General features: G+C 35.2%; 1 protein-coding gene and 2 long non-coding RNA genes across 53 annotated transcripts; 1 reads left to right on the top strand and 2 right to left on the bottom strand.

The window, feature by feature from the left end:
• Positions 1-223,985: 223,985 nt before the first annotated feature.
• MAP2 (microtubule associated protein 2) lies at positions 223,986-576,338 on the top strand. Of its 50 annotated transcripts, none has more exons than XM_007501816.3 (19): positions 223,999-225,012; positions 315,095-315,144; positions 329,487-329,566; positions 410,084-410,151; positions 455,661-455,734; positions 482,383-482,667; positions 514,877-514,990; positions 518,028-518,105; positions 529,332-529,589; positions 531,800-535,603; positions 535,826-536,032; positions 536,211-536,345; positions 541,152-541,213; positions 546,740-546,887; positions 552,142-552,482; positions 569,207-569,299; positions 571,092-571,173; positions 571,966-572,078; positions 572,245-576,338. In XM_007501816.3, exons 6-19 carry the CDS (start codon positions 482,406-482,408, stop codon positions 572,458-572,460), a joined length of 5,913 nt encoding a protein of 1,970 aa, XP_007501878.2. In that variant the 5' UTR covers positions 223,999-225,012; positions 315,095-315,144; positions 329,487-329,566; positions 410,084-410,151; positions 455,661-455,734; positions 482,383-482,405; the 3' UTR covers positions 572,461-576,338. The 50 variants fall into 50 exon arrangements, with proteins under 50 accessions (XP_007501880.2, XP_056664292.1, XP_056664290.1 ...); XM_007501815.3 differs by having other exon boundaries at positions 531,788-535,603; positions 541,155-541,213; XM_007501812.3 differs by having other exon boundaries at positions 531,788-535,603.
• On the bottom strand, positions 270,781-304,800 carry LOC103103910 (uncharacterized). The gene is made up of 3 exons (XR_008914210.1): positions 304,723-304,800; positions 281,295-281,374; positions 270,781-274,274 (listed from the first exon to the last, which is right to left on the bottom strand). It is a non-coding gene; the product is annotated as an uncharacterized LOC103103910 (long non-coding RNA).
• LOC103104040 (uncharacterized) lies at positions 484,828-503,456 on the bottom strand. Of its 2 annotated transcripts, XR_008914208.1 has the most exons (6): positions 503,008-503,456; positions 499,237-499,490; positions 495,036-495,204; positions 488,550-488,667; positions 486,843-486,931; positions 484,828-485,084 (listed from the first exon to the last, which is right to left on the bottom strand). It is a non-coding gene; the product is annotated as an uncharacterized LOC103104040 (long non-coding RNA). The 2 variants fall into 2 exon arrangements; XR_008914209.1 differs by lacking the exon at positions 499,237-499,490 and having other exon boundaries at positions 503,008-503,452.
• Positions 576,339-576,716: the final 378 nt, after the last annotated feature.

Here is a 576,716-nt window from a genome sequence, read left to right as displayed (position 1 = left end):
AATTTTGTAGGTGATATTTTTATCTCCATTTGACAGTTTAAGAAAAATGATACATACAAAAATTCAGTGATTTCCCCATGGTTACCTAGCGAATAAAAGTATAAGGTTGAATTTGAACTCAAGTCTTCCCAGCTCCAGGCTCTAACTCCTGTAATACCTAAACTAATCTAATCTAGACTGAAGTGATGGCTGATCTACTGTCCTGAGCTTTGCAAACCCACAAACCTGGTTTTGGTTTAGGTCACAGAACTATTAGGCATGTACCTGGTTGGAGCTTTAATAGACTGTGGCTGGATCCAAACTCCTGATAGGTAGCTGAAAAGCCTTTCAAGGGCACAATGAATAGATTTTATGATCTCCCTGGTCAAAACTCCCTGCCCAGTTCATTCAGCAACAAAGTCCAGAGTCACCTGTCTTCTGCTCACCTCTGATCCTACTCTTTGCCCAGGGCAAAGTCTTGGGCTCTCCCTCTATTTTGCTCCCAGGCACAGGTCCCCTCTTCAGGTTATATTGAGTCTGCAACCCAACTTTGGGGTCAGAGTGCCAGTGTGGCCATTTGAGTACTGCTCTTGCTCCCTGCAAAGGCAGCCCAGTCTCTTGTTCTAGTACATCTCTCTAAAAGCCAGTTTAATTCTTAAAAGTCAGTCTAATTCTTGGATTGGAAAGCTCAGCACAGCACTCTACCTGAACAAACTCTGTACTTGTGCCTTCACAGCCCCATCCCTAAATAGAGATCCAGTCAGAAATAAAAAATTCACTATGATAGTTCCTTAGATTTCCTGATAATTCAATGACCAAGTGCCCTTTCTAGCACTTTGATGGAAAAGTGGCATGAGAGGATTCGGCTGTGTTGTTACCTTAGAATCATTTTTGCTAATATCTGTACTGTTTATCTTTTTAAAAAAATCTTTCAAAAATTGACCTACTTTTCTAGTTCCATTGATCAAATAACTAATTAATGAGTAATTATTAAATTAGAATTTATATTTTCGAGGGTACTCTACCCCAGACAAACACTGGGATTTTTAAGAAAATATGAAACATTTTATTTCTCTCTATGACAAAATCAATTGTGATCTTTTTAATAAAATGTTCCTGGGTAGCTAGTTGGCTCAGTGGATTGAGAGTCAGTCCCAGAGCTGGGAGGTGCCAGGTTCCAATCTGGCTTCAGACACTTCCTAGCTATGTGACCCTGGGCAAGTCACTTAATCCCCCATTGCCCAGTTTTTATGTCTCTTCTGCCTTGGAACCAATAAACAGTACTGATTTTTTTTTTACAATGAATATGGTATGTTTTATTCTATTTATAGTATATTGTTAGAAATATAATACATTTTTAAAAGCTTACTTTTTAATTAACTTGAGTGGATTTATATTTTAAATAGATCAACTCAGTTGTTAAATTACATAATGAAGTGAATGACAATATATAGTTGATTCCAAGATGGAAGGTAGGGTTTAAAAAATAAAATAAAATATTAACATTTTAAAAATTCATATTTATTTTATCCTTTTATTTTATTCATGTTTTATGATTTACTCAACATATTAATATAATAGAATGTATATATAATATATGAATACATACAGATTTATTGAGATATATATATGCTAAAATATTTTTAAATTTGAAATTTTTTCTTTAATTTAGAATATTTTTCCATGGTTACATGATTCATGTTCTTTCCCTCCCTTTCCCCCACCCCCTCTCATAGACAACAAGCAATTCCACTGGGTTTTACATTTCATTGATCAAGACCTATTCCCATATTATTAATATTTGCACTAGAGTCTCAAATATTTTTAATGTAATCAAAAAGTTGGGAAACTGCTACTCTAAATTCTATTTGCTCTGTGAGTATGTATTCCCATTGTATGGTCTCATCTCTATCATTTAAACTCTAAAATGGATATGGAATGAAGTAAAGAGTTATTGAAATGAATGAATGGTTTGGAGATTCTCCATATGTTCAACTGGACTATGCCAGTTCATGACAGTTTCAAGGAAAAGGCGTGAGACAGACATTGTTCACAAGTCAGCAGTTGGTCTTCACACTGAATAAAGAGGCTCATTTTTCTTAAGATTCCTTCCAAAGGACCAAAGGAAAATCAGATGTAAATTTCATGCCTGCTTACTTAAAACCAGCCCAGAACTTTATACAATAATTTTTACTTAAAAGATGCCTGTTTCAATTTCTGTCTTAATAGGTTGGAAAAGTAAAAAGAAAAAAATAATGTAGTCCAACTTTTTCCTTTAGCAGATGAGGAAACTAGAGCCCAGAGAATAGAAGGTACTTACTTGTCAAAGATCACATAATTTATAGGATACAAAACCTGAATTTGATATCTGTATCAAAGTCATTTTCCATACCATGTGATTACAGAAAACCTTCATCTTGAACACCAAGAGCAACTCCATTAAAAAAAAAAAGATCACATATACAGTAATATATCAGCAAGTCCAGGTACAGATATATGTAAATAGATATAGGGCTACATGAATATACAGAAGCTGGGCATAATAGAGGAATAATGAGCCTGGATTCAAGATGTCCAATTTTTTTATCTATATCTCTGCCACTTACCTGATCTGAAGCAAGCTAAGTGCCTCAGTTAGCTTGTTAGCACTTATAGACTAGCTGACATAGTATATGGAGAACTAGATCTAGATTCAGGAAGACTTGAATTCAAATATAATTCAATTTGCCTTCAAATCACTTAATCTTTGTCTACCTTAGCATCCTCATCTATAAAATGGAGACCTCTTAGGGTTTTCTAGTTCCATTGATCAAATAACTAATTAATGATTAATTATTAAATCAAAATGTATTTTTCAAGGGTACTCTACCCCAGACAAACACTGGGAATTTTAAGAAAATGTGAAACATTATATTTCTGATCCTGTGGGGATCAGATGAGCTAAGCCATTTTGCTGACCTTAAAGTGTAATATACATGCTAGCTATTATTCTTTTTCTTGATATTATTATTCTTGTTGTTATTTTATTAGAGAGTCTAGATATGTATTTGTGGTAGGAGTCTCTATCATGACAAAACACAATTTCTTTCTATAACAAAAGCTTGTGTGCTAAGAAACTCTCTACTGACTCCCTCCTCTACCCAACCACCAAACCTGTAATAACAAGAGAGCTGACCATTGTACCTCTACTTTCTCCTTTATAGGAGAGGAAATACCAGCCCAAATAAAAGATAAAAACACTTGTGCTTTTTTTCACCCCCCATGTAGTTAGAGATACAGAAATATCCAGGAACTTTTCGGATAACCCAACAGAAAAGTCACCTCTCAGAGGCTGAGTGCAGTGGTACATACTGCTACTGGTGAGACGAAGGCTGGGGAAATGGTTTTCATAGTGGTTGTAATAGAGTCAAATGAAAGACGGGAGATCCAGTGTCTTTTAGTGCTCACTGTTTTTGTTTTAAAACTAGAAAAAGCAAATTTTTGTTGCTGCTGCTGCTGCTAATTTGCCTCTTACCATTATAGGATTGTGAGAGAGAGGAAATAATGCCTTGAACAGAACCCAACAAAGAAACTCCAAAACTCTCTAATTTCAGGGGAGTAGGGAAATTCCTCCACCAATGTAGAGGTGTCCATGGCATAATTGAGAAGTGCTCCCAGGGGGTATGTCTTTATCAGCACCACCTACATACTAAATGTGAAACATTGGACTGAAACCCAGATTTTGCTGTTACCAAGCCTCTCCATTACAACTACAATATCATATTGTCTTTGTGGCAGAGATTAACATCTTTCAGAGAGTCATAGTTTAGGAAATACTTAATTACTATCAGGGGAAAAGAAAACTGACACTGAACCAATAGGAACAAACTCTGCTCTGTTTCTGAGTAGGCTAAGATTAAGTAATACCAACACTTTTGTGAGCATCTCTTCATTACACAGATGTAGCTTTTCATCATTCACAATACTTCATCTTTTACTCTTCTTTGGCTTTATATGAAGGGAAATTGTATTTATGAGCTCTCAGTGATGTTTTTGGTTCCAGGGTGGTTTCTTCTTTTAGGATCAACTCTGTTCTCAGACTCATTTTTCATCAAACTCCAGGAACTTGGAACATACATATCTCTTTATTTTTTCTTCTGTTCATGAAAACTCTTGTTTGGGAAAAATGGAATGTAAACTTTGGTTCAAAAGCAAGATATCCTGTTTTGAGCAATAATACATGTGGAATTACTTGTCACCTCTGGGAGTGGGGAGGGTGTAAAGGATGAATCTCAAATAATAAAATATCCAAGTCAGCTGCCAAATTGTATGGTGATTTAATTGATATAGTAGAGAAGATTTTAAGAAGAGAGGATAAAAGGGGCTAATACCGGGCAGGAAGATAGGAGATCTAGAAAGTAAGGGTTTGAGTGTGAAGGAGGAAAGAATAAGCTTGTCCTCCAAAGAGGCTTAGCTAAGATGCCCGAACCTGAAATCAGCTCCAGGGCAAACTCACAATCCAACACTCCAAGATGTTGGAACACTTAGCATGCTGCCAGCCAGAGTTGTCTCTCCAGGGAAAGAGAACGAGGCAGAAACTGATGTGCCTTATATGGAATTTTTACATCACTTTTCTGCATCTCATCTGTACCAAGGAGGACTTAGCTTGACTTAGGACAGCCCAGAGGTCTGTCCTTTTTTTGCACATGTCTGTTGAAGGCCATCTCCTCAGATAATTAAATATTGAGTTCGATGAAGACCTTTCAAAATCTTGTTAAACTGGAGTAGGGTGGAGAATGTGGGTTTTCCAAGACCTGATTCTGTTATTCCAAGCATCTCCATTATTATTGATCAGGAAGTAGCAAATCAGATCTTCTAAAGAATGGTCTTGACTACAGGGGTTGAGGGGATATGACTCAGGAGAGACTCTAAATGAACACTCTGGTGCAAATACCAACAACATGGAAATGGGTTCGAATCAAGAACACTTGTTATACCCAGTGGAATCGCGCGTCGGCTATGGGATAGGTGGGGGTTGGAGGGGGAGAAAATGATCTTTGTCTCCAATGAATAATGCTCAGAAATGACCAAATAAAATAATGTTAAAAAAAAGAATGGTCTGATTAGGGTGGAATAGTTTTAAAATTCACAAGGGGAAAAGTGGAGGGAGAGAACATGAATCATATAGCCATGGAAAAATATTATAAATAAATTTTAAAAAATAATAAAAAAATTTTAAGTCTAACAAAAAAAAGCAAGATACCCAGACACGTTAGCTGCCTTTAGTGATCTACCTTCCTCAGAGATTCCTAAAACTAACAAAGAGACAATAACTTATTCACTCTCTTCTCTTTCTTTTATTTTACTGAAAGACCTGAAATTTCATTTTATAAATTGACTACTGCTTGTCCAGTGAACCTATATTTTATGCTATCTGAATAATCTTTCTTCTTTTTGAAACTGGGTCAGGTATCCCTATTTCAACAAGGCTGGGAGTACCACAGCCCACTCAACAGCTGATCTTCATAGAAGCCTTGATCTGCTCTGTTGCAGACCTGGGCTGGTTCAACTTTTCGTAGGGAGCTTGATGTCCCCTCATTCTTCTAAGGGCTCCTTCTATTGATGTTGAATGTAGCATGGACACCAGATTGATGTTAGCTGTACCTGAACTCAAAAGATTGACTAGCTTCAGTTTCCCCTGGTATTTGGTAGTACAGGCATGTGCCACATCCTGATATGTCCCTTTTCCAATAGATGACCTGCTGATATTATGTGAAAACCATAGTCTTTTTTATCCTTCATGTTCTATCATCCATTATTTACTATGTCACCATTACAATGTATGACACATGAAATAATTGATTTGAGGTCTACTGTATAATCTGCAAATAGAAAAATCATAGTTTTCCTTCACTTTGTAGAAAATTAAAGATTTCAAAAATTCCTACTTTGTGGATAAATGTTAAAGGAGAAGGGAGGATAATAAATACTTTGGCCATTATGGAAATATAAGGTGTGTATGTTGCCCATATGGGATAGAGAAAGCTTTTCTAGCTATTTCAGAAACCTTTCACACTTATTTTTAAGGGATACTTTGATTCCTATCTGGTGGGGAACACAAGAAGAGGTCACAAGGATGGCCACTTTGTCTTCCTCAGAGTGGGAGTATAAAACTATAATTATATCCATCTGGCCCTCTGCCCAAAATAGCTAGTCTAGGAGAATGAATATTTTTTAAAGCATCATTGCTTGTACTTGAAAGCAAAAGAGCTGATTCTATTTAAAATTCTTAGGAATGTCAAAATGCAAAAAAAAGAACTCCGCACTTACAAAATGATTTCTCCTAGGAGTACTTGCTGCCAAGCTTCAAGTTGTCAATCTGCTAAGATGAAGTTATATTCTTCCATGTAGCAGTTGGGCTCTTCAGCCTTTAAGGCTTGGTATTTTTATCTATTATTGTATGTATATTTCTTTTAAAAAGAGCAGGTTGTTCCTTTTTCAATCAGAAAGTATCCTTTAGGTCTACCATGGCATTTTATATTTTCCAAAGTTATTGTCTTCAGTGCTCTTCATAGTACTCCCATGTGTTCAGTGGCTAAGTAGATTCCCATTTCTAATGATTAGGAGACTAAGACCTATTGATTGTAAATTTATCCAAGGTTGTGAGAACACAAGAGCGATACAAGAAAGGAACTCTTCATATCTTTCTTTAAAGTAAAAAATATAGATAGGATGTCAAAATGAACACAGTCAGCATTTGTACCTTGAAAGAAGAAATGAATGTAGATTCCCATCAATAAGATAAGATGGGCATACCCAAGATAGGCAGGGGCAGATGAATTCCAAACTGTATCCTGAGACAGAACTCCCAAATTTTCATGAAATCACAGATATATGTGAATATACACAATGCTCACATCTCACAACACATATATGCATATATACATATATATCTTATGTGTATATATGTTTAAAGATATTTTAACAAGTCACATGTGAAAGATTGATGATATCATACAGGATAAGATATGATATTCTCAATTGAAGGACAATAAGCTGGGATAAAAGATGACCAAGAAAATGATAGATATCAGGTCAATTAACTATTTGGATTTCTACAATTTTTTTTTATAAATTCCAGGCTGCAATTTCCAAAAACTCATTATTTTAACACTATTGTTCCACCTGTGATATTTTGATAGCTGCCACAAAGTGAGGGAAAACAAATCACTTATTTGTTAAACACAAATATAATTCTATAAGTATATGTTTTCCTAACATCCCATCATGATAAAGACTGATTTATAAAGTACATCATTAAGAAAGTTGTTATTCAATTGACAAACATTCTTTGCCAATTTGTTTTAATGGATTTAATAGCCAATGTTTTTGGCCTTGCAGAACTCCTGTTTCTTTACAGAAACTCACTAACCTGAATTTTAATGGGCTGAGAAATGGGCAGCATACTTTCTTGCACTTTGCTATAGTGTTGATGTTTCCTGGTTGCCTAAGCTCAGAGAGCTAGCACCTGAACAAAATACCCACCATCAAAGAAGAAGCACACGAGTTTTCCATTTTTGATGGAATTATTCTTTGAAAAGTCTACAAACCAAGTCTATAGACCAAGTCTATTAAGACAATAAAATATTAGTGCAGTCACTTAGGGGAAAATGCTAGCAGGTGGAAATCTGGGTCTTGTTTCCAATGGCAACAATACACATGCCACAAATTCTAGAGTTGGCCATGGAGAATCGGAATCTTGTCTTTGCTTAGAAAATGCTTTTTTCCACATGTAAATCCACATGAAAATATTAAGAAGCAAAAGCATTGTTCTAGAAGAATCAGGTTACTGCTGTTCTGCCTTGGAGCCAATACACAGGCTTCTAATTTAGATTCATCTCCATCTCAATGGTTCATGCAGGCTATTTTTCCCCAACTTGTGGAGAGCCTTCTGAACTTATATTGATCTAATCAGCCACAGCTGGACACATTATACATTGACTCCAACATAGTGCCATCATTTTGGTCATCTTCAAATACAACGGATAACTACCATCAAATATTTAATGATTAGCTTCTATTTTAACATAAACAAGATTTCAGTCATACCCAAACCCTTTGTTATTCAGATATAACCTTTCCATTTTGATTATCCTCAACTCCATTTTTTTTTCAAGTCTGATAAAAAGGCAATCGAGTCTGTCCTGCCTAAGATCTTGAAGAAAAAAGGCAAACCAATAAATTGGGAAGCCTATCTATTCCCTTCTCTGAAATATTGCCTCAAGATGATTGACTGACTTGCTTTGAATCTAACATGACCATGTGTTTTCTAGTCTACTCTTTGTTCAAAATGGATCATATTAAAAAGTCCACTTGCTTACATAGAGACTTACCTTCTCTATTGGCCAATTAAGCTTTTATTCAATGGTAGTCTAAATTATAAGTAATTGGATAAAATTAAGCTTTTATTTAATGGTAGTCTAAATTATAAGTAATGGGTTTCCTTATCACAACAAATGCTTTGTACACACAAATCATTCCATTATTATTGTTATAATAATGACCACTTATTGGACTCCTGTTGTATGTGTGGTATTGTTCTGGGCTATTAGTCATAATCATATATATATATATATATATATATAGATATAGAAATCATAGAAAAAATATCACCGTATTGCTTCAGGGGCTTAATAGTCAATAATTTTTAATGGATTCTGAATAGATCCCATAGAAAAGAATGGTGATAGAGACTGAACTAGCACAGAGATATATAAATATGTAGCCAGCACTTGTTGGACTCACTCTATATGACTATAATAGGTTTGTTGAATATGTATTTTGGCCCTCTTATTCACATGGAGATATGACATATCTGCATAGAGCCTAGGACATTCTCTAACTCTTCTTCTAAGATTCTTCAGATTCATTCAATATTAAAAAATTTCTGCTAGGATTTGATTTTTATATAAATGGAATATCAGAAATAGTGGGAAAATATAATTGATAGGTTACACATTTTATTATTGACTTGAAAACTGATTGTTTCCTCTCCCCTAAAGTGAAGTTTTTATATAAAAGAGTGATATAGTCAGTTATTTGGTCTTTCTATAGTAGGTACTTGATTCCTTCCTGAAGGATTGTAATTGGCCTCGGAATCACTGTTTTCTCTTTCTCCTAATACTCCAAAATCAATATATATTTATTCTACCTTAATTCCTTGACTTCTAACTCAAAAAACTTCCTTTCCACCCTCCCCCACTTCAATTCCAAGATCCCAGTAACTAATATCTCTTCTTTACCACTGCAGGGATGGAAACTACAAAGATGAATTTTAATTTCAAAGGAAGTGATATTCAAGGTAGACACAATTTGCATTTCAAATATGTCCATAAGAATTCAGACTCTATGTATGCATGTCCTATCCCACATAGACCCCTGATAAATTTATGAAATGTCTTATAGTTGTATTTGTTGCCCTTCCACCTCCCTTTTTAATTCTTTTTTCCCTTCCAAATACTGAGATGCTATCTGAAAATCATATGAAGTAATTTCTTCATCTAGAAGCATTTGCCTTTAAAAAAATATAGCCCCCAGTTGTCTCCATGAAAGTCATAGCAAACCTAACAATCCAACTATGGATATGCAAAAAACTCAGAGGAAAAGCCTTGTTGGGGAGGCAGTCTTAGTAACCCTAGGATTGGACCACCTGATTTGAGGCCAAAAAATTCCCTGAATGAAAGTCATCTCATCTCCTGTGCTAAAACCATGGAGAAATGTCTGCCTATGATAAAACATTATAGTCAGCATGAACAACATACCCTGAACTACACTCCAGAAAAGACCCTATTAAAAAATGAAATTTCAAAAGCTCCATCTCCAAGCAAATAGAATTAGAAGTTACCTTTCTAGCTTTACACAATTCATGCAAATCATACACTCACTTACCTTGCTTTCATTATTTAATTTATATAAATAAGGAGTAGATATAGCTTCCAGTAGGGAGAGTGGACCCCAGTAAAATCACAGCCATAACGTAGATAAAATAAAACATGTACTTAAACTGTACTTAAAAGAAAAAAATCACAAAATATAAAATAAATAATTTTGATTACATCAAATTAAAAATTTTTTATACAAACAAAATCAATGCAACCAAAATTTAGAAGGGAAGCAACAAATTGGGGGGAAAATCTTTCTAACAGAAACCTCTAATAAAGGTCTAATTACTCAAATATATAAGGATCTAAATCAATTATACAAAAAATCAAGCCATTTCCCAATTGATAAATGGGCAAGGGACATGAATAGGAAATTTTCAGATAAAGAAATCAAAACTAACAATAAGCACATGAAAAAGTGTTCTAAATCTCTTATGGTTACACGATTCATGTTCTTTCCCTCCCTTCCTACCTTCCCCCTCCCAGAGCCAACAAGCAATTCCACTGTGTTTTACATGTATCACTGTTTAAAACCTATTTCCATATTATTAATATTTGCAACAGTGATCATTCAAAATCAATATCCCCAATCATATCCCCATAAACCATATGATCAATCATATGTTTTTCTTCTATGCTTCTACTCCCTCAGATCTTTCTCTGGATGTGGATAGTGTTCTTTCTCATAAGTTCCTCAGAATTATCCTGGATCATTGCACTGCTACTAGTAGAGAAGTCCATTATGTTCAGTTGTGAACATAATGGTGATAATTGTGAGCATAATAGTATTCCATCACCAACAGATACCATAATTATTTTAGCTATTCTCCAATCGAGGGACCCACACACACACACACAGTTTCCAGTTTTTTTGGCATCACAAAGAATGTGGTTATGAATATTTTTGTAAACATATTTTCCCCATTATCTCTTTGGGGGTACAAACCCAGCAGTGGTATAACTGGATCAAAAGACAGATAGTCTTTTAAAGCACCTTGGGCATAGTTCCAAATTGCCTTCCAGAATGGTTGGATCAATTCACAACTCCATCAGCAATGCATTAGAGCCCCAATTTTGCCACATCCCCTCCAACATTTATTTCTTTCCTTTGCTGTAATTTTGGCCAATCTTCTAGGTCTGAGGTGTGTAAAAGTTAAAATTAAATCTCAATAATAATATTATATTTTAAGAGATTTATTAATGATCATTAGAAATCAAGGAATAAAGAAGATACAAAATAAAGAGCATGTGCCCATGGCTGATTAGCCATTTTTTAGTCAACCCCAGTCACCACCATCAAAGCTAATTCTACATCAGAGAGGAGGAGCCTCCAAAGCCCACACCCTTTATCCTCTGTCTACAGGAGGTATGTAATGACAGGAAGTCAGTGGGCTATTGGGATATGTAGTTCTTTTTTAAGGTTAACAGATTTTCAATCACACGTCCCCCCTCCCCCGAGGCCCACAGAAGACTAGTCTATCCAGTGGGTCTTGTAAACATATCAATTTTGAAATTGCAATAATTTGAGGAGAAGAGTAAAAGAGAACAAAACCAATAATTGCTAACCAATAATCGCTAGGCACATTGACAAAAAGCAAGTTATCCCTTTTGGCATAAGAGCATACATTCACAATTAAGTGTTCAATCAACCTTCAGTTCAATCAACCACACCCAAAGTTCATTACGAATCTTCTTGATGTAGCTTATGGTCTGTGGAGGCATCTTCATGGTATCTTCTAAGAAGAATTCATTTTCTGGATTTGGAGAGTTAGCATGTCTCTTAACTTAAAATTACTCTCAAAAAGAATTTAAAGTTTGCAATTTAAAATAATAATAATACATTCCCCCCTGAATAGGGTGTTGAAAAACACAGGGATCACTTAGGGATGCATGGCTGAGTTATGAGGTATATGAATCAATTGGCAAGAGAAATAAAAAAATATTTTTAAAAATTCAAATAAAAAAAATTCTGGATGAAATATAGACTATCAAAGTCTTATGTGTAAAAATTCTAAGTAAAGGAAAAATAAATCCATAACAGGTCCTTGAATCAGGGCCCAATTAAAATGATTTAAGCAATTATGCATTTACCCAATCAGTAGCCAGGACTATAGAATGTTTGCCACACCATGAAAGACAGAAAAGGGACTAGATTATAGGAGCCAGGTAGGAACCAAATTTGAGATACTTGGTAGAATGTGGGACAAGGAAGAACTGCCTTTAACACATGTTAAACAGCCTCAGCCACAAACCCCAAACAAGTTCAAGTCCTCTTGTCTTGGCTCAAAATTTTCATGAATCCCCTTAAAATTGGTTGGTCTTATTGACCTTGTGCTCAATAGGCACTATGCAGTTTAGCTTTGTACTTCTGTGGCACTGTGCAATGGCTGTTTTTGTATTCTCTTGTCCTGGAATCAGACAGAATCATTAAGCAAAGTCCTATAATTCTTTTTTTAAACAATCAGTGGCATCATTTTTATAGTCTCAAGCTTTGGGAGCATACATTGATATTATAGAAAATATATTTTAAACTTATATTACTGCAAAATCAAAAAGGTTAAAGAAAATCTTCTCAATGTTGGTGACATGTGCTTCAAATACAAAATGGAGAGAAAAAATAAAACTGAAATAGTATATTGCACATGCAAGCAAAACAATAATAAAAGTGTTTTAAAAACCAAAAATATATAGCTTACAATCATTGACACTGTCAGCTAAGGGAATGTAGAATACAAAGGTTTCTCACCAAAAATGGGATTCATTTCCTCTTCAAACCTGACCATTATCCACTGTGAGTACAAGCAAATGATTTTCACAAAGTAACAATTTTTTATAAAGAAAAATAGTACAACATGTAATGCACATTCAAAAAATATCAACATCTCCAAAATTATAATAGCCCATTTAATGACAATAGCAAACGAACCCACTATCATATTTCATACAAGTTTCTGTATGACAAAAAAATTAAACAAAAACAAAAACTATGAACTGATGGATATTTGCTACAATTTTTACAGATGTAGCAAATCTTTCAACCTTGGCAAATATATTTTTAAAGAAAGTAAAACTTATTTGGGTCTAGAACATCACCAAGAAATCTAGATTGTTCTTGTGGAAGTAAATTAAACTGAAGAATTTTGCAGGAGCTCTTTTTGGCTTCCTGCTTCATGGAAATACCTTGGTAGGAACATTTCTTTGTTTCTCTACCTTTAATACAACATTCTTTAAAATATAAATATTTTAAAAACTCTTCCATTCAGAGACCACTAGTTAATTAAAAGACCTCTTAACATTACAATTAAATTCTTAGCTTATTAAATTCTCTAAAGGTTGTTAGCCAGGTTGAGTCTATCCATCACCTATGTGACAATTAACAAATGCAAAATGGAAAAAAAAAGCCCGTTTATGGGCTTTTACAATATTTTGTTCAATAGTCATAGAGGAAAGGTCACAGAATATATCTAATAGTTAAAACACAGTAGATTAAAATGATTCAGTGTAACAGAACAGTATTGAATAAATTAATATATGAACCTAAAACAACAAAATTAAATCTTAAACAAAACAATCAGCAAAATACAATAATATACAGAGACTTTCATTAAAAAATGAAATCTTAAAAGTATTAAAATATCAGACCCTTTAAAGTTCCTTTTTCTAAAAATCAGTTCCCTATTGTCAGCACTGTGGGATCTACCATAGGGAGGGAGAACATGGGTTTGAGGAATCTCAAAATCTTTGAGACTGGGTGCAAATGGCAAGGGGTTGTAGGGGGATGAATTTCTCCCCTGAATCTCAGGCAAGATAACTGAAAAGTTCAGTGGTAGAAAGAAAAAAACATCCTAAAGCTCTCTGAAATAGGTAATGCAGTGCTTTTTCATAGAATATACCATTATTGTAATCAATTTCCGTTTTTGGAAGAGTCTCTTCCTTCTCCCCATCCCCCCTGAGTTAAAATGCTAGTTTCCCCAGAGGGCGTTAGGAGGCTAATTATTGACTAAGAAAAAAAAACACCCTGGTTTATTTTTTTTTTGCCATCTACCCTGAGTATCAACTCCGAGGACTCCTAGGTTGGGGTGGAGGCCGATTTTGGATTGTAGAAACCGAGATTTGAAACCCAGACTTCAATCCCAAGAAGTCCTTGGCCACTTCCCAGAATGCTTTGTAATCTCATCTGAATTCCCACCTGGGCTGAGAACAAATTATTATTTAAACTAACTCCACCTACTTCAGGCTCTCTCTTTTGGCTTTGGCTTCTAGGGACAGGCAGTTCTCTACCTAGCCAGAAAAATGTAGGTTGCACATGCTTTCTTATTTTGTATTTTATTTATTTCTTAATCTTTAATAAACCTCTAAAATATAATACTTTTATTACTAGAAACTAAAATTTAATCATAACAGGATCATAGCTGGAGATCAGGGGGAGGATTTCTGGAAGCTGAGGGCTGGGACCAGGTGATTGATCAGGGTCCAGAAGATCAGGAGGAAGCAATTTCAGCAGCACCAGAGTCAGCATCAAGGAGCAAAAAAGGAGGAACAAGGAAGGAAGGACTAAAGCAGTTGGACGAGAGAAGCGACTTATTTTTTCTTCACCGAGTCCCCCCCCCCCTAAAAATTGCCCAGCCAGTAGGGAGAGCAAGCAACGAGGCAAAAAGTAGGAAAAGAAAAACACAGCAACTCCAAAGAGAGTTGGAGTTTGTGAGGGTGGATAGGGTAGGCAAAAAGCCTTGCCAGGAGAAATGTGGCTTAAAAAAAATTTATCTAGACTATCTTAAAAATTTGAGAGGTTCTTCTCTGACTGTTTGCCATCAATGTAAAAGTTAAAATTAAATCTCAATAATAATATATTTTAAGAGATTTATTAATGATCATTAGAAATCAAGGAATAAAGAAAATACAAAATAAAAACCACGTGCTTATGGCTGATTAGCCATTTTTTTAGTCAACCCAACTCACCACCATCAATGCTGATTCTACATCAGAGAGGAGGAGCCTCCAAAGCCCATGTCCTTTATCCTCTGTCTACAAGAAGTATGAAATGACAGGAAGTCAGTGGGCTCTTGGGATATGTAGTTCTTTTTTTAGGGTTAACAGATTTTCAGTCATTCAGGTGCTACCTCAGAGTTGTTTTGATTTGCAGTTCTCTAATTCTGAGAGATTTAGAACACTTTTTCATATGCTTATTGGTAGTTTTGATTTCTTTATCTAAAAACTGCCTATTCATGCCCCTTGCCCATTTATCAATTAGAGAATAGTTTGATTTTTTTGTACAAGTGATTTAGCTCCTTATAGATCTGGGAAATTAAATCTTTGTCAGAAGTTTTTGTTAGAAAGATCTTTTCCCAATTTTTTGCTTCCCTTTTCATTTTGGTTGTGTTGCTTTTGTTTCTACAAAACCTCTTTAATTTAATGTAATCAACATTATTGACTTTACATTTTTTAATATTCTCTATCTCTTGCTTGGCCTTAAATTCTTTCCTTTCCCATAAATATGACAGGTATGCTATTCTATGTTCAACTAATTTACTTATAATTTTCTTCTTTATATATTAATCATTTACTCATTCTGAATTTATCTTGGTATAGCATGTGAGATGTTGATCTAATCTCTCTCATACTGTTTTCCAATTTTCTCAGCAATTTTTGTCAAATAGTGGGTTCTTGACCTCAAAGCTAGGATCCTTTGGTTTATCGTACACTATCTTGCTGCAGCCCTTTACCCCAAGTTTATTCCATTGATCCTCCCTTCTGTCCTTTAGCCATTACTATATTGTTTTGATGATCATTACTGTATAGTAAAATTTAAGATCTGGTACTGCTAAATCCCCATCCTTCACATTTTTTGTCAATAGTCCCCTTAAAGGAACTAATTCTTGATCTTTTGTTCTTCCAAATGAATTTTGTCATATATTTTTTTTCTCATTCAATAAAAAAAAGTTTCTTGGTAATTTGATAGGTATGGCACTGAATAAGTAAAATAATTTGGGTAGGATTGTCATTTTTATTATATTAGTTCATACTACCCATGAGCAATGGACATTTTTCCAATTATTTAGATCCAGTTTTAATTGTGTAGAAAGTACATTGAAGAGACAAATGTAAAATACACAAATCATTCCACACTTTGCTAGTGACATCTGCCTTTCATTTACCACTACAACAAAATTTTGCAGTCATCATAATCATTTAGAACACTTCCTCTTTGTTCTGGTTGTATCTGATATGTTTGTCCTCACAAAAACATTCCTAATTGCTTCATGCTACTCTTTCCCACAGAGCACTGTAAATAACATAACACTGGGAATCTGTAAACTTAAACAATTCATTCAAACTTCTGTAGACTTCAGTTTCCAACCACAAAATGAGAGGTTTTTAATAAATAATAATAATTCAAATTTATGTTGTATTTTAAGTTTTTCTAAGTCCTTTCCATATAGTAACCCTGATATTTAGGTACTATAAATATTAATTCCCCTTTTGTAGATATGGAAAATGAGGATCAGAGAGATCGATTGACTTTTTCATAATCTCATAGCTAATAAAATTCTGAAGTAGAACTTGAACCCTGATTTTAAGCTTTATACACTCTCAACCAATGATGCTTTTCTGTATAAAAAATCATTGATAGTTTTGGCTTTCATGTCATTTTTGTTTCTAAATGTATGCCTTCTCCTTCTCAACTAAAAAGTGAACCATCCCTTATAATGGAAGATTAAAAAGAAGGGGGGAAATGTTAATTAAACTAACCAATGTATCAACAAAGTCTAATCAAATTCATAGTGTTCCATATCCACTGTCCTATAACTCAACAAAAAAAGATAGGCAACTTTTGTCCACTTGTCTCTAAGGCTTGAATCCCTTACTCCATTTCTTGAAGCACATGTAACATTATATCATAACATTTTTGAGGTATTAGGAGTATTAGAACTTTTATAGTCAAGATAACAAGTTGAGTCAACCAGTTTTTTGTCAAGTCAATACACCTATGTTTGCAGGATACAAAAAAAGAAACAATAGCTGCCCATTAGGAATTCACATTCCAATGGACAGGGTAGTATATCAATAACTAGGTACATACAAGTGATATTCAGAATAAAGGAAAGTACTCTCAGAAGGGAAAATACTAGGAGTAAGAGGAACTGGGAAAAACTGCTGCAGAAAATAGAATTTTGAGCTGAGTTGGGTAGGAAGTTCAGAAAGTAATGGAAGGAATGAGAAGGGAGCAGAATTCAGGCATGAGAAACAAAAGCATTGATATAGGAAATGAAGTATCTTGCCTGAACAAAAACAGTGACAGTTTTACTAGGTTATAGAGAACATGGAAGAGATTAAAGTGGAAGAACATTTACAAAAAAGAAGCTACCAAATTATGAAGAATTTTAGATGCCAAAGAAAGACTTTATTTTTCATCCTACAGGTATTAGGAAACCATTAGAGTTGATTAGGTCTAAGCTTGATGGTCTCGTCTTTCAGATAAGGAAAATGGGGCACAGAGGCCTTATCCATATTCTCAAAACTAAAAAGTGGCTATGAAGGTGTATAACTGAAAATCTTTTACCCTAAAAAAGAACTACATTTCCTGGGAGCCCACTGATTTCCTGTCATTATATACTTTCTGTAGACAGGGGATGTTAGGTGAGGATGTGGAGGGTCCCAATTCTTTACTTCCTATCCCGAGCTTGGTGGTAGTGAGGCAGGTGTTTGAACTGGCTTATCAACCATGGGCACATGGTCTTTATTTTGTATCCTCTTTACTCCATGATTTCTAATGATTATTAATAAAACCCTTAAAATATAGCATTTTAATATTTGAGCTTTAATCTTAACTTTTACAAAGGGAAGGGAATCCATGACTTCTGATTTGTAACCCATTGCTCTCTCTCTGCTAAATCACAACCTGACAACACAAATGGAAATATAAAAAGAGAGGCTAATTAAATTGGCTTTCCATTAGAGAGCTATTTTATGCTGCTGAGATCTAGGCTTTATCCTAGTTTATTTATTTTGTTCAGTTATTGGCTATGTTGTTCTAGTTTCTATCTCTCTGTTTATTTCTGCCATGTATGTTCTGAAGCTGACTAAATAATTTGTGTTAATGGAAGTGTACAACATCATACCTAATTCAAAAATTGTTTAAATTAGGTATTGGAAAATATCTTGTACTTTCAGTCATTTAAATATAGAGAATTCACAGTTTTGTGATGTTTCCTATGCCACTGGCTTGAAATTTAGTAATTCACCTAGGAAACTAAATCAAGTTACCTTTTCACCATCTATAATAATGTGAACTCTCCATAAAGTATGGCTTTGGGAAAGAGTTAATTGACCAGAAAGGACCAGGGGTAGGGAAGGGTAATCATGGTGTTATTATGTTAACTGTGGGTCCTGAGAATGTTGTCCCTGTCCAGCCAAGTATTAGGTCATGTGTAAAGTCAAGAATCTCTTTCTTTTTTGTCATTTGAGCTTCATTTTCTTAGGACAAATGAGTTCATAAGAGTGATTTCTTGAATTGTGCATAAATTGAATGTAAGTGAAGTAGAGTTCCACAAAGTTGTTAGCCTCATTCTCTCTTCTAGAGTCATTAAATTCAATGACAAGACAAAAATCAAGAAAACTGGTGATGGCCTGAAGTGGATGAAGGCACAAAGTGGATGATCTTGGCATCTTTGTTGTCTGATCAAGCTTTAAGGGCTCCACACTCTGCTTCAGCTATCTTCATGGTCATTGTAACAAATTGTTCTCATCTACTCATTCTAATAGAGGAAGTCTCCATATTTTGGGAGTAGACGACCCCCCCCCTAACTCATGAATAGATATGTGACCCATTGGTTACTCTCAATAATCTCCACTTGATGGTGACTGATAATAGGTTTAGGGATTCCAGGAACAGAACATAGAAGACAAAACTAAGTAGGGGAAACCAGCAAAAGTGTGATCTGAGCAAGAAAATTGGGAAATGGCATCTAGAAGTCAAAGTTAGGCAGAATACAAGTAAGGATAGAAATCAAGTATGGACATGAACTGGGGTTCAGGGACCAAAAGAGGGATAAGGAAGGAGACTATAGTACAAGCTTTAAATGAAATGCTGAATAGCAGGACAATCTCAAAGCAAACCAATATAATCCTGTCAAATCTATTTTATTAAGTGTCAATGTGCAAAATACTGTGCTGCTAGACACCAATGATATGAACTCAAAATGAAGAAATAGTCTCTGCCCTCAAGGACCAACCAGCTACTCATTACAGTAGGGAAATATAAAATCCGTGGGTTCAAATTCCAAGTCTGGCATGAAACTATCTCATGACTTTGAGTAAACTACTTATCCTCTTTGGATTTCAGTTTTATTTTCTATAAAATTAAAGGATCTAGCCAGTTGACTTGTTAAATCCTTCCTAATTCTGAATATGTGACCCAATGTAATAATTTCATTTTATAAGGAAAAATAAAACATACAAAGAGATGAACATGTATATAATCTAAAGAGTGAGAAAGAATTGACAGCTAGTCAATTAGAGATACTTACTATGTTTCAGGCACTATACTAGTTGTGAGGGATAAAAAGATAAAAATGAAATACCTACTATTTATATAGAACTTTGAAATCTACAAAGTGCTTTACAAATCATATCTTATTTTTAACCTCACAACAACCCTGGTAAAAAAGTGTAATTGTTAACCTCATTTTACTGGTAAGGCAACTGAGCCAGACAGAAATTGAGTGATCTGCTCAGAGTGACACAGCTAACAACTTTCTGAGACTGAATTTGAAATGAGGTCTTCCTAATTGCAGGCCATGACTTTAAGCTACTGTTTCACTTAGCTATGTCTTATATTTGGTTCTGGAAGATATTTCCATCCTCAGGAAACTCAGATTTTTTCAGAGCTGTTAGCAGATAAATGTATATTTAAAATAATTATTCAATAATGTAGAGCTAGGTGATTCAGAGAAGGGAATAAATATAATACCTACTATATGTCAGACATTGTGCTATGTATTATTTTTGCTTGTTTTATAAATATCTCATTTGATATTCACAACAAACACTTAGAGGTAGATGCTGTTATTATTCTCATTTTACAGTTGAGAAAACCAAGGCAAACACTAAGTAAAGTGATTTTCCCCAGATCACATAGTTAGTAAGTATCTGAAACTGAATTCAAACTCAAATTCTCTGAAATCCAGGACATTTTATTCACTGAACCAGATAAGGAATAGCTTCATATAGGAGATGAATTTTGAGCTGAACTTTAAGAACAAGTCAGTATTCTAAGATATAAGTTGAAAGGCCAAACAAAGGATTTCATATTTCTTTCTAGAGGTAAAAGAGAGTCAATGGAATTGATCAAATAGAGGTGGAATATGACTGATCCAGTATTTTAGGAATATCACTGGTGATATTGGCAGCTGTGTGAAAGATATATGGGAATGGGGAGAAATTTTAGACAAGGAGAATAGTTCAGGACTACTTCAGTACTTCAGGCCAGAGATAATGGCCCAATACTGATGGAGATATTATGGTGGCCATTTGGGTAGAGGATTCTTAAAGACTTCTAGCAGGATATAAGCCTTGAAGAAAGCAGCTCTAAAAGGAAAAGTAGTAGAGAAAGTGCCAACCAGTGAAGGGGGGGCTGTGGAGAGAGGGTCTGTCTGTCTTCCACTCTAGTTTCCTAATAGTTAATAGTTAAGATGTATAAGGATAATAGTGGTAGTTTTTATTTAGATAGAATAAATTTGGGTAAGTCAGATCAAGGAGGAGTCATGTAGCCTGTGAAACACAGGAGAAGTGGTTCCTTGTGGAGCCTTTATTCAATTGAAGGCAAAAGCATTAATAATAAAAATACATTATACCCTTATGTCTAGGTCATACTTCCATTGATACCAGTACAAAAATGTCAGGAGAAGATAGAAGCACACCGTTATAGAAATGTATCAGGAATGTATATGAGTTAGACAACCCATGATCCAAGTGTTACTCATAAGTGAATGTCAAGCTTTGATATTTAGACAATAGTCTACATTATACATCACCCAGTGGACAAAACAACTGCTATATTATCTGAGTCCCTCTGGTGTGCATAAACACTCCTGCATTGAAGCACGGACAAACTTATGTTTTGTTTTGTTTTGTTTATCATACAGCCATTTTTGGCACAATTCAGAGAAAGTGTTGTACTCTTTCAGTTGTAATCAGCCCTAACGTTCCAAGGAGTTTCTACCTCTCAAACTAGAGACAGCAATAGGGTCATGAAAGCCTTTTCTCACCCAGTTCCCCAAATAGTAAAGAATTCTATTTTCTCAAATCATCTCTCAGCAAAGCTATGCCTCTACACACACACACACACACACACACAGAAAGAGAAAGTAGAAATGGGTAACACCTTTTCAGTGTTCTGGAAAGGTATCTCTGCTCTCTACCTCTATATGCCACGAGAGGGCAATGCTGCCTTTCTCTAGTCAACCCAAGCTAACAATACTTCCAATCAGCACAGCTCCCAGCAAAAAGACTATGTCTTGCCTAATGGGTTTTTATCAGCTCCTATATTCTATATTGTGTAAAAAGCTATTTTCATGGGGGCAGCTGGGTGGCTCAGTGGATTGAGAGCCAGGCCCAGGGACAGGAGGTTGTGGGTTCAAATATGGCCTCAGATACTTCCTTGCTATGTGACCCTAGACATGTCACTTGACCCCTAGCACTTACCACTCTTCTGCCTTGGAACCAATACACAGTATTGATACTAAGACAGAAGGTAAGACTTTGAAAAAAAGCTCTTTTCATCACCTCTGCTGGCTTTGTTTTATGTTTTCCTTTTCTTGGCTTACTCCTTTGTTTCTGTATCCATCTAGTCTCCAATCTTTGCTTTCTCTCTGCTTCTAGCATCTAATCCTTCAAGTCGGAATTTCCTTCAAAGCAAGCAATGTTGAAATTTTAAAATCTCACCTTTTCATCAAATGCAACACCAGTGATCTTTCCTTGGTTCCCCAATAGTTATCTGACTTACTCTTTATTTATTATATCTGAGGCTTCCCGAACCCACAAGAAGCCACAAGGTAGAAAGATAGAGGAAGGATAGGATTTTGGATACCGCGAGGGGCATGGTGGAGCCAAGTTAGAGATATGAGGTGGCAGAAATGAGTCAAAAACCAGGCCTTATTGATTATATTGGAGCCACAGCAATACTCCAATCAGTGGACTACTCAGAAGGCTTATTCCATATAAAGATCCAGATTCAGTACCACACAGGTTGGAGACATGATAGGGAAAAGAAAGTACCTGGCCAAAGGCCAGGTCCCAGGTGAGAGAGATATAGAAGGAGAGGAATTAAAGATGGAGCTTGGCCATAGGCCAAGCTCCAGCAAGGACAGGCATCAGTGAGAGCTGAGATCCAAGAGAAGGGCGGAGATTGCTGTGGCTCCTTTTAATGTCTTTGATATGCAAATATACACGATACATAGGGATGATTATCATTGGTTAATGACAAAGTATAGGTGTGGTTTCTCTTAGCCAGGTGAACACAAAGAAACCTGTTTTCCCACTTAACCTGGGGGAAGCTGGGGTCAAGGGTCAGAGGCTTTCCTAGCCATGCACAAGACTGAGGATGCTCTCTTCTAAGCCCCTCTGTACATACTGTTTCCCTTGCCCATAGCTAGGGGTGGACTGCTACAATATCATTTTTGGAAGAAGCTTGGTAGCTCAATAGATAGAGCACCGAGTCTGGAATCAGGGAGACCTGAGTTCAAATCTAGTTTCATATGCTTACTAGTTGTGTAACCCTGGACAAGTTATTTAACTTCTGCTTATTTAACCCACTGGAGAAATAAATGGCAGACCATTCCAGTATCTTTGCCAAGAAACCCTCATAAAAATGGGATCATGAAGAGTTGGACATGTTTGATTGACTGAACAACAACAAAGTTGTATCATTTAAAACTCTGAAATAAATCACATGGACATAAGTTGATGTATACACTGTAATCATTCTAAAAATCCTCAGAATAGTCTATCTGTCCATAATATTTTATATGAGACGTTGTGATTCTTCTCAAGCTAAATTTTTTTTATCAATATTCCTTTTATAAATGTTCCTTCTTATCTACCTCTGTTAGCAACCAAAATATCGATATGTAAAAAGGTTAACAATTAACACTTAGAAACGATGATTTTCTTTGATGGAACAGGATTAAATGGGAAATTCAGATGATATAAAAACAACAAAAAATGGTAATATTTTTCTCAATTATGTAGCTACTATCCTAAGTATTTCATGTTATTAGGGTACTGGAGCACAATTTTATATTCTTGCCTCAAGGGCAAAAAATTATTATTTAGGTACTGTCAAAACATCATGTTTTGAGGGAAATATTTTTAAAGTTCTATCTAAATGAAAAGTATTCAATTACTACATCAATGGCAATTAATTAATCATTTGGACATAACTCTGGGAGCAAGTCTCAATACAACTGAATATTAGAATTCTACTTACTTTTCTCTCTCTCCACTTTCTCTCTCTCTCTCTCTCTCTCTCTCTCTCTCTCTCTCTCTCTCTCTCTCTCTCTCTCTCTCTCTCTCTCTCTCTCTCTCTCTCTCTTTTATAAGTGGTACTTTGGCTTATTCCACTTTCAGATAGAGAGACCTTTCCACTTGTTTAAAGCAACTGACTTTATCCTGCATTGTGGATGGACAGATTGCTCTTCATGATAGATAAAGGACACACACTAAGATTTGGTACCCAGTGATCCTAAATTGACATTAATGTATGCTTTTGGCCATGATTGGCCACCCCCCATGTCTGTATAACTTAAGAACTGACCAACAGTTGACCCAGTCTGCATAATATTCTTGGCATAAGATTAACCCACATGGAGACTTGGTGAAACTGCTTCCTGAAATATATAATGAGAAGGACCCCACATTCAGAGCATAAATTAGTGACCACTAACTTGTTTACTATAGCATTACTATGTGGTGATGTAAAGCGTTTTAACTGGTTGGAAAGAAATATGATTTGCCCAGGTTATGAAGATTTGGTAAGCATCAGACGTTACACTTGAACCCAGAATCCTCTGACTAAAGAACCAATTTTCTTTTATCAACTATTATTATTTCATCTTACTTCATAGCCTCACTTATCCCAACACTATAACTCTACTTTAGCAACGTTTCCCAATGATTGATTCCTAATGTTGAGGTTAATATTACTCATTAAATAATATCTTAATTGGTGAGCTCAACTAGATATTTTTCTCTCCAGAGTGAATCATTTAAAAAATACTATTCCCTTGTTTCTCAGTTTTGAAGAACTAAACAAATTCCTATGAAGTTTAGTCAAATATAAAATGAAGACACAAATTAAAGGAAAAGAAGCATTTTCCACTGGATTCCCCAAGTGAGTTCCATAGTGCTGCTGGAGACAAATATCTAATGCTTACGCCCTCCTTCCTGAATTAATCAAAATATGACCAATGTTTAAATTAGAACAAAGTAAACAATTTCAGTTTAAGAGCTCATTTCATCTCCAGTGATGTTAGCATCTTAATAACCCTCAGGAGGTAGTAGCTAGTTATTACAAAGGAAAAAAACACATTTTATATATCCTTTGGGTAAACCAGGTACTTAAAACTTCATCTTAGTATAACTTCCCTACATTAAAATAAAAAAGTCATGAAAATAATCCAGTATCAGAAGATAGAGTGAATTTTCCTGTGTCATCCTAAAGATTTTAATTAGCATTGAGTTTATCAAATCAGTTGAAAGAATATGCATCTTCTATTTTATTATGCTCAGAATTAAATTATCCCTGTTAATTTAAACTACTCATTTCTAAATCTTGTGCTTTTATCTTCTACAAACTTAATTCTTTGATGATTTGTCCTTATAATCTTTAACTTGAATTTCTTCTAAATAAACACCCTTTCCTTTTACAATGAAATATAATAACTTAGTGGGAATGACTTTCTTTTAGTAGTCACTATCCAATTCTCTCCCAATTTTTAAATCAACAAAAGCTTTTATGCATTTTAGGTGACTGAAATCTTTTTAATTTAAAAAATTCATAAAGATATACTAATTTAAGTATCAAAATTTAAAGAAAAAAAAGGAACATTTGTAGAGAAATTCTTCTTTAACCCCTTTTCCTTTAAGATTGTTTTAACCAGGATTTGATGAAAGGGAATCTATTCATTTTTCTTTTCTTCTTTTTCCACTTTATAATGACTAATCATCTGGACTTTATCTTATGCATGCACATTTTGGAAGTCCAGTCCAGTGGAGCAAAACCTGTAAATAACACATTACCATATTTTAAAATGAAAACATCACCATTTCAGATAGTTCAGGGCAGCTTAATACAACTGTTGGGCAGCTCAGCATGGTCACTAAGGAACATGATAACAATTTCCATGGCATTATGCTCTGTACTCAATCCAGAAACAATTGTTCATAAACTTTTAGATATTAGATATTTTGAAAATTTTCTCCATAATTGACATATTTTAGATCTCTTTAGCATATATCAGACTCATGAGATATTTTAACCTGGAAATATCCCATAGCTGTCACATTAATCTTCCATTCTTTAATATTATTCAAATCAACACTTCTTGGTATGAAAGAGTATCATGTTTGTGACATCAGAGATACCAATGCCATCATGAAACACCATGATGTCATTAACCAGGCCACCCCAGCAACATCTGCTTTCAACCCAGTTAATTTTCCAAATGGCTCAGTTTCCAAGCAAAGCATCAATGCCTAATTAGAATCAATTAACAACTCACCAGGCTTGCAAGAATATACATTGCCAGCTCATGATTCAGTGCATTTGCTAAAAAAAGATGTCTGAATAGAGAAAAAAATCTTCCTTCAACTTTTACTACCATAGAATGTGTAGCATCAATTAATTATTAACTCTCTTAAAACTCTCCACAGCTTGGTTCCCATATTCCTTTCTAGTCTAATTTCATATATTGCCCTTTCACTCACTCTTCTAGCCAAAGTAGCCTGCTTATTTTTTTTTTACCGTAAATGGCATTTAATATCCAACCCTGTGCTTTTTCAATGTTTAATCCCTCTAGGATGACAAGTAATCTTTGCTCACATGCATAATAGCAACTTTCTTTAAAGCAGAACCTAGGGGTCATCTCCTATGAAGGTATTTCTGGACAGCTTCCCTCCCAAAATTACTGAATTATTTGCCATCTTAAAACTCCTCTCTATTATTTGTAGTTACCATATGTTTTCTTCCACTCATAAATGTGTTTCATCCCCTCCAATTGTAGAATAAAAAAATCTCCTTACATTACAAATAGTCCAGGGATTATTGAATTTATGTCATTTTTCCTAATTAAACAATCAATAAGCATTTCTTCATTTAATCACTAAACTTTTAAAATTTAATATTTCAACTTGGTTCCATTTTTTTTTCAGATATGAATTCTTTCCTTCTTATACCCCATTAGGAAAGCAGGAAAAAACCCATTGCAGATATATAAGTAAAGCAAAACAAATTTGGCCATCCCTGCCCAAAATCCTGAAGCCTTCAAATTGCACTTTAAGTCTGTCATCTTTCTATCTGAACATGAGTAGCATGTTTTATAATTAGGCTTCAGTAAATGTAGATTGTCATTTTGCTGATCAAAGTTCCTTAGTCTTACAAAATTGTTTCTATAAGCCTTTCTTAAGCACCTACTATTTGCTAGGCATTGTGATAATCATAAGAGATATAAAGAAAGTGAAAACAAAACAAAACAAAAACAACCAATTCCAGTTCCCAAACATCTGATGTTCTCCTGGGGAAGACAACATATAAATGATGATGTATAAGCAAGAGAAAAACAGGACAACTGGAGATGATCAGCAAAGGAATTCAACAGATGCAAGGCACTAGAATTAAGAAGGATGTGGAATGGCTCTTTCTAGATAGTAGAATTTTAGACTTGAATGAAGTCAAGCAAGCCAGGAGGTAGAGATTAGGAAGGAGAACATTCCAGTTAAAGGACAGCTACTGAAAATACCCCAGGATGGGAGATAAAATGTTGTGGTTGGGGAACAGCAAGGAAGCCAAGTTCATTGAATTATTGAATATTTTGAGAGGGGCAGAGTATACTATATAAAAAGACGAGAAAGGTGGAGGAGGGACCTATAAAGAAGGACTTTGGAAAAGGAAGCTGTTGGGTTTGCTCATTTTTTCAGAAAGATGGATTGAGTTTTGGACATGAAGAGTTTAAGAAGTATGTGAGATAGCCAATTTAAGATTTCTAATAGGCATTTGGGGAGACATGACACTGGAAATCAACAGAGAGGTTAAAGACAGATAAGAAAATTTGATGATCATCAACATAAGGAAGATAATTGAAAACATGAGATCTAATAACATCATTAAGTGAAATAGTATAGAAGAAAAATGAACTGAGCCTTGTGGGAAACCTGTTGTTGGCAGGTAATATTCTCAATGAAAATCCAAGTAGGTAGACTGAGGAGCAGTCAATTAGATAGAAAGAGAACCAGGAAAATAAATATGTCATGAAAAAAGTATGACAGTAATTCTCGAATTATTTCTGCATGAGCAATTCTTTTCCCACTAGATGTTAAAAATCCTCTCTGAAACCAGAGAGAACCTATGGCATAGCAAATTCCAATGCATATTTGGAATCAGTGTAAATATTGGCACGTTTGTCTCTTGCAAGCACACATGCATGTTTTAAAGCAATTAATTCTGCTCCCAGAGCAATTAGATCCTTAGGTAGTGTAAAGATTAAAATTTAGGGGAGACTGAGGCAGGTAGAGATTAGTTTCTCTCTGTAAGGAGTATTATATTTTATGAGGTTTATTAAAGATTAAAGATTAAAGAAAATACAGGATAAGAAACACGTGCCTAGGCCAGAGAGGCCTAGACAAGATAAACTCACATCATGGAAGAGCCGCTTCTGTTCCAAAATGGAAGTCCAAAAGAGTGCAAGCTATTCACAACCAGGTTTAAATACCTTCTCTATCTCGGCCCACGTGAGAATTCAGTGAGATTACAAAGCATTTTGGGGAAGTAGAACAAGGGCTTGTGGGGATTGAAGTCCTGGATTCGTGTCTATTTTTTACATTTCCTCATGTGATCATTTGAAAAAAAAATTGTTTTTCCCAAAGGATCATGAAAACATAATCAATTTAAAGATTACAATAATTTGAGGATATGAGAAAAAGAAAAAAAAGAAGACGAAAACCAATAATTGCTAAACACATGGACAAAAAGCCAGTTGGGGGCAGTCCCCTTTGGCATGAAAGTATACATACAAATAAATGTTCAATCAACCACACCCAAAGTTCATTTTGATCTTGTGCAGCTTGTGGTCTGGAGGCTTCATTGTGCTTTCTCCAATAGTTCAGTTCTGGATTCAGAGAGGTATCATCTTTCTTAACCTAAAATTCTTTGAAAAAGGAATTTAAACTTTACAATTTAAATAATGAGTTTTTTTACATTTTTCTGTGTGATCATTTGAAAAAAAATAATTTTTTCCAAAGGATCATGAAAACATAATAAATTTAAAGATTACAATAATTTGAGGATAAGAGAAAAAGAAAAAAAAAGAATAAAACCAATAATTGCTGAATGCATTGACAAAAAGCCAGTTAGGGGGTAGTCCCCTTTGGCATGAAAGTATACATACAAATAAATTTCAATCAACCACACCCAAAGTTCATTTTGATCTTGTGCAGCTTGTGGTCTGGAGGATTCATTGTTCTTTCTCCAACAGTTCAGTTCTGTATTCATAGAGGTATCATCTTTCTTAACCTAAAATTCTTCTCAAAAGGAATTTAAACTTTGCAATCTAAAATGATAATATTTTTTACAGTAGTGAAGCAAACCATAGGGTCTCAAATTCACTTACTACTGTAAATCTTATTCCATTCTGCATATATGATGATCCATCTGTGAATAAGTTCAGGTTAGGGTTGTCAAGAGGTGTGTCTGACATATTTTCTCAAGGCCTTTCTATTAATTGCACTATAGTTTCACAATTGTGCAATGGTTCGCTCTGTGTTAGTAAATCAGGTAATAATGTAGCTGGATTTAAGGTGTTGCATCTCTTTAATGTTATATGCTCATTCCCCACATGCACTATGCCATATTTAGCCAGGCATTGATCTGAAAATGCCTCTGTTCTGAACTTTTGGAGAAGTGCCTCGACTTCATGTAAACAATAAACTGTCAGTGGGCAGCCTAACACTAAATCTGTAGATTTGGTAACAAGCAATGCAGTTGCTGTCAACCCTCTTAAGCATGGAGCTATTCCTGTGGCTATGGGGATCTAGTTGACGAGAATAATATGCAATAGGACATTGATTTGGCCCTAAGCTTTGAGTTAAAACTCCTGAAGCTAATCTCTTTCACTTGTGGACATAGAACAAGAATGGTTTTGAATAATTAGAGATACCAAGAGCAGAAGCTGATAATATTGCCTCTTTTAACTTTGCAATTTCTTGCAAATGCTCTGGTTTTTCCTTCAGTGTATCTTTCTCAGTGTCTTTTGTTAAAGCAGTCAGTGGTTTTGTAAATTCACCATAATTAGGTAACCATTGTCTCAAAAACCTATGGTTCCTGAGAGTTCTGAGTTGCCACTTGGTCTTAGGGGCACTCAGCTTTTGTATATCTGCTACTCTCTTTTGGGAAATGCTTCTAGGTCCCTCAGACAACACAAACCCTAAATATTCTAAGTGAGGAAAACACCATAGAAGTTTAGTTTTTGATATTTTGTGTCCCCTCTTGCAGAGCTCACACAGAAGATGTTTATTATCATGAAGGCACACTTTTGCAGATGGTGATGCTAGAAGTAAATCATCTACAAAGTGAATAAGTTTACTGTCCTTAAACTGAATATTTTTCAAATCTTTGTTTAAAATTTGAGAAAACAATGAAAGACTTTCACAGAATCCCTATGGCAAATGGGACCATGTATATTGATTTCCCTGCCACATGAATGCAAATATTTTTCATGAGTCTTCCTGTATAGATATTGAGAAAAAAAGCAGAACATAAATCAACCACAGTAAAATATTTTGCATGACTTGGGATAGATGAAATGATGGTATCAGGACTTGCTTGGTACAACTGGGTAAGATTTTACCACATGATTATTAACAGCTCTTAAATCTTGAACAAATCAATAGACTATTTGTCCTTTAGCATCTAGCTTGAGTTTTTAAGTGGTAAAATTGGGATGTTATATTCAGAGATGCATGGTATTAATATGCCTTCTTGCAACAATGAATTTATTATTGAGGTAATCCAATCAATGGTCTCTTTGCTAAGTGGGTATTGTGGAATGGATGGTGGTGGACCTCCTTTAGTCAGCACATTAACAGGGGTTGCTTATTTGAATAAACCTACAACTGTAGAATCTGTAGCCCATAAACCTTTTGGAATATAAACTGGTATGTGATAGATGTTATTCCCTCCCCCTCTGATTCTACTGTATCTAGGAATAATACAGGGAAAAGGTTTAGGAATTCTTCTGGGAGATTTAAATAAATATCTCCAGTTAGGGTACATACTATTGTTGATCTCAATTTATGAAGAAGATCCTTATCTACTAGATTAATTGGGGAATTTGGCATTAAAAGAAAAGTGTGTTCTACACTTAGAGATCTAAGTGAAACTATTCTTGGTTCTAGCTTTTTGACTTTTTGAGGTTTTCCTGTCACAGCCACAACTTCTATTGAACTCACTGCTTTTCACTCCTCAGGGGATTTCTGCAACACAGATTTGGCAGCTCCTATGTCTAAGAGACAATCATAAACTTCTGTTCCTATTTTTAGGTTTACATGGGATTCTGTGATATTTTCTGGAGATTGGACAGGTATTACAGGAGCCAACATACTAAGATCAGGAAAACTCAGCACTTGTTCCTGTTCCTCATTCTCTAATTCTTCATTGACTTTTCCTGCACTAATTTGCCACATTTTAAAAATCTCTTTGTCATTTTCTTTAGTTTTTACTACATTGCCCAGACTTCCTAGTCCATTTTCTCCATATTCTATATTTTTAACTGGATAGGCCTTGGCACATTTTTGTAATGAAATTTCACCTTTTTGCATATCAAGTTTTTGGGAATTCCCACCAGCTACTTGGAAATATTTTGTACAAGCATCTTCTTTGATATATTCTTGCATGGCATTCAGGTCTCTGACTTGTTGTGAATTATGGTAGCATCCAGTATCAAAATAATTTGGGTTGTTTGGTCTCCCATACTGGAATGCATTAATAAATCCATTATTAAAACCATAATTTCTATATCCATTTTGCCTGAATCCTTTAAAGTGATTAAATCTAATGCCTCAGTTTCCCCTAAAGCTTTGTCCAATGAATTGTCACCTAAATCTGCATTCTTTCATGAGCTGACCAGGTCAGTTACAAAGAAAACATCTTGGGGTTTGTCTGTATGGTCTGGGGTAATTATTTCTGAGTTGTCTATAAATTCTTAGTGCAGCTACTATTTTTTCCTACACTTCATTGGATTTCAGTTTTTGTTTAAGTTCTCTAATTTCTTTAGTTATCAATTAGATCATTTTCTCTTCTGGTTGCTTATCTTTCTCATCTTAGAAAATATAGTTAGCAATTTCCTAAATTTCATCAAGACCCATTTCAAACCAATTTGGTCAGTTACTCTGAAAATAATTTCAGACCATAGGACATGCATTTTAAAAAAAACTGCCTGTGAATGTGATTTATATTCTAATATGTTAAAGTATCCAACCCAATCCATTTTTCAGCATAGTCAATAATTCTATTGAGGAAAGTGAAGGGAGTCTCTCCCACTTCCTGCTTTAAGCACTCAAATTTAGACCAGGTTCCCAAGCATCTGGAATTTTGCCTCATAGTTTCAATTATTGCCTCCCTGTCTGTAGTTAAGTCTCTGTACCCAGCAAAAGAGTTATATTCCCAACCAGGAATTCCAAGTTGGCCAATCAGCAAATTAGGGGGTTATTATTAGTGTCCTATATAATCTCCTGTTTCTACCTTTTTGTTAATCCTTCTTATTTGGACGTTGACATGGATGTCAATGTCCAAATAAGAAGGATTGTACAGCTTAACTAAGCGCTTAAACTACTTTACAACTGCCATTGTTTCTTCTTCATATGATGGAATATTTTTCTTAAAAGTGTCTATATCATCCTGTGTAAACTTTTTGTGGCGCATGAGATTCACTATCTCATGCTCTGGAAATACTCTGGGTACCTCCCTTAGAGGAAACATATGAGCTGATTTGCTTTCTAATGCTTCAGTTTCCATTTCTAATTTAGTTGCACCCTCTAATTTAGTTGCATCATTTTCTGTAGTTTCTGCCATTGTCCCTTTAGCCTTGAGTAATTTCTCATATTGAGTTTGCATTCTATCTAGTTTAGTCTCTAGATAGTTCACTTTTAACATTAGATCACTCTTTGCAGTAGCTTGCTTGATGCTTGATTTTAAATGTTTAGACACAACTACTAAAGATTTGATCATCATGTAAAAGCACATGATAAACAGTAGCACAGGGACATAAGAGATTAGTTGTAGGAGTGTCAATGAGAGTACTGGCATTAGAAAGTCATAGGCATATAAATTTTATATATATTCTGATACAATAGTGAAAATGATAGAAGTCATATCTAACAGAGAAAATCCCATGGTGGTTTTATGTAGCTAATTCACCAGGTTTTCGGAGAGTACAGATTCTTTGTATCAAATTGCCTGGGAGATGGATTTTGTAGCCACCTAGAGTTCAGTTCACTGTTACTACAGTTCACTGTGAGACAGCTCTAGCTGCTTCCACGGACCCCCTGCTGAGTTAATGGTTCCAATTACCCAAATTGACAACTGGTCCCTTTAAATCACAGTTAGGTTCTTTGTCCTATTTAGCTCGCCAAACTGCAAAATTAAAAAAAAATTATAATGGCGAGCTACACAAAATAGATAGAAAAACTGTTCCAATGTAGGTTCAAAACTTTTCAAAACTAAAAGTATCTTCAATGCTGAAGTGAAGCTCAAATGTGAATTTCCCTTCAGGGCCAGGTGCAAGGATGCTGAAGAGACTCTTATTATAAAAATAAAATATTTATTGAAATATATAAGGATAAATAAGGATTTCTAATTCTAAGGGATTCTAAATCCACCCAAATAAACTCCCTGGTTCCACAAGAAACCACTTCTCCTGTGTTTCACAGGCTACACTACTCCTCCCTGATCTGACTAACCCAAATTTATACTATCTGAATAAAAACTACCACTATTATCCTTATACTTCTTAACTTTGCCTTCAAATTATAAAATAGCAAAGGCTAGCTGGTTGAGTCTCAACAAGAATCCACTTAGAACTCCAAGTCTTAAAAGACTCAGAGTCCAAACCAAAGACCAAGTTTCTCTTTGGTCTTCTCAGAGTTAAACAATTTATAAAAAGCAATACAGATAATCAATAGTGTTTCCCAAGTTAGGAAAGGAAAACACTGAGCTCCTTCACATCTTTCCCTCAGACAGAGAGAGAGGCAAGGATGTTACCTCCTCCAGCCCTGAGACAGAGTCTCTGGGTGTGTGTCTCAGACACACTGCCAGAGACCAACTACCAACTGCCAGAGAGGGTAACTGATATAGAAAAATGTTTATAACCTTCACATCTGAAATTAACACACTCTCTCAACTCTGCTTCAAACTCCAATTCTTTTCTCAAGCCAGTCACTTTACTTCTTATCTCTCAACTAATAAAATAACACTTATTTTCTAATATCATCCTTACAGTGGGTAGGAAGAAGGGAATAAAATAGAAGTGTACTTATCTAAGGGATGATAGGACAGGGATTGAAGGCTCCTTTCTCATTTTAATAATATGTCAAATGATTATGTGAATGATGCATTCCCCCCCAAAAAAGTTGTTTTTTTTCCCCTCTCAGGTGGAAAAGTCATTTTGACTGTGTTCTATAGCAGTGATAACATTTGTTGCCAAGTATTCTTACTTGTAATCAGGTTTCTTTCCTAGAATGCTAGAACTGGCATATAATAGAAATCTTAACAAAGAATCTGAAAATTCACATATTCACCCAGAAAAGTCAGATTAGTTGTTGTTTGTAAGAACCAAGTTCTTAGCATTGCTGAACAATTAGAAACAAAACCTTAGGAAGACAACCAAGTTTTGTAATAAAATGTCATGAGTCATTCAGTAAAATAAATTAACTTTTTTTCCTTGTGACTTGCTGAATGTATTATTTGTCAGATTCAAGAGTATTACACTGACAATTACTTTCTAGAATTTATTCTAAGAACAAGATGATGTGAACAAAGCCAACTCAGTAGGGGAAAAGGAAAGAAAACCTGAGAAACTACAGATGAGTGAGCCAATTTCGAACAAACAAGACCTGACTTGAACTTTCCTCAGCATTCCAACTTAACTGAACCCTCTGGTTCAGGTCAGATGTGACTAGTGGTGAGAGCAGTCCTTGTTCTTTTGACATTTCTAAAGATTTCAAAACTAAAAATACTAATCATTTCTTGAAAGAGCCTAATATCCCAGAATTTCTGAGAAGTTTAGATAAATTTAGATAAGAATCTACAGTTTAAAATCCTACTAAGTCTGATTCAGTTTTACCCTGAATTTTTATAGGTCATTTTTTAGGGTCCTTGTGGCCCTACACTATAAATGATATCTCATCATAACAAGATCTTGAATGCTTCCAATACTACAAAATCTATTTCCTTGAATAGGTTCAAGACCAAGAAATATGAGTCCTAAGTAATAGGAAAGCTGTTGAATATTGCCATTGTGATTTAGATTCCCCTAAAAAGATCTTTCTCATAGAATTCAAAAAACAAAATGAGGAAAGTAAGATAAGGTAGTAAATAATGAATGAATAATCTCTTTATGTCATTTTACTCTTTTAAAAAAAATAAAACCCTTACCTTCCGTCTTGTAGTCAATACTGTGTATTGGTTCTAAGGCAGAGTGGTAAGGACTAGGCAATGGGGGTTAAGTGACTTACCCAGGGCCACACAGCTGGGAAGTTTCTGAAGTCAAATTTGAACCGAGGACCTCCCATCTCTAGGCCTGACTCTCAATCCACTGAACTACCCAGCTGCCCCTATGTCATTTTGCTTTTAGAGAGATTTGCTCCCCATACCTACTGGGCATGGTATTCTTGTTGCTGGGATGTCTTGGGCTAATATTAGCCCAGGAAGGTTTGAAGGCATTTTCCCCCTTTTCTTTCGGTTGTATTAAATATTCCTGTTGTGACTATGGCAGGAATCCCTATGACAATTTTTCTCCTTATGTGTTTTGCAGAGAAGCATTACTCTCTTGGCATATCTTCCATTCATCTTGGCACTAGCATATTGAAGGAAAGTAGCCAATTGTTAGAAGACTGGAGAAAATTCAGGAACATTTCTTCTCTATTCTGTTTCAGAACAACTGAGGGTGTCCAGGTGACAGTTTGCTTAAGAACTGATGATTAGTTCTATATGGAAGACAAGCAAAGATCAATCAGCAATAGGGTCAAAAAGTCTCTGGATCTTAAAGTTTCTGAAAAGAAACCAGTGAAGTAAGTCAGGGATCATGACTGACAGTTAACATATATTGGGAATTGATTCTCTTATTTTAACATTTTTTGGTAGCGGTTCCACTTAACTTTTTTTTTTCCTGTGAATAGTGTGGGCAGCTTTGACAGTGTCCACATTGACTCATTCATCTGCAGCCATCTTTCTCCATCCATTATCAGAGTCTAAATTGCAGTGTCTAGAATTAGATATATGTGAGTATTATCAAAAGTCTCCTCAATCTGGGGACATTGTCAAGATCTGATAATACTGAATGGAACAAACCAAAGGAACCAGCAACATATACACTAAAATGTATTCATCCATTCTACTAGCAAGGCAATGAGGGGTACTATCTATAGCCAAAATTTAAAGGAAACACAATATTGCTTGTCCTAGTATAATTTTACTTAGATAGGAGTTTCTTTTCCTCCAAGGTAGGATTTCCAGAGAAAATAGAACAGTTCATTGTACATTGGGGAAAGGACCATATTTGGAGTTAGGTTTGGAATTGTGGCTCTTCTACTTCTTCTCTGTGTAAGATTGACCAAGGGTTTCAACTTCTCTTGAGTACTGATTTCCCTATTTATAAATTATAAGTGTAGAAGTCCCTTCCAGGTTTCTTTCCAGGGAGGATTCTTTCCAGGTCTAAATCTATGATCTTCAGAGCATGATTACAGTTATTTTGTGGACAAATTCCGCTGTATGTTCAATAATGTGCTACAAAATATCCAAGAATCTATTAATATGAATAGGCTAGTTAGGAACTCTATACTTTTAGAAATTTTATTCTTTACCCTATCATATCTATAAAAAGAATGTGGTATATTTAGAAAATAGAGTGCTAGGGCTGGAATGAGAAAGATGTGGGTTTTAATTTCACCTCTAACAAATGATCAGATTGTAACCTTGGATAGATCACTTAACCACTAAGTGAATACCTAAGACATCTTCTAGTTGTCATTTGTACTCAAAGATAAAAATGACATCATAATGTCCGGGCCAATATATAGTGTGTCTATGGTTAATCAGACCAATTCATGCTTATAAGACCATCACAGGATGGGCACAATTAGATCATAAGAATATTTTAAATACTAGACATCTAAATTATACATGAAATTATACATTATTTGACATTCAGAGAAGTGATAATGATCTTTATAATGATGCTACAAAAGATACTGAGAAGTAGTGGTTGGTCAGCTAGGGAGAGAAACAGGATGAAGGAGAGTCATGGAAACCCAGAAGTAGATTGTTCACTAGTGTTAAATTTTACAAGGTTATTGAAAAGGAAAAGGACTGAGGAAAAAAAGCCCGTTTGGTTTTGTAAAATTTTGGAAGTGAAAGTTTGAATGTAGGTATATTTTATCCATATGCATAATTCCTATGTTAGCATCTGTATTACAATGAAATCTTTCTTACACAAAAGAGGCACCAGTATTTTTAACATAGGCATTCTTTAAATCAAACTTCCTTAAATCAGTATCTTAAGGACCCTTCTGATCCATTATGATGAAAATTTATGAGAGAAAATTCATATGCTCTATATACACAATGGCTGTTTATAGAATATGGTTTATGTGGCTGGTATCATCAATCTTTTATTTTACATGCTTTAACAGTCACCATACAATGACTCATGGAAATTTAGAGTTAGATAGTCTCTCAAAGGCTAAAAATTTAGTCCGATATATTCCAGTTCCTAACATCCTAGCAACTGGTCATCTAGGCTGATATAGAAAGCAAGTGCTCCTAAGCTCCCTTTTTTTAAGACAGACAACAAGAGGAATGTTTAACTAGTACCTTTCAGATAGATGGAACTATACTGATTCTGACCAAGCTATGTCAGAGTTCAAAGGATCCTTGGAGGTCATTTAGTTCTGTATCTGAACAGCTATTCCATCCATCCATCTTTGATAATTCTTTTCAGTATTGCAATTGCATAATTGGATGTAGCAAGAAGTTGAGAACTCAGAGAACAATTTATTTTTTAAAAGTATCAAAAAGCCAAACAACTTTGAAATACTTATGAACTTGAACCAATGCAATGACCAGCCACAATTCTACTATGCCACATTGCCTCTGATAAATAATTATAATTTATCACATTCGTATCACACTTTAAAATTTGCATGGGATTTTTCTCATAGCAATCCTGTGAAGTAGACCTTTTAAATGTTACAGGTATCATCATCTCCACTTTGCAACTGAGGAAACAGACTTAGAAAAGTTAAGTGACCACACTAGGCCCCACAATTAGAAAGTAATAGAAATAGGATTTCAACCCATTTCTCTCTTCTCATTTCTGGGTCAGTATACTTTCCACTCCTTGGTTTTCCTAGCTTTCTGCCCAAGTCTTCTCGAACTCCTTGGTGGAACATTCAGCTATGTTATACTTGCTGACCATGGGCATTCCCCCAAGGCTTTTCTCCTCCCTCTATCCACTTTCACTTGGCAATCTCATCAGTTAACATTGACTTAATTAATATCTCTATTCAGGAAATTTGCAGATCTAGTTGGCTTGTTAGGTTGGGTTCTCCCCAGTCTAATATCTCCAACTACCACTGGATATTTTAAAGTAGATGTGCTATACTTAATTTAAACTCGATGTATCCAAAATTAAATCATTACCTTCCTCCAAAAAGGAGATGTGGATATGATTAGGGATGTAGAATCTAATGATCACTCTATTGCAAATATTAATAATATGGAAATAGGTTTTTGTGGCAAGCTGTCAAACCTACACTGCCTGACATGGTCACAGTTGGAAACTGAGGACAGCAAGGTAGTCCCCAGAAAAGATGAGAAACCCACTGAACCCTCTCTATGTGACTTCTCCCACTAACTTCCATATTAATTAAATTGTTATAGTTATTGTTCTCTCCCCAGTTACAAGAGAAATAATATGAGATCAAATACTTACAGGGTTAACACATACATGCCCCACTTTAATCCCCCCAGAATGCCACCCTAAAGATCCACTCCAAAGATCTTATTCACATAATCAAAACCTAAAGAATTCCATGCACCCACTACCCTCCCCCCTTCTCTACTTTAGCATAGTTATATTCAGATTTTCCACACCCATTGCAAGCTAAGCATGACAGGTACATCAATCACTCCTCTAAAACGCAAGCTGCTGACATACTTTACTATTTCTGTTTGTGTACAATAACTAGGCAACATAGCTAGGTGCTTTAATGAAACACAAAAAAATATATAACATGAAAATTGAGGGAATTCCTAATTCTGGTTTATCTTAAATTTACCCCTAAACCCTGCACCCAGAAACAAATGTTTATGTTACCTCTTTCCCTAGTAATTCTGATTGATTATCAAAGCTGGTTCTCTTAGATGGTCATCCCACAGGTCAGGGGGAACTGACCCCTGATTACGCTGCCTGCATCATTCACCTCCATCACTCTCCCTTTGTTGTAATAAAGTGGTATGCAAGATGATCATAAAATACTAATTGAACAATCTATTAGAAATTGATGTGACACATCCAATTACCTGCTAGAAATCATGTATGTTGAAAAATGATTGTGTGTCAAGAAGCATGTAACCACTGAAGCTATATAATAAACATGAACTCTGAACCTGGGAAATAGCTTTGTGGCACCTGAGTATCAGGTCCTGAGCACTGAGTTGTCTCCCATCTCCTCATTATTTGTCTAAGCCATCACACCTAGACAGAAAACAACCCTCGGCTTTGAGAGACTACTGGCAGGCTTTCAAAAGGTTTTGATCAATGATACATGTAAAACCCAGTAGAATTACTCTTTGGCTATGGATGCAGGGATGGAGGAGGGGAGGGAAAGAACATGAATCATGTAACCATCAAAAAATATTCTAAATTAATTAATTAAAAAATTTAAATCCTTCCTTGTTACCTAATTTCCCTACAGTCCATCCTCCTAGTTACAATAGATATAATGTAGATATGATCTTTCACTCCTCACTCATATTCCAATATTCAATTCATTATATACTTTCATAAGATCTTTCCTATATGCCTTCTTTTCTTTCTTGATACTGTAACCACATCAATACAGACTTTCATCATCTCATGTCCAGACTAATTTAATAGCCTGTTGATTGGTCTCTCTCTCTCAAATTTCTCCTCACTCCAGTCCATCCTCCACTCAATCATCAAAATGATATTCCTAAAATGCAGAGCTGACAAAATCACATTGTATTCTTTAAAAATATGTATTTTCTTTTTAATCAGCAAAATCTACCTTCTTATCCTCTCAACCAACTCCACTCCATTGAGGAAACACAAAAATATCATATTATAAACATACATAATTACTCAAAATGAATTTCCACATTGGCCATATCACCTTTCTACCAGGGGGATGGTAGTAGGTTTCATAATTAGTCCTCTGGAACAATGGGAATACTGGTGGGTCATTACATTGGTAAGAGTGGGAAAATAATAGTCTATGTATTAGGTTGTTCTTTTGTTAAGTTGTTTATGGCAATATGGGATTGCTGGGCAAGCACACTGAGCAATAAGGTAATGAGAAATCATGCTTCTTTCTTCCTCCTCTCCCCCGCCCCCCACAAACTTCTGTCATCCTCTTCAGTTGGAGAGTCAAGCTGGGATTCAGAATGAGTAAGTTGACTAGAATTTTAACAGATAACACACTCTCTAAATTGTTATAAATAGGGATTTATTTTAAGGAAGGGGGGGTAAGGGAATTTGGATAGGAGAGAGGGGTTGCAGGATTTTCCCTGATCTATTGTAAATCTTAAAATGAGTAAGTAAAATTATATAGTCTTTTAAACGGGATATTATCAACAGCTTTCAAAGTCTTCAGAGCCAAACTCCAAATATTTCAGAAAGAAATTAATAACCAAAAGACAGAGAAATCTCCTTAGCTTTTCCTCCTCAAGTCTCAGGAAAAAGAGCCAGTAAGAAGCAGTTTGTGTCTCCCCTGTTTAACTGCCTTCCCCAGGTCACATTCTCCTCTGGTAGTTTTCCTTGATGGACATATCTTCAAGCTTCTATTCATTGCATCTGCTTTTCCAGGTTTTCTATAGCATTGATCTTACATCTATTATATTTATATACCATATCATGTTTATTCATCCCCCATTTTATGGATACCCCCACAGATTCCCAGTTGTTGTCACCTCAACTAAAGCTATAGGTATTTTTTATATCCTTGGAGTTTGTTTTGCTTAGTATTTATTCCAGCCTATCCTCAGTATCAGATAACCTCTCAGTCAGTCACCTCTCAGGTGGTCTGGTCCAGACAAATGATTCACTGTGGCTCTTTTCTAGATTCCTCCATTAGGATTAAAAAAAAAAACAAACCCTTATCTTCCATCTTAGAATCAGTACTGTTTCCTTAGAATCAGTACTGTACTGGTTCCAAGGCAGAAGAGCGGTAAGAGCTAGGCAATGGGGATTAAGCAACTTGCCCAGGGTCACCCATCTAGGAAGTGTCTAAGGCCAAATTTGAACCCAGGACCTCCTGTCTCTAGGCCTGGCTCTCAGTCCACTGAACCACTGAGCTTCCCCCAGGAGTTTTTAGAGTATATTTTCTAGATGTGTTTGGAGGTCTTTTGGGGGGAAGCTCACTGAACTGCTTCCTGATACTCCACTCTTATTTCAATTTCCGACCTTCTCCTAATCAATAAAATTCAGTGACTCCTTATTATATTCAGGATCAAATATAAAATCTTCTATTTGGCTTTTAAAGTTTCACGACCTGGACTCTTCTCTTTTTTCGTCTTATACTTTACACCTTTTCTGCCTATTCTGTAATCCAGTGGTTTCCTTTATTTTTCTTGCCTGTGACAGACACTCCATCCCACAACTCCAACAATTTTCACTAGCTGTCCTTCATGCCTGGAATTCTCTGCCTCCTCATCTGTATTTCCTAGCTTCTCTGGCCTCTTTCAAGTCCATCTCAAAATCGCACATTTTCTAAGAAGCCTTTTCAAGTACTCCTAAATTTCAATATCTTCTATCTGAGATTATTTCCAATGTATCCTCTCTATATATATTTTCATAGGTTGTCTTCTCCCACCAGACTGTGAGCTTCTTGACAGCAGAAACATTTGTTTTATCTTTGTATTGCTAACTCTGAATACAGTGGCTGACACATAGTAGGCACTTAATAAATGCTAGGTTGAATGACTATTCTACTTTACCATGTTACCCTCTGCTTTCTCCTAAACACAATGGAATACATTGTAGGTAGGCTCGAAGTTAATGATGCATCCCATGTTAGTGACTCTAATTTTTTTTCTTTAATTTGGAAAAATAAAGATTAACTCATGCTCTTCTACTTGGAACTAGAAATAAACTTCATTACTTGGTAATATTTAGCTATTGAATCAAATAATACACTGGCTTTTGAATGAAGAAAGAACACTTATGGAAACCACATAAAATTTAAAACTATAGCAAGAATAAAATAAACTACAGAACAATATTAGTTCATAAAAAAAATTGAACACCGATATAAACTCATTATACTGTAACTTCCTACAAAGTACAAAACAAGGTCAATATTTGATGATCCAAAACTGAAAACAAAGTGAAGCATGGAAGAACCAACAATCTTAGAGAGACAAAAGAGATCAGTATACTATTTGTGAAAGTACTTGGGAAACAAAGGGATGAATATAGGTGATAATTGGGGGGAAATCCATATTAGCATTTCCTATTGAAGATGGATTTAAAATTTTTTATTCAATTATTTCAAATATTTTTTTCTTGCTCTATGATCTCCATTTTCCCTATCCCCTGCCTTCCTTCAGGATCAGCTTTTCTGTGGTTACAGTGAATGTAACAGAAAATCCTCTTCATTTTATGGAACTGCAAAAATATCAAATCTGTCTGAGCATTGGGCCAATGAACAAGTAAAGAAATTTGAAAAGAGCACTTTGGCAAAGATTAGAGAAAATGGAAATTCTATCACAAATCATAGAAGTGATCATATGTGTTAGGTAATTCTGAACAAAAATCTGTTTCCTCAATCAGATGCTGTTATTCAGTAACATAATCTGTACTTACTAAGATAACAGAGAAAGAAGGAGAAAAATACCTAGTGGGATAAAAAGCCATCTTATTCAGTGTTATATTAGAATGCACAGATTTTGTGACAGTGGTTTTTCTTAAAGTGAAAAGTCCTATTCACTACTTCCAGAGAGCATAGCACAATGGGAACTCAACATTGCTTCCTTTTTGTGTTACAGCAAATAACCACAACTAAGTTAACCCAGAAACAAAACAAGTTCTAAGGAATTCTTTGAAGGAGGTTTCTTTCTAGTTTTCAGGGGAGGAAAAGACAGCTATCAAACACTTTCTTCTCCATGCTGTTTCATTTTGATAAAAATCACAGAATATTAGGATTGAGAAAGACCTCAGGAATGATCTAGTTCTATCCCCATAGAGTTTCACTTTATGCAGTTATATGAGGAAACAGTCATAAAGAGCTAAAGTGACTTATCCAAGGTCACAATATCAGTAAGTGGCAGAGCTAGAAATAAAATTCATGTCCTCTGACCCCAACCTAGTACTATTTCCACAGCACAAAATCAGAACATGAATCTTGAATTTCTTAGTCCATACTTAGAGATAAAATATCTCTGAGATAGTTTAGTTGCTCCAAATCTCTTGCAGAACAATGTCATGAGTCATAAAAGTGTATCTGCAGGAAACAAAGGTTTTATATTAACAAAGGAAGGAGAGAGATTTTTAGAAACTGACAAATAATTTTTAATAAAAGGAGAAGATCAAAATGTCACCTAGGTATTTTCTCTATGAATGTAACATACAACCAAATACCCTTAGGATCACAAGATCATTATCTTGGAAGAGTCCACAAAGGTCATCCAACCCCACAAGGATCATCTAACCCCAGCCAAAACATTTCTCTCCTCTAGACTTTCTTTCCAATAAAATAGTAAGGCAAATCCTCTCATAATAAACATTTCAAAGAGAGCATCATGGAGTCCTAAGAAAGTATAGAAACTACTTTCCACAGTACATCACTGAATAGTTTCCTACAGACAAGTACTGGGGCATGTATGTGTGTGTGTGTGTTTGTCTGTGTGTCTGTATTTTTGTAATATAAATGTAAATATTTTTAATACTTAAACTTTCTGAACTTTAACCCTTCAATATCTACTAAGTTAAAGACATTTGTGATTTTGATTGGTGGAAAGCATTCCCACAGTAAGAGTTATTCATGTTAATATCACATAGATCATAAAGAAAAAAACTAGAATGGACCCCACAGTTTATTTAGACTTGTACTCTCATTTTACAAATGATAAAACAGATTCAGGAAGTATAAAATGATATTTCCAAGACTAAAAACTAGAGTTTTATAGTATTATAAAGTTTGCAAAGCATATAAAATACATTTCTCATTAAATCTTCATTTTTCACCTGGCTATATTATTTAAGCTATTTTGGGACTTTTCTGACTGATTTATTCACTCTGGACCAGAAATTCATTATAAGGATAACCTAATCATTGAGTAAGAACTCTTTACCCTTGGTGGTTATTCAGTCATTCAGTCATGTCCAACTCTTCATGACCCTGTAGACCATACTATCCATTGGGTTTCCTTGGAGTGGTTTGTCATTTCCTTCTCCAGTAGATTAAGGCAAACTGAAGTGAAGTGATTTGACCAGAGTCACCCAACTAGTGTCTGTCTGAGGCTAGCTTTGGGCTTGGATCATCCTGAGTCTATTCACTGAGCCATCTAGCTCCCTCTTAGTCTTGGTATTCTACCTCATCACTCTGATTAAAGTTCTTGTCCTCTGCTCTTCCCTTTACATCTACCTTTGAAAAGTAGACCATGAAACCTCCATTCAAGGAGAAATAAAAGCTCAAACATGTATTCATTTCTCACCTAGTTTTACTTCCTCATGACTTCTCTGACTAACTTCTCCAATGCTGTTCCAACCATCCCACCCTCCCCGGCATGTCTTCCATTCTCCCCATCCTTTTCATCTTTATTTTGGGTTTTCACTTCCTCCATTGATTGTAATCTTCTGGGGGGCAAAGAATGTCTTTTTTTTTTGGTATTTATATTTCCAGTGTAAAATAGTTCTTAGTACATAGTAGGTGCTTATGACTATCAGGTCTTACAATAATCTTGTCTTTTAGGCACTGTTATTATATACATTGGACATATTATCATATATTGTATTAATTATAATATAATATAATTATGTATTATATTCACTGGATAGATTAAAAGATTGAAGACGAAAGAGGATATATGACTTACCCCAGGTCACACAACTTGTAAATATTTGAGATAGGAATTGATTCCAATTCTTTATATTGGAGAACATTCTTCACTACGGCTCTCTGCATATTCCTCATCCTGCAGAAATCAAAAATCATGCTTGTATCTAGAACTTTAGAATTTTGTTGATGTTTTTGTTGTAAAGCACAGGAAAACTGTGTCAGCCATTGTGAAAGTGTTAGTTCTCATTTTGATGAAATGAAAATATATGGTTTTATCTACAAATATCCAAAATTTTTACTGAATTATTTATTTAAAACCTCAATAACTAACCAAAACAATTATGCTAGTGTTTCACATTTAATAAATAGTTAAATTATTTCTATTTCTACATATATATGCATACTGTATTAGAGAGGTGGTTTAGTTTTTAGAATTGAGATGAAAAGAGTGGAGACTTCCCTTCTCAAAGCAGGGTTCAGGGGACACAGCTGATGTTTAAGGTTGCCTCATAGAGAGGAGAGGGAGTTTGAAGATTTTCCCCCTTCTGCCTTCCCTCCTTAGCTAAAGTTGCTCCACTACTCGAGACCAAAGGGTCTCCCCTTGATCTGTTCACTCACACTTAGCTTGGGGAAAAGATAACTATTTTAATGTCACTTCAATCAGGGTAATACAAAGGAATAACTAGCAGGGAAAGAAGGGAAAGGAAGGTGGGAAAAGGGGGTCCCTGTCTCTATCTAAAACCCTTTTCCCTCCCTCCTCAAGTTTTAGGGGAACTTAGACCTTTGCAGCCTGAGCTCCCTAAGAGAAAGTCAGGTTGACTCACCCTGGGTTTGGCCCCTTGGTCCCAGTTCAGACTCAGGGCAACAGGAGCTAAGGTAAAGTCAGACAGAGATTTAAAATGTCTTTCTCAGGTTTCCTCTTCAATAGTCTTTTTAATTGGGAAATGTTGGAGGGAAAGATTTCTAGTCACAATCAGGAAAAAGTAAGTAACCCTCAGGAGAAAGTTTTATTCTACCTCTCACTTTGGCTTCTCTAGACTGAGCAGCTAACTCCTCTCTCAGAGTCTTCTCCTCCTCAAGAGTCCAAACTCCTGGGGCCCCTTCCCCACCCCCACCCCCCACCCCACCCCCACCGAGGTGATCAGTTCCACACACTCTTCAGCCTGGCACTTTTCTTATGTGCCAGCCTCTGTCACAATACAAATGTGTGTGTGTGTGTGGGGGGGTGTGTGTGTATGCAGGAGGGCAACTAAGTAATGCAGTGGACAAAGTGCCAGACCTAGCACTGTCAGTTTTATCTTCTCTAAAATAAGCTTGAGAAGGAAATGGCAAACCACTCCTATGTCTTTGGCAAGAAAACCCAAAATGGGGTCACAAAGAATTGGATGTAACTGAAATAACTGAACATGGGTATATGTATTCGCATGCATATATGTGTATGTACATATATATATATATATATGTTTATCCTTCTTTGAAACTAACTTTTAAGGTACTGTTTTGCTCTAGGTGATCATTTTTGTTTTTGGTCAAAATATAAGTTCAGTAAGATCTTGTATTCCCTATTTATTTCAGTCATCTGTTTGATGTTTACGATATAGTATACTCTGGAATAATATTTGTGAAACCCCATAGTATCTGATGAGCAGTTGCACATGGAATCACACTTTTCTACTGCCAAGATCTCAATTTTACACTCGAGAGAGATCACACAGGTTCTTATTTCCAGCTTTGCATGTAAGCACTTTCTACCTGGTACAGAATATATGCATTTATACTCATTCATGGAATATGGATATTTATTATCTATTTATTATTTATCTACCATTCTTCCCTTTTTCTGTGAAGAGGTATTGAATGCATGCTTAGATGGAAATTCCAACTAAAAGCATGTAATAAGTTGAAACATGTTTAATCATTATTAGAAAGACTTATTGAGTACATTTAGATTTATAATAAATATTTGTTAACTACCTTAGTGACTATTTGAAGCAATGTAGTGGAACATAGCAATGGATTATAAGTCAAAAGATCTGCCTTTGGACTTCACTCAAGACACTTATCATCACCAAATGTGTGTGTAAAATATAGATAATAATATTTGCGTTGTCAACCTTGGTGACGTGAAACTCAAATAGAAACAGGGTCACCAAGTAATATAAGGATGCCTATGATTCACTTATTGACTTAATTTTAAAATATATTTGTGTTTTATTGTATTTTTATTGATTTTTAAAAATATTACCCAGTTATACTTTCATCTGGTTCAGGACCAGGTGGAGTGAGGATAGGTATTGACACTTCTGATCTAACTCTTTAGGGAATAAAAGGATTAACTATGATAATGTACACAAAGTACTTCATAAGCTTTGAAGTACTTTATAAATATAAACTACTTATGTTAAAAGCACTCTGCCAGGCACTTGGGAAGACTCTTTGATGGAGTAATTATTTCATCTCTGTGGATATTCCCCAGGCTTGTGTAGATTTCAACTCCTCCATCTCTTATCCTATACAAATTTTTGCATGTGTTTTTAAAAACTTTTCAGTAGGACATCCACCCAAATTCCCCCAGACTTTTACTTGTTCTCTTATTTTTATTGTAGCTTTTTCTCATCACAGTTTTTTCTAGTTATGCATTCTTTATGTCATTTTTCATCATTGTAGATCATCATTGACACTTTTGCAACTTGCTTGTGCCCATTCATGCCTTCCTATTGCCCTTTAGATTATCTCTATTTTTTTAGTTGTGGTGGTACATAATTTATAGTCATATAGTATGATCAGGAGAATATTCAGTTTCTATAAATGACTTTGTAGCAGTAAAAATTTAGGGATCAATGAAAGTAGTATGCAACTTTTCAAATACAAGATATCTTAAGCTTTTCCTACTCAATCATGGACCCAGGCTATTATTTATTTACAATACTCATTTTGAAGAAAGATAGATAGTGAGAGAGAGAGAGAGAGAGAGAGAGAGAGAGAGAGAGGTAGAGATAGAAAGATATATATATATTTATATATATATATATGTTTAGTCAATAATAGATATATGCACATTTATCTCTGTGGGTACAACTATTGTTGTCACTCTAATTAGACTGTGATTTCCTTGAAGGTAGAGATTATCTTTTGCTTGTTTTTTTACCCTCCAGGCTTAGAAAATGCCTGAAACATAGTAGGCATTATAATAAATGTTCTTTCATTAGTTACACAAATTCAACTGTTGATACCATTTTTTAAAAATGTGTGTTTTAATTCACTTTATTTTTTCAATGTGGATTGTTAGGCTAATCTTTTTTCAGACAATTCTCTGAAGAGAACTTGTATTTTCCAATGCTCAGTATAATTTAAAGCATCATTTGTTTAAAAAAAAAGATAATTTGGAAGCCCTTACAAATAGAGAAACATTCATTTGAAATCCATGGGTAATATGTTCCAAGATACTGGCAAGCACCTTGGGTGAGCAGATGTCTTTTGCCTTTATGCCTCACTTGATGTCAATACTTAGGTTTTCATTGAACAATGTTATTTAAATGGTTATATCTGATTATATCTGCCATCATGTTATATGATGTTAATGTATGACTGAGAGGTGCTCTGTCTGAAGAAAGTCTTCGAGATTATACTTCATCATACAAAGTCAAATTATTTTAAATTAAAAAAAAACAATAGATGGAGTGAAAACTGAGTTTACTTAAGAAAACTATATATACCTGGCCTCTTCTCCCCAAACCCCAAAATTTTATTAAGAATATTATATGTATCAAATAACAAATATTATACATAACAAATTATATATGTTATATGTGTTTATACATAAATTATAAGTGCACATGTGTAATACATAACAAAGTATTGCATATATTACACACATATATCTTATACACATACATATATAAATAAAACAAAATAGCCTTTAAATTTTTATGGAGGATAGAAAGTAAAGAAATTGGTCACTCACTAGTGGCTGAAATCGCATTTTTCTCTTCCTTTGTTTTCTCTTACTTTGTATAAAACCCTCTCTGTGAGCAGAAAACCAAAAAAGCTGAGGGTAAGCAGCTAGGAAAAACTGATGTTTAAAAGAGTGTACCCTCTACCTTGAATAGAGCCCACCTTATCAGATTAAAAAGAAAATTAAAGGCTGGGAAAATTATCGAATATCAAAAGAAACACCTAACCATTGAAAAATTTTATGGAGACAAAGAAGAGTAAGGAACAGGCTCAGTAGGGGACAATGAGATCAAAGTAATCCCATGCAAAACTTCAAAGCAAATGGAAAAAGAGGCATATAAATCCAATAAAGAAGACAGTTCCATGAAAAGTAGAATTGACCAAATGTGAAAGGTGATTTAAAAAGTCATGGAAGAAAATCATTCTTTAAAAATTAGAATTGGGCGGATAGAAGCTAATGACTTCATGAAACATCAGAAAACAATAAAAAATCAAAATAATAAAAAAATAGAAGAAAATATGAAATATCTCATTGAAAAATCAACTGACCCAGAAAATAGAACCAGGAGAGACAATATAGGAATTACTAAACTAGCTGAAAGTCATGACAAAAAAGATAAATATGATATTATAAGAATTTTTTCAAGGAAACTGTCCTGATATTATTGAACAGGAGGGTAAAATAGAAATTGAAGGAATCAACGGATCACCCCTACAATAAATTCTTAAATAAGAACTCCTAGGAAGATTATAGTTAAATACAATATCTACCAGGCCAAGGGTACTGCAAGCATCCAGAAAGAAACTACTCAAATATTATAGAGCCACAGTAAGGAGTACACAGGATTTGTCAGCTTCTACTTTGAAGGATAAGAAGACTTGGTATATGATATTCCAGAAGGCCAAGGAACTGGGTTTACAAAACAGAATCATCTACCCATCAAAACTGACTATATTCTTCTGGGGTGGGGGGTAAATGGGGGAATGATCATTTAATAAAATAGACAATTTCCAAGAATTCTGATTTTTAAAAAAAACAGACCTACACAGAAAATTTGATGTCCAAATTCAAGATTCAAAAGAAGCTACCTTTCTTCACATTTTTTTCATTAGTTCCCTGGATATCCTTGATCCTTTATTCTTCCAAATGAACTTGTTATGGTTTTCTCTAATTCAGTAAAATAGTTTTTGGTAGTTCAATGGGTATGGCACTAAATAGATATATAAGTTTGGGTAGGATGGTCATTTTTATTATGTTAGCTCGTCCCATCCACGAGCAATCAATGTTTTTCTAATTGTTTAGATCTAGTTTTATTTGTGTGGAGAGTGTTTTGTAGTTGTGTTCATATAGTTCCTGTGTTTGTCTTGGCAGATAGATTCCTAAGTATTTTATATTGTCTTGGGTGACTTTAAATGGAATTTCTCTTTCTAATTCTCTTTCTAATTCTTGCTGCTGAACTCGGTTGGAGATATATAGAAATGCTTATGTGGGTTTATTTTGTATCCTGCAATTTTGCTAAAGTTTTTGATTATTTCGATTAGCTTTTTGGTTGATTCTCTAGGATTCTTTAAGTAAATCATCATATCATCCACAAAGAGTGACAGCTTGGTCTCCTCATTGCCAATTTTAATACCTTCAATTTCTTTTTCTTCTCTAATTGCTACTGTTAGTGTCTCTAGTATAATATTAAATAATAAAGGTGATAATGGGCATCCTTGTTTGACTCCTGATCTTATTGGGAAGGCTTTTAGTTTTTCCCCATTGCAGATGATGTTTGCTAATGATTTTAGGTATATACTGTTTAGTATTTTTAGGAAAGGCACTTCTATTCCTATACTTTCTAGCTTTTTCAATAGGAATTGGTGGTGTATTTTGTCAAAGGCTTTTTCTGCATCTATTGAGAAAATCATGTGATTTTTGTCAGTTTGCTTGTTTATATGGTCAATTATGTGGATGGTTTTCCTAATATTGAACCATCCTTGCATTCCTGGTATGAATCCTACCTAATTGTAGTGGAAAACCCTTGTGATGACTTGCTGGAGTCTTTTTGCTAGTATCCTATTTAAGATTTTTGCATCTATATTCATTAGGGAGATTGGTCTAAAATTTTCTTTCTCTGTTTTTAACCTGCCTGGCTTTGGAATCAGTACCATGTTTGTGTCATAAAAAGAATTTGGTAGAACCCTTTCTTGCCTTATTCTGTCAAATAGTTTGTATAGTATTGGGGTTAGCCGTTCTTTGAATGTTTGATAGAATTCAATTGTGAATCCATCTGGACCTGGGGATTTTTCTTAGGGAGTTCTTTGATGGCTTGTTCAATTTCTTTTTCTGATATGGGGTTATTTAGATAATTTATTTCTTCTTCTTTTAGTCTAGGCAATTTATATTTTTGTAAGGATTCATCCATACCATTTAGATTGCCATATTTGTTGCCATATAATTGGGCATAGTAGTTTTTAATGATTGCCTTGATTTCCTCTTCATTAGAGGTGAGGTCTCCCTTTTCATCTTGGATACTGTCAATTTGGTTTTTTTCTTTCCTTTTTTTAATTAGACTGACGAGTACTTTGTCAATTTTATTTGTTTTTTTCAAAGTCCCAGCTTCTAGTATTATTTATTAAATCAATAGTTCTTTGACTTTCACTTTTATTAATTTCTCCTTTGATTTTTAGGATTTCTAATTTAGTCTTCATCTGAGGATTTTTAATTTGTTCACTTTCCAGTTTTTTAATTTGCATGCCCAATTCATTGATCTCTGCCCTTCTTAATTTGTTTATATATAAACTCAAGGATATAAATTTCCCCATGAGTACTACTTTGGCTACATCCCATAGGTTTTGAAAGGATGTCTTACCATTGTCATTTTCTTCAATGAAGTTATTAACTGTTTCTATGACTTGTTCTTTAACTAGCTGGTTTTGGAGAATCATATTGTTTAATTTCCAATTAATTTTTTATTTATCTATCCATGTACCCTTACTAATTATTATTTTTATTGCATTGTGGTCTGAGAAGGTTGCATTTATTATTTCTGCCCTTTTGCACTTGTTTGCAATGATTTTGTGCCCTAGTACATGGTCAATTTTTGTGAATGTACCATGTGCTGCTGAAAAGAAGGTATATTCCTTTTTGTCCTTATTTATTTTTCTTCATATGTCTACTAACTCTATTTTTTCTAAGATTTCATTTGCTTCTCTCACCTCTTTCTGATTTATTTTTTGATTTGATTATCTAGTTTGGATAGGGGAAGGTTCAGATCTCCACTAGTATAGTTTTTCTATCTATTTCATCCTTGAGCTCCTCTAGTTTCTCCTTTAAAAATTTGGATGCTCTGCCATTTGGTGCATACATATTGAGTACAGATATTTCCTCATTGTCTATACTGCCTTTTATCAGGATGTAATTACCTTCCCTATCTCTTTTAACTAGATTTATTTTTACTTTGGCTTTGTCCGATATCATGATTGCTACTCCTGCCTTCTTTTTATCATTTGATGCCCAATAGATTTGGCTCCATCCTCTTACTTTCACCCTATGAGTATCTACCTTCCTCATGTTTGTTTCTTGCAGACAGCATATGGTAGGGTTGTGGATTCTAATCCACTCTGTTATTCGCTTGTGTTTTATGGGTGAGTTCATACCATTCACATTCAGAATTATGATTACTTGCTGTGTATTTCCCAGCATTTTGATTTCTACTCCTGTTCCTGCCTTTTCTTCTTTCACTATTTCCTTCTACGCCAATGTTTGTTTATAGTCAGTCCCCCTATTTCCCCCCCTTATTTTACTTCCCTTTCTACCACCCTCCCTTCTTATTCCCTCCCTTATTTTCCCCTGTAATCTTTTTAAAATTTCCCTCCACCCTTTCCCTCCCTTGTACTGCTTCCCTCCCCACCAGTCTATTTTTTACCCTTCTACTCCCCTATAGGGCACAAGTCTATTCTCTTCCCGAATGGATTGGATTGTTCTTCCCTCTTTGGGTCAGTTTCAAAGTACATAAAAGTTGAGTATTTTCTATCTCCAACCTCTTTACCCTTCCAGTGTATCGATGTTCTCCCCCCTCCTGCCATGAGCTTCTTTGTGACATATAAATTTACCCCCATTTGTTTCTTTTCCCATTTCTTTTAGTCATAACCTCTTTTGTTTTTTAGCTTTAGTCATGTATATATATATACACATGTATATGTATTTATGCATGCATATATCTATATACCTGTTTATGTCTTGTCCTTTCATCCTATACAGTTTGTCACTGTTCCCTCTGAGTGTAGTTCTTCTAGCTGCTCAGGTGATAGCAACAGTTTGTGAGAATTGCCAATGACCTCATTTCTTATAGGGATACATATTTTAACTTATTGAGTCTCTTAAAGTTTTTTGTTGTTGTTGTTGTTTTTTTGCTTTTCCCCCTCTTTTTTAATTGCCTTTTGATGATTCTCTTGAGTTCTGTGGTTGGACTTCAAATTTTCTGTTCAGGTCTGGTCTTTTATTTATGAATGTTTGGAACTCTTCTGTTGTGTTAAATGACCATACTTTCCCCTGTAAGAATATAGTCAGTTTTGATGGGTGTTTTATGCTTGGCTGTAGACCTAGTTCCCTTGCTTTCCAGAATATCATATTCCATGCCTTTTGGTCCTTCAGTGTGGATGCAACCAGATCCTGTGTTAACCTCACCGTGTTTCCATGGATTCTGAATGGTTTCTTCTTGGCAGCTTGTAATATCTTTTCTTTCATCTGATTGTTTTTGAATTTGGCTATAACATTTCTTGGTGTTGTCAGTTGGGGATTAAATACAGGGGGTTATCTGTGGATTCTTTCAATCTCCACTTTCCCCTTTTGTTCTAAGATCTTGGGACAGTTTTCCTGGATAATTTCCTCTAGTATTATGTCCAGGCTTTTTCTTTGGTCGTGGTCCTCTGGTAGTCCAATTATTCTTAAATTGTCTCTTCTTGAATGATTTTCTAAATTGTGTTTTGTGAATGAGATGCTTCACATTTTCCTCAATTTTTTCATTCTTGTTTTGTTTTATAGTGTCCTGCTGCCTTGTGAAGTCACTTAATTCCAGTTGTATTGTGGTTCTTAAAGATTGGATTTCATCTCTGGCTTTTTGGTCATCCTTTTCCTTCTGGTCTGATTTTCTTTGAAGATCGTCTTTCATCCTCTTTACCTCATCTTTCATCTCCTTTGCCTCATTTTCCAGCTGGTTGATTTTGGCTTTCAAGACACTATTTTCTCGTTTTAGTTCAAGTGCCTCTGTTTCCAGATGACTTATCTTAATTTTTTAAGTTCTTTTCCCAATTGTCTTCAGCCTCTCTTAGTTGTGTTTTGAGTTCTTCCACAGCCTGTATCCAATTCGCTGGGATTTCTGGTTTATCGTTTGCTAATCTCTCCCCCTCTATTCCATTTGCTGAGTAGTAGCTGTCTATTCTAGTTTCTTTCTTCTTTTTCTGTTGTTTGCTCAAATTCAACCCTTCTTTACTCCCCATATTTGTCTGTGGTCTTCTTCTTCTCATTTTTTTTTGTTTTTGGGGGGACTTCTATCAGTCTCCCCTCTTGGAGCTTTAACAGAAGATCTCTTGGTATAGTCTCTGGGGGAGAGTTGTTGGGGGTTTGAGCTTCCCTGTACTCTGGAGGCTTTTGACTGGCTTAAAGTCCAGCAGTCAATGAGGATTGGTGGGTAGCCTGGGCTTCCCTGCATCCTGTAGACTTTTGATGGGGTTAAGTTCAGCTTGGTTGGGCTGTGTTTGCTCTGAGTTCTAAACTTCCTGGACAGCTGGAGCAAATATGGAGGATCTTCAAAGCTCTGGCCAGGCTGCCAGGTCTATGCTCCTTTTAGGCCTCCATCTTGACTCTGCCTCTAGGTTTCTGTTCTTTCAGAAGACCCTGCTATCTAAGGGGGGAGGGGTCATGGCCTCCCTGGGCTCTGAGTGCTCCTGATGGGATTAAGTTCAGCTGGTGTGGGCCGAATGATCCCCGAACCAAAAAACCTCCTCCTCCACAATCTGTGTTGAATTCCTGGAGACTGGCCCAGGTTGCTTTAAAGGCAAGCCCTTCGGAGTTACCCCTTTGCTGGCCCTGAGGTTTCTGTCCTTTCAGAAGCTCTGAGGGCTCCTGATGGGATTGGGTTCAGCTGGTGCCCTAATGCTGGAACCTCCCTTGATACTCAGAGGGAAGGACCCAGCCAGGGGACTACAGGCTTCCCCCTTCTCTCTATGTTTCCCTGACATCTGTGTTGGGTGCCCCGGAGACTGGCTTAGGTTGCTTTCAAGGTGAGTCCTTCAGAATAGCCAGCCCTGATGCCCTTTTGCCGGCCCTGAGGTTCCCGCTGATGCCATGGGCTCAGCACTCTGGGATGGGGGCGGGGATGGGTCCTGGGACCTTCTTTCTGCCTACCCCTTAGATCTGAGTGATCTAGGGTTCTGGCTTTTGGAGGGCCATACCTTTTGATCCAGGTCTAGGAGGAGGGTTCCCTGGGTCTGTCCTTTTGTTCAGTTTGAATTTCGGTGTCCTGGGAGCATTCAGTTTGTGATTGGTAAGGAAGGGATTTCAGAGGTCTGAACTTTCGCTGCCTCTAAGCCGCCATCTTGACCAGAAGTCCTATATTGATCTTTAATTTGTACCTTGACCTTTGCTGAAGAACAAAATATCGCTATATTATAAGCCCATGAACATCTTGCCTAACCCTTGTCGCTAGAACCATTGAAGATCACATGTTGCCCTTGTTAATTGTCACATAGATGATGATGGATGGATTTCAACAAAACTGGTTAAATTGTGTTCAAACTTTGGAGAATTTAATGAGTTAAGAATTTAAATGGCAATTCTAAGGGGTCTTCAGAAATAATTTTAGTAACTAGTACTTTCTGAATGGATGATTTAAAAAAAATATATATATATAATATTATAAAGAATGTTGTATTAAAGGCAGAGAAACAGAGAAATGTTCCTGCCAAGGCGTTTCTATGAATCAGGAAGCCAAAAAAGAGCTCCTACAAAACCCTTCATTTTAATTTACTTTCAACAGAACAATCTATATTTCTTGATGATGTTCTAGACCCAAATAAGTTTTACTTTGTTTAAAAATATGTTTAGCAAGGTTGAAAGATTTGCTACATCTATAAAAATTGTGACAAGTATCCATCAGTTCATAGGTTTTTTTTTAATGTAATGCAACAACTTATGTGAAATATGATAGTAGGTTTGTTTGCTATTGTAATTAACTGTGCTATTGTGAATTTTAGGGACTTTGACACTTCTTTGAATGTACATTATCTACTGTGTTACTGTTTTATTCTGAAAATCATTTGTACTCACACATGGCTGACACAGTATGTCACTGATTTTAAGCTATATATTTTTGATTTTTAAAACTTTTTTTCCTTCTAGGTGAAATATAGTATCTGACTTATTTTTTCTCTCCTTTTTGTATTTGAAGCACATGGCAACAATATTGAGAATATTTTTCTTTAATTTTTTTTATTTTGCAGTAATATGTTTTATATACATTTGTTCCAATATTAATGTATACCGAAAAATCTTTAGACTATAAAAATGATGCCATTGATTGTTCAAAAGAATTATCTGACTTTGCTTCATGATTCTGTCTGATTTAAGAAGAAAGGAATATACAAAAGAGGCATTATACAGTGCTAAAGAAGCACAGAGCACCTGCATAGTGTCTATGGAAAACAAGGTCAAAGAGACTAGATCCCAGTGGGATTGATGTAATTTTGAGCCAAGATAAGAGGACTTGAACTTTTTTGGCATTTGAGGTTGCAACTGTTTTCACATATGTCAGAGGCTGGGCTTTCTTTGAGCCACATTCTATCATGAACCTCCTTTTTGCTGCCATCCTGACTCCAATTTGCTGCTGAAATCTAGCCCCTTTTCTTTCTTTCATGGTGTGGCAAACTTTGTATAGCCTTAGCTACATAATTGCTTAAATTATTTTAATTGGGCCTTGATTCAAGGACCTGTTGTGCATTTGTTTTCTTGCTATAAATTTGTTTTTCCTTTACTTAGATCTTTTTAGACATAAGAATTTCACATTTTGTATTTCATCCACAAGTTATTTTTCTCTTTTATTTGGATTTTTTCATGTTTTTGATTTTCTTTTGAAAATTGATTCATATACCTCATAACTCAGCCATGCATCCCTGAGTGGTCCCTGTGTTTGTTATTATCCACCTCAGGGGGACCAAGTTATTGTTGTGAACTTTGATTTAAATTTGAGCATTTTTAGGATAAGAGACTTGCTACCTCCCAGAATCCAGAATGTGCCATGAAGATAGATGCCTGCAGAGACTACATGCTGCACCAGAAGATCCAGAGAGATCTTTGGGATGGTAATTGAATTATGGAGGCATTCAAATGGTTTTGTTTTGAATGTATACTCTTATGCCAAAGGGTACTGCCCCCAAAATTGGCTTTTTGTCAACCTAGTAATCATTGGTTTTATTTGCTTTTCCTTTTATCCTCAAATTATTGCAATCTTTAAGTTGATTATGTATCCATGATCCTTTTGGGGAAATTGGATTCCCACTAGGATCACAGTAGGGAATATGCAAAAATGGAGATTTTGAGCCATTGGACTTCATCCCCCAAAGTCCCTTAGAATTTCCCAAAATTCCCTTTTCTTGTGTCTCTGCATTTTGAGTGATTGTATTTAAAAGGCTATAATTCCTCCCTCTTCCTCTTTTTTTTTGACCTTCTACTGGGCTGAATTCAGGTAGTTCTTTTGCCCTAGTTAATAATAATAAAAATTTCCAAATATAATATGTAGTTATTGATTATTAATTTTGAAACCCACATATCATATTAGTTAGAAGAAGTATACCTAGACAGAGGTTGTGAGAGTAAGCTCTTTAGGATGACATGCAAAAAAAAATCAAGTGGTCAAGAAGAGGATTGCACTGAGAAAAAAGAGAACAGAGAGAGGGAAAATGGGATAAATTATATCACCAAAAGAGTGGCAAAAATATTAAAGTGAAGTGGAGAATGAGGGTAGTTACAGATAATATATAAACCTTATTTTGGTCAGGATTGACTCAGACAAGTAATTACAACCAAACTCATTGGGGTATAGAATCCCTTAAGAAATGGAGAAATAGAAGGAGAATAAGAAAGGTGGTGGGAAAGTGAATAATATAAAGGAGGAAGAATTGGATGGGGGCTTAAAAGCAAAACACTTTTTTTAGAGGGGAAGGGTGAAAGGTGAAAACGCAGGACTAAAAGGAGAAAACAAAATGGGAGCAAACATACAAGATGTAATCATAACTGTGAATGTAAATGAGATAAACTCACCCATAAAACAGAAGCAGATAGCAGAGTTGATTAAAAAACAGAATCCTATCATACATTGTTTATTTAAAAAACACATTTGAGTTAGGTAGACAAACACAGATTAAATGTAGGGGGATGAAACAGAATCTACTGAGCTTCAACTGAGATAAAGCATGAGTAACAATCATAATCTCAGACAAACCCAAACAAAAATAGATCCAATTAAAAGAGATAAGTAAGGTTATTGTGTATTGATAAAAGGTATTATAGATAATGAAATATTACAATACATAGCATCTATGCACAAAATAGTATAACCCCCTAATTTTTAAATGAAAAATTAAATGAGCTTAAGTAGGAAATAAACAGTAAGACTATACTAGAGGGTTATGCTACCTTCCTTTCTCAGACCTCAATAAATCTAATCAAAAAATAACCAAGAAAAAAGTAAAGGAAGTACAAGAAATTTTGGAAAAGTTTAATTTAATAAATCTTTGGAGAAAGTTGAATGGGGATAAAACAGAATATGCCTTCTTTTTAGAATCATGTGGTACATACACTAAAATTGACCAGTACTAAGGCATTAAAACTTCACAACCAAATGCAAACAATTAGATATAATAAATGCATACTTTTCAGATAATAATGCAATAAAATTATAATCAATAAAGGTTCATGGAAATATAAATTAAAAGTCAATTCTAATTCTTCAAAAAACTGTTTCAAAGAACAAATTACAAAAACAATAAATTATTTCATTAAAAAGAATTATAATGAGGCAATCACATATCAAAATTTATGGGATATAGCCAAAATATTATTTAGGGTAAAATGCATATCCCAAATTCTTATATCAATCAAAGGGAGGAAAAACAGATCAATGAATTGGATGTACAACTAAAAAAACATTAAAAATTAAATAGTAAATTTTAAAAATCAAAGGAAAAATTAGTGTAGTTGAAAGTAAGATGATTTTATAAGACTAGGAGTTGGCTTTATGGGGGGGGGGAGATAAAGCATTGATTAATTTAACTTTGAAAAGGAAAAAAAAGAAAATCAAATTGCCAGTATAAAAATGGAAGATGTGAATTCACCTTCAATAAATAGAAAATTAAAACAATCATTAGGAGATATTTTACCCAATTATATGACAATAAATCTCATAATCTTGATGAAATGGATAAATATTTACAAATATATAAATTGCCCAGATTAAGAAAAGAAGAAACAGAATACTTAAATAATCCCATCTCAGAAAGAGAGACTGAACAAGTCATCAGTGAAGTCCTAAGAAAAAATTCTCAGGGTCAGATGTATTCACAAATGAATTCTGGAAAACATCAAAGAACAATTAATCTCAGTACTATATAAACTAATTGGCAAAATAAGCAAAGAAGGAGTCCTACCAAATTTTTTTCATGACACAAATATGATACTGATACCTAAGCCAGGAAGACCAAAGACAATTCAACAAATATTAGATAGATAGATAGATAGATAGATAGATAGATAGATAGATAGATAATGTATATATACATTTATTTATATGTGTGTACATACATATAGGGAGACAGAGAGGTATAAAATAAATAAATGGAGCTGTACCTCATATTTTCTATATCTTTCAGGCAGCCATGTGTTCTACTGTAGAGAAGTGGTAAAGTAGAAACTCTTGCACAATATTACCTATTCTGTTTTTAATGTTTTCATCAAGAAATACAGTCACTAAAATTATTAAACAAATCAATCAGAGATTATTAATGTTTTCTGGACGATATATTAAAGTTGAAATTCATTTAATTTCATTTCTTCAACTGCTTATTAAGTACCTACTATGTGCAAATCATTCAGCTACACAACAGGGGAATAAAAGCCAAAGACAAAAAAAAAACCAACCAGTCCCTTTCCTGGAAAAGTATTTAGGGAATACAATTGTTACATAGATAAGTAAAAGATAATTTGAAAGTGGGAAAACACTAAAATTGGATGATAAGAAGGTTTTCTCAAGAGAAGTGACCCTTAAATTATACATTAAGGGAAGCTTCAGATTCTTAGAGGAAGGGCATGAGGGAAGGGTATTTAGGTGATTTATAGGTATAGCTTATCAATTCAGATCTACAGATAAGGGAAGAGTTAATGATCAACAAGCACTTATTTCATACCTACCAATGGGCAATAATTGTGCAGACTATTTTTTTAACTTTTCCTTGCTTTATAATGAAGACTTTTTCCTCTTTTGTGTGTAGGGAGACTCTTCTCTTGGATTCTAAATTGAAAGCAAGGGCTAATAATAACCATAAAGCTTATACACGGATAATATCTATAATTTTTCCCCAGGATTTTCTGTGTGATATCTAGACCTTGTTCTATCTTAAAAAGTGATTCTGAAATGTTTTCAGGATTATGTCACTTCCAGAACAGATTTCCTTAGGGTATGTTTAGTCTGTTTCCAGCAAGCTTCTTGAAATCCTCTTCATCAGTACTATTTTAGCTTCCTAATATGGCATTGACGTAGCCATGTTGCACAGTGGCTAGAGGGGTGATACTTATTTAACCTCTGAGCCTTGGTTTTCTTACTGGTAAAATGGTGATAAGAATACCTGTAGGTAATAGGGTTTTGTTAGATTAAAAGGAAGTAAGTAAAATATACAACAAATTGTAAAACACTGTAAACATGCCAGATTTTACCATCAAACTAGGAAAAAACAAAAAATGCTATATGAGATGAATGAGACATTTTCTGAATTTTTTCATAAAAAAGAACTGTTAAAATAGCTGTGTAAATAACTTAATGTGCTCTGGAAACTTGTGTGTGAAGCATGGAGTCTCCAGTCCTGAGACATGGTCACCTACGGGCACAACCGTCCAAAACTGACATGAGCACAGGAATTCTTTGAGCTCAGACTGATGGTAATTTGTGAAGTCCTCATTTCCTCTCTGTGGAAGTTATTCTTTGGCTAGCTTATTCTTTCAAGCAGCTGTGGAAAGCAGGCTTACTTCCTCAGTACTCCTTTTTAGCTGCCATTGTTGTTAACAAAGGAAAAAGAGGGCTAGTTTTCCAAATGTACTCTGCAGAGTTATGAAAATACCAAACACTCATTTTGTGGTCCTGCCTCATTCCAGCTTCACTGAGCAAGAAAACATCTCCCATTATTGAAAGAGACAGAAAGAATGAGACTGTGAACTCATTCTCCCAGATCCAGGACTGCCACATTCCCCCTTAAGGACTGGTAATGTCTTTTTTTTAATACAGTATAGGCTCAAGTCCCCATTCCAATGAATTCCCCCTACTATTAACTGCCAGTGGTTAGCAACCCAGTTTCCTTTAACTAATTAATATCATTATATCTTTTACAAAGAGGAATTTATTGGAAGATATACCAAAGACAGAATTACAAATATCTCCAATCCCTTTACCTAGGACTCATATTCTACTGACTCAAATCTGAAAAGAGTGGACTCAGATTTACTACAACTTCTATCTAACTTCAACTCTCCACCCCACGTTCACAATTGAATGCAGAATAGCCACTGGATGAGTCTTCATCACATTTGCCACTGAACTGCAATTCTCTCCAATCATTCATCAGGACCTGACTGCTGGGTTAGATAGCTATAAATCCCAGCATGGTTGCTCATTCCTAGACTTCTCATGAGTAACCATTTTAACGTTCTGAGGTTCATAATGTTACAACTATCTTTCCTACTCATTCACCCCCAAACAAGAAAAAACAAACACGAAAACAGAAACATCAGACAACTATATGGGTGAGCCATATGTAGGCTGCAAATGATAATGATGATAAAAAACCATAATAACAGCTAACATTTGTTTAAAAACAATAATAACAACAAACACTTTCAGGTTTGCAATTTTTTTGCAGGATTACAAAAAAAAAAGACTTGTACAAATTTAACTCCTGGCCTCATAACAATTTAGGACTTTAGCTGTTATTATTAACCTCATGTAATAGAGGCTCCTTCACTAGAGTATTTAAGGTAAAGGAAGTGCTGGAATGGAGACACTAGGAAATAAGAGTAGAGGAGAACTTGAGATTCTCACTCCTCCCCCCACCCACTTCCTGTCTATTTCTGTTGATCTTAACAGCTCTTCAGAGATGGTAAGTTAACAGCAGCTTTCAATAGACTAATTTCACTCTATAATATTTTTCAAAAAGGAATTTATTTTAAAGGAAGAAAGTTAGGGAGTTGGGATAGGGTAGAGGGAATTTATGGTTTCCCTAATGTATTCTAAAAGTCAATATAAGGAAGTAAGCTTGATTTGTCTTTGAGGGGATATTGCCAATATTTTGAAAAGCATCTTCAGAGCTATGCCCCAGTCTTTTCCAATGTTAAGTTATTAGTCAGGAATTCAGTGCAGTGGTCTGCTGGCTTCTCTTTCACAGTTCAGGAGAACAGAAGTAAAGATTCATATGTGGGCTTTCTTAACTGTCTCCCTGACCAAATTCTTCCCTAGAAGCTTTGCTTCTCTCCTTGATTGACAGTCCTTCAAGCTTCCATTCCTTGCATCTGCTTGCAAGTCTCTCTGTTGTGCTAATCAGTTTCTGACACTCATTTTACAGATAGTATAACTGAAGCAGACAGATGTTCAGCAACTTGTCTAAGGTAATGAATGTCAGAGACTACATTTGAACTAGAGTCTTCCTTACTCCAAGTCTGGAGGTCAGTCTGCCATCATCTGGCTAATTCTAAAGAGCCCAGGACCTCTCCCCATCAAGTTCCATTAGGGAGTAAAAATAGCCAAACCATTACTTTTTCTGGCTAATATCTTTTGGTGATAGTACTATCTAAATGATCAATCAGCTGTCTAACTCTTCATCACATGTTCCTTGACATTTGACAAGGACCAGTTTCAGAATGTGCATGACAAACTAATGGTACTTTTAGATATCATCATGCCATTCTGGAAGCAAGTTCCCAAGTTCTTCCAAATGAAGAATGTCCCCCACCAACCTTACACCTGGATATACTATCCAAGCCAAAGAAGTCAGTACAATTGGTTCACTAAGATTTAGATAAAGAATTTAGATAAATAAAGCAATGAAAATAAAAACAGAGAAATTCAAATCTGAAAACCCCTCTCCATTCTGACTATCTGGGGCTTATGTAGCATTCAAAGAAGGTAATGGGAGAGGAAAATTTGCTTATGGGATTCCTTACTGGCAGGAGGAAAAACTACTTCCTCTTCAGTGGACAGAAAAGAAAAGGGAGATACAATATAGCTAACTGAGCCCCTTGTCAACACCTTGTATTCCCTTTTCATAATTGATTTGCAATGCAAATCTAGTCTAATATATAACTCATGATCTGAATATCTCCATCATCATTTCCTGCTCTTAGCCATTACTCTATATCATACTCAAAGTTCCATCAACTTCTTTTGTGGCTACCTGCAAGATTACTTCTTTTCAATCCTACATGCTTTATGGCCATATCAGAGTCATTCATTTATTTTGACTAAAGATTCCTGGAAAATCTGGGTAGTCTGTACCATGTCTAGGGCAACCCCTCACACTCCTTTCTTCAGTGATCCAAGATTTCTGGGATGATCGTGTAGTCATCAGATAATCAGTCAAACCCTTACTTTCTATGGTAATGCTTGTTGGTGAGGCAAAGCAAGCTATACAAATAATACCACATCTAAAAGAAATAGTTTCAGACCAGATTTAAAGAAAACAAACATTTATACAGAATCAGATGCTGTTCTCCCAAAGACTCAACTTTTAATAATGATATTTAACCTAACCATAAAACTACCTAGAAAGATGTATAGAGGAGGAGACCAATGCTAAAATACCCTTCAGAGTACATACATCCATATGTGCGTGTATCCACATATATGTATATATGGATCTAACCCTGTTTTTCTGTGGGATCTGAAAAAATGTAACTCAGCCTAGAACTTTCCCTTTCCCCCACCTCATTTGCTACTTGACTGAGCCCATGAGACTCCTAAGAAACTCTACTGGGTGGTATAAACACTTAAACTATTCTTTTCTTACTTTTCTAATTAGTCAAAGAAAAGAAACAGCCCTGATTGCTTTCTGCTAATACAGGAATGTCTTCTCGGTGTCCTTATGTCTTTTCTATAGAAAGAAATAGAAAATCAAAAGGACCATGTTTATATGCATGTATTATACATGTTCTTATTTAAATTTCATTTGACTATCTTTTCTCATTAAAATATTTTCTCTTACTGTGCTCTCTTTCCAAAATTCCTATTTTTTAACTGTGGATTATGGTAAAATAATAATTTACAGTAATCAACTTTAATTATAACACAACATTGATAAAGGGTCTTCTCTATAACATAACAATCTGGTCTTTTGGCCGAACTATGGAAGTCACTTTCTCATATAATATTTGTTCAAAAACTTTTTAATTTGATGTAATCAAAATTATTTATTTTATATTTTGTGATTTTTTTCTAAGACTTCCTTGGTTTTAAAATCTTTCCTTTCCCAAATGTCTGACATGTATACTATTCTGTGTTCACCTAATTTACTTACAGATTCCTTCTTTATGTTCAAGTCATTCACCCATTCTGAGTTTATCTTGGTGTAGGGTGTGAGGTATTGATCCAAGCCTAATATCTCCCACACTGTCTTCCAATTTTCCCAGCAGTTTTTATCAAATAGTGGATTTTGGTCCCAAAAGTTGGGATATTTGAGCTTATCATAGACTGTCTTGCTGAGATCACTTACCCCAAGTCTACTCCACTGATCCTCCTTTCTGTCTCTTAGCCAGTACCATATTGTTTTGATGACCCCTGCTTTATAATATAGTCTGAGATCTGGGACTGCAAGGCCTTGTTCCTTCACATTTTTTTTTTCATTATTTCTCTGGATAACCTTGATCTTTTGTTCTTCCAAATGAACTTGTTATAGTTTTTTTTTTTCTAATTCAATAAAAAAAGTTTTTTGTCAGTTCAATGGGTATGGTACTAAATAATTAAATAAGTTTGGGTAGGATGGTCATTTTTATTATGTTAGCTCATCCTACCTATGAGAAGTTAATGTTTTTCCAATTGTTTAGATCTAGTTTTAATTGTGTGAAAAGTGTTTTGTAGTTGTGTTCATTAGTTCCTGTGTTTGTCTCAGCAAATAGATTCCTAAGTATTTTATCTTGTCTAGGGTGATTTTAAATGGAATTTCTCTTTCTAATTCCTGCTGCTGAGATGTGTTGGAGATATATAGAAATGCTGATGACTTCTGTGGGTTTATTTTGTATCCTACAACTTTGCTAAAATTGTTGATTATTTTCACTAGCTTTTTAGTTGATTCTCTAGGATTCTTTAAGTAGACCATCATATCATCCACAAAGAGTAATAGCTTGGTCTCCTCATTGCCAATTTTAATACCTTCAATTTCTTTTCCTTCGCTAGTGTTTCTAGTACAATGTTAAATAATAGAGGTGATAATGGGCATCCTTGTTTCACTCCAAACTTGGTTTTCAATAAATACTGTACTTTATTTTTAGGAAAGACCTTTCTATTCCTATATTTTATAGTGTTTTCAATAGGGATGAGTGTTGTATTTTGTCAAAGGCTTTTTCTGGGTCTATTGAGATAATCATGTGATTTTTATTGGTTTGTTTGTTGATATGGTCAATTATGTGGATGATTTTCCTAATATTGAACCATCCTTGCATTCCTGGAATAAATCCCACCTGATTGTAGTGAATAACCCTCATTGATGACTTGCCGTTTTCTCATATAATATTGACTGAATAAGGATTTTTATTAAAATGGGGATTCTCCCTATATAAAATGTGAATGAATTGCATCATTTGGAATTTTTTAAATCCTCCCTAAGTCTCTCCATTTAAATAATGACTCTCATTCCTAAATATTTATCCCTTATCTCATTATTGGAGCATTATATTTTACCTCTCAAAGAGACAGAGAGGGACATCAGAGGACAGGGAAGCAGGGAGTCATATGTGCCTTCAGGCAATTCTTGGTTCTACCAAAGAATAAGACAGCCAACAAGATCAGCTGATGGTCAACAGCAAAAGCAGCTGATGGTCAGCTGCTGCATTCAACAAAACAAATTATGGCCCAATGTATCTTATACCTCTAATTCTTCATCTGAACACAAATCACAAGTCAGACTCACCTTCTCATCCTGTGCCATTTCCATGTTCTCCTACTCACATTTCCACAGGAATTTGCCTTACAGCTTTTAGCATTGGGAAAGGAAAAAAAATGTTTTTATGGAGTTCTTTCTTAGTCAGATATATTTTTTCTACTAAACCTGTAGGTTTTTTCTCTATGTCTAACGCAAGAGTTTCTTAGAATAGAGCTGACAAGCTATTTTGCAAGATTAAGTGCTTCTTATACCTCTTCATGGTTTCTCTCTGCCCACACTGTACAAGAGATGTCATCCCTTCACTATAGGGTTCTTAATGTAGGGTTCATATACTTGGGTTTTTTAAATTATTTTGTTAATTTTATTTCAGTGTAATTTATGTCCTTTCTAATCCTTTTTTATATAAAATAATTTTTTAAATTTAAAAGTGTTATTCTTAAAAAAAAAGATCAAGGATTTCACCAAACTCCCTGAAGGGGGTCCATGATATAGAAAAAAAGATTAAGAATTCTTGCCTTGAAGCTAGTGCCAAACGTGACATGTATGACAATTTTCAGTGGGCAAAGAGATTGCCACTTTTAGGATTCATGGAACAATTGATAAGTATATGGTTTGTCATAGATCTCCCTTCTTTGCTTATCATAAATCTCCCATATCTTATGATGCTTTATTTGGAACTAGATAGGACATACTAAAACATCTAAATTCTTAAATATTTATATGGTCTATGGTTCCTTCCTAGTACGTATACTTACCATCATGGAGAGGTATTAATCCACCCATACTTGCCCATCCCAGGGACTAATCTGTGCTCTTCCATAAGTTAACCCTAGACATTATATCCAATGCTTAGAGATATCCTCATTTTCTTTTGACATTGCAAAGTGGAGTGTATGTAGCACAGATGCTTCCTAATAGTTACCCCCTACTCTTGCCAAATGATCAGTATATGTTCTTGTTCTGTCATTCATATAATTTCTTTGATACCCTGGTTCTGCCTTGTAATGTAGAGGAGCATAGGTGGAAAAGCATCATTCTATATAGAGATAACTTTAACAAACTTTTGTTCTTCACAAAGGAAGGAGGTAAACAGCTGTTAATAAAGACATTCTCACCATGTAGGCTCCATGACCTCAGAGGGAAGCAGGTAGAAAAAGATACCCATGCTCCCCTCAGGACTCCCCCTTATATATCATCTGATGCAAAGAAACATCATGATGCCAATGGGAGATTGGCCCAATATGTATAAGAAAGAGGGGTATTTTCAAACTGCCTAATAAATAGAAGAGAATGAGGATTAGAGAAGTATGAATGATGAAAATGGAATTAGGAAACTTAACCTTAGCAGTACCATTCCAGTAAGAGACTGAAATAGGGGCCAGGGACTGGACTGGTCAAAGTGGTCTCTACTAGTCTCTATTCCTCATTCTTTATGTTATGTATTAGTTAATTTGTTCCCACCTGTCATACATATCTCCATCACCCTCTAAGTGATATCCACATTTTATTTTTTAGAGACTGTGTGATTCCATCTATTGCATAAAAAATGGCACCCAAGCTCTCATCTCTGCCTTTTCACTAGTCATCTTCCATAACTGGGATGCACTCTTTACTTGTCTTTACCTTATAAAATCCAACTATAATCTTGAAGGGATTTGTCTTCAAAATAGGCCCTAATAAACCCAAATTAATCTCTATTTTGTGATCTATGTGAAACACCTATATTTGGGCCTAGTGTCTTCCTGATGTTCCACAAATGCTCTGTTCTAGTGACTATAAGAAGACTTAATAGACTTCATAGACTTCATAGACTATAAGAAGATATAATAAAGGAAGGCATATCCATATCAAGATTCAATTAAAATTTCTTTTTGGTGCTTCTTGCCTAATGTGAGTCATTAATACCCTCAAAAGAGTAGAGTTCTACAATATGATGTCACATTTTTGAAAGATTTCCAATTCTAGCAAAATATAGATTGTTCTATCCCTTTGCTGACAAAGTATTCATATATGCAGTGATACTAAGTACTTCATTGGTCACAATGATCCCTAATCTCTAGGAGCTTATATTAAAAAGATGACTATGGTATAGTGATCAGAGAGAGATCTAGGTTGATCCTTCCATCCTATTAATCACCAATGTCAACATTAAACACTCATGAGAAAAATGTCTATTCAAAAGCCAGATCACAAGACCACATTTCTTTTCTGTTACTAGAGCAAACTGCTTTTATCAAACATACCTGATTTCCTAAACTGGAGCAGATTTATTTTCTTAAAGTCCTAATAATTCATTGAAACATGTTGAAGGTTTAGGGCAAACCAATTTCTAAATCAGCAACTCTTTAATCCAATCTGTAATCCTCATGATAAAAAAAAAATTAAAAACAAAGCTCATTAACTAGAAAATAGGCAATACTGACATAGCCAATTAATAACATGCATAATTTAGGAAAACATTTAATTACAGCTAAGTAGGATTGACAGAGGTTTTTACTGCTATGCATGCCCATTGAATTTCAGGGCTCCATAGAATAAGAAGTTCAACTAAAAACAAAACTTTCATTGATTTCTCTAGAAATACACATGCAAGTGTATATATGGATATGCATGTATATAGGTCTGTATATATATATCTATATATATATGTATATGTGCATATATATAAGCACATTGCTTTCCCCTAATTAGCCAGTAGAATATTACATTTATTCTCCATTGAAAAAGAAACCATATAGTTGCTTTTTCTATATTCCTCTGATCTTCCCTTGCTATTGTTCAAGGAAAAGATCAAAGGTACAAGATTTTGAGGTCACCAAAGAAAAAAACTGAATTCTGGCATGAAAAATCAGTTTGAAACAGATATTCACACCAACAAGTATCTTTCCATTAAAAAAATCAATTTTTCCTACTAGAAATAAATACTAGGCAATAAGTATTGTTCATTCCAGAATCTAGGCGAGAAAACAACAATGAGACAAAAATTCAGACTTCAAGTAAAGTCTTTGAGAAGATCTTTTAATAGTACAGAAATTCACTGAAGAGGCACAGGATACCAGAGCAAAAGCCAAATGAGAAGCACCAAATGACATGCTTGCCTTCTCTTCCCTAAGACTCATAGAAAGCCTTGCTCCTGTGTCTTTAGGTAACACCTGTATTGTTATCAATAGTACAAATATGACTCGTGGCATTGCTTAGATACAGGGACCATGTCTCCCTGGCCCCAAAGGGAAACCAGCAATTGAAGCACTCATTAAATAATACAAAGGTTGTATAATATAGTGGATAAATGACAATAGCTATGTGGAAGTAGTACCACTTAAACAATAACCAATAGCCATTTCTTAAGCACCTAATATGTGCCAAGCATTGTGTTAACCACAATGGACAATGTGCAAAATCACAATGGATGCCAGTCATCTCACTACAATTTGTCTAAAAAGTCAGAGATGTGCTCAAGATTCTTTGGAGGAGGGATTCCATATAGTCTGAGTTCCTTTTGCATATTCAGAAAATTCAGTACAAAATGAAAAATGGTGGTTACTTAGCACCTGAATATTATCTTTTTAACTGTGAACTGGCCAGAGAATAGGGAATAGGTTGCTCAGTTTAAAGGGTATGTTGAATATGATTTTTTTAGTTATTTACTACTTGGAGGTTTTGTAGAATCTTAGCTAATATGAATTCCTCTTAAGAGGTGATCTTTGTCCCAGTTGTTAAAACTATGGACTTAACCAATATATTAGTGGTTTTTAACTGGAGACCCATAGACCCCCCTAGTTTGAGCCCTTGGATGGGAACTCAAAATTATGTAAAACATACAGTGATAGGTATAATTCTTAAAATTCATTGATCCCCACATTCAAGTAAAAACAGCAAATTATTCATCTTCAAAATACTATAAGTGTTCATTGTCTAATGCTTAGAACCCAGAATAGGCAACTGAGTGCAATTCTTTCACAACTGACCTGTAAAATATAATGGAAAGCATTAGCATTGCAAGCTCTCAATGAGAGATTTTTTTTCATAGCAAGAAAAGGATGATAATCAGAATATTCATAAATCCATATTATTAAATATCTTGATGTACTCAAAATTTAAATTCACTCATTTCCTTTATTCATACCCAGTCACTCCCCATGTCATCCATCAAATGTCCTCTGTAAAACTTACCATTATCATCCTCTCTTTGTTGAAGTTATTCCCTGCCTATCATATCAATTAAATGAGATTGAGAGACTAGAAAGCAACACCATAGCTGTGCAAAAGTCTGTATTTCTAATATTTATCTCAATATCTTATCTTACACATAAAAGGAGTAATTAAAACTTGCTAATGGTTATGATTTGGAGAGCTTCACTTTGAGTTCTTCTTGTCTACCCCAAGACACAAGTGACTTAGTTTTACTACAGAAAATAATAAAATTATGTTGTAGTGACTCCAAATTCATTCTATCTTGCCTCAACAAAATCAATCCTGCCAAGGCTCATAAGACCCACACTTGACCACAAAGACAATCAACTAGAATTCCGGCATGGACAATAAAAAGACCTTAAGAGAATAGGGGTGAAGGCACAGGATTCAGAATTAAAAGGCAGTTATGAGAAGAATCTAGTTCGCTAAGAACATAGAACATAGAATTTGAGAATGGGATTTGGATTCCTAGACCACAGTTTAAAACAAAATTTTTAAAAAGTATTTGATCATACTATCCCCTCAGGATAATGCCCTCATCAACATCAACCCATAACATTATGAGTTCTCTTTGAGTGATTTTAAAACTGTCTTTTTATTCCTATTGTATCCGTAATACTTAGCACAGTTCTTGTCATATAGTTGGTACTTTATAAGTGTTTATTAAATTGAATTGATTGGCATGAAATAAATGCTTATTTAATTGATTTTTAATCAAATGCTTGAAAATTATGTCTGCAATGGTTTCTTCCACATCGTCTCCTCTCACTATTGAACATTTAGAAATATAGCTTATTGTTTCATTACTGAACTGAAACATCTCTCTCTGAAAAGTTACTTTAGATATCTTATTTGTCAAACCTGATTTTTTTTTATCAATCCTTTCCCACCCATCTGCTACAAATGACTATTGACCATTCCTATATTATCTACACTCTCTCCTTTCTTTTTTTAATGACCCTACTCTGTCCTAGTTCTCCAGGTCTGATTGTTCTTTCCTAGCACATCATTCATACCATGCTCTGTAGTTGTAGGTGTAATTTAAAGCTCTGGTCTAGGCTCATTTCTCTTCTCTCTCTTGGTAATCTCATCAACCCCCATGTGTTTAATGATCATCTCTTTTCAGATGACTCTCAGACATACATGTGCACCCCTAGCCTCTACCTTGAATGACAATCACATTTCATCAATTGTCTATTAGATATTTCAAGCAGTATGTCCCAGAAACATCTCTAATTCAATATATTTGATACTGAAGTCATTATGATTGTCTTTCTATCTAACCTCTTCCCTTTTCCTGACTTTACTGAATCTATCAAAGACATCACCATCCTAGGCTTAAAACTTCAACATTATCCTTAACTATCCACACTCTTATTCCACATATACAATCAGTTGCCTGATATTGCCTTTCCTTTCTTGTCAACCTCTCTCATATTTGATCTTTTTATCTACTTATTTGGATACCACCTTAGTTTGGACTATCATCATTTCCCACCTAGATCATTACACTGGCCTTCTAATTGGTCTCATGCCTCAAATCTCTCTTCATTCCAGTATATTCTACTGGAGTGAAAGTAATTTTCTTTAAATACAAATTTGACCATGTGCCTCACATACTCAATCAACTCTAGTGGCTTTGTATTGCTTCTATGAACAGTTATAAATCCTTCTCTTTATCTCTCAAAGTCCTACATAACCTGATTCCAACCTATCTTTCTAGTCTTGTTGAACATTACTCTCCCTTCTCTACTCTACAACCCAGCCAAAATAGCCTTTTCCAAGGAGAGGATAAAGTAGATGAAAAGTTCAATAAGTAGATAATAAACACAAGCAGGAATGTAGAACATGGTAGAGGTGGAAAGATTTCAATGATCAAATCATCTCTCTCTTCTCTCTTCTTTCTTCCATTCTTCAAGCTACAATCATAAAAGTGGATGGGCGGAACAAAGAGAAAACTAAGGTGTTGTGATAAGATATGAGAGGTAGGAAGGAATAGTGTTGCTAGATTAGATTAGATCAAGCCTCACTCACTAGTAAAATAAAGCTGGAACAATCACAATTATAAGAATTTTCATTCTCTCACTTTCAGTATAGGAATATCCCACCCAACAGATTCCCAGTATCTATTATCTTCCCTTAATGTTTTCTTTGACCTGAAGGAATGGGAAGATATTTGGGCTGGGAGACTGAGTCTAATGCTTCAATAGAGAGGACCACTTAAATATTTCCTAGTAATTTTAATTTGTGTTCTAATTAACTTGTGACCTTGTTTCTCAATCTTCTGAATGAGGTAGGTCAACCAAAAATAGAGAAATTTCTCAGGTGCTTGGAGGAACAAGAGCCAGTTAAGAGTTACATAATTGTATTATCTCTAGATAAACCATTATTTTCTCCCAGTTTTATTTTTCATCAAGATACCAAAGAGAATTTTACCTGCTCATACATGCCCTACTGGTGGAAAAAGGCAGTCATTTATGTGAATAATGGGAAGAGCTCAGAGAGAAATAACTCCTCCCTTAGGCCAGTGATTGAAGTTGCCTAGTGGGCAAGTCATGTATTATCCTTGCTAGTTCCAGCTTTTGAATGTTTGCATAAAACAGGATAGGCATTAATGTACATTCTATTGCTACTCTAGTAGTACCTCTAGTGTCACTTAAGATAACTTCAAGTGCGGATCCAGTTATACCACTGACCCAGTAGAGAAGAAACAGAGAGATTGTTATAGTCTATGATGTGCCCTAAAATTCAAGAAAGAAGATTTCAAAGCGATATGCAGAAAAGCATAAGAAGGATCTTATGAACAATATTTCTATAGGGAAAGTAAGCCCAGGATGGTTAGAAAGCTTTCAACAATTCAATTCTGAAGTCACAAACAGAAACAATTCCAATGAAGAAGAAAGGGATGAACTGTCTAAAAGGATTGTTGTAATGGCGACAGGGGATTCAAAAGCCAGCTTAGATTTTTTAAAAGACATATAGAAGATGGAAACAGAGAAAAATAATGAAGGAAGAATTGAAAATATGCTAGAAAGCCAGTCTGTGATACTAGAGATCCTAAGCTCAAAAGAAACTGGTGCTGACCAAAAAAGGGACTATAAAAAGTTACTTTTTTATTTTTAATTATATTGGGAAATGAGATATATCCAAGAAGTGATTAGACCCTTGCATGTGTTAGAGGAGATGATAAAAAATATGGTAGCAGATGGTTATAATTCTAGCCCAGGACTACCCTCCTCTGAGGACAGTAAAGTGGTCAAGATTATGGCACCAACCTCCATAGAGAAAGCAAAATTAATTTGCTCCTCTTTTGTTTGTTTTCTCTATGAAGTAATTTGACTGATAAAGCCAAGATAGTCAATAAGGATTTAATGTTCAAGATAAGAAGAGAAATAATTTTTTAAATTATCTAATTTCCCTTGATGAATTCATATTATTTGAGATCCAAGTGAATTAAATCTTATGATCATAAAAGAATTGGAGAGAAAGATTTGATAAACTACTATTGGGAACCTTTAAAATATCATGGAAAGGGGGAAGCTAACTGTTTCAGTGGATTGAGAGTCAGGTCAAGATACAGGAGCTCCTGGGTTTAAATCTGGCTTCATAGACTTCCTAGTTAATGACCCAGAGCAAGTCACTTAACAGTATTGATTCTAAGAGGGAAGGGAAGGTTTTAAAAATAATGGAAAACAAGACAGGTCATGCAAAACTGAAGAAAGGAAAAAGTTCACTCTTCATTTTTTACCCAAAGGTAAGATAGTAACATCTTCGAACTATAGATGAATATATTTTGGTTCAGTTCTGGAAAACTTCCAACATGTATAGTAACAGCTGTTCCCCACAGGTCGCATGAGGTTATTAGTTAATGGCTTGAAGAAAAGTAGATTCAACATCTCTAGTTTCTTCTCCCCCCACCCTTCCTCAAGAGAAACTTTAACTCCTGAAAGAAGGAGAAACAAAAGAAGAGGCTAAAAACTTGACCCATATACTCTCCTAAAGGAGGAGGAGGGAATGGATGCAGGGCTAGAATTATCTTTATCTACTCCCTTAAGTATATCTAAGGAATATAGTTTTCAGATTCAAACTGACTTCTGATTACTGTGTTTTATTAAGAAGAAAATTAAAACCAATCTTTATATTCAAGACTTGACTCTCTTTTTAAAAAATACCAGATCTATGATGAAAACACATAGCAGGTAGCAAAGAAACTACAATCTAAGTCCAAAGCAAACATAAATAAGAGAAAATATACATAGGAGAATATATAATATAAAATGCACAGTGAAGGAGCTCAGCCATTGGGATTGAGATAACAGCTCAATCACGGAAGAGAATACTAGATCTCAAAGATCCTCAGTCTTCAGTGTAAATAACTGTGGATAGGAACATCATGGAGACTACTAGCAATTCTCGTGTCAGCTTTTCTCCAATATATTTTCTTTCAGCAACCTGTAGTGGGATTGGCATCTTCCATCTTCTCTCCCAATGCTGGAAGTCAACAGAATCTGAAGTAACCACAGAACTCAGAGATTCCTAAGCACAAAGCAGAAAGACTTGAAAGTACAGCTCTCCTCTCTATCATTCTCATCAACCCTGCCCCATTCCTCATTCCAGAGCAGAGCACTGACCTCTACCAAAATGAGAGAATGCTATACTAATGGGCTTTGGGACTCAGTTACATAGACTATTGCCATGAAAAACTAATTGCATCTATGGTTTATAGGTATATGTTTAAGCCCACTATAGTAACTAAGGCATTTATAACTGGCAAAATGAACTTAGGTACAGAGAAAAGCTTAAAACAGGATATATATGTATACACATATGAATACTCATATGTACATATACATATATTTAATTACTGAATCAAAGTTTTGTCTATTCTTTGGATAGATGTAGACTACCAATGGGAAGATAAACTACCTCCCTTGAAAAATGGACTGATTTCTACATGTGGACTTTAACAACATAAACTTTATTAATAAAAACAGAAAAAAATATTTGCAAAGCTTATTTCAGCATCATATGGAAAGAAAGGTGGAAAATTAGGCACTCAAGTGTCCCAATATGTAGTTGAGATGGACCATATGTAAACCAGATATTGTGCCTTCCCAGAATTATTGCTACTAGCTGAAAATTGTTGGCAGATCAGCTCCATGTAGACAAAGTAAAATTTAAAAGCCAATCAATTATAATATTTTCTATATATATATATATAAAACCACACTCTGCAGAACTCATCAGATTACCTTTTTGTTTCTCAGCTTTTACATTTTTATTTTTATTGTTCATTTGTTTAGTCATGTATGACTCTTTATGGACCACAGCATGCTAAGCTTTCTGTCTCCTAGTACCAAAATCTGTTAAGCTTGTGGTCCACGACCCTATCTGTTTATCTTATCTTCTTCAATCCTATTCTTTTGTCTTTAATCTTTCCTAACATTAGAGTCTTTTTCAATGAGTCTTATCATCTTATGGCATGACCAAAGTATTTAAACTTGTCTTTGTCCTTCCCATTAATAGTCTGAATTAATTTTTTATGTATTGACTAATTTGATCTCCTTGCTCTCCAAGGGCCTCTCAAAAGTATTCTCAGCATCACAATTCAGAAGAGTTGATTCTGCATCACTCAATTTTCCTTATAGTCCAATTCTCACAGCCACACAGTGCCCCTAAAAAAACCATAGCTTTGACTGTACAGATCTCTGCTTTTTAGTATGTTGTCTAGATTTGCTATAGCTTTCCTTCCATGTAGTAAGTTTTTTTTTTTAATTTCATGGCTATTAACACCAACTTTAGTGATCTTTGAGTAAAAAAATATAGTATTAGGTTTCAAGCCACCCTTTAAACTCTCCTCTTTTACTGTCATTAAGAGGCTTCTTAATTTTTTTATACTTTCTGCCATCAGAATGTCATCATATCAATAGCTGAGATTTTCAAAATTTCTCCCAAAATATTAATGCTGGGGTTTTTATCCATTCAGCTTGGCAGTTTGCATGAAGTTCTCTGTATATAAGTTAAATAAATAAAGTAACAATACACAGCCTTGTCATACTCTTAAATCAATCATTCCTTCTTCCATTCTGACTGTTGCTTCTTGATCTGCATTCTGGTTCCACCAGAGGCAAGTAAGATAATCTGGTATTCCTATTTCTTTGAGGACTTGACACATTTTGTTCTGATCTGCACAGGCTTTAGTGTAATCAATGAAGCAGAAGTAGATGCTTTCTGAAATTCCTTTGCTTTCTCTATAATCCAGTGACTGGTGGCAATTTGGTCTATAGTTTCTCTACTTCGTCAAAAACAAGCCTGCATTTCTGGTAATTCTTGGTTCACATTTCACTAAAGCTTGAAGAATATTAAGCATAGCCTTTCTAGAATGTGAAATGTGTGTAATTGTTTTGTAATTTGAACATTCTTTGGCATTGCCCTTCTTTTGGATTAAAGTGTAAATTGATCTTTTCCAGTCTAATGGCCACTGTTGAGTCATCCAAATTTGTTGGCATATTGAATTCAACACTTCAATAGCACTATCTTTTAGGTTTTTAAATGGTTCATTTGGTGTTCCATTGCCTTCATTAGCATTATTGGTAACAATGCTGCATAAGGTCCACATGACTTAATTTTTCTGCATATATGGCTCTAGATCAGCAAATACACCAGAGGGGTTACTGATGGTGTTAAGATATTTCTTATATAATTCTGTATATTCTTGCCACCTCTTTTTAACTTCTATTATGTCCCTAACATTTTAGCCTTTTATCATGCTCATTTTTGCATGAAATGTTTCCTTCATAGTTCTGATTTTCTTAAAGAGATCACTTGTCTTTCCTATTTTACTGTTTTCTTCTGTTTCTTTGTAATGTTCCTTTAAGAAAACCCTTTTATCTCTCTTTGCTATTTTCTGGAATTCTGAATTCAGATGGGTATACATTTCTCCTTTCCCTTTCCCTTTTGTTTTCCTTCTTTCCTCAACTATCTGTAAATGGTCATCTTAGAGCTGTTTTGCTTTATTTTTATTCTTTTTCTTTGGAATTTTTTTTGGCTGCAAAGTTTAGAATCAATCTGATTTTGATATTGACCATCTGGTGATGTCTATGTGTAGAGTCATACTTTGGGATGTTGAAAAATTTGCTTTGTATGGCCACAATTTAGTTTAACAAAATTCTATTAGTCCCTGTCCTTGCCTATTATTCCAATTATTTTTCAATTTCCTGCTTTTACATTTTAGTCACCTATGATGAGTATGACACCTTTTAAGAAATATTATTTCTAGGAGATGTTATTAATCATCATAGAATTGAGCAATTTTGGCCTTCTCTGTATCATGAACATTAATTTGTATTACACTATGATGTTGAATGGTGTGACTTGGATTCAAATATCATTGTCATTTTTGAGATTATTGTCCAGCTCTTTCATGTCGACATGGCAGGGGAAGTCCTATCTGGTGGAGAGACTTCCGATCACTTCAACATCTCCAATGGTGTGAAACAAGGCTGTGTCCTCGCTCTGATACTATTCAACCTATACTTCACCCAAGTATTACAACATGCTGTGATGGATCTAGACCTGGGCGTCTACATCAAATACCGACTGGATGGCTCACTATTCGACCTTCGCCGCCTGACTGCAAAAACAAAGACAACAGAGAGACTCATCCTGGAAGCTCTCTTCGCAGATGACTGTGCTCTCATGGCCCACCAAGAAAATCATCTTCAAACCATTGTGGACAGGTTCTCTACTGCAACAAAACTGTTTGGCCTGACTATCAGCCTCAGCAAAACAGAGGTGCTGTTCCAATCTGCACCAAGGAGGCCAACGAACCAGCCGTGCATTACAATCGACGGCACGCAGCTTTCTAACGTCAACACTTTCAAGTACCTGGGCAGCACCATCGCCAACGACGGGTCCCTAGACCACGAGATTAATGCCAGGATCCAAAAGGCCAGCCAGGTACTCGGGTGGCTGCGCTGCAAAGTCCTCCAACACAGAGGTGTAAGCACTGCGACGAAGCTCAAAGTGTATAACGCAGTGGTCCTCAGCTCGCTCCTGTATGGTTGTGAGACATGGACACTGTACCGGAAGCACATGAAACAGCTGGAGCAATTCCACCAAGGCTCCCTCTGGTCACTCATGAGGATCCGGTGGCAGGACCGAATCACCAACCAGGAAGTCCTCGACAGAGCCAACTCCACCAGCATTGAAGTCCTGGTCCTCAAAGCCCAGCTACGATGGTCTGGACATGTCATCCGCATGGACCCACAGCGAATACCAAGACAGGTATTCTATGGTGAACTGTCAGCTGGACTCAGGAAACAAGGCCGACCAAAGAGAAGATTCAAGGATCAGCTAAAGTCAAACTTGAAGTGGGCTGGCATCACACCAAAGGAACTAGAACTCGCTGCCTCTGACAGAAGCAGCTGGAGAACCCACATTAACCATGTCGCCACCACCTTTGAAGATGAGCGACATCGACGTCTTGCCGCTGGGCGTGAACGCCGCACCTCCCATAACAACTGGCGTCCCATGCCCCATGTGCCACAAACTCTGCGCCTCAGCCTTTGGACTCCAAAGCCACATGAGGGTACATCAATAGATGATAATGCACAAAGATAGTCATCATTCTCGGTCACCGAGAGACTACCACTAGTCCAATACTGATTATCTTTGAATACAGAGCAGGGCCTGAAATCAGGAAGATCCATCTTCCTGAGTTCAAATTTGGCCTCAGATACTTATTAACTGTGTAAACTGGGATAAATCACAGAACCCTGTTTGCCTCAATTCCTCACCTGTAAAATGAGTCGAAGGAAATGAAAAACCACTCAAGTGTTCCTTTGCCAAGAAAATCCCACCTAGAATCACAAAGAGTTGCAAATGACTAAACAACTGCTTTTCTTACCTTTTTACTGATTATGAAAGCCATATATACCATTTCTTCTAACCGATTCTAACCCACAGTAGCACATGTAAAGATTACCTCAATTAAATTCACCTATTCCTATCCATTTAAGTTCACAAACAATCCAAAATGCCAGTGTTTAAGATTTGATCACCTCTTTAACCACATTTAGCTTATCTTGGTTCAAAGATCTTACATTCTCATTCCTGTGAAATAATATTCTTCAAAGCATCAGACTTTCATCACTAGACATTTCACATAGCAAGTGAGTTATCTCCTTATTTGGTTCTTTGCTCATCAATTCGTTCTCATGTTTACCACTCTTTGTTGTTACAGTTATATAGTTGGAAATCTATAGCTCAGCAATTTGGAACAATGCTATAAAACCTAATTAATTATACATATTCTTTGACCTAACAATATCTGGTTTATTCTCTTCTTTCCACTTTGAAGTCATTCTCTAATTCTAACTCAAATCCCTTAATACTTTCCCCTTTCCCTACTAGAAGACAAAAGCTGTTAATTTGAAATATTATGAAAAGAACCTTAGAACCATATTCGATTTCTAGCAAATTGGGATTATTATATTTAGCATATACTAATGTTCTCCATTTCAGTTGAGGTAAGTAAGGGCACATTGCAAAAGGAAAGATGGAACATTGAAAGAAGAGGTGATTAACACCAGTGTCTAGTTTGTTCATAATCCTTACAGATATCACAAAATTTCATTTGGAAAAGAAGAGCTCAGAGGTCATATAGTCCATCCTTTACAAGATCCCTCTTTGCAACATCTCTGACACATAGTAATTTAGCCTTTCCTTGAATATCTCCTGTGAAGCAAATTTACTACCTATGAAGGCAGATAATTCCACTTTCCCCATATAATGAATGGATGTTTTTTCTTATTTCCACTCTGTCTGTCTGTCTGTCTCTGTTTCTCTCTCTCAGCTTCTGCCTACTTTTATACCAATGCCAAGCAAAACAATTCTATACTCTTTTCTAAATAAGCTTTTAAATATCTGAAAAAAGCTTCAGATGATCTCTTTCCCAAAGTAAGCCCCATTTCTTTCATTTGTTCTCTATATAGCTATGAAATCTCTTGCCACAGAGCACTAGATTTACAGTCAGGAAGACTTAAATTCTAATCCTGCATTTGACAATTACTAGTTATGTGGCACTGAGCAAGTTACCTAACCTCCATTTGCTTTAGTTTCTTCATCAGTAAAATGAGTAAAATGTGGATAATCATTGAACTCATCTCATAAGGTATTTAGAAAAATTCCAATGAGATAATATATGAAAAGTGCTTAGCAAAACCTTAAATATATAACTGTGGACACACAAATAATATATACATATACATGTGTATACATACATACATATTTACATAAATCTGTTTTGTTTTGTTTTTTAATAATGGCGTAACAAAATGCTTCTGTAGTGGATGGAGAGCTGGCCTTGAATCCGGGAAAATCTGGTTCCTAGTCCTGCCTGCATATACTGGCCCTTTGACTTTCATCTCTTTATCTTTAGAAATAACTCTCCAAATCTCTAAGATGAAGAAAGCATGCTGACATGATATGGTGGAAAGGTTTTGTTTTTTTTTTTCGCCTGGAAGTTCCCCATACCAATTAAGTCAGGTTCCATCTCTATCCTTATCCTGGTTAACTGCCCTAAATTGGGGTACTTCAAACTACACGTAATCCTCCAAATGTGACCAACTCATGAACAATTACAACAGGACTAGCATCTCCTTTGTTTGGCCCAAATGCCTCTGTTAATGCTGTTCTTTTTGTATGTCATATCAGACTTTTGACTAACACTTAGTTTGCAGTATTTTGAGACTACTTTTCCTATTAATTGTGCTCTAACCACACTTTGCCAACATATACTTATACTATTAACTTTTTGTCATTATTTCTTAGTGAAATTTAACCAATGCAAAATAGTTGCCACAGCTTGGAGCCTTGGAAATACTCAGAAACCAATAAAATATGTTACTTTGTATTGCTCTTCATTTCATTATTATATGCACAGGGCATATATGGAGAAGGTGAATTGGAGTGGGAAGAAATCATAAGTACAGAGACAAATTAAATACTTAATAACAAATTGAACTTAATAAATGCTTATTTAGCTGCATTGTTATGGAAACCATATTACCCAGCAAGTACTTGATCTATTTGATAATCAAAGATACCTGGTAGTCAAGGTCAACACCAGTCATTTTCAGAACAATTACTGAGAAAGATTATAAGTAGTATCCTCTCTAAGAATGGAAAAGAGAATTCAATGGTAAAATATTCTTGTCAAGATATTAGACATGAGACTTAACTAGGTCATAGAATCCTGAAAGCAATACAAAGTAAACTGGGACAACAAATATGTCTGACAGGAATCAAATCAGCCAGTTGTTTTGAGAAATTTATTTTCAATAGGAATAATAGAACCATGACATTTAAACCTATCATGTCAGAACTAAATGCATTATCTTAAGAAAATGTGCTAGCACTTTGAAACAAGATGATATCTTCCAGGTGGGACGATTCCATGGAAAGATATGTATTTTCTTTTTATTTGTGTGAGCCATTAAATAAAATGATGGAAGGAAAAGGTGTTCTTGTCTTCATCTAATCCCACCTGAAGTGGTGGTCCTTTTGATCATATTATCACTAATTTTTAATCTTGCTTAATCCATAGGTTCCTTCTTCATTTCCAACAAACATACTTAGATCTCCCTAGTTCTTAAATTTAAAAAAACTTTGCTTGATTCTGTCATTCTTTCATATGATCATTCAGTATCTCCCCTACCTTCAACAGACTCCTAAAAAAAAGCCTTCAATGTTCATAGCCTGAACTTCCTTACCTTAGACACTTCTCAATTTCCTCAATCTGACTTCACATCCACTGCTTAACTCAAACTACTCTCTCCAATGTTATCAAGTATCTCTTAATTGCTAATTTCAATTGCTTTATTTTTTCTAATCCTTATCCTTCTTGTAGCGTTTTGCAAATATATACATCCTTCCATTGCATATTTCCCTGTTTCATGACACTAATTTCTCTGGTTTTCTTTCTACTTGTCTGACCTCTCCACTTCAATATCTCCATCTTTGCCTTTTTCTCTTTTTTTATCCTTTTAAAGTGACTTTTTCTTCTTTTATCATGAACTTGAAAAGTATCAACAAACATTATAATTCTCATCTGTAATAGATAGATATTCCCTGAGGGTATATATTGATTGATACTAAATGACTAATGGATCAAGCTTTTCTACACTCCTCCCTTGATGACCTCCCTTCAGCTTCTCCTTCCCCCTTTCTTCAGTTTCACTCAGTGTGAGCTAGGAGATTTCAATGAAATAGTTCTTAATCTTCTTTTCTTAGCAAGGGGCTTATTTGGGGAAGACAGGACAAGGATGGATGATAAGGTAAGAGGGATAGGATTTCCCTATTCTCTAAAATTGAGGGTTAAGAGGATATTGGGAGAAATAGAAATGCAGTCACTCTTGTGAAACAGAGTCAATCATATATGAGGACAACTGTTCTCCTCCTCCTCCTCTTCCATTCTCTATTATAATATAATCAACTTCCTGTTAGAGACCTCTCCTTTGATGTTCCAGGAGCATCTCAAATTAACATGCCCAGAAAATAATTTGTGATCTTTTTTGCTAAACTCATCCCTTCTCCTAACTTCTCACTTATTATCAAGAGCATTATTACCCTTTATAATCTTAGAATTATCTTCAACTAACTCCTCACTCTCCATTGCCATACCCATGTCCAATAAGTTACTGAAAATTATTGACCCTACTACCTCTTCAATTTCTTTTGCATCAACATTTTTCTCTCTATCTGCATTCAGCTCTTCCTCACCTCACCACTGGATTCCTATTACACCTCCTAATTCATCTCCATCATCACCACTCTAATCCATCTGCCACAGAACTACTAAGTTATCATTTTTCATGCATACATGAGATCATGTTGCTACTTTGCTCAAGGATCTTTATTGATTCCCTGTGGCCTTTGGGTAAAATACAAGATGACTTACTGATTAACATTTAAAATTCTTCATTATTTGGAATTGGCTTAATTTTCCTGACCTTTCATATTACGTTCTATTACACATTGTACATTCTAGCCAAAGTTGTCTAGTTATTAATGTAACATTCCCTCTCCCACCTCCATACTTTTTGCCCCTTTGTGTCCTCTTCTCTTCTAATCCTTTGATTACTTCAAAAACCTAATCAGGAGTCATACCCTACATGATGCCCTTCTGGATTTCCCCAGTTTTTAATTAGCTTCCCTTTGCCTTTAAATTATTTAGTTTACTTTTATTTGAATCCTTAAAGTAGAATACAAGATCCCTGAGATAAAGGACTATCACTTTTGTCTATTTCCCTAGTAGCATCTAGTATGTGTGTGTGTGTGTGTGTGTGTGTGTATACCTTGAATTTAGTAGATACTTTATAGTTATTATAATGAACAATAAAAGCTGACATTTATATTGGAGTTTAAAGATTGGAATGTGCTTTACATATTTGAATTTAATTGACTAAGAGGAGCAAACTAGGCAAGTAAACATTTGATAAATGGTACATTCTTTTCAAAATACTTCTAAGTTGTTTGCTGATCTAATGATCCTATATAGATATGAACTGTTCAACATCTTGATTTTGGAAGAATCACAATTACACTTGACCCAAAGTGAAGTGGAAAAACCCATTTGGGGTTTAAATAGATATTACCAATGATGTCTTATACACGAAAAGTAGAGTAAAAAAAGGACATTAATGTTCAAAAATACAAACAGATTACATATTGAGAATGATGACTTGTTCATAGCCTAAAAGTTGCAATGGTATCTGTAGAATATTACAAGTTCTACAGAGTGGCCTCCATCTCATAGCATGGAACCACTTTTGTAGATTTACAGAATAAAGAAATTTCAGAGAGGGACAAGAATTATACATGTTGAAAGACACAATGAATTGTTATCTGTGTTGGTAGAACTACTCATGCCAATTCAATCACCAACTCATTGAGATATTATATATTAAATTTGATTACATATTAAATATGATATATATATTTCCTCAAATTTTTTAATTGCAAAAGTTTTAAGACCTAAGGTTTGGTGTTCTTTTAAGAAAATTCCCTGGAAATGTGCAAAAACTGTATTAGAAATCTTGTGCTCTCAGAAAATTCCCAACATATATTTGACTAAGAAACAAAAACCTTAAAATAATAAAGTTTCAAGTACATTCAATACTATTTCCACATTAACCCCAACTGAGCCCAATGGACAATAAAAAGATTGCTTTAAGTTTCACTTTCATACCCAAATGAGTGAAAACTCTAATTTTTTCCCTGTAAAATTATCTGTAGTCCCAATTCTTTCAAATGAATGACATGTTTTAAAATATCTACAGGAACACAAATGTTTTAAGCTCTTTTATAGGTCTATAATAACAAGAATATTTTATTCATAATTGATTATTATTCTTGGCTAGACCAAGTCTCAAAAATTGCCTTAGAAGCATTCTCATCATCACTGACTTTATATTATTAGAAATCTTAATTCATTTTCAAAACAGTAACATCACAAGATTTGCTTTAGTCCATACTCAAATCTGTCTATGACTCTACTGCCACCACAAGGTCACCTTGAAAATTGAGAAGATTCTTGGCTCCTGAAAAGAAGCAACCAAAACCTTTAGGGGAATAATATGCTACAACCAGAATTTGAATCTCAGGTCCTTCATATCTTTTGTTACAAATAAACTTTAATACTTTGGTATAATTGTTTTTCAAAATCTATTAGCCTTCTATTTCTGGCCTTTTCTGTCTCATCTTTTTTTTTATCTTTTTTAAACCCTTACCTTCTGTCCTGGAACCAATAGTGTTAAGGGCTAGGCAATGGAGGTCAAGTGACTTGCCCAGGGTCACACATTTTTTAATAAAAATAAATGGTAAAAAGATCATTAGTAATTAGCTTCTTCTATTATTAGTATTAATCTGAGCCATAGGCTATAACAGATATAGAGATCTGTATCTCTATATAGATATACATATCTATATATATATATCTATATATATAAATATGGAGCTCAATTTACTAGTTTAGAGAACTAAAGATTCTTCTTTTTTTTTTTCAAATTAACATCATAACCTTATAGACACATCTTCCAAACAACTTCTGGATAACCAAACCCACATACCAAGCAATAGAAAAATTAACCCTTTTGTGCCTAGAAATTCCACTCTAGAACCTCCCCCCATTTCTATCCCATCCCTGATTGGCAGGGGTTTTGGACCTCCACTATATCTAGGCCAAAGCTTCAGCTATTTTTTGGCCTTCTCCTCACTGATGACTAGATACACAGATAGCCCTCACTGACCTCTACTTTTCCAGGTCTCTTCAGCCAAGCTTCCTCTACTGGGACTCTCACCTCCCTCTAGTCCCCAGTTTTTACTGGGATGCCTAGACTATTTAGTTCATCTGGGCAGTGAGTGTTTCTTGCCTCCTCCTTTTCTGCTTTCTTTTGTGTTTCCCTCTTTTTTGTTGTTTTTCCTTCTTAAGCTCTTTAGGAAGACAGACTGAATATTTAGCTGCCTTAAATTTGAATAACTAGGACTAAGCATAGCAGATAGCAATAATAAATGTTTAACAAATACTCCTTGACTTCACTGACTCTATGTCTCTTTCTGCATATCTATATGTATATCTGTCTTTTTTCCCCTCTTTTTGACATCTCTTTCTGTCTCCGTCTGTCTCTCTGACTCCTAATAGAATGTAAGCCCCTTGAAAGCAAGAACTATGTTGCTTTCGTGTTTCAGTTCTGGCACTTAGTGCTGTTTTTAGACTCTAATAAACACTTACTATTTATTGATTCATTCATTTATATCCAATATAGTAATATAAGTTCAAGTACTTGGGTCAATATTAGTGGCTTTGTGGGCTCGTGCAAATCTTTTGAACTTTCTGATACTTTGCTTTATCTTCTATAAAATGAGGATAATTAATATATTAACTGATAAAGAGTTGTGATTAAAGTACTTTTTAGTACTATAAAAATTAGCTGTCTCAAAACATTTGTCACTAACCAAATAATAATTCTTCAGAATTTAGGAATCTGGGGTAATGTTTACCTTTCAAAAATCCTGTCATTCAAAAAGATAAAGTGAAATTGAGAGGAATTAACCACAACAAAAAACTTTAGAAATTATATTCTCAGCTGTCTCATTTGACCATGCCATTTTCTTCCTAAAACAGTGAGATTCCATCTCAAAGTAGCTGTCCCATCAAATCAACAAACATAAATTTAATACCTAATGTGACATAGTTTTATATTAACTTCTCTCTTTCCTTACTTTCCTATCTGAAATTGCCAATGCCAAGAGATAAATTGTCTGGTCAAGTTCATCTCCAAAAGCTTCATTATTCCTAGAAGCCTTAGCACCAATACCATAAGATTTCCCCTTGCTGAACTTGCCCTTTGTTTCTTAATATGATGCCCAATTGTACGTTATCTTTGCCAATTCAATTTTTTCTTTTAAAAAATGATAAGCCAGCACCAACAAATTTACTAATGTAAATACTTAACGTTCTTGAAAAAGTAGTCAACATCAACAATTTCACTAAAGTATGATCATAGTGGCTTAGTGAAATGAGAGCCAGGTCTAGTGATGAGAGGTCCTGGTTTCAAATGTGGATTCAGAGTTTCATAGCTCTGTGACCCTGGGCAAGTTATTTAACTCCATTTGCCTTGCACTTAACCATTCTTCTGCCTTGGATAGGTTCCAAAATAGAAGATAAGAGTTTAAAACAAACCAAAAATTTACTAATTCAAAACAGCTCTGGGCTCACTTTCTCAATTCTCAATGGCAGTGGGTCTTCAGAAGGACAAATGTTGTTCTGTCCCAGAGTTATAGGAGATAATCCTGCTGGAGTATTACTTCTAACACTCCAGTTTCTGACCTCCTATAGATTCTGCTCCCCTATATTATATATTAATACATAACTGATATATATTGATAAATAACTGAGATATTTAACCAGTCAACATCAATTTAGCTTTTACAAAAGTATTTTGTTAAGAAATCATCATACAACCTTCTTCCTATACATATTGGATTATAGTCTCCCTTTGCTAATTATGATCCCTGAGAAGAATGAGTTTAAGTCACCTTAATGCAAAGATGTTTTAACACAACTATGTAGAACACATGAAACTAAAGAGTACTTCAAGAAGCCTAGCCTTAAACGCCCTTTTATTTTATTAGGAATTCTTCATGAAATTACCATTATTATAAAATTCTGTCTGGATGTTGGCGTCATACTAAGTCCATGGATGATACCATCTACAGGATTTTCTTCTGTTGTTGGGCACTTCTACAACACCTGAACTTTGCTACCAACTTTTATTGCTGGCTCTTCTGTCCTTGGAATTTCTCAATACTGTAATGTACCTTGACTAATTTGATCTTTGGATACTTGATGACCAAAGATCATAGAAGAAACACAAGAGAAACAAGATGGCATTTGGTCATAAACACTTGGGCAAGGAAATTTAGCTTGATGAATTTCTTTGGCATTCACAGGAGGTTTTTTTTTTCCTCCCTAGTAGCAAAAAAGAAAATAATTAAAGGGGAAGATCATGTACACAGTATCATGCAATGTCCCTTCAGTTCTTTAGCCAATCACAAGACAATTCATCTCCACACTGTATAAAACCTGCAGTCATTCATGACCAGATGTAGCCTAGAAAATCTCCACTCATGTTTGGATTGGAGCCAGGCCAAGAACATCTATGATTTTAGAACTGAAAACAGAAAGATAATTTCTGTGCCTGCCTTACTGCTTGGCTATTATTGACCAAAATCTCATTATTCATTTATATGTTTCATTAATTTCATATTTTGAGGGCAATTTTGTATAATGGAGCAATGACTATCTCTGGAGTCAGAAAACCTGGATCAGAGTTCAAGGTCTGCTACTTACCACTCTTGTCAGTTGGAGGAAGTACTTTTTAGGGCTCAATTCCCTCATTATCACTATGACTACCCACCATTCTCTTCTTTTTCTCTACTAACTTCCTTGAGAAAGTAATTTATACTCAATTCCTCTACTTCTCTTCTCCATCACTTCTAAACCCTCTGTAATCTGACTTTTGTCTCCATTAGTAAAAGGGAGAGCCCCCCTCTAATGGTATTAAGAACCTCTTCTATGCTAATCTGGTGGTCTTTTCTCAGTTCTAATTCTTCTTGACCTATTTGTCACATTTGACACTGCTAGGCAAGACTTTCCACTGTGAGGGTGCTTTCCTCACCTTTTTCTTTTACACCACCCCTAATTTTTCTCTTCCCCTCTTCGAATATAAGCTCCTTGAGAGTAGAAACTCTCTTGTTGTTGTTATTGTTTTTGTTTCCCTAGCATTTAGCATAGTGCTTAGAACATAATTAAGACATTACAGATGATTATTCACTTGATTCTCTCTCTCCCACTGTCTCTGCCTCTCACATTAATTACACAACTCTCAGTCTGGCACAAGCCCTCTTCATCTCTTTCCTGGACTATTTAAATAGTCTTCGAAATAATCTTTTAGTTAGCCTCTCTGTACTCAACCCCTCATCTATCACTCAGCTGCCAAAGTGATTCTTATTGAAGCATAAATCTAACCATGTCCCCTCCATATTCTGCCCAACTCAAAAAGCTCAAGTGCCTCTATTTGACCTCTAGGATCAAATAAGAATTTATATTTTTAGTCTTTTAAATCCCTTAAACATTCCCAATATGTTTATACTCTACTTCCATGGTATACTCTGTGATCCTGGCTTATTAGATATTTTTCACACATTACCATTTATCTACCAACTCCATCCCATTGACTTTGTTTTCCCCTAGATTTGGAATTCTACACCCTCTCAACTCCACCACCTAAATTTCTTAGCTTCTATTTAAATCCCACATTCTATAAGAAGCCTTTCTTGATTCCTTCCACTGACTCCACCCTATATTTCTGCTAATGCGTTCCCTTTGAGATTACCCTGTATATAATCTGTGTATATTTAAGAAATATCTCATTATTTACATGCCATTTCCCCCATTAGAAAATTAGTTCCTCAATGTCAGTGATTGCTTTTGCCTTTTTTCTATCTCAAGCACTTGGGAGAGAGCTGGTGCAATGCAGATGACACATAAATTCTTGTTGACTGACCAAATAGACTAAAAGATTTCTTAATTCCTTTCCAGCTTAAAATTTAATTAGCCTAAATGCCCTGCATTGGGATACAGGAATCAACTTCTATGGAGTTAAATTAATGAATTATTACTGTTTCTCTAATATAGAACAGTAAAGTTACTTTATTAGTACATAAATAAATACAGTCTTGGTATGGGTATTGATGTTACAAAAAAATTTTGCATGGGTATATAGCACCATCTACTGATAAATCCATATGAAAGTCATCTTAAGTTTATATTTGACTTTTTCCACATGGTAAAACGTCTAAGTAATCATTTTTAGATCCCCTGAAACTTCTATTTTGGCTATTTGTTAGAAGTGGGGAAATGAAAACTAAATATAAAAAAACACACTTTTCCCCAATTCCAAGAGTGCTGCAGAAACTCTCTAGGAAATTAGCCCAAATCAACTACTAGATTGACTCTGAAGCTATAGTGACTAGAGGCTGGCAAAGAAGCTTGACCCAGTGAATTTCAAGACTGACCATAGTTATGGCTGATAGAATATTCTAGGATCAGCTGTGAAATGGAATGAGATTTCATGGACATTTGGATATAATTAGTCCTGGTGGAAATGACTAAATGAATTACATACATTTATCCCGGCGCTATCCATCTTCTTTGCAAACACTTAACCCTAAAAATATTCAAATGGCAGAGCTTTGAAATACTTTTGGCCCAAGGATCTTCTTTTAATCAACTAATCAGCAAGCATTTGTGGAGTACTTTCTCTATATAAAATTCTGTATTGGACATCCTATGGGAGTCAAAAATTCTATTTATGAGAAATGGAGTAAGTAAGAATAAAGATGAAAAAAACACACTTTCCCTAATTCCAAAATATTTCTAAGTTCTGCAGAAACTCTCTAGGGAATAATCCAAAACTACTACTAGATTGACTCAGGTGCTATAGTGAATAAAAGCTGATATAGAAGATTGACCCAATTACTTAAAAAAAGTATAAGTACTTGAAAACATTCTCATCTATTTGAGAATATGGCATCAACTTATGTAAAAAGTATTTTAATTTAAAATTTTTCTTTTAAGATATAAGATATATATATTAATTTTAAAAAATATCGGTGAGCACCAATATTTTCCAAACTCTCATCTGTGAACTACTATCAGGGAGTTTTTTTGTTAATTGGTGTAACTTTTATTACCAAAAGTCCTTATTTCTTAAAACTTGTAAGCTGAAAAAATAACTTCACTTTGTCTTTCTCCTTGCACCTTGTTGTTTTCAGCCTATCTCTCAGGTTCTCTTTGGCTACTGATCGCCATGCCCTGAGTTCCTTACAACTCTAGCACCAGGCTTTTTTAGGATACAAAAGACTGAAGTAAAAAATGTAAAAATTTTCCAATACACAGTATGGTTTGGCTATGGAAATACTAGTATAAACTATTCATGCTATGTGTTTCAAATAGGGTGAGGTCCATGAGTGTCCTAGGAGGGCCTCCAGGAAGAGGGAAGTTAAATAGAAAGGAAAGGTGAGTAATATTTTACAATCAGTGGTTGGGGAAGGGAAGAAAAAATAAATAAAAGCTAAAGCAACATGAACATGCAAAATATTTGAGGGTGAGAGGATTGGGCTAAATAATCCAAATGATTTGAATGGAGAATTCATATAATGAATTAGTAGAAACCTAATTGGAAAAAGTAGGTTATAACCTGGTTGTAGGAGTCCTTGAATACCAAGTTAAGGAATTTAGCCTTTTCCTATAGATAACAGAGAATCACCTGTACTATCTAATTCACAGAATTTCTTTTGTTAGGAAAACTTCCTTTTGGAAATTCCAAAGTATTATTTCTATTTGAACTATTATGGAAAGTTTGGGAGCTGGGGAATCTTAAAAAAAAGATAAAATTCTGGTAGATAATGACCTCCAGGAAAACAACTAGTTTAGAGGATATTATAATCAAGTTGGGCTCTTGGATAGTTTAAGATGTGATAGATCATTTGAACTATATGAATAGTTTAAATGATAAAGACATGAACCAAACTGACAGTATTAAGAACGATACAAGAGATATTGTGAAGGAAGAAATGACGGGATTTGGTGAACCTCTCATTTTATCCCCATATACGAAATTATCTAGAATTTTAAGTGTAAGTGACTAGACAAATACCAGTCAAATTGATAGCAATAGAGATAATAAACCTCAGAGAGCTTTTGTGACAATCAAATAAGGTAACATACATAAAGCATTTTCAAACTTTGAAATGCTATGTAAATGCTGGCTATTTCTTATAAATTTCACAATATCCCTTATTATATAAATTAACAACATTTGACATGCCTACTATGTAACAGGGGCTGTGCTAAATGATGGGTATATAAATGCAAAAGTGAGAAGAAATAAGGCACTGGTAGTACAGATGACAAGTTGTTCAAAGTGGGCACACAGAATAGTATTAATCCTGTTGTGTAGTTAGAATTTTGGGAAATGGGCAGTGAGCAAACAGTCCAATTTCCCGGTAAAGAATCAAGTTGCAAGCAACAAGAGCAAATTTAAATTTATTTTAGTCTTGCTATACCCACCCAATCAACAAAATATCAACATAAGGCCTTCTTCAAGTCCAAGTCAACTTAGAAGGTTAGAAGTAAAAATCTCTGGCACAAGGATGGAGGCTGACCTTTAGACTATGTGAATGCAATACCAGTGGTGGAACTAGCAAGATAATTTCATTCGATACATATTTCCACAATCCCCTTGTTGTGACTGAAGACATATTGCATATACTATTTAAAAAACTCATGATAAAATGAAAGGACAGTGTGCTTTGATCTGCAATCAGATTTTGGGTCCCATGTGAAAAAGGAAGGGGGAAGACTTTTCCTTTCTATTAAATAGAGAGGGCTGAATGGGTTTGTCTTACTGGAAAGATGTAGGCTACAGTGAAACAGCTGATGGAAACTGGGGAGACAAAGGTGTGATCTGCTGGTGGAGAGAAGATGGTGAGATCTCTCCCTTCCTCAAGTTAACTGTAACCAGAGCTTGAGGGACTTCTAGAGAGACAGGAAGGAGAGCTTCTGTCTCTTCCCACAAGGGATATTTTAAAACTATGTCCCTTTGATCACCAATGTGGGGACTAGCTGAAGAAAAATGCCTGTATCCCAGTCAGCTGCTATAGAACAAAAGTTTGTTGTCAGACCCTTATTTAAGGAGGATTATGGCAGACCAGGTCTAGTTTTGCCACAGATGAGACAGGATTCACCCTTGATTCTTGCTCTCAATCACCCAACTTCTCTCTTGTTATGGAAAAGGCCAACCCCAAATCTGACTTGAACTAAAGAATTTATTTGGAAAGGGAAAGGAAGGTAGGGAAGGGGAAAGAGGAGTAGGATGCCCTGAAAAGCTAAAAACCCCAACAGCTCAATCAAGGGGCAGGAGTGTGAGCCCCAAAAGACTCAACTCCCTTTTCCAGCTGTCAGCGCTCTTTACTCTATGCTACTATTTATCTACTCTCTAAATCTAAAGCAGTTCAAGAAAAGACAAGAAGAGACCCAGAAACGAAGTCAGAAAGCTGGCTCAGTTATTTGTGAGATTCTAAATTAAACTTCTGAGTCTGTGACTCTTACTGGCAGATGGAGGGAGGTACTAGAAAGCTTTCTAGATGAGAACAGCTTCAAAGAATAGGCAGGAAAGTCTGAGTCTTCTCTCTCTTGTGGCTTGGCATGTCCCTCAGCCACACAGAAAAGGACCTGGCCCCTTCCAGTATAGGGCTGGAAGTCCTGGAGTTGACCAGAATTCTCCTCAGCTCACAGTTCCCTACCCACAATACTTTGCTGTCTCCCAACAGGTTCTGACAAGATCCCACTTGCCATTCTTACACATGATAAAAAAACAACACCTATAACCAAAGAGGGAACTTTTCAAATCTGAAAAAACAACTTCAGCAAAGTTGCACAATGTAAAATAAGCACATATAAATCACCTGCATTTCTACTACCAACAAAATTCATCAGAAAGAGCTAGAAAAAATTCAATTTAAAATAACTGCAGAAAATATAAAAACCTTAGGAGTCTAAGTGCTGAGACAAAACCAGAGACTATATGAACACAATTATAAAATGTGTTAGGCAAATATAGATATAAACAAATGGAGAAATATTAATTCTTCATGCTTAGATCAGGCCAATATTATAAAAATAACAATTCTACCCACATTAATTTACTTATTCAGTACCATACCAATCAAACTACCACATAATTATTATATAGAGTTAGAAAAAATAATAAGAAAATTCACTTGGAAAATAAAAAGATCAAGAATATCAAGGCAATCAATGAAAAAAATTAGAAGGTAGCATAGCAGTATCAAAGTTCAAATTATGTTGCAAAGTAGTAATCATAAAAAAATAATATGGTAAACTAAGAAATAGGGTGGTAGATCAGTAAAGTAGAGTAGGTGTACTATACAAAATGATAAATTACTATAGTAATTGAGTGTTTGATAAACCCAAAGATCCAAGCTTTCAGGGATAAGAACTCACCATTTGACAAAAATTGCTGGTGAAACTGGAAAGTAGGGTGGGAAAAAAGTAGGCATAGACCATCATCCCCCATTGTATCCCAATATAAGACCAAAATGGATACATGATTTAGACATAAAAGCTGATATTAGTAAATGAGGGGAGAATAGAAATATGTACCTGGATCTATGGATACTGAAACAGCTCATGGCCAAACAAGAGTTAGAGAAGATCATGTGAAGTAAAATAGATAGTTTTGATTACATGAAGTTAATTTGTTTTTCACAAACAAAATTCAGCCAAATTTAGAGGAAAACAGAAAACTAGGGAAATTTTTTTAAGTTCCTCTAATAAATGACTGATATCTTAAAAATTATGGGGAGGTAAGTCAAATTTATAAATATATGAGCCATTATGCACTGATAAGTGGTAGCAGAATATAAATTAGGAATTTTCAGAGAAAAGAAATCTAAGCTAACAATAGTCACATGAAAAAAAATGCTCTAAATCTTTATTGATTATAGAAACACACATTAAAACGACCCTGTGATACCACCTCATACCTATCAGATTGGTTTACGTGGTAGAAAAAGCAAATGACAAATGTTGCAAGGGATGTTGAAAAATCGGGACACTAATGCATTGTTGGTAGTGTTTATGAAATTGTCTGAACCTTCTGGAGAATAATTTAGAGCTATATTCAAAGAGCAATAAAACTGCATGTATCATTTGACCCAGAAATACTTCTAATAAGAGTCTATATCCCAAAGAATACAAAGAAAAAGCTAAAGGACCTATTTGTACAAACATTTATAGCAGTTATTTTGTGGTGGCAAAGAACTGGAAATTGAAGAGATGCTTATTAATTATGGAATGGCTGAATAAACTGTGGTATATGAATCTAATATAAAACTATTGTGTTTTGCCACCACAAAGAGCACAGCTTTGAATATTTTTGCACAAGCCTTTTCCATTATTATCTCTTTGGGGTACAAACCCAGCAGTGCTATGGCTGGATCAAAGGGCAGACAGTCCTTTATCACCCTTTGGGTATAGTTCCAAATTGCGCTTCAGAATGATTGATCAGTTCAAAACTCCACCAATGAGGGGATCCCCTCATTGGGGCAAGAAAAGGGGAAGAAAATTTAAAACTCTCACTGAAAATCAATTGACCTGGAGAATAGATCCTGGAGAGATTATCTAAAATTCATTGGATTGCCTGAAAGTCATGGTCAAAAAAATAACATGGATGCCATATTGAAAGAAATTATTAAGGAAAACTGATCTGATATTCTTGAATAAGAAGGAAAAATAGAAATTGAAAGAATCCATCAATCATCTCCTGAAAGAAATTCCAAATTTTAAAATCCAAGGATTTTTATAGCCAGATTCCAGAACTCCTAAGCCAAGGAGAAAATACTAATAGAAAAAAAAACCCAATTCAAATATTGTGGAACCACAATAAGGATTATATAAGTCCTAGGAGCCTTCTACATTAAAGAATCAGAAGACATGGAATATAATATTCCATAAGACAAAGGATCTAAGCCTACAACCAAAAATCACCTATCCAGTAAAAATGAACATAATATTGTAGGAAAGAAATGGACATTTAATGAAATAAAGGAATTATAGGCATTCCTGATAAAATGACCAGGGCTAACAAAAAATTTGGATGATCAATACTCAAAAGAAGCATAAAATGGTAAAAAGAAAAAGTTCAAGGAAATCATTGTGGTTAAAATAATTACATCCTTGCATGGAAAAGGTGGTAAATAGGATACTTAAGATTTCAATAGGAGGAGAGTGTGGAACAGGCTTGAAGAAAGAAAGCATTTGCAGGACAAGCCAGGCATACAGACCAAGGTGAAGGATCTGTCTGTCAATCAAGGCGAAGATTCATGTTCCCAGGAGAGGCAGTTGGGGAGCCTGGCCAGAGGAAAGGAACTGGGACTTTGGGCTCTGGGTTTATTGACCAGGAGAGAAACCTCTTCTCTGGAGTTCCTGATCAAGAGAGACTGCCTTTACATGATGTAGGCAGAGAGAGAGACCTTTGTAGCTTTTGACAGAGACTGGACTTGAGTTACTCAAGCAGAGGTTATCTGACTAAAGAAAGAGGAAAAGAAGAAAAATACGTGTCCTCCATCTCTCTGGCTGTCTCTGAGTCACCGTTGTGACAAGACTAACATTTCCCAAAATCCTCCCAATTCTCCTTAGAGATTAGGGTCACCCCTATCCCTTTTACCTCAATCCTCCTCCTGTTTCCCAATAAACCTCCTTACCCAAAAAAAAAAAAAGAAATACCTGTGGAAACTTATATGAACTGATGCAAACTGAAGTGAGCAGATCCAGGAGAGTATTGTGTAAGAACAATATTATAAGGAAGGATGACCAATTGTGAAAGACTTAGCTACTCTGATCAATACAATTATCCAAGACAATCACAAAAGACCCATGATTAAAAAACTACTATCTACCTTCAGAAAGAAAAAAATGATGGACTCAGTCCAAATTGCAGCATCCTTTTTATAAATTTCTTTATTTCCCTTTTCTTTGCAAAATAGCTAATATGGAAATATATCTTGCATGGTTTCACATGTATAAGCAAAATAAAAAAATTGCTTGCATTCCTTCTTAAGTGGTGGGAGAGGAGCAATAGGACAAATTGAATTTGGAGTTTAATTTTTTTTAAATGAGATTTTAAAATGTTTACATGTAATTAGCAAATATTTAACAAAATAAAAATATTTTAAAGAAAACAAAACATCTACCCTTTTACTAGAATTATTCATTTTAATTTAATTATTTGTTAGAATTATTAATAATTAAGTAGCCTTATCCAGTTGACAAACCTAACTGGCCTATCTTTGATGATGTCTTACCAAGTAGTAAAAGCAGCTACTTGTATTTTCTTAGAATTACTAAAGACAGAATTCATGGAAGCATGCTATTGTTCTTTATTTCTCCTTTGCCTTGTCTAGTGAGAAGTATATAAGTTGATATACCCAAATGCAGTGTATTTTTTAAGTTCTGTTAAAAATGAGTCTGATAAGGAGAAAGTGGGGGAGGGAAGAAACAGTCTTTTTATTAACAACAATCATCTACACCTGAGATGATCATTAGAGGCTATAGATAATTCTTTTTAAGTGTATTAGCTAGCTTTGCTCTACTTTCTGAGATTAAATTCCCTAGTCAGGTAGTACAGATCTTAGTATCAGGAAGATTTGAATTTTAATCTTGACCCCAGATACTTATTAGGTGTGTGATGCTCATAATATCAATAAACATTTCTGGTCATCACTTTACTTCTCAGTGAAATTAAGTGGTTGAATGACATGTCCTTTGATGTCTCTTCCAGCTCTAAATCTATTATCCCATGGGCCCAATCCTTGTGAGAGCATAAATGCTGAGTGTGACAGCTAGGGAAGTAGAAGGACAGTTAATATTCCAACAAGTTAGAAACAGTGTTGTCACAAAACATTTTGGCACCCTTTAAGAAAGTGTAGCTTAGACAAAAAACCCTACACTTGTCATTCTTCTTTGAAACTAAACTTATTCTTTGTAATTTCTCAATATTATATTTTTGTTATTTTGTACTCAATTCTTTCCAACTAAACTGTGATAGCCCTCTTTGTTCATTACAGATCATTTTTAATAGGTAGACTACTCTAGTTATTCATTATTTATACTCTTTCATGCTTTAATAAAGGCGAAAGGAATGTCAAATAAATAAATTGTTGTGGTCATATATACATGTATATATATATATATATATATATATATATATATATATATATATATATATATATATATATATATATTCTGGACTGTTTTCTTCATTTGGATTTAATTCATATATATCTTTCCATGTCCAATGTTGACTATATAAGCATTTCTTACAGAATATTAATTTTCCATTGCATTTGTATTCTAAAAATTAGGTAGCCATTTCCCAGTTAATGAATGTCTACTTTGTTTCCCACAAAAAAAAAAGTGTTTTTGTACATATATTCATTGGTAGAGCAGCCTTTCCTTTTGTTGTTGTTATTTTGGAATGTATTCATGGCAGTGAAATTTCTGAGTCAAAGATATAGACATTGTTTTAGCAATGAGAATGTGAAGCTGACATCATCACTGGGTTCTTGTATAGCCAGTTCTTATTGGTATATTAAGTGGTATTTGCTTCCATTATTCCAAGGAACCATTGCCACCTGTTAGAACCTACTGGAATTAGAGAACTAATGATGCATGAAGGTGGTTAGATCTTTAATGTTCAGTCTCTATAATGATATGTTCCTCCTGGTTTACTCTTGATTTGACCTCTACTCAGCCTTTTGATGAATAGGACTTTGTGTTTTAGAGTTAAAAGATATCTTAGAGATAATCTAATCCAAAGCACCCATTTTCATTTGAGTAAATTGAGACAGAGAGGTCAAGTGAGTAGCTCATGGATACATAGGGAATGAATGTGCCTAGGGTTCAAACCTGAGTCTTTTGGCTATAAATTCTGAAACTCCACTACATCATAATGTTTATTTGGAATTAAAATATTAGGAAGAAACATTATGTATTTCTGCATTTTGCGGTTGTACAATTAACTGTCATTTGTGAATAAGTTAAATCAGAATTTTAGTGCCTGCAAGTCCCAAACTTAAAAGCTTTGCCATGTATGTTACCATAGGAACAAAGTAGGAGTAATCTGACACTGCCCAATGGGTCAATCCAACTTTGTCACATCACATCCATCTATAAGAAATTCCCTTCAGAAATTTATTAATCTGAGTAATGCCAACATTTTGTATTTGCATAGTACTTTTAAGTTAAATATGCTTTTATGTCCATGATCTCATTTTATCTTCTCAAATGTCCTATAAAGTGGGCAGAGCAGAAATATTTCCCTCATTTTTTGCATATGAAGAAATATAAATCCATTTTCAGAGATTTCTTCAGGATCACACAGCTATTTATTTGCAGAATAGAACCCAGATCTCCTAAATCTTCAGCTAGAATTTAATATAAAATTCCACACTCATGCCTTCTTAATTGGATTTGGTGACAAGCCTGCAGGAAAAATGCAAAAATACCCACCATTCATTTGATGTATGCTTTGGAACAAGTTATATCACTTCAGTCTCCTAGTTTAGGAAATGGAAATAATATTAACATTATAAGGCTAATTGTGTGAAATAATATTCATAAACCAAATAGTTAAGTATGATGCTTTAATTCTTAATAATATTGAAGAATTCTATGCTTATATATTCTAGTGTAGCTTCAATAAGAAGCTACTTAAAAAAAAAAAACAAGGTTTGAGTGAGGAAAGAGGAAATAATGCTTCACATACTTACCAATTTTCCCAAGGGTGCAGGCAGGGGAAATTCATGGAGAAAGCACTATAAAGCTAGACGATTTCTCCAAAAGCAAATTCATAGCAAAGAAGCTAAATTTACAATGGATACCTTAATTTTAAGCAAGATTCCTTATTTATCTTCCATGAAGTTGTTAGATCTGGATTTGAACTTCCATTGGATGATCTACAAATTGATTTTTCCTTTTTCCTTTTACCTATACATAGGAGGCTTTGCATGCTAGAACTACATGAGGAAGAAGGTTTCATAAGCAAAATTGAAACTTGAAGCCTGATTTTAAAACCTCCAAAGTATACCTTATTATTATGAATAGTTGTTGTTATTGTAGTTGAGTCATTTTTCAGTTGTCTGACTCTATTTGGAGATTTCTTCACAAAGATATTGGAATTACTTGCTAATTCCTTCTCCAGTTCTTTTTACAGATGAGGAAGCTGTAGCAAATAGAATTAAGTGACTTGCCCAGGGTCCCACTTCCTAAAGATGGGTGGGATATGACTGTGTAGGATTGGCTCTTCGGGTAGTGTCAGAATACTCCTTCCTTAATTCCTGTGGTAGCAGATTACCTGACTACAGGTCTAGCACTCAATCAACTGAATTGCCTAGCTGCTCTACTGTGAATAGCAGAAATTACAAATAATTAAAGTCTGAGGCTTCCTGAATGAAATAAAACATAACTTGTCAAAAGCATTTCCAAAGAGATGTTTAGTACCTCACATGGGGCTCTTGTGCATCTTCTTTGGCCACCTAGAGAAATTGATGAAAACTTTCTTGAAATCAAGTATCATTCTTATTTAATGAAGTGCCAGTATGTTGAAAAACAGGAAAATGGATGAACTTTCCCCGCTTTTATCCTGTCTTTAGTAGATTCTTAAAAGATACAGAGTAACTGGTGAGAAAAAAAAAAGAAATATAAAAAGGCACACTCACTTAGTAAGCATCTTTCTATGATTATAGTGCCTAGAATTTTATCTTCATTGATTCACAATATCTCAGTCATTCATCACATTTACAGTAAAATCCTTGTTTGATACGATGTGGGTGGGGTACTCAAACATGAGTATAGCATATGGGAAGAGAGTGAAAACATAAAACATAATACCAAAGAGAGATCAGCCCCATACAGGAAAAAAAGAACACTAAATTTGGAGTCAGAGAACCTGGGTTTAAATCTGTTCTGACATTTCCTCCTTGTGTCATATTACATTGGAAGTCATATCACTTGACTTTGTCTCAGTTTCTTCATTTGTAAAAAGAGGACTAGAAATATGATCATATGAATATATGTAATATTATTAATTTTGTTTTAATAATGTAAGTAATGAGACTGCAAAACCTCAAATCCTTTCTCAGAAAAGAAAATTCAAATGACTTTAATATTAGTATGAGTCCATAGATCATGTTTCTTTGTGTGCTTTGCTGGTGATATCTACTTTAAGTTTGTAAAAATAATTAAAAATTCGGGAAGCAAGATAATATAAAATTTACAATATGAGGGAGGAATTCAGTCTTTAGACATACAAATTTAGGCCATGTTGCCTGGAAAAAAGCCATTACTAGGGCAGGACAGTCTGGGCATTCTCCCGGGTGACTGAAATTTAGAGGAAGCAAATATCTAAAACAGCATTTTTGTGAAGAATGAACAGTTTTAAAATGGATAGCATTTACATGTTGACAGCACTTTCACTCCTTGAAAAACACAGAGACAACAGAGCTTAGCGCCTAGTTAGCAAGAATAGTTGTTTAAACTAGGAGGCTACCAGATTGCAGTCTTCCTTCTCCCAACTCCACATAGCAGATTCCCCAGCAGCTGCCTCCCCGAGTTCCATGGCATCCACTAGAATAAAGAATCATTGAACTCCAGAGCTGTAAGGGACCTTTGAGGTCACGTGATACAACACTCCAATTTTACCAATGAGGAAGCGAAAGGATTAGGAGGAAACCTGCCTGAGGTCACTTTGCTAGTTACTGGAAGAACCCAGATCACATCAGAAACATTCATCAACGTCCCAATGCTAATCTAATAGTGCCATTAGGAATGGGAATTTTAGCATTTTCCTTCTCAGAGTATCTGTCCTGCATAATAGTCATTTTTTGTCATTCCTGTATTTATTTGGGTCCCTCTTTGTTAGAACACAAAGCAAGTGCAGAAGATGTAGCTGAACTGCAGAGGGCATCAGTGGTCCAGATAACATGATGGAAGCTCCTATTTCATTACTACAGCAAGGGAAAGTTGAAGAAAGGGATCCACACCCTCTGGGCCCAGGCTCCTAATTCAAAGAATTGCAGCAGCTTCTGCTTTGCACACAGTAGGAATTTAATAAAGACTGCTGCTGTGAATTCTTCTTGTATCTTGGACCAGGATTTAGTTATAGATTCCATCTTTTTTTCTACTGAGTGGCTTGCAGGGTCCTAAAGTTTCTTTGTGCATAATTTGTCACTGAGGGACTTAAAATAGTACCCCGCAAATTATTATTGTTATTGAGCTTTAAGGGAACAGCATTACTTGATAGGTGGAAAACTGAGCCATAATTCCCATTGCAACAGTAATGAAATAGCACTTAGAAAAAGAAAAGGAACATTTTGCATACAGCAACATTTTACTGCTTCAGGCTAATTAAGGGCAAACTTTATTCAGATTGGCAAAAAAAAGTATAAATTATGCAATTATTTCCCCCAAAATCAGTTTTCTTATTCAAGCACATATGTTAGCAAACTAACCTGACATAGTTTTTTTTTTTAATGAAGTGTCCTGTAATAGAAGTTCTTAAGCAATCTGTTTTAATAACTGCTATTTTCATCTTTAAAATCTGCTAAATGGTTCCCATAAATTATTCTTTTGAGTCTCACAATGACCTCGCGGTACAGGTATCATTATCGCTACTTTATAATTGAGAAGACTGAGTTTTAAAGAAGTTTAGTGACTATCCATGCTCATCTGGTCAATAAGTGTCAGAGATTATCTTGAAAACCAGTCTACTGATTCCATATCTGCCTCACTAATCACTATTCCATACCTGACATGAGACTTGACAAAATGGCTGGTTTTTCACTTATATAAAGAACTCCTGGATGAGGAAACGTATTCTGCCAATACAAGTTAATATCTTTTCTTCAAGATCAAAATTTGGGTTGTCAGGGGCATTGAACTAATAGGCTATATACAAAGCTGGTATACATTAGCAGCAAGGTGACCCTAAGTGAAGAAGATCTTAGTTCACACCATCCTTAAACACTTTCTATCTGTGTGATCCTGGTCAGTTAATCTCTCTCTGTCTCAGTTTCCTCATTTGTAAAATGGAGACAATAATGGGACCTACTTCCCCAGGGCTGTAATGAGGATTAAATAAGAATATCAATAAAGTGCTTAGCACAGTGCCTGGCATTCAAATACTTTTTCCTTTGTTCCTCCTTCCTGCCATTTATCAGAATCAAGACTTGAACTTCTTGACTCCAGTCAGCTCTTTGTGCCTTACAATATATTCTCTCTCATATTCCATATCTCTTGCCCTTTAAATATTACACAAGACGGGGGCAGCTGGGTTGCTCAGTGGATTGAGAGTCAGTCCTAGAGATAGGAGGTCCTAGGTTTATATCTGGCCTCAGACACTTCCCAACTGTGTGACCCTGGGAAAGTCACTTGACCCCCATTGCCTAGCCCTTACCACTCTTCTGCCTTGGAACCAATACACAGTATTGATTCCAAGACAGAAAGTAATGGTTTTAAAAATAAATAAAAGTAAATATTACACAAGATCAATTCACAGAAATTGTTTAAACACTTATAGTTATTTCTAAAGTTCTTGCACTTCAAAGCAGAAAACTATTGAATATTTTCAAATTATACACTATTGCAAGCTTGTTTATACCATTGCTATGAAATATCTATTTTTAAAAAATTCTATGGGAACTTTCTATTTATTTATTTTGAAAATTTTATTTAATAAGTCAATTTAGAACATTATTCTTTGGTTACAAGAATCATGTTCTTTCTCTCCCATCCCCCACCCCTTCCTGTAGCTATACACAATTCCACTGAGTTTTACATGTGTCCTTGATCAGAACCTATTTCCGTGTTGTTGATGGTTGCCCTAGGATGATCATTTAGAGACTACGTCCCCAATCATATCCCAATTGACCCATGTGATTAAGCAGTTGTTTTTCTTCTGTGTTTCTACTCCCACAGTTCTTCCTCTGAATGTGGATAGTGTTCTTTCTCATAAATCCCTCCTTTTTGTTCAGGATCACTGCTTTGCTACTAATGGAGAAGTCTATTACATGTGATTGTACCACAGTGTATCAGTCTCTGTTTACAATGTTCTCCTAGTTCTGCTCTTTTTGCTCTGTACCAATTCCTGGAGGTCATTCCAGTTCAAATGTAATTCCTCCAGTTCATTATTCCTTTGAGCACAATAGTATTCCATCACCAACAGATACCACAATTTGTTCAGCTATTCCCCAATAGAAGGGCATCCCCTCATTTTTTTATTTTTTTTGCCAAAAGAGCGCATTTATGAATATTCTTGTACAAGTCTTTTTCCTTATGCTCTCTTTGGAGTATAAACTTAGCAGTGGTATGGCTGGATCAAAGGCCAGACAGTCTTTTAGCGCCCTTAGGGCATAGGTCCAATTTGTCCTCCAGAATAGTTGGATCAATTCCCAACTCCACCAGAAATGCATTAATGTCCCAACTTTGCCATATCCCCTCCAGCATTCATAACTTTCCTTTGCTGTCATGTTAGCCAATCTGCTAGGTGTGAGGTTGTTTTGATTTGTATCTCTCTGATTATAAGAGATTTAGAACACTTTTTCATGTGCTTATTAATAGTTTTGATTTCTTTATCTGAAAACTGCCTATTCATGTCCCTTGTCCATTTATCAATTGGGTAATGGCTTGATTTTTTGTACAATTGATTTAGATCTTTAAAAATTTGAGTAATTAGACCTTTGTCAGAGGTTTTTGTTATGAAGATTTTTCCCCAATTTGTTACTTCCCTTCTAATTTTGGTGGCATTGGTTTTATTTGTACAAAAACTTCTTAATTTAATGTAATCAAAATTATTTATTTTACATTTTCTAACTCTTGCTTGGTCTTAAAATCTTTCCTTTCCCAAAGATCTGACATGTATAGTATTCTGTGTTCACCTAATTGGCTTATAGTTTCCTTCTTTATATTCAGGTCATTTATCCATTCTGAGTTTATCTTGATGTCGGGTATGAGATGTTGATCCAAACCCAATTTCTTCCATACTGTCTTCCAATTTTTCCAGCAGTTTTTATCAAATAGTGGGGTTTTGTCCCAAAAGCAGGGATCTTTGTTCTTATCATAGACTGTCTTCAAGAGGCCACTTACCTCAAGTCTATTCCAATAATCCTCCTTTCTGTTTCTTAGCCAGGACTCATATTGTTTTGATGACCACTGTTTTATAGTATAGTTTGAGATCTGATATTGTAAGGCCACCTTCCTTCATATTTTTTTTTCAATATTTCACTGGATATCCTTGATCTTTTGTTCTTCCAAATGAACTTTGCTATGTTTGTTTTTCTAGTTCAGTTAAAAAAGGTTTTTTGGTAGTTCAATGGTTATGGCCCTAAATAAATAAATTAGTTTGGGTAAGATTGTTACTTTTATTATGTTAGCTCATCCAACCCATAAGCAATTAATGTTTTTCCAATTATTTTGATCTTATATTAATTGTGTGGAGAGTGTTTTGTAGTTGTGTTCATATAGTTCCTGTGTTTGTCTTGACAGATAGATTCCTAAGTATTTTATATTATCTAGGGTGATTTTAAATGGAATTTCTCTTTCAAATTCTTGCTGCTAAGATGTGTTGGAAATATATAGAAATGCTGATGACATGTGGGTTCATTTTGTATCCTGCAACTTTGTTAAGTTCTTGCTTATTCTTACTAGCTTTTTAGTTCATTCTCTAGGATTCTTTAAGTAGACCATCATATCATCTGCAAAGAGTGATAGCGTGGTCTCCTCATTGCTTATTTTAATATTTTCAATTTCTTTTTCTTCTCTAATTGTTACAACTAGTGTTTCTAGTACAATGTTAAATAATAGAGGTGATAATGGACATCCTTGTTTCACTCCTGATCTTATTGGGAAGGCTTCTAGTTTATCACCATTGTAGATGATGCTTGCTGATGGTTTTAGATATAAACTGTTTATTATTTTTAGGAAAGACCTTTCTATTCCTATACTTTCTAGTGTTTTCAGTAGGAATGAGTGTTGTATTTTGTCAAAGGCTTTTTCTGCATCTATTGAGATAATCACGTGATTTTATTGGTTTGCTACTTGATATGGTCAATTATGTGGATGATTTTCCTAATATTCCCTATCCTTACATTCCTGGTATAGATACCACCTGATCATAATGAATAACCCTCGTGATTACTTGCTAGAGTCTTGCAAGTATTCTATTTAAGATTTTTGCATCTATGTTCCTTAAGGAGATTGGTCTATAGTTTTCTTTCTCTGTTTTTGACCTGCCTGGCTTTGGAATCAGTACCATGTTTGTGTCATAAAATGAATTTGGTAGAACGTCTTCATTTCTTATTCTGTCAATTCTTATTCTGGATACTGTTAATTTGTTTTTTTTCTTTCCTTTTAATTAGATTGACCAGTACTTTGTCTATTTTGGAATCAGTACCATAATTGTGTCATAAAATGAATTTGGTAGAATGTCTTCATTTCTTATTCTGTCAATTCTTATTCTGGATACTGTTAATTTGTTTTTTTTTTCTTTCCTTTTAATTAGATGGACCAGTACTTTGTCTATTTTATTTGTTTTTTCAAAGTACCAGCTTCTAGTCTTATTTATTAAATCAATAGTTCTTTGACTTTTGATTTTATTAATTTCTTCTTTAATTTTTAGGATCTCTAATTTAGTTTTCATGTGAGGATTTTTATTTTGTTCACTTTCTAGTTTTTTTAATTTGCGTGTCCATTTCATTGACCTCTGCCTGCCTGATTTGTTAATATATGAACGCAAGGATATAAATTTTCCCCTCACTACTGCTTTTGCTGAATCCCATAGATTTTGAAAGGATGTTTCATAATTGTCATTTTCTTCGAGGAAATTTTTTATTGTTTCTATGATTTGTTCTTTAACTAACTGATTTTGGAGAATCATATTATTTAATTTCTAATTAATTTTATTTGCCCCCCATGTACCCTTACTAATTATTATTTTTTATTGTATTGTGATCTGAAAAGTTTGAATTTATGCTATGAAATATCTAAAGAAAAATTCATGCCAAGAAAATGTAACTTCGGTTTTATAGATAGCTAAATCCTGTCAAATTCTGACAAATTGTCTGGTTTAAAGAACTTTATCCAAGGAGTATTTCCAAATATTGAATAAAAATACTTTTAATCTGCTTCCACACAAAAACTGATTTGTAGAGTTAAAACAAGTATCCAAATAATTCAGAGGAGGAAATTAGTATTAATTTTAAAATTAGAGTTTGGCCTGTTTTCATCAAATCTGGTTATTTGCATTACTAGTTTATCCTAAATCCTTGATTTTATATAGCTTACAATAGACCAAATACTCTGTTTCTACTTGTTTCCTTATTAATGGGAGGGATGGCTTTAAATGATTTATTGTTAGTGAATGTGGTTTTCCTCTCTGAGAAGCTAGATTTTAGCAAACATTTTCCATTGAAAGAGGAGCATAAAATTCAGTACCTTAGAGAATGAAGTGATTGGTAATAGCAAATATAAGAACAAGGTATCCATTGCTTCTGTGGTATATCTATCATCTCAGGTCTGTCAATATACCATAAGCTGGAGGAGCTATACAAGAATGACAAACACAGAAAAAAGGAAAAGGTGAAATTCTCTCTGAGAGTTAAAGCCTTCCCTTTTCTGAGTTTATGGGTTCCATGTGCAGAATAGAAAGCACTAAGACTTAAACTCAATGTCCTAAGCCTTATGGACTTTGCAAAAGTTAGGGTCCATAGGTTTGGTTTTGTTTTTTTTAAGACAGGCAGTAATTTTTTAAACCCTTACCTTCTGTCTTGGAATCAATACTGTGTATTGGCTCCAAGGCAGAAGAGTGGTAAGGGCTAGGCAATGGGGGTCAAGTGACTTGCCCAGGGTCACACAGATGGGAAGTGTCTGAGGACAGATTTGAACCTATGACCTCCCATCTCTAGGCCTAGCTCTCAATCCACTGAGCTACCCAGCTGCCCCCAGGCAGTAATTTTTTAAAAGACTTCTCATTACAAAAATCAGAGTTAGATATTACAATTCAGAAAGGGTATTTGTTATGGCCAGAACATCCAAAGTGGAGAAGACAGGCCAAGAAGACAAGTTAAATTTCCAGTGACCAGTACACTGAAATCTCTAGGAAAAATCAAAGAGGAAACTGATTCTTGTGGTTATAATTTGGGGTTGTGTTGGGGCTAGATGGAATATTTTGAGAGACCAGATAGAAAAGTCTTCCTTAGAAGGAATATAAGAGACAAGGATAGGCTTTCCATAGGCCCGTGGCCAGATTCCAAGATAAAGATGGCAAGAATAAGTTCCAGAGAGAAATAATGGTGAATTGGGAAAAAAAAATCATTGGGCCTGGGGTCAGTCGACATTATTTCTTCTCTTTATATTGTTACTAACTTGCTGGGTGAATATAGGCAAATCAATTAATTTCTCTGAACCTCCATTTCCTTATCTGTAAAATGGAGATATTTAGTTGACGTGGAAACCGTTTTATTTTAAACATGTACAATATGAAAACTTTTCCTTGTATGTATAAGGAAAAGTTTTCCTTGTGTGTACAAGGAAAAGGTTTTAAAAAGATTAAGTTGCTATTTTATTATGAGTTATTACTGTTATTTTTGTACAGAGAGGGAATCTTTTGAAAGCATCATAGAAAGGATGTCTCTGTTGTAGTTCTGTAGTTCTGGGATCCTACAACCAGAATTAAGGGTTAGGAAAACATTTTGAGGAAGGGCTGAGATTTATATCCTTTTATTCTGTCTTGGATGGATCCTTTTAGTATGGTATATGGGTACTGCCCTCTAAATAGCAAGCCTCATTCAATAAAATATAAGCTTATTTTGAGTTTAATTCCCACCACAGGTTTCAAACCCAAATTGTGCTTGCTCTCTTCAAGATGCACCTTCAAACCACCTCAAGATTACTTGGATACATGCAAGAAATAGATACCTTGGAAGAGATTCCATATTCCTTAAAGTGCAGCAAAGAAGCAGGTATTTTGAATCAGAAATCAAAATACTAACCAGGACTGATACAGATAGACACACTAGGAAGGAAAGGGCATTCAAACACTCCAGTGGCAAAATTTATTGAGAAAGCATTTCCACCAAGAGATTGCACCATGGCTTTCAAATTACAAATGCCAAGGGTCATTGCTCTATAATCTACTTTCCAAATAATATGAATAAAGATTACTGCCAAGAAAACCAGTAAAGCCTTGATACTTTTCCTGAATTTCATAACTATATCTATGCAAGGATCTATTCTAGATAAGGCTTCATATATGCTAATTGACTTTATTATCATGTATAATTTCATAATGCTTAAATATAATAAATACACATTATTATTTACCATGTGTGTTTATTACATATTTATATTAAGAATATAAATAAAATCCAAGCAGAAATCAGCAACTGGACAGTGGTGCTGCTTTTGTATAGTTCAGAACTGTAGACAGCTCCTAGTTCTCAGTGGCAAGTTAATGTTTTTTGCTAACTAAATCCATTAGCTAGAAACTTGTAGCTTGATCTAAACTTCTGGTCCTACAGGACTGGGCTAACTGATTCCAGAAAAATATCAGAGGGATTTATAAGCCAAGAAAAAGGGGAAAAATCAGAAACAATTAAAATCCAGTCCCTTTTCAATGTGCAGATGAGACAAGGTTTCACTTATCAGACATCTATATGCTTGGAAGTTTTTTCCTTTGATTTGTTAGTGTGGACTCCCTCTTTGTTTCCCTTCAGTAAATCCTTTTTTGTTGTGTTTTTTAACCAACCCCACCACATAAAAGATCTGTTTTTCATTGTTTTCAGGAAGCAGGGCAAAGGAAAAGTAGTTATCAAAAGAATGCATATGCCTTTTCCTGAAGATCAAGTTGTTCGTTGAAGAGGACAGTTTCTGAAAGGAGAGGTGGCAGCAATGAAATCCCATTTGGGGACAACAATGAGGTAAGTACTATGCCTTGCTATTAAAATAAACATGTTATTTTATTAGCTGTAGAAGGTCTATGGTGTCAGTGCACTCAGTTGTGAATGGAATAAGACTAAAAAATACAGTAAAACAATGTTAATCTGTGATTAAGTAAATATGTGACCCCACAGGAATCCTTTACATAGTGCCGTGACCACTGTTTCTTGTTGAGCTTAACATCAGGGGTCTATACAGTGCCAGATCACTAGTATCTTTGAAAAGTTCAAAGACTTCTTCATACACATACACACTACTGTCCCCAAAATATTCTTCTTTTGTCTAAAAAGCCATACCATTTTTTCTTATGTCTTATGTGATATAAAATGACCCAAATAGTGGATGACTTTGGCATCATGGATAACTTGGTTATGAAAAAGGAATAAATTATTATTCGAAATCTCACTGTATTTATTAGCACTAAAAGCATAAGGGGGAGATCACAATTAAAACACATTACCAGAAGAAATCACAAAGCCAATAACTGATGTTCTCAAGAGGAAAAGGCTTATTAATTGGAAAACTAGCTTGGATTCTATTTCTGGATGCTTTTAAAATTTGTTCTTTGTCAACTTTTGATATACTTCACCAAATTTTATAAATCTTTAATCCATATATTTAAAGTGATTCCTTTCTGTTTACTCACACACCTTCTATTATTAGGAACAATTGTCCCTAAGACTAAACTCAAAATACTCAGCCTGGCTTTTTAACCTTTCTACAATCTTGTTGTATCCTACCTTTCTTATTTATTTAATATTATTCCCCTTTAAATGATCTCTATTCCAGTCCAACTGACTTACTTATTATTTCCTAGAAACACATTTCACCTTCTATTTTTCTAATCTTGTACACAAGTGACCTCCAAAATCTGAAATATATTTCTGGTTCCTCTATACTTATTGATTCATTAGTTGCCTTTTACATGCAATTCAGGTACTACTTTTTTTTAAAACCCTTACCTTCCATCTTAGAATCATTACTGTGTATTTGTTCTAAGGAAGAAGAGCAGTAAGGGCAATGGGGGTTAAGCAACTTGCCCAGGGTCACACAACTAGGAACTGTCTGAGGCCAGATTTGAACCTATAGCCTCCCATCTCTAAGTCTGGCTCTCAATCCACTGAGCAACCCAGCCACCACTTTCTAAATAAGTCTTTTCCTGGTCCACCAAAGGATTCCTCTCCTAGGTACAAATGCTCTTTCCCTCTAAAATTAATTTTGGTATTATGTCATATATCTTTATTTATATGTGCATATGTGTAACCCCAAAATAATTCAAATGCCTAGTGCAGGTACAGACTAATCAATTTTAAGTTGTAATTCAGGCCTATTGGTCAGCATATAGCACTTATGGTGTGCTGAACATGTTCCACTTAAAAGTACTGAATTAAATAAACAACCAGATAAATTACTATACTAACAGAATTACATTAAAGATCTCTATGCAATTAGCAGTGCCTTGAACATAGTATGTATATATCATTCACGTGTGTGTGCATGTGTAACTATATTCCACAAAACAATGCTAGCTCATAAAAGATATTTTAAGTTATTGGGGGGGAGTTCCCCCATAGTGTGGTAGAGTGGTAATTGTTTGGTGGCAAAGATTTGTGTTGGAATCCTGGCTGTTTTAACATCTTTGTGCCTTGGACAAGTGACTTCATCTCTCTCTATTGTTTCCTTATCTGTAATATCTAAAGTCTGTTGAATATTATCCTATTAGAGATGTTATTCCATCAAGCAAAAGTGCTATAAAGCAATTACCCAACCACCAAGAAAAAACATTCCTTAAGCATGGAAATGGTGATAGCATAATAGTATCCTCTGATTATTAAAGCAGACAAGGAAAAGCAAAAACTAGCCAAGGCAGCAGCTGCAGTGTATACATGTTACATTTGTTTCCTAGGAAATGTGCTTCAGAAAGGTAGCAAATGGCATTTAATTCATGCCCCAGGGCTCTCTTCAGATTAAAAGTTAATTTCCTCCACTGGTGCCATAGTGTATCTGCAGGCTTAACACAACTTGGCAGTGTTACTGTCAAAGCATGACTCATGGTCCAAATGCTGCTTCATGATGCCTCCATTTTAAATTCAGAAGCATCTGCCAGCTGAGAATGTATGTGACCCCCTGCTAGGTCATGATGATAACAACTGAATCACAATAATGCCAAGAAACATCAAAAAAGGAAAAGCAAATTTCACAACAAGCCAAAGGAGAATTACAGCTCATCATTCTCAAGGTGAAATGTACCTTCCCAATAAGCAAAGGCATTTCTCTACTCTGGGTAACATTCCTGTTGCATCTCATCAAAAATAATGATAGAGAAGGCTTGACGTTTGGGGGTTTTTTTGGACTTAAAGGTAGAGCTGACCCATTTTTGGAAGGGAAATGCTAAATTTTATCCATGAACTATGGGGACAGTGGGGGAGAGTTGAAGAAGGAAGAAGAGGATGCCACATACTTGTGGAGTCCTTGCAACCTAGAGGGACCCTTACACAGCTTCAGAAAAACCAAAGCAGAAGGAAGAGTTGGAAGCATGGTGGAAGGCTTCTGCTTCTCACTGCTCATAGCTTTAGGAGAATTCAACAATTATCTACGCGACTGTATATGCTTCTGATAGGTATCATTTCTTGTGGATTAGCTGCACTTTAAAGGGAATGAGTCATAGAATGTGGGAAAGAAAGGCAACAAGAAGACAAAGGGCTGCTATTAGAGGAGGAGAAGGAGAAGGTTTGAGCAAACAACTTCAAACAATAAAATGTTAAAGTTGGCAGGCACTTTAAAGGCCAACCAGATGCTTTATCTTCTTTTTAGAGATGATGAAAGTGAGGCCCAGTGACATTAAGGTGATTTGTATGCAGTCACACACCAGTTAGTTACAGAAATTGAAATAAACCCAAATATTCTGCATCCCAATTCTGTGCTCTTGGCACTTTTAACAGGATTGTCTATGGCTGGCTGATCTTCTTTACAAACATGCACCTTTATCTATACCCTTCAGCTTCTGGGACATCATACATCAATCTCTTCATGCCACAGTGGCTAAATGTATCACAGGTCACTGACTCTCTTTTAAACTGTGCTACAGTATGCAGGCAAGTGTATCTCACTGAGAAACACACATGCTCTTGAACAGAGATATATAAATTGAATTTTAATAAATCATCAATAATAGAAAGTAGTATATAAATATACTCAAATGAACTTGCAAGTAAGAATCCTAATAATTCGCTGTGTAGGATCCTTATGAAATTTGGAGGTTCTTCAGCACTTTCTCTTGTTACTTAAGGATACCATGGAGCTTGCCAGCTGTCTATCAATAGTCAGTCCTCACTTTCCCAACATAATGAGCTGATCTTCTTTTTTCACTCTCATAAGTTCTTGACAAATTAGCTTTCATGATTGTTCATTTATAATATATGACAGCCCTCACCTCAACTTCTTTTGGTGATCCTCAATTTTGTTTCCTTAGAGACTATTGGGTTCTATAACTGGAAGCAATAAAAAAGCATGATAATCCTTAAAAAGTATTTAGAATTATGTCTGTTTCAGGGAGAAATTTGAAATAATTTTAAACACTTTTTCAAAGACAATTTAACTTGCTCTTCTCCTTTTCAAATAGTGCTCTAATTCCCTGTCTGTTGGCAGTCTATCCTACTAGGTGGTACAGTGAATATAGTATTGGACATGGAATCAAGAGGATCTGAGTGTGAATCCTACCCCATACTCTTACTATTTGTATGATCTTGGGAAGTCAATTAATCTCCTTTAGTTTCTTTCCTCATCTGCAAAACAGTATTGAGAATAGCAGTTTCCTTAGAAGCCTGTTGTGAGGATCAGATGAAATAATGTACATAGAGCATTTGTAAAACTTAAAGTGTTCTATATATCTATATATATAAGGATATATAGATATTATATTATTATATTATATTATATTATAGATATTATATTATTATTATAGATATATCTATTGGCTTCATGGATAGAATGATCAATCTGGAATGAATAATTGAATTCATACCTTGCTTCACATACTGTGTGACACTGGGCAGGTTACAATTTCACTGAGCCTAAGTTTTGTCATCTGTAAGATTATAATAATAATATCTCATTTAATGTGCTTTGCATGTAGTAAACATTAAAAACACTATATAAAGTCTAGCTATTGTCATTATCAAGTATCTAAAATAACTACATAGAGTAGCAATAGGTAATTTTTTTGACTGAAGAGAATAAACTACTCCCTCTCTCTGGCCCCAGCCCCGGTGTGGTAATAGCACACATGCCCAGTTCTTTACTTTAGACATGACTTTTCCTTTACCCATTACCCTCGCTCTGTCCCCAAGCAAAGGGGAAAAGAGGGAGCTCTTTAAGCTGCTGTTGAGATAAGACAATTAAACTTGTCTAACACCACTGACTCATAAGGGCTTTATCTTTTTTTCTGCTTATCAGTCCTACTATTTCCCAACTGGTTAACTCTTTGTTCAGACCCAGAGTCTAGATTCACACAATTTTTTCCCACTTTGGGGGAATGTTAATATTTTATTTCAATAAAACCTCTTGTCATTTACTCAGTGACTTAGAGAGGAAAAGGATATTTGAAACATTTTCTTATTCATCTTCTTTGGTTTAATAATAAAATCCAGTATTTTCCTCCACAACATTCTCTCTTTCAGATAACCTGAAAACTGATCCCTCAATACTCTAAAAATTTTGTCACTTGTAACATAGAACTCCTCTGTGTATATGAATATAAATGTTTTTCCATTCCTCTATAATCACATCTGGGCATGTGATGTTAGAATCCAAATGTGGTGATTCTACTGCCTTTGATGTTAAAAAGAACCAGTCATACAAATCTTTCATTTGATTGTTGCCTTCCTTAAAGTTTCATCCTTTATATTTATGTCATATGTCACTCCAATCCATCTTCTACTAAGCTGCCAAAATATTTTTAGGTACAAATCTGACCATCTTACTCCTACTCAATAAACTCTAGTGATTCCCTATTGCTTTTAGGATCAAATATAAATAAATTCCTCTGTTCATCTTCTAAAGTCCTCTACAATCTTACCCAAACTATCTTTTCACCATTATTTCATGTTACTCTCCTTCCTGCTCTCTTTTTTATGTTCTTCACCTACAACATTGTGCTACCCATCTCTATGACTCCATATTGGGTGGTTCTTATGCCTGGAATAAATTCCCACTGTAAACCTCAAAATTTCTCAGACTTATGAATGTTATGAATTCCCTAGCAGATAGTGAGAATTCTACTTGAATGTGAGGGCTCCTTGCCTTGGGAATATCCCTACTCCACCCTACTTAGGACTGCTTTAGGACAGAGAGCTCCTTGAGAACAATGAAAAGTGCTTTGACCCATGCTTATGGAAAGGACAGGAAGTTCTTTGAGTCATGACTATTTTAGAATTGATACAATGGGATGCTAAGTGCCTATAAAGGTGGGGCAACTTGTAAACTACTTAGACCTAAAAGGTGAAAACTTACTCAGAGGTTTTATCTTAATGAAATTAGTCAACACAGCAGCATTTTTTTCTCTCTTACTAAAGAGATTAATCTACTCAGCTGTGAATTCAAAATGGGCTGTCTTTTGGAAAACATCTACAGTGATTGGTAGATGTAGGGACTTAGGGGAGGTGACATGGGAGAAAAACCCCTATATAAGAAAAAGCAGAATCTCTTGATAGATGTAGCCCTTTGGAGAAAGCCTTTTGGAGGATCTCTGATGAGGACCACTTGGGAAGAATCTCTTGAGAGAGGCCTTTTGGAACAGTCTCTGGCTGGAAGGCTCTCTGGTGAAGTCAGCTGAGAGGGAACTGGCTTGGTGTCACTAAAATCCTTGTTTAGTCAGACCTTGTGGTGAGTGTTAAAAAACTGACTGATTTCTCTCTTAAGGCTCAGGTCTAGGCCATATTGGCTGGAGGCCCTTCATACTTATTCCTTTCTTACTCTCTCTCTCTTTCTTTGATTACTCATTGTATTGTTAATTAAAATCTCTATAAAACCCAATTGACTTGGGTATTTGAATAATTGGGAATATTTCCCTGGCGACCACCTTATATTTGATTTTAAAACCCAAGACACTGTAGTGAAACATATTTCTGCGGTCAAATTTACTCACCCTCTCTTATATCTATCACAATTTATATCTTCCACTATTTTAATCACTACAGTTTAAGACCTCAACCATTTTAAATCTCACACCACCTCATTATTTAATCAAAGAGCTTCTATTTTCCTTAATGACAGTTTAAACATTAATTTCTTTAAGGGACCTTTTTTTCTTATACCCCAAGCTGCTTCTTCATTCCTTCCCTAAAACTGTATTTAAATTTTTATATCTGGATATACCCATCTACATATAGGTCTCTTCCAAGTAATTACTTCAAAGTAATGATTCTTCAATACATTGTATTTGTATCTTCATGAACTCGAACAGTGCCTGACACATAATAGACAATAATTGTTTGTTAATTGATTGATTGATTCATAAATGCCTAAAGAGTGACATAGTTTAGTTGAGTCTCTCACCATGTTTTCTTTATCTTTTCCCTCTACTCCTTCTTGCTGTTTTATGAAGCAATATTTCTTATAATCATTTATCTTTCTGTTTTAGAAGGCTTTACAAACAAATTTTCATGCTAAAATATGTTGTTCATCTCTCCCAAATCACACTTTATGGTATATAAAGCAATTTGTCTCTAAAGAAGGAACTTTTTAGTCTCTTTTGACTTTTCTTCTTTTAGCAGTTGATTTTTTCAGTTAAAATTCTATAGGAAAGAGGACTGTGGACATCATTAAATCTAACCCCCTCATTTTATACATTGAGGAAACTGAGACCCAGAGAGATTAACTGACTTGCTTGTGGCCATGGTTAGTAATTAACAGTCAGGATTTTAGAAACAACATATAGTTGGTTTTCAGAACTCAGTCTTCATTTTAACTCATTTTATTTTCTGTAATTTGGGAAATTTCATGCCAATACATGAAGTGACCCAGGTGGTCTGTCTCCCTCCCATACTTCATGATTGTCATGGTTTATGAGTGGTCCTCTGACAAACTCTCCACTACAAACTTCAGGCTGGTAATTGTTTGAAATAATTGTGATGTGATTGGCTGGTCCCATATGGACATAGGAGAATTCCAGACCTCAGGATATTCTCACAGAAGGTCACTGCATAATGCCCTCAATTGCAATGTTTAAGTGCTCTGGGCCTCCCCAAACTCTCTAGATTACCTAAGCATATAAAGATCTGGGTTATAGGACTGAATGTCACTAATCTTACTGCCCTCCTCTGTAAAATCAGTAGATTGGGCTAGATGATTTCTGAGGACCCTGTTAGTTATGAAGTTGAATGTTTTTGTCTTCCCTTGGGAGTCTAAAACAGTGCTTACAGACTGGGAAGATTTATTCTCACTTTAGACTCTTGCTGTAGGTCTAGCCTCTGGTGCTTTCTACTATTTTGGAAACACTGGATGAGGAGTTAGAATACTTGAGTTCCAGGCTCAGTTCTGGTACTTTGTGACCTTGTATAAATCACATACTTTTTCTGAGCCTGACAGTCCTCAATGGAAAATGAGAGACTTTGATGAGACCAATGTCTATGGTCCCTTAGAATGATATTGATGAATATCATACATATTGCTAGACTTGGTTGATATGTTGGTTTTAAGGAACTGCTTTTTCTTTGTGTTTCTTTTTCATTTTTTGGCTACAAGGAATTACTCATTAGGCAGGAAAGGAAAGGATTGTTTAGAAATGGAGGTAATGTTAAAAGCTAAGGATATCAATGAAAACAAAAATTTAAAGATAATTAAATTACATAGGAACTTTACATGACCAATGTTGATGATACTTGTTTATTTCCCATATTTCTTCATAAAAACTGATTAAATGTTTTTATTTATATATCATATGCAAATGTAAAATAAATAAATAAGGTAAGATTAGAACATTTTTCATTGTACTTCTCATTTTTTCCTACCATATCCCATCTTTTCTCCAGTAAGTCCACAGTCTGGTAATGCAAACTGATTCAGGTAATAACTGCCCTGGTAAGGAGTATTTCCTATCTTGTTAGAAATAATCAATTTCTTTTTTATGTTATTTGGATCTTTACATGTCTGGCTCCTTAAGAATCTTTTCTCAAAAAATAGTTCTGACAAATGTGGCTTTTTTTGTGTGGAGTCTAAATATCATGAGCTTCTTTCATTCTTAACTTCTGAATGATATTTCTTAAGATATTTTCTTCTAACCTTCCCTATTCCCATATTTTATTAACTATCATTGAGTATTAAAATATGTTGATTTATTTTGGAAAATATTAGCAAATTCCTCAAAGAATGTCTCTACTTTTGTCTTCAAAGAATGTCTTTTCATTTCCTGTAATTAAGGTGGGCACAAATACAATTATTTACATGGTTGTCCTTTTGCAAATACTTACCATGAGCACTATAGTACTAGTTGAACAAAAATCTCTTGAAACCACGTTTCCTGTTTACATTGGGCATATAATAAGAGCAGTTTAATCAATTTCTTTATTTACCTCTCCTAGGAGAACCTAAGGGCCTTCTTTACATTTTAAGACTCTCTTCCATTTTATTTTCTTATTTCTAACAAGAATGTCAAGATTGCACCATGAAATGGGATCTCATATTTTGGAACAAGTTAATGTATATAGTTGGTCTAACAGCTCTGTGATTATTAACAACATCTATCCCCTTTCCCTGCCACCATCCTTGCAGGAACAAACATATACCCAGCACTAAAGACCATTTTGTCTTTTTCATCTCATCGATTTCCTGGCCCAGGGAATTCACCACCATCTAGACTCCCTATATTCAGTCAGGCTGATGTTCAGCAGACATAGGCTGCTATGCTAAAGATTTTCCAGCATAGCCAAACCTGCTAGAGAAGAATTTGAACTCCAATGGTATAGCATAAGGGTCTTTGAAAACAATGAAGCGTGGCCCTAAGATATTATAAATAAAGTCAGATTTAAATTTACATTTATATTAGTTTGAATTAATCTAACATACAAATTAAAGGAACCTTTTGGTGCTGTTTTTCTTGCTGTCAAAATCAATATTTCATAAGATCTACTATCATTCAAGTAACACAGAATATAGAATCAGAAGTCCCGGCTTCACATTCTAGTTCTTCTATTTACTATTGTGTGACATTGGAGTAATTCATTTAACCTTGCAGAGCCTCAGTTTTCTTGCCATCAGTGTTGGTTTGAGTGATCATTGAAGTAACTCCCAGCTCTCAGTCCTATGATGTTAAAAATGGTCTATTGACAAACCTCCGAGCTCAGATTTTTATGCATCAGGTTTTCCTAACTTGGGAAGACTTGGCAACCCTCATGCTAATGTATAAAAAGCACCAACTCACAATCCCTAATTTCATGGAACTGCAGAGATTCAGAATGGTGTTTTTAATCACTACAGATTATGCTACTTTAACTTTCTACCCATACTTTATGGAAATAAATTATGTCTTGATTTCCTTTATACTCATCCTGTTAAGTTGGCAGAGATTGCTGCCTACAATCCCCAAATAAGGTGTTTTTTTTTTTATTTTTCATTTTTTTGTCTTGTCATAGTAAAGAATTGTAAGTGAATTTCCTCAAGATCTACTACTGCAATGCAGCTTGGTCTGGAAACCTGAAACAGCCAATTAATTTTATGATTTCTGTATTTCTTAAGGCATTTCAGTGATCAAAGCTTTTTTTTTAAACAACAACCAAAAAAGCTAAAGGCCTGCAGTAACAAAACTGCAGTGTTTTCTTGGGGATGGGACTTCCTGCAGCATAAACCATGTATGTTCTACAAAGCAGACACTGTGTCAAGATTCATTGGTACCTGGCAACCAATCTCCACAGCAAATCCAGGCAATGTACAATACTTCATGCTGTACAGTTTCATGTGTGAGGGAAGAGTCAAAATAGACATATTCATCAAATCTGATCCAGGGCTAGCACTTCAGAATGCATCTTAAAAATAGTCAGATAGAGAGTGTAAATTGTTATTGTATCTCTAGCCCTTAGGCAAATCACGTCTTATTAAAATGCCTACTTATACATTCAGTAAATGGTTGGCAGCTTTTTGAGTATGTATTATTTAAAAAATCAGGGTGATGTCAACATGGTGAGATGGAAAAAATTATAGGCAATTAAGAATCATAGATCTAGAAGACACGTTCTTAATGTGCATCTGTCATGGACTCTTTTGTCCCTCTGGTGAAGTCTGTGTAAACACCTTCTCATATAATTTTTTTAAAGAAAGAAATGCTGAATTTCAGATAGATATTAGTAAAAACAAAGATTTTACATTTTCCTATCCATGTTCATAGAACCACTATTCACAGATAGGTTGTGGGAGAGAGGACATGTGGACCTCAGTTTAAGAATTCTGCTCTAAAGAGACCTCAAAGGCAATCCCATTCCACTCCCTTCATTTAATAAATGAGGAAACTAAGGCCCAAAGAGTTTAGTTTACTCAATCCAGGTTTTTCAAGCAATATCAAAGGTCCTCCCTCTTGCATCAGAGCCAATGCTCTCTCCATCACACAACCCTGCTTTTGAATCATAAAATTCTCAAGTTTGAATTACAATTCTACTTTTTATTATCTAGAAACATTGACTCAGTAAAAAACTCAGTTTCATTTGAAAACAAATTAGACTTGGTAAGGAATTTTTAGCCTGGAGAAAAGAGGTTACCATGGGGCATATGCATAAGGCATAGGCCTTCTTTTGATGACTACTTATCTTTTGCCCCACTTCCTGGGATCATGAATTTGGATGAGGAAAAACTACATATTTATTTCCCTAATCTCGAAATGAAATTTGGCATTTCATTCAATTATTAATTTATAAATAATACATTTTATGAAATAGTACATGGGGTTCACCAGACTGTCAAAGGACTTCATGATATTAAAAAAGGTTAAGAACTCCTGAGCTAGATTATCAATAAAATTCTTTTCTTTTTTAAACTCCTGTTATTTCTTCATGTCTTTACAGGAGTCTATCAAATGACAAATAATTGTATTTTTATTCATTAAAACTTAAATCAAACATATCTGAGCAGTCCTAGCTTCATTTTAAGTTTACTACTATCAACAATTCATTATTCCTTCTGAGGTCTGTAAATCAGGATCCCAACATGTTAGATTCCAATCTTATTTTTACCAATTTCACTAGAATGATTTAAAAGAACCTCAGACATGTTATCTGCCTGAATTGCCCAGAACTAAGTCCTAAAATAAAACTGATATTAGAGAAATTCCTTATTGACCAATTTGTGATCTGCTTCCTTAGATATTATGTCATTCAGTGGTCAAAGGATATCCAATCTGATGGCAAATCTTGCCATTTCAACCATTACAATGCCTTTCATATATCTTTCTCTTTCTCCATTCATACAGCTGTCCTCCTGGTTCATGCTTTCATGCTAGGACTATTGCAGTAATATCTTTGTTGGCCTACCTACATCAAGTATCTTCCTATTCAAATAAATGACCCATTAATCTGCCAAAGTGACTTTTCTGTAGTACTTATCTGTCATATCTGGCCACATCAGACCAAGCTCCTACCCTTCCCCATCAAAAAACTCCAATGTCTTCCCATTACCTCTAGGATCAAATAGGAAACCCTCTGTTTGGCATTTAAATCTTTCACAGCTTGGCCTCTTTCCACCTTTCCAATCTTCTCATACTTTACATCCCTCTCTATACTTTGTGGTCCAGAAGCAATAGTCTCTTTGCTGTTCCTTAGACAAGGTACTTAGTCACCCATCTTCAAGCATTTGCACTGACTATTCTCTAAGACTGGAATACTCTTCCTTCTCATCTTTATCTCCTGACATCCCTGGATTCCTTTAAGTCCCTGCTAAAATTCTATCTTTCATAAGAAGCTTTTTCCAATCCTTCCTAATGCTAATGCATTCTCTCTATTGCTTATCTCCAATTTATTCTGTATTTATTCATTTTACTTGTATATAGTTGCTTGCATGTTGACTCTCCCATTAGACTGTGAATTCCTTGAGAGAATGGACTGTATTTGAACTTTCTATGCATCCCCAATCCTTAGTACAGTGCTTGACAAATAAAAGAAAGTGGATAGTCCTTGGGGCTTGGGCTCAGGAAGAGACAAATTCAAATATTGCTTCAAATATTTGCTATCTCTATGACCTTGAGCAAGTCATTTAACCTCTGACTGCCTCCTTTACCTCATTTGTAAAATGGAGCTAATAATAGTACTTGCCTCCCAGAGGAATGTATTAAAATATGTAAAGAACTTTACAAACCTTAAAAGCACTAGATAAATGATAAGACTACATGATTCAACTATATTCAAAGGGCTCTAAAACCATACATATCCTTTGTCCTAAAGGGAATCAAAAAAGGGGAAAGAACCTATTATACAAAAATATTTACTGAAGCTCTTATTGTGGTAGCAAAGGACTTGTCCATGAAATGGGAAATGGCTGAACAAGTTGTACTACATGATAGTGATGGAATGTTGTGCTATAAAAATGACAAGGAGAATGATTTTTGGAAAAATATGGAAAAACTTACATGAACTGATACAAAGTGATGTTAACAGAACCAGAGGAACTTTGTCCACAGGGACAGCAATATTTCTTGATGAATAACTGTGATGGTCTAGTTATTCTCAACAATGTAGTGATCCAAGGCAGAGATTCGTGATGAAAAAAATGCCCTCTAAGATAGAAGTGATGGAGTATCAATGCAGACTGAAACGTGCAATATTTCATTTTCTTCTTTTTTCTATTTGAGGTATCTTCCATAAAATGACTGATATGGGAAAAAGATTACAGGATTCAAAACCATGTAATTATGATGATGATATTAATTATTAGTTAGCATTTACATAACAATTATAGTTTTTCAAAGTTCTTTCCACATATTATCCTGATTGATTTTCACAATAACTATAAGAGATAAATGCCATTGTGACACTCATTTTATTGATGAGGAAACCAAGTCTGAGAATAATGCCCAAAGTTTAAGTGTCTGAGGCCAGGTTCAAACTTAGCTCTTCCTGACTCCAGATCTAGCTCTCTTTCCATAATAAATTTAGTGCTTATTTTATAATAATTAACTAAAGTGAAATGACTATTTTTGTACTACCTATGAAATCCAATCCAAATGAAGTTCCTTTAAATTAAGTTTGGGGATACTGGACCTTCAGTTGATTGTATTCTACTATTTTATCCTATAATAAATAGTATTTTACTAAGGCAAATATGGACACTTAAATTATATTAGAGACTTAATTGGAAATGTATTTATTTTTAGCATTCATTATGCATTCTTGGGAACTATGAAGAATAAACAAGCTTAAATATTAAATAACTGTGATCTATTTTAAATGCCATGTGTTGGGAAGATCACTCATAAGTTTAAGAACATCCAGAGAAGTACAACAAAGATGGTGAAGGGCCTTGAATTTATGTCACATGGGGATCTGATGAAGGACCTGAGCATGTTAAATATGGAGAAGAAAATATTGAATTCTTCTCAAGAATATACAGAACTGCTGTGTAAAAAGAATTAAATTTGTCTTGGCGACAAAGCACAGAACTAAGAAAAAGTAGGAGAAAGGGCCAACAAGCAAATCTAGTTTTGCTGTAAGAAAACACATGTACCTCCCAGACTTCTGTCAGCTTTAAAATATCGCTCTAGCCCCAAGCTACAACCACATATACATTTTCATCATATTTTAAGCTTAAGGAAGACAAGAAATAATATACTTTCCCCACAATATCATCTTCCCCAATCCTACCTTTCATCTGCTGTCTCCTTATCTTTTCCATTGGCTTGGGGAGTCATTATATTGTTGATTGTGTTATGTATGCTGGACTCTCTGGAGGATAATTAGCCTTTCTCCTGGTGTGACTGAATCCAGCCATTAATGATTCCCATAAAAGTCATTCAGGGTCAGTGGAGATGAGGGCTGGCATAGAATTGCTGAGGTAGAAGTATAAGTCCTCCCTGAACACTAAAGTAACCTCTTCTTTCCTGGGCTCTATTCCTTCCCCATTCCTTATCTTGATGGTAGACTTGGGGATGTCCAGAAATTTCTGACTTCCTACACATGTTGTGGAGCTTTAGGGCTTCCAGTCCAAGTCCATCATGAAGTCTCTTTCCCTCACTCTACCCCATCACTTGTCCCAAGTGTCAGATTTGCTATTGACATATGGTTCATTTCTGTATACATCCTAATGAGGAGAGTTTCAGCTTGATTTGAGGGAAGGCTGGATTACAGCATTGATATGTAAATTTAAAGCAGAGACATTCTACCATAATGAAAAACTGCAATTAATTTCTTGCAATGCCATTTAAATGAATGTTCCTACTTCCATAGAAACAAAAGCTTTTGGTTACTGTGACATGTCAGTGAAAATATAACCACAATGTCTTTATCTCCATGGAGACAGTGAATTTTGACCCTATTTTTTCCATCTTCAATCTCCTAAAAAATGAAAAAAAAACCCAAAACCTAATATAAAATCATACTGTGTTAATTGGCAGAGTTATATCTATGGATATTGATCTTATATCATAATTTGAAAGGGAATTATAATGAACTTGGAAAAATAATTTTTTTAAAAATCTACAAAATTTATTTTTCCCCATCACCTCTAGTTCTAAAAATTATACACATTAATTATATTTTTCCAATGTCTCATATTAACATAAGTCTCTGAGGGGAATACTGACTCCATATTAAAATTACTTTTTAATTATTAACAAAATTATGTAATTATTAATATAGAGTCAATATTCCTCTGATAAATAGACTTATCTTACTACAAGAGATTAGACAAATCCAATTAGTCCGAAATGGTCTGAGGGAGGATCAGATCTTTCTGACTTCAAATCCAGTGCTCTAACCATTATGCAACATTGCAGTGTTCGTTTAGTCACTTATATATAGCATCTTCTTAATAGCTCCTATATTTCTATATAATTGCATTCTAACAGGTTCAATTGTATTCTTTATTCCTTGCAATATGATTTCTGTTGAGTTACATTTGAATCAATATCTCAGAATGTTCATTTTTTAAAATTCAGTTTCCTTTACTTTTGCTCCAGAACGAATTGATTTTCTGATGATGGGACAATGGCAATGTTGAGATTTTAGAAAAGAATACCAAAAACAAAGAGTGCTGAGTGAAAACCCACCAGATCTCCCATGATGCTGAGCCATAAAGTACATTTGGAGGACATCAAAAGTACAGTCAGATTAAAAAAAATCAGAAACAGAGAAATAATTACTCTAAAGGTTTGTTATACTCTCAGAGAAAAATCAGAGAGGATTTCATTTTGATTTTTCAAATCCTTGCTACCAGTTTATTTCTACAGCATAGTATTTACTTCTCCTTTTTCCTTTAGGCGTACCTTACAACCACTCACATTCCAAATAGACATCCACATCCTATCACCCTCTCCCCCAGAGGCACAGAGCCAAACTCTCTTCCAGACTAGGAAGGCTGAGTCAGTCTATTTTGTTCTTAAGACAGCATCATCTAAAGATAAGACTTGCCAGTGTTTTGAGGGGACTGCCCTTTAAGGAGGCTTATTTCTCTAATCAAAAAAAGACAGAAACAAACAAACCTCAGAACAATGCCCCATCAGCCTAACAAAATAGGTGCAATTTCTACCCTTTTAAAGTATTATCGCCAGGAAGTCTGTTAGGAATTGCCCACATGATCATAGACTTAGAACTGGAAGGGGCCATAGAGACCCTATTCCTCAAGATGCTCATTTGTACACATATCCATTTATTTAGGGTATAAGAGCAAAAAGGTAAATGTAAAGCATGGATGTGTTCCATTGCATCATTACTCTATAACTATAGGCCTGTGGTACTAAACCTGGAGTCAGAAGAGATCTGGGCTCTAATCTTGGCTCTGAAACTTCTGAAATTATGTGTGATGGAAAATCATTTAACCACTGAGCTTGAGGATAATAATACTTGCTTTACTGCCTACAGTACAGTCCTGAGGTTCTGTGGAGAAATGATTTGCAAACCTTGTGTTATGTAAATGTCAGTTATTATTTTATGAACTTTCCAGTTTGTTACTAGCACTAGCACTCCCTATTTCAACATCATTTATCCTTACATGCTATAATGACAAAGCGAGTAGCATATTAAGAAAAATTGAGTCTTGCATAGTATTTTAGCATGAGGAAGGTGGAGATTCATGTTAACTCTAGGAAAACAAAAGCAGTGGCAGAAAGCTAGATTCATCCTTCCTTCTACTTAGTGCATGGTTATTTAGCAAATGGAGGAATCATTTCAGAGCCAGAAATATTAAGTTCTAATTCTAGCTATCTTTGACTTTTGACTTCAAGCTTTAGTTATCTCCCCTGTATCATGGAGAGGACAGTGGTTTCCTTTGAAGAGATATTAGGAAGAGTATTTATTGATTTTATTTGATTGACATAAGCCAATAGCAAAATGATCTGGAGTCATGATGATGGCACTATGAATTTTGAATCATAATAAACAGCAGAGCACCTTGAGATTTGTAGCTGTTAAACAATCATTAAAATTAAATCATTAAAATCATTAAAATTTTTCCTTTTTGGAAAAAGTGGGGAAGGGTCTAGACCTCTGATTTCATGAGTGTTAGGAACTCCCAGTGAAGCAGCTATTTTTCACAATGCAAATAAGCAACTATTTTGGTTAGAGTACACAGAAATGCTAAGTGATTTTTTTCCCATTCCTACAGTGTATATCAGGGACAGGATTTGATCCCAGATCTTAGTTCTTTTCCTACCATTACAGTTTCCTTGTAAGAGAATACAATTTTTATATACAAATAATATATGAAAAGTAAGTCTCTGAGTCTGGAAGGGATAGGTTCAAGTTCTACTTTCTCCTTCATTCCCTCCCTTTGATATAAGCTGACTGTAACAATAAGTAAGTCATTTAATCTCTCAATCCTTCGATGGTCTCCCTGAAGTCTAGCCTGCAGAACACTTGTTATTCTTTATTAGAATAGGTTTGTTCACTGGAAACTTCCCTCCCCCATTTTTTATAGTCATAATAAGCAGCAGTGCTCCAAATGTTTGAAAGAGGGCAGGCACCATGTCTTCTCTAATGGTAGTAAAAAGGACAAGGAAGGAAGCAAGTGTTTATTTAGTTCTTACATGGCACCCGCCACTGTGCTAAGCAATTTATCAATTTATCAATATTGCCTTATTTGATCCTCACAAATCTTGTGAGGAAAGTGAGAGAAAGTGATTTGCCCAGGCACTCACCTAGTGTTTGAGGCAAAATTTGAACTCAGGTCTTTTTAAAAGATATTTTATTTTCTCCAGTACATGTAATAACAATTTTTTCCATATATTTTCTGAAATTATAAGATTGAAATTGTCTCTCTTCCTCCCTTCCCTCCCCCTTCCTGGAGACAGTAAGTAATTTGACCTGGGTTATATATGTAATATCATGCAAAACATATTTCCATATTGTTGTAAGAGAATAATCATATTAAGCCAAAACCCCAAAATAAAAATGCAAATAAAGTTAAAAAATGTGCTTTGATATACATTCAGACTTCAACAGTTATTTCTGTGGAGGTGAATAGCATTTTTTGTCATATGTCCTACAAAATTGTCCCAGATCATCATATTGCTGAGAGTAGCTAAGTCTTTCACAGTTGAACATCACACAATATTGTCATCACTGTGTACAATGTTCTCCTGTTCTGCTCATTTCACTCTGCATCAGTTCATGAAAGTCTTTCCAGATTTTTCTGCAATCATTTTGTTAATCATTTCTTACAGCACAATAGTATTTCATAACGATCATTTGCTACAATTTGTTCAGTAATTCCCCAAATGATTGGCCTACCCTCAGTTTCCAATTCTCTACCATCCAACAAGCTGCTCTATTTTTGTAAAAGTAGGTCCTTCCCCTCCTTTTGTTTTTAACCTTTTGGTATACAGACCTAGTATAAGTGACTCAGAGAGGGAAGATTTTAATTTTTAGGTTTTTATTCAAGGCACCTAGGGACGATGCTTGAACATAGTGGGCATTTAATGAATTCTTACTAAACTTATTGAATTATTTAAGGTAGAAAAAGGGGGAGAAAAAAGCAATATATGCTGATTCAGAGATCAAAAGATCCCTCTAACTACTGTACGGTTCCTATCCCTCCTGCCCCTACCACATGCATATGAATTCATTTAATGTTTTTGAAACTCTGCCCACCAATTTACCCTTCCTTCTTCCACTTTTATGTCTTGTCAGAGCCAAATAATCCCTGATGTGAAGTGTAGGCGGGAAGTCTATGGGTTATTAGCTACCCTGCATGCTGAAAACTGTCAGAATGGCTCCAATATTGATTTGGTCTTACTGTGCACTAATCAGAAATAGGACATTATCCACAAAATAGAAGATAAATCTGCAGAATCCTCTACTGCATCCATAAACTCAATTTCCAAGTAACAGTGGGAGCTTTCTAGAAATATAATCGCCTCATAGAAGCTAAGGACCAAACTAAAATCCCTTGTAACTCTTGGGGAGCAGCAGGCAGTAAAACATTATTGCTGTTATTTAAATAACCTCAGGGCTAGCCTTTAAAATCTAGCGATTAATATCTGTGAGAAGAGGCTAGGTGTAGTAAATAAAGGATGGAGTTTGCAATCTGATCATCTTGCTTTAAAGTTCAGCCTGTGAAATACACTTGGTTGTATAACCATGGTCAAGTTATTTTAACCCTCAGTGCCCCCACCAAACTCTCTAAGACTCCAAATTACAGAAGATTGGACAATGAACAGCAGAGAAGGAAGTTTTCAGAGACTCGCCCTTGCTAGCATCTATTCAAAATTTCTTTGGATTCCCAAACATTCTAATAATGCCACACATGTATATTGTGAATTCTTGTTTTCTTTTTCCTTTTATTCTATTTTGACCTTAAATAACACTCTCTCCTCCAAAAGTGATTATTTACATATAGTATAGTAGAACAACAAGAAGGTGGTATGTAAATTTTTATTTATTTATATGGATAACATTTTAAAAATAATATTAGAAATTTAATACAATATTGTTGATACTATCGTACTTGCCACTACTTCCTTCTGAATGTCCTTCTATAGTCCTCCATGCAATTTAAAAAATGATCTAATGTTTGATTTTTAACTATTTTTAACTATTTTTAAGTTTAAGTTTTATTTTTTAAAAATAATTTCAAAATGATTCAATGATTTACACCTTTTTTTGATGTTATCATCATTCCTAATCCCAATCTTTTCCACCACCATTCCAAATTAAATTAAAAAAAAATACTTGTAATGAGGTTAGTCAAGCCAAAGTCAAGTCACACAGTGGCCATGTCTGAATATGTGTGTCCCCTTAGGCAATTACCTCTCTGAAAGGAGATTAGTAAAATGCTTCATCAGTACAGTTCTTCTGGGGTGAATGTTTTAGGGTTTTTAAGTCTTTTAGAGTCATTTTTCTTTTTAATATTCCTCTCATTGCATTAAATGTTTTTCCCCCATGCTGCTCACTTCACTCTATAGCAGTTCCTCAATTCCTAGAAAGGGGCAGTTAGGTGGTAGAGAAGATAGAGAGCCAGGCCCTGAGTCAGAACTCATCTTCCTGAGTTCAAATATGGACTCAGACATTTACTAGCTGTGAAACCCTGGGTAAGTAATTTAAATTGGGAAAACCCAACTGTAAAATGAACTGGAGGAGGAAATGACAAACTATCCCAATACCTTTGCCAATAAAACACAAATAGGATCACAAAGTGTTGGAAAGGCCTGAACAAAAACTCCCAGAATTCTCAGAAATAATCTTTTTCATCCATTTATGCAGTATAGCATTCATATATTATTAATTTCTCAAATACTTCCTAATTGATTGAAACTTCTTAGTTACCAATCCTCTTCTCTTTCTTACATTTTTAGTCTACTCTTCAAAATAAAGAAGTCTTTTTTTTTCCCTTTATGGTTATCCCTTACTGATATTACCCTTCCTCTTAACACTACTTTATATACCAATGAATTCCTCCTTTTATTTTCCCTTCTTTTTCCTTATTAAAATCCTCAGAACAGAACCAGTTTACCTCCATTACCTCCCTTTTCTCATCTGCCTCCCTTAATGTTTTAAAAATGTGAAGGCTCTGAAAGAACACTTGTTACTTTCCCCCTAGAACATTAGCAATATATCATCATGTAGCTCCTAATAAATGCTCAAATAATTTTGCCCTTTCCAGATTTCTCTGGATTCTTGTGTTTGTAAGTTAAAGGTTCAACTCTGTTCTAATCTTTTCATCAAAAAGAGACTTAAAAGTCTTCTATTTCATTAAGCATCTATTTTTGTCCTCATAGAATTATACTCAGCTTTGCAAATTAAATTTATTTTTAATTGTAAGTTGATATGTTTTGCCTTTTTTTTAAAACAGTGAATTATAAACTTCTTTCTCATTTATTGTATACAACAATAAAACTTCTAAACTGCTGCCAGCTATTGAGTGATCCTAACTATTTTCTCTTGGTTCTTGAACTCCCTCAGTCTCAATACTTGCAATATTTATAGTGCAAGTTTATGCACAGATATGTACATATATACACATATGCATATAAAATATAGATATAGATATATATCATTTTGATGTGGAAACTAGATTTAGGCTATGCAATTTCTGGGACCTTTCATTTTGGGTTTTCTTTCAGGAGGTGATTTGTATATTCTTTTAATTTTTACTTTGCCCTCTAAAGTTCTAAAGGATCTGGACACTTTTAATTTATCATTAAAAAAATACATTTCTTAGGCTATTTTTTCATTATGGTTCTCAAGGAGTTTGCTGATCCTCACATAATCTCTCCTTAACCTATTTTCCAGCTCACATGCTTTTTTAAAGAAAATACTTTACATTTTATTCTATTTTAAAAATCTTATGCTTTTTCTAATATAGCTTTCTGTCTCATAGTCATTCATTTCTATTAGATTTATTATATTTTAGGGAGTCTGTTACTTGGTTAAGACTTCATACTTTCTCTTGTGTATTTATATTTCTTCTGAGCCTTTCATCCAGAGATTTTAAGTTTTTAAAAAATAAATTTTCATTGATATTTTATGCCACCATAAATTTCTCCCAATATTCCTCCCCTTTTTCTTGCCAGGGAGTTATCCATATAACAAATATTTTTTAAAGTCAGAAAAACATTAAAAAGAAAAAAACATCAGAAAACCAGATCAATATATTGCAAAAAAAAAATCTAAAACTATATGTAATTTATAATTCTCGTGGACCTTCCCCTTTTGTAAAGTGGTGGAATGGGGTCTTCTGTTTCTTCATCTATATTTGTACTTTGTAGTATTTAAGCATTCATTTTTTAAAAAATGTGATTATTTCTTTTTTACTTTGTTGTAGACATTGTAGATATTGTTTTCTTGGCTTTAAGTATTCCATTCTGCATCAGGCCATGTAGACTTTTCGCATTTCCCTATATTGATAATAATGTTCATGTCTTATAGCATAGTAACATTCCATTCCATTAATGCACAACAATTACTTTTATCATCCCCAGATTAATTAATTGATGGGCATCTACTTCTCCCTACACATGATTCTTTACTTTCAAAAATATTGCTGCTATAAATATTTTGGCATATGTGGGCCTTTCTTCTTATTAATACCATCCTCGAAGTATAAACCTCATAATAGAATTGATAGTTTTAAGGATATGAACATTTTAATCACTTTCATTTACATAATACAAAATTGCTTTCCAAATGGTCTTCATGATTCACAATGCCACCAAGAATACACAAGTATTTCCCTCTTCTCACAATTTCTCTAATATTGAACACTCTCATCTGTAACCTTTGTTAACTTTCAGAATGTAGCTGAAAATTCAGGATTGTTTCCACTTGCATTTCTCTAAATAATGATTTGGAATTTTTTTCTACACAGTTGTCAGTAGTTTGATATCTTTGATATGATATGATATGATATCAAATATGTCAGACATATTTGATAGAAAGTTTTGGTTTTCCTTTCAACTGCTTCTCTTCTTATATTGGGTACTTTAACTTTATGCACGTCTTCCAATTTTATGTAATCAAAGTTATCTCTTTTGTTGTCTTTAATTGTCCCTTTTACTTTTTTTGTTATGACTATATCATCTACTCATACCTTTCATAGGTCACAGTCACATTTTTTCATAATCTTCATGATCTATGATTCTTCTAATTATTTTATAGGATCATCTTTATTATTCAAGCATAAGGTCTAAAATTTAATCTTTGCCTTAGTTTCTCCTAGGTATTCATGTAGTCCTTTCAGAAAATCTAATTTTTTCCTTTGAGTATCTTCTTTTAGTTATGGTGTTATTCACCTTCTAGTTTGGATTTTGAGTTATCTCTTATTTCATTTTAATTTCTTATATTAGCTTGTATCTTTTTTATGTTTACCCATCTCTTTAGTCTTGGTTCACTTAGTTACTGAATTAGGTCTTGGTGTTAGATCCAGGCTTTGCCACTTGCTGCACTTTGGTGTGAGATGGTTGACTCTGCTTAACTGTGATCTATATCAGTTATGAGTTCCTGTGTTGACCTCCACCTCTTAGAGTTAGACTCCCCTGGATCTTTCATCTTTAGAGTTCTTGGTTTTCAGGGCTCAGTATAAGGTTTTATTTTAGAGTACTTGGGGAACTTGAAGTCCCTGAGTCTGATCTGTCCAAGTCTGAACACTACTACCCATTGATCAGTTTTTGTTCCCATGGGTGGCTTTGAAGGTACTTATTGTGGTTTTCTAACCACTCTGAAGTATTCTTATATGAATTATTCCCTACTCTCTTTGCCTATAGATACTGGCATTTATGAAGTCAATAGCAGTATTCTGGTGGTATTAGGAGGTTTCTGGATTTTCTGATGAAGATCTTTCTAATTGCCTGTGGACTTCTGGTTTAGTTATTGGGGATTTCTGAAGTGAAAGAATTTATTTACCATAGTTCTCATTAGATATTTTTATCATTATTCAGTCTGGTATTATTATCCCAGGTTCTCTGGAGTGGCTATGTAGAAGCTAAGCTGCTTGCTTATTTTCAGGTAACCATATTGGTCAAGAGGCTATATTAGAGATTTTAATAGATTTTCAAATATACCATCATTAGAAAAAGAATTTCAAAATTGGATGCAACTTCTGAGATCATTTAGAATCCAGATCTAAAATAAAGAATTACCACCTAGAACCACCTTCAACTTCTCACATGTCTTTTATACCACATCTACACCCTCCTAGATACTCTATTCTATTCTATGACTGGTATTTGTATTAGAGATTCTACATATATCTCTGGCTTACAATTCTAATTTTGATTAGAGTTTGCTGACTTTCTGTTAGCCATATTTACCACTTACCAGTTGAAATTGCCATTCACAAAAATCTGCCCACCTCCAAAATCTTAATATATTAATATCATTTTCTCAGGCTACTTTCCCCCCTTAAAATTCTAAGATAACCACCATCTCTCTATTTTTTAATCATTAAGTCCACAATTACTAGAGGAAATTCAGAACGAAGAATTAACTGAACCAGCATAAAATAAAGCCCTTGTGCTATTTTTCTGCCCTAACCATAGCAACCACCAATGGGGGAGAGTTAGCTTGAAGGAGAAACTTGGAGGAAAATAAAGAACATGATGGCATCTTCAAATATTTAAATGTCTGTTGCACAGGAAAAGGATATCTGGTCTATTTTGGTCCAGAGTTATGGTAAAAACAGGAGCAATGGGTTAAACTCAAAGAGAGAAAAGTTTAGAAAATGAAAGGAAGACCACCTTAGTAATTAGCACTATCTTCATTGAATGCAATAGCCAAATTCAATTTTTTTCCACCTAACAACCTAGTAAGATAGGAATGGACTATTGTATCCCAGTTACATAGAGTAGGAAACTGAGATTAAGTGATTTGTGCAAAGTCATATATACAGCTGGTAAGTGATGAAGCCAGGAATAGAACTTCAGGCTCTAGACTCATGCTTCTGCCTTCTGAATCTTATTCCTATTTTCTACTTCATCACACTGCTTTTTGAATCTATTAATGAATCTGCACAACATTCCTGTGAAGTGTATAATTGTAATAATCACAGGTTTATTTTTTTAGAGAAGGTAATGAAGAGATAGTTGAGTTAAATAACTTGTCCCTAAAATGGAATTCACTGATGAAGTTGGCTTCAAAGTCATAGAGACAGAAAAAGAGCCTCAGAAGAATTTTTTTAATCTAAGAAAATCAACAAACACCTAGAGTGGGGGACTCTCAAGTAGACTTAGTTTTCTGGGATAAGTTAAAAGGAAATTTGCCAATTCCAAAACAACTTCCTTACTTAAATTTGTGAAAAGACCCAAAATTCCCTTGGTTTATGTACTTCTTTTCCTGATGGAGATCCTAACCTTGACATACATTAGTACACATTCTTCTTAAGTGCCTATTGTTGAAATAATTCATCACCTGTTAGCTAGTCATCTGGTGAAGAAAGTGGGTGCCCTTGAATGATCTATTGTCTGTTGTTTGCCCCATAATGCAAACTTTTCCAGCTTAGTGTAGGACCTATAAAAGTTTGAGGCAGCTAGGTGACACAGTGGCTAGAATACTGCACTCAGAGTTAAAAAGACCTGAGTTTTAATACTGGTCAGCCATTTACTAGCTAGATAACCTTCAGTTAGTTATCTAACCTCTTTCAGCCTTACTTTCCTCATCTGTAAAATGGGGAAATAATATCACTTTCCTCAAATGGTTATTGTGAATATCAAATGAGATAACATAGGTAGAGCCCTTTGCAAACTTCATAGCTCTATAGAAATGCTATCTGGGAGCATGTATTCCATCTAGTAGATTAATGTTCAAGGACCAATGGACATCTTCATTCTGAAATCACATGGCAGAAGTGGACTTTAGTTATTTGTCTATTGTCTTAAATAAAATTGCATACTGAATTTTCTTCTACGTATGGACTCTTAATGTGCCCCATACTGTCCCTACCTTAGTGAGAGTGGAAGATTGCAAATGTAATTTGCCTTGAATTGATGATGAGGTCTAACTTCTTGAACATACAGAATTTTAACTAAATTCAACATATTTATTAAGTATTCATTGTGTACCAAATGAACTAGTCCACTGCATCCCCAAAGGGATTGAATCAGAAAGAAAACAGAATGAGAAATTTCATGGGCATCATCCTTTGTAGGGTGGATTTGTGGGATGATTTAATCCTGGAAGTATAGATCCTTTTGTTATTTTAAATGGTAACCTTGGTCAGATAGTCTTAAACTTGTTCCTGACTTTAATATAATTTCCAGAGATAGTGCAAGGTCCTTCTGAAGACTATACCTAACCCAGAGTTTTACTTCTGCTTTATAGGAAAAAGGGATCTTCTATGAGACTAAATAGCAGTGAGTGATACAGAGTTGCTCAAAAGTATCCACAGCTGAGAATCTGGACTTTGGGGCTTTGCAGGAAATATTGAAAATATGTTCCCTCCTCTACCATGTTATATCTCCCAAATTTTTTTGGAAATTCTGTCTCCTCCCATAAAATCCTGATGAGATATTGTAATATGTGGGTTTTGAAAAACAAACTATGTATTATTGGAATTTTGGATATTAGAACCAGGCTTTTGTACTAGGACAATACCTTTTCTCTCATTTCAAATAAGTCATTCTTACTAACTAGGTCAAAACTGACAAGCCCTAATATTTGTTTGTTCTTACCTTTGTCCTTTCAACAAACAGTAAAAACTATTTAAATGCCTTGAGATTCATAGATCTAAAGCTAGAAGGGACCTCAGAAGTCATCTTATCTAACTCCATCATCATACAGATGAGAAAACTGAAGCCCAGGGAGGTAGAGTGACTTACTCAAGGACACATAGGTATTATGTACCAGAAATGAAATATGAACCCATGTTCACTGACTCCAGAGCAAGTGTTCTTTCTACAGAAGAAAAGTTCTTATCATTTTGCTTGTATCCTCATTGTCTTGCACATAGTAGGTGCTCAGCTGGGTTTTTTATATTTTATCCAGATTACATATAGATACAATTTTAATAATCATGTTCTAATATCTTTGAATCCATGTGTTCTCTCCCTCCCATCACTCTCCCCTCCCCAAGATGGCAGGTAATATGATCCAGATTGTTTAGGTGCTATATGCAATATACATTTCCATGTTCATTATGTTGTGAAAGAAGATATATCTGGTTTACACTAGAGAAAATTCATGAAGGCTGGATTTCAGTTGTTAATTAAACTTACAGAGGACAGAGACTGGACCTGTGGTTTCATTGGTATAAGAAACTTCTAGGGAAGGAAACTTTCTCTATTAATGCAGATTGGCATCTTTTCTGTAGCTTATATTATAAAGTTGCTTACAGCCTGAGATGGTAAGTAGCTTGTTTTCCCAGACTCACACAACAGTATGTATCATAGATGGGACTTGAACCCAGAACTTCCTAGCCAAGACAAGCTTTCTATTCACTATGCCTTTCTGCCTCTCTTAACTGAATAGAAAGGATTTTAATTGAATAATACTCCCAAGTTCTGGGGTGTATGGGGTACTCAGGGAGGAGTAATATCTTTGGTATGGAGGGCTTGTTATGCCCTTCTAGGGCAGCTCCAGCCTCTGACCCTCACTTGACACCCAGCTCTAACTTGTGGCTTCCAGTAGCTGCTAGCATGCGGCAGCAGCCACACCCTGGGCAACGGCTAGAAGCCGGCTAAACCTTGTGTGGGTAGTCATCAGGTCGTCGTTGACCCCTGGTGAACCAGGGCTTTGCTCACCCAGCATGTGAAGACTGCTTCCACGGAACAGGCAGAAGAAACCAACAAGAAGGTTCAACGGCTGAGATGGCGACACAGCAAAGCACTGTGGAGTGCTTAGTGCGTGTTGGAGCACAAAAGACAACATGGCCATCCAATGCAGCTGAGGAAGTCTCCAGGTGTAACGACTTTTCATGCCAATGGACCCAGGCTTCCAATGCCAAGAGAGTGGGACTGTCTCTGTGAATCAACTTTTCCACTTAAATCTTCATGCACAAGTGTCTTTGTGCACAAAAACGCACAAAGACAATCGTCATCCTCGGTTACCGAGAGACTACTACCACTCCCAAGTTCTACAAAATTTCTAGGATTTTTTGAGTAACATAAAGAAGTCTCTAGGAAACCATCCAAACATCACCAGCACCTTCTCCTCCGACTACACCTACCCAATATTCCAGTGATCACAGAGGACATTCAACAAATGCTAACTGACCATCTGACTACTAATGATTTCATTGGAAACTGCCCAACCTAAGTTTAATACATTAGAAAAGGAAATTATCCCATAAGTATAGATTAAGGTCAATGAGTCATGACTTCTTATAGGTGAAAAGAATAATGGTGTTGTATTTTTAAACTGATTGAATTATATGCTTTGGTAACTTCATTCATTGAGATTTAGGTCCTTGCAGTTATGGAAAAGAATCATGGTCAAGATTTTCACCCCAACAGAAAGCTACCAAGAGTCCAAAAGGCAAAGATGAAGCATAGACAGCTATGAGCTGGATTAATAGTATGTTGAAAGTTAGAAAAAGTCAGTTATTTTTATCATAATTATGGTTTTCTTCAACTAATCTTGCTTATATAACATTTAACTGAATCATGGGATTTTGAGCTGGAAAGGATCTTAGAGGCCATCTAGTCCACCTCCTTATTTATTGATGAGGAAATTAAGGCCCAAAAGGATAAAATTCATTTCTCATATATTATAGAGAGTAATAGAATAATTTTAATTATAAATAAAATAAATATAAGTAATTTTTTAAAATCCTCTTTCTTCACATGCAACTATGTCTTTCCACTGTTCCATGCTACAAAGGGAATCTTGTATTCTTTTGAACTCTAGATGTCAGTTGGGAGGCAGTTCAATCTAATTCCTTAGTAGCATGATGTTGCAGAGAATGGGATGCACCACCTTGCCCTGTATTAGCTATACATTTATACTTGGTTCTGTTTCACATTCTTACTCTGGAATTCAGAATGAGATGATGACTCTTAGTCATTCAGCATGCACAAGGGTTTATAATCTAGCATAGTTTGTTAAGAGTCAGACTATCTAGAGGTTTCAATGCACAATTCAAAAGAGAACTCTTACTTGGATGGTCACTGTTCTGTCACTTTCCGAATGTAGGTGCCCTCAGGCAAAACACTTCACATAACTGTGTCTCAGTTTCCTCTTCTGTAAAAACTATAATTATAATTATTTGTCTCTCAGTTATGTGGGTAAATGAATGTTTCAAAAAACCTGGAAATGTAAATGACTCTGCACAGAAATTAATCACTTTTGTTATTTTTTTAAAAACCCTTACCTTCTATCTTAGAATTGATAGTAATTATTAGTTGCAAAGCAGAAGAAGAGTGGTAAGGGCTAGGCAATTGGGGTTAAGTGACTTGGCCAGGATCACATAGTGAGGTAGTATCTGAGGTCAGATTTGAATTTAGGGACTCCCCTCTCCAAACTTGGCTCTCTATCCACTGAACCTCCTAGCTCCCCCAAAAATTTATTACTCAAAGTCTAGTCTTGAAACTTTGAGACCAAGAAAAAGATAGTGGGTAGGTTACCAGGCACTTTTAATAAGGTCTCAGCTGGAACTGGTAGAATTTGGGAAAAATTGGACCAACTAAATAATATCAAAGAAAATATAACACTGAAACTGAAGTAATAAGCTACCTCTTTACAGAAAATAATGAATCTGGGATGTATGTGTCCTATTAAGAAGAAAAGAAAATCATTGGAGAACTCAGCAGTCTGAGGATAGGTCTCGTGGGAGGTAATCTGGGAAAAATATAAATCTATGGATACAGCACAGTAATGATGCTCATTATATTCTGTCTGAATCATAGGAGCATGAATTCATTTTCAGGGATGCTCTTACAATACTCTGTATAGACAAAATAAGTGGATTTTCAATACAATTAAAACATTACCGTACAGCATTCCAGAACTGTTTGCATTTCTCTGCCAAAAGAAAACTTTAGGAAGTCAATTCAACAAGCACTTTCCTTAAATACCCAAAACATGCCTACAGCTATAAGGAAGGGCAAGAGCATCCTAACATAACTATATCCTCTAGGAACTAACATTTCACTGTATCTGAAATGTACTAAGTTCATCAGAATTATGTTAGAGAGAGGAGGTAGAGGAGATAAGAGGGACTCCAGGATTTTCCAAGATTCAGGATGCTTTCTATTGAAGGCTGGAAGGTGGAGACTTTAAAAGGGCAGATGATTTTTGCTGGCTCCTGCTCTTGTAGCACTGACATTGTCCTAGCATGTGTCAATTCTTTAATTTCCTATGAAAGAGCTATGGTTAACCACACTCTCCACAAGCCACATCCAATCCAGCATCCTGGGACTACAATACTGCCTATTCTTTGTAGCTTCTTATTCATTCATTTGTAATGTCTTCTCTTGAACTAAAAAAGGGTAATCATCTATGTGGATATAGCATCATAGATTCAGAACTGAAAGGGATATTAGAAATCATTGAATCTAGTACCCTTATTTTAGAGTTAGGAATCTGTGCTGTAAAGAAGTTAAATTATTTGCCCAGGATCTTAACTAGTATTTATTTGAGGCTAAATTTGAACTTAGATCTTCCTGACTCCAAGTCTAGTATTCTCTCCACTGAAACACCATATAGGATATAGAATCAGAAATTTAGATTTGGAAGGGACCTTATAGGTAAGGCTTTAAGTCTAACCCCCCTTTTTTATAGATGAGGCCCAGAAAGGATAAATGAATTGAATAGAGTTGACTAGTAGATATTTGAGGTAGAATTCAAACTCAGGTTCTCCAACCAAAATTTCTCACAGAAAATTTTGAAATATAATGATGGAATTCATTTATGCTTATCCATCCAGCTGGAAATACAGAATACCCTGATGCTAAAAGGAAGATTAGAGCAAAATGGAATAAGTAAGTCGATTTTCATACTGAAAAATTAGAGCATGTAAAATATCAAATTTCAGATTTAATATCTCAGAGGAAAAGTATCACTATTATAAATAGTTTATAGGACCCCTACTAACATGGCCAAGAGTACCAGAATCCAATGCAAAGTTGAGGAAACATTGGCATCAACCCTCTCTAATACCCCTGAGTTCAAATGCCTTAGTTGCTGAAAGATCAGGATAAAGGAAGACATTCTATTTTCATCTGTTTAGGTATGGTAGGAGAATAGTCTTTCCCAAACTTAGTGGTATCCAAAAGTTTTTTCCCCATTTTTTAAAAAATCTCTTACCTTCTATCTTGGAGTTAATACTGTGTATTGACTCCAAAGCAGAAGAAAAGTAAGGGCTAGACAATGGGGATAAAGTGACTTGCCCAGGGTCACACAGCTGGAAAGTGTCTGAGGCCAGATTTGAACCTAGGACCTCCCATCTCTAGGACTGGCTCTCAATCCACTGAGCTGCCCAGCTGTCCTCTTTTTCCCATTTTAAGATTTTATGCTATCAAGGTAATCACTATACAGATTTATTTTCAATATATTTTATAGGAGATTGATTAGGGAACATTTCTGCTCAACTCAATGAGCATATAAAGAAGTTAGCCTTTGCTTGGAATTTTATTGTATATTCCCATGATAGTTTTGGGCATGCCCACTGACAATTGAAAGACTTCAGTAATGATTTTACTAGATCCGTTATTCTGAATTTGGTTTGTGCTATATTATACTAGGGAGCATTCTTACACTATTTTTGCTGCTTCATCTCCTTTTCCAAACACTCATCAGAGGATGTCTTATAGGCTATTTGTTTCCAGGAGGCATCAACTCATTAACAAAAGCTATCAGGGATGGGCTACTATCCTGACCTTAAGCCAATGTACCTGCTGATCCAAAAGAATAGAAGCAACTGGGACAGTGGTATATTGTCAGGGTTTTGTGTGTGTGTGTGTGTGTGTGTGTGTGTGTGTGTGTGTGTGTGTGTATTTTTAATTGCTTATTGTTTCCTGGGAGTCCTTCGTATTTTCTTCATCTTTCCAGTATAATAAAGGTTTCCTGTTTCTAATATATGCTTCCTAAACTTGAGATCTTTTATAGGAATTGAGGAACCTCTTATCTCTATTCATAGAGAACAAGACATGACTTCTATTTGGAAATTTCAAAGAAGCAAATCTGGGTAGAGACACTATAAAGCAATAAGTTATAATTATGGACCCAATCCAAATAAACCCATAGTTTAGTTCTATGGATCATAGTTTACATTATATTTTAATTTTTCAAAACTTCTATTGGCTACCCACTTACATAATGAGCCTACTGTAAAGATTAACTTTAAACATTTTCTAATTTGAAAAGCCATGTAAAGTCAATGATTGTTAATAATATGAAATTCAATTTGAATTATGGGCAGGTAGGCCAAGTAATGAGGATTGGGAAAGGGTTCTGTATTCCCCTATCTCATGTAATAAAGGTATAACTTCCTGTGGAAGAGAAAATAAACCATTTGGTCATTTTTTATGTTGTATGTTATATGTCTGAACAAATACTTAAATTCAAAATGAACTGTTCAAGGAGTTTCACAAATTGACTGGAATTCGGCTATGGCTCTGCATGTGACACTGCCCTTTTAGAGATCATAGGCATTTTGTGGTATACAGATAAGATTTTCTTCTTTTTTGTGGTATCTTAGAAATAGGAATCCTCTCCTGTAAATTTAAGATGATAAAAAAACACATCTCAGTTATCTGACTTTTTCTTGTCCTTTATTTTCCATGTTCAGTTTGATATCAGATGATGTTAATTCTACCTTTATAATATCTCTTATTTCCATTCTTTTATTTTCCCCTGCCTTTGCCATTACTCTATTCAAAGCCTTTAACATGTGTCACCTGCATCATTCTGGAAATCCTCTAATAAGTCCCTCTGTTGGCAAACTCCTCTCCAATCAAGGTTCACTCTCCTCCTTGAACAATGTTCTTATGGCACACTGCTGAATATCTCATCCTTTAATCAAAAACATAAACCCATAAAATAAAAAATTCCCTAGCTTGATATCCCAGACTATCCACAGTCTGCCTTCAACCAACTTCTCAAATCTTATTTCCCATTATTCCCTTTTGTATATGTTCTACAGTCTAGATGCATTTTCAGACAACATCCACTTATCAATAGAGTTCTCTTTCTTGAAGGTCCAGTTTAGGTGCCACTTCTACCTATCATCTATCCCAAGTCTAAGAACAAAAAAAATAAGCTTCCAAAATCAATAGTTCATTCCTCTCATTCTAATTTCTTCTATATACTTTATTGCATTATAGTTATTTAATTATGCTCCTTGAGGACAGGGACTATAGTTCTTATCTCTGTATTCCAATTTCTTAGTATAATGCCTTCCACAGAATATCATGTTCATTTTTTAATGCTCATTTCATTGAAGTGAATTATAGTGTCACTTGGACTCAGTTATGTTAGGATTAGTACTGTCCTGGGCCAACTTAATTCTAGACCAGTAAGATGTTGTTGTAGCTTTTCCTACCATGCTGCAGACAGACCTGGTTAACTTCCTAGATTACTTCCTAACTCCTACTAATGATGATGATGATGATGATGATGATAATAATAATAATTTCATTGAGGAAAAACTCTGAATGTAAAAACTACTTAGAGACACACTAGGGATAAGAGAGCAGAGAACTGACAATACTTCATGTTTTCAATGAATTATTTTGACAGGGGTTGAATTATCAAGTTGAGCCTAACTGGTAACTACTGATCTCCAGCTTCCTTTTCTGGAAAACTTCTCCTTTTCTCTTGCTGAAACTTCCTCCAACTTATGAGCAAGAATTCTATCCACATCCAGAGAAAGAACTGAGGTAACAGAAGCAAAGAAAGGCATGTTATCAATCACATGGTACGATGAGGATATGATTGGGGTTCTGATGTTGAAAAATCACTCTATTGCAAATATGAATAGCATGGAAGTAGGTTTTGAGCAATGATACATATATAACCCAGTGGAATTGCTTGTCAGCTCAGGCTGGGGGATGGGGGGAAGAAGGAAGGAAAAGAATATGAATCATGTAACCATGGAAAAATATTCTAAATAATTAAAAAAAAGAAACTTCCTCCTATGAAAAAGAATTTGCCTTCCTTTATGAAGATGAATCAGGGTTCTGATCCTGAAAGCATTTTAAGAAAGAAGCCTTTTAAGTGGGAAAGGTGTTAAGTCCACAAAACATGGTACTAATTACATTCAGTGAACTCAAGAGAACCCTATATTGTTGTGTTCTCCACCAAGATGTGATTGACTACATACAACTAGTGAAGGGAAGGGGAATACTCTGGAGAATTTTACTACTTAATAAAGTTTGGTAAGATTTCTAATTCTCAGTAGCTCTTTGCAAAATGATTTCAAAAATTTTGGAATGATATGTCATAGGTACTATGTCTCTTACTGAAATAGAAAACCTAATGAAAAACTATATATTTTGGTTTCTTAAGCTTCACCTAATGAGAAAACATACCTGTAAGGATATAAATAGTATGCAAAAATTTTCAGTAATATTTTTTGGAAAATTAGTTTCTTTTGGCTCTATTTAAAATATCCATGTTGAGGACAGCAAGGTGGCTCAGTGGATCTCTGAGAACTGGACCCAGAGATGGGATGTCCTCAGTTCAAATCTGGCCTCTGACACTTTCTACCTGTGTGGCCCTGGGCAAGTCTTTTAAACCTCTTGTCTCACCCTTACCAATGCTCTGATTGAAACAACTACACGGTATTGACTGTAAGACAGAAGGTAAAGGATTAAAAAAAATCTCCATGTTTTAAGTCAATAAATGGAGAAAAAAGGAGATTAAGATCTAGAGTAGAGTTAAGGGATGAATGAGGAAGAAGAAAGGAAATAAAAGAGGATAAAAAAAAGAAAAAATATATTAAAATTATGGAAGGAACCTCTCCTATGATATCCCACTCTCACTAATCTTCAACCTTTCCCTGCCTACTGATTATTTACCTACTTCCTACAAAAATACTCATCTCCCTCTGCCCTCTAAAAATCTCACTTCATCTCACTCTTAGTCTGGCTTCTGACCTCAGAATTCAACTGAAACTACTATATCTGAAGTTACCAATGATCTCGTAATTGCCAAATCTAATGACTTTTCCTCAGCCCTCATGTCTCTTGACTTCTCTGCATCCTATGATCAGTCAATTAACATCTTTTGGGTATTCTCTCTTCTCTAATTGTTTTGACAAAGCTCTGTTCTACTTTTCCTCCTGCCACTAAATATGATCATTCCAGATGATGCCCACTAACTGGATGTCTATCAAAGTGCTTCCTAGGGCCTTCTTCTCTTCTCCCTCCCTGTTATTTCACTTGGAAATTCCTCACTTGTTAATCAGCTCCTAACGGATTCACTTCACATCTCTATGCAGTGAATTCTATAATCTATTTATCCAGGTTTAACTTCTATCTTGAACTTCAGGCTTGTATCACCAACTGCCACTTGAACATCTTAGACTGAACATCACATAAACATCTCAAATTCTTCATGTCCAAATTCAGAATTCATTTTCCCCCCACAAACATCCGCCCTTACCAACATTCTCTATCAAGGGTAGCACCATGCTTCTCATTTTCTATATTTACAGTCCATGTCTTTCCTTAATTTCTCATTTGTTCTTATACCACATAAGATATTACCAAGTCTTGTCATTTCTATCTTCTCATCATTTCTTATACATGTTCCCTTCTGTCTACTCATACAGATATCACCATAGTACAAGTCTCCATCATATTACACCTGGATTATTGCAGGAATTTTCAGGTTGGTCTACCTGGATTAATTCTCCCCCAACTCCAACCCATTTGCCATTTAGATGCCAAAGAGTTCTTCCGTTATAAAGTAATTTTTAATGTTTATTTTTTCTCTCAAGGTTTCTAATTGAAGATATGTCTAGACTGTGTCTTTCTTTGACTATATAAATTTTGATGTCATTTACTCTGAAATTGTGCATTAGTCATATGTAAATGTAGTCATAGTAGAATATGTTTAATATTCTCCTTTAAAAATGATCACCATTTCTATAGTATTCTATAATGTACTTTACTACTTGAAGGAAACAATATTCATATATCTTTAAACTGTACAAGTAATTAATAAAGTGGTTCCAACCCACAAAGGTGAATAACCTTGAAAATAGGTTAAAAATCTTTGCTGATGTCTTTATTTGACTTCAGAAAAATCCATTGGACTGTCATATTCACTGTTTTCATTTTCCTCAAAGCCGAGTTGTACTCTCTGTAAACAAGCTAAGTGTTTTAGGCTATATTAGGATTTATATGTGTTTTTCAAACTCCTAGAGTATATACAAAAGCAATTCCCTCACCCAATCAAAATCCCGTTTATACAAATTTGAAATAAATATCATTGTGTGGGCCAGATAAGATAATGCATGTGAGCACTTATTCCATTTTAAAGCACCATATAAATGCCATTTATTATCATTATCAGATCAGGGGAGAGTATTCATTATTTATTCCCTATTTTCTCCAATTTTTCTTTCTACATTTGAAGTCAAATTTGTTCCAGAGAGGTTAAATATACACAACTCTTATTCATACAGGTATTGATCTAATTTGATGAAGCTCCTTTCCTCTACTTCCCTTTCTTTTTTTCATATCTCTCACTTATTTTAGTACTTCAGTGAAAAAGAGGTCATAAGGTTAAAGAAAATCAATTTTGGTCCTCTCTATCTATGGAGCATTGAGGGAGGCTGGTAAGAAAATGCAGATATGCACAAAAGTGCCACAACCTTTTTTGGAATATTAATACTGCTTGTAGCCTAGACTTTGGCCCTATAAGTCAGTTCAAGGACTCTGAATACGGCACAGTCTCCAAAATTCCTTCCAAATGTTTCCAAAGCATCTGGAATTCAAATATTTGAGATTTTTTCCTTTGGGTTGGAATATGAACTCTGTGTGACTAAAGTTTTTTTAATTCCCTATGCTTCTATAAAATACCTAGTATTGACAAGGAAATACTAGTTACATTAGGTACTTGTTGACTGATTGGGTCCTAAGAGTTTTTTTTTTAATATTAAAGAATCCATCTTATATAAGTAGTTATAGGAGAGACTATTAGGCTCAAGGCATTTGACACCCCTAACCCTTGGGAAAATGCCCCACTGACCCAGAAAAATGAATCAAATTAGTTAAAAAACATTTTTTTATTTTTATTTGGTCATTTCCAAACATTATTCATTGGAAACAAAGATCATTTTCTTTTCTTCCCTCCCCAACCCTCTCATACCTCTCCCATAGCCCACGCACGATTCCACTGGGTATCACAAGTGTTCTTGATTCAAACCCATTTCCATGTTGTTGGTATTTGCATTAGAGTGTTCATTTAGAGTCTCTCCTCAGTCATATCCCCTCCACCCCTGTAGTCAAGCAGTTGCTTTTCATCAGTGTTTTTACTCCCACAGTTTATCTTCTGCTTGTGGATAGTGTTTTTTAGATCCCTGCAGATTGTTCAGGGACATTGCATTGCCACTAATGGAGAAGTCCTTTACATTCGATTGTACCACAGTGTATCAGTCTCTGTGTACAATGTTCTCCTGGTTCTGCTCCTTTTGCTCTGCATCACTTCTTGGAGGTTGTTCCAGTCTCCATGGAATTCCTCCACTTTATTATTCCTTTTAGCACAATAGTATTCCATCACTAACTTATACCACAATTTGTTCAGCCATTCCCCAATTGAAGGGCATCCCCTCATTTCCCAATTTTTGGCCACCACAGAGTGCAAGTATAAATATTCTTGTACATGTCTTTTTCCTTATTATCTCTTTGGGGTACAAACCCAGCAGTGCTATGGCTGGATCAAAGAGCAGACAGTCTTTTATCATCCTTGGGGCATAGTTCCAAATTACCCTCCAGAATGGCTGGATCAATTCACAACTCCACCAGCAATGAATTAGTGTCCCTACTTTGCCACATCCCCTCCAGCATTCATTACTTTCCATAGCTGTTATGTTAGCCAATCTGCTAGGTGTGAGATGATACCTCAGAGTTGTTTTGATTTGCATCTCTCTGATTATAAGAGATGTAGAACACTTTCTCATGTGCTTATTAATAGTTTTGATTTCTTTGGCTGAGAATTGCCTGTTCATGTCCCTTGCCCATTTATCAATTGGAGAATGGCTTGATATTTTGTACAATTGATTTAGCTCTATGTAAATTTGAGTAATGAAACCTTTGTCAGAGGTTTTTATGAAGGTTGTTTCCCAATTTGTTGCTACCCTTCTGATTTTAGTTACATTGTTTTTGTTTGTACAAAAACTTTTTAATTTGATGTAGTCAAAATTATTTATTTTACATTTGTGACTCTTTCTAAGTCTTGCTTGGTTTTAAAATCTTTCCCTTCCCAAAGGTCTGACATGTATACTATTCTGTGTTCACCTAATTTACTTATAGTTTCCTTCTTTATGTTCAAGTCATTCACTCATTCTAAATTTATTTTGGTGTAGGGTGTGAGGTGTTGATCCAAACCTAATCTCTCCCACACTGTCTTCCAATTTTCCCAGCAGTTTTTATCAAATAATGGATTTTTGTCCCAAAAGCTGGGGTCTTTGGGTTTGTCATAAACTGTGTTGCTGAGATCATTTACGCCAAGTCTATTCCACTGATCCTCCTTTCTGTCTCTTAGCCAGTACCAAATTGTTTTGATAACCACTGCTTTATAGTATAGTTTGAGATCTGGGACTGCAAATCCTCCTTCCTTTGCATTTTTTTCATGATTTCCCTGGATATCCTTGATCTTTTGTTCTTCCAAATGAACTTAGTTATGTTTTTTTTCTAATTCAGTAAAGAAGATTTTTGGTAGTTCAATGGGTATGGCACTAAATAAGTAAATTAATTTGGGTAGGATTGTCATTTTTATTATGTTAGCTCACCCCACCCATGAGCAATCAGTGTTTTTCCAATTGTTTAGATCTAGTTTTAGCTGTGTGGAAAGTGTTTTGTAGTTGTGTTCATATAGTTCCTGTGTTTGTCTCAGCAGATAGATTCCTAAGTATTTTATATTGTCTAGGGTGATTTTAAATGGTATTTCACTTTCTAATTCTTGCTGCTGAAATGGGTTAGAGATATATAGAAATGCTGATGACTTATGCGGGCTTATTTTGTATCCTGCAACTTTGCTAAAGTTGTTGATTATTTCGAGTAACTTTTTGGTTGATTCTCTAGAACTCCTTAAGTAAACCATTATATCATCTGCAAAGAGTGATAGCTTGGTCTCCTAATTGCCAATTTTAATACCTTCAATTTCTTTTTCTTCTCTAATTGCTACTGCTAGTGTTTCTAGTACAATGTTAAATAATAGAGGTGATAATGGGCATCCTTGTTTTACTTCTGATCTTATTGGAAAGGCTTCTAGTTTATCCCCATTGCTGATGATGTTTGCTGATGGTTTTAGATATATAGGAAAGATCCTTCTATTCCTATACTTTCTAGTGTTTTCAATAGGAATGGGTGTTGTATTTTATCAAAGGCTTTTTCTGCATCTATTGAGATAATCATGTGATTTTTGTCAGTTTGCTTGTTAATATGGTCAATTATGTGGATGGTTTTCCTAATATTGAACCATCCTTGCATTCCTGGTATGAATCCTGCCTGGTCATAGTGGATGACCCTTGTGATGACTTGCTGGAGCCTTTTTGCTAGTATCCTATTTAAGATTTTTGTGTCTATATTCATTAGGGAGATTGGTCTATAGTTTTCTTTCTCTGTTTTTGACCTGCCTGGCTTTGGGATCATCAGTACCATGTTTGTGTCGTAGAATGAATTTGGTAGAACTCCTTCTTGGCCTATTCTGTCAAATAGTTTGTTTAATATTGGGATTAGTTGTTCTTTGAATGTTTGATAGAATTCATTTGTGACTCCATCTGGACCTGGGGATTTTTTCTTAGGGAGTTCTTTGATGGCTTGTTCAATTTCTTTTTCTGAAATGGGGTTGTTAAGGTAATTTATTTCTTCCTTTTTTAGACTAGGCAATTTATATTTTTGTAAGTATTCATCCATATCACTTAGATTGCCATATTTGTTGCCATATAATTGGGCATAGTAGTTTTTAATGATTGCCTTAATTTCCTCTTCATTAGAGGTGAGGTCTCCCTTTTCCTCTTGGATACTGTCAATTTGGTTTATTTCTTTCCTTTTTTTTTAATTAGACTGACTAGTACTTTGTCTATTTTATTTGTTTTTTTCAAAGTCCCAGCTTCTACTCTTATTTATTAAATCAATAGTTCTTTGACTTTCAATTTTATTAATTTCTCCTTTGAGTTTTAGGATCTCTAATTTCATCTTCATCTGAGGATTTTTAATTTGTTCACTTTCTAATTTTTTAATTTGCATGCCCAATTCATTGACCTCTGCCCTTCTTAATTTGTTAATATATGAACTCAAGGATATAAATTTCCCCCTGAGTACTGCTTTGGCTGCATCTCTTAGGTTTTGCAAGGATGTCTCATCATTGTCATTTTCTTCAATGAAGTTATTAATTGTTTCTATGATTTGTTCTTTAACTAACTGGTTTTGGAGAATCATATTGTTTAATTTCCAATTAATTTTCAATTTACCTCTCCATGTTCCCTTACTAATTATTATTTTCATTGCATTGTGATCTGAGAAAGTTGCATTTATTATTTCTGCTCTTTTGCACTTGTTTGCAATGTTTTTATGCCCTAATACATGGTCAATTTTTGTGAATGTACCATGTGCTGCTGAAAAGAAGGTATATTCCTTTCTGTCCCTATTTATTTTTCTCCACATGTCTACTAACTCTAATTTTTCTAAGATTTCATTTGCTTCTCTTACCGCTTTCTTATTTATTTTTTGGTTTGATATATCTAGTTCAGATAGAGGAAGGTTCAGGTCTCCCACTAGTATAGTTTTTCTATCTATTTCATCCTTGAGTTCCTCTAGTTTCTCCTTTAGAAATTTGGATGCTATGCCATTTGGTGCATACATGTTGAGTACAGACATTTCCTCACTGTCTATTCTGCCTTTTATCAGGATGTAATTACCTTCCCTATCTCTTTTAACTAGATTTATTTTTACTTTGGCTTTGTCGGATATCATGATTGCGACTCCTGCCTTCTCTTTTGTCAGTTGATGCCCAATAGATTTGGCTCCACCCTCTTATTTTCACCCTATGTGTATCTACCTTTCTCATATGTGTTTCTTGTAGACAGCATATGGTAGGGTTTTGGACTCTAATCCACTCTGCTATTTGCTTGCGTTTTATGGGTGAGTTCATTCCATTCACATTCAGAGTTATGATTACTAGCTGTGTATTTCCCAGCATTTTGATTTCTACTCCTGGTCCTGCCTTTTCTTCTTTCACTATTTCCTTCTACACCAATATTTGCTTTTGAACAGTCGTCCTTGTTCCCCCTCTTATTTTACTTCCCTTTCTACCCCCTCCTTATTTATCCCCCCACTTATTTTCCCTGTAGTCTTTCTAAAATTAACTCCCCGCTCCCTCCCTCTCTTGTACTGCTTCCCTCCCCATCAGACCATTTGTTACCCTTCTACTCCCCTATAGGGTGCAAATCTATTCTCTGCCCCCAATGGATTGGATTGTTTTTCCCTCTTTAAGTCACTTTCAAAACACATAAAAGTTGAGTATTTCCTGTCTCCAACCTCTTTACCCTTGCAGTGTATTGATGTTCTCCCCCCTCCCACCATGAGCTTCTTTATGACATATAAATTTACTCCCATTTGTTTCTTTTCCCACTTCTTTTAATATTAACCTATTTTAAGCTCTAGTTATATATATACATATATATATATGCATACTCATGTGTATGTATTTTTGCATGCATATATCTATATATCTATTTATGTCTTGTCCTTTCGTTCTATACAGTTTGTTGCTATTCCCTCTAAGTATACTTCTTTTTGCTGCCAAGGTAATAACAACAGTTTTTAAGAATTACCAATGACCTCTTTTCTTATAGGGATACATATCATTTTAACTTATTGAGTCCCTTAAAATTTTTTTTTTGTTTTTTTTTCCCCCTCTTTTTTAATTACCTTTTGATGGTTCTCTTGAGTTCTGTGCTTAGACATCAAATTTTCTGTTCAGGTCTGGTCTTTTCTTTAAGAATTCTTGAAATTCTTCTATTTTGTTGAATGACCATACTTTCCCCTGTAAGAATATAGTCAGTTTTTCTGGGTAGTTGATTCTTGGTTGTAGACCTAGTTCCCTTGCTTTCCGGAATATCGTATTCCATGCCTTTCTTTTTTTCAGTGTTGATGCAGCCAGATCCTGCATTATCCTCACTGTGGTTCCTTGGTATCTGAATGACTTCTTCTTGGCAGCTTGTAATATCTTTTCTTTGGTCTGATAGTTCTTGAATTTGGCTATAACATTTCTGGGTGTTGCCAGTTGGGGATTAAGTACAGGAGGTGATCTGTGGATTCTATCAATCTCCACTTTTTCCTCTTGTTCAAGCATTTCGGGGCAGTTTTCTTTAATAATTTCTTGTAATATAATGTCCAGGCTTTTTCTTTTGTCATAGTCTTCTGGTAGGCCAATAATTCTTAAATTATCTCTCCTTGAATGATTTTCTAAATCCTCTGTTTTGTGAATGAGATGCTTCATATTTTCCTCAATTTTTTCATTCTTTTGGTTTTGTTTTATAGTGTCCTGCTGCCTTGTGAGGTCACTTGATTCTAGTTGTTGTATTCTGGTTCTTAAAGACTGGATTTCATCCTTCGTTTTTTGGTTGTCCTTTTCCTTTCGGTCGGATTTTCTTTGGAGGTCATCTTTCATCTTCTTCACTTCATCTTTCATCTGCTTTGCCTCATCTTTCATCTCCTTTGCCTCATTTTCCAGCTGGTTGATTTTGGCTTTCAAGACACTATTTTCTGTTTCCAGATGACTTATCTTAGTTTTTAAGTTCTTTTCCCAATTGTCTTCAACCTCTCTTAATTGTGTTTTGAATTGCATTTTGAGTTCTTCCAAAGCCTGTATCCAATTCTCTGGGATTTCTGATTTTTCCTTTGCTGATCCCTCCCCCTCTGTTTCATTCACTCTTTGCTCATTACCTGTGCAGAAGCTGTATATCGTAATTTCTTTCTTCTTTTTCTGTTGTTTGCTCGAGTTTACCCCTTCTTTGCTCCCCGTAGTTGGCTATGCTCTTGCTCCTCTCATTTTGTTTTGCTTTTGGGGCTGTCAGTCTCCTCCTCTGGAGGCTTTTGATTGGATTGAGTTCAACTGGGTTTGGCTGTGTGTGGCATGGAGCTCTGAGGCTCTGAAGACTCCTGGAAGGCTGGACCGCCCAGGCTTTCTCCAGTTCTCACCAGCTGCTTCTCCACTGTCCTCAAGTGCCTTTGCCTGTCTCCCTAAACTCTGAGGAGTTCTGATGGAATTAGGTTCAACTGAATTGGTCTGGATGTGCCCTGAGGCAATGGTGAGATTGGAGCCCGATGGAGGGACCCAGCCACAGCCCAGTCTCTCCCTGGCTTCCTCCCCGCTGTCCAAGCTGGATGCTCTGAGCCTGGCGCCCCACTGCTCACAAGGTAGACCCTCCAAACCAGCATCTTTTCCCTCTCAGGTTCCCGCTACTGCTGGGGGCGCAGCCCTCTGGGTTGTGGGGGAGGGGTCCTGGGACCTTCCCTCTGCCTTTCCCTTAGCCCTGAGTATTCTCGGATTTCAGCTTTTGGAGGGCATACCTTTTGATTTGAGTCCAGAAGGAGGGTTCCCCACTTTGGTCCTGTTGTTCAGCTTGAATTTCGGTGCCCTAGGAGCATTCAGTCTATATTGGTTAAGGAAGGGTCTTCCACGAGGTCTGAAATTTTGCTGCTTGCTAAGCTGCCATCTTGACTCCGCCGTTAAAAAACATTTGTTAAAGGATCACTATATACCATGTGCTATGTTAAACACTGAAAATCAAATTAAATTGGGATAAGCACAAGCTGAAAAAGTCTCGCAACCATCCAGATCCTGGGAGAACCCAAGTCATTCCCATAGCATTGACTTGTAGGATTCTTGGACTGAGGAACATGAAACCATGACTTCACTAAAAACAGGGACCAATTGATGAAGGGGACATCTTCAAAATTAAGACAAAAACAATTAAGGAAAGCACAATCAATTTAAAGATCATATTTGTCAAATGAATCTCTTTGAACCAACTCACTGCTCTGAAAGTAGTCCTGCTTATTGCCTCTTATCTCATCTGACTCTTGTTTCATTAACCTTCGCCTTTCCCTATCCCAAACACAGTCTATTGTCCCACACTTGTCTGGTGTTTCATTATGAAAGAATCTTCTAAATGAATACCAAGGGCCAATATGTACTTAGAATAATTAATGTCAAATTGATCACATTTTCTTTTTCATGGGGTTGCTGCATTTATAAATCAAGATAATAGCATTCTCAAAAAATATATTTGGATCTCATCTAAACAATTTATACCTTTGTTCTTGATGAAAAAAATAGAGGTAAGCTAAATAATAGTACATTAAGGTAGGATTGGAAGTGGTTGGATCCAAAGATTCTTGATTAATATATGTGCTAAGAGTCCCTGAGAAGAATGCTATGAGTTCCAGTTCCATTAAACATTTGAATCAAAAGAAGATGAAGCCACAGGTGACATGTTTATTAAATTTTCATATGACATAATATTGGGAAGAGGAGTCAGATGCCAGAATTAGTAGACAAAATGATTCCAACAGTGTGGAACAGTTATTCTATAGAATGGTGAGTTAGAACTAATAAAATGAAATTAAATGGGGAAGAATTAGAGAAACCCATTCACTTGGGTTAACCAAAAAAAAAAAATCTTGCCTACATGTTGGAGAAAACGTTTCCAAAGAGCAGTTCATATGAAAAAGTTAGGGGATTAGAAACTAAGTATAACTCAGTAGTATGATATTATCCAAAGCTTCTAACATGGTAAATTTTAGGATATGGTTTAAAAATAAATAATTGGCGAGTTATAAAAGAAATGGCGATAGCAAGCCACATAAATATAGATAGGAAACTCACGAATAAAGGTTCAAAACTGTTCAGATACTTTCGATAGAGGTAATCAAAAGTATCTTCAGTAATGAAGTGAAGCTCAAATGTTAACTTCCCTTCAGGGCCAGGCACAAGGACACTAAAGAGACTATTATAAAAATAAAATATTTATTGAAACATATAAGGATAAATAAAGGATTTCTAATTCTAAGGGATTCTAAATCCACCCAAATAAACTCCCAGGTTCCACAAGGAACTGTTTCTCCTGTATTTCACAGGCTATACTACTCCTCCCTGATCTGACTAACCCAAATTTATACTATCTAAATAAAAACTACCATTATTATCCTTATAATTCTTAACTTTGCCTTCAAATTATAAAATAGCAAAGGCTAGCTGGTTGAGTCTCAACAAGAATCAAGTTATGACTCTGAGCCTTAACAGACTCAGAGTCCAAACCAATGACCAGGTTTTTCTTCAGTCTTCTCAGAGTTAAATCAATCTATATAAACTGCAATAGATAGTCAATAATATTTCCAAGTTGGGAAAGAAAAACACTGAGTTCCTTCCAGTCTTTCTCTCAGAAAGAGAGAGAGAGACAAAGATGGTATCTCCTCCAGCCCTTGAGAGAGAGCCTCTGAGTGTATGTCTCTGCCAACTGCCAGAGCCCAACTCCCAACTGCCAGAGAGAGTAATTGACACAAAAAAATGGTTATAACTGTCAGCAATTGAAATTAACATGCTCTCAGCTCTGCTTCAAACTCGAATTCTTTTCTCAAGACAGCCACTCTACTTTTTAATCCCTAAACTAATAAAACAATACTTATTTTCTAATACCATCCTTACAATTTTTCCCCTTCAAGCATATGGAGAGATAAAAAAAAATCTCTCCCTCATGCTCACTATTCTATGTAATTCTAAAGCTATACCTAACCTTATTTTTATTATTATTATATTTCCTAAAAATAGTCTTAATCTTATTACTACACCTTATCTATGCCAACCTGTTCTAGGGATATAAATGAAAGAAAAGAAAATTTCAATGAAATTGAAATATTTGCACAAATGCAAGTATAAAACATACAATTACAGAAATTCAAAATGCAAAATATGAAATGCAAACTTTAAAAAAACCTTTTTGAAACAATAAAATACAGTTACAAACTAACTTATGTTTCACAAAAAACTAAAGTCTATCTAAAATAATAACTATGCAAAATTCATGCAAACTTCATTTTACAAATCCTATTTGAACAATTCAAATGAAACTTTTTACAATGCTAAGACCATATCCTATTATTAATACAGAAAACCAAAACTAAATACATTAAAACTCAAAATCAACTCACTATAATAAAATAAAAAGTTGTAATAATTTAACTGTATACACATCTATATAAATATAAAGATCTGTACAATTTCTACATCTATGTATGTGTTATATACAAACTATTTGCATGTTGCAGGAGGAAAATAAACTTCCATCCTTAAAATAGTCTAAGAAAAACTTAAAGATTTTCTTTAGAAAGCTATGTATGTTTTCTTGATTTTATCACCAAGGAACACATAAAGTCTTCCTGTGAGATAAGCTCTGTAATGATGAGGAGTAGGAAAGAGAACCATTGGGGGTGAATGGAATGTTGAGGATTGACAGTTGCTTGAGAGAAGAACTACAAATGGGAACTGAACAAGGACTTCTGGAAAATTCTTCTGAGGAGTGGGATTGTGAAGGCTGAGAAACAGAAGGGAGTGGAAGGAAGAGCTGTTTCTCAGGCCATTCAAGATACCTGTGGAAATTTCTGTCACAGACCAAAATCCTAATATCCAGGGTTCCTGTTTCAACATCGCTGGTTCCTGTCAAGAAACCTAATTTCTTCAAAGACATTCATTTCCATGAACTATTGAGATACGGAACTTAAATAGGTGAGCAGTGCTCTCCCCTATTCTACCTGTCCCCTAGGTATGAGAAAACCTTGTACTATAGTAATTAGTTTTATTTAGAAAGAGATTTAGGGTAACCAAAACCTCTCTAACCTTGACCCTTTGCCCCAATCAACAATTAAATCAAACAAGCAGTCAAATAGTGAATTCAATTTAGTTTATTTACATCTAGAGAGAAAGTCCATTGGCAGACTCCATCTTGTTGCCAGTTTCCAAGAAGACATGAGGGGGAGTCTTGTGAGTTCCCCAAAGCAGCACATATCCAGATTGACGTCTCATATACTTCTCCTTGTAGAGAAGAGGGCAAGCCAAGAGGCAAGCTTTCACCAAGGGGAAATCTCCATTTTGTCTCCCTCAAGTAATTCAGGGACTCTGAGGGAGTAGTGAGGAAAGCCATTTTCATCAGTCCTTTCCTCACTGTCTTTAACCCTCATTTCTCCATCTAAGGAGTGTGAGTCCCCCCAGAATTACAGATCTAATTATTTTAATGTGTTTAATTATTATTATTTTCCCAAGGTGATTTATCTGTATTTATTTATTTCTATGGGTATTCATCACCTGGTTATAATGTTACAGAGTGAGTGGGTGAGAAATGCGTCCTATATGTGTATATTATTTTGTAGTGAATACTTACCAAATCTTTAAAGTCACCTCCTCTGCTACTCTCTTCTATCTTACTGTTTTTACTATGTAGTGTTTATAACTATAGTGAAACTGTGTAGTGTTATAATGGCACAAAAATCTTACAGTTCATGTCCATAATCAATTTGTGTTTCTCTTCTCTGTGTTGATTTGTTTTTCAATGTCTTTGTTGCAGTTCAATCATACTTTTGGCTGTCATCTATGTTTCTTCTATGCTGTCTTCTCCTTTGTCTTGATCTTGATCTCTGTCTCCATTTCATTCTTCTTCCTCTTGAATAATTTCTTCTAATATCTTTTTGACTGCTGCCATTTTGTCTGATGCAGTCTCTTCTTCTACAGTTACTTTTTTTCACATGTGAGCAATGCAGTCACTTTTCTTTCTCTAATACACGGATACCTGATGATGTTGTCAAAATAACATGGAAAGGTCCTACCCATAATGGTTGTGTTGCACTAGTTCTGTTAAAGTTTTTTATGTAAACGGAATCCCCATGTTTTATCAAATGGAGTGCATAATCTAATGGACCCCCTTGACTTAAAATTCCCATTTCTTGTAATTCTCGAACCCTGCTTTGCAACTCTGTGATATATTCAGCAAGTGTAAGATCTCTTCCAAGCATAGATACATGAGCTTTTTAAAAAATATTTTGCCTACAATGATAAATGTCCAAATAACATTTCATGTGGTGAGATATGCACATCTCCTCTTGGTCTAGTGCTCAGATAAAACAGCACAAGAGACAAAAACTCTGGCCACTTCAAATGAATTTCCATGCATAATTTCCCAACCATAGATTTGTTTCTCTGTTTAGTCTCTCCACCTGACCAGAACTTTGAAGGTGATATGGATCATGAAATTTTGGCATGATATACAGATTCTCATAAACTTGCTTTAGAACTGAATCTGTAAAATGGCTCCCTTTGTCAGAATATACTCTTAGTGGTATACCATATCTTGGAATGATCTCTTTCCACAAGATTTTGGGATTTTGCAAATCTGCATGTGTTTTTATTAGATAGAAAAGCTTCTGGCCATCTAGTTAGTTTGTACACTATTACTAGACAAAATTTAAATTGTCCTTATTTGGGCATTATAGGTTTTTAAATTAATATCCAATAACTAAATATTATATTTTATAAAGTTTTATTAATAATAACTTAAAAGCTGCCTGACTTCAGCCCAGTTTCAGGTCCAAGAGAGGAGTTACAGCCACTTAAATACAATCATGCAAAAGGTGGGGATGTAGGAAAATGGAATTTTGGGAAATACTAAGGGACTTCTAGGGAATGAAGTCCAAATGCTCATCTACATACAGGAAAAACAAATCTATAACAGGTCTTTGAATCAGGGCCAAATTAAAATGATTTACACATTTGTGCATTTACCCAATCAGTAGCCAGGAATATAGAAAGTTTGCCACATCATGAAAGACAGAAAGGGGACTACATTATAGGAGCCAGAGAGGAGTCAAAAGTAGGTGCTTAAGAGAATGTGGCTCAGAGGAAGTCCAGCCTCTGACATATGTCAAAACAGCCACAACCTTGAACCCCAAACAAGTTCAAGTCCTCTGTCTTGACTCAAAATTATATCAATCCTACTGGGATCTGATCTCTTTGACCTTGTGCTACATAGGCACTATGCAGGTGTTCTGTACTTCTTTAGCACTGTACAGTGGCTCTTTTGTATATTCCCTTCTTCTGGAATCAGACAGAATCATAAAGCAAAGACCCAATCAATGGAATTTTTATAGTCTAAAGCTTTTGAGAGCAGGCATTAATATTAAAACAAATGTATTTAAAACATATATTACTGCAAAATTAAAAAATAAAGAAAAATCTTAATACTGGAGACATGTGCTTCAAATAGAAAAAGGAGAGAAAAAATAAAACTCAGACACTATACTGCACATGCAAGGAAAAAATCCGTTTTTTAAAAAGAGTTTTAAAAATCAAAAATATATAGCTTAAAATCAATGACACATCGTGTCAGCCATGTGTGAGTACAAATGATTTTCAGAATAAAACAGTAACACAGTAGATAATGCACATTCAAAGAAGTACCAAAGTCCCCAAAATTCACAATAGCCCAGTTAATTACAATAGCAAAGAAACCCACTATAATATTTTACATAAGTTGCTGTATGACATAAAAAACCTATGAACTGATGGATATTTGCTACAATTTTTACAGATGTAGCAAATCTTTCAACTTGGCAAACATATTTTTAAAAAAGTAAAACTTATTTGGGTCTAGAACATCAACAAGAAATCTAGATTGTTCTGCTGTAAGTAAATTAAAATAAAGAGTTTTGCAGGAGCTCATTTTTTCTGGCTTCCTGATTCATAGAAACACCTTAGTAGAAACATTTCTTTGTTTCTCTACCTCTAATACAACATTCTTTATAATATATATGTAAAAATCATCCATTTAGAAACTACTAGTTACTAAAATTATTTCTGAAGACCCCTTAAAATTACAATTTAAATTCTTAGCTTATTAAATTCTCCAAAGGTTTCACTCAATTTAACCAGTTTTGTTGAAATCCATCCATCATCATCTATGTGACAATTAACAAAGGCAACATGTAATCTCCGATGGATCTAGTGACAAGGGTTTGGGCAAGATGTTCATGGGCTTATAAAGTGATGTCTTGTTCTTCAGCAGAGATAAAGGTACATATATAGGCAAAACATAGTAGCTTCAAAGGATTCAGTATAACAGAAAGATATTGATTAAATTAAAACAGATAAACTTAAAAAAGTTTAAACCTTAAAGCAATCAGTAAATACAATAATATAAACCAATGAGAAGGTGCAGGCAGGCAGTGCAGTCAAAAAAAATCCTTTTTACCAATCCCAATAGTCTTGTTCACTATTATAGGAGGAGGATAAACTCAAAATAGTTAGCAAGAAACTTCCAGATCTTTTTTAAAGTTTCCTCCCCCTCTCCCTATATTTATTATCCATTTAGATTTTTGTTTGTCAGAGGTCTGAATTTCCTCATAAAAGCATAGGGAAGAATCTCCACTCTGCATGTTTAGAGCAGTTAGCACATTTAGAACTTTGTCAAAATATTTCAGGTTGTTTTGTAGCATAAGCAGCCTAGCTTGTGGCATATTCTTGAAGATAAGGAAATAAAGTGGGAAATCTCCAATGAAAATAAAAAGTCCCAGGATAAGAATTAAGCATATCCAAACTGCATTTTTTTTGCTCTTCTAACTCAAATTATTGTTTCAGAGTTTCAAGCATACTTTGCAATAGCATTTTTCCTGAAAGAGGCTGACTGGGGTGATGAAAGATGACCCTTTTGTGAATTGCTTGGCAGATATAAGAGTAAAATGCTTTTGGAAGAATTGGTTTTCCCACTGACACTATTCAAATCCCATTTTGTTTTCTAGCTCCAAAATCTTACTCCTACTTCTGAACCTCTTTGTCATTGTATGATTTTTCTAAATCTGTGGTATGTATAACAGAGAGATTCATAATGCAAGCTGGAGCATTTTGCGGAGCATACCATGCAACCATATCCACTATACAATTTCCTCTGGCAACTAAATCTTGTCTTAAAGAATGCCCTTTGAAATGAATCACTGCCAACTCCTTTGGTAGTTGGGGAGATGACAGCAATTCTTGAATTATTTCTGCATGAGTGATTCTTTTCCCACTAGATGCTAAAAATCCTCTCTGAAGCAAGAGAGGATAGACAGCATGAAAAATTCCAAATGCACATTTGGAATCAGTGTAAATATTTGCAGTTTGTCTCTTGCAAGCTCACATGCATGTTTTAAAGGAATTAATTCTGCTCCCTGAGCACTTAGGTTCCTAGGTACTGAAGCAAACCATTCTGCATATATGATGATCCATCTGTGAATAAGTTCAGGTCAGGGTTGTCAAGAGGTGTGTCTGACATATTTTCTCAAGGCCTTTCTATTAATTGCTCTGCAGTTTCACAATTGTGCAATGGTTCCCCCTGTGTTGGTAAATTGGGTAATAATGTAGTTGGATTTAAGGTGTTGCATTTCTTTAATGCTATATGTTCATTCCCCAAATGCACTATGTCATATTTAGCCAGGCATTGATCTGAAAATGCCTGCATTCTGAACTTTTGGAGAAGTGCCTCAAATTTATGTGAACAATAAACTGTCAGTGGGCAGCCTAACACTAAATCTGCAGATTTGGTAACAAGAAATGCAGTTGCTGCCACCCCTCTTGAGCATGGAGCTATTCCTGTGGCTATGGGGATCTAGTTGACGAGAATAATATACAATAGGATATTGGTTTGATCCTAAGCTCTGAGTCAAAACTTCTGAAGCTATCCCCTTTCACTTGTGGTTATAGAGTGAGAATGGTTTCAAATAATTAGAGATACCAAGAGCAGGAGTCGAAAATATTGCCTCTTTTAACTTTGCAATTACTTGCAAATGCTCTGGTTTTAGCTTCAGTGGATCTTTCTCAGTGTCTTTTGTTAAAGCAGTCAGTGGTTTTGTATGTTCACCATAATTAGGTATCCATTGTCTGCAAAAACCTGTGGTTCCTAAGAGAGTTCTGATTTGCCATTTGGTGTTAGGGGCACTCAGCTTTTGTATGTCCGCTACTCTCTTTTTGGGAAATGCTTCTAGACCCCTCAGACAGCATAGACCATAAATATTCTACATGAGAAAGACACCATAGAAGTTTAGTTTTTGATATTTTGTGTCCCCTCTTGCAGAGCTACACAGAAGATATTACTATAATGTAGGCACACTTTTGCAGATGGTGATGCTAGAAGTAAATCATCTACAAAGTGAATAAGTTTACTATCTTTAAAATGAATATTTTTCAAATCCTTGTTAAGGATTTAAGAAAACAATGAAGTACTTTCACAGAATCCCTATGGCAAACAAGACCATATATATTGATTTCCCTGCCATGTGAATACAAGTATTTTGCATGAATCTTCCTGTATAGGTATTGAGCAAAAAGCAGAGCATAAATCAACCACAGTAAAATATTTTGCATGACTTGGGATAGATGAAATGATGGTAGCAGGACTTGGTACTACTGGGTAAGATTTTACCACATGATCGTTAACAGCTCTTAAATCTTGAACAAATCAATAAACTATTTGTCTTTCAGCATCTAGCTTGGGTTTTAAGTGGTAAAATTGGGGTGTTATATTCAGAGATGATGCATCATATTAATATACCTTGCTGCAATAATGAATTTATTATCGAAATAATCCCATCAATGGTCTCTTTGCTAAGTGGGTATTGTAGAATGCATGGTGGTGGCCCTCCTTTAGTCAGTACATTAACAGAGGTTGCTGATTTAAATAAATCTACATCTTTAGAATCTGTAGCCCAAAAGCCTTTTGGAATATCATCTGGTATCTCATAGATGTTATTCCCTCCCCCTCTGATTCTACTGTATCTAGGAATAATACAGGGAAAAGGTTTAGGAATTCTTCTGGGAGATTTAAAGAAACATCTCCAGTTATGCTCTCAATTTACAAAGAAGATCCCTATCCATCCACTAGATTCATTGAGGAATTTGGCATTAAAAGAAAAGTGTGTTCTACACTTAGAGGTCTAAGTGAAACCATTCTTGGTTCTAGCCTTTTGACTTTTTGAGGTTTTCCTGTCACAGCCACAACTTCTATTGAACCCACTGCTTTGCACTCTTCAGGGGATATCTGCAACACAGATTTGGTAGCACCTGTGTCTAAGAGATAATCATAAACTTGTGTTCCTATTTTTAGGGTTACATGGGGTTCTGTCCTATTTTCTAAAGAATGGATAGCTATCACAGGAGCTAACATATTAAGATCAGGAAAACTCAACATTTGTTCCTGTTCCTCATTCTCTAATTCTTCATTGATTTCTCCTGCACTAATTTCACTTGTTTTTAAAATCTCTTTATCATTTTCATTAGTTTTTATTCCATTGTCCATACTTCCTAGTTCATTTTCTACATATACTATATTTTTAACTGCATAGACCTTGGCATACTTTCATAATGAAGTTGCACCTTTTGGCATATCAAGTTTTTGGGGATTCCCACTAGCTACTTGGAAATATTTTGAATGAGCACCTGCTTTGATATATAGTCTTGCATGGTATTCAGGTCTTCAGCTTGTTGCGAATTATGTAGCATCCAGTATCAAAATAATTTGGGTAGTTTAGTCTCCCATGCTGGAATGCATTATTAAGCCTGTTGTTAAACCCATAATTTCTATATCCATTTTCCCTGAATCCATTAAAGCAATTAAATCTATTGCCTCAGTTTCCCCTGAAGCTTTGTCCAAAGAATTGTCCCCTAAATCTGCACTCTTTCATGAGATGACCAGGTCTGTTACAAAGAAAACATCTTGAGGTTTGTCTATATTGTCTGTGGTTGTAATTATTTCTGAGTTGTCTATAAGTTCTTAGTGCAGCCACAGTTTTTTCCTGTATTTAATTGGATTTCAGTTTTTGTATAAGCTCTCTGATTTCTTTGGTTAAGTTATCAATTATATAATTTTTCTTTTCTGATGGCCTATCTTTCTCATCTTGGAAAACATAGTTAACATTCTCCTAATTTCATCAAGAGCCATGTGAAACCAATTTGGACAGTTAGTCTGAAAATAATTTTGGATCATAGGGCATGCATTTTTTACAAACTGCCTGTGAATGTGATTTACGTTCTATATATTAAAATATCCAACCCAATCCATTTTTCTGCACAGTCAATAATCCTATTGAGGAAAGTGGATGGAGTCTCTTCCACTTCCCTGCTTTAGGTGCTCAAATTTAGACCAGGTTCCTGGGCATCTGGAATTTTGCGATTATTGCCTCCCTGGCTATAGTTAAGTCTCTGCACCTTGGAAAAGAGTTAACTTCCCAATCAGGATCCTGAGTTGGCCAATCGGCAATTCAGGGGTTATTACTAGTGTCCTTTATAATCTGCTGTTTCTCCCATTTTGTTAATAACTCATCCATAAGGATGTGAAAGTCTAAATAAAAAGTATTGCAAAGCTTAACTAAGCACTTAAACTGCTTTACAACTACCATGGGTTCTTCTTCACATGTTGGAGTGTTTTTCTTAAAACTGTCTATATCAGCTTGTGTAAACTTTTTGTGGCACATGAGATTCACTATCCCATGCTCTGGGGACACTCTAAGTACCTCCCTTCAAGGGAACATATGAGCTGGTTTGCTTTCTAATGCTTCAGTTTCCATTTCTAATTTTTGTTGGATTATCTGATTTAGTTACACCTTCTAATTTAGTTGCTTCATGTTCTTTAGTTTCTGCCATTGTCCCTTTATCCTTGAGTAATTCCTCATATTGAGTTTTCTCTATCTAGTTCAGTTTCTAGATAGTTCCCTTTTAACATTAGATCCCTCTTTGAAGTAGCTTGCTTGATGGTTGCTTTTAAATGTTTAAACATAACTGTCAAAGATTTGATCATCATGTAAAATCACATGATAAACAACAGTAGTACAGGGACATAGATTAGTTGTATAAGTGTCAATGAGAGTAGTGGCATTAGAAAGTCATAGGCAAGTAAATTTCATATATATTTTGGTACAATCATTAAAATGAGAGAAGTCATATCTAATAGAGGAGATCCCATGGTGATTCTATATATCTAATTCACCAGGTTTTCTGAGAGTACAGAGTCTTTGTATCAAGTTGACTGGGAGATGGATTTTGTAGCCACCTAGAATTCAGCTCACTGTTATTACACCTCACAGTGAAACTCAGATCTAGCTGCTTCCACAGACCCCTGCTGGGGTAAGGGTTCCAACTGCCTAAGTTGACAATTGGAACCTTAAAATCAGATAATTAGGTTCTTTGTTCTATTTAGCTCGCCAATGTTGGAATTTGTTTTGGACTGTGGTTGGAACTTGAGTTTTCCATTTCCTTTTTATGGGTTCAGTTTGGGAGATAGAATTAAGGAGAAATAATTCATGTTTAAATAATTAATTAATCTTTAAATAAAATAAATTTAAAAATCTAACTTGAACTTAAGTGCCTTTCATAGAACTAAAGTGTCCATAGCTAGGAATGTAATAGTCCATTCTATTTTGTCCAATAATCTCAGTCAAATTATATCTGGCATACTATGCCCTATATGGATACTATATTCAAGAAGGGATAATTTCAAATTGGGGCAGATCTGGAGAGAATAATCATGACAGTGAGAGGAGTGGAGGTCATGACATAATTTCCAGTTGAAGAAATGTGTTTATTAGTTTGGAAAAGAAAAAATTCAAGGAATAAATAATAACTGACAGCTTATATTTGAAGAGCTATTGTGTAGAAGACAGAGTTGTTCGATTTATCATCCTAGACTTCCCATTCTATCTCGCCCCTCTCCCATACCTGATCTCTTGAGAAGTAAAGTCAAGTCTATCTTTGTAATATTACTTTTTACAAATCTTTTCTTTCCGCTACCACTGGCACCATCACTTCCCACATAAATTGTTAAAATTGTCTCCTGTTTCATCTCCCTGCCTCAAGTCTTATTCCACTCCAATTCATACTTACTAAACTATTAAATTTATTTTCCCAAAGTCCAATTCTAGCCATGTCACCTTGCCTATTCTAAAAACTCCACTGATGCACTATATATACTCTAGAATAAAATTTAAAATCCTTTTTTGCTTTAACTTACTTTATCACCTTTCCAGTTTTCTTACATCTACATATTCTACCATCAAGTTACAATGGCTTCCTTTCTGGTCCTCAAACAAGACATTCCATATTCTATTTATTAATATTTTCATTGCTCATCTCCCATGCCTGAAGTTCTTTTCACATCTGCTCCATCTCCTGGCTTCCCTAAATTCCTTCAGGTCCCACACCAAATTCCCAGGTTCTTATATTACCCTTTCCTGTTTACCTTTAATATTGAAGCCTTCTGTCTAATATATATCCATTTTATAATTTGGACTCTTGTTTGTACATAATGATTTGAATGTTCTTTCCCCCATTAGACTATAACCCCCTTAGGTTTCTCATCAATGTAATGGTTTGGATTCAATGACAGCTAAGTTCCCTTCTAGCTCTATAACTTCAAAATTATTTTAAAATTCTATAAAATGATGAAAAAAATAAAATTGTAGGGAAGTTTGCATAGCCAGATCTCAGATGGGATTATAAAATAGCAATTGTCAAAACAAATACTGATTAAAACAGAAATATATATATATATATATATATATATTATATATGTGCGTGTGTGTATGTATATCTGTGAAGCAAACTAGATAAGGAAAAACCAGAAATGCTCATACACAATAGTTCAGTCTTTAATAAATCCAGAATCATAAACTAGGAAAGAATTCTTTTTTGACAATAGCTATTGGAGAAGCTGGGAAGAAGCTTAGTAGTAATTAGGTTTAGACCATAATCTTACACCACCTACCACAATAAGCTCCAAACTTAAATAAATCTACATTGAAAGGTCATTATTTTTAAATTTTAGAGGTATTTACAAAGATGTACCCTTCATAGAGATGTATTGGAAAAAATAAGTCATCCAAAAAAGCAATAGAGGTGAACATAAAAGATAAGATAGATAATGAAAGTTAGACAAAATTATGCTTTTGTCCAAATAAAATCAAAACAAAATAGCATGCCAAGCAGAAAAATTTTGTGTTAAGTATCTGATGAAAATGATGTATAGTCTATATAAAGAAATTGATGTAATATGGGTAAGACCAAAACCATGCCCTAAATAGATAGATTGTAAAATGATGTAAATTAACTATTTCAAAAGAATTGCAAACCATTGACAAGCATATGACAAGTTGATCCAAATCAAAAGTAGAAAAATATACATCTAGACAATTATTATGTTTTAACTCATAGCCATAAAGTTGGTAAAAATGATAAACATAGATACCATTAATGTAAAGAGACTATGAGAATTCAGATACACTAATACTCTATGAGTATATCTGTGAACTATTCCAAACTATTCTGGAAATGTTTCCAAATAAAAGTCATTAAACTATATACTTTGACCCAATGATGTCATTACTAGACAAATAATTCAATGAGGCCAAGGACAGAAAATAGGTCCCATATATAGTAGTTTATTTGATGACCAAAAAATAACCTGCAAAGATAGTGGTGCAAAACACTTTATGGAATCAAATTATGGAATATGAATGCAATGAAATATCAGTCTATAAGAAATGGCAAATGAAGAATAAGAACTTAAGATTATTTGTTGATGACCTCATATCATTTAACATTTAACATTACAGGATCCAAAAAAAGTATTTTAAACGATGTTAATAGGCTAAAACATTGGGATGAATCTTGTAAGATGTAATAGAACAGGGATAAATGCAATGTATTATTCTTTGGTTTAAAAAATAGCTTTACAATTACAGAATGAAAGAAGCTTAGTTAGACAGCAAAAGTTCTGGGGGTGTTACATGTATTGCAGGTTCAAAATGAGTCAGCAATGTGATGCATAAGCCCAAAGAGTCCATGTGATCTTGAGCTAAATTCAGTCATATCTTTCAGAAATAAGATGATAGTCTCTCTCTGTACTCTGCCTTCACCAGATCATATCCAGAGCACTATGTTCAGTTTTGGGTGCCACAATCTAAGAGTAACATTAATAAGCTTTGTTTTGATATGTAAGAGGGATTGGACTGGTTTTGTTTGGTAACAGAAGAACAGAAATAGGAGCAATGGGTGGAAGAAGCAAATTGGCAAATTTAGACTTTGTCAAGAAAAACTTCCTAGTAATTAAAGCTATTCAAAAATGAAACAAGCTGCCTTGGGAAATGGGTTGTCTTTCATTGGAGGACTTCAAGAAGAAGTTAGATAACAACACTTGCTGTATATACTGTAGCGGGCATCTTTTTCATACAGTTAGATTATATGACCACTGAGATACCTTCAAAACCTGATATTCTATGATATTCTATGAACTGATTTAGAGTGAAGCAATCATGTCTAGGAGAATACAACAATGAGTAAATGAAAAGAATACTAAAAGGATGCTGAATTCTGAATAATAGTGATTGAATAATGATTGATCTAGTCCCTAAAAAATACAAATAATGAAATTTGCTTCTTTCTGAAAGAGAGAGTGGGTAATATATGTGGATGATGTAGCATGCTGTCAGACTTGACCTCCTAATTGATGAATTTTGTCCAAATATTCTGATCTGTTACAGAGAAATTTCATTGAGAAAGGGGAAAATAACTGTGGTTCAAAAATATATCTTGAATAAAATGGTTTTTAGTATGCTTGATGGGGGAATACACCACAGTTCCATAATTATGATTGCCCCAAAAGAGTTTAAATTAAACCTGCAACAGCAAAGATTTCTAAAGTTCTGTAAGACCCATATTACATAATAAATACTCCCTAGGCTTATTTCTATGCCAAATCAATAAATCTGACCTTAACCCTTTTTTTAAACTGTTTTCTTTTGGGAAACAATCATCATATGTCTACCTGGAATTAGACCCAGATATGAAGGAAAATAAATTATGACCAGAGAAGTGGTCAAGATTAGCAAAGGGTAGTAAAACAGAGCTTTTTTAAACTACATTTAAAAAAAAGACTATGCCCATGTTTTTGGCAGAATATTTCATTCTTTGTGATATGTAGGTGCTAGTTAGTGATGATTCTAGTTGTGTGACTTTAATTTGAAATAAATTAGCAACTGAGGAGGATTTGAGAACCTATTAGCTTCTCTTCTTTTTACGTTCATGGGACAGTCTGTTCTCACAAAAGTGCTTGAAAGCTTTCTGAGTTACAGTGGAATTACAGCACCCAAGATCAAATCCTACCATTTACACTCTACCAGTGTAACCTTAGGCATGTCATTTAACCTTCTTAGGACTCATGTTTTCATGCATTGAAATGGGACAGAATCAGAAAGAAATAGTATCTGATGCTGTTCTAAGCCATAGCCCAGACACTCACATCATTCCCTTAATAGCAATTAGCTGACAGCTAAGAGCAATATTATCCTATATGGTAGCACAGCATAAATGTATGGTAGGAAGGCAGAAGAGGGGAGAAGGGGATATAGGAAAAGGAGGCCACTAGAAGGGAAAATAAGTAGTTGCTGAAGATGAATTTGGCTTCCTTCACATTTTTTTTCTTAAAGCTTGCCCTGTACATGCTCTACCAACTGTGAGTTGGTAATGTCATCTTTGCACAGACATGAATTTGCCATTGCCAAGGTAATGTCAGTTTTAATGTCAGTAAAATTGTTGGAGCACGAATTGTTGAGATGAAGATTAAATTAAGATTATATGTGAATATTTTACATCATATTCTATAATGAATTCAAAATGTATGTGTAACCTCAATATTAAATGATATAACCATCTAATTTTTAGTGGTATTAATCATGCCATCAAAATCCAGAAGTCAATCTTAGATATCACAGCTATGGATAAGAGATATATTCTTATCCAAATAAAGAGTGGAAGTAACTACAAATGAAGACTCTGAGTACCTGAAATAAGGTGGGGTTTTTTTGTACTTTTGTACAAAGTTAATAAGAAAGGAGAAGGTTAACTGGAAAAAAATTTGAAATAAAATTTCTTGTTATGTTTACTATAAAAGATATATAGAAAATAAACAAACATGTCAGCCCAAAAGTCTTTCTTCAATACAGAAGTGGTCAAAAGATAATGAAGATATATGAAATATAGTAGTAGTAGTAGTGGTCTCTCGGTAACCGAGGATGACAATTGTCTTTGTGTGTTTTTGTGCACAAAGACACTTGTGCGTGAAGGAGATTTAAGTGGAAAAGTCGATGCACAGAGACAGTCCCACTCTCTCGGCATTGGAAGCCTGGGTCCAGTGGCATGAAAAGTCGTTACACCTGGAGACTTCCTCAACTGCATTGGATGGCCGTGTTGTCTTTTGTGCTCCAACACGCCCTAAGCACTCCACAGTGCTTTGCTGCGTCGCCATCTCAGCCGTTGAACCTTCTTATTGGTTTCTTCCATCTGTTCAGCCAAAGCAGTCTTCACATGCTGGGTGAGCAAAGCCCTAGTTCACCAGGGGTCGACGTCGACCCGATGGCTACCCTCACAAGGTTTAGCCGGCCTGTCAAAGCCGTTGCCTGGGGTGTGGCCGCTGCCACATGGTAGCAGCTACTGGGAGCCACAAGTGAGAGCTGGGTGTCAGGTGAGGGTCAGAGGCTGGAGAGCTGCCCTAGGAGGACACGACAAGCCCTCCATACCAGAGATACTACCCCTCCCTGAGCACCCCATACACCCCTATATGAAATATATATGTATGTATATAACATGAGGTTTTACTCCACAAGGAATTTGTCAAAAATTACAATATAGGAATAGTCAGTGATAGAGAGGCTATGGAAAGACAGGCACATAATGAATTATTGGATGAGCTAAGAATGAGTATAACAGTTCTGGAAAGCAATTTGCAATTGTGTAAAGAAGGTGGCTAAAAAGCTATATCCTTTGACCCAGAGATTTTCCTCCTAGACATATATATGCATATGCATATATATGTCTAGGAGGTCTCTGGCAGAAAACAAAAATCTCCATATACATGGTATGAACTCCATACAATGAAACAATGGATTCCAACATGGTACAATTTGTGGTATATGAATGTAATGGAATATTATTGGGCTATAATGACTGTTATGAATATGGAGATATAGAGAAACAAATATGAACAAAGTGAAATAAGAAAAGACAAGAAAAATATATATGCAATGACAACAACAATGTAATTTGGTGGGAGGAAGGACCACAAAACAATGAAAAATGAATGTTAGTTACAAAGCACAAGCTTGCCTGCCAAAAAGGTATGAAAACACCATCCCACCCTTCTCAACTTCTTTACAAAGGTGGGAGGGGTCTATATTTGTGGAATATTGTATAAAATGTTATATTTTGATGTATTAATTGATTTTGTATAATGTTTTTCTCTTTCTTCCTCCTATGGAAATTATTTGTTATAAAGGATGGCTTTCTGGCATTGGGAAGGGAAGGCTACAGAAAAGAAAAAGATACTAATAAAATCTATTGCAAAAATCTTCATATAATTTCAGTTAATTATGTTATCTCAGTGTTCTCTCCTCTATCTTTTCTATCTACCCTCTCCCCTCTTCCTATAAACAGAGATAACTGCAAATTATCTGGAATCAAATTTTATGATTATCTTTCAGAAGTATATTTCTAGAAACAAAGTAGTTGCCAATAGACTAAGAAATGGATAAACTAATTGTGAAACATTAATATAATGGAATATTTCCGTGCTCCAAGAAATGACAAATATTTAGAATTTAGAGAGGTATGGGATGTTATATGAACTGAAAAGGAGTGAAATAATCATAACTAGGAAAATATATACATGTTCAGAAGTATAAATGGAAAGAACAACAAACATAACAAAAATAAGCACTATAATTGTAATGATTAAGTTTTTCCAAAAGGAAAGATTGGACAATGTTCCTTCCTTCCTTCTGTGGGGGAGATTAAGTGTGGAGTATCATTGGGAATGGGGAGGGACTATGGATATGAACCATTACAAATACTTTTAGATTCAGTGGATCTGTTGCATTTTCTTCTGTTTCTTTCTTATACTTTGTTATAGGAATGCACCTTTGGTCAGAGACTGGCAAACAGGAAGCTAAGATGCTGTCAAATCAAAAGGTGGTTTCATTTTACAATCTATGGGAGAATTCAGAATGAATGTTTCTCATTTTGACAATCCTGGTTTAAAAAGAATCTAAATTGTCTAAGAAGATTTTTTTGTTTTGTATATCTTTTTTATTACAGGGTAACATGAAAAGATGGAACTCTGTAGCTATATTCAGCTATCAGTGTTTTTTTTTTCATTTAATATAGTATACAAAGCTGGAGTGTCTAAAATCCATGTAGACCATGTTTTAGGATATACACAAATAGATCAGACCACTTACTAACAGACTTGAATGCTGACACCCCTGTTTCCATGGCAACAAAGCTTGTGCAAGTATTCCAAAGGCTCTCTTGATTTCATAAATATCAGCTTGCACCAGGGAGTCACTAGTTACTTCATGTCATAACCCAAGCACAACCAAAATATCCTTGCCTGTTAGTAGACTCAATAACTCTGTAACTCCTCCTGAGAGAAGCAAGTTTCTATGTGACAGCTTTTCTCTTTATTTTCCCCTCTCTCTGACAGGAGACTATAGCTTAGATTACATGAGGAGATTCATTCTGATTTTGATGTCTCTGTTTGTGTAAATCTGTTGTATAGATATAAAAAAAAAATATATATATATATATATATAATTCATAGATATCATTAGCTCACATAAAGTCCATTATCCAATAAATTTGGAATCAAAGGATTGCCCTTTCTATCACATACCATATGTTTGATCATTTAACCTTTTGAGCCTTAGTTTCCTAATTTATAAAACAACAGGACTGAACTTGAAAGCTTTTAAGATGCCCCTAACCCAGTTCTAAACATCTGATTCTATAAACTAATGAGAGAAGAATAAGTTGGATGCTAGAAAGTAAATCACAATATAACCTAAAGAATTCCTTTTCATGAAAATTCAAAGAAAGGAATTTTTGTTATATTTCAACTGGTAATGAGAAAACCATTACAGGAGTAGTCTTTGAGATGATCAGAGAGTGATAGTTTTCATAATTTGTCAAATTTTCAGCCAGAATTCATTTATGCCTTCATCCTAAATATGATCCTACCAGGAAAAAATGGACCCTCAATCATATAGAAGGCCTTCAAACATTCCTAGTGAAAAAAATTAGGCAAAAGTGAAATCTGAAATGCAAATACTGGAATCCAAAGAAAAATAAAAAGGTACATATAAGTAAAACAATGAGAAGGAACCATATAAAGATAAACTTTATATTCTAATGTTAAAAATTGATGGATCCTTTCTGAATCTTAAAGCCATTAAGGTAATCATGCCAAAGCAATAGTCAAATAAGATAGAAGCTCTATAATAGTTTTATCACATTTTAATAATGCTGAAAGAAGAAAGGAAAAAAGAGGGTTTGGCTACACTAAGAGGTAAATAATAAGAAACATGGAAGAACTCCTTATGGCATAAAAAGGTAGGCAAGTAAAGAATCTAAAGAAAGTGGAAGGAATTGGAGGAGTAGTGTGTAACTTGAATTTCTCTTTTAACTAAACTAGTCAAAAGAGAGTTAAACGTATACACCTCATTTGATGTAGATATACCTTCAGTAGGGATACTGATAAAAATAGGAAGAGGATAATAGGTACTAAAAGAGGTAGGACAGATTAAGGGAGAGTTCAGTTATAAGTAAAACGAACTCCATATTTGGAAGTGGAATAGTGAAGAGGTTAAAAGGGAGAAAGAAAAAAATCTATAATAAAGAATAAGCAAGGAATACAGAGAATAGTAATTATTTTCTTTTTTAAATTAATTAATTTAGAATATTTTCCCTTGGCTACATGATTCATGTTCTTTCCCTCCCCTTCCCATAGCCAGCAAGCAATTCTACTAGGTTTTACATATATCATTGATTAAGACCTATTTCCAATATTATTGATGTTTGCAATAGAGTGATCATTTAGAGTCTATATCCCCAATCATATCCCCCCAATGAACCATATGATCAAGCAAATGCTTTTCAAGAAGAATAATTATAACAGGTAAATGGTAGAGTAGACAGAGCATCAGACCTGGAGTCAGAAGAATGAGTCTTTCTGAGATGAAATCTTGTCTCAGACACTTCCTACCTGTGTGACCCTCAGCAGGTCACTTAACCCTGTTCACCTCAGTTTCCTCATCTGTAAAATGAGTGGAGAAGGAAACAGAAAATCACTCCAGTATCTCTACCAAGAAAACCTCACATTGGATCATGAAGAGTCAGCAACAAATGAAACACACGAACAATTAGAACAAAACAGGGGCACTATCATTAACTATCATAACTGTGAATGTGAATGGAGTGAACTCACCCATAAAAAGAGTGTTGCGAAATGGATTTGAATGAAAAATCTAAGAAAATGTTATTTACAAGACATACTTGAAACAGGATTTACATAAATCCACACTTACAACAACTCTGGGAGGAAGGTAGAGCAAATACTATTTTCCCAATTTTATAGGTAAGAACAGTTCAGTGCCTTGGTTAGAGTCACAAAACTAGCCATTTTGAGAACCAGAACCAAAACACAGACCTTCTGACTCCAAAACTGATGCCATTCACAACATATCATTTTGCCTTCCTAAGTTTTCTGTTTACAGAATTCAAAAACAGTAGTCCTAACTTTGACATTTTCTTAGCTGTTATGATTATGACATGAGTGAATTCATTCCACTGAGCTTCAGTCATCACATTCTTAAAATGTAGATAATAATACTTGTGCTACTCACATCCTATGGATAGCTATGAAGAAAGCACTTTGTAGCCTTTTAAGTGTTAGATAAATCCAAACTTTCTCATAGAGACATTGGTAAGTGTCCACTTTGTGCCAGGCATTGTGCTAAGCCACCCAGAGAAATCTTAAAGTAATGCAGTCAATCGAGGAGTGAGATGTATGAGCTGAGCTTGCTCCCTAAATGGAGGTTTGGAATTCATGTCCCTTCACTCCAAAGAGAGAAGCAAAAGGTAGTCATGAGGAGGAGTATCTAAGCTAATGACATTTTAAAAGATGTTTTCCCAGGAATTAGCTTCCTGGGGCAAGGTGAGGTCAGTCAGAGAAATTCCAAAGTAGGGCATCCCAGTGAGAAATGCTTGAGATAATGAAAGGGAAACTAGGGTGTTTTATCAGATAATCATCAGCTAGATCTGAAGACAAATTCTGGAGCAGGAACCTCTCTCAAAGAGGGTCCTCCTCTCAGCTAAACTTTTGTGAGACCATAGCTTGGCAGTGTTTATTTTTTTTGCCAATGTATCACTAGAGCTTTAATATTTTTAATCTTTATCTCCTGCCAGACAAGGAAAATGCTGGAAGCTTTTCTGATGGCAGAGAATGTGTCCCCCATGACAGATCAATATTTGCCTCAGCAAGGAATTTTGGCTTTTTCTCAGAACAATGCCTGGCATGATCTGCTGGCAGCCACCCACAACTGCAGTGGAAGCCATTCCTTAGGAGATCTGCAGATAGCCCCAGAAAACTGAAGGGTTTTTAACAAAAAGAAGTCACAGCATAGGTAGGCAGGTAGCTGAGAGCAGATAGATTGATAGATAGATAACAGATAGGGAGAAATATTGATGGGTGGATATGTATGTAGATAGATAAATTAGTGGATTACAAATGGATTTATAGATTAGTGAATAGACAGATAGAATCTGTGCAAGTACTAGGGATACAAACACATATAGGCAAGCAAAGGCAGTCATTACTTTCAAATATCCTACATTACAATGGGAAAACATAGCACATGCAGGAGAGCCAAAAAGTGGGGCTGAGGAGGGGAGTGTCAAATAGTTCTTTAGAAGTTAAGCTATTGGAGGGTGTCTATTTTCTAGTTTTTGTGAGAAACTTCCACTTTGTTTTCTTCAATATTTAGATAATATTTCTCTCTAAATTCTGTAAATTTAAGACTGGTATTAGATTGATACTTTTGTTTAATCATATCCAATTTTTCAAGACCCCATTTTGGGGTTTTATTGGCAAAGGTACTGAAGTAGTTTGCCATTTCTTTCTCCAGCTCATTTACAGATGAGTAACTAAGGAAAACTGGGTTAAGTGACTCACCCAGGATCCCACAGCTAGTGTCTGAGGCCAGATTTGAATTCATCAAGATGAATCTGCCTGATTCTGAGCCCAGTGCTCTATCCATTGTGCCACCTTGCTGCATGGTGTAAGGTTGTAACCTCAAATTTGCTAGAAGGGGACTATAATGGAAATTGAAAAATCTCTGAAATTTAATCTGGGTCAATAATATTGTGAGATCCTCTGACACAAGGGCTATATTAGGTAAATCTTAGTTAATCTCAAAATATGACATGCATATAATTAATCACATTTTAAATGCTATAGAAGAGCTGTTTGCTTAAATATTAATTTTTATATGAACACTTTGGACTTTGATAGGCATTTCCCTAATTTCTCTATATTAAATTGGATCTCTCTCTCTCTCTCTCTCTCTCTCTCTCTCTCTCTCTCTCTCTCTCTCTCTCTCTCTCTCTTTCTCTGGGGGTGTGTGTGTACATTTTCTTTCTAAGTATTTGTTTGATATTATCTAATACCCAATCCACTATTTGCCCCAGGAACATATATGTGGGGGGAGAGAGAGAGAGAGAAAGAGGGAGAGAGAGAGAGAGACAGAGAGACAGAGAGACAAAGACAGAGACAGAGACAGAGAGACAGAGACAGAGAGACAGAAAGAGAGAGACAGAGAGAGAGAGAGAGAGAGAGAGAGAGAGAGAGAGAGAGAGAGAGAGAGAGAGAGAGAGAGAGAGAAAAGGCTAGATGCAGAAACCTTTTTAGTGGCAGAGAATCTGTCCTACAATATATAATATATATATATATATATTTTTTTTTTCTCTTATGGTGATCTCATTAGTTTCCAATGTTTCATTTATCATCTCTGCAGATTATCATTATGCGGATAATTGTGAATCCTGGGCTCTTTCCTGAGTTTCAGTCTTGTTTTTCTGATAAAATTGCCTTGGTGACATTTCCATCTGGATGTCCTGTGGGCATTTCAAACTCAAATTGCCAAAAACAGAATTCTTTCTTTTCCTTGCAAACTCTCCCATCCATTCTAAATTTCATTTCTTTTGAACTATTTTTCTCCATTTCAAGACAGCTCATGATCCATTTCTAGTTCATAGGCTTTCCTGGCCCCCTCTATAGTTAATTCTTTCTCTTTCTTAAATTTATCTTACATTTATTCATCTGTGTATGGATTGTATCCCCTATGCTGAATGGAAATTCTTTGAGAGGAATGTTTTTTTTTTTGGTTGTTGTTTTGTTTTGCTTTTATGTCTTCAATATCTAGAATATAATAAGTACTAAATAATTGCTTATTGAATTGAATTGAATGAATTGTCTTGACTTTATAAAAAGGGGACATACTCTTCATTTCCTGTGTCCTTTAAGGAAAAAATCAAGCAAACTACAATAGCAAAAGGTCAGTGAGATGGTAGAATTTTTAACATTTAATGGCCAATACTAATAAACATTAACAAAGGCTAAATCTTAGCATTTTCAGGATAAAGATTGTAGCATAGATTTAAAGGTGGAAAGAATGTTAGATATCACATAATCTAATACCTTCATTCTACATATAAGGAAACTGAGGGCCAGATAAACTAAATGATATAACCAAGCTAAATTTCAAATCCAGGTCTTTTAATTCTAAACCAAATGTTCTTTCCATTACAACACAGTAACCTCTGAGAGAAGACTCAGATACACTTTTAAAAATCAAGTGATAAACTCAAATCATTAGGAGGTTGATGCATTTTCCTTCCAAGTATCTGATATTATCTACTCCCAATTCTATTATCAAAACCAGACATACCTAAATAAAATTTGCTTAATTAATTACTCTTTATCCTTCTTTGGATGCTTCTCCAACTGGGTAGTCAAACAGGAGAATCATTGATCAATCTCATGAATCCACAAATCAACTTGATATGATTATAAAGTATAAACTTTTGTTAGGAGACTCTTCCTATGGAACTAAATGTTTTTAACTAGCTTCTTACTAAGAAAATTATTACTGTATGGCTTTTTGTAACTTTTTATTTTTATAAACTGTCTTCCCTATGGAATCCCAACTAGATCCCAAAGATTCTTCTTCCTACCTACTTCTTTCTTCTCCTAAAAGGAGAAATAGTCAAAACAGAAATACTTGGCAATGAGATACATGGATTATCCCAGGACAGTCTGCAACTAGAGGCGTTTCCCCCAGTTTTTGGTTGCCTTCTACCTTCCCATTTCTTTTTTTTTTAACACAGTTAAGTGATGAGACAGATTCTATAGATCCCACATTAAGAACCCCTGCCTTGGAATTTTAGAATAATAAATTAATTCAAATTAAGTTATTAATCATTTTATTTGTCACTCATATGTGATATGTCCTATATCTTAATATTAGGACTTATTGTCTTAATCCAAAGGAATGTCTAATACTTAGAATTTAGATACCTCAACAAGTATGTGGACAAGAATTTATAATTTATTTTCTCCAATTTAGTTAGTCAATAAACTAAGTGATTTGCCCACTCTTAGAGTCTGCTGGAGCTCAGACTTGCAGAACTAAGTGTTCTGTCTGAGTAAAGCAACACTATACCATTCTATGCTTCTTTCCCATTGTATAAAAAGTCTATTATATTTTGCCTGTTTAAGACTGGTCCTTTCTTTAGATCTGGCCAGAATAAAAATTTTAATACTTATCCATTTAAAGTGACAGCATTTGGGGCATTCTGCATCTCGTAAAAACAGAAAATAAGCCATTTGTGCTTTAATAGGTTATTCCCTGATAATTTAATCATGTGCCTCTCCCAATTCCAAACTTCCCACACCTCATGCCACTAATAATAATAATAACAACCCCAGTTATTTTACCATTTACTCAAAAAAAAAAAAGAAAAGATTGTTGAAAATCCCATTCTGCCTCTTGACTGATTTGCTGCAGTACATTTGCTAGCATATGGCAAAGAACCATAAATAATTAAAATTAAATTACACATGTCAAAGCAAATAAGTAAAGTACATTTAGCAGTACAGCTGACAGCCATCATTTTCGAGTTATAATTTTTACTTACCTGATCATTCAAAAGCATTCTCTGCATCAAAATGGATTAATAAAAAATCATATGGTTACAATGACATCAAAAATGAGTTTGGATTTTGCTTCATTTTGTTTTTAATGCAAGTTTCTATTTCCAGGATGATTTAGAGTCAGATATGATTGTGCAATTCAAATCACTGACATTAATTTATTTACTTTTTAAATGTCATCGCATCATGGTATGTTTATTGGTGTTTGATTTTTTAAGTAGTTGATAAAATAATACCTCAATCCTTCAATTTTGTCCTTTATTTCTAGCTTTTTTCATTTCAAGCAAAAACAAATAGATCATTGACTATGAATTAATAGAAAAATAATTTAATAAGTAGTACAATATAAATGAATGTGATCAAACGTCAGCTGGGCTTTCATTGCCACCCAGTAATCTTTCTGTTTGTTTATTTCCAATGGACTTCCTAGCATACCCACTTCTCAGCAGAGTATTTGACACCTATTGTGGATTCCCTAACATTTCTTTTTCCACACATGAAAATCTGTTTTGTGTTCCCCTTTCCTTTCCTCTTTCCTTGAGGTATAGGAGAAGGCCCCTTTTATCTTGTCTAGGTTAACACTTTATGCTCTTGAGCTCATGCCTTCTGGGTCTTAGTCTATTAATTATTTTATTTTTCTCATCTTCAACTCAAATCCTGATGCTCCCTTCCAGCTCTTCTTCCAATCTTTCACTGCTAAACATGTAGAAAAGGATTATCTATATCTACTACTTCTTCTCCCTTATGTTAATTATTGCTATTGTCCCATCATGTCTAATTTCTTATGGCTCAATTCGGGATTTTCTTGGCAAATATACTGGAATGGTTGTTCATTTCCTTCTCCAGCACATTTGACAGATGAGGAAACTGAGGCAAACAAGGTTCAGTGACTGTGCCAGAGGCACACAGCTAGGAAGTGTCTGAGGCCAGATTTGAACTCAAGTCTTACTGACTCCTGGCCCAGCACTCTTATCCAGTATGCCACTTAGCTGTCCTTCTTGCTCACTACTGACTACTCAGTCCTTTGAGGAACCAGTATGTCTTTTTATCTCAATACTCTTTTGATTCTACAGAATCATCAAAGCTCTTGAATTATCAAAATGGCTTTAATCTATAATGACTTTTAAACTGTCTTTATTCTCCCTCAGTTTTCTGCATTTGCCTTCTTGATAATCTGTTTTTCGTGGTAGAGTGAGGGGAATCACTGTCAGAGATATCTCAGTAAATGTTTAACTGGATCTCTGAAAAAAAATGTTTATGTGACACACGTTTAAGTTCAATCTACATTATTAACATTTTCTCCATCACTTTCTTAGGAATGGGCAATCAGCAAATCAATAAATCAAGTCTTAATTGGCAGCATTTGTTTATTTCTGAGATATAGCTATTAACAATAAAAATTTAACAATCAGCTTTTTACAAGATATTTTGAACAGGCTGCAGTACACCCCTGAACACTATCCTGTCTCCTATTTCTAAATCACTCTGTCCAAGTCTCCTTTACTTTTATTACTCCTCTCACTACCGAATTATGAATGACCCTCAAGTTTCTCTTTCAGTCCTCTTCTCTTTTTGTTTTTATATAATCTACTTCATGATTCAATTTTTATTCCTATATATGTATGCATTCAGTCCTAGTGTCCTTAGACTTGAAAAAATCTCATGTTCAACTTAATCATATATTTATTATTACATATAGTTGTATATATTATACATACAAAGTATAAATCGATGAAATATATGTCTTTTAAACTTTATATTTTCAGGCCAAAGAAGAAACACATGTTTTGACTATATTCTTGTGGTAGTGAAACAGAATAATTAAAATGAGGAAAACTACTACTGATTGAAATAGAAAGGTAAACTGAAGGGAACTGTTTCATCTTGCAATGACTGCTCTACTCTGGCTGTGACTAGAGAGCTGCTACAGGGACCTGAAACTGATTACTTGTAATGGAGCTAGGAATGAGAAATGCTAAGGGATTCTGCCACACAGGGATACTGGTACACAGGGGAACTGCTATACAAGGGAACTGCTCTGGGTTTTACTCTGGGATTTGCCTACTGATCCCTACTGATGGCTGATGGATCAGTATATCTTTCTAATCTCCTCCTCCCTTTCACTCCCTCCCTTCTCCAATCCTTTTCTTCCTGCCACCCTCTCCTCCCAATTCTTCCCTCCCCCTGGAGTGAACTATAAAGATATTCTTTTCTTTTCCTTTTCGAGTCAGGGAGTTTATTGGAATAACAGGATGGGAAACTGAGGTGAGAGGGATGGGGATTTCCCTAAACTACCAGGAGAATTTTAGGAGGGTTTGAGAAAGTAGTCCAGTCACAAACTGTGACTTTAAGACAGTTAGGGAGATGGAGGACAACAGCCTTTTAATTCTTCTTTCTTCTTCTTCACAAAATCATCAAGGTTTCTCAGCTTAACCCCAGAGAAAAATAAAGTTCAAAATCTCTCCTTCAGCCTGGCTTGTTTCCTTTCTCAGGTTCAATCCAAAAGAGAAACAAAGTTCAAAGTCTCTCAGTTTCTCCTGGCCAGCTCAACTCTCAAATAGACCACCAACTCAAAAGCCAAGTTTCTCCTTCTTCTCAACTTCAACTGTCCAAAGCCAGAGAACCCCCAAAAGCCAAGCCAGCCCCATAAGGGTCTTTCAGCTAGGTTTCAACCTCCAGAGAGAGTGACTCCAAGTCCAGTACCCTACCCCCCCGCACCCCGGTCAGCTCAACTGCCAATTCCTGGGAACATTCCATTTTGAAAACTCCTTTTTTTGATTGACAGATAGGTCTCCATGCCTGGTTCCTGCATCTTGGCTTACAAGTTCTCTCTCTCCCCATGCCTCTACCACAATTCTCCCTATTCCTCTACCACAGTAGCTTCTTAATTTTCCTAATTATTCTAATCTTAGGTTAGCTGTATAGTACAGAGAGTGCTGGATCTGAATCCAGACAGAAGTACCTGAAATAATTCTGGGCAAATTACTTAATCTTTTTGTCCTCAGTTTCCTCATCTGTAAGATAGTGAAGAAAGTGTTTTATATATGATTACAAATCCAATTTTCTTTCCATTACATCACAATGAAGTGAATGAATGAACTTTCCATCCCAGGTTCAAGTTATCCACAAGGTTAGTAAGAATGCTACCTCTTATCATAGAGGCAGCATGGAGAAGTAGATAAATCTAATTAAAACCCTACCTTTTAGGATTGTCATAATATTCATATGAGATGATAACTTAAGGTGGTAATAAATGCTAATTAGTATTATTATCATCATCATCATTATTATCATTATCAACATTATTATGGTCTTACTTTGAATTTCCATGTTTTCTTCAGGTGCTATCACCAGATCCCCATTTCTATTTCATTGGAGCTAATATTTAAGACCCATAAATTTGACATGTGTTAGGAAAGGATAAATAATGAATAGAGAACATAAAATGTATGCAAATAAAACAGAATTGAAAGTAAAGATAGGTAATAAGGGAGCAACTAGAAGCATTCAATGAATTAGAATCTCTTAAGCATAAGAATTAGTCACAAAACACTCAAAGAACTTGCAGAAATAGGTCATGTGGCGCAGTAAAAAGCACATAGGATTGGTATTTTGGAGACATGAGATATAATCTAGCCTCTACTGTTAACTATAAATGTGATTGAATGAACACTGAGCTGATTTGCACCTCAGTCTCTTAAGAGATAAAATGAGAAAATAGGTCTAAATGATCTCTAAATTCTCCCCTAGTTCTGACATGCTTCACTTTTATGTTGATTGCAGAATTGCCCACATGATTTTTAAGAAAAAAAAAAGAAGTAGTGATAGATGTGAGATTTACACATGCCAAAAATCTCGGGAAGGTGGGAAATTCTGAAAATTATTGATTTGTAAGAATGAATTCTCATCACAGTACAATCACAAATGTATTTTTTAATTTTATTTAATCAATTTAGAATATTTTTTCCATGGTTACAAGGTTCATGTTCTTTTCCACTCCTCCCACCAATCCCCTCTGATAGCTGATGCACAATTCCACTGGGTTTTACATAGGTTATTGATCAAGACCTATTTCTATATTATTAATATTTGTACTAAGGTGATAATTTAGAGTCTATATGCCCAGTCATATCCCCATTGACCTATATGATCAAGCAGTTGTTTTTCTTCTGTGTTTCTACTTCCACAGTTCTTCCTCTGAATATGAATAGCATTCTTTCACATAAGGCCCTATGAATTGTTCTGGATTATTGCATTGCTACTTGTAAAGAAGTCCACTACACTTGATTGTACCACAGTGTATCAGTCTCTGTGTACAGTGTTCTCATGGTTCTTGCTCCCTTCACTTTGCATCAATTCCTAGAGGTCATTCCAGTTCACATGAAATTCCTCCTGTTCATTATTTCTTTGAGCACAATAGTATCCCATCACCAACATATAACATAATTTGTTCAGCCATTCTCCTATTGAAGGGCATCCCCTCATTTTCCAATTTTTTGCTACCACAAAGAGTGCCGTTATGAATATTCTTGTACAAGTCTTTTTCCGTGTGATCTCTTTGGGGTACAAATCCAGCAGTGCTATGGCTGGATCAAAGGACAGACAGTCTTTAGTGCCCTTTGGGCATAGTTCCAAATTGTCTTCCAGAATGGTTGAATCAGTTCACAACTCCACCAGCAATACATTAATATCCCAACTTTGCCACGTCCCCTCCAACATTTATTACTTTCCTTTGCTGTCATGTTAGTCAATCTGTTTGGTGTGAGGTGATAACTCAGAGTTGTTCTGATTTGCATTTCTCTGATTATAAGAGATTTAGAACATTTTTTCATGTGTTTATTAATAGTCTTGATTTCTTTATCTGAAAATTGCCTATTCATGTCCCTTGCCCATATATCAACTGGGGAATGACTTGACTTTTTTGTACAATTGATTTATCTCCTTATATATTTGAGTAATTGGACCTTTGTCAGAGGTTTTTGTTATGAAGATTTTTTCCCCAATTTGTTGCTTCCCTTCTAATTTTAGTTACATTGGTTTTGTTTGTACACAAACCTTTTGATCAAATGTAATCAAAATTATTTAGTTTACATTTTGTAATTTTTTCTAACTCTTGCTTGGTCTTAAAATCTTTCCTTTCCCAAAGATCTGACAAGTATACCATTCTATGTTCACTTAATTTACTTATAGTTTCCTTCTTTATATTAAAGTCATTCACCCATTCTGAGTTTATCTTGGTTAGAGTGTGAGATGTTGATCTAAACCTAATCTCTCCCATATTGTTTTCCAGTTTTCCCAGCAGTTTTTGTCAAATAGTGGATTTCTGTCTCAAAAGCTGGGATCTTTGGGCTTCCCATAGATAGTCTTGCTGAGGTCACTTACCCCAAGTCTATTGCACTGATCCGTCTTTCTGTCTCTTAGCCAGTACCATATTGTTTTGATAACCACTGCTTTATAGTGCATTTAGAGATCTGGTACTGCAAGGCCACCTTCCTTCACATTTTTTTTCATTATTTCCCTTGATATTTTTGATTTTTTGTTCTTCCAAATGAACTTTGTTATGTTTTTTTCTAATTCAGTAAAAAAGTTTCGTGGTAGTTTGATGGGTATGGCACTAAATAAGGAAATTAGTTTGGGTAGGATTGTCCTTTTTATTATATTATCTTGTCCTACCCATGAGCAAATAATGTTTTTATAATTATTTAGATCTTGTTTTAATTATGTGGAAAGTGTTTTGTAGTAGTTGTTCATATAGTTCCTGTGTTTGTCTTGGCAGGTAGATTCCTAAGTATTTTATATTGTCTAGTGTGGTTTTAAGTGGAATTTCTCTAACTCTTGCTGCCGAGATGTGTTGGAAATATGTAGAAATGCTGATGACTTATGTGGGCTTATTTTGTATCCTGCAACTTTGCTAAAGTTGTCGATTATTTCTATTAGCTTTTTAGTTGATTCTCTAGGATTCTTTAAGTAGACCATCATATCATCTGCAAAAAGTGATAGTTTGGTCTCCTCATTGCCTCTTTTAACACCTTCAATTTCTTTTTCTTCTCTAATTGCTACTGCTAGTGTTTCTAGTACAATGTTAAATAATATAGGTGTTAATGGGCGTCCTTGTTCTCTCCTGATCTTATTGGGAAGGTTTCGAATTTATCCCCATTGCAAATGATGCTTGCTGATGGCTTTAAATATATACTGTTTATTATTCTTAGGAAAGGCCCTTCTAGTCCTATACTTTCTAGTGTTTTTCAATAGGAATGAGTGTTGCATTTTGTCAAAGGCTTTTTCTGCATCTATTGAGATAATCATGTGGTTTTTTGATGGTTTGCTTGTTGATTTGGTCAATTATGTAGATGGTTTTACTAATCTTGAATCACACTGGCATTCCTAGTATAAATCCCACTTGATCATAATGAATAAGTATTGTGATCACTTGCTGGAGTCTTTTTGCTAGTATTCTATTTAAGATTTTTGTATCTATGTTCATTATGGAGATTGGACTATAGTTTTCTTTCTTTGTTATTGGCCTGCCTGGCTTTGGAATCAGTACCATATTTGTGTCATAAAAGGAATTTGGTAGAATTCCTTCTTTTCTTATTATGTCAAATAGTTTGTATAATATTGGGATTAGTTGTTCTTTAAATGTTTGATAGAATTCATTTGTGACTCCATGTGGACCTGGGGATTTTTTCTTAGGGAGTTCTTTGATGGCTTATTCAATTTATTTTTCTGATATGGGATTATTTAAGTATTCTATTTCTTCTTCTGTTAAACCAGGCAATTTATATTTTTGTAAATATTCATCCATATCATCTACATTGCCATATTTATTGTCATATAATTGGGCAAAATGGCTTTTAATGATTGCCTAAATTTCATCTTCATTAGAAGCTAGGTCTCCCTTTTCATCTATGATACTGTTAATTTGGTTTTCTTCTTTCTTTTTTTATTAGATTGACAGGTACTTTGTCTATTTTATTTGTTTTTTCAAAGTACCATCTTCTAGTCTTATTTTTTAATTCAATAGTTCTTTTACTTTCAATTTTATTAATTTCTCCTTTGATTTTTCAGATCCCTAATTTAGTTTTCATCTGGGGATTTTTAATTTGTTCACTTTCAAGTTTTTTAATTTGCATACCCAATTCATTGACCTCTGACCTCCATAATTTGTTAATATATGAACTCAAGGATATAAATTTCCCCCTAGTATACTGCTTTGGCTGCCTCACATAGATTTTGAAAAGATATCTCATCATTTTCATTTTCTTCAATGAAATTATTAATTGTTTCTATGATTTGTTCTTTAACTGGTTTTGGAGAATCATATTATTTAATTTCCAATTAATTTTTATTTGGCTCTCTATGTACCCTTAATAATAATAATTTTATTGTATTATGATCTGAAAATGTTAGATTTATTATTTCTGTTCTTTTGCACTTGTTTTCCATGTTTTTATACCCTAGTACATGGTCAATCTTTGTGAATGTACCATGTGCTGCTGAAAAGAAGATGTTATCCTTTTTGTCCCTATTTATTTTTCTCCATATAGCTATTAACTGTAGTATTTCTAAGATTTCATTCACATCTTTTACCTCTTTATTATTTATTTTTTGGTTTGATTTATCTGTATCTGATCTAGGAAGGTTCAGGTCTCCCACTAGTATAGTTTTACTATCTACTTTCTCCTTCAAGTTTGCTAGTTTCTCCTTTAGAAATCTGGATGCTATACTATTTGGTGCATATATGCTGAGGACTGATATATCTTCATTGTCTATACCATCTTTTATCAGGATGTAATTACCTTCCCTATTGCTTTTAATAAGATCTATTTTTACTTTGGCTTTCTCAGATATCATGATTGCAACTCCTGCCTTCTTTTTCTCATTTGAAGCCCAATAGATTTTCCTTCAGCCTTTGACCATTATCTTATGTGTGTCCTCCTGCCTTATGTGTGTTTCTTGTAGACAACATATGGTAGGTTTGTAATTTCTAATCAACTCTGATATTTGCTTTTGCTTTATGGATGTGTTCATCCCATTTACATTCAGAGTTATGATTGCCACATCTATATTCCCCAACATTTTAATATCCTCTCCTAGTTCTGCCCTGTCTTTTTCTGTTATTTCCTTTTAAAGCAGTGGTTTGCTTTTAATCAGTCCCCCTAATCCCCACCCTTATTTTACTTCCCCTCCTTTTTGTTCCCTACTTATTTTTTAGGGTCTATTAAATTCCCTCCCTCCTTATCTTTCCCTCCCTTTTTGTACTCCCCATTCCACTCACCCCCTTAGTTTTCCCCTTCTCACTTTCCCTGTAGAGTAAGATAGAATTAAATACCCCAAGGGATCTAGATGCTCTTCCCTCTCAGAACTGATCCCACTGGGAGTAAGGTTTAAGTATTACCTATTAGCACGCTCTTCCTTTCCTTCTTATAATAGTATTCTTCCCCTCCCATTCCCATGTGCCTCTTTGTGTGATATAAATTGTCCTACTTACTTTACTCCTTCACGTTTCTCTTGGTGCCATCTTCTATTCTCCTCCCTCTTTTTCTTTTTTTTTAGATATCATCTTAGACCACTTATTTCCCCAATCTCTACCTAGTAATGATTCTTCTCATTACTGTAATAGTGAATATAAATTTGAGAGTTACAAATAATATTTTTCCATATATTAATATAAGTAATTTGATATTATTGAAACCCTTAAAGAAGAAAATTTAAATAAAAACACATTTTCTTTCCCTTCTCTTTGTTATTTACCTTTTCATGTTTCTCTTGATTTTTATGTTTACATATCAAACTTTCCACTTAGTTCTGGCCTTTTCTTTACAAATACTTGGAAATTTTGTTGAATGCCCATACTTTCCCCTGCAACTATATAATCAATTGTGTAAGCCTGATTTGTGCTCCTTGATATCTGAATCGCCTCTTTCTGGTTTCTTGTAAAATTTTCTCCTAAGTTTGGAAGCTCTTGAATTTGGCAATTACATTCTTGGGAGTTGTCTTTTGAAGATTTAGTGCAGAAGGTATTCTATGAACTCTTTCAATGTCTATTTTGCCCTCTTGTTCAAGAACATCAGGGCAGTTTTCTTAGATAATTTCTTGTAGTATGATATCAAGATTTCTTTTTATTTCAGAGTTTTGGGGTTGACTAATGTTTCTCAAATTTTCTCTTTTAGGCCTGTTTTCATGATCAGTCATCTTCTCAGTGAGATATTTCATGTTTCATTCTATTTTGTCAGTCTTTTAACTTTGCTTTATTAATTCTTTCTGTTTTGCAAGATAATTGGGTTCCAACTGCCCAATTTGGGGGTTTAAAGACTGGTTTTCTGCTATAATATTTTGGTTTTTTGCTATAATCTTTTTATTTTCCTTTTCAGCTTGGTCTATCCTGCTTTTCATGACTTCCAGCTGTTTAACTGTGTTCTCCAATTTATTTATCATTTCATTTGATTTTTGAACTTCTTTCTCCAATTGGGAGTTCCTGTCTTTTAGACTGTTGTTTTCTTTTTGAACTATTTTCAACTTTTCTTGCCAAAATTCCTCCATTTTTCTCAGAATCTCAGATTTAAATTCCTCAAGAGTTTGTGGTCAATTTCCATCTGGGGGGAAAGTTTAGATGCATTTAATTATTTGTTGTCCTCTCCTGTTTCCTCTGCATTCTGTATTTTTTCTCCATGAAATGTATTCAGGGTCAAGGCCTTCTTCTTGATCTTCATGGTGGTTGGAAACTGTATTTTCTGGGCATTGTTTTCCATCTCTAAGCTGTTTTTTCCCCTTTCCTTTCCAGTCAGGAGTCTGAGTGAAGAGGGCAGGCTCTCTCTGTATGGATCTAAGGAGAGGTGTTTTTGCCCAAGGCCACCTCTCGGATCTCCAAGGCTTCTACTAAGTGCTTCCCCTCTCTGTGTTATCTCTGAGACCAAGTTCTGCACTCTTCAGCCTGCTGAGGTCTCAAGTCTAGCTGCTTTCAGGGGTAGGTCCCTTGTGGTCTTAGTCAGTTGCCAAGGATCTAGAGGTGCCCCCTTGATCACCTGCTGATTCTAGAACATTGGCTCTCACCCTGGCTCTGTAAGTGTGGTGGGGAAGGGTTGATCAGCTCATGTTTTGGTGGGAGCTATTTCACCCCCTTATAGTGTGGAAATGCCCAAATCCCACATACCTTCAATGCTGTGCCCTACTGTAGAGAACCTTTGTTCATCTGAATTCAGGTTTTTTGGCCATTTGAGGTAGTCTATATCAGTAGGTGATGAGAGAGGAAGAATCCTGTGTCTAAACTGCAGCCATGTTAACCCAGAAGTCCCACAAAATGTATTATTAATGGGTGATTATGTGAACATTTATAAAGAATGCATAATTGCTATAATCTACTATAGATTCACTAATTAAAATCATATTAGTCTAAAATATTAACCACAATAACATCAATATAGTTATGTAGGTATACATACATACATTATATATTATATACAAAAATAATGTAATACTTTAAGTTTTCCAAAGTTTTAACAAGAATTATCTCATTTGATCTTCACAAAAAGCTTCAGAGCTAAATGCTATTATGATCCCCATGTTACATATGAGGAAACTGAGACAAATCAAGGGTAAGTGACTCTTCTGCAGTCACAAAGCTCATGTTGTGAACTTAGATCTTCCTGACTTCATGCTTGATATTTACATCAAAGAAACACTAAAGACACAATATAGTCATAACAGGAAAATATTTTTAAGTCTCATAATACCTTTTGGAACAGAATAAATAAATGGATGCGACATAATAGTGAAGTTATATGAATTCATGGCTAATTGAATACCTGTGTACAATATATCAATTAATAGATAGATGTCAACCTGAAAGAAGACCTCTAATAACAGGAAACTATTTTATTCTGTTTTTCCAACATTTTTACCAATCAATATATGGATGTCATAGGGATGTGGAATGAACTTATGATTTTCCTTGGTGGAGAATGCAATTTGTAGCCTTAAGTGACTAGAGATTTGCTTTGGTTCACATGGCCAGTTTGTAGAAGAGTTAAGACCCGAAACCAGTCTTCCTGGCTTCATGGCTATCTCTCTATTTATGACTTCATGCTGCCTCTTTGGAAGAGGTGCTGTATTTATTAGCCTTGAGATAACTTGAACTTGAGATGGATAATCCATTCACAACACTGTGATACAATGGAAAAAGGCTAGATATAGACTAGGGCAACTTTGGTTCACATGCTTGCTCCTTCATTACTTCTCTTGAGCAAATCTCTTAACCTTTCAGGGTCTCACTTTCCTCCTTTATAAAACAAAGAAATTGGACTAGATGATTTCTAAAGTTTCTTCCAGCTGTAAATGATGATCAAGATCCAACAAGATTTTGACAGGCTCAAGTGATGGGTTAATACTAAGAAGATCAGATCTAATAGGGATAAACATAAACCTGCATTTAGGGACAAAAACATAAACTGAACTAATATAAGGAAGGGCAGGGACCTGACTTTGTTAGTGTGAGAGTACCTTGGGAGTTTTGGTTGCCTGCACACTTAATATGAGTCAGAAATCTGATGTAGTTGCCAATGCAATCTTAAGTTTCATTAATAGTTGGATAGTGTTCAAAACAAGGGAGGGAATATTCCTATTGCTTCTGTCTTAGTCTGGCCTCACCTGAAGTATTGTACTATGTTCATCTATAGACATCACATTCAAAGCAAGACCTAGCAAAACGTCGAGCTTTGGAGAGGAAGGCTACTTGAATGGCAAGAGGACACAAAACCTTGTGAGGAAGGAATCTGGGAAAGTTAACCTGGAGAAGATAAGGCTTAGCAGAGCTCTCACATATTTAAAGAACCATCATGAAGGAGATATTAAAGTTTTATCCTTTATGACTTCAGAGGTACTGCCAGAAGTTGAATTTTATAGGAAAGAAGATTTATTTTTCAATATAAAGACAATATAAATGTCCCCTGTGACATAGAAACAAAGATAAGTAGAATGAACCAACACAATGGTGATATCTGCCTCTGTAAGCCTCATTCAATCCACTGCCTCTGCAATAATCATTAACATTTACACAGTACATTAAGGTTTGAAAAGCACTTTACACTTGTAATTTGTTTGTAGCTACCAATATCACATTTGATCCTCACAGCAGACCTACAAAAAAGGTGTTGGTATTATCCCCACTTTACAGATGAGGAAACTGAGGCTGATATGGGTTAAGTGATTCATTCAAGGTCATTCAACTAGTAATTAACTTGGCAGGATCTGAAATCAGATCTTCCTGTCTCCCATACCAACATTCTTTCCACTGTACCGCCTAGGAAAAAGGCATGCTTCAATGAGAATACTATGAAATCAAGATTAGTTATTGGACTCATCAGAGTTCTGATATCTTCCAGGATCATTTTCCCTTTACTTTGTTTCAAGCAGATTACTGTTGGAAGACTTTTTGGGGAAACTAATGGACTTATATGTGAACTGAGTTAGATTCTGAGAACACAAAGAAAACAATCCAACTGTAACAAACCTCAATTGTCTTTCACTGTACTGTGGGGGGAAAGCCAGAAAGGATCCGTGCAGCATATACACAAATAAGTACAATACAATATAATTTGAGGGAAGAGAAAAGGAGAATGACTGGGAGGATCAGGGAAGGCTTCACAGAGGATTTGGCGATTGAATTAAACCTTGAAGGAAGGCAAGGGTTTTGCTAGGTGAAGCTAAAGTGAGAGTTTTGTCTTTGGAGACCTGTGAGCATGAGGGTGGGAGATAGAGCATCCAGTTAAGGAAGCATTCCAGACTTCCAAGGTAAGGCACCTTTGAGTACTTCTCTTCTCCTGAAAAAACTCTTAGGGAAATATGTTCCATATGTTTCCATGTCGCTTGATCTATCATGCAGAAAAGGAATTAGCTTTGAAGAACTAGAAGATAGAAGACTAATGATAGGTTGTCTTGATGTCAGGCAAATCTTGCTATTGATAAAAGCCACCCAAAAGTAGAATAGGCTTCCTTAGAAGAAAGCAGGTACCTCCAACCAATGGTCTTCAAACTAGGGCCAAATCACTGCTTTTCAGATTCATTGTAAAGGGGATCTTTGTTCTGACATGAGTTGGCTTTGTGACTTCTAATGTCTCTTCTGATCCTTTTTAGATCCTATGGTTCACTAAGATCTGGTGTGAAGTGAAAGAGCATTAAAAGCAGGTCAAAATGTTGCTGTTTAGTAGAATCAGTCATGTCCAGTTCCTTGGGATGCCATTTGGCATTTTCTTGGCAAAGATACTGGAGTGATTTTCCATTTCCTTCTCCAGATCATTTTATCAATGAGGAAAACAAGGCAAACAGGGTTAAGTGACTTCTCCAAGGTCACACAACTAGAAAATGTTCTGGGTCAAATATGAATTCAAGTCCTGACTTCAGGTCCAGCACTGTATCCAATGGCCACTTTGACCCAGTTACTTAGCCCTTCAAGGCTTCAATTTCTTCATCTGGAAAATAAAGATGAGTACTTAGGAATCTACTTCAGAGGAGTACTATGAGGAGCCAATGAGTTATTGTTTATAAATCACTGTGAAAAGTGCTACATAAAGAAAATCTATTAGCTTATTACTATAGTATCATTCTTTTGGGAAAATGTCCTGTATTCTTCCCCTTACTCCAGAAAGGCCTTTAGAGATCATCTGATTTGTCTTCTTTCATTTCTCAGGCTTTCAGATTCCAAAGTTTGAGCTTTCTTCTGAAACACAAGCAGTCTTATTTCCAGGATGTTTATGTCTTTTGGATAACAATCATTGTTCCCGAGCCTACAGGGAAAATTATGGTAGTGACAAATGTTGTTCAAGACAAAGAGAAGTAAGTAGATGAGACAAGATAGAAACAAAATTGGAGTGCTAAAGATTGGTGAGAAGGAAAGAATAGCTCCTCATCTGCTTAATACCTAAAGAAAATTAGAAAGATTTTAACAAAATACTTTAAGTGGGAGTTGCTTATTGTTCTTCCCTCTAATAAATTGGTTTGCTGTCAGTGTTTCGCAGTGAGTCATTCAAAGACACAGACAAGCTAAGTAATTGGAAGATGGCAGGTAAGAAGGTAATAGGAAAGAAATACTAAAATGATTTGAGTGACTGAAACCAAAAATTCCAGTCAAAAGGGAAGGGATTTGTTCAGTAGAGAATTATAGTCTTTAAAAAATCCAAATGAAAACTTAGGAATCAGAAGATTTGGGTTCCTTTCAGAGTTCTACAAACTGGCAACTTTCTGAACTTTAATTCCCTCCTCTATAAAACAGGATTATTTTATTTATACCATTTATTTCACAGGGTTCATATGAGGAGATGGATTTGTAAACTATAAAGTGCTGAATAAACGTTTGTGATTTGGACGTAGATCAAAGGAATTTTGAGAATCGGGTAGGATGAGAAGTGAAAATATTTTGTAACCACAAAATGTTAACTAGGTTGGGTTTTTTTAGGCCACATTTAGAAATTTCATCTGGATTCATTGTCTCCATGATAGAGACAAATATCAGGAAAATTTCATGAAATGTAGAGATCTCAAAATTTTATGGGCTTGGAAATTTTAAAATGATCAAACTTACAGGTTCTTTTTTAGAGAAAAAGACTGATGTATACAGTGCAATATAGTCTCTGTCTTTGAGTCATTCTGAACTTTAAGAACATGGAAAGAAATCTATGAGTGTAACTAGCAAAGCAGGATGGGTATGCCTTAGAGAAATTTAGAAGATAGTAACTTTTTTTTTAAATAAAGGAAGTGGGGCAGCTAAGTGGCACAGTGGATAGAGTGTCAGGCCTGTAGGCAGGAGATCCTGGTTCTCATCTGGTCTCAGAGACTTCCTAGCTAAGTGACCCTGAGCAAGTCACCTAACCTCAGTTGCCTAATCCTTACTGTTCTTGCTATTCTGCCATGGAGCTATACTTAGTATCACATCTAAGACAAAAAGTAAGAGTTAAAAAAAAAAGTAAAGGAAGCAAGTGGGTGAGTATTGATAAAGCTTACAAAGATGATGATTCAGATGGCAGGTATTTTTTTGATAAATAAGAGATATGTGAGTCACATGAACTTAAAAAATAATAGCAGCTTTATGGCATTTAAGATTTCCAAAGCACTTTATAATTAATTTATTTGTGTAAAGATTTTTAACCTATTAAATGCAATAATAAAAATCCACATATATGATCCAAATTATCCCCCTCTCCTTTGCCTCCCCTCCCTCAGAGATGGCAAGCAATTTGATTTGGTTTATACATGTATTAGCATGCAAAACATATATAATTAATTCACTTGATCCTTATCGCTTCACTGGTAATAAGGTGCCATTATTATCTCCTGGTTTCTTCCTTATCTGGAAGGAAATTCAGGCAGAGGTTAAGTGACTTGCCCAGGATCCCACAGCTGTTCAGGGACTGAGGCTAGATTTAAACTTATTTTTTTTTCTGAATTCAGGTACAATGCTCTCATAATTGTGCTACATAACTGAATTAAATCAATATATTCAACATTGGAAATCCTAGCTTTACTATGTGTTTGTAGCCCTTTGGGGTTTACAAAGTTTTTTCAATAGTATACAGAAGAGGGGAGCTAGGTGGCTCAGTGAACACATAGCCAGATCTGGAAACCAGAAGTCTTTGGTTCATATCTGGCCTCAGACACCTCCTAGCTGTGTGACCCTGGGCAAGTCACTTAAACCCCATTGCCTAGCCCTTGCCTTATTTCTGCCTTGAAACTCAGTGTTGATTCTAAGATGGAAACTAAGAGGGTTTTTTTTAATAATATGCAGACAAAATGACAGAGATGAAAATAAAGAAAAGGAATAAATGCAGAGTTCTAGAAGTGTTCCAGAACATATTTAGGGATACAGTTGAAGCTGTATATGGGGAAGAAGAACCAGGAAAAATATTATTTTAAACTCTTATAAATACAATAGCAGGCACTACAGATAGGAAAGAATTATTCAAAAAGTATTCTGGATAAACCTCTTGCTAGAATATGACACAGATTCTTATTTAGAATGCTGACATCTTCTAGAACACTAGAACAATTTGTTAATTTTTCAAGAAAATTGTGCATAGGCAAATCTTTTTTTCTTTTTTTGCTGAATGCCAACAGTATCCCGACAATGAGTGACTTGGCAATAAATGAAATAAAAGAAATTAGAAAATTAAGGCAGGGGTAAGACAACCTCTTTTTTTATGAAGAATGCCAAGTGCTTTTAAAACATTTACAGAAACTCCTAATTTTGGAGACAGACTGATGACAAATATATATTTTTATAAATCAGGAATCTCTTTATATGGATACTTTTTACTATGATGTAAATCACAACACAGTGATGTCTGCCCATCACGGACCACTTGCTCTCCAAAATAATCTCCAGAAGGGGTTCACATAACACTCTAATTGCCTTCCTCTGTCTAGTTCCCTTGACATTTGTTGAGTTAAAAATGGAGCTCATGAGCTGTCCATCAGTTATTCTCCAGCATTACCTTATAGCAGACCAATCTATTTTTTTGTTCCTACTCATGTATCTCTCTGGTGAAATTCTTTTCACAATTTCTCCTTTGTATAAAAGCACAGTTCAAATGGTATAATTTGAGGATTTAATAAAGTTTGAAACATCAAAAAGGGGAGGAAAAGATTGCATTTGCTTTATTCTACATATTATGTAGGTTAGGAATAACCAGTAGGCTATTTTGGTTCCAAGTGGTGGCACCACGCTAACTCAGAGAGCCTTGTAATATGCCAGATATAAATGAAACTAAGGATCAAATTATGAAATCCAATCCCAACCTTAATTTCAAGTTTTCCTAGGGGGTCAAAAGCCGATGTGGAATGTTTGTGTCTATACACTTGTGCATGAGTAAGTGTGCTCATATTTATGGCTCTTCTTATGCTCACTGTGGGTCTTAAAGTGAATAGTATTCTTTTTCATAAGTCCCTCAGAATTCTCTTGGTTCATTGTATTGCTGTTAATAGTAAAGCTTATCACATTTGATCTTTCCACAATGTTGTAGTTGCTATGTATAATGTTCTCCTGGTTCTGCTTATTTTACTCTGCATCAGTTCACATCAGTCTTTTCAGCTCTTTCTGAAATCTTCCTTTTCATCATTCCTTACAGCACAATAGTGTTCCATCAACATCACATAACCACAATTTGTTCAGCCATTTCCCAGTTGAGGGACCTCCCTTTAGTTTCCAAATCTTTGTCACTACAGAAAGAGCAGCTATAAATCAAATTGGATATCTGTAAAACACTTAGCACGGTACCTGACACATAGAATGCACATAACAACATCCCTTGTCCCTTCCCTAGTTCTACAGTATGGAAAGGTTATTATGAGAGGATTGCATAATTTCAGATTATCAAATGGACCTCTGATATCATCAATTTGGAAATGTACTGCAATGAAAAAGATTGCAACCAAACTATGCTCGTCTATCCTATGCAGCTCTTAGTCGTTCTCCATAATGGCTTCATCTAACAATATTGCTGCCAATGTTCTTGTATACTCATCTGCCAATATGTGCTACCCCACCTGAGCACAGAGAAGGAATAATAACCCAGCTGAAGAAGATAAAAGAAAATCTGTGCATCCTTGATTTCACCCTCCCCTGTCTCTGTTCTAAAAACAAAAATTAAAGACCATGAAAATAATTGCATAGAAAGGTATTTAAAATAACATAAGCAATTAATTAAAATGATGAATATAAGCATAAAGAAAAGGAATATGAGAATCTTCAAATTTAATGATAAGGTAGATAATGTAAAATATGAAGTGTGGGCGGAAAAAGGAGACTAAGAAATATTACAATCATGTAGTTGCCAAGGAGACACAGGGATAGTCTGTGGATGACCTAGCTTGGAGAACTCTTTGTAAAAGGTAAAATATATTCAAGAGTGGTTTAAGAACAATCACAGTAAAAAGCATCACATAGGGAACAAGAGACACAAAAACAGATGGTTTATGAGTTCCAGGAAAAATAATTGTTAGGAAAAAAATAGTAATAGACTTTAAAATGCCAAGGTTGAGGAATCATTTGTTTAAAAGGCAGATGCTGTACAGCAGTGGTTCTCAACCTCTCAATTTGTAGCAATGAGAATACATAATGTATATCAGGTATTTACATTCCGAATCATAACTGTAGCAAAATTACAGTTTTGAAGTAGCCACCAAAATGATTTTTTGGTTTGGGGTCACTGCAACATGAGGAACTGTATTGCGGGGTCATAGCATTAGAAAGGTTGAGAACCATGGTGATAGAGGGAAGGACAGTTGAATACAACAAATGCATGATCACCAAAAAATAAGATACAATATTTAAAATGACATTGCTAATCAGATGAAGGGGGGAAAAAACTTAGTTTTTCCTTCCATTCACCAGTATTAGAAGAATACAGCATGGAAATACAGGGGGAAAATCAGTTGCCTAAAATTGTGTTTTGTCCACTTCCCACAGACAATGATTTCTTCTGATCCATTTGATGTTTGTCTGTACTGCATAAGTTTGGATAAGCATGGCCAGACTCATAGAAACTGTTTATTTCTTCATCAGCATGATGTCTGCAATTTGGGAAACCTTTACCATATCACTGGTATAAAGATAATTTTAAGATTGTGACTTAAAATCTGAATTAATTGTTGCCAGGGGAAAATCCCAATAAAATATCCAAGTCAGCCTGGAAATTTATGGTAATTTTAATTAATATATAGGAAAAGATTTCAAGGAGAAAGAGGGAAGAGGGTATAGGATTTCTCCCACCTGGCCTGTGCCAGGAGGAGTTCAAGATCTCCGCCCCTAGGCCTCTGAAGAAGATTAGAGGCTTCCAGGAGGATAAAGTTGGAAAGTAAAGGAAGGAAACTCAGCCAGAAACTCACCACCAAACCGGACAATAGCTGTAGCCACACTAAGATGCCAAAAGGCTGAGCACGCTGCCACCAGCCACCTCTCTGCCACAAAAGGTACCAGAGAGAGGAAGTGAGCCAACTATATAGACCTTTTACTCTTGTGTCCCCTCCTCTAAATTTTCACATCTACCAATCACGTGATTGGTAGATATCAATCAGATACCAATCTGATACCAATCAGAGGCTTTTTCTCCAGGACTGCCCATTCTTTAGTTCTCATTTCTTTGATTAGATTATATCTTTTGAGTTACTTAACACTTCTTTGTTAAGTTCACCTTTGTTAGTTACTTAACCTTTTTGTGATTAATTTAATCTTTATAGTTACTTAACACCTTTTTGTATTAAGATCTAAAAATGGATTTAGCTTACTTAAAGTTCTAGCTTCACTATAAAGTAAGAACTAAGTACCTTCATTGTTCAATCACGAGATTACAACTTTATCTTCACCATAAAGTAGGATCTAAGTAGGGTGGAGTAATTTAAAGTTCACACTGGTGATTCCTGGCTATGACTACATGGACCAACTGATGAAACCTATTTAGTCATGCATAATTCAGAAAACACAATACACTGAGAATTATATTTTTGCTTATATGTAACTATTAAAAACACTAATCATTAGTATTAATAATTTTATAACATAATTGATGGCATAATTCATCATTTAAAGCCATTTTTACTTTTAGATAGCTTAGCTATTAGACTTTGTCTTTAAGTACTACATACATTTAATATGCTTCACCTTACTCTGTTTTGAAAATAAAATTTTTGTTCACTATAGCTTCTCATCAAAAATACCTAGTTACCCTGACCATTCATCTTTTGTTCATTTTAACTGAATCTTTAATGACTTATGTTTATCATGGTAGCCAGTGGCCATCTTTGGACACCTAAACTCTCTCTAAATGAAAAACAATAACTTTGAACAATGCTATTAATTGGTCCTTGAATCTAGACTAATGCTATTCTTATTCTTCCAGGATTCTAGTTCCTTGAGCCTTACTGAGATCCCTATTTTATGTGATGCCTCTTTCCCATCCAGATTAAAGGCTATATATAAGGACAGGGGAAAGGAACATTATTTACTTTACTGCACCAACAAAATGAGAACCTTTTAATAAACATCACAAAATAAGATCTATTTTGCCAGCTCTGGGAGAGGGAAGGAAGAAAGGAGGGTGACAATTTGGATCATATAATTTCAAAAACCTTATATGGGAATTTATTACATGTTGGCAAAAAATGTAACAGTTAAAATAGTTAAGATAAGATATATAGACTCATATTTTTTAAAAAGGAAATGGATTTAAAAAATTCAAATAAGTATTTTGGATGATGAACCAATTTATAATGAATCTGGGAAACTTTAAAATTAAAGAGAATTGCTACTACACAGTTTGAATTGGGGAGAGGAGGGTAAAAGCTGAATAAATTTTTGTGAGATCTGTTACTAAGGGAAACGATAGAATTTTCTCTGGCTCTGGATTTGGAGCCAGAAAAATTATGTACAATCCTAGTTCTACTATTAACTACTTATAAGATCTTAGACAATTCATTTAAATTCTCTGAACTTCCTCATTTTTAAATTGATCAAGATAACCTTTAAGGTCCCTTCTATTTCTAACTCTTTTGATGCTGTGATTACAAAAAAAAAGAGATTTTTTTTATTTTTTCCCTGACTAGGTACAGTAAGAGTAAAATATTGTTCTCAGGAACAGATGACATCAAAATATCTTTTAGAATTCTTTTATTTCAAATTTATTACCCATAATCATAGATTCTCTGTATCTTTTTAAATAATCACATAATTTTATTTTCCTTTTTATTAGTAACTATAGCATTCCATGAGTTTTTCCATCTTTCTCTATTTATAATCTTCACAGCAAAAAAGATGCTCTCTGCAAATTGACACATCTCATTGCCATAATGACAGGCCTTTTTCAGTACTTCATTTTATCCCTTGAGCAACAGATACCATCTTCATTTTGTTTCTTTACATGGAAAGCTTGAACCAAATTAAATTTCAGCCAAGATAAATGACAGCAATTGGTTTTTTATCAGATTAACCTATTAGCATAGTCGCTCCCTTTCCAAGTCAGGTTTTGCAGTACATTATCTTCTCCCTTTCATTGCTCTCCTTATAAGGAAGAATTGTGAAATGCTGTAATTTAAGTATGGCACCTGACTGATTATAGTTCTAAAACTTCCCACCAGGAAAACATTTCAGGGAAGCTGATCATCAGAGGAAACCATCATTTTTTAAAGTTATCTCAATATATATGTGTTCTTGGATCTGTAAGTCTGAAGACTTAACCATTATCCTCTTTTTATGGGTAACATTTTAATAACTGGTGAAATAGAAAGGTGTTAATCTATGCAAACTATTTCTCTAGCACACTGGGTAACCATGCATTATCACTAAATTGGTAGTATGGCTTGAAAGGACATTTTTTCATTTCCATCCCCAACTTCTATGTTTTATTCTAAATGCGTTCTGTCATTTTCACTTTGTAGGAAAAATATGCCTAGGATCAGAAGAAGATGAAAGGTAAAACAAGTTTAATTTTAGATTTGTCCAGACAGACATGTTAAAGAAATACAAAGCAATAGTTCAATATTAGAGTATAAGTATACTCATAACTAAAATATACTAAGGATCAGTGTTTTACCGTCAATCAAAAAGAATTTGCCAATTTTCGAGACATACTGCTAAGTGACAAAGAAACAAGCAAAAATTAAAATATTTCTACTCTAAAGAAGCTAACATCCCATGACTGTACATAAACTGAAGATTTTGTTGTTGTGGTTCAGTCATGTTTAACTCTTCATGACCCCATGGACCATACTGTCCATGGGTTTTTCTTGGCAAAGATATTGAGAGAATTAAGGAAAATGGAGGTTAAGTGATTTGCCCAGAGTTACACAGATAATAAGTGTCTGAAGCCAGACTTGAATTCAGATCTTACTGACTCCAGACCCAGCATTCTATCCACCAAGTCATCTAGCTGTCCTACTAAAGATTTTAGATCCCTATCCATCTTGATAAATACTAAATCCTTGAAATAGGGTTAGGCTAATTCTCCTTCTGATATATTAACTCCATTTAAATGTATTTTTAAAACAATTAAAATTACAAATTATCTTCCCTTGTTTTTCATTTTCAATTTTTTTCTTTTAAATATCTTATTTGACTGTCTGTGCTTTTTTCTCCATTTAAAAAAAAATGATAATTTTGATTCTCCCCCCAAAACCAACTGAATTCCTTTACTAAATACATTCTCTTCCCACCCAAATAATAGTTATTATTAATAGAAAGAAGGGATGTCTCCTTTATTTTTGACAGTTTGTTACTTACATTGACTATTGTGTGAATTTCACTATTTCTTCATGTGACCCTATGTTTTCATAATCATTTTAGATATTATAGTAAGGCAGAGTGATATGGTGGACAGAGAGCCATAAAGACTTCAGCACAAGTTTCATGCCAGACACCTACAGGCTGTATGACTTGGAGGAACTCATTTTATCTGTTAGTGGTCTAGGCAAAGCTTTAAGACTATTAATTATAAGGGGTTGGGGCAAGGAGTCAAGATGGCAGAGTTAAAACAATATTTTTCCAAGATCTTCCAATACATCCCTTCCAAATAGTCTAAAAAAAAAACAAATTCTGAACAGAAAAGTCAATTAAAAATCATTGGTAGTTGTTTTTCCAGCTAAGAGAAGCTGAGTAAGACAAAAAATGACATGTTTATGGATATGGAGGTAGGAGCTGACCAGGAATACTGAACAAGGGTGGCAGCAATACCTGGTTCTGACAGCAGCAACAATGATGAGGACTGTAAGAAGACTGAACATGAAGTCAGAAAGATCTGTACATTACTACTGGGGGTAGGGTGGGAGGGAAGGGGGAAGAATGGGAGTCATCTGGCAGCTCTGTCACCCATTCCTCAGATCCAATTCTACATTGTTAGAGTGTTTTCACTTAGGAGCTCTCTTTACCAATGAAATCAAAAGTCCAATCCCTACTTTAAACAGCATTTTTTTTATTCTGATTTTATCTGGTTATATGTAAAAAATCAATCAAAGGCTGAGAGTTGTGCACTGAGAGGAAAGGGAAGGGAGAGAAAGAATGAGGTAAATTATATAACATAAAGAGGTAATAAAATCAATACAAATTGGGGAGGATAAGGGTGGTAACAGGGAATGCTTAAACTTTACTCTCTTTGTAACTGGCTCACAGAGAGGAAAATGAGTATACTCAGTGAGCCATAGCATTCTACCTTACCCTACAGAAAAGTAGAAGGAGAGAAAGACAAGGGAAGTGGGGATAAATAAAGGGAAAGGGGATACACATTTAGTGATCATAATGCGTAATGTGAATGGGATGAACTCACCCATTAAATGGAAGTGGATAGCAGAGTAGATAAAAACCATAATTCTATTATATGTTGTTTACAAGAAACACATCTAAGGCAATGTGACACACAGAGATTCAAAGTAAAAGGCTAGAGTAGAATATATTATGCATCTTCTAAAGTAAAAAAAAAAGCCAGAGTAGCAATCATGATATCAGACAAAGCCAAAGTAGAAAGTGATCTGATTAAAAGAGATAAGGAAGGAAATTACATTTTGCTAAAAGGCACTATAAACAATGAAGTAATATCATTACTAAACATTTATACACCAAATGGTAGAGTATCTAAATTTCTAAAGGAAAAATTGAAGGCTTAGGAAATAGATAGTAAGACCATACTAATGGGGGATCTAAACCTTCCCCTTTCAGAACTAGATAAATTGAACCAAAAAGAAATAAGAAAGAAGTAAGGGAAGTAAATGAAATGCTAGAAAAATTAGAGTTAATAGATATCTGGAGAACACTGAACAGGGATAAAAAGGAATATACTTTCCCCTCATAAGTACATGGCACATATACAAAGACTGACCATGTACTAGGGCATAGAAATATTGTAAACAAATGCAGAAAAGCAGAAATAATAAATGCCACTTTTTCAGATCACAATACAGTAAAATTATAATTAACAAGAGTCAGAGAGAGGCAGAATCAAGATGGCAGCATAGAGGCAGCAAAAGTTCAGACCTCTGAAAACCCTTCCTCACGTATTAAAAACCAAATGCTCCCATGGGACTGAAACCAAATCTAACAACAGGACAGAGCTAAGGAACCCTCCTGCTGGACTCAACTTAAAGGGTATACCCCCAAAAAGCCTAAATTCAAGAACATTCCAGTTTAAGGGGAAGGAAGAAGGAAGGTCCCAGGACCACACCCCTACCTATAGTACTGAGCCTCCAGCAGTGGCTGGAATCTCTGGGCAAGAAAGAGCTATGATAAGCCCAAAGATCCCAGCTTTGGGGACCAAAATCCACTATTTGATAAAAACTACTGGGAAAATTGGAAGACAGTATAGGAGAGATTAGGTTTGGATCAACATCTCACAACCTACACCAAGATGAACTCAGAATGGGTGAATGACTTGAATATAAAGAAGGAAACTATAAATAAATTAGGTGAACACAGAATAGTATACATGTCAGATCTTTGGGAAAGGAAAGATTTTAAGACCAGGCAAGAGTTAGGAAAAAAATCAGAAAATATAAAATAAATAATTTTGATTACATCAAACTAAAAAGGTTTTGTACAAACAACACCAATGCAATCAATATTAGAAAGGAAGCAATGAATTGGGAAAAATCTTCATAACAAAAACCTCTGACAAAACTTTAATTACTCAAATTTATAAAGAACTAAATCAATTATACAAAAAGTCAAGCCATTCTCCAATTGATAAATGGGCAAGGGACATGAATAGGCAATTTTCAGATAAAAGAACTCAAAACTACTAATAAGCACATGAAAAAGTATTCTAAATCTCTTATAATCAGAGAGATGCAAATCAAAACAACTCTGAAGTATCACCTCACACCTAGCAGATTGGCTAACATGACAGCAAAGGAAAGTAATGAATGCTGGTGGGGATGTGGCAAAGTTGGGACATTAATGCATTGCTGGTGGAGTTGTGAATTGATCCAACTATTCTGGAGGGCAATTTGGAACTATGCCAATGGGTGCTAAAAGACTTTTGCCCTTTGATCCAGCCATAGCACTGCTGGGTTTGTACCCCAAAGAGATTATAAGGAAAAAGATTTGTACAAGAATATTCATACCTGTGCTCTTTGTGGAAAAATTGGAAAATGAGATGCCCTTCAATTGGGGAATAGCTGAACAAATTGTGGTATATGTTGGTGATGAAATATTACTGTGCTCAAAGGAATAATAAACTGGAGGAATTCCATGTGAATTGGAATGACCTAGAGGAATTAATGCAGAGTGAAAGGAGGTGAACCAGGAGAACATTGTAAACAGAGACTGATACACTGTGGTATAATCGAATGTAATGGACTTCGCCTTTAGTGACAATGCAGTGATCCTGAACAACTCAGGGGAATCTACAAGGAAGAACACTATCCACATCCAGAGGAAAAACTGTAGGAGCAGAAACACTGAAGAAAAACAACTGCTTGATTACATGGGTCGATGGGGATATGATTAGGGATGTAGACTCTAAATGATCATCATAGTACAAACATCAACAATGTGGAAATAGGTTCTGATCCAGGACACATGTTAAACCCAATGGAATTGCATGTCGGCTACAAGAAGGAGTGGGGAGAGGTGAGGGAAGGAAAGAATATGATTCTTGTAACCAACGAATAATGTTCTGAATTGACTAAATAAAATTTTCAAAAAAAATAATTAAGGGTTTGTGGAAAGTCAAATTTAAAATTAATTGGAACTAAATAATCTAATTCTTCAAAACTGGTTGGTTGAAGAACAAATCAAAGAAGCAATTACTAGTTTAATTTAAGAGAATGCCAATGAGGAAACCACTTATCAAAATCTATGGGATGCAGCCAAAGCAGTAGTCAGGGGAAAATTTATATTGCTGAGTGCCTATATCAAGAAAATAGAGAGGATGGAGAGAAATGAATTGAACTTGCAACTTAAAAGAATTAGAAAAAGAACAAATTTAAAATCTGCAGATAAAAACTAAATTATAAATCCTAAAAATTAAAGGAGAAATTAATCAAATTGAAAGTAAAAGAACTATTGAACTAATAAATAAGGAGCTGGTACTGTGGGGGGAAAAACAAATAAAATAAATAAAGTAGTAGTCAATCTAATAAAAAAAGAAAGAAGAAAATCAAATTAACAGTATCAAAGATGAAAGGGGCAATCTCACCTGTACTGAAGAAGAAATTAAGGTAATTATTAAGAACTTTGCTCAATTACATGGCAATGAATAAATTAATATAGGTGAAATTGGTGAATAATTACAAAAATATAAATTGCCCAGATTAACAAAGGAGGAAATAAAATTCTTAAACCAGTCCATCTCAGAAAAAGAAATTGAGCAAGCCATCAAGGAACTTCCCAAGAAAAATTCCCCAGGGCCTGATGGATTCACAAGTGAATTCTATCAAACATTTAAAGAAAAACTAATCCTAATACTATATAAATTATTTGACAAAATAAGCAAATAAGGAGTTTTACCAAATTCCTTTTATGAGACAAATATTGTACTGATTCCAAAGCGAGGCAGACCAAATACTAAGAAAGAAAACTACAGACCAATCTCCTTAATGAATATAGATTCAAAAATCTTAAATAAAATACTATCCAAAAAAAACTCCATGTAATCAAAAGGATTATCCAGTATGATCAGGTGGGATTTATACCAGGAATGCAAGGATGGTTTAATATAAGGAAAACTATCCACATAATTGACCATATCAATAATCAAACCAACAAAATTAACATGATTATCTCAATAGATACAGAAAAAATCCTTTGACAAAATATAACACCCATTCCTATTGAAAACACTAGAAAATATAGGAATAGAAGAGCCATTTATCAAAATAATAAACAGTATATATTTAAAACCATCAGCAAGTATCATCTGCAATGGGGACATGTTAGAAGCCTTCCCAATAAGATCAGGAGTGAAGCAAGGATGCCCATTATCAGCTCTTTTATTCAATGTTGTACTAAAAATACTAGCAGTTGCAATTAGAGAAGAAAAAAGAAATTGAAGGGAACAAAGTAGGCAATGAGAAGACTAAACTATCACTTTTCAGATGATATGATGGTATATTTAAAAGAACCTCAGAAAGAACATAACAATGTAAAATAGATAAAATTACATAAAGTTTAATTTATTTTTTTGCTAAAAACAAAGCCAAATGCATTTAAAATAAGAAAGCAAATGGTTGAGCAGTGATCTAGATTAGGTACATAAGTTATACCAAAGATCCAAGCATTGTGGGCAAGAATTCAGTGTTTTACAAAAATTGCTGGAAAAACTTGAAAGCAATCTGGCAGAAAATAGGAATAGACTATCATCTTATACTTTAAATTAAGAGAAGGTCAAATTAGATGCTTGATATTGTAGTTGGATATTTGTTAATTAAGAATTAATTAAGAGTTCATTAGGAAATACAGCAAGTAGCATAAGTTATTGATAAATGCATAATATATTTATAAGATAGGTCTTTTTAAAAAATCTAAATAGAATCTCAGATGGACTTATAGGTAAGAGAGAATTTTCCCAGAGTACTTTTGGAGACAGTTACCGAACTGACACTGCACTCTGTAAGCTAACCCTGTCCTGAAATGATGTTCAAGAGCAACCCTGTGAGATTTGAAAAATCTCATATTTATCTACAAATATTTATCTTACAAGATCTGACTAGCAAAAGAGGTTGTTGGTTAACATTGGTGCAAGCCCAACATGTTTGCTGGGCAAGTGGAGAAGGCTGTGGAAATTCAAGCTGTTATACAGCAAAGAGAAAGAGACCTGACCTATGTCTCTTGTATATAATTTAGATAGGATAGATAGATTAAGCTTTTTGGAGATTTCAATAGAATAGGAATAGAGAATAGCCTCAACTCTGTTGGGCAAGAAGGCAATCCATTAGGATCAGATTTGGTTGGAGTAAGAAATTATAGCTTAGGGACTTATATATCATAAGAATTTATTCCCAATAGTTTAGTTTCCTTTTACTATCCCATTTCCTTAGTTTTTTTACCATAATAAAAAATATTTTTATATAACTGGCTGAGTCAGAATTCTTAGGCTGATCTGAGATGCCATTTTCTCAAACAGTCAGATGCAACAGCCTGTCCACACAGGACATAATTATTGGTATTATCATCTTATACCAATAATCAATAATTGTTAAGAAACTCTTATAACAATATACACATAAAGGTTGATAGCATAAGCAAATTATGGGGGGGCGGGCATGGGGGAAATTTTTGTCAAATCTTTGCATAAAAGGAGAGTTTATAACCAAACAAAAGGTAGAAGGAAGCACAGGAGGTAAAATGGATAACTTTGACGCCATTAACTTAAAAAAAATAGGTTTTACACAAACAAAACCAAGGCAGTCAAAATTACAAGGAAAACAGGAAACAAAGAAAGAATTTTCAGAATATTTCTCTGACAAATATCTAATTTTTCAAATACATAGAAAACCAAGTCAAATTTATAAGTTTCAGAAATTTATAAAGAGCCAATTCCTGATTGATGTCATCAAAAGATATGAGCATGCAGTTTTCAGGAGAAATCAAAGCTATTATAAATATAATTTTTGCCCTAAATCACTAATAATTAGAGAAATGCAAGTTAAATAAATTCTGATGTACCACCCCATACCTCTCAGATTTCTGCACCTGACATTAAAGGAAATTACAAATTCTTGAGGGGATGTGGAAAAACTGATATATTAATGCAGTATTGGTGGAGTTGTGAACTGGTTCAGCCATTCTAGGAAAAAAAATGGAACTATGCCTAAAAAACTATTAAAATGTGTATACTCCTTGACTGAGAAATACCAATACTACATCTGTATCCCCAAGAAACCAAAGGAAAAAGGATAATTTCCCCAAATACAAATAGGCTACTTACCTCCCTACTTGACAAATGGTTAAAGTAAATGAATAAGAAAAATTTAAGGAAAAAAGAGCCATGAATTCTCCAAACAATAAATTATTAGATAAGTTAAATTTCATGTAATTCCAAAGTTCATTTTCACACATATAAAATTGGCAAAGTTGGCCAAAATAAAAAAAAAAAGAAGAAAAATGAAAAATGTTGAAGAAAGTTTGGGGAAACAGCCACTAACCTTATGTAATATCTCTGGAGTTAAGAATTCATTCATGCATTCTGGAAAGAAATTTGAAACCTTGTCCAGAAAGTTATAAAACTGCATATATGCTTTGATTCATCAATACCTATCCTCCCAAGAAATCAAAGAAAGAGGAAAAGGACCCATGTGAATAGCAACTTTTTTTGTAATTGAAAAGAGCTAGAAAAAAAAGAGAGTATTCATTAATTATATAATGACTGAGCAAATGATGAATTATGAATATAACTAAATGTTATTTTTGCTCTAAGAAATTATGAAAGGGACAGTTTCAGAGAAACATGAGAAGATGTGAATGAACTGATGCAGAATACAGTGAACAAAAACTGAAGAATCTATACAATAATATCAATATTGTAAACACAAAAAAACTTTGATAGACTTGAGTACTTTGATCAATACAATGACCAATCTTTATTCCAGAGAACTAATAATGAACCATGCTATCACTTCCTAACAGAAAGGTGATGGACTCAGAGTACAGACTGAATTTTTTTTGGGGACGTGGTAAATATGGGAAGACTTTTTTTTTTCTTGACAATGCATACTAATTCCAATGAGAGAGGAGGTATGTTGAAAACAAAAATAGACTGTTGTTGATTTTTTTTTAATTTCAAAATAAAGAATTGGGGAGTGTGGAAGAGAGAAATTGAGAAGCATGCAAAAGGCAGAAGCAGTAGCTGAATGATGATCTGTCAGTCAAACTATTTGGTTTGTTCTATTTGGAATGTTACAGGGAGAAACAGTTGGAGGCAAAAACAACTGCTGGCTGGATCCTGGTTACCTTGTATGAGGGAAGATGGAGGTTTTTTTTTTCTCTCTTGGACTTTGGAGACTCAAACTGAAGGAAGTCTGGTGACATTGAAGGCAGAAGAAAGAAGGGCAAAAATCCAGATATCTCTCTGACTTGCTCTGTTGATGATAGTGACTAAACTTCCAGACATATCAGGCATTTCTCTCAATTTGAACTCTATCCCGATATCCTCCAACCTAAGGCTCACTGTAGTATTAGGGAAATCCTCAACCCTCTTACCTCCATTCCTTATCCCTTACTGTCTTCCCCAAATAAACCCCTTACTTAAGATAAAGAAGAGAAAGAGTATTTCATGTGAAACATCATAAACTCACCCTGAGTGATTTAGAAAGAAGAAGGAAGAAGAGGGAGGTTGAAGGGAAGAAGAGGGAGGAAGGGTGGTATAGAGGGAGGAGGGAAAGATCGAAGAAAGAAGATAACTGCCTGATCTTTAGTTATCAATTACCAATCAATATAGTCCCTTATTATTATTTATTACAAGAGACTATTCAGAAACCAAGAAAGAACAGGAATATGCAGGGGAAAAATTAAGATGACAGAACAAGGGTCATGCTGAGGGCAATTTTCTGGAGAAGATCTAATTGAAAAGAGATAATATAGATATGTATTCCAGTCAGCATAATTACCTGCCTTCCTCTAGCTCCATTCAGTGGTAGGAACCTATGAAGGAAATGTTACTTGGCTGGTAAAATAAAGGTAAATTTGACTTGCAGATGTTCAACCCTTCTGCTCCCTCTTCTCTCCTAAAAAGAAGTAAAGCTGAATCCTTTCTGAATCTTATTTACATTCTCTCTAGGGGTTCTGGGTATTCAGGTGGGATCTTTTTTCCAGTCATCATTCTCTCTTCCCTGCCTCCTTCCTCTCTGGAGACTGAATCAACAATATAAATCATTAAAAATAATTAGTTCACTTTTATCCTAAAGGCAACATTGTGGCCCCTCTCTTTGCTACACTATGGCATTTATTTTGGATGGAAAGGTTTGAATAAAATCAAAATAGCTCAAATCCTATAGTTAATAAAATTTCTAAATTTCAGACAGCAGTTTGATTATCTGCTAACTTAATTTTAGATATTTCCTGGTAAGCTCTCTTTTCTTATGGCTGAGGCAAAATCATGATAGAAGAAATTCTTAGATAAAAGAAGCAAGCAGAGTATTTACAGGGCTTGTTAATGGACATGTATGAAGAAGAGAAATTGAGGCAAAGCTATATTCTTAGGAATTTTCTTTAGTACTTGAAGAGTTAAATAATCCTGGTAGCTGTAGGACAAGTCATCTATTTGGAAATTACTTGCAGGGACTCAACAGTTCACCTTAATCTCCATACTGTAGCTATTTAATTTTTTTTTCCCTTTAGCCTGTCAGCCCTATGTAACCAATTCTTTCCAGTTCAGCTCATTAAATCCCACATGAGATGTCATCTTTTTCACTACTTCTTGTAATACTGCTCTTGCTTCTGCTGCTGCTCAACTCTTGCAGTACCCATTCCCTCCTTAATCTCTTTTCACTAAAAAATCATATTCAAAAACTCCTTAGCATGACTCGAGTCCACCTTCCATCTCAGCTATCATAATAGCCCAAATTGCACTCACAGATAAAAGATATTGCTTGTCCCACTAATATACAAATTACAGAATACCAGTAAGTTGTCAAGATTCTATTGCAGTGAGAGTGATCCAGGACTAAGATTTGTTAAGGCATGTGTGACAATAAGACGAGAACAAATGCTTGAAAATTGGAGGATAGTATAGGATTGAGGTTGATGAAAGGATCAAACTTGGGAAAGAAGGAGAGTATAGCTGGTGTGGGCATGATGACCCAGGAAAGTACCGAGGGGCAGATAGATCTGATTAATTGGAGAACATGCTGAGAATGAAAAAATAGATTGCTAATGCCTTCAGTGTATTTTTGAGAATACTTTTTGTAATAGTTATTAATTACTATTTAAACAAGATAGAATTAATTTGTACATCTCCCAGAATGATGTGAAGGAGAGACAAAAAGTGGGTTATATGGTTCATTAATATCTTGCTTGTTAGTTAAGATTGGATTATTTAAGATTTTTATTTCTTAATTTATTCTTTTGAGTACTTTAGATTTTGTAGATAATTTATCCATTTCCTTTAAATACTCAGATTCTTTTGGCAGAGAATTTTTATAGTAGCTTCAGATCATTCTCAAACCTTACTGTTTACTATAAATTCACAATGTTCCTTTAAAATTATTTTTTCTTTTTCTTTCTCAGGATAGGTAATAGTTTATTGAGTTAAATCTTTTTAAAATGACTTTGTGTTTTATATTTTTATTTTTAAATACTTTTATTTTAAATATTGCTTTTTTGTGATTATTTTAAGATTGAAATTTTCTTTATTTTCTAGTCTTTAAAATTGTTGATTCAATTTATTTCTCCTCTCTTTTACATAATATATATATATATATATATATATATATTGCCCACACTGGGCTTTGATCACCAAAGTTTTTGCCAAATTTCCCTAGACCCAGGCTACCACCTAACTTCCTAACCACATCCATATTTTTTTCAGCTTCTTTTTATAAAAGCATAAAGATAAAAATGTGTTATTTAATATTTAAATTTGAAACTTGTCAGAGGGTCAGTAAAATCTACTTAACTCACTTTCTGTTTTCCTTCATTAGCTTTCTATTATATTTATTATGCTCTAAAAGATTATTAAAATCCCCCATGTTATAATATTATATATCATTTTAAATTTTCTTAAAATTTATTTTTTATAATTTATACCTTGTGAGATCTGCTTAACATATTTGTTCTTTTACTATTTCTACTATACTTTTAAGTATTGCATAGTGTACTTTTTTGTGCTTATCTTTATGCTTTTATAAAAAGTCTTTATTTTATGCCTTAACTAACTAGTGTATAACAATGACATGTAGTCAGATATATTTCTTAGATGTAGCAAATTCTTGGCAATTTTACCTATTCTACCTTTCATATTGGTGGGGGAGAAGATGAATTTTTTATTCAAATACATTTTGACTCATATTTGCTAAGTTTATGCATTCTACTAAATATTCATGTGTATATACCTATGCCTGTATGTATGTATGTATGTATGTATGTATGTATGTATATAAATAAATTATAATAAGGAGACAATGTTAACAAGAGTGCAGCATATACAATTTATGGGATGCAGGTAAAACATTACTCAAACACAATTGATATCTAAAAGCAGAGGGGGAGAAATAGAGAGATAGTTAAATTGAGCGTGTGCATGATTTTGTATACATACACATATTACATAAGAAGAAATATACACACATGTATGTCTTTATCTGCTTCTGTATCTGTACTAGTCTTTATAAATTGCTTTATATCACTAATCTGAGCCTGGTTATCCTGCCCAATTCCAAATTTCCTGAATTACTGTAATTCTCTTTTTTGGGTTAATTTTATCCTCCCCTTCCCTAGCATAGTAAAATACAGGATCTTCCCTGTTCTCTTATCACAACTTCATCCATGATCTTATCTGACATTAATTTGTAATATTCCTATCCAATAAATGTTTTTATTTTCCTTGACCCTCCTTCTGCTTTTTTCCTTTGCTTAGGATCTATAATAGGAGTTTTTAACCTAGGATCCACAGATTTTGGGGGAGTTCATGGAAAGATTTCATGGAATATATAATTTTTGAGACAATTATATTTGAATATAATTGGTGTCATTTGTATGTATTTTTATGCATTTTGAAATATTCTGAGAATGAGTTCTTAGACTTTTCCAGTTTGAGGTCCATAATAATAAGAATTTCTGCTTTAAAATGTATTTCTATCAGTGTTAAGTCTAGAAGGAGGTAGCAAGGTGCAATGGGCAATGTTTAGTAGCCAGAGTATAAGGTTCTTGTCCTTTTCTTTGAGTTTTCTCCCATCCTAATGCCCTTTTGATGTCTACTATCATCTTTTGGAAATTTTCATGCTTGTGTACCACTCCTGAAGAGGGTACCCTTAGGACCACCATTCTCTGGGGGCCCTGGTACCAGAAATGTTTAGAGAAGATATAGCAACACTTCTCACCCTCCCCTCCACATTCGATACCCACAACAGAAGTTGATCAAAGATTCCAGACTCAGACCTTACCTCCCACTCTGCCTCTCTGGGATTGCTTTATGATGCTACCTCAGCAGCCTGTTTCTGATTAATAAGAACAGACTCCAACTTCTCCTTCTATGATCACTATGCTGTAATGTTGTGACATTACTATTTTACCACAACAAAGGCAAGGAGGGCAATTGAGAATCTTGCATTCACCTCTTTTCCTGGAACCCCCTCAATCCTATGCTCTCCTCTCCTCACCCATGAGGAAGAATTGCTTTATATTATTCAATGATCAATAATATTGATTACTTACAAAGCAATAATTTTGTCTATAGAAAATGAATTCATTTTCCCCCTTTTACTCTTATCTTGAATTTTCTTTTTTGTTTGTTTTTATATTGGAATTGGACTCCAATATAAAATATTGGACTCCACTCCAATATAAAATATTGGACTCCAATATTTTATATTGGAGTCAGTTAGGTGGCACCATGGATTAAGCACTGCCTGGAGTCAGAAAGTTGTTCAGTTGCCTTTTAATCATGTCTGACTCTTTGTATGACCCCATTAGAGTTTCTCTTACAAAAATACTGGGGTGGTTTCTCATTTCCTTTTCCAGTTCATTTTACACATGAGGACACTGAGGCAAACAATGTTAAGTGACTTGCTCAGGGTCACACAGCCAGTAAGTATCTGAGACTAGCAAGATTTGAACACAAAGATAGATGAGTCTCCTGACTACAGGCCATACCACTTGAGTTCAAATATGATCTCAGACACTTAATTAGCTTTGTGATGCTGGACAAGTGTCTGCCTCAATTTCTTTAAAGGTAAAATGAGGATAATAGTTCTTACTTCAGAAGGTTGTTGTGTCTATAAAAGAAAATATTTGTAAAGTGGTTTGCAAATTAATAAGAATAATCAATATTATTATTAGTTATCATTATTATAATATTTATTATTCTTTAATGATATCTTCCATTAATCTTTCAGATTATCACTCCTCTTTGCTATCAAATATTGTTTTAACATGTGCTAACAAGTGATTAGTGGCAAAATCAACTGGAATCTACTTTGCTCTTCAAACACTTCTTTGATTTGTTCTAATCTAGCAAATTTTTGAAGAGTGCCACTTGGCAGGGAGAAATGCTTAAAATAATCCATTTCAAGGGAAGTTTTGTGTGAAGGTAACATAATCTTAAAATGTAAAGATGGAAAGGAATTTCAGGGATTATCCAGTCCACCTCCATTATCTTAGAAATAAGAAAATTGAGGTCCTGAGAGCTTAATTGCTTTCCTCAAAATCAACCATCTAATGAATAGCTGATCATGGATTAGAGTCAGAATTTGAACTCAGGTTGTTGAACTCTTAAATTAATTTCTAATCCCGCTGCATTTTACTGTTTCTGTGTTGTCTACTGCTATCAAAGAGAGAAAAAAATAAAGAGAGGTAGTTCAAGGACAGAGTTCAGAGTGATTTCCAAAGTGACTGAAAAAATACCATTGCATTTAGGCCTTCCTTTCCTTTCAAGCTGAGACATCTCTTGTCTAAAGAAGATTAAATAGTTGTTATAGCTCCAGCTCAGTGCTCTACTGAGTCCTTATGAGTTTAGTGATGCATTAAGATTTTTAAAATTTATCCAAAGGAGCCATCATTCACCCTATGAACAAGACAAGCTAAGTATTGTTAGTGGCAGTTACAATAATTCAGAACACAGGTCAAAACTGAAAGTCACAACTCAGAATAAATGCAAAAGAACATCAAAGGAAAAGAAAGAAATTAGAGCCCTGGGTAGGGTTGTTGTTCTTTTTTTTTATGGGGATGAGGTGAGAGGAATGAAATAATCAAATACAGAATGACTTGATCTTCTTTCAACTCTTTAGCCAATGGAAAGTGCTTAGGTACTATTTGCCCATTTTTTGAGCTTAAACTTTTGAGTTTTTTTACTTTTGTCTACCTTATGTCAATAAAATGCATTCAGCTGATTTTTTAAATGGAAAATGTTATTGAATAAGATTAGAGGAAGTTATTGAATAAGATTAGAGGAAGCCTTAAAGGTCATCTAGTCTAATCAAATGTCAAAAAGGAAACTGAGATTCAGAAGTCAAAGATATCAAAAGTTACGAAGGTAGCAAGTAAAAGAACGAGTAGACTGAACCATGTTTCTTGACTCCAAAGCAAGTGCTCTTCCAATGGGAATTGCAGTACTGCCATCTTTCAGCCATGACAAAACTACTTAAAATTGACTTTATTATAAGTCAGTTGTCTCTAGTTATAAAATGGATAGGTCTTCTTAAATTCACTAACAGTGGCCAGAGGTTGTGTCTACACTTACCTAAATTTTATACTTTCCCCAACACCTTGGATAGAAAGTGCACTCTCAATACAGTAGGTGTTCAATGATTGTTCTGTTGAATTAAAAACCCAGTTTTATCTTTATAAAAAAGGGAAATTACACTGGGATTTATTTTTTTGTAAGTAAAATGGAATGTGAGAAAAGGGATACATCAAAAAGAAAAAAATAAGTAAGTAAAAATTCAGACTGGTAAGAGCCAAGGAAGAAAGTTGTAATAATTGATTTGCTTCTACAAATAAAAGTTTCTTTACATTAGCTAGAGTTCTCAGGGACAACAAGAATCAAGAAAGCCCATATACTTTTCTTGAAAAGGACAAAAAATAATTTATATTCCTCTCCCATACAAGCCCTGTTACGTCAACAAACATTTATTAAACACTATTACAGACTCTGGACTGAGTGTTGAAAATATACATACTTTCAAAGGGACAGCTAGTTGGCTCATGGGGTGTGGAGTGGTGGGGAGGGAGGCCAGTGCCAGGTCTGAAGTTGGGATGACCTGGGTTTAAATATAGCCTCAGACACTTCCTAGAAGTGTGACTCTGTACTTACTACTGATTCTAAAACAGAAAGTTAGGGTTTAAAAAATACATGCAGAAAGACAGCTGTTGCCTCAAGGAGCTTACAGTCTAATAAAGGGAGTAAATACATAAAAGAAAGGCAAAGAGAATAGGTGGAGGAACTTGGAGGTGAAATAGATATGGTGGAGAAAGAAGCTCAGAGAAGAGTGAAGTTGGGAAAGTAATGAAGAAGCCTTCAGGGCTGGTCTGGGAACTTTATTTCTTAATGAATATGTTTCTGTGACCTAATGTATGGTCAATTTTTGTGAATGTGCCATGTGGTGCTGAGAAGAAGGTGTATTCCTTTTTATCCCTATTTATTTTTCTCCATATGTATATTAATTCTAATTTTTCTAAGATTCCATTCACTTCTTTTACCTCTTATTTATTTTTTGATTTGATTTATCTAAATTTGATAATGGTTGGTTTAAGCCTCCTACTAATATGGTTTTACTGTCTATTTCTTCCTTCAATTCTCCTAGTTTCTCCATTAGAAATTTGGGTGCTATAATATTTGGTGCATACATGTTGATTGGTGATATTTCCCCATTATCTAAAGTCCCTTTTAACAAAATATAATTACCTTCCCTATCCCTTTTGATCAGGTCTATTTTTGCTTTGGCTTTATCAGATATCATGATTTCCACTCCTGCCTTCTTTCTGTCAGTTGAGGCCCAGAAGGTCTTACTCCATCCTTTAATTCTGACCTTGTGGCTGTCAACCCGCCTCATGTGTGTTTCTTGAAGACAACATATGGTAGGGTTTTGGATTCTAATCCATTCTTCTATTCATCTACGTTTTATGGGTGAGTTCATCCCATTCAAGTTCAAAGTTATGACTGTCATTTGTGGACTCCCTGGCATTTTGATATCCTTCCCTGGTTCTAACCTTTTCTTCTTTGGCTCTACCTTTTAGTCCAGTGATTTACTTTAAATCAGTCCCCCTTGTCCCTTCCCTTGATATGTTTCCCTTTTTAGTCCCTGCCTTTTTCTTCCCTCCCCTCCCCCCCTTTCCCTTCCCTTTTGTTTTCCTTCTCCCCCTCTCCCCCTCTCCCCCTTGGTTTTCCCTTCTTCCTACCCTTGTTGGGTAAGATAGAATTCAAGATCCCAATGGATTTGGATGTTTTTCCCTCTCAGAGTTGATTTCCCTGAGAATAAGGTTTAAGTAAAAACTCTCTTCCTCTCCTTCTTATAGGAGTTTTCTTCCCCTCCCCTTCCCATGTGAATCTTTGTGTGAGAACGATTATTCTATTTGGTCTTTCTTTTCCCCCTATTTACACATTACATTTTCCCCACATTAGTATACATAGATTGATATAAATGTAGTCCTTATAGAAGAGAGTTTGAATAAAAGAAGAAGATAACATTTTTCTCCTTTTCCCTTTCCTTCATATTTACCTTTTCAGGTATTCCATGCTCTTTGATTTTCAATATTGAACTTTCCACAGAGCTCGGGTCTTTTCATTGCAAAAAGTTGGAAATCTTCTATTTTGTTGAATGCCCATACTTTCCCTTGGAAGTATATAGTCAGTTTTGCTGGATAGCTGATTCTTGGTTGAAGACCCAGCTCTCTTGCCTTTCTGAAGATCATGTTCCATGCTTTACAATCATTTAGAGTAGAACTTGCAAGGTCTTATGTGACACTGATTGGCATTCCTTTATATCTAAATTGTCTTTTTCTGGCTTCTTGTAGGATTTTTTCTTTTGTTTGAGAGTTTTGGAATTTGGCAATTACATTCCTGGGAGTTGTCTTTTGGGGGTTTAGTGTAGAAGGTGTTCTGTGAGCTCTGTCAGTGGCTGTATTGCCCCCTTGTTCTAGAATCTCTGGGCAATTTTCTTTGATTATATCTTGTATCACCATGTCTAGTTTGGTGTTTATTTCTGGCTTTTCTGTGAGTCCAATTATTCTTAAATTATCTCTTCTCCCTCTATTTTCCAGATCTGTCACCTTGTTGGTGAGATATTTTATGTTCTCTTTTAATTTCTTGGTCTTTTGGCTTTGCTTTATTAGTTCTTGCTTTAAAGCCTGGTTTTCTTTTTCAGTTTGGTCAAACTGGTTTTGTAGATGCGTGAATTTCTTTTGCATTATTTCCCACTTTTCCTCCCAGAAGGCTTCCATCTTTTTGATCATTTCAGATTCAAATTCTTCATGGGTTTGTGGAGAGTTTCCATTTCCTTTAGAAGATTTCGGAGCATTTGCTTGTGTTTCCTCTTCTATCTCCTCTGTGTTTTGTATTTTTGCTCCATAAAATGTGTCCAAAGTCGCCCCCTTCTTCTTGTTTGTTTTTTTTTTTTAATTTTGGGTCTTTTGTGCTTCTGTGGAGTTTGCCATCTCTATCTGAGTGGGGAGGACTAGCTTTTCTTATCTCTGTCTGGTGTTCAGAGGTTCTAGCCCTAGGCAGATTGTCCATTCTATGCAGTTGATATTCTGTCTTCCTGGGGAAGCCAGGAATTGCTGGTGTGTCCCTGTTACTGCCCTCTTCTCCTCAGCACCCTCCAGATGCTTCTCAGTTGCCTTACTTCCACGCTCTAAGCCTGGCTTGGCCCTTGTTTCTGTGCCTTAGCTGGCCAGTGCTAGCACTCTGCGGGGGGAGGGGCCGCGGCTTCCTGGAGCTCTGAGGGCTCCTGATGAGATTAACTTTTCCCTGGGTTGAACTGAGTATGCCTTGAGGCAGGGACTTTTTTCGTGAGACTCCAATGGAAGGATCCAGCCAGGGGGTTACAAGCTCCCCCGTCTCTCTCTGTTTCCCTGCTGTCTGGGTGCCCCCTCTACTGGGTCAGGTTGTTTTCAGGGTGTGGCCTTCAGAATAGCTGGCTCCCAAGGCCCTTTTGCCAGCCTTGAGGGTTGCTGTTGTTCCAGAAGACCCTGCTCTCTGAGGGGGAGGGGCCGCGGCTCCCCGGAGCTCCGAGAGCTCCTCCCAGGGGCTTACAAGCTCCCCTGTCTCTCTCTGTTTCCCTGCTGTCTGGGTGCCTTCTCAACTGGGTCAGGTTGTTTTCAGGGTGTGGCCTTCAGATTAGCCAGCCGTGGGGCTCTGAGGTTGCCTCTGCTGCCTTGGACTCGGCGCTCTGGGTTGGGGGTGATGGGTCCTAGGACCTTCCTTCTGCCTACCCCTTAGGTCCGAGTGGTCTCAGGTTCTGGCTTTTGGGGGGTGGAGTACCTTTTGATCCAGGTCCAGGTCCAGGAGGAGGACTCCCGGGGTCTATGCTGTTGATCGTTTTGAATTTCGGTGCCCTAGGAGCATATAGGTTGAGTTTGGTAGGGAAGGGTTTCAGGAGATCTGAACTTTAGCTTTCTCTAAGCCACCATCTTGACCTGAAGCCTGTACCTGATATTACTGACAATCCTGGCAAGAAAAAAAATTTTAGGTGCTTCTGAAGATAGAGGGGAAAATTTTTGCCTTTATTTCATCCATGACTGAAAAACATGCCAGATAACATTCAGAAGTGAATAGCTCTCATGCTGAATACACTCAGAGATAGAGTCATCCATGTTTATCAGTCCACACCATCCATAGACCTGAATGTCATGCCTCTGAAGTCCAGTGGAAGATAAAGTGCAGGCTACACAAACTCAAAGCAATTGACCATTTCTGAGAATATTTGTAATAGCATTAATTTATGATTACATGGATGATTAATTAAATGACTTTTTTACAGTCTCCTAAATTGTACTGAGATCTAGAGAAGAGTTAAATCAAAATGACTCACTTGGTAAGTAGCTTGTTTTCAGGGAATGATGGTTTAGTCATCTCTTTTTCAGACCCACGGCTAGCCAATAAAAATAGGATGTTAGAATGGAGTCAATATCTAATTAATGTTGTTTACTACCATCAGCTTTCCAAAATAAGTACATTCTGGATATATACAATGCAGAGTTTTAAAAGATCTAAAACCTAATACTATCCTTGACATCCTCATTCTATCAATTTAATCCTTCCCTCAGGAGCAAGAAAGCAGTGGAAGCTTTGAAAACCAGACCACATGTCTTACTATCAAGGTTTGTAAACATGCCAGAATCTAGAAGCTTTCAATCAGGTTCAAAACTGTGGTGGATGTACATTTTTTCAAAATACCTTTGGATATCTTAAAATAAAAAGCAGTTTCATATGGGGAGGTAATAGGTATGTCCAATTTAGCATGTGATATATTACAAAGGAAAACCAAAGTAGAAGCTTCCGGCAATTGCCAAAAGTGGGCTGGTTCTCTGAAACTCAGTATGATCTCTCAAAATTTGGACCAAGGTCAGGTATTCACCTTGCTCAAATAAATCCTTCTCTCACAGAAATATCCATTTTAGTTAAAATAGAACATGTTGTTCACTTCTCTCTACGTCTCTGTTGGTCATTTCATCTACTCTCACATATTTAAATATCTCCAAAATGATTAGACCAGGTCTACCTCATCTTTATTCTGAATTCAGTGGAACACATCACCAACTGTCTATTTGACATGTCTAACTAGATGTCCCCATAGGCATCTCAAACTCAAGACAGATGACACAAACTCAATCTATTACCCCCTAAACCTTCTTTTCCTAATATTCCTGTTTCTGTAAGGGCATTATCATTTTTTGGGTGATCCAGGTTTTCACTTTCTAGGTGATCTCTGAGCATCACTCTCATTTTCTCCTATCCCCAATCAGTTGCCCATTCTTGTAAATTTTACTTTCACAATACATTTCCCATCAATCTCCATTTCACTCAGGGACATAGTAGTTTAGGTCCTTATTACCTCTTTCTGGCATTAGTACAGTTAACTCCTAATTGATTTCCCTATCTCCAGTTCCTCCAGTTTCCTTTATCTCTAATCTACCCTTCTACAACTACAAAATTGAAATTCTTAAAGTACAGATCTGCCTGTCATTTCTTTCCCTATGAATCCCCAGTGATTCCTTCTTGCCTCTTTGATATTCTAGGATATTCCAGGGTGAAGAAGCTCCAGGTGCTAAGGGAGGTTTCGGGGTGAGTGCAGGTGAGGCATAGTATTAAAGTCCAGAAAGTCGGAAGCACATCAGAGAGGGGATGGGACAAGGCAAGCAGCCTTGGTATTTTCTTGACAGCCTTCTATTTTCTTTCCCAAGGTACCTAGAAGATATGTCTCCTATTTGAGTAAGGTTCCTGACTGATCCAGAAGGTGAACAAAGTGACTTTTCCCTAATTTCTCTTTCAAAGTCTCTCAAGTAATAGGATTTTAAGATTTAGAATGAGAAGGCATCTTAGAAGTCTTCTAGTTCAACTTCTTTATTTGAACCAGAGCCATATACAATAATATTTTCAATTGGAGCAAATGGGAGCGAAGTATAGAGGTGGTAGCTCATCTAGGCTGAGTTTCTGGGGGAGGAAATAAACGATGGAATCATCCAGGATTTTCTTCATTGCCAGAATTACAACTACCAAGGAGAAGAAATATGTGCTGCTGCTACTTCCAGAAAGTAGCAAAGAAAGGAGGGGAGAAGACTGAAAGAAAGGTGAGTAAAAAGGAAGCTTAATGAAATAGGATAGCGTCTCTTACCACTGCCTCCAAGATTTAAAAAGTATTCTCAAGAGAGGTATTGTCAGCGATCTCTAAATTCTTCTGGAATTGGGCCTTAACTATCTTGTCCTAGTTATGAAAATTGGGAGCTTTGAGAAGACAAGTTATTTTTTCTTGTTCAGTCATTTTTCAGTCATATATGGCTCTTTCTGACCTAATTTGGGGTTTTCATGACAAAGATACTCAAGTGATTTGCCATTTCTTCTCCAGCTCATTTTATAGAAGAGAAAATGGAAGCAAATAGAGTCGAGTGACTTGCCCAGGGTCACACAAATACTAAATGTTTGAAGTCAAATTTGAACTCAGATCTTCCTAACTCCTGGTTCAACACCCTAACCACTCTAGGCATTATTTGTTAAAGTTATATAGTTCCTTAGTAGAAGGATTTGAACATAGCATCTCTAATTTCCAGGCCAGTGTTTTGGTGTTTTTTCCCACTGTTGCGTTTTTTTTTAACACACCCAAGAGTCTTCATGGTGACAAATCAGCAAAAGTCATTCAAATCATAGAGCAATACAGTTATGGATTCTATAATGGTGCTGACCCTCAGAGTCCAACAGAGAAAAACACATAGGAAGAAAGTCATGAGGATAGACAAGCACTTCCACTGAATCAGAAACTGTGAGATATCCCTTTTCACATGTATTCTCTAAGCTTAAATCCATTTCTTTTTGTAATCTGTATGAACCTCTGGGAGAGGTATAGTCCAGGTTTAAGGGGGACACGTGTGTGTGTATTATTCTTACTATATCATATTAACAAAAACTAATTTCTAAAAGATAATGGGTTAATTGGTTGGTTAATTGAAATCTGAAGCACACTGGAGAAGGGTTCACAATGAACAGTACTTGAAAACCCCAAACTCCTCAGGGCTATCCTAAAAGCCCTGGAGAGAAGAACCATCAGCCATCTTCTAAGGATTAAGTCTGCCAATGATTGTGGAAGCAAAATCATAAATGTCATACATGTCAATTACTTGTGGGAATAAGTCACAAATGTTAATTATTAGCCTAAGCTCCTAAAACCTATACTTATTAAAGCTCTTGGTTGTCTAATCCACCTCGTATACTATGAGAATGGGAGATCCTGGGTTTATAGTAAATAATATGTCCTCAAAAGAAAATAGTTGAATCACGTAGGTGGCTCATAGGTCTAAAGATGGAAGGTCTTGGGTTCCAATGTGGTCTCAGACACTTCCTAGCTGTGTGACAGGGCAAATCACTTAAGCCCAATTGCCTAGCCCTTGCTACTCTTCTGCCTGGGAACTGATACTTAATATTGATTCTAAGACAAAAAGGTAAAGATTTGAGGGGAAAATAGAGATGGTTAACATATATGTAGGTAGATTTACTTGCTTTGAAAAGACCAAAGATGATTTTTCATTCTTGTCTATCCCTTCCTGAAACAAGAGAAGAAAACCTAAGCATCACCAACAGACAAGTGATTCTTAATCAATCAACAAGCATTTATTACTGTGTTTCAGGACTGATGGTAGGTCCTGGGGCTATAAAGACAAAAATGCAAAGATTTCTACTCTCTAGGCTACTTAAGTATAAATATCATTTCTTTAGTTGGATCGATGAGAATCAGGCAATAATGAGATATGATCATAATTAATAGCACGTTGATAACACTCCAGATTTTGTTAAGCCTTTTCCTAATTTTTTGATAGAAAGCTAGGATAAGAAACTACTGGAGGTCACCATGATCAAGCCATGATCCATGGCATGTTAGTTTCTGTGAGTACTCAGTTCCTGATCCTACCATCTCTACTGTTCCTCTCTACCATCTCTACTGTACCTCAAAAAGGTACCTCTGTACCTTTTTGAAATTATTCTTCTCCATCCTTAATCTTTCCTGATGTCTCTTCCTGATGTCTGGGTGTCCTCCATGATCTACTTAACTGGTTTGCGGGCCCTAGAAGGAAGAAAGAGACTAATTTCAGATACCAAACTGAACTTGTTTCTGTCCTGGAACTGCTTAAATGCTTTAAACCACATCTCTGAGGTAGACCTCTCCCTTTCCCACTTTATGAGGATTCTCAGTATTTGACTTAAGCATTGGGTCCCATTTTGGGGGGAGAAGCCATATAATGTAAAACTATTAGGGATCATAGACATTTTCTAGTACAGGAGTTCTTAACCTGGGACCATAAACAGATTTTACATGTCATAGTCTATGAACTTAGATGAGGAGTGTGAACAAGGGGATGACCAGGAGCAAAGAGAAAGCTGAAGTTTGAAGAGATGCTGAGAAGAGGAGGAAATGGAACCTTCACAAGACCTCGGGGGATGGGATAGAGTTCCATCCAGGCTCAAAAGCAGTTGGAGGAAAAGACTCAAGGTTCTTCTTATCTGGAACTCTGTGGAGCTGGGTGGAAGAAATACAAATCTCAAAATCCTTTGCTTGAAGAAGATCTCAATTCTCAACTGAAGCCAGTCTTTGAGATAAAGACTCTCTTTTTCCCTTAGGGGAACCCAGAGCTTATTCCTGAAAAGATTTCCTTGGTCAAACTCTCAAGAGCCATATAGGAAAGAAAATCTTAGGGACTTCCTCTTCCCTCTGTCCTTTCTTTATTCTTTCAACAATCTTATACCCATATAAATTAGATACCTTGAGTTATACTAGAACTTGATTCAGAGTCTATGTGTTAGGAGGGGAATTTCAATCCATCAGTTAAGAAGGAGGCTGAGGGGAATCAGATTTACCCTTTAGTCTAGCCTGACTGACTCCATTGGTAAGAGCTCAGTTTAGGGATAGAGGGGAAGAAGTGACACATAAAATTCAATCCCCAAACAGCTGTTGATTTGTTCCTTCCTTTTCAAAGTCCCCCTCTATTACAGGAGGGAGTGATTTTTTTCTTCTTTATTCTACTCACTGCTAACTGAAATTCAGCATTACCTTACTATTCTGAGAAGGGGTCTATAGGCTTCCCAAGACTGTCATACTGTCAAAGGGGTCCCTGATACACAAAGAATTAAACCGCTCATCATTTTACAAGAGAGGGACTGAGGCTCAGAGATGTTAAAAGACTTGTCCAAAATCACAAAGGTAAAAAGTAAGAGTCGGGACAGCTAGATAACTCAGTGGGTTGAGAGCCAGTCCTAGAGACCAAATGTCCTGGCTTCAAATCTAGCCACAGATATTTCCTAGCTCTGTGACCCTGGGCAAGTGGCTTAACCCCCATTGCCTTGCCCTTAGTGACCTTCTGCCTTGAGACCAATACCCAGTATGGATTCTAAGATGAAAAGTAAGGGTTAAAAAAAATAACAGTCAAGAAAAAGAATCCAAGAAATTCTAAGCAGTATCTAACTTTTCTATCTTTGTGGTGATTGTTTCTCTATTTAGAAAGATGTCTTTGCTGGCAGTTTTGTTTTCTCCAATCTAGCTTTTACTATCAGGGACTGCAGTTGGCTTTTTATTTATTTTGTTTATTCATTTATTGTTAGTTTGGAGATTTGATATTTCCCCATCCACATTCTGGTGGTTGATAGAATGTTGCCCTTATAGGTGTATATTTTTCGAGAAGCTTTTCATTTCTATTACCTCCTTATAGTTTAACAAACATCAAGGAGGCAGGTAGGGCCGGGATCATTGTCTCTGTAACAGCTGAGGAAAAACTGCATTCTCCTGGAAGCTGTGAGGTTTGCCCCCCAAGCCTCAGCTTATACTATATGCCTTATATACTTATATAGCTTATACTTGCACCTGCATGAGTCTCTACTAGAACATGGATCTCCTAACCCCTGCCCTTGGGTCTCTGCAAACCGACCAGCAAAAGCCAAAGGTCGGTCTCCCGCTAGCAAGAAGGCTCTATCCATTTAGGGGGTGCATTTAAACTATAAGATTATAGGATGGAAGGGGGAGGCAAAAGACCACATTTACAGGCAGGTGGAAGCTTTGCTGTGGTCTATAAGACACATTGTTGGATCCTTCTTTCTCATGCAATAAAGGAAAAAAACAAAACACGGATGCTAGCGGCAAGGAGGTACCCTAGGGGCTCTGAGAGCCCCTCTGCCTCGTGCTCTGGCCCTCTTCTCCATAGCAACTAGTCTCTGCCCATGCAGCTTGGCCTCCAGGACCCAAGACTGGTCCACCCAGCTCGGAAACTGCAACCTGCTCTCGGGCTGTGCTGCCGCGGGGTAGAGTGTGGCTTGGCCGGGTTCCTCCGTGGGTCTCATACACATTCTTGTCACCACCGGGCGGCGAGCTGGCAGCAGGAGGAAGCTGTGGCCACAGGAGGACAGACTGGCTGAATTCCCCGCCCCTCCCACCCGAGACATTGCGGTGGTAGCAGCAGCAGCACCAGTGGAGGCGGCAGCAGCATCTGCAGAGCATTCAGCCAGCTGGGCGGGACTTGGAGCTAGGAAGGAGGGGGAGGTGTGTTTGAGGAGAAGGGACCAGAGGGAGGGGTGGGCAGAGCTGGAGGGCGTGGTTCTGGGGCCGGGCTAGCTGAAGAAGAGGCGTCCCCGAGACTGCTTGCAGACTGGGGCGAGAGTGCTTTGGTTGAATAGGACACTCACACAGCGGCTGCGGCGGCAGCAGCAGCAGCAGCAGCAGCAGCAGCAGCAACAGCAGCAGCAGCAGCAGCATCCTCTCCTCACTCCGCCTCGCCTCGCTTTCCCCTCTTCTGTTTCTCCTGTCCCTCTTCACCTGACCGTCTCCCTTCCCAGGACCTGAGCTGCCCAGTCCACGGCAGTGGCTGTGGCGGCAGGGCCCAGGATCTGCGCCCAGGTAAGCTACACCTAAGTCTGGTTACATATGTGAGACTCCTAACCTAAGCCACCTCATCTAAGGTCCCTAAAGAGGTCGCCCTTGGGGGAGGGAGAGATGCCTCCTCCACCAGGACCCTCACACTCAACTCATTCCCTTGTCTGAACACCTTGGAAGCAGGTGGAGATTGGTCCAACTGTCAAAACCCCCATCTGCCATGCTGTAGCTTCCTCAGATCTGTGTGCCCCGGGTGCTCCTGTTGTCCATCTATTTGCCTGTCTAGCTGAGGGACTCCTCGGGGCCACGAGCTGGAGACTTGCACTTTGGCAGGCTTGGGATCTGCTTATTCAAAGCTGTTATTACCTGAACTCGGTAGATTATGGGGAGTAGGCAATGGTATAAGAGGTAAATGAAAGAGGAACTGGGGGGGGGTCGTTATTTATTTTCAATTTCCTATCTAACTGCCTTTAACTTACTGCACGCTTCACGATGACTGGTAAGTGAAAAAGCAGCCCTGCCGTTTTAATCATATTCTATGCAATTTGTTAGTACCAAAATCAAAGAAAAAATATTTTTCCCTATTGAAAAAGGGAGGAGGGACAGGCAAAGGACACAAAGATGAAATTTTTGAAGTTCAAAATCTAAATAACCTTTTAGCAAGGAAGATAGAAAGCTATAATGGGAAAACCCATTATTGCTGTTCTTTTCTTTCTTTAAATCTTTTTTTTTCCTTTTGGTTAATGATGGTTGTTTCAGGACTGCAGTGTTGCCTCCCTTTCCCCACCCTCCTCTTTTGTTTAAGGATGGAAATTTCAAGAAAGTGTGTGTGAGGGGGGTGGGAGTAGGGATGTGTGGGCTTGGGAGGAGGGGTAAGAAGGCAGGGGACAGGATTCGGAAGACCATCCCCTGCAAACTGGGGAATCGATTTCCTCCTGACTGGCATCACAGGGCTAAAAGGCTTTTGTCAGAAAATAAAAAGCTTTCACCAGCAACAAGCCTATTTGGAATGGTTGCCATGTACCATCTGCTGTGTGCATCCCATCAGAATACTCTCAGTGTAAAAACCTCAAAAGACAAAAATATAATGGGTTATGTTTTTTAAAAAAAATCACAAAGGGGAAGAGACAAAAACATCTGAGATAGTTCATTTTTGGCCAAGAATTTTTATTTGAATGCTAAAGGATTAGAAAATGAAATTGGGTTAGCTATAATGCAAGACAAAGGATATTTTTAGGAGGTTTGTGTTTGTAGGGCAGAGGAGGTATTCTATAAGGACAGTTAATTTGTATTTTAAAACATTTAGTCTGAAACGACCAGCCAGAGGAGGAAATGACTGCAAACTGAAATAGAGGTTTTCAGCCGCAGTGAGGCGGTGGAGAACAAAGCCTTTTTATGTAAGAGAAATTATGCAAAATGTCCTATGCATGGGCTGCAGGTACCAGCCCAGAGTGAAGGCAAATCTCTTTTGCTCTGTCATTAGGCTATGGATAATTACGATTTTTTTTCTTTTGCACTGAAATTAGATTGACCAAAAAGACTTCCTAGGTTCCTTTGTAATGTTTTAGTCTGAGAGGCAGATTATAATCTTTTATCTGTAGATAACCATGAAGCACTGATTTTATTGGGTAGGTGTGTGCATTTTTGGAAAGAATTCTTACGGTTTCATGAATAGTTTGGTGTCAATTAGCTTATGTATTTATATATAATATTCATATGATGAGTATATACATATATTTATGTACAAACCTATACATATACTAAAAAGCTTCTTTTTCAACCAAGAATGCTATTCTGGTCCATGTGCAGCTTTTAAATTTATATTGCTGGTTATTTGTATCTATTCTTCACAGGTTCATTTCTGTCATAAGTGTTTGCTCAGCAACATTTTTACTATACAGCTTATTTAAATATACTGCATTTTACAGTTTGGCATAAGGGTATTATATATTTCCAACAGTTTTGTGAGAGGTTCCTCCCCTTAAAAAATGGAGAACCTTTTGTTCAACCTTTGCAATCCAAATGACTTGTTTCTGAAATGAGGTTTGGTTTCTTTTTTATTCCAACAATCTTAATTTATTTTTTTTATTTTTTCAGCCTCTATTTTTTAAATATTTTTCTATCTATAGACATTTTCTATCTGTTACTATTCTTTTCCTAGAAAAGAACCTGTTTCTTGGTTGCACCTGTACTGGTTTAGGCTTTTCTTTATGTCTAGACTATGGGATATCAGAGCCAATGGATTTTAGGAGGAGTCACAGATTCAGGACTTACTCATTCTCTGCTGCAACTCCCTCTTCCCTCCCTGATGAATGACATGCTTACAGCACCTTAAACAGGGTTTGGGAGGAGAGTGAAAAAGAATGTGCTGAGAGAGCATTACCCAATGAAACTGGCACAGTTCTTACTTCATAGGTCACTCCTGAAGGTATTTCAAAAGCTCTAAAAATGTAAGCTGTCTCCTAGTAGTAACTAAATAGCAGAAGCTTGGAGATCTCAGATCTCAGGGCCAAAACTCCTTTTCTGACAACATCCACTAACATTTGCCTAAATTAAAAGAATTGTGTGTATGTGCCTGCTATATATTTTCAGCTATCTTGAACAAGGCTAGAAATATGCAATATGTAATTTTGGCACAAACCCTTCAAGCTTGAAGGGACAACCTCATTCATTCACCACTTTTGGCTTAGATCAGTTTTCAAAATTTCTAAATGTCAGCAGTAAGGAGGAAGAAAGGATGCTTTGGGAGACTTTCTTTTGACATTACTATTGTGACTCAGATGTACAGTGTTACATTTTACTAGATTCATGACACACCCTGTTGCTGTTAAAACTTGAGAAATAAAGTTTGGATGTTGACATTTAAAAGATAGCTAATAATAATGTAAAGAGATTGAATTTAACTGTATAAATTGCTATGTCCATGTATCTTCCATTTAAGAAGTAAAACTGTTGCAGTGGTTTTTTTAGTTTTTTTGTATTTACTGATAACTAACAATTGTATGTAATTTTCAACATTTTTTCTTAACAAACCCATGAGGTTGGCAGCAACCTTGGGCAATTCACATAACCTTCCTGGGCCTTGGTTTCTTCATCTGTAGAACTAAAGGGACTAGTTTTGACTGCTAAGATCCCTTTCCTGTCTTGATCTATGATTATTAGATAGTGCTATTCTGATAACCATGACCTCCAAGAAATCTACCACAAGGGGTCCACAAAGCATTCTCTTGTCATTGGAGAGATAGCAATGGAATTCACATAGACAGGTGAGAAAATCAAAGTTTAGGCATGTTAAATGATTTAGCTATGATCATATAATTATTAGATATCAGAACTAGATGAGAGGAATTGGGTTTATTTAGAAGAGCTGGTTTTGCTCGTTATCTATCAGCTATGACTCTTCAAAGTCCCTTCACCCTCTACTTCAGGTTTTTTTTTTTTTAATCTGTAAAATGGGAAATGGACTAAATTCCTGTTAAGGTTCTCAGTAGCTCTAAATCCTGTGATTCTGTAAAACCAAATCCCCTGACTCCAACTCCAGGGACCTTTCCACCAAACTGCCCTGTGTCATGATTCTTTATGGTTCAGGAGATCTAATTCTCCTCAGTTCTCTTTCTTCTTGGCAGATCAGATTAAAATATTCAAAATAGCAGTCATAGTAACTAATGGTACTACCCACAGATCAATTCTGCATGCCTTGACTATATATTGCAAAACCAGAAATAGACATTTAGGTAAATTACTAGTGAAACATGTAAGCCTCTATAATGATTCTGAAGGAACTCATGCTACGGAAGTTAAGAAGATCTAAGCATATTAGTAAGATCTTTGAGTCATACTTTTTTCTTCAAGACACATCATTCCTTTTCCATTTTGATTCTATGTTTTCATAGCATTGGGGAAGCCAGAATCTGGTTGATGGCTTCCTCAAATATTTATTAAGCAATTGCTATGTGCTAGGCACTGTTCTTGGTTCTAGGGAGACAAAACTAAAAAGGCACCATAATCCCTATTCTTGCTTAAAGGCATTTTTATCTCTTCAGTGAATTCTTCTCCCTTTGTACATTTCTTTTCAAGGCAGTATTTAAATGACACTCATTCTTTTCTAAATCCTTTTTTATTCAGTCTAGCACCTTTTATATATAATATTTTTTCCTCCCCCTTTTTAACAAATGGCATGTCGGTATCCATACCAATTGAGTGATTTGTAGCATAGGGTTTTTCACTCCATGTATTTATTTTTTAAAATTTCCCACCATATGAATAGCATTATATTAATTTTTATGTGAGGCAATAACAATGGCAATGCCCCCAGCCCTTCGATGAAATTTTGCTTAAATTCTAGGTGAGGGAAGCAAACCATACAGACAGGCATACTTTATCCAGAGTTGAGTTCCATGTTTCTGATTTAATTCTTTTCACTTATCACTTATAGAGTCCCCAAAAGTGATTTGCCCCTCTTCTTGGATTTCTCCTAGGACTCTTGTCACCTCCCTTTTGTCCTTCTGACACATTTTGTTACACTTAATAATAATTATACCTAGCACTTATATAGCACTTATTATGTTAAGTGCTTTACAATTATTATCTCATTTGATTCTCACAACAACCCTAGGAGGTAGGTGCTATTATTATCCCATTTTATAAAAGAGGAAACTGAGGTAAATGGAGATGAAATGACTTGCCTGGGGTCACACAGCTAATAAGAATATAAGGTTAGATTTGAACTCAGGTCTTCTTGACCCAGTACTCTACTTATGCACTGTGCCACCTAGCTGCCAATAAGATTGAGCAGTGGAGGGGCTTTATTTTTAGCCTCTTACTTAGCAGACAAGCAAAATGAAGTTGAGGACTATGAAGCAACAATAGCAAAACTGGCTTTGTCTCCTCTACTAGGTAGAAAGATCATTAAAGACAAGGTCACATTAGACTCTAAGCTACTTGAGATATTTGTTTCATTCCCCATACCTTGCTCAGTGTCTGACAGATAGAAAATAGGAATGATCTTTTGATCTCCTGGCACAGACCCCAAATAGATCACCATTAATGCAGATGTCTGCTCGTTTTGTCCATGCCCTCCTCTAAATCTCCTACAAGGGGTCTGCCCAACATAGTTTTGACACTGCATAGATGCCAATAGAATTTATGTAGGATTGTTGAGAAACAAATAATCATCAAGTGATCACCACCTCATATGAAAAGACATCCTCACACTTGAGTAGGGGAATGTAAGGTATAAAAGATGAAAGAAAATGAAATTTATTAACTGCACACAAAAAGGCAGATAATCCTTGGCCCTCAAGGAGCTTCCTTTTAAAAAGAAGAGTGCTCACCAGTGAAGGGAATTTTGTTCTGGAAAGTCCCAGGGATCATTAGCTGATTTATAGGGCAAGTGTTTCATAAATGTTTAGTGAATTAATAACAATAGTTCCCATCCTATAAATATCCTTTGTGGAGTTATGTTAATATCCCATTAGACATGCTAAATTTGGATGTAGAAATGTGTTTTCCTCCCCCAAATCCCAATTTATAAATTATAAAATATCTTTTGAAGATTTGTGACAATTTAACTGATAAATTACTACATCATACATACACACACACACATACACACATACACATGTGTAGCAATTTGGAATAGTAAGTAAATAGTTAGCTAGACTTGGCATTGGGAAAACTGTGATCAAACCCATTACTGATGGTTACTAGCTGTGTGGCCCTGGGCAAGTCATTGAATACCACTCTACCTTAGTTTCCTTATTTATAAGGATCTGTAAGGTCTCTTCCAGTTGTAAATGTATGCACAAATATATATACACACATGTAAGTGTGTATATATAGATATATACTTTTCAAAAAATATCTTCTAATTTTTGAAAAGTATATTGCCAAGGAAAGAAGATGTCAACTCCTCAATCATATTCACAGAAGAAAATTAATGGAAGGACATTGCTATTAATGGGTAGGCACCAATAAAAATTCCAAAATAAAGAAAACACACCCATTATAAATGATCTTTTGAAATTCTCTGAGGCTAATCATTCCCCTGAAATTACTTCAGTCTCTTAAAGCATCAAAGAAACTATAAAAGAAGTAAAACTTTTCAAATGGTCCTTGGAAAGTGAAAGGAGAGAAAGAGAATAAGAAAATGTGTCTGTTGTTTGTAGCTGGATGGGAAGGTAGGAAGATGATACATTCAGAGAAGAACATTTTTTAGAGTGGGTGGAGAGGGAAAGAATCTGTTTTGTTTTCCTACCTCAACATTATTTTGTTCCCATCCCTCCTCTGCTATTTTGAGGCCTTGAGTGCTTCCTTATAGAGATTTTTAGAATGCTCATTAGAAGTTGTTCTTCAGGATAAATTGAAATACAAAAGTGAATTATATTAGGCTGAAAGTTTTATTACAAATAATTTAAATCAAGAGTTTTCCAGGTTTCTCCATTATAGAAATAGAAAGATAGAATTCCTTCTTTCGGTCTCTCTCTCTCTCTCTCTCTCTCTCTCTCTCTCTCTCTCTCTCTCTCTCTCTCTCTGTGTGTGTGTGTGTGTGTGTGTATATTTAAACACAAACATACTAGATGGAGTACTAGATTAGATTATCAGATTTTAGGCTAATCCCACTTCTGCCACTAATAAGCTAGATGAGATTGGCTAAAACATTGCACCTCTCTGAACCTTGGTTTCCTAATCAGTAAAATGAAGGGGTTAGACTAATTGATCACTAAGGAACTTTTCAGTTCTAAAAGTCTAGAATCTAGGATATTCAAAAATTTGTGAGAAAATATCTCGATGCAGGCAAAATAGAGTACATTTTCTTTAATCTATTGTCAAACGTTAAGTATTTTTATTCATGAAACTCCAATATATACTAATGACCTCAGGATTATTTAAAGCCCTTTGTTTGGCATTTTTAAAGCTCTTCCTTGGCCCCTTCCCACATTCTAATCTTCTTATATTCCCCTCCACATAATCTGCCATCCAGACATATTGGCCTACTTGCTATTTCTTGAACATGACATCTCTGATCTCCATGACTACCCAGGATGTCCTACTCACTTCTATCTCCAACCCTAACTCTCCTTGCCACCATCTCTTAGAATCTCAGACTTAATTCAGATATTACCTTAAGTAAGAGTCCTTTCTTGACATGTTTCATCCACAAGTATATATATATACATCACCACCACACCCTTCCCTAGCTTCTAGAGACTTCCCTTCTAAGGTTACTATCTTTGTATCTTATTTGTATCTCCTAACATTTTCTCTTCATTTTTAATTCTTTTGAGGTCAGTGAACTATTTTAGTCTTTCTTTTTCTTTTATCCCCAGTATGGTACATAGTAAGAGAATAATTAATTCATCTTGTGTTATTTTTTGTTTAAATTGTAGGAGTCCCAATTAGTATAATCATATAAGACCTCAGATTGAATCCATCAATCAAAAATAAACTGGGTATGATAAATTTTTGTCCAAATTTTAAAGGATCATAAAGACTTTGGGTTATTGGATGAAAGTACTTGAAACTTGGAAATACTGTGTGTTAGATTGAAAGAATAAGACAATCCTCTGGGCTTTTGTATAATACAGCAATCCATTTGGGAATATGCGTTCCAACAAATAGAGTTCTACTCAAGTAGTGGTCAAATCTAGTTATAAAGGACTCCTGAGAAAGAATTGCCTTTGGATATTATTCTTCTGTGATACGCTGAAGTCACAGAATCTCAGAGGTGGATGGGACCTTAACTATCTAGTATAATACATATCTGGAGTATTTCCTCTATGACTAACATGACAAAAAGCCAGGTCAAGACTCTGCTTGAGAAGAAACTGACTACTTCCTAAAGCAAGCCATTTTTCTTTTAGATAGTTTTAGTTATGAGGAGGATTTCCCTTCTATCAAGCCTAAATTTGCCTTTCTGTAGCTTCCACTCAGTGCCCCTTGTTCTGCCCAATGGGGCCAAACATAGTGAATCTAGACCCTCTGTCCCGCTGCCCTCCCTAAAAATTCTTGAAGATAGCTATCATGTCCCTTCTATTCTGCAACCTTAGATTTCCAGTACCTTCCACTGATCCTTATGTTACACAGACTCAGTGCCCTTTACCACGCTGGTCGCTCTCCTCTGGATATTCCCCAGATTACTGATGTCCTTTACAAAGTGTAATACTGAGAACTAAATAAGTTAACTCAAAGGCTGAGCAGTAAAGAGTATATCACCTCCTTATGTCTGCAACCTGTCATACTTAATGCAGTCCATGATTGATTAGGGTTTTTTAGACTGCTGTTTCACACCTGTTGGCATTTTGAGCTTAACAGTTCACTAAACCTGCAGGTATTTTTTAAAAAGTCTGTCTAGTCAGCCTCACCACCCTCCCTTCTGCTTTTGAAATTGATTTTTTCAGCTCAAGCATACAACTTCATGTTTATTATTCTCAAATTTCATTTTCTGTGATCTATTTGAATAGTCTAGCCTGTATAGATCTTTTACAATCCTGTCACCCATTGAGTTGGATATCCCTCACACTTTTTGTGTGGTAGACAAATAATCAGTATGTCATGTGTATCTTTTTTCTTAGTCATTGATAATAATATTTAGTAGCACAGTCACATGCAGATTCCTGAGACACTCCCCTGAGGACTTTCTTCAAGGATGATATAGAACCATTAATGGTTTCTCTTTGATTTTCTATGTGAATCTATCTATTTCTACCATCTTCTGGCTCACAGTTTCAATATCCTTTCTTCAAGAATAATTGGAGGGAATTTCAGAACTATTCGATTTCCATGGTGATGCTAGAAAAGTACTGACTTTGGATTCAGAGTAGATTAATTCAAATCGCATCTCTGCCATGTGCTACCTATAAGACTATGGACAAATAATTTCTGTATGGTCCTCATTTTCCTCTTCTTTAAAATGAGAGTTGAGCTACATTATCCTCTAAAGTACCCTCTAACTAAATCAATTACTCTATGAAATCCTTGCTTTTGCCCTTTTAATCTCAGTTTCAAGGAGACCAGAGAACACTCCTCTACTTTTATGTTAACAGTAGTATCTACTTTAAAAGCAGGTCTTAGTGTTGCTGGGACTTCTTGAATGTGTACTACCTAATATTCATAATTTTCCTCTTCTTTTATCTTGGTAGGCTTTGACCATTTTTTTTTTACTATCAGGGGCTGCCTTTCATTTTATGAGCTGAAAATTAACTTTTTAATAGGTGTACTTTGGATTCACTGTGGCTCTTACTGGCAGCAATTTCCTGTATTTAATTTTAGTAGGTCAGTATTAATTAAGGAAACCCAATTTTGGATTTGTAGCATCAAATTCTTTTGTTCAGAAACAAATTAGATATATTAATGCACTTTTTTTAAAAAAGCTACTACATTTCATGTTCCTCAGGAAAAGACAACAACAACAACAATAATATTTATGTGATATTTTGAGGTTGGCAAAGTACTTTATGAAATGATAGACTATACATTATTTAATTTGGCCCTCACAACAATCCTGTGAGGTAGCTGCTATTATTATCTCCTCTTTACAGATAAGGGAAGTGAGTCGTAGGAAGGTTAAATGATACCTTTGGTCACACAACTATTAAGTGTCTTTGGTAGAATTCAAACCAAATTCCCCTCTCCAAAACGTGCACTCTATTCACTATGTCATGGAGCAACATCCATGCTACTCTCTCATACTGGCACACCTAGTACACCTGTGGACTCAAAAGTGAATTCTCATTTATTTCCTTTAATGTTACCTTTTTTCCCATGGGGAAGAGACAGGCAGCATGGCATATAGAAGTCCATCTTTGGAGTCACTTTTGTATAGTGAAAAATCAGTCAACTGAAAAACATTGATTAAGCTCTTAACTATGTGTCAGGAACTGGGCTAAGCAGAAATGATAGAAAGCCCCCCCAATTATCCCTTTATTTAAGAAGCTCACATTCTTATGGTGAAGCCTTGTCTCTAGAGTCAGAAAGCTTAGTTTCAAACCCCAATTTTGATAATTACTATTTAAAAAAAACCCTTACCTTCCATCTTATAATCAATACAAAGTATTGGTCCCAAGGCAGAAGAGTGGTAAGGGCTAGGCAATGGGGATGAAGTGACTTGCCCAAGGTCACACACTTGGGAAGTGTCTGAGGTCATATTTGAACCTAGGACCTCTAGACTTGGCTCTCAATTCACTGAACCACCCAACTGCCTCTCTTTGAAAATACTATTAACCTGACCTTGAGCAAGTCATTTAATTTCCTTTTCCTTCAATTTCCTCATCTCTAATATGAGGATGATTGGACTTGATGATATGTGAGGTTCTTTCTACCTCTAAATCTTTTATCCTAAAACCTGCAGTATTCTGGCTTTATGACCATAGACAAGTCATATAAAATCTTAATTTTGTAAGGCAAATTTTTTTAACATCATAGGTTAAAGAAGAGTTACAAATTAGCTTTGATGAGGGATGTTTCTACCCTGGAAGTTCCTTCCATAAATGAAATAACAGAATGGAGTTCTCATCTACATCCACCAAAGCAGTTCAGTGAGAAAATTAATAGAACTTAAAAAACTTTCCTTTTTTACTTTCTATTTTATTATATATTTGCAATAAATCAATTCTGTATCCTTCCCCATATCCTTCCTCTTGTGCCCTGCCCATATACCAGGAGTTTCCCACACTGATAAAAATCACAGGGCTGGACCAAAAAGTAGAAATATACATATAACTATTCATACCTTATATTAAACTTACAAGTTTGATAAGCTTACACATCTAAAAAGACTAATAATAATGATGTGGATAATATCTCAAATGTATATAGTTCCATTTTATAAAGTATTTTCCTCACAACAACCCTATGAAGTAGGTAATGCAAATATTGCTCCAATTTTACAGGTGAGAATACTGAGTTTCAAAACAGGTAAGTGACTTGTTCAAGGTCAGAGAACTAGGACTTGAGGCCATGATTTTTTTGCCTGTCAATTGTGGGGGTTTTTCAATTCTCCATCCTAGATACTGAGACCACCAGAACTGGCATCAACCATATCCAACACTTCAGAGAGTTCTCGAATTTTAGAGTAAGCCAAGTTGAGGTCATCTTTTGCAGCCTCTCAGTTTAGAGGTGAGAAAACAAAGATCTAGAGAAGCTAAATGATTTCACCGAGGTCACAGGTAGCAAGGGACAGAGCTGGGATGAGCAGCCCCATGTCCTAATTAGATCATGGGATGCACACACCCTCTCTCTTACTCCTCCTCCATGCCCATCCTGGCTCCAGTCCTGTTGCCAGGGCCAAGGGTGGAGTGAGGTGACTGCTCAGGTGTGCCCAACTTTGTGACTCAACTGACTTTCCTATTCCTTTAAAGGAGGGAAGGCTCCAGAATCCCAGGGCCATTCAACGTGTGGCCATGCAGGGCTGTCTGGGTCAGGAAACCCCTGACAGGTTTCTACTCCAATGCCATTTTCCTATAATGACTTTTTATGGGAAAAGGTTCAGAATTTTATTGGGGAGTTGAGGGTACATACATAGAGTGTTCAGTTGTGTTGGGCACATACAAAAGAGAGCTTCTAACTTTAAAGTCCAAGGCCAGCACCTCCGAACTAATTGGGCAGTGTTTACAGAGGATTCCTCATATAGGATAACAATAAAAGATAATCCTTACTTTTAGTAGTTCCCTCGGTTTGACTATTTTTATCCAAAAGGAAATGATCAGGGAAGACTCTGGGTCTCTATGCTTTATGCCCTTCCTCCACTTACCTTCTTACTCATTTCTTTTGGTTTCTATGCCTATAATGCTTCTGACTCCCTTTTATTTTTTCCCCTTTACTTCCAAAAGACAGCAAATTAATAGAACTAGCTGTTGCCATGGTTACCACTTTTTGTAGCTTCTTCACCTGCACCCACGCTGCTTGGGCATTGTACTGTCTTTATTTGACAAATATTTGAAAGGTGCAACATGCATCCTGCAGGAAGGGAAGCTAAGCAGAAACAGAGTTTATGCCTTCACTGAGAGATGCAGGTACAATTAATTCACCAAAGACCTTTGCCACACCCAAACTAAAGGAATTAATGACTATAAAAGTCATTGGAGGGGCAGTGCAAGCAATACCCTAGAGATTTGATCTACTGACCCTTATAACATCATCGGTAGTGTGTGTAGGGGGAGGAAATGAAACATACCCTAGATAAATGTGTTCATCACCAGAAATAGATTGGTGGCTTATGATTGATTCTTCCTAATTAGATTCCAAGTGGAGAGAACAAGACTTATTAGAGATTTTTTATGAATATTAGAGAGAGAAGACAAAAAAGAGACCACTTCTTTCTGATGGATATTGGATTTGTGACATATGCAAAAAAATAGCAGCATAAGTGTACAACTGTTTCCTTTGTTCAAGGACTAAGCTTTGTAAAAGAAAATTTAATATTGCAATTCTTTCAATAAGGCATAAAGATTTATTAAGTTTAGTCACTTGCATTAGGCCTCGGGATCTCAAAGAAAAAAGAACTAGTCCCTGTACTCAGGGAACTTAGATTCTACTTTTAAAAATGGTTTTTGAAAATTTGGTGAATGGAAAAATGAAATCCCCAAATCTTATGCCTGCCAATAAATAAAGAAGGCTTTATTTAGTGAATAACAAAATGTTCCTCCTCCAAGTTTCCTTTTGGGTGGGCCCTTCCTTGGTCATCCCTAAAGTAATTTAGTTTAAATATTATTGATAACAAAATGGTAGCATTTCATTATTGATAGAAAGCATCATCAGTCTTGGAGTCAAGAGCTGAGGCAAGTCCCACTTCTGGCCCATACTGGTTGTGTAATCATTAACTAATTACTTAACCTCTCAGGGCTTTGGGCTTATCTTAGAACACTTCAATCTCCTATTAATTCCTGAGCTGCAGCCTGCATCAAAGGAGGAAGTTTCTATACTCTGGAGTTCTACAGACTGATGTAACCATAGGTTTAGACTGAGAAGGAAAAACAAAGCCAGATAACATTCAAGTTAGAGTGATGACTCATTAAGAGACAGGAACAGAATCTTTAAGAGTATCTCATATAGATTTTAAAATTTTAATTAAATTTTCCCTGTCCCTATTGGGAGAGTCTGTGCTTTAATAATATAATTGATTAAACACTAGAGATATATAGTATTTTGAAGAACCAAAATTCAGGAATAAGCCAAGATTTCATTTTAAGGATCATGATTGGTGACCTGTGATGCCTCTATTCTTATTATTTGATAATATATTTTAAGGGAATCAGCAAATAGTAGTTAATAAACAAAGATTATCAAGAACGGATATAGAAATGAGCACAGAAGAAAAAAACTAGGCTTATTTAAATATCTTCGCTCTGTGTTTCTTATCTAAATCTAATGGGATTCCTGTTGATTTACTCATGAGTGTATCTATTAAATTATTCCTACACTAAAACCAGAGCTTTATCAATACCTTTCTTCCTTTGGGACAAAAATCATTTTGGTATGTTTATTGTTATTTTTATGCCTATGATGGGGACCATAGGGATGGCAATTTACCTTACCACTTACTCTATCGAAGTGGTGGTAATGTGGGCTTTAGGAGAATATCATAGGGATGGGACATTGAGAATGGTATCCAACAAATAATTGAGCTCCAGTTTTGGTTGATGACATGGTGTGAAGACATGGTGCCCAATAAAACCATCTATGTAAAGGAAGGTTCCCCATGCCACGTTTACATCCTCAGACAAAATCCAGTTCATGGTATTTATAATTATCCTCAAGCCTAGAGTCTAAGAGAGATTGAAATGAAATAAAATGAAAATTTGGCAAGCATTTTTCATCTAAACTGTGGAAGGTGCAAATTTATCTCAGAGAAATGTCATTATTTTATTTTGGAATATATTTAACTTTTTTTCTCTCCTCTCTCAGCAGCTTCAGTTGTAAACACTTGTAAATGCTGGCCACAAAACAATTTAGAACTATAAACATAAGTAAATAGGATATTATGTAAAATATAGCTTTTGGGCCAGAAATAATTATTCTTGCTAAAATCTTCTGACTTTCTCCAGTGAGTTTATTTCATTTTTAGATGGTTCTTGAGTTGTCTTAAAAACAAATGGCCAATATGACTGAGCATTGTCAGCTTGCCATAGTAAAGCAACTCTGGATTTGAAATCAAGAGAGTCTTATATTTGAATCCATCCTCTTAACAATTGTGGTATGGCCATGGTCAAGATACTTAGTGTCATTGAGTCTCAGTTTCCTATATGGGAAACATATGCTATACTATTTATATATATATATATATATATATATATAAAAGTATACATATGTAATACCTTGTTTCTGTGAGGTTTTTATGAGTGAAAATGAGATCATGTATATAAAACATTTTGTCAATTTAGTCTGATCACATATATATACATATATGGAAATAGATGTGTGACAAAATAACTATTTTCTGGAATAATTAATACACATAAAATAGAAGATATTCATTCCTCAGGAAGCTATTTTACCCTGGTTTTTTGTTTGCTTCTCACCATTTTGGAAATAGGAAGAAAAATATACTTTTTTTCTACAAATATAAGTATTTGTTTTCAAAAGCATAGATTAAAGCTTGAAGCAATCATCTAGTCTAGTCCCTTTAGTTATTTTTAAAATATGAAGAAACTGAGGTTTCAGAGAAATTGGGTGACTTGAGCAGTCAAATTGGTAGTATGTAGTTGTACCAAAACAGAACCCATAATCTCTGACTTCAAATCCAATTTTCCCTACCCTGCCATATTGTTATAATATTGATGAGCATTATCTGGGTTTTTACTATTACCTTTTGGATGGTATGGACCCACTTCTACTCAGAGCATGTTTGTCAGAGTCAGTAATAATTATTTTAGCTTTAGTAGATTTTTTCAATAATAGTCTACATTATTTGGGCATAAGTATTATTAAAGTTCTTGATTGTAGTGTTGGGTTTTGATCTAAATCAGATTCTGAAATATCCACATTTAATGGAAGTAAGATATGGATAACTCAAATCATGAGATAATAAAATTTATTTCTAGTCATCTTTGAAGACAGTTGGGTCATTCAAAGGAAAATTTTCATGTTTCTGATGTTTTAAAAATGATCCCCCCCCCAACCTTCTCATTCACTTCTTAATGCCTTGATAGCTGGTTTCTAGAATTCTCACTCAGCTGATACTACTGTCTCCAAGGCTATCAATGATTCCTCATTTGCTTTTAATCCTATGGTTCTTTCTCAAGTTTCATCCCTGTTGATCTCTTCAGCATTTGACACTGGAGACCACCCACTCTTCTTGCATACTCTTGACTCCTTATCTTTTGATATAATTTTCTTTTGGTTTTTCTACCATTCTGCCTGTTCCTTCTCAGTCTCCTTTGCTAGATCATTATCCACTGCCCAGCCTCTAACTCTGAGTTTGTCCCTGATGGTTCAATTCTGGACCCTCCTTTTTTGTTCCTATATATCTTCTATTTTGATTATCTCATAATATCCCATGGGTACAATTATCACTAAATTCTATACATATACATTAAAGTTCTATATATTCAACTATTCTCTCCCTCCCTAGTTCTAGGGGACATTTCAAATGAATCATGTCCAGAACAGAAATCTTTACATGCCTTCTTTCTCAGATCTCTATTTCTATTGAGGTCCCTGCCAATCTTCTAGTCTCCAGGTTTTCAAAGTAGGGGTCAAACTTGATCCTTCTGTCTTTGTTGCCCTACCCCCTCCAATCAGTACCAGATCTGGTTACATCTATCTCTGTAACCTCTCTCAAGCTGTGCCCTTACCCCATCACCTTCCTATTTATATTATTATTCATCATGTTTCACCTAGATCATTTTTGCAACCTTGAAATTGATGTTCTGACAATAACCTTTCCCCTTATTGATTCTGTCATTCTCTTCAATCTAATTTCCACTCAGACAAAACATTGATATTCCTCAATCATAGGTTGGAACATATTACTTTCTGCTTAAGTCTCAATGTCTCCTTACTGTCTTTAGGATAAAATGTAATTTTCTCTGGCCTTTAAATCCCTTTACAATCTAGCTTTAGTATATCTTTCTAGTCTTGTTGTGTATTGCTTTTCCAGACAAGCTAGTTTTCTTATTGCTTTCTGTACAGTATATCCCATCTCCTACCTCTATATCTTTTTACTATTTTATTAATATTAATATTTATGAAATGTGCATCCTTCCTACTTCTGACCCATATAATCTCTGGAGTCCTTCAACATACTCTGGTCTATGTAAACTCATTTATTTACCCCAAAATGACTTTGTATATATTTTTTTCATATGTTGTGTGCCACCACCACCACCATTACCCAATTATCTGAATAGCATGTAAACACCTTTAAAAATTATCATTGACTTTATATATAATATGTAACATAATAATCTAATACATATGATTTGTTATAAATATGTAATAAATTGTAACAAATATGCTTATCCAAGAGAATTCTCATATTAACTTTGTCTAAAAATCTATCTTTTTGTTCCCTCTTTCTTTTCTTTCCTTTCCCCCTTCCCCTTACTTTCCTCCCAAAGAAGATAGGTAATATGATATAGACTGTACATATATTATCATATAATACATATTTCCATCTTTGTCATGTTGTGAAACAATGCACATTCTTACAACAGAAGAAAAATTCACACAGTAAATAAAGTGAAAATGCTGTATTTCTATCTGCCCACAGTCTGTTCCTTTTATAGCAGTGTAAGTCCTTTTTTGTCATGTGCATTCTTGTAGTTGCCCAGGTTCCTTGCCTTGTTAATAATAATTAAGCTATTCAAAGTTGATCATCATACATTATTGCACTGTGTACAATGTTCTCCTGGTTCTGCTCACTTCATTTTGCATCACTTCATGTAAGTCTTTTGAGCAGTTTTTGTGATCATCTTGTTGGTCATTTCTTATAGCACAATAGTATCCCATTACAAGCATATACCATAGCTTATTCAGCTATTCTACAATTGATGGGATGTCCCTTCAGTTTCTAGTTGTTTATCACCACAAAAAGAACTACTATAAATATTTTAGAACATATAGATTCTTTTCCTTTTTGCTTGATCACTTTTAAGACAGGGATTGACTAATTTTTGTCTTTATTCTTCACCTCTCACAGTGTCTAGTACTTAGTAAATATGATAATTTCTCATTGGTTGATAAGATATTTACTTAATGAGTGCTTTTGGAATGAATGATTTAACAGTTTTAAGGAAGCTAGAAAACTATCTTGTTTTCTTGTCAATCAACCAAATATTTATGTGCTTCTTCCATGTATGTTGGCATATTGGTCCATCTGAGGATACAGATAAATTTGACATGCTCCCACCCTGCAAACTGGAATTTGAATTGAAAGTTTTCACTCTGTATCCTGCCTCTGCAAGTTATTCAAAGCCTCCATTTCCTCATCAGTAAAATGAGAGAAACTAGATGATTTCTAAGTCCTCTTCCATCCAGAGCATTCATGGTTTTATAATGGCATTGGAGAAACACAATATAAATACACGAGAAAGTAAATAATACATAAATACAAGGCATCACTTGCTGATGCCTGATGAGCAACACAGACCTGCAAATATTAGAGAATTTCAATGGAACAGGTGAACACTATGAACTAGACTGATTCAGGAAGGCTCATGGAGGTAAGTGTGAAAGTAGTAAATAGTTAGGACTTGGAATATGAAGAGAGGATGGAATAAAAACACACACACAGAAGTGAGAACAGGCAAAGAATGTTCATGAGATGGTAAGTATGGCTAGAATGTGGAGTTCAAGCTGGGAAGTCATGAAAAAAAAATGCTGAATGTTAAATAATTATGAAAGAGCTTTTACTGCCAAGGTGAGGAGTTTGGACTTTATTCTGTATGTCAACTAGGGAGTCATAGAAGGTTATTGAACATGGGTCCTGACATACAAGAGTGTCCTAGGTCTCTTTTCTAGCAGCGGTGTCTAAGATGTATTGGAGGGGAAAGAGACATTGACACCTGTTAGGAAGCACCTTTGATAGTTCAGACACAGAAGGCAAAAGCCTGAACTTGAATTTGGCTGTGAGAGTTGAAAGGGGCAAGGAAGGAACATAGACTAGAGACATGAATGAAGGATCAATCAAACTCTTCCTGGAAAAAAAAGGAAAGGAATTATTCTTATCCTCCTCTTCAGCTCTTCCTTGGTTTTCCTACCTTGTCAACTTCTCAGACAACTGATGAGGCACAAGTGTGGGAAATACAGCATATGGAAGGTCATTTAATTTCTCTGTGACACAGTTTGTAAAATGAAGGAGTTACATTACCTGACTCTGAAGACACCTTTCAACCCTCACATTTGAATCCATTCTAATCTAAAATCTCTTTAAATATGAGGCTCAGTCCAATTCTCAAGCATTTATTTTCCAGAGTACTGAAGGAGTTCCCACAAGATAAACCATAACTTCTTCATTTGTGTGTTTCAAGAAAAAAAATCAGTAATTCTGCTACTCTCATCAAAAATGAGTTTCTGCTCTTTGATTACTATTCCAAACATGGGGAGAATGTTTTTAAAACATAATCATCAATTGTCTCTAATAGTTTCTTATGCATGAATCTTTTTACCTGTTATGAAGGCATAGGAATTATTTTATTTAGCTCAAAATGGAAGGGGAAAATCTAAGTGACATCTAGACTTTTTCCTTTACTTTATGGCTGAAGATAATAGGGCAGCTAGTTATAGTAATAGGGTGGTCCAGTGAATAGAGTGCCAGCCATGAAGTCAGGAAGATCTGAGTTCAAATTTGACCTCAGATACTTTCTATGTGACCCTGGACAACTCACTCAAACTCTTTTTGCCTCAGTTTCCTCATCTGGAAAATGAACTGGAGAAGGAAATGGCAAACTGTTCTTTGCCAAGAAAACTTCAAATGGGGTTACAGAGATTCAAACACAAATAAAGCAACAATGCAACAAACAACTCAGAGAAATATAGGCTTGTCCCAGACCACATAGCTGTTTTCAGTATTAGAACCTGTTTCTCCTAATTCCCTAGCTAAAGCTTTTCCCATTGTACTTTAAATACTACTAGTTACTTCCAGAAATTCAAATGCTTTTTTGGTCAGAAGGGAAGAAGAAAGGAAGAGGAGAGCCTGAACCTGTTCCATCCTTCCCCCTCCCTACCATGCAGATGCCCCGTTCTTCAGTACCGTAAAGATTTAGAAAGTTGAATGAGACACTTAGACATTAAGTGTCCAAAGGTGATAACAGCTAGTTTGTGTCAAACACAGGACTTGAACTTGGCTACTAAATCCAGCCATCTATTTATAAATTCATGGGGCCTTTCATGCTGTCACCAGAATATGGGACTTGTGTTTAAATTATTGTGACTTCTGCTCTATCCCTAACAGTAAACAGTTACTATTTCCATCTGGTTAAGTTTCTGCTTTTGGTTTTAGTCCAGAGCTAAAATGTAGAACTAAGGGGGCAGCTGAGTAGCTCAGTGGATTGAGAGTCAAGCCTAGAGATGGGAGGTCCTAGGTTCAAATCTGGCCTCAGACACTTCCCAGCTGTGTGACCCTGGGCAAGTCACTTAACCCCCATTGCCTAGCCCTTACCACTCTTCTGCCTTGGAGTCAATACACAGTATTGACTCCAAGACAGAAGGTAAGGATTTAAAAAAATAAAATAAAATGTAGAACTAAGTAGTTAGGCTGAGCTGTCCTCCCTATCAAAAGAGTGAAAAGTTTGGTTTATACAGCTTTTCCTGAAAAGGAGTCGCAGCTATGTTTGTCATTTTTTCAGTTATCCCTTAGTCTGGACATGTTCTATGTTTTATCTGGCTTGGCTATGAAAATGAGGCATGTGAAAACAAGGAGAACATTCTGTGATATGGAAATCGTCTCTTTTGGATATTTGGGGAGTGGAGAGGAGAGCACTGTGTTGTGGGCAGCTTGGCTAGAAAGCACCTGGTCGCCAGATGGTTAGCAGCTTCTTTCTTCACGTCCACACCTTTATTTGGGATTACTGTGGGCTCCTCTCTCTAATAGATTTGGGCAGTTTGGAGTCAGAGAGAGTTAGAAAATTGTAACCAGTTGCATGTCAACCAAAGTGGTGGTAGTGGACAAAGAGCTGAATGATCATGGCAGATAGGGGGTAGATGGTCTGAATCAAAGCTTCTGAAAAGAGTGTGACTAGGAACATTGGCAGAAGCTATTTTGGGCTCTGATTCAGGGACTCTGAGTTTTAGGGACATCTGCAAAACAATTCAAATAGTAGCCAGGAGGTAGAATGAAATGGTGAGATGCTAGTAGAAATGATAGGATGGGACAAAGGTTTCCCCAGGCAAATAGAATTTTACACTTTCCTATGGATGCATATAATTAAACAAGAGTCAGACACCACAGTGAGTAATTTGTGCTTTTGAAGGTACCATTTAGCTTTGTTATGATATTAGAAGATTAAACCTTGACATGTGTAGTTTTTTAGGGGGGGTGGTATCTGACTCTTTCTGACTTCATTTGGGATTTTCTTGACAAAGTTATTGTCATTTGACATTTCTCCCTACAACTTATTCTACAGATGAGGAAACTGAGGCAAACAGATTTAAGTGACTGGCTCAGGGTCATGTAGGTAATAAGTGTCTGAGGCCAAATTTGAACTCAGTAAGATGAATGATTCTGACTCTAAACCCAGCACCATCCACTGTGCCAATAGCTGTGCAGAACTGTTACATGGTTCATCTTTTTTTATTTTAAAACAATGTTTCATAGTTACTATTATTTTTAACATAGAGTTCTTAAAAGTATATATTCAATACAATGTATGGTTATTTTTAAAATAGCGATTCTATTCTATTATACACAAACATAAAGACAATAAAGTAACTATGATATGTTTGTATACATATTTGAATGTGTGTATTTATTTTGCAAAATAACAAGATCCACTTTTATAAGAGATATTACATTTTTTATGGTTAACCATTTTAGTGGATAACAATGAGAGGTGATTGGATTATTTCTTCACTCCTAGTTTGAGGAGCTGTCCTACCCCCATTCAGTCCCAAGACATATCTGGAAAAATCAATGTCAGATAAATATTCACAGAAAAGTTCTTTTGGGTTTAATAAAGAAGATATAATTTCTAATCAATATTAGTACCTTCTAATTGACATTAGGTTTTCCCCAAAACAAATCCAAATGTAATTTTTCTTGTATAGATTCCATGGGTGATCAGGAAGAGGGAACAAACAAAAAATCTCTATGCTCTTAAAAAATGTTTTGTTAGACAATATTGAATGTGAGTAGAATCAGCTAAAATTATTCACTACCTTGTTTATATTTAAATTATTTTAAGTCAGTTTGTATCATAGTATTCCCCTTAAATCCCCATTAATATTCTTTGATTCTCATTCATTTTTATGTGATTATAATTAGTGAAGGCATTATTTCATAAAGAACTTTTGAGATTTCTTTGTATTTTCATACTTTTATCTTAATTACATTATAGCCCATTGCATCAAATATATTACAATTTATTTAACCATTCTCCTATTGTTAGATATTTAATTTTGAACCAAGATTGTTTTGTAAATTTCATATAATGTTATCATGAAAATCTTGGAACAGATAGCATATTTATAGTTTTTTTCCCTGTTATTTGATAACACATCTAAGGCCTTGTATCCCTTTAAATTTAAATGATTTGAATGAGTTTAGTAAATTACCTTTAAAGACAAACATATTTATAAGGAGAAACAATACAACATAGTTGGATAAAGAGCTGGCCATGGAATCAGGAAAATCTGGGTTTTAGATTTGCCTCTAATATAGGTTGGGTGACCTTGGACAAGTTACTTAATGACTCAGTGACTATAGAAATTGGAGAGACATTAAATTTCCTAGCAAGTATCAGTCTGGATTTGATAGAGGTTGTTTCTTTACCATCAGACTTCTATAGCAATGATATCAACAGTCAAGACCAAAATAGTTTATTGTGATTACATTATAAAATGTGTAGTCTATCTCCAGTTTTGTGATTAGCACAAAATGGTGCCATAAATAATAGCATAGTAAACCATGACATGTGTCTATCAGAAATTAAATCCATGCTTTAAAAAATCCAATTTGCCTTTTAATTGGCAAGTTACAGATCATTTCTACTATTATGTTCAATTTTTAAGTTTTAGTAAATTCTTAAAGTTTCTCAAGAACTTTGCCATAACTTTTATCTAGTAATTCTATAATTGATGGCTTCCTATTCATCTCAGTGCCTGGAGGTAGAAGGAATGGGAGAGGTCATATGGGAATCTTACTGAAGCTTTATCTTCTCCCCACACTCTTCTTCTAACAATTTCTTTGAGTGTCTCTTGCCATTGTGACTCATCTCCTGTCACTAAACTTCTCTAGGTGTCGGTTTCCTCATCTTAAAAATGTAGAAAGATGAACTTCTGAGGTCCCTTTCATTTCTAAATCTATGCTTCTGTGTCATTGTACCAAGGCTATGGACCAATTTTGCTGATTCCCCTTTCTGTCAAGTTTTCAAACTTAGCTCTCCCGGCTGCTACCACACCAATACTCATCTCACTTGGATGTGGAGGCTCAAGGAACAGGCATGAAGAAGAACAAATCAGAACAAATGGCAGTAAGACAAAGAGAAGTAACAGTAGTGGATAGATCGAACCAAGGTGGAAGCTTGGCTGGGAAGAATGAGTATGTTACATTTCTCTGGGAGGCAGTTTAATATGGTGGAAAGAACACTAGAGCCCAATCTGACTCTAAATCTAACCCTAATATTAACTCTAACACAAACCCTAACCCTAATTTGGGTCTCCTGGCTGTGATTAATTATTCCTCTTTGGATATTCTATATCCTAGCCAAATTAGCTTTCACACTCTTCCTCACTTGATGCATGCCACCTCTTACTCTTTCACACTTAAATAGTGCTTTTTCTTTCCTCTCCATTAACTCTCAACTTCCCAGATTCTTTTGCTTTTATCAAGGCTTAACAGGCATTACCTCCCAAGCTATCTTCCTGATCCCTCTTATGGTTAGTTTTCTCTCTATCCTCAAAGGATCTTGATTTTTATCTGTCTGTTTACTTGTATTCCTCAGTTGGATGGAACAGCTTTGTGTTCTGTATCCTAAGTGCTGATTGGCTCATTGACTGTAGGTTAATAAGGTTAATAAGAGTGTGGGAAGGGTTTATAAAGCCTTAAATATATATATATATATATATATTATATATTATATAGAAATAATAAAATAAATATAATGCTGCTACTTCACAGATTTTCACCTATCACTGGGGTCTCTGGAATGTAACTCCTACAATAGGTGAGGGATCACTGTACTTCACTGCTCTATGGCTTAGGTTGCTGATCTTTAAAATAAGTCTCAAATTAGATTAACTCCAAGAATATCCTAGTCATGGTCATCGAAGTCTTTCCTTCCTTCCTTCCTTCTTCTTTTCCTTTTCCTTTTTCTTCTTTCTTCTTCTGTTTCCTCCTCCTTCTTGAGTTCTGGATTTCAAGTCTGCTTTATGCTTTGAAGGAACTTAAAGATCTGAAAAAATTAGCATAACTAGAAAGGAGGAGGAATGGCTCTACGCATAGATAAATAATCTTTTTGTCACCTAGTAAGCAAAGTCTCTAAGCCCTGGCAGCAATTAATAAATAAATAAACAAAAATTCAGACAAATAAATAAATGAATAAATAAAACAAAAAGGAAAAAAAACAATCTAGATGATTCCTTTTGATATTTATTTCCTAAAGAAATAGCTCCTGGGCACATATTGGGAATTGGTCTTTTTAAAGTGTGAGGAATAATATCCTAATTCTTCAGGGGATGCTATTAAATGAGTCTTGAAGCATTTATGTCTGCTCAGAGGCTCATGTGACTCAAAGAGTCTGGTTTGAGGGAACATCAAGATGAAAATGATTTTAACTTACTTATTTTGTTTTCCCTGAGCCATGTGGTAGGCCACAGAATTATAATTTTCATATTATGGTAAATTGTAGTCTATAGGTCTTGCTTCAACTTCATTATAATGGATTTTTACTATATTTAGATATTTATAAGTAGGCTGTATATGTTTCTATTGGGGAATATATTCTATAATGAATATACTTGTATACAGTGCATAGTTTAGGTATAAGTTTCATCTTTTGATATTTACCTTTAAAAACTCCACAAGTAGTCCTTTCAGCAAAATATGGGACTCATTAGTCACAGTGTGGAGTTCTGGATTTCATGTCTGCTTTATGCTTTGAAGGAACTTAAAGAGCTGAAAAAATTAGCATAACTAGAAAGGATTACTGCCTCTATGTATAAATTAAATAAATTTCCTTCATGGTGTGATATGAGGAACAGTAGTAACCCCAACATCCACCTCCCCTGATCAATCAGCTTTGACCAAAAATTTCCCATCATTTCTAATGCATTTGAATAGATTCTCAAGCTTTTTGCCAGGGAAATTTCTAAACCCATTCTTTGAATAATGTTTTAAAATGAATTTTAAGAACCATATAATATTACAAAAGAAAACAAATAAAATAGAAAATAAAGTAATATTTTTTCACAGTTATTTTCCTGGGCCCCTTAAAATCTGCCCATGAACCCGTTAAGAACCCTTGCTTTAAGTTAAAATTTTGCAATCCAGAGTTAAAATGTAAACAAGTTTTAAGCCAAAATCACCAAGTCACATATAATTAATTAGTTTATCATCATCACCAGTCAGCTAGCTTTTAAACCTCCTAAAGAGAGAATATGGAGAAAAGTAACATTCGATGAGGAATAATGAATAGGGAGAAGTTAAACTTGTGGGGTGCTACCCAAAGAGTACAATCCAGTGAGTGCTGAACGTCAGTTATTCTAAATAAGTTACCAAAAGAGTCTTTCCTTGGGAAGCACCTCATGAATCAAACTATTCTCTCTTCCCTAAATCCTGCCTAGGAAACAGATGAAAAGCACTCTTTGTTCAAATTATAATGCAGCATTGACTCAGGATCTCATTGAGTTAATCTATTAGTGAGTGTGTTTATATATATGCATGCATGCATGTATACACACACGCATATATATGTAGGTAAATATGTATATGCATGCAAGTTTTGTATATGTATACATATAGACATCTCTTGGACCGGATCAATGCCTAGGTAATAAACAGAACCCCAATTTTAAGAAGAACATCTGAATGAATGAAATTTTGGGAATTGTGCAATGTTTTTTCTTGCTTGCAGCCACAAGTTGTCTTTTTAGCACTACTATTCTCCTAGTGATGGATAGGATCATGGCAAAGCACAGTCTCTGAGGATCAAATAATAATGGTTTCCATTTTGTAGAACTTTAAGACTTACAATGTGTTTTCAGACCTGCAAGTGACCTAACCATTCAGGCAGTGGATGACAACAGAATTTAAATAGTAGCCAAAAAACATGGGCTGTCCTCAGATGTGTAGGCTGGTGTTCCCCAGGTAATCTGCGCAGACAATGGATTAATGAATGTAAAGAGGGTGCTAAGATGCATTAACAGCAACTTGAATATTATAAGTGACATTAAAAAAAATCTTAAGCAAGAACTGGATCAAGAAAGTAAAGTGACCACAAAGAGAATGACAACTAACATAGAAAAAGGCAAAATACCTCACTGGCTTCTAGGAAATATTAGAACAAGAGGATGGTTCTTCATTACTTTGATTCTTCTCTTTTAGATACTCTCCAGCTTATCTGTGCCTTTCCTAAAATAGGTATGATCTGATCAGGGCAGAGTACAGCCAGTACAGTAAGTCTTTTGTCCAAAGCATTGCAGTAGCTTTGAACTTGGAGTTAGCAAAACTTGAGTTTGAATTAGATAACATATTATTAACGTATTAATTTAGCTACGAACAGAGTAACTGAGGCCATTTAGCATCTCTCAGCATCCGCTTCCTCCTCTATAAAATGGGGATAATAAGAGCACCCACCTCCCAGAAGTGTAAGGATCAAGTGAGATAATAGATGGAAAATCTTTGCAAACCTTCAAATGCTATATAAATGTCAGCTCTTATTATTATGCTGAAAGTGAGGTTTTCCTTCATACTCACTGATTCACTCTCCTGGAGTCTCAGACTGAAAAACCTTTAACAAAGTGTTTGTTCAGGATCTTGACAAAGCTCACCAAAAGGAATTTCAACAAGCACCGGAGCAGAGCCATTGGATCTAATTTAATCCCGGTTAAGCTAGGTGCCAGGGTGCAAAAGGAATATTATCTGTGTATATCACCCTTCACAAGGAACTTAGAGTCTTCCTGGAAACAACAATCTGGTTCGTGATTAGGCCTGGATAAGATATCTCTATGGAAGGGGGCAGGTTTGGGGTTGCCAAGAGATAACAGGAGAATAAGTAGAACCCTTACAGATGAGGATAAAGAAATGGGAGAGGGAGAGAAAGTATTAAAAAGAGGTGATGGAGAGCGCTAGACAAATTGATACTTTAAAATGTTGTTTGAGAAGAAGGTGCTTTTGAAAACATTCCAAGTTTTCTACTTTATATTTTTCTACTATATATATAAAATTATCAGATACTATGTGGAAGGCATTATGCTAGGTGATGAGGAACGAAGCAGAAGCCAAAAAAGTCTCTCATTTCAAGCAAGAGACATTCCATTGAGGGTTCAAAACACGATGAGTAAATGGAAAGCATATACAAAGTGATCCAAAATAATTTCAGGAAAGAGAACTAGAAAGATGAGGAAAAGCTTTGGGGGAAAAGATGACACGAGTGCAATATGTACTTTATGAAACTTTGTTGGAGGAGTACATTTCAGACATGGGAGAACCAGTTGGGCAAAGGTGTAGAGGTGGAAGATGGCATTTTGTGTAACAATAATGATAACAGCTAGCATTTACATAGGGTGTCAGGCACTGTGCTATTTACAATTTACAGGGCTTTACCATTACTTTATATTATCGCCACAATAACCCTACCAAGTGGATGCTATTATTCTCCCCATTTTATAAATGAAGAATCTTTGGTAAAGGTGAAATGAATTGCCCAGGGTCACACAGTTATTAAGTATCTGAGACAGGATTTGAACCCCTACTGTCCTGACTTCAGTGTTTTATCCATTTTCCTACCTAGATGCTCCTGAACAAGAAACAACCAGACAGTTTTTCTTTCTAAAATGGAGTGTATATGACATAAGACAAGGAAGACATGGAAACCATATCATAGAGACTTTAAATGTCAGAGTGAAGATTTTTTTTAAAAAATTATCTTGGAGATAGGAAGGAAATTACAAAAAAATTTTGGGTTGGAGATCAGCATTTTAGGAATATGAATTTAGCAGAAGTGTCAAAGATGTGCTGGAGTGGGAGAGACTAGAAGCAGAGAGTCAAATTAAGAAACTACTGTAGTAGTTCAGGCAAGCAGGGCTGATGACGTGAAATAAGACAGATAGTGGGAGCAGAGAGGATATGGATAATGAGATGTGGTGAAGGTAGGCTCAATTCAACTTGGCAAGGATGATTCATACTAACTTTACTGGGCAACCCCCTTTGTTGTAAGCATCTTAAGGTGACCTTCTATCAAATCTGAAAGATACTTTGTTTTGGTTGATTGGTCTAAATTTGCTATGTGGGAAGACTTCTGTAGCCCAAAGATTGGAGCTGCCCATCTGTTTTCACTTCTATTTCCTACAGAAGCAACCTTCCCCCTTTTAAGATTACTCTCCTCCCTCCACCACCATAGCAAAGTACTTGTTATCCTTTGATACAGGGTAGGAGAAGCTCATTTTAGCCTTTTATGGTGCAACATAATAATAAATGAAATATGAAATATATATTTAAAATACATTTATCCTACATTTATGTTATAGTTAAAGTTTAACATTCTCCATATCAAATATCATTCAACCCTAGGACACAGTACAATTACTGGAATAGAAAGAGAAAGGGGACACAAATTACTTTGAAAATACAAACAGTACATATTATATTAGAGAAGCAAAATATTTTATTAAATGGTGTCATGGATGGCTATTTGAATGTTTTATTACTTTATATATGTCCGGTAGCAATGGAAGAATTAGTATAGCTAATTTACTACATGAGCTAAAGATTATCTCACATACCCTGGAAAGTTCATGTTATCTGTAGGCTATTTGCAAATGACTTTTATTACATTTTGTGAGGTTCTTGTACCATATGCATAAATCCTTGGGGAGATAGGTTATTTTGGAAATAGTAATAAGCAGAAGATCAAGAAATAGGTGTGCCCAAAAGATTTATTCCATTATTTTTCAAAGCAAAGTCCACATGTTTCTGAACTATAAGTAATTGTAAATTACTGGAGGACCAATTAGGGCAATGTCTTCCAGACAATATCTACTGCAAATCAGATTAGAGAAGTGATGGGGGCATATTTTATTCTGTTTACAGATCATGAATCCTGAGAAGGAGAAAAGGAAAAAGGAGGTTTAGAAGCAACTGAGCAGATACAAAAAGCAGATTGTCAAGTAGTCTGTGTAGTTGCCCCAGTAAGGAAACAAGGGCAGTAATTCTGCTGCTACTGAATTAAAATCTGAAGCTAGCTTTGTCTTTGAACTTTGGAAGACACTTCATCACTACTGTAGCATGGCTATAAATTGAGACACAGTCCTGGCCTGAACTACATTTGAATTTCATTTTGTTTTATGAGTCAAAAACAGAGGGCTTTTAGTGGTATACAGACACTCAAGTCTACACAAGGGAAAAAAATAAACACCATATAAAAGTTTGATTAGAAATGTTGTATTAACCATAGTATAAGGTTCATGGAAAAAGTTTAAAACCAAATATTTTCACAAATAACCCAGATTTTTTTTTTGAGTTGAACTTATTTGACCAAGGATTAGATTGGGGGGAAATAGAATTGTATTTGATTAAAGATACACACACACACAAACACACACACACACAAATATTCATGCACTTTAAAACTCACATGAAACTTGTCTTTCATTCTGATTTAAAATTTTTATGCTAATCTGATAGTCATGGATCTATAATGAAGAAAGTCATATTTCTGTGAAAGCCTTAGATTCTGATTCTTAGCCTGATTTATACCAATAAAGTGTTTATGCAAGGAACATATTTAGGTGAAAAGTTTCCTTATGAAATTTAATGAGCCCACATCAATATTTCTGTCCCCTAAATGACTATAGAAATAAATTGTAGAGGGCAATGAACTATTTCTTAAATAGCCTAAGTCCACATTATAAAGTGATTAAAGCCTACACATCAGTAATGAGGTAAATGTTAAATGATGAGGGGAATGAAGTGGGAAGGGATCCTCAACAAAGAGATTATGATTTACCTTTAGTCTTTTGACCTATACATGAATGGTTTGTTTAGTTACATTCCAGCTTGCTAATTTTTTCCTACCAGCAAATAGACTTGTTTCAAGAAGTCAGTATTTATAAAGAGTGAAGAATCTCAAGGTTAGAACTCAGTTATTCCATAACAAACATTTCTTTAATACCTACAATGCTCCAAGGTTTAATTCTGAGTCTCCTACAAAAAGAAAGACTTAAGAAAAGTGTCTGCCCTCAAGGAGTCTACAGTCTGGGTAGGGGAAGGGATTAGACAAAATTAAAAGTAGACAAGGACTAAAGGCAAAGGGCGGGTTTAAAAAATAAAATTCCCAAATGATAATGGCTAGAAGGAGCTCTAGCAAGTAACACTAGCACCAAAACTCATGTTAAAATTACACTATGGGAATTAATAGATGAAGCACACCCACAAAAGAAACCTTCCTGAAATTATTCCCCCCTTTTTCTTTTTTCATCTATTTTGCTTTTGTCACCTGGTTTGAGAAAGGAGGAGAAAAAAAGGAAAGTAGTGAGAAAACTAGCACATTTTCTCAAGACCCTTTGAATTGCTAAAAATCCAAAGAAGGTGTTAACTTAAATGCTTCATTTTTCCTTCCTCCTGAAGGTACCTGAGACCCATCTCATTTTCTTTAGTATTTGAAAGCTAGGTATCCAGCAGAAGCAGAGATATATAACTGCTGGGGGAAGGGACATGACACTTCAGAAGCACATGCCTCATCAGTCCATGCTCAGTTTTATGCATCTCATTATAGGAAGACCACTAAGAAGATAGAGGGTTTGGAGGAGAACCACAAAGAAAGCAAAGGACCACAAGGTCATCACATAAGAAGTTTGGTTGAAGGAACAAGGAATGATTAGTCTGTGAAAGAAAAGACTTAAGAGAGGCAGTTACAGCTGTCTTCAAGTATTTGAAAAGCAATTATGTGGGAGAAGGATTAGCCTAGTTTGCTTTATTAGCTACAGAAAACAAAACTAGAGAGCAGTAGGTGGCAGTTGCTAAAAGATAAATTTAGTCCTAAATTTTTTTCTAACAATTAAAATTATCTGAAAATGGAATGACTTGCCTTGAGAGATGGTCTTCACACAGCTAAAAGCACAGAGGATGTTATTTTTTCTCATGATGAGAGAATTATATATCTATGTATCTACATATTTATGCTAATATGTTAAATATATGAATGTATAATAATATATTCATACATAATTTATACTCACTGTGGTTTTATTTTTAAATTTCATTTTAAAATATTGACTTTAATTTTTAAAATTGAAAGTTTTATTTTTTCAACAATTGTTTATTGTTTATAATAAAACTTTACAAATAATCAGTCCCTCCAACAGCATGGGATGGACTGGACGGTGTAGAACCTTGGATTGGACATCTGTTACTGTGGAGGAATTATGATTAAATTTCTCCCAATGGAGTGGTAAAGAGTGAACGAATGCTTTCACTTTCTAAATGCATGGTTCCATTGGTCTTCTACTTCTGCAAGGATGACTGAATGCCAAATGTTCTGTTATCTGGTCCTGATGCAATTAACTTTTATTATTTTTAACAAGAACAAATAATTTACCAAATGGTTTAGCAATCAGAAACAGCAGTGAGGGGACCTGCTTGCTTAGTTTATCTCTTCAGGGCAGGGAATTAAGATCTGTCTATAGCTTTAACCCTTTCTGTGTCCCTGAAAATTTAGCACTTATGTAATCTCTCTCATGCTGTTTTTAGTTCCTCAATGGCTATTTATTTAGCACCTACTAGGGGAAGGGAATAAGCATTTATTAAGCACCTACTATGTGTCAGGCATTATATAGGCTAACTAAATATTTTCATATTTGATCATTTTATCTCATTTGCATGCCTATTGCATGCAGGGTAATATATTAGACACTGTGGGTGAAAAGTTATTTTTCTTCCTTCATAGTGAATGTAATTTATACTTTACTAAAGGACAGGAATTTCTTTTCATTTTGTATTCCCAGTCATTAATACATTTTCTTATGGAGAGGCAGCATGGTATGGATTATACACTAGTTTAGGTGTTGGGAAGACCAGGGTTCAGATTCCACCTCTAATCCTTAATAGTCATGTGACCATGGGCAAATCACTAAATCTCAGTTTCTTAATCTGTTAGATGAGAATAATGCCCAGAGTAGCAGTATCACAGGACTGCTTCAGTGCATACAATTTATGTATTTATGAAGCTTACTACAAATCTTTAAGTGTCATGTAAATGTCAGCTATTATTGACATTTACATATAAGAGCTTAGGAGGACTTACTGGTAGGGAGTGAATTCATTTACAAAATATGATAGTCCCTGCCTTCCAAGAATTTATATGACTTATGAAATTGTTCAGTTTTTATTATAATGCTCTTCTCACTGTATCAGAAAAAGCATTTGATTAATCTCCACACCAACATGAAAGTTTCCACAGTAGTATGAAGGAATTTTTACTGTTGATTTTCTGAGAGGTTTGGTGCCAGGTGTCTGGATCCAGTAATCTTGAAGGTTAGCTGGGTACCACTGCGGGACAGACTAGCATGCTGATTCTCAGAATATTGGATCCTGAAAGAACCTTACAGATCATCTAAAAGCTTGGTTCATAGGCTGGGTGGATAGATTTCAGGGGGGGAGTTTATGAATTCACATGGGAAAAATCACCTTTTATTGTCATTAATCCTTGGTTTCCTTTGTAATCCAATGCATTTAATTTATTCATTTAGAAACATTTTTTATAATAGGTGTATAAGAGAGCTTCCTTAGAGACACACAAAATGTTAAGAAAAACACCTGATCTAGTCTAATCCTTTCTTTGTCCATACATGAAAAGAGAAGTTCAGAGAGGCTTGGTGACAACCTAAAGTCACATAGCTCATTCTTTTCAGAGAATCATGGCTAGAACTCAAGCCCTTCTGCCTCTTAGCCCAAATTTCTGTCCACTCTATTTTACTGTTTCTTTGTACTAGGCTACAATTTTTAGGTCAAAGATATCTCTCTTCTTTATACCTGTACTTTCGTTGAATTTCCTATTTGTGCTGAGGACATGACTGGCTCCATCACTTTTAACCTCAGAATTATCTTGGCTCTTTTCTCTTCCTCATTATGCATATCTGATAAGTTGCCAAGCAGAAGGTATTTCTACCTGAGCACATCTCATTGTCTTCCTTCTTTCTCTGCATTCACACGGCCACCTCAATCCAGAGTAATGATAATAGCCTTCTAATTGACTTCCCTCCTTCCATTCTCTGTTTTCCAATCTTTACATAACTGCCAAAATTAATCTCCTGAAGGCTGTTCCCTTGGCTTTCCATTTTCTATAAGAAAAAAGAGACAACTTAGCTATTATTTAAGACTCTTCACAATCTGGCTCCCAACTATTTTTCTAATCTATTTTATACTTTTCTCCTTCACAGACTCTTAGTCTGCCAAATAACTATTAGCTATTCCCTTAATTTAATGCTCCCACCTCCCAGCTTTGTGCATTGCAGGTACATTCCTTCACAAAATCAGTAACCCCTACCTGGCAGGTATTCATTTCTTCTTGGTAGTTTCCTCTGAATTATTTGTTTTTCTTCAAGGCTCTGTCAAGAAGCCCTTCCTCCAAGAAGACTTCCTAGACTCCCCCAATTGTTAGTGCTATTCTCTTTTCAACTGTCATTGCATTATACTGCATTGTGTATCTGCCCCCCCTTTCTTCATAATATAAGCTCCTTGAGAACCGATTCTAGCTTCTATTTTTGTATCTCCAAGGTCTAGCACAGTGCCTTGAACAGGTTAATTAATTGATTTCAAATTAAAATTTAAAAATTTAACAGACTTTATAAGTTGGCTTAATAAATTACCTTACCATCATTTTGTAATTATGAAAAACATTGATCAAAAAGCATTATTTTGAGGGAATATGTAAAATTTTGGTCTTCAAAGACTAGTATTATTCAAAATTATTGAATACTTGTCTGGTGCTTAGAATATTTTCTTTATGTATTTTTTATAATTTGATATGCCTATGCTAATCCATTTTAAAGGAATAGCTTGCTGATATGATATTCTTAGTTTAAAAAAATTACAGAAATATCAACAAGCCTCACACTGTCATCAAATGAAGCCCACATATATACATATAATAAATAGCAAGATAGTACAGGCCTTTATAGTAGGTTGCATTCTACTATGGGAATACAAGTAGGGTGGTGAGGGAATACTAACATCTAAAGCAATAACTCTTGAAGGACAGTCATGAAGGATAGTTCCTGAGGATAGTCAAGAAGAAAGTTAAGGATTCGAGAAGACAGAGGTGAAAAGAGGGAGAGCACTCCAAGCATGAAGGACAACCTGCATAAACACATGGAGCCTGGAGACAGGATTTCTTGATCAAGTAGGGGAGAGTATACAGCAAGGAGGTCATTCTGACTAGTGTAGAATGGGATTTGATGGAGTGATAAACAGTAGCCTGAAAAAATAGGCTAGAAAAAGTGTTTTAAACAACAAACAAAGGACTGTATTTTTAATCCTAAAGGCAGTGAAGATTCACTGAAGTTTCTTGAACAAGGGAGTTACTTAGATCTTTTCTTTAGAAATCTCAATTTGGCATCTTATGGAAGATAGATTGCAGTTGGATGAAGGTAAACCAGTACTACCAAAATCTTTGCTACATAGGAATACTTTGTTAATTTCTGCGGATATGAATGGTTCCCACATAGGATATAGTAAGCATGAAAGGAAGGGAATTTATAAACTATATGGGTTCTTGTTAGCTATTTCCAATTCTAGACAACTTAAAAAAATAAATTGTCAGTCACAGAGGCAATGAATACATTTTAAATAATATGTAATCCAAGTTATTTTAGAATGGCATAATGGACCATGTTTCCATAATTTATTAGTAGCACAACATTAGGAGACCTTTTATCTTCTCATCTTCGAAAGTGATAACAATCTTCAGTTATAGTACAAATAATTTCTGCCATAAACCTGGAGCTTACTCTCTCACAAATACAAAGGAAAGAGTGGGCTCGACCGTGGACCACAAAGGTGACAAAGACAATTCCTAACTCCTGGTAGTTAGGATCTGAAACTTAGTTCCTTTTTCATAGAATCCTCACATAATTCCACTGGGGGATTAGCATTTCTAGGAAATGGTTTGCTCAGTAAAGTTTATACCTCTCCTTAGCTAAACTCCCAGTGGCAAGAGATCTTACTTTTTAAAGCTGCTTCCTTCCTTGTGCAACTGTTTCTCTGTATCTTTGACTAACTGGAGGTTGTACATCTGCTCCTAAAGGATGTGGTATCTCCCACTGATCCAGGATCTCTGAAGACAAGGCTGATGATCTGGGGGAGGGGGGGAGAATAATAAAACACACACACACACACACACACACACACACACACACATCTCATCTCTCCTCTCCCTCCCCTTGCCGCACAGATGTCTGCTTCCACAAGTTCTTTCAGCTCTCAAACTCTGAAATTGCTCGAGGACCCAGACATTTAAAATCTTCAGAGGCATGGCTACCTGTTTTCTGCCAATCACATTATTTCTTTCTTGATGTGGAAATTTTTTCATATCTCATAAAAGGATCAGAGTGTAGATATATCTTGTTTACAAATTAAAGCTTCATCATCCATACCTGTATTAACTGAGATAGAGGGGGGAAACAAGTAGTTGATCCTCTTTAGGAAAATGTTCTTTTATATTTAAAATTCCTTGACACAAAAAATGATTTTGACCTACTTAAATCTCTGTTATGTTAAAGCTCAAGTTACATGAGGGGTGTTTGCACTGATTATCTTGTATTCTTGGAGTCAGAGTGGCAAAAAGGGTGTTGATTCAAAAAGAAAATAAGGATTTAAAAAAATAAAGAGTGCTGAATTTGAGTCTGGATAACTTGGATCTGAATATCAATTCTGATATTTACTATCTGTATTTACTTGAGCAAGTTATTCTCTGGATTTCATCAATCAAAGAGGAGGATGGGTAAAATAGACACTTGAGTCCCCTTCCTAGTTAAACGTCCGTGAAATACAACTCTCAACTCTCCTGTAAGGTGTTACTTGGAGAATTAGTTACAATTTCAAAATATCATATTCAAGAGATCTGTTTATAATAAGGTGGTTACAAATAAATAAATAAATATATAGTGATAATTTAACATAATAATATATCTTTCTACCTAGAGATACATATTATAGACCTATTTTAGGATTACAAAAGTATATTAGGCTTTCCGCGTCAGAGTGTGAGAGAGAACAACTAAGATCTAACATTTCATGTCTGTGGCTGCATGAATGCACTAGATAAATGGTTCTGTGGTATACTAGAGACCATCATTACTAGGATTTTTCATGATTATGGCACATTTTTTATATTCATGGGCATAATGGTAGATTTTCCAACACAATGGTTTTGTATATTAAAAAGGGACTGTAAGAGATTCATCCAGCCTTAGATGAGGGTGGAGTTAATGTCATGGGTTCGGCGAAAGTAAAAGCTACATCATATTCATTAGGGTCTAGAATGGATCAGAGTGTGGTTTCAGTGTTTGGGTTTTTTCAAAACCCTAAAGCTATGTCATGCAGGTTTTTCAGCATAGATGTTTCAACACAACTGAGGGACGCAGCCAAAAATGTGGGTGGAGAGGAGTGAAAAGTCGGTGTTCCGGTTTCTTACATGCTTTCTTCCTATTCTTAAGAAAAAGTCAGAAAATAATCACCACAGAAGATTCTGCTGGCTATGCAGGTGAATTAGTAGTAAGAAAATGAGGTGACAATTTGTGTGGTATCTTAACAAGTATAGTGCCTTGTTACAGAGGTTCAAGAAAACATCTTTTGATCATAAGATAATCTCAAGGAGAACAGACAGAAAAGCATGAAATGAAGATCAAGATATGAAGATCAATTTACTAACAAGACAAATATAATGATTCCAGAAGAATCTTTGGCTCACCCACACCTGAGAAAAATGTCATTTTCATTTAAATATTAAGTAGCATATTTTAGTATTCTGGATTCCATATATCAAGAAGACAATGGAGCATTAGTTTTTCTATCTGAATTTTTCGTCTCCTTTAAAAGGAATTTTATAAAAATAAACAACTCCAAGGACTAAAGAAATTTGATCAACATAATAATCAACCATGATTCCAGAGGTCTAAGGAAGAAGAACTCTGTTTTCCTCAGGACAAAGAGAGGATGATCTAACACATATGAGAAGGAACAAATTTTGGGGTGTGACAAACATGGAGATTTTTTTTCTCCCCTTGATTATGTGTATATGATACATGGGTCCTTTCTGCTCTTTCTGGGAGGGGCCTTGGATGTTATGTAGTCCAACGCTTCCATTTTACAGATGAGATTATGCCCTGAAGGGTTAAGCAATTTGCCCAACTCTTATGGCTAATAAGTGGCAGAATGGGGACTTGAATCCAGATCTTCTGATTCTAAACCTTGTGCTCATTCTATCACTTCATGCTTTTGAGGATTAAGGTTTATGCATACATGACAAAGATGAAAGTAGAAAAATTCTGTCATTTTCCACTATGATGCCCAAACAATCAGAATTTTAAAAACATATGGATAGTGGACTGGGTTTTCCAATATTTATCTAAATATTTGACCTTCCTTTCAAAGAGCATGGCTAGTTTTTTAGACAACAATAAGAAGTTGTATGAAAGTACTATTTTACTCTCATCTTAACATCTACTACTTCCTTTCATTGACTAATAAGGCCTATATGGGGCTAGATGAAACTAATACATTTCTATTTATAGCACTGACATACTTAAATATGAGCCCTTTGGTTTTGAGCATTGCTCCAGTTTAGCTTTTGAGGTCTATTGTATTTATTTTTCACCTTTGTGATTTTCTCTTCTCTTTTGATCTACCCATAACATAATATAGGATATTTGTCCCCTCTGATTAAAAAAAAATCACAAATCCTAGTCTTTGATGTTTGGTTGCTTATTTATTGACAATTGCTGTTTTTGAAAGGAGTGGACCTGCCATTTTATCTGCCCTGGAAATATCATGACTATGAAAATGGGGGCATATTTTGAATGTTCAGTTGTGGGATGTATTTGTCATGGACACTCCAATTGGAACCACCTAGACAGGTATGAGCCAAGGGAAACAAGTTTGCTGTTACTATAAAAGTATCTGAAATTCCAGCACTACAATGGGAGAGAGGAGGAGGCTCCAGTTGGCTTCTCTCTCCACCCAAGTCTGAATACTTTGTGCTAAGGTTTGTTTCAGAGTGTGGGAGCAGAATATTTGCATTAGGGAACCAGTTATGGAAAATTAAGCCACAAACTCTTGCCTACTGCTACTCTGTAGAGAAAGGTAGAATTGAAAGTCTTGAAGCCCATGGACCTCTTATTCTGAAGTCTGAGGGACATCTTCTTTCACCTATGAGACTCATAGAGCTAAATAATAAATTTTCACAGTGAATCTTGATCATATATTAATTCAGAGATGGAAAGGTTGTGAAAGGCACCCTCATCCAACCCTGTCCTTGGTCAGCTAAACAGTTAAGTGATGCAAGAAAAATGAAAGATATTGTCCTCAGTACTTATTAGCTATGTGACTTGGTCAAGTCACTTAATACTGCTCAGCCTCCGTTTTTCTCATCTATAAAATGGACATAATATCATTACTCATTGCAGGATTCTTCTGAGGATCATCTCACATAGCATAGGTAAGGTGTTTTGGAATATATGTGTATGTGTGTGTATACATACATATATATCCCATTTTTATTTTACAAGTCAGAAAAATGAGGCCCAGGGAAATTGAATAATTTGACTAAGACTGTACAGTTTGTTAATAACACTGCTACTCTCTAGTAGGTAGTAAGTGGCTGGTAACAGCTGGGGTTTAATGGATAGAGTGCTGAGCCTGGGGTCAGGAGGACTTCAGTTCAAATATGACCTCAGACACTTACTAGCTCTGTGTCCTTGGGCAAGTTACTTCATCTCTGTCTCAGTTTTCTCATCTGCAAAATGGATATATTAGCAAAAATTTCCCAGAGTTGTGAGAATCAAAAGAATTAAAGTGCTTAATGGAGTGTATGGCACATAGTAGACAATATTTAAATGCTAGTTTATATCATGAAAACCTAGGTTCTCTGCCTCCAAATTCAACATTTTTTTCATTGTGTTATATTGTTGTCTTAAATGGAGTTTAATGTATTCCCCATTGCATGGAATACCAAGATATAGCTGGCTATTCTTTCATGGCCAATGGAAGGTAATTATGGTTCTTATTCCAGATGTATTTGTGGATCAAGGAAAGTGATAAAAAATATATATTTACTCTCTGACTCCCTGTCTGTCAAAACAAAATTTGACATTAGTTCTCTAGAAGTGATGATGAAGAATTTTGCCTTAATATAAATTTCTTTCAGACAGTTTATTATCTTGCCAGATATCTGCATTTTAAGTGAAACATTGTTGAGTAGAATTAATTTAAGATATTTTGAGTTCATACAAGGGAATGAAAGACTTTGTCCCCTTCTAAAGGAGTTTTGGCATCATTGAACAGTGAGAACTTTGTTCCCTTATAATGGAGTTTGGGGCCTCATTTGACAACAGAAGGCTCCTATGCTGACTTTTAAGACTGACTAAAATTTGGATTAGACCCTAGCGTAACTTAGAAGAGGCAGGAAGGTGAATGGTCAATGTTTGTCTCTCCTTGAACAGATAGTGGCTGAATTCCTTAGAAGAACACAATCAAGGAAATTGACTGACTATGCCTCTTGGGGATCTTCTCTAGGCAGCTATGGATGGGGACCTAGAAGTACAGGAGTCTTAAATTCATTAGCTACAGTGGGAGGGGAATATACTAGATATGACATTTCCGTCACCTTTTTTCTTTTCCTATCCTTGAGATTGCTCCTCATTCTTTTACTATCTCATTTTTCTCTCCTTATGGGTGTCCTCATGATTCTTTACTCTGTCCTATGGCCTTTTCTTTCTTTGCAATTCTCATGTATGATCATACCCATTCCCTAGCCTTCAATTATCACTTCTATACAAATAAATTCCAAATCTATCCCTCTTCTTTTCCTTTGGGTCTATATCTGTATTAATAAGTGATTGGTAGATGACCTGGATGTCTTTCTAACACTTCAAATAAAGCATTTCCAAAATGATCCCATCATTATTTTCCCCAAACCTGATTCATCTCTAAATTTCCCCTTTTCTCATGATAGCATTGCCCTTCCTTAGTCATCTCGGATGCTTTCTTGTCTCTTGCTTCTCATGCTTGGTCAAATGCCAAGTCACATCAATTGCACTTCCACAATATCTCCTCTTTACTTCTTTTCCATTCACATTGATAGTATAGGTCCTCATTTGTTTTGAAATTATGGATTATTTTAATTATAGGCTAGTTTATTTCTCCTTTCTAATGAATCTTTCACTGGACTCTCAAACCAATCTTCTTAATACAAAAGCCTGGTCATGTCCCTCTCCTGTTCTAATATCTTCAGTGGTTCCCTAGTATGTACAGAATTAAAAAAAAAAAACTCCTTAATCTGGCATTTAAAGTTCTCCACAATTTGTTTCAAGCTCTCTTTCTAGCTTTACTTAAGACTAAATTTCATGCTAACTAGCTGACTGGATGTCCTCGCTCTGTTCCCAACATTTGTCCACCCTGTCCTCCATCCCTGGTATGTCAATCTGACCTGTTGTTATTCTCTTCCTTGAAAGTTCTGGTCAGGTGGACACTTGATAAATACTATTTGAAATACAATTAGATTAAGAATTAGAAGATTGTGAGATTGTAGGATCAGCTTTTAGCTCAGCCGTGGAGTAATTGTGTGTGATCTTGAGTTACTGACAAATTCATTCAAGCTCAGCTTCTTCATTTGTAAAATGAAGACAATAGAGCTTGTACTACCTAACATATAAAGTTGGTTGTAAGAGTCAAATGAGATAACCATTGTAATGTACACTGTTACCCTAAACAAAATGATTCAGGAGGTTGTTTGTGTGTGCTTTATATTTTTATAGCTATTTCCAGTTGTCTAATACAGATCTCTGCCATTAGAAAATGATTATTGAATGAATATGTGAATGATCTTTTCTAGCACTCAGGATACATCATGTTCTGGTGATTGTCTGACAAGTAGTCTCTACTGCCTCCAAAACTCTTCTGGCCTTCCTTTCTTTTCCTTCCACAGATTGGATCTGTTTTCTCTCACCTAATCTACACTTCTCTTATTCAAGACATTAAAGATACATAATTTATATTCTCTGTCAAATCTGATGCCATTTTAGGTTATAATGAATATTTCATGCCATAACAGATCTTTTTTTTTTCTAACATTCTCAAATACAGTCATTCGACAACCATTTATTAAGTATTTACCATTTGCAAGTCATTGTTCTAGGATCCTGTGTTCTTTGTGATTACTTGTGATTATTTGTTATATTGTCTCTGAATTGGAATCAGAGTTTCTGACAACAAAACTAAATTTTTCATTAACTGAGGTATTTTTGTCTCAGAATACACAGGCTACTTAAAATGTCCTCATTTTATTTTCTCACCTTCTGGACTCACCTTCTGTCTTCCTTCTTGCCTAATATCTTTTCAGAAAGCCCTTTTTCTGATGTCCCCAAATTGTCCATGCTCTCTTTTTTATCAAATGTTTGTGTTACATATTTTTAAAATTAAATATGTCTCTGAAGGTATGGGCTATTTTTTGTTTTAACCCTAATGTCTAGCATCATACCTTGCCCATAGTAGATATTTAATAAAGGTTTAATGGATTATCTTGCTGGTTTGGGAAGACCCAGTTTAGCAATGATTGTTTCTTTTCTCTTTCATTAAATATCAGGAATAAATAGAATAGCGTCTGCTGAAGCCATAACTTATTTATTTTTATTCTGTAATTGATGAGGATTAAAATAGTTTATCTCTGTCTTTTAGTGCTGATTCATATATATATATATACATATATATATATAAACAATTATTCATTTTTGTTCAAATCTCTTGCCCTTCTAGACTAAAGAATTCCAGTTTTATCTTTCATTATCTTTTCTTCTTTCCTAATCCCTACAATTGTCATAATTTCTTCTCTGTGTTCTCTGAATTCTTTTGATTTCTCAAATTGTAAAGCCAAATTTAAGTGCTATTGATTAACAGTATAGTGAGATATACTATGTGTGCAAATTATTTTATTTGGCTTACTTTATCCTGATGTCAGTATCATCATTGCTATATTTAAACGTTGTGATACTATTTCATGTTTTGGCTTTCTTGGTTAAGGAATTTTTTTTTCCAAGTGGCTATCCTACTGGTGAAAAAACAGTTCTTTACAAGGCAACCAGACTATTGATGATAAACCTTTCCATACTTAGCTAGGTTTGTTTTTGGACATTAGAATTGGTCTGTTTCTGTGACCATTAAAACCCTTTTTGATGGGGTATCACCTGCCAGAGCTTAGGCTCCATTGATGCAGCCTTCCAGAGTCCATATCATGATGAAGAACTAGGGTAGGACATGGTGGAGAAGAAGTAAAGCAAGATGAGCATGAGTAGGGCTCAGCTAATGACAAATAAGGAAATTCAAAGAAAAAAAGGAATAAAGCGGGAAAAATAAGGGAATGTGCATTTCTTATACTCCTACTCAGTGGCAAGCACTATGCTAGGCACTTACAAATATCTCATTTGTGTAAAAGGTGGCATCAGAGAAATGTACTTTAGGAAAATAAAATATCCCGGGCATATGACAAGGGACATCAAATGGGTAGCCCACATACTCTACTGGTATCCTAATAAAATGAGGAAACTTTCAAGTACAATGAGCTGAATCGTTATATGAACCGCCTGAAGTAGACCATTATGTTTAGTAAATAGAGACCATTGATTTGTTCAGGAAATCAGCAGAATACTGAAATCAAAAGCTCTTTAGATGTGGACCATACTACATTTGTTGATACATTCTTTTATATCTATTGAAAGAGCCTATAAATTATAATTTCACGTTTCCAATGTAAAATGTAATCAGTGTTGTTTCTTAGTTCTTTTTTAGGTTTAATGGCAGGATGACATTGACATAGAAGTCATTTGTTATAAGGGTGCCATAAGTAGTATTTTTTTTTAAAAACACAACAATCAGGCATTATATAACACTATATCTGAGAAACGGTTGGCATGGTTATATTGATCCAAAAGAATTAGGTCTCCATCTGCTTTTGCATTTGACTTTCTGTAAAACACTCTCCATTCCATAGTTGTACTGTGTGCAAAAAAAAAAAAAAATCTAAGGAAATTTGGCTTCTATTTCTCTTAGACAACAGTATTTTAAAATTCTAAAATATCTGAGGATAAATGAGATTAGTTATAAATATTTTTAGCTTTATCAAAGGTATTGCTACATAAATATAAGAATTTATAAATTTTATATTTTAGAATACTAGTTTTGTATATGTGCTAGTGATGGAAGTCCACTGAATTTCTAGTTTTGAATATAGCCATCTCTATTTTGTGATCCAAGAACTCCTTTAAATTATGTCAGTACTTTATTTCCCACCATGTTCTGAAGTACTGAATCAGAAAACTGGGGCTAGAAAGGTTGGCCCAGTCTTCATAATTTACTCTTAAGATAACTGAAGCCTGCAAGAAGTCAGGTGACTTCTTTGGCTCCAACATCTAGTTGTAGACCTGGATTAGGTCTGAAGTCTCTTGACTGCCAATCTGATGCCCTTTGCTTTTTTTTTTCCTTCTTAAGATGCTTATCCTATTGTTAGCTTTTTAGGTGCCAAGGTCAAATCTCCATGACAGTAATCTAAAATGACAGTACAGGAAAACAACAAGCCAAGCCTCTTAAGTATATTTCTTGTCTCTCATCCCTGAGTCACTTCTTAAACAGAGTCTTTAATGTGGTGAGATACCAATAATTATTTATACAAGCTATTTATTATTCAGTAGATTTTATAGAATATGCTTTTCCTATGGAGCTGGAGAGGGTAGAAAAAAATTAAATAAACATAAAATAAAATAAATTCTCTTGTAATGATCTCTACCATTTCTCAAACCTGTCTAGACCCAGAAAGACTTTTCATTCAACTTGAGTAACTCTCAGAAAGAGATTCATTCCTCCCTCAGTGACCTGCTTTCAAGTTTGGGCACAGTCCTGAGAAGGTGGCTGCACCCCACACATCTCTGAGCTGGACAATCCCAGTGGCAATCCTGATGACACAGCCTGGAGGTGCTGAAGGGAGGGGTCAGTTACAAAATATCTGTACTGAGTTCCTTTGTTGCCTGAATCCTCCAAGAAAGAGCACTGGTCGGTCAATGGCAACTTGTAGTTTGTTTGGCTGCTATGGCATTCCATTCCTAAGCCTGGTTTACTTGTTTCTAATGATTTGTTCTTTTCATTGATGCAGGAAGACAAGTAGAAAGCAAAAAGGACATAGCAGACAATTAGTGTTTTAATAAAGGGAAGATTACGTTTAAAGAATGATTTGGAAGGCTGAGGGTTCATACTCAGATCAATGGGATCTTTTTGCATTATTCTGACCTTATAATAGGAGGCTAATTTTGGCAGAGGAAATCACTATCATTCAAAACAATCTCATTAAACAATAACAACCAAATAGGGACCTTCATAAAAAGAGTCAACATTTTTCAGAGACCAAAGTGAGAAGGATGTAGGTCATTAGGAAGTCATTTCCCCTTCTGAGTTTCTACAGAAATCTTTTGGTGTGTGTTTAGGAAAGAAAAATGTGGATTTCCTAAAATCTAGTCTGTTCCTACTAGTGAGGCTTCTTAATCTAGATTAAAAAGAAAAATAAAAATTATAGTCTTACTCTTAGTACCTTTCATGACCCTCCCAAAGAATAATATCTTATTTTGTGGAATTTTATGTAATTAGTGTTTTACCATTGGCCTACATAATAGTGAATTAAGGACTGAATGAATAATTTCCTAGTGGCAGTAAGAGTGAATGAGAATGAGTGCTCTTTGATTTGAAGGATGACACTGCTGAAATGGAACTTTCTCTGCTAAGATAAAAATGTTATTTTTGGCATTTGTGGTATCCACCCATGTTCATTTATTGGAATATTAGGGTAGGCACAGCCTGCTTGTTGGCCACCTATGTTGTATATGCGGATTGATTGTGAAAGTTGCCAAAATCATCCTGTAGCTGGCTATTGTCACATTTCTCTCCTATTTTCACCAAGTATTTGAGAGAATTACCAGACAACAGATTTGTGGAAAATAGTCATCTTTGACCCATCAGACTGGATGACAAGTGAACAGCTACCAGCAATTATGCAAAAATTAAGAAAAACATTTTTTCATATACCAATTTATAGAAGTAGGGCTCAACATTTAAACTTCCTGTTACCTAGATAAGTACAATGAAATGGAGTGTTTTTTTTTTAATGAGCAAAAATAGATTCCCCCATTTCCATACATTCCTAATTTAAGTAAAAAAAAGAAAAACCAGAATAAAATCCTTATAACAAGTATTCATAATCAATAAAAATATTCACTATGTTCATACATCCCATTTAATTTTATAAACTGAATCGAACACCTTTCTATCAAGAGGTATCTTGCTTCATCATTGATGCCTTAGAATCATGGATGGACATTGTCTTAATCAAAGTTTTTAAGGCTTACAAAGATATATCTAAATAAATATCTAAATCCTGGTTCTTCTTAGTTCACTCTGCATCAGTCCATAAAAGTTTTCCCATATTTCACTGAAACCATTCTATTTTTCAAACTCTTATCTCATGTCTTAGAATAAATACTGTGTTCCAAGGTAGAAAAGTGGTAAGGGCTAGGCAATGGGGTAGGGTGGGGTGGTTAAGTGATTTGTCCAATGTCACACAGCTGGGAAGTGTCTAGAAACCATTCTTCTTATCGTTTATTTATTTTTTAAACCCTTACCTTCCGTCTTGGAATCAATACTGTGTATTGGCTCCAAGGCAGAAGAATGGTAAGGGTTAGGCAATGGGGGTTAAGTGACTTGCCCAGGGTCACCCAGCTGGGAAGTGTCTGAGGCCAGATTTGAACCTAGGACCTCTCGTCTCTAGGCTTGACTCTCAATCCACTGAGCTACTCAGCTGCCCCTTCTTATCATTTATTTTAACACAACATTTTGTTATATTGATATACCATAATTTCTTTAGCCATATATACACAAACACACACACACACACACACACACACACACACACAAGGATTCTTTTCTTTCTTTGATCTCTTTGAAACATAGTTCTAACTGATATTTTTAGATAAAAAAGCATACATTATATAATTAACCTTTTGGTGCATAGTTCTATATTGCTTTTCAAAATGACTATAGATCAATTCACAGAACCACCTGGTGCATTAATATGCCCATTTTTCACATCCCCTCCAACATTTATCATCTTGTCAATTTTAACAATGGAATATAACAGAAAAGAAATGGGTTTGGAAGTCAGGAGAGACATGACTTCAAATGTCTCTTCTGAACCTTTCTAGCTATAAGAAAATCATTCAACTTTTCTGAACTCCGGGATTCTTATATATATTTTTAAAGTGTGGTGGGACAGAATAAATAAAAGTTTAAAAAACCAACAAAATAAAACTTTCTCTTTTAAGAGTTGTGGTGAGGGTCAAATGAGATCATTTATATAAAGTGCTTTTAAGACATCTGTTTAAATCATTGGAACAACTTTAGAGGTGGAAGGAATATTTGAGATCATCTAGTCCATATTTCTCATTTAATACTTGGGAAAACTGAAACCTAGAGACTTGTTAAGTGACTTGTTCAAGGTCAACCATATTGTAAGTGGTAGTCCTAATATTCAAATGTGGGTCCGCTAACTGCATATCTAGCTTTCTTTTCACTGTGCCTTTCTAAACCTATAATGGCAGAAACACTAGTTTCAGCCATCTCATCACAAAATTATAGTCAATTGATATTATCATTACAGGATCCTTTTCAGTGTAAAATTCAAAGTAGTAGAACTTTTCACCTATTCATTTTGGTTAGAGTATTTTATTTTTAATATGATGAACTACAGGTTAAAATTTTTAGTTTAGATTGTGAATTTTTCCTTCTATCTTGGGTTAGGCTGGATACCAACAAGTGGATTATTAGCTCTTTGTTGTGTCCCTTTTCCCATCTTTTGCCATTAAAGTTGCTTTTTTCCTTGTTTTTGCTTTGTTTTGATTTTTGTGTGATTTCATTTGTGTAAGGAAATCTTAATTTCTTATGCTATTGCAAATTATCATTATCTCTATAATTTCTAGTCTGGGATACCGAGGGTAAACTATTTGCCCCCCAAACCAAAATGCTTTAGAGGACAGACTGGAACCCAGGTCTTCATGATTTCTGGTCCAGTTCATAATTCACTATTCCTTTCTTGGATGAATTACAGCCACAAAACAAGTCATTCCTGATGGCATAGTGAGTCTTAATAAATACATGAAAAGATTTTTCTTACTGCTAAATTAATTTGAGGATTTCTAATTTTGAATAAACAGAGAGGAAGTTTCTATTCTTGGTTAATAAGGGCTTTTTTCATAAATGTATCCAAACATGAGCATAATAGTGAATGAAGTAAATGATTGAAGTTTTCTTTCATAGGAGGTCTGGCTATTAAAAGGCAGGAATCCTATTTAATAATGTAGATTTTGTATAAAATGTTTGGCTTCACTCCCAGATTAGGAAGTTCTCCCTTAAGAAACCACCTGTGATGGAAGTTTTCACTTCACTGTTGGGAATGAATATTTTTCTGCCATTAAAAAATATGAAGAAGTACTAAAGAAACTAGTATGAAATTCTTCTTTCCCAAAGAAGTTAATAACATAATAATACTTCTATTAATGAAAAGGCTCTGTCCCAGTGAAAAACACCTTAGGGAGAGATGCCATTAACAGTGATAGAAAGTATTTAAGAAGTAAAGAAATTAAGTTGCCAGCCAGTCAGAAGAGGTTTGACTATACAAAATATCATCAAGTATGAACTAAAATAAAGTATTACACTGATTAGTCATACTAATGTCAATCAATTAACAAGTAGAAATGACCGTTAAGTTTTTTTTTTTTTTAACAATAAAGAGGGCATGCTAGAGATAGGAGAAATTGGGGTATATCAAAAGTGATGGAGAGAGAAATGATTTGGAGAGGTGAGAGCAGGGATGCTGAAGGGAAATGGAAAGTATCATCCTTTATGTGACTTAAATATGACTTCATGTGACTTATAAAGTATTATCTTCATTTTTAACAGGACTGACTTTAGTTATAAAGATTTTTCTTTCCCTCTTCCTGCCCCAAAGGATCATTCTTTGAAATACCACTGTAGCTGATTATTGCCATGTCATTGTTCCAGATCAATAGTGCTATTGCTAAGTCTGTGGCATGGTTTTCATTAGGAAGCCTCAGGCCATCATTAGGGATTCATCAATGGAATAATTAATAAAATACAAATTTTTTAAAGCCAAATTTTTAAAAGACAAAAAAAAAACTAAAATTGGGAACTTGCTTTAAAGAAAGGATTTTCTGTTCTTTTTTACATAGGACATAGTCCACCTCCTTCCAGAAAGGAAGCTTAAGGGCAAATTGAATTTCTTTTTCACTAGTAGAGTATATGAAGGGCTTGGTGCTTCTTCTCATAAAACACTGTGATTCAAAACGAAATTATTAGTCTGTGGATAGGATCTTCTCAGACCTTTGGCATTGGCTTCTTAAGTAACAGTATGATAGGAAAATGTAGTGTTTACAGTTTATACATGACATATCTTAAGCTCTTAGCATATTGTAAAATGGAACATTTTTAGAGAAGAGGGAGTAACATTGGAATTGGTTCTAAACTTGGTCCTATCATATTTATGACTGTGAACTTGCTACTTAAAATTTCCATCACTTTTCCCCTAAGGGCAAAAAATCTTTCTTTTATGTAAAATGGATATCTATGTCTTATGAATTATTTATAACATATAAATTGCATGAAAAAATATTCATTGGATTAGTCCAGTATTTCTACAGATTGTCCATACCTATAATTCAAAATTAATTTCTAGGTGAACTGGAAAGGATTAATTTCTTCCTCTTCTGTCCCTATCATCAACTTCCTTCTCTATTATTCATATGTTGAATGAATTATTTGAGGTAGAAATCTAAATGAAATAAAGCCATTTGGAAAATAAAAACCTTTTTAAGTTGTTAATGTTCTATCAAACTTGATTAGCAAATGAACTATTATAAGAAATAGCATTTTAGAGAACAAAAAGAAAATAGAAATTCATAGACTGTGAGAGAAGGATTCACCTTTATTCCTTTAAATCCTCAGTTTCTTGATTTACTTGAAACTTGAGTGAATGGATAATTACTTCATTTGTTCTGATAGCTCCCAGTATATTTTTTTTAACTACAGAATACTCCGTCAGCCCATTTTCTTTTATTTCTGCCTTCCTTGCCTATCTTTTTTGGGATCGCAGGTGGTAGCATTCACTGAAATATCTTTTTAGCTCTTTCTGGTCACTTTCTAGTTGAGGCCTGTGTTTATTCCACCACCCATTGCTATAGATTTTCCCCTCTGTTTTATTTTTCTTCTCACTCTCTAGAGAGGAGTCACATTAACCTCTTTTCTCCTTTTAGGTTTTAGCAAATGAACACAGTGTGTTCTTGCCAACTTATCATTCTTATATACATAAGTGAGATACACCAGTAATAGAAAGATCAGACTAGAATCAAAGGATATTTAAAATTATAAAGATTTTAGATATTATCTGAGCCTCCCTAATTTTATATATCCAATTCAATTTAGTGAGCATTTGTTATTAAATATAAAGAATAAGGGCAACACTAGGAATACAAAGAGATATTCAATAAAGACACTGTTCATATTGAACCTAAAATCTAATAGAGGTATAAAGATTTGATACCATTGATGTGTTTGAATTCCTCATAGGCTTGTAGTATCTAGGACAGCTTCAAATTTCCTGGAACAGATAAGAGTTTGAAGATTCGTGATCTTGTCATGAGCTTTTAAAGGACAGAGTAGATCATGTCCAAGGTAATGTCAGTTACTTATCTATTTTACTTAGATGAGGTATCATTGGTCAAGGTCAAATTGTGCAGGATAAAAACTAGATCCTAAAACTTCTGTCTTGTCAAGAGATATGACCAAACAGGCCTCAAAAAAAAATACTATAAAATATTAACAACTATAGGGAGAAAATATTTTAAATCACAATAATTGGATGAATACAAATAAAAATTAAAAAACCAAAGTAATTTATACCTAATACATTGACAAATGTGACAAAATATGGAAATGATTGATTGCAAGAGGATTGTAGAAATATGAGTATTTTGCTACTCATATATTTTTAAATATTGGTGAATGATCGATGAAGCTCTAAAATGAGTCAAACTGTTATGGAAAGGAATTTAGAATTGTGCTAAGGAAAATGACTAAAATGTACATGCCCTTTAATCCTGAAGCTGCCATTGGAAGGTATATACCCCAAAGAGGTCAATGACAAAGTTAAAGGACCCACATGCACCAATTGAGGAATAGCTGAATAAAGTGTGCTACATGAATGTCACAAACACTTATGTGCTTTAAGATAGCATAACCGTAATGATTATAGAGAAGAATGTGAAGAATTTCATGAAGTGATACAAGATGACATCAGTGGAAGCAGGAAAGCAGTATACTCTATGACTATGATGATGAAAATGACCAAGATAACACCCCTCCCCCAATTAAAATTGAATGCCATGAGAGAAAAAGTTTGGTTCCAAAGAAGAGATAATGAGATCAAGCAATGGAGAACTGGGTTGTGGATTATTGCATACAACATCAGCCTTTTTTTGTATATTGGTTAGATTTGATGAACTTTTGTCCTTCCACTTTTTGAATGTTTTTATTCAGTGAAATGAAGAGTCAGGAGGGGAAGGATACAGTGGGAAATATTTTTATAAAAACAAAAATGTCAACAAAATTATTTTTAAAAACTTGCTCTTGCCAGTGCACAATATGAAATGGAAATTATGGATCATTTATTGAAATGAGTATCGCTTACATTTCCATTAATATATTTCAAAGAGTATTTGTCAATGAACAGGACTTGCTTTTTTTAATTAATGATCTATTGTTTAATTGAGTACAGTTATGCACCTACCTATCAAGTGCTCAATGAGATTAATAAAGCTATTGACCAAAAATTGTAATTAATTTGGAAATTTAGGCTTCAAAAACTTGTTTTTAATTGCGAAATGTGTGTTTTTTTATGAACTGCATCAGACAAAACAAAGAATAAGAGCTGTAAGTTCTCCTGAAAGCCAAAGTAGGATATGGCAATTGATGAATAAAACAATAGTTTAAAGGTCACATATTATTTAATGGCTCTAACAGCAAGGAACAACCATCCTGAGACAACTAAAGCATATAATGAAATGCTTAGGCCTACCTTATACCTTATTGCTTGCCATGAATGTAATTAAAACTAAAAATGAATAATATAATTTTGAATCCAACTTAACTAAATATTATGATAAGCTTGCTTTATGTTGATATCATTTTACTCTTGACTTGAAAGAAGTTTGGAATTAATTTGATTTCAGTAGGAAATCTAAGCCTTCTGTAGGACTTTACCCATCAGAAATTAGTGTGCTCATAAAGACCCAACAATCTCCTTTTACATGGTTCATTAAAATAACTTCAAAGCATTTAGAGGGATGCACTAAAATGTTAGAATAAAGTACTAGTCCTGAGGAGCTGAAAATGGTTTTTGAGGAAATGTTAGTTGTTAGCAGGAAAATGAGTGTCATTATTTGACTTTTCCTGGAGGACTGAACTGAGCCATAGGTGTAGGGATATTTGTTTCCTAATGTCACATGGTAAATTAGTGTCTGACTTCGGATAAATAAGAGTTTCTAATTTGTTTTCTGTCTGCTATTCTATATTCATAAGAGTTGAGAACTAATATATCTACATTCTTATTCTAGTCTAAAGCAACCATAGATTCAGAAATATAGAATGAAAGACTTAGAAGGTACCTTAGAGAAGAATAAGTCTAGATCTCTATTTAAATTTTATTTATTTATTTAAAAACCCCTACCTTCTGTTTTGGAGTCAATAGTAGTTACTGGTTTAAAGGCAAAAGAGTGGCTTGCCAAGTCCATGTAGCTAGCTAGGTCCATAAAGTGTCTGGGTTCAGATGTGAATATAAGTCTGTCTTACTCTCTATCCACTATGTTCTCTGGCTGCCCCTCAGATCCCTTATTTTATAATTTAGGAAATAGACTTAGAGAAGGGTGAAATTATTTAAGAATAGCCCCATTATTTTGGAAAGGATAGCATAAACTATATATTTCTAAGAATATTTGTTTTCTAAAATAAAAGTAAAACTATAAAACAATATACATATAACATATTTATAAAACACATGTATAGTACATATGTAACATATTGTTGTGATTTGGTCATATATGATTCTTTGTGCCTTCATTGAGGGTTTTCTTGACAAAGATACTGGAATGTTTTGCCATTTCCTTTTCCATTTCAGATAAGAAAATTGAGGCAAGCAGGGTTAAGTGACTTGCCCAGGGTCACACAGCTAGAAAACATCTGAGGCCAGATTTGAGTGCAGGAGGATGAGGATTCCTGATACAAAACCCAGTGCTCTATCCACTGTGCCATCAAGCTGCCCAGCGTATGTAACATAAAGATCTATATATAACACAGGAATAAGAAAATTCATCTTACTTTTCTAAAACACCAAAATGACTTTATGTAACATTTTCCTTCTATAGCAGGAATTAACCTCTTTGGAATTCTAATGAAACTTATTTTGAAATGTATAAACTAAAATGCATTGAATTATAAAGGAAATAAATTATATCGAAATATCATTATGAAACTATTTTAAAATGTAAATCTATGCCCCCTATTTTATAGAATAGACTGAATGTGAATATATGTGCATATATATGTATATATATATATATATATCACAAAGTCAAGTTTGCTGGATGACTCTTACAGAAATTTCTATTTTGCACACTACTGAGGAACCCAATAATGTCTTTCAACAATTACTTTCCATATGTAAACAGAGGCAAGAGTTTAGAGCTCTGCTGGTATTTATGGGTTATTTTATGGGGAAGCCATCAGCCAAGTAGGACACTCTTTTAGATGTACAAACACTTTGTGATTCTCCTTTCTCTGCCTTTTTGGAAGATTTATACTTTCCTCGTTATTGTGTGGTTTCCTTCACCTTCTTGTTTATCATATGCCTGAGTCCAAACTAGTTGACAACCACCTTGGAGATCAATGATAAAAATAAATTAAAAACTCAAATATTTGTCTGTGTGTGTATATATGTATATAGACAGATCTCTATATGTGTATAGAGCAATATCTATTTATATTTCTAAATAATGATACTTGCTAGGACCTGGAATATAAAGACAAAGATATGAAATTATCCCTGCTTTTAGGCTGCTTACATTCTCCAGGGAGATGTAGATCTCTAGAGATAAATCAGCATGAATCACTTTGAAGGGAGAACAATTGCTAATGATTTAGGAAGTCCTCATAGAAGAAGTGGCACCTTAGCTGAACCTTGAAAGGAAATCAATATTTCAAAAGCTAGGCAGTGCATTGCAGGCTCTGGGAAACTCTGAAAGGCACAGAGCTAAAGGATACAGGTTCAGGAGTTAGACATGGCTAATACTCTTTTTTAGCTAGTCCACATCCATTAAGAGCATTAATGTGAAGTAAAGCTATGAAAGATCCTTTGGAGTCAATTTATACAAAACTTTAAATGTGAAGATTAGGAGAGCAGCAATCATAGCAAGGCAATAGGGAGCCACTGAAGTTTTTCTAGTAAGGGCATTTTCAAAGATTGTTATAATGGTTGTGTGGCAAATGGGTTAGAGAAGGGAAACTAATAAGGAAACTATTAAAAAAAAAAAGCCAGCCCAGGAGGGAGGGAATGAGATCCTGAATTAGACTGGTCGCCATCTGAGTGGAACAAGGGACTGCTTTTGAGAAATGTGGAGTTAGAATAAATGAGATTGAGCAGCTGAGTGAGTAAATGGTATTTAGGAGAGAAGAATCAAGTATAATGTTGAGGCATGAACCTAGGTAGGACAATAGTAGCATGGTGACATTATATGGAGGACAAGGGGCATGAGAAAGGAAGACAGCAGATTCTATTTTGAGCATGTTGAGTTTGAAGTGCATATGGTACCTCCATGAGGAGACGTTGGTTGGCACTTTGAACCTCTGGCCTTGTATTCCTTTCCAAGTAATATAAACATATTTTTACAAATTCTAGGTTTAGAAATAGCCTGAATGCTTTTATGTATTGCATAATTAGTTTAGTGATGGAGTCTAAGGAGACCACATGTGATCTATATGTTCTCTAGTGTAAAAAACTATTCTCTAGTGTAAAAAAGGTCTACCTCAGAGACAGAGACAATATTTTTCCAGTCTTTAAACAACCCCAGAAGGATGAGGTTTCTGAATGCTTTTCATTGCTTTGGATGCTATCAAGCCAATGAGGATGGTACTAGGAGCTCCACTGATGATGCTTCTTTAAGGCATTTAAGTTCATCTGGCTCCCATCTAATATTATTTTCCTAAAATATCACTCTTCTCACATGTCTTCTTTGCTCAAACAGTTTCAATGACCTTCCATTCCCAAACTCTTTAGACCCTCCACAATCTGGCCCTACTGTGCCTTCCCAGCTTTGTCCTTTGCTCTTGCCTAGCAGGGAGAATAGGGATTGGACTTGTGATTTTATTAACATAAAGCAGTGGCTGTCAAACTTTTTTGGTTTCATAACTCATTTATGCTCTTGAATATTATTGAAGTCCTCACAAGGAGATGATATCTGTGCCAGTTATATCTATCAGTATTTGCACTTTTAAAAATTAAAATGTCTTAGTAGTGTTATGAAAATAGTTTTGACCTCATGGACTCCCCTAAAGATCAGAGAAGGAGATTCCTGAGACTATATTTTAAGAACAACTAATGTAAGGAAATCCCAAATGAGCAACTCCCTCTCCCAATGAGAATTGGCCCCTTTTCTGCAATTTATAGTATTAAGAAGTTGCCTAGAAATGAGAAGCTAGGTGTCTTGCCCAGGATCACACAATTAGTCTGTGTTGGAGGCATGACTTGAAACTATATTTTCCACATTTCCAGGCCAGCTCTCTATGCAATAAAACAAGCCTCCTTTTAACCTTCTGTAGTTCTGCTGGTATGTTCATTGCTTGATAAACATACTTTGCTTATTACATTTGCTTATATCTCTCTAAGCCATGCTCCACACTTAGCCTCCCCTGTTCTTTCTTTTTATCTAGACTTCCACCTTTCAAGTCCCAGTTCAAATCTCACCTGTTCTCAACTATAACATTTATTTCTTGTCCCATCCATTTGTTTTTTTCTTTCTTTCATGGTCTTATTTAGCTTGAAAACTTCTGCAGGATTTAGACAGATTATGTCTTAGATCACCTTCTTTCTGGTTTTCTTAGTGGACCTAGCATAGTAAAGCAAAGAGCAGGCAGAAAATTTTCTCTGATTTTTTGCCCTTTAAGAGTAACTTTATGCTTGGGGTTCAACCTGCCAACTGATTTTGTCTTGTTAGGCAATGGGTAATCATTTTTGTCCCCATCTTATGATTAGTGCAAGTGATCAGACTCAGTTGTTAAGAAGGCTAGAGACCAGCTTACTCCTTATTCCATTTATTGTTATCTGGAGCAACTACCTAGCACACATTTCTTTTTTCCTCCCCAGCCTCTATCCATTAGCCTCATGAGATTTGCATCCTTCCCATTTTCTAAGTGTTTCAAAGACTGACAGATAATGATGTGCACTTTACTTGCTCCACAGTGCTTCACTGATACTATCTAATTAGCCCCTTTGTGATTCTTTGATCATAATTCATCCTATCTAGTAGTTTATAGATGAGGAAACAGCAGTGAAGACTTAAGAAATAGCAAATGATGTGGCTAGAACTTAGAACTGTTTGGACAGCTTTCAGTGCCTACAGGGCAAGCAACGTGCATAGGCATTCCCACCCTTTCTGAACTTCAAGGCTGTCGAATAGTGTTACCAGGACCACACAGAAAGTTGGAAGAGACTGAGTCAGTGCCAGATTTCCTCTTTTATTTAATGAAATACTAACACACAAAACCATGTTTAATGCCCATCTCCAAGTAGGCATGCACTGTGCAGTTATTTTTTGTCCTCAATATCCTAGTGATTCCAACATTGCCCATAATTAACAGTCTGTGGTCTTTAACCCTCACTTTCTCCTTGAATTAGAGGACTTTGGGGGAGGCACACAGTAGGGTTATGATCATTCCTCTTCTTGCCCTTTTCTTCTCTTCTCATTTTGGCTATTGGCTTCTTTTTCATCACCAGTTCATACCCTGTATTCCACAAAGTGCCCTTGGTGTTGCTGTTGCTTATGGTACCAATAGGCTATGGCTTATTAGATAAGAGATTTCAAGCTAGAAAGGAACATTAGCCCATGGCTCTCTATATTTTGTCCCTTCTCTGTTGCTTTCGTTGTAATTTACTCCATCATCCATATCTTAGTTTCCCACATTTTTGATACAGTATACAAAATTACTTTAGCATATATGAATTTATATCTTCTATTTGGGGGAAGAGAAAAGCTCAACAATGCTTTGGGCAGAAGGAAATGTTTTACCAATGGAGAGGATCATTAAAAACAGGTTGGCATGTTTATGAACAATTCCCATTGGCACTTACTTAATAGGAAAAATGGTCTTACATATGGCAAAGTGTTTTTATATGTACATTGAGCTAGGCATGTTATGAAATGAGCCTTCTTTAGCAGTCTGAGCTTATAGTATTTTATATTTACACATGCATTTTCTCCTCATACCTTTATCTCCTCTTCCCTCCTTCCCTTTCCTCTCCTCTCCCACCACCTGGGATTCTGAGAAAAATAACTCCTTCATCCCTCTTTACCTTTTGATAAGCAGGGTAGGCAAGGTGGGAAACTGCCAGGAACTCTGCAAAAGCAATTGTTCTTACTTATGGATTCTTATCTAGACAAAACAGAAAAGATTAATCTTATCTCTGGGTCTTTGGTTAGGTTAGAGAAGATGCAAAACTACTCAGCACTCAGGCTTTTACTCCCTCCTAGCCAAAGCTTAATTGCGTTAAAAATTATTTTGCCTTTTCCCCATCTCTCATGACTGAGCTGGAAAGGACTTTGTCCCAATATAATGGTTTTTAACTCTTTTATATCATGGACACCTTTTGCAGTCTGGACTCCTCTGAAAAAATGTTTTTATATGTGTAAAATAAAACATTGTATTAAGAAGGAAACCAATTATATTAACAGGCAGTTATAAAAAAAATTAGAGGTCACGGACCCCAGGTTAAGAACCACTGCTTAATACCTTCAACCCCATGGAGAGACAAGAGCAATTACAGTGTTACTTAGTCCGTTGACTTTGCACCCAAATATACTTCAGTCTCTAAATTTTAAATGAAAAACTATATTTAGCAAGAGCCTTCATTCATGTTGAATCATTCCTATTTTCCATTATTTTCTCTTATGAACATACATATAGCTATGTTTTAGGGAAGTCAATATTTAGTAATTGATGAAAAAGAAAACTATTAGAATTTTACTTATTATTTCCTAAAAATGAAGAGATTAAAAAAATCTTATGAGAAAATAGAGTTTTGTAAAACAGTGAACCAGAACATAATATACATAGAAAACAGAAATACAATAAACAGTAGGAATAAAAGAGAGGAACAACCTTGCATTTGACAAAAATATAGAGGCAAGTTTTGGGGGATAAGAACTCATAGTTCACTTAAAAATAGCTAAAATAAGATCAAAATGGATACATGACCTAGACATACATAAAAGGAGATATAAGCAAATTAGAAGAACAGAGAACAGATTACTTCTCAGATTTATAGATAAACAAGGAATTTACGAGTTGATGAGAGATGGAGAGCACTGTAAGATGTAAAATTTTGAGTAGCATAAATTAAAAAGGTTTTGTCCAAATGAAACAATTGTAGCCAAGATTAGAAGGAAAGCAGAAAATGGGGAAGGGGATTATATACAATTTCCTGGATAGAGGTACAATGTAAAATTTATTAAAATAAGAGTTATCTCCCAAAAGGCAAAAGTGTTGAACAGACAGCTTTTGGAAGAAGAAATCAAAAGCCATATATAGACATATGAAATTATACTCTAAATCACTACTGATTAGAGAAATGCAAATAAAAACAAGGCTGAGATGTCATCTCACACATATCAGATTGTCTGAAATAATAAAAAGGCAAATTGACAAATGTTGAAGAGGATGTGGGGAAATGGGGACATTCACACGCTGTTGATAAAACTGTGAACTGATTCAACCATGTTGGAGAGCAATTTGGAATTACAGAACTGTGTATACCCTTAGACCCAGTAATACCATTACTGAGTCTATTTCCTTAGAAGATCAGGGAAACAAGAAAGCACCTATAGGTTTCAAAATATTTATAGCAGCTCTCTTTGTGGTGGCAAAGAATTGGAAATTGAGAGGATGACCATCTATTGAGGAATAGCTAAATAAATTGTGGTATATGATTCTAATGGAATATTTCTGAGCCATAAGCTAATTTTTAAAGAAACTTGGGAAGATCTACAAAAAATAATGAAGGGTGAAATGAGTAGAACAAAGAGAACACTTTATACAGCTATGTAATAAATATTTCAACAATGACTTGCAAATGTCCACCTCCAGAAAAAGAAATAAATAGAACACAAAAGACATAATTTATATGTATATGTGTGTATATACACACACACGGACACACACATACACATACAATTTGTCAAGGGATGCCTTCTGTTGTGTAAGGAGAAGAGAGAAGGGTTGAGATAAGTTCTGGGAACAAATTCTGTTAAATAAAAATAAAAGTGGTAGCAATCAATAAAGACTTATTAAGTGCCTGTCAAGTGACATGTGCTATGCTAAGGGCTAAGGATACAAAAGATGCAAAAGATAGCCCCTGCCCTCAAGAAGCTTATGATCTCCTAGTAGAGACAACATGCAAAAAATATATATATAAAACAAGTTGTGCACAGGATAAATTGAAAGTAATTAATAGAGGGAAGGCATATTTAAGCAAGTCTAACCCTTCTGTTTTCAAATGAAATTTCATTAAATGCTTCAAGATTCATGATTTCATTTCTGTGGATACCTTTGCCATAAATACTGGTTGTATACTGCCTCTGGCTTATTCTGAGTTGGTTTTGCCAAAAAATTTATCACTTGGTGACTAGCTTTATAATTTTTATGCATAGGAAAAAAAAGTTCATTGGAAAGTTGAAGAATGAACAAATGAAACCTCATTGTATTTTTGTAAATCTTATCAAAAACCAGAATAATTTTGAACTTTTACAGCAATTGGTTTCAAAGGTCAACTAGGCTATTGTTTTATCTTTTTTTCCCAATGATTTTTCATTATGATTGATATCCCCGAGATGTTATAAAAAACAGACAGACATATATTCATTGTGCTTCATGCCGTAATTGATTGCCTTTTTCTTTTCACTGGGAGCCCTTCTGGGATGTTATTACTGATTGTGTTCCACAGTAAGTTGTATGTCTGGGCAGAGAGCCAGGGATTTAAAGTCTGCAAATATGTTTATTAGGGAGAGAAAATGTCCCTTAGGACTGTTCCAGGTGTGCCATACCAAGTAGAAAATCCTCTCAAGGTGGTATTGAAATACACTATACCTTCCGTTCTGGTTTGTTTAGAACTGTAACTAGCAAAGCTGGCCTTTAATTATGTTGAAATTGAAGTGATGTATAAGGGAGCAAAGGCCACATGTAAAAAAGTACCAAACTCTATGCTGACTCTATTCTCCACACCTCCCTCCTCATCCCCTACAACTGGTAATAATTCAGATCATTAGTAATCAGAGTTGTTAACAATGAAGATTCTTTCTATTTGAGAAAAGTACAAGGTGAACACTAATTATTTAAGTTCATTTGCCCAATAAAGATTTCTAGAAAGCTTTAAGTGCTCTATATAAAGGGAAGAAATAAAAGTTTATCATATTTTATATCATAAAAGTAAATTATTATTGCTATTGCTATGGTTTGCCATTGTTTCTCAGCTAGCTTTATAAAAAACTACATACCCCAGCAGTATTTTTAAAAGAAAATTTTACATATAATTTAATTTTAAAACTAGAAAAAATGGAAGATATGTTCAAATCTTTTCCTTATGAGGGAACTAAATAATTAATTATCTTTAAGCAAGGAAACAATTTAAAATTCCTTCCCCCCCAAACCTTCTCTCTTTTTAAAATCTTAATGATACCCTATCCCTCACAAAGATTGTGAAGCAGACCACCCATTGCTAGGGCAAATACTCTTGAGTGTAATGGGTAATCCCTGGCCATGAAACAGATTAAATGACTCACTAAGAGACTGCACTGATTCTGGTCTTATTACTACCATGCTCTAACAAAATGAGAAAAAGACTATCTCTGTTTTCTAAATGATGCTTTCAAAACCTCCCAACAAATTAGATAGAGAGTAGATATTGTCTTCATACTTTTAGGTGGGCAAATATAATCACCTCAAAGATAAAATTACTAAAGTACAATATTTCACTTTAAATTAAAAAAAAAACTTTACCTTCCATCTTAGAATCAATACTGTGTATTGGTTCCAAGGCAGAAGAGTGGTAAAGACTAGGCAATGGGGGTCAAGTGACTTACCCAGGGTCACACAGCTGGGAAGTGTCTGAGGCCAGATTTGAACCTAGGACCTCCCATCTCTAGGTCTGATTCTCATTCCACTGAACTACCCAGCTGCCCCCTTTAAATTGAAATAAGTGATCTATGATAGTAAGCACTAGAGGAAACAATTGAGTGTAGCCTTTGAAACTATCTATGGCTTTACAGTTGGTTTTTCTCCTAGCCTTAGCCTCTTGTTCCCCTTAGCTTTTTATCCTCAGGTTCCAAGAATATATATATATATTAATTTTTGAGATTATTTCAATAAAGGTTGGGAGTTTGGGGCAGGTGCTATAAGAAATAATCATATAGAAGGGTGGATACTTATTCTAGCTAGGATTTCAAGCTGAAGGAAAAGACTTTACAGTCACCTGTCTATTCAGTGGACCACTTTAATCCTGAATGTTTCACTTAAGTCAGTTAGGAATTTTATAAAATTAGGGAAATTTTTGCTCCTTCTCTCCCATAGCTTTTTCTTTGGGGAGATATCCATGCCTTTAGGCAAATAGGATGCCAAATTCCTGTTTGTCATAATTTTCACTGTATTATTAACTGAATATTAACTGTAGCAAATTTTAGTCAGTAAATCCTTTTACAAAACTTACAATTGAGGACTTTGTCTCCCTCCTCCTCCATCTCAAGTGGGTCATTCTGTATAGATTTTATTCATGATCATTGTCAAGTATTAAAGTGGTAAAGAGTCTAGGCTTGATCCTCTTTTATATGTACAGGAAAAGAGAGGATGAGAGAGAAATAGAGGAGGATGTGGTATAATTTTACCACAGAAATTTTCATTATCATTAGGCAGTCCAGTGGCTAGAGCACTAGACTTGGAGAAATTAAAGCCTGAGTTCAAATCCAGTCTCAGATACGTACTTTTCGTGTGATCCTGGGCAAGTCACTTAGCTTTTCAAACTCAGTGTTCTCACTAGAGAAGGAGGATAATAATATCTACTGTCCAAAGTTGATGAGAATATTAAATGATATAATATTTGTAAAGTTCTTCACAGACCTTAAAAGTGCTAAATATTAGTGTTATACTTTAAATGGGACAGTAATACCCTGTTCAACAGGATTACATGAGAGAATATTTATAAAATGCTTTCCAAACCTTAAAAAAGGGACAGTTAGGTGGCTCAAATGACAGACCTAGAGATGGGAGGTCCTAGGTTCAAATCTGACCTCAGAGATTTCTTAGTGGTATGACCTTGGGCAAGTCACTTAACATGTCTAGCTCTTACCACTCGTCTGTTTTGAACCAATACTTAGTATTGATTCTAAGACAGAAGGTAAGGATTTTTAAAGGTACATTAATGGTAGTTGTAATTATTATTATTATTATTATTATGTCTTTATAGAATGATATATTATAATACTAAAAGCTAGCATCTATTTAAAAGTATCTATTTGTGTATTTACATAAAACAAAGGCTATGATTATGTAACCCTATATTTTGCACAATATTTTTGATAGGATCATGGATTTGAAAATGTAAACAGAGGTTAGAGATCATTTCATTGAAACCATTCATTTCGCAGATAAGGAAACTGAGGTCAATAGAGGTTAAGACTCTTACTGAGGTCACATAGGTCAAATAAATGGCCTAAAAAGTATTACACTGAGAATGCTTTTTATCATGAGTTGGGAAAAACTAAAAACAAAAATAGTCTCAAGAATGGACTAAGAACACTTCTTTAACCCTGAACTTGAGAAGAGTCCTTCCCTTGCTAGAACATTTACTTTTGCCCTTAGCCAAAATCAAATCAGTTTGCTTTTCAGCTTTTTTGGTCAATGAGAAGATAAGGTCTCTACTTTCTCAGGACTAGGTCAAAACTGCTTTTGGTCCAGTTGCTTAAATTATTATTCATTATTGAAATTGTTTAAATAGCATTGCTATTTATACATTGCGAGCTTTATCTTACAGTGACCATTTAATATAAAATTATAAAATATATAAAATATAAAAATATTTTTAAAAATCTGCTACATTGACAGAATCCAAGTATTTTTTTTACTTTGTGCCTGTTTATCCCTATTTTTGTTAAATTCTACAATCCATTCTCACCTTTCCTCTCTATCACCATCTTACTTCAGACTCTGGTCATCTCTCTCCTTAATTATTATAATAGCTTCCTAAGTAATAACTTCTTATATACCCCCTTTCAAAATGATTCTTCTCCTTACTATCAAAGTTAGGTTTTGAATGGAGCATTGACCTGGCACTCTCATTCTCAACCACCGTGCTTCCCCAGCTTCCCATTGCCTTATGGAGAAAATACAAATCCATTGCCCTAGCTTGAAAAGCCCTCCTCAGCCTCATTCCAGCCTACTTTATTTCCCATTACTATATTTTATGACCGTGCCAACTTATATTCAACTTATATTCATTTCTGCCTGATTGTGGCCCTATCCTATTCTGTCTTTGTATGTTCTGTCCAATATCCCTGAAATAATCTCCCTCCTATTTTCACCTGTTGGCATCCTTCTCTTTTTTCAAAGCCCAAATCAATCTTGCAGGCTCCTGTGGAAGTGATCTCTCCCTTCTTATATTTCTAAATTGGACTTCTCCTATGTGATTAAACTTATTTGTGCACTATCTTCCTCCATCTACTAAATGGTATGTTCCCTGAAGGGAGTGACTTCATCATTTTCATCTCTGAATCCCTAGTACATTGCAGGTACTTAATTTCTATTCATTGATAACTTTTGAATGGGATTGTTTCTTATAAATCTCAGGTTGTCATGTGGAAGTAAAAGTCATCAATAACACACAGTTGAGAATATTGTTCAACAGTTCATTGTAGCCCTAGGAGCTAAGTAAAGTTGATTTTTCCCAGCAGAAACAACTACCTCAAAATATTTATCTAGTTTTATGATTACATATTGTGATATGTGATTATACATTGGAAGAAACACAATATGTCTTTAATTTGATCCTGATTCCTAAAATATAATAAACTCTCTTTGATACTAGAAACTATGGGATTGACAGAATTAATGTGAAAATGTACCTGATGTTTCCTCTGGACCTGGAAAATATTAACAAGGGTTAATTACATAATAATTTCTCATTAATAATAACTCATTACATAATAATTTCTTAAAATCTGTTCCTAAGTATTCTGTACCAATCAGTCAAGATATGAAGTGTGGGTAATGAGCAAGGCTATTCTTTCTCTTTGAATGGAAAGGACCTCTGGAATACTCTCTGTTGAGTTCATTTGTTTAGAGAAAAATTTTCCATTTTGAAGGCAAAATAAACTCTTCATCTCCTTGTAGATTGATGATTCCATAGATTCAATTAGTTATCTTGATATTTTGATAGTTGGCTGGATACAGACCCCTTGTGACCACAAGCCCTCTGAAAATCTTCTGTAGAGGACCTATCCAATGTGTTGGTGTCTAACCACTGGTTCTTTTACTATTATAGCAGTACCAGTGTACAACCCAGGCTGCATATTTATGGTCTCTTTTCTCTTCAGATGACTGGCTTATTTAATTTTTCCTGTTGTATATTGTCCTCAATAACATCTTTTAGTTCCCTTTTCTAGCACAAATTATATTTGGTATGAATGTGAAATCAACTTTTGACTGCCATGTATCTCTCAATTCTTCTGGTTATTTTAAATTTTAACTTTTTTGAGACTATGAAATACTATGATTCATATACATATGAAATTATGGTATTGTTGAAGATTCAGGCATTTGTAGCAATTAACAGTTTGAGATCAGTGAACGTATTCAAAATTTGGTTCAGTATAATCTTCTTATCCTACTTTAATTGGTACCTAGTCAATTCATTGACCTTTTGTAACATCTAATACACACACACACACACACACACACACACACACACACACACACACACACACACAGGAATATTTGTTCCGGCTAGGCAAAATGCATTTTTATCTGCTTTTTTTTCCAGTATGGATTCTACCAGTTTTTTTTGTAGTGCTGTGAATTTCATAATTAATAAATAAATATTAATCACCCACTACAGGCTAATCATTGCATTAGACACTAGAGATATAAATACAAAGAATTTTTATTGTTATCATGATTAACATGTCATCTCTAAAATGGAGCATTCAAGAACTTCTCCATCAATAAGCAATTCTTTAATTCTTTAGTTACACTGGTGGTAAAGTTTAGTGTGCACATGGTTCCATCAAAACTCTGCTCAAGTGACACCTTGAAACTTTCCTAATACTCCCCAGATGCTAGTATGCTCTTCTCTCTTCCCTCAAAAAAATAAAATATTTGGTTTGCATATGTTTGTAGATGTGGATGTATATAAATAGATGTATATACCTGCACATATATGTACATTTATCTCCTCTGACATAATGAAGGAAACTTGAGGAGAGAGAGCTAGCTAGCTAGATAGGCAGGTAGACAGAGCTATCTATGATCCTTTCTATTATTTTGAAATTCTTTTCTTTCTTGTAAAAATTGGAAATGTATCATACGACTATATCAGAGAGAAGAAAGATCGAAAATCGTTCAAAACCTTGAAAATGTATTAGTAAGCTGAGACCCTTTCCCAAGTCGCCATTAATAGCTGCCAATTTTAAGGACAAAAAATTTAAATTCTGGCCTGCTATTTACTATTTATGTGACGTTGGAAGAGTAACTAAATCCTCTCTGAGACTCAATCTCCTTATATAAAAGCTTGAGTTAAAGATCTCTACGGTCCTTTTCAGTCTAGATCCTATGGATCCTATGGAAGCATGCCAATCCCAAAATGATAGCAGTCATTTGGAAACAGAATCCACTAGACTTCAATTTTAGCCTGTACTTTTGTGCTAATTAAACATCTGAGTAAACAGGTGCTGAAAAGATCCTTTTACAGGAAGGGGCAAAATGGGAAAACCTGCTGCAGTACTCATCAGCATTGTCTTTCACCTCTCTATACTATGGCTGAGGGAGAAATTGGGGAATTATTTTATTGCTTACTACCAGCTATCCTGAAAGGCAAACACCCCACTGCTTTCAAAGCACTCCCTAAGGGTAATTAAGAGCATGGGCATAGTGCCCAGCATAATAAAAACAGACTTAGAGCTTTTCAACAACTTTAGGCTGGGAAAAAGTGCATTGAAAGTTTTATTTCTTGAATAACATACGATGTCCATATGATTAAGTGCCCTCATTTTCTTTCCCTGCCACAAGGTTCACAATCATACATTAATTGTTCCAGCTGTTTTATTAACTAGTTGTCTAAATGTTGCTATTGAATGTTCTTTCCCTTTGGACAAATTTCTTGAAAATTTCTTCACAACTCCATGTCTTTCTCATACATGTTCATTCAAGGAAAGGGTCAGCCATAACAAATGCTGTCCACCTGTGTATTGGAGAGTATCTTGGACATACTTGTTGAATTCAGTTGAGTAAATGAAACATTTTTAAAGCATTTCCACTCTAATGAGAAATGGCCAATGAATTTATCTTAGAATAACTGTTATCCTATAATATCTTCCCCAGAACCATGAAAATATTTAGATTTTTAGGGGGCATTCATCAACAGGAATTATTGTTGCTTATTGACAACAGATCTATAATTTTTAGTCTTAGAGATTTTTTTAATGACACTGAGAGGTTAATTGATTTGCCTTGGCCATGTAACTCAGTGGCATTAAACTCAAACAGAGAAGAACAAATATTAACTTAGAAAACCACAAATTAACATTATCTATGTTGTATTGAATTTTTATTTATTTTGTTAAATATTTTCTAATTATATTTTAGTATGGGTAGGGCCTCCTTTGGAACTTCTGTGTGCCTCATGAAGTCTTTGACCTGGGGTTTGACACTTCTGATGTAGTTAATATGGATTAAAGGCAAGAGTTGCACTTGCCAAGGTCAACCCTCTTTTACTCTATTCTGTCTCTCAAAATTGTCTTCAACAATAGCACAGATTTTCATATGTTTAGGTGGGTCAGACAGATACAATCCTTCTCATATCCCTTCCCAGATCATTGCCTCTATGCTACATTACTATAAAATCTCTGTGCTATTGATAATGTGCAGGTGCCATTTTCCTGCTTTTACAGTGTTAAAGATGGAATGTAAAGGTAGAGAGATTAAGTCACCTGGCCAAGAACATATGGAAGGTCAGTGGTAGAATGAAGTAAAGCAAGTTTTCTCATGTCTATTTCTATAAAAGAAAGATGTATGCAGAATACATTGGTGTTCATATGTATTCCTCACAACCAAATGTCATTTGGCAAGTCATTAAATTTTCCTTTCACTTCATCTAGCATGGATTTTTGAAATGAAAATTAAGATAGTTCTTTATTTTGTTCAATAACAATTAGGAATTACATTTTGTTCTTTTTTTTCTAAAATTCAATTTTTAACAATTATAAGAATTCTGATTTTTAAAAAATCACTGACATGACCTTTAATTTTTCTTCCATCTTTAAACAATTTATGACTCAAAATAAACATAGAAATTCAGAGTTTAAAGGGACCTCAGGGACCATTTGCCCAACCCATACCTGAATAAGAATCTACTCTTAGTCTTATATGGTCTTCCTGCATTTTCATGAAAACCTGTTATTGAGAGAGGAAACCCTTTTCTATCATGGCAAACATTCCACTTTTCAGTAGTTTGATAATTAGATGACTTTACCTGATACAACCTCTCTAGCACTTCTCCCAGAAGGTCAATTAACTAGTGCTCTCATAGTACTAGGACTAATCCCCAAGGGCTTAGGTGAGAAGTAGTGTCTCTTAAAAGCCCCCACTGGTGTAGTTCCTATTTAAATCAGCCAGTAGACATCAATTAGCTTTTTTAGCAAAGAGCATTTACTAAAGTGGTATAATAAGAAGAACTGGCATAAAGTATTCTCTCCCAAAAGTTGTCCCCTATTGCTAGCATTCCTTTGTGGTATAAGATTTCCTTAAAGGTATTTCAACTATTATGTAGCTATATTTCTATATATATTTGTGTCCATGATTATCCTCAGTATGTTTTCTGTGCTCTAGGTTGAATGAGTTGTCTGCTAATAGTATAGTCTGTCCCATAATATGGTCAGTTGAATATGTGGAGTCAAGGGAAGAAAGGAAGAAGTATAACTTTTTCTCTGAGCTCACCTCACCTTCCTTCTGTGCTCTTGCTAGAAGTCAAGAATAGCCCTTCATAAAGCACAACAAAGCCTGGAATTCTCCGCCTTTACTCATTTGCCACTGGACTAAGTCAGCTGCTGAATTTTTTCTGCTATTTAAAGCACCTTGAGGAGTTTCTTGGCTTGTTTGGTTAGCCAGTCACACTGTTCTCTTCAGAACCAAGCAAAGAAGAGTTCAGACCTTGAAAGGAAAGCACAGGATATAGTCTGTCTTGTTCACACCTTTGAAATTCCTCTTGGGTGATCACTCATATTTAACAAAAACCTTGTTATTAAATTAATTAAGTTTGGGGTTAGAATCCCACGCATGCACTTATTTCAAACTTTGCCTCTTTGTTTCTTCCACCCATTCGGGGCACTACCCAGAAATTTTCAGATCTAGGAATGTTCAGAACCCAGATTGAGTCAAACCGAGGTAGACATGTGTAAATGTTTCGAGGATAGGATGAGAGTACTCATTTTCATCAGTGTTTATATATTAAGCATCATTCATGCAGTTGGTAGCCAAATATTCTTTGCTCATAGGCATTTCACTATGCTAACTATTGAATATATTTTATTTCATGTATGTTTTGACCACCCCCAAAAAAGCTTTACTTTTAAAAAATTAGCAGATTCCAGAAAGTTTTTTGTGTGTGTCTAAAATAATGGCTCTACGTCTGTTCTCTTATTACACACTCTTTTTACCTTTCAAACACATCTGGGTCAGGTATATATGAATAATTTAGTTACTTGGTGGTGTTCAACATGCATTATTAAGAAACAAATGTTGTAGTTACTGGTACCCTCTAATTATTCTAAGGCTTCTTTTTTGTATTATTATTGTGTTTTCAACTTTCCAGCCATCTTTAATAATCTAGATGCTTTATGTTTTCTTTAACTACTACCACCATGGTGTTTGTCTAGAAGTAGTATAGACTACTTAGCATTTCAGCATCACTGAAACTAAATGTGGTGAAATGCAATCAGTTAGGGGTATTCTAGCAGTTGACACAGTATCTTGAATGTTAGACACATTTTTAGTAGTCCACCTTTCAGAGAGGCAGGATAATATACTGGAAGCTCCCTATACTAGCTTTGTGTCCCCAAGCAAGACACTAAAACTTTGTTTGCCTCAGTTTTCTCATCCTTAAAATGGGGATAACATTAGCACTTGCTTCTCAGAGTTGTTGTGAGAATAAAATGAAATAATCATTGTAAACTGCTTAGCACCATGCCAGACACATAATAATTTCTCTATAAACATTAGTTATTACTAGTTGGAGTGACACAAAGTTGGGTTCAAGTCTTGTGACTTATGTAAACTAGCTAAATGACTAAATTACTTTGAATTAAAGTCCTCACTCTGAAATGTCCTAGATATGTGACCATGAGCAAAGCATTGGGGTCTCAGTGCCCCAGGTCACTCCAAAACTATTGATTGCTTAGGAGTTTCCAATCAGCATTACAGGACTGGAGGAATTTTTCCACACTGGAATTTACTCAGAACAATAAAATCACAGATCCAGAGTTCTCCCACAAGATCCAATTTTTCTTTTACAATGGCTATGCTGGTAGCAAAATTTACTAGTGGGATATGTGTTAACCCTCTCCATGGATGAGCAGATAAGTAATTGCTTTTGAGAATAGAACTTCAGTAAGAATGGAGCTAAGTGGAATATTCTTTCCCCTGGGAAAATGCCAAATTGCCCTACTGAAAGGAATCATTGTTTCAATATTTATTGAAACAATTTTATTATAGACTCAAACTTTTCTATAAGTAGGACATTTTATTTGCTTTCATATCTGAGGAACTGAAAATACTACTTTTTAGCCCTCGATTATTAAGATTTCATGAAGAAGGACCTTCCCCCCCCCATTATCTTTGGATCATCTCCAGATCTTAACATGATATAGCAAGCGCTTTTAAAATATTTGCTGACTTTTTCCTGAATATGATATTTGATGATCAGATGAAAACATGGAGTTACAAATACCCTTTATTAAAATAGTTAGAAAAATTTATTCTATATCAGACACTATTCTGCTAAGCAGTTAGACGTACAAAGAAAGACAAAGCTGGAGAAACAATGCATATAACTGTGTACAAACAATATATAAACAAGAAAATTGCAGATAATCTCATAATCTTTGCTAGCATTGAAATAACAGAACTATCTACAGGAAATAAAATATTGCTGGCACCAAAAAAATGATATTTTGACTTATTTAAAGCAGTTCCATATACCATGGAAGCTCTTTGTAATATCACATTATTGTAATTCATATTATTCAGGATAAATTGATAACTTAGGCAATTTGTTAATTAGAGGTTATGAGGCCTTATAAGAACTATGTTACTAAAGATAATAGTATTTGTTTAATTCTCTCGTTATTTAATAAAGGAAGAAAGAGTTCAACATAAAATTTGGGGAAAGATATACTTTTGTTTATCTTCCTATTTCCTTCCCTCCAAATGTAATGCTACCCTGACTTGAGAGAGAAACCAGGACAGAACAAATGATACAATGCTATGTGGCTAAGTGTTAGGGAGGAGATTGGGGTAAACAAATTATAGGAGAACTGAGAGGTTGGTAATTATAAACCCAGACTGTATGATTTCTATCTTGGGAATTGGGGAATAAAATAACTTTGTATTCAGTGAAGTATGTCATTGGGAACGAAATACACCAAATGATCTTTGAAAGCATATCAATAACGCTTGTGAGGAATGCTTGATAGAAAGAGTAAGTCCCTAGATTTCACACTGTATTCAACAAGCCAGTTATTTTGTATTCAAAGCATTGTATCTATTGAAGCTTTTTGTTAGTTTTGAGTGGAGTTGTTAGTAGGAAATCCTAAGCATTTTTGTATGGCTGAACCCAGAGACATACCCTCTTGTCAATGAATATCTCATCTTTCATTGTTTAAGATCACAGTTCTGGTCCTTTCTCTGTGTTGGACTCCTTAAAAACACATTACAAATCAGGTCAATGAAATGACTGCTGTATCATCTGGCTTTTTTGGAACCTACCCCTTACCACTCTTCCCCACAGACCTTGTTTAAAAATGCACACTTATTTCAAGTCTTATCTGAAAGCTGAAATTCTGCAAGAAGTCTTTCCTCATACCCTTTAATGCCAGTGCTTTCCCTCTGCTGATTATCTCTGATTTTTCCTCTATATCTTGTTTCTCCCTACTTGTTTGCATGTTGTCTTCCCTATTAGACTGTAAGCCCCTTGAGGACAGGGTCTCTATTTTGAGTTTCTTTGTATTTCCACCACTTAGTAGAGGGTGTTAAGTACAGAGTGGATTGACATTCTGATTAATTCAGTGGTTCTGTATTATTTCCAGGGATGCAATCCAATCCATTTAGTATATTTCATATGTAGAAGCCATCCTTTGCTGCCCAGTACCTTCTCAACACTATAGTGTCCAAAAGGGACATTTAGACTAAAAACAATTGATCAGATATATATTTTAGTTTTAATAGTGTTATACTAAAATATTTAAGTGTGAAATATTTCTGCTTTGAATAAATCATTGAAATTGTCCTGCTATTACTAATACAGAAAAAAAAAAGTTAAATTTCTAGTTAAGAGGATTCAAGCGTTTCTTATCTTATTGTGTGGCAAATTACATTATGTGAGCTCTCACTTCAAATTCATATTTTACATCAGAAGACAATAATGACACCCAAATTATAGATTCAGACCCTCTAAGAACTAAGTCTTTTACACTGATGAAGGAGGCATCTTCATCTGAAAAAAGACATTATCTCTGTCTTTTAAAAGATCCTTTTGTTGTTGTACTTCAGTCATGTCCGACTCTATGTGACCCAGGGAGATCTTACAGATAAGGAAGTAAGGGAAATAGGGGGTTCAATAATTTACCCAGAATCCTACATCTATTAAGTTTTTAAAGTCACATTTGAACTCAGATCTTTCTGACTCCAGATCCACACCACCTAGCTACACGAAAATCTTTCACATTGAAGAAAGTCCTGCTAAAGTTCAAGCCTTCTCATCTATGGCTCCCTGAAAGCTTAATTCAGGTTTTTGGTACTCTTTGGACAGGATCTTTTTAAACTTGACTTCACAAACTTTTATCCAATGTTTTTCCTTTACCAGACCAGCTGGGTGGCACAGTGAGTAGAGTACATGGGTTCCCTTCAGGAATATCTGAGTTCAAATTTTATTTCAGACATTTAATAGATATGTGACCCTGGGAAGTTACTAAACCTCTATTTACCTCAGTTTCTTCATTTGTAAAATGAAAATAATAATGACACTTACCACTCAATGTGGGTGTGAGTATCTAATGAGATAATATTTGTAAAGCACTTAGCAGAGTACCTGGCACATAGCACTATATAAATGTTAGCTATTATCTATTATTGTATGACTCCAACAAAAGGGCAGTCAATGAAAGAGAAAACAAGGAAAAGTGTCTCATATACATGGAAATGAACATGGATATACTATCCCCAGTTTTCCAGTAGAAAGTAGAGTAGGGGAGTAGAAAGGGAAAAATATAAGCTTTAAGCCCCTACTCAAAGGTACTTAATACTGCCCAGAATGATAAAATTATTATGATAATATCCCAATCTGCTAACTTGCTCTTGGCACTACAAACCCTGATGGTTTGCAGTCTTAAAGAAGTTAGTAATTATTAAGCATTTATTAAGCACCTACTATTGCCACTCACTGTGTGAAGCACTGGGAATAGAGATAAGAAAAAGATAGTCCCTACTTTCAAGAAGTTTACAATCTAATAGGGCAAGACAAAAAGAAGCTAAAAAGATGGTGGGGGATACCAAAGGTCAGGGTGTTCAAGGATGATGTCCATGGAGATTAACTAATCAGAGCTCCCAATGGATGAAAAATGAAATTTTGAAATTGACTGCTACCAAAGACAGAATAAATGTTATTTATTGTTTCTAAGTCCCAGTATCTAACAAAGTTCTCAGCCTTTGAGTGATGAGATAGTTCTTTCTATTTTGTTTCCTATTTGTCTATTCTCAAAATGGATGCCTATGCTACATTTTATTTTAATAATACTTTATGATAGGCTATACTGTGAAAAACAAAATTATCCTAAAATTCTCTTAGATTTGCACTGTCACTGTACTAGAATGTGTGTGTGTATATGTGTGTATAATATTTTGGAAGGGTTATCCAAATGTATTGTCAGTTTTTAGCTTAAAGAAAGGGGAAATTTTATTAATTTCCTTTTGTCTTTATGAAAATTAAAGAAGGCTCTTTATTCTGTGGAAAAAAACAGCACTTCATGCCAGCTGGCAGAGATTAGAAACCACAGGACCTTGAATGGAGGTAAAGTCTAAGGAGATTTATTATGCCCTATCCTCTGGCAGCTCTGGAGACTTACAAAGGATGTCAGCCTGTCAGGAGACCTTGGCTTTGTTCCTCATTGTACCACTTTGGACCCTATGACCTTGGCTCAATGCTATTGTCTCTGGGCACTTGCTTCTCTCTCTCTCTCTCTCTCTCTCTCTCTCTCTCTCTCTCTCTCTCTCTCTCTCTCTCTCTCTCTCTCTCTGTCTGTAGTCTGGGGGAGAACACAACTCTAGCAGATCCTCTGCCCCCAGCCTACTGTCCAGGGATGCTGGGAAAACCCAGGCTTTGATATTTTTAGAAGAGCTTTGAACTATTTGGGGAGTTTTGAAGATTGCTAAAATAAATTTATTACATCCTGAGAAAAGGAAATAGCTAGGGTTTTTTTTTTTTTTATCATACTTCACTGTACAGTTACAAGGTATGTTATGGGTAGTCTACAATTCACTGTTGGCAGAGATCAAAAGTATAACAGCTTATTTGAAGTAGTTCTAGTGCAATTGGACAAAAAAACCAAACCTCTGTTCCCCTTTATAAGTAAGTTTAATTGAGGCATAGATACCATTAAGAAAGGTCACATGTCTTGTAGCCATTCTCTCTGTACTTTCAGAAACTTTGAGATTTGTGGCTAGGTTAGAAAGTCATTAATGCCTCCCAGCCATCTACTTTATTTTTTCTCCCTTTTTTAATTGACTCAGCTCCTTTCTGGCAAAAAAGAAAAAAGAAATCTTATTAAAATGCTTGAAGCTGCTCTCTATGTTCTCAAAGGTACATTGAAATGTAGACAGATGGAAGCACAATAGTAATTGTGTGGAGTGAAGGGTGACTCAGACATACAAAACCAAAAGTGGCCAAAGAGTTGCTCATTATTGAGAAAGAAAGGCCTATTGAGACTCATTAGCTGCTGGAGAGTGTGCATGGTTACTGTGCTCTTGATATTCATACTGCCAGGTGCTACTAGAACAATACTATTGCCACTAAGATGGGATAAGGTGTTCCACCTGACAGCAAAGGGCACTGCCCTGTCCACAGGCACATTTGGCAGAGTTTCTGTGACTACTGTTGTGTAGCTGTTCCTATCCATAACTCACTTGTAAAACAAATTTTATCAATGACAGGTGTTAGGGATGGAACTAGACCTTGTAAAAATAAATCCTCTTCAATAAAAAAAAAAACAACCAATCAGTAAACATTTGTTGAATTGAATTGAGCTAAAAAATGAAATCTTTCTTTTTAATCCCCATATGACAAGTAGCCAGCCAATGAAAATGTAAATTATGGTGCCCACTTTCTTTAAATGGATTAAGTCATTTGTTAAATTAATGGATACAGAACTCTGGTTAAGATTTACAGACTTCCTGTAAATTAAATCACCAGTTTGTTAACACTTAATTGGACTACCAGTTGAGAAATGTCTTCCAGTATGTTGCCAACTTTAATTGATTTTTACCTTCATAACATCCCTCATATATGCTCCCTTATCAGATTGGACACCATTATAACTGGTGCAGACCTTTCTCACTTCATGCCTTGACTATTATAATAGTGTTCTAATCTGTTTTTCAACATCAAGACTTTTTCCACTCAAGTCCATCCTCCACTCAGTTGTCAAAGTAACCTTCCTAAATGTCACTCCTTATTCTATAAATTCCAGTGACTTCCTATCATAACCAAATCTCTCTCTCTCTCTCTCTCTCTCTATATATATATATATATATATATATATTATACCTATATTATATATAAAATCTTCTGTTTGGCTTTCGAAGCCCTGCATAACCTACCTTTCTAGTCTTCTTACACCTTATACTGCCCTCATGTACTTCCTGTTCCTCACACTAAGCATTCCATCTCCTGATGACCTATATTTTCACTGACTGTTTATTATACATGCATATATAGATGTGAAATTATACATAAAATATGTATTTATGCATATATATTTTGTTTACACAAAGCTATTTTAGATGATTAACTTGAGAGTGGAGACTATGTTCTATATTTTTGATTCCTTCAACTTTTAGCACACTACCTGGCACATAGCAGGTTCTCAAAAAATGCTAATTGACTGCCTAACTTTAAAAAGAAAGGATGCTTCTTGAGAGCAAGGACCTTTCTTTTAGCTTGACTTTCTTTTGCCCTCAGGCAAAAGGACCCAGTGTTGTGAAGTATAGGCACTCAACAAATGTTCCTTTCAATGGACTTGAATTGCTATAGGTTATTCTCCTTTGTCTCATTAAGTGTGCAAGAGAGTAAAGCCAATTCCTCCAGTTTATTAGCTTGTATATGTGATAGCCTGAAAGTCTCAATTAGGCTTGCACAGACACTTTTTTTTTAATACTTATGGGAAAACAAAAATGCTTATCCTAAGGAGAATATAAATTATCTTTCTTTTCATATTAATAAAGTCCATGACTCACTCTTTCCTTAAATATGCCTTTAGGTAGCATTTCTTTTATGAAGCTACAACGATTCTAAAATGTCATTTGTTTCTGTTTCTGTTGTCCACCTGTTTCAGAAGTTGTTGTTTTTCCCCCACAAAATCCAGCTCACAAGTATTTTGTCCATAGGGTCAGGTAGTCGAGCCCTATATTGGTTTCTCCTTTCTACCAACCTTTGCCTCTAGTCTCAGAAAGAAGAGCATTCTCTGACCTGTATTTTGCTTTTTTAACTGGGCAGCAAATGGCTATTTTGATAAGTAGGAGCATAGGAGCATGGGAGGAAAGGATTCCCTTCTCACCAGGTGGTGAGTGACTGTGGGGTGGGGGGATTCCTTTCTTGGTAGCTGGCAAGTAGCCACTGCAGCTGCAGGGGATAGGGACTTGTTCTCAGCCTCCCAAATTCCAACTTGGAATCAGTTTCCTCAACAAACAATACTACAAATGATGGTTGAATTTCCAGGCCAGCCCACAGGAAAAAAAAACCCTATTTAACCCACACTATAGCTGACATACTATACTATTTTAGAAATGATTCTATTTCATTTTCACTGTAGATTAAATAGACTTTTGTGGGTTAGCCTGGAAACATCTACTGTTTATAACATTGTTTCTATTAAACTCCTTACAGAAGGACTTTTAGAGTATAACCTATTTGTAAATTGGGGACTGCCCAAATAAGAAAGTAAATAATAAGGGGAAAATAAACAGCTAAATAAGTTTAATGTATTATTCTGGACAATTTTTTTTTGTCAATTATGACAAAAAAAAGAATATCTGGGTCGGAGAAGGAATTTGACTACAAATTTACTAACAGGTCTTTTTCCATCATTAATATTTTCTGACTCTTAGAAATGTTAAATGTTGATGGTACCTATTGACGTGGGAATTGTACGCCCAGAAACCCTTTTTCCATCATTAATATTTTCTGACTCTTAGAAATGTTAAATGTAGGGGGCAGCTGGGTAGCTCAGTGGATTGAGAGCCAGAACTAGAGACGGGAGGTCCTAGGTTCAAATCCGGCCTCAGTCACTTCCTAGCTGTGTGACCCTGGGCAAGTCACTTGACCCCCATTGCCTAGCCCTTACCACTCTTCTGCCTTGGAGCCAATACACAGTATTGACTCCAAGACAGAAGGTAAGGGTTTAAAAAAAAAAGAAATGTTAAATGTTGATGGTACCTATTGACATGGGCATTGTACCCCCAGAAACCCAGGTGACCTATTATCAGGGAAACTCCCTTGTTCCCTTACATCCTCATGACTCTGAGCCTAAAAACACCAAATGCACCTCTAGGGTCCTGAGATGACTATCTTCCTTTGATCACCCTCTAGATTTAAGATGGACAGAAAGATGCACCTCAAGGCCATACCTCGATCCTATCAGACATCTGTTTGTTCCCTGGTCTGGGGGAACAGCCTTTCCATCCATGCTGTCCTCCCAAGGAACTGCTCCCCATCTTGCTGTCCCACCTTGCTATCCTCCTGGCCATTCTCAACATTACTTTCTAAATTAATAAATTTCTCTTTTTGTTTTTAAGCTAAGTTTTGGAGTCTTGCATTTTGCAAAAGGTATTCTTCCCAAACCCTAGGGGTACACATCTGAACCCCATAACACCTGTTTTTTCCAGAAGTCAGAACTGACATTGTGTTATGCAAGTTGCACAGAGATTGCTGACCTATATTTTTATTTCCTTTACTTTTGCCTTGTACATTTATTCCCTTCTATTTCAAAGATGAAATTCAATAGGAATTACCAGGTTGAATGAAACCTAATGTTACCTGGATCCAAAGTCAAACACTTTGTATATGGGATCTACAGTCTTTCAAAATTACTCTTTTCTGTTGGAATTAAAGCACATGCAAGAGCAGGCGACAAATTTATCTGGATCCACAGACGAGAGCAATTTGGAGTCTGAGTTCTCCTATGTCCCAGAAATGTCTGGAATGCCTAGCTTTTCTTCTTCTTAGTGTGACCAATGAGCTGGTACAACTGAAGGAAATTGGAGCTTTCAGGAAACATTCACACTTCATTATATGAAGATTTACTACAGCTACACATGCCTTTGAATGCCAAACCTCAATGAGATAACATTATCCTTGACAGTAGAGATGGAGAGGTTAAAATCTGCATGAGTGAAAGGACTATCTACACTGTTGAACTGGTTGTTGAATTACTGGTTTAGTTAAGGTTCTACTCAGTACCTCATCATAATATAAAAATGACCCTGAATTCTGGAAGTCTATGCAGGGAGTACAAACTACTTGTCTATGGGTTAGGCAATGGGCTGTGTGTCAATTGTTAGAAGACATACTTATGTAAGTTAGCAGAAGTCAATGATCAGAGGGTTGGCCATCTGGTTATTTTTTCTTCTTTTTTTAATTACAGTAAGTCCTTTGCTAAGGAGCAGTCAGTCTACTAAGATATAGTTTGTGGAAGGAATTGTCATCTAAGTAAGTCTGAAATTCTTGAAGTGCCATAATAAGGTGTGATAGGAAAATATTTGATTGTAAGAAAGTATTGCTTCTGGTATTACACTCTGATGCAATATAAGAAAGTCAACATACCTGTTACTGACATCAAATAGATTAAAATTTTAGACTATAGTAGCAAGGTGCCTTCATTAGGAATAAAGTTTTAGTCAATCTTAATTTTAAATTTATATTTCCTTTTGAAAGTTATGATGTGTTCCTCTGAGTTTAAAAACCAAACAGCAACTATGTCCAATGAAATCTACTTAGCACAGCAATTGATTTGTTATTTATTGTCAATATAAAATTATTTGATTTAAATTTTAAACCTGAAAATAAAACATTTGGGTTAAAATAGATTGTTTTTCAGAATTCTGAAAATCTACTTCAGTTCTCTACATAACTCAAAAGATAACCTCTTTGTTGGACTATCTGAGTAGTCTTCCAAGTGGTTTCCCAAATTCATGTCTTTTCCCTTTCAAATTTATCTTCTACTTAGCTGCCAAAGTGATTTTTCTAACTTGAAGGTCTAACAATGCATGTAACCTCCTCATGTGATGAGCTCCTATGGCCTCATGTTAGTAAGTCCATAAACATTTATTAAGCCCCTTTAATGATCTAGACGCTATAATAAACCCTGGGGATAGAAATAAAGGCAAAGGATAGTCTCTGCTCTCAAGGAATTCACATGCAAATAATATACCAAAAAAAAGCTAAATATGTCATAAATTGGAAATAATCAACAAAAGAAAGGTAGTATTAGCATTTAGAGAAGTTAGTAACAGACCTTTAGAAGGTGAGATTTTATCTGGGACTTGAAAATAGCCAGAGAAGCCAAGAGGTAGAGCATTCTAAGCATGGGGAATTGACACTGAAAATGTCTCAAGTTGGGAAATGGAGCATCTTTGTGTAAGGAACAGCAAGGAGGATGGTGTTATCCTCCACTTAGTAAACAAAGTAGTTTTCCTAAATCCAAGATCTGATCATGTCAATATTCTTGTTTTCTCCTTCCTTCTACTTTCACTGAAAGAGTTTTTGTGATTTCTTTTCATTTTTCAGAATCAAGTATGAAGTCGTCTGTTTATCACTAAAGTCACAATCTGCTTCACCTCCTACCTTTCCTATCTTACATGTTACTACACCCTAAACACTCTGAGATACAGCAATACTGACCTTGTTGTTTCAATATCAAACCAAAACTCCATTCCCTAACTCCATATGTTTACACTGCCTGTCTCCATGCCAGGTGTATCTCCCCACTTACAACTCACTGTCTCTTTAGTTGCCCTAATTTCTGTCCAGACCCAGCCCAAATCCTTTCTCCTTCAAAAGGCTTTCCCATCCCTCCAGCTACTTTGTGCCTCTCTGTCTGAGATTGCCTTCCACCATATATACAGAAAGAGAGAAAGAGAGAGAGAGAGAGAGAGAGAGAGAGAGAGAGAGAGAGAGAGAGAGAGAGAGAGAGAGAGAGAGAGAGAGAGAGAGAGAGAGAGAAAGTTATTAATAGGTTTTCTTCACCATCACTGTATAAGCTCCTTGAGGGCAAGGGGATTATTTCTACCTTCATTTGTATTCACAACACTTAGCAGATCCTGGCACATAGTAAGCACTTAATAGATGTTTGTTGAATGACTAATTTTATCAGTCACCTTATACTATTCTCATTCACATACTAATCTGCCTCAAGTTGTATTTCCTTCTAGCCAACACATTGTTCAGTTGTTAGCAGCGTAATTACAGAATTCATATTAGAAATGTCATGCAAGACTGATCTATAAGACCCTTTAGAGAAGATCTTGAAAGGTTTTAATAAAGTTTTACTCGTATCATTAGTGTAAGGGTTAAATTAGGAGTTTTGACAAAATAAGAGAGCAGCTTTAATAATTTAAGTTTTAATGAGAATACAGTAGACTTGTAAATTAATATTATCCCTTTAAGCTAGAGAAAAGAAAACTTCTAGCAGCTTTTAACAATTAATAATTTAGTTTAAATAAAATAGAGATAGTAAAAAATATAGTAAAATGAATATAGTAAAGGAGAGAAATATAGGAAAGAGGCGGAGAAAGAAAATTTCCTAATATCTATACTAGTTATCCTATAACTACCCAAAATTATTACCAAAAGGTGCCTATATCTGCCTATAACACTGTTAGAGAAATTCCTGCTGATTACCCTTCAGCTCAGTTCACCAGGGAGACTACCCAACCACCAACTAATCACCAACCCACCAGCAACCAACTCCCAAGGACCAACTCACGCCCAGCAGCCAGCTTCCCTGCAACTGCCAGCCCTGTCAGCAACTGCCACCCAGACCAACTGACACTGGTGCTTTTTTTATACCCTTCTCTCCTTTACTTCCTGTCTCTATGGTTTCTCCTTCCTGTCTCTTTGGTTTCTTCTTCCTGTGGGTTGTTTAATTTCTACACATCTCTATGGTAAGAGGACCTCCAGGTCCCCTATTAATTAAAAAAAGGAATACAGAATTCCTTTTTACATTAGGAAGTATCATTAGAAACCACCGGATAGATTTATTTCCCTTCCAATATATATGTTAGTCTATTGTTTTTGGTAACATTCCTAAAGAATGGGATTGCTATTTATAATTTGTCACTTTTTCTAGATGAATAAATTTAAAGGTGACTAGTTAGAAGTATTCTCTAGGACATCTATGGTTAGGAAAAACCAGTCACTTAAAAAAGAAATAAAAAATAGAAATATTAAATTATAGAGGCTTATATTTGGTCATGGTGTAAAGCTTTAAATTCCATAGAAGGCATTAATATGAATTGGCAGGAGTTTCTTCATCCAAAGTTTTCTATATCAATGAAATCACAGGTCTTGCTCTCCTCTATCCAACAATGGAATTCTGGAATGAGGAAAAAGAAAATCAAAGATGCCAAAGTTATATATAACATCTCATTCCTTTGGTAGAACATTGTATTATGAAAGCAGAATTGATTTTAAGTGGTATTAGAGTACTTAAGAGTATTATGTTTGCCCTATGACACTCAGAGATTGTCAGTGGCTAAACACTTTTAATACCAATTACTGCATTGCATGGTAATGTTTTCTTGTTGTGTAGCATATTAGTCAATTAGTAACTTCTTCATAATGAACATTTATTCTTCTAGCCTCCACATTCAATTTAAGCAATTGTCATAGCTGTTATGTTGTATCATTAAAAATCATGAATTCTATGGAATAGAGGCCCTGTCTGGTGTCATTGAACATAGATATCTTCAGACCCTATAATGTTATTGCAGTGGGATTGGAAGAAAATCAAACAATATTTTATTTTAAGGAATATGGGCTACTTGTAGTGGATATATGCCAGGCTACCAGCAGTCAATAATTATAGGTTCCTAGATCTTAGATGTAGAAAAGATATTTGTGTTCATCTAAACTAACCTTTTCATTTTGCAAAGGAGAAAACTGAGGCCAAGAGAGAATAGACTGGCCCACTGGGCATGCTGTCTGTAAGGTTCAAACACAAATTTAAAAGCCAGGTCTCTTGACTCCAATTCCATCAGTTTTTCCACTGCTTTGTCAATGAATCCACCATGAGATTAATTTCTAAGTTTCTAAAGTTCTTACAAAAGCCAGAAGCATTAATAAAAGCATGAATTTATAGTTGGAAAGAATCTTTGTGATCATCTAGTTAGTCAAAACTCCTATTACAGAGGGACCTGAGGCCCAAAGAGGTAAGTAACTTGCCCAAAGTCCCATTGCCAAGCTAATTCCAAACTTCAGTACTCTGGATTTAAACTTACCCCTTAAGAGCATTATGAAAGCTCACTTAAGAAGGATCCTTATAGCAGTTTGCTAAGTCTACCCAGCTTGCTAAGTAAGTGCACAGGGAATAGGACCAGTGCTACATTGAGAAAGCTAAACTGACTTCCCTAGATTTTTCCCAACACTGTGTTTAACCTTTGGGATGGGTACTGATCAAACTTTCAAGCCTTATAAAAGACTTAAAAGACTACTTTAATGAAGGTATAAGAAACTCTTATTTTCTGCTTTTTCAAGAGCTACTATTCTCATACAAGCAGGAAAAAGGCAATAAATTAGATATCACACTCAGCAAAATAGAAACTTTTGTTGTTTTAAACTAAAATTGGATATCTGCGCTTTATGCTTTTATCATCTTGGGTAATGATATTGCACACATTTATCTTTAATCTGATAATCCAGCTGTTGTTGAACAATTTAATTGTAATTTTAAGGGAAGGAAAAAGAATCAAGAAAATCCATTTAATAGGCCAAAATTGTGAACTGTACATTTTTCTGCTGAATTTTCTCCCAGTGATTTAAGAAAATAAATATGTATTAGTCTTTTCTAGGCTCCTGATTTTTTTTTCCTGTAAAGTATAAAAGCCAATAACAACCTATGCACAGTGGAGGTATTTATATATTTCCATTATCCTACTAACATATAGACATGTAATCCTTTTTTGAATGAAAGAATCAAGGAAAATTTTGCAGGAATTTACTAGATATCTTCTTTTCTAATTTTTTTTTTTGGCTCTTTAGTGGGAAGAAAAGCAAGTGACAGGACAGGAGATCAAATGATGGCAATTTAGATATGCTGCTGTATTAAGCTGCCCCCAAGCAGGAGGGCCTTTCTACTGAATGAAATCTATTTAGATTTATGTTTAAGGTATTGTCAAGAAAGGAGCACAAAAGTCTTGACCTATGTGTTTGAAATGACAGATGTTCACTGTGTAGAAAGAGCCTGAGGGCAACCTAAATCTCTAGTGTTTCTGGACCTTTTCTTTGATTAATAACTTAGCTAAGGAAAAAAAAAACACAACACCAACACCACACAGTGCTATTTGCATAGCAGCTGTTCCTGGTACTGCATCTGGAAGTACCTTCTAAAATAAAAGAAAAGTAACACAACTACTCTTGGCCTTTGAGCTCACAAAAACAGAAAGGGACTTCTTTTCTTTTAGAATTTTATTTCCAGTAAATGCCTTTAATAAATGGAAGAAGTACCAAAGATGGACATTTCTTATTATCATCTTAATATGGAAACATGTTGCCTGGTTTCCATTGATTTGATAAAGCAATGTGAAGCCTATCTCTGGTCACTCTCTATTCTTTCTACTTTACTGGCTAGTTGTCATGGAGCTCACATTTGTGCCAGATTTGATTTAGTTTTTAATTAATTTTCAAATTTTGATATGGTTTACATGATGTGTAAAAATGAAATAAAGCTATTTTGTCTATGACAAAGAGCTTGGGGTAATAGGAATAGCTGATATTTATTTATATAGTACTTTAATGGATCGTGGCATTATAACGTTAGAGTTGGAAGGACTCTTAGAGCTCATCTAGTCCAAGCCTTTTCTTTTACTGATGACATTGAGACCTAGATAGATAGGTAAAGCACCTACTAAGTGCTTGTGGTATGCCACCGGGTCTGCTAATTTCTGGGAATACAAATATGAGCAAAAAGAGCTGTCCCTGCCCTCTAAGAGCCTGCGTTCTAATGAGGGAAGACAACACAAAAGTGAACTGGAAAGTCAGGAAGCAGAAAAGATAACTTTGTGGTACAGTATGAAAAGGCTGGAGAGTCAGGAGAAGAGCTAAATAAGCAATGAGCATGGCTGCCTTGGTCATTTTCTAAAATGAAATTTCAGGGTGGGGGGAAACTCAGTAATCCAAAGAGAGGGGTATGATCATCGTCCAAGGAGAGAAGGCTGCTGGAGAAGTCTTCTTAGCTGAGAATGTGAAGAGGTGTAGATGGAAGTGTCTTACCCAGGATCATACAGGTCAACAATTTCTTTTCAATTTTTTGGAGCTTGACTTTAATCCTGGGAACTTCTGATATTCCTCTATCTTTAAACAAACAAACAAAAAAACCAAACAACCTTCTCTAATCTAGTCAGAGTTGCCTGGGTTATTGAGAGGTTGACTTGCCTAAGGTCAAACAGTTATATAACTATTGGGGACATGACTGGAACTCTTTGTTTTTCTAACACCAAGCCCAGCTGTCTATCTGCTTTGCCACTCAGACTCTACTGTCCCTCCAAGCACAGCATAATTTTATAAAGAAAATAACATCACACTTAATAGCAACCAGACTTTGATATACTTCAGAGCTGCCTGTTTTGATTATGGGCATGGATTTGGGTATCTGAATAGAATTGTGGGGAAATTTTTCCATTTAAAAAGAATACTTACAAAATGAATTATACTTATTTTCATTATTGTACCAAAGTGGTCTTAGCAAGAATTGTAGAGTTTCAATCCCCATTATAGTAGGCAATCAAAATGAATGGATCTATATAGAACTATCAGACTGCTAATTGACTTTGTGTTGCTTGAATTATTACATGAGGAAGAGATCATTTGCTTTTGGCCATGCTATTCTTGAATGTGATGTAATAGATTGATGTTGTCAATAATTTCTGTTATAACAAAAATGTTTAGTCTATCCTCTCGCTAGAACAGATCCTTCCTTATATTCAAACACTAGATTTATACCAGCCTATGGAATTCTTATATCAGACAAAGGACCTTGTGTAGCACAAAAGCCCTAGATAGATTTGAGGGCAGGGGGAGAGGGAGGTGTTTTTTAGCTCTCTGACTTGGAACCCTGACACTCTTCCAAGTTTATTGTAATGAACTTCACTTGTGAGGACAGTTTGTAAAATTTAAAGAAGTAAAATTTTATATCCAGACTGAAGAAAACAAACTAAGACTCCACACTGAGTTCACTGAAAGGAAAGAGGTTCTCCTGGGAGCAAGCTCTTCTCTGGAGACCAATAAAAAGTCTCAGACATAGTTTCAAAGTTTAAAGGGAGCTCAGAGGTCATCTACACCAATGATCTCTAAACTTTATCATATAACTTTAAAAGCAAAGGAAAAATGAACTTTCATCTCCAATATATGTATATTTATAAATTATGTAAACAAATTATAAATTTATCATTTATAAATAAGATCAAAATAATTATAATTTGAAAAACAAATTTATAAATTATGTAAATTAAGCATATATAAGCTTATAAGTCATATATAAATGTTATGAATTATATATATCACAAATATTCAACATTTAAATTAAAAATGATAAATCAACATGAAATAATATTTGATAATGTCATCAACAGAGAATATATGGTATTTGGTGAGTAGCAGAGAGATATGGTCAGACTTGTGCTTTGCAAAAATCACTTTGGCTGTTCTGTAGAGAATGGCCTAGAGAGGGGAAAGACGAAGCAGGAGGCTAATTAGAAGGCTATTGTAATCATCCTGGCAAGAGATAATGAAGCCCTCAACTAGAGTGGTAGCTGTGTGGGTACAGAGAAGGGAACAGATGGAAAAGAGAGTGTGGAGGTAGGAACAAAATTTGGTAACTTCCTACTCAACAACTGGTTGATCATTCACCCTTTAAGGTCATGCCACAGCTTCTTGAGGATATGGGGGCCCCTGCTTTAGAGATCACTGATCTAGTCTGAATCCCCCCTTTATAGATGATGAAATTGAGGTTAAGAATATTGTCAATCAACAAGAATTTATACATTATGTAGCAGGTACACTATTAGGTGCTAGTGATATCAAGAAAAAGTGAAGATGTTTTCTGCACTTCTGGAACTTACATTATAACAGGAAAGATAGGCTGTACACAAATAGGTATATGCATTAGATAGATGATAGATAGATAGATAGAAAGATACATACATATGTATAATTGAAAATCTGTTACCCCCCCCAAAAAAGAACTACATTTCCCAGGAGACCACTGACTTCCTGTCATTGTGTACTTCCTGTTGACAGAGGATATTAGGCTGGCATGTGGAGGGTCCCGCCTCTTTACTTCCTGTCCCAAGCTTGGTGGTGGTAAGGCTGGTGTTTGAACCAGGCTGATCAGCCATGGGCTCGTGGTCTTTATTTTGTATCCTCTTTATTCCTTGATTTCTAATGATCATTAGTAAACCTCCTAAAATATAACATTTTCATTATTGAGATTTAATTTTTACACATACATAAAAATACATATATAGATGTTTACATAAATACATAGATACATAGATGATACAATGCAATCTGAGAAGGGAAGTGAAAGGATCTACAGAAAAGATCATCTACATAAATTAACACTTCAGCTGAGTCTTAAAGAAAGCCAAAAGACCCAAATGAGGATAGAAAGTATTCCAGAATGGACATTAGTTAGTTGAAGAACCCAGAGATAACAGATGCAGCATTGTATGTGAGGAGCAGAAAGTAGGCCTGTGGAGCTGAACTACAGAGGATGTGGAAAGGAGAATTATCTACAAAGATTAAAAACATAGGATAGGACAAGTCTGTGAAGAGTATTACATGCTCAGAGGACAAGTCTATATTTTACACTTGAGAAAATAGGGAGCCACCAGATTTATTAAAAGGAGAATGACATGTTCAGATCCATGTTTTAGGAAATGATGGGAACTCTTTAGAGGATGGTTTGGAATTTAAGACAAGGAGCTCAGTTACTTTAATATACTTTAAAGATGATTAAAGGTTGCTTTAATCATCTAGGTGGAAAGGAGATGAGTGCCTGAACTAGAACTGTATATATATGAATGGAGAGGAGAGGAAGTATACCAAATATGTTGAAGAGAAAGAAATTACAATATTTGGCAACTGGTTGGCTATGTGGGTCAAGTGGTACATAGTGAAGGAGCTAAAGATGACACAAGATTGTGAATTTGAGTGGCTGGAAGGATCGTGGTATTCTGGGCTGAAATAGAAAAGTTCAGAAGAGACAGGTTTTTGGGGTAAAGACAATAAGGTCTGTTTCAGACATATTCATTTTAATATGGCATCCAATTTGAACTATCCTCCTAAGGGCAATTAATTAGTGATGCAGGAGTGGAGGTCAGGCTAGAACTGGATATAGATGTGGAAAGAAACTACATATAAGTGATAATTGAAGATTACAGTTAATGAAACTACTGAGTGAAAGGTAATAAATGGGAAAGAGAAGAGGGCTCAGGATAGAGCTTTGGGGTAAACTCATAGCTAATGAGTGTAACATGCTAAAGTGTGAAAATATAAATATATAATATATAAAGTAACTGATCTTGCTTTATTTTATGTGCATCATAGCGATTTATTAACTTGAGCTTAGTGACCTCATCTTGTGACTTGTTGCAAGAATGAATGTAAAAATAGTTGTGGCATTTTAAAAGGTCACCTTTTGATGCCAATGCATCTTTCCTTTAATTCTAAAATATATTTCACGTAAACGTTGTACATTTATTATTATAATATGTACTATTATGCAGCATATTTTATCCTCAATTGTTTAAGCTGACCAATATCCTTTCCTGCAAGACAGATGGGAATGTGTATGATAATCTAGACATTTGAGGCATTCAGATGTTTGATGTAATTTGTCACTTGTCCTGTTTAAAAAAAAGACACAAAACACAAAAAGAAAAAATTCTAATTAAAAGTTTATTAGGGGTTTTAAAAAAATGAATGATTCAGCAAAGAAGATAAATGGTCAGATGAGGAAAAAGAGACCCAAGAGAAAGCTGTGTGCTAGGAAAACTGAAAGAGAAGAGAATATTCAGGAATGGCTTGTAGTCAATAGTGTCAGATACCACAGAGAGATCAAGAACACCTGAGAAAAAGCCATTAGATTTCACAATTAAAAGGTTATTAATAACTGGGGGCAGCTGGGTAGCTTAGTGGATTGAGAGTCAGGCCTAGAGACGGGAGGTCCTAGGTTCAAAATCTGGCCTCAGACACTTCCCAGCTGTGTGACCCTGGGCAAGTCACTTGACCCCCATTGCCTAGCCCTTACCACTCTTCTGCCTTGGAGCCAATACGCAGTATTGACTCCAAGATGGAAGGTAGGGGTTTAAAAAAAAAAGGTTATTAATAACTTCAGAGAGAACAGAATACAATAGGTTTTAGGAGAGAGTAGAGACAACGCATGTAAATAACTCTTCACAACTCACCACTCATTTAATTCTATACATTCAATTTCTTTTTACATGTACAATTATAATTCATTAATCTACATCTTTCTTCCTCTTTTTCTCACAACTCATGTTGTCACTTGAGGAAAATATTTTTTCTGTTTCTTTCTTTCCCCTTGTCTTTCTGGCTATCTCTTTTCCTTTTCTTCCTCCTTCATTCTGTTTGTGTAACCAAAAGAGGTATGAGTTATAGCTGATAATGTAGATTTGTAATCATGATATAGCTGCATTATGGAAAAGAAAAACCATTAAATTCAAAATGGTTTTGGAAATACAGAACTACTGCCAACAATAGGCTCTTTGAATGTATTTCTTTAGTTTGTCATTGAAAACGTGCAATGTTCTAACCATTCCTTGGTAAAGAAGACTTTTTATGAGCTAGCCTTGGAACCTAAACATGATTTTTATAGCTCCTTTTTTAATATTGGCAAATAGACTACAATTTCTAAATATCAATCTGACTAATAGACAAGGCAATCTCTTTAAATTAGGGATTTCTTGTAATGATAAATTATTTTAAATGTTTTTCTCATATCAGATTAAAGATTTCAGTGATACATGCATGTATGTTGCCTCTGTCTGCCAGCCAACAAAAGGGCATACCAAATTTCCACAGTAAGGATGTTTATGTGTGTGTATATGGGTGGTGGATAGGTTTGTGAAGTATAAGGAAAAATAAATGTTGCACATGCCAGTGTTCCTCAGTAAAATGTAGTGATCCATTTTAAACCATAAAATGCTAATGGAGATTAATAGGCTGCTTAGATTTTCTTGATGGAGGCTGATATCTGACTTTAGATCTATTAAAGGAGATTTGTCAATCCAGATTAAACATTGACCATCTCAGGGTCAGTGGTAGTGTGAAAACACACACACACACACACACACACACACACACACACACACAAGTCTATGAATGTACTCAGAGCAGATTAAAGATTCAAAAATCTGCCAGCTTTTATGTTTTAAAGTCCAAACTTCTTTTAAGAAAAATGCTAATCCACTAAGTAGAGAATTACTAAGAACATTTATCTTTTGGTTGGCATGTTAGAGCACAAGCATTAGGGCTGATTTTATTTAAAAGCATTATATAAATATATATATATATATATATGGAAAGAGACAATTAAAACAAATCTAATTTTAGGTATAGGCTGTAGATTTTTTAATGAAGTCTGGAAAGAATATGAGCATGGAAGCACTATGTCCCTAAAACTACCAAATGAATAAATACATGGATTCAAAATCCCTACATTTTAGGCCTTATTTTGTCATTAATTTACTCTGAGACTTTGAGCAAATAAGTTAATCTGTCTGAGATTTGTTTTTCTCATCTGTCAAATTATAATTGGACTGAATGATTTTTCAGGATCCCTTTGCATTTTGTCATTCTTTATAACATTTTTACTTTGTAAAGTTGAACCATTTATTTCCCAGAAGTGATGAAGCTATCCCTCTTTCATTAAACATTTAATGAGCATTTTATAAATGTTTTGTAGAGAGAAGAGCATAAATATTTGTATAGCACTTACTATTTTCTGAGCACTGTGTTTGTTAGGGTCACATAAGCACTTGCGTTGGCATTTGAACTCAGATCTTTCTTACTTCAGGTCCAGTACTGTATCCTTTATACCATCAAACTATCTGCTAAGGAAACATAAGAGTGACAAAATCCTGACTCTCAAGGAGCTTACGTTCCACTGGGGAAATAAATCATTAATCAATTAATTAATTAAATTAAAATTTTTTAATTTTTATTTTATTTTAATTTTATTATTATTATTAAATTTTAAATTAACTAATTTAAAAAATAAAGAATTAATGAAAATTAAAAAATAAAAATAAATTTTAACTGTATCTGCAAGAAAATTCGAGGGGAGATTAAGGACAAATAACTTCTTGGTGAATGGTGAAAGGCTTCAAAGAGAAGGGATTTCCTGAATGAAGCCTTGAAAGAAGCCAGTTTTGAAAAGGCAGAAGTGAGGAGGAAGTATATTCTAGACAAAGGGAACAGTCATGTAGAGATACAGAGGTGGGAAATGTAATCCTGAGTTCAGAGTACAACAAGTCAGCTATTTTGCCTAGAACATAAGGTGAGTGGAATTGTAGGCTGCAATGGATTTTTAAAGCACTTTAAATTTCTAGTTGAGTTTGTATTTTGTCCCAGAGCCAATAATGAGCCACCAAAGACTCTTGAGCAGGCTTGTGATATGGTCCCAACTGTAACATAGGAAGATCACTTTGATGGGTCTATGGAGGATGGGTTAGAGAGGGGAAAGGCAAGGTAGTACCGGTTAATCAATAATCCAGATGAAGGACGATAAGGGCTTGAACAACCTAAGGTAGTTGCCCTTGGAATGATGAGAAGGGGATGGATGTGAGAGGTGTTGTGGAGGTAGAATACATACCACTTGGCCGTTCGCTAGATGAGGGAAGTGAGGGACAGTGAAAAATTGAGTAAACCTCTGAAATTGGTAACCTGCATTATAAGAAGGATAGTGATACCCTTGTGATATAATAATCCTATTTTCAGAAATTGTATGGCTACTCTTTATTGTTTATCTAAGTTAAATGTTGATTATGGATGTTCGAATATTTTTTCTTCAGCTAATGTAATTAACATGGGATTTTTTTGTTGTTGTTTTCTTCTAGATTTTATTAATCTGATCCAAGGTCTCCTGTGACTTCCAACTGAAACAGAGGTGGGTAATTTTTTTCTAATTTAATCCATAATTAAACTGAAGATAACACAAAACACATAATTGGTTATTAGAAATTCAAAATATGGGAGAATTCTTTTCATGAGTGATAGAAAGCTGGGATTTAGAATGAGAGGAGGGTGATTTCATGGCCTATGACTATTGCTAATTGGTTTCCATACTAACATTATACAGATTATTGTTATTAAAGCTCATATAATTCCTTGCACATTAAGTTTTTTATATAATATATAACTGATCATTTAATATTGTAGTAATAAAAACATCACATTCTTTTGATGGCATATGTGGAAAACATTTTCTTCTTTTTTCTATGAGGATGAAGATGTATATAGAGTATTTCAGCAGAAGGAATTTGAAAGATTGTTTTCTGAAGGAGAAAACATTACTTTTTGAAATTACTAAGTGTCTTATATGGGTTTTTCTCTTTCTTATGTATTGAAGTTTTAGTTGGTCAGTCAAAAAACATTTTTCAAATACCTACAATGTGCCAGGCACTATGATAAGTATTAAACATATAAAACAAGGCAAAAAGTCTGTCCAGATGTCAAGGTGCTCAGTATCTAATAAGGGAGACAATGCAAACTACTGTATACAAATAAATTCTATAATAAAAGATAAATTGGAAATAAGCAACAAGAGGAAGGTACTAGAATTAAGAGATCTGGGAAAGGCTTCTTGCAGCAAGTGGGATTTTAATTGCCCTGAACTTGCTCTATTTGCCTAGATTTGACAATTAAAAACAAAGAATTTACCTGATCATAGCTTTTCTTAGCATTCTATATTGCCCAGAGTCATACAGATAGCAAAGTAAATGAACTGGAATTCTTCCTGTTACCTAGCATAAATAGCCACCACCTAAACTGGAAGAGTAACTATAATGCATCTGACAACCTTAAGAAGAAAATGGCATTCTAACAAACCAAGAAATAAAGCCAAACATGAATATCCCCTGAATCTTCAGGAGGCTTTTGATTTCATCTTGTAGTTTAAAGTTAGCAGCTCTGAAAAACATATTTTCCAGTAAAAAAGACTGTGATTGAAAAACAGCTTGTCATTTGAAGTTACAAATTAGCAGACTTTCCATTTGACTTTCATATTTTTCAAATGTCTCATAAATGTAGGATTTTTGGACTGGTACTCTAACCAAATTATCTGAGCTCAATGTACTGGAATCATGTAGAAGATATCCACGTGAATAGTCTTCAGGACTGATTTGTTACTTTTTTCTTTCAACTGAAGACACATTCAGAAAAATTTTACTTCCAAACAAATTACATTCCTTCCATCTAAAAGCAGAGGAATATTGTTAATATTCTGGAGATAGTGTGTAGTAAAGAGGTCTTACCTTTTGGAGTCAGGAGAGACCTTGATTTAAACCTGACCTGACCACTTAATGCATATTAGTTGTGTGGCTAGAGCCTCAGTTTTGCATTCTAGAATAAATACAAGGATAATAATGCCTGTGGTGCTTGCCTTACTGGATTGTAGTGAAGGTCATATGACATGTATCAAATGCCAAATACTTTACAAACCTTAAAATACTTATTTAAATGTCAATCATTATTGTAATTAATGAATCAATTACCATTCATTCATGGTAAAATCCTAGAATTGGACTCAGAAGTCTTGTTTGATGTCATAGTCTTTAATTTGCCATCATCTTGAACATAGAAAATAGGTATAATATGAACTATCCCTCCATGATAGGTTTGTTGAAGGAACCAAATGCCCTGCTAGAATGGAAGCTCTCTGAGGGAGGGACTATTTCATATCTGTTTCTGCAAGCTATGGTATGGTGCATATTGCAAGATGCTCAATAAATTATTATTGATTGAGCCATTCATAAATGGATGAAGCAGCCTACATATGGCAAAGAAGTAAACAATGACTTGCCCAAGGATGCAGATAATTAGTGTCAGAGCCATGGATATAACGCAGTCACCAGGCTTCTAACTAAGGCTCCTTCTATTATATCAAACTTCCCTTTGCAGATAGCACGATTCTTTGTCAGATTTAAGAAGAGGCTAAGGACAAAATTCTTGAAAAAACATAGCTAAGATTACTTTCTATTTACTTATCTACATGCATCATATAAAATGTCCTTATGGACAAAAAAAAAATCTTTCAATGTTTCCTCTTTAGTCAGAAATCAAAGCTTTGTAGCATACATGGAATAAAAGCCTTAGAGATGTTAATAAAGCTTAAAAGTCTGAATCTCATGTTTAAGCAGACATTACATAGTACTGCAGCATTTCAGCCATATTTCTGAGAGCAATGCATTAAATTTTTCTTCCAGAGTACAAGGGAATCACAACGGGAGCCTTTTCTTATTGGAATTTTAATTTAGTAGCTGCTGTTATTAACATGGTTGCTTGGCTCCTCCTGGCTGACCACTTCCCAGGGAGAAAGAATCAAAGGATAGATTTTAAAAACATGAATAAAAATGAAAGAATGAAGGTTTACATGTTATGAAAATCATAATACCAACAATATGGTCTTAGCAATGGACTGTGCTTTCTGAGAATAATCCTAGCTCAGCGTGGGGAGGTTCATCACCAAGCACATGGCCACTTGCTAATAAATCATTTCACTTTGGTAAGCCATGAAAAAAAAAATACAAAATATACCAAATGGTCCCCAGTCCTGTGTTCCCACCTTCTAACTCTGCACTGATAGTAGCATGATGGTGAGGAGTTTAGAAGTAATGGGTTCTAAAACGGATAGCATTTTTTGCTCTACAAATATGACCAGCTGTTGCTGATACCATTTTCCTGTCTTTGGCTTTTTGTCTATAATGCCTATAATGCTCTTCCTTATTACTTTGGCTTCTTGGAATACCTGGTTTCCTTTAATCTGTCCCCAGCTCAGGGGTCGTCTTCTAAAGGAGGTCTTTGCTAGACCCTCCAGGTACTAATGCTTTCACCTGTAGGGTTACCTTTTATGTGTACATGCCTATATATGTACATGTTGTTTCTCCCATGAGGATATAATTTCCTGGATGGCAGAAATGATTTTAATTTTTTTTTATTTATAACACTAACAAGTAGTGTACTATTTGTCACCTAGGAAGCAGTTGACTGATCATCTATTGGTGTTTTAAAAGTGAGATTCTCATATGATTCTTGTAACCAAGGGATAATGTTCTAAATTGACTAATTAAATAAAAATTTCAAAATAAAAGTGAGATCCTTGTCCAATGAGTCATATAAATAGAGAAAATGAATTATATCAATCTAGACATGTCCTCAGAGAAATGGAGGGCTGGAAACAAACAAAAAAAAACTGGACTGAGTTATATAATAAGAATGAAAGATAACTGACACTTTACAGAACCAGAAGAAAACCCTCATTTGCCTTTTGGTGAACCTTTCAATGGGGTTTATGGGGAAACAGTTTCATTGAAGGACAAGCCATTCCTTGAGTGTGATGCAGATCCCCTGGGCTAATGGACTATAAGGATAATAATACATGACAAGCGTTCCTTTCCCACATCCTTTTTCTGTCTCTGCTCAACTTCATCTCACTGTCTTTCTCAAACCTGTCTATATGACCTCGAATAGAGAGAGAGAGTTAATAAGGGGCAGTCTTCCTCCAGGGACACAACACCAGCCTCCAACCCTTTCCATTACTGCCCCATCTGGTTATTCCTCTTCCTCTCAAGGTTCCAAGAGAGTGTTGTGGCTATACTGTGGAATATTCTCAGAAATCAGCAAAATTAAAGACACTGTTTTTCCATCTGTTTAGACCCTACCATGTAGTCAAATCAGAGACATCTCATCTGGGATGGAAAGCTTTTCCTCTCTTTATTTTAAACCACGGGTTAAGGGACTTAGATGAAATTGTAAATGACCAGGTGCTTTATTAGAAGTATCAAGCAATAGGTGCAGCTAAGTGGCACAGTGGATAGAGAGCCAGCCCCGCAGTCAGGAAGACCTGAATTCAAATCTAGCCTCAGACATTCACTGGCTATGTAAACCTGGGCAAGTCATTTAACCATGTTTGCCTGAATTCTTCATGTGTAAAAGGAGAAGGAAATGGCAAACTACTCCAGTATCTTTGCCATGAAAGCCTCAAATGGGTCAGCAATAGTCAGACATGATTGGAAAATGACTGAACAACATTAACAACAAATTAATATGGAAATACAGTCGAACAAGACATAGAGAAGGCTGTAACAGGGATTTATATACCACTTTCTCCCTATACAAGATGTTAAATCAATATGAAAGGGGTGTTTCTAAACAAAGTAATTTAAGATTTAAACTCTAGAAAGGCATTAAAAAAGTTGACATTGGATGCACTTAGTTGAGTAATTTCCATAGCATAGTTTGGTCAGATTTTAACTTCAGTCATTTTCTCCTACATGCCCAGCTCTCCAATCTATGTGCTCATTTGCTCACATCTCACATTTACCTTTTTGCCTACCATGCCTGGCATCCAAAATTGTTGAGGAAGATGCTATGAATTTTCCTTAATGTCTGTGAACAGCCTAACCTAAGAATCCTCTATCATCCCAGGAAGGTCCCCCCAATTTTTGTTTCTGGAGAGGTTTTCCAACATCTCAGTAAGCCCATATATCAGTAGCCCAAGGCAATAGTAGTTTAGGTTTTCCTAGGATATAGCATCATATATCATATATCTGTAGCCCAGGGCTATAGTAGTTTAGGTTTTCCTAGGATATAGCATCATTTTGGAAGACATATCAATTAAAAGATGTCAAGGGCATCACAGAGAGAGGAACATAACAAATCCTGAGTTTCAGCCAGGGCATTACTAAAACAAAAACATGTTGCCAAATATGGACAGGCAGTTCCTGCTCAAGAAATATTTTCATTTGAGCACACAGATGGGAATGAAATGATCACTTAATTAAACAGGTAATCAGTTATGTAAATCCTATTTTAGAAGGCCAGTTAGAAGCAACAATGATTTTCTTCAGTTTAGTAACCAGAAGCAAAGCCCAGAGTACAATTTGTAGTTAGAATATTCCCACCTTTTCTTTGAGTATTTCCTTTTATATAGAAAACTCATTTCAAAATTAGATCAACTGTTCTATATGATAAATAATAATGTTTGAAAATAAGTTTTTGATAGGAATGTATAAATGTATAAATGAAAAGCTTGACTCAGATATTTGAATATTTCTTTTAGCTCTTTGTCCTTTTCATTACATATCTAGTGTAATTTACAAATAATTCAGGAAAAGTCAATATTTTTTGGAAAAATTAAGCATTTGGACCAATTGAAACAAATATAAGTATCTTATTTTTTACAAAAAGACTAAATAATTTCAGAAGAATGTCCTAAAAAAAAATCCTTCTCCCACTCCCATGGGTTAAGTGAAGGGATTAGTCATAATCTTCATAGTTGTTTCATAAAAACTGAAAACCTATGATGATCAAGTGTGAATGACTTAGCTGTTCTCAGCAATACAATGATCTAAAACAATTCCAAAGGATATAAAATGAAAAATGCTATCCACCTCCAGAGACAAAACTGATGGAATCTGAATGCAAATTGACACATACTTTTTTTTTATTATTCTTGGGGTTTTAGTGAGGAGGACTGTGTTTTCTTTTGCAACAAGGCTAATGTGGAACTGTTTTGCATGACTGCACATGTATAATCTATATCAAATTGCTTACCAACTCAAGGAGGGGATGTAGGGAGGGAAAGAATTTAGAACACAAAATTTAAAAAAATGTTTAAAATTACATATAATTGATAAAAAAAATAAAAATCTGCTGTAAAATCTAAATACAGATATAATAATGTTGATTGGAATACTTGTCTTTGAAATTATATCAACTTCTGGTTACCTAGCTATTTAAGTCCCTAACTCATATGTTCCTAAACTGAGGTCTATAGATCCACCAAAGGATCAGGGGCTAGATTTCTGGGGGTCCATGAACCTGAATAGAAAAAAAAATAATCTTTATTTTATTATAATTGGTATTTTTATGCACTAAAAACATTATTTTGAGAAGGGATTTATAGCCTGACTTGGACTTTCAAAAGAGTTCATGACTCCCCAAAGGTCAAGAATCTTTTCTCTAAAGAAATTGCTTCCTATGATTACTCAGATATCCAAAGCCCCAATTTCACCTATCACCTCTCTTTTTTTCTTTTATTTCTATTTTGTTTAGCTTTATGCTATATTTTCTAAATCATGGATAAAATACTTCATTATCTACTTCCTTTCTATTCCCAATTCCAATAGTATTTCATTATTTTACAAAGATTGAAGGTTATGAATTTTGAATATGGAAGAATCAAGATTATTTTAAAATATTCCTCTTTATCTTGTTCTTTGCCTGCCTTAACAGGGATGGAGATCATTCATTTATCAAGGCAAAACAGAGACTATTATAAATGGGGAGATTTGGAACAGAGATGCAGAGTTTTTAAAAAATGAACAAATCTAAATAAATATATAGATTGATGGATAGGTAGATAGATAGATAGATAGATAGATAGATAGATAGATAGATAGATAGATAGATAGATAGATGGATGGATGGATGGATGGATGGATGGATGGATGCACTAAATAAGATTTCAATCATATAATTCACAAGTGACCAGTATTCAATTACCCTCTTTGCAAAATGGCAGCAGCAGTTTACTTGCTAGAAATATTTTTAGGAAGAAATGCACATGAGGATAATAAGTGGCTGTCTACTTGTAATACTCAACAACATGTTACACAATTGGATGTTTCTACTACTGATTACAAAAAACGTATAAAATATGTTAAATTTTAATGTTTGGGAGAGATACTATGCAAATAATTTTCTTTTTAAATTAATCTTAAAAAGGTCAGAACTGATAATTACCTATAATTTTATGAATTATCCAAATTAAATGGATCAAACCTGGGCTTATGTCTGACTCCAACTAAATATAGTTTTAGAAACTTGCCAGAATATCAGAGAAGTTAATGACTCTATGGTCTCACAGCTAGTGAATCTCAGAAGTAAGACTTGTTACCAGATATTCTCAACTTTAAATCCAGCACTGAAATCTGTACTTCACTGCCTCTCTCACACCAAAATGTTACTCGGAGAATGAGTGGGAGTATAATTTTTATTCTCTTACTATATTGACTAGCAACATCACCTTTACTCTTCAATCTGGCATTATTTTTTTGCAACTTTTGCTATTTCCACATTGACTTTTTAATAGGTTCCTATGACTCAAGAAACCATAACTTAGTGGGATATGTACTAGTTATTAGACTCTCCATGTTGGATTGGTCCATAATTGTGAGAATCATCTTTCATGGGTTTTCTAAAGGAAGCCTTCCCAGTGTATAAATGGAGATTTATAGATTAAATTTTCATTTTTATACCAGCTTCAGAGAACTTGACAGAATTTTCATTATGCTGGCATCATTTTGGGGGATCCCACAGCTTCCATGAGCATAAGAGAGAGGGATGGATTTATGGAAGAAATTGAGCTGTACCTCCTCTACATTCCAAACTAAGTTTTCTCTATCTCTCATACCACCTAGGTGTCACATTGTATTATAGCCATGCCCTTTCTCCCCTTGTGGATGATAATATACACCTTTGTTACTCTTCTTCTTATACCACACACCTCTATAAAGTAGGTGATCTACATATATAATAAATGTGTGATGAATGAACTAATTGAAAGATGAGCATTCTGAATTGTTGTCATCACCTGCATACTATATTTTCCCTGGCATCTTCATGAGAGGGCAGGGAGAGAATAGTAGAAAAAGAAGAAAATTATACCCCAAAGATTCTCAAAATGGCAATTTGGCATGAAAAGAGAAAGGATATGGTATAGTAGGTACAGTATCAAGATTTCTGGTAAGGAAAAAAACTGAGTTCAAATCTTGCTTATGAAATTTCCTACCTGGCTTAACATGTGCAAATCACTCAACTAACCTCTCTGAAAGCCTTTGATAAATATGGAAGAGTACATTTAGTCATAGGGTAGCTAGTGGTGAAGTGGATAGGGCACTAGACTGTGAATCAGGAAGAGTCATCTTCCCAAGTTCAAATCTGGCCTCCAATAATAGATATGTGACTCTGGGTAAGTTTCTTAATCCTGTTTCTCTCAGTTTCCTCATCTATAAAATGATCTGGGAAAGGAAATGGCAAACCACTACAGTACCTTTACCAAGAAAACTCTAAATGGAACCATAAAGTGTCAGACATGAATGAACAATGAAATATTTATTCATAGACGTTCTCTATTTAATTTGAAGAATTTAGAAAACTATATAAAAAGAAAAGGTTACTTTTTAAGATAAATCTTTTTTTTTTTCAAATTGTACTGGTTCTCTTTGTATTTGAAACTGTTTGCCACATTCCAATTTCAATGTAAATACAGTGCAGAGCTGAAAAGAATTCTTGTGAAACTTTGCTGACAATCTTGTCATGATTCTGGAGAGATTTTTAGAATCCCAAGTTATCTGTTTACTACTTCAATCAAGAGGCTCCAGGATAGTGATACTCACATATCAGACTGGAAAGACCAGTTAGTGCTGAAAGCACTTACATTCATCAGTGTATTTTTCTATAATCTAATGAGAAATGCTTTTTGTTCACTCTTGTAAAAAGGGATTTTTTTTCCTTGTTTCATTTCTTAAAAACCTGGAAATTTGCTGCTGACATTTCTGCAGTGAGGCAGATCAGACTGGAAGGAAAAAAAAGAGGTGCTTGTCTCTCTAATTGCCTATTGCTCTAAATACTTCCTTTTCTCATGTGACCTAATAAAAAGTCCCAGAAGGGAATGTTTTTAGAATTGCAAATTTACTTTCTCACACAGATCTTCTAACTTACTGAGGAAATAGAGGCACTGAGGAAATACAGAGCAAATAGGTAAACACAGCCCACTGGAAATTTCTTAAGCATTGGCTTGAGGTTGCAGATCTAAGTCCAAGCCAAGAAAACAAATATGCTCAGCTGATGATTTTCTTTCACACTCAGTCTGGTACTATCAAATAACTCAAGGAGGCTGCTACTTGGGCAACCACTTCCATTCTCCCTCTTAGAACCAGCCCTGAAGAATTAATTCACTGATTAACTAATATTGGTTCCTTTTCAGTGACCATCTGAAAGATGCAACACCATTCCCATTAATAGTTCAGCTTCTGATCTTTTTTAAACACTTCATATTGCTTAAGGAACAGTTTTCAGTTCCGGTTTGATATTCTAGCTGTAGAGAATTAGAGACTAAAAGTATATTATACACATTTTCCTCTTACATAAAAGAAACCCATTAATTAGGAAGTCTTTTATGATCAGCTTAATTTAAGGTGAGAAGTTTGAGAGATTAAAAGTGAGAATTCTTTTTGGTTCTTCAACTTTCACAAATCAGCATGGAGCAATAAGTCTCAGATTTCAGCTGAGGAGGGGAAAAAAAGGCAAAGACATTAGTTACATAGCAACCAAAATGCTTTAATAAAATTTTTATCATTGCTAGTATTGGAAGTTAGCTACACTAATGAACATGCCACAGAGGGTCTGTTTTCCTTTTCAGCCAGACTCCCTGGGGGCATTTTTGTTAAAGAAAGTGAAATTGTCTGGGAGTCCAATACCTGCCAACTTCCAGGTCCTGTCTCGGGGAGTTGCTGAGCGACTACAATTAGGTTATAGAGTAGATTGTAGTAAAAGGATTTTCATTTAGTTTCATTCATGTTAAAACTTGCACCTTACTAGGAAGAAGTTGAATAAGACCGCTCCTCATTTAATGATTAAAAGCCTATTTAATCAGAGTCTAGTAAGTAGCTTCCAAAGATCACCTTGTACATGAAAATTTTACCTGGCACACACACACACACACACACACACACACACACACACACACACACAATTTTATACCACCAGGTTTCTAGTATGGAAGTACTTTTCTGAAACAAACACATTTCCCCTCTCTAAAATATATTCCTAAGAAAACAGAGGAGAAACAGAACCAATTAAATACCTTTCTGCTTATAGCCTGATTTTCATTAGAGCCAAACCAAATTTCCTTTAGTTGTGCAGTACCCAAATCCTCATATGGATCTACAATCTTAAACATCTTTGAAATCTCTCCAGTGATTCAGATTACTGCCTCCATCCATGCCTGCTAATCCTGTGAGAAACTTATCCAGTAGTCCCCAAAAGTTCAGACAAGAGGGGATCTACCCAACATAGTTAAAGACTCTCTTTTTCTCTGACCTCTTGAGAGTACAATGGGACAGTCTGGTTGTCCATTTGTCATTCTTCATTCTCACCATATGACCAGCCCATCTTCTTTTTCGGTCCTACAACTTTGTGATGACATCCTTTACTCCTGCTCTTCTCCAGAGTTTCTTATTTCTGTCCTACAACTTTGTGATGACATCCTTTACTCCTGCTCTTCTCCAGAGTTTCTTATTTTGGTCCTACAACTTTGTGATGACATCCTTTACTCCTGCTCTTCTCCAGAGTTTCTTATTTTGGTCCTACAACTTTGTGATGACATCCTTTACTCCTGCTCTTCTCCAGAGTTTCTTATTTTGGTCCTACAACTTTGTGATGACATCCTTTACTCCTGCTCTTCTCCAGAGTTTCTTATTTTGGTCCTACAACTTTGTGATGACATCCTTTACTCCTGCTCTTCTCCAGAGTTTCTTATTTTGGTCCTACAACTTTGTGATGACATCCTTTACTCCTGCTCTTCTCCAGAGTTTCTTATTTTGGTCCTACAACTTTGTGATGACATCCTTTACTCCTGCTCTTCTCCAGAGTTTCTTATTTTGGTCCTACAACTTTGTGATGACATCCTTTACTCCTGCTCTTCTCCAGAGTTTCTTATTTTGGTCCTACAACTTTGTGATGACATCCTTTACTCCTGCTCTTCTCCAGAGTTTCTTATTTTGGTCCTACAACTTTGTGATGACATCCTTTACTCCTGCTCTTCTCCAGAGTTTCTTATTTTGGTCCTACAACTTTGTGATGACATCCTTTACTCCTGCTCTTCTCCAGAGTTTCTTATTTTGGTCCTACAACTTTGTGATGACATCCTTTACTCCTGCTCTTCTCCAGAGTTTCTTATTTTGGTCCTACAACTTTGTGATGACATCCTTTACTCCTGCTCTTCTCCAGAGTTTCTTATTTCTGTCCTACAACTTTGTGATGACATCCTTTACTCCTGCTCTTCTCCAGAGTGTATTTATTCTCTTCTAATACAATGGCAGCCTACTCTTACCTACCATGTGTGTGTCTTTTCATTATTGTATGCAATTCTGCAGAAATATTCCAGATCTGCCATACAAAAATCCTGATAACATATTTATATTAAAAAGCTAGACCATTGCTTTTATGGTGTCTATGGTACGTAGAATAAAAACGCAGTGATCTGGATCCTTTGGGAAATGAGTCTTCTGGGATACTAAAAAAAAAAAAACACAAAACAACCACTTTAAGCAGCAGTATTTTAAGAGTTTTAATCATTTTTTGTAGAAATCATTCTAGAATATATTGCACACTTCCCTGCCTTAATGATTTGGATAATTATTATAAATGTTAACCATTATGCTGTGGTAATATACAGTGTTACACTGAGATATTGAAGATTATCTGCACTTATTTATGTCAATTCTAAGAAAAAAATGTATTTACAGAGAATTGTGCTACAAGGAGACCATTCTTAGATTTCTAAGTTCTGGGGATTGTTGTGCCTGCTTTTCATGGTGGTTTATTTCTTCTTTTCCCTCTAAATTCCATACCTGTCAGTTCTTTCTTTTTTCCTAACATATCAAAATGCCAGCTCATACTCAAAAACTTCCTATCTTCAAGGCAAGTGTGGTGTGTGTCATAACCTGTAGATATGGAGTCAGCCTTGTATGCAGACCTAGGGTCAAGAACTACCCCCAAACTCTTAGTGATGGTGGTGAAGTCACTTTTCTCTCAGTGTAACAATCTTCTCAACTCTCCAGTTTCCTAAACATAGATATAAAAGATCAAGGTTGAGCCATCTACACCCCATTCTTAAATGTGTAAGGCAGTGATTCTAGGTAAGAGATACAAATTTTATTTTAAAATAGCCTATGCCTTTAAAGAGTTCTCCTGGAGAATACAACATCTAAAATAAGATAATCTGAGCAGAAAGAGCCCTAGGGATGATAGGGGGAAAAGAAAGACTGTTGTTGAATAGGAAGTGCATTCTAGCTATGAGGTAAATCATTGAATCCTGAAAGGATTTGCTGGATTCTAGAGAAAACAAGTAGCCCAGTTTGGCCATGACTGGCACAAAACAGGGATGAAAGGGAAAAATCTGGAAAAAAAAAACTATCAATTCTAAGGCAGAAGTGTTTGTAGATTATCCTAGAGCCAATGAAGATTTTTAGTCCAGTAAGTAACATGACTAGACCTATTTTTAAAATATTTTTATTTTTTTCCACATTATTTAATTAATTTATTTAAGAATATTTTTCCATGGTTACATAATTCATATTATTATTATTATTATTCATATTATGCTATTTTCCCTTCCTACTCCCATAGCTGACAAACAATTTCACTGGCCTATACATTAGACCTATGTTTTTAGAAAGACTATTTTGGGGGCAGCTAGGTAGCACAGTAGATAGAGCTCCAGACCTGGAGTCAGAAGGACCTGGATTCAAATCTGACCTCAGTCATTTCATATCTGTGCAACTGTGGGAAAGTCACTCAATTCCATTTGCTCAGTCCTTACCTTTTCTGCCTTAGAATTGATACTGTCATATGAGCACCATTCTATACTATCACTTTTGAATCTGAGTATAGTTAAATGGAAGAACTGTCTTTAGGAAAACTGGCAGCTTGTAATTATATTCACATATACGAATAAGCCATACTTAAGATTGTTGAGTAGGATGTAAGACATTAGAGCTAGATAGTTCTCTTAGGGAATATGGAAGAACATGAATTTCACATCAAAATTGTCTCTTCTGATATCTCATTTGAGTCCTTCAAAATGTTTTTCTCATTTAAATGAATAAAGAGACTCAGAATTTAATTTTTATATTACTGTATTACTTTTAGTTTTGGTTATTGGGAATATTCTAGATTTGTAGTAACCTATATAATGATTCACAATACATTAAGTGGTTGATATCTTGCCATACTGTTTTAATGAATAAATAACAGCGAGCATTTATATAGTGTGTAAACATTTACAAAACACTTCACAAATATGATCTCATTTTATCCTAAAAATCCCCCTTGCTCTTGGTGACCATCTTAACTTCTGTGGGATCAGTTAGTATCTTGATTTAGAAGACCATAAGATCTACATAGACAGTTCTAGTTTCTCTCCTGAGCTCTAGTTCAGTATTATCAATTAACCATTGGTTATATCCAACAAAATAGGTGTCTGAAATACAATGGGTCCAAAATGGAAATCATTATTTTGCCTTTTTTTTATCTTTCCTCATCCAAACCAACACCCCCCAACCCCACCTAGCCCAGTATCTGGCAGATTTTATTCTTATTCTGTCTTTTTTTTAGTCATATACAGCTCTTTGAGACCCATTTGGGGGTTTCTTGGCAAAAATACTGGACTGATTATTCATTTCTTTCTCAAGCTCATTTTATGGCTGAAGAAACTGAGGCAAACAGTGTTAAGTGATTTGTCCAGGATCACACAGCTAGTAAGGGTCTGAGGGTGGAGTTGAATTCAGGAAGATGAGTCTCCTTGACTCTAGATTCAACACTTTAGCCATTGTTCTACCTACCTGTCCTGATCTGAAACCTAGTCAGTGTTTTACAAATGCTTGTTGACTGGCATTTCTAACTTTATTGTGGTCACAACTATCCTTCGAGTTATATAGGTTTACGATCTTGGAGTCTTCCTCAACTCCAAGTTGTCCCCTCTCAAATATCCTTCATATCCAATCAGTTATGAGGTCTTGGGGATTCTACTGAACCTCCCTGGCATCTCTCACATCCCCTTCTCTGTTGTCCCACAGCAACCACCATCCATTACCTCTCCCAAGGTCTATTCAATAGGCTCCTAACTGTTCTTGCTTCAAGTCTCTCCTGGGCTCCAGGTCCACACAATAGCCCAAGTGATAGGGTCTGACCATATCATTTCCTTATTCATAAAAGCTCCAGTGACTCCCCGTTACTTTTAAGATAAAATACAAACTGCTCAGTTTGGCACCTAATGCCCTTGTAAATCTGTCTCTAGCCTATACTATTCTAGACTTTTATACATTCTCCTCCTTTATAACTAAGTAATCCAGCCTGACAGACTCACTTGCTTTTCTTTGTACATGACATTCCATTTCCTACCTCCATTCCTTTAATACATTCTCTCCTACCTTTGCATTCTAGAAGTCTCAGCATCCTTAGAAGTTTAGCCAAAGTATTTTCTCCTATGTGAAGCTTTTCCAGCCACTAGTTCCTCATTAAAGGTAAATTATTTTTATTTACTTGTATGTATTTTGTCTTTATTTATGTGTACATGTTTACTTCTAATAGAAGGTAAACTGTTCAAGGTTTTGTCTTTGCATATCCAACACCTAGCACACCGCCTGACCCATAGTAGGTACAAATATATTCATTTATTGATTGATGTAAAAACAAAAAGCATTTTGAAAATGCATTCAGAATGGTTTTTCCATTTAAGAGCTGTATGATCCTGGGAGAGTAATTTAACCTCTTTCAATTTCCTCAACTGTAAAATGCAGGTAATGATAGCACCTACCTCCAAGAGTTGTGAAAATCAATTGAAATAATATTTATACAGGGCTTCCCAGAGCCCCTCTCACATAGCGAATCTATACGAAAAGTTTGTTCTCTTTCCCCATCCTTAAAAAATTAGTAGTATAATTTTGAAATGCATTCCAAAAAAGGGAAACTTCAAGCTAAAGATCTAAAACATAGTATAGCAAGCATATAATTTTAATCAAGTAATAAAGCAAACATGGCTTTTTAATTCTTCATTCTTTCAATTAGTAGCCATTTATTATATATTTCTTATATGTAAAGTACAAAACACAGAGACATAGTGCCTATCCTATAGCTCTTTGAATTTTAGCCAGGGTGGGGAAGGGATATGACACCCAAATATGTAATCTACTGCTCAAAAAGTAGAGTGCAGAACAGAGTGTAAGAGAAGGAATCAGCATTACCTGAGATGAATAGAAATTGACATAGAAATCACATCTTTCTCTAAACGATTTCTTCCTTCATTATATTCTTTTATACTTTTTAAAACTTGCAACTAAAAAGAAAATAAATCATAAGAGAACTTTTAATTCAAAGACTAGAAAACCATGAAAGTTAATTAAGATGAGTAATTATAGAAGTATAAAGTTAATGATATTCACTCATCCTTTAGCAAACCTGGGAAAATGATAAAGTATATATGCAAAGCCATTATGCAAATGTAAATGCAGCCTTACGATTTATGTCAATTTAGTTTGTCCAAATCTGCAATTTTACTTCTTCCAGCATTGATCAATGCCTACAATCTAGAGATAGTCCTTTAAAAACAATTCTTACCTTTCCACTTAGAATCAATACTTTGTATCGGTTCCATGACAGAAGAGTTGTTAAAGGATAGGCAGTGGGGGCTAAGTGACTAACCCAAGGCCATATAGTAGGAAGTGTCTGAGGTCAGATTTGAACCAAGACTTCTCTCTAGACCTGGATCTCAATCCACTGAGCCGCCTGGCTGCTCCCTAGATAGTCTTAAAGAATAGTATATTTAAATACATAGAAGAAATAATTATTTCCAGACTTATCCAAACTATTGTGGAATGCTTTCCTAGAAATCTGAGATAATTATTACATGTTACATTTAGATAATGGAAGCCTTTACCTGTATGGGCTGAGTTCCATAGGATAGAAGTTTCATGTGAAAACCAAATATAGAATCTAAGAAAAATCTTAGATAAAACTTCCTAGTCAGCATTAGAATGCACAAAATGCATTCAAGAGCACATAAAGGATTATTTAAGAAATTAAGGTAAAAATGGAGAATTGAACAAAATTGCCAAGATATTAACTCAATCCTTTGCTTTGGGTAAGTTTGAATTGCGTTCTAAAGCAAGAGGTATGCATTGTGCTAAATCCTCATTGCAGAAATCAAGGTGATTTTTCACAAGCTCTGTTGCCCAATCACTTCAATGACAATTGATGGGTTTTCTTAGTCATTAAAACGAACTTTGTCTGTCAATAGAATATTAAATATGTCATATTGAAAATCAGTTATTTCATTGGCATGGGTGCTCTATTTACCCCTGAAAATTAGAATCCTGTCTCAGGGGTAGAGGAGATCTCAGAGGACTTCTAATCCAATCAGTACTTGAATACGAATTCCTCCTGCAACATATTATACTCATGTGGTTATGTGCAACATATTATACTCAATAGTCATCCAGTTTTTGCTAAAAGACCACCAATGAGAAGAAGCCCACCACTTTTGGTTGTAGCCTATTTTGAATGGTTTCAATTCTACTCATAAGAAGTATGCCATCAAATACCTACTGTTGACTGGGAAAAACACAGAACTATTAAATAGTCAAAATCATTCTTTAATCAAGGGAAAGGGGTTCAATGAGATAGTAGACCTTGACCCAGAGCTGCGTGCCACAGGACTGCACAGAGTCCGAGGATTGAACTCTGGCCTCTCTGGACACAGAGCCCTGGGAGTGGCACCATGCTAGATGAGGACCCTGAGGAGCCATTAAAGTTGGGAAGTTTAACTACCTTTCTAGGTGAAACATGGGGGCTAAGGATGAGAGGGACAGTTGATTGACTTTACAATGTTAAGAAAGGAAAAGGAGGAGTTCCAATGGACACAAAAGGGAAAGACCCAGCCAAGGGCTGGGCCATTTTGGTAAAGGACTTTGGCCTAAAGGGAGAAACCATTGGGACAAAAGAGACACTCAACATCTTAAAGTCTATTGTTAGTCTGAGAAGCAGTGAAGTAGGACTTTCCCTCTCAGAGGAGCTCCCTTGTGACAAGGTCAAACCAGGAGCCTTAACCCTTAAACTAAGTAATCTGGGGTTCATTTAATCTTTCTAGGCTACAGGTTTGGGGACTTTTAGATTCCATGTTGACACTTCTATGCACCAAACACTGTGATAGACATTGGGACCATGGAGATAAAACCAAAAAGGAACTTGCTCTCAAAGAGCTTGCATTTTACTGGGAAGAAAGTTTGTAAATAAAATTTAAAAATATAAAGTAATTGCAAGGTAGTAAAGAGAGGAGTGGTATCCTAGGGAGTGATGACACTAACAACTAAAGGAAATCAAACAAGATCTCTTGTGGAAAGTGGTACTTGAACTGATTCTTAAAGTAAGGTAGGGAGCCTAAGAAGTAGAGACCCATTCCAGAATGGAGCCCAGCCAGTGATTAGAACACTTTTCTTTACAAGTCCATTTTATTTTCCTCTTTGATTCCTACTCCTGAACTTCAAAGTCAAACAGAACAAGTCATCTCCTTCTTCCTTGTAACATCTATTCAAATTCTCGAAGACTGTAGTCATGCCCTCCCCATATTTTTTCCAAGCTAAATATCCTCACATGCCTTAATCAATTCTTATGTACTTTAGTTATTGGCTTGTTTTTTTTTTTGTCTTTTTTTAGTTTGTTGATGTGTTTGTTATAATGGGTACCTATTATGACCAGTTTAGCTAGCTGCATTTAGGGGATAAAATGCGATTGTTTATTTGCCCAAAATGGAAGATTTTTTTACAACTATCGTTTTTCTGCAATAATCATTTCCTGTTATTAAGTCTTGCAAAACATGTTAGTTGAGATGCCATTTGTTTTTAGACTATTCAGTCAGTAAGCTGTGGGTCAGGTTTTATCCTCTTATTATTCAATTAAAAATGATCAAGCATTAAAGAGCATTATTTAGCTTAGATTGCTTTTCCTCTTTTCCTTTGTATCTTAAAAATTTCCATTGTTTGAAATCTGAAGTTTTTCCAGGTGCTTTTATTTTGAATGTTAACAAAAGGCTCTATTAGTTTGCCACCCTGTCTAAATGATTATCAAATGCCATTTTCTAAAAACATGTAAATATAAAGAGATTTAGCTCTGCCATATTAAAGCAGCTATGTTGCAATACATCACTGACTTTTTTAGGTTTTATATTTAAAGAGTGGGAAAATTATCACCTAAGTCAGGCCAGCAGAAAATGAAATTAATTTGAGCTACATAAATTTTATCTAAAATCCTAGCCTGCTAGAAATTGGGAGGGAGCTTAGAGATCATCAAATCCAATCCTCTCTTTTGATCAAAAGGAAACCAAGACAAACAAGTGAAATGACTTTTAGGGTCACAAGGGTAGGCAGTGGCCAAGTTAAAATTAGAATTGAGGGCTTTGGACTCCCTATCCTGACCTTTCTCGTATATCACACTGTCTGGAGAGAATACATTTGGTTCACATAGAAAAAAAAAATTTAAACAAAAACGTACATTATACTTCAGTATCTTCCAGTTATGTCATTGCCTAAACTAAATCTCAAAACAAACCATATGTCAAATTTGTATTTCAGTGAATCTCAAGGGACTATCTCAAACTGTTTGCTATGTTAGAAAATATATAATGAAAAATATTGTTTGAAATAAATACATCATAATTTTCTTAGAAAGATTTTGGATACAGAGATTTTCATTCTAATCTTATTAGATTATACCCATATCTGAGCATTAGCCAGGTTAAGTAGTATTACATAGACTACCTCTGTAATTGTGATTTTAGAAGGGAAAATAGATAATGAATGAAATGCAACATATTTAAATAAATTATTGTTAATTATTCAGTGGGTACCATTTTATAGTGGATAGGATGAAAGATTTGGAGTCAGGGAGACTTAGGTTCAAATCTAGCATCTGGAACTTATTAACAGTGTGACCCTGGTCAAGTCACTTAAACTTCATGTCACTTCAGACAACTTCTGAAAATTTAATCATAGGATCATAGGATTTTGATCTGGGAGGCACAATAGAGGACATCTAGTCTGAACTCCTTATGTTACAGAAGAGAAAACTTTGGCTCAGAGAAGTGACTTGCCCAAAGTAACAATGTTAACAAACAGAATTAAGATTTTCTTATGTTCTAATTAGAATTTCTCCCATTCATTCCTATAGGTTTTGGCACATAAGTTATAATTACCATCTTTTTATGGTCATCATAACCTATTCAAGATAAAATGATCAAATATCTCATGAAATGATGTCTTTTATTGCCTTTGAATGCAATTACCCTAGAGAGTGGGTGAAATATGCTTCTCTTAAATTGTAACTTTCTTTTCTCTTCTGCTCTCATCACAAGAATTTTCCATATTAATGTGGTACATTTCCAAAAGCATGTCAATTCATTGGTTATTAGACAAACATTTCATAATTGAAGTACCAACAATTAATATTTATTTGCAGTCTAAAAACAGTAATCATTCATGTCCTTTGCCTCCCTTTCTGCCATTTCCCTAACTGTCAGTTATTTGTGCAGTCAGTCAGAGGGCTCATTATCTCTGCTGGTGGAAGGAATCCCATATATAGTCACAGAGCCATCGAATATCTTTAAAGTAAAGTAGCATCTGTATTGGGAAATATAGAAACTATCTTTTGAGACAATAAGCATCTCTAGAACAGGAAGCATTTGTCATAAATACAGGGATGCTCTTTCGGGCTAGGAGAGTCACCTCATAAAGTTGCTGTGAGGAAAGAGCTTTGAAACCAATAAATTCCAATAGAATAGAATTATAAGCCAGAGTTGTATGGAATTTCTGTCCTAGAAAGCTGATATCATGGAATAAACTTATTATATATTGCATTTATGAAATTGCAATGAACTTTGAATGAAGATCTATTGGCTTGGGGTGTACTTATTCATTTATTTATTCATTCAGTAAACATTAAATACCTGAAATGTGTAAGAGATTGTAGTAGGGAAGAAATATACATACATGCAATTCCCAGCAATACTGAGCTTACAGTCCAGAAGGAAAAATACTGAATGTGTGCCTATATGTATAATTTCAAAAGAGAAAGTCACTGTATAAGGTATACAGGGTTAAAGATTGTTTTTGGCTTGGAATAGAGGAATAAAGAAAGCTTAGAGGAAGTAGTATTTATTCTGGACTTTGAAGATAGGTATGATTTTTATCTGCTATCGACTGGAAACAAAAGGTAAGGAGACCATTTCCATGGAAACGATTTCATACATAAGGAAGGGTCTGAGGAACAGCACAGAGCAGTTCTGCCATCATTGTACTAGGAAGGAAAGGAAGAACCCAATTCCATCAAAACTAACTTATTCCTTCATGTTGGACCAGAAGTGGTTTTGTTTTTTTTTAACTTTTTTTGTGTCATGGTCCCCGTTTGCAGATAGTAAATCCCATTGACCCCTTCTCAGTATAATGTTTGCAAACGAATACTATAAAACATAGGATTACAAAGGAAATTTTAATTAAAAAAATGTATATACATATTTGTTCAATGAAGTAAGTTCATTGCCTCCATATTAAACAACTCTTGCCTTAGAGTTCCATTGATTAAAGAAAGCTCTCAAGGTCAGTGACATTGGTAGCATAATCTTATCTCAATTTTCACTAAGGGGACACAATGCAGATAACAGTGACAGAAAACTGGGTAGAGGAGACAAGTTTAGAATCCTTCTCGAGGTAGAGGGAGGGAAAGGAAATCTCTCCTTCATCCTTCCTTTCCCTCATTTTTATGATATATCTTACTTACCCCTCCCCTCAAGAATGAATGCATATGCAGTTCAGAAACACTGGTGTGAAAATAGCAGTCATGATTCTGAACATTTAACTTTATAGATAACTTTTCAGGAGCAAGAAGCACCTTCATTCTCCATATAGGGAGCTCCTTATAGCCCCCATTTTTTGTATTCATTTTCTCATTTCTTAAAGCAGCAGAGAAAAACTGGAGTCACTTCTAGCTGTAATTACATAGTGAGAATACCTTCAGGGCAATTTTCCACCTTGGGATTTACTAGCTGTCTTATTGCTTCAGAGATCAAGATGTAAATCACTGCCTCCTATTAGCATGCTACCATGTGTGAGACAGTCATGCGAGCTAAATTGAAATGCTGAAAAGGAAAATGTGTGACTGCACATCAGTGCTGCTGTGTTATTTTCAGATGTTGTATAGGGAAGCCAGCAATTTTCTTTTCCATCTCAGTTCATCATAGCTGCATTGTCATATGTGAATTCTATGGAATAAAATAGAATGACTTTGGTTTCCTAAAACCATCTTATTTCTGCTGCATTGTCATATATTGGCATTTTCCTTAAAGGCAGGGGCTGAATTTGATATTTCCTTGTGTTATCTATAGTGACTGGGTGTTCAATAAGTGTTTATTAAATGAGGAAATGCATGTAGGCAGGAATAATCTTTTTTTTCTATTAAAAAAAGAGAGACAGAGGGAGAAAAAGGGGAAGAAAAGAAAGAAGGAAGGAAGGAAGGAAGGAAGGAAGGAAGGAAGGAAGGAAGGAAGGAAGGAAGGAAGGAAGGAAGGAAGGAAGGAAGGAAGGAAGGAAAGGAGGGAGGGAGGGAGGGAGGAAGGAAGACTGACTTTTCATTCAAATTCCACCTCTGCCATCTACCAGCTTTGCATGACTCTACCCAACTTCTCTGAGCCTCTGTTTACTGATCTGGAAAAAAAAAGTGATAATATTATATCTCATATCCCATTCATAGGGTTATTGTGAAGCTCAAGTAAGACTTTACTACATAAAAAAAAAATTTTGGCAAACTTTAAAGAGCTATTTAAATTTTGGTTATCATCATTTGTGCAATTAAATGACAGCATTCTTTATGTTAGTGGTTCCCAATGGTTTTTTTTTTTTTGTTCTCCAAACACTTTTCACCACCACAACCACCAAAATTAAAAATGTATTCTAAACCCAAGAGTAACTTAATATACTATTCATAATGTTCTCTAATTGCTTAGTGTTTAAGTAACATTATTTTTTCAATTGGAACCCCTTTGAACCTTTATTTCAAACTCCCAAGGGATATTCAAACCTCTAGGTAGCAACTACTGCTTTTGGTTAAACATTCTTTTTTGTATTTTACAGAATCTGAAAACTGAAAGGGAAATGTAGAAGTAACCTAGTTGTACCCCCACCAGAATTTGCTCTGCAAATAAGTCATTTAGCCTTGTGTTGAAAAACTCTAGTGATGAGAAGTTCACTCTCCCCAAACCCTCTGAACGTCAAGAAGGTAGATAGAAACAAAATGGAAAGTGCTTTGGCTTTGAGTATCAGAGAGAGTGGGTTTGAACCTTGGCTCTGTTACACACTACTTGTGTGACCTTCCCCTAATCACTTGAGCTCTTTGGGCCTCAGTCTCCTTAAAAATAAGTGGTTTGGACTAGACTGTCTTCAAAGTCTTATACAGCTCTTTTCTTTTGATCCTTTTTTAAGCCAACTTTAATGATGTAGGAATTTATTCCTTACACTGAATAGAAATCTGCCTGATAGTAACTCCTACCCATTGGTTCTAGATCTATGCTTATGAAGGTTCCAGTGGACTAAAGTGTGAAAGCAATGCTTTCCTATATAATCCCCCCCCAAAAAATTCCTTGAGTGAGCACCAAGTGAGACAGGAAGATTCTAGAATTTTTGTTATAATATTTTAATAGGAATTTGGAGATGCTGGGTGAAAGGAAAACATTGCCCTAAGTTAAGAACCAAGAATAGGGTATCATCCAGGAATCAATCAACATTTATTAAGCACCTACTATGTACTATACACTATAAAAATCATTGAGGATACAGAGGCAAAAGAAAGTCCCGGACCTCAAGGAGTTTATAGTTTAATGGAGAGAGCATCCAAGAAGAGATAGTTAAAAGTACCAGAAAGTTCAAGAAAGATGAGGACTGAGAAAAACTATTGGATGTGTAGATTTGGCAATTATAACATCATTTGGAAAGAGAAGTTTCAGTTGAAGGATGAGATTCAAAGCTGTACTGCAGAGTTAAAAAGAGAAAGGGAGAGGAGGTGGAGAGAGATTATAGTCAGTTTTTTTTTTTCTAGAAGTTTGAGAAAGCAAAGTAAAACAAGATGATAACTTGAGGACATGCTAGATTCAAAGTGTTGAATATTGTATTATTGCATTATTTATTTAGCACAGAGGTGTCTAACTAATATACAATATGAGCTGAATGCCACCCACAATACATTTGAGTGCTGCCCCAAACAGATTAAATGTAGTTGGTAAATGTTTAATAACATAAATAAAAATATACTAAAACACATATAATAATACAACTTAAAATTAAGTCAGTATGCAGCCCATAGGGAGCTTTAGGTACAGTTTAATGGCTTCTTTTTCTATCTGAGTTTGATACCAGTGACTAGCAGGCTTTTCTTTCTGTCATTGACTTTCTTGAGCTCCAAACTCATGGGAATAAACTATAACAAAGTATAGCATGAAGAATCACTGTCTGGGTGTCAGAAGATATAAGTTCTTTCAACTCTAGTTCCATTACTCCAATGATCTTTGGAAAGTCACTAAATCTCTATGGGCCTTAGTTGCCTTATTAGTTAATGAGTCAATAGAAATAAATGATCTCTAGTGGTATTTGAGGTCATGCAAAGTAACATTATCAACAGCATAGAGTTCTTTCTTCTTGTCCTCTGTAGTTACAATCCATTTTTGCCTGGGTAAAAAAATTATAACAAAAAAATCTGAAATCTTCCTGTTTCACATGAGGCTGACATTGGAGGATTACATATGAAATTATCCCTAGCTTATCTTTTGATGGCTTTCTTTTCTTATCCAAATAAAATAGAAGGGAAAGGTTGATCTATTGTTCCTATGAGAATGATGAAGAAAAAATCCAATAAAACCTATCTACAAATGATGCACCTAATCAAAGGCTAACCTATGTGGTACAGCACAATGATGGCCACCCATCTTCAGAGAAAATGGATTCATCAGTAGTGGGATAGTTTTGAAAGAAAATGGAAGAGGTAAGACTTGGGCAGGATCATATTGGATGAATAGGATTTGGGAAAGGGGAATGGGGAGAGCATTTCAGAGAGGGGAAATAACATAAAAAAGACCAGTGATCAAGGAAGCTAGCCTGCCTAGGATGGTGGGTAAAGAGGAGTTGGGTTTTCCTAATGCTAGGGGGCAAAAAACAGGCTCCCTTTATTAGCAAATAAGCCAACTGGAAAAGGCAGGGTCAGTCTTTTCAAGCTCTATCTTTAAGAGCATTATATCTGTGAGCTTCTTATTCTCCACTAAAACGAAGAGGATGAAATGTTGGAAATATGCAGCAGGCATTCAGCTTCCCAGCTAAAGTGACTCATAGCTATCCAAATTTCTTTTGGTTTTCCAGGGCTATCAAATTAATTTTCATATTGAATTGTTTAAGAATAAATCTAACCTTTAATAATAATAAGCTACAGGATAAAAATTAGTACTTTCAGTAGTTGTTAATTTTTCTTTAATTTTCCCAACAAGACATTTCACAAATAGAAGAAATTTACTAAGGAATGGAGAAATGACCTTAAGCATCTTTCCTATATAATAAAATAAGTAAAATCATTCATGCTCAAGAAAAGGCAACAGAGTGTTTTCTAAGTCTACTGGTGATCAGTATTAGACAAAGCAAAGATAATTTTATTTTGGGATTAAACAGGGAATGATTAGAAGGTGTGGAAAGGAAAACTGAATCAAGCTTTGGGCCTTTCTGCCACTCAGATGGAACATTCAGATGGAACAGTTAGAATGTTGGTGTGAAGATGTTGACAACAATGACAGTGGAGGGGGTGGGGGGTGAGGGAGAGACCTGGAGAGTGACAATTGCTCTTGAGGTTCTCTTTTTCCTGGTCCTGAGACTGGAAGGAGCACTCTCTCCTTGTATCTGGATAGAAATACCTCTATTCCTGGATTTAACACAAACTGTATGCTCTACCTGGATTCCTGTGATCATGTCATAAAACAAGAGGATTTAAGGGGAGCAGTTTGAACTGTAAGGCCAATCTTTAGGGCCCTAGCCAGAAGAGACAGACCCAGCCAGTTCTGAAGGTCAGAACCTTTTCTTCCTCTTTCTGTCTACTGCTAAGACTTTGAATTTAAGAAAGTTGGCATAGATTAGCATAGAAAGGAATAAAAGAAACCTTCTACAAGCCTGTGGGGCCTGGCCTCAGCTCAAAAGCTGAGAGAGACTCAAACCCATTCTGTCGCAAAGAATAGGGCAATCCCTCTTCCTTTTACCCTGGCACCTTCCCAATCTAAACTTGTTATTAAATCATCTTGAGTTAACGCGCAATCAGATAAAAGGACTATCATTTCAGTGTACATAGAGGGAGCAAAACCTAAGGACAGCCATTCAACCATAAAGGGTCCTTATTAGACCACTGCTGGGTGACCTTAGTCTGGGGGGAGGATTGTCCCTCAGGAGGGTTGGTGCTTACCTGCTCTGGGGTATCTTCAACATCAATCAATAGAGAAGGCATCCCCTCAGACTATCATAGTTGGCCCATTTCTCAGGAACCCCATTTTTCAAAGATAGCCTCTCAGCAAGAGGTATCTCTCTCCTTTTACCTCACCAGCAGCCATATTCCTTCTATCCCTTCAACTCCTCCATTCCCTGTGACAAACCCTTCCTTATCCACTGTACCTCTTCAATCCTCTACAATTCCTATAACTATTACAAAGGCAATGCATCTGTCTTCCATCTTCCCCTAACCCCTGAGTAAAATAGAAGCTAGGTAAATTAAAGGGGTGGAGTTTATCAAATCCCAGGGTGCTTTTGATGTATCTGGAGAGAACAGAGAGGACCATTAGAAGCATTATTAGAAGGAAATTAAACAACTACTTGAAACTGATTGAGCTACTGCATTCACTGGTTTTTTTCTATACTTACTCTCATTCTTTTCACTAAAAGCCACTCCCTGAGCCAATTCAAATGCTAATGTTTGGCCATCTGCTTTTCTAGCTGGGGCATGCTGATAGGTCACGTGACCCCAATTATTATAATTATAGGCTTTTGGGGACCAGTCATTATTTTGCACCAAGAGTAAGCGTCTGTCCCTGATAAGTAGATGGGGTCAGTTTTTAAAAAATATTTTCTATATATTGTTTACAGAAAACCAATGAATCTTATTTTCTTAACATATATATGTATATACACATAGAAGTCTATGAATTTGAATTAATGGAATCCCATTTTCCAGATAGTTAACTTACATTTTTCTCAAGCTACATTGAAATGATGGAGAAAACATCATTTGAAAAGTACCCATAAATGAATTTTGTAGACAGTAAGCAATGAATATTATTAAGCAGCCTTCAGTGGTGTGATGGTGTCTCACTTAGACAATCTCAATTGGAATTCTCTTCATAAAGAGAGCAGAAAGAAAAGAAGGGAAATTAAACAGTGATTACAGATTTTCAGAAGAAAGGTTAGTGATATTAATAACAATAGTGATATTAATGATAAATGGGAGTATATAATTAACATGTATGACCTTGTCTTTATTTGACAGAAATAAATGCCAAGCATTTGCTGCCCACCTTCACTGGTGGGCCATTATTTATTTTCTTAAGAGGGTCATTTTATCTAATTGGGGGTGGGGGTGCATTTATTCTCGCAAGATAGTCTTGTAGTGCCAAATTCTTTTCTCTTTTTCTTAATTTTATTAGAAGAGTGACATATTTAAGGTTAGGGAGGATCCATTACTTTAAATTCTTCGTATCGATTCTAATAACACATATAAATAAGACATTTAAAAAAATATCTCCAGTCTAGATTCATTGCTTTAATTTATTGTCATATATATTACAATATAAACAAATATATATTCTAATAGTATATCTAAATGACATCTAAAAAGATACATAGATATAGATATATTTTATAGACATATATACATATTATAGATATAGAGATAAGTTTTCTAGAACTTGGTTTAATTAGTTCCATTCTAGACCAGGATAAAAATTACCTATAACTCATTGTTCAGTGAAGATCTTTTTCCCCCTTTTTTTCTTTTTTTATTATCATGCAAAACACACTTCCATATTGGTCATTGTTATCTTATTTCTTCAAGGGCAGATAATACTATGGATAAATGATTGCAAAATAATCAACATAATATCTAGATTTCCTTATCAATTATCCATGATCAGGAACCTTAGTATCTTTCTTGAAACATACTTGTTTTCTTGGTGTCACTTCTAAAATACTTAATGCTTCGTAGGTCAGGAATAGGATGTCAGATCAATTTGACAGTATTTCCCCTCATTCCCCTCCCTTTTCATCAGAGACTATCAGTCTTTATGTCTGTTCCTTATTATCCTTTTAATCTCCTAACCACAAAAGAACCAGTCCTGGGGATCAGTCCCAGCTCCAGCTGCAAGGGGAGGATAACTATCTAGCCTTTTCTAGGTTCACTGGGAGGGAACAGCAGGGAGTCTTCTCAATGTTATCAGCTGGAACCTTGTGCCTTTTACAGATAACATGGGAATCATATTCATGATCCAACTGTTCTCCATAAGCCTTGAAAATGGGATTTTCAGGGGGACCTTTTAAACTTAGACCTTGGATATTCCGTGGCTTAGGAAAATATGTTTTGTGCACTAACCTGTTTAATTCAAATTAGAATTAGAATAGAATCTTGAGGGGAAGTAGGGGTGCTACTTCACTGGGGGGTGCTCTGTCCTGCCCTGAAGTTTAAATATGGCCTTTATTGCCTTTGCCAGCTCTCTAATTTTTCCAGGCAGTCCATTAATATAACTGAGTGAATGAGAATGGTGTGTAGTCTGTTATTCCATGCCTTCCCAGTAGAAATGATGGGCACCATCTGCTCTACCAGAAACCATCCTTGTATGCCGCTTGCCAAGAGGGGCCTCAGATGTGACAACAGAGGAGAGGAATGTCTGAAGAAAATGAAGGATAAAAGAGTAACACAAACAGACGGGAGATAATTTGAACAGAAAATCATAGCGCTGACTATGAAGGCAGGGCAAAGGTCAGGGAACATTATAAACAAGGACAAAACAGAAACTATGGAAATAAATAACAAGGCAAGATTGTGAATGTGGATCCTCGTAGAAAAGATAGGATAAACCAGTAAACAAAAAGGCAGTGACCTGGAGGATATTTCTTAGAGGAGTGTAAATGAAACATATACATTTAACATATGCTCAAAATTTGGGCTTCTTTTTCTAGGGTCCAGAATTTTCTGTTGCTTCCTATGTCTTATTTAAATGAAAGTGGCAACTGGTAGAAGGAAATCTCTGTAAAGAGTTAAGCACCTCCTTAGAGCTGTGTAATTCTTGATGTTCAATAATTTTGCAAAGTTAAATAGTATTCCCTACTAAGAATACCTACCTCCTGGAGATGTTATGATAATGTAATGAGATCATATTTGCAAATCACTTAGCACAGTGACTGGTTATAGTCAGCTCTTAATACAAGTGTATTTCTTTCCTTCCTTTCCACAGTAAAGGCTGGGGATTGGGAGGAGCAGCACCCATAGTAGAAAGCGACAATGGATCTGAGGTCAGAAGTCCAAGGTTGAAATCCAGTCTATGCTACTTCCTTTAAAAAAAAAAGTCACACCTATGATTTTATCATTGATAATAGTGCAAGTCAGGAGTTTGGGGTTTGGAGGAGTGAGAATGAGAAATTAAGTGAATTTCCCATGGTCACAAAGCTAGTATTTGGGAGGGGCAGCCTCGGGGGCTTAGTAGATTGAGAGCAGGATCAAAAAGATGTGAGGTCCTTTGGGACAAAAATCCATTATTTGATAAAAACTGCTGGGAAAATTGGAAGACAGTGTGGGAGAGATTAGGTTTGGATCAACACCTCACACCCTACACCAAGATAAATTCAGAATGGGTGAATGACTTGAACATAAAGAAAGAAACTATAAGTAAATTAGGTGAACACAGAATAGTATACCTGTTAGACCTTTGGGAAGGGAAAGGCTTTAAAACCAAGCAAGACTTAGAAAGAGTCACAAAATGTAAAATAAATAATTTTGATTACATCAAATTAAAAAGGTTTTGTACAAACCAAACCAATGTAACTAAAATCAGAAGGGTAGCAACAAATTGGGGAAAAAATCTTCATAAAAACCTCTGACAAAGGTTTAATTACTCAAATTTACAAAGATCTAAATCAATTGTACAAAAAACCAAGCCATTCTCCAATTGATAAATGGGCAAGGGACATGAACAAGCAGTTCTCAGCCAAAGAAATCAAAACTATTAATAAGCACATGAAAAAGTATTCTACATCTCTTATAATCAGAGAGATGCAAATCAAAACAACTCTGAGGTATCACCTCACACCTAGCAGATTGGCTAACATAACAGCTATGGAAAGTAGTGAATGCTGGAGGGGATGCGGCAAAGTAGGGACACTAATTCATTGCTGGTGGAGTTGTGAATTGATCCAACCATTCTGGAGGGCAATTTGGAACTATGCCCAAAGGACGATAAAAGACTGTCCGCCCTTTGATCCAGCCATAGCACTGCTGGGTTTGTACCCCAAAGAGATAATAAGGAAAAAGACTTGGACAAGAATATTCATAGCTGCGCTCTTTGTGGTGGCCAAAAATTGGAAAATGAGGGGCTGCCCTTCAATTGGGGAATGACTGAACAAATTGTGGTATATGTTGGTGATGGAATACTATTGTGCAAAAAGGAACAATAAAGTAGAGGAATTCCATGGAGACTGGAACGACCTCCAGGAACTGATGCAGAGCGAAAGGAGCAGAACCAGGAAAACATTGTACACAGAGACTGATACATTGTGGTACAATTAAGGTAATGGACTTCCCCATTAGTGGCAATGCAGTGATCCTGAACAATCTGCAGGGATCTAAAAAACACTATCTACAAGCAGAGGATAAACTGTGGGAGTAAAAACACCGATGAAAAGCAACTGCTTGACTACAGGGGTGGAGGGGATATGACTGAGGAGAGACTCTAAATGAACACTCTAATGCAAATACCAACAACATGGAAATGGGTTTGAATCAAGAACACATATGATACCCAGTGGAATCACGCGTGGGCTATGGGAGAGGTGGTGAGAGGGTTGGGGAGGGAAGAAAAGAAAATGATCTTTGTTTCCAATGAATAATGTTTGGAAATGACCAAATAAAAATTAAAAACAAAAAATGTGAGGTCCTAAGTTCAAATGTGACCCCAAACCTTTCCTAGCTGAGTGATCCAGGGCAAGACATTTAACCTCCATTGCCTAGCTCATACAGCTCTTCTGCCTTGGAACCAAAACAAAAAACATTATTGATTCTAAGGAGGAAGGTAAGACCAAAAGCAAAAACAAAAAACCCCTAATATTCGTTGGAGGCAGGACTCGGGTCCAGGTCTTCCTAACTCCAGAACCATTTCTCAATTAATTTCTCATTTCTTGAATATTTCTCAAATCATAGAGATTTCCTCACAGGGAATCTAGGCTTATCCCCTCATTTTATAGATAAGGAGACAGAAATGGAGGCTGAAAGAAATTAAATAACTTGGCCAAAATCACACAGGGTCTAAGTCAAAAAACCAAGATCTTAATCCAGGTATCCCAGACTCTAGATTCAGAGCTCCTTCCACAGTAGCATGTGGCTGTAGCCACTTATTATTCTTTAAACAGGAGCAAATACCAAGTTCTTGAGCATAATAATATTCATACTGCTTATCTCACAGGCTTGTGTGAAGAGCATCCTTTTGTAAACTAGCCAGTGCTTTCATCCATGGAAGTTATTATTTTAAAGTAATGTATGATATAAGCCTCAAAACAAACTTTATTATATCTCTCAAAGTTCTTGTTAAGGAAACATCTATTAGCAAATTGATTAACAAGAATAATAATAGCTAGCATTTAAAGTCTGCAAAGTGCTTCACCTATGTTTTCTCATTTGATCCTCACAACAGAATTAGGAAGAAGTTGCTGTTATTTATCCCGATATTAACAATGAGGGAATTGGGGCAAACAAAGGTTAAAAGAGTTGTTCAAATTCTTACAGTTATTAAGTATCTGAGGTAGCATCTGAACTCAAGGCTTCCTGACTTGAATAAGTCCAGCACTGTTTACTGCCCCACCTAACTGCTTCTAACTCCAAGTAATTTATATATTTCTTTTTAGATAATATGTTGTTGTGTATTTATTTTTAACATGCTTTATCTTGCTGAGAATTCTAATTCTGGGAAGATATTAAATGAAAATAGAAATAGTTGGTATGGGGTAGTTCCTGTTTAGGTCTAAACTAGGATAGATGATCTTCAAGCTCTTTTCTATCACCAGTAACCAGGTACGAAGAGAAGGGAAGACAGATACAGTTCACACTGTGACTGATATTGGAGGCAATACCCCGAACGGTGAATCACTGAATTGAAGGACTAGAAATAAGATCCAAATTAAGAAACTGATGATGCCTGAATTTATTTTTTTAATTTCCTATTGCACTAAATTAACTTAGAATTTGTTTTTTATAGTTTATTTATATCTATTTATTTATTTACCTACCCATCTCTCCCTTTATTCAGAACTATAACTAGATATATATAGATTTAGAAAGCTCTAGCTATACCCATATACATGTGTATAGGTCTATATATAAACACAAAAATATATATATATCTCCAAATCTATAACTAGATTATAGATCTAGAAAGAACTAGATATACCTGTTGATGTTGTTTTGTTGCTGTTGTTTTTCATCTGTATCCAACTCTTTGTGCCCCCATTTTGGGGGGAATATTTTCTTGACAAAACTACTGGAGTGGTTTGCTATTTCAATCTCCAGGTCATTTTACATATGAGGAAAATGAAGCAAACAGGATTAAGTGTCTTGTCCAGGTTTACACAACTAGTAAGTGTCTGAGACCAGATTTAAACTCACAGAAGAGAGCCTTCCAAACCCCAGGCTTGGTGCATTATCCATTGTGCCACCTGGTTGCCCCCAGATATACATATAAGTAGACAGACAGACAGATAGATGATAGCTAGACAGACATACAGACAGATGAGAGATAGATATATAGATAGATAGATAGATAGATAGATAGATAGATAGATAGATAGATAGACAGACAGACAGTAGAGATGGAGAGGTGAGCTAGATAATGATAGAGATGGATAGGAGAGAGACAGAGACAGACAAATAGATAGGCAGATAGATAGACAGACAGATAGATAGATAGATAGATAGATAGATAGATAGATAGATAGATAGATAAATAGATAGATAGATGATAGGTCTTTTTTGCTCTGGAAAGAAGTTTTTAATGAAATTTGCCTGTGTTATTACAAAAACAATTTATTAAACACTATTGGAAATATAAAATAAATTATTTGGCATGTTAAAGCGATCAGAAAAAAATATTTATATAACTATAAATATATATATAGCTAGTTATAGGTATAGATGCATATATATGGGTATATATCTATTGCATATATCTAGACATAAATTTAACCATACCTAAATACACATATATGTACTCACATCTAAATAATTTCAATATATGTCTTTGTGCTACATTGTTGTTTATCCTCCTTGAAGATGACCAATGACATCACAATGCTGGGGTCAAGGTATAGTATTTGGACTGTGGCTTATCAGTCCAATTTGAGCTCAGAAGGCTTTACTAAAAGTGCGGCACATTTAGTTCATTTGAACATTTGGGATGGAGATGACTAGTTTTTCCTTTGTGCTACTGTATTATATAGAGACATAGAGATGTATAGATGCATCCAGATATACAGAGCATAGACACTATGTAGTCAGATACTCTATATGTGTATATATGGTACATATGTATGCATACATTTATATGTGTATATTATATATGATATGTATATTATGCATACACATATATATCCATGCATGAATATCCCCCTGTTGTATATAGACAGAGGGTATAAGTACTTAAATATCTGTCGTTTTAAATCAGATTTTAATAGGTAGGTAGTATGGTAAATGGCAAATCCAAAAAAATAGTTTGTTAAAATTAATAGCAACAGAACTTTATGTTGGCAAATGTCTTTAAAGTTATTCCCAAGCCCTGTTATATTCAACTGAAGTTGAATGATATACATTTGTATTTGACACTTATTATAGATAAGATAAACAATCAAAAAACACAGAATGGCTAGGACTAAAAAGCATTCTTTTCATTTTAGAAGTGAACGATGCAATGGAAAGAACATTCCACTGAAAGTCAAGGAACTTGGGTTCACGTTATGGCTTTGCCCCTGACTCACTGCCAGGCTATCTGGGCTTCAGATTCTTCATCTCTAGAATGAGAGAACTTCAAGGAGCTTCTGAGGTCCCTTTCAGTGCTAGATTTCTTATCCTAAAAGATGAATTTTGAGGGGTATTTCAGATTTAAGATATTATGCATTTCCTTAAAATTAAAGGATGTAAAATACAAAATGATCTCTTTGTGCCTACTGACATCATTACTTTCAACAGCATGATGATTGCTAGTAGTAACTTTCTGAAAAGCAATATGCATAAGGTTATGGGCAAAGCAGGATAGGGACTCTCAAGTATTTAAGTTCCTAACAAACAAGAAATCTTCAAAAGGAAGCAAACCCCAGTGAGGACACATTTCTAACCTACAGCAAGCAGTTGTTAATTTTGCTTCTTTATTTTTATTTCTTTTGCTAAGTGACTTGAGTCAAAGATTGAGTTGCCCCAGATTTCCAGATCTGTCTTTGATTCACACTTAAGCGCCTACTCCTATTCATAATTTAAACACAACTCTTATAAGAATCTATTTTGAAAAGCCGTGACTAACTATGGGCATTCTTAAATAGAAGTTAGTGGGAATTAAAGGTCTGCTTTTTCCTTCCAATCAGTTTTTTGGGGGGAGGAATTTTTTTTCTTTGCTTTCCCAGTTTAGAACGGTAAAAGAGATGCTATTCTCCCTGAAAAGAATTTCACTGGTTTTTTGCTTTGGGCAGCTTCTCACTGCTTCTAAATATACACCATCCTTTAGGCCCTCTTAATTTTTATTTAAAATAGTGAAACAGCTTTGTTCTATGGAAAGCCTACATATTATAATGTCTACTTGGCAACTTCTTTTGGTATCCACAAGAATTGGCATAGAAACTATAGAAGACAGTTTGGGTGCTTACTGAAATATAAAAAGACTTCACTTTGGAAAATCCTATGATTTACATAATTCTTCATATTTAATATTCATTTTAAGTTCACTTTCAGCTTCTAGTTTTTCCATAGATGAAGGCCTTTTACCTGGTCTTTTCTTTTTTTAAAGTAGCATACTTCAGATTTGGCAGCAATGAAATGTAAGAGTGAAAAACTTGAAGGAATTGATCAGTATCTAGAAGAGTGCATGTGTACATGAAAGAAAAACACAGAACTCTACTTGCTTTGAAATTTTAACTTTTCTGCAATCACTTTCTCACCACTCTTTCTCTTTTATGGAATATTGTGAAATTAATGTTTATTATTGGACCCCAACCCTTCTGAAGTTCTGTATAAACTCCCTTGTTTAGGGTTGAGGGTAAGGACAAAGGGGAAAGTGGTACACATTAATTACTAGAGCTGTTGGTCTGCATGTTGTTGAGACTCCAAAGTAGGTTTTTCTTTTTTTATTCCTTTTGTTCTTTCTCAGTAGTATCAGTACTTTCTGTTTTTGAATAGTCACTATATAATTAGTGAATTTTTAAAAAATGACATTCATAGTTCTGCCTTAGGGGTTCATGATAGACTCTTTAAAAAACAACAGTCTTACCTTCCATCTTAGAACCAATACTTTGGATTGGTTTCAAGGCAGAAGAGTAGTAAGGGCTAGGCAATGAGGGTTAAATAACTTGTCCAGGGTCACACAGCTAGAAAGTGTCTGAGACTAAATTTGAACCCAGGACCTCCTACCTTCAGGCCTGAGTTTCACTCTACTTAACCACCTAGCTGCCCACCTCCACCCATTATCTGATATTAATTGAGGACATTAATTACATAAGAAGAAAATATAATGAGCTATATTTTAATATCATTCTTAGCCATACTCAGGTTGTCCCAAAAATATTAGTGCCATTTTTAACAATGAAAGATATGAGACTTTGGAAATGCTTTGTATTAAATAATACATACATGAATGTATAGATACATATATTAATATATATGCATGTGTATATAAATTCACATTTATATGTCTGTATTCCATGTTCAATGCACATACAATTATGAATAATGCCTTAGGAACTTGTAAGAAATGTAGCATTTCTGTTTATTTTGAACTTCATGTGAACATTCACAACAGTGATTTGAAAGTAGGAAGGAACAGTTTCATCTTACACACAGATGCAACTTTCCCAAATTATTATTTTTTTAAACTTCAGATTTTGTAATTAAGTTGGAATTTGGGGCACAATTGTATATATGTATTTGCATATATATGTATATATATACATTATATATATATAAAGAGTTACTCTTCAATTACAAAGAAGGAAGTGATATACAAATATATTTTAAATGCATTAAATATTTCCAACTTCATTTTTCATTAGTTTTCAAGCAAACAAAATTTCATGTTATATTTATTTTAAAAAAAGTGAAAAACAAAAGGTAGCTGCATTTTACATTTAGTGAGTTTGGAATAAGCTACATTGTGATTTCTGCATTTTGTTAAGTTATTGCATTTATTATGTGTAAATTATAATCAAATAATATATGTGATTTCAATTTTTCAATATGTTCTTGAAGAATAGTTTCTTTTCCAATTCCATGTTTCATTTGTAGACTAGGCAGGGCATATTTGGAATCTCTTGCATATCAGTATAAATTATATATGAACATTTTCAGCCAGTTTTTAGCTGTCTTCTTCTATTACTTTCCCTCCACTCTCTTTCTTTGAATCTTCTCCCCTTTCTCTTGTTCCCTACTTTTCTGCCGGAGGTGCTCATTTTTCCCCTATTGGTTCCTAAACCCAATCAATATGGCCTTGTTCTTGTGGATGAAAACAGGTGTTTTGGGGAGTCCAATAGGTATATTTTAGGGTTTAAATAATCCATCACATTCTTCAAGGTCAGTTAGATTTTCATCTTCAGAAAAATATCAGCCAAAAGAAGTAGGGTATTTAAAAGATTCACAAAACAAAGATGTTGTGAAGATCAAATAAGATAGTGTTGAAAAGGGTTTTGCCAACTATAAAGTGTAATAAAAATATGAGATGATGTTGATAGAGTGATATGACTCTCTCTGGGTCTAAATTTCTTGTAGTGGCTGGGTATTTTTGTTCCATCTTTCTATCCCTGGTGCTCAGAGTACGAAAATGCTTTGCAAATTTCAGGGTCATAACAAATATTTGTTCTGTTGGATTGATTTGGACGTTAGTTTCTTCATTTGTAAAATTAGGGATTTGGGTGAAAGATCCCTAAGTTCCTTTTCGGCTTCCATGCTCTGACTCTCCATGACTAAATGCATTAGACTGGGAGTCTGGAGACAAAGGTTCTAATTTTAGTTCTGCTGTTAGCCAGCATCCTGACCTTTGACATGTTGCCTAAAGTAACAGCCAGTCCGGTGTGCAAATTGCTTGTGTGGTTAAAAATGTTCAGTGGCAGCACACCTGCTCAGTGGTAGCCACAGCTGGTAGGCAGGACCAAGTTCTGCCGAATGCTCTTTTATTCAGATTTAGTGGTAGGGATGCCCAAGAAGAGAGGAAGGCACTTTCTGGTCTTTTGAACCCTAATACAGACTGTCCCCCATCCAGTAGTTCTAACCCTCCCAGTTACACACGCACAAGGTGGCAAGTAGTAGAACTGAGGACAATGATCATAGTTCATAAGTCTGATTTGGGAAATTACACATAACCCAAACTACAAGCAATAGACACACTATAATGTCCAATCGGAATGCTCATTTTTACACACAATAGTTACCTGATTGCTGAATGAATTGCTTTGAAAGGAAATTTCACAGAGAAATAGAAAACCTTCCAAACTTCTGATAGTGCAGTTTTCCTTAATATCTAAACTCCCATCTTGCTTTATGACAATATCCCTACCCCCTCCCACCCAGTCTGGGAAAAAAAATTCTCTACTCAAGTAACTGATTCGTTCCATTTCCTGTAGGACTTCTTGTGGTTTCTGGTTTCCAGCCAATTCTATTTTTGCATTCAGTTTTCTCCCTGTTACTTTCTGTTTTCTAAAAGGATACTTTCCTCTGACATTTTGTTAAAGTGGAATTTCTCTTAAATTTGCCAGGATTATAAACTTGCAGAAATCTGGAGAAAGACATATAGGTGACAGGTAAATGGAATTAAATTCAGGAGAGGCTTTTGAGTCCTGAAACTTGTAAAGCAATGCTTGGACATATATTATTGTTATACCCAGCACTGAATCCCTTTTGGTGTGTATACTAGAGTATTCTCTTTACTAGTCATTACAGGGTGTTTAGAGCAGCTAAGGAGTACAGTGGATTAGAGTACAAGGCTTGGAGTCAGAAAGACTCCACTTCCGGAGTTTAAATCTGGTCTCAGACACTTATTAGATGTGTTACCCTGGGCAAGTCACTTGTTTGCTCAAGTTTCCACATGTGTAAAATGAGTTGGAGAAGTAAATGGCAAACTATTCCAGCCTCTTTGCCAAAAAAAAAAAACAAACCCAAATAGGGTCAAGAAGAGTCAAACACAACTGAAACATACTGAAAAAACAACATGGTGTATGCGTATTTATATATGTATATGTTTATTTAAGATCAGGGTTTCTAATTTTTGTATATGAATATATAAGTATGTATATGCATATCACAATGCTTTGATGTATATAGAGAGAAACACTGACACAGAGATAGATAGAGATAGAGAAAAAAAGAGAGATTGAGAATCTAAATAAGGAATCCAGGTAAATGAACAAAAGGGTATATAACACTGATAGGAAACAGATAAACAGGAAGACTACTATTTCATATTAGATAGGAAATAAAATTTTAAGAAGTCTCATGTAGGAGAAAAACTAACCAAAGGAATGTACAAATGACTCAGAGTCCAAATATGGGCACAAGGAGATCCTGGAATTAAAGAAAAATCATTCTTGAGCTTTTTTAAGATAAGACTTTCTAATTTTGTTTGCTTAAGATATGCCAGCATTTGCAATTTGAGAAGCAAGCAATCCACATAGAATTTCATGAAATTTACTGTACTCTCCCAGAAGGAATCTTATGAGAATAATAATAAACATTTATAGAACTTTAATGTTTTCTGTGGCTATAGACTGAGTTCTGGAAGAGACCTAGTCCAATCCTCTCATTTTAAAGTTGAAGAAACTGAGGCCAAGAGAGATTAAGAGACTTGTGCAAGATCACAAAGATGAGGATGCTTTCTTTTTAACAATCTGTAAGGTAAAAGGACACATTTATTATCATCTCAGTTTTGAAATAAAAAAAAAAAAGAGGTCAGAAAGGTTGACTGTTGCCATGATCAGACAGATGGTAAATGGTGGCAATAGGGTTTGAACTCAAAACTTCTGATTTTTGACCCCCTGCTAAAAACTACTGGATTTTTTCCAGTTCAGGAGTTTTTTGGTTTAGTTTTGAGTTTTATCTATAATACGTTAATTATTGTGATTAGTTTATCTTTTCCTGGGGCAACTATGAGATTCTCAGGACTCTTCTGGGGACTCAATGTGCATATGTTTCTCTTTTGGATAAAGGGAGTCTTTCCTTCAGAATCCTTGCCAAATTCCAAGACACCTGAGTTCAGACACTCCCAAGAGGGAGTGATGGGATCTAGACCACGCCCTGGGAGGGGGGACATTCTTGGGTAGAAGCTTCTTGGTCTGAGGAATAGAATGCTACACTTTGATCTTGGCAAGACCATAGCTCAAATTTCATCTTGAGCATTGATTAATTAGTGAATTGTGGGCACTTGTTCAACCTCTATGAGCCTCCTCTGCAAGATGTTGATAATGATACCCTATAATATTTGCCACATGAAGTTCTTGTGAGATAAAATATTTAAAGCATATTCATTAGAAGTTTTCTTAAGATGGTAGAGAGCAAATAATGCTATGTAGGGAGGCAGCCAGTTGGCACAGTGGATAGAATACCTGGCCTAGAGCCAGGAAGATTCATTTTTTTTTTAATTCAAATCTGACCTCAGATTAATAGCTTTATGAAGGTGGACAACTCACTTCACCCTGTTTGCCTCAGTTTCCTCACCTATAAAATGAGCTGGAAAAGGAAATGGCAAACCACTTTGGTATCTTTTCCAAGAAAACCCCAAAGGGATGAGACATGACTGAAAAACAAATAAACAAATACTACCTAGAGCAATGTGCAAGGTGGGTATAGGAGAAATGTATAAGACTACATTTTTTTTTCTTGATGAGGTTGTCAGTGTCAGGGAATTCAATTCAACATATCACATAGTCAAAGTACTATTTATCTTATTTGTAAAATGGGATTATAACAGCATCTAAATTGCTGAGTATGTTATAAATATCATCTGGATTAACCTACATAAAAAGGAAATGGCAAACCACTTTGGTATCTTTTCCAAGAAAACCCCAAAGGGATGAGACATGACTGAAAAACAAATAAACAAATACTACCTAGAGCAATGTGCAAGGTGGGTATAGGAGAAATGTATAAGACTACATTTTTTTTTCTTGATGAGGTTGTCAGTGTCAGGGAATTCAATTCAACATATCACATAGTCAAAGTACTATTTATCTTATTTGTAAAATGGGATTATAACAGCATCTAAATTGCTGAGTATGTTATAAATATCATCTGGATTAACCTACATAAATTGCTTTGCAACCTTAAAGGGCCATAAAATTATAATAATTATTAATATTATTATGCCATCTACAAATGAATAATGACTAACTCCTAAGGATATCTTGTTCACTGCCTTGTCAGGCAATGTAAAAATAAGGAGGAAGGACAAAATAAGTAAATATAGATAGATTTACACAACTTTTCATTTGATGTATTTTCTACTAAATCCACTCATTTTAAGACTGATTACAGAAAAATCTTTCAAGAAATATAATTAACTTTTCAGAAATTATATTATTAACACTGCAGGTAGATAGTAAGTTGTGGCTAAAATTGAATAGGAGGAGGAAAGCAATCGGAATTGCATTTGGGAAATTACATGAGACTTTAAATGAGCACTAGCTGCTACATGGCACAGAAACCCATCTTTTCCACACCAATATTCTCTTACCAAATCCCAGGTCCAGATTGTCCTCTTCTTGGCGTTCTATAGATGCCAATCAGAGAACACTACAGTCATCAGAGAATCAAATATTCATGTGAATCAGAGGGAAAAGGTGTCATGCATGAAGGATATAAGGTGGGTACAACATATTACCACCAACATCATATTACCAATTAGTAACTTAAGGTAAACACTGACTTAGGTTAAGTAGAGGGAGACTCAAATGAATCAACAGGAAGAAATGACCTTGATTTATTGCAACAAGCAGCTATTATATACTCAATAAATTCCACACTTTGGGGGATCTAAGGCAAAAATGAAACAGTCCCTGCCTATAAGGAATATACTTTCTACTGGAATAATAAAACATGTTTACAAATTAATATAAAGTTATTTGGAGTGTGGGGAATACAACACTAATACTAATAGCTCATATTCACTTTTTAAACATATTGCCTTATTTGATTCTCAAAACAACCTTGTGAGCTTAGGGCTTTTATTACCCCATTTTGCAGAGGGGGAAACAGGCTGAGAATTACCCCAAATCACATGAGAAGTAAGTGCTTAAAGCAAGTCTCAAACTTGGCTCTTCTTGACCCCAAGCCCAGCACTTTATCCACTATATAACCTACCTTAGCCTAGCACCTAGGAAAACCAGGGAAAATTCCACAGAGGAGGAAGCACCTTGATTATAAAGGATATAGAGATAAGGCAGTATGGGAAAATCTTTGTTTAAAAAAAAAGGCTAATTTCATGAAACTTGGGGCTTTCTTCTACTGTTCATGAGTTGATCCCAGACTCAGATGACAGGATTGTATGGTTCTATGAATCATCTCCAAAGGGGATAGGAATACGTGGATCTACCTTTGAGAGGCATTGTGTATCTAAAGCATGTTGTAAACTACAGAGTAACACAGAAATGTGTGGTATTGCAACATTATGTTCTGTTGCTGAATGTCTACCTAAAAAATGGTGAGTCATAAAGAGAACAAAGTTTTCCCTTGATACTCCTGAGAAATGTACTAGTTAATATGACTGTCTTGTCAGTGTGCCTAAGATGATTCCACTCTTGTAAGCTAAAATATTTATATACAAAAAACATAAATTTTTTATTTATTCACTTGATTCACATTCTCATAGACCAGCTCCCCAGCCTCCTAAACACTTTTTTTTTAGCTATTGCAGTGGGGTTTGAGTTTATTTCCATGGTTGTCATGTAGCCTATAGTCTTAAAGGCTTTTCTGGAACCCCAAGACACTGTATGAGTTGCCCAAGTTGTGTTTGTCATATTTATCAGAAGCAGGACTTGGTATCAAGTCTTTCTAACCAAAAGGAAATATAGGGGATATTTGCCATACTTCCCCCTGAGTGGCAGACAGATTTGTGCTTCTAAACCAAAGAATAAATTTGGAAGAGTTTACTTCAACTTAGTTGTTTGTTTCTAAAATACAAATTTTTTCCCTCTGGATGAATTAGAAAATAGAGTGTTAGTAAGCACATGAAAAAGTGTACTAAATCTCTTATAATCAGAGAGATGCAAATCAAAACAACTCTGAGGTATCACCTCACACCTAGCAGATTGGCTAACATAACAGCTATGGAAAGTAATGAATGCTGGAGGGGATGTGGCAAAGTGGGGACATTAATGCATTGCTGGTGGAGTTGTGAATTGATCTAACCATTCTGGAGGGCAATTTGAAACTATGCCAAAAGGGCGATAAAAGAAAGTCTGCAGCCATAGCACTGCTGGGTTTGTACCCCAAAGAGATAATAAGGAAAAAGACTTGTACAAGAAAATTCATAGCTGCGCTCTTTGTGGTGGCCAAAAATTGGAAAATGAGGGAAGGACCTCCAGGAAATGATGTAGTGAGAGGAGCAGAACCAGGAAAACATTCTACACAGGGACTGATACACTGTGGTACAATCAAATGTAATGGACTTCTCCATTAGTGTCAGTGCAGTGATCCTAAACAATCTGCAGGGATCTAAAAAACACTATCCACAAGTAGAGGACAAACTGTGGGAGTAAAAACACTGAGAAAAAGCAACTGCTTGACTACACGGGTTGAGGGGACATATCTGAGGAGAGACTCTAAATGAACACTCTAATGCAAATACCAACAACATGGAAATGGGTTCGAATCAAGAACACATGTGATACTCAGTGGAATCGTGAGTCGGCTAAGGGAGAGATGGGGGGGGGGGGAGGAAAAGAAAATGATCTTTGTCTCCAATGAATAATGTCTGGAAAGGACCAAATAAAATAATGTTAAAAAATAAAATAAAATAAAATGAAATAAAATAGAATAGAATGAAGTAAGTTGGGGTAGGAAAAAAAAAGAAAAGAAAATAGAATGTTGACAGATTTGATCCATCCCTCCCCTCCCCCCCCAACTGAAGGCTACTTTAGCAGATGTGAACTCTACTGACCTCTTGCTTCTCTGATGTTTTATCGAAAGTGACCTACAAAGGTCAGCTCTGTAAAAACTTGTTCAGATTGCCTATTTTCAAGTTCTGTTGACTCAGTATTCATGTAGCAGTACATATTTTTAGTGATGCTAAAACAGAATTGTCTGGTGTTTAAGCCCATCTGGAACAGCAGGAATAGCTAAAATTTTGCCTATAATTTGTTGTACTTTATTTGAGATTGACCTGTTTGAAACTTGATTCAACTCAAACACTGTAGCTCACTGTAAAAGTATTTCAGGCTTCCCTTTTTTCTGAGGATTAAAAGGTATCCAGCAGTAGTAATTATTGTAACATCCAGTGAGAAGCAGCATAGAGGATATAAAATGCTGAAATTGGAGTCAGAAACAACTGGATTTAAATCTGTTACCTAATTACAAAATTGAGTGAAATGTTGAGAAAAAAAACTTTGTCTTGGGGCTTCTTCTAGAAAGATATAAATGTTTTCCTGAAAGTTAAATCTGTACATGGCAAGGCCAAACTCCTGTCTTTAGCGGTAGGGAAAAGTTAATAAATATTTTTTGATGCTCTTCCTCCTCCTATCTCACCTTATAGGCCTGCAACTCTCTGAAAGTCAAAGTCTTTTTCCCATTTAAGTTATAATTTAAAAGAGTAAATGGATTTATTAAATATAATTGATCAGTTTAACTGTTTTTACAGTGTTTTCTTCTACTAACTAACCAAAAATTTTATTGCATAAACCAAGTTGTTCTTTTCTAATAGAATGCTTCTTATTGAGATTATAAATTAGGTAAAATATTTACCACATTTTACATTAGAGACTTTTGTTGGAAAACTTCCCTATTGAGGCAGGTTGATGGCTCAATAGATAGAGCTAGAGATGAGAAGTCCTGAGTTAAAATCTGGCTCAGATACTTCCTAGCTGTGTGATCCTGGGCAAGTCACTTAACCCTAGTAACCTAGCCCTTACTGTTCTTCTACTTTGGAACCAAAACAAAACATTGATTCTAAGATAGAAGTTAGGTTTTTATTTTTAAAAAAATAGAATTTCCTATTCCACCTTAGTCCCCTCCTAAGCTCCCATCAGGTCTTACTCACTGCAGAATACTTTTATGAACTTATTCACATGAAAGTGCAAATATCTGATAAGTTTTAAGAAATATCTGAGTTGAGTCTTTAATGATAGAATATCGCTTCAGAGATAGGTTGGTGGGCAAATGATTTGGATTTTTCCAGAGGTCTTACCTCACTTAACTTTATTTTATGTCACAAACTTTGCAATAGATCAGACCTTGTTTCCATGTCTTTAGGTCATCCAAGACTTCATTATCCTGACTTTGCTCTATACCAGCCTAACCTACTCCCTCTGGGAATTTTCCTACAAGGATAGTCTTGTTTCCATAGCATCCATGTTCCTCCTTTGTCCTTGAAAACATCTATTCTGCCAGCCTGACTTTTTCTAAGGAATACTTCAGCATCTTCCACTACTCTTTGAGATTTTCATGTGACCCTTGAAACTGCAAGGCTTGTACCTTATTGTAACCAGATTTCTTTTTGCTTTTGCTAAGTAGCAAGAATATGGCACACTTTCAGCCCTTACTGTGTACACACTGGTGGGCATCATTTTTTCCCCACAAAACTCTTTCATTCAGAATCTGGTGTTTAGTTCAGTATGGTCTTCCAATGTGGTCTTATAGAGTAACATTTACTGAAAAACCAACAGTAACAAATTTGCAAATGAAATTTGTGTGCATATTATATGTACATTTTCCAAGTGAATCTGTGAAACATATAATGATCAAAATGTATAAAGAATTAGGTTGCTTAAACTCGTTTTTTTCTGGGAGAATTTCATAGGTGTGGGTGCCAAAGCAGAGTATGAGACATGTAGGTCTTTGTGTAGACTCATAACCATGCTGTTATATGAGGACAAAATGTAATTCTTGATTGAAGTTCAAATGAAATAACAGTTAGTACATGTTCACATAAATGCATTACTCATTCAGATTCTCATTATTTTCTCTCATCTGTAAAATGGTCTATTATAATTGTAGGGCTGAGATGTAATTCTCAGAACCCTTAATCTTTAGTCCTTTGCTTAGTTTTTCATGCTTAGAGAACTATGTATGCATTTGATTAGTTTCTGAACTTTTGTTATTAATTTTAAAAGACCCAAGTAAAGCCTAGATAAGTCTCCTATGAATTATTATTCTTCCTATTTTGCTGTTAAGAAAACTGTGGTTTAGGGAATTGAATATACGTGCTTATGGTAATAAAGCTACTTTGTGGTACAGGGAGGTCTAGAACCCAAGTCTCCTTCATTCTAGAACTGTAGGGAATTAAGGAGGTTTGGATACCCAAAGAAGGTGATAAAAATCCTGTGGCTACTGATATTGGTGTGATTGATCATATCAGGAGAAAGATTGAGGGGAAAAAGGCATGGAGGGACAGAGGGAATGAGAGAGTGACACACATGGACAAATACACAGAGGGGAGAGGGAGAGAGAGAGAGAGAGAGAGAGACAGAGACAGAGACAGAGAGACAGAGAGAGAGAGAGAGAGAAAGGAGAGAGAGACAGAGACAGAGACAGAGAGAGAGACAGAGAGAGAGAGAAAAAGAGATAAAGAGAGAGTTTGATAAGACATTCTCAATATCATTGGCATAAATAGTCCAGTCTGGAAGGGACTTTGGTTTTAGAAGATGGTGAGTCAGCTTAGACATACTGAGTTTTAAATGAAAATAGGACTTTTCTTAGAGGTTTCTAATAAGACTGAGAAATGTGCCACATTTAGGAAAGAAGGTGAAGCTGGGGCTTGGAGATATACATTTGGTAGCCATCCACAGAGTGAGGTCAAAATCTGAACTGCTATAAATACTGAAGATCAAATCCTATCTCCAGAAATATGACTATTTCCAATAAAACTGAGTTGTGAATTAGCTTATGGGACAGGCTTGTGTTTTATCCCCTCAAACCTACAATATTAATCATGATAATTCACATTTTTCTTATACTTAAAGGTTTATAAAGTACTTTACTCATTCACAACTCTGTGATGTAAATAGTGCAACTATATTCTTATTTTAGAAATAAAAAAGACCAAGAGAGGTTAAGTGAACTGCTCAGATCAACTAGCTAACAAGTGTCAGAACTAAGATTCAAACGAAGCTCCATCTTCTCTCCATCGGTAAGCAAGCGTTTATGAATCGCTGTCTATGTACCAGGCATTGTACTAAGCACTAGACTTACAAAAAAGGGGAAGACACAATCTTTTCCCTTAAAGAACTCACAGTCCAGTGGGGAAGACAATAGGAACAATAATTGTATAAAAACAAGGAAAGGTCAGGACATATGGGAGATAAACTTAGAGCATTAAAAGGTGTTTTTATGGTTAGAAAAAGGTTTTTGTGCTACCATTAAAAGGAGCAGAGAAAGGTTTCTTACAGAAAGTAATCTTTTACCTGGGACATGGAAAAAAAAGTGTGGGAAGCTCAGAGATGGAGGCAAAGAGAAACAGAATTGTGGCTATAGGAACCAGCCAGTGAAATGCGTGAAATCATGAGGTGGAGCATCTTTTCTGAAAAGTAGCAAGGAGACCAGTGTCATTGCATTGTAGAGTACTTGGAGGAATATAAAGTTTAAGAATGTTGGAAAAGGTAGGAAGGAGCTGGGTTATAAAGATTTTTCAAAGTTAAAGACAATTTGAAATTGTATTCTTGAGGTTTGGGGCACTGGACTTTTTTCATGGCAGAGGAGACAAGAAGGGGAAAAATGACTAGGACTTTAGAAAGATCATTTTGGTATCTTAGCAGAGGATGACCTGGAGTGGGGAGAGACTTGAGACCAAAACCAGTGTTCTTGTCTCTATACCATGTCAAAAAAAATTCTCCTATAACTATGAAATTCCTCTTTATAAATTCATTTTTATATGCTTCTGATTATTATAATGATTAAATTCTGGGCTAATTAAAATAGACCATCTGTACATAATTCAAATGCTCTTCAAGCCATAGAGTCTGTTGGTAGCTTGATAGGATTTTGATCCACATCATTAACTTCTGTGGCTTTCTGATGCTTTCTGTGGTCTCAGATTCATAGACCTCCTGCTCTTTCATGGTTCCCTAAGTCTTACTCAGTTATGTTTTTGCAGAACATGAGAAAAACTAAAGATGCTAAATATTATCTTGATGTCAACTAAAAGCTAGCTTCTAGAAGTCATCTCCGTTATCCTCTTTATGGATTACCTATTTGCCAATCAGTGCTTAAAACTGTGAACCCCCTCCATGACTCACATTTCATTTAGCCTGATTCTGAGCTACTTTAGATGTATGCCAGTTTGTTTGATTTGTGATTAACTAGTCACAAACATGCACACATATTCCACAAGACTGCCTTCTGTCCAAAGTACCATTAAAGTGGTGACTAATCAGAGGATCTTTAGATTCATAGACTCTTAGCCCTAGAAGGAAAGCATCTAGGCTCAGAGAGGTTTTCAGTGCCCTGCCTGTATCCAAATAGGACATCACTGGAGGTGGGATGAACACCTTTCTCTTGACTTCAGCTAATATTTCTTAAGAACCTAGTGTGTGCAAAGGACTGTGTTTGGTGCTTAGGAAATAAAGAGAGCTGTGACAGAGGACCTGCCCTTTAAATTCTAAATGTGTTTAAGAACAATTAAATAATTCAGTGCATTGGAAAAGTAAAATAAGTATGAATGACAGGTTGTGGAAATGTGTCATGAGAAATCTAAGAAAGGAATATTCTTTATAACGCATCATGCTATTGATTGAATTCATTGTATACCTATGTTGCTAGCTTGTGGAACAGTGGATAGAGTGCTGGGCCTAGAGCCAGGAGGACTTGAGTTCAAATCTGGCCTCAGATAGGACTTAAACGTAGTATGAGACTCAAGGTTGTAATGCTTGACATATGTTAAGTCATAGGACTTCCTTGTATCTACATTCTTTGTGAAGTACTCAGACAAGTACCAAAGTTTGACTCTCATCCTGGCTCCCTATATCCCTGATAATGACAAAAATCAGACCAGGGAATGACACTTCCCTATCAAAAATAAAATTCTAGTTTTTTTTTTCTTTCTTATATTATGGCAACTTCCTGTAGTCTAGGCTGCAAATGGGTAAGTGAAATATTACTGCATTCTGTCCTACAGACTTGTGGGTTAGAAATTATTTTAAATTGGACCTATATAAGGGCCTGTTAGAAATGTATTAAACCCAAATAAGAGCCTATTTTTTTTCCCTTTTTTCTTTCCATTTTTTTCCCTTTCTTTATGTTTTTGGTTGTTTTTATCTTCTTTTGATAATTAACTCACACACCCCCATAACTCAACATTGCATCCTGAGCTGAACTGGATGTTCAGGGGGGGATTGTATTTTAATAAAATCCAAGATTTTGAATTTTTGTTCAAGAAAAGATCTTCAAGGAAGAAGCTTTCTAACTCCTAAATCCAGAGAATGAACTGTTTAAGAAAGATGCCAGAAAACCTATACTACATCAAGAAGATCCAGAACGACCTTTTGGATATGGTTGATTGAACTGAAGTTTGATTGAACATTTATTTGTAAATGTACACTTTTATGCCAAGGGGACTACCCCTAATTTGACTTTTTGTCAATGCGCCTAGCAAAACATTGGTTTTGCTTTCTCTCTTTTCTATTTCTCCCTAACTATTGTAATTTCCTCTTAGAAATTGAATATTGTATACATCTATAGTAAAAGTGTTGAGGACTACAAGATGATTATGTTAAATGATCAATGGGGAGACTAGTCTCCCAATGATCATCAGGGGGATTGAGAACTTGGAAATTACTCCACCCTACTTAGATGTACTTATGGGGAAGATAAAGTTGTAATCTCCTGATTGAACAATGAAGGTCCTTAGTTCTCACTTTATAGTGAAACTAGAACCTTTTAAGCTAAGTCTATTTTTAGGTCAATACAAAAAGATATTAAGTACCTATGAAGGTTAAATTAATCACAAAAAGGTCAAGTTACTAACAAAAGGTGAACTTAACAAAGAAGTATGAAGTAGCTCAAAAGATATAATCCAGAAGTCACCCCTGCCTGCTTCAGTTTCTCCAGTTATAAAATGGGCATAATAATAGCACCTTCTTCCCCGAGATGTTATGAAGGTCAAATAAGATATTTGTAAAGCACTTAGCCTATGGTGCCTGGCACATAGTAAGCAATTAATAAATGCTTTTTCTTCATTTCTTTCCTTGTACCTGATAGAATGCAAACTCAGAGCAGTGTATTGGAGCTCTGTTTTTAAGGAATTTTCTACTTTAGATCTTTTAGAATGACTATGAAGAATAAATGTTTCTTGAAAGCCAAAGGAACTTGATGACAGTGATGTAAATGTAGCATTTTGGCCACAAGTTCAGTACTTGATGTTTGTCTCAGGTTGTGACATTTCCATCCAGGCAGTGAGCATTTATGATGCACCTACTAGATAAAAGGTATCTCGCTACATCCTGGGGATGCAAAGGCAAAAGTGAAAGTCACCTCCACTCATAAGCTCATAAGAAGCTTACATCTTCCTGAAGAGTTACATGTAAACAGATATAAGTGGAAATTTGTGCCATGAACAAACTGAGAGCATTTCAAAGACATCTGGGAAAGGATTCCTAAGGACATGGCCCATGAGCCAAGCCCTGAAAGAAGCTAGAGATTCTTAAAGGCAAAAGGGAGATAGTCACATAATGTAATTTCTAGGAGCTTCTTTCTACAATGAAGTGCAGGCAAGAAAATAAGCTCTTCATGGGCATTGGGGGTGAATGGAAAGGGGTCCAGAGCATGAAACATATTTAAATAATGTTGATTCCTTACCTGAAAGGAAATCCAAAAGTGTAAAGTACCATTAGGGGCACAAAGTGAGGATGCAAAAAGGAGGGAATAAAAAAATAACAGGAGGCAAGTAAGAGATAGTAATTAAAGTAATATACCTGAAGTCAAGAAGAATTGAACTCAGATATGACCTTTAACACATACTAGCTGTGTTCCCTCTGTTTACCTCAGTTTCCTCATATGTAAAATGGGAATAATAGTAGCATATCCCTCTCAGGGTGATTTTGAGAATATTAAGTAATAATTGTAAAGTGCTTAACACACTGCCTAATACAAAATAATTACTATATAAATGTTAGCTAATATGATGGTGGTGGTGATGATGGTGATGATGATGATGATTAGCTAGAGACTTGTGATTTTATGAGTAGAGATGTTCTAGTAGAGTAGCTTCTTCCTCGAAACACACTATAAATTGCTAAGCATTATGGAGTTTCCTGAATCACAAAGAGGGCAGTACTTACAGTCTACCAATTTATGCATTATACCACATTCTCTGTATACTAAAACAGCATTATTCTTTAAGGAGTTAACCTCTTCCTTATTTTCCAAATTTCCCTTATCTCTATCTTTAATGATGATGATGCCTTGGAGGACAATTACCATACTTCCCATATGTCCTTTGTTGCCATGATCAGTGACAGATACTAATCTGGGTGAACCATTTGGCTGACTCAATATGGCAGTTTGGGCAATTCAGCTAATACTCTTGATTCAGACACCCAGATAACAAGTTTGTCATTACCTGTCATTCCAGAAATGCAAATAGTCAATCACTGGAATCATCATGTTTTTGACACGCATAAGTGTTATTTGATAACAGCAACACTCAGTATAAAGGTACTTCATAAGAAATGATATTTCTCTTTTGCTTAAAGGAGGAAAGAGACCTTAAGTCTCAAAAACTATGGAGTAGTTATCATTTTTATTTATTATCCCTTTGCCAAGTGGTTTAGTTAATTGTTATTCCTTACCTTAGATATGCAGATCTCAAAATCAACACTTTAATTCATAATAATAGTATGAAAAACAAATTTTGGCTTCTAATTTTTCCCTATGACTGAGAAAGAGAAAATATGTTATAGCAGAAATAGAATTAAACTAGGATGAAATAACACTAGAGTCCAGTTTTGGAACTAATTAGTTCTGTGACTTTAGGTTAAGGCAAAGATTCTTAATCTTTTTGTGTATGATAAGTTTGGTAAGCCTATGGATCCATCATCAACATCATGTTTTTAAATGTATAGAATAAAATGTAAAGGATTAAAATTAAAAAAAATTTAATTAAAATTTAATTATCAAATATTATTTCACATAAATGCATAGACCCCAATTTAAGAATTCCTGGCTTACAACTTCTCATTTTTTAACTTAAAATTTTTTTTCAATTACCTGTAGAAACAATTTTTGACAATTGTTTTCTGACATTTTGTGATTCAGATTCTCTCTACCTTCATATCCCTATCTACCCAGGCAGAAAATAGTCTGATAAAGGTTTTACCAGTGCTTTTGTACAATACATATTTCCATATTCTTCATGTAAGATATTTAACTTCTTGAATCCTAGTTCTAGATTAACATTTTTTTCAAAATCTGCTCTGCGGAAACCTGGAGTTTTATAAAATAATAATAATAACATTCTATTGAATTTTAAAACTAGAAGTTATTTAAATTATCTCATTCAATTTTCATCAACAACTCTCCAAGGTAGTTACTATTCTTATCCTCATTTGATATATAAAGAAACTGAGGCTAAGAGATGTTAAATGACTTATTCAGGGTCACACAGCTAATAAAGTTTGGAATTAGAACTCAGATTGTGCTGATTCCAACTCCAGGAATCATTCAACCATGCCACCCAGTTGCTTCACCAAGAGTGATGTCACAATAAGCAAACACAAAAATCATAATTTACTTTGTGGTCTGAGTCTATTCAGAAAATGTATGTGTTCACATTGAAGACAGAGAATTTGCAGAAGACTTGATGCAGAAAAAGAGAGTGAATAAGGAATTCTCTGCAGAAAAAGAGAGTGAACAAGGGACTCTCTCGTTTCAGTTAATGGTAATCAGTATCAGAACCAGTCAGTAGAACTATTTTTAACACCCCCTCAAGCCAGGTAGGGACTGTGGCTTGACTGCCCCCACCTTATCTTTAATAACTACCTTAACATAACTCTCCAGGTTGCATACTTAAGAGCAATCAAAGTAAAAGGAGTCTGTCCTAATTAGACTCTTTGAAGCCTCTTTCTGGATTAAGTCAGTGATTCCAGGAGGTTCCTCCAAAAGGAGCCTAGAGGTTTGGTAGGAATTTCTGCCAGCTTGTGCTCTCCCATTTAATCTTTGATCTTTAATAAAAATTATTTTTGCTACTTTGTTGTGCTCATTTTAGTGCTTCCACAATTCAGACTTGGACTTTCTGTGGGATATGGTACCCAGGACTGAAAATCAACAATAATTATTCAAAATTGATCAAAGGACTAAGTGGAGTTGGCCTCCTCTTGGTTTATTCTTATAAAAAAAAAGGAAAAGAAAAAGGAAAACCTGTACCTTCCATCTTAATACATTATAATTCTATGGGGGGAGGGGGAGCAGCTGGGTGGCAGCTGGGTGGCTCAGGGGATTGAGAGCCAGGCTTAGAGAAGGGAGGTCCTAGGTTCAAATCTGGCCTCAGACAATTTCCAGCCATGTAACTTTGGACAAGTCACTTGACCCCCATTGCCAAGCCTTTACTGCTCTTTTGCCTTGGAACCAATACATAATATTGATTCTAAGATGGAAGGTAAGGGTTTAGAAACAAACAAACAAAAAAGAATCAATACATGGTGTTTGTTCCAAGGCACAAGAGTGGTAAGGGCTAGACAATGGTGGGGTGTAAGCGACTTGCCCAGGGTCACACAGCTAGGAAGTGTTTGAGGCTAGATTTGAACCCAGGACTCATATCTCTAGGCCTGGCTTTCAATCCCCTCAGCTACCTAGCTGCCCCATCTTGGTTCACTCTTTAAATGAGCCCAATGATATAATGGTGCATGGTCAGTTGGGTATTCATCTCTCTCAGAAATATTTATATAATAATCAGTGTCCATTTATGTTTTATCAGACTTCATCTGATTATAATTATATATTAGTGATCATTATGGATAATTAAATAGAATTGCAAAGTTTGAAGAGAAAACAATAAGTTGTTAGTGACAAGATGCAGCTTATGAAATAAACATTTGTGGGTTTCATTTGAATGCCAAGTGTCCAATAGCAGAAAAAAAATGAAAAATTTACCATAGCTATAGCTACTATAAGATGGCTTTTGGTATTGATTCATACTGTGTGTGATAGTACCAAATTTGCAAAAAAAAAAAAAGAAGAAGAAGTCTGATTCCAAGTAGTCACAGGCCATTTACTATCAAAATAGCAATAATTAATTGAAAACGTTCAGATTTCTTGAAGAGGAATATTGATAAATTAAGACAGTCCTCCATAATACTGTCACAATTCTGTCTAAATGTCAGTTAAAAAATAAAACTATTGTGAAAGACCTTTCAGATTGAAGTTATGCAAAGCTTTATCTCGTTATAAAACTTTTTGACCACAAGTATTCGAATCCTTTTAAAAACAAAACAAATTGTAATATTGTTGAATCCAACAGAAAATTGTTCTGATTATCATATACACATATATATAATGTGTGTAAATATAATATAATTATATTATTTACCCATACACATATACATACACATTCACATTGTCTTCTGTGATTTGTATTTTTAGTAGAAACCATTATAAAAGTTTTAAAAGATTTTCCTATAAAGCGGTCAGTGTAGTTTTGTTTAATTTAATGATTTCTCCTTCAATGAAATGATCCAAAATCAAACAGATTTCTTTCACTTCTAAGTGATTATGACTCTTTTATGATCATTAGATTGCCAGGATGAAAACACAATGTATTTGCAGTGTGATCCAAGCTATTACTGCCCTTCTACTAATGACATTTCATGTGTGCTAAAATGGATGGCTTGGTCTTGAGGTGACCCTATTCTTAGAAATACAACAAATATTTATTATGTACCTACTCTATGTAGAACATTGTGCAATAAGATGCAGAGTTTAGATAGTTTCAGCCTTCATGGAGTATATGCTTCAATGATTCTATGCTCCCACTGAAATGAGTACCCCCAACCCTTTCCCAAACATCAATAGCATGCAATACAACAGTATTTAGTATTTAGTAAGTTATACCTTTTGTTTTTAGCTTTTTGCCCTGATGCAAGATCATCAACTAGACATTTTAGAGCCATATGTCATTCTAAGTATTTAAGTGTGGTTCTTTTAGCTAAAATAATGAAATGCATTTGTCCTTCTTTACTCTTCTAATCCATGCCTAGAAGGATTTGAGTACTTTGGCTAGAAAGTAGTACCCTTGGACTGAAAGTCCAAGGCTTCATTTTCTCTTTTCCACTATCCAAGTCACTGAGGTCCCACCATGGTACCCAACTTGGACTTCTACTAAAGCATAGGGCTTACTGCTGCCATTTTCTTTTACTATTATTGTCACACGTCTTGCTCCGTCTGGCCTGGATTCTCCCTCCTTTTCAATGAGACTAGTGACTAATCTGCATTCTCATCTTTTCCTCATGATGCCATCACCCAACATCATAAGCATATCCTAAGAGGTGGAGTCCTTAACGGGTAGACTTGTGACTCCTGCATAGCAGATTGAGAAATAGAGGCTTGCAGTCCTTGTGCAATACGCAAGACAGTTTTAGTCTTTTAAGAAGGACAGTGTAGACCCAGTTTTTAGGTAGGAGAAATATAAATTAATTGTCTGCTTGTGATTCAGGCTGAAGAAATATAAATAATACACATGCACACATGCACATACACACACATATGATTTTATGTATTTTATTTATATTTATGTTTATATATGTATTTTATATGTTTCTGTAATGTTTTAAGTCAAAACTAGTGATTTCCTAGATTAGTAATTATAATCTGGATCTAATGGAAGGAATACAAAATTCTAATAAGCCATTATTAGGTAATTCTTTATGTAGATTTGATTAATTCAACATAAACACTATAGGAAATAATTCATTGTTTATGATAGTTGTCTTATGTTTTAGATCAAAAGAAGAAGTTTTAGTAAACACCTTAATTCAAAGTATACTGTATTTTTACTTTTTTTTCCCTAATTTGTATCATGTTTTCATAGAACTTGATTAGTTACCATTTTCTTTTATGTTCAGAGCCAAATTCAGAGAACTAGATACATATTTCCCTGCTCATTTTCCCCTTGCTTCATCCTATCCCACTAAGCCTTATACTCTTAAGTTTACAAATGCTCTCTGTATTACTGATGAAAAACTCAACTTAATTTAATACAAAGCTTAATTTTTTTAATGATTTCCTGGCATGTTAATAGTTTCTCTATTAATATGTTAAGCAGCTTATATAACATTGCACACATGGCAGAACTATGAGCCTAAGAAATTCACCAACAGTTCTTCTAAACTTCCACTCAATAAACTTTAAAGGCCAAACAGAAATACCCATCCACCCCCATCTTCCTGGGTCCCTCCCACATTCTCTAACAAATTATGCTATTTAAAGTTAGAAGATCATACAATCATCATAATTCTAGAGCTGGAATCGACTCAGAGGCCATGTAGCCCAACTTCCTCATTTTTATTTAATGAAATTGAGGCACAGTGGAGTGAATCAACTTGCCCAAAGTCACATAGTTAGTGCCAGATGTAGGAGAGTAGCCCAGAGCCTCTAATAATAAGCTAGCACTTTTTCTTTTTTAAGCATTTTTAACTTAACACCCAAAAAGACAGCATTTCTTTCCATGCAGCATGACAGAGGATTCTATATGAAACCACAAATCTCTGCTTTTTAAAAATGTACATAATAAATTCTACACCTCATTCGACAAACTGCATTGCTTGTTGCTACTTGTTCATGAGCTTCCTTCTGTTCTGTGCATTAAAAAAAATGTTTTTGTACATCAATATTGCCAATCTCTTCTCCTGTCACTATCCCCTCCCAATTAAAAACAAAGAAAGAGACTCAATTTTTGACAAATAAGCACAGTCAGACAGAATGATCCCACTTAAAAATGTAGGTCACTTTTTGCACCCTGAGTCTATCACCTCTCAGGAGGTAGGTAACATGCCTCATCATAGGACCTGTAGTTTGACATTGCATTTAACAGCACTGTTAAGTCTTTCTAAATGTTTTGTTTAGATTATTTAACAATGTTTTTGGATAAATTGTTCTACTTCTATCCACTTTACTTTGCCTTCAATTCACACTTATCTGGGATCCTCTGAAATCATCTCTTTCCTCATTTGTTATGATGAAATAATATGTTATTTTATTCATATGCTAAAATCTGTTCAACCTTTCCTGAAATGTCTGAGGCAATCTAAAGCACCACCTTAGATTCTAGTTCTTTAGCTTTCCTCACTTCTTTTATCATTGCATCATTGTTTCCCTTAATACATTTTTTATATTCAAAGAACAGTGATAAACTTTTCTGTTATATTCTGTTCAAATATTATTGAATTCCCACTCTTACATTACTTGTAAAGCAAATTTTACAGTTCCTGAACTCTACTCAACAATCCAAAAAGCACGAAGTTTAGCAAAACAGACAGCAAGTTCTAGAGAAATGGTCAAACCGATGTGTTTCTTTAGACACAGCTTCAGCTGGTTCTTGCTAATCATAGTGGTCAGAGCCATCTGCAGACATGCAAAAGTGATTTTCATGCTCCTTGATGCTTCTCTGAAGAGGGAAAACGAGAAGCCACGAAATTCAAATTGGTCAATTTTGTTGCCCTTTATTACACGTTGAATTGAAAGCTGTATTTCATGACCACAAGTAAAGAAAGAACAAGGAGCTCATTTAAGAATATCAGAAAGCCCTGCATGAGAGCAGAAGTTAGAAACAACCAGCTGTGTGATCATAGGAAAATTACTCTTGAACCTCACTTCCCTCCTCTGTAAAAGGAGGTGATTGAACTAATGATCTCTAGAAGCTCTTCCATTTTTTATAGTCTGTGACCATTTGAAATATATATGTGTGTGTGTGTGTGTGTGTGTGTGTGTGTGTGTGTGTGTGTCTATTTATTTATATTGGTTAAGGTACAAGGGAATAAAGCTTCTCTGAATTCTATGTGGAAGGGTTCACAGGCTGAAGCCTAGGGAAAGAGGTAGTATTTGGCCAACAGAAAAGATGGTGCTATGAGCTGAGCAAGTCAGGCTATCAACCTGGCAGACCATGCCATGAGTACCAGATCCCTTTCAACATTTCTCTTCTGGATTATTTACCTTGCAGAGATGACTCTTGTTGTCTTCTCTGATACAGCCACCTCCTGTGATACAGGCAACACTTCTTCCCTGCCCCTGTCTCTCCTCAGGTGTTTTCCATACTCTGATGTCAAATCTTAAAAGAAAGATTTCTTTTTAATTATGAATCAATCTACAGGTATTTGCTACATACTGGTTTCTAGCACTGTACTAGATATTATTGCAGGATCCAAAAGAAGTGTGGGTGCCTATCTTCAGCCTAACTTGGAAGACAAGAATATTAATTTACATGAAATAATGGCAACAATGTAAGATAGCATTTATTTATCTCTGATATTAAGGAGATGGTTAATATGAGCCTGGGGATGGAATGTGTTGACTGTCTGAGAATCAGTTTAACTAAAGTCAAACATCTATCACCAGTTCGGCTCTAAGAAAATGAAACTTTTGGCTATAGTAATTTTTACAGAATCTACTTAGTTATTAAGGCATTGTAATCTGTGTCAGTGGTGTAAGTACCCACATGATGAAATAACAACTTCTTGATTTATTAAAGGTAGCATAATGATAGTTGAAGCTCCTTGGTTCACCAAACCATTTTACCAAACTGTAGTCCAACTATAGAAACAATTGGAATTTCCCATGCTTTAATTCCAACTCCTTGTCTAATTTACATTAATCTTTTCAGGCATGAGTTAATCTTGGTTTTGATTGAATAATGTCTTGGGTTGTTTCTGAGATTATTTCCTTCAGTGACTCATTGCGGAATTAAATTGAATTTCTACTAGTTGCCAGAATTTGACATTGATATAAATGTGTAAGTGATCTTGAGAACCTGAAACTTTGCCTGAGCTGTAGCTCAGCTTTAGAATTTCTGAATTCTGAATAGTATTATATGTGCTCCAGTTTAAGGAAACCTGTAAGGTGAAAAACACAAGTTTACCTAACAGATAATTAGAGGATGAGAGACTTTTTTTTTTGTTTATATAATAAAATAGAAGAGCTGCTTATTGGGTTCCTTAAGAGTTAGGAATGTCTTTTGTCTTTTTTTTGTATTCCCAAAAGCTAGCATAGTATATTTTATAAAGCAGATGCTTACTGATATCTAAATGATGTATTTATTTATAATTTGTCTTAATAACTATAAACAAAAAAATCTGCAAAGTCTTTTAGTGTTATTTAATTTGATAGTGCTACGAGGTTGGAATGATAGATATATCATCCCTGTTTTACAAATAAGGAAACTGATGGCAACAGAGATTAAATGGCTTGTCTAGAGTCACTCTGGTAGTCAGTATTGGAGTTTAGATTGGATCCCTGATCTTTTTTTTATTTCAAGTCTAGTATTCTCTCCACTGTTCCACACTGCCTCTCTTATCTGTATTATTGTTGTTGTTGTTTTTAACTGTCATGTTTTCCAGAAAAAAGTTCACTCTGAAATTTAAAAATAGCAACAGTGGGAAACATTAGAGATTGTGCCCTTGACCAAAGCATATAACCACTCCCCCCAAAAAAAATCCAAGATAAAATTAGTAAGTTTTATTTGAGATAGTAAAATTATGCCCCAAGTCCTAGCCACCTGGAATATTATACACATAGGTTATACAGGGGTGCCACAGTATATAAAGTGCATGTATAGAAAATAAAACTATAGCCATATTATCTACTTTACCTACCTAAAACTAATAGAGTAGCTATAGTAAATGTCATTAAAATTTTTCATTAATAATTAAAATGTTTCTTATAATCTGGAAGGAATTGTTTCAAGACAAGCTGCATAATCCACATTCTTTTAGTAAAAATATGTGCAGAGAAGTTTGAAATGTTTCCCCCCACCCTTGAATTTCCTTGTGTCTTGTCATGTCCCACCACTAGGTGGCAGCAAGTCAAGTGTTAATGGATGACATTTGTAGTCATGCTTAAAAGGGCTGGGATGGGACCATGGTTTGGGGTCCTGAACAGTTATTTCTCGTATAAGACTGGGAGCTTTATCTCAGAACTGGAGATTAAAGGGAAATCTTAGGAAGCCTCATAGCAAATCAGAAAGTATAAGCATCTGTGTCCTAATCCTGGCTCAAAGAGAAGAGCATCAAGCTTCAGGGGTCTGTTGAAATGTAGGTTGGGAAGGCAAATCCAGACCCATCAGTAAGCGTGAGTGAAAGCCATCAGAAAGGAGAAGAACCAAGACTGAGCAAGTGTCTAAAAAAGAAGAGCAAAAGTTTGAGAATTTGGGCCCATTAGAGGAAGGAAAGTGTGCCATGTAGAATAAATGATTTGGTGCAGTACTCTTAACATGAGTCAGAGTGTTCCAGCTGTTCTTTCTATCCTATAAATTAAGAATTCTTATCCTGGTTTCCAGGATCACTTTGACAGATTTTGGGGGATTTGTAAACCTGGATAGGAAGGAAAAAATCTTTATTTTGACTTATATCTAGCCTAAATTAAACATTTCCTCTAATTATGATTTATTAAAAAAATTATTCTAAAAAAGGATCTATGGGTTTCACTAGATTGTCAAAGGGATCCAAGACACAAAGGAGGTTAAAAGCCCTTCTTTTAAAGGCAACATGCCTGTAAAGATTAAGAATCTAAGTAGAGCTATTCTCAAAGTGGAAATGATTTTTTTCCAAAATTAGCATTTACTGTGTCTAAATCTTTGAAGGTTTTGATAAGCTTTTGATTTTGGAAAATTTGGAGAAAATAAATCTTTTTTATCTAATCTACTTTTTTAATAGTTGCTATACCTCTTCCATACCTATTATCTCAATCAAAGAGGGCAAAAAATATTGGGTAGTCTTCTGAAGTAGAAAAGAAGTCATAGAAAGGGTAGCCTAGGGTATTTATTTTTTGGTAGGGATGGGGATGAGGGAGGGTGGAGGAAGAAGCAGTCATACTGCTTTGCCTTTATGTTGTTGGGGTTCTGAACTCCTCATTAACTTGCACATAGCTGGAACCCAGTTGCAGTTTTTTTTTTCTTTTTAATGAGTGAAAGAAAAACACAGAATAGAACAATAAATTGGAAAGTATCAAATATTAGTGGCTAACTGTACTTATAAACCATGCCCAAGATCTTATAAAGCTGAGTACAAATTTCACACTGACTTTCAGCATGTAACTAGTGGAAAAAAATTCTCCATTTTCTGTCAGGGCTAGTATAGATATCATGTAATTTCAGGCAATCAGAATTGGCTGTTGGTTATATAGGGTATGAGTAGCCAGTTTGTGTTTTATATCACATCTTAGTCAAATTCATATATTTGTCTCCCCATTGTTTCCTTACCCATTGGTCACCTGCTACAGCAAGAACAGAGGAGAAGAAAGCATAAAATGGAAAACAGGCCATTTTTCTTCTGTGTGACTGCTTTAAATAGTTTGCAGCATATTAGCAATAGTGGCACATAATAAGAATTTATATAAAACATATAACCATGGAAAACTATGAATAGAAAAAGAGGTTAGTCAAATACTGAGAGAAAGGGATAGAACTTGGACAGTCTAAGGGTTGTACTGGTAGCCATTAAATGTTCAAATAGCAAAACTCATCAGTGTGTTGGTAAACATTGTAGATGAAGGGTTGTTAAACTTTTTTCTGCTAAATGTACATAAAATAAAATGCAAAAGGTTATAATGGACATTAATTATATTGAAATATAGTTATCAAAATGTATAACTATCAATTGATAAAGATGATCTTCATATATCTCAAATTAAGTACCCAAGATATACAATATTTATAAAAATAGATTGTTAGGATTGTAGGAGTTTCTCTATAACCCAAGACATAATATCCCCATCAACAAGGTGACAGGTACATCAAAGAACCAAAATGCTTTCATAATATAGTTAAAATAATTGGCAAGGGTCATGAACAATTGTGATGCAGTATGGTGAGATCAGTGTTAAAACAGTCAAAAATTATTTTATTGGGTCTTTTGAATATGTAAATTATTCACAATCTTTGAATTGCCTTTCTTAGCAATTATATTGTACATTAATTTATTTTTTATATTCATTTGTCATTATAAAATGGTTTTAGGAGATTTTGTTGTGCAATCTCCATTGCAGAGGACTTGATAAATCATTAGTACTGAGAGCTTTGTCTTTGTGCATATGCATTTCCTCATTTTTAAAACTAAGGTTCATGTGGAATATATGAGTAGTTATAGTCATGCTTCTTTTTAACTCTGGCCAACTTTGCATACATATTCATATGTTGACCTGCTGATAAATAAGCATATCATTGACAATATAGCTTAAAGTTCTGTAACATTGTTAGTCAAGACAAAGGGCTTAATATCCTTTTACCTCAGGAGGCTTGTTTTCTGGGTAAATTAATTACAGTGTTTCTCCTGCAAGACTTCTAGAAAATAAAATTGCTCAGTATCTTATTCTTAGCATACTAATTATTATGTCCTGGTCACAGTTCATATTCCCAAATAGAAAACCTAAGACAAAAAGAACTTAAACTTTTCATTCTTCCCTCTTATTCTGTGAGAGCCCTTTGCCTACAAGTATAGTTAACATTATTCTTACTTAGGGTTAGTAAATGGGAAAAGAGGGGCTACAGCAATGAAATTACATCAGTGTCACCATTAGAAACTAAAAACCAAGAACTCTTTATACTGGATGCTTCTATTTTATTATATAGAAAAAGGAATACAGAACTGAAATATGACTTCAATGGTACATCTAAAGTCAAACTCCTATGATTTCACTTCTGTAGTTAGAAAAAAAATGATTTCTCAAAGATCAGAAACTTGGATTATTATTTAAAACCCAGAGTAACACCTTTCTAATGATTAGAAATCAATTAAAATTTCTAAAAAAAATTGAAATAAGTTAAAATATGCATTTTATTTATATAATAATGATAGCTCATTTTTATATAGCTTATTTTAAATGTCTACAAAGTTTCTGGACTTAATACAGCAAACCTGTGACATGGGCAATTTGATTTTTACCATTATTTTACAAGTTAGGAAAGGGAGAGGAGTCACATAACAGGTATTTGTTAAAGTCAGAACTCAATTCTTGCTCATTCTAAAGCTAGTGATTATTTTTTCAGTATTTTAATCCATCTTTTGGAGCTACTTTATTTCAAGCTTCTATTTATCTCCAATCATGTGCTATACACATATTTTGAGAAGCTGATCAGGCGTGAATCAAATTTATAACTGCTGTCACTTATGTTTTTGGGTCTATTATAAATAGCTAGCAATATGGCCCTTGACATACCCCCTTTCAGAAGCACTCTTGCTGCTTGGAGATAGAACCTGGGAGCTTCCCCCTTTCCTCTAAGTGTGCAAAGGAGCACTTTACTTTGCAGAGTCCTTAGAACTTTTCCTCTAAAAAGTGTGATGTGAGGGATATAGTTGATACTAAAATATCAGACAATTATAATATCATAATGTAAGAAAAGCAAAATTCTAGTGCTTGAAATTCTTTCACTTTTACATATGTAGTAGTGTATGAAGACTATAGTGCCTAAATCGTGTGTGTGTGTGTGTGTGTGTGTGTGTGTGTGTGTGTGTGTGTGTGTGTGTGTTGGGAGGAGAGGGGGACAAGGAGAAGAGAGAGAGTGAGAGTGAGAGAGAGAGAGAGCAAATTCCCCATTTGTTTTTTTACTCCAAGAGTGAAATTATCATTTCTAAAACTGTCTTCCTTAAGAAAGCAATCAAGAAAAAAAAAAAAGAGAAAGAAATAACTCTTTATTGGAGGGACTAAATATTTTCAGATTGCTAAAATTCTCCTTTTCATGTAAATCACCCAGTATTCCAGATTAAATTGGACTTGGGGAGATGGGTAAAGCAGTTCTTAAATAATTTCACAAAATACTCATTATCATCATAAATGAAAATACTACTAATAAAGACCTATTCTAAAATCAACCGTTCATAACTTATATAGCAAATTCTACGAAATTCACATTTTTATTTTGGTGCTACTAACATGCCCTTAGAAGGATAATGAAAATGAATCTTCCAAGAAATGCTTGTGAACTTGTTCCCTTGCCTTTTTTCTTTCCTAAGTCTTCTATCCTCTTGTTGGATTTTGCTTTGCTAAGCTATCACATATTTGCAATTGGCTAGGCTACCATATGACTTTAGATTATTCTGGGAAATCTGGGAGAAAAAAACTTTTCTGAGTTACATAGAATCATAGAATTTCAGGGCAAAAAAGGATTTTAGAGGACCTCATCTAGAACAACCCTTCTCATTTAACAGTTGAACTGGTAAAGATCAGTGAGTTGAATGATTTATTTAATTAGAGTTTTAATAATAGTTGTAGACATGAGTCTAGAACCCAGATCTCATAATTTGTAATCCAGGGCTCTCTTCATTTGCACCAAATGATTAATCTACTCATTCAAAGAGCAAACATTTATTATACTCACAAATGTAAGAAACCTGACTTACATAGTGAAAGGCTAGACTGCTAAGTACTGAATTCTGTCCACAAAGGGTTTAAAGTTTTAGTCAATAAGATATAAACCCAAGTAACTACAATATGTGATAAAAAATATAACATATGAGAGAAATGCAATCAGACCATAAGAATTCATTGGAAGCAAAGATTACTTGTATGGTGGAATCAGGGACTATTTCATGGAAAAGGCATCAATCAAGTTGGTGATAAACCACCAATTTGACCCCATTCAGCAGGAAAAATGAGAAGCCAGATGCACCTCTCTTTGGTGGCTCTAACAGTTCCCTCTACTTAGCAGAAGTATCCACTGGAGCAGTGTCCAGGTCTCTTTGAGTCTCAGAAAGTGGCCAACTTTCTATCCCACAATTCCTCCTCTTTCTAGGGGACCCATAGACTTTTCCATCCTGGTGATGTGGTTGGTGCTTCTTTATTCAATCAGAATCTACTGTAAGCTTAGTATTTATTCCAGGACAGAAGGTAAGGGTTTAAAAAAATTGACAATAAATTACTTTAGCATAATGGAGTTGATTCTTCACAAAAAAAGGGGGGGGGGGATAGATATACTTGGATACTCCAGGCGGTGTTTTATTCTTGTCATAAAATCAATAAATACAATAAAGTAATACATAATAAAATATCTACTACATTACTGTTCCCCTGTAGCCTCTTCCAGGAGGACCAAAGACAGAACATAGGATGCTCAGATCCCAGGAATTCTAGGAAAGATGTTATTTAGTTTCCTTACAACCTCAATGACTACTTCTCTTGTAAAGCTGGCCCGAGTGTAATACAGATAATACAGTAGAGTTCCCAATTGTTTTTTTTTTTACTTTTAAACCAATAGGATTAGTTCTTATTAGCTAAAAACTAAGGGACTCTAGTTCCAAAATGCAGCTGGACCCAAAGTTAAGCCTCCTCCTCTGAAGCACAAGGGATAATCTCAGGGTATGGCACTTTCATGATTGGTGTCTCCTCCTTGCTTAAGCCCTTCTTCTATTCAATCCATCCTCCAGACATCTTTCAAAAGTGATTTTCCTAAAGTGAAGAATTGACCACATCAGTCCTTTATTCAATAATCTCTAATGGCTCCCTATTCACTCTAGTATCAAATATTTCATCTTTACATCATTTAAAATTTTCTTGTTGTTTGTGTAAGTTTAATTTATGTGTATATAAGTGTTGCATCATTTCAGTACTATCCAACTCTTCATGGCCCTATTTGAAGTTTGTTTTTTTTTGTTTTTGTTTTTGCTGGAGATACTAGAGTAGTTTGCCATTTCCTTCTCCAGTTCATTTTTTAGATGAAGAAACTGAGGCAAGCAGGATTAAGTGACTTGTGCAGGGTCACATAGCTAAAAAGTATCTGAAGCCAGAATTGAAATCTGGAAGATGAGTCTTCTTTAATGCAAACCTGGAACTCACTGAATTATCTACTAAAACATCTTATAATCATTAATTAAGTAGTGTATAGACACATGCATATATGTACATATTTATCTACAAATCTGTATGTAAATATGTAAATAGATATATGGAAGTGTATCTTTGAGTTTTTTTTAAACCCTTACCTTCCATCTTGGAATCAATACCAAGGCAAAATTTTGGTAAGGTCTAGGCAATGAGGGTCAAGTGACTTTCCCAGGGTCACACAGCTGGAAAGTGTCTGAGGTTTTTTTTTTTCCTGATAGGGCTATATGATCAAAAAAGTAAAAGGTCATTGCCCTTTTAAGTGGTTTCCCAAGTTGCTATGAGAGAAAAGAAATACATCATCTTCTGGTGATTGATGATCCAGCCTTGCCAACTAAGCTATTTTTTGGAATACGGACAGTTCTCTACCAGGCCATACTTAAAGCCTTTTCTAAGGTCTTCTAGAGTAAGAGGTCACCATTATAGTGTGATGAGGCATTGTAACAGGACTTCAGCCAGAGATTAAAGATTTTTGTATTGCTGTAGAAAAGAACAGGCAAATTTGATTTGGGTTTCATTTGTCTGAGCCTGAAAAAATTATCTTCTAATGACTTTTCAGCTTATCTTCCTACCTTTTGATCAGTTTCTTACCAACAATTTCACTTAACATATTTCTATTGTCTTTCCAGTTAAAATTAGGTGGCCCAATAAAGCATCCATCTCTATTGCCCTCTTACATGGTAACTCTTATAGTATTCACTATGAAAATCCCACATATTAATATATATTCCCAGTAGGAAGAAATAAAGTGAAATTTGCAAAGCCATGGGGAAGGAATCCAATTTTCATTTCTATCTCTGCTGGAAGGCTTCCACCTACCTGCTCTGTTTTAGGAAGCACTTAAGTAATTTCATTATGGGAACAATTGATAAATTGAAACTACTTTATGTCATTTCTCATCATGATTTGCTCAGAGATAAGTAGTAATCTCTATTTTGAAGTTTGGGAAATAGGCACAAAAAATTTCAATGACTTTGGCAAAGTCACATAGGCAGACTCTGTCCTTGATGACTTCTGGGCAGCTCTTCCTGATTGTCCTGTAAACTGAATTTAGGATATAGAGTTGAGAAAATTGCTGTGATCAAAGAAATATTCTTTCTCTGGATCTTATTTCTAGAGTGTTGTATCAAAGATAGCCCTTGTAGGGCAGAATCAAGATGGCAGAGTAGAGCAGAGAAGATCAAAGTTAACATGAGATTCCTCTCCAATCAACCTAAAATACTTGGAAAAAATGAGAATTTTCAAAATTATGTATTTTTTTGGTATTTATTCTTCAAGGTCACTCAATTCCTGACATTCTGCTATGATGCTATGAGACTACACTGTTATTTGGAAAGCTTAATCAAGAGCAAGTAACTAGTTAGTAAGCACCTATTCAGTATCTGCACTGTTTCAGTCACTGAGTATACAAAGATAAAGAAGAAAAAGTCCTTGCCCTTGATACTTGATAGAACTTAATAGAAAATTTCATCACACGTCTTTAGATAATGAGAGAGAAACTGAGGTTATCACAAAAATGAGTTTGAGGTCACAATTCTCCATTGACAGTCTTTTCTGAGACACCATCAGGAGAGACCAGGAGTCAATATACTCAAATTCTAGTTCTGGTTCTTCCTTACAGTGTCCATTTAGCCAGTAGTCCAGTTATTTGAATTCTCGTTCTCACCTATAAAATGAAAAGTTCAAATTAGATAATTTATACAATTCCTTTCAATTTCAAAATACTGCCATGTCCTTTGCAAGCTACATTTTCTATGTTAACAAAGAGTCATCATACCCACAATTCAGCAGGTCTCTATTTTTATTGACATAAGCTGTCTTATCAAAACCCATTTATGATTCAATGCAACTCCTCCCATAAATCTGCAGAAAAGCATCATTTAATTTATTAAAGACAGTGAGAAAGTGCCACCTCTTCATCTGTTTGATGATATCCTCCAATCTTATTATATAACCCATCCATGTTCATAACTAAATATATTTTTCCTGTATAATATTTTATAACACTTGTCCTGAACAACTTTTTTCACTGGAATTATTCTACATTCTATATATTCCTTCTGTACCTCTCTCTCTGTGGTACTCTGAGTGACTCATATTTGGGAGACTGGTATTCTGTGCTGTAGTACTTTAAAATCCATCATATCCATTAAAAATACATTGGAATTTCCTAGGTTCAGTCCAGTTGATTCTCATTATAACAACTAACATTTATAAAACACTTTATAATTTCTCATTTGAACAAGTTTGGGATATAGCTTTCATTGTTAGTATTGTCCACACTTTATAGAAGAAGAAACTGAAACTAAGATCAAATGACTTGCCTATGGTCCTACCCACTGCAACTAAATGTTAAAGGAAAGATTTTAATCTGAGTCTTTCTGATTATAAATACCAACAGTCTATCCACTCTGCTATGCTTTCAGTCCAAATTATTTTTCATGTGTTGAGTTTGGAGAGAGAGAGAGAGAGAGAGAGAGAGAGACAGAGACAGAGACAGAGACAGAGACAGAGACAGAGAGACAGAGACAGAGACAGAGACAGAGACAGAGACAGAGAGACAGAGAGACAGAGACAGAGAACAGCTATTTAGTCTATCCACCCAACTTTATTGAATAGTCTTGAGAGTAGGTATTCATCCACTTGGGTTTAACTGTGTGAATAGTTTGAGTATATTCTTCTAATAATTATGAATCTTGTGTACAAGACTCCACAGAATTCCAGGGCTTAGTACAGTCCGCATGTAGTCATCCACAGACAGAGGGCTCCATAAATCTCTGCTACCTATATGGAATTCCTCTTCATTTTGGACTTTACTTCAGATGTTCTTGATGGCAGCGCCAAACACTTTTAGCAAGCATAAAGCTCCCTGTTATATGCCTTTCTTGATAGTTCTAATCACAGGACCATCAAAGTTATTTTGTTGTATCAAAATATCTTTTATAATTTTAACATAGGCATGGGCAACAATATGGAGGGGGAGGCTTTTAAGGTGGCATTTTGCAGTTGGAAATTTTTTTAAAACCTTTACCTTCTGTCTTAGAATTAATACCACGTATTGCTTCCAAGACAGATGAGTGGTAATGGCTAGGCAATGAGGAATAAATTACTTACCCAGGGTCACACAGCTAGGAGATATCTTAGGCCAGATTTTAAATGAGGGCTTCCCATCTTTAGGTCTGGCTCTCAATCCACTGAAATGTTTAGTTGCCGTGAATTATTTTCTTAAGTCAACAAACAATTGGATCTTGTATTCTCTTCACCTTTAAGTCAAATAAGTAACTATAAAGATAAAAAGCTATAGACCATAATTTGAAAATCTTGTCTCCTAACTAATAACTTTATAAACAATTTCTTGATAATTACATAGAATATTTTACAAAGATTTTATGGAGAGAAAGACATATGGTTGCTATTTTTTGTACTCTTTCCTTTCCCCTTATGATTATAAAGTCTTTGGTATCCTCGTTTCTTTCAGGTATCTTAAATCTTGATGTTTCATTCTCCTCAAAATCATGCTACCTCCTACATGGACCCCTTCTGTCTAATCAAGTTCTTTTTTTCATCATTAATATACTTAATGATATTTCTGTTTTCTCATATAATATATTATATTCTGCAATGTTAGAGGACAGATATGGTATCTTTGTTGTCTCATTTATGGAGAAGATAGGGTTTTTTTTTTAACAAAAAATCTTGATTGCTTCTTTTTTCCATACCTTATGTATTTGCCATCTTTCTTACAGTACCATCCTTTAATGTTCTCAAAATGATCTGACTTCACTGGGTTTTTAGACTTTCCAAGCTTCCTGTAAATTAATTTTTCTCACCCATTATTTCTTAATGTTTTACAAGGTGATTCTGCTTATTAGCTTTCACTCTCTTCTCCCATAAGATTTTATACTTGAATTTATATTCAACTCTTATGTGCCGTATAGCTGTCATAGCTTTCTTCTTTACAAGAAGATAAGATATTTGGTGACTGAGGTGACATCTGGGTCCTTTTTTAGGGACCTAAAAATTAATCTCTATTTTTTAAACTGTAAGAAAGAAACTGATTGAAAAAATTAAAATGAGGAAATGGGTTGGAAAGTCATTAGAAGCCAACTTTTCAGGCTCAGGCGCCTGTTATTTTTTACAGTAATTTAAAAAAAAATCTTTCATCTCTCCCACTAAATTCTTGCTCCAGTGCCTCATCATACTATAAAAGTGACCCTTTATTCTAGAAGACTGGGTGAAAAGGCTTTGATTGTGGTCTTGCAATGAACTGTCTGTCTATAGTCCAAGAGCTAGTTGGCAGGGTTTATCCACACACACTTCATCATCACTTCCTAAGGAAGTTTAGCCAATTAGAGATTCATTTAGGTAAATTAGAATCATCTTTCAAAAATCCTCTGGGGGAGTCCAGAAGGTATTAGGGAATCACACTTTGTATAAATTAGGTCAATGAGGTTTCAGAGGCAGCACCGTATAAAAGAAAAGCCACTGGACACACACACACACACTCACATACATGTGTGTGTCTACAACTGTGTCTGTATCCATATGCATATATATCTAGACGTGCATATACACACATGCATACATATAGACATGCAAATATATGTAAGTCCAATATTAGAATCCTAATTCTGCTGCTTAAAAGTTACATGGTTATCTCAGCCTTAGAATGGGACTTCCTTGAAAGAAAAGATACCAAATTTTGTATTTGTTCACCCAAAGTTTAGCCCTGGACTTTAGTAAGAGAGTAATAATAGCTTTCCTGACGAAAAATCTATAAAATGGAGATTTCTCTACTACTCACCTCATAGGATTCCTTTAAGGATAAAATGAGATCATATACAGAGGGCACTTTAAAAACTATAAATCAATATAAAAATGCCAATTTTTTTTTTGTTTTGACAGAGTAGTGATGTTTGAAATAAAAGAATAGGAATTTTCATTCAGGAGCCAAGTGGGGTCGGTGCTTTTGTAGTGTAGGCTATTTTGAGGTTAAGTAGGGTATAATGTTAGGATAACATTAGGAAACTGGGAATCTGAGGAGAAGGTTCTAGAAGTTGGGAGTGAGGTAGGAAAAGGGAAATTTGAGGGTGCCAAAGACAAACGTTACCAATTTCTTCAGTATTTTTTGCCAGAAGCCCAGTGTCCCACAATGAGAAGGAAAATTACTTTCTCGACCCCTTCCTTCACTGGTCCTGGACACTGAGTTCAGATTTCTATTGTTATTGTTAACAGCTTGGATCCGCTACATTATATGTTGAATGGGCTTTTGTGCACTATCCAACTTCAGTTTCTCAGAACACCAGTGATTTTGTTGGTGGAGTTACTCCCTCCGTGGATTCAGATTGCCAGTCTTGCAGGTCTTTATAGATGGTTCCATGTATTTCCTTGTCACCCCATCTCTAGCCTCTTTCCCAAAGTCATTGTTTCATAGCCATCTTGCTGATAGTGTATTTCTCTATACTTAGATGGGTTAGTCTTTGAATTGCAGACATACAAAGCCTAGAACTCATACTCAAAGATATTCTATCATGAATCTATCATATGTCTGAATTAGGAAGGCAATCATTTTATGATTTTTCTGTATAAAAGATTTCCAAGGTTAAATGAACTCTGAGTTCTACTTGGAAATGAACTTTTGAAATACAACTTATTTGCATCTTGGAGATTGGCTGGATTTTATATGTATAATTGAAATTTACAATCATATAAAATGAAATTTATATCACTTAAGAGTCCAATCCCAAGGCTAATTCCTGTGTTGTTTTTCAATTACATCCTACTCTTTATGGCTCCATTTTTTTTGGCAAGGATACTAGTGTGGTTTACTGATTCTTTCCCCAGCTCATTTTATAGGTGAGGAAACTGAGGCAAAAATTTTAATGATTTTTTTCTTGGTCACACAGATAAAGTGTCTGAGAAGAAGACTCTAGAAGATGGTAGAGAGGCATGAAAAGGAAAATATGAGGATGCAAAAGACAAACTTTACTAATTTCAATATTTTTGGCAAAGACCTTGTAACATACAAAAGAGGAGAAAATTTACTTTTTCTTTACCTTCACTGGTCTAAACTCAGGAAGATAAGTCTTGGTGACTTGAGACCTGGACCTCTAATCACTGCACTACTTATCTATCTAATCATATATACAGAATCTACATAGTTTCTCTCTACCACAAAGTAAATAATGTAGCAGATAGACAGGACCCACTGCATTAGGCTGTCACTTTAGAAGAGAGAATTTATGTACAGAATAACTGTTCTCAAACTTTTCTTTCTCTCATTAGTTGAAATTCTTCTTTTCCATATGAAGCAAATAATATCAGAAGCCAGCAGAGCACACACCAAAAATCTAGATCATCTAGATCATTCAAACAAACACAGCATCTCATAAAGACCAAAATAGAAGGGAACACATTTCAGCCAGGGGCAACCAGCACAATAATGTTGCTGTGTAGATAAATATTATCAATTTTCCAGCCCACTAACCAACCCTTGAAATGGAAAGTGATTGCAAAACAGCTAATTGAAATATCTACATTTCAATTAGTTATAAAATTATTAATCAATATATTTAAAGAAGTAACAATCTATTTTAAGAGAAATACTGTTGAGTTTTAAATATGGATCACATATATATATATATAAAGAGAGAGAGAGAGAGAGAGAGAGAGAGAGAGAGAGAGAGAGAGAGAGAGAGAGAGAGAGAGAGAGAGAGAGAAGATTATAACTTGATGGGTCTAGAGAAGGGGATGCTGATCTTTGTATTCAAGGCTAGACCAGTTTGAGAAATGTATATCTTTTAAATTACCTAATTTCCAAAGAGACCCTAGCCCTTTCTTTTGAACTTTTAAAAAAGTGCACGAATAAAATGGAGTTAGCAACATCCAGTAAGCTTTTAAAAATCTGTGATCTAATATTGTGTAGTTCACATTGTCTTCAGTTAAAAATAGGTTGGGGGCATCCAAGGTTGTAGGTCAATATGCCTTTTGGCCCCACTTAATTTAAAGGCATCCTATACTCTTCAAGGTATGTATTCACAAGGTACTATTCAAGGTATTCCAGCTGAACTAGAAAGACTCAGAACAGGTCTATAGTAGTCCAGGGTTCCTCCTCAGAATGAGTCTCCTGGATCTGTATTTTAAGGCAGGCTGGCATTGAAACTGCCCCATGATTGGTGAGTAACCCAGGCTTGATTAGAGATGAGAGAGGACAACTGAAGAATAACCTTCTTACATTCTAAAATTTAATTTTATGACATTAGGATTTAGAGCTAGAGGGAACCTTAAAGGTAATTTGGTCCAACTCTCAAAGATGGGAAGACTGAGTCCTTAGAGTTTGACAATGTATTCATATTTTTAACCAGCTAATTTTTTTCTTTTTGTCAATGGCACCATCCCCCCACTACCCAGGCTGATAATCTTGGAGTCATTTTTGGAATTTTCCCTTTCTCTTGAAACACATCTACCAATTTTCTCGTCTTTACTACTTTCGTATCATGTCTCCCATCCACTTCTGTCTGTTCATGCTTTATTCATCCTGCCTAGCTCTGGACCTTATATTATCTTCCCTAAACATCCACAGTAGGCATCTGACTGGTCTTCCTCAATTCTCTTCCTTATCCTTTATTCTTCTGCCCATTTGATTTTAATGCACTGCTCTGAGCATATTCTCTTTTCAGAAACCTCCAATGATATCCCCATTGCTGCTGAGTAAACTCAAATGCTGGTTCAAGACCTTTAATCTTTATATATCCAACCCAAATTATTCCCCTGGCATACTCTACATTCCAGCCAAATAGCACAGCTCTCTGTTTCACCCTCATTCTTTTCCTGCCTTTTCTTGCCTCTAAGACTGTGTTCACATCTCATGCTTGTAATGGCCTTCTCTACCTCAATTTCTAGATTTCAAAATGTCTCTGCTTTCAAGGTTCAACTAAAATCTCATTTTTCCTGTGAAGCCTTTCATAAACTGAACAGATAAAAAAATGATCTTTCTTCCTTCATATTTCTTACAGGGCTTTGTCTATACCTATTTTTGTGGCATAGAACACTTTGGAAGTTTGGTGAATTCCTCAAAATATTGTTTTTAAATGCATACAATTCAGTATATTACGAAGAAAGCCAATTATACTGAAATAAAGTTATCAAAATATATATTTTTTAAATGAGCCCACATATCCAAGGCTAAAAACCTTGGATAATGCTTATCACTTCCTATTCTTCCTTTCCTAGGTTAGGCTTTTGACTTTTTCAGGGAAAGTGTTAGGATTTATCGATTTTTGTATCCCTGGCAACTCATATAGTGCCTTGCATACAGTAGACAATGACTGTTGGATTGAATTGAAATATCTGATCAAAATTATGATGAATTATAAATGTTCACATTTTCCTCAAAACCCTAAATTAACTATTATTTTCACAGATTTCCAAATTTAATTTTTTAATTAAAATGCCTACATTCCATCACCCTCTGTGATTAAAATACAAAGAAAATACTACTAATGTAATTGCTAAAAGTAAATGGTGAGAGAGATAAGACTATCCCCTCAGAGTTATGAAGCCTAAAATAGGCTAACAAAGGTATTGCTTGGTGGTCCAATCATGACATTACCTTCTGGGACTGCTTCCATTGATTGGATTTTTGATCTTCCCCTTGTTTCATTTTATGATGCATACTATATCATAAATGGATGTGGGATAATGTCCAGATGTCCCTAACATAGCCATGTGAGAGGCAACAGTGGGGTCTGGTAGATGGGGCACAGGATAAGAGCCAGTGTACACTGCATGAGACAAAAAGTGATGAAATCTGGTTACTCATTAAGTAGAAGGAAGAAAAATAAATAGCCCAGATGTCCAGGAAGCAACAACTTTTCCTTTTCCCCTTGCCAAGGCAATTTTATCAGATTGTGATGTCCCAGAGAGGCTGGGGAGGGGGGACACACAGAGACCCAGTGGTTTCATAAGCCTTCTTTTCATAGTAAGTTAAATTAGTAAAGAAAAAAATCCATGCCATGTTTCTTCCGTTGGTATTGCCCTTTGCCTCTTTGTTTGTGGTTTTTCTTTGTTTGTAGCAAAGCCAGATGATGGAATGATGAATGCCCAGTCTATGAGTGGTTTAGCAATGTTTCATATAAGTTGCTTTAAGAATTCCTCATTCTCTGACACTGAAAGTGGCAGACAACTTCTATAAATTATTTATAACAACCTGGAAAAGCATCAAACACACTAAGAACTGTAAGGAAGTGCTTTTAAATAAGTTTTATTGATGCCTTTTATTTTTTTAAACAGTTATTTCTGGATGCTACCCTCTCTTCTAGTCACTTTCTCCCACCCCAAGAATTGAAGCCTTCTTTGTAACAATACTTAAGCAGAACAAAGTAAAACAGTGATGGCATCTGACTCTCTCTCTCTCTCTCTCTCTCTCTCTCTCTCTCTCTCTCTCTCTCTCTCTCTCTCTCTCTCTCTCTCTTTCTCTCTCTCTCTCTCTCTCTCTCTCTCTCTCTCCCTCTCTCTCTCTTTCTCTCTCTCCCCCTATCTTATTTATGTATGTATATGTGTATATATATATATATATGTGTGTGTGTGTGTGTGAGTATACCTTGCATTTATTTATACATATATGTATGAATGTATGTTTGTATCATTTTGTCTACCAGGTATTCACCTCTCTGCTGACCAGTGTGAGTTATACATTATCATTTTTTGCTCAGCAAACACCTTTTTCTTTCATTTTATATTATCATACCATAATTATGATATTTTAATTATACTATTATGGTATATCATGCATACATAATATATTAATGATATACATATATAATCTCTTGACTTCTTATTCTGCATATTATATATCACTGTGTCATTTCATACAAATTTTTCTGTTTCTCTCTGAAAGTTGTTACCAGCATTCACTCAGCAGACCAAAAGAATTTATTTATTAGACATGGTATAGATTTTGTTTTCAAATGCTACCAATCTGGGGAAGCAACCACATTTGAGCAATATTAGTGTAAATCTCATATCAGTTCAGTTAATTTAAACTGGAAATTGCCAGAAATAATCACCAGTTCCTGCCACCCTCAATAAAGCCACCCATGGTATAGTGTAGGAGGCATATGAATCAATAGTGAGACCTTTTAATAATTTATCATTGACTGTTCAAGTTCTTGGTTCAATAGATTTAAATCCTTTACTTAGAAAACAAGTATGCTTTTTTACTGCACAAAACAATTATGTTTTTTTTTACTGCACAAATCCTATCAGAAAGTAAAAAAGTTTCTAAAAGAATCAAAACTATGTTTAAAATAATTTCTCAAATATAAAGCTTTGGTGAACATTTATGTGAAACTGAAGATCCCTTTATGGAATTCAAATGTAAAACTCTAAGCACAAATCCTGAGCTCATTCAGTTTTCTTCCTTACCTGCCTTAAGGATATAAACTTATCCTTTTTTTGAGGGGAGGAAGTCAGAGAGAGGAGTCATTGTACAATGCTACCTGTATCTATATCTCCATCTGCATCTTTATCTAGAAAGGTCAGTGAGTTAAGAGATGAGAAAAGGAGAAGGCAGTGAAGAGATCTTCATTTCTCATCTGCTCAATTTAGTACAGTTTTTGAGAGTTAGGAAAAATGTATCATTAAAACCAGACAAATACATAAACAAAAAACAGACTAATCTTATAACTGATTGATTGTTTAATGTGCAAACTTTTAGGAAGTGTTTTTAAGCTAGGTTAATAAGGCAGTGCTGGTGGTTTTGGCATATAGAATCAGTACCTAAAGACATTCGACTATTCTTATGAAGAAAGGAAAGGGAATGCACATTTATTAAATACCAACTATGTATTAGGCACTATGCTAAGTACTTTTACAAGATTGTCTTATTTTCTTTGATTGATCTGATTTATACAAAATTTATTTTTTTTGTCCTCATGTTGTTGAACTGTTCCCCTCACATGCCTCAATCATGCAACTTTGCACTCTATAAGCCTAGCTATTTTCTTTCTTTATGGGGACAAGGACTACCTCAGGAATTCTAGCATCCTTTCTCTTCTCTCATATATAGGAACTCACCAAAACCTATTGGATTAATCCCCCCTTAAGAAAAAACATCAAAATACAGCTTTAGATTAGGAAGGAACTTCTGGCTCGGTTCTGAACCATAGTGAATTCTTTGGGTCAGTTTCTGTTCAGTTATGTTGAGAAGCTCCTTAATTTCATTAGTAAACTCTCCTCAAAATATACTATTGGACAAGTTGATAAAACAGAATCATGAAAGATATTATTAGAGAGAAAGTTAATAAATATCTAAAAAGGAAATTGGTGATCACAAAGGGCCAGCTTGGCTTCATCCACAACAGATCTTGCCAGACTAAATCATTTTCTTTTCGGTGTTGCCAAACAAGTCAATTGGGAGAATTCTGTAGAGTTTGTATTCATTTTAACAACGTATTTGATAAAGCCTCCTGGGCTGGGTTTTTAGAAAGGATGAAGGATGACAGGTAATAACCTAGTTAGGGTGATACAGAATTGGTTAAATGGGTTGACCCAAACAAAAATCATTAATATTCTGATATCAAATTAGGAGGACCAGGATTTCTGTAGCGTAATATCAAAATAATGGAGATAGACAACTAAGAGATCTTTTCTCAGTACTGTAAAGGATCCTCCCATGCCAAGGGGTTTCATATTCCAATAGAGTTCTTACTATTAGTAGGAAATTTTTTCAAGTATGAAATTTCCCAATGGTGAAATTTCCAACATTCATAAGTCTAAGAAATTTTAAGGTTTACAGTACTGAAGTATATCCAACTTACTGTGGATTAATAGCATCATCATAAACATGAAGTGTGGCATGTTATTCCCCTTCTGAAGAATTCACATTTAAATATTTATTTCTCTTCAAGATGGACCTGGAATTCAGAGCCAAAATGCTGCTTTTGGGTCATTTAAACAGTTTTCACAGGTGTCTCTGAAAGGATAATCCAAAATGAGAAGGCTTCCTGAAAGTAACCAAACATTCTTCTTCAAACCAGAAGGCAAGCAGCCAAGAGAAATGAAATGTTTTTTGTTTGCTTCTCTCATGATTTCCCTACTCAGACTCTTCCTGCCTCTTTTGAAACTTCAGGCTGCAAATATATTGTGGGTGACATTCTCTCTTTCCAAGATCAGGTTCATGTAGGGTGCATTTAATTTAGGCTATTGATGTGATGGAACTAATGAATTTGTATATCATCAATACACATTTGAGGAGTAAAGGGGCCAACTATCCAAATTTAAAATTTCCTCTGCCAAGCACTGGCTGTACGTTAATCAAGTAAGAAAGTAATGTTGACTGCAGGTGGCGGGTGAATATTGATGCCTCAATGATTTATAAGGCAGCACTGGAGGGCAAATGAAATTTAAGATTTGTTTAGAACAATGTCCCTGTTTAAAACTACTCTTGTTTGCACCCAGCTGGACATTCAGCAACACCAGGGACTGAATGAGAGCTTTCAAGTGCCTCAGCCTGCCTCACCTGTCAGACTAAGTCTCTGGTTTTTTATAAATGAAACTCTGTTTCTTTCCCAAAAACTCTTGCCACCCTTGCCCCTCCACTTTTCCCATCGTTCCTTCGGGGTCTTGATCATCCTAACATTATAGCTATAGGTGTTCTTTGAATTTTTCTTTTTTTTGTCCAAAAAGTGCATAGAGAGTTCTCTGGCCATTGCCCAATAGCTGTTCTTTATTATCTTACTTTCTTTGCAAAGCCCTTCTTGAGACCTCTCAGATACTCTATTTGAGACTGTCTTTTTCTTTGTTCTTGGACCTTCCTAAATATCACAACCCTCTGTTTTCTAAGATTTCAGTTTCTACGTGGCCTGCATAGGCCTCCAACTTTCATTCCCTCATAGTGCCATGGTCTATAATCAGTCCACAAATGTTTACTCATACCTTGATAATATCTAGCAAAACTGCAGGGATAAAGAGTGTTAAGAATTCTTTTCTTCCCTTAAAGAACTGACAGACTAGGTGGGGAGCTTTGACTACCACATTAGAAACAAAGAAAACCAATCAGGCAATGAGCATTTATTAACTCTTCCTATATGTTAATGACTGTGCTAAGACTGAGGATATAAATACAAGAGTGATTAAGTTCCCATGCTCAAGGAGATTTTATTCTAATAATTTATTTGAAAAAAAAACATTCCATATTTTATTCTAAAATGGCAAGTGTCCATTGATCTTTTTGCAGAATTATACAAAACCCAACATTCATGGAGCTCTTTTCAAATCAGTTTAAATATATGATGTCATTTATTCCTCACGGTAATTGCCATATAAGGACTATAGGAATCATGCTCCCTGTTTTATAGATGAGGAAATTGAGGCTCCAAGTGGCTGGGCAACTTATTCTTTATGTAATTGATAAGAACTAGAGGCAGAATTTAAACCCATGTTCCTCCAGACTCCAAGTCTAGCTCTCTTTCCACTATGCCATCATGTCAGAAGGTGCTTATACACTGTGTAGCTCTTCATTTGTTCTCTTCCTTCCTGTGGTTGGCAGCTCATAGTAAAAGGATTCTATACATTGAGCAGAAATTCTATTTTATTCCCTTCCTCCTCCCAGGTTAGCATCCAGAAAACTAATACTGATTATGGAGTTCCTTATTGGTAAAACACTCTATGAGACAATGAAGCAAGGTAGAAAAGAAGTGAACACATTTATAGCTTTAAAACCATGATTCTATGGTGGGAAAGAAAATTTCTTGAATAATTTTCTTACTCCTGCCCCAACCAGACCATCGCCCCTTATCCTTAACCATACCCTCTTCCCCAAAGGTAATGAAGGGAAAGGAAGAAGATAGATCAGAAAAAGAAAGGAAAGAATAGAGGGGGGAAAGGAATAAAAATGGATAGGAATGGATAGGAATAGAAGAACTATGGAATGGTAATATATTAGGAGCTGTCCTAAGATACTTCCCTCTCCCTCTCTCTACACACTTCAGACTTTTTTATAGTCTAATAAGCATTGGAGTGCACTGATGGGGAAACTGGATGATATTAGTGTATAAGCAGTGTTAGACACATTTTAAAAGAATTTCTTTCATAGGCAGTTTAGATGTAGTTTCTCTACCTAACAATCGCTGGTATGTGTAGATTACTTTAAGATTTACAAAGTGGTTTACATACATTATCTCATTGGGTCCTAATTTGGCCCTGCAACCGATTTGACCATGGAATTCTTGGGGCTTGAAATATGTTGATGGGACCAGTCAGTGTTGTTAAGAGGGTATGAACAAGACTTGGAAGTGGAAAGTGATTCCTTGAGTCACTTCCTGTGACAGGGTCTTCGGGATGTGAATGTGAGATGTAAGTTATTCAGCATTAGCAACTTGGGTTTTCATGGACATTCCTTCTCTCTTTTAGGGTATTAATGTAAGGCAAAGAATTTATTGTTGAATTGGCTAATAATAGCTCGTATCTATATATCACTTTAAGGTTTCCAAGTCACTCTACATAATATTTCCCCCATCCCAACCCTTGAGGTAATGAGGGAAAGTTATTATCACATCTGCAGCTACAATAGCAAGGAACTGAATACTGTCTCCATGGACCAAAATATAGCACTTGCTGTACTTCAGCAACATAGGCTGCTGAATATAGCATCTACTCAATAATCTAATACGATGTAACAAGCCATTATTACGTACCTACTTTGTTAAAGAATAATTTGCTAAAATACACCTCCAGTCATTTCCTCCTTTCAATGTCAGCCTTTTTGGTAGTGGTATCTTGTCTCTACTGACTCTACCCAAGATAAATTCCTTCATCATAATCCTTATTCTGGATTATCTCTTGGAGCAATAATTTCTTTTTTTAATCTAGTATTCTTTTTTTGGTAATATTTTTCCTCAATTACATGTCAAAGCATTCATTTTGTCACATTCTGAATTCCAAGTTCTTTCCCTACTTCCCCTCCTTGCTCCCTGAGACAAACCAATAATTTCTATCTCTGTCTCTTTTCAATGACTATTTTCTACCCCCTTTCTCAGATGAGGAGACTGAGGCTCAACATAGTGAAATGACTTGTTCAAAGTCACACAGCTAGGAAATAGCAAAATGTGAATTTCAGGCTTGGTCTCCTGACCCCAAATGTAGCAATATACTGTTTCTCTTGAAAACATTATTCTGAAAAAATCAGAATAAAGGGTTGGTTTGGACCAGGTGTGTTAAACATTAAGCATGGGACACTAAAGAAACTTGTGGATAGAATTTCTCTGAAAATGCTCTAGAATGTACAGCATAAGAATCAATTACACGACTTCTACTGCTCCTTCTAGTACTAAAAGTTAGAGAAAATGCCAATATTTAAGAAGAAAGACCAACATTTAAAACTTAGAGATGAAGTAACCTTTAAAACTTAGAAGGCAAAATAAACAAGAGGGTAGTGGGGGGAGTGAGATTCCAGAAGTCTGTCTCCCAAACAGCTGGGTCCTTATTTTTCAGTCATGAAAAATTGATAGGTTCTACTCAGGAAAAAACTAACCAGTAGTTAGAATAAATGTGCCTTTATGTACTGAGCTCTTTCTCTTTCTTCCATAGCTCTATGAAAGGCCAGATTGACTAGACTCCTTCTGCTTTTAGTCAATACAAATAAATCAGTGGGTATCAAGAGAGTCCAGGACATTCAGTCGAAATTCTGCAATCAGAAATTCAGATCTCTTTGCCTGACTCTTCCACCGACCCTTGGGCAGAATATTTAAACTCTTTTGTAGCTTCCTTTCCTAGAAAAATAGAAGTACTCCTATATCAGTGCCCACCACAAATTTATCTTTTTGCTTTACTACAAAATTTAATATGCCATTGGGGCAGAAAAAAAAAAAACATTTGTGTGTGTAAAGATTAAAATTTAGTGGAGACTGAGGCAGGCAGAAATTAGTTTCTCTCTGCAAGGAGTATTATATTTTTAGAGGTTTATTGAAGATTAAGGATTAAAGAAAATACAGAATAAGAAACACATGCCTAGGCCAGAGAGGCCTAGACAAGACTTCACCTACATTATGGAAAGAGCCACGTCTACTCCAAAATGGAAGTCCAAAAGAAGAAACCCAAAAGCCTTTGCAATCAGGTTAAATCCCTTCTCGATCTTGGCCCACCTGAGAATTTCCATGAGATTACAAAGCATTTTGGGGAAGTGGAGCAAGGAATTATGGGGATTGAAGTCCAGAGTTCAAGTCTAATTTTTACATGTGCTTGTAGAGATGAATAGTAAAAAGAAAACCTAAGGTAATTACTTGTAGGTATTGAGGAATATCTTGCTAATTGTAGAAAGCATTTTTTAAAAGAAGCTTAAAAGTCATTACATTTCCAATAAATTTTAAATAATTTTCAGACATTGTAAAAACTATATAATTGCATATAAATTTTAAATAATTTTTAGGCAGTTAACTTAATGCGCTCAAAACATTCCTGTGAGGACTACCAAAACTAAGAATTGTAAAATTTCAGAATTGGAAGGAATCTTAGTCATCATTTAGTTCAAATCATATCTGAAAAAGAATCCTCCCAATAACATATTTACATATATTGCTTAAAGATCTCCAACAAGGTGGCACTCACTTCTTCCAATTCTTCTTCTGGAGACCTCTGATCTTTAAGAAATTTTCCCTTACATTAAATCTAAAATACCTCTTTGTAACTCTCATACATGGTTGCTAGATTTGCACTCTTTGGCAAGAAGAATAAATCTTAAACTCTCTTCCATGAGGCAGGTTTTAAAATACTTGAAGACAATTGTCCCTCTTCTCCTTCCCACCTCTTATCCTATTCCCTACTCAGACCTCTAGTCTCCTTTTCTCTAAGTTAAATATACATAGTTCCTCTTGAGCTAATCCCTATTTATCATACATTTAAGCACTGTTAGCTATCCTACTTGCCATTCTCAATTTATCATTGCCCTTCCTAAAATGTGGAGAAGTAGGGAATTAAGAGTAAAATTTAAGCAATTTTGTCACTGATCAAAATCTTAAAGTTAAATTTGCTGTGTTATAGATTTGTACTTTTTCTTTCACCAACAAAATGTCCCTCCCCATCAAGTGAAGGAAAACACACACACATATTTGTACATATGTACATGTCTTCTTATATAGGCATATGAAATATGCATTTATTTATCTCTGTATTACATTTATCTATTTTTAATAAAAATTTAATTTTAATTTAAAAATATGTGTATATAGATAAACATAGATATACATTTTGTATGCCTATACATTTCAACATAATGTATATCGTATAATACACTTATTATGATACAATATAATAAAAACAAATTATATTACATTTATATAACCTTTTATAAACATATAAACTTTTATGTCTGAACATTTAACCTAAAGAAAAGAAGAATGGGAATCAGTAATGTGGGAAGTAGGCTCAAAGGTAGAAAGGAGAACAGGCACAAAAATTGACTTAAATATGGCAAAATTATTATCCCTTACTTTCCATTTATGGATGATAATGATGATGATGATGATAGCACCAAAATGTCTTTAATACCCTTGCCTCCCTCATATTCAGCCTGTTGACTTTCTACCTCTCCATCCATGCCCAATTCAAATGTCACATCAGCCAAGCAATCTTTTGGTGATCCCAGGCCTTTTGGTCTACAAATGATCTTGCATGTACTTCACATGTGCTTTCGTGCATATGTCATAACTTCCTACTAGACAGCATGATGCAAGAATCATCTCTTATCTCCCCCACCACCTAGTATAGCGATCTCTTTTCATGTAGTTAAGGAATAATTACATATTGAACTAAATGAAAAAAATACTTCTTAATGTAAGAAAATCAGAACTGGATTTGGACATCTGGAGATAATTATCCAAGATTTGTGAATTGATTAATTGGAGTAGCAGCTATCTCATAAACATCCACATTACCGGAGATACTTTAATTGTTTAAAAATGCCTAGCATAATGAACTTCGGTGGGAGCAAGAGACTAGAATGAGTCTTTTTGGACCCCAGGAGCCAGAAGTTCCTTGACAAGCACAGACTTTATAGTAATACTTTGCAATTACATATTTTGGTAAGACACGACTTTACCAAAAGAATCACAGAGAAAATCACATGAGCAACATGCTCATATTGTGATAGTTACATCACCAAAACCTTTATTAAGCACTTACCCATTCATCAGGTGCTATTTTTCTTATGATTAATGATTTCACACATTTTAGAATATCCTGTCTACTTTATTTAAGACAAAAGGGCTTATGGAACTAAGAAAACAGCAATATGAATTTGTTTTGAAATCTCCTTTCATAAAGTATACAATCAACTCCTCATTACATATACTATAGAAAGGAACATCAGAGATCACACAAAGTGGTGGATAATGAAAACAGCCTTTGTTCTGGTGTGTTTCTGCAGTTACATTTAATTATCAAGGTACTTGTTATAAGAAATTTTATGCTTCCTTAAAAAGATACAAAAATGGTTCCATATTATAAGGACTGTCTCAAGAGGACTTAGTTATTTAGCTACAAAACATTTCCCTGCTACCAAAGACAAAAAAGAGTAAATGCAACAAGAAGTTATTAGCAACCTTTATATTGAATATATAGTGTGGTAGATAGGTGGGAAATAAACATTTTAGAGGGGAAAAAATGTCCCTTCCTTCAAGATGTTTATAGTCTAGAGGAGGAATTATATCTAAAACATGATTATGTAAAATGTGCATTATGCTATGAGTAAATAAAACAGTTAAACAAAACAAGGTCTTTACCAACTGATGGGGGATAAGGCATGGTGAAGGGTTGAGTAGAAGAAGGGAGGGGTATGGAAGGCTTCCTGAAGGATGACTTTATAGAACTGCAATGAGAGCCTCTGCTAAGACAGTAGCAATGAGAAAAGAGAGCTTACAATTCACCAACAGCATCCTATTTCTTCTAGAATAAAATATAAACTCTTCAGCACAGTATCTGGCACACAGTAAGCACTTAATCTCTGATCACTGACTAAATTATGAATTTATCTGTTCCACAAGTTCAGTCATTATCTTTACAAACATTATTCCTGTGTGTGGGTGTTTGTGTGTGTGTGATATAAATGAGCATACATTTATTACCAAATGTATATACATATATCTATAATCTTGCCCATGGATATCTCTATATAGATGTCTCACTGACCCCTCCAACAAAATATTGAAAATGAAATTAGTAATCTTCCCCCCTTAAAACTATCCCTCTCCTGAAAGTTTTATTTCTATTGAGGTCCTTATGATTTTGTAAATCACTTTAGTCCCTAACCAATAGTTTTCTTAGATTTTTTCCTTTCATTTGCTTCTAAATCTAGTCAGTTGTCAAGGTAGATTCCACCTCTCAAAGGTGTTTCATATCTTTCCCCTTTGCTTAGTCATTACCCTAATTCAGGTACTCCTTATCTCTTACCTATAATGTTGTGATAATCTCTCAATTATTATTTCTATATTCCAAAGAAAGGGATCTAAGTAGAATTAGAACAATCAATAACTTAGATAGTAATCGTGTATTAAGTGCTTACTATGTGCCAGATCCTGTGCTAAGGACTGGGACTACAAAGGCAATGTGTATAGGGCAGGAGAGGGTGGTGAAACATTTAAATAGGTAAATCCATACAAAATCTGGAGCAACCAGAAAAGGCCTCTTCCTGAGGGGTAGTTTGAGCTGAATCTGAAAGAAAGCCAGAGAAGCAAAGAGGAAAGCTTGGAAGAGTATGTCAGGCATAAAGGATAGCAAGTACAAAGATATAAAGACAGGTGATGAAGTATAATGTTTGAGGAATTGCCAATAGAGTAAGAGAGCAGAATCATAGCATGAGTGGAAGGGAGTAAAGTGTAAGAAGAATAGAAATCTAGAAAGAGATAATGCTATGAAGAGCTTTGCATAACAAATGAAAGAGTTTATATCTTATCTCATAGGTAATAGGGAGCCAGTGGAGCTCACTGAATAGGGTGGAGTAACATGTAAGATCAAGACTTAACTGAGTGGAGATTGGATAAACATATGGAGAAACTTGAAGAAAAGGAGATCAGTTAGACAGTTAGAAGACTATCTAGAGGGAAAAAAAAGAAAAGGAAGATCCAGGAAGAGACTTATGAAATACCACTCTTTGGCAAAGAAAGTTTGGATGATGAACTAGCAAAAGAGACCAAGAAAGATTCATCTGGTTGCTAGGATGAGTTCCAGGAGAGAAAAATGTCAAGGGAAACCCAAGGATGAGAGAATATCCAGGAGAACAACGTAGTCAGTGATGTAAAAAGTTACAGAACGCTCACAGGGGGTAAGGATAGAGAAAATAATGAATCATTTATCAATTAAGGTATTGATAGTTTTTATATCAGTTTTGTTAGAGATTAGATTTTTGAGAGAAATTGCCAGGGTTTCAGAAGTATGTGTGTTGTGAGGAAGACAACTGTTGTAAATAATTATTTCTAGAAATTTGATAGTGAAAGGGAAGGAGAAATAGAGATTTTTACTAATTCCTCAAAGAAGCTTGAGATTTGAAGCAATGGTAGAGTCTGGTGAAAATTATTTTTTAAGGGATGAGATAAGCCTCCTCATAAGAGCAGAAAAGATTATAAAAGAAAGACTGAAGTTGAGAGAGAATTGGTGACTAATGGTAGAAGACAATAAAAATGATAGGAGATAGGGTCAAAGTAAAAAATAAATGGATAAGCTAACCTTCAAAAGGTTCAGAGGAGAAAAACTTCTCTTCGTCAAAGTCTAGAGAAAAGATGGAGAGTCGGAGATCTATAGGAGCTCTGAAGAGATATTCAGAATTTTCTCCCCAAATTAGGAGGTTAGTTCATCTCTCAAGAAGGGTGTCAATAGACTTGAGGAAGGAGAAAATTTAGAAAAGCCACTGCAAGGAGTATATACTAAAGCATCAAATCAGACCTCATAAAAGTACTGCCACAAAATAATAATAATAAAGTTGAAATTAGAGAACAGAATTTTATATTGAATTGAGTTGATTTGGATGTAACTCCTTCTAGAGGTGTTCATCAGTATGGGAGTAAGAGTGAATAAGGAATATAACAGAAATTACCTCCAAACGATCATTGATTTGTTGTGAACAAAGAGAATCAAGGCAAATGGCAGTGCGTGGCTTAACTACTTAATTGCAGCATCAAGGCTATCTAGAAAAAAATAAGTGAAATTAGAAAATAGATGAATTGGAGAAAATAGAGTAATTGAGTGAGAGACTAAAGGTTTGGTGAGGATCAACAGTTTGAGGAAACATGACAAGATAAAGAAGAGAATGTGATGAAAAATGATAATTTCAGAGTTGAAGATCTTGGAGGTAGTATAGTTTAGAGATGGTTCTGAGATCTAGGATTGTAAACATCTGCTGTAGGTGACTGAGGTGGTAGCAGTGGTGTGCTGCGGTGGTTAGAGCAGTCTTCAGAGAGCATATTGTTAAATTTTCAGTGTGGACATTTATTTACACCTTAAAAATTGGCAGGTTTTATAAATCAAGAGTCTGATTTACTGTTATATTGATTGGACTAAAGAGGGTGATGGAATGAATGTTGGCAAAGCAAATTAAACTTTAAAATATTTTGTCTTCGTTTTTTTGAGAGCTAGTTGTTAACATTTACCAGCCCATACTTGGGTAGAATGGGATATGCCACTTCCCATAGCTCATAGAAGTTTAGATTATGTATTGATGAGATACCTTAAAGGCACATCTACATGAATATTTAAGACACCCTTTATGAGAGCAGGAAGTTAAGTAGAAATAATAATTGACTCTAGTCTAGGTAAATTGTTTGATGGAGAAGAGAGAATGACTTGAGGACTAGTAAATGAAAGAGATAAAGTTATTGCCAAGGTAAAATTAGAATGGTAAAAATAGAATGGACCACAGGGGCATGGTTGCTGCATGGTGGAAGCAGATACTATCCATTCCTCTCAATTATAACAATAAACACTTGGAACACTGTGATGTTCCATTTAATTGAACAAGCATTTTATTAAGTATCTGCTGTGTGCAGGGCATTCTAATAGTTGCTGAAAGAAAAATGGTATTGGATAAAATATTACTCTTTCCCTCAAATACTTTATAGAGGAGTAGAGATATGATATATTCCTAGATCACTATAATAAATAATAAGAGCTTCCAAGAGGTGCAAAACAACATATATAAAAGGAAAAAAAGAACTTTTACCAAGTGATAAATCAAGGAAAGTTTATACACATGTGTGTATTTAAATATATGCATATTATCTATATAAAACTATGGCTTTTTTTTGTTTGTGTGTCTTATCAGACTATTCTATTTCCAATCAAATGTAGCTTTTTAGATTTGAGGTTTTGGAGTATTTAAAAAGTTTTTCTTGATGCCTTCCTAATATGCTCACCCTACCTTTTAATCCTCCTATGTAACAAAGAGAAACAGTAAAACAAATGCAAAAATGATAAGGAAGTGTGACTCTGTCTGATGATGTATATGCACCATTCTGCACCTTTGTACACCACTTCTCTATCAAAAGGATGAAGGTATATTTCTTGTTCTCTGAGACTATTATTGGTCATGTAGTTAAATAGAGTTCTGATGTTTTCATTTATATTCTTGTAGTCATTCTGTATATTGCTCTACCAACTCTTTACTCAATACCAGTTCATACAAATCTGTCCATGTTTATTGGAATTCTTCATAATTATCATAGTTTACAGAAGTATTTGATTATATCTATATAATAAAATTTGTTCTGACATCAATTCCACAACCATTTACTTTTTTCCCTTTTCTTGCTATTAGTTATGATTGTTTATTTACTGAAAAATATAAGATGAACAGTTTTAAAGAAACTTGCTCATTTAGCTGCTAGGGATTTTTTAGCTCATTTGCCAGGGTTAAAAACCCATTCTTATAGCTGCATTTTAGAGTAGCTTATTTTGCCCATTTTGTCCATGTTTATTACATTAAAAAATGAAGACATCAGCATTTAATTTGAATTTGTCAGTGAATGCAGAAAACACAAGCAGTTGTGTCTTCAGTTCCCTGGATGAATCATGGAGTGTTTCTTCCTATTAAATAAGACTTCACACTCACCCACTTACCCTCTCACATTCACTGGCTCAGTTGCCCACTCAGGAACACACACCCACCCATATAGGATAGCCCTCCTTACAGAGCATATGTACTAAAATGTCCACGAGAAAGAGATGTATGTATTTGGAAAATACCTATATTTGATTATGTCAGGATAGCAGACTCATGCTCTTTCTTCCAAATTTTGCAGATAAGGTTTATCATCAAGGTATCTGCTTCCTTGCCATCTGTTTTGCAATCCTGAATTCTGTTCCCACCACTCTATGGAAGTTGTATTTTCCAAGCTCAATGACAACCTCATCATCAGCAAATCCAGGGCTCTTTTCTTTAGTATTGATCCTTCTTATCTTCTTTTTAGCATAACTCTGAGAAAATACTATGATTACTATGCTAAGTTTCATTCAAGGAAGACCTAAAAATCCTTCCTCTAACTGTTCAACTACAGTAAAATTACTGAACCCTGGTTTTCTCATCTCTAAATCAGACTAAAAATTGTCTTATTGCCTATATCACAGATGCATTATATGGTACAGGATAATAAGTTCAAGGTGCTTTGCAGGTCCCATAGCAATATCCATATTTCAGCTCCTGTTATCGATCACTCTCCATTTCTTGACACCATGGCATTGCTTGGATTTTTCAATACTACACTGTCATGGAGCTCTTCCTAGACTAGCCAATTATTTGGTGGTTCCTCTTTCTCCTTGCCCTTATAAACATGAATATTCCTGAATGTCTGTCCTTGACCCTCACTTTTCTCTCTCTGCATTCTGCTTTGACAACTTTCAGTGTATGTATATGTATACAGTATATGTAACTTTCAGTGATCTATTTCCATATCTGTATCTTCACCCAACCTGTCCTGAGAATTTTAGTCCAGTATTGCCAAAGGCCAGTTGTAAGTATGTCAACTCAAAGTCAAATGATGAAAACCAAACTCATCAACCTATCTCCAACATCTTCTTCCAAACATCTCTTTCTATTAATCTAATACCTTACTTATATCACTCAGATAAGCTGACAGAAACCATCTTATTGCTCCATTAATCCCCTACACCATTTTCCCCTTTTTTACCCTCTAACAGTTAAAATATCTAAGAAAGAGTTGGCAAACACAGATCTGGAACTTAGAAGAAAGGCCAGGCCTAGAGATACAGAATGGTAAATAAATAACAGTACAAGCCTAGGTCACAAATAAACTCTTCAAGAGATGGAGACACAAAAACAGAAAGTTAAGGATTGTAAGAAACTCCCCATAGTTATGGAGTGGGAGGAAAAGAAGAAATTATTAAAGGAGAAGCGATGGAGATGTTGAAAGAGAACCACATTTTGATGTTGTAGAAGTGAAATGGTGAGTTTTAAGAAAAATCGTGTCTCCTATGGTTAAAAGATTAACTAAAATAGGCAAGAGGCTGCAACACTGGCATTGCATTTAGTAATAAAGAGACAATAGGTAGCCTGGATTTTTTTTTCATTAGTGTAGTGCTGACAAACCAGACTGCAGTTGAGGGAACTGAAGGAATTGGGAATTGAGTGAACCACACTGACTTCATCTTTTGCCTTAATTCTGGATCTACTTCAGTTCCTTTTCTATTCATTCATGGGTCTAGTCCAATATATGTCTTAAACTTCATTCAATTGTGGGAAGTGGGAGGAAATCTTATTGTATCAATTAAATCTCATCCCTTATGGCTGAGAACCTGGACCACCTCTTCCTGTTGCTTAGTGACTCTTAACTAAAGACCTAGGATACACTTACCAAAGACCCAGTCAGATCCAAAGACTGATGCAAGGAGTTTTCTCAACAGTTATACATCTCAAGCCACCCATACAGCACCTCATATCGATTAATCAGTGATTGTTCCCATATTGCTTTGGTTGAATACATACCTTTGAGAGGAATGGAATGCCTCTTTTTCTGGTTTCAGAGAATTGGAGCTATTCTCTCTCCCTCTCCCAATTTGGAAAATCTTTAATCGTTCCTCTATTTAGAAATAAGATTACCTAATTTTATGTTCTGGTTGATTTTTTTATCAATTGATATTTGATTAATCATTTTAATGTATAAAAAAATGTCTCCTTCTTTATTCAAGGAACAATCCTAAACTGAGGAGATCTGGTCCTGGTTTGTTAGTTAATAAATTGATATGGTAGGGACTTAAAACCTTAGTCTCATCACTTATTTCGTCTTTCACCTGTCACTCAGGATAACTAAAAGGGACAAAAAAAAATAAAATTTTTCCTCAAGCAAGGATATCTGCTTCATATTTTAACAAAGAGAGTGAAGAGCCATTAGCAGTGAAACAAAAGGTATATGCGGAATTAGGATCCCATAGATTCAGAGAAGGGATGGAATCCAACAGTGCCTAAACATAATAGTTACTTAAGAAATCATTGCTAAAATGAAATAAGGTATAAGTGAAAAGGATTGGAATAAAAGAAAAGCCAATGTGTTCTCAGAGATCAGAAAAGAAAATATCACACTATTTGTACTCTATATACTTTTGCTGGTCTATTTTGCTCAAATCATCCTATTTTAGTGATCAACATTTTTAAAGTACATGCATTTAAATTACATCTTTTTGTGTGAAACTCAAAAAGGGAATATGAAGACCTATATGTGTTTGAGTATTGTTAAATGCATACATATTCATGCTCAATATGTCAAAGATTTCTGATTTCATTGGTGCCATATTTATGTGGATGAATTTTAAAAGTTGCCTTTGGTTCAGTAAAGTTAATTAACTTGACTATGGTTCCAAAGCTTATAAAGGTCAGAGGCTATGATTTAAACCCAGGTGTCCTTTTCTCTAAGTCAGGCGCTCCAAACTGCTCTATCTGAATCTCCTTGTGGCTTCAAAACTAGTTGAATTAGATTCAAAAAGAGCTGATCTAGTGTTGTGCCATAAGCCTGGTTCCTCCCTCAGTCTACTCATCTTTGTCAGTGTCTGAAATGAAATTATAGATGGCATGTTTCTTAAAAACTCAGCTGACGCGAACCTGGAAAAACTAGCTAATATGTTGGATGACAGAATTAGGTTCCAAAAAGGTTTTGACAGAATGAAATGATGGGTTGTGTCTAATGGGATGAAATGTAATAAGAATAAATGTAAAAGGACTGCAAATTTAAGTTTAAAAATTCAACTCCATGATCCAGGAATGGGAGAGAAATCATTTTTGTTGGAAAGACTTATTATTAGGACTTTAAGCAAAACGTAAACTCATTATAAACCAACAATATGAAATGGTACCTTAAAAGTTAACTCAATCCCAGGGTCATGTGTCTGATTATGTTCATTTCTGAGCAATATATTTTTGGTTGATTATTGTAGAGCTTGGATGTGATTAGAAAACAGCCAGGTGGTGTAGAGACTTGAAATTAGGGAATCAAGAGTCAACTCATAGCAGATTATATCTTTAAATTTTCAGTCAGCCATTCTAACAATAATCATTTATTAAGCATTTTTTATGTGTAGGTACTATGCTAAGTGCTGGAATAGAAATAAAGGTGTGGATTAAAAAAGACATCCCATGCTGCATGAACTTACATATAAATAGGAAAAGACAACACATAAAAGGAGATTGAAAGGCAGGATGGGGTAGCGGGAAATATGTGCAAAGACAAGGTGTAGAAAATCCCTTTTGGAGATGAGTCAGCAAGACATAGTATGGAGAGGTTTGAAAATGCCTTTGGCATGAGCCTCCTCCTTAAATTGGAGGGTCTGGGAAAAAAATGAGTCAATCAAAAAGTGAGACCTCAGAAGCAGAGAATACTTCCAATATGAGAATACATTCCAGGGGAAATGATTCCTGTGTCATGATAGTGAAGGTCCTGTGGAGATGAGTCAGCAATATCCAGTATGGAGAGGGATGGAGATATCTGTGGCTTGGACCTCCTCCTTAAATTGGAGGTTCTGAGAGGAATCAGCCAGTAAGAAAACGAGGGTGTTGGAGTCAAATCAAGTCAACACATATTAATTGTCTTCTCTGTGCCAGGCAGCAGACTAAGCATAAAGAAAGGCAAGAATATCCCCTATCCTAAAAGGAGCTTACAATCTTTTGGAGGAAGGATATATGATGAGAAGCAAAAAAGCAGTGAAGTTATAGATCAGAGGACCTAAATTCATAGCCTAATTTGATTTCCTATTTCCTTGTGACTTTGGACAAAATAATTTATCTGGTTTTGGCCTCAGTTTCCTCACTGGCAAAAGGAAGCTATTTGATAAGTTTAGATCTTTTTGATTTTTTGACTGTTGAGAAACTCGTGTCTTTTATGTGTCTTGTCTTAAGTCTTGAAACTTTTAAGTATGGTGATTGTTCCTTACTATCTACAGTTTATAATGCTTATTTCTAATTGGTAGATGTTTCCTATTAAATTAATAGCGTGATCTTTCCAAACCAGTAAAATGCTTTATGGACAGAGCTGGAATCTGAAGAGGAAAGAACTGCCCTTGTTCTAGAATTACAAGTGTAGTTTCTTCTTCTACCATCTTCAGAAGAGTTCGTACAGTCAGATTGAATTAACAGTGGAAGGAAAGAATTAGATCAAATGAGATTGTGCAGCCATATTCCTAACTATTGAACTAAGAGTTCCCAATGAATTATTTTGGAGGGAGAAAGCTGTCCTCAGACTTTCAATTCTGTAGTTTGCTATAGGAGATTTTTAGAGAATTCAGTCTTGGTTATAACAGTTGATTCCATCTGTAGCATATCCTTGTGCACAGCACAGAAATAACTAGTAGACTTAAGACACAGGTGTGCCCCAAAATCTAGTTTGAAGAAGTTGTCTTTGGTGACCAAAATAAACCTCCCCCCCCCAAATGATCTCTAGGCATAGAGATCATGCTTTGCCAGATTTTTTTTTGCAAGATTACTGAATATTGAACATGCTTTGGGAAACTCTAATGAGAAAAAAAAGAAAGTTAAGGGAATGATTTAATCTAATTAACCTGTCTCTTACTGACCTTAAATGAAGTACTGAACAAATACTAGTCATATGTTAGACTATAGAATGAATATGCTACTTATATAAAGGAAAGTGTTATTTCCAAATTAGACAAAGAATATTCCTAAAGTTGACAGCATGCATATAAAATAAGAAAAATAAGAGGATAGCAGCCATTTAATATGATAGCTAGAATACTGGCCCAAGAAATCAGGATGCTGGAATTATGGTCAAGGCTAAACTGGTTGTGTGATTTTTAAAAGTCATTTGTATGAGAGAATTGCATTAAATGATTTCTGAGGAACCTTTTTATCTCTAAAGCTTCATAATTTGCTGGCCATCAAAGGGTTCAGCTACAAGAATGACTTTATTGCACTGTGTATATGAAAAGTTGATTGGTGATGGTAAAATTTGCTGATGAGAAAAGGTGACGAGTGAAGGTTATTTAGAGAAGAGATCTCATTTGCTCCAATGCAATTCAATGTACATTAGGGATAGATGGGCAGAGAGGCACAAAAAGGACCTACCTATTTCAAGAGAAAAAAATTGATTCATGAAAATCACTCCCCTTTTTTATGCTTCCAAATTTCCTCTTTTGTACTCAACCACTTTGATGATCTGACTATTCCAAGTTCCCTCTATCCTCACCCCCATCCCTTATTTTTCCTTTCTACTTTTCATTGCTGGTAACCATAGTGATGCTTACCACAGATAGCTCTCATAGCACTCTAACCCTCCCTCCCCATTCTCTCTCTCTCTTTTTTTTAACAACCTAACCCCTTTGATATATATTGCATTTTTATTGTTAGACGATGCAATATTATATGTATGCTTTAAAGACTTATTTTATTTACCAAATTTCTTGTCCATTTCCTTTCAAAGGAAAAATGGGGAATTTTCCTTTCATTTAACCTCTCTGAAGGGCAATTTAAAATGGGAATGTGCAACCGTTAATTTCAGTTGCTGGCATGGTGGGGAAACTGATTATGCCAGAGATTCTTCTCCCAATTTGGAGCTTTGGGAATGGAAGAGCCCCTGAGTACCAAAGGCAATCATCTCCTCTTTGCTTTAATGTGCAAAATGAATAAATGTGGAAATATATGAAAGTGATTACCACTAAATCATGATTCAACCTTAGTATTCAGACCCCTGCTATCTGCTGTTTTCTCTCAAAAGGGAAATATTTGCCTTATAAACAGGAGATATTCATAAAGAGCTAGAATTCTTAATAAGAAAAAGGCAAATGTCTCCCAATACAGCCATTTATGATCAATCAATTAGCTTTGGAGTAAAAGTAAGGAAATTTCCATCATTAATTTTGGGTGTGTTCTTTAAAACTCAGTGACCAAAATATCAAACAGAAAAAAAAAAAATCCTTGTCCTCAATGCAGATAAAGTCTGAAACTTCCTTTTAATCAGATCCAGTCTTTCAAACCTGAGTATTAAGCTTCCTCTGCTATCTTATGTATGCTATAAGCCTCTGTGTGTGTGTGTGTGTGTGTGTGTGTGAATGTGTGCATGTGTATGTGTATCTGGCACTGGCACAAAGGCAACCAGATGATGACATTCATAGGATTATAGGACTGACTCCTAGGTTCACACTTGGTTGGATGCAATTAAAATGCCTGTCAGGCATTTGATACCAGAAGCCCCTTGACAAACTGCTAAATCTACCAGCAGCGCAGCATCCTTTTGTGAGTGAATGATGGCGGAGCTGGGTGGCTTGTCATCATTCTCGAAAATTCTGTGGCTACTGAGCTCTCTCTCCCTCTCCCACTCGCCTTATTTTCCTTTTCGCCACTGCAGGGACTTTTTCTAATTTGCAGTTTTCATTTTCTCGACACACATAGACACAAGCTGGCGGCTTGCAGACTGCGTCTGTCTAGAGATAGACGGTCAAACCAATGGATAATAATACTGGAGAAGAATGATTTTGCAGCAATACTTGAAGAATAGAATTTGGGGGTCTTGCTGCATATGCGCCGGTAATGATTTTTTTTTCAAAGGATCTACTTTGTTTGATTTAAAAAGGATTCTGAGGAAAATGCTGTAAGATGCAAGGATTGAGCCTTCTGGAAATTAAGTACTGCATTACAGCAATACTGATGAAATCAAGACATATATTTATTTTATGACTAAGAAGAATGCATTTGCTTACTTACAAGCTGAATAATTTATTATTTCAAAAATTATATTTCTGCATATATATTTTTGTCTTTTTTCACTTTATTTCTATAGGTTCTACAGCCTGTTGTCATTATCACAGGAAACATTGATTGGAAACCACTCATTCAGAAAATTAAAAGGTACCACATGTTATTTTTTTATGTGTTTAACGATGGGTGAAGCAAGGATCTATTCTTTGAGCCATCTGCATGTTTTCATTTGAATCATTCTCTGTTTTCTTGGATTTTCATTTGGAAGCTAAATTTGATGATGTTCTACATTATCTGATCTCATATCATCTTTACATGCTTTCTGAGACTGTTTGATTAGAATGAATGTAGAATCAACTGAGTCATTTGTCTATCTGGCACATTTTTAATCTACTGATTAGTTTTAAAGGATTGAAAACATATTGAGAAAACTGTTCCATGTTTTGTCTCCATGTTGAAAATCATTAGCATCGGGGGCAAAAAGACAATCTAATACTGTATGAATTTTAATGGGTTAAATTCACTGGCTTGCCTTTCTCGGGTAGAATGAATGATAGAGAGTGAATCTGAAGGCACAGGGATGACTCAGTATGGGGCTGGCAAATAAAACCTCCTTAACCCCTTCATTACCACCTTAAATTTTTCGTATGGCATCTTTGTTCAAGGATCTGTGACTGTGGATACTGAAGGAACATAATTCATGCTTTTTTCATATGCTCTTTGCAGCATAAGAAACTAACCTAACAATTATCATGAAAGTAGTGAACGCCATTCTTTTTGTCTCTTTTTACCCAAAGCACAACATAGATAATATTGGTTTCTAATTTCTGCTTTGCTGTTAGGTATATAAGGTATGTTGGAGAAAGCAATATAGGGATTATTTTTACTTTAATTCCATTAGGATATCTTTGCACTTTCACAATCACTCTTGATATCCTGATCTATCTGCTGCTTTTCAGAATGAATGATATTCTGCCTTACTGAGAATCATATCAATCTTTTTTAATGCTTAACTAGAATATGTCTGGTTTTTGTTCCTGAGATTTTCTATGGTAAAATATTGGATGGATGATTTTCAGGACCATTTTAACCAAGGGAGGCTATTCATCTTCTTTTGGCTTGAAAATCCCAATGTAGTGTTGTATACATACACATATGTATACATGTGTAAATAATATTTAGAACACTTGAAAGCAGCTCCTATATTGTATTTGCTTAATTTTTCAATATATAGTCACAAATCCATTTATTGCTTCATTAATTCATTTGCAAGTATCTTCTGAGTGCATACTATGTGCCTATCTATGTACCAAGCACCACATAGTATAGAAAATGGAAGACTTAGCTCTTCCTTTGAAAAGCTTAAGATTTTTGGGCAGAGATCTCTGACATTTAGAGAATAGAGAATCATAATGTGATTTTAAAAGACAGAAAATGTTAATTAAAATATTAAATGAAGTATGGCAAACTAGTCCTGCCTGGTAATTTATGGATCATCTGATTTTGTTCCTCAAAAACTAAATGCAATTTCACCATATCTCAGGTTGGAAAAATAATCAAGCCATATTTGTCCTCCCAAACATTTAAAAAACAACCAACAAAGCTATGGCACTATTCTACAATTCATATTTTCATTTGGAGAAGTGTTCTATGTTTTTATAAGGTATGTCCTTTTGGTAATTTTTCCCATCTAATTAAAATCTGTCACTGGTACAAATGCCTGAAAGAAGCCAGGCTTTTGTGATTGTGGCCCCTGATCTTCAGGTTTAATTCAGATAATCACAGTAAAAACATCATACTATGGTGTGCTTGAGAGTGGATTACAAACATAGATAAATTGTCTATTTGATGGATAATCTGTCCAACATACCACTGATTACCCAAAATGCTGACTAGCATTGTTTCTGCAGTAGAGGTACTCAGCATCATCCCTCTGTGGTATCTGCTTCAACTTCCTTGATTCGTTTTCTACTGTAATTGATAAGAATTAATGTCTGCCTTATCCTCATGGTAATCATGAACTATATAGTGCCAAGCTTTTTACAAACCACTAATGAATTGCTCAGAACTAATGGCTGCTTATTGTTTGCACTACTGGAACCTGCAAGAATCAAAGATTCTATACTCTGGCTTGTCTAATCAATAGCTCATCAGCAATAAGCAATAAATTGATTATTAATTCAGCCATTGTGTTCCATAAGCACTATGTCTGCTTTTGCAATCCTCAGAGGAATTTTGCTGTGCAGTAGTGTTTGATTTCTGTTCTCTTAAGTATATGGATCCAACTATTTTGCCATTAATATGATGAGGGGAGGTGACAGTCAATAGTATCAAAAGAAGCAAAAACCTTACTTCTTTTAGTTAAGATTAGGGGGAATTTTATTTTTCCTTTTATTTTAAGGAAGCTAAATTACAGCACAAATCTTACTCTATTAAAATCCCCAAATAGTATTTCAAGTTTTAACACTGTTTCCTGGTCTTCACATCTCTAGCCAAGGTTTTGCTGCAGCACAGGAGAGGATCAGTCCTCCTCCTCCTCCCTCTGCCCCCCCCCCAACATTAACAAATAAAAATGATGTCATACTTATCAGCCTATGATGATCAATCAGCAGGGCTATTATAACAAGATGAATAATGGTCATTCAGAAATACTTGAAGGTTACACCAGTAAATAGCAACATTAATTTTTTTAATAAGAGTTCAAATTAACAGTTGTAGGTGTTCCCTAAACACATAGATATGAAAGAGTGGACATTCGACTTTTTAAAAACAATAGCTCTGTTTATATAGGACTTCTTTATGAGACTGCAATGTGGTTAAAATTGAATTCTAAATATGCGTGCATGTGTATGCATATGTACATTGGTGGTATACATTATATATCTTTACAACTATAACAATGAGATTTGGATTTCATCCCATTTTGTCCTATTACTTGGAGAATAGCTTTATTACTCAAATAGGAGGAAAGTACAAGAAGAATTAGCATTTGAAAACAAGCATGGTAATGAAAGTAGCTTCTTCAGCCTACTATTAAAATAGTAATTTCAGGTCTAATTGTGATTTGTCATGAAATTGACTGGAAAATTTAGGTAGTAAAATTATATATATGTATATATGCACATATAATACCTAAATTATATATGTAATACCTAAATTATATATACATATATAAAACTTTTATATTTATAATATGTTTATATTATAAAAATAATACCTAATATATAACTAAATTATATATAATACCCAGAATTTCATTATAGATGTATATATTTATATAAAAATGTGTACTAGTTATCTACAAATAGTGATAGTGAAGGTAGAAACAAAATAAAATTAAGAAGATCATAGTGCAACAGTTGCCCCTTTCACCTTGGTCTCTGCTTTTTTTACACATGGTCATAAAGAAACACCATTGGGACAGATTCTCAGGAGCTGTCCCTATCCTTGCTCCCCTTGAGAGTTAGCACACACAGGACCACGCATACATTTAGTGCCATTATATAAAGACATTGTGCATTTATGTGGGTTAAAATTTCTGTTAGGAACTTCCCATGTTCTTTTCTCTCACTTCTCTTCTCCAACCAGGTGTACCTGTTTGTTTTCCCAGAAGGTGATGGGCCCACTAACAAGTGCCATTTTTATTACTAGTATCTACACCTGTTACTCAGAGCTCAAAGATCAAGCTCAGAGATCATCTAGTTCAGCCTTCTTATTTGACAGATAACAAAATTGAGGTCCTGTGCTTAAGGTTAGTCTAAGGAATGGGATTTGAACCCACAAATTCTGACTCCAAAGCCAATACTTTTGAGATGTCACAGTACCAAGCTTGATCTATTGTTTCTTAATCTCTACATGGAATCTTGAGCCTTTGTTTCACAGTCTCCTAACGTTGAATCTTTGTTCCTGCTGCCTCCCTGGATTCTGGACCTCTCGTCTTTTCAATCTCACTCTAGCTGATCTCTTTGGATGTGATCTGGTTACCTTTGCTTCAGAGTTCCTTCTAGTCTAGCCAACTTCCTAATCCAAGACCTCTCTCTGGAATTGTCCTATTAGAGTCTAAATCCTGATGTAGTATTTTGCCTCCTTTGAGCAAAGGCAAGGCAAATCATTGAGTGTGCTCTTTGGCATCAATAACAATCCATCTCTCTGGAAAAAAAGGAAAAGTTAGATTCAAAATAATCTACTACTTTCTGTTCTAGATATAATAAAAGGTAGCAATGACCACATTTCCAATTTTTCTCCTTTATCTAATTAACATTTCAATAATTATGTGCTGATATAGAGTCTTGAATTCCACAATCTTTTTACCATTTTATATACTTTACTTTTTTTATCCCAAATGAAGTATTTGTCCTGCCTCCCATCTTAAGGGGGTTATGAAAAAAAAATCTGCACTACCTTATGTTTCCATAATTGAATTGGTTCAGTTTGTTGCAGCAAATGACGTTGGTCTGAGTGACTCTTGTTTGCAGAAAGTCAAAAGAACACTTAAAAGGTGTCCACCATAATTAACTGCTCTGTCCAATCCTTTCAAGTCTCTGCCAAACAGGAAATTATGCTTCTGGCTCCAACCTTACATTGCAGGCCTCTGTAATATAATGACCACTGGTTGTAGTTCCTCTGTTTTGATTTCATAAGAGATGCAATAGTTTAAACCTACATTGTTAGCATTAGAAAACTGAGAACCCCAAGGGAAATACAGCATCCAGTATTCATATAAAAAGAAGTAATTTGTCATAATAAAGCAAGTTAATTCATTCATCAAGCATAAAGAAATCAAGTATTGCCTGGTAGAGGTAAAGAAAATAGCTTCTAATTACAAAATAATAGATTTGTCTCCACTTAATTAAGATAACCGTGTTTCTGGCCGTTCTAGTTTTAGGTGTTTTTTTTAATCCTTACTTTCTGACTTGGAATCAATACCGTGTATTGGTTTCAAAGCAGAAGAGTAGTAATGACTAGGCAGTGGGGGTTGAGTGACTTGCCCAGGGTCACATAGCTAGGAGGTGTCTGATACCAGAATTGAACCCAGGACTTCCCATCTCTTGACCAGACTCTCATCCACTGAGCCACCCAGCTGCCCTCCAGGTGTTTTCAGTAGATAAAGCCCCAGTGTTTAGTTAGTATGTTCATTGCTACTAAGTTTTTAGGAGTCAGAATTCATCTCATCACTTCTTTCTTAGCTCTCAGAGTAGCTGGTCTTTGCATGGCCTCCTTAAAAGAGCTTTCCTTTGGAAAAGAGTGAATTAACCTGGATTTCCAGATATTATTCTCACTTTTTGAAGGGGGCTCCGGACCTATGACTGATCTATTTAGGGAACTTCTTACATAGCAACTCCATGCACTGACTCAAATGATCTGCATTCTTCGGTAACATAAAGAATTAGATAATGTTCTGATGGAGTGAAAAGAACAAATTAGGCAGGAGTACTTGAATTCAGAACTTCTTGACTTCCCAAAGCTGACACTCTATTGCAGGGGGTCTTAATCTTTTGTGTGTCATGAGTTTCTATTCTATTCTGGTGAAGCTTATGGACTCCCTTTTAAATGCAGAAGATAAAAATGGGGTTACCAAGAAAAAACAATTAAATTGAAATACAGTTGTCAAATATTAAAATATTTCTGACCATACAGTTTCATCATTAAATATTTTATGATGACTTGATTTACTCACCAAGCTTTCTTTCTATCTTATTTGTTTCACCAGTAGTTTCTCTATTCTGCTAGATCCTACTTCTCATAATCTCCACCATCATCCAGAATAACATTTGATAAATGCAATTACATTCTAAATGGATTTTGCCCTTGGCTGCCTTATCTTTCTATTTGGAGAGGGAACCAACTAGTTGCTTGCTGAGGTGATCTCATCATGGTACTTGATTTATATTGATTAAACTTCTTTAGGAAATCTTTTAATATATGTCAATGTCTTTTGAAGCTATATAAATATAGATAATTGATCTAAATCTATGTAGACATAAATCCATATAAATATATTTGCAAATGTCAAACAGATTAAATTTTATTTTAGAGAAATGAAATATCCATTGTTTATTGATGAGGGGAATTCCATGGACAGATATGAAATTTAGGAAAATCATCTTGGCAGCTGGATGGAGGATGATATCTTGAGAAAGGGAAATGTATTTGAAATAGAGCAAATGTAGAGAAGAGAGAAATTATAAGAAAATGCATGCAAAGGACAGAAGCTGGAGATGGGTCAGCTGTCAATCAAACGAAAATTCCATTTGGAATGTTTCCAGGGAAAGCTTATCCTCTATCTTTCCTGTTTTCCCCAATAAACCCTTATTTGAGATAAAGAAGAGAAAAGGGTATTTCCTCTGAAACATCATAGCTCACCCTGAGTGACTTAGAAGGAGGCTGAAGAAGAAGGAGGTAGGGGAAACTGAAGGGAAGAAGAAGAGAGGAAGGGAGATTGGAAGAGGGGAGGAAGGAAAGTATAAAAGGTAGGCAAAGGAAGATAACTACCTGATCCTTTAGTTATGTAGTATCCATCAAATATACCCTCAAATATCATCTATTACATAAGTGAGATATGATGAGGGTCTAAGTTAAGGTAGTCATTGTATATAGGGAAAAGACAGAGTTGAGATATATTGTGGAGATAGAAATGAATTTGACTATTGATAGTAATTACAGAATAAGAGACTAGAGTCAAGGGTGATACCAAATATGTGAACCTACAAAAAAAGCAGGATGATGTCCTACACCACAATAGAAAAGTTCAGAAGAAGTAAGAGTGTTGGGAAGGAAAGGGAGAGACAATGAGTTTTGTTTGGGATATGTTGAGATAAGAAACCTATTGGAGTATCCACTTTGTCTAATAAATAGTTCATGATGCAGTACTAAAGATTAAAGCTGGATATATAGACTTGGGAGACATCTACAGAGAGAAAGTAATTAAACCCAAGGTAGCTGATGCAGTCACCAAGTGAGAGAATTTGGAGAATATGGAGCAATTAGTACATCCAGGAGAGAGTCTAGAGCTGCATTCACACTCAAGGAGTTTGATGTGGATCATGAACCAGAAAGGAAGCCAAGAAGGAGTAGTCAGATAGATCAGTAATAAACTAAGAGAACGACGTCATGAAAACTCAGAGAAGGGAGAATATATGGAAAGAGATGGAAATCAAGGGTCAAAAACTAGAAAATTAAAGAAGGATGAGGACAGAGAAAAGGTCTTTAGATATAGCAATTAAGAAATCAAAGGTAACTTCAAAGAGAATAGTGATTAGATTGAAAGCCAGATTTCAGAGGATAAGGAAGTGAATGAGAAAAAAAGGATTAGAAATAATGGCTGAAGACAAATTGTTCTGGTTCCAGTTAGAGACATAGGTCAGCAATTTCAGGCTAAATATCTCCACATTTATCAAGTAATTCTGGCATGTCATAATGTTTAGGACTTTAAACATCTTTGTTGCCTTCCTCTGGATGCTCTCCAGCTTGTAAATATCCTTTCTCAAATGTTGCACCTCAAACTGAACATAATACTCCAAAACAAGTCTGATCAGAGTACAACAGAACTATAGCTTCTCTAGCTTTGCATACCATGTCTTTCTTAATGAAGCCTAAGGCTGCTTTAACCACTTGGGCTGTTCTATCACACAATTTACTCATCTGGAGTTGTCAGATCCCTTTCAGGTGAACTTGTCTACCTGCTCCTCTCCCACATTGTACTTAAGAAAATTACTTTTTCAATTTCTATATAAGACTACTTCTAACTCTATTCAGTCCTACTATATTTGTCTCCATGTTCTAATATTCTGACAACTTTTTAGAATCTCATTCTGTCACTGAGTGTTAGCTCTTTCAAGTTTTGTGTCACCTTCTGTTTTTATGAGCAGGAAATCTAATGTTTTCATCCAGATCATTGATAAGGATGTTAAAAAGCACAGGATCAAACAAAAAATCTCTTGAACACTCCACTTTCCAAGTTGACATTCATTTCTTAATTTTATTTAGTTTAATATTTAAATAGATTAGGAGATGTGACTCTGAGAAGTATTTCTAATCAACAGTTTATTGCCCTAGTAAAGGAGAAATAGAAGTCAGATAGGACTCTAATGGTTGCCTGAAGAGATTGATGATGCCTGTATTCTTGTAGCTGCTTCCAAGAAGAAATAGATCTAATGAAGATGCTGTTTCAGGTCATCCTGACACACCATACCAAACAATAATCCTGAATGGACATAATTCTTTATCATTACAGACTTCTCAGTAGAAACAGTAGAATGACACAAGTAGAATGACCTTGAAGGATTCAATGATGTTATTTTCAGTTACCATCTTCTTCATCTCTTAATATCTTCACTTTTGTCAAACTCTCAAATATTTTGTCCAAATAATATTCCATCTCATTATATTCTACTGAATCTGGTGGATAGGGTTTGATTTCTTTTATTTTCTTTTTTTATTATTTATTTAGAATAGTTTCTCATAGTTACATGATGCATAATTTTTCCCAACACTTTTCGTTCCCCTTTCCTGAAGCTGACAAGCAATTCCACTGGTTATACATGTATCATATTTCAAAACCTATCTCCATGTTATTCATATTTGGAGTGGAATGATCTTTGAACATAAAAACCCCAATTATATCCCCTTTGAACCACATGATCAAGGGTATGTTTTTCTTCTTTGTTTCTGCTCCCACAGTTCTTTCTCTGCATTCTTTCTCATAATTTCCTCTAGATTGTCCTGGGTCATTACATTGCTACCAGTAGAAAAGTCTATTATATTCTATTGTGCTGTAATGTATCAGCCTCTGTGTACAATGTTCTCCTGGTTCTGCTCCTTTCACTCTGAATCACTTCCTGGAGGTCTTTCCCAGTACACATGGAATTCCTCCAGTTCATTATTCCATCCAGCACAATAGTATTCCATCACCATCAGATACCACAACTTGTTCAGCCATTCCCCAATCAATGGACACCCCTCGTTTTCCAATTTTTTGCCACCACAAAGAGTGTGGCTATAAATATTTTTGTACAAGTCTTTTTCCTTATGATCTCTTTAGGATACAAACCCAGCAGTGGTATGGCTAGATTAGAGGACAGGCAGTCTTTTAAAGCCTTTGAGGCATAGTTCCAAATTGCCCTCCAGAATGGTTGGATTAATTCACAATTCCACCAACAGTTTATTAGTGTTCCAATTTTGTCACATCCCCTCCAACATTTATCACTTTCCTTTGCTGCCATATTGGCCAATCTGCTAGGTGTGAGGTAGTACCTCAATATTGTTTTAATTTACATTTCTCTAATCAGGAGGGATTTAGAATACTTTTTCATGTGCTTATTGATAGTTTTTATTTCATACTGTGAAAATTGCCTATTCCTGCCCCTTGGCCATTTGTCAGTTGGGGAATGGCTTGATTTTTTTATAATATTTGACTTAGTTTCTTATATATTTGGGAAATTAAACCTTTGTCAGAGAGTTTTGTTATACAAAAATTTTTTCCAGTTTGTTGCTCTCCTTCTAATTGTTTTAATTCCTTTTAAACAGTCAAGACTTATTTGAACATCTTCTGGCTGTTTATAATTGTTATAATAACTTGATTCATTATCTATGTATACACCTACAAAAATCCTCTTGAACCAAGGACTGTAGTGATTGAACAAAAACATCTAAACAATCCCTGAGCTTTAGGAGCTAAGTGACTGCCTTCAAACTCAGTTCCTGAGATTCTTCTCAACTTTGGCATTCCTATATTCCTGGAACAAAAATGATGAGAGCCTTCCATAACTCCTAAGCTTGCAAAATTAGTGATAATGTATTCAAATATTTTTGAATGCACCTTTGACCTTATCAATCACTGCAAAGATACATTAACATTGCTTAACACACCAAGATTTTCAGAAGATAGAGCTTTTAAAGTTTGATTGACTCATTCCATTATTCCCACTTTTATTTTATTTATCCTCTCTTAATACACGAATATGATATTTCTTCATCTTTAAATAAGTTTTTATTTAAAAAACCAATCAGTCCTTAAAGAAAAATTTATTGATTGGTTATGATGTGTTTGGTACTGTGCTGTCCAGGACATAGGAGTATAAAAATGGTCTCTGCCCTTAAGGAATGGAGACTCTTGTTGAACAAAGAAGACATATGTCAAGACAACAGCAAAACAAATAATCTGGTGTTCAAAAATAAATGAATGAAAAAAATTATCAATAGAAAAAGGAAAGTGACTGCAATTATGATTTCAATGGTATCAGGAAGTTCCAGATGAGGAAAAATCTACCAGTGTTTTTGGATATCTTCTTTCCTGCTTTTAGACTTAGAAAACAAACAATTAAAAACTACCTCTTATAATATGCTAAATTGTAAAACGTGGACTACTGTTTCTATATGAGTTCAGAGGACAGAAACAAAATCAGTAAAAGTTGAAATAGGTAGGAAGGTTTAATTTAGAAGATAGATTCTAAAGAATAGGTAGGTATATAGTAAGGGGCAGGTAAAAAAGGCATTCCTGAAAAAGGGGAAAATAAAAAGCAAAATTCAACACAAGAAAAGACCTAGAGGTGGCAATGAGAGGACAGGAAACACTGAGACTGGCCACTATATTGAGTGTATTAGAGGATAATGGTATATATGATGGGTCCCAATTATGAAGGACTCTCTGAAAAGCTAGTCAAAAGGGTTTAGAATTGAAATGGATGGAATTAGGGAATCATTAAAGGGTAATAAATAGAGAATATAGGATGATGGAAATATCTCACTACTTTAAGGAATATTAGAGCAGCATTAATATGCATAATGAATTAGAGTTAACTGGAATAATCTAAGAAAAAATAGAACTATGGTAGTGGCAGTAGAAAGGAGGAAGGAATGGTTAAGAGCTATTCTGAAGAAAAAATCAATGTAACAGTGATAAACTGGATATGAGGAATAAAATGAAAGGATTAGTCAAAAATTATTGCAAAAGAGACATTGCCAATTTCCATTGCTCAGCATCATACTAGAGGTATAGGTGTTTCTTTATTGCAATTGCTGTTCACATCAAGTATTTGAATGCCCTATTTAACTATTCCCTTTCTCTTATCAAAACATTTTTATTGTTGTCTAGCAAAAATCGTTCATCCCAATGAATTTAATTTCCCTGTAGTTTTCCACATTTCCTCTGTTCGTCCCTCCAATTATTATTTCAACTACATTATAATCTCATAGAGGTAAAAGTTTTTTTTAATTTCTAATAACTCCTAATATAGATCAGAGAAGTAATATAAATATATTTTTGCTAAATGACTGAATGTCTAAGTGAAAGAAGACTTGTACCCAGCTTGAGCCTTTAGTTATAGCAGCAAAGGCAAAGGTAATAGATTTAGGACATGATGTGAAAAAAAAAATGGAGGCATTTTTACCAAAATCATTGTTACTCAGTGTGAAGATGGATGACAAATAGGAAATTGATCCAAATATTTCCTATATAGTAACATTATCTTAGTTGGTGGAAAAGGTAGACATGGCATTTCATCTTCTTTCATGTTTAATTTGAGCTGGTGAACTGATAATTTTTGCTTTTCTTAACTGACTTCACTTTATACTTCTCAAGTGTTCTTTTCTCTTTATCCTCTGTTCTGCTATAATTTTTGCTTAATAGTGTACATTTATGAATGAGTGTACTGTGATGCATTCTCCATGAGGACAAGGGACCATATTTCAGTTGTTTTTAGATCACTCCCAACAATAGTGCCTTCTATATTATTGAATGAATGACTCTACTGCAGGAAGTCTTCTAATGAAGTGATATCCAGGGCTGAACAATAGGGGAAATTGTATATATAGTAAAAATTAATATATATGGGTGTTCTGAATGGATTTCTCTATCAAATTGTGTTATCAATTAATTGTTTTGCTTTCTCCAAAAGATATTTACAATCTAATTAACCAGAGCTGATTATCTCCCTTTCCCCAGTCAAGGCTGGAACTCCAATGGTAAATTCACACTTTCCAATTAGTCTTTTTTTCTAATTTGTCATTATGGTATAGACCAATGAAATATTCAATTTCTAAGATTATAGCTTATTTTATGTTAGTTATTTTTAGGGTGGCTGCTTCTATCTAACTTCATATTAATAGTTGGCAGAATCCATCTATCATGCAGCAGGTTATTTCTGGGATGTTCCTGAAGACAGCTAATCATATACAGTGTGTTGAATCTTCTTACTTTTAGCTTTAGAGAGCAGCACATGCTGACATTGTACCTTTATTTTGGGATTCAGATCTTCTGTCTGGCATATTCTCATCTGTGTGCTGTTTCTGGCCCTCATACTTAAGTTTCTAGATCCTACCTCACCTTTTCTCATCACTCTCCCTCAACTTGGAATTCCCCTTTTTCTATTTCTCTCTTTGGTTTCTTCTAACCATCATTCTCAACTCATTGCTTCATTCTGATTTTTCCTTTGCCTTAGTATCCTCCATCTTACATTTATTGGTATATGGATCCATTACTTACATCTCTGTACAGAAAGGGGAACCTTAGATATGGCAAGGAGGAAAAAGATTAAGTATATAAAAAGTAAATAAATCAAGAGCATAAAAATAAATTCAGTGATGTGATGGAGTCCTAATTACTTATACACTAATCTCAATTTCACACCAGAAACTGTAGCCATATCCATAGTAAGAACTACTCCTTGTCTATTACCTATTATTATCCTTAATTTTATCTCTGATAATGGGCTCTAATACTAAACCTGATTTTAGTGTAGATTAGGGACTGAACTAGAGAATTCAAACTGGACTAAAAACTCAACAATGATCACAAGACAACTTTGTCATTATTCCTTTATAAAATTAAATACATAATGCAAAAGAAACCAATAACAGATTTTCATTAAAAATTGGATGGCCACACCAATGATAAGAAGTTATTTTTGGCAAGATAAGAACTGTGAAGATCAGAATGAGTGTGTGTGTTGTGAAGTGCAATAGATGAGTTGATGCTACCATCCAATTTTTTTTTTACAATTGAATTTTAGGTTCTAATTAAAAACCTAGGAGTGCTGTAATGTTTATTCTCTTATTGCTTATCAAAATTATGAATGTGCAAATCTATGTTAATATTGAGAATAATTTTATACTGTTAATTAGATTGCAAAATGCATTATTAATTTGATATGAGTTAAGCTAATTGAGAGTAGTTGGTCTGTCAGTATGGCAATGGTTTAATAGAATTATAGTAATAAAAAATGTCTAAAGTATAAAAGTTAAATAATTACTTATTAGTGAAAATTAAATATTAGGAGAGGTCCAAGAATCATAAATTTTACTTTGACTTCAATGCAGTGGGAGCAGTTTGAATACAAATGAAGACAAAAATTTCCATCCAGAGTCTGAATTCAATAACTGCATGGATATAGTTGTGTATATGGGGCAGCAAGCTTTGGCTAGAGCACTGAACCTGGACTACAGAAAATCAAGTTCAATCCAGCCTCAGATGCTTATTAATAGTGTTACCCTGAGCAAGTCGCTTAACTCCATTTGACTTAGTTTACTTGTGTATAAAATGAGCTGGAGAAGGAAATGGCAAACCACTCCATCGTCTTTGTCAAGAAAATCCCAAATGGGTTCACAAAGAGTTGACACAACTGAAAAGACAAAATAGATATGAATATAACCTTCTTCAATTTCTTTAAAAAAGAAAATAACAAAGCATTTATCTAGACACGTTCTGTGAATGACAAGAACAAGACATACATTATAGGTGAGGTCATTGTTTATTATGGATTCAAAACTCAGATAATCTCTTAGTAATATTTTGTTCATAATGAAGATATATGAATATTTTTAGAATAAGTAATAAACTATGATGAAATAGTAATAGGTTTGGTGATGTGATTTAAGTTCTATAGATCCCCCGGAAACAGAAGAATGTGAATAAAATGTATTACATTTATGGCCACTACCAAAAAGTAAAGGGAATTAAACCACAAATAAATAATGACTCAGATGTCAATTGCCTTTTTTAATGGCAAAAAACCCCTAACCCATTAGCTGGTAAATCTCTTCCTAAATCACTCATGTCTGCCCATGTACCAAGTAGGTGGTTGATAAAAGTGGGAGAATATTTGTGAAGGATTAGAGGAAAAGAAAAAGATGCTAATTCAATTTGACATCATTTGTCAAAAATACCTTTTAACAAAGAGTAAGTGCATAAATAATCCTCATTATCAACATCAGTCTGCATTTATATGGTACATTTATATTACAAAATATTATATTTTACATTATAATTAAAAATATTATATTGCATTAATATTACATATTAGCTATACAATTCCTTTGTGGTAGACAATAATAGTACACAATTCATCTCCTCCCATACAATTTTAAGACTTTCAAACTACCAATCAGCAAGTATTTTTGTTAGATGTCTACTATATGCCAAGCACCACATTAAGCTCTAGGGATGCAAATAAATGAATAAAACAGTTCCTAAGCACAATAAAATTACTGGGAGACCAATACTTATCAAACTCATCCAGCATAAAAATAGTAAATAAATATAAATATGTACAAAATAGTTAAATACAAGACAGCTTGAGAGAGAGGACACTTTCGATTTGGGGCACCATGAAAGGTTTCATGCAGTATATCTGGCCTGAGCTTCCTTTAAAACAGTGGTTCTCAACCTTTCTAATGCTGTGACCCCGCAATACAGTTCCTCATGTTGCGGTGACCCAAACCAAAAAATTATTTTGGGGGCTACTTCAAAACTGTAATTTTTCTACAGTTATGATTCGGAATGTAAATACCTGATATGCATTGTGTATTCTCATTGCTACAAACTGAGAGGTTGAGGACCACTGGTTTAAAAGAATAAGACTTGGTGACACAGGAGAAAGGAGGGACAGCACTCTAGGGGTGAGCAACAGGAATGGAGATGGGATTAGGCTAGTTTGACTAGATTGCAGAATTTGTCCCCATAACCTAATGACATTAGCAATCATTTTATTCTAAAGGTGTAGTGATAGAGAACATCACTGCTGTGGCACTGATCTAGGAAACAACCCGTTGAAGAATCCCCTTATACCAATCCATCTCCATCAGCACCTACTCTGCATTTTACAGTCTTACAAAGTGGTCTGATCATGAAGGGTTTATGTGACTTTCCCAAAGTCCCAGAGATAATAAGCCTCAGAAGCAGGACTTGAGCCAGACAGATCTCCCTTGCTCTGAAGTCAGTTCTCTATCCCCAACCCTAAACTTACTTTTTTTTATAATTGCAGAATCTGCACCAAAATAAGCAACTATAATTGTTGAAATTTCCCTTCATCAGGAGCTCCTGTTCTTTTCCTTGTTATATATGAAAACACTTAGGAGCTATCATTATATGTAAAGATTAAAATTTTAGGGGATACTGAGGCAAGATAGAAATTAGTTTCTCTCTGCAAGGAGTATCCTATTTTAGAGATTTATTACAGATTAAGGATTTAAGAAATTACAGAAGAAGAAAAGCACATGCCTAGGCCAGAGAGGTCTAGACAGGATAACCTCACATCATGGAAGAGATGCATCTGCTCCAAAACGGAAGTCCAAAAAGAGAGCCAAAAGCCTTTGCAATCAGGTTAAATACCCCATCTCGATCTTGGCCCAGGTGAGGGTACAAAGCCTTCTGGGGAAGTGGAGCAAGGGCTTCTGGGGATTGAAGTCCAGAGTTCGAGTTCATTTTTACATATACTGCCCTAAAGTAGAATAACACATCCTCCTAAATACAAAGCCTGTTGAAATGATCTGTAGTTATAAGAATGGGATATCGAGGAGGATTAGGGCTTTGGTCACTGTCACCATATAGGGGTAGGGCAAAATCAAGGTGAAATAGTGTTGAGTCATCACAAAAATATACAGAAATTAATTTGGTTCTGAAGCATAGCACCTGAGGCTATTTCCATTCACGGGGTAAAGTAATGTTATAGTTAATGTTAAAAATTCAGTCTTTGAAGGTTATCTGCAATGAAGATTTTTCTGAGCAACTCCAAGCTGCCTCAGCTTTCTTTAGTTTGATCCTAGAGGCAGGTCCTTCCAGCATGTTATGTCCAGCTTGTATTGAGGTTCTTTCCCCAAATAAGGCATAATCCTGGTCTGTTCCTTTCCCAGCTGTGTCAATGAGCCATTTTCTACCCAATTTACAATTATACCTTCATTCTCTTCTGTCTAAAGAAAGATAAATAGAGTCAGGCCCAGAGATGGGAGGTCCTGGGTTCAAATCTTATCTCAGCCACTTCCTAGCTATGTGACCCTGGGCAAGTCACTTGACCCCCATTGCCTAGCCCTTACCACTCTTCTGCCTTGGAACCAATACCTAGTATTGATTCTAAGACAGAAGGTAAGGGTTTAAAAAAATAAAGAAAGGTAAAAGAAAATCATTCTTATGGGTTTTTTCTCCCTATGAAAGGCAGCATGACCCAATGGACTTAGAGATGGCTTTGAAGCCACTTTCAAGTCTGACCTTTGATACTCACTGGGTAAATTACTTAACCACAGAGTGCTCTAAATAAATCTCTAGGACCATAAGTTACCTGCTTGGGGAGAGGGAATTCTCTATTGGAAGATGCCTAAACCAATAACATAAATCCATTCCCTAGCCTTATTTTGCCTTCCAGATGTATCTTTTAGCAGTCAACTCACTTGTCAATCTGTCTTACGGAAAGAAAAACAAGAAGGTTTAAGTAGCAATCTTCTAGAAATAAAGAGGAGGAAATGATATAGGAACCACTAGTACCCAGTGAAAACGTTAGGAGAGGTCAGCCCAAATAGGAATACAGAATATAGTGGTAGAGAGATTTGGGGAGATGCCAAACATAATATCAAGAGAATTGAGCATAGGATGCAGCTAACCCAGGTAGAGTGGTGGGGATGAGAGCCAGAGAAATCAGGGAGGCACATTAATGATTCTGCCTGAATGTTTTCACCACATAGTTTTAATAAGAACGAGAATACATGGACTTTGTGGGGAGTGAGGGGGGACACTACCCAGAATCTTCCACATTTGTGAGTGACTCAGCTGTGCACTCTAGAAAGAGCTGGCTTGCCTGCCCCAGAATCCCAGGTTCACTCCTAGTACATAAAAAGACTACTGATTAATACAGATAGGGTAGAAAAGAGACTTAACAAAAAAAGACTACTTTAGCTCAACATCTGTTTCACTGCTATATTTCACAAAAATTTTGTATTTTGATATTGCCATTAGACTATCCTCTTCCCCACCATTTCTTTCACATTATAATCCATCTGTAAAAGCAATAATAAGCTAGAGTTACTAATCAGTCAATTCATGATAATCTTTGTAACTTCCACTACTTTTTATGTTAAGATTTTAATGGGTATGACATCGATAGATATGTTTAATTTTCAAGAATTCTTTAAACATTAACTGGAGAAATATTTACACAACACTCCAATGTCACTGGCAAGCAGATTTTCTTTTGCAGCTGTTTTTTAGTAATCTACATATAGATTGTATTTCATTTATATATTCATGCAAAGAGAGACATTGTGCCATTGCCAGAAATGTTTAAAGTTGGTCCCCTTTTCTAGTCTCAACTCCAAGCCATAGCTCATGACTCAATCAAATTTCCATTATTTCAACTTGGGAAAAAAAGGTGACATTCACAAGCTATTTAACATTCTTCTTAGAAGGGGTAGTAGGGAAAAATAAATTAGTGTTCATTATTTATAAAGAGAAATTATGTAATTTATTTCTGAAATGTGGAGAGTTGAAAGTCAACCCACTAGAGATGTAGGTTTCTGGGTTTTTTAGAGCCTGTTAGTGTTTTCCCTTGTGCCATTAATGATTCATCAAGTATGTAAATGGGAAGGGTGTTGATTTATTCCAGTTTCCTTCATCAATTATTATATTCTCTGCCACAAATTATTTCTGGCTAGGACCAGTGGTGGTATTTGGCAGGCCTCTATTTTCCCATTCAATACCAACTGGAATAAAGGAGGAAATGGCAGGCTGGGGCTGGTTGACTCATTGAATCTGTTGTAAAGGAGCCTTGCTCAAATTTTTTTAAAACACATCAGGAGAAAAACCTTATTTTTTATCTGAGGAAACAATTCAACCTTACAATGGCTTTACTGCTCATATTACTTTTTCAAGATATTGTTTAGAAATTTCCTTTTAACAAGACATTTAACATAACTTGATGTCCTGAATGAGTTTATTGACCAAATATGTGTGAATCTTTTATTCCCAGAGAGTAACTAAGGCTCCACTCAATATGAAGTTACTTTATATACTCCTTGCTCAGTTTTGATTCATTCAGTGTAAAAATAGAATTAAACCAACATGCTTTACCTTCTGCTTAAGACATTTTCTACCCACACTAGGTCAAGTTGTTCATTTATTGGTATAATTCACAGAAGAAATATCAACAGAGAAAAAAAAAGCAGGTTGAGATATTTCATTTGCTTTCTACTTCTTAAAAACAAGTTGCCTTTATTTCATTTTTTATTTGCCATCATATATGAAGATGACCCTAAAAGTTTTGCAACTAGAGAGTAAGCACTGAAATGTTCTTCTAACTTGGACAAGTTTGGGGCAACTATTTATATCTACTCAGGAATATGAGCTCTTTCAGGCTATACACTATGATTTTTATTCTTCTTTGTATCCTTAGCATTTAACACAGAACCTGACATGATAGGAGCTTGATAAATGGCTATTAATGGTGATGATGATGATGATGTTGATGATGATGGTGATGGTGATGATGATGATGTAAGTCGAAAGATTAGTGGAACTAAATGGGGAAAAATTTAACTCCTAACTGTTCACCAGGTAGTGAATTCTTTTTGACCAAAATTATAAAATACTATGCTCTATCTCTTAAGCAATGGAGGAATTATCTGTGATGGTAGCCTGACTTTCACACCAATGAAATCCCAGGTCTTTGAAGTAGTAAAATGTCAGAAAACTCTATATATTATTCTTTTAAGTTAATGCCAATAGAAATCACAAAGAAAACAAAGTTCTCATGAACCATGTAAAAGTCAACCTTATCGAATACCACTTTCATTTAAGCAACTAACCCCAATTGCCTAACCCTTACCGTTCTTCTGCCATAAAATCAGTACTTAATATTAATTTTAAGTCAAGATAAGGGTTTAATTTTTTAAAGCAAATATATCCCAAAACAACAGAGGCAATAAAACTTTTAGGATTTCTATCACAATCAGCTAGCCAATCCCAAAATAAAAGTTTGAGTGTGATCAAGTAAAGATGAATTATATTATTATATTATATATACTCTGTTATAATAAATACTTAATAAGTCTTTCTCCCCATGCTAGGTCCATTTCCCTTCATATCCCCTGATTTTTCAATGATTCTTCCTAGAGGAAAAAAAAACCCTTTTAAGCATTAACTCAGATCCAGTATCACTCTTTGGTCTGTGGCCCAATGTTTAAGGGCATCATCATCTCATTGACTCATATCTGGGAACATAAACATCTCTATCTCTTTTATAAAGTCCTAAGAGGACGAAAGATTAGTCAGGGCATGTGCACATGTGCTCTTATCCACTCTAAGTGGAAATTGTAGTTTGTATTTATATTTTATGTGTCCCTGTGGTATGCAAGGATGAATCTATATTTTTGAGGCTTGCTATGTCATTTATAGCTTGGGTCTTCCAGAGGGCAGCTGTCACCTTTTATGCTCAAAAGTCTACTGGGAAAAAATGAGTTTGTTGGACTGGATGTTTAGAGTCACTCTTTATCTCATCATCATCATCATTTCTTGTCAAAGAAAAGCACTCAGAGTAGTCAGTAACTAGATAAATACAGTAATACAGTACTGATGGGTACAATGACACAGATGTGATCTCTATTATTTTGCTTCTTGAGAAAAACAACATTTAAATCTTCAGCTTTTTGTTCTTATATTGAGGAAACTATCAAAAGGAAACACATATTTGATTTTATTTGCCTGAAGGTACCATTAGGAAGTTTTAGGCTTATCAAAAAGCTGACAGACTTGAAGGTGGGTTTTTTTTTTTTTTAATGATGTGCTTTTTTTCCCCTTTATGTGAAAAAAGAGAATTAGGCACTAAGTAAACTTCTTTTAAGCAAGCTTATCCAAAGCATTCACAGAATGTGGGTGGGTAGATTTGCTTACTTAACCAGCATGGTTACCATCTGTCTTTCTCTAAATTTCTTCCTTCCTAATCCTTTGTCATCTCTATGAGAAAACTGTCAATATATTCTTTTTCTGAGGGGGAAAAGGGATGAGTTTAAATTGTGCAGAGTAACAGAAGATTTGCTGTTTATAATGGATAATTATCTCACATAATAAAAAGAAGAAACTGCTCTGGGTATTTCAAACAAAATCTTCCTTTCCGGTGTATTCTCCAGACCTTTCATCAGTGAAAAATCAGTAGCTACTGTTACGTGACTCCAGATTTGCTCTAGCCACAAGACATACACATTAATGATAAGAAAACCAATTTGTAAAAATATATGTTATCTCCAGTCAAAGTCACAAGCACCGGCTTTCCTATGCAATGGGATGTGGACTTGACAGCGATGGTGGTGGGGAAACTTATTTATTGTAAATTCCATTTAATTGATGTTTTGTTTCAATTAGCAGTGAAATATCTTATATAATACGGTAGATAGTTTTTGTTCTCTGTCATGAATGTGAACTCAGGTTTGCAATAATTCACTTCTGATTAAAAAAGAAGTACCCTTCAGGGGAAATATATGGCAGTCTGTGCAGCCTGCTCTTGACATAGAATACTACACAAATCCATGCCTTAATCTGACCTAATCCAGATGAACTAGTTTGGCTGTTGAATTAAGCAAGTATACTGACAGACGAATAGTGTGGTTTTTGAATCTTACAACTGAATCGTGAAAATGAAAATCAAGTCCATTTCATTGGCTGCCCTACCAAGCTATGCCAATGCTTTTTTTTCCCCTTTTCTATTGTGGTTTTCATCTGAAATATTAACTTAATTGGACATTCTAAGAGGGAGGTCTTTTTGGATGTGATTTCTTTGTTTTCATTTTGGATGTTTTTATAAAGGTTTCCACAAAATTATCTCCTTTATTTCACCCAAATAACTTCCACTCGTCTGATTTTTTTTTTTTTTAAGAAAAAGCAGCCAGTACTTTTTTTCACCTTCTGCAGACCAGGATGTCTAAAATGCTGTTCACATTCTTGTTTGTGGGGAGAGAACTGTTAGATTCTTAAATTTCTTAAGCAAAAATAACAAGTAATTAGGCTGTTGTAAAAAGAAAATGCTAGTAATTATAGTTTGCCAGACGCTGTAGAAGGGGGCCGGAAAGCCAAAATGCTATAGTGTTGGCAAATCCTGAGACATTTTTTTTAGACTGAAATAAACTCCTAGGGTGAAATGCCTTCCCCATGGAAATACTTGGGAATGATTTAAAACCCTCTGGGCTGTCATACCAGCTTTCATAGTTACAGATTGGCAAATTCTCTTGGAAGAGTATTACCTAAGTAGTGGAAATTTAAAATGTTTCTAAGAGTTTTTCCCCCCTCTACAATCACAGTTAAAGTGGGTGGGATAGAATAAGAACATCTGCAGGATGTGAATAAATGAGAAAATAACAATAACTGGATGTACCTTCTTTCATTTGATTTCTCAGTAACCCTCTGAAGTAAGTGAAAATACACTGTGTCATTTTTTCCCTTTTTGCAGATGAGAAGACTGAGGCTCAGGGAAGCTCAAACATGCGAGGTCTCTTCTAGCTCTAAATCTAGGACCACATTACATAATAATTGACATTTATATTACACTTCAAACTTTGCCAAATGTTTTATTTACATTGTCTCATTTGAATTTTACAGCTACCCTATGAGACACTTCTATAGGCATTATAATGTGATTTTTAAAGAGGAAAAAACTGAAGTTCAGAGAAGTTCTTAGGATCATAGATTTTGAGGTGGAAGGGAATTTTGAACTGATAAAGTCAGAGAGAGATTTTGAACCCAGGTCTCTCCTAAGGTCAAGTCCAGTGCTTTTTCTTATATATTTGATAGGACCAAAAGTACCTACTATAAATACTATTAATATTGCTACTACTCCAAAGATTTTAAAATAAACCACCCAAGTTGGGGCCAGGGGAAGAGGGCATGTGAATTCACATGAATTCTCCTTTGGTCCATAGCACAAATGGATTGAGAACTGGGTAAGACCATAGAGGCAAGTCCATCTTATCATTTACAGATGAGGGGAACTAATCCCCAAAGAAATTAACTGTTCTGAAAATAGATTTTGCTGAGAATTGGCCCTTGAGAGAAGCCCTGCTCTATCATCCAAATCTCACCTTGGCTAGAATCATAATTCAAAGAGCTACTATTTCAAAACCATACATGCTGACATGTGTTTCTATAAAACTCTCTGAAACACAAAGGTTCTCTTTCATTCACTGTTAGAGGAGAAAGGAGCTGGGAACTTTCATCTGTATGACCATAATGATGCTTTGAGATTGAGGTCTTTCATTAGGATTTATTTCTGGATCTTATAGTGTCACACTAGTATTCTCTTCATAGTCCAAAGGGGAACTCCAAAGTTTGGGAATCAAGGAATAACCTACTTGATCTGGTGTCAGTTTTCAAAGTCTTGTGATGTCCAGATACAACTGTGAGTTACATTTAGTGCCTGATGACTATTGTCATCAACCTCTTCATATGCCTTGCCTTTTAGACTCTTCAGGAAACTCCTTCAGACTTGGAATTTATTTCTATGTTGGTATAATAAGGCTAAAGTAAATTAATGGGCAACAGAATGACTACTTTTTTTTGGTTTTGGTTTTGTTTGGTTTTGTTTTCCAGCAGAACAGAAGGACAGGTTGTGAGCATTTTCAATGCTCACATGGAGAAAAACAGAACAGGGAACTAAGAGAGAAAAGGAGAAAGAAGGGGAAAGTTGGAAAGAAGAAAAAATGGAGGGGGTGGAGGAAGAGAAAAGAGGCAGAGACTTTAATTTGTTCATCAAACCGAGTCTGATGCTGATGAATCACATAGCTTTATGCCCCTATATCAAGCCCTCAGTTCAGTAGAACCCACCCCCATATTTTGTAGTTCATGACTTCATTTCCAACTGCCTGTCCTTTCTTTAATGTAATACCTAATGGTTACCATGGCTCAGGTCAACCAATAGTGTGAGTCACTGGCATCTGAATAGATGAGAGTTATTTTTCCTATTTGGTATGAAGTAATTTCATAATCAGATTGCCTTTTTAAATACAATAATACAGAAAACCACCCCTTAATGGAGACATACTAGAAAATAAAGGAAGGGTTAATCTTCTGTTAAAAGAGATCTCTGCAAACTTCTGGCAATAATGGTAATTATGGAATGGTTTGCTCTTGTCACATCCACATGATATGTCTTTCAGATCTGAATTAGCAGCAAATGTGTTCCGAAGACATGGTCATAATTATTTATTAGGAAAGAAGGAAATGTTCAGTTTTCAGCTAGTAATGGTGCAGACTATACAAAAGCAGGACAAAAACACATTTACATCTCCCCCTCTTTGATTTTTAGGTATATTTCTATATAATTATAAGGAACTATATCTTTTTGCCAGACTATTTTACATTGGTTTCCCCCCTGTATATTCACACAGGTGAGGTAGGGGAAAATTACTCTGAAAGTTAAAAGGAGTTAATAAGTAAAGGCTTGATGGCTGTATGACAGGCATTTTGTGGAAGATATTCCTGCATAGGGAGTAGAATGAACTTAATGTTATCCGAGGCCCTGTCCAGAATAAACATTCTGTGATTCATTGAACCCTATATGGAAAACATGACTCCTGTCACCCAACACGATGGCCTTTTATAAGTTGGAAAATAGAAGTTATATGTTAGAATCTACTAAATGTCTTTGTCTCTCTGGTATCTAGGACAGCTTATCAAATGCTTATTAAGTTATTCAAAAATATACAAGGAATAATTGCTAACATTTACAAAGCAATCCAAAGTTTACACAGTGCTTTAATTGCATTCTCTAATGAGCCATAGAGTCCTGCAGGTACTGCCATCTCCATCATAGAGACAAATTAATTAAGATCAAAGAGTCTGAGTGAGTTACCCATAGTAACACGGATAGTAAATGTCAGAAGTTTCACTTTTTAAAATACCACATTAGAATCAATACTATGCATTGGTCCTAAGGCAGAAGAGTGGGAACACCTAAGCAATGGGGATTGTGATTTGCCCAGGGTCACACAGCTAGGAAATGTGACCCTAGGATCTTCCATCTCCAAACTTCCCTGAATATTAGTTTAGTCAATAACTAATAAATGAACTTTTTTTAAGTTCATATTATGTGCCAAGTCCTGTGATTACCTCTAAGAATACAAGAAAGTCCAAAAAAAGAAAATTTCCCACCCTCAAGCAATGGTCATTCTGATGAAAGAGACAATGTGTAAATAATTAGGTGCAAAAGAAATATATTTATCATACATGAAAGATAATCTGAAAACAAAAGTATTAGCAGCTAGGAGGGACCAACCTGGAAAGATATCCTGCAGAAAGTTACACTTGAGTGTTGAAGAAAGTTGAAGTAAGAAGCAGAAATGAGAAATGGAGAGAAGACAGGAAAGGAGAAGAGAAGAGTGTAAAGATGAGAAAAGGAAAGAAAAGTAGAAGAAATGAAAGGAGAAAAGAAGAAAGGAGAGAAGAGGAAGAAAGAAGGGAGAAGAGGAAGAAAGAAGGAAGGATAGGAGGGAAGGAGAGATTAAAGAGAATTCCAGAAAATGGAAATAGCCATTGCAAAGGCACAGTTTTAAGAGAGAGAGTACCATGTAAAAGGAATTATAAGTAGGCCAACCTATCTAGATGTCTAGTGTATGGAATAAAGTATGAGAAAGTAGGAAGAGTAGTGAAGGAACAGGTTACAAAGAGTTTTAAATATCCAAGAAAGGACTTTCTTTTTTCTTTGGAAATAACCACAGACCATTTAGACTCTAGTAAGTTTGCTGATCTGAAATTATTTTCAGAATAGGATTTTTAAAATGATTTCCATACAAAGGGGTGGAAATGATTCTTTTTCTTTTTGCATTTGGGTAGAATAATGAGCTTATCGTATGGGATAATGACACTTTTTTTTTTGAAATTCAACTTTTTGGTGAAATTGGAAATCGATGTCTTAAGATTCATTGTCAAATCTACATGTAATATTTCTCTTTCATTTCCTGTTTTTTTTAGCATATGTGAACAGTCCTTGGTGTACACAGAGTATGGACTGGTAGTGTCAGAACAGTCTGGGATAGTAGACCCATCCTCATTATTTCCTCCTCTACCCATCAGAGGAATAATCTCAGGTCATGAGGATCACATTAGGGTAAAGGACAATATTTCCTCTTGATATGGTGGGCCTAAACCATGTGCAAAACCAAGAAAATATGGGTTTATAAACAATAGCACTTCTGTCCTAAATTCTTAGATTGCAAATCAGTTCCCAGTCCTACTTAATTTGTAATTCCACTAAGAACACACAACTTTCCAGACAAAAGCACTATGAGATTCTTGAATTCAAGAATATCCCCTGTTCATCTACCTTATGCATTTTTCATTACTCAAAAATCATCATTGTAATGCTCATATCTATAGTGAAAGTTCAAGAATCATTTTAAAATTCATCTTTTCATTTTCATCATGTTTTTAATGAATGAAAAAATTGCTCAAAAATTTTGTAATGAGGTCTTAAATGCAAATTATCTTGAGATTTAAAGAAAAAAATTTGCTAAGCATAAGATACTGACATAGATGCAACAAAAAAGGACAGGCCTTTTTTCCAGATGGAAAAAAAAATAATCAATAGAGTCTCAAAGTCTGGAATCTCATTTAACATTTTCATGATCTTGTCTGGTATGAATCTTACTTAACATTTTCATGATTACAATGATCTGTAAAAATAAGTAACCAGAAAAATATCGCAGTCAGGATCTTCTGGGAAACAAATACCCAGCTTATGGAATTAACCTGTAGGAGGCAACTAACTGACATAGTGGATAGAATGCCCAGATTTGGAGTCAGAAAGATATTGAGTTCCATCCCCATCTCAAACATTTACTAGCTGTGTGAGCCTGGATGAGTCATTTAACCTCTCTCAACCTCATTTCTTCATCTAGAAGATGAAGTTAATCATAGCACCTACCTTATAGGGTTGTTCTGTGGATCAAATGAGATAATATATGTAAAGTGTTTTGCACAAAGCACTGTATACATGACTGCTATCATTTTAAAAGTTCTTATCGGGATATGGAAAGTTCTTATTAGGATTATTTTAAAAGTTCTTATTGGGATATTATCAGCAATAATGCCCTTACCCCACCCCAAAACTGAAAGTTATTTTTTCTTCATTTGGCCTCTTAAGCATTTTATATTCAGCTTATTAAAATGTCAGGTTCTAATTTGCTAAATTCATCTCACATTCCTCCTGCTTCAACTTATTGGATTGTAAACTCCCTGAAAGCAAGGATGTCTTTTTTTTTTCATTTATATCTTTTCTAGCACTTGGCATAGTGCATCACACAAAATGAGTGCTTACTAAAAGGTTATTGAATGAATATGTGAGAGATGATATGTACAATCATCCAATAAACACTACTTATGATCCTATTTATTGGTTTAAATTTTATTTCATGATTATCCCTTTATGTTAAAAGAAAGTGTGTATTACCTGGGATTTTGATGGAAATATATTTTTCTTCTAGCAATTAGATATGATTATGTACTAGAAAAGTAATTGACAATAAATTCCTCCTTTGCTAAAAATTAGTTTGAGGGTCTGTGGCAAAGTTTCTTTTTATGTTATTATTGAATTCCTAATTATCCCCAAAAGACATTTATGCTATTATCTCAGCAGAAACAACTTCTTTATTCGAATTCTTCAAATCATTACTGTTAAGAATTATTCTGCCTTACCCTACCTCCCACAGGATGAGCAATTAAAGCTACATTTGAAGTAATAAATAGATAGATAAAGATCACATGTTTTCCTATTGTATGATAACCATATGTTTAGCTTTCTGATATTTAAAGACTACAGAAACACATCCCTGCCAGTTTATATGCCTGAGATATATACATGAGGACTAATACATTTGCCTAATCTTGAACAGCATTACCAATAAGGAAAAGAATGAGATCTGTGCTCTGCCCAGTAAGGAAGATAAAGAAAGCTTAGGCAGCTCTAAAAATGGCATTCTGATGGCAATCATTGAGTGAACATCTTGGGATAAAACGTGACCTTGATCCTTAGTAGTATTCTGGTTTCAGGCATGGCCACCAAAATCATCATAAATATCTCAGGGGAACTAACTCTGTGCTAAAGAGATCATTTTATCATGTTACTTCCTCAAGTTCTCATATTGATCCTTTTCTGTCCACGTCTTCCTATTCATATGGCCTTCAGTCCCTCATCATCTCTCACTTAGAATACTATAATAGTGTCCTTACTTTTAGTTTCTCCACTTTCTGATGCATTCCAGCTTACAAAATAATCTTCCTAAAGCACAGGTCTGACCTTTTCTTTCCCCTTCTTAAGGATCTTTAGTGACTCACCATTACCTCCATATTAAAATTCAGACTCGTCAATCTGGGTTGTTGTTTTGCTGGGTTTTTTTTTAAATCCTGCATGGCATACCCTTAGGAGAAACCTGGACCTTCATGAAGTCTTGGCCTACGTGATATTATTCAAGCATGGTATTCCACCCCATGCTCCATTGGATCATTACAAAGACTTCCTTCCATGTCTAAAATGCATTCCTTCCTTACTTCTATCTCTTATAATTCTTAACTCCTTTTAAGAATACCCTTAGGCATTACCTTCCACTGGACTCTCTTGATTTACCTTGCATTTTCTAATTTTGTGTTTACTTATTAATATATTTATTTTGTATTCTTTTGTGCTCCACAAAAAATATAAGTTCCTTGAGGGCAAGACTATTTTTCATCTATATATCATCAGTTCCTAGAATACTAACTTGCACATAGTAGGTATGTAAAAAAATGTATGTTGGCTTGACTTAATAGGAATCTCCCCTGTAATAATCCCAAAAAGGAGGTTATCTGAGCTCTCTAAAACAGGAGTTCCTAGTTTGGGGACTTCAGACATCAAGAGGTCATCCATGAGGGGACCTGTGAGCTTAGTTGAACAAAATAACATTTATTTCCACTAACATTTGATGTCTTTGGTCATAATCTATATTTTATTTCACACATTTAAAAACTTTTTGAGAACAATCCTAACTCTGCAAGAAGCCTTTTCAGATCACCTTAATGCTAGTAACTTCACTCTAAGAGATTATATCCAATTCATCCTGTGTACATCTTTATTTATATATATTGTCTCCCCCTTTAGAATTTGACTTTCTTGAAGGCAGGGATTGTTTATGTGTTCTTTTGTATACCCAGGGCTTAGTAGTGCAGTACCTGGCTCATAACAGATGCTTAATAAACGTAGGTGGCTTGAGATGGAGTTTATAAACTTCAAAGTCATCAATAAGCATTTATTAAACACCCACTATGTGTTAGACACTGTGCAACCTGCAAAGGAATCCAATGAAACAAAAACATGTTAAAAAGCCACGCTTTAAAGACCCCTAGAGACAGCTTTAGACAATTCTAACTATTAGGAAGTTGTTCTGTGTACCAGGGTTAAATCTGACTCTCTACTTTGCACCCATGACTTCCAGCTCTTTTCCCTGGAGACAAACAGAGCAAGTCTTATCCTTCTGCTACATGAGCAGCACTATAGTTCTTCAAGTAGGTTGGAAGACAGTGCAATATACTGTTCCTCAAATCTTAGAGGCAAAGACAAGCTGTACCCAAATCTGTAATCATCCCCAGTAGTTGCTCATGGAAACCACTGCCATCAACAAAATTACACATTTGTAACAAGCAAAGCACAACACATGAGCATCTTTCTAAAACACAGCTGTTAACAGAGTCCCATAGAGGTAGCAGTTTTGTAGGCTAGAATAACATGAGAATATGAGCTCCAAGTCATTAAAATCCAACTGGAAGATTTATTATTCTTTAAACTGTCAGGGAAGGAATAAGTAATCATTTCCAATATGATCTTGTATTAGAATTTCTTCCCAGTAGAATGTGCTTTTCTTAAGATATGAGCTGAGTATACCATATAAATCAAACTTCATGTCCTGTGCCTCTCAAATTACTATGCAAACAATTCACAAAGTCCTTCAGTGGGAAAAAATTAGATATCTGAGTGCTATCAGCATTTTACACTATCCCCACCCGCCCCCATTCAAGAGTTCTAAGCACTATGAGACATTGAGAGTTAGGTGGCCACCTTATTAAACCTGGAATTAGAAGACCTCAGTTCAAATCCTGCCTCATATTTGCTGATTATGTGATCATGTTGTCAACCTCACAGGACCACAAATTTCTCATCGGTAAAATGGGCGTACCACTCACTCTCTGCACTGTTCTACCTCCTAGGATTTTGGAAAAAAGCTGTTTTGCAAACCTCAAAGTCTTATAGAAACACTGGTTATTATTTTACTCACCTTCCTAATCTATCTTGATGACTTATTTTTATTCCTGCTGCAATTATGTTAGCATTTTGAATTTTTAAAAACCTTCTAATTGTATCAGAACACTTAATGTGGCCTTTGAGGAGAAGAGTGCTTTCTTAAAAATAATTACGTGATTTTTTAATGTTTTAATCTAAAATATACAAGGGTCTCTGGCCCTTTTTTATGCACTTTCCTGACCTTTTCAATCAGAATAGACTGAATATTATCGGGGGGGAATGTTTGAATTGCAGTCTGTCTGCTGGAGTGTAATGGTATAAGTACTATTCCCTTGGGTCCCCATTGGAAATGGGCTGTGCTTTTCATCAAGCAGACACAGCAAGGGAAATTTTAAATAAATAATTGAATGGATCTAGAGCTATGTTATTTTTAAATGGGAAATTTACAGATCATTAGATGATATTGCAGATGGCAGAAATCTGAGGAGAAACATGATAGAGAACAAATGAAAGAAATGGCCCCCAACTAACTTACTTGGGATACATAACCATATTGTGCACAATGGAGTCTCATTAGAAAAGAAAAGAAATTCATAGGAAAGATGATCAAAAAGATTAGTACATCATAAGCTTCCATCTGACAAGTAAAAGTCTAATGGGGGAATGCCACTCTAATTTTTAAAATATCCTTTTAACAAAGATTTATTTAGTATTTTGGGAGAGGGAAAAATTATTTGTTTCTTTCTCCATACTGGAATAATTTTCAGTGCTTTCTTAAAGTATCTATAACTACTGTTGCCCTTTATTGGGCTAAATGATCCCCTAATCTCATGGGATAGACAAAATCTCCAAGAATTTAACTGAGATGAAAAGAGCTCACATTAACCCAGTGCCTTATTGCTTTTCAAATACTTCCTTCACAAAACCTTAGGAAGGCAATCACACTTGAGTATATTTTTTTTTTACTTTTTAGAAATAGAGTAAGATCTAACTTCAGTGATTTGTAAATAAGTGTTAAATGAAAAACTCAAACTCAAATCTTCTGACTCCATTTTATAAGATTCTCCCCACAATATAAATACTGTTTTTATAGTAATTTCTGCACTTGCAAAACTCACCTACTGAATGTTAGTTAGAAACATAGCCAGGTTTTAATGTAAACGTTTTTTTTTCCAGTTCATGGTATGTAGAAGCAGTTAAAATAAGATATAAGGAGAAAAGTAGGTGGATTTCAAAAGGAAGATGCTAATGGATTTTTGCCTTTTCTTTCATACATCTTTTCACTCTAACAGAGAAATAAATTTTAATGATACATTCTTAGCACAAAATGTTTTGATTGGCCTCATAGAAAAGACAGAAAGTGATATAGTGAGAGGGAAGAAGACTCATCTCTGTCTCTTCCTAACTTTGGAACTTTAGGCAACACATAACCTTTCTGGTTCTCAGTTTATTTATCTGTAAAATGTAGAAAAGATAACCTTTAAGGCCACTTCTATGAGCTTAAATTCTTTTTGCTTTTTCCCAACATGGAGTTATTTTGGCTTTTCTCAAAGTCTTATATCTTCCACAAGTTCCTTATAGGAGAAGGGAGGTTGGGTTATCAAGAGTGCAAGCCTTTATGTGGAATGTCCTGGGAACAGTACATATTGCAGGTTGGGGCAAAAGATACGCTTGTAACAAACACTACTGGGGATCATAGGACTAAGTGCAGAGTCCATAACTGTCTGCCCTTAAGGCTGTCATAGATCAGTCAATAAATTGCAAATCTGTTGCTAATAAATCTCTTGGAGCGTAAATAATACATACTTTTTACCCCAACATTTGCAAACATTCTGCAAGACCATGTTAGACTCCTTCATTGGCTTATTGTGATTCAGAAGAGAGTCAAGGTTAGAACCTTGTCTCTGAAGAAACCCATTGCGTTCATTAGCACTGAATGTTGCCAAAGCCTTTACAATCCAGGCAGACAAAACAGAGAACTGTGGGTACCTCTTACTGTCTGTCCTTCAGAAAGAGACAGTCATTAGAGCAGCTGGGGCACTAAAAGCATCACTGGCTCACTTGCTGCTCTTAAATCCATCCTTTAATCTTATATATTTGTGTATTCTAATATAAATCAGACCCATACAGCTTAACAGTAGAACTTAATTGGCCACTGGGAGCTTTAGATTAAGCCTGTCTCAGGGAGTAGCAATGCCTCAGGTTTTCTGGGAGTTGGCCATGGTTTTGCAGACCCTGATTTCTATGTGTGCTCCCCTGAGCTTATTTCTATTTACTCCTCCTCCTTCTTGTGTTCCAACTATCCTTTCTCTCTGTGGTGTCTCTTTGCCTAAATGCAAGCCAAATAAGTAAAACATACTAATATAACACCCTTCTAAAATGAACAAGAAGAAAGGGAATTACATAGCCACCGACAGGATAATAGGAGAGAGGGAAAAGCCTGCTAACATTTGAAAGAGCTCCCCACTCATAAAGAAACTTCCTTCCATGCTTACTATTTATATAGTAAAGCAACAGGGATCTTTTTATATCAGAGCATCTCTCTGCCAAGTCCCTTCTGCCCTTTGTTTTGTGAATTCTCAATGATAGATGTGCACCTACATGAATATTTCTATGGCTATTGATATGAAAACATACGTGGATAGATGCTGTAACAGATGGCCCAAGACACCTGGATATGATCAAATGTAGGTTGAAAAAATGTCCTTGACTTTCTTTTTTCTCCCCATACCCCCACCCTTCAAACCATTATCACTTAACTAAAAAAAAGATCACTTAAAAAAAGAGTAATTACAAACATTTTTAGTAATGAAATACTGACTCCCACTGTTAGGAAAACAGACGTTGGAAAAAATTATATTTAAAGTCAAGATTAGAGAATGAGAAAGGGTGGGAGCCAGTTTTCTATTCCCATTGGGCTAATTAAGTTCTCCAGTATGTTCTTCTTTAACACTATGCAAAAAAGATGATAGACTCAAGATAACTACAGGTTGCCCTTTATTATAAACTCTTAGCGTGAACCCACAAGAGCTTGTGAGGTTTTATCTTCTTCTAAAGCAGTTCTTAGTTCTTTTTTTTTTTTGTATCAGGCACCATTTTGGATGTCTAGTGAAACCTATGGATTCTTCTTGAGAATATTTTTTAAATTCATGAAATGCATAGGATTACCAAAGAAATCAATGATATTCAAATATATAGATCTATATGTATATAGAGAGAGCTATCTAGATATATAAATATATGTGTATATCTGTGCATATATAGATAGATCTAGATAGATAGATAGATAGATAGATAGATAGATAGATAGATAGATAGATAGATAGATAGATGGATGGATGGATAGATAGGTAGATAGATAGATAGATAGATAGATAGATAGATAGATAGATAGATAGATAGATAGATAGATAGACAGACACGCCATGGATGGAGTCTAGGTAAAGAACATGAATGTGTTAAGAGTATGAATCATTGAATTCCTTGGATCACAATTATACTTCCAATGTCCATACTGACCTTTGCAGTTAGTCTTTAACTCAGTAACTTTGTCTCAGTCACAAAGCTTCTCAGAATCCATGCATGCTGTGTCAGGTAGACAGATGGCAAACAGCAGGTGAATTTGGATTCATTACAAAATAAGGTCGTTACCAGCACTGCCATGATCTCAAAGACATGCTACATCCAGAAGATTTAAGAAATTAATTTGAATGATAAGCCAGCTAAAGAGTTGTATTCACATTATGAAACTGAGATTAGACCTTAATGTTAGATTTCCATAGTCCATATAATGGAATATAACTGTACTATACTGTAGGAACTGACAAATACAATGGATACAGAAAGCATGGAAAGACGATATGAACTGGTGAAAGGAAAGTAGCAGAATCACGAAAAAATACACATACAAAACAATATAAATTGAAAGAATACACTCAAAACAATTAAAAATAATATTGCTAAGTTAAAAAGATTATACTTTGTCTCAAAGAAGAAATATGAGAAGGTAGCTTTCTCTGCTTCTGTGCCGTGGTGGACATGAGGTAGGTTTCAAAAGACAGATCATCACGTAAAATCAAGTTGTTTTTACTTTTTAAAACATTGATGGTATTGCTCATTTTTTTCTCTTCTTTTTAAAATATTTTCTATTATGAAAGATGCTTCTCTGGAAGGATGAAAAATGTATAGAGAGAAATCTAGGTAATATAAAACCCAAAAGTCCTCAACAAAATTTATTTTTTAAAAAGAATTATGTTATCTTGATGAATATGCTCTAATGTTTTGTGGCTAAGTGCTGATGTCCTTGGAATCTAGAGACCTAATTGAACTCAATCTCATGCTCCAATAACATAATAGCCTTAATTCATTTGATAGTTCTTTAGCCTTTTTTACTAAATGTTTTGTCCAAAATGTGCCTGGGGTATGACATGAGATAATATATATGAAGCACATTATAAATCTTAAAATGCTATATAAATAATAGATGTTGTCAGAAGCAGCCCTCCAGGTATCATTTTTAAGGTATCCCTAAATGACAATAGAGGAGGATGAATGATGCAACCAGGACCTGCTAGGCACCTTCATATCTGTAATAAAAAAATCACCTAAAGAAATCAATGTAATCAGTTAGCAACCCCCTGCCTTATTAACACAGTCCTCCTCCCACCCTCCTTTTTATGATGTCCTTTTCCCTCTTGAGCACACCTTACTATTGATTTTAAACTGTATTAAAATGCCTTGGGAAGTTAGGAGAGGAGGGAGACATATATAGTAAAATTCTGCACCTATAATCCCATCATAGATGACTACGATTCTGAAGAACATTGTTAGGTACCAATGGAGTTTTAAGAAATGATAGCGGAATCCAGCCAAATTCAATGAAACACACATTTATTAAATACCTACTATATTCAAGGCACTATGATAAGAAAATGAAATATAGTCACTTTCCTCAGAAAGTCACATTTTTACTCTCTCCAGCAATAAGTAAACATATTTTTATCTACAGAAATGCAGTATAATTTGAAGAGGAAGGAATATACACTAGCAACTGGTGGCATTAGGAAAGCTTTCACTCCAAAACTGGCTTCTGATTTTACATTGGGAGAAAGCTATGAATTTTAAGTGGCAGAGGAAAGGAAAGAGTGTATTTTTGGCAGAAGTTCTAGCCTGTGCAAAGGCATGGAGGTCTAGTACTAAGTTTAAGGAATAGAAAATGGGACAGTTTAGATGGAAGTTAAGAGTGCGTGAAGAAAAGTAATGGATAGGAAGGCTGATAAGGTAAGTCAGAGCCAGATTCTGGAAGTAATTTAAATGGCAAACTGAAGACTTTGTATTTTATATTAGAGGCAAGAGAGAGCTAGAAAAGATACAACATTAAAAAGACTTCTTTGTGTAATGTGGAGAATAGATTAAAGAAAGGAAGGACTAGAAATAAGATTCTGTCTCTAAAAAAACCATATTCTGAAAGAGGAGACACAATTCTTGATGAATTTTAGCATTTTACCACTTTTGAAATGGAGGTTAATTTTGAATGAGTGGACATGAGTTCAAATATTGGCCTCCACCTACTACCTCAGTAATCTGGGTAAGCTTCTTTTCTTATGCCTCTCTGGACATCAGGATTCTCATTTGTAAAAGAAGGGGAAAGAGAAATTGTCCTCTATCACCTTAGATGTCTCTTCTAGTTCCAATTCTATGTACCTACCTAAAGAAATAGTGAACTGAGGTTACTTAGTTCAATCTCCAGTAACAAAATGAAAGAAAATTTCTGTCTAAGCCAGCCTCCATGCAGGCTACATTTGACTTCTTCCTCTCAGCTATTTTGTCAATGTCGAGGTTTTTGTCCTTCTTCCTTCAGTCTTTTATGAGTGTATAACAACCATAGGAACACATTTTTAGGAGGCTCTGATAATGTGAAAGTTATGTGGGGGGCACTGATCTTGGAAGAAAGTAAAACAAGCCACAGACCTTTTCTATCTTCCTTTCAAAAGCTTTTTGAAAGCCTCCTTGCCAAAATTCTTTGATTTTCCTCTCTGTGTAGCATATACTGTCCCCATACACTTTCTTTTGGGTAAACTTGAAACACATGTTACATATTAACATCTGGGCAATGGAAAAAGTCCCATTTCAGTGTTTGTTATACTTCTTCCTTCTTATCCCCCTTGGCTGGATTCATTCATGGTCTAGCTCTGCGCTGTAGCCTTGGACACATTGCCTTAACCTTTTAAACATCTATCCTCTCATCTGTAAAATAAAGTAATTGGACTAACATTATTTTGTAAGACCCTTTTCAGCTCAAGGGAGAGGTAGGGATATGAAACTGAAAGTAATTTTAAAACTGTCAAGCCTAGCCAGAGGGAAGACTACATTTTTATTATTAGGATCCTAGATTTAGAGATGAAAAGGAGCAATCTGATTTAAGTGTGAGTTTTGAGGAGGAAGGGATAGAGGAGATATGGAGGTGCAAGAAACAAGATTAAGCAATCAATTGGTCATTGGAATGAGTTATGGAGGCTGGTAAGTGAGAGTGAAGAATGTCTGAATACTACTCGCAAACTTAGATGCCTGGAAGAATGTGGTTATCCTTAGTGGAAATAAGGAAGTAAGGAGAAGTATATTTAGGAAGAAAGAAAAGTTTTGTTTTAGATATGTTGGGTGTTAAACACTTTGGTTACTGAATGTAGAGATGTCAAACAGGCAGATGGAGACACAGAACTTGAGCTCTGGAGACAAAGCATAAACTTATATTTGAATATAAACTTATTTTGAAGAAAAATACAGGATTGTATCTACCTTTCCTAGTCTCTCTTACTCATTCAAGACTTTAGAGAATGATTGTATGTGGAATAAAAAAGTAAGAAAGAAAATGATAGAATAAGCAATTTTACGCAAATACTGGTTTCATTCAGCTGTTTTCCTCCCTGACACAGGAAATGTTTGCCCTACTTTCCTTATTGCTGATTTAGGAGAGAGAAGAATGGCCTGTTAGTGTTTTCTTGTTTAAAGTAGAATGCCAGATCTTACTGAAGATGAGAGTAGGTGTGAGATAGATATCCTCTTCTTGGCTAAAGTTTATCTTCCCTTCACCATAAGGCTGATGACAGAGTCAATTCTTTTCCTTTTCTGGAAAGAAATAAATGTTATTTGCTATTGCAGATCAAAACAACTTGGTCATTGGGATGGCATTTTTTTGATAGCTAAAAAAATGAAAAGACTATCTTTCTTCTTGGTTACAAATCTAAATCCTTTTACATTAAATTGAATTCTTTAGAGAAAGATGTCTTTTAGGAAACAAAATGCAATCATCTCTCTAGGAAGCCATATGGCATATATATATATATATGTATATATATAGAGAGAGAGAGAGACTTCTTTCATTTTTAAAGTATTATTATATCCATTATAGTTCTTGTTTTAATAGCAGTTATTTCCTTCATAAGCCTTCCCTACTTTGAACATTCTATTTCACAAGGAATCAGCAAAACCAACAATTTGGAAGAGATTGGGTTTCATCCACTCTTCTCTGGAATCAAGAGTGGCCCCTGCAGTGAATCTGATTTGGGATGCTTTATAATGTTTTCATTTACCTCTCAACAAGTATTCTCTCTATTGTCCTACTTACTTTCCTGTGATTTCCCATATGTATAAGATTTCCATGTTTTGCCATGGGCATAATATTTGAGTAGGTGTTAGCCTGGATAGTGTAGAGGTAATTAGCAACTGAAAAACTTTTTAAGGATTTTGCAGATTTTGACAATGGATGGAAATGTTGTAAACCTAAAGGTTTTATCTTCCTCATGAACTAGAGGCAGAGACATTGATCCATCAAATAATTAAATCTATTGAAATTTGACTGTATACCAACTGTATGTACTTGATAAGTATTTTAGAAGAATACAGATAGCTATAAAACCATCACTATCCTCAAGTTTATAATGTATTTGAGAAGAGCCAGATAAAATAAATCAAAGTAATACATGTTTATTGTTTGCCTATTGTGTAAATGGTGCTTTGCTAGGCTGCTTATGAGTTGGGGGGAAATAAATTTTCTAAAGTTCTTCTCAAACCTCAATGATCCCCAATTGTAGGAGGTATTATTTTTTCTTTTCATAAAATAATTGCTCATATTTTATAGTGTTTTTAATGCATATGAAGCATTTTCCTAACAGTCCTGGAGAGTAAGTAGGAAAGTATCTTCCCATTTGCAGGTGAGAAAACTGGGACTCCAGAGAGTTGCCCAAGACTATACAAACAGCAAGTTGTAGAATGGATATCTGATCTGACTCCAAATCCAATTTGCTTTCCATTTGCTAAGCATACCAAGGAGAGTAGTTGGTAGGTAAGATTAACATGGGGCCAGATTGTAGAGAATGGAATGGGGGCCACTGAGAAGCGGGGCTTTGGATTTTTTTTCTTAGCAGTGAGATGATTGGTGCATTATTCTAGAAAGATCAATCTGGTCCTAGAGTGCAGGTTGTCTGCAGTGTTTTGGGCCATTCATTGCCTCTTATTAGTTTTCAGAGCTGCATCACTTTTATTTTTGTTAATACATAAATAAGCATTAAGTCTTATACTTAATATAAAAATTGGAAACAAAATAGGAGATGGGCTTCTGTCAGCTAAGTAGTGCTATATTTCCTCTGAACTGCCAGCTCCCAAAGGTGTCCCGGTTTTTAAGTAGATGAAAGCTGAGTAGTTTAAGAGAATTCAGTTATTGGCACCTGGACTCTGTCTGTCTGCTGCTGTATGTTCACTGAATGGCAGTGCCAATTTCTACACTAACAATTTATTTTGTTCCTAGTTATGAAACCAAAGAGTGAGCTTGTGTTAAGAGGGAAGAGGCTGCATTAACTTATCTAGGGTTTCTGGAACCTGTGGCTTTTTCACACAATTGGTGTTTCTTTCAGAGCTTTTCCCTGGAAGAGTGTGTCACAACATGTTTTTAAGAAATTTCAGTACACTTGATTTACTCATATTTCTTTAACTCTTCCATACTAATTTTGTGTCTTTAGGATCCTGAATACTATTACTATATATATAGATATTGTATATCATTCACTCACATTTAAAATTTTTTAATTCATAACAAATCTATAAGATAGGTGATATCAAGTTCATATTGAAATGTTTCTTGCATGATAACTAAGAAAAACACAAATTATCTATGTTGTCTTGTGTTTTTATTAATTTTGTTAAAATTTACATTACTTTTTTTAATTTTAAAGATATTTTATTTTACCAATTACATGTAATAATAAATTTCTACTTAAGTTTTCTGAAGTTGTATGATCCAGATGGTCTCCTTCCTACCCTTTCCTCCCCTCCCTGGAGCAGCAAGCAATTTTATCTAGATTATACATGTATTATCATGTAAGATATATTTCCATATTATTCATTTTTCTAAGAGAATATTCATATAAGACCAAAACCCCAAAACAAAAACCCAAGTAAACAAGTGAAAAATTACATGCTTTGATCAGCATTTTGACTCTAATAGTTCTTTCGCTATCAATTATAATTTAATTTGGGCCATACTTAGGAGTTTTGTGGGCCCACATGCAACCTCTAGACTGGGAGTCTGACATCTTTAATGTAATTAATACTCATTTTATGGATGAGAAAATTGAGAATAAAAGAAAGAACTTTAACTAGAACTCAGAATTTAGAGTCCTTAAACATGTATTCACATCCTGGCTCTGATAATTATTCATTTAGGCCCTTTGGTAAATCCTTTCTAGTCTAGGATTTCAATTTCTTCAGTAAAGACTATTTCCTTGGAAAGAGGGAGTTTGAATATATAACCTCTCAATTCTTCCTAGTTTCAAACCCTTTAAATACGATCTAGCCATTGTTGATATTTTTTGAAGAAGGTGGACAGAAAACTTTCCTAAAATAAGCTTAACTTTACAAAGTTTTTAAACATTGTCATCTTCCAAAACCTTTTCCTCTTATGAACTTCCAAATAGTTTCCATCTTTCAGTAGGCCAGAATTTCAATTTCAGTGTCATGCTTGACTCCTCTCTTACTCAACCTAACACATTCAATCAATTGGCAAATCTTGTGGTTTTTACATGTGTAGCATCTCTCATATATGCCCCTATCTCTCCACTTACACAGTCATCTTCCTAGTTTTCCCTTCATCACCTTTTGCCTGATTTCTTGCAATAGCTTTCTGTAATCAGAAAATCTCCCTGCATCAAATGTCTCTCCTCTCCACTCCACTGCCAAGATGATTTTTCTAAAGTATAACTCTGACCTATTACCCCCTGCTCAAAGAGTGCTAGTAAATAGTTCTCTATTATCTGCAGAATTAAATGTAAATTCTTTGGGAACCTCCTTATAATCTGGCTCCTTCCTTCTTTTCCAGTCTTGATATCCATCTTCTCCATACATTTCTCATTGACTTATTTTTTTCTCCTCCAACATGAAGCTTCCTCTTTCATCTCTGGATTACTTATACAATGTTTCTTATGCATGACCCTTATTGCCCACTGTCACAAAGCCCTTTTATTATCTAATTGGAGCTCCAAAAAGAATACTTATTTCATAGCTACATAGATTGACCTATACTTCTTCAACCCTAGCTACTTCCTTCAATTTAAGCAGGATGCCACCCCTTTCACCTTTGATCTCTCATCCAGCCTTAGTTATTGTTAGTGCCCATGCTGCCCTGAATTTACTTTGTATATAATATTTTAGATAACATGTTATAACATATAAGCATGTATATATACCATGTAACTATGTAGATAGAGCATAAATGTTATTTATGTTGCATAATGGAATAATACAAAATATAAACACTATATCTATGTACTAAATGTATCATTCCAGTAATATAGAAGCTTTTTAAGGGCAAAGGACATTATTGTTTGGGTGTTGCTTTTTGCTGTGGTTATTTTATCTTTGTATCTCCAGCTCCTGGTAGAGTACCTGAGAGGTAATAAGAATTCTGTAAAAATTGCTGAAGAATGTTTAATTTTTCATTCTAGTCATTATCCATTCAATTATTTTTAACATTTCAAATCATTTTTTTCTGCCAGATACAGAATTCTGTTTAAAAGAAATGCTGGTTTAAAAGGCAAAACAAAACAAGATCTCATGAATTAAAAAAAAGGATTTGATCTGGATTACTTTACAGTAAAAAAAAAATTTTTTTAGTCCTCTATGTTTTATATCTTTTATCTGGGCCACTAATGAGTAGTAGTAACAACTGCCTGGAATGAAAATGTCATAGGGAGATGGAAGTCATTCAGTAACACGTTAGGGTAAATGAATGTGCACTGGCAGCCATCCTGCTGCTTCAAAGATTGGCTGGATAATGGATATTTTCCCAACAATATTAGTAATTCAGTCCCCAATAGCAGAAATGCTGTGATTATGGACATAAGTACACTGAATCACAAGCATTGTTCAAAATCTAGGGGAGTAGATTGATGGTAGTAGGGATGTACTACAAAGGAACCCTTGTGAATTCCAGAGCAGGCTGAATAGAATAATGATCTCAATTAAGCAATTAAGATTAATTCTGAGAAGAAAAACGCAGGATTCCAGCAACTTGAAACATTTCAGTTTGGGGTCCACTGACAAAACCCCTATGGGGCTCCTATAACAAAGTGATGTTCTTGATAGGACATATTTAAGAAAACTTAAATTTGTAAATGTGTTATATGTTGCATGCAAATGCAGCAAGGGTTTATTTATAAAGTTTCTTTTGTTAAAACAATGAGTTCTTTAACCCTTTGAGGGAGCCTCCCTGGGCTTAGGTCTCAAAAAAAGTTCTCTGTGAGATTTATTCTTGGGCCATTGTCAGACAAATTCTATACACAGAATTTTGATAGCAGAAAAAATGCTGAATTTGAAATCAAAATATTTGAGTATGAATCATGCTTCTAAGATTTACTATCCCTCTGACCTGGGAGAAGACATTTAAGTCTGCTGGGATTTGTGTTTCTGATTTATAAAAAATATAGGGTTTGGACTTGATCTCTAAATTCTATGAACTCTTTTTTTATGGGTGTGCTTACACCAGGCCTCCTACAGTCAATCACATTATATAACTAGAAGACCTTTAGCTTCATAAGGAATCTAAGGAACAAAGAAAGACAGTAGAAACCTTAGCAGGTACTCATCAGTTGGGAAATTTCCATATTAGAGACTCAGTAACAGGGTGTCTGACTGTATGTCACACCGGTTGAGTTTGGAAATGCTCGTCCCAACTTTGGCCACAAGGTTATAAGACATTCTGACCCTACCATCTTATGAAATTGAAGATGAAGAATGTCATTGGAGTTGGCACTCACTTCTGGGAAATTACTAATCTTTTAAAAGCTTGGAAAGTGGGATATTAATACCAGTTCAAGACAGGTTTAAATGGGAGTGACCATGAATGAATAAATAATTTTAAAAGAAAATAATCTGTTTTAACACAAAAACTAATAGAAGTAATTCTGGAGATTTGGAACACATAATATTGAAGATGAAGAAGGAAGGGATGTATCTGGAATATTTTTTGGATTCTATAATTTCCTCTAGGGTGCTATTTTCAATAAATCACATATCAGATTATTCACAGAGCATCTGTCTTTTTCTAAGAGGTTAGGTCAAACACCATTTCATTTGAACTAATTTTTAAATACCTCTTGAGAAATGGAGACTGCACTAAGAATTGAAACCCCAATTCCCCAATATCTCTCTCTAGGTTCGTTCACTAGATTCCCTTAATTGGAATGGGAATGGATGCCAAAGCATGTTGTATTAATTGAAGATCCTTCTTAATCTCCAGATAATATACTTTTTAAAAAAAGTAACAAAAAGTATAAAATTTAAAGGGTTTTTAAAATTTTTAGAAAATTATGTTTATATTTTATTCCTATAACATGTCCTCCTTTGATAAGTTTTATCAGCTGCAATGTATATGTGTGTATACAACATATATACATTTAACAACATGCAATGATAAAACTCTATGTAATGAGGGGAAGTGGATAGAGAGCCAAGTCTGGAGATGAGAGGTTCTTGGTTCAAATATGACCTCATTCACTTCCTAGCAATGTGACCCTAGGCAAGGCATTTACCCCCAACTGCCTAGGCCTTATCACTCTTCTGCCTTGGGACCAATACTGAGTATTGATTTTAAAGTGAAAGATAAGGCATTAAGAAAAAAAGCTATGTAATAGAATAACAAACATTGACTTAATGTGGAATTGAAAGAATGAATGAATAAATGATTGACTAAAAGAATCTATTTAGAACTACAGTATGTTTCAGGCATTGTGCTAAGGACCAGTAATACTAATTAAAAAACTAAGACAGTCTGTGATGTTGAGGAATCTACATTCTAATACAGGGAAATGGCATGCATAGAGAGACAGTGAAAAGAAAGAAGAAATTATTTTTCTTGCAGTTATTCATTCTTTTAATAAGTATTTATTGAGGGTCTGCTATGACCAAGGCACTGGGTAACGAACTGAGTGGAATGCAAAAACTTAACTACATTTTTTTCTTTGCAAATGCCCTATCTGAAACTCTATCATGCAGCTGCAAAATACAATTATATTTATAATAGTTCCAGTCCTGCAGTCCTAGTTAGAAGGGTAGTCAAGCAATTAAACTTAGTTGAAACAAAAACAAACCAAAAAAGTAAAATCAAAAACAACACCACTATCAACCTAAGTTTGAGAAGTGTCTTAGAGCTTTATTTTAACATCATCGCTTTGAAGTAGTGTCTCTGTATTGCACAGAATTTAGATATATGTGCTAAAAAATACTGTGCATTTCTGCTTTTTCCCCCTATAAAGACACTAATTTAACAGATGGTGACAACCCAGAAATTTTTAAACACAATAACACTGTACCTTTTTTATAAATTTATTTGTTTCAAGTTGTGGCTAATTAAGACCAGCTTCTAAAATGAAACGAGAAGAATTTCTTAGCAACAATACTCTAAGAATGTCTTTTTAAAACTTCAGATGTCTAATAGGTTAAGTTACCTTCATTGTGTCACTCAATCCACAAAGGTAGAGAAAATTTAATTACCTTGTTTAAAAATTCCACTGCATCCTGTGGCTGGACAAAATCAATGCATCCTGGGCTAGACCCTCCATCCTGTAGCATTTATTTCATTCAGTTAATTATTGTATTAGGAGAAATGATCGTCTTTTTTGGAAGAGCTAGCAGGGCTGACCAGTAACCAGCTACTTATTAGAATTATCATGTTTTTAAAAGTACATACTCTCTGATATAATATTTATGAAGCAAAAATCATAGGAGCAAAGTCGAAAGGCAATGTCAACTGAGGAAGCAAGCTGTCACAATGATATCCAAATAACATGTAATTAAACATATTATAGTGTTTGTTTCAGGCAGCATGTTTCCTATTCATAGTATCCCATTTCTGTCTGCAGTGGTTGAAAAGTGCAGTTAAAGAATTACTGACATATTCTATTGTGAAAACAAAGAAAAATTATAAAAATCGAAGAAAGAACCTTTAGTACAAGCCTCAAAACAAAGATAGGAAAGAAAATATATTCAGGAACATGGAACTGGAATAAAAGATTAGTTTATATTGGTGTTTGAAAGGTCATATATAGTGGATATGGTTGGCAATGGAAGTTTAAATTATTGAAGCTACAGAAAGAAAAATTCTGGATGCAAAAGAACAATGAACTTGGAAGCAGAAAAGTTGTGTTCAAATTCAGTCTGAGTCTCTTATCAGCATTTGACATTGGGCAAATAACTTCTCCCTTCCCTGGACCTTATGTCCCTGATCTGTAAAATGAAGGGCATGGACTAGATGGCCTGTAAGATTCCTTTCCACTCTTAACATTCTTGGAGTTTCTGTGCACTCCCCAGAAGTAGGTTGGAGTAAAGAGAAGCCAAAAAGCAAGTTCTGAATAAACTGAGTTAACCCAGAGAAATAAACAACATAAACCAATGGGTTTGGAAGGATAATCTAGCCAACTTCTACCATAATCACTGGGTTGGAGGTTCATATTAGACTTAATAATATGTGTTCAGGATTCTTCCAGGGCCTTTCTCAAATAGTCTAAACTATCTGAACAAAGGAATAATACTTATGAGTTTTCTAAATCCTTAAAATGAAACCATAACATAATCTTAAGTTACAAGTTATAGGGAGATTGGCCTATTCTAAAAGAGACTATTCCCATAGAATTTTATTTAACAAATATTTATTAAATACAAACTACATGCTAAACCTTATTCAGCATTAGGAATGCAAAGATGAATATGACGTGGATTTTGCTTTCAAGTAGCTTATGACCTAGTGAGGAGATAAAAGGGAATGTGTTTTAAATACAAAGATGAAAGCCAGATGAAATTCAAGGACAAAGAGTTTATCTACTTTGGAATAGGCAAGAAATTTAGGAAATTCTTCTTAAAGGAGATTGCACCTGAATTAACCTTGAAAGAAGGGAAACATTTCCATATTGGGGTTGTAAGCCTGGCTGTGGCAGGAACAAAGACCTGAAGATAGAAAAAGTCAATTAAGAATCCTGGAGAAAGAATAGTCTGGTTGCCTTGAAGAGAATAAAAGATATATTAGAACCTGGAATTTCAGGATTAGGAGTTTATGATGCTACCCAGGTCATTTAGTTTTAAAATAAAACCTAAAAACATAGTTGAAATTCAATCAGTCTAGTTGTTGGGCATTGTGAATAAACTCTTAAACTTTCTAGTTAATTATTGGGCATTATGAAGTTATCTTCCTGTAATGATGAAAAAATGATACATGTGTTCATTCTTGACAGACATTGCTTCTTACCAAACCTCAGGAACTGGTGCTTTATGTGAACTTCTTGACATAACCCAAAGGAGCACTTAAGCTTTTTCAGCTTACTGATTGGCAAATGGAGCCTTTGGAATAGCAGGATAAAAAGAGAGGAAGACACCAGAGCAGTTTCTAAGATGTGAATGCTGAAGGAGAGGATTGGCCTAATGTGCCTCTGCCTCATTACTTTGTAGTCTCCTCTCCCAGATAAAGGAACTGCAATTTTAAGAGTGCCTATTAATTCCCTCTATATAACTGACCTGAAGAAATTTATTTTCTCCTATTTTTCTCTTTCAATGAATGTGTCTTATGTATAAAATACTTAGGAGTTATTAATGGTTTCCTATCTTTCTTTCTAGAAACCAAAATCATCTTATTGATCCTTTAAGAGGAGAACATAACATCCTTGCTTCTTTGCCATCAGCTTAACTTGGTAAGACCCTTTCTACTATTATGTAATTACTGAAGGATTGTGGGGATAAAAAATATCATTACAAAATTGCCTTTCCTTATTTAAAAAAAGAACAAACTACCAACTACTTCAGATAGAAACAAATATCTCTATGAACTATAAAATAGTACATTCATTGGCTCACAGTGTACCAAAATTGCATTTAAAAGTAAATAACTGATTGAATTTATCATAGTAATAAGAATATGGGACATTGATTTCACATGATGGTGCTGACTGTTATCAAATAGCATAATTTATTCTTTGGAGTATCTCTGAGACACATAGCTTTTATAACATTGTGGAAGACTAAATGCTTGCACTGTGTTCTTGTTGGATAACAGAATACCATTTTTCTATCAATTTAGGTCTAGAGAAGGATTCTACAAGAAATCTAGTCCAACCTCTTTGTTTCATAGTCGAACAAAGTGAATCTCAGAGAGGAGAAATTACTTGCCTATGATTAAATAGCTAGTTAGTGACAAAGCTGGAACTAAACCTAATTTGGTTAATCTGATTACTCCTATCAAATATTCAGTGCATTACAATGTGCAGTTAATCCTGGATGCTACAAGGCCATTGGAGAACAGGCTCAAAAAAGTTTCTTCCAATCTAATAAGATTTTGAGTTCAGCACTAATAATAAAGTGTTCCTATATTATTGCTTCTAAGATAAAATATGAACCTTTTATGTTTGACTCTTAAAGATCTTCACCACCTGGCCCCAACCTATCCTTTGTTTCCTCTATTCTTTTCACAGAACAATTCACTTTCCTTAATGGTTTTGGCATCTGATTACAGACTTCTTCTCTAAGCTGCCCCCCTCCCAACCACCATTTTCAGTAACTCCAACCTCTGTGTTGATAACCATACATACAAGCCAGGCTTCAGAGTCCCTTATTTCCTTATTTTGTGTGATGCCCATCTCACTCTATTTTCACCACTCAACTAAGATAATGACACCTTAAATCTCACCATTACTATGAACTACTTTACTGCCAAAATTTATAAATATGAAATGTCAATCTCTGTCAACAATCATATACTTTCTCACCTTTGTTAGGCTTTTTGTCCTACCAAGAATTCTCTTTGCTCTCATCAAGAACTCTAAGTCTTTGATTTTTCCTCATTCTATTCTAACTCTTCTGTTCTGGATGCCTATCTACCCAAACCTGATCCCATGGACAACCATTTCAACACTTCACCTTTGAATGAATGTTGCCTTCCCCTTCATGGTTATTGTTGTTATTGGATTTTTTTCTTTTAATCCACATCCCTAGTAATTTCTCACCATTTCTTGATTTCAATCTTCCTCTAGTCTTCTGGAGGGGAGGAATCTCGGACTGAGTTAATTTCAATATACTGCCAATTTATGAGATCTAATTTCATGTAGGCCCTCCATTTTCCTTGAGAGTTTTTTCTGATTTGTCCCTTATCAGCTACTTACCACAATTCCTTTAGTTTCATCAAGTTCAGAGCATCATCCCTGCCTTGCTTATGAGTTTGCCTCCCAATGAGAAAATTATAGCTCTTAAACAGGAGCTGTCTCAATTCTAGTTCTCTGTGTTGTGAAATTTCTATATAGGCTTGTATATTTTTCCCTTCATTTGTTCCTGTCACAAGAGGAATTGGCCCTTCTTGCCAAGGGTAAAACCTCCTTGAACCTGTTCTCTCCCCACTATTCGTTGTCTTGCCTTGAACAATCATTTTATTTCTTATGCATATCTTCTTCACTCTTTCCACCAATCTCTTTTTGTCCTTAGAAATAGGGTATTAGTAAAAGTTCTCTCTATCTCTACCTTCTCAAGCAACCTTCCCGGGACTGCCTTTTCTTCATTTCTGAACTTCTGGAAAGAGCAATTTGATATACTTCGGCATCACTTATTCACTCTTTGGCCTCCTGCAATCTGATTTATCTCACCATTGCTCTATGGAAAGTGCTGTCAGTAATCCCCAGTGACCTTCTAGTCACCATATTGAACCTCCATTGATCTTTCTGCAACATAGAACACTGTTCACAGCTATTTAATTTGCTCTGTCGCCTTAAATAATTCACTTGACCTCTTGGGACAGTTGCTTTTAGTTAATATTAGAAAATTAAACTGAATGGGCTCTGAGATCTCTTCCAGTTCTGAAATCTCATCATTCTGTAATCTCTAACTCCATTCCATTAGAAGCCATCATTCTCCCCTCTAAACTAGAGAACCCCATTTATAAATAACAACAGCAACAAAAAGGATGATAATAATAATAACTAACCTTTATAAGACTTTAAAATGCTATCTATAATGCACTACATAATATATCTACTAAATATAATGCAAAGGACTATATGAGTATATATGTATGTGTTGGAGAAGAAAATGGTAAACCCCTCTAGTACCTTTGGCAAGAAAATCTCAAATGGGGTCACAAAGAGTTGGACACGACTGAAATGACTGTACATATAAGTATGTAGAGATATGATATATATATATAATTTTTATATTTGATCCTCACAATATTCAGTGAATTAAGTGCTATAATTATCTTCATGTTGCATATGCTGAAACTGGGATAAGAGAGGTTATATACGTTGTTCAATATTACCTAGTTGTATTCAGACTCCGATCTTCTTGACTCCAAGCTCAGCACTACTTAGATGTTGGCTAGACATTTCTATCTTGGTATATAGTTGCCACCTCACATTCCACATATCTAAAAGCAGACTCATCATTCCCCCCCACCATCCAAAAACAAAAAACACGCCGTTCCTCCCAGCATTCCTGTTTCTGTCAGTGATATGTAACCTCATTCTCTGAGTCTCCCGAATTTGAGATGGAATATTCAAGGATCCTGAACTTCCCAATTATAATATATGTATCTAAGTATTATAATTTTCTGTCTTTTTCCATATTTCATACCCTCTTTGCATTAGTGAAACTAGACTACTGACTGTTCCCCGAAGTGGCAACAATCCTCATTTTCCTGCTTCCTTCTCTTTATCTAATTTGTCCCCATGTGTGAAGCCCATTTTCTCCTGCCCTTTCACTTGTGGTACACTAGATAGAGTCAGGAAGATGTAGGTTTGAATCCTCCTAATAGCACTTGTTCTCTTTGTGGCTCATGATAAAGTCACTGAACCTCTGTAGACTTTGTCTTCCTCATCTATAAAACAGGAACAATAATACCTGAGGTTGCTGACAGACTTGAGAGTAAATATATATAGTAGACTTGAAAATTTTGCCTATATACTATAAAATGTCAGCTTTTCATATTATGAGCTAAACCTAGACAGCCTAGGTAGTGCAGTGGCTCGAGTGCTGGACCTGGAATCAGAGACTCATCTTCCTGAGTTTGAGTTCAAACACAGACATTTAAATAGCTATTTTGTGATTTTGCTCATTTCAGGACTCCTCTGGCTCTTTATTTGGGCACTACTGTCAGGTGGCCCCGCATTATGGTTGTTAATAAGAATGCAGAGGACAGGGACAATCATTTATCTTTCTGTTTCCATACCCCAAGTCTTATACACTTGTACATAATAAATGTTTTAGCATTTTTTCATTGAATGTATTAGATCAGTAGCATGTAGTCCGTGTGAGATATATTACATCCTTGATTTGTTAGTAAGGAATTCAACTTTTCTTACACTTTATCCTTATATATTTTCCTAGTAGAACAGTAGTTTCTCCTTAGACTCCTTGAGCCATTCAAGTCTAATGGGACACTTAACCCATGCTGTATTTTCACATGGTATAATAATGAGAATCTGTTTCATTTTCCCAGAAACAACCCTGGGTAAACACAACCTCTTAAAATTAAAAGAAACTTAAAAGGAAAAAGCTTCAGTTTGATTGCTGTGGACTATTTCCCAATCCTGCACCCTAAGAGAGTATAAGCAAAACATGTAAGAAGTTCAAAAGAAACCCTAACTAGATGTTCTCTTTCATCACCACTTTTAATGATTGTAGGGTTTTCTGAGGGCAAAAGAAATGGAAATACTCAGTAGTTAGATCACTGGACTTGGAATCCTTTGTCTGTAATTGGTTCATTGTGTGTACTTGGGGCTGGTGCCTAAATTCCCTCCAAAAATTAAGTAGAAAATCCAGCCTATTTGTCCTATGAGGAAAAGGAAAATATGGCCTCTGTATATCAGCAATAGTGCTGTTTTGGAGAAAGTTGAGAAAGAGAGATATAGACAGAGATACAAAGAAAGCGACAGAGAGAACCATCCTTTCAGCTACTATTTCCTTCATGTTGAACTGATTTAAATATGAATATTTAAATCAGTTCAACTATATACATATATATGTAGTGAGCATCATTAGCGTGTTATAATTGCTTATATCGCTAAGATTTTTTTTAAAGCTATTTGACAAGGAGAAATCAAACAATACAGTCATAATGCCCCCAGTTGCTTTAATAAAAGAAAAAAATTAAAATTTTAAGTTATCTTCTCTGGAAAAGAATACTCTGAGTTATACTAATCACTGCTCTATCAGTATCCATCCCCAGTGCCAGAATGTTTTAGGTAAATTATTATTAAAAGAGGCTAAAAATATTTTAAAATAAAAAGTTTGTTAGAAAATTAGTATTAAATGTAATCTTTATAAATTATTACTCTAACATTCATTATAAATGAGAAATAGTTTGCAGGCCCTAGAATACTTCTGGCTCTATTTATACTCAGAATCATAGAGTGAGAGATTTTTTGATCTAGCTCCCTTTTTTTTACTGGTAAAGAAACTGGGACTTAGAGAGGAGAATCTGCCCCAGGTGTTCTAACTCCAAGTCCCTTATATTGCAGGAGCACACACACACACAGTAGAGGGGTCTAATTTTAAGGGGACTCTCCCGTGCCTAAAACAAGATAGAAAGAGGGGAAATTGCCTACATCTCCTGGCAAGAACTAAAATAACAATAACAATCCTCCTACTTAACAGGCTGAGTCATAAGCACATTCTCCTGATTTGTCTACAGCTCGGAGCAGATTGTTTGGGCTGGAATTTTGTAGGCAGAGGTGGTACCACCTGCTGCAAGGTCTTTAGCTCTTGTTAACATTATGGCAGCTGTTGGAGGCTTGGTCTTTTAGCAGTTGGCCCAATGATAATAGGAAGAAAAGATAAGGTCCTGTGGGGTGGGTGAACACCATCAAAACTAGGGTTGGGAACGAGGACTCACCAATGGTTTTCCCAATTTTATCATGAGCCAATAACCAATCAAGGTTAACTTTAGGTGATAGGAGAATTATTTTATCTGATTAGCTTGAGAAGTTCATCTTCCCATTGACTGCTAAGGAGGAATAAAGACAAGACATATGATCATGTCCACATGGTTCAGTGAGAACAAAGGTAGGAGAGAAGGAGGGATAGAGATTGCTGTTCATTCATTTCAATCAGATCTGACTTTGTGACTCTGTGTGAGGTTTTCTTGGCAAAGATACTGGAGTGATTTGCCATTTTCTTCTCCAGCTCATTTTACACATGAGGAAATTGAGGTAAACAGAGTTAAATGATTTGCTCAGGATCTCATAGTCACATAGAACTCACATCCTCCTGATGGTGGGCCTGGTACTCTATCTACTGCCTGAAAAGAAAGAAAAGAGAGTCATTTAGATACCTTTTAAAAATATTTTAATGAGGACAGCTGGGTGACTCAGTGGATTAAAGAGCCAGGCCTAGAGACAGGAGGTCCTGGGTTCAAATCTGGACTTTCCTAGCTGTATTACCCTGGGCAAGTCACTTAACCCCCATTGCTAGCCCTTACCACTTTTCTACATTGGAACCAATATTTAGTATTGATCTAAGATGGAAGGTAAGGGTTTAAGAAAGAATGAAATAAAAATAAATAAGTAAACAAATGAATAAATAAATGAATGAATGAATGAATAAATGAATGAATGGATAAATGAATAAATAAATAAATAAACATTGCCCAGAAGAGAATTGAAGAAAGCACAGAATCACAAACAAGCCAGAAAACCACTGGTTAAATGAATTACATATTTTTAAAGAAAAGCAAAGAAATCCAGTTACTGGTATAATCCTCTTTTTCTATCCTACTATATATATATAGAAATACCCACTTTATCTGGTGTCTGTTAAATTCAAAGTGAAAATAAATTATTTTTTAAAAGAAGAGCAAGAAGTTGTCATCATGTCTTTGAAAGACTGAGGGTCCAATCTGCATGTAGGAAAAGCTCTTCCCTGCCCCCAACCTCAAAATAATCAAATAGGTGGGAACTTGCTATTTTCTTCAAGATTCAGGTCACTGCATAATTCACCTTACTGAAACATACTCTCCATAGGAATTTTTTTCTGCTAATTTTCAAACATATGGATTTGGTAGTTAGTTTACATTCTATATGGCTAAATGAATTATTTGGTATAGGCTTAGAAAAAGCATTGTTTTTAGTTTCTATTTTAGGTTGTCAATAATGGTTTTCTTATATCCCTACTGTATGCCAGGTACGGTACTCGAACCCTCTTAAGGTCCTTTACAAGCTTTTAAAAAATGGCTTTTCATTCATAAGAAACAAAAAACATGTTGTATTAAGAATAAATGAAGTTGTGGACTTTCCCTTCCTGTAGAAACGCTTTAAGACTGTAGGTTGCAAAGCAGGTCTGTGTTGGTAGGGGGCCTTTTCTCACGAGATATTCACACAAGCCCTGAAATCCAAAAATAAAGGCTTTATCCAAAATAAAACACACATTAAGAGAGGAATTATTGGACAGATGACTGATTGCCATAGTCAAATGTATGGGCATAAGCTCCATCTTTAGTAGATGAACTTCAGGCCAAAGCTTGAGCAGTGTTTCCATAGGAAAGATATTCTGCTCTAGTTTTTGTTTTGTTTTGTTCTTATCTCGTTATATTACATGGGTAAGGGCAACTGGGAAGCATGGAGAATAAAAAGCCAGACTTGGAGTAAAAAGGTCCTGAGTTCAAATCTGGCCTCAGACACTTCCTAGCTATGTAACCCTGGACAAGTCACTTAAAACCAATTGCCTAGCCCTTACCAATCTTCTGCCTTAAAATCTATGTTTATTATCCATTCTAAGACAGAATATGTGTGTTATTTTTTTAAAGGTAAACAAAAAAACCTCCATATTACATGGGTAAACTCAAGGAATTTTTCTTCTGGTCTTGAACTTTCTCTGAATGGCATAAAATACATATTAATAATCACTGTGTAATTTAGTTAGAACAAGTATTATCATCCCCATATTACAGACAGAGATGTTGAGTCCTTGTGAAATTAAATTTTTTTGCCTATCGTGGCATAGCTATTGCCTGGGTACTCAGGATTTGAACCAAAGTCTGTTGACTCCAAGTCCAGCTTCTTATCCTCCCTGCTGTGTGACTTCAACCTAGGAACACATAGCAAAATCAGAAACACAAGCCAGATCAGAAATTAAAAAAAAAAGACTTGTAAGCTATAAATGGATTTTAAAATCTAAATATTGGTAAATGAATTGAACCACAATTTGAACTAACTAAAATAGAGAGGCAGGAAAATGTCTAAGTGAAACTGTTTTGCTACAACTTCATAATCTTTGGGATTTCTCTGAAGAATCATTAGCAGAGTAGTATATCTTTCCTATGACCTTTCATTGTGGCAGCTTCCCCCCTACCACCTTCTTATCTGAATGACCAAGGATCAAAGAATCACAAATTCTAAAACCCCAGAGCTGGAAAGGACCTCAAAGGTCCAACTCATGCCTGAACAAGCATCCCCTGTACAACATCTGCACTGTGTTCATGCAGCCACTGATGGGCAAGTCCCCAGGAAAAGGAATGATGTGCCAGCCAAAGGCATTTTGAGATGGAGAAGAGACCAGTTAAGGAAGTTTATTCTGGAGTTATCTCAAGAATAGATGTAGAGTGTGTAGAAGCTACAGGATGCAAATCATGTTTCTGGATCAGCAAGCAGGAAGGTATAACAACATCACAAAAGGAATCAGTGTCTTCCTTCCCTCCTCACCAGTGCCTTTGACTTCATCATTTGGCCATTTTGGAAAGAGTTGAGCAGGAAGTGTGCCTTCCTATGAGTTTGCTCTCTCTCTCCTCCCACTCAACCACCCACGGGATGTTCTTGTTGCTGTTGGAATCTGATGTGCAGGCAAAGAATTGGAGAGATTTATCTATATTTGCTTCAGAACTCTGCTGAAGCTTTTCAAATTATACTGTTTTTGCACAGTCCTTTTTTCCCCCAATCTGGCCCACCATTCGATTAAGGAAAGACCCTCCTATAATGTGAATATATTTGAATTCGCTAGGTAAACACACCAAGCTAACAAGGTAAATTATAAGCAATCAAATTAAAATAATAAAATAACATGATAATTGTGCAATTGAGAACCAATAGTCAGATTTATATGAAACATCAGTTAAGTGATGTTGGTTCCTTTTGGGGGTGATAGAGTGGGGAGAGGAAGACTACGATATATGTTAGAAAACTACTTCTCAAATTGAAGAAGCATGAATGATTGCTACAAATAAAAAACATTAAATACAGAGCTTTCATATTGAAGAAGAGATGCTTTTGCTATCTTGTAGTTCTGACAATATCATCATGTAAAGGTATGTGGCATTGCAAGAGAAAGTGATAGAACATAATCTCAGTTTGAACTGAGATATATGTCCATTTAAGGATAAAACAAAAAATTCAGAAGCAGAAGAATAAAGCAAAAGGCATTTTCCCACACATTCTATGCATTAGCAAGAATCTCAGATGAGTTTTGACAGTCTGGTAAACTCATAAATTCTAGTAAGACAGCCCTTGTTTTGGTTCTCATATTTGGTCTTTAAGCATTTGTTTGTACAGAACACAACCAAATGTCAGGATAGCACAGTCTAGGTAACACTACATGAAGACTCTTCTGTCTGCTACACATTTTCCAGATAAAGTACCCTACAAAATAAACTTGCCTGAGTTCCAGCCTCCTGTTACTGCAGAATTCTCAGAGCTCCATGAAATGCTGCATTGCAGTAGAGAGCTCCCACTGGCTTTTCCTTAAAGGTTAGAAGTCCTTTTTTCCCTCTCTTCCTTTGCCTATGAGTGGGTAGCATTTTAATCAAGTTCCCTAGGCATCAAGCCATTGTAGAAGTGCTGCATCCCACAGGGGGAAGAAAACCTCATCCTTTTTCTAGATGTATCTAAGAGGAGGGGGTCTGTACTGTTTTCCTGTCATTTCAAAGTTAATATTTCAGCACATGAAAGGATGGGATTGATGGGTAATGAAAAGTGCCTCTGGACAGGCGCAAGCATGATTAACCTTTGTCCACGTCTCCTTTACATACCTTGGCTTCTTGGGTGATTCTGTGGTTTTTTTTTAAAGCTCGAGTTCAGTTTAAATATCTCTATCTAGTTGTTTTCTATGGATCTCAGTTGCCCACAGAAAATACCTTGCTTCTGAGGCAGCTGTGCCTCCTCCAAAGTAAAATGCTTCAGTGAGGAGGTAGGTGCCAAGGTTGAAGTCATTTAAAACCCATCTGGACAAAGCCCGCAACAAAATATCCGGTGATGATCAATCTTGAATAAGGAATGGGTAGCCAAAAAGACCTGAGAGATCTGTCTTCAAGGCACATTGTGATGCTAGAAAGTGCTTGGTCCTAGGGAGGCTGCATCTAAGGCTTTTTTGTTTTCTCAATGTGTGTGCTTTTGCCTTGCATATGTTTACAATCTGAAGGAGCCTTGTTTAGGGATTTAAAGATTCTCAGGAGATATTTTTAAGAATAAGAGAATTTAAAAAGAAGTCCTGGTTAGCAGAAATCATAGTGTGGCAAAATCTACTTAGATCTCTTAAGTAAATTGTAGAAAAGTCTCAAGATTTGAGGCTTTTTTTGTTTTTGTTTTTGTTGAGTTAAGAATATATGCTCCATAAATTGCAAATATATTATTCAACTTAGGCATATGGATTTTAAACAGCACTGTTATGTCTGCAGAGGACATATATTGAAATGTTCTTTGATATTCTGTTCTCAATATAGCACTAAGGTAATTGTGGATTATCTGGGAGCAACAGGGTTAAAAGAAGGTAATTCTTGTTTCTATAAGTTTCTAAAACCCTTATGAATACCAGAAAGTATCCATTTTTCTTTTTGCCCTATAGCTGGTTATAAAATATGGCAAATATTAAAATATTTAAACCGAAAGATTCTTGTCTTTTAGTATATAACTTTTGGCAATCTTTATGGTAGTCTGTCAGAAAACAAGATTCTCTCCTTTTGATATAATTGGACTTATAAACATGTGGTAGATTTAATTTTTCCATCAGACACAGGAAATTTCCAAATTTCATTTCTCTCTCTCTCTCCCTCTCTGCTTTCCTCTTTTCTTCCCTCTCTTGTGCCCCCCTTCATTTTCTTTTAATTAAGGTTCAGCTTGGCAGCCTCTGTCTTCTTCAAAGCAAAAGGCTGTTTTCATTTTTGATAATTCCTGAAAAGCATTTTACAGCTTCCTGAGGAATTTTGGTTTCCTTTACAAGTCAGGCAGATGGTTTATATTGCCTTAGGGAAGGTGTGGGCATCACAATTTTTGGTTTACCATGAATCTAGCAAGAGAATGCATGTCAGTCTGTCTGTCTCAAATGCCTGCCTCTCTATTTCATGTGGTTGAAAAAGTCAAACGAAATTATAAACCCAGAATTGAGTCCCTTTCTTTGCCTTTTCATTTCTCATTAGATATCAAAAAGGAAATAATCCCTTGAGTCTTAGCAAATGCTGGTTTAAATCATCAATGGATTTAATGTTTGTTTGGAGGAAGGGTCATAGTACCTTGTATCAGGCCCCTCGTAAGTACAAAGCACAGAACTAGGAAAGCAAATATAATCAATGAACAAGGTAGATTGGCTGCTCAAGTGGTTAAAAACCCATTTGAACTTGCTCAGTAAGCTCTTGGTTGTTCACTTTCATGTTTCTATAATCTGCACTCATCTTTATTTTATGATGTAAAATTGTTCATATGTCCTTACAAGTCCCAAATAAAGTATAATTCTTTTGTTCATTGGGGCAGCATCCTAGATTTCTGGCCTACAATCAGAAGGAGAGTGAACTAATGAGGTGGGGATCAGAGTGGGAGCTATACGTGAAGGATGAGAAGATAGAAGCCCAGAAAGGATGGGAAGCAATGCACTATTTTGAGGAACAAGCTGAATTAGTATGGGGCCATATCTGAATTTCTCTAAAAATTTTAATCCCCATAGCTCTGACCTTAGCCAGCAGCAAAAAATAGTTTTACACATGGCCAAAATGGGCATCAGTTTATGTGGGATTTTCTCAGAAGTGACTCAGAAGCCTTAGTATCTCTTTCTCATCTAGGAAGAAGAGTATCTAAAATTCTGCTGTTAGAAATTATTCCTTTAGGATTTCTATTTGGATGGTATACTCTTAACATGTAAATATTCCTAGAAGAAATATCATAGTTAGTTTAAAAAAACACTAACTAGAATTAGGAGACCAGGGATCTTTCACTATACTTACTGGATTCCTTGCCATCAGATCTTGAGCAAGTCATTTCTGCTATATTTGCCTTAGTGTCCCCATTAGTAAAATGAGAAATATAAGATTTATAGACTCTTCCCTTTCTTTTCTAACTTTCGATGATTCTCTGAAATGAAGAATAATACTAAATTATTAGTGAAATATCAGATTGGAACAGGGCATGGCAGTACTGGATAATCAGAGAAGAGACAGAGAGAAGGCTAAAGGGTAGGAATGGGATATAAAAAAAGGGGATGAGAGATCGAGATCATAGATTTCACTTATTTTAGAATCCTGCCTAAAGTTGTCTCTAATTTAAATATAATGTCACCAGGAATAAGTCAGGAGATGATGTGAAATTTTTAGACCAGTCACTTATATGAAATATATTTTGTATTTTTCTCCTCTTTGCTTCTACTTATGCCATTATCCTCCCTTTACATGCCCTCACCACTTACCTCCTGCCTGCCTGAATTATCTATATTTTGGATATTTTTAATTCAAAAATTAAATTAATAAGTTTATATCTCTTCACAAATGATGAGGCATGGGAAGGCTAGGCTCAAAATCTAAGACCTTCTTCTTCTAATACTTTTCCTGCCCTTGTAATACAAAGTGATAATAGCTTTCCACTCTGAAGATATGTCCCTGCAACCTTCTTTGCCAATGAATGATATATATATTTTTGTATTCTTTTTGGTATTTCTCCTTAGCCTAATATTATTGTTGAACTTCTTAAGGTCTCTTTAATAACCTTTTCTCCCTCCAGACTAGAATGAGGGAACCTCCAATTCTCATCCTCCATTAAATTAGTTGTCCTGCAAACCTTCTGGAGGCTTGGTTCTTTAGGTCTTGGTCACAGAGCACCCTGAAAGATTAATCTCCCCCCCAAAATACAATTTAATTGAAGAATCAGAGATTTTTATTTTTTTAATTTAGTGAATATTTTTGCATTCATTTTTTAGTTCCAAATCCTTTCCTTCCCTCAAGCCCCTTACCTTACCTGCTGAAAACGCAAGCCATGCAATCAATAATCATAATGCATATAAACCAGAAAAATAGAGATTTTGCTGTAATTACCAAGTACATTGCCTATTAGAGGAACTATTAACTCTAATACAAATACAGATCTGTCAGAAATTATCCCTATAGAATGAAAATAGAAGGTCATTGGCTATACAGCTGCCTCCAGAACTTATTCTCAGTAAAAGCTCCTCTTTTTTTTTCATTTTAGCCTTTCTCACTTCATACATTTATTTTCTATGGTGTCTTTGGCTTTAAAAGTACCATGCTTTATTTTAACAAGCTGAACCTATGCTTCCAGCTTCCTATCAAAGGTCCTCCAAAAATGAGTGCCTGGTTCATAAGTCATGGAAGCTTTGAAAGGAGAAGAGGGAAGGAGAAGGAAAGGGGAAGTGGTTATGTTCTATATTCTTATCCATACCTAAAGCAGTGCTCCCTGCATCCTACATGCTTTTCATTTAAAAAATACCTTAAATGACCTAATCTCTGGGCACCTCAGTTTATTCACTTATTAAATAGGGATGATAATATTTAGAGGTCATTGAACCTCTCTTTGAATATTTCTAGTTCCAGGGAACCTAGAGGGCTTAAAAAAATCCAACTTTTTAATTATAAGATGTGAGAAATATGTATACAATGCAATTAACCTTGTAAGAATATGAGGGTTGGGGAGTTTACTAGTAAGTCAACCATGTGAATAACAAATACACTGATGCAATTAAAAAAAATTAAACTGAGTCTTCTCACACACACTGGCTACTTGTGGTCCTTGTACCACCCTAATCAGCATGCTTTTTTAACTATCTGTGTTTCTGATCTGGACCATCAATACCAAACATAATTCAGACATCCAATTGACTAAGCCCTGATGGAGCTCAGAACTCCTGAATGAAATACATCCATCAGTCTCAGCCTTTCCAGGAACAGGGATTAAAGGCAAATGCCATTACGCCTATTACACTAACAGTCTTGGACTGCATTAAATTTGAGAGGCATCATATCCAAAAGCAGGGGAGGTGGTTGTATAATATAGTATTGTGTATATAGTATCTGTGTTCAGTACCGGGAGACATATTTTAGGGACAATGTCATTAGAAGAGGGCAACGAGGATGGGGCAAGGTTTCAAGTTAATGCCATATGAGAATTGGTTGAAAAAACTTGAGATGTTCATTGTCAGGACCAGCAGGGGTAAGAATGCAGATGGACTAGGGCTGATGGCAAACAATTGACAAATTTATTGGTCACAGCTAGATATTTATAGAGGGTTGAATCAGGCAGAGGGATTAGATCACTCACAATAGAATTCAATGATTAACAGGATGGAAACAATGGATTTAAATTACCTCAGTGGCTCTGAACAGTTTTCTATAGATGATACGTCAACATGTCAATGTGTGACCCAGCTTCTCACAGAAGAACATACAGTTTTTACAAAGTATAGCAGGGAGGGGTTAAAAACTTCAGGTGATGTCATGGGGCTGTGTTACTGCTTCTTGCTGGTTATGGCATTGATTTTCCTGGGGTCTACTTTCACTACTGGGGACTACAGTTCATCAAAACTAAAAGGGGACACAGGGAGACAAAACATCTTTTAAGTATTAATTTGTCCCATGCTTCAGGGAAAGCAGGATTGGATTTATTCTTCTTGGCTCCAGAACTACAATCAATGGACATGTTACAAAAAAAGAAAATGTAGTCTCACTCAATGTCAGGAACAATTTGTTAACAGTTATTTCTCTTCTACCACTTCTTTATTATCTCATTACTTTTCTCTTAATAACTGCTTTTTTCCTCTTCTTTGTTATAAGGCAGGTATTTTAAAAGGCTGCATATAAATTGAGTCTTATAGAAGTTAATAATAAGAAGAATTCTTTGTGTCAGGAGGGCTTTAGTCTTGAACTTTAATTATATTGCAAATTATAAAAATAATCCAAAATCATTCAGCCAAAATATGTATGGAGTGGCTAACAAATTTTCAGATTAAATGTTTCCTTTAATTAATTCTAATAGTAAAATGGAAGGCTTATGTGTATTGCAGTATTCAAAGATCTCTAAAGTCTCAAGATAAGAGCAGTAAAATATTCTTAAGTTGTAATGATGGGTACAATAAAATCCCACAGATGTATGAAAACATTGTTCCTTGTCAAAACATTATCAAATTAAATAATATGGAGCTCACTTTTTGAATCAACTGAGATCCATGACATCTCTTCCAGAAATGTCATGAAAATCCTTCTCACCATGAAACTTTTTGAATGAATTTCTCATTACTAAAGCATTGAAATGTTTCATTGACCCCAATCTTTTCCTTTCCTGCAGGCCCAAGGTTATTTCTAGTCTTTCTCTATATCCATGAATAATACACAAAAGATAATTGTCTACTTCAGGTTTTTAATTATAAAATAAAATACATAAGATTACTAAGGAAACCAATTATATTAAAATATAGTTATTAGTTTGAAAAAACAAGTTCAAGAGCCTTCATGTTAAGAAACCTTGTTCTAGGTCAAGGATTCCCAAATTGGACTTTGTAATAACAGTTGTCCAGCTTCCATACTCCCTACTCACTTACTCAGAAATGAAAATAGTGAATTCAAAGATCCATTGGTCTGATATCACAGCTCAGTGTCCCTCTCTTCATTCAGCAACAACAATAATAAAGACTAGCATTTAAGGTTGTCAAAGTGCTTAGCAAGTATTATTTTGTTCTCACAACAACCCTAAGAAGGTAGGTTCTATTATTATGCTTATTTTATGGTTAAGGAAAATGAAACAAAAAGTGATTAAATGAAATTCCCAGAGTCACACAGATAGTAAATATCTGAGTCTAGATTCGCACTGCAGTCTTCTTAACTACAGACCCAGTGTTCTGCGTGCGAGGACATCCAAAAACTGCCAATTCCAGGTTGCTATGAGCATATAGAAATTTCTTTTGACCAGTGAAAATTTTTTAGCTCTTGGCATGAGAGCCTGACCTATTAGCATGTTGGAAAAGTAGTTGACTACGAGTCAAAATACCTGTACATTTAGCATAATATTGCTCACAAAAATTAACCGGAGTCTCTCTTTGTTTATAAAATGGGGTAATTATACCCATAACATCTCTTCCAGGATTGTTGTTTTAAGCTCAAATAATAATTGAATTCACTATGTAAATGCCAGCTATTAGTTTTACAAAGCAGAAGAGGCTTTGAGTATATGCTATATATGTCTTCTGGGCACTTTTCAGAATCAGAAAGGCACTACTCCAGGTCATTGAATTTTCAGGCAGAGATCCTATAGGATCTGATCTGCTTTGTAGAAGGAATGGGAATCCACCCTGAAGAAGCAGCTACATTCTACCAGTCACAGATCTAAGAAATATTAAAACAAATTGAGAGAATTGGATGAGATCTAGTTCTTGAACTCTTGTAGTTTCACTATTTCTCTGGAATGTGGAAAGAACTATAGAATCATAGAGTTTCAAGGGACAAATTTTTTCATCTTTTCTCTGTAATTAAGTTTGACCATTATAATTATGGAATATTCAGTTTTTGTTATTGTTCTTTAAAATTACCTTAGTGTTTATGACTCCCATATACTATTCTCCTGGTCCTGCTTACTTTAAATATTTTCCTGATTCTCCGAATTCTTTATAGTCATAATTTTTTATGGTAAAGTAACATTATATTACATACACATATTACAACTTGTTTTGCCATTCCCACAACAAATAAGCATCTTTTTTCCATTTCTTTACTACCCCCAAATGTACTGCTATGAATATTTCAACATTTATAAAACCCTACTGGATTTGACATCCTTAGGTCATATACATAGCAGTGAAATTTCTGAATTAAAGGGAATAGACATTTTAGTCAGTTTGCTTGCATATTTTCAATTATTCTTTTGAAAACAACTTTGGGAGAACAAAATATTTGAAACTCCAATATTTTACTTTCTTTTGGCATCAACAAAAACAAAAAGTCATCAAAATTTGTATTTAAAATAAGACAAAGTCAGCACTATTATCAATCCATTAAGAGTAAATATTTGAGTGCCTGCTAAGTGTCTAATACTATATGATTTTGATCTACTGAGATTGAAGAATCCTCAGAGCCATGTATAATTTATTCAATTAATCACAAAACCAAAATGGTTACCTTTGACTTCATGAAAAGAGTATGAAAATTAGTAAGATAAATTGTTAGTGAAGGTTCTTGCAGGAGATCTGTTGTAACTATGTACACAACCATAACCCTTGACTTTTCTTACTGTTCCTCACTGGCTATGAAGTCATAGGACATTGTGATCCCCATGTTTTTAATTGAGTAGAAATGGTACATTAGCTGTCAGTGCTGGGCAGAACATTCCCTAGGAACACATCCTAAAACTAGTTTTCCTATGTCAAACTCACTATAAATGCAGAATTAAACATGTTTGTCAACTAACTCATTTTCCTCTTCAAATTTCTTAATATTTTATCATTCTGAATTTTTTTCAGCGATATCATGGGCAATAAAATGCTATTTGGTGGTAATCGACTGATATTTCTAATGCTCAGTTTAATAGTAAAGCAAAGAGAAAAAAGAAGAGCTGTTGTGGTTATGTAAGCTCCTAAGACAAGTGCCTCTATGCTAAATACCATTTTCAGACAAATAATCCAATTTACAATATATTAAATCTGACAACTGGGCAATTCCACTATATTTTCTTTTATTTGGTTTATTGAGTAAGGGAGTGACATGTTAGACCTGTGACTCATCTTCCTAAATTCCAGTTGGTTGATCATATAATACTTAGGATCTGCCATCCTTTTTAAGTCAGACCTTGGCATCTAGTGTGCACAACTGTCCCTTTGAAAAGCACTGCTTTAGAGATTTTGTTAATTTGCTCTTGATTTCAATCTGTCCCTCCTTTGCTTTCCTTTATTATGCATATAATTTTATATTTGTTAAAGCCTTATGTTTCCAAGAACCATGCCTTGTATAGAATTAATGGTTTTGGCTTAAAAATCAATGTTTTCTATTTCATATGTACCATATTCCAAGTTACAGTGGTACACGCTGCTATGTTGTTGTTTTTTTAATACTGCACCAAATTGGAACTTGAGCTAGGATATTATGTGACTGCAGTCCTGAAAACCATTTGAGATTTCAGTTAGAATCTCTAAGTCTTGTCTGCCATATTGCACTCTGCTAATGATATCCACAAAACTGGTGATAGATGCAGGGCCATGTTTTGGGAATGGAAAAAAACAATGAATTAAGAATCATAAAACCTAGTCTGTATCTCAGCCTTGCTATTTACTATTTGCATGGCAAATCAATTCACTCATCACAGCTTCAGTTTCTTCAACTGTAATATAAAGGTGGAAAGGGAATGAATCAGGTGGTCACTAAAGTGCTCTCCAGCTATAATTCTTATTACCTTTTGAATTCTAATTTAATTGTCTTTTTCACTGGGAAAGAGTTTTAAATCATATCTGAACCTCTCTGGTTGTTTTGTAGATTATATATATCTATATCTATATGTAGATATAGATATATTTAAACCCTTACCTTCCGTCTTGGAATCAATACTGTGTATTGGTTCCAAGAAAGAAGAGTGGTAAGGGCTAGGCAATGGGGGTTGAGTGACTTGCCCAGGGTCACACAACTGGGAAGTGTCTGAGGTCAGATTTGAACCCAGGACCTCCCATCTCTAGTCTTGACTCTCAATCCACTGAGCTACCCAGCTGCCCCCTTATTGTTATCTTTTAATAGCATACATTTTTGCATTTGTGAACACATTCATATTCATACATTAAGTTCAAGGTTGGGGAAGAGAAGGAGATGGTAAATTGTACTAACCACCTACAATTAAGTAAATAAATAGGAATGTATAGATCATTTCTGTGGTATAATAGGCCAGTAAAGCCGCATTCTTGGGCAATGAGAAGTCAGATTTAGCAGCAAAACCAAAAGGCAGCAAAAATGTCAGTTCTGATCTCTCTTGGGTTTTGTTTGCCATAAGGATTTTATTTCTCCCTTTTATACATTTTTGGAAGAAATGTGACAGTTATGCCTCATTTCCCTTTGCCCGCCAGGCCTTAGGATACATGTCAAGGGAAATTGCTTTTTAAGTACCATTCTAAAGTAGAGAAACAAACTTACCTATTTCTTATTCACTGATGATAGGGAAAATGGGATTCTTTCTCCTAAGGTAAAATATTGTAATAGTATGACTTTCCTAATAGACTATGGATTTCCAGGTGAGAATGTATGTGTTTTAAACACATCTCACCAATATATGTCATAACCTTTAGAGTGAGTCTATGGAAGCATGCTGTTAAATTACTTTGTAGTTCTTTATCTTACTTTTGAGGGACAAAATGATCCATTTTCAGAAGATTTGGGTCTAATCCCAACTCACATCTATCTACTTGGTTTGTGAATTCAGAGACAATATTTTACCTCTATAGAGCTTAGTTTCTTTTTCCTGTAAGATGCATGAATTAGGATAAATGATATTTAAGATTTCTTCCAGTACTAACCCCTTTGCTCTTATTAGCAGTGGCAAAAAGGAAATAGGAAAAATGCAATGAAAAATGCTTTTTTTAACTTGAAAAAAGGTTTGTATACATTCAAAAAAGTCTACAAAATTATGCAAATGTGATATGTATCTACTGTGGAAAGGGTTGTGTAAACTTTGTCAGTCTTCTTAGACACATACATATATGTAGATAATGTATGAATAATGCTGATGTGTTATGGAATTGTCTCAAAAAAGAAATATAACTTTAAAAATGTTAGAAATACATATATATATAATTGATTTGAAGGAAATGAATTAAAATATCATGGATTTAGATTGAGAACCTGAAGGAACCCTTAGACATCTAGCATATCTCCCTCCCCCATTTTACAGATGAGGAAACTGAGACTCAGAGAAGTAAATTGAATTCACCAAGTTCATGGATGTGATAGAACTAGAATTTGAAACAAAAGCCTCCTATTGCAAACCTAGGACTCTTTCCATCATACCTTTCTACTTCATTATTAATCATATAGAATTTAACTAATTGAAATCATTCTTGAAGCTGGCCTCATTTTATTGTTTTGTTTCAGTGAAGGCTGACTTTTTTGTGTTTTTGCTTTTCTAGTGGTATTCACCTTTTTCTTAGTTTCTAGACAATAAAACTCAGCAAGACCCAGTTTCTATTTGGTGAATAAAAATGAATATACAACATGAGTCTATCTCTTTCCTATTATCAAGTATGATATAGCCCTTGGATTGGCTTGCCAGTTGAGCAAAACAACTTGATTTCCTTTGAACGGTATTTTCAATCATTCTGTGTGTATGTGTGTATGTTAGGAGAAGGGGGATGGATAAAGGAAAGGGTGAATGGCAACATAGCTTTCATGGAAAGAAGCAGGGCTCTGATGAATCCATTGTCTTACCAGTTCATGAATGCATTTCTCAGCCTTTTCTTCTCATTCCTACCTGAAAACTGATATGTTGAAATCCTGCTTTATTTATGCTTCAACTGATGAGGAAAATGGAAATAACAATTAAATTTATTCCCTTTGCTGGAACAATACATTTTTTAAAAATAGGAATATTTATCATTTATTACACTGGCTGGCATATGGTGGCATATGCTGGACAAATTATTGACTGACTGATTGATATATCTATATAAGCAATTGATAAAATCTGTCATTAGCACCAGCAGCAAATAACATGAGCTGTTTCTGGATACTATAGGCAATTTCCACAGCCACTGCCAAATTCAGAAAAATAAAGTGCTCTAGAGGTGAGGAGATGAGCAGCAGTGAATCCTAGGAAACCTAAAATGTGTCTGAGCAGCAGGTTCTATGTGGTAAACTATCAAGGAAGATAGTAGTGATGATGATGATAATGGCAGTAGGAATCAGGATGATGATGATGCTGACAAGAAAGAAGATTAGGAGGAGATACACTATGTTACAGTAGAAAGAATGCAGAATTTAAAGACAGAAGATCTATATTCCCATGCTGGTGACTTGTATTTTCTTAGACAAGTCACTTAACCTCATTGAGTACTTATACAAAGTGAAGAGTTGGCCTATTCATCTTTGAGCTCCTTTCCAGCTCTAAAAGTAATGAATTCTAATACCAATGATGAAATATAACTTTAATGAGACAACTATAAGAATGTCCTTTGCCAGATAAGAATCCCAATTTTTTGTTCAGGCAATATATTCACTATTGCTATGTGGCATCTTCTTTCTCTTCAAAATATAATACTATGAAGGCTAAGGGGCAAGGCATGTGTCAAATATGTAGGCTAGATGATGAGTGCCATAGGAGTTCATTAGAAGCGATTCCTACAGACTGCGATCCAAGGAGAGTTGTAACTTAAGCTATTTCTAAATATTTTTTCTTTAGTTTTTAAAGAGGACTATAATAGAAAAATCCTCAATAATTATAGTGGTAGTTATGAATATGGAAAAGCTATAAAAGAACCTATATTTATTTAGGTGCAACTTTTCCTTTATTGTATTTACAGGATAGACAGAACAGATTGTGGCACAATAGAGAGCTGACTTTTAAATTAAACAGTTTGTTTTCCAACTAGAAAGCTGTAGCAATTCAGTGTAAGAGTTGGGGTTTTGAATGACTGTTTTTAACACATGACTGTACTTCCTCTCATTTTAATTTCTAATTGAAAGCCTAAAGGTATTAGCAGACTTCATTAAAATCCCACAGGAAGTTTTTGGAAGCTTTGTTTATACTTTACCTTTGTCCTGAAATTTTTTGTCTTTTCAGATTTCCTGCCCATCATTATGCCACATCTTCTCTTCCTTCTCTTTCTTTTTCTTGTTTTTTTGCCCTCTGCCCTCTGTCTCTTTCGTGCTATAGTAACATTACCCTAACTTGTTTGAAGCTTCCCTGACTAGCAATAAGCAGTACTATTATATAGTCTTAAGCTAAGTGGAAGAACTTGAGAAGGAATTAAAATCAATGACATTTCTCATGTACATCCAGGAGCATAGAATATAAGTTCTTTGAGGGCAAAAACTGATTTGCATTTTTACAATGACCCCAGCAATTAATCCAATGGTCTGCCACATAATAGACCATGAAATTGAATGAGTGGATGAAAATATATTTCCACGGTATCAGAAGCAAACCATTTTTTCCTGTTACTTACCAGTCTTACCTTTAAGGTTGAATAATCCCTAAAAGAGACAGCTAAAGCTCAGTGGTAAAGAGCAGTGAGCTTGAAGTCAAGAAGACATCAATTCAAATCTAGCCTCAAACATTTCCTACTTGTGTGATTCTGGCCAAGCACTTATACCTGACAAAAGGATCAATTGGAGAAGGAAATGATAAACCATTCCAGTATTCTTGAAAACCCCATGCATAGTTATGGTGCAGGGGGTCATGAAACGTCAGACACAAATGAACAATAATCCCTAAGAATTTTTTTTCATTTTTCATTTTCAAAAACACCAAAAAGAATTTGATTCCTCATCCTTCTACTTAGTATTTGAAACTGGAAATGAAGAACATTTCAAAGCCCAGGTTGAAGAACATTACACCCTCAAATGTGTCAATTGTTAGTATTTCTTAAATGTACTGAGCCCAAATCAATTAATGGGCAAATTTCTTTACAAAAATACCCTTCAAATAAAAGGATTTGTTATTTTTGGCTATGTGGAATTGAAATGGAAATAAATAAAAGTAAAAGAATTCAATTAGAAAAAAATGGAACTGAAGATATGTAAATGTCTAGATATAGACTTGATTCTCTTGAGTTTACCTGATTCTATGTGTAAACCTATTGCTAAGAGAAGTATATTATGGATAAACTTGAGTATGGTAGTCAGATTAATTTAATTCATATTCAGTCCCTGACAGATATAAAAATCAAGCCCATGTGCTCTATTAGGTGAACTTTTTACCTAATTGCTTGGAACCTGAGCTGGTTCCAAACTATGCCACTGCAATTCTAGCCTTCCCCCTCTTCCTTCTCCTCTTCCCACCAGATCTCATATTTTTATTTCTAATAGGTAAAGTTTTCACCCTATCTGTCTTAGAATAAGGGCACCAGAATAAGGCCAACTCTAAACTATGCCACTGTGTTTGGACTTATGCCCTGTCCCCCCACCGCACTGCCACTTAAAAATCTCTTTGTGTTATCTTCTCTCTATTTGAATGTTACCTCTTGCGGGCAGGGGATCTCTTTCTTACTTGTATTTGTATCTTAGAATTTAACACAATGCTTGACATATAGTTAGTACTTTCATTATTTAATTCATCCATCTCTCCATTTATTCATGTGAAGTATCTGATTGCTTTCAGCAGAGAAAGCAGAAAATTAAATCTAAAGCCAAAATTCAGTGAAGTGCTAATTGATAGAAGTCAAGTATTCTTGGAAAACATATAGGATTATATTTTATAATTTGTTTTCCTTAACAATGTGTTCCATATTCATTTTCCCTTTTAAATGAAGGAATACTGTACAAAGAATTTCCCTAGATTTTAGAAAGGCATTTGATAAGGTTTCTCATACTGTTCCTATAGAACGGTGACAGTTCCTATAGAAGGTTCCTATAGACAGGTTAAGTGAGAATATAATTAGTTAGATTTTGATGCTTTCGAATGGCAGTACTCAGAGTGGTCATTAAGGCTTCAATTTTATCCTGTAAGGAGGTCTCAAATGGAGTATCCCATTGGTCATTGTTTGGTCTATACTGTTTTACATTCATAGCTGTGTCTTGGATAAAGGCATGGATAATATGCTTGGAAACTTGAAGATGACACAAAATTCAACACTGAATGACACACTCATGGACCCAAAAGATATTGTCAATTTACAATATTAGACAGAATCTAATTAGGTAAAATTTAATAGGGACAAATGTAAAATGTTTTATTATGGTTCAAAAATTCAATTTCATGGGTATATGATGGGTGAGTTTGACTAGATAGTCAATCATCTGAAAAATAATTTAGAATTTCAGTGGCCTTGAAGTTTAATATGGGTCACTTGTTTGAGGTGGCAATCAAGAAAGCTGATGTGATCTTAGATTACACTTAAGTGGCATAGTGCCGGGAATAGGGAGGTCATAGTTTCTAATGTTACCAGTCCTGCCCACACCACATCTAAAGTGCTATGTTCAATTTTAGGTCCCATATCTTAGGTATAATGTGGATAAACTAGATAATGTCCAGCAAATAATAGTAGCCAGTATGGTGAAAGGACTCAAGCTTATGCTATAAAATTATTTTAAAATATCTGGCATTATTTTGCCTGGAAAAGAGTTAGGAGGTTTATATGAGTACTCTCTCTGAATATTTGAAAGGTTGTCATTCCTCAATCCAGAAGGCAGAACCAGAATCCATGTGTATAAAGCTCCAAGGTCATAAATTTAAGCTCAGTGCAATGTTTCTAAAATTAAAGACATTCCAAAGCATAATGGACTGCTTTATGGGGTTGGTATAAGGAATCTATCTGTCTCCTCTCTCTTATCAATATGACCACATGTCTGATATACTGTAGAGAACAGTCTTCTCCAGGAAAAGATTGAATGAGATGGTCTTTGAGGTCTCTGACTTCTGATGTGCTGTGAGATTCTTTGATTTTTAAATAGACAATTTAGAAGTGGTAAGATCATCTATTTTCATAATGATTTACATATAAGATTCCTAAGGGGGGAAATATTTGTTATCTTCATCTCCCATGAAGAATACATATGAATTAAGCTATAATGTTTCTTATATTTTAGTCTTACTGAGTTCATTCTTTGCTTAAAAGTTTTCAACCATTCTATTATCTACCAAATAAAGTTCCCAACTCCTTAATTTAGTGTATTACGTCTCCAATCTGGTGCAACTTTATCTATTCTACCCGATTTCAAGTGATTGATCACTACATACTCTAGATGCCACCCAAACTATAGTATAAAAACCTTTCTTCATGATATCCGGTACTCCTAAAATGTCTTTCTTATTTCCCTTGGCTAGTCGAAAACTGTGCCATTCTTGACATTCCATCTTCTATACTAGCTCCCTCAACAGACCTTACTTGTTCCCCCTCTTGGGAGGTGATATTTCCTTCACTGAACCTTCTGAGAATTTATAATAAATATTTCTAGAATCTAGTACAATTTTTGTTGGAGAGCCTGACTAAGGCGCTACTGCCACCTGGTGACATCATCATCACATTGCAAGTTCAGATCTTTTGAAAGGGGAATAAATCTTTTTCATGACCTTTGAATCAGCAAACTTAAACTTAGCATACAAACAGCAGCAAAATCAATTCAGCAACATTGTATTAAACATCTATCATGCTCAGGGATATTCACCAGGAGTTTACATATAAACGATAAAGTGAAACAGTACCTGCCCTCAAGAAGCTTACAATCTAATAAAAAAAAAATGATGTAGAATCTATGTTACAGTAATGACTGATATACATACAAAAGAGAGGTTCAGAGTCGACTTCTATAAGAACCTTGAGGAGAAATAAATCATTTGTAACTGCTGGGATTAATGACGATTTCATGGTAGAGGTAGGCACCTGATGTAGGTCTGGGAGAAAGGGAGGCATTTTTTTTATTTAGAAAGGGAAAGTGATACTATTGCAGAGTCAAAGGGCAAAGACAGAAGAAAAGACAGTAATTAATCTGATTTGACCTGGATGTTAACTTTTTGAAGGTTAGTAATTTGGAATACTATGGAAAGGTATGAAGTCATTATCCGTAGTCTTGAGTTATAGAATAAGAAGTTTATCCTAACCTGGTAGGTAATAGAGAGCTGGTGAAGGTTTGTGAGTAGGATTTAATATGACCAGAATGGTGCATTGGGAAAATCGTTTAGGCATCAGTGTAAAAAAGTGAATTGAAAGGGAAATAAGCCAGGGGAAAGAAAACCAGTCAAGAGACTGTTAAATAGTCTAGGGAAGAGATTATGAAGGTGTAAATACAGATAAATGAAATATTGTCAAGCCAGAACTAGCCTGATTTGACAGCTGATTAGATGGCCAGATGGATGGATGGTGGAATGCATGAAAAAGAAGTATGGTGTTAATGTTTAGAATTTGGAAAAAAAAATCCACTGTACTAAGAGGAGTGATATCTGCTTTCTCATCTCTATTTAACAATTTACTGGTTCTATGTCCTTTGGCAAATCATTTAGCCTCCTTAAACAGATTACTAATCTGTTTAATAATACTGGAATTTGTCTCCATTTCCTTGTTCTGTTTTTAGGAGTATATTTGGTACATTCTTTTGTACTTAATACATTCTTTTATATCGCATTTGTTTGTGTATATCCTTTATTAAGGCCCATTAGATTTGTAAGTTCCTTAGTCAAGCACTGTTTCTTTTTAATCACTGTATTCCTAGTCAGCTTTGAGCCTTGTACATAGTTAATACTATGTCTTCTTTGAAGAGAGGATAGAACCTAATGATTTATTGCGATCCCCTTCTTACCCTAAATTATGCAATATTATATAACATATTAACAATATTATATCTCAGTCTCTGATGACTTTCAGTAAGATGGGTTACAAAATAATTTTCCATAAAAGTTAAAACTCTCTATTTCCATTAAAGAATTATTGATGAATTAACTCACAAATCCAACATTAAGATGAGCTGAAAACTTTTTCAAAAGAAGACTTTTAGATTGTAAAATGACCTGTAGAATGCTGGGACTTTTAGTATTGAAAGCACTTTTGAAGCAATTTTTGCACTGTAGCATTTCCTTTTAGCATATCTTTTACAAATCCTCCCATCATGATACTCTAGAAAACTCATAGCATACAGAATTTTAGGTGTCATCATCAGTGTACTCTTCATTGAACAATCCTATGCTAAAGGCATCAAGTTGTATAAAAGGAAGTAATATTCAACTTTGTCGATTTTATGATTCAAAAAATCTATATAAATAAGTTATTTGAAATGAAAAATGACATACATGTATTCTGATATAGTAGATAATATTTTAACATGTGTCTATCTGTTTTCTGGTCTGATACTAATGCAGATATTTTTATCTTTTGTTTCATTAGCTATTATGCCATAATTTCCTAATTTTATTCATTAGAGATGACTTCTATACTAGGACTAATAAGATAAAACATGGAGCATTGCCAAGATGGTAGCTAATGTTTATTCCATTTACAGGAGAGTTCACAAGGGAGAGAAGAATGGCGGATGACCGGAAGGATGAAGCTAAAGCACCTCACTGGACATCAAGTCAACTGGCAGAGGCATCCTCTCACCCACATTCACCTGAGCTTAAGGAACAAGGAGGAGCAGGGGATGGAATAGTCCGAAGTGCCAATGGATTTCCATACAGAGAGGAAGAAGAAGGTGGCTATGGAGATCATGGGCAACAGGGAACCTATTCAACAACCAAAGAGAATGGGATAAATGGAGAGCTCATGACTGCTGAAAGGGAAACAGCAGGTAACTAAAGGTCTTCTTTTTCCTACTTTGAGTTCTGATTCAAAGTCAATTTTTTTCTGAAAAGAACTTACACAGGACATTTTCTTTCATTGATGAGGGATTTTAAATATAAATTATTCCAGGAAGTGGAAGGTAAAAGGGGAGATCTGTTATGGGGGAAAAGAGGAATCATTTTCTTAAGACATAGTGAATAGAACTATATCCTTTACCTCTGCTTACTTATTACATATTTTAGCTTTATTTTACATTTTAATGAATGAGTTATTTAGATGTGACTTATTTTTAAATCCAGTAACTATTCACATCTATCCCCATATTATTAATTTCAAAATTTTAGAAACTTAAAGATTTTGGTGTGATTATGATTATTTTATTTTTAAAATATACTTCAAATCTATTTGCCTTTAAGTTGCTCATAATTTTTTGCTCAGAAAAGACAAATCCTACTACTAAGTAGGGAACACAATAAAAATATTCTCTCTAAACAATATTTTTTCTATATTTTAAAATACTTCCAAAGTTTAATGATGTTGCTATCTACTGTTACATAACATGTCAACAAATGATAGAATGATAGAAGTATATATTAGTGATTTGTAACCTGTTCCAGAGTTAACTCAAACTTCAAGAGTAGAGATAAAATGAACTAATAAACCATGAACACAAAATTACATAACATAATGGAATAATAAAAGTTATATTAAAAATGCAATGATCAAAGCAAAAGATACTTTTAAATCAGTCATTACTAGCTGCTACATGAGCTAAAAGTTCCCTTCCTTTCCCAAAGTCATTGAGTTGATAACTTAAAATGCTACTATAATTAATATCTTACCATCTATATTAGTAATTAGTTCATTTAATGGCTGAGATGCATCAATAGTATCATTCTGTTGCCCACAAGTGGTAGGAACCATTTCCTTCACTGAACCCCAATAAAATGTCTCTAAACTTTTTTAAAAAACATCTTATACAATTTCTTGGTATGTTTTCTTTAATATACTTGAATATTCTGTGATTCTAATTCAGGGCAATACATTTCCAAAGTATAATTGACATAATTTGTCCATGTCATTGAAACTTTGACTCCATAAAATCTCAAATTACTTTTATTGCTATTACTGTTAATAAAAACATTATTAAATTTTAAGTTATAGCTGCTTTAATGACAATCTACACCTGTGCACATAACAGAGAAGTCTGGAATAATTACTAGATTGGGAACCAATCTGCATTTCAAATTAGATCAAAAGAGATAATGTATGCAAAGTGCTATGCCAACCTTGAAGCACTATGTAATTTTGAGCTATTATTAATACTATTATTCTTTCAGGGTTCATGTGCCCATAATGATGAGTACTCAGTTACTCCAATAATTTGCATAGGTGTTAAAAAAATAAAATAAAAAATAAACAAATTCCAGGCCTCTAATAGAAAGAGAATCTAGTTCTCCTGAAAATTATCATATACTTGTAAGATCATGTTCTGTATAGTTATGAAGGTAGTAACTAGTATTTATTGAGGGCCTTCTGGATATGAAGCCAATACTTGGTAATGTGAGGAAAATACAGAAGAAAGGCAAGATGAGAGGCTCTCCTATTCTTCAATTACAATCTATGTGAGGAGAAAGAGCATGCATGCACACACAATGGCAAAGGAATCCCTACAGAGCATCATATCTTTCATTCCCTCAATATTTTTTGAGCATCTATGTTCCAAGTACCAAACTATGACCAAGATACTCCCATGCTCCCAGTTACTCTAGTTTGTTCTATATCGTTATCTGAAGGAAGAAAAACTATCTAGAAATTAATACAGTCCGCCTGAAGTGACAAAGAATGAATGAAAGTATTGATGAAGGAAATGGAAAAGAAAGAAGGGCTCAGATAGATGCTGCAAATTAAAAACTGGAATTGAAATGTAAACTTTCTCAATTTATAGAAGGTATTTAGAAAATGTCTTTTTTCATGATTTTTTCTAATATGAGCTATCTGTAGATAGATGGTACATTTGATTATTTATCCAATACTTAGTCTTTTGATGTGTTAATTGTAGGTAACTCACTAATGTTATGGGTAAAAATTAGGGTTGTTGACTGAATATATTATTTTAGTGGTCGCCAGGGATTTAAATTCAATCCCACTAAAATACTCAAGTCAGTTTGGGATTTTTATGGTGGTTTAATTACAATGGTGGGAAGAAATTAAGAAGAAAAGACAGAGGAGAGGGAATTGGACTGCTCCAGCCCACTCTGCGTCAAGCAGGAGTTCAGAGACTTCGACCAAGGGGCCTCTCCAGAAAGCCAAGGGAAAGGGGAGTCAGTCTTATCACTCACCACGTGACCGTCTAAAAGGAAGCAGTCTGAGGAGCATCTCCAGGCTCAAGTTCCAGGGCCAAGTCTGCCAAAGCTCCCAACGCTGTCCAGAGAGAGGAAGTGACATGAAATAAATGGGCAGTTCTTTTCATCACTTCCTGTGTCTCACATATACCAATGGTAACTTAAGTTTGGCTTAGGACAGCCCAGGGGGTCTGTCAGTGGTTTCTGATTCGTCACTTGCTAGCACATGTCAGTCACAGGCCATAAATTAATCCTTAAGTGGGGGTGTATACATTCCTGGTTGCTAGAATTCTAAAGACTAAGCAAGGAGGAGTAAAACTAAAATTCACACTAATGAGCTCTTGATACTATATAGCCATAGATAATACAGCCATGCCCAGAGAAAACCATGTTGAGTTAACTAAATAAATTGAAGTAGTCAAATTTTGAGTAATATTCTTATACTTTTGACTATGATGGTGTGACTATGATTCTGCTTCCATCTCTGTGAAAACAATATAGATCAAAATAGTGTTTAATAGTATCTCTAGTTGATATCTTTGGCTTCTGAGATTAATAATGTTAATCATATACACTTAGATAATGTTTATATATGCATATTTGTATCCTTATCTTTTTTGGTTTGATTTAAAAATTGTATGTCTACAAAAATATTGAAGACACCTGCAAGGAACATGCAGGTTATTAATAGAATATATATTCACTTCAAATCAGGATTTATCTTTAAAAATATATCAAGAAATTAAATATTAAATCATATAAGTAATGTTAAGCATGAGCCTACAGAAAAGGCAAATGATTTCCAAAATATTCATTCCTAATGAGTAAAGAAAGTTGTACAATAGTTATGATAAGCTATAAATGTATAAATCTCTAGTTCACTTTTCAGATATATTTTATATTTATATTATAAACCTATACATATACTCAATATCATAGGATCGTGACTCTATTGCTGATTAGAAGGAATAGTGATTTGACCTAATATGTGCAAGGCATTGTAGCAGACTCAGAACCTGTTCCTGTGTCCTCAAGAGGCTTAAATCAATATTGATTAGTCAAAGCAAAATGAAACATGTGTATGCATATGTGTGTATGTATGTGTTTAGAGAGACAGAGAGGTGTTCCTGTTTTATTCAAAAGGTCATAAAGAGCTACTAAAGCTTCTTAAGCAAATGAGTTACACATGATCATATCTCTCTTTTGGAATATCAGTTTGACGACTTTGTGAAAAATGAATTGGAGAGGGAAGAGACTGGAGACAAATAGACCAATTGTAGGTTGGATGAGACAATAACTAGTACAGTCTTTCTAATACTCAAATCTGCTCTACAAAGTTTCTAATAGTTGCTACGTGTAAACTGCCAGAGTCTTTTATATCCTTCTATATAAAGCAATCCACTCTGATTTCAGACAGCTTTAATTGTTAAAAGAGCAGTGAGGTGGCACAGTGGAGAGTATGCCAGACCTGGGGTCACGAAGACTCATCTTCCTTGATCTTGAGGAAGTCACTTAACCCTGTTTGCCTTAGTTTTCTCATCTATTAAATGAATTAGAAAAGGAAATGGCAAACCACTCCAATGTCGTTGACAAAAAGAAAATAAAAAGGGATCTCAAAGAATCAGACTGAAACAACCGAAGAACACAAAAATCATTGAAATGTTTTGGTCCTGATCTCACACCATTTGTCACAATAAGTTCCAAATGGATATAGAAATAAAAAGTCACATCATAAGCAATTTAGAGAAGCAGAAAAAGAGTTCATGACTAAATGAGGAAAAGAGGATCACAGGAGATAAAATATCTTTCATTATGTAACAATATAAAGTTTTTGTACCTATAAAATCAATGCAGTTTTTTTGAAGTTTTTGTTTTCCTTGCACTGAGTCAAAATCAGCCTCTCTTGGACTTTGAGTTATCAGTCCTCTGAAATTAAAAAGAAGAGAGAATCTCATCTTTGGTTACCAGCCCTTCAGATATTTAATTTAATTTAATATCTCCCTACCTCAAGCCTTTTTTCCCCAGACTAAACATTTTGAATCCCCTAAAGAATATCTCAAATAAATGATTTCAACACCCCTCATTATCCTAGTCTTCCTCCTCTAATGCATTTTCATTTTTGTGTATCTTCAAAGAGGTATTATTAGGGATTTTGATTTATTAATGTATTGATATCAAAACCAAGCTCAGGTGAAAGGATGCATAAGTAGAATCAGCACTAGAATCACCTTTTGGGTCAGTGTCTAGATGGCCCAAATCCAAGTAAGGAATCAATATCTTTATTCAGGGCTTCACATGGTCCTGCAAAGTTGGACCCGTTTACACTAGGGTTACATCCTTTTATGCTCAAATTTTTGTGCACAGTTACCAAAAAAACAACACATAAAAAACAAAAAACAAAAACAGATTAGCCTAAAATAAGCAAAGTTCCACAGATATGAATAACTAATCATGATCAAGTCAAACCCCAAATGAAAACTTATATAAGTATAATTCCTTTGGTACTTTATTTTGTCATCTTTTAAATTCAGCAATTATTCCATGTTTTTTCCCTCCACATCCCCCTACACACACACACACACACACACACACACACACACACACACACACACACACCCTTCTCATATGACATAAATGCATGTATATCCATATCAATTTTCATCATGTAATTTTGGGAACATTTTTTCAACATGCTGAACCTTTTTTGTAGCTTAGTTTTCTTTGAAAAGCATGCCTTCCCTCTCTTCATCCAAATAATTATTACAATTATTAAACAAGGGAGCATAGGAAACTTCAAACACCTGTGAATCCATCAATCTCTCCTTATGTCTTGAGAAACTGTCAAATGCATTACTAAAATCCCAAATCTACTGTTTCTGACATTTACTTCACCAACTAGGTTAATAGCCTTATTTAAGAGAGAGAGACAGACAGAGAGAGAGAGAGAGAGAGAGAGAGAGAGAGAGAGAGAGAGAGAGAGAGAGAGAGAGAGAGAGAGACAGAGAGAGACGGAGAGAGACAGAGAGAGAGAAATAATGTTAGTTCAGCATCATTTTTTTTAGTAAATCCATGCTGGTGCCTAGTGACTACCACTTTCTCTTTCCAAGTGCTTACAAATCATCTGGTTCATGAAACATTTTCAAATATTTTTCTGGAGAACTTACTCAAACTCAATAGACTATAGCTCCTGGAACCATTTTCCTTCTTTAAAAAAAACAAACAAACAAACAAAAAATGAAGACAATATTATTGAAGGACCATTGATCCCAAATCAGCCATCACTGGCCAAGTTCTATGGCAGCAATAGTCAACTTTATTGAAATCACATGCCCAAAGTTCAACTTTAAGCTGCCTGTGAGCCCCCCATATTAACCCAGTCAGCCTAGTGAGGAAGTGATCACACTGGGTGGCTGGAGAGAGAGGCAGGGCATGTAAAAAATGTCCTTGGGCAATTCCAATGAGGAAACTCCTCCCGTCAATGTAGATCAACAAGTGTTAACAATTTATGGCTTTACAATAGTAGTTTTAGGATTTATTACAGTACCTATGGACACAGAAGAGTTAAGTCATATGCTCAAATGGCTAGTATCAGAAGCAGAATTTGAATGTAGATCTTTCTGCATCAGAAGCCAGCTCTCCAATCACTCCCCTATGTAGCCTTTCTGTAAGATAAGAAGGTAAGTATCTTTTCATTTTCATCTTCACAGAGATGTTGCACATTTGCTATCATATTACTTGAATATATAGAGATAACTTATTGTTGTTATGTATCTAGTCCATTACCACCAAAACCTATTTTAAAGTTTTAAATAAACTTCCTTAAAATACAATTGGAATTTCCCAGTGAAATGGAAGCCCTATTTCCTCAAAATGATTTCTAATATGTATGGCTCCACAGTATGTACTTTTTTCTGAGTCAAAGATCTTTCCCCTGTTTATATTAATTGTCCTTATATGCAGAGCTCTGTGCTAAAGTATTGGGGAAGTTGAAGTTTAGATAAGCCACAGGTTTTGCTCTCATGGAACCCAATATGTAGGAGAAGGATACTATCTACACTACTCCATATTATATAATAAATCCATAAATGGACTGCAAAACAAAATGCTAGTTGTGGTTTGAAGGAGAAGGTGTTATTTATGGAGGTTGGTAGGTATCCTATATTTCCATCTTTCTAGTTGCATTCTTGATTATCCTTTAAACCTCAGATCAAATTCCTTTCTGCAGTCATCTCTGATCCACCCAGTCAGGAATAGCATTCATCTCCTCAGACCTCATGTAGCACTTTGCACATGCTATTTTTTATTCTATATATTATGTGTCACATCTCCCTAGACAGTAAACTGTAAGACTAATGGCCATATCTTGTCTGAAGTCATATTTATTTTAATGCTGTGAAGAGTACTTAGAATACAGTAGGCACTTCATAAATTTGTGCTACATTGAATTGACTCTGAGTTGAGAGAAACAGAGGTTGAAGATTTTTGAGGAGCCTCTGAGAGAGAAGTGGTAAGAGATGAGGAAGGAAGTGGTAGCAAGGGTAAGGAAAGAGGAATTCCTGTGGGTACCAGACAGTCCCAGACAACCATCTGTGTGGGAAGGATGTATTTTTATTGCATACAAATAAGCTAGAGATTGCCTATACATAATATATTCTTTTGGTTGTGCTGAGCCAAACAATAGGATGTGATTGTTGAATGCCACTAAATCCACATCCCACCATACAGACGCATCTCAGTCATGTTGAACTTACAGGTTTTTGTTCTTTCCCAATAAGAAGAATTTAATTTCTGTGTGTGTGTGTGTGTGTGTGTGTGTGTGTGAGTGTGTGTTAGGAAGGAAGAAAAGGGTAGGGAGAGAAAGGGGGGGGAGAGAGAGAGAGAGAGAGAGAGAGAGAGAGAGAGAGAGAGAGAGAGAGAGAGAGAGAGATGGGGGAGGGAATAGAGGACAGTGACAAAGACATAGGCAGAGAGAAGTAGAAACAGAAGATATCCCTATACAGATAAAGGTGTAGGTTTGTTGTGTGCGTGTTTGTGTGTGTGTATGTGTATGTGAAAAGTCAGAAAAAGAAAGAAGAAATGAAAGGGAGGGAGGAAGACAGATACATAGACATGGAGACAGAGATAGAAAACATCCCTTCACACATAAAAAGGATGGAAGGGTTAAAAGTAATAGAGAGAAAGAGAGAAAGGGATGGAGGGGGGAAGACCGAGTGTACAAGAAAGAGATAGACAAAGGGAGTGAGAGACAAAGACAGAACATATTTCTACTTGGGTAAAGGTATATGTGGGAGTGTGTGAACGATAAAGAGAGAAACAGAAAGAGGGAGGGGAGCAGAGAGAGACAGAGATAAATAAATAGATAATTAGAGGCATAGAGAAACAGAGACAGTGAGAGAAAAGATAGGGAATAACTATAGCTAAAGCTAAAGTGTTGGGATGAGGGGCCAGGGAGGTCCATGTGTAGGTGTGACAGTGGAACAGAAAGAAAGGAAGGGAGAGAGAGTGAAGGAGACCATCAAAGGCAGAGACAGAAACTGAGAGAGAAGCAGAGAAAGATAGAGGAATAGAGGACATCCCTATGAAACTAAAGGGGTATGTGTGTATGGGGGTGTGTGAGAGAGAGAAATAGAGACAGAGGGAAGAAGAAGGAGAGAGGCAGGAATAAAGAGCCAGATACAGAAAAAAAAAGACATAGACAAAACCAGAGAGAGGCAGAGATACAGGTGCATACACACACACACACACACACACACACACACACACACCCCAGAGAGATAGAGGTCATGTCTACACAAATAAAGGGATGTGTATATGATATGTATATGGGTAGATGAGTATATGTCTTTTGTTCTAGGATGTTCTGTCCAAATAGGGCTGTATGTGAGGGAGCGAGGGGGGGATATGGAAAGTGAAGTCAAATTATTGTACGCAGATATATGGCAGGAAGCGACACTCAAAATATCACCATGGTAGGTATGTGTTAGTATCAAATCCAAGACTAGAGAAGGATCAAAGGGGAAGAGAAAGCATATGGGTAACGGAAAATTGTTGATGCTGGAAGGCAATAAAGGAAAGACTGAGGGAGATAGCAGGGTGTAATGAGGAAAACTCAGAATTTTAAGTCAGAGGACTTGAGTTTCTAACCCAGTCCTGATACTTATTAACTGTGTGACCTTAGGCAAGTCATGTCAGTGTCTGGCCCTCAGGTTTCTCATCTTTAAAATAAAGTCAATCTGGACCCTTCCAGCTCTAAATCTATTCTCCTCTGATCCATTAGACTTTCTGTCTTACTAAAAAGATTTTTTTACCTCATTGAGAAACACTGAATTTTGCAAAACTAATGTTTCTTCTTAGATATAGGTATTGTTGAATTTTTTTAAACATGGGAGCAGATGGGAAAGAAACCAAATCATTGAGCTTGCAAGAACTGTAAGAATTTCTAGACAAACTCCTACATTTCAGATTAGGTAACTGAGGTCCAAGAGGATAAAGGTACTTCCCCAAGGTCACACAGCTATTTCTTGGTGAGGCTGTATTCCAAAGATATTGATTCTGAAGTCCAGTGTTTTGTTTTCATTTGGTTTGATTTGCTTGTTGGTTTTTTTTTTCTAATAGAACCAACTACTAAGATCAGAACCACACAGCCAACCATAGTTTCAAGCAGAGACTAAATTGTTTTTGTCTTCTGGTAAAGAAGAATGTCATATCCATTTGCTTTTCAAAATGACAAAAATCCAAAATGCTATCCCACATTTCAGGGTGAGTGGAGAAAGGAAAGAGGCGGTTCAGAGATGTTGATAGATGTAGAGTCATTGAAGCATTTAAAGACATGTTTTGATGTTTTGGACTCCCAAGATGTATAATCCTTTGGAAGAAATTAAAAAGACGGGAGATGGAGGATACAGTGTTTACCTGTCAAAAAGTATGAGTGAAGTAACTTTGGAAGATTTGGATTTAGTTAGATCAGCAACTGATATTTCTCAATGTGACATGAAATCACCTTGCCTCTTCTAAACGTTCCCTTTCACCATAATATCCTCATACTATTTCCTTGTTTTCACTATTCCCTACAATATAATTAGAGTTATGGGGCTAGCCCTTGACCCCACATGGCCAGTATAATAAAAACTTAGCTGTGTTTTTATGTCCTATTCAGACATTCTTTATAATAAAGTTTTTATGACAGTAAATATTTTTCAAACTTAATTCCCAAAAACATACTCATTAGAATTATATGTAAACTATAAATAAATAAGTTCCCAAAAAAGGGTCAAAAGTCTTCTCTGACTAAAATACATTCACTTTAGTACATGGACTTTTTTGACAGATGCCTAAAGTTGCTTAGAGACATTTTTAGCCACTTTTTGAATGAGTTCTAGATAAGTATCCCCAACATCCTTTGGCATACTGGAAAGAGTAATAGACTTGGATTCAAGAAGACCTGAATTCAAATCCCATATCAGACACTATCTGTGTCACTATGGGCAAATCATGTACCATCACTATGCCTGAGGTTTTTTATCTATAAAGTGAAGATAATAATGGTAACCCTTTAGAGTTGTGCTCAAATGAAAAAATAAAGGTATTTGTAAATCTTAAAGTAGTACATATATATAATGATTATTATCATAATTTTCAGTGTTTGCCTAAGTAGATCTGTGTCTATCTATAATTCTCTGCATTTTGGCTAACAAATAACTAATTTTTAGTTGGTTAGACAAATTAGAGAGATAATATTAAATATTAAATGATATTGGATGATAGAAAGAGATAGAAAGGAGAGAGAGGGAGTGAGAGGAGAAGGAGAGGGAGAAACACCTATTAAGTACTTGTTATGTACCAGGAAGTTGTGATAAACAGTGGTAATACACAGACAACAAGCAAGAGCGTCCCTGTTCTCAAGGAGTTTATATTCTAGTGGAGAATGGGACAATACATAAAGAAGAGCTGGAAAGCTGGCAGTAAGTTGGAGTATGGTGTGGAGATAGCTGGGAATTGGATGATAACAACTACATTTAAATGTGCCATTAAATACAATTAAAATTCAAGATTCTACAAAAACTTGGGGGATAAGATTGGCATTGTGCAAAAGTGAAGAGCTGTGCATACTGCCATTTCCATCATGCTCTACTCTGTACTTTTCCTGGATTTTCATCTGATCTCCCTTTCCATCCTCTCCACCATTCCTAATATTGCATTTTAAGACAAGATTTTCAATTTTTCAGTAAAGTATACATGATGCTTAAAATGAGTTTGTGTATTTATTATTATAATATAATATATATATATATTATGTAATATAACACTACAATGTGTGCAATAATTTCTGTGCACAATAGAATGAAAGCAATCACCTCTCTCCCTCTCTCCTTCTATGCCCCCCAAAGCGCTCTCGGGCTCTCTCTCTCTCTCTCTCTCTCTCTGTCTCTGTCTCATAAACAACTCCAGCAGCTCTATAGACTGCAGTTTTCTTTTCTCTGTTACCATGCCAACCACTCACTGCTCTGGTTGAGATTTCTCTGTGTACTCCACTGAGAGACAGAGTATGGAATTGGGAGTTATTTAGCATTCAAGGAAGGATCTGCAGAAAGAAAAAAACCAACTGTGTGTGTGTAGGTTCAGAGCCTGACTTTGTGAAGAAGAGGAGAAAGGGAAAAGCTTTTTCATTTTTTCACACTGAAGGTTAGGTGCCCATGGAATTTAGAGAAAAGATACGGATAAATAGGACAAGAGAATTTTTAGATGTAGCATTGGCATTCTTTCTCAGCTCTAATGCAAAAAAAAAAAAGATGTCTATGCATTACCCTCAGTTATCATTATACAGCCTTTTCTTGTTGGTTAATGAAATGAATAAGAGTTCAGTGTTTAGCATTAGATTAGGTTAAGATTTAATAAACAATTCCTCCTTGATCCATAATGAGGCATATGTGTATATATATATAAACAAGCATGTTCAGGAACCTTCATTTGCCCAGCAGGGTAACCCAAGGTCCAATGCATAGATTATCACTTCCCATGAAGAAGCAAATGGAAGGAGGGGGTGAATGGGGAATAAATATTTACTACGCACACACTATGTCCTAGCTATTGTGCTAAGTGAAAACTGAGGCAGACAGCAATTGACTTTCACAGTGTCCTGAGATAGTAAGTGGATTTCAGGTCTTTCTGAATTCAGGCTGATGATGCTATCCACTGACCCACCAAATGATGTGATTTTAAAAAATTAATATTAATCTTACGCCTGCTAAGAAAAGTTGTGACCCTTGAGCAATGAGACTGAATTCATATCATCCACAAAAAATTTAATCCTATGTCACAGTTTTAGCTAGAACTTTTAAGGATTATCCTCGATTTCAACACTCTTTCTTCATATGATTTACAAAGACTGTCTTCATTAAATTATAGAATATCCTAGTGGGGAAAGAACTTAGCAACCATCTCATCAAACTTATACCCGAAAAAGAATTCCCATTGCAGCATAACTGATAGTCATTCAGCCACTGATTATAGACCCCCAAAGAGAGAGAAACCTACTATTACTCAAGGCAACTTATTCCACTTGTGGATAGTTCTAATTGTTAGGTTATTTCTTCATGATGTCAAGCCTAAATTTGTCCCATTCTCAGCTTCTGTCCAGTGCTCTTGGTTCTGTCTGTTCATGACAAATGGTTCAAGTTTATTCACTGTTATTTTTAGTCATCAATAGTTCAGATGTGTTGGTAGAAAATTACTTTATATCTGTTGGTGGTGTTTTCCTTGCTAATTGAATCTTTATTGATTGGATTATAAGATTATAGAATGAGAATAGAAAGGAACTTCAGAAGCCATTTGATGCAACCTTGCCATTTTCAGCTGATAAAAGAGTGCTGTAATGACCAAGTGACTGGTTCAATGTCATGCAGATAGTTATCCTTAGAGGCAGCAGCCCAAGTCCTCTGACTACAGCCAAGATACTTCCACAGGATCATTTTGGATTAATGCTGACTTAAAAAATAATAATAACCATTTGCTATTTATCTTATGATTTTACCTTTTCATTTCTTATTTTCCTTTGAGCACAACTTCTTTTGGTTTGGTTTTTCTTTTGTCAGTTGATCTTCCTAGTTTCTATTAGTTCAACCACTGATTTTTCTTCTCTTTTGGGGTTTCCTTTGTTCCTTCTTCTCTTAAACCAAAAATAAAAATTCCATCATCTCCATCTGGAAGAATATTAAAACATTCAAATTGTCTTTTTTATTCATGTTAAACCAAGGTACTGTTTACATTGTCTACCATAGAATCTTAGGCATAACTGGCAATTAATAAAAGTTTATTGAATTAAATTGAATAAAGAAAAGGAAAACATAGTCATCTTTACTAGTTAGATTTTACTTTATATTTTGGTTACCTTGGGCTCCAGTTAAACACATGGCTTCTTAGCTTTAAAATCTCTTTCTGATCCTTATTTCTTTAGTCATTCAATTGTGTTCCCACATCACACACATCCCCAAAATACATAATTTAATTATTATTTGTCTACTGTGTGCAGATATTATAGAATAGAAAGACAATCACAGTTTCCCAAATGTAAACTTCAGAGGTCTCAATGTGATATAAATGATTCAGATTAACCACTGTGGAGTTAAGGAAGAAAGAGCAATAATCTATTTAGGACTAAGAAAGCAGAGAGCTTCAGTAAAACATTTTTATCCTTATTAAGTGACATTAGTTGTTAAATGCATGAGAATCATACATGTTCTACCTGCAGAAGACAGGCATCCTGTTATAGTCTGCTTACCATAGAATGTAAACTTCTAGCACCATTTGGCTTGCTAAGAAGAGTATTTCTCTCCGGGAATGAAAAGGACTTTCCTCCAGTATCCCTCCCTCTTAAGTTTTTTGGTGCAGAAAGACAAGCTCTAACACCCTGCCTTACCCTTTGGGGGTTGTATCTGTTTAAAGAGTAAGATAAGTAGAGTGAAAAAGAACCTAGCAAATCAGATGACTTTCCCTTTGCTCATTGAGCCATCTCTCCATTGGGATTCCAAGTTTCTCTCCTTCCTCTCACACCCTTCTCACACACCCACACACCCACACACACACCCCCACACACACCCTCTCACTGCTCCTGAATAAGTTACATGGCTGCATGTCCTTTAACAGTCTGGGGAATTGTCTAGAAATTAATCTTGGGAGCAGATAAACAGTGCAGCTGGTGCTGCATTGCAGATCTAATAGCTTTAACAATATCTGAGTTGGCATCATGAGGCCCCCAGGGAAAAGGGCACCGTATGGCTACATGCACTCACTGAAGCTAGTCTAGCAGGATGAGTCATAATCCAGCTACACTCGCTGAAAATGAATTTCAGAAGCCAACATCACTGTAGAGAAATATAATAGTAAAACATATGCCCTGGACAGACATATTTATGCCACTTTTCATTTAGATGTAGAGCAGTTAATTTAAAAACACAGCTAATAGGTCCTTGATGTATTGATATGTATATAAAGGATATTGAATTGTATGCTTTTCCCTTAATATTTTTATTTTTCCTCTAAAAATCACAAAGTAATTTTGTTTATGGATTTATGATTGATTTGAATAATACTCAAATCCCAAGAATTGCTGTTAATTCATAGTAGCTCTCAAGCGAGTATTGGTTTAGAAACAAATTCAATAAAGAAAGGGAAGAGCACAAACCATAAATAATAACAGTTCATACTACTTTGACACTAACAGGTACTTTCCTTACAAGCACCCTAGGAGGTAGGGAGCAGAAGTATTTTTCTTCCCATTTTCAAACAGTGATAATGGAGATAAGATTTAAGAGAAACAACTTGCCCCAGATCATACTGTTTGTTAGTAAATGGTAGTGCCTTGACTCAGCCCAGAGATTTCTAACTACAACTTGGGACCTCTTTCCCTTTCAAAATGCTTCTGCCCTTCTCAAATGTGTCTTCATCATGGAAAAAAGATACACTCTTCATCATCCTTGTTGTTCTCCCACTGATATCATCACCTTTTACAAAAGGTACCCATGGTGCCTTGATCACCCCTGTTCATATTTGGCTTTGTGAAATGAGGAATCAAAAATCAGCCAGGTCAAACAGACCAAGCACTAGACTGGGAGTCAGAAGACTTACATTCTGCCTCTACTGCTTATCTTACTACTTTTGCCAAGTCACTAACTCTCTAACCTTTTGTTTTCCATATCAACAAAACTTGTATCACTGGAACATAGAATTTGCAATGGAAGCAACCTTTGAGGTCATCAAGCCCAGGTCCTTATTTTATAGTTGGTAAAACTAAGACACCCAGACTTGCCCAAGGCCAGAGGGAGTAAATTGCAAAAAAACTTTATCCTAGTTTCTCTAATTCCCAATCCTGAAATCTTTCCACTGCATCATGCTCTAAGTTAAACTACAAGCTATACAAATTGGAATACTATTATTATTTGCCTTTCAGTAATTTCCCCAAGACTTATGACAAAGAATGCTATCCATCTCCAGAGAAAGAACTGTAGGAGTTAGATGAAAGCATACAATTTTTTCATTTGTTTATTTGGATTCATATTTTGGGGTTTTGGTTTTACTTCAGTTACAAAAACAAATAATATGGAAATGTTTTACAAGATAATACATGTATAAATGAGATTGAATTGCCCACCAGCACTGGAAAAGGGAAGGGAATGGAGGAAGGGAGACGAAAACTTCTCTGGAAATTTGTTACATGTAATTGGTAACAAATAAATGTTTAGATATACAAAAAAGGCTAATTTCCTCAAATCACTATGTCACAATTCAATTTGGCCCACAAAATTTATATCAGCTCTTTTCCCATTTTTGTCCCTTCATTCCAAAACAAAACAAAACAAAACAATAAATGAAGGGAATTGGCCTAGATGATTCTTAAGGTCAATTCTACCTCAGAATCCATGGTCCTAAGTCTTTCAAATCCACCATCAGAGGCTTATTGTAAAATTAGAAGCAACTAGTAGCCATTATTTTTGAAATTAAATTGGTTAGTGCAAAATAATATTCCCAGAAGCCTGTTTTGTTAGTAGAGCCAACTTTGGAAGTAAAGAAGCTAGTGAACTGGAGATAAGGAAAGAGAACTTTCAAATAGCCTAAGACCCAGATACTCAATGTTCACACAAGGTATGTACCTAGAGGAACAGGGCAAAAGGAGGAAGATTCAAGAAACATTAAGTATGAAAATTTGGAATGGACCAAAAGTAGAGGAAAAGAAAAGAGACAAGTTAAAGATGACTTAAAGCCATCTGCTTGAAGAATGAGGCAGGTAGTAATACTAATAATATTAATAAAGAAGTTAGGCAGTAGTGATAAATTATGCAGGAGGAGGATGGACAGTTTTTTGACATTGTTTTGTTTGAGATGATCCATGGACAATGAAACCTACTGAACTGGAGAGAAAACGAGAACTGGGTATTGTAAAACTAAATCTAGGAATCATCCATGACCTAACCACAAGGCGGCACAGTTACAAAAATAACCTTTCATGGTTCATTACCAGAAAATTGAGCATTATTTGACAGGTGGTTAGAAATTTGAAAAGCTCCTGAAATATTTCTTAAGAAATACTGAAAATAAATCTCCCTTCCTTCTTCAGTATTTTAAAATAAGGATGATCTCATCTTTGTTTGAGCCCTAGTTTATTTCATTTTGGATAAGTGAATGATCTAAGCCTTGGACCAAAGAAATAGATGGCTAAGGTCAAAATATTCAGTCTTTTCTTCTCTTTAATAGATAATACCTAAATTATCTTGGAGAGAGAGTTATTTATTCTGTATTTGTAGATACTAGAGAAAGAATTCCTATTAACATTACAACTTTCTTTTTTAAAATATTTGTAGATGAAAAACTCTTTGAAAGGTAGGGTATTTCCCTCCCAATTGTATTAGTCATGTGACTCTAATGACTTTTGTGATTTACTTCTTGACATGTAAGATAAAAAATCAACATCATATGCTTCTTAATATGTCAGTAGTTACTTGAATATTTCAATAGATCTACGATCTCTCTATACCAATACTCCCCTTTGGCACAAATCACAATTTAACCTTTTTTTTTTTTTTTGGTGTGGGTTGGTTTGGTTTGTTTGGAGCAAGAGGTGCTCTGCAATGCTTATTCCCAATTTCCCACTCCACTATAGAGGACCTTCTGAACATGGTAGTGTCATTTTCTTTGCCATCCAGCTTTTATCCCTCATTTACATTTCATAACCAACCTACCTCCTTTTACAGGCTTACATATTCTGGATAGTATATGTTAACCCATCATTGGATTAACATTGGTCATGGGCCATGTCATCATCAGTGATGCAACTGAGATTTCTTGCACTGCCTCATACTTCTTTCCATTGCCACTGCAGCCACTTGCAATTCTGATTCTTCTGAAATAACTCCATTCCATGATTCCTAAGCAAATAGCATCACTGGGAGAAGAACAGGGACCATTCCTTTTTTGTCTTTCTATTTGCTTTTACCTAGTAGTATTCAATTGAATTGAATTGAAGATTAGATTCTATTATTAAGTAAAACTCTAAAATCTCTTCTGTTTTACAATCCAACAGCCTCATACCCATTCCTGGAGACCATATTCTGTTCTTTTTTTTCCTTACTTATTAGGATCAATATTATCAAAACACTTTTTTTCTAACCATATTCATTAAGGTTTTTAATTATTAAGCAATTTTCTTCTTCCAATTAGGAAAGAGAAGTAGTTATTATGTGAAGATGATTATGTTATAAGATCTCTAAGATCTCTTCCACCTTTGAGCCAACATAGTATAGTATACAGAGTATTGGGCTGAAATTTAGTAAGATTTTGGTTTGAATTCAGAAACTTACTACCTGAGTGACCCTGGATCAAGTCACTTAACCTCTCTTGGCCTCAGTTTCTAATTTGTAAAATGAGAGATTAGAATTCGAATGACCTCTGATGTCACTTTGAATTCTAAATCTATAATCCTCATAAAAAATAGTCCCCAAAATAATTTCCTTATATTCATCTCTCTCATGTATGTACAAAGTTAACCTAATTTTCAAAACAAAAGGAAAATGTTTTAATATTCATGGATTTCAAAACCTGTAGTATTTGTTTTTTCTCACATCTATACCTAAAATCCTCATGTAGGGTATCAAAATATGACTTACAAGTGTGTGAATAAATGATTGAGAAGAATGGAATAGTTCTCATTTCCTAAAGAACTTTATTGACACTAAAATGCTGACAGTGAATGAGTAGAACCCATTTCTTAACAATTAAGTAAGTAAATAAAAGTATACATTTAGATGATCTATAGAATCAAGTCATCTATCTCCCACATGTTTCCTGGAAATCTTAATCTTATCTGGTAAACAAGATAAAAAGTTTAATTCAAATATGTATTTTTAAAAACTAATGCAATTTTAAGACCTTAATTCATAGGGAGATTTTTTAATTGTGAATAGCAAATTTAAATGATTGAGAAAATTTTTCATTAGGATTAGCTAATTTAGGGAACTGATCATAGCTTGAGATACCAATGCAAAAAAGGTACCCAATTCTGTAGTACCCATTCATGTGTTTTCTTCTGTAGTACCCATTCATGTGTTAGATTCTCAGTGAATGTTGTTGATAAACATGAATGTCCAGTTTTTCTCATGCAGCTAATTTTTTCTCTTTACAAATAGATCATGTAACTGTATAATTATCTGTATTTAAAGCCAGGATTATATGACCATAGTATCATGTCACTGGAGAAATTTCATCAAATTTAAAGCCTTGATTGTTTTCTTTGTATCTTTAGAAGTAGACTGGATAATTCAGAAAGGAGGTGGATTAGTTAGTTATACAACAAGAGCAAGGAATAAGAAATAGATTAAATGTAGCACTTATACTCTCAAAATAATAAAAGATCTACAAGAAGGCTTTCAACATTTTAGGGAAATATTTTGATGTAGATTTATGGAAAGACATGGACAAGAGTTATATAGTAGAAAAAGCCATAGGGTTGTGACCCATACCATTGGAAAGAATACCTAAATCAGTAAGATCTTTGATCCAATGAAATAATAAAATAATGATTTAATACTTATTAAGAAAGATAAGTAGCAATTTAAAAGATACTAATATTTTCCTTTGGGCAGCTAGGTGACACAGTAGATAGAGTGCCAGTCCTGGAGACAGGAGGATTCCTCTTCCTGAATTCAAATTTGTTTTTGAGACACTTCCTAGCTGTGTGATCCTGGGCAAGTCATTTAACCCTATTTTCCTCAGCTTCTCATCTGTAAAGTGAACTAAAGAAAGAAATGGCAAACTACTTGAGTATTTTTGCTAAGAAAACCCCAAGTGGAATCAAGAAGAATCAGACATGACTGAAAAAGATTTTAAAATATTTCCCTCATGATAGACAAGCAGTTTGTCCTTTAATTCATAACCAAATAATTCACAAATTGGACTACCTGACATTGAATCTAAGGTAAAAGGATCCCTGTATTCCCCATGATATGCTAGGGAATCTTATTAAAGGTATTCAATCTTCACCTCTCCAAAAAAAACCCATAATTTTGTAGAGTTGGTCAAGTATGTTTTATGGTTTGTTTTTGCTGGTCATGACTTCTCATTACATTTGGAATTGGAAATTTAGAAGCTAGCTGAACTTTCTCTAGCTAAGCTACCTAATAATAATACTGACTAAAATTTGCTTAGCATTTTATCTACATTATCTCAGTTCTCAAAATAACCCCTTTAGGTAGTTGTACTATAGATATATTATACTGATTTTAAAGAAAGGGAAATAAATGCTCTAAGAGTGAAAGCAATTTATCCCAGGACATACAGTTAATACCTGAAGTAATTCAAATCCTGGTCTTCTGATTTCAAACCCAACAATTTATCCAATCTGCTGTATTTCCAGTGGTTAGATTAGCACCTGATAAATGTTTGTTGATTGAATAATTAATTGCCAAGATTCTCCATGAATAGGAAATTATTATTTTTAAGCCATGCAAAAAAAATTTCCAATTTATATTTACTTCTGAAAAGTTGAGTTAATTGACATTAAGTTCCAGCCAGTAGTGCTGTCTCTGCTACCTTTAAGTCTAGAATATCATCTTTTCTTTGATCTCTTTTAGATATGAAAAATATGCTTTAAAATATATTGATTGTCTTTCATCTAATCTAGGGGGAAATAATCCCATGTTAACAAATGTACTTATTTCTTTAATCAAAGACTTCTTTATAAAAGGCATTTCCTATTTTAAAATATTTTTCTTGGTTTCAAAAAAAAATGTTTGTTGGATGTTGTGTGAATATAATATAGTAACAATACCCAAAATGCAATTTCATCTCTAATAGAGATTAATTGGCCTCTCTTGTTGCTCACAGGTGCCATTATTCTTGCCTCAATTTCATGTTAATTTTTGCCTTTACTGAAGAGTATATAACAAAAGCTCTAACTTAAAATAAGACCATCACAGGTTCTGACTTCAGGAGATTTTGACTTTGAAACATATATTTCTTTCTTATAACATTGCCAATTCCCAAATAGCCATCAAGTCACAGAGTATTTTTCTGAAGCAGCAGAAATTTGGTTTCTTGGGGTGGGGGTGCTTTGTAAAAGGCCTTATTGGATCTGCGAAACTTTGGGGTCTCTCCTCAGAATTCAAAGCAATTTACTTTCTATATGGTTCATGCTTTCTGAATATGTGGCTAGAAATGCACATATGGGAAACATGAAAATAATATTACTCTCCTGAGGAAAAACTACTTCTTGGGGCCCTGGCCACTGACTGCTTTGTTAAGTTGTTTAACAAGGAAATGAATGAAATTGGTTACTATGATATTTAAATTTTAATGATCATTAGGGAATTTGAAATAGTCATGAAATATAGATAATCCACATAAGCATATCAGAGGAAAGCAAAGGGATTCTGGAGACTAGGGTTGGGACTTTTAAAAAAGGAATAAAGAGAATTTTGAAAGGGGAGAGAAAAGCACTGAAGGTGAAGTCTGCTTACTTGACAATTTCTCCAGGACTTGACGCTGATGTCAAATGATATCATAATCAAGTACTGTATGCCGCATTTACAAATTCATTACCTTATTCAGCACCTATAAAAAAGCCACAAAGAAGAGACATACAAGTTATGAGGAATACAAGAATGAGGAAAATTAAGCCCCTAAAAGTACCCTGTCTACAGTACCCAAAAACTAATTTATTTATCCAGGGTCACAGAGTTAGTATGTATGAAAGGTCAGACTTGTAACCTGGTCTTCCCAGTTTCAGAGCCATCTTTCTATGCACTATTCCCTGCTAGTTCTTTATAATTAAACCATTAGACTTTTTAATAGGAATATAGTATTTTCTATGCTTAATTAAAATCACTAATGTCCAATTTTAGTTCAGCAGAAAAGGAAAATTGTTAAATAGGCAACTATATCTTAAAAATGAATTGTCAAAAGATGATTTTTATTTCTTCTCTCACTAATATTCTGTATCCTCTTAAGTAAAGGAATTATTGTGTCTCCTTGTGCAGGAGATAAAAAAAAATACTATTTCTCATGAGACGTTTTATATAAATTGAGGGTCAAAAGAATCACTTTCATTTTAGAAAAAAATTTAGCATTGAAAGGGGGGAATTTTATACCTGATTTTGCTTTTTGGCATTATGACAAATCTCAACAATACTTTGAAATATTAGCATTTCTTTTCTTGCTTTAATTAATGGAAGACCTCTTCCAACCCTAAGATCCTTTGGCTGTCTGCCACTCCTACTTAGAATCAAGATCCCTATTAGTAATTAGTAAATGGTAATAGTAATATTTTAGGTACTTTCTAACAAATAACTTCTTTAGTATTTCAAATGGTACATAGTTTTATTAGCATCATTGGTCTTCCAATCCCAATCTCAACCTCTCTTTGTTTTAATAGATGTTCTTTGTGAGGTGCTATGGCCAAATATTATTGCCGGGTGTCCGACCTTCTGGTGATCAGGTGGCAGACACACAGGTGGTCTTCAGGCTTGGACTTAAAACCTTTCCAGCTTGATAGGACCTGCCAGTGCTTGTGTCCTATGAAAATATCCTTCAAGAACCAATGGTTCTTCACATTATGCATAGGAAGCAGCAGTGGTATTTGTATATCACAGCAGCAAAGACAACCAGATAGATGTGGGAGAGTAGATAATGTAATCACCTTGGTGTCAGGCGTGTTGCATCTGAATCTTGTTTGCTATAGGACAGATCCTGGGAAAGTCACTCAATCTCAGTTTTCTCATCATTAAAATGGGGAGTTATAATAGCTGTAGCCCTTATTTTGAAGTTGTTGTGGAAATTAAATAAAAGTATATATTTATATGCATGTAAATAAATATAATATATTAATGTGTAATATGTTAAATATATATAAAGCACTTTGCAAACCTAGAGCTACCTAAATATTGTTGTTCCTAGTATTACCACTTCAATCACCAACAAAACTACTACTGCTGCTGCTACCTAGGCTATTACTGTTGCATCAGAGATGGAATTAGAATATGTCAGAGGATACTAGTAAAAAAAAAAGGCTTTGTCACAGACTTAGTCCTCTTATGTTCCTTTCTTTCTGGCCATTATTTTTTCCTAAATTCATGATTATTAGATATTGTAGTGGGAAATTTTTTAAGAAGAAGAATATAAACTAATTTCTAAACTCAGGAGAACTTCGTATATAACAAAAATCCCCAACCCCACTAGTTTTAAGAATCTGATCTAATAATGAAAATTTCCCATTTCTTCATACCAAGACCGTCCTTTGGTTTCTCTATTAAAATTAATGACATTGTCATTTTTAAACATGTTTTGAATAAAATAGGCACCAAGATTTGGGCTGAGAATATTAGTTTCATATTACCAATCTAAGGAATTTTATAACCTGTACAGTTATATGACACATTTCACTCAAATGGAAACTGAATTTTGAAGATATCTGAAAAGCTTTAGACTCTTTGGTACAGAATAGCAGGGAAAAAAATGCTGACTGGCCTCAGATAGTTAGCTATGTGACCCTGGGCAAGTCATTTAACCCTAATTACCTGACCCTTACCACTCTTCTGCCTTAGAAACAATACTTAATAAAAAACATAAGGTAAGGATTTAAAAAAGAATACTGTACTGGTAGTAAGAAGAAATGTTGCAAATCCTGGCTTCATTACTGTTACTCTTTAATGTTAGGCAGTCTACTCTCCCCATCCCTACCATTCCCCATGTGACCCATAGTTTTCTTTGCTATAAAATTAGGGATTTAGGTAGAAATGCCTATATTCTAACTCCATCTCTATTATCTTGTAATAATTATTTCCATTAAAACATTGTAAAGCAATTTGTAGATTTCATGGGCTAAAATCACAGGATATTTCTGGTTCTCATATATTTCATATCAGAAAAGTAGTAATATTCCACTTTGTTTTTTACATATACTGAAAACCCCCAAACAAATAAAACAAATATAGCAAATAGAAAGCTCCAGTCACTACCGTCAAAATTTACCAAGCTCCTGTCTTTGCCTTTCCCCTACTGGGTTCAAGTCCTAACAAATGTCTGCAGATAGCTTTGTTCCATGGTTCATAGATATAGGACTGGGATAAACCTTAGCAGTCATCCCACTCTACTATGATGCAGAAAAGTCATTTCGAGTCTGATCTTTTACATTTATCCTCTGTATGAATTACAGGCTTTCTATGGCTATTGCCATAGTTCAACACATCTGTCTTTACACTGATACCCTTTCAGATATTCTGGGCCTTGTCAGTTCCTTAGATTAAATCCTTGGCTAACTAAGGTAGTGCTCAAAGACCTTCATTTACTAAAAGATGGTCATGGTAAAGCTCGCTTTAGAGTTTACCCCAATAAAGGACCTCACAGGAAAAAATGTTGAGTTTTTTTTTTTATTTGCACTGACTATACCTCTAATCCTGGCCATCCATCTACTAAATGAATATTCAGGCAGAAGCATGGATTGAATTGCTCAATGTCATTAGCACTACTGGAAAAAATGGGGAAAAAAACTATCCTCTGCCCTCTCTACAAAATTATATGGTCTTTAAAAGCAAAGATTATGCATTGTGTAGCTCCATATCCCCTGTTGTGCCACTTGCAAAAAGTAATTACTTGGTAAATATTTATTGACTGAAAAAATTGATATCTGATTGGTCCTGAGATAAAAGCATCATTCCCCAGAAAAGAGACAACACATGTTGACTATATACCTGTTCACTGCCATTTTTTTAATAGTAAGCTAGTAGATGTCACATAGAAAATGGTTATATTCTTGACAACAATATCTATAAATTGCCTCCACTTGTACCTGAAATATCATTCAGAGATTTAGATATGTCTGTGTAATTTCTAATGCATTCTTCTACATGATAATTATGTACAAGCCAGACTGGTATACATGATAGACTATACATCATATTATATCAATTAACCTGAAAAGGAAGTATCCATGCCTATTTCCAGCTGCAAATGACCTTGGCAAAAGCTAATGGACTAAACATCATTCCATATTATGGTCAAATTCCTCTTATAATTGATAGGAGTCTGGCTGGAGAAGAGACCATATAATTTGGCATGTTTTATGAATTCTTATTGTAGAAATATCAGGGAAACCAAAAGGAAAGCTGGTCCTTCAGTTTCCCTCATCACCAATTGCATGAGGGAAAGCAAGCATCATAGGAACCATTTACTTTTCAGATTAATCAAAGCAAAAAGCGAACAACTTTTCTTATTTCCTTGTTTTTTTAATTTATCAAGGACATTTATTTCACAGGGAGCTGTACACTACACAGTGCTTTCCTTGTGGACAAGTTTCCATGTCGGCAGCAATTAGCATTGGTTTCCTGGGTAACCATTCTGTACCCTACTGAGAGAAACCTTTTCTTGACAGGAGCATTCTGTCTGAAAATGTTTTGTTTTCCTTGTTTCTTAAGCTTATGGTACATTTGCTTTATTTTATTTCTTTTAACATAGCATTATTATACCTTTTTCCCTCGCAAACAGCAAAATTGTTGGCTTTTATATTCCATCTGGTTGTATTTACTGTCATTGTACCTTGCCTCTCATCTTTTAACCACAACCTGAAAGAAATCAGCATAAACATGCTCTCAGGGACATGCCAAGTTTCTTTGGATTTCTTGTTCTGAATCTAATTAGTAGAACTGTGAATATTCAAGCAATCACAGCTGGTCTTGATGATAACACAAAGGTTACACATTGAAAAAAAAATTCTTTGTGTGCCCAAGATGGACTCATATACTTTGTATCATAGAATGTTAGAGCTGGAAATGATCTAAGAGATTCTCTAGCCCAACTACTTCATTTTACCGAGGAGTAAAATGAAACCTAAAGAGGTAAAATGACATATTCCATAATTTAATCTTGGAAGTAGCTGTAAATTTTTCACTGAGGCTGGGCAAGTTCCAAATCTGTTGTTTTCATTGCTGGAGGGTATGGGGATGCAATTTTGATAGAATTATATGGTGAAGTAACAAATGTATATTTGGTATCAAGGGATTATTTCACTATGGTTCTAAGACAATATTAGGATGGATTGAATGTACTCACTGAAGTAGTGGAGAATGAGTCTTATAATGGAAGAATCTAGCAGCTTGAAATAGTAATAAATGTCCGGGCAGTTTGGTTCTGCAGGATCTTTTAGTGCAAAGAAAGGTATTGTAGAAAGTACATTCTGTGCATTTTCGAGCTCTAGAGATGAAATAAATTTAAAAGCAGTAGCTGGAGTTACTCTTTGTAGAGTGGTGATGAAACCATCCTTCAGTGAAGAGCTCATTAGTAAAGTGACAGGGACTCGCGGTATAAAAAAATATAACATATAGGATTACAAAAGAATACCAACATATTTTTAGAAGCTTACAAACTACAGGCTAAGAAGCCCTGACTAGGGGAAAATGCCCAGAATGTTGGTGGCTCCTCTGAAGGATCTACAGAAGAATGTGGACAGAAAGCATACAAGATGAGAAAGCTCTGATTGAATCAATCACTAAGTATCTATTAAGTGATAATAATGTGCCAAGAACTGTTCTAGGCACTGGAGAAACAAATACAAAAATGAGACAACCCATGCCCCCAAAGAATTTACATTCTACCCATATTGGTGAAATCACAAGAATGACAAATTTAGATTTAGGCAATCCTCAGTTATCTTTCCTGCACATTATCTTTTTTGTATTATTGCAAGAGTAGCCCCTATAGAGAGTACAAAAAGAGAAGGTGGGATGGTGCCAAAGACTAATTCCTCATCATTTCACATTTTACTTCTTACTGTCTTAGTAACAACTCTAAGACAAGCAACAACAACAAGTAACAACTCTAAGAATGGCAAGCAAGTTCTAGACACACAGGGTTAAGTGACTTACCCAGGGTCACACAGCTAGGAACTATCTGAGGGCAGATTTAAACCCAGGTCTTCCAGACTTCAGGTCTGGCACTCTATTCACTGAGCCGCCTTGCTGCCCCTGCTGTCAACTTTTAATAGAACACTCTACAAGTGCCAATTGGGTGCAGAATACTGTGCTAGTCCATGAAGGATATACACAATTTAGATAAGACATAAGTCCCTACCCCCCTGCATTTAATTCTTGGTTTCTCTTTTCTGGTGACTCCCTTCTATTGTTTATTCAGGACAGAAGAGGTGGGGGAAGTCCTAAAAGCCAGAAAAGAGGAGAATTGACTAGAGACTAAATTTGGCAGGTGGAAAACAAAAGCCCATAATTAAAACAAGCAAACAGAACTTAAAATTATCCGATTTCCAGAGTTCTGGTTTTATGAATATCTTCCTCTGGATTTGTTCTGTTTGTTCTATATACTTGTCATTACTCTTTCCTGAACTTTAACTGAACCTTAACTAAAAGCCCAAGACCCTGTAGCCATTGTCTAAAGATGTTGTTTCCACAGTAGCTCCCCTATTTATAGACTCTGTTACGATGAGGCTGTCTTTTCTTTTTGCAGTGAAGTCACTGTTTTTGCTACAGTGACTGAGCCTTCTCGGTAACAAAAATATCTATTCAGGGGAAACTCGAAAATCAACTTTACTTGCTAAAATTCCCTAAAATAAATCTGTGAATTTTTTTAAATTTACTCTGATTAAAATTATATATTCTGCAACTTTCTGCTACTTCCTATTCAATATTATGCACTTTTCCCATCCCACTTGCCCAAAGAAACTTTATAAGTACAAGATGAAACTTAGTTCTTAACAGCCTATTTGATGATTAAAGTATCACAGGCCCAAAGCATGGCAAATCTTCTGTGAATACACAAAAACATCTGTGTGATTTGGTGGGGAAATTCCTCCATCTGTGCCTTATTATATAAGTCTTAGGAAGTTTACTAAAGCACCCAGAGAGTGAATGACTTGTCCGTGGCTACACAGCTTCTAAACATCAAAGGTGGCCTCAGGCCCAGCACTCTATTTACTATTCCACATATTTGTCTAATCAGTCATTTTCAAGAGACGTATCACCAGACTGGCCGAGAGGTGATGAATAGTTGAACTATAACTCCTAAAAACCATTTGTTAAACTGTAAAGGGGCCAGGATCTGTAATAATAGTCCCTGGAGTTCTTATTTTGAGATATTATCTGCAAGAATATGTCCTTTAAAGATCAGTATTCAAAATATTATATACTTTATTTAATGCTATTTTATATAACACATACCCTTGATGTAGTTAAAATGAGTATCCTTGGGCAATTCTCCCAAATTTCATTATTGTTCATGTTTAGTCAAGTTTGACTCTTCCTGATCCCATTTGGGTTTTTCTCAGCAAAGCTACTGGAGTGGTTTGCCTTTATCCTTCTCCAGCTCATTTTACTGATGGGAAAACTGAGGCAAACAGATTCAATCACTTTGCACAAGATCACACAACTATTAAGTGTCTGAGGCTGGATTTAAACTGAGGTCCTCCTGACTTCAGGCTGGGCACTCTATCCACATTGCTGCCTAGCTGCCCTCTCTCAAAATACAAGTATAAAATAAATGTGATATATTCAAAACACCAATGGGTCTACCCTCTCAGTGACTAAGGATTGCACCTCCCAATAAGAATCGAATATGTGCACAACTTCCCCATAGAGAGAGGAAGCTGACTGAGATTCCACTCTGACTCCATGGATAGGAATAACTGCTAGATGATGATGAAGTGATCCCAAGGTCCCTGGCCACGGTGGTAGAAGACTGAAACAAGTATGCTCCTGTCTCAAATAAAGGGTAATTTCTGGAGACAGAACTTGTTGCTTGGGAACAAGTAATTTGCCCCAGGTTCATAAGCATTCTATCATAAGTTCTCTCACATTTTCTCAGGCAGATTATGTTGCTCCTAGGAAGAGACTGATGTTGTTCAGTTGTTCTGTCATGTCTGACTCTTCGTGACTCGGTGGTTCACATTGCACCGCTGCTTGTCAAGGGGGGTTTTCTTGGCAGATACTAGAGTGATTTGCCGTTACCTTCTCCAGGGACTACTTATACTTATTTCTGTCCTAGCTTTCATTCAACCAGTAGGCTGATTTCACTTTTGCATTTGCTTGGGCAATTACTAAAGGAAAGAAGTGTCAGCAATTTCTCCAGGGAGAAATCATACAAAATGACTACTGATAATATGATGAGAAATACCAGCTCTCTTTGTACAGTTGAAGAGGATGGGGAGGGATAAGAGTTCCCTGAATTATTGTCAGACCAGCCAATCATTGAAATGGTAAGTGGGGAAAGAGGGCGGGCAGATTTCCTTATGCCCCTATTATAGTTTCCCTCTCCTCCTCCACATCTCACTCCCATATCTCCTAAGGGTGGCATTCTTGAAAGATGTTGATATTTTCAAGTTATCTAGATCAAATTTAATTTCACTTTGGGGCAAGCTACCTGTAAGCATAGGTTAGGAAGCATCAATATTTGCCAGCTATTTCAGATTGACATTTTAGGAATACTTCTGATTATATTTGCTTTTATAACTCAAAAAATTCACTACAGGGGTAGCTGGGTGGTTCAGTGGATTGAGAGACAGGTCTAGAGATGGGAGGTGCTAGGTTCAAATATGGCCTCAGACACTTCCCAGCTGTGTTACTCTGGGCAAGTCACTTAACTCCCCTTGTCTAGCCCTTACCATTCTTCTGCCTTGGAACCAATAGAGTATTGATTCCAAGAAGGAAGGTAAGGGTTTTAAAAAATGCACTACAGGCATTTAAAAGTCCAAATCAATGGCTCTACTCCCACTAGTGAATGTGATGAGATTAGACCTGTAATTTTGTTGATCCTGAAGATTTCTAACAGGAACACTCCCTTTACTGATGCATATTGGCACCTTCTCCGTAAATGATAGTCTTTTGCTTTTGCATGTAAACTTTCAGTAATGAATCTAGGAGAAGGTCTTCAACTTTACCTAAAACTTATTAGATTTTATTTTTTTTTAACTGAGCTTCTCCAAATATGTGCACCTGTACATTATTTCTATGACTCCAGGTCTGTGTTCTGCTATTTTGCAGCCTCACCTTACCAATAAATCATGTCACCTTTTTGGATCCATTTTCTCAACTACAAAATTGAGGGGCTGGACTAGATTCATCTATAGGACCTTACAAGATCTTATGATCTTTGTCAATGACATTTTTCCCATTCACCACTTTTAAAGCATGCTTAGATAGACACTACATGGAAATAGAGTTTGGTCAACTTCTTCCATCTCTAGCAGTGCTTTGCATATAGTACGCATTTAATAAGTATTTGGTGAATTAAATTAAATCATGTGAAATCATTATGTTGTGTTCATTAATTAATTAATTAGTAGAATATTTAAGGTAGAAGTCAGACTCATGCTTTAAGCTCTAGATTTAGATTCATATACATTTATTGATAACAGCTTTAAGATTTGCAAAGAACTAATCTTATTTGACTTCACAATCCTATGAGGTAGGTGTTATTACTATCCTCATTTACAGATGAGAAAGCTGAGGCTGAGAGGAACTAGAACCCAGTTATTTCTAATTTTATGTATAGCACTAGACCCCAATCTTTAAGGGTCTATAGCTTTTACATTAAGAGACTAGGTGCCATTTATTTTATCAAACAGTGATTTAAAAAACAGCATATCCCTTAAAAGAAATAAAGGGCAGATGATGAAAGATAGGATATTCATCCTTTGAGGGAAAAAGTGGGGAATAATGGGTATGGAACGTTTATTTTGTTAAATATAATCACTTTGCCTATTAGTTTTGCTTAACTGTTTTTCATTGTGGCAAGGGAGGATTCGGTAGGATTTGGTATATTGGAAAAATAACTATGGCTATAAACAATTGAAAGCTTCATTAAATATGGGGGAAAACAGATTAGATGGTCTCTAGCCCCATTTTCCTGCACCTTCATATCCAGTTGCCTATGAGGGAACATTAACCACAGAATCTAATTACTTCACTTATATTATGTTGGAATCATCCTTAACTCTTCCCTCTCCTTAATGTCTCATATGCAATCTTGTAAATTCCACATAATATATCTTGTATCCGTGTCCCAATTGCTATTCCCCAAACCACCATGCTAGTCTGTGCTCTCATCACCTCCTACTTTGACTATTTCAATAGACTCCAAATTGTCATACAACTCTTTGGTCTCTCCCTCCCCAAGTCATCGTTCACACAGCTCCCAATGTGCTATTCCTAAAGCACTACCTTGCTCAAGAAGCTCCAAAGACTCTTGCCTTTGTAAAAATCCAAACTCCTATGATAGGCTTTCAAAGACTCACAATTTGGTTCCAGCCTACCTCGCCAGGATCATTTTTGATGATAGCACACTCTGCTATCTAATACAGCTGGTTTGTTTGCTGTTTCTTGTGTCCATCTACTTAAATTCCCACATTCTTGGTTTTTCTCAGCCTTTCACCCATGCATTGAATGTACTCTTTCCTAAACTCTGCCCAACAGCAACATTTTCTTCCTTCAGAGGTCACCTCCAATGTTACTTCTTACAAGAAACCCAACTCACTTACCCACTTCCATCCCAGTTGCTTGTGTCTTTCTCCCAGAAATTACTTTGCATATATTTTGTACTTAGGGTTATATGCACATATTGTTTCCTCTAATAGCATATAAGCTCTTTTGGGTAGAGACAGTTTAATCTTTATGTCCCTTGCACCAAACACAGTGTCTAGCAAATAGTGAGCTCTTAATAAATGTTTGTCAAACTTGGACCTTACCTTTTCCTCGAAGCCTTAACTTTGATATATAATATATACTTAATGGGTTTGAATAATCTTTATATTAATTGTATTAATACCCAGTAAATATATATAGGCAGAATATAAAATAGTAGATTAAAAATCCTAACTCAACTTAGTTTAAATATACTTTTCTGTGTCCAGTATCCTAAAGGTTTTCTATCCATATTATATAATATCTATCATCAATTATGGCTCTAAAGAACTGTTTAAATTGAAGTAACATCAGGCAAATAGGAAAAAGTCATCAATTCAGCTTCTTAAAATCTGCTACAGCAAATATATATGAATAAACAACATGAATATATGCTATGTTTATACCAGTGCATTCAATTGTGAACTTTAAGTGGTCCTGAAGTTTTCTTCTTCTTAGGTGCATAGGTTTACTTGTGCAGTATGTGAGGAAGTATGATCTCATTTCAAAAAGTATTAAATTAGGAATCAGAATTTAAGGATGCTTTTTTTAATTCCTCTGCTTAATTCTCCATTTAAAAGGCAACATTAGCCCACTTCACAATAAAGTTATGATAAAGCAGCATAGTAGAAAAGCTTGTGGAAACTATCATCAAAAGATCTGGGATCAAGTCCCAAGTCTTTTACTTACTATCTCTTTTACTTCTGCAAGCCACTGTCTTTGGTCCTCAGTTTCCTGATCTACAAAGTAGAGGTAATGACAATAACGCCAACTACCTCAAAATATTATTGTAAAGAAAGCACTTTACACATATGAGGAACTCGTGCTATACATACTCTTTTCTTTCTAGGATGGTTTTTCTAGCCAGGCTTTCTATGGGTTTACTTTTCATTCTATAGTACTTTTTCTTCAAAAACTCTTCACTTAAGTCCTTCTCTTGTGGAATAAGGGTAAGGGTAGGTTCAAAAAGGCTTAATATCTCTTCAAAAAGAACACAGGCTTAGGAAGTTCCTGTAAAGCTTTTCATTCTTAGGTTCCTTCCCTTCAAGAACTCCTCACTCAAGTCTTCTACCTGTTGTATAAGGGTAAGCCTGAGTTCTTCAAGGCTAAAAAACTGTGTCAGAAGAACATAAACTGAAAATACCTACCTTTATCCCATCTGTCTGAGAAAGGAATATTTGGAGACTTTAACTCTGATTCGTCCTTGTAAATAGAAGATAAAAAGTGATGATGTGTTTACCAAATTTTATTTACTATTATAGTTATTTGTATGTGTGTATTTTTATTTCCTTTCTTGAGGTGTATACTCAGTAATGTTAGGGTCAGGATTGGGGTCTTTGTCATCCCTTCAGTCTCCTTTCACAGTATTTTTTATACATAGTGGACAACCAATAATTGCTTGTTGAATTAAATTAAATTAAATTTAAGTAAAAAAAATCAATAAGTCCTTGATATTACTTACATCATTTTACACTTGCCTACCTTAACTTTCCTTCTCTCTTTCTTATGTGCCAATTGGAGTATTAATGATTTTTTAGAATCCTTTTTGTTCTTTTAAATGATCTTTTTTATAGTTTTTGAGGTTGGAGAAAGCAGATTTAGGAAAGCTTATCATCTTTTGGTGATTTTCCCCTTTCTTCACCTATTTTTCAATGCATTGATAAAAATGATTTTTTTTCCTTTCTGCTTTTCCTTCTGCCACTGTTTATTACAGAGGAAGTATCTGCAAGGATAGTCCAAGTAGTAACTGCGGAAGCTGTTGCAGTCCTGAAAGGTGAACAAGAGAAAGAAGCCCAGCCTAAAGACCAACCTACAGGACTCCCTATAGGTAAATCCAGGAGCTTCCCAGGGTTATCTATACTTCCTGTCTCTATCTTGTCCTCAACCTGTATCAATTCTACTTTGTTAAGGGTGCCTAAGGTTGTTGTGACATGTTGGGCTTTAGTTCATCTTTTATAAGCAGGAAGTTTTAAATATCCTGAGTCCAATTTGGGGGAGACAGATTTTGAGTTCCTATCCTAATTCATTCTCTTAATTCTTTCATCCCCTTAGAACTAAGTCAATTAGAGAAAACTATAGTTCCATCAGTAAAGAGCTATGCATAGCTTCAAGCACAAAGAAATTACTTTCCCTTTTTTCTCAGCTTATTATAATTTCCCTAATCTCTCTCCTCTTTCTTTTCCTCTATATTTCTATTCATTTTTTTGCTATGCTATGATCCAATATAAGTCCTTATTATGCACACCTTGCACTAATTAAACAGCATCCTAACAGGGCTTGGTATTTTAAACAGGGCAACTAAGAAATAGAAGTCTATGATCTCCTCTCTTTCTAATCTGTGCTTCAGAGAACTACCAGTCTGATCTTCCTGGTGCAGAGATCTAATTATATCACTCCTTTACTGAAACATTCAGCAAAATCTTCAGTGGCTTCTTACTGTCTGTGAAATATAATTTAAACTTATATGTTATTCAAGGCCCTCTACCCACTGGGAACTTCAGCCTTATCTCTCCCCTATATGCAAGTCAAACTAGACTGCTCTTTTGTTTCCTACTTACACAGTCTTTTACCTTTTCCTGGAGTAGCTTCCCAATCTATAAAGTCCACTTCTAGTGTTACCTCTTCTATGCAGCTTGGAAAAGACTACTCTCCCAGACTTTATCCAACACTTTTGTCTTGTACTTTATGGGTTTGGATTATAGTATTCTGTTTGTACCTTATGCCCATACTAGACTATAAGCTGAATAAAGGTAAGAAGTTTGTTTCATCTAACTTTTTAGTATCCTGTTGCAACTAATATTTTTTTTCTCCAGACAGTAGGTCTTCAATTAATATTTGCTGAATTGAATTAAAGAGACCATCACCTTAGCTTGTCATCATTGCCTAGGAGAATTACTGAAAATGTAGTTCTGATATCAATGATGAAATTTCATATTTTATAGTACTTTTCAAAGTGTTCTCCATATAGTAGCATTGAAGAATAGGTAATATATTATTATCCCCATTTCACAGTTGATAAAATTGTAGATTAGAAAGATAAAGCAGATTTCCTAGGATCACACATCTAGGAAGAAGTGGAGCCAGATCACAAATAGCAGAATCACAATATTTGAGAGTTGGAATAGTCCTTATTAGCCATCTAGTCTAACCCATACATAGAATTAATCTCCAGCAGCTAAAATATTTCATTCTAGTGCCTAATTCTAGTATTTAATCCCCTGTTTATGGTTCTTTACACTCATTATCTTTACACTACATTCTCTTAGAAGATTACACACTAAAGACATGTCAAAACTATTTGGAACAAACAAACTCTCCCTCTGATATCAGTCTCATACTTTAAAAGTACATAAGGATACTCAGAACACTAGTCTTAACTGTAAGTTGCATATTTGTTTTAGTTTTCAGGAGTCAACCATTTTCACGAATACTATTCTTCATTTATCTTCATAAAAAATAATTTAAAATATGATTATCTATTACTTGGATCAAAGGTGCTTTGGGCAATTGCAAGGGTTGGAGGTTGGAAAGGATTGATTTCTAGGACTGGAGAGTCCTGAAGACATAAAAAACTATCACAAAGTGAATCAGATTTGTATAGAACACAAAGCACATATAGTAAGCCAACTGGCGTGTCTGCACATCCCCACTAAAGTCACATGTTACATCATATGTCTAGATTTCCTCTTTCAGCCAATCATTTAGATTATTTAGGGGTTAGTGATTTTATCTGCACAACTTCAATTCTTTACTATCAATTTTATGGCAGAAAAAAGCTAACATACTCCAGTAAATTTAATTTAATGTATGTAAAATGTTACATCGTCCTTAGATGGGGCAATGGTATTAAAATCCCTAGAATTTATTGAGTACATACATATATGTGTGTTTGTGTGTATTACATTAAGATTTATTGATAAGCACATACTTTATCCATGTTATTTCTTTGGTATCTGATAAATTTAAGAAAAAACATATGTAATTCAATAAGAATAAAAGATTATGTAAATATTTTCATCATTCAGGGTTGAGTTCAATCTATGAAGTTGAAATTCATAATATATTATAAATAGATGGGTTCTACTGCTATTCTTGAAAAATAATATTTTCTCTTCAAAGCTATTATACCAATTCTCAGTACCATAAAAAAGAGAAGAATTTAAAGAGGGAAGAAAAATACTGTTATTTTACTGAATTAAATAAAATCCTTAGCACCTTCCAGCATAATTCATAATTATCTACAGTGGCATGGTCAAATGATAGGCAGACATTTTTATTAACTTATTCTTCTTTCCTCCAAGGGTGCTTGTGATTTTTATCCTCCCCTGGTTGTTTTAGAATGTTGGCATATATTATCAGCATTCTGTATTGTTATTTAAGTGGTTTAAAGCTCTCCCATGTTTTCATAATTTTTTAATTTTTCACAAAAATTTTTATCATGCATAATTTTTAAAATTACTGTCAAAAAGGAGTGTCAGAGCGCTTCATATTTCCTTTTCAGATCAAATCCAGTGTCAGGAGTTATAAAGTACAGGTTTGGATGTAATATATAAGAACAAGTAGTAAAATATTTTGCCAATCTAACAGGCATAAAGAAAGCTGACTGAATAAATTCATGATTATTAAGAGATATTTGCTCATTTTTTGTTATACACTTTCTAGAAAAAAATCTGTGCTTTGCTTTTTTTTGAAGTTCATGAAAGTATGTCTAGGATAATATCTCTGATTAAAATTAATTGTGGTGTACTGTTGTAACTTTCCTTGAATTGACTAGAAATCCCTCATTAAAATTATATGATATGCAAAGGTAAAGGCTTATTGGAAATGAATTGCTCAATCCCATTTCTCTATTGTTCCATCTCTAGCAGTTGAAGAGTCTGCTAATCTGCCTCCCTCTCCACCTCCATCACCAGCCTCTGAACAGACTGGAACATTGGAGGAAGGTAAGCACACCTGGGGTATTTGGGGACACAGTCCTCAGGTAAAGGGCATCCAGACTCCAATTCATATGGTACAGCTCTCTAAGATATTGGTAGATAGACTTGCTTATGTTTTGCCTTAACTTTTTCAGTTTTGTTTTTACTTGCTTTATCTTTAAAAGGGTATTAATATACTTCCTTCAAGTAATTTGGAATTAAAATTTTATACTGGGTAAATGTTCATTTGACCAAAATAAAATCAGAAGTCAGGATAGGTGATGAACAAAGAAAGAAAAAAGTCTGCCAACAAGGAACTAGAATAATAATGATTCCTTTAATAATAGCTTCTTCTGCCAGCAAGAACAACTGGCTTCATGTGTTTGTAAGTCAATTATATAATGTCAGAAATGAGAGAGATATATGCAGTCTTGAGAAAATGTTGGCTAGGACTGAAAATGACAAACTCAGAGCCATAAACTGGGTTCCAGGCCCCAACAGGGCACCTTCCAGACCATAGTTCTTGGAATCAGAAGCATCCAATTCAACTAAGTCAGTGAAGTATGAGTATAATACTATGTAAGCTTTCTTGCTGTCTATACTGAAAACAAAAAATATTTTAAAAATAAAATAGGTTCATCTATAAATGACTAGGCAAGCCTCTAAATTGACTGATGTAGGCATTGAGCTGCTGAGAACCCTCCTAAGAGCATAAAAATTCAGTTTTAACAGGCTCTGACTTCCCCATTCCTATCAGAAATGTATTACCTAGACAGAGATCTTTTCACAATTTGGGATTGTGGGGGACAGTCACCCTTTGGAATTCTACTGGTTACCTTGCCTCTACTTTCTGGAGAAAACCCAATCCTGAATATTAAAACCAATTCAATTAAAATACAACTAAACCTGCTTTAACTTAATACCCTTTCAGTGAAATGTTCTTTTGCTGTTGCAGCTTATTAGAGAAAGAAGTAAAGAGGGAAATGAGGTTATCTCACTTCTCATAGAATTTCCCTTGGAGAGATAACTGGAAAGAACATTGGATTTATAAAGAAAAAAAAAGACTATGACTTAACTCCTGACCTCTCCTCACTAACTGGGTATATTGGTTGGCAAATTATTGCTCATTTCTAAGCCTTAGTTTTCTTCTCTATGAAATGGGTGGATCATAGATGGTCATTAAGGTCTGTTATGAATCTAAATCCTATGAAACATCAAAAAAATGATCCATGTTTTAAAGCAAGCTTTTAATGTTTTGGGATTGGGTTCTGATTTTCAGAAAACACATATGATATTAGATCATGAATCTTATTTTTTAAATTAGAGCTGTTTTTGAGTTACAAGCTCACAAAGAATCAGTTTTTAAAATCAACTCATATCTATTTTTTCTTAATAACATCTTGCTTTGTATAATTAAAATTGATTGACATGTAAAGTATAGAAATTATTTCACAAGCCAAAAATATTAAGGCTACAGGTTTGGCAGAGGGTCTGGATGGTATTCAGTTATTACGATGGCCACATATATGTAACAAGAGTTATGAGGATAAAATTGGCTAGGAATAAAGTAATATATGACAATTGAAACCACTGAAATAACCAGTTTCATTTGTTATATAACTAAAATAAATTAGTAACAGAGAGAGAGAGAGAGAGAGAGAGAGAGAGAGAGAGAGAGAGAGAGAGAGAGAGAGAGAGAGTTTGTGTGTTTAATTGGTTTGTATAGGAAAAGTCAGTCTACAGTGGAGTTTTTGGATTAGTAAATATTAGGATAGGAAAAAAAGGTGTGATTTCCCAAACTACCTTAATTATGATTCCAACCCAAGTAACAAAAGTGGCCAGGCTATAGCCCAACACCTCTAAGCAAAAATTAGGGGGCTTTTTAACTAGAATTATTCTAAGACTTAATGAGGAAGTAAGGGGTTTGTGACTTTGTACTAACTTTGGTAAATTTTGTTTTGTTTTGTTTTTAATGTTCTTTTCCCTAGAAGGCAACATATAAAGAGTCTTTAAAAATAATAATTTAAAATTGCTAATTGATATTATTTTCTGATATATTATCATAATTAATCATCTTATTTTATACTTATTCTCTGGGTCATTTGCAAAGATGTATAACCTAATCATCAAATAAATAAGTGATACACCCAGAAGTCTGGGTTTATAAGCTCAAGGTTAGTGTAGTCCTACTATATACCAAGCTAACTGTTTTTCAAATGAGATGACTTCCTTTTTAACTTTCTATGACATTTAGCTTACATTCCTGAAGAAAGGGAAAGACCAGTGCAACCAAGTTCTGAATGAGGGTTTCTCCACCTTCTCCTTTCCCAAATGTTTAAGACGTTTAGACTTTTATTGTTTCTGTGTTCTTGTGGGGAGATCATTCCTATCATGAAGATAGTTTTCCTTCTGAAGTCAAGCTGCAGTGGCAAACAGATGATATGCAAGCTTGAGAAGTTCACCAGTTTTTCAAGACTGAAAGGATTGGTGGTAGTTGTAACAGTAACAGTGCCTTCATCTCTCTGCTTTGTAGAGCTGCCCTAGACCTTCATGGGAGGTAAATCTATGTGGATTCACTGAAAATATCAGAAAATTGACTCTAGGAAGTGTATCAGAACATTTTAACCAAAGTTAACTATAATTTGAGAGCCAGTCAGTAAGCCAACTGTTAAGTGTCTGCCATGTGCCAGGCACTGTGCTAATATGAATCAATGAATAAAGCCATCCCTAATAGCAAAAAAAAAAAAACCTCACATCCTAACAGAGAAAACAAAAAGGACATATCTAAGTATCTATAAAATATTTTTAAACCCTTACTTTTGTGTCTTAGAAATAACTCTTAAGACAAAAGGGCAAGGTCTAAGCAAATGGAATTATATGACTTGCCCAGAATTACAGAGAAATAAAATGTCTATGGCCAAATTTGAATCCAGGTCCTCCTATCCAGACCTACTGTTCTATCTACTGAGCCACCTAGTTTCCCCTACAAAATAAACTTAAAGAGAATAAATAAAAATAAATATGGAGCAGTTTATGCCAAAGTAATTTGGGAGACAACACCCCAGCAGGACAGACCATCTGGTATGGTAGAGGACATTGAGTGCTCTGCAAAATAGTACAAATAATACTTTCAAGTATAATTCCAGAGCAAAACTAGAATTTTTCATTAATGAGATTTTCAGAGAACTGATTACATTAATTGCAATCCTTTAGTACCAATTTTGAAAATTTCATTTATGAAAAAATTGACTATTCAATTACAAAATCTAGGATGATCGATCTCATTATAATATTCCATGAGTCAGGAGACCTTATAATCAAATTCTGCCATAACAAATGGTAGGCCTTTAGAATTACTCCTGTCATCCAAGGCTAACACTGGTGCTATAAAAGCATTATGTTATCCCCAAATCAAAAATAGATGCATGTGTGGCTTAGCAAAGGAAGGTAATTAAGCAATTTGCCAGAGAACACCGTGGTCCCCTTCTAAAACTGATCTTGAGGTCATGTTATACTAGATGGGATCTTCTGGGATTGTGAAACTCACCTTTCTGTGGACGTGTCCAAAACTACATGACTTAACCTACTTCATAGTAAACTATCACTTGAGGGTTCCACCATCTTTAAATTTGAGGTCACTGACTGAGTGACCTCGTCCTAAATATACATTGAACCTCATTAGGTAGCCATTGTTGAGATTTGGGGTACTTCAAAAGAGGCTTGAAATATAATCGATAATACCAGGCAGGACTTCATTTGGTTTTTCCAGGCATACTTTTTGATGTTGCCAGACTTCAGGGAAACCAAGAACTGGAAAGGAGCAACTTTTCAAAAAGAACTTTTTTAAAATTTTTATTTAACTTATCATTTTGGGTGAGGAAAGGTTTTTGAAAATATTAAGCAATGTTTCTTTGAAAAGTTCAGATCTAAGGCAAGGTTCTGGGTTGTTTCCAAATTGTGGCAACATCATAAAAGGGTAGTAGGAACAGGTCTAAATCTCTGTGAGAGCAAAAAGCTGGATGAGTCATTTCATTGAAACCACCATTTCTGAGGTTTCAAGTGTTGTTAGTTTCAGGTTCATTTTCCAGGAAATTGGTGTTGAAAGCAAATCAGAGAATACTTACTTTGAATCCATCAGTTCTCTTGAGTTTGCTTAACATAATGGGAAATGTTTTAAGAGGTTGAAATGATTTATAGCCCCATTAGTCAGTGCAAAATATTGGTGGCTATGCTATGAGTCAAGACCAATGTCCATGATTTAGTCAAGTATTAGAGTTTTTCTATAGGCCAGTTTTTCTCATTTTAAATGAGAATTAATTTAAAGTAGTGAATGCAGAGACCTAAAATTAAATTTCAGGTTTTTTCCTTCACTATGTAAGAGTAAAATGAAAAATAAAATGTGAAGCCTTAAACTTTTAAACTTTAAGTTTTGTATTAATGTCAGCTATTATTATTAGGATTATTGTTGTTATTTGATGGTTAAAAGAAGTTCTAAGCATCTGTCCTAAAATAATGTCCTTGAAATCATTATTTTAATGAAGTGCTTTAAGGTTTTAAAAAACACTATGTAAAAATTTTCTCATCATCATAGTAATTATCAGCTTATCTCTCTGGTTTTCATTACTTAGCTGTGAAAAATAAATTATCACCCTGAAAGCTAACTGTTATGTTATAGAAAAAAATTATATGATTCTTGGTGCTAAATTTCTAATGAAAATTGAACTTACAAACATGCCCTTTAACTTTTTTCTAAGTTAATACCAATAGGGATAAAATTCTAAATTTTGACCAGTAACTGCACAAAGGAATGTATGAGCCAATTACAATCTAGTTTTGTAGAAAGAACATTGTATTTGTGGTCACAAGATCACAAGTTCAAATTGTGACTCCATTATTGACTTACTGAATGACACTGGCAAAGTCACTTCACTTCTATAAATCTCAGTTTCTTCATATATAAAATGAAAGATCTGAACTTGATATTTTTAAAGTTCAAGAGCAAGAATTAAAACAGAACAAAACAAAATCTAGATGCCTGCTACTATCTGATTCAATCAATAGCATGAGTTACTACTAAGTTTTATGTTCTCATAGAAATTTTTGTATTTAAGAAATTTGAATGCCCCCTCAGTCACTACTTAGATTCAGAAATGTATTGAGGTAGATCGGTTGAAATATCACTACATATGGATAAGAAAGTCAATTGAAGAAGCTGGTATTTAAGGTTGAGTAATCCAGGGATACATAATTACATCAACTAGAGACAGCCTTGTCTTTGTGAATGAATGATTAAAATAAGGATGAATAGATAAGGCAATAAATGTAAAAACATTTCATTAAAAATTAAAGACAGTGAGAGATGCATATACATACTTCAGAAATACTGAATAATTCATCAGTTCCTTGTCCCTCTTGCAGATGAGGTTACTTACAGTTTAAGTACAACATGATTTCTTTTGGGATGAATGAACAAGAATACAATGGAATGGTTTAATGGAAATTTTGTGCTTATTCTAAATTATTTAATCATTTTCAAATATGGAAGTAAATGTACTTTTCTTTTTTTAGAATGTTGACTTAAAATGATTGTCTTAAAATGTCTGTAAATCTTAATCTTAAAATTTTTTTAAGTATTTATGTGCTTTCAATAAGGGGTTTGAATAAGATGATGTCTAAGGTAACTTCCAGTTCTAAAGTTTTGTTCATCTATTTTCTCAAAACTACCAAAAGTAAGATTTCTTAATAGGTTATATAAAGAAATGTAGTGCTTAATTTTCATCATCCTTATCTTTTTAAAAAAAGAACTTTTTAAGCAATATACTGATTTTTGAGAAATTACTTTGGATTCAAAATCAACTTTGGAGGACTACAGAAGAGCTCTCTACAGAAAAATGTAAATTCTATTCAATGGATAATGCTCTCTTTCTCTCTGGTTACAGTGGCCCCACAAAAGCAACTTGCCAGGTGTCCCTAAATTCAAGATGCTATAGCATTCAGAAGTCAGAAATTGCTTCCTAATGGTCCTCAGTCCACTGTGGAGATGCCTTTTTCCCCAGTGGGATGACTGCAGTCCTAATATCCCTTTAATGTTAACGAGTGAGTTAAATGTAGATGAGACTATAACTATGCATTTTTAAATTGTCCTATTCAAATATAGGATTCTATGGGTTCTATGTCACAGGAAGCAAATGCTTACTTCTTGAAAAGCTATCCAATAAATTGAAAAACTCTTCCAATGTAAAGGTTATGGATTTTCCCCCAATGAAATTAGATTCACACCCAGGCATTATTCAAGAAATTCTAATCAATTTGAGGCTTTCCTTTTTCTTCTTTTTTTATATGTTTTCAATGGAGTTTATTTGGTCAGTAAACAATAATTTATTAAGTGCTTACCATATGCCAATACCAGAATAACCTCTGGGATGCTACAAAAGGCAAAAAGAAGGGCTGGAGTGAGATTCCACTCCTTCATTTTTTTCAATTTCATCTAATTAATCCTGGAAGTATAGCATCGGGCTGATTTCTGCAATGAATGGTTTAGCAGAGGTAGAAGCGGGTGGTTTGTTTTGTTGCAACTTTAGTAGCATAAGAATACAAAAATCCCAAAGATAAACCACCATTTGTGGAGACCAAAAAGGGTGGTGTGGCTTGGTCATATTTGGCAAACACCAATGACCCAGTAATCATATGAGCCAATTATGAGAAGATTGAAATCACAGGGTTGGAAGACTCCTGCTTCCACCAATAAGGATTTCCTGCAATCCAAGGTGGAAAAAAGAAACATTATAAAAAAGAAAATATTCAAATTCAGTTTATACTCAGATTATTTTCACTGTACTTAAGTGGTTTTACATTGAGCCAGTTTGAAGGGAGAAAGCTAATTTTATTCTGCTCTTATTTGATGAACCTAGGTGTTTTATGGGTAAGACATCAACCTATTTTTACAGGAATCAAAGATGCTTACAAAAAAATTCAATGGGACACAGGCAGGGACATTGGAAGCTTTCAAAGATAGGCATTGTCAGTATTATAATGAACTAAAACTTTAACCAGAAAACAACTAACTAAAATCCCTGAATGATTTTTTTTTCTGAAAACTACTTTTAGGAGAAAGAAACAAAGCAAGTTTATTTCAGAGCTGTGTTCAAAAAAACCAGTTTCCAGGAACCAGTGCAGATTCAACCTCATCTCTTCTTTTATCTACTTCTAACAGTCACTTACAGTGAGGATGAGTATCCAAACTGGTGACCTCAAGGCACTACAACTAACCTCAATTATCTAAGGAAAAAGGTCATCTTGTTCTCTGTGCCCTCTCTATTAGGGCAGGATTGGAGACTGATACATTTAGAATGTGTTTTTGAATGTTTAATTTTCAACAAACTTTTCTACTGAAAGGAATTTCTAACTAACCTATTAATCAGAAAATTAAAATAAGCAACATCCCTAGTTCCCTGAGCATTCCAGTTAATTTAAGAATTTTAGAATATTCCAAATAGGAAAAGTTTTCCCTTACTTTGTCACCTATTTTTAACAACTTTCTTTTTTGTAGCTGATGAAATTTACACCTTTGTAAATGTAAGAAGATTGAAAATTGGTTTCTACCTAAGGAAATGGTGGATTAATTTTTCTAATGCTGGTTTCCATGCCAATGTTTCTATGGTTGTTTGGGCTTATTGGAAGAGATGATATAGAAGACTTCTGAATTGCATTAAAGCTGCACACTACCTGTGACTCATGTAGATCAATCAATGGCAATAAAATTGTCAAAAGGAATAAGTTGAATTCACTGGATATTGAAGCATGAAACATTCATCTCTTCCCATTCGTCATTGGCTTGGCCTGGCTGATTTCCATCCATTCATCCCACCCTGTTGCTTCTATGGATCTTTGTGTCCTTGGGCATGCCTCCATCCTGTCCCATCTTATCTTGTGTCTGTCTGTCTTGTCTAGTTCTCCCTGCAGTTTCTTCCGTGTGTCTGTTTGTAGATGAAGGGGCTGAGGATAAAGTGGGACCTCTGCCTGCCACCAGTGGGGAGAGGCGTAAGCTCCTAGCCCCCTCCATTTCAGTGTCTGTGCCTGATGATGACCCTTACAATTCAGATGAGGAGTACTATGAGCACCCCTTGTTCAGCTCAGAGTGGACTGACTCTAGTATGCTCACCAGTGCCACCACGCAGATGGCAGAGGCCCTGTTGAGCCATGATAAAGGTGAACCAAGCATGGTCCCTTTTTGCTCCTCCTCCCCACCCTGAAACCTTGACCACATTCATCATGTTACATGTGCCTTCATGTTGGGGAGGGAACAGAGACCACCTGTTTTTTCCACATGGAAATGAAGTCCTTATGTAGGTCAGTCAGCCCCCCACGTTCAAAGAAGTAGAGTGGAAGTATTCTTCCTTTTCTTGAAAAGGAGGGTTTCATTTCAAAGCAACAGCAAAGAATGAGATGAGAGATTAATTCTGGGATAAATCTTTCCTGCTGCCTATTAATAGATAAATTCTGAGAGCGTACACATTTCTTTTCTTCATGTATAAGCTAATGAAGACACATATGTTTCTTATATTCTTCTGCCCAAGCACATAGATAGCATTATTGGAATATAATGTTAAAAATGGATAATGCTTTTAACTGTGCTCAAGTTCATGATGTGCAAAACTTTAACCTGGGAAAAGGTTACTTCGGTAGTTTATTGGGGCTGAACTGATTATATAACTTGATTGTTTTCCTATATGCCACCTAGCTATGTTCTGAAATTGGGATGGGAATCGTTTAGTGACTCTGTTGAGGTATCTAAGGGGCATAGGGATAGAGCACTATACTAGAGTCAAAAATTCTTTCATGATTTCAAATCCTACCTCAAAAATCTACCAGCTATGTGACCCTGGACAGCCCACATACCCATCCTCAGCTTTAGTTCCTTAAGCTGTAAAATGGGGATAAAAATGGTTCTTATCTCAAAGGACTAATGTGAGAGTCAAATATTTTTATATAAATCATTTGCAGCTTGAACAAATGGCAAGTGTTTTGCAAAATTTAAAGTGCTACATAAAAGTTAGCTGTATCTATCATTATTATTTATTTTTAATTGGCATTGTTGAGATAGAACAAGAAGAGGCACACAATTAATTGTAAAGTAACAATCTGGTAAATCCCATGAAGGAAAGCAAACTATTCTCAAGTCTTAAGGAAGACATTGCCCCAGCATCAGAAAAGACAAGTATGTGTGACTATAATATCAAGAAATGTAGTTGTAGACAATCTTACTATTACGAATAACAGCCTATTATCCTGTATCCTACAACCTGCTAGACTATATCTTGTCCAGTGGTATCCATATCCTACAGTAGAGATGGCAACTTTTCTTGGAATTAAAAATGCACCAGTGCCACTCCTAATTTGATGATGTAAAGGAGTGTCTATTTATAGGAGAAAAACAATCTTCCAATAGGATCCAAAAGATAAACAAACAAACAAACAAACAAACAAAAACTACCAGTGACTCAAATGAAGACTGATTGGAAGAGAGCAAATAAGTATGATTTATGAAAAATGGAAACTCAAGAGATTTAAGTAGGCTTTGAAAAACCTTAAGTGCATGGTATATTGAATCTAATTGAGTAGTTGAGGGAAGTAGCACTAAACTTCTTTTAACTTGATCAAAAAATTGATTATTTTATACCACTATGAAAGGACACTTTTAATGAACATGGTAAGGTAGTATCAGAAAAGCAAAAATGCCACTAATAAAAAGAAGGTCCAAAGTAATAATTTTTACATCAAAATTAAATGTGAAAAAAATCACATTTTATTCCAGCAATTTACTCTCACCACAGTGTTCATGTCATTTTCCAACATAACTCTCCCATTGAAATTTAATTCAACATGAAAAATGTTTCACTACAATTACAAATTTTCATTAGTATGAATATTTTCCAACCAATTGCTCTTCATATAACCTTCAAATGTAAATAGAAAAAACAAATGGATGAAACATTTTATTGGATTTGGACATTTGTTATTATTATTTAAACTTTAAATGTCTGTACTATGACATGATGATTTTTTTAAAGTTCTAAGACATATGAGATATCATTTTACTTTGCTTTATAAATTTTAATAAAAAATCCTAGAAGCCAACACTTGTTAAAAAAAAAGGATACACATTTTCGCCATTCTTTCATATTCAAGGAGAAATACACAACAATGTCATTACTTATGACTGGAGTTCCATTAATGTATTAGAAACTGTACATAAGAAATAGGTTCTCAGAATAATATTTTTTTGTTTCATCCTAACCATATTTTCCAAAATGCTTTACATTATTTGACATTTTTCATTTTTTTCTATATTCTATAGAGAATAAAAAGGATAACTGTAACAATTCACTGTAGGAATAGATGAATGAAGAGTAGATCTATTATTTTGTTAGTGAAGTTATTCTCAGATGAGGAGACTCCCTTTCCCAAAGTAGGATGAAACCTTCTTTACCATGTACAGTCATAGGGAATTATCTAGAGCACTGATAAATGATTTGCATAGGAGTCACATAGCCAGTATGTCAGAGTCAAGTTTTGAACTCAAGTATTCTAGGCTTCAAGGCTGGCTCCCCATTTACTATCCCATGCTGCTTCTTATATCAAAAAATATTGAATAAATGCTAGTAAATATTCATGGAGTTTATATTAAAGCAACTAAGGTACTTAATCTCTGTCTTTTCTTTCTTCCAAGAAAAATTGACCTCTAAAAGTTTATTTTGTATGGGCTCTCTCTCTCTCCAAAATTGTTATCAGTTCTCATATGGAGACTTCCTACATTGGAAAAAACAGTACATAACTAACAAATGCAGTACTTTTCTGAGTGCATTAATACCACTACATTTCATAATCATCTGTTAACAAGTAGCATCATCTCTTATTTCCAGCAAATATTCAACATATTTTCAACCTATAGCCATATCTGCTAAGGGAAAATAGAGCAATAAAACTCTTTCAGCTCTCAGTTTTCAAAATAAATGGCATTTCAAGAGATTAAAATACATTATCATTTAAATGAATGTGTGCTATAATATAGCAACTTGTAAAGAATGCATCTTTCATCATAAGATTAATTTGTTTATCCTTAGAAGAAAATCCACTTGAGGTTGCTATTATGTCATGGAGATGGAGCTGAAAGTGTTATCTGTATGAGCTCTGTTGAATGTTGTACTGTGTATTGTCTGTAGTCCTGATGTCAACATATTTTTCATCCCTAAGAAGAAGAAACTGTAAAGGGTCCAGTGCCTGAGGAAGTGAAGCATGCTGTTCTTCCTGAAAAAGAATGGGGCAAAGAGTGTGGACTTCCTAAGTCCCCAGACCAACCAAAAGACCTCAGTGAGGTCCAAATGGAGTCTAGTTCGAAAGCCAAAATAATTCCTGAAGAAAGTGTTTCCACTGGGGGACCACTTGAGAAAACTATAAAAGTGGTCCAGGAAGTGTCTCTGGATATAAAAACACCTTTCTCTGCTGGGGAAGGTGTGTCTTCTTTAGGATTTGCATGTGTTTGCCTACGAACAGGCTGTTTTGTAGCTTATCAAGTTGGCACTTTTCCCAAGCTGTTCCATCTCTTATTCTTCTCATTCTTATAGTGCTCCAGTTGTTATGCTTAAAGAATACATAGCTTGTATTTGCATTGGTGCCACATGACCGCATGGTTTCCTGCTGCTGCACCTGATTCCTGATTTTACTTTGCTATGATACAATATGCTTTGCAGCTAAGCTGATAATGTCACCTGAGTGCTTTTCCCTTCCCCATCTCAGATGTTTGCCAGTCACATTGCTAATATGTGTACACTTTTATTTTATTTTATTTTTTAATTTTTGGTGCAGAAATTCATCTGCTTTTCTTTCAAAAACTAGTTTTGTTGACTTGGACAGTAATACCAGAGGCTTAAACTATAGGCGTGTTTTTGTTTGCAGTGCAGTGTGCTGTATTTTTATGCTTCAGTGCATTCTGGTTTAGTTTTCTTTGAGCTACTGCTGATGCTTCTCATGTCAAATTCCTTCCATTCATTGAAGCTCATCCTTTGATCATTTCCAAACTTCTTGAGTTTTTATTCATCTCACCTTTACTAGAAGTTCATAAAGTATTTCTTTTCTATTGTTACAACAGGATACACAAATACTTAAGGTAATGATGTTCCAAACACTTTATTTTTGAGAGATGGTTGAATTTTATTCTTTTCCTCCAAACTTTAAAAGTACAGGTAACCCAAAAGTCTTAGTGCAGTATTAAGCTTAAATAGCTATTAGCTAAAGTGTCATTAGCTAATAGCTATTAAAGATTCAAGCTGCGATAAAACTCTTGGACTATCATTTAATTCCATTTGGTCCAACGGGCACATAGACCTAAAGCTACAAAAGCCAGGCACAGTGGTACATATCTTTAGTTAGTCCTTGCTGCTAGGTCTGCTAAGGATGGTGGATCATTTGAGTTCAGGAATTCTGAAAACAACTAGAGCTAAAACCAATCCTGTATCTATGCTAAATCCAGCATGAGTATTGTGGACTTCTGAGAGCTGAGATCCTCACTGTCTAATAAAGGCCTGAATTAGTCTTAGTCTAGGTCAGAAAAACAGAGCAGGTTAAAGCTTCCATACTGATCCATACTGGGATTGAGTCTGTGAGCTAATGCTACATGTCCAGCCTGAATAAGATAAGAAGATTCAATCTCAAAAAACCAGAGCAAAACAAGCTACAAGTATGAACGTCAGTTATCACAGCCACAAGAAATCTATTAAAATAAATGCATTATATTTCCAGTTAGCCTTTTAGAGGCTCTCAAAAAGCAATGCTTCTTCAGTTTTCAGAATTCCACCATTTGAGCTGACCAAAACCTAAGGAATTTTAGAATTGACATTGAATTTTCTTGGTCTAAGCACTCAACTCTTCAGTCTTTATTACTTCTATTTTTAACATTTCATTGAAAGACTGATACAAAGTATTTTAAAATATCCAACAGATGTTGAATCATAAAGTTAAGATTTTTAACAGATGACAAATTAAATTATTCCCATATTTCTTGTCCCATTTTCATGGCGTAGTTTATGAATGAGTGGTTAACAACAATATCAGTTATTTCCTTGTAAATGTGAAATATACAGTTAGCTTTGAAGATTCATATCAATGATATATTGCTTAGGTTGTTTGGTTTTTTTTTTTTAATTTGGGCCCTAAGTCTATTCGAAACCTTTATACTTAAAATATTCAAAACCCTATCTTGTACAGAAATAATCTCTTCTGACTATAAGCTGCTATTTACTTGTTATTGAAAGAACTAATGCAAAAGATTAGCATAAATCAATGCCTTTCTCTACTTAACCCATAAAGGCTGCATCATGGCCTCTATGGTTTACTCAGTAAAGACTTTTTTAAAAAAAAATTTGAAATGTACATCTGGAGGCACACACACTTTTTACTTATCTAAAGCACATTTCTCATACACACTTGAGGGATAAAAAATTCCACAAAGACACAGGTAGAGCCTACACCAGCAATAGTAACATGCAACTTCATTTTCATACTGATTGTTAAATAAATAATGTGCCTGCATGTTTCCATGTATTTTTTCTTTTTTATCCTTCCATCCATTAATCATGTCAAAGAATGATTTTAAGCTGTTTGCCTAAATGCACTGTGAATGATTTGTTTAAAAAGCAACCCAATTACTTCAGATTTATTTACAGCCTCGAAGATGGAGTTCCATGAACAACAGGGCACTGCTCCTCTCACAGCTGAACCATTAGACAAGAAGGAAAAAGAACCTGGAAAGGAAAGTAAGCCTGCCGAACTGCCTAAACATGATGCCTTAGTTGCCCAGCCAGCGCAACCCGAGACTGTAGATACAAAAGACATACATGGCAAAGAAGATGGAAAGGCACCTCTTACCCTATTTGAACAGACTTTAGGGGAAGAGGTAGAATACATGCAACAGAAAAGTGAGCCAAGCTCTGCAGCACTTGATGTGAGCTTTCCTGTAGAGACTGTATTTCAGAAAGAGCAAAAAGACTTGTCCATTGAAGTCCCCAAGGATGAGTGGAGTACATATAGTCAGTTATCTCCTGGCCCTCTCACACCCATGAAAGAAAACTATGACATTCAAGGAATCCCAAAATGGGATGGGAAAAAACTAGATTCTCCAAAGCCAACTCCCTTTGGAAGTGTGAGCTTTCCTTTACCTTCTGAACCCAAGATTGATTTGTCAGATGCCACTAAAGATAAATTTGTTTCCGAAGCACTATCCTTAGCACCAGAGACACTGAAGCCAGAAGATAAAAAGGCTAAGGAAGAGCCTAGTGGTCCACAGATTACCAAAGAGATTCCAAAGGAAGAACAAAAACATGTGGAAAAAACTTCAAAGGCAGAGGAAACAGCCTCAATGGAAATTACACCATCTATAGAAACTGACAAAGCAACTGTAGAAAGTCCTGTTCAGAAAATTTCCAGTGTTGGGCAAGAAAAAGACATAATAAAGCAGGAAAGTGAGCAGAAAAAGGAGCCTAGCACATTTGATGGACAAAAGTCTACTTTATTTGATAGTGAATTTCATCCAAAACCAGAAGAGAAAAACATTATTCCTGAAAAGAAAATTACGTCAAAAGAAGGTGAAACACAGAAGATATTAGATGAAGAGATGGGCATAATCAGTGTCTCAACAGAGAAAACATTCCAAAAGGAAGAAAAGAAAGACCAAAAAACTCCCGTTGATGATTCATTCCCTGAAAGCTTAGAGCAAACTCTCTCAGTTGCAGCCACAACTTCAAAAATGCTGGACAAGGCCTCTGATGAACTTCGTCTCCTCAGCGAAAAGAGTGCAATGAAGGAAATCTTTCAAGAGGAAATTGTGGACAAAGATCTTGAGGCCCATGGGACGGGAGTTGCAGCTTCTCTTGACTTTGATAGGCACCTGGATGAAGACAAATCTGGAATGTCAAAGTACTTTGAAACCTCTACGTTGAAAGAAGAAACCACAAAAAGTATCCAGTCTGGCAGTGATTACTATGAATTGAGTGATACAAAAGAAAGCTATGAATCCTATGATACAATTTCACCTATACATAAAGGTTCTGAAAAGGAATTTTACCCAGGAAAGGAGCAACAATCCACTCCCATGTTAGAAGGCGGATACAGTACCCTTGCACAGAGCTATCCAGCTGACCTGCCTGAGGAACCTAGCTCTCCCCAAGAGAGGATGTTCACCATTGATCCAAAAGTTTACGGAGAAAAAAGAGATCTCCACAGCAAAAATAAGGATGATTTGACACTAAGCCGGAGTTTAGGACTTGGTGGGAGATCTGCCATAGAACAAAGAAGCATGTCAATCAATTTGCCCATGTCTTGCCTGGATTCCATTGCACTGGGGTTTAACTTTGGCCGAGGACATGATCTCTCTCCACTGGCTTCTGATATTCTAACTAATACTAGTGGGAGCATGGATGAAGGGGACGATTACCTTCCAGCCACAACTCCTGCCCTTGAGAAAGCTCCTTGTTTTCCAATAGAAAGCAAAGAAGAAGAAGAACAATTGGAGGAAGAGAAAGTGACCAGAGCAGAAAATATCCAGGTAGAATCGTTGTGTGAGTCGCCTTTCTTGGCCAAAGATTATTATAAAAATGGGTCTGTGATGGCCCCTGACTTGCCTGAAATGCTGGATCTAGCAGGCACAAGGTCCAGGCTAGCCTCCGTAAGTGCAGATGCTGAGGTGGCAAGAAGGAAATCAGTACCGTCAGAGACAGTAGTTGAAGAGAGCAGTACTGGCTTGCCTGCTGTCACTGATGAAAATCATGTTTCTCCAAAAGCAGACAGTCAACTTGAGGATCTAGGTTACTGTGTTTTCAATAAATATACAGTTCCTCTACCATCACCCGTCCAAGACAGTGAGAATTTGTCAGGTGAAAGTGGCCCTTTCTATGACAGTTCTGATGACAAGATCAGAAGAGATTTGGCTGCAGATCTATCTTTGATTGAAGTGAAATTGGCAGCAGCTGGACGAGTTAAAGAAGACTTTAGTAGTGAGGGAGAACTATCCCAGGCCATCTCTAGTGATAAGTCAGTTCTTGGTAGAGAATTTGATCATGAAAGAAAGAGTAATGATAAGTTGGATACTGTGTTAGAAAAGAGTGAAGAACATATTGAATCCAAAGAAATACTGCTTCTGGAAGAAAAAGAACAACCCATAAAAGTACCAGAGGGAGTGGATAAAGTTGAAGCATTTGGAACAGGAATGACCTTTGAACAAGTATTTGGGAAAGAGCCCATCAAACCCAAAGATGCCTCTATTTTCATAAGTGAAAAGGCAGAAAAGAGTCTTAGTTCAGTGCCAGAGGTGGCTGAGGCAGAACCATCACCAAAAGCAGATCATGCATTGGATGATGGTGCCAAGAAAGTTGAGCAGAGTGAACCCGATGCAAAGATCAGTGACTTTGGGCAGGCTGCTTCAGGACTGAGAGTAGATACCGAGAAAGGAACAGAACCTTGTACACAGGCTGCTCAAGAGGACAAGACCCACTTAGCCAAACCCCCTGAGGCAGCTGCATTTCCAAGTACTGAGCCCAGCCACCTGAAAGAGAGTATCAAGGTTTCTGAGACAGAGGTCAAAGAAAAAGTGGCCAAGCCTGACCTGGTACACCAGGAAGCAGTAGATAAAGAGGAATCCTATGAGTCAAGTGGAGAACATGACCACACTCCTGAGAGTCTGACTATGGAGTCCTTGAAACCTGATGAGGGCAAGAAAGAAGTGACTCCAGAGGTAACTGTTTTGCAGGAAGATATCACAATCAAATTGCCAACAGAAGAACCTCCAGCAATAAGTGATTCAAAGAGTTATGAAGAGCAGCCTGAAGGAACTGAAATCCAGATGGAACCTGATCAGCAGCCAAAAGAAGAAGTCAAGGAAACTCCAGACATCTCCATCACTCCCTCAGAAGTCATCGAACCATTGCTGCAAGGGATTGTATCTGAACCAGACAAGGTTCCAAAGGTAGAAGAAGAAGAAGAAGTAGAAGAAGAAGAAGAAGAAATAGAAGCTCGGGGAGAATATGATAAACTACTTTTCCGCTCAGAAACTCTCCAAATAACAGACTTGAGTGTTCCAGCTGTCAAAGAGGAATTGGTAGAGTTGAGTGCAGCTGAAATGCCTGAATACAAGGGAGTAATTGAGTCAGTGGTGACCATCGAGGATGATTTCATCACCGTAGTGCAAACCACAACAGATGAAGGGGAAACCGGTTCCCACAGTGTACGTTTTGCTGCCCTAGAGCAGTCAGAGGTGGAAAGGAGGTCGTCTCCTCCTGAAGAAGAACCACAGGTAGAAGAATCTGCAGAAGCCCTTGAAGAACCCAAAGAGGGCTCCCCTGAGGCCCCTGCTTCCCCAGAAAAGGAAGAAGTTGGCTTTTCTGAATACAAGACAGAAACATATGATGACTACAAAGATGAAACAACCATTGATGACTCCATCATGGATGCTGACAGCCTCTGGGTGGATACTCAAGGTGTGCATTATCCTTTTTTTTTTCTCTCTTGCTACCTAACAAAATTTAATAACCTAATGGACAAAAGTTATTAATGTCCAGTGCCCCAAATAGTTATAAATACCCTAATATTTTAAAGTATCCCTCTATTTTATTGTTTTCAACCTGAAGGACCTTTGATGTCCATTACTAATTTCTGATGTTGCTGTTGTTTTGTTGTTATAATTTCCTTTGATCCCACAGATGATGATAGAAGCATCATGACAGAGCAGTTAGAGACTGTTCCTAAAGAAGAGAAAGCAGAGAAGGAAGTTCGGAGACCGTCTCTCGATAAACATAGGAAAGAAAAACCTTTTAAAACTGGGAGAGGCAGAATTTCCACTCCTGAAAGAAAAATAGCTAAAAAGGAACCTAGCACAGTCTCCAGAGATGAAGTGAGAAGGAAAAAAGGTTCATTTAAAAATCATTATTATTTCTTTTTTTATATATATGCCAAGTACTTCAAGGTTACTGTTTTGTGACCAATACCTTAACCATGGTAACTTTAATAACTTCAAATTTTATACAGTTTTATTCAACTTGTTCATTTTTTTCCTGATTGTGTGCTTTTGTGTTTTCTTATCCATAGCAGTTTATAAGAAGGCTGAACTTGGTAAAAAAACAGAAGTTCAGGCCCACTCTCCCTCCAGGAAAATCATTTTAAAACCTGCTATCAAATATACTAGACCAACTCATCTCTCCTGTGTTAAGCGGAAAACGACAGGTGACTGTGTTCAATTCTGCAATGTGGCTGGCAAACATAGACACCTATCTTTTTTTTTTAATCCCATTGCCTTAGCAGCTTCTTCATCTTATTTTTTTTCTTCTGAGATCTTCCAATGTCATAAACAATATTGCTATTAAGCTTATTATATCATTGTTTTGTTTTGTTTTCCCCCAGACAGAAGTCATTATCACATATATGCTTGTCATGCTCAGACATATCAGTGCGTGAGTGTATCCTGGCATTGCGTTTTAGTGTCATGTTGTACCGATCTTGCTTTCCATTCTCTGTGTTCTGGTGGGGAAATGGTGACAACTTTTACCATAATGTACATCTCCATTATTTTGAGTTTTTTTTCTCCTCATGCCTAAAACCATATGTATTTCTCACATTTTCTACATCAGCACTGCCAAATCTGTTACTGATGTTGATGAATTTCATTAAAACCACCAAATGAATCTGAGGGTTTATTAAATGAAAGAGAAAGAGAAAAATGATGGTAAATTTAAGTGGCACAATGTGATTTCCAAAATGCTTTTGCTTGGGAGGGAAAGAAAATGGAAGGAAAACGGTAGTATATTGTAATAAATCTCAGCAGATTTCATTTCTCAGCAATCCAAAATTAGCAAGACTTGCCATCCAAGAGCACTACATTTTCCTTGCTGACACTTTGATGTCAAGATAAAGAAATGTGATGGGCCTACCAAGGGAAATTTACCTGCATAATCAGCACATACAACTCTAAGATAAAACTTATTTTCCATGGCTTTCTGAGCCTCTGAAACCTACCTATATTTCACTACCTCCTTAATTTGTCATTATTTTGTGATGCACCATAGTCTATATATCACTTAGTCTTGCAAAAATAGGGGAAGAAATGTCATACAGCAATAATAGTGGATACCATACAAGTCCCTGGATCCCAAAGCAGAAATTGTATCATAGGTGAACTATAGGTGTATGATGATGCTATTTCTCTCTAATTTTGTATTGTACTTAATCATTTTAACTTTCATTGGCTAGCAGACCTGTATGAGATACCAGATGTACAAAACAATTAAAAAAGAATTCCCTTTCCTTTCATTGCAAACCTCATACACCCCTCTATAAATAAACCTTGAGAGGGTTTTTCTCTGAAGGTTTATAACAACTCAAATAATGAGTCTATGAATCTGTTTGATTATGAGGTTTCTTTGACATCCTCTAAAGTACAAAATATTACGTAAACTTTTTTTTCCTATAGGAATTCACTTCCTTTCAGGCCTTCTATATCTAGGGTATATTTGGGAAATCAGTGCTTATAAATTACACATGGACCCCCGAAGGTAAAGCTTATAATTTGAGGCTTCCATATTGTACGGGTTATGCTGAATTGGGAGTTAGATGTGTCCTTAGCAATCATGTATCATTATCTTCTTAGGTTTTCAGCACCTTCCAGTTTGGCATATGTCTTCTAGTTAAATAGATGGGTGACTAGATTGAATCACCTGGGCCTGGCTTCAGAATCTATAGAATATAAGTCTCAATTTGCAGCTTTATCCATGTATGATTATATCAGAATTCAGCAGAGAAGTTTGCATAGTGAGTTTTTTTGTTTGCTCTTTCTAGAACTGAGAAGTAGCCATTCTCACATACCCCCAAGTTTTTAAAAGCCTAAAAGGTGCCCAAGAAAGAAATGAGATACTAGTTTTACCTCATGTTTAGTACTTGTTTTATGTGATGTATTATGCACTAAGTCATTATCTGTCTTTCTCTGTACATTAAATGGTTAGATTTTAAAAAGGATGTGTAGAAGGGTTAAGTAGAGGGTTAACTCAAGTTTCTTTGCATTGTCATGCCAGAAGGAGGCGAAATTCTCCACTAATCTAAAAAGTAAAAAAAAAAATTGAGGTATCTGATCACAGTTTTAGGAACATTTTCTTCCTTGAAGTAGAAAGGCAAAACCCACTAGTTTCCCTAGTCAGACATTATTTATAGTTTAATGAGAAATATTTAAGATTTAGTGGAGAGAAAGATTATGATTTACCTCTTCCTTAGGCAGAAGTTTTTATTCTGTTCCATGTAGTTACAGACTCAACATTATAAGGACCAAGATTTTGTAGCATTGGTGGGAAAACATAAAACTACAAACTGGAGAAACATTTCTTTCATGGAACAGTAGAAAACTGAAGTCATTGATGTAAAGCAATTGCAATATATAGCATTTGCAATAAAACAAATGAGCAAAATTGCCCATTCAGTTTTTTAAAATTTGTTTTAAAAGTTGTATATTGGATAATTTAGAAACATATTTATCTTATCAAAATTAGCATTATCATTTTAATACTTAGATGAATTCTTGATCAACTTATGTGTGGGGAAGCCCAATCCCTTCCTCCTTATCATCTGTTATTCTTGGACATATCTTTCAGGAAATCCTTTCAAGAGGAGCTACCCAAAGTAGTAGAAATATTCTCCTGGTTCTTTTAATATTTTGTGGATACCAGGGAAACATTCAGCTTATCCAGTTATTTTTCATCTTTATAGATACACACACAATGTGGACACCCTTTTTCAAACAAAATTTATCTAAGTCTCAGTGATATAAAATCTAGGAAACCAAAACATAAAAGAAGGAAAGTACTTTTTTGCCCTTTGGAAGAGTTAATCTATAGGTTCTTTGAATCTTCCACCCAAAAAAGAAGTCTTATTCTATCTTGAAAATTTTGTCAGTAATCAATAATTCTATATTAAAACCACCAATTGTAAAATAACCCTGTTGGCAGATAAGTAAGAAGCATAGAAATATATATATGCATATGTATATATTTAAATTAAACCTTTCTACCTTATGAAAGAGGGAAGAGAAATAAGAGAAGCAAGCTCATTTGGGGGAGAGGGGAAATGATTATAAGAAAATATTTCATCACCTAAGCAGCTATCCCAGTGTCTACGTCACCATCTACTAGTATGAACATGTAAGATGCTATTACCATTGTTACTAATGTCCTAAACATCACAAAGAATAGAATGTATAATTTATTACATTCTGAAAGAATGTATAAGAAATCACCTCATATTATTCTGTGGCCCTGGCATTAAATCTGTTTGTTTGGTCATTGTTGTTGTTATTCTTGTTATTGCTACTGGATTCAGAGAGAGCTCAAGGGTCACTTTATTTTAATTTCTATCATAGCCACAATGAATTGAATAAAGAGTCATTTAATTCATGTGAAGTTGTGGGATCAGGTAAGTTATCAACAGACAGTGTCTCTTGTAAAATTATATAATAGAATGAAGTTAAAAACACCACCAGGAAAAAAAAAGAAACAGCAGTAACAGATGTGGTCATAACAAGCAGGGAGTGCATGTTTAGAACGCATCCTGCTTTACATCCTGAAATTTAAAAATGTCTCTCTCCTTTTCTCTTCTTTCTAAGTTATCCACCCCCTAACCCCTTCTTTTTTGGACATTTTAAGTCAACCAAAATGTTTTATATATACATATATACAAATATTAGGAACTGAAGGGCTGAGGAAGGCCTGGAGTAAGCTAACATTGACAGGTTTGATGGGAAGTAGCAAAGATTTCTGAGGACATGATCCTTACAGATCCAGAAAAAGAACTGAGGATCTTTAATGATTCCCCATGGTATGGATTATTATTTTTAAGTCTTTTAAGCCATATTGCTTGCTTGCTACCACCAAAATAAAAACAAAATCTGAGTAAATGAACAATTGGGTTGTGTAGGAATTAAAGGATCCTAACTATTCATGAGGAAGTCTCCCAAGGCCAGATAATGGTTTGAAAAATTTAAACAAAGCATGCTTAAGAGGTCTGAATCTAGCACTGAAGACCTGTGTTCTAATCTATTACTAACTAATGTGATTCTAATTATCTAGTAGAACCCCTTCATTTAGAGATGAAAAAAGCAAAGTTCAAGTAGAATAAGTGATTTGACCAAGGGAATAAATGAAAAAGTCAGAATTGGGTTCTTTTCATTCCTAATGCAGTGGTTGTAATAACACTAAATCTGGTACTTCCTCTTTCCTTTCTATTGAGCTAAAGTTCTTAGAGATCACTTGGGGCATGAGGGGCATTTATAGTTAAATAAAATGTTTGAAGTAAAGAGGCCAAATGGATTTTTTTTTTTTACTTCCAAGCCATAGAATAGGAAACCCAGGAAAAATATTAGAAAGGATTGGGAGAGTAGGGAACCTTAATAAGTAGATAAATTTGGGCTATATAAAACAGAACAAAGAATATGGGACTACTCCTCTGGAGACCTTAGTTGGCAACCTAAACTCGTAGTGGTAGTAGCAGTAGCAATAGCAATAGCGGTGGCGGCGGTAGTAGCAGCAGCAGTAACTAGTAGTAGTAGTAGTAGTAGTAGTAGTAGTAGTAGTAGTAGTAGTAGTAACAGCAGCAACAGCAGCACCCACATCCTATATTCCTATATTTGTTATGAGGATAAAATGAGATAATACTTTCAACATACTTTATAAGTGTCATCTCATTTTATCCTCATAACAAATCTGGGACATAGGTGCTATTATTATACCTATTTTATAGATGAGGAAACTGATACAAATAAAGGTTAAGGATCTGGCCCAGATCACACAGCCAATAAGTGTTTGAGGCTGGATTTGAACTGAGGTCTTCCTGACTCCAGGGCCAGGGCTCTTCCCACTATGCCACCTATGGTTTATAAAACCTAATAAACAAAGTTCATTGTGCCCTTCTCTATGGACATTATCAGTTGTACTCGAAGTATTATTTAAATGTTTTCATGACTTTTAACCATCATTATTATTGTTGGTTCAACAGCAGCAGGTGGAGAAACAAACCAGGCTTCTGGTACATTTAAACAAGGAAAGGACAGATTCTCAGTAAGTAAAATAATTTTATCCTTGTTCTTGATTTGAATTTCACTTCTGTATTCCTAGAGACATTTTGATTATTTAGTTTCAGCATTGTGAGTAATTTATATCTTTTGTTTGAAATGTAATCTTAAATCATTTAAACAAAATTTATTTTCTGTTGCTCCCTTACATTCACAACCTTGTCAAAGATATAAGCACTAAGTAATATATGTATAAAGATCTTTAGCAATGTCTATGTTAGATAAAGTGAGGGAGAGTTTTTCTAAATCAGATACATTCCAAGGTTATGTTTTGAGCACAAAGTTCTAACACCTAATTTGACCAAATAATTTCTCCCTTTAATTTCCATTATTCAGAGATAATTTTAAACTGAACTAATAGGACTGACAAACTAGCAAAAAAGACGGGTGTAATATAGTTACCTGGCATGGCCAGTAGGCTAAGAACGGGCACTTTGATTTCCTAATTCAATATTATTAGAAGACATTGCAAACAAATATACTAAGGCCCTATCTCAATTGTACTTAATGTACAGTCAAAGGACAAAGTTCTTTTGTGGGTAGAAGGAAAAGCTGTCTTGTGATTGGGTTAAACAATCATGTGACAAATCCATGAAATCATAGTCATTTCAGAGTAGATTCACAAATATCTATCGCCATCTTTTTGGTGGCTTCCACTTTTTGAGTTTCCAGATCCAATCAATCAGTTATGATGTATATAGATTTCTATTTTTTGTGTAGTCCTTAAAAACATCAGAATTTTTTAAAGCAAGGCTTATATATAAATATATAAAGGAATTATGATGCATCATCTTTAGGAGAGGGAATACAAAAGGAAAAAAAAAAAAGAAAAAACCACCCCTGCTCTCAGGGAACTTGCATTTTTTCTGAGTCCTAGGGATATTCCCAGGATAATAAAGTGACTTGCCTAAGGTTATACAAGTAGTGTCAAGGAGGGTTTGAACACAAGACTTTCCTGATTCCAAACCTAGAATTGTCTCTTTTATTTTTCCATGTTCTGTTTTTTTTTTTAAGTGGAATATCTTCTTTAACACTAAAAACGTGTTTTTACTTGGAAACTTTTAGCTAACTGATATAGTTTTATTTCATTTATTCTCACATTAAAAATCTTCATTTACGGCATGGTTGAATGATATGTTGGTTTATTCAGACACATTTCTTAACAATGTGGCTATTAATGTCTTCATGCTTTGATAAACACAAAACTTTATATGACTACATTTAGTCCCAAAGATAAGTATCTCAATTCTTCCATTTTTTGATTGATGCATAATTGATGCATAAGGCAGCAACATCAGGAAGAAAGTTAAACTGAGCTTCATGCCATGAGAACATCATGTTAACAATGACATTTATTCTGAATACCCCATTTTTATCTCTGATTTATCCCATTTCCCAGCCTTACCCCACTGATTTGCACCGGACCTGTGTTAGTAGTGGTGACCCCTAGGATCCTTTCTTTTATTCACATTTTCCAGATTTATGGCAGGAATGGTCATCCTCTGGCACTGAAGACAATGTCATCACTGTATTTTTCTAAACCACACTTTTGATTATGTGTGGGAACAGCCAAATAGGGTGACTTGTGCTGGCTGACCCACTTAGACTTCCCACACATGCTTCCGTGGGCTGTAGGAGGAGAAGAGACAGTGTCCAATCTGTAAGCGTTCATTGGCTTACGGTAGTATCAGCCGAGGGTAAAACTAGAAATGAGACCTCGGTGTACCAGTCGTGACTTTGGTTAAGTGAAAGTATTACTAGCATTTTTATGGAGAGAATGTACCATTCCATCTTACATTCTTACATTTTTAATAATATCCCAAAAGAGATGTCCTTCTGGCCATAGGTCCTTCCCTGAACTTGTACATCCAATGCATAAATATAGGCATAGACTACCCAAGGACTCCTGCACCTTTAATATTAGCCTTGTCATTTAAATGCACAGTTTCTTTAGTGCTAACTTTAATCCTAGAAATCATAGACGACACTTCAGTGTGCTCCATATTTCACAAATATTCCCAAAAGAATCTGGAAATACTGCCTTGAATGTTGGATGCAATGGATGATTATCCATATGTTTCTACCATATGGTCTCCTTTTTTCTCCATTGGACATATCAGTTTTGCATTTTAAGGTGAATTCACTCATTTTTAAGCATATAATCAGATTAGGGATAATGGACTCTGGAGCAAATAAACATGTTAGCAAAATTGCTTATACTTATGCAGTGCTTAAAAACTGTGAAGCACTCTATACACATTATTTCCTTCGATTCTCACAATGATCTGGTAATACAGGTGGTTAGGAGCAGTGTAATTATTAATATTTTGTATATAATAAAACTAAGGGCAAGAAAGGTATCTCCCACATGGAGAGGAAAGGAATATTGGATGTGAAGTCAGGAAAAGTTCGATTCCAATCCTTTGTCTAATATATGTTAGCTATGTGGCCATGAGTCAAGCATTTACCCCTCTGAGCCTGGATTTTTATCTGTAAAATATGGAGATGGCAATACCTACCTCTTGCACAGTTTTTGTGAGGGTCAAATTAATTAATGGTTTGGAAACTCCACAAAGCACTGTATAAGTGCCAGCTGCTACTAACGTCTTCAATATCACCATTATTATTACTAACTTCTCCTACAGACAGCATCCCTTCTCAAGATCCTCAGAGGCTCCAGGATTTATGTTAAAAGAATCTTCAAAACTCTACCTAAAAATTTCTCCATTGCTTCAACTTCTTTTAACTTCCATGTCTGGCTCAAAACATCTGGATACCCCTTGGCCATATCTGAAACCCAACCCCTACATCACCTGACAACATCCCCGCTTCTAAATTCTTATACTTGGAAATATCCCCATCTTTTATCCTCCCTCCCTCCATTAACCCTACTCTCGCTGTCTCCTCAATCTAACTTATTTACTTTTTTCCCCAGAACCCCACACTTTAATCATTTTCTAGCCATTGCCCTAAATTTCATTATCCCTTTGACTTTCTTTGTTTCCATCATGTGAGTTCTCTATACCAACTAACTGCTATTGATTTTCTTTTCTCTGGATCCTAGACTGTTAAGCATTTCTGGAAATAGGCTGAAAATCAAACACATTTCATTCACTATCAATTTATGCTACATGACTGTGGCTTCACTGTTGCTTAGCAACCCATTTGTTCTATTATTTATTCATTTCCCTATCTCATTTCCTACAGCAAATGGTCAACATGTTTTCTTACTCTCAGCTGTTTCTCCATGCTACTTTCATACTGTCTATTTTATTAAGGATATAGAAACAAGGAGAATCATCTCAACTTCTCCCATCTTTATTTTACCTTTATAACTTAGCTTTAATTTTCTAAATTTCATTACCTATGCCTTTAATCCCAATTAGGTGACATAGCGGGACAAGATCAAGAATCAGGAAAACCTGAATCCAAATGCAGGTTCTGACACTTATTAGCTGTGTGATCCTAGCAAGTCACTTCACCTCTGTCTGCCTCTGTTTCCTCATCCATAAAAGGATGATCAAATGAATTAATATTTGCAAAGTATTAAGCACAGTATCTGGCACATAGTAGACCTTTAATAAATGCTTGCTTATTTCCTTCCTTCCTTCTCTCCTTCTTTCACCCACCCTCCCTCTAGGATTTTGCTCTACCATTGCCCCTGGCTCTCATTCATCTCTCATATCTCTATCACTATTATCTCTTTTTGCATTGGCACTTTCTGATTGGCTTACAAACATGCCCAGGTTCTTCCAAATCTAATCTTAACGGATTTAAACCCCCTACCCCACTAAGCTCCTGCACCACCCTTCTCTTCCATTTTATCGCCAAACTTTGAATTTCAGAATGTCCTTCAGTAAGGCAGAAGTTTTTGCTATTGGTATTTGCATGAGAGCATTATGATATCAATTTTGATGTTTGTTCCCTTGTAGTTGTGGCCTAGCCTAAGCAAAATGCAAGGGAAGTCTGTTGTCCTCACTTGAACACACACCATATTATCCTTAGTTCTATCACAGCATCCATCACTATCACCAGATATAAAAGAATTATGTCTCTTTAGAATAGATTTATTTCTCATTATATTTGTTGTTTATATTTTTACATGAAGGATTTTAGATACTTTATTTTATGTTTTTGTCTCATGTATAAGACTAGATTTCTACTCTGTCTCATGTATAAGACTAGATTTCTACTCTGTCAAAGATCCTTGTCTCCAACAGTTAAGACAAAACCATTGCTTCCTTTAAGAGGTAGCTCAAACTCTTCTAACTCTGCTAAAATAGCTCCCTTTCTCAATTTTCTGGTTTTTTCTGGTATTCTTCAAAAGACCCACCTGAATTCTTTCCTTACTTTGAGTCATATATGAGATCAAGATCAAGGTTATAGAAGATAAGATCAGGAAATTTATGAAAACAATATTCCCCAAAATTGCAAAACAGTCAGAAATATAAGCAGATTTTAATTGAAAAGAAAACATATTCCAAATTTCTCTTTGCATGATAAAGCTAACCAATAACCAAAATATTTTTTCATCAAAATTCTTTAAAGCCTCAGTTTCTCAAAACAGCATACTACCAAAATAATGTCATATGTGTAAGGATAAACTACTTACTATTTTGCTTTTTTAATAAATTTCTGATTTACCATTTCCACACACCATATACAACATTTTTCTAATGTACTTAAATCTTTAAATATACTTCAGAAAACCTATATTTGAGCTTCTAATTGAGTTATACAAGTTTAGAATTTTTGTCTTAATTCATTTTTTTTTCAAATCTCTTAGAAAAACACTGGCATTTAAAGGTAAGAAGTAGAAATACTTGGTGGATATGAAAATAAGGTATTTACCTTTTTTAAAGAGAGATGGAAGGAAAAGAAGGAAAAGCTTTTGGTTCACCATGGTATAAAAATAGAAACCTAATAATTCCCTAGTCTAATTGCTAAGAAGTTACAGGAAATATACAAAGATAAACTGAGTTTTATCAAAGTTAGTCAATCATGGTAAATGTAACCTATTAAAAAAAAAGTGTTTCCCTAAATTATTAGGTCAATAATTATCCTATTATGATGTCTACTCCCTCAAGTAATGGGGAGCAGGAGAGAAAGTTCCCCTAGTACTGAAGTCAGCACCAAAAATTGTCCTCCAATACCTGGAATGCAGCTCTCCTCATGTCTGCTTTTAAAATCATTTAAGGCTCAGCCCAATTGCCAACTTCTATAAGAAGGATACACTCATCTTCCCAGGCGATGTTGCCATCAAATTCTGGTGTGAGAGATTACCTTGCATTTTCTTTGTATAATTTGTATTTAATTATCTGTAGACATTTTAACCCACCATCCTCCAATAGAATATGAGGTCCTTGAGAGAATCAGTTCTTATTGTTTTGGTCTTTGTATCCCCAAAGTCTTATACAATGCCTGATGCATAGTAGATACAATAAATGATTGATGAATGAATGATGAAATCCATCCAATGGTACATTTGATTTTGGTTTTTCTCTTTGACTAGGATGGTGTAAGCAAGAGTCCTGAAAAGCGCTCATCTCTGCCCAGGCCTTCCTCCATCCTTCCTACTCGAAGAGGTGTATCAGGAGACAGAGATGAGAATTCCTTCTCACTCAACACTTCTATGTCTTCTTCAGTACGACGAACCACTAGTATGTATGCTTCTATTCATTTTTCTCTTATTTTAATAGAAATAGCTCAGGCAGATCTATAGTAAACTTATTATTTGCACTTTCAAAATTATTTCTGAAGAAGCTTAATTAGAACTAGGCAATATTTAACAAGATCTATCGTCAGGCTAGAATGGGTTCATTCTGTGACTAAAAGCAATCCCCTAAAAATTCTGAAAGTCATATTTCTTCTATGTAACATACTTCCTATTTTCTTAACCCTAATCAGAAGATAATAACATACTCTTTAGAGTAGAAGGATATCTGCTTATCATAAAAGGAAGGGGCAATATTATTTATCTATGATTTGTCTCTCTAGTTAGTACCATGGTACATTTTCTTTTAAAATGTCGCTAACTTTAGTCACTTCCATATTACCAGTTGTCTTCTCCAGAACCAAAAGTATCAAGAAGTCTGGCTGGCAAAAATTTCTTCATTTCCTAATATATCCAAAAACATAAAACCAACAATAATAAGCTTTATCTTACACATGTAGGTCAGTTTGCCTTATAGGGCTACGTCACAAAACAAAACCAAGTTTCTGGAGTAATTGGGTATTAACCTTGCCAATTTTCAAATTATCATTCATAACTCATGTTGTTTGAGAATATTCCTCTTATTCACAATCCACAAAATTCAGAATTTCCAATAAGGAACAGGAAGTAGGAGAAAATTGAAAAACTAGTATTGTTACTATGAAAGTACTGCTTCACCTGGTATGTTGAAATTAATAACTTGAAATTTTCAGGTGCTATAAATTTTGTTGTTATATCTAAACAACTAAATCAAACTCCTTTTTTAGCCACTGATCACAATAATAATTCCAATTATTCCAAAATTCCAATTATTCCAAATATTCCAATTATAGCCAACTCAAGTGATTTTTATTTTAAAATCATAATCACCTAACATGGTTAGTTAGGACATCAAATCTATTCAAGAGGAGGTGGTTTTAACTTCCCTCTTGTGCATGCTGCTTAATTGGCTTACTGCTGATTATTGAACAAGCTCTTCTTGTCCTTCAAATGTTAACATTTTTATTTCTCTCATAAGTAAAGGAATGTATAGGTTATGGTAGTTTATTTTTGTTTTGTTTTGATTTATTTGTTTTTGCTTTAAGGAAATGTTTTTTGTGTCTCTAAACTCATTTGTTTTTTTTTCTTTTGAAAAAGAGATGAAGCTACTTCTATTTCAGGGCTCTGAGTGATTTGAGCAAACAAATAGTGTTACACAAGCATCATCTCAATACTCAAAGGAGTCAGAATGCTGAGATTTTTTTTCTACTCAAGTAAATGCTTACTATCATTGAGTTGAGTACAAAATATCCACTTAGATAAAAACTTGTTGAAAACTCATTATATACATATGAATGGGGTAGAAATCTGTTTCTCACAGAAGGGGTTTAAAAATGTCATGTAATAGGGCAGATTCAAAGAAGGAATGGATGTGAAGAGCAATAATAATCATAGCTAATTATATAGTATTTCAAGACTCACAAAGCACTTTACATGTTATCCAGATGGATCCTCACAATAAATATACTAGGTGGGTGCTATTGTTATTTCATAGATGAGGAAACTAAGGCTAAGGAAGCTTAAATGCCTCGCCATAGGTCACATACCTAGTAAGTGTCAGAAGTGATTCAAATTCAGGCCTTCCTAACTCCAAGTTCAGTATTCTATCTACTACTCCACCTACCTGCCTGAATAGTAGAACATTTTTTAGTTAAAATATTCTTCATAAGAACCATGAGAAAATACTTCCTCGACTTCTTTGCAGAGAAAGGAAGGCCAGGTGTGCATATATCTTTTTTTTTTTAACATATTAATTTGTTTTACTGGGTTTTTTTCCTTCCTCTTTATAAAAACTGATAAGGACTGGTTTGGGGAGAGGGATATTAGAGAGGAATATAAGAAGAAAGGCATTTGTAAAATAAAAGATATCAATAAAATCTATTTTTACAAAAACAAAAATATTTTTTTTAAATATCCTACCTTAACAAAAATAATTCTGATAAATAATATCATGGCATGAAATTCAGATATTTTTGGTCTCTAATTAACTTTATAATGGACATATTCCTTTAGTCTGAATTTATTATGGTATTAATTCACTTTATCATAACAATTTTGGTTTTCAGAAAGGACATTTGGAAAATATAGCATTTTCTAAAAGTCTCAAATGTGCTTAGAACTGAACTATTTATTTAGGGTAAATTGGGCAAGAGATGACTAGAGATAGGCAGTCTGAGAAAACTGGGATCCAATCCAGGAAGAGTTTCAGAGCTATATCAGCAAAACCTTGAATTATATTTATAGGTATACACCTAAACACCACAGATAATTGACCCAAATAGGTACTGGCTCCATGATCTCATCGTTTTAAACTAATTTGTTCTTGATTAATTAAAAGAAAGCCTTTTTTATAATACTTTTTTAATTTCAATTATTTGCTTACAAAATTCTTCCTTATTCTGGTTCTTAATATTATAGCATTTTATCGCTAGTAAAATTACTGAATATCTGAAAAACTAAGATCTCTTCCAGCTCAAGAACCTGTTATTCTATAATCTGAGGATAAAAGACAGACTTTGTCAGTAAATAGAAATATTTACTATGTACAGTAGCAGTTAGACCACATAGCATTTTGCCTGTTCTTTTATATTATCCTCTCTCTCACTGCAGACAAGAAAATATCTGACATTTTGTAAAGCTATTTGAAAAGCAGAGAGGGAATTATCATAGGATATCATCTAGCCTGAGAAAAAGCAAATGCATTGCCATGAAGAGTTTGTCAACAACTCAGCCTGTAAAAGTGTGTGGTTAGATATTTTTTACAGCTCAAAGAATGTGAATTTAGCCTTTATAACCTCAAAGTATGTGCCCTGGGGAGCCCAGTGAATTTGTGTCTTGACAGGCAGTCCTACATACTCTAGTGAAATTGTAATATGAGTTGAGTACCATAGAAATGATTAAAAAGAAAGACCTTGAGATTTTAGCTTTCTGTCATCTGGAGATATGGCACTCATGATTTTGTCTCATATTTTTAACTGTCTTAAAATATAAGGTAGTTTTCTATTGATTATAGAGAGTAAGTTTTCCCTGGAGCAAAAAATCATTTCAGCAAGATCTGCCCCATAGCAGAGAGCATTGACTGCCCTCATGTAGGCTTTCTCCACATTCATGCTGGGCAATTCCTGTGACTTTCTCTCCACCTATATTCTCTAAAACTAATTTTTAAAGGTTGTTGGTTTTTATACTTAATCAAAAATCTAGTATTTCAGTGAGGTTTGGATAGGATTGGGAGAAGGATAGTTTGAGAAAAGTCCTTTAGAAAGGGGACAAATAATGTGATGTGATAGACCAAAGAACCCAGTGCTTAAATTAGTTTAATGAAAAGTTGAAAAGTCCTATTGAGGTATAAGCATATAAGCAGCTTTGAAATGTAATATGTAAAAAAAAATGGAAATAATAATAGCTAGTATTTATATAGTACTTTATTTATTGAAGTATGAGTATGTAAACAGCTTTGAAATAAAATAGGAGTGAAAAGCTTTAAAAAAAATCAAATTTACAATTCCCCAACAAAACTGGGAATAATAATTAGCATTTATATAGTACTTTGAGGTTTACAAAGTACTTTGCAAATATTTATATTATTTGACCCTCACAAGAACCTTGGCAGGTAGGCATTATTGTTCCTATTTTATAGATAGGAGAGTGAAGTTAAGAACTTGCCTGGAAGTCAGACAGGGATGTGAAGCCAAATTTGAGTTCATATTTTCCTGACTAAAAGTCCAGTGCTATATCCACTATACTACCAGGAAAACTAAACCTGAAGAAGATACTTAGGGGAAAACAGAATCATTTTTAAATGTCCTCTTGTGGAAGAGGGTACAACAAAACAAGATTGCTTAAACTTCAAATCAGTTCATTGCAAGTGTGATTTGTATGTTTAAGTAAGATCAAAGAACATGTAAGGGATGATATCCAACTTATTTTAAATAGTAATTAGTGAAAGCCTATAAAGATTTTTTGATGGTGAAAATGGTGATGATGATATTGACTCTTAACTGTTTCCCTCTACGTTTTCTCTGATGGCTTGGACAAATTATTTCCCATAATATTCAATTTCTCTAGCTGTATAATGGAGAAAACTCTGATTTTTTTTTTACCTCATTTATGCCATTATGTTAATTTTGGAATATTTTTAAAGCCTAAGAAATGAAAAGTAGAATGAGTTTTGAGCCTTGTGGGTAACAAAACTTTGAGAGTAAAAGTTGTCATTCTCAGATCCCCAAAAATCTTCTTCATGGTCTTGCATTTTAGTCAGAGGCAAATTTTTGAAGGAGTACATGCTCATAGTCTTAAACATATAGAAAACTTTAGAAGTTTTCTAGGCCAAATTCTTAACTTTATATGATAAGTAAACTAAGACCTTTGAAAGTCAACTAACTTACTGTGGTAGGAGTAGCCTCTGCCATGTGTTTCCAGAAAAGGCAGAACTAAAACTTAATTGGTCCAGGGACCTAAGACTTACATTGTTATTGTTTCCTGACCACTTAAGGCATTAAAAGGAAGGTTTAAAAGGACTCAGAGTCAGACTTTATGGATGTCCCACTGCCATTTCATGGATAGCCAGTACCATTGTGATCCAACTTCTGATCAAAAGCATTTCCTTTTGGAAATGAGGGAGCTTTATCTCCATGAACTAGTGCTGAGGATACCTTGCCTTCTACTATTAGTGAACTTCCCTTTTCTTAAGTTCTAAATGATCTATAATCTCATTTCATTCCAATTTCCAACTAGCTAGCTTATCACCAAGTGGCAGTGCCAAGGTTTAGTCCAAGCCCCCTCTATTCTCATTCTCTCTCTCTCTCTCTCTCTCTCTCTCTCTCTCTCTCACTCTCTCTATTTCTTTTTCTCCTCTTCCTCACTCACTCTCATTCTCTCAAATGCCATGGAAGTTCTGACTTCCTCCATTTCTTATTTAGGATAGTTCACCATTCCTTAGTCAACAAATGGCGACCACTCACTCCCAAGAACGTACCACACATTAGTGTTCTGCTTACTGTGAACACTAGATCGGCTTAGTCCCCTGCCCCTCAGTACTCCCAAGCTCAAAAGAACCATCAACCTCAGCTTCCACACTAAACTGTTAAAATAGTTATCTTGACCTAAAGGACAAATCCACCTTGGAGAACTGAATTCGATTTACTGTTGCTTTTTCCTTCTAGGGTCTGAGCCTATTCGCAGAACAGGAAAAAGCGGTACATCAACACCCACTACTCCAGGCTCTACTGCCATCACTCCTGGTACACCACCCAGCTATTCTTCTCGTACCCCAGGCACTCCTGGTACCCCTAGTTATCCCAGAACCCCTCACACACCAGGAACTCCCAAATCCGCCATCCTGGTACCCACCGAGAAAAAAGTTGCCATCATTCGTACTCCTCCAAAGTCTCCAGCTACGCCTAAACAACTACGGCTTATTAACCAACCACTGCCTGATCTGAAGAATGTAAGGTCCAAAATTGGGTCCACAGACAACATCAGATATCAGCCTAAAGGCGGACAGGTAAGAACTAAATGAATATTTAATTCTTTACTTTAATCAAACAATCCATGGGATATAAGAATGATACGTTGTATATCATACTTTGAAAGTAGAAAGGAAAAGGGTAAAAAATAATGGGGAAAGAAAGGAATTGGAAAGGGGAAGCAAGTGTGGGGAAACAAAGGAAAGTTGATTATAGATTAAAATTTCCTTAGAGTTTGAAACCTGACTGGAATAGCTAGACTGGATGCAAATATGAATATGAAAATTAGATGAGTTGTTTTCACTCCCATTGCTGTTATCATACAAAACTGCTGAATAATAACCCATTGGAATCATTGATACAAGTTGGTTGCTGTAGGAGATTCTTCTTGGCTGAATTTGTTGGCCAAGGATTGAGTAATTTTCACTGCTTTATAGAAGACCTGATTCAATGTCTAATATTAGTTGGAGTTTTTTTTTTATCTTAACTGCTAATTTCTTATTCAATTGACCAGGTTGGATTTTTACCATTTTTACCTCCCTCTCCAGCTCTATTTCCCATCCCCAACTATGATTTTTCTACTTGCACCCTCTAATGTTGAAGTGCTTTTTTCCAGGTTCTCTCTTTGATTGACTTGACTCTGTAAGTAGAGGCAACCCTATGTTGATGACAAAAGATGAGCTGTGTACTAACTATAGGTGATAGAGTTCCAGTTTCAGCCCTTCTATTATGCTTTGTGTTTACTTTGTCATTCTGTTGACAAAGTCAAATGGTTAACCTTTAACCAAAGGGTCTTCAGCTTCTTAGCTGTTAATAATGTTTCTACTGAGCTATCAAGGGATTCCAAACTGGCTTAGTTCTTTCATGTTAGCCTATGTGCTACATGATCAGGGGGGAATCACTTGGCCAATTTTTCCCTGAAAATAAACAATAATGCCAGTGTTATTCAATATTATAAAAGCATATCCTAATCCCCTAATTCTGATTCATCCCCATGAATATTACAGTGCGGGTGGCAAGTGAAAATAAGAATACTCAAATGAATAGAATGTTTATGAAGCACATACCTTATGCTAATAACTATGTAATAAACTCTGGAAGAACAAAAACAAAAAGAAAACAGTCCCTGCCCCAAAGGAGTTCATTTTCTAATGGAGACAATATGTATGAAAACATGGCCAAGGGAACAGTAATTTGGTTTGGGAAGACATAGAAATAGTGAATGGAGCCATCAGAGAGTTGGCTGGCATGCCCTCTCCAGGAACAAAGTTGATTTGATTGCAGTTCCCAAATAAAATAATGGAAAATGGAGAGAGAGACACAGACAAATATAGAGATAGAGACAAAGACAGAGAGAGAATTTATTACTTTTCATGAATGCGCTAGGTACTGTGCTAAATGCTGAGGATATAGTACAAGCAAGCAAGACAGTACTTCTCAAGGAGCTTACATCCTAAGAGAGGTAGACAACACAAAAAGGAATGCTCTAAGCAGGAGGCATAAAGGCTTAGGGGGGCATAGTGTAGTGACTTTCAGGAGGTGTCCTAGGGGCCTGAGCCCTACAGGCAAAAAGCACACCTAGCAGAGCCAGAAGAAAATGAGAATGAGAGGGAGAGAGAAAAATCCACTTTCCAAACGTGTAAATATATGAATAATCTGTGATTGCATCAATGTAAGAATTTTCTTATTAAAATATCCCTCTTCCTTTTCAGATCTGTAACCAAATGACTTAGTAGATATGTCTTAGGTGATTATCTGAAGCATATAGATGTTAAATATCTTGCCAGAGTCTTAGCAGGTGATAGAGGCAAGATTGGCAAGCAGGGCATTCTAACTTCAAGTTCAACACCTGTCTCACTCTGTGTATATACAAGTCACTTTCTTGCTTCCCATAATATTTCTCCTCCTTCCTTACCACTGTACCTGCAAGCTCTTCTGCCATTGACTTGTGGTATTCACTATCATGGCAAAGAAATGGCATATAGTCAGGCAACTCCTTAGACCATGAGGAGACTACTTGTCTCCAGATATAACCTATTGATCCAAGGGTATAATATTACTCTCTTTGATGGAGAGTTTCTTTTTCTGTCTATAACTTCTTGTGGTCCTATGTCAGAAAATTTAGATGTAAAAAAAAATATATTATGCATACAAAGTCATCCTAGGAGTGCTGAAATAGTTTTTCTTGTGCTGTGGTCAAGGATGTTATTAAAAGATCTCAAAGTTTACTGGGATCATTTAAGAATCAGAAGTCAGTTAATGGGGAAGCTAGGCTGCTAAGTGGTTAGAGAGTCAGGTGTAGAGACTGGAGGTCCTAGATTCAAATCTGATTTCAGACACTGTCCAGCTGTGTGACCCTGAGCCAGTCATTTAAATTCAATTACCTAGACCCTATAATCTTGTCTTGTAACTCTGACTCTTGACAGAAGGAATGCATAAATAAGCATTTGCTAAATTTTTATTAGTTGATTGATGTATGGTATTAGGATTTTTTAACCTTAAGTCTTTGGATTTATTTTTAATATTTTACAACTATATTTTACTATAATTTATTTCCTTTGAAATTCTATGCATTTTATTTTTATGGATTTAAAAACATAATTTTAGAAGCTAAATAAAAGAAAGCATAAAACAAAGAAGCTAACAATTCCTGTTTGTAATAAAGATATGAAAAAATATTTCCAAATAAATTCAGACAAAACTTCTCTTCATAAAATAATAAATAAGAAAGGTGAAAATGAGCACTTAAAATTCTATTAAATTAGAATCCACTTGCATATTTGATTTTAGCATAGTTTATTTGAATTTCCACTAGAACAAAACCAACAGGTAATGAAAATGTCTTAAAATTCATTCCCCATGGATGTTAGCTCTTTGTCAGTTGAAAACACATATTTGAAATCTAGAAAATATTTAGATTTCTTATTCTCTTATATTAATACATAGTTAATTTCTAAGGACAGTTTGAGCTCTTTTGCATTATTTGATCAAAGCTAAAAATATTAATTTAAATGACTGTAACTTTTGTTTTTTGTTCAGGAAAGCATCAGTGATTTTGAGATTATAAATTTTCATCATTCTTTCCAATTCCTGCCATTTTTTCTAAGCAGTATCAATTGTACTAGTTTATATTCATGAAAGTGTTAGGATTCAGCACAATCTGGTTTTGCTTATGATCCCAAGGGAAGTATGTGTAATATGCATCAGAAATGTCACTGGGACTAAAAACAAGCTATGGTATTTGGGGCACCAATTTCTAGTAAAAATGTACCTAGAAATTTAAAAATAGGTTTCTATTGGATTTTTTTCCAAAAAAAAATGTTCCTGAAATTTGTAGATTAAGGAAAGTAGTGGAGTATTTCCCTATCAATTTTGTTGATTGTCTTCCAACTTATATCTGAAATATATATATATATATTTGTTATCCCCCTTTTTCTTTGTCTTCCCTGATTATGAATATTTTAGTATCTGCACTGAACTGCTTTCTACTAGATTATATTATACCTAACACTAGAAAACATTTATCCACAGGAACTACAATGAAATTTTATTAGAAATTATCATAATTAAAAAAAAAAACTTAGCAAGTTTGGTCTAGAAAGTGATAGAAATTACAGTAAAATATAGATATTTAATCCTGGCATGTTTTTGGAGATATTTCCTTTTATTGGTAGCAAATTTTAACCTACAGTAAAGTCTAGACAGCTTCCAGTTTTGTCCTGGGGGAAATAAAAGCAAATCCAAAACACTAGCTTTATAATCATTTTGCATTGGCAAAGCAGGGGGTGTTTACTCACTCTGTATCAAGAAACATATGGCAGGACTTAAGCTTCAGACCCTTTAGACAATTACCTATCAATTCATTTAACTTTTAGAAAGAAGGGAAAAGGAAGAAAGTTAAGAATGCTTTCTGCGTTCCTATGGGATGAGCCTTTCAAGGGAAAAGAAAATTTTATCTCCAGTTTTCTAGAAACTTTCCTGACCATTGGGATTTTGAAACTGAAAAAAAATAAGGAGAGATTCCCTTTCTTGATATGCTAGCTAAGAGGTATTCGACTGACTCTTGTCCTAAAAGAGTATATCATTATTTGCAAGATAAAGAAGAAATCTTCCTTTAGGTACATGTCTTGTTCATCCAGTGAATAAAAGTACTTTCTTGAATGGGAAAGAAGAGCATAATGAAACTGAGGGAAACTGGGGCAAATAGCAATGAGTGTCTTGCCCAGCGTTGCATAGGTAGAATGTGCCTGAGGTCAGATTTAAACTTAGGACTTCTTGACTCCAGGACTGGTTCTTAATTCAGAACACACATTATTCTGACTATGTGAGACATCTTAAATATGCCCTCTTGAATGGTATCTTCCTTTCCTGTGTCTCTTTAGAAAACAATTGAAAATAGGAAGAAGAGAGATGAGAATGGAAGAAAAAAATATTCAGAGAAAACTAAACCCAGAATCCATATTTGTTGTAGACACAGTTAACTGATAAAAGTGGTCCATTATTAACTCATTATTATCATCAATAGTACAAAATTACCAAATTAGCTGATATTCTGTGCCAATAGAATATTCTGGGTAGAACAAGGCACATGTGTTCAACTTGAGTTCCTTCTTATAAACCATAAATCTATGAATAAACCAAGCAAAACCATTCTGAGGCTCTCCTAGAATCGTTTTATTTCTTCTATTCAATGATTATTCCAATTCTTAATCCTTCAAAAAAAGACTATAATGTGAAGTCAACAATTGCATTTTTCAATGTTAGACAAGAGATTTCCTTTGTAATTTTTTCACTCTAGATTCAAATAATCATTACTTATTACTCAACTACTCTTCAGTGATAGTCTTTCAAACAATAATCATTTTGATCACCCACTTTTTGCAATAAACATTGTTTAAAAAGCAAAGATGATTAAGATATAGCCTATTGCAAGGATGTCAAGAAAATATGAAATGTGACATTAAGAAAGTGATGAAGTACTAGTCAGTGCTATACAAGAGGAATTTTAAAAAGAGAAAAAAACCTTTTAGAGTGGGGATCAAGGAAGAGAGAAATGTTTGACCTGGAACTTGAGGAATGAGCAGTATTCCCAAAAATAGAGATGGGGGTGGAGATAGGAGATTATTACAGGAAGGAGAATTTTTTTTTTGCTTGTAAAGATGAGAAAACCCCAGAGTGTTCAGGGAATGAGATAACAGAGTTGCACAGGAAAATAGAAAATACTAGGAGATTAGTTGGGAAGAGAATACTGCTGCCAAACTTTGCAGAACATTGAATGCTGGATTGAACAATTTGAATATTGTTCAACAACAGGTGGTGAAGTTCAACTGAAGGTTTTAAATGGAAAGCATCATAATCAGATCTTGTATTTGGGAAATATTATCCTAGAATTGTTATGCAAAAGATATATCTAAGAAGAAAGAGATTTGAGGTATATTAGTCAACAATAACTAATGTTTTTAAAGCAAAGAATTTTTTTCTCAGAATATCCACTCTTTTGGCAATATAAATGTTAGAAAAATGAAACTCTGAAACGTTGTAACTTTCCCTAGACTAAAAAGCATGACTATGATGGGACTTATATAGTGGTCCTCAACTACAATTCATCACACTTTTCAGTGTGCCAATATTGCCTCTCGGGACACCATCACAATAGTATCAGTGAATAGTACTTTGATGCATCTGTGATCTCATTGGTGCAGGATTCTATCCATTGGTGCCTAGTTCGTGTGCCACCTTGTGATCCTATACAACTCTTGTAACATGTTCTTCTATAAGTCTTCCACAAGGACCTCCATCCAGCATACTGAGGAAATTCATGTAAATATATTGAAGAGTAATGTGTAAATTCTTCAGGGCTTAGCATTTGGAACAATATGGAAAGGGACAGAGGGGAAGGAATGACAGAAAACCGACTCATTTTGAGCATAAAGAGGAACATTCTGCCTGAAATGGAAGGTATGAAGAAAAGATGGGTTTGGTTTTGAATTTGTAAAGTTTGAAGCACCAGTGGAGTATTTAGGTGGAGGGAAGAATTCCTTATGTGGTACTAGTGATATAGATCTGGGTGTTTAAGACCACTTTTCCATTCCTACTAAAAAAGCTCAAGTTCAGGCTCTTGCAATTTGCCATATGGAAACAGTTCCTGATACTGACAGACAGATGGATTTGAACCCAAAATTAAACAGGAAAGGAGAAGCAGCTCGATTTTCTTCAATAAATTGCAAATCTCCTTAAATGACCCCTAAAATGTCCTGCAAATTAAGGCTTATCTTTTTAATGTCAATGTTGTACCAGCTTTATATTGCTATGAAACAAGGAACACTACAGGCTCTAAAAAATTGAATATGAATATCATGAGAATTGGTGGAGAGGGACATGGTATAATTAGCCTGAAAAATATAACCAGTAATGAGGATCCTTGAAGAGAAATGGAAGGAGGAGGGGAAGGGTGTCAGTAGGAAAAAATAGGAAGAGAGTATCTGCTGTTCAGATGGACAATTAGAGTACTCTACTGGTAGCCTCACAATCTAGCAGAACCCCTATAGAAAACAAAGAAGACTATAGGCAACATTCACACAGTATATGCAGGAATGAACTATTTGTATGGAAATAATATCCGAATCTGTGAGACTGAAGAACTATTTGAATATATCAATATGTCTCTTCTTTGACAGTTTTGTTCACTGCAGGAAAGAACCATGACATTTATCTTTTTATCTCCCACAGCATCTAGTCTAGTACCTTGAGAATTGCAGGTTCCCAATATGGGTTTGCTAAATTAATGATTATTGTCTCCAGGATATAGACATCACAAAGGAGATCAGTCTATAACCAGATAAACAAAAAAATAACTAAGAAAAAGTAGCAATTAATAAAGATGGGAACATTCAATTCTCAAAGATGATAGACATAAAAGGGTCTTGAAGACTTAAAGTCATCTTGAAGTGAAAAACTATTTTTGTCCAAGCTGAATCCCACCCAGATTTTCACACATACAGTTTTAGCAATGGAAAGGCAAATGTGGACTAATAGTAGGAGAAAATTCTTCTTCTATTCTATCCTGCTTGTGTGTGGTTGTTTTTTTTTGTTTTTTTTTTTGAGGAATGACACTATTCAATGAGATAAGTCTGTGATTAATGGAATAGATGAAATAGTTTAAGATATATTGAGCTCTGCAATAGACCATATAAATAAGGGTAATACTTTAAGCTGTAATCATTTAGAGGGGAGTTCATCAGAATGTAAAAATGAAAATATATGATCTCAGCCTAATGCAGATGTTTCAAATTAATTATCAGAGCTCCAATGATCTGATAAGTATGTCTGTTAAATGCAACAATTTTGAAATTACTTGTATAGTCTAGGCAAAATATGAACATCTGGATGAAAGGCAATTATTTCTATAGAGATCCATGGCCTTAAGAACATTATTTCTCTAAGAAAGTTAAGCTATATGAACCAATGGCATTAAAATATTCAGACAATAGGTGCCAAAGAAATTCAACACACTGCTTCTACCTTTCTTTTATTTTACTTTTTCATGGAAATGTTTCTAAAAGACATCCATGAGTTAGATAGTTGGGGCTTTGTTTCCTGAGAAACTTAGAGGAGTTTATGAGACTTAGTTTAAAGTGGTAAAGAGCTTTTGACAATCATAAGAGAACATAAGACATGTATAAGAGATCACTGTAATATATAGAAGACAAATAAAACTTATCCCTTAGAAGCAGCAATTTTATGGCATAGTGAATAGAGCAGTGGGTCTGGAGTCAGGAATAGGAGTTAAAATCCAGCCTCAAATAATTAGTTGTTATATGATCCTGGATAAAGCCACTTAACCTATCTGCCTCAGTTTCTTTAGCTGTAAACCAGAGATCATAAAAGCATCTACATCAGAGGAGTATCACAATGGAGATAATATCAGTATAGCCCTTAGCACACAGTGCCTTGCACAAAGAAGCTGCATAATAATTATTTATTTCCTCTCATTTCCTTTGTTATGTTTCAAAATTATTTGTAAAGTGAATTTAATGGACAAATATTTGGCTGTGACTAGAAAAATTATGCAAATGAATCTATTTTGGGATCTGATCACATTGATTAATAGAATTTTAGAGTAGAAAAAGACCAGTTGTAGAAAAAGAAAGTCACCATGTAGAACAAACTATACCCCCCAAAAAAATCCCCACTATAACAGAGGAGAAGCCTCCACCTGAAGACTTCTAATAAGGGAGAATCCATTGCCTACTGAGGTAGTCAAATCTACTTTTGAATAACTAATTCTTTTCCCCAATATCAGTCCCAAGTTTGCTTCTTATAACTTCCATCTATTGCTCTTGTTTCTGCCTTTCAGAGCCAAACAATTTTATCTGTCTTCTATAGCCAGTCAAACTTGAACAAAGCTGTCCTGTCGCCTAGTTCCTTCATCTGATTCTCGTGTGACACATATTCAATGAACTTCATCATCCTAGTTTCCAGACATAACTAGAGTTGGTCTTCCAAGGCTATGCCTCGGGATATTAACATTTACAAGGCATAAAAAATTAAATACATGTCAGTCAGCAACATCAAAGCCACTACAATAACTCCCCTACTAAACCTAGAAGGCGAATCATTGGTGGAACTAATCAAAATATAATGACCAGATATAAAGCTGTAATAAGCAAGATGAAGATCAGACATAGACCATACAAAGCTACTATTCAAAGCATGCAGTTGCATTAGATTTGAAGGACAATGCCTTTTTATATCCTTACCTTTGGAGGAAATATAACTAGTGTTGTTTGTTTTTTTAGGAGCTTATAAAAAGCTCTGTAAGCCTGTATAGAATTTTAACCTGACTGCAAGGTTTTTACTGGTGTAATTTCAGAAAAGAACATTATGAACTTCTATTTTCCTATCTAATGTACTCCTGTCTGTATTTCTTTTCAATATAAACTATTTCTGGTGCTCATCTGATCTGAATGGATAAGTTGTCATTAAAAATAAAGACTGTAGCCATGGAAATGTTCTTCAGATACTCAAAAATGAGGAAAGAAAAGCACTTTTACCAGTAACTATAGGGGAGTGCGTTCTTGACATACCTAATGAAAAAGAGATATCTCAATGAACCAAAAATAAAAAATATGTGTCAGTTTCTTTGATTGGCAGGCACCATTGTAGGACTAGGGGACCTAAACTAGGGTGGGAAAGTGGCAGCTATGTACCCAAAATATGGCAATTTATAGGGCAGGAAAATTAAATACATGTTAGCAAGAAGCATAGAAGCCACTGAAATAACTAATTTCCCCCTCCTGCTCAACTAAATACCTTAGTTATTTAGATTATTTTGGATTTTTACCATTTTTATGAGATTCAGTGTGGCTTTGTGCAATCAGGATTATTGAGTTAATAGCCATATCCAACAATACCCATGTCTGTGACCCTGAGCATGTCACTTAATCTCTAAGTTTCTGTAAAGCTGCCAATCTGCCTTGATAGAATTGGTTTCCTAAGAAAGGTAGCTCCCCACACTAACATGCGGTCAAAACTAGACAAGAGGCTTTTCATAGCAAATATTTGAACTGTTTTCCTGAGGCACCCAAATTTCCCCCTTACATCTCCATTTGGAATACTTTGCTGGGTGAGAAATAAAGAGCCAAGACTAGTTTAATGATGCTCTCCCCCCCCCCAAAAAAAAATGAGCTTCTCCCAGCATCTGGTCAAGTTAACAAAGGAAGAGGGGAAAAGAAGGTAATAATTGTTTTAAATTTTTTCTTATCCTTGCAAGTGTTGCATTCCATGATTATTTCATCTTTTTTTGATTTGATCTCCTGAATAGTCAAACAATTTACATGGGGATAATACATAAGAACTTCAAGCTCTTCAAACCTCAATACTTTTTTTTACCATAAATTTTAGCATGTCTTCAAAAGAAGTTGATTTCAAAATTTTTATTCTTGAAAAAAATAAACATGGGGGAACAACAAGCCTTTAGGGTGCAGGGAGACTAAAGGAAATAGACTCAGTACTCTCTATATATATAGCTAAGTGCCAATAGAGTATATCTTTATGCCTATATATATATAAAACTAAGTGCCAGTAGAGTAAATCTAATCAAGTTTCAGGTCATTACCTGGTAGATTTCCTGAGCAGTCAGAGAATATCTGGTTGTCCTCTGTTGATCAAATGAAAAGGGAAGGCCAAAGATAGAGGAATAAAAAAACTAATCAGCAGTAGTTTGCAGATATTTTAGTTTTAAACTGGATTTTCCATGACTTTGCAAGTTATTCACTCTGGAAACAGTTTAATTTTGCATTTGCTGCCATTTCCATAGTAGAGCACTAAATGGAGGATTAGCAGATCTGTCCTGGAATCCTATCTCAAGTTGGAGTCACCAACATTTTATTAATTTTTCCAGTTCTCTAGCCCAGGAGTCCTTCCTTATAGGAATAGTCTTCTTCTAGTCATATCACTCTCCTCCTGCAGCAAGACCACTCTAGAGAGATTCCTTATCTCTCTCTATGAGCAATTAAACACAGAGGTAGCTACATCATTTCAACTGAGCTGTCAAGATGGGAGTCAATATTAGGTATTTTACAACTATTCAGAAACTATAGTGTCAAAGTTGTTATATGTATCATTGGGGATATTGCATTTCTGATACTGTTAATTATAATTCATAAACTCACAACAATCTATGTAAAATAGCTTTCTTCACTCTCCTTCCTAAAGAATAACTAAATGAAAATGAAAGAAGTTAACTTTTACCCCCAAAAAGTGTTTTTTTTAAATATATTTTATTTGATCATTTCCAAGCATTATTCGTTAAAGACATAGATCATTTTCTTTTCCTCCCCCCCACCCCCCATAGCCGACGCGTAAGTCCACTGGGCATTAGATGTTTTCTTGATTTGAACCCATTGCTTTGTTGATAGTATTTGCATTAGAGTGTTCATTTAGAGTCTATCCTCTGTCATGTCCCCTCAACCTCTGTATTCAGGCAGTTGCTTTTTCTCGGTGTTTCCACTCCCACAGTTTATCCTTTGCTTATGAATGGTGTTTTTTTCTCCTGGATCCCTGTAAGTTGTTCAGGGACATTACACCGCCACTAATGGAGAAGTCCATTACGTTCGATTATACCACAGTGTATTAGTCTCTGTGTACAATGTTCTCCTGGTTCTGCTCCTCTCGCTCTGCATCACTTCCTGGAGGTTGTTCCAGTCTCCATGGAACTTCTCCACTTTATTATTCCTTTTAGCACAATAGTACTCCACCAAAAAGTGTTTTAAAAGCACTATGAATTTAAACTCTGCCTTGTCTCCCAGGGGAGAAAAACCCAACAGGAATTTCGTTGAGAAGAAAAAAAGAAAAGGGGGGAAAAGGGATATTGAAGTATTTTTTAAATGCACAGAATAGTGCATTCAGTACACCATTAGGAAAAGAAAACAATGTCAAAAGTTACATGTTGAATATATTCTTCATCTATAAAGTGTGGGGAACTAGAATCCCTACATTCTCTAAGAGTTCTCAATCTACGACCTATTATTTCCATTTCCCTGCCCATCATTTGAATCACTACACATTGAGGGTGTATTAATGGCAGTGATAAAACCAAAGATTGATGTTAGAGGATCATGAGAAATTCTGGCTTGTACAAATTTCTATTTGGTATATAACCCTAAAAATATAGCTCCTCTAGTATACAGTTTGTTCACTCCCACATTCATTCAACAAATTTTTTTTAGCATGTGCTAGGTACAAAACTAAGTGCTCACTACTTTAGGGGGGATATAAAGATGAATAAGATAGTTCCTGCCTTCAAAAAACTTAAAACCTTAGTCAGGGAATTCATATATATATATATATATATATAAACACCCAGGAACCAACACTACAAAATAGCATTTGGCAACTATTGTAAAAATAGCTCAAGATATTATAGAAATTTAGAGGTGAGGGAAACTATTTCTTACTTAGGTAATTGGGAAAGAAGAATCAAAATGACATTTAGCCTGAGCTTTGGAGAACGAATGGGTAGGATTTTAAAGGGAGATGTAGAAAGAAAGTTCCTCCAGATGGAGGGAAATAATGAGTAAAAAGTAGGAAAGTGGGAAGGCTTCACCTATGCTGAAGGAAGAGAGAATGTTCCTGTTTGGTTAGTGTTTTGAGTTGGGATACAAAGGCAAGAAGATAAATTCAATCGAGATAGTAGGGATACTTTAATGCCAAGACACGGAGTTTGGGTTTTGCTCAGGGATCTCTCCCTCCAGTAGGCTATATACTCTGTGAGGAGAGAGACCATTCTTGAAACCTCCAGAAACCTAGTACAATGCCTTGACATAATCGATGCTTTATAAACATCTGTGAATTGAAACAATTAGCATTTAGGTTAAATATTGCTTGGTAATTATCTGGAAAGCAAAGATATTATAATTAATACATGTGGGGAAGAACAGATGACTCTAGGTTCAAAAAACTGGGATTCTCATCGTACCATAAATCTGGGATTCTAATCCTACCCAAAATCTAAGATTCTAATCCTACCTATGCCATTTATTACTCCTCTGATCCTGAGCAAATCACTTAACTTCAGCAACCCACAGCTTCCTCATCAATAAAATGAGATTGGAAAAGATGGCCTCAAAATGTCTTTCTGGTGCTAGAGCCCTTATTCTGTAATCCAGTGAATGTTCCAGCTGCTCCCCCATTCACAAACAACAGGGAGTTAGTTGCTCTGTTGCACAAAGTCCCATTATAGTTGTACTCTGGTATTTAAACATGTACATTTGAAAGATTTGTTCAGATAGTTTTTCCCCTTAAGATATATTTTACAAGACATGAGAACAATTGACATGTAAGTGCCTGAGAAACTGTTCTTTATTTAGACCCTGGAGAATAGGAACTGACAGCTTTTATCAGAAAATTACTCTGTGATAGGACCTTGCCATCCTCACCGGGCATCTTTTTTTTCTGTTTTCTGAAATGACTACATCCAGTGGCAAAATATGCTGTTAGCTGAGCCTCAGGAAGTCTGTGGTGGTGAAGAGCCAGACATTTCCTCCAGCGAAGCTGAGAGAATTCCACAGGAGTCAGCTGATTAGGGAAAGGCATTAGACTGGAACTTGTCATGTCTGATAAGTTCTGCATGTAAAAAAGACACTTTTTGCAGTCTATGGGGAGGGCGTGATGAATGCAATCTTATATGTCCCGTGCTACTCAGTTTTTCACAGGCAAGAATCTAACATGGAAACACAATGTCAGCAACATGGAATGAGCCTCTTGGCTCGCTCAGGAAATAAGTGGGAACCTTTGTTTTTTCAGAGAAAACATATACACCATGATATTGCCACCTTAACAGAACATACTCTGACTGATTTATCATCATTTTAAAGATATTTAAGAGCTCTTATTCAGTGCTACAGTTGTGACAAAGAGAAAAGAATAAGACCTTAAAAAAAGAAAAAATAGAGGATTGGTGAAAAGATTTCCATTGGATAATACTTTATTGCCTCCTGAGGAAATCTTTTAATATTTCATCTTTCTCATTAATAACTGTAGGCTCCCATAGCACACCCTTCCATTTGGTAACTGGTTCTTTGGATAACAAAAAGCAAACTCTCTCCAATCATGGTTGAAAGTGTTCATATTTAGTAAGCAAATAGTAACATTATCTTCATAAAAAATAAAAAGCCCTTTCACTGAATTAATTACTTCTCATTTTCACTGATTGTGTTTCCCTAGTAAACAAGTCATCTAGAGGCAAAGCTCTGTGAAGGACCATTAAGCCCCAATCTGCTCCTAAAGGCGGTTAGAAGAATTCAGATGACATCTACTTCATATCCAGACTAATGAGGCCCTTAGAGATACCAATTGAATGGAGCAATTTTAGGAGAACAAATAGAATGTTCCTCTTTCAGAAAAACAGTTTATCACTAAACACTGAAATGGAATGGTACTCATTAGTTTAAACCCATGCAGCTGTCAAGAGTTTGTACTATACTTTTCAAGAGGAACTATGTTTATTGGTGAATTCAGCCTCTCCTTGTGCTCCCTTCTTTTTTTAAATGGAATCTTTATTATATGGCCTAAAACCAAGTCAAATCATCATGCTTTCTGAGTTCCTATTTTTAAATGAGGCCATTTCTTGAAGTCACTGATGAGAGGTGTTGGTGACATTGTCCTTTAGGGGACATACCAGCAGGCAATGCTAGTCCAGCAGTTCAGGCCAATTTTATTGTGCATTTTCAACTCTTTCTTTTTCCCCTCTGTCATGGCATCAACCTTAAAGCCTAATGTAAGTCTGGGGGCTATGTTTTTGTTTGAGGTTTTTTTTTTGCTTGTTTCTAAATGAGGAGAAAAAAAATTCCTCCCAAGAATTGCCAATGCATGCAACCTTTGGATTGTTCCTCCATATCAGAAGAGGAAGGAAAAGCAGCTAAGATCAGGAGACGTTCATTTCAGCCCATGTTTTTATTTCAACCCTAAGAAATAGCCAGAAGCCAAAAATGAGTATCAGAAAGAGTCAGAGTGGCAGCGTCATGGAGATTGAGATTCCCTTACTTTTTTGATTTCAAGGTGAGGTCTTACAACACCATTTATTGAGAGCTCTCCTAATATACCTCATTTAAGATGGTGCGTTATTTTGTTAGATCTTTCCATTAATGCTCAGCAGCAGGACACAGATCACTTTTTCACACCAATAGCTGCCTTCGCTTCTAAGTAACAAGACTTGTATAAATTTTTTAATTGATTCTACTCCCCCATTTGGGGAGCTAAGAGTGAAGTTCATTGAGGATGATAAATTAAAAATGAAAGCAACTCATAACACGGAGTCAGCTTTCTGACTTCTGACTGGCTCAAGGGGTAAAAAGGAATCCCAAGACCAATATCTCTACAGTTTAGTAGAGGGATAGTGGAGAGTGAGCCACATTCCATTGGCTGCTACTTAGTAAAACCTGGAAGGGTTGCGATGGGTAGAGAAAAATGATACTTAGTAGTATCATAGTATGATAGTAGTATGATAGTAGAGATGGAGAGGGGAAAAGGAAATCCTAGCAAAGATACAATTATAGCTTATAGAACTATAGAATGCTTGCTCCCCTTTCTCCTTTCTCTTATCACCCTATTCATATTTTGTTAAATTTTTAACAAATACCCCAGTGCCCGAGAAGAGAATGGAAAAGGTTTCCACATTTGCTGTAAAGGACAAAACAACAAAGCTAGTTTGATGGAGTCAATTATTGACTAATAGGATTACACACCTTATTATCTAACAGACCTCAATGGGCATGAGCGGGGGAAAGTTGTTTGGAGAATTTTGCTTTACTCCTTTATTTATATCAATGAATACCTTTATTTTTCTAGGTAAACAGTTGACAGTCCTGTGTTCAGAAAGAGAACCTTCATTATTATTCAGCTTGAATTGTTACTAATCTTTTTACCCCATCTTTGGTCCTAATATTTTATTTCTGGTTTGAGCATATTTGTTATCTTCAAAGAAGAAATCTTTGCTAGAATGGAATGCGCCCTCCCAGGGTCCTTTCCCCTTTATTAATAATGATAGTAGTAGAGGGCAGCTAGGTGGCTCAGGGGATTGAGAGCCAGGTCTAGACATGGGAGTCCTGGGTTTAACTCTGGTCTCAGATACTTCCTAGCTGTGTGACTCTGGGCGACTCACTTAACCCCAGTTGCCTAACCCCTACTACTCTTCTGCTTTGGAACCAATGCACAGTATTGATTCTAAGCCAGAAGGAAAAAAGTTTTTAAAAATGGTAGTAGAGTAGTAGTAGTAGTAGTAGTAGTAGTAGTAGTAGTAGTAGTAGTAGTAGTAGTAGTAGTAGTAGTAGTAGAGTAGTAGTAGTAGTAGTGTAGTAGTAGTAGTAGTAGTAGTAGTAGTAGTAGTAGTAGTAGTAGTAGAAGAAGTAGTAGTAGTGGTAGTAGTAATGGCTAATATTCATATAGCATTTTGTAAAGCACATTTAATTCTCTTATCTCATTGATCCTCAAAGTAAATATGTGAGGAATATAGTATAAATGTTATTATCCCCATCTTACTGAGGTTTAAGGGAGTAAAACTCACTAAAAATGGATAATATCTACTTAGCCAGAAAATGGTGGATTCAAGATTCAAATACAGGTCTTAGATTTGAATTTTTTAACTTGTTCCCACTGTATTTCTCAAAAATTTCCTAGCATTCTTAAAAGAAATCAGCTGTTTTCTTCATTGTAAAGGATGTAGATAACCTCTAAGTATTAAGGAATATCAAAGAGAATCCTAAGGTGCACTTCTTAGATATAACCTGACTAGTAAATTTAAATAGAATGTGTTCAAATGATCTATTAAATGAATGACAAGGAAGAAGAAATCTGCCATAGTTAATAGTGTTTTAGACTTGAACTAGATCATGGAGGTCTCCATAGTGGGGACCTGAATCGCAGGACTAGCAAAAAATTTTACCTAAAATGCTGAAGATCCTCCATACTATGCTGAGTCCAAGGTGTAGGCTTCCCTTTTCATGCTTAGACAGTGTTCATCCTAGCAATTACCTTCCACAGTTTGCAGCTAAGTGACGTTACTGTGCCATTAAATTCTAGTGACTGATACGACATACTGTGATTCTTCAGACGTTTGACAAATTAATATGTAGGCAAATACCATACTTAGCTTTCATAATAAGACTCACTTTTACCCCACATGGAAAAGTAGGGTCATTCTGGCTTCCTAATCCCTCTCCAGAATGAAAGACATTTGCAGTAAGTTCCCTTCAATTCCTTTTAGGTTAGGATTTTAAACAAGAAGATGGATTTTAGCGAGGTTCAGTCCAGATGTGGTTCCAAGGATAACATCAAACATTCTGCAGGGGGAGGAAATGTAAGTAGAAGCTACTACTTGAAGGGTATCCTTGATTGTGAGTGAACTACCTGCAGAGCCAAACCTCTGTCACCTTTCCTGCCTTGCTCCCCACACACACTTTTTCCTCCTTTCACTACCGTTTAATGTGTCAGCCTGGTCTAGTGGTATGTCAATCTTGTCTATTGAGTAATGGGCTTCCTATCCTTCCCTCAAGAGTCTTTCAGCAAATTAAAATGAATAAGCTATGCCTTGGAAGCTAGGAGGACAGCCAGGCCATTTTCTTTCCCATTTTGATTCACTGGTCTGAGTGCCAGGTGCTCCCTCCCTTCTTCCTCCAGGGAAAATACAATATCAGCTAGCTGAGGCACACATTCCAGCAGTTTTCATTGAAATGATGTCAGTCCAACTTGTATAGGAAACAGAAACATAGTCTTAGAAGTCCTCAAAGCAGGATGTAATCTCCAGTCTTAACAAGTGAACTATCACTTGGGCTATTACAGAAATGATCACGTAAATTCTACTTATAATTCAAAATAAAAGAACTTAAATCCCAGTGTAAATTGCTTCTCAGGAATTTTCCCTACTTTCCTTCACCAGAACAAAAGTGATGTGGCAGGATGGGAAAGTACAAATCCAAAGACCAGACACTAAATGTCTCCAGGACACAACTGAAATGGTCTATACCTAGAGAACAAGGAGGATTCTTACTCGGTGGGAGTAATGCCAGTCCCATCTCTTCAATAGATATCCCAACACAAAGATTTCATTCTGTTTGAATTTCCCTCAAGCAAGTAGCAGGTGATCTGAACCAGATGTCCGAGTTTTTTCCTGGCTTTTGCCACTCATGAGCAGAAGGGAAGGGGAGGGAAGCAATCAAGTGACATTCCCACCCTAGCATCTGGTTCCTGGAACATTCCGAAGAATAATTACTGTGGGGTCCATACCTTGCTCACTGTTGAGCTTAATGAAAGGGGCTGGATGGGTTAAATGCTGGGTGTCAGATATTGATACTCATGACTGCTTTTCCCTTTCCTCCTCCTCACACTGATGAGGACACATCACTTGGTCCTGGGACTGGGGAGTCAACCTGAGTACTTCATACTGTTCTAATACAGAGTTGAAGGAAGGCAGGACGAGTTCAACCAGCTGCTCCTCTCCTCAATTACAAGTACAGCCAATGATTGTGCCTAAGCAGCAAGGTTTGAATTGGGAGTCTGAATGACCCAAAAGGAGATGGGAAAACTTCCTCCCTCCAAGGCCAGGGAAGGGAAAACCCTCGAGAAAACCAAGGGAAGAGAGCTGAGCACTACTCTGATACTATTACAGAGTGCTTGACCAAGGCATGGCCATTTCTTTATATCTTAGAAAAGAAGCCAGTTCCTCATACTCTGCCTATATCTGAAATCTACTGGTCACAAGGGACACTCTTTCCTCTAGAGAGGCTTTTTCAGTTTTAACCAATTCATCTTCCTTTGCTTTCTCTGGGTCTTTGCTTATAAAAGGTTTTAACATGGTCATGCCTATTGCTCTGATTGAATGAAAGCTTGTATTAATCCGGTTGTGGTGTCTCCTGTTTCTACTAATAAAATCTTCTGTTCCAGGGCTCTTCCCACTTGGGTCCTTCCTTTCTACCCAAATGTGTTCAGGTGTGTGTGTGTGTGTGTGTGTGCGTGTGTGCGTGTGTGCGTGTGTGTGTGTGTGTGTGCACATGCATACCTACGTATGCTTTCCACTAATTCTGTGTGGGCTTGAACACCACTTTGTGTGCATATCTCAGCCATCTAAAATATATCTTGTGTGATTCGTGCAGATACAAATTGTGACCAAGAAGATTGACTTAAGCCACGTGACATCCAAATGCGGTTCCCTAAAGAACATCCGTCATCGGCCAGGTAACAAATAAAAAAAAATAGTTTAAGAATGGAAATAATTCAGACGGGTTATCTTCACCTCCTTCCAAATAAACTTCTGGAACATTTTATTATATTCCAGTCCTTCAGTTTCTAACAAATGTCGGGTTTGTAGAATTCCTGCAATTGAGACACGTGCGAATTAAATACGTTAAAGACGACAGTGCCTCAACTCTGATTTTTCAGACTAGAAATGCAAAGAATAAGAAAGACGCTGACACATTAAAGAATATAGCACAAGAATAATATAGATCAATTAAGACAACATAGAACAATTTACCTGTCATAAAGAAGGGAAGAAATAATGACCAAATAAGAGACAGAGAACCTTAAAAGATATAAAATGAATCATTGTGACTATATTAAATTACAAAGGTCTTGTGCAAACTTTGGTGACTTTTTATGCAGCAATGACCATGGAGACTATCAGCAGTCACAAATATAGAGTGGGAAGGGAACTTCTAGTCTAAAGCTTTCGCTCTAGATTAAAAATAAATAAATAAATAAATAAATAAATGAATGAATGAATGAATGAATAAATAAATGAATGAATGAATGAATAAATAAATAAATAAATGAATAAATAAATAAATAAACAAATAAATAAATAAATTATATAATAATAATAATAATAATAACTTAAATTTTTAAAAAAGCCAAGGTCAATGAAGTGATTATACCATTCTGGGACCTGAGGCTAATTTTTTTAAGGTTTCTACCTATCTTCTTACAAGGGTACAAACCAAAGCAAAATTATCTTTCTATCTCCTACAGGCGGTGGCCGTGTGAAAATCGAAAGTGTGAAGCTGGATTTCAAAGAAAAAGCACAAGCTAAAGTGGGATCCCTTGATAATGCCCACCACATACCCGGAGGTGGTAATGTCAAGGTATGAATCGTCTTAGAAGCCAATATGATCACCAATTAAAGAGTTGGGGTGGTAAGGAATCGGGGATGCCCTAGCCTTTATGGTCAAATCCAAAGATTAGGGACCCCCACACACACTTGAATTTGTGATGACTAAGTCAATAAAAAATGTTCTTTCTCCTGGACAGATCGACAGCCAAAAATTGAATTTCAGAGAGCACGCTAAGGCTCGGGTAGACCATGGTGCTGAGATCATTACACAGTCTCCAGGCAGATCCAGTGTGGCTTCACCCAGGCGACTCAGCAACGTCTCTTCATCTGGAAGCATCAACCTGCTTGAATCCCCCCAGCTGGCCACTTTGGCCGAAGATGTCACTGCTGCCCTTGCTAAGCAGGGCTTATGAATCTGTCTCATTTAACACTAAATGAAGTAATGCTATTTAGGCATGAGCTCTTGGCAGGAACAGGCTCAGAGCAGGTGTTGTATTCAATCCTTACAAATTCTAAAATAAATCTGATCCCGAGATTGCGATAACCATGACAATAAGAAATAATCCCCCAGATTTAAGTAGATGCAGAAATTGACCTGATTTCCATGTGCAACAGGGAGACTCATTGACTTTCCATGAGTTCAATTGCAATATATGCCATTGGATGATCATTGTTGCTCTGCTCTGTCTTGCATGGAGTACTATGATAAAAATGCATTTTTACCTATCATGTGCCTGAAGGCCATCCACTATTTCCTGAAGAGCCTTGTTAATATCCAAGCTGCTCATTTCACTGGTCTGTTTATGGGCAACAAAAGTTGTCCTTTTGTAACTTATTACAGGTTAAATTAAACTGAAAGAGTCTGATTACAAGATGAGAAGAACATATAAAAAAAAAACCAAGTTTTAAAAGTGTTATTTTGTATAAATAGGGAGAAAGATTCAATTAAGTTATTAACATTTGGGGCCTGGATAATTAAATCAGTGTATAGGTGATTCCGATAAATTATTTAACTAATTAAAAAAAAGTAGTTGAAGAACATTTGAACTGTGTTTTGAGGAAGTGATGGAAAAGAGCAGCTATTAGACACAGAGCACTTCCACAATGATGAACTTGTATCTGATTAGGATGTCAGTTAATTGGCTAGATTTGTGTCCACACTACAAGTTTCACATTCTTTCCATCTGTTTGATACAGTATTATAGATATACATATATATATAAATATATTTCTCTGTGGCCATTTGTGATACTCCCTCATATACTTGAATATTATACTTCTTTATTATTCACAGTATCTGTGTCTCTTGCACCCTTTGGTGTTGAAATTTTAGGTATGTGAAAGTAGATGTTAGCAGGGTTTTTTCCCTATTAAAAAAAAACACAAAACATTTAAAAAGAGAAAAACTTTTAGCATGAAGTTGCTTTCTGTAACAACTAAAAACCGTGCCCCTGTTTTAGTGCCAGATGCAAGTCTCTTCTGTGATGCTAGAATTTTTATTTTCCTTTTATGTTTCTCTTCACCAACAGGGAGTTTGCTGGGGAGGACTAGATATATGTAAAGGGGTTGAAAAACTGTTGGTTTGAGATTCTGGAATTTTTTTAAATTAAGAAGTAATTTGGGTTTTACTCCTATAACTATGAGATGATGGCCTCTTTTATTTATTTCTTTTTTTTTTTCATTTGCTAAAGTTGAATCCAAGAGCGAATTTGGAAAATGTCATTCATCTCCTTGTTAAACTAGTTGGGCTATCAGAGAGGTGTCCACCCTTTGAAATAGAATATCCACATGTGAAAAAGGCTTTTAATTAGGAGACTTTTTTTTTTTAAGTGTGCATAAAAACAAAGTGGAGATACAACATCCTATTTGATGGCTATTCCTTCCAGGACTTAAGCTAAAAACACTGCATAAATTAAAGAAACACTATAGCTTAGTATGGTTTCTCAAGAGAAAGTGCTGTTCTGATATTATCTACAGTAATCTTGTCTAGAAATCTCAAAAAGATTCATTCAAATTGCACATGATGGTTGATTTTTAAATACATTGACATTTTCTATGGTCCATTTCTGAGCTGTGCTGAAACGGGGCCAAAAGATGACATGCTTTATGGAAACTCTGCTATTTTAAGAGTTCCCAAGATTCCTCATCTTAGCGGCTGGGCTAAAACTGAGCTGTCAAATCAGACAGGGAGATCTGGTGTTCCTTTTGAGCTAATTCAATTTTAATACTTGAGGTCAACATTAGGGAGGAGAGAATTAGTGTGGGATTCAGCAGCTTTTTAGTGTGTATCATCTAACAAAAATACCAAGTGTGAAGAGACAGTGACATGTAGGGGTAGAGTAATGACCCATTTGACATCATTAATATGAATTTCCAAAGGGAAAACCCTAGAAACACAGAAAAACCCTCATGACATTAGCTTTCAAGCGAGAGCTTTTATACACTCTCAATCCTGTCTAACCCTGTCTATCAGTCATCAGTTTGATGCCAATGTTGTGTTTAGAAACTGGGACAGTGGGTTTCTGATTTCTGCCTTGTGATCTCTGAGTAGAGTTTGCTTAAACTAACCCTAGCATTATACCCAGAAACAGTTCCTGGTGTAGTGCACCAAAGTCCTTTCTATGTTGCACAAGAAAAAACAAGCAGGCAAACTAGTAGTGTGGACCACAATGCCCAGACCCACCAATGAGTGCAAAATAACTTTGCAGTATTTTTGTTAAGCTTTTTGTTAGTGTTAGGTAGCAACTAAGGTACTGTGGAACATCCACTTGGCTAAAATTGAACACCAACTGGTCAGGACAACATTTAACCTGTGGTTCGAGTATTTTTTTAGATCTCCTTTAAAATTACACATACCAAAAAAAAAAACATAAAAAAACAATCAATTCATAATGGTGACATTTAGTTACAAGCATACAAAAGTCTAGAGTTAGGTTAGTGGAAGACATCTGAGTCATTAGTCTTATGCTTTGATTTAGCAAATTTTCTTGTCCAGCCCTAGCAAGGTCTTTTGAATGAGTCATTTGCCTTGCCCAGAAGGAAGCGTGATTCTTGGTAAAATCAGCAAAAAAAGAAGCAGATTTTGCTGACTTGAAGGAAGCACACAGGTTAAGTTACAGGGCTCTTGAAGCCACTTGAAAAAAGCCAAGCCTTATCTTCAACCTCAAGAACACTACTGAACTTAAGCTTTGCAAACACAATACTAATGAAGAAGACAATGCATCTGGTGGTCTAGAAGTCAGAGTTCTAAAAGCTTTCATTCTAGATCCTCTATATCCAGATTTATTCGGGCTTTGGCTGCTGAGAATCAGTCTCACTGTAACTGCTTAAGTAATCCAGATTCATGAAGAGTTCTATGGCCAGTGTTCCCAAAAGAACCAACTCTCTCTGGAATCACCTGCAACTGAGAAACATTTAAATTACTATGATCCAGATTCACGAAGAGTTTTAAAGGCCACGTTCCCATGAGAACCAACTCTCTCTGGATTCACCTGCTGTGTTAGCAAAGGATGGTGGGCACCAGACCCATTCACAAGCAAAAGATCTAGGTAGCATTGAGTAGCAAGGACCTGAAAAGAGCTGGACAGAGAAAATTGATGGAAGTAGGAAAACTCAAAGGCAGTCAGCCTACAAATACCGAAAATAGACTACATTTTTTCCTGCTTTGCACAACAGGAAATGGTATATTAACCACCAAATAATATTGCATTAGTATTAATGTAGTGATATTCCTCATAATTGATTTTGACACAACTGGAAATAGAAACATTTTTTCTTTCATGCCAGAAGAGAAAGAAAAGGGAATTATTTAGCCTTTAAGAGGCAGAAAAAGGATTTGCTGCTTGGAAATAAATTCGTATTATGTGGAGACAGATTCTAATAGTCCTTCAAAAACATGGATCTTTCAGCTTAATTCTATGTTTGGGTTTAAAATTATACCGATAGGATTATAGCCTAGGTGAATAATCTGGAGCAATTCCCTCTACAACAAACAAAGCTGCCTATTTTCAGACTCAGAAACGGTTAATCATAACAATTCACTTCAACTTTAGCAAAGAGGAAAAAAAAAACAAGCAAAAAATGCATACCCAGTGTGCCCAGATTCCAAGTGTTAAAATATATCTTACAAATGTATGGGGTTTTTTTTTCTGAGAATTCTAGAGCCTGTTACCATAGAGAGGCATTTCTTCAGTGGCTGGTGGTAGTTAGTTCATGTTTTTCAATCAGATTTGCAATTGTATTTGTTGCTGTATAGTGATTGTTTTGCAAAATAAAATTGCTTGTCATCTAACTACTTATTTCATCAGACTTCTGCTTTTTCCACCGCCATGTTGGGAGAGAGAGAGAGAGAGGAAGAGAGAGAGAGAGAGAGAGAGAGAGAGAGAGAGAGAGAGAGAGAGAGAGAGAGAGAGAGAGAGAGAGAGAGAGAGAGAGAAGGAGAGACCATGTGGATATTTATGCTTATGTGTATGCTTCATTTTACCTTTGTTTAAAGGACAGGAAGAGTACTACAGCCAAGAAGTTTGGTTTTTGTTCCTCATTTCTGTCCCTCTCCCCAAGTTCTACTGGTAAGAGGTGTAGCCCACAAAATCCCCCAGTGTGACTAAACCAGATTAAAATGTAATTGGGGTGCACCTAGGTGACTCACTGGATGGAGCACCAAGTCTGA

Source organism: Monodelphis domestica, chromosome 8 (genome assembly GCF_027887165.1).
Source record: "Monodelphis domestica isolate mMonDom1 chromosome 8, mMonDom1.pri, whole genome shotgun sequence".
NCBI lineage: Eukaryota > Metazoa > Chordata > Mammalia > Didelphimorphia > Didelphidae > Monodelphis > Monodelphis domestica.
Note: the sequence above shows the minus strand (reverse complement) of the source record. Positions and strands in the feature narration are given on the sequence as shown.

Excerpts from the sequence above, each read along its gene's own strand:
- MAP2 (XM_007501812.3), top strand. The coding sequence starts at position 482,406 with ATGGCGGATGACCGGAAGGATGAAGCTAAAGCACCTCACTGGACATCA. Across the intron at positions 529,590-531,787 it reads ACCTTTCTCTGCTGGGGAAG|ATTTATTTACAGCCTCGAAG; the intron begins GTGTGTCTTCTT and ends CAATTACTTCAG. Across the intron at positions 536,346-541,151 it reads TGTTAAGCGGAAAACGACAG|CAGCAGGTGGAGAAACAAAC; the intron begins GTGACTGTGTTC and ends TTGGTTCAACAG.